The 559,768-nt window shown below is 46.3% G+C and overlaps 13 protein-coding genes and 4 long non-coding RNA genes across 51 annotated transcripts; 9 read left to right on the top strand and 8 right to left on the bottom strand.

The window, feature by feature from the left end:
- Positions 1–5,814: 5,814 nt before the first annotated feature.
- On the bottom strand, positions 5,815–58,116 carry MYL10 (myosin light chain 10). Of its 7 annotated transcripts, XM_083806186.1 has the most exons (9): positions 57,083–58,116; positions 55,808–55,987; positions 38,063–38,294; positions 19,990–20,076; positions 17,190–17,265; positions 15,618–15,722; positions 11,942–12,020; positions 6,820–6,868; positions 5,815–6,054 (listed from the first exon to the last, which is right to left on the bottom strand). In XM_083806186.1, exons 4-9 carry the CDS (start codon positions 20,023–20,025, stop codon positions 5,956–5,958), a joined length of 444 nt encoding a protein of 147 aa, XP_083662312.1. In that variant the 5' UTR covers positions 20,026–20,076; positions 38,063–38,294; positions 55,808–55,987; positions 57,083–58,116; the 3' UTR covers positions 5,815–5,955. The 7 variants fall into 7 exon arrangements, with proteins under 7 accessions (XP_083662312.1, XP_083662311.1, XP_083662309.1 ...); XM_083806185.1 differs by lacking the exon at positions 38,063–38,294; XM_083806183.1 differs by lacking the exons at positions 38,063–38,294; positions 55,808–55,987; positions 57,083–58,116 and adding an exon at positions 43,758–43,850.
- Positions 43,857–60,253, top strand: LOC310884417. The gene is made up of 2 exons (XR_014574203.1): positions 43,857–46,538; positions 58,104–60,253. It is a non-coding gene; the product is annotated as an uncharacterized lncRNA (long non-coding RNA).
- Positions 60,254–80,502: 20,249 nt separating this feature from the next.
- LOC310884418 lies at positions 80,503–86,599 on the bottom strand. The gene is made up of 3 exons (XR_014574204.1): positions 86,533–86,599; positions 84,917–84,982; positions 80,503–81,186 (listed from the first exon to the last, which is right to left on the bottom strand). It is a non-coding gene; the product is annotated as an uncharacterized lncRNA (long non-coding RNA).
- A 38,193-nt stretch (positions 86,600–124,792) lies between these two features.
- Positions 124,793–136,088, top strand: LOC310884414. Its single transcript, XR_014574201.1, has 4 exons — positions 124,793–125,363; positions 127,105–128,049; positions 128,744–132,566; positions 134,122–136,088. It is a non-coding gene; the product is annotated as an uncharacterized lncRNA (long non-coding RNA).
- Positions 136,089–139,204: 3,116 nt separating this feature from the next.
- On the top strand, positions 139,205–407,804 carry CUX1 (cut like homeobox 1). Of its 13 annotated transcripts, none has more exons than XM_083806173.1 (25): positions 139,222–139,372; positions 187,593–187,703; positions 245,470–245,517; positions 259,256–259,334; positions 272,582–272,719; positions 276,072–276,195; positions 278,167–278,243; positions 279,065–279,131; positions 310,936–310,984; positions 321,943–322,047; positions 325,149–325,337; positions 330,519–330,577; positions 335,320–335,368; positions 336,401–336,497; positions 337,891–338,256; positions 339,224–339,289; positions 340,669–340,770; positions 342,795–343,621; positions 345,051–345,216; positions 345,854–345,910; positions 362,695–362,997; positions 364,486–364,548; positions 367,419–367,607; positions 372,432–372,696; positions 377,594–389,304. In XM_083806173.1, the coding sequence occupies exons 1-25, from the start codon at positions 139,310–139,312 to the stop codon at positions 378,309–378,311; spliced, it is 4,377 nt and encodes a 1,458-aa protein (XP_083662299.1). In that variant the 5' UTR covers positions 139,222–139,309; the 3' UTR covers positions 378,312–389,304. The 13 variants fall into 13 exon arrangements, with proteins under 13 accessions (XP_083662293.1, XP_083662299.1, XP_083662290.1 ...); XM_083806164.1 differs by having other exon boundaries at positions 337,585–338,256; XM_083806175.1 differs by lacking the exon at positions 364,486–364,548.
- LOC310884415 lies at positions 388,713–397,434 on the bottom strand. The gene is made up of 2 exons (XR_014574202.1): positions 394,311–397,434; positions 388,713–394,139 (listed from the first exon to the last, which is right to left on the bottom strand). It is a non-coding gene; the product is annotated as an uncharacterized lncRNA (long non-coding RNA).
- A 9,054-nt stretch (positions 407,805–416,858) lies between the features above and the next one.
- On the top strand, positions 416,859–439,585 carry SH2B2 (SH2B adaptor protein 2). 2 transcript variants are annotated; one of them, XM_083806133.1, is made up of 10 exons: positions 416,859–416,967; positions 417,616–417,741; positions 425,775–426,662; positions 429,695–429,796; positions 433,392–433,483; positions 435,665–435,759; positions 435,942–436,115; positions 436,235–436,428; positions 436,548–436,719; positions 437,130–439,585. In XM_083806133.1, the coding sequence occupies exons 3-10, from the start codon at positions 425,802–425,804 to the stop codon at positions 437,441–437,443; spliced, it is 2,004 nt and encodes a 667-aa protein (XP_083662259.1). In that variant the 5' UTR covers positions 416,859–416,967; positions 417,616–417,741; positions 425,775–425,801; the 3' UTR covers positions 437,444–439,585. The 2 variants fall into 2 exon arrangements, with proteins under 2 accessions (XP_083662259.1, XP_083662260.1); XM_083806134.1 differs by having other exon boundaries at positions 416,899–416,984.
- A 3,202-nt stretch (positions 439,586–442,787) lies between these two features.
- On the top strand, positions 442,788–451,188 carry PRKRIP1 (PRKR interacting protein 1). The gene is made up of 6 exons (XM_083806162.1): positions 442,788–443,174; positions 443,788–443,866; positions 445,306–445,406; positions 446,180–446,265; positions 448,083–448,150; positions 450,457–451,188. Exons 1-6 carry the CDS (start codon positions 443,055–443,057, stop codon positions 450,570–450,572), a joined length of 570 nt encoding a protein of 189 aa, XP_083662288.1. The 5' UTR covers positions 442,788–443,054; the 3' UTR covers positions 450,573–451,188.
- Positions 451,189–451,338: 150 nt separating this feature from the next.
- On the top strand, positions 451,339–464,953 carry ORAI2 (ORAI calcium release-activated calcium modulator 2). Of its 7 annotated transcripts, none has more exons than XM_083806145.1 (5): positions 451,339–453,108; positions 454,455–454,627; positions 455,912–455,949; positions 456,818–457,058; positions 462,507–464,953. In XM_083806145.1, the coding sequence occupies exons 4-5, from the start codon at positions 456,828–456,830 to the stop codon at positions 463,050–463,052; spliced, it is 777 nt and encodes a 258-aa protein (XP_083662271.1). In that variant the 5' UTR covers positions 451,339–453,108; positions 454,455–454,627; positions 455,912–455,949; positions 456,818–456,827; the 3' UTR covers positions 463,053–464,953. The 7 variants fall into 7 exon arrangements, with proteins under 7 accessions (XP_083662271.1, XP_083662267.1, XP_083662272.1 ...); XM_083806146.1 differs by lacking the exon at positions 451,339–453,108 and adding an exon at positions 453,686–453,749; XM_083806141.1 differs by lacking the exons at positions 451,339–453,108; positions 455,912–455,949 and adding an exon at positions 453,617–453,749.
- Positions 464,954–469,632: 4,679 nt separating this feature from the next.
- ALKBH4 (alkB homolog 4, lysine demethylase) lies at positions 469,633–471,801 on the bottom strand. Its single transcript, XM_083806156.1, has 3 exons — positions 471,669–471,801; positions 470,807–471,004; positions 469,633–470,347 (listed from the first exon to the last, which is right to left on the bottom strand). Exons 1-3 carry the CDS (start codon positions 471,798–471,800, stop codon positions 469,706–469,708), a joined length of 972 nt encoding a protein of 323 aa, XP_083662282.1. The 5' UTR covers position 471,801; the 3' UTR covers positions 469,633–469,705.
- On the top strand, positions 471,772–488,457 carry LRWD1 (leucine rich repeats and WD repeat domain containing 1). 2 transcript variants are annotated; one of them, XM_083806124.1, is made up of 16 exons: positions 471,772–471,905; positions 473,925–474,066; positions 476,242–476,476; positions 477,492–477,611; positions 479,058–479,210; positions 480,429–480,569; positions 481,201–481,542; positions 482,186–482,312; positions 482,556–482,665; positions 483,128–483,335; positions 484,935–485,007; positions 485,095–485,235; positions 485,638–485,735; positions 486,286–486,447; positions 487,059–487,183; positions 488,078–488,457. In XM_083806124.1, the coding sequence occupies exons 2-16, from the start codon at positions 473,987–473,989 to the stop codon at positions 488,216–488,218; spliced, it is 2,256 nt and encodes a 751-aa protein (XP_083662250.1). In that variant the 5' UTR covers positions 471,772–471,905; positions 473,925–473,986; the 3' UTR covers positions 488,219–488,457. The 2 variants fall into 2 exon arrangements, with proteins under 2 accessions (XP_083662250.1, XP_083662251.1); XM_083806125.1 differs by having other exon boundaries at positions 471,776–471,905; positions 473,929–474,066.
- Positions 488,458–488,584: 127 nt separating this feature from the next.
- POLR2J (RNA polymerase II subunit J) lies at positions 488,585–490,959 on the bottom strand. The gene is made up of 4 exons (XM_083806163.1): positions 490,797–490,959; positions 490,607–490,696; positions 490,104–490,278; positions 488,585–488,860 (listed from the first exon to the last, which is right to left on the bottom strand). The coding sequence occupies exons 1-4, from the start codon at positions 490,847–490,849 to the stop codon at positions 488,825–488,827; spliced, it is 354 nt and encodes a 117-aa protein (XP_083662289.1). The 5' UTR covers positions 490,850–490,959; the 3' UTR covers positions 488,585–488,824.
- Positions 490,960–492,874: 1,915 nt separating this feature from the next.
- Positions 492,875–502,358, bottom strand: LOC310884393 (ras GTPase-activating protein 4-like). 2 transcript variants are annotated; one of them, XM_083806121.1, is made up of 20 exons: positions 502,228–502,358; positions 498,128–498,184; positions 497,761–497,874; positions 497,335–497,396; positions 497,113–497,242; positions 496,820–496,901; positions 496,557–496,688; positions 496,375–496,466; positions 496,172–496,295; positions 495,925–496,078; positions 495,522–495,586; positions 495,226–495,338; positions 494,961–495,147; positions 494,388–494,525; positions 493,996–494,307; positions 493,780–493,917; positions 493,568–493,703; positions 493,358–493,478; positions 493,199–493,263; positions 492,875–493,058 (listed from the first exon to the last, which is right to left on the bottom strand). In XM_083806121.1, the coding sequence occupies exons 1-20, from the start codon at positions 502,290–502,292 to the stop codon at positions 492,937–492,939; spliced, it is 2,409 nt and encodes an 802-aa protein (XP_083662247.1). In that variant the 5' UTR covers positions 502,293–502,358; the 3' UTR covers positions 492,875–492,936. The 2 variants fall into 2 exon arrangements, with proteins under 2 accessions (XP_083662247.1, XP_083662248.1); XM_083806122.1 differs by having other exon boundaries at positions 494,388–494,453.
- Positions 502,359–503,682: 1,324 nt separating this feature from the next.
- On the bottom strand, positions 503,683–505,435 carry LOC310884405 (uroplakin-3b-like protein 1). Its single transcript, XM_083806155.1, has 6 exons — positions 505,277–505,435; positions 504,639–504,791; positions 504,333–504,564; positions 504,171–504,247; positions 503,959–504,088; positions 503,683–503,882 (listed from the first exon to the last, which is right to left on the bottom strand). Exons 1-6 carry the CDS (start codon positions 505,320–505,322, stop codon positions 503,780–503,782), a joined length of 741 nt encoding a protein of 246 aa, XP_083662281.1. The 5' UTR covers positions 505,323–505,435; the 3' UTR covers positions 503,683–503,779.
- A 4,192-nt stretch (positions 505,436–509,627) lies between these two features.
- On the bottom strand, positions 509,628–543,710 carry DTX2 (deltex E3 ubiquitin ligase 2). Of its 4 annotated transcripts, XM_083806135.1 has the most exons (11): positions 543,574–543,710; positions 538,459–538,831; positions 533,951–534,536; positions 526,775–526,833; positions 519,415–519,546; positions 513,442–513,528; positions 512,359–512,429; positions 511,534–511,692; positions 511,281–511,442; positions 510,876–510,965; positions 509,628–510,344 (listed from the first exon to the last, which is right to left on the bottom strand). In XM_083806135.1, exons 2-11 carry the CDS (start codon positions 538,760–538,762, stop codon positions 510,120–510,122), a joined length of 1,875 nt encoding a protein of 624 aa, XP_083662261.1. In that variant the 5' UTR covers positions 538,763–538,831; positions 543,574–543,710; the 3' UTR covers positions 509,628–510,119. The 4 variants fall into 4 exon arrangements, with proteins under 4 accessions (XP_083662261.1, XP_083662262.1, XP_083662263.1 ...); XM_083806136.1 differs by lacking the exon at positions 513,442–513,528; XM_083806137.1 differs by lacking the exon at positions 519,415–519,546.
- On the top strand, positions 526,776–530,074 carry LOC310884403 (uncharacterized protein). 5 transcript variants are annotated; one of them, XM_083806150.1, is made up of 4 exons: positions 526,776–527,123; positions 527,492–527,732; positions 528,192–528,718; positions 529,029–530,074. In XM_083806150.1, exons 2-4 carry the CDS (start codon positions 527,572–527,574, stop codon positions 529,379–529,381), a joined length of 1,041 nt encoding a protein of 346 aa, XP_083662276.1. In that variant the 5' UTR covers positions 526,776–527,123; positions 527,492–527,571; the 3' UTR covers positions 529,382–530,074. The 5 variants fall into 5 exon arrangements, 4 of the variants coding, with proteins under 4 accessions (XP_083662276.1, XP_083662277.1, XP_083662278.1 ...); XM_083806151.1 differs by having other exon boundaries at positions 526,776–527,395; XM_083806152.1 differs by having other exon boundaries at positions 526,776–527,732; positions 528,195–528,718.
- Positions 538,945–559,476, top strand: SSC4D (scavenger receptor cysteine rich family member with 4 domains; the record flags this gene model as incomplete). The annotated part of the gene is made up of 12 exons (XM_083806091.1): positions 538,945–539,175; positions 550,147–550,246; positions 552,498–552,530; positions 553,028–553,555; positions 553,762–553,833; positions 554,178–554,529; positions 555,091–555,128; positions 555,370–555,450; positions 555,722–555,799; positions 556,949–557,302; positions 557,827–557,904; positions 558,053–559,476. 12 exons carry the CDS (start codon positions 538,945–538,947, stop codon positions 558,367–558,369), a joined length of 2,262 nt encoding a protein of 753 aa, XP_083662217.1. The 3' UTR covers positions 558,370–559,476.
- Between the last annotated feature and the right edge of the window lie 292 nt (positions 559,477–559,768).

The following is a 559,768-nucleotide window of genomic DNA, read 5'->3' as shown; positions in this document are numbered from 1 at the left end:
GAATTATCACAGGTAACTTAAGAGAGGTATGGCTGGCTGTTGTTTTTATATAACACCTTGCTGGTGACCACCTGAATTTAGACTGATTGGGAAATGAAGCAAGGCCCACAGGTGAGAAACTTTTCCTGTACAGTTGCCCACAGGCAGGTTGAAGACCAGTGACCTACAGTACAGCTAAAAAACATGTCCTACATGAATTACCACTGCTGAAATCAGAAGACATTTCAAGGTTGTTGACAGAGAAGGAAGAGGAGGAGGAGACTGTCCTGGGGTCAGATTCCATTCAATATTAACAATTCGAAGGGCAAAATGGAGAGCATGTATACAAAATTTGTCAGTGATGGACAGAGCTAAGGCAACTTATGAGGAGTTTGGAGGACAGGGATGGAATTCAGAACAGCTTAAATTGAAGGGGAGAAGGAAAAACAACAAGAAGGAATTAAAGGCTAGTGCAGATCATTACATGTTAGAAGAAAGGCACCAGTAAAATACGGATAGTAATTGGCTCAACTGTAGTTCCTCAGGGAAGGATCTGATGTTAAAAGTGGGGCACAGACCAAACATATGTCAGCAAATGGAAGCAGCTGAGTAAAAGGCAAGTGCCACTGGGGCTGTATTAACAAGGCTGCCCTATATAAGATCATAGCATCACAGATTTATTGAGGTTGGAAGGCACCTCTGTAGATGTTCCAGACCAACCCTTCTGCTTAAAGCAGTGTCAGCTAGAGCAGGTTTCCCAGGACCATGTCCAGTTGGGTTTGGGATATATCCAACATTGGAGACTCCACAATCTGTCTGGGCAACCTGTTCCAGTGTTTAACCACCATCACAGTGAAAGAGTTGAAATGAAATTTCCAGCACTTCAATTTATGTCCCTTGCTTCTCATTCTGCCACTGGACATCACTGCGAAGAGGCTGGATTTGTCATCTTCACTGCCACATATTGGGCATTTGTACACACTGAAGTTCCCCTGTCCTCTTCCCAAGGCTGAGTAATAGCAGCTCTTTCAACCTCTCTGTGTATGTCAGATGTTCCAATCCCTTAATCATCTTCATGGTCCTTTGTGGATTTGCTCTTGTACGTCCACATCTTTCTTGTACTGGGGAGCCCAGAACTGGACCCAGCTCTCCAAATGTGTCTCACTGGTGATGAGTGGTAGACTCACCTTCCTTGACCTGCTGGCAATGCTCTTCCTCATACAGCTCAGGATGCTGTTGGCCTTCTTTGCTGTAAGGACACACTACAGGTTTATATTCAACTTGTTAGCCACTAGGTCTTTTTCTGTACTCTGGTCTCTGTACTAGGTCTTATTCCTCCTCTGGGGAGGAGTTATTCCTCCCCAGGTGATGGGCTCCACATTTTGCTTTGACAAACTTTGAGATTCCTCTCTGCTCATTTCTCTACTTCACTTAAGTCCCTCTGAACAGCAGCACAACTACCTGGTCTGCTCCATCCAATTTTGTACAGTCTTCAAATTCACTGAGGTTGCACTCAGTCCCATCATCCAGCTCATTAATGAAAATGTTAAAACTGTATTGGTATTGTATTTTTACACAGAAAACTTATACTTCAGACAATCTGAACCTTTTTAACATTAGTGAAAATTCAAGACGTGTCCTCAGATAACCCATGCTGGCACATTACCAAGGTAACAGAGACAGAGGGGAAGCAAAGCTAAGGGAATTTCTGGGATAGGAAGAACAGGCTACAGGGGATCAGAAGCAAGCAGCTACTAAGAAAGAGAGGAATGGAATAAACATTTCCCCACATTGCCTAGAAAAATACATAACCTTCACTGCTGCTGCATCACAGGGCTCTTTTGTTTTGTTTTGTTGTTTTTGTTTTCCTTGTTTTTTTACAGATAACTCCTACAATAAATATTCCATTCTGGCTGGTGCTGGAATATTTGTCCAACTTGACATATCACGTTTTAAGAAAAAAATATACACAAAGTTAAGGTAGTCATAAAGAGAAAAAGAATTAGAAGTGTAGAAGAGATCATTGAGAGGAAAAGTTGGAAAATAACATTGAAAAATAGAAAACTAAGCAGTCTTCCAGTGTGCTAATGTTCATTACAAAGAGGGTAGAAAGGATGAAAATGATTTAATTTGCAGTCAGATTTAGGTTAGATGGTTTGGGGAAAAATGCTCATATAGATAGATGTGTTGTTTTTTGTTTTGTTTTTTTTTTTAGTATGCATATATATTTAATATGCATATATATATATTTATATATATAAGGCCAGCACTTGAATAAGGCTTGCTTTGGATGTGAGGCTACCTACTTGGAAAGTTTAGAAAGATTAAACAAATATTTCTAACAACAACCATGTCTCCAAGCAGAACAACAAGCCAGAGGGAATGCATAAGAACCTTTCTTCCTCTGCCTTTTATGACAGTATATTTCAAATGTTGCTGCACCCTTGCACAAGGTTTCAGAAAGGCTTACAGTGTTAAACTTTTAAGTGTTAATAAAGCAGATTATCAGTTCTTCACTGTTTCTTTTTCTTACCATCCAAATAGTAATTGTTTGTGAAAGGGCTGACACTAAAGAGCAACTGCTGGAGTTCACACAAGTTAATTCCCATCTGATCACTTTAATGATGCTTTGGTGAGAATCTTGGTTTTTGTGGAAATAACCTCAGCTCTTTGTTTCCTTTACTTAGTTGAATCTGCATCCAAAAACCTGTAAGCACAGCTCCATTTCCCCAAATGTGGATTAAAATGAAATCAGGATTGATAAAGATTCTTAGAACAAGTCCATAATGATTTCATCACGTTAATCTGAACATTTGTCCTTTTCCCTTATAGAAGGGGAGGGTTACAGCTTCAAATTCTGTTGTGTGATGGCCCAAGAGCCCAAGGTGCAGAAGTCCAAATGAACAACAAGCTTAATGGTACAATCCAACCCAAAGGTCTCTTCAAGCAATCTGCTAACAGGCACGTGTCTGCTGTACTAAGTGCAGTTATCCTGGGGCAAGAGACAGAAAAAAGAAGAAAAAAAAAGTGGAATGGATTTTGAACAAAGAAAAGTGTAATGAAGAGGAAGGAGAACCAGGGTCCTAAGGAACCTGGGCCTCTATGAAGCCCAAGAACTGCTTCAGAGTGTCACAAGAGCTCTGGGTGGTTGAGGGTACTGTGGTGGTGCATTAATGTTTGGTATCTGCTGGAGGACCTCACAGCGTACAGCCCACACCTTGGTTTGGTCCCCTTTAGGAGCTGGAGGACATTTGGACTGAATTTCAGAAAAATTTCTGCTTCAGGGAAGTCATCAATGGAAGGGAAGGAGAAGGAATCATCATGGAAGTCTACAACGAGAGGTCCAAGGTCAAGCTGAGAAGTCAAGCTGCAGGTCAGGATCAGGTCCAGTGACAATTCTAGGGCCAGACACAGTTCAGTGGCTGGTGGGAAGGCCCACAGTGATAAGGAAGGTCCAAGGAGAAGCACAGGCCCAACAGTGTAGTTCAAGTGCTGACCTGAAGGAGAGGAGGGGTGCAACCTGGAAAGGGGCAGAGTGCAGCAGACTTTCATCAGTTTAAGACGCTCCAGAGCTGCACTTGAAGAAGTCATGTAACTAGGTAATAACAGATGAAAAATGATCCATCAAAAAGTGTGTATGCTTTGATGGAAAAATGTGACCTCACCTTTCAAGAGCACTGTCCTCAAAGTTTTTGTCTACCAACTCACACAAGGAAAAATAAATACTCTCTGGATAGAAGGCAAAAGGTAAGCCCTAATGCCATTTTATCTACTCTTCAATCTCATTCTGAAATCTTTAAACAGAACAAAAAATGTAAGCACCATACGACATCTGATGCCTGAGTGACTTCAGCTCCTGTTAGTGGAACAGTCAGTATTCACTCGATGGGGTATATCATTTTGTGGAGCTCGTACAATGCAGCACTAGATTTGTACGTTTATGCCATAGAAGAGCATTTTCCAGACTCACTGCTCAAGCAACTTCCAAATTAAATCTGCAAAGGAAACATCAATTTCTCTCTCCTATAAGCAGCCGCTTTCTCTGCTGAGAAGTGTGGTCACTTGTTTGGGTCCACAAAAGAGTACAAAGCAGAAGCTTACAAATACCTTTCTTTCTACTCTGCCACTGAAAATACCTCCATGACCTCCCATTGCCTAGCTACAATCTCATCCCATAGTGGTGCTCCCACACTTATAAAATAAAAACACATTTTGGGGAGAAAAGTGCCATCACGTGAAACAGAGGTAAGAGCTGTGCCTGTACAGGAAAGCCTAGCTTCTGGCAGATAAGTCAGAAGATGGAAAAAGAGATTATGCATTGCATTACATGGAGTTTCACTAGTCCCAAAAACCCAGTCAAGCTGCACACCCCATAGGGAGGACCTGGAGGAGCACGCTGTTGTTTTAAATGTTACAAGAATATATGCCAAGAAGTGTCAAAGCCCTTTCCACATCTTCAGCAAGACTCATGCATAAAAGGGTCAAATTTTGGTTCTAGTTGGCTCCACCAGTATTTTGCAGCAATCTAATTCTTCGTAGACACAATTAACTCACCTACTTTCACTAGAAAAACACTTACTACAGGAACATGTGTGGTGCTTCTGAACATAGGCGCAAGGGGGTAGATTTATTATGCCAGCTCTGGGCATGTCCTTGCCAGGAGCCTTCTTGTTCTAGTTTTCCCACATTACCGATGTGCACTGAGTGCAGGGCTTTGCTAGAACAACAACAACAAAAAAAAAAAAAACACACAGGTGGGGCTGATTGTCACTTCCTTAAGTCATGCAGATGCTAAAGCTTTTTCATTTAACTTTTCTGCCTTTCCTGATCAGGGCAGAGTTTGACCTCTTGTCCTCAAGTTCTCTTTCTAGAAAGAGTATAAGAAATAGAAAAGAAGCAGCTTGTTACTCCATGTCTGTGGGACTGTTGTGCCAACAACACTGATGCAAAAGGAAACCATTTGCATTAGTTTTTAAAACAGCAGAAGCTTGTTTTACTTTGGCTGCAATGTCCTTCTGACTCCCACGCAGGAAGTTTTCGTGCAGTATTCCACATAGGCAGAATATGTCCAATTCCTAGAAGTCCAAATACAAGAAACTGTAGCCCATTTTAGAAGCTATGCTACCTTGAATTATAAAAGTGATAGTTTCCTTTTACGTGTAACCCTGGGCTACAGTTCCTGAGTTTTCTTCTTGTATTTTCCCTAGACTGTGTGGCAAAACACATCCTTCCAACGTGTCCCTCACCTTTAAAACAAGGATCATGACCAACTGGTGAATGAACAAGCCCTTATTATTCCATGGACAACTTCCTACAGATATAAAGATACCTCTGAAGGGGGAAATTCTTTATTGCTGGTTTCTAAGAATGCCTAGGTAAAATTCGCTATGAGAAATATAGACACTGTTCCACTATTTCTGTTCTTTTGCACCAAAGCAAATGAGAGAAGTGGCTTATGAAACTGGACACATCACTGAGACGGTGAAGGCGTATGGTGTATTCACAAGAGCTTAATATTGTTTTATTTACACTTTCAATGCATGGGGCTGTGAAATGGAACAGAATTCTACTTACCAAATGCTTTTCCCAGTGCAGTAAGTTAGAGGATTTCTCAATTAGCACATGGAGCTTATGTATAAAAGACAAGAGGTTAAGCAACATTGCAGTGCCCAGTGGACCATCTGGTGAACATTAGGATTGTCAATAAATCACGAAAGCATCAGTTCATCAAGAAAATTCCATTTCAAACCACTGACACACACAAAAAAAAAGGGATGGGAAAAAACTCACAAAATTGGTATTTTCATCTTTTATAAAAACAGGAGCATTAAATAACTTTAATCTAATTTCAATTGTTTTATTGGTTCTCTTCTGATGACCACATGACTTCACATACTGAATGTTTAGCCCTTTGTCTTGCACAGAAAAGCATAATGAAATAACTTGGTGCATCATCGCAGGAGCTCAGCTTTCATTTTAGTCTTTCTCCTCACCATGGGTGATAACGTAACAGAGGTTCTTATAGTCAAGATTACCAGAGACATCTGGAGGGAAAGCAGCAAACATCTGGTTGATCTGCCAAGTGAACACGAGATAAGTGTTACAAACGTGGGACTGTGAGACAGCAACATGTACTGCTTTTCATTTTCAACCCAGTTCAGCTCCCTTCTGGCCTGATTCATTAACCATTATGAAAATTTTTCCCTAGTTTCATTAAAATTGAAATAGGAACCAGGATAAAACTGGTTAACACAGTCCTATTAGAATCCCCAAAAGTTCCCTATCAGAAAGAGCTTTCCCTAAAGTCCAGGTAAGCTCTGACTAAAAATTGTATTCCAGTCTGCACTCCAGTCTGTTCCTGCCATGAACAAACTCCACTCAATCTCTTCTTTTGAAAAGAAAGTCCCTCTAAATTCCTCCCAGCCAGCAGAATCCATGTTCAATCTCACACAAACCACAAAGTCAGTACCTCATTTCAGAACTCATTTCGGATTTCAAACAAAATAACTCTCACAGAAATGGAAAACAGATCACAGTCCCCACCCAAACGCATTTGAACTCTAGTAAATTCATTGCCCAGCTCACCATAGGAAAGAACAGCAAGAGATAGGCCACGCTTACACTTGGATGGAAGTCCAAAGAATCTGTTTGACTTTGATTTAGCCATGGAGCTATTCAGAAGAGATGCTTTGAATTGTTCCTAATTGCTAGAGCTGGCCTCAACCTTCTCTCAGACTGGATTTGAGCTGATTTCATGCATTTAAAGAGGGGCAAATGCATATGGCTGAGGAGTAGCTGGAGATGCATTCCTATTTTGAGTAAGGAAGAAAAGGTCCTTACCTCTTCTTGACTGAACCGGTCTGCCTGTGTCATAAGCATTTCTTTGATGCTGTTCAAATAAAATGAAATAACCTGATTAAAGGGTGATAATGGCACATGACAATTCAGAAAGCAAGATCCCTCCTGAAGTCGCATGAAAGAAAATCTGTGTGACTGCATAAATTAGAGCTGTTAATCCTTACATGATATTGTAAGAGATTTTCTGTGGGCACCCATCAGTGTCAATGCCTCGCTCTGCCAACTTATTTTGCTTTTGTGACATTTTATAGAGGTTTTAAATTGTTTAAGGTTATTACCCTAATTGTAATACAGCAATTTTGTATGCTTATCTTAACCTAAAATGGTAGGTTTTCTCACTTGCTGTTTAAAGTTTGGATCACTTAACAAAACCAAAAGAAAGAATATTTTCTGTAAAATCGGAGGATGAAAGGAACGGAGCATGAAATGAGAAAGAGGACTTGAAAGAGAACTCCAACAGCTATTCCAAATCATCATCTGAGAATCCCTTTATTTGCATGCAGTCATTCCCAGAGGAGACTGTGAAACTGTGTGAGACCTGTTGTATTTCATGGTACAACATCTTGATCTGGAGTTACAGAAGTGTAACAAGGAGCTTATCCCACACACAATCTGCATCTTATGCAATTACATCAAAGAGAATATTTTTGGGACGGATCCTCAGCTGATTTACACTCTGCTTTCAAACCCATTGTGGGAAGTCAGTATAGCATGTAATTTTTTTTACCTAAGTGTATAGGCGAATAGAAAAGCCAAGAAGAACAATTACTGCTTCCAGTCCATCCCCTTTTCATAAAATGTCTTTACATTTCACCCCGTTACTCACATACTGATGGCAGTGTATGTACAATCTCTGAAAACATCCACCAGTATCAACTCACTGATATCACACAATCATCCCTTCCACTTGCACTGATAATTTCTCCTTTCTGTAGGAGAATTCCTATATTAATTCAAAAGATTTTGCATTCACATTGCAAAGGCACAGTTGTTTTTTATTGTTGTTGTTATTATCAAAGGTATTTACCAGGGCTTTTTCCAGATCAGTAAAACAGATTATAGATCCGTGATGACAAATGAACAGCCTGATGTACAAAAACAAAAGCTGAAACAAGTACAGAAATCTGTTTTAGTTTGTAGATTGGAAAAAAGGACGTTTTTTTGAAGAATTGGTATGGGGAGAGTACAATAGCTCTTCTGAAGACAGCCCTTTCTGTTTTTTAAAGTGAATATTTAAAAATAACTACTTATAATAGAAATCATGCCTGCACAGGAACACTTTCATACAAGTAAAATTCACCTACTGTGGATGCAGATGTTCAGGCAAAATAGTAACGCTTCCCTTCCTGCTCCCATCCAGCATTCATCTTGAGTGAAACAAGTCACACAGATAAAAGTGTAATTTTGATGGCAAAGCTACAACTTTACTTCCTCATATCTCTAACACATATTTTTTTCCAGTAAAAAGCTACAACAAAGACATTTGCGTAAGAGGCATATACACTTCTGAATCTCTTTCTTAATGATGTGAAGTACTCACTTGGAAGGACACAAAGGGAAAACTGAAAAAGGAAGTTTATGGGTAATGAATAAGGACCTTACCCACAAGGACAAGCATGGAAATATTCAGGCAAGTTTGGGGAAATACTCTGAACTCACAGACAGGGCTTAAGCTCTCGTATATGTTTTCCTTGCACTACTTTCCCATGCTCTATACTTAGCAGTCTTTCTTCACCTCTTTCTCTCATATTGCCATTTCTGTCTTGTTAGTCTGGTCATTTGTTATGTGACTGCATTTTTTGAAGGGGAATTCTCAGATGCTCTCTGGTTCGGGGAGTAGAGAGATCATTCTCATCAGCATAAATTGATTATTGGATGTATGTGCACTGGGACAAACATCATTAGCAAATGTAAATAGGAAGTGTGATACAGGAAGGAGCTTGGTGAATAGAAGGAAGCACTTACAGCAATTTTGTCAGAAGTCACAAATAAGCTTCATCAGAAACAGGACTGAATTAAAAAGAGATCTGGGCGCGATGTGTCCTCTACTCACATGCTTAAAGTATTTAGGGGAAAAGAAAAGATCAAATATCTAATTATAATCTTCTGATGCATATCCCAGTAGGCTCTGGCACACTCACAAGGAAGAAGGACTGAGTTAAGGATCTATGCACATTTTCCATTATTTATTTTATAGGGAAATGAACACTCGCTATTTCCAAAGCTAGAGATTATGTGTTTTTTTCTTTCTTTCTTCATGTATCTTGTTTTCTTTTTTAAAGACTATTTGTTTCTCAAACAACAACAACAACAACAACAAAGTCTTCTGGGCAAAAAAGAATCATTTGCCTTGATGTGGGTGTCTAAATGTTATCTCTTGTCCTGCCTGACATCAGTTCCTTCTACAGAAACAAATATTTTGTTGCCTCCTTGTATTTTCAAAACATTTTTAAAATTATCTGTAAAATCTCTGGGACACTTTGTTATTCCCCTGGGATTTCCCTTCATACATTGTTTTCTCAGAAAAGAAAAAAAAACACCACAGGTGAGTTACAATAAGCAGTTCTCTACAGCTATGATGAGAAATATCACGAGCTCAGTCAAACTAATCTGTAAAAGTCCAGAATGCATTTAAGCTCTCTGGGTCCATTTTCCTCTGGTACAAATCTGTAAAGTTTTGTTGGCATCAGCATTAGACACAGTTGATGTTGGCCTGACTCACTTTGTCCAATGAATGGCATTTAGGACTGAATCATCTAACCTTTCCAAAAGCTATGCCAGTTTACACCAGCTGAGAATCTGACCTAAAGCATTTTCTCTTTTTGACATCATGCTATAGGAAGAAGTTTATGTGTGGTATAATGATGCAGACAAACAAAGTCTGTCATTGAACTTGGAATTAAGTTATAAACTCCTGGAGCTTCTGGAAAGGTTAGAAGACTCCATCACAGCTACCATCAGATGGACTAAGTGAGTCATTTCCAGACTAGAGGTGAAAACACGCAGAGGGAAGAGACATAAAAATCCCCAGAAGGATGTTAACTCCATGAACATAAAAAGAAGTTCTGATTAAAAGGTCAACATGGCTGGTTTTGGAGAGGAACATTCCAGGATTTTTTAATACGGAGAAATATTATTTATTAACATTAACTGTCATATTGAAAGGGCTGCATGAGCCAACAAAAAAATTATTTCAAAACCTTCAAATGCCTAAATTTTGGAAACATATGAATAGAAGTTAAACCTCAAAGACATTCACGGAATTGATTTAATGGTTTGTTCTGTAATGATCAACATTACCCTCGGGTCTAATAAGTAAACATTATGCTCTGTTGTGGTGATGAACTAAAACAATTGTCTAATGTTAGCAGTGCAGTGGGGGTGGGAACAAGGTTGACCTTTTCCATCAAGGAAAAAAAAATGTATTTCTCTCTCATCTTTATTTTGGAGTGTGATACTGCATTCCTAATTTGCCCCAAACTCCAACTGGCTTCCAGCATCCAAGGAATGTAGAACTGGACACAGGGTGGCAAGCTGGCAGATTTTGTATGTGGTGCATTGTTACAGACAGTGGTGGGAAATATAACATTTCATGGGTTTTGTATCATCAGAAGGTTGTATTTCATGGTTGTGATTTCACTACCGTGTGATCTGGCCTATTAAGCAACAAGCTAAACTTTATTCTGATAATGTTTGAGTCACTTTTGATGTATTATCCTGAGTATTCTTCCCAAGCTGTTTGGACAGTGTTAACCCCAAAGCAAGCAGAAAAACTGTTAACTCTCTATTCCTCCCACTTGTTTGCTACATCCACTTGTTGCATCTTGATTTAATTAATTTGGAAGTTCTTTACTGAACTTGGCTTTTTTGGGGGGGGGGGGGGGGGGCGGGGGGGAGCATATTGCTTACCATAACAGGACTCTCATACCCACTGGGAATTAAGTGCCACTGCCATAGAAAAGCAAATTGGTAATGGAAAAATATATTGTATGTGACTTTCCTATTTTTAACTAACTTCATGAGACATTAGTAATTGCAGATACTGTCCTGGAAAACTCCACCTCAGAGGTTCTGGTAACAGGCTTAGTATTCCTTTACCTTATCACAACATCAGCAGAATTTCTTGATGCAAATACAGCTTTGTAACTCATGGTTCCCTAATAAGCTTGCTATACGTACTATGCTTTAGAAAACTTACCTGAGTTGGCTGCTACATTAATAGTACAGACCCCAAATTCACTGAGGAATTTCATCATATGCATAAATGTAGGCACATAAAGCATTTCACTGGAGCCATAGGTCAGACCTCCTCATCCACTGCCTTGATTTGGTATCATTTATCTCATTTACCTGAAGGCCTGCTTACACCATTTGGACAGTATAATGAGGATTTACATTTGTGCAATTAGCTCTTAAAGTCTTTTTACCCTGCTCTGTTGGTGTAACAAGTTACGAATACAAATTAGGTCCTGCCTCCTTATTTAAAGAATAGCTATATTGATAATAATTGCCATATTATTAATAGCATTATTTGCTTTTGCTCCCACCATATCTAGTGGAAATTTACAGCAAATTGTTGTCTAGAAGCAGAAGGCTCAAACAGTAAACATGTAACAAGGAAAATGTTCTTACTAAAACCATGTCCCCGAGTTAATTAAATTGATCACTTTTTTTTTTTTTTTTTTTAAGGGGAATAGCTTTCCCATTTTAGTCAAGCTCTCTGAGAGCTAGGCACCAGACATTCATTTTAATTTTACATATGGAGTTAATCTACAAAGAGTCATGTGTTGATTTATATCCAGATCTTCAAAAAAGGCTATCTAATGGCCTACATGTGATTATATTTCCGTTGCCTCTTGCAATGTCTGAAGACAATAACATCTCTTTTTGGTATACAAATACAATCATACAATGGTCTAGTCTTTTAACTGTGGCTTACAAAGCCTGCCAGTTCCTCTGTCTCTTAAAATCCTATGAAAAATATAGCTTTTAAGGAGTTCATTAAACTTGTACAATTACAACTACTACTACTATTACTACTACTACTACTACTATTATTATTATATGATTATTATTATTATAAAAGAATTTTAGGTAAACTTACTAGTCTGCCTTTATGTGGCCTTTTCCTTCTGGGTCGAAAATCTTAAAAGCATTCAGAATGGTTTCTTCTGGGTCCGTGCCTAAAATTAATGAAATATAATTTAGAAGCCAGGGTGTATTTCTGTAGCTGGTGAATACTTGCTATGTAATTGTGTTCACTGGAAAACAGAGCAAAATGGAGAATTCTGCAGTTGGAGGTTTGAAGACAAAGGTTCCTTAAGTCAGCAACATTTGTCATGTCAGATAAACAATAGAGGTGAATAGTTCAATGCTCAGAAGCTTAAAAATAATAACTCATATCTATTCTGTGTCTGCAGGAGAGAAAACTTCCAGGAACTGGTCTCCAATATCAGTACCCAGAGGATTAGTGGCTTTCAGAAATGAAAATATAACAAACTGTTTCCCTCACTGGCTTCCTCTAATCTTGTACTGTACGTTCCTTGTAAAAACACTTTTTGATGTTACTTGTTCTTCACTATATAGAGAAGAGGTTATTTCCCTCACTAAAGGAAATGGAGCTCATCATAAAAATCCGAATGTCAATGAAACACAGTGGAAACAGGATGATCAATATAAAATGGTGATTTGCGCTTATATTCTGTAGCACACTCCCACTTAAGTATATCTTCATTAAGTAAGTGTTACTTACAGAAACAGAATGGTTTAAAGCACTAGATTGTTGCTCCAAGAGTTTGCTTCTGCTCTTAGCTGGGCCACAAACTTTTGGTATGACTTTAATTTCTCTGCTCCTCTGCTCCCAGCAATAAAATTATAGTAACAGTCTTCTTTTTATTCCATCCTTTATCTGTCCCATCTATTTAGACTGGGAAAAAAATTGGGTCAGGGAATAGCTTTCACAGTGCCTTTGGCTGGGATTTTTGACTATTCTGTAATACTGCAGATTCTGCGTATTCTTAATCACAATCAGTTTCTACCCACACCGAAAGATACCCTATTTACTCTCTTTTTGACTACTCAGTATTTCAAAACGTTATGGTACCACAATGCAAACTGTTATTATATAACTTTAGGAAAACAAATTTACAAGCAAGTATATTGACCCATGAGATTACTTGGGATGCTGAACTGTTGAAAGTGTGACTAAAAAAGGGTAACTATTGGAAGAATCCCATTACTATTTAAGTTTATATTCCAACGTTTGACACAGAGAGAACCAGAACAGAACCCAGGCAAGGTTCTCTGCTCTAACAAGTATATACATTCTTGACACCTCCTTAGTTTTCTTTGTAATCATAAGGATTAGTACTAGTATCCTAGGGGATGTAATGGTCAATAAACCAAAGACTATATGGCCTCCTTCTTGTTATACACTGGCCGTGTATATTTTTCTGCCAACCTGTAAGCAATGTATTCAATCTACAATGAATGTATGATCAACACAATGAGGATTGGTATTTAATGACTGTTTTGATAGTCCTTTGAACAGAAACTTCTCCCAGCTCTGAGGAAAGGTCTGCATTTTAAATAGTCACCACTGTGTGGGGGATTTTTTTTTCTCCTTACTGTGTTTTACATTTTCTACTCTGTCATATCCTTGGACTTTGGCTTTGAAGAGAAGCAATGCAGCAGGCATTCTTTATTGATTAGCTGGTAAATAAAGTGGTTTCTTTGATGTGCGGCATCTCTGTTTTCTGTACAAATTGTATTATTCTGACTCCCTGTAGAAACAGCTCCATGTGGTTGGCATTAACATAAACTGAGTTTTGTTAGCTGTTCATCTGGCATCATAATCTCCATATACAAAGCTAAAGCTCGTCCCAAAAATCCCAGCTTCCCCTTTATGACAGAAATCAATTATAGCACAACAAATTTTACTTAGAAAGCACCTTTCACCAAATTCTCTGAGTGGTACTTAGCTAATAAAGAGTGTTGCAAAATTGCCATATCCACTTCCTCTAGCCTTTTCTCCTTTTCTAATTGCACTACAAAGGCTCTTCATCCCAATTAGTTTTGATTGGGAATGTGCAGTCTTTTGGCTCTGCTTCCTTTGCATGACAAACCCAACCAGAAGGGCATGACAAGCACAGCTGTGATTTTCCCTTCACCAAATGGAAATTAAAAAAAAAACTCCTCCTCTGCTAGTAGCCAACTGGAAATCTGCAGACAACAGGGGTATGCTTTACCATTCACCTTCTTGTGCTGGCACTGGTTTTAGGCCACACAATCGGCAGGGCTGGACTCCTTGCCAGCTTCAGCAATCATAAGAGATAAGAGGAAAGATGGGGATGGAGGAACAGCTCATTTCCATGCTCTGTGCAACCATAAGCAACACAAATAGACAGCAATATGCAGCAGGGCACCCCTTTAGAAACCCACAGGAACACCCCATCAGAAACAGAAGAGCATGGAGAAGGGCATTACCTACTTTGCCAGATGATATTCAGAATGTAAAGGTGCAGGTACCACTATGATCAAGACAGATCAATGTCTGGGTAATAAAATCTGCACCTCAATGTCAGTCTAGAACCTTCCCCGTCACCTCCCAGACATGCTGTATTCCTTATCAATAGTGAGTTTCTTTGAGGACTAGTTACATCAGTTCTTCCTTTCAGACCTATTTTCTATTCCAAGGGTAAAAAGCCCTTCTTTGAAATTGTGCTTAGGAGTATAAAGCCAGAGGCCAGCAGCAATACAATAAATGCTTTTTTTAAGACGAGGTGATCAGATTTTTCCTTTTTTCCATTCATTTTTATTTGTGTTATCTTCATAATTTTTACCCCAAGGAAGAGTAAAGAGGGAAAAGAGAATCACATAATATTAGTTGTTTTAACAGTCTTCTGGAATGTGCTTGGCTAAGGCCAACTACCTTGCTCTGAAGGTCAAGGCTTTCACCTATCTCTAATTCATACAGGAAGATGACTAGAGGGTTCTTTTGGCTTCACACTCCCTGTTTTGCAGTTTCCAGCCATATAAACGATATAACTAAATTACTAGCTTCCACACAGAATTTAGTACCTACAATTTCTGAACTCCCTACAGTCATTTATATATATTCTGTGGCAATGGGCCAAATTCCTCTCTGTTATCATTCTAAATCCACTGAGATTAAATTAGTCCAATTTATCCATTCATTAGGAGTTATTCGGCAAAATCTTCATTCAACTTAAGCCAATAGCTTAATTACCATTGACCTCAAATGAAACCAACCCTGGGCTACTGGGTTACTACTATAACAGAAAATGAGGGAAGACCATGCTGCTTCTTCATGGCCTTTAACTGTAAGGATAGTGCAGAGGTCATGTTCGCATGAGTCACAGGAGTTCAGAAAGGTTTTCACAGAATACTGAAGATAGTTTTAAACCAGTTAACACTGGGAATAATACCAGCACAGCATGAGCGACAGACTTCAGCCTAGGACCCGCAGATGGTGAATAACTCTTCTGCACTGAGCTCCAGCCTGCCATGATTTCATTACCTTCTAGACCTCAATTTGCCACTTTCATGTTGGCTTATGCAAGCTGAAATCACACCTTTGAATTGTCCTCTGGACTGTCTCTCAGCCATTTCATACTTCATCTCTGTCTGCAAAAATGGAGATCACTCCTTGCCTTTAAGCATTGTTCTGTGGATACATTACTATAATTTGCAAGGTGCTGAGATATTTCTGTGCTTAGGATCTTTGACAGATACCTCTCCAATCCCCCAAAGGTACTTACCTTTCAGCTTTTCCCCAAACATAGTAAGAAAGACAGTGAAGTTAATAGGACCTGGCGCCTCCTTTACCATGTCTTCTAGCTCTTCATTCTTGACATTCAGACGACCTGCGGCAGAGATCATTTTTCATAATAAATCACAAATTGTGTTTCAAAAAATTATTCCCATTCATCTCCTCCCACTGGGGAGCTCAGGGCTCTGTGCAACTTTGCTAATAACATGGTAGAACACAACTCCAGAGTATTCCAATGTATTCTGAGTTGGAATACAGAGTTGGCTCTAAGATCAAAGGGTGACTGAAGGAGTAAGAGGGATAAATGATATAGACCTGGCCAGCAGCAGACCAAAGAAGGGGCCACTTCCAAATAAATTGTTTTGCTGTTTGTTTTTGTTTTTGTTTTTATTACCTCAGGTGAAATACCGACCCCATTGTTATTAATATAGCAGAGTTCCAAGTGACTGAAGTGGATCCAAGGTCTCAGACTTTGCCCTCCTGTATATTGAGATGCCTTTGTGCGTAGAGGGCAGATGGATGAGCTGAGCAGTCCTATCCCCTCCCCATGCTTGTGCTGGACTACTGATGAGAATTTAGAACCTGGCATCTCTACTCAAATTGAGTGGTAATTTGCTGTGACTGTACTTTATAGGCATTGAAGGGCTTCACTGAACATGAAGGATAGCAGAACTTGGCCTTAAGAAATAAATATTTCAGGGTAACAGTAGCTACAGGCCAAAGTTGGCAAACTCCTTTGTCACAATAAAGAGTTCAGGAGCTTCTGCTCTTTGCACTGACTCTGCTGCAGTCTGATTCCACCCCAGGGAGCACTAGAGATTCTTATCAAACTCTTTTTAATAAGATCCAGATGGCAAAAGCCCAAATGCCTACATCACTGTTCAAGCCTCAAATGTTGCAACGTGGATAGAGCTTCAGGTTTGGGCTCCTGAGCATTTTGATTTTTCTTTTTCTTGGGACGATTTTTTTCAATCTGCTTGATGTTATCACGATTATAAGGCACATGAAATGGACAATACCTAATCTCATGACATGCGCATTCCACCCCACATCAATGCACAACAGCACAGAACCTCACATGAAGTCTTCCTACTTTTGTGTGGGCAGAGGGGCAGCTAGTCCATGACAAAAACATTAATTGGTAGATATTGCATGGCTCCTAGATAATAAAGGTGCAGCTTGTGAAGCGTGGATTCAGAGGCTAATCAGAAATGCCTGGCATGGACCCCTACTTGGGTGGGCTTTTTATGAAATACTTGCAGGGGAGGGATCAGTGCCTTTGGACAGCTGCCAGCTGCATAGCTCTGTAGCACCCGCCAGTGAGTCCCAGAGAGACCTTCATTCAGCATCTGAACAAGGCTTCTCAGGAGACTTCCCAGCTGGACCTACGTAGTCAAGACAGCAACTACCATAAAGGAGGAGGATCAAACTGAACAGGTTTCCTTTTGCCTTCTATGTATCTCATTACTTCCCTCACTGTAATTCTAACACAAATTTTTGTTATGTGCTTGAAATGTAAACTGCATTTCTTTTAGGTATTTCATTATCACTACCAGCTTACCTAGGGCAGCAAATGTGTCTCTCAAGTCTGCTTTGTCAATAAAGCCGTCCCTGTTCTGATCCATGATGGTAAAAGCCTGTTGGAAGAAAATGGGCAATGTATTGCCATTGTCATGTTGCACTGGAGAGTGCTACAATCACACATACCAATACAGAGGGGTGTTATATTCATGCTGTAAAGAATATTTAACTTCCTTTGATTCTTCCATAACATGCCACATCATTGCACTTTCCTCACTTTCAACACATTACTGTATTTTGGCAAGGGGCTTAATTAAACCCACCCAAACTTCTTCTTACTAAATTAATGCTCAGTGCAGCATGTATCTGGGCTGAAGCCAGTGCTGGCAGCTCCAGCCATTCAGGCCTTAACCCATAAAAGCTTGAATTAGGGAGGTTTTAGTCCTTTCTCATATCTCATTCCTTTGTGCAGCTATCATATTTTGTAAAACATTTAATTACTGTAGGTATCTCTCTGCTATTGAGCAAAATTCAATTTCTTCTGGGCCTCAGAATGATCCTTCATACAGAGATAGCTCAATTTTCAGAAGCACAGAGAAATGTATGTTTCCTAGTATTATTTATTCAAAGTTTGTTTCCCTTTCCAATAAATGGTATCCTTCAGATTGACCTTGATGTGTTGACCTTAAGTACTTCTTGTCAGGCAAAATTTAACTTCTTATAGAAAAAACAAACAAACAAACATTTGTTATCCAGCCAGCTAACTGCCTATCTGCCTGTCTATTTACCTATTTTCATGCCTGTCTATTTGCTGCTATCACACTTTTAATGTTTCATTGATTTTGAAAGATTTTAATGACCTAAAATTCCCCTGTATATCCTATGGGAAGTATTAGTAGAACCAGGCATGTCTCTGAAACTGGTTATCTGTTGGACATGTACATCAATAGGAGACTGTATCTTTACAATGATGAGGAATTGTTTTTATTTCAGGATTATTATGAAAAACAACATTCTCCTTAGAATACAGCTAGTCCACTGCAGCTATAGCAACTTTCAGAGCTTTAAAATCCACTGCTCTATAGGCTGCACTTCTTTCCATGATCACATTATATCAACATATCTTCATTCAGTTTTACCTCCAGTTTCTTACAAAGCCCCACTGCTCACATTCCAGTTTGCCCATGTGATTACTTGCAGCATGCATGTTCATAACCCTTCATTTACCTGCCAAGCCATCACCTAATAAAAAATTAAGCCCAACTCTTTATAGTTGCTTTCCTTCCTTTTTGGGGGGAGGCTTGCTTTAAACAATGATTAAGCATCCCCACAATTTGGAAGCAAAACAGAATGAAATATGAAGAGCAAAGCAGAGCCCAACAAGCTCACAGAAGAGAGGAAGAGTTTTAGCTCTGTATCTTAATGAGGGAACTTAAAGTAACGTAATAATGGCAATGCTGATACATTTTCTAGTGAGCTGATTGAAATCTCTAAGTAAAACTGTTCTGATAAAAAACAACTTTTTAGCCAAAATTTGTTCCAAGTAGGCAGTCTTTAGACACAACATGGTCTTGGATTTCATTGGACCACTCCACTGCCTTGTGACTTTGCCATCATTCTGCCTCCATTCTCCCAGAAATGTTCTAAGTATTAGCTTATTTAGAGTAGTTCAAAAACAGCATTCTGACCAATTCTTTTTAATGGTAGGTCTTCGAACAGTAGTCCTTGAAGAGAATAAAACTGGATGTTCACAGGATGCTGATAAGAGGTGGGAGAAGAGTGTTAACAAACATGTTCCCATTAACTTGGGAAAAGGTTAGTGGTTTCAATTAATTTACCTGGGCCATATCTACAATACCTTGTATGGGTTTTTAGTCTCGTTCACCACTGAGCTTTACTGGTGGGAATCCTCATGAAAAGTAAATTTGAAATTCACATGCACAAAATGAAACAGTGTGTATCACATTGGAAATTGCTTTGGAGATGTGAATTAGCAAAAAATGAGGAAAAAGAGTGTAATTAAAAGGACAAATCAGTGGAAAATGTGATGGCCTCACAGACGTTCTAAAATGCCCACTCAAGAACAGAGCCTAAACTCATCAAGCAAATTATCTCTCTTCAATTATGCATCAGCTTTTATGCCCATTAGATTGGCCTCATCACAGGTAACTGATCAAAGAATCCATAATGCATCGTAATATCAAATTTTGGGGGAGGCAGAAGATGCTTAATTAGTTAACCTCAACATGTTGTTTTGGTTTATGAGCATTTATGGAGAAAGTTGGCTGAGGGCTTCTTGGTATTTTTGTTTCTAGTTTGTGGGCAGTATTAGATGGGCACAGAAGAATATTTCTATTGCTATTGTGGAACAGTCCACTAATTAATGCCCTGGTTCAGTACAACATCTTCATTCAGGATTATACTTAAGCACGCAAGACAATTCTTATTTAAAATAGCACTTAAACTTGACTTTAAAAATGTGCTCAAGTGTTTTCCTGAATTAGGGCTAAAGTGGATTAGATAATAATTTTCTTTTCTTCCTCTTTTTCTTTTTTCTTTTTTTTAGTGCCCAGGAGTTTCTCAAATAAACCTAGAACTTGAAAAAAGAGAGGGAGGGAGGGAAGGACAGAATGAAGGAAAGAAAGACTGAAAGAAAGAATGAAGGAAAGAACAAACACACAAGGAAAATGATATACTAGCCAAAACCACAGAGATGATTCAGAAAACAACTGTGTGTTCTATTAAAGCAGATGGAGAACTGAATAAGGATTACAAACAGAACCTATGTTATTCATTAGCAATGACAGGAGACTATAGAGAACAGCAGAACAGTGACCAACCTCTTTGAACTCCTGGATCTGGGTTTGTTCAAACATAGAGAATACATTGGAACCACCTTCTATCTTCTTCTTTGCCTTTTTTGGAGCCTGTGATACAAATAAGATCAAATATACATTACCTTGTCTGTTAAGCACCCATGAAAACAAATTCCATTTTTAACAGAAGGTAAAATATATACAGGCAAGTAATACAAGATGATTGTGTTTTGTGTTTTTTTTTTTCCTTTTTAAATTCAATTCACAACATATATATATACATACAAAAATGGGATAAAATATGCTGCTTTAGTTACAGCTGAATCTCTCACTGAGGGTTTTTGCCATTTCCGTGCTCTTGCCTGGAACCTGACAGCTTGTATAAGCAAGGACAGCTTGTCACTGTGCTGCCGTGAAAGAGGTGAGGGACCCAAAGCGTGACTCTGAATAACACAGCTGGGCCAGTGCTTGTTCCTTGGGTAGTGCCACCTGCGCCAGCCCATTTGACATAGGACACTACTTCCTCTTCTGTACTGGTTTTGCAGAGCTCCACACTATGGGAGGATTGATGTAAGCTTATAGCCTCCCATGGAGATATAAGGTAAATTCCCAACCTGCTGTTCTCAAGAAATATAAACAGTTCAGGTAAGTCCCCATATGAACTCCTTCTTCCCAATTCCCATGTGGGGACGAGCAGCCAGACTCAAAATTAGGCCCTGCATGAAGACTCACCTCAGGGACTATAAAGGGAAATGATATCAATTCCAACTGACAGAAAAGTTTAGAAGTCTGCTCTGTCTGGACAAATTCTTCCTATGTAGGAACGCCTTCTGCACTTGGAGAAGAGTCTATATAGTTGCACCAACCTACGATACTGCACTACATTGGCTTACTAGCCCATACAATTATACTGTTTAAGATAGTTATCATCAATAAAAGGCAGGGCTTGCTTTTATCGCTGTTCTATAGTCAGAAAACACAGACACGGAGAGACTGGGGAGCCCTACAACGTGATCAAAGAATCTAATGCTCACTAAAAATCAGTCAGAACTAGACATCATTATGTATCTTTGAAAAAGGGCCCAACCAGCTTGCCTAAGACAATACAGTTTTTGTTTTGCAGCGAAGAATAAAACCTGTGATTCCTATGGATTACAGAAATGTTTTAACCACAGCATTATCCTTACTTGGGGCAAGATAATGAACTACACTGCCTTTTGAATTCCCTTCCAGATGGATTATTCTTTTCTTTATCATTCCTACTTTTAAACTTCATCATCATAGTCCCACCTGGTTCTCTTGTCATGGAAAATTAGTCTTACTTAGTTTGGGCTATTCTGCATGAAACAGAAGGGAACTTCTACTGTCTCCTTTCATCAAAATAAAAAAGCCTGTGAAAGTTCAAATTCAATACTGATTTCAAATATCCTGAGGAGCACAGCAGCTCAAGGAAGTATTCCCACCTGACTCTGTTTGAAGTATACATTGTCTGATCAATTTAATTTGCCAGGCAGATTTCCGCACTCAGCCATCCTGCTTTAGATCCCAGGTTGAAAATTAGGGCTGTGGTAGACATTCACCCACAAGTCCACACTCCAGACCTGTCAATCTCTAATCAGCTAATGCAAAGCAGTAAAATCTGGAAATAGGAATGGAAATTAAAAAACAAACAAAAAAAAGTCTTTGTAGTGAGGATAAAAATAACGATAGTATGCCACCACAGACGTGGAAAAAAAAAAAAAAAGTGGATAAGTGGAATATTTAATGAATGTAGAAATATTGATTTTGGAATAAACAGATTCCCTCCTCCTCCCACACATGAAATAAGTGTTATTCTGAGCAGTAATCATCCACATAACGTGAGGTGCCTACTGGAGGTTTTCAGCACTTCCAGATTGACTGGAAATATTAAGGACAATCCTAAGTATTTACAATGTATTTGTTCCCGGAGGTAAAAAGGAAGCAGATGTTACCCAGTGAAATGTATTGCAAGCTGTCTGGGGGAACTGACCACATGGCACAAGTCTGGCCCCAGCCTTTACAGATGGGGTAGTAAAACCGCTTCTCCTGTGGTCATGTAGCTGGTCTTTATGAAGACAAAACATGCACCATTCTCATGCTCTGCTCTGCTGTGACCAAATACAGCATCCACATCCAGCACGACAAACTCCCTGTGACAGCAAGCAACCTGCATCTTTTTAAACTAGCGCTGCGATGAAGGACTGCAGCTCCGGGTTTTGTTAACTTGAAATGCCAAATGCTGGTAATACCTTCATTATTCCTCAGCTTAATGGGTTCTCTCTGCTGTAAGGCTTTAAGCAAGTATTGTAGCTGTAAGAAAGGATCAGACAAACCCAAAAGCTGTGGCTCATTATCTATTAGAAACAGACTGCCAAAAACAAAAAAACACCCCAAAACTTTTCTGAATTAGTTAAGTCCTATTCAAGGCAAAAGAGACTGAAGATTATTTATCCAGAGGACAATCACCATACCCAGCGAAATTCATCCCAGCACGATATTTGTTCGTTGCTTCTCTCTGGTTAGTCATCTCCAGGGATGATAAAGGAGACCAGTGCCCATGTGGCTTGATCTATCTTTAGTTTTTCTGTTGAAGCTCTGGGCGTGGATCCTATTTATGATCTACTCACTTGTGGAATGGGGCTGAGACCACCAATACATTTCACAGGAGCCAACAAACAGCTGTCAAAAGGGAATGGCTTTCCATCACTGGTTTCAAGCTAAGTATTTTGGTATCTTGGATTATCAGTCTTCTATCTTTTTGTATATGCAGTGTCGGGAATGTAATTTATCTGCTCTAAAACCTTGGGAGTTCGTAATCAAAGAAAGAAACTGCAACTTGGTTTTGAATGACTGGTGAAGGTGGCATGAAGAGGAAGGCTGAGAGAGAAGGAGGTGGTGCAGGCACAGAGAAGAGTACATTGCCACTGCTGCTCTGGTGGATCAAACTACAGACAGCTCTAGGAGAATGGAAATAGGTCTGTGCTGCTGCCTGACAACTCCAGACACTCCAGAAATTTTTAATGAATAGAACCAGGATTCCGAGCCTAGAGTATCCCTCTTAAAAGAATTATATGGCAAAAAGGACAACACAGAACTGAGCAAACAAGATTTCTAAACTGTCAAGGATTTAGTAGGTGACCTACAGAGGAGCAAGTGGGTGACTGATGCATGATTGCTGTCTGCCTTGATTTCCCCATTTGTAAAATGCAAAGTGTACTGAGCGGCACTTTGTGATGATAGCTGCTCTATCTTTGCAACATGTGCTTTGAGACTGACATACAAAATGTGCCAGATGAGAAACTGAAGAGCTGAGGGTCCCCTGGGCTCAGATTCCAAAGCCTCAATAGCACAGCAGTGGGAAGAATGTTGCAACAACTGAACAAGCCTATTAATATTCCTGCCTGAGTGTATTAATCATTCCATTGTGAAGAAAACAACACTTCACTTCAGAAGAGAAACCACAGGCTTGTCGCATATCACTCATTTGTCTTACTAATGTTAGCACTCTCTCAATTAGCCTGGATTTTAAAGGGTCTTTTTTTTTTTTTTTTTTTTTAATGATTAGGGGTTTTTTTAGAATACTTAAATGACAAATGGAGCTGTACCAAAATTTGGTCCCAAGAAAACTCTGTTTAACCAGGCACTGGCTCTGAGTGGAGTTTCCTTCACTGAGGTTCTTTACATTTCTCCTGTCTGGCAGTGCCAGGGAGCTGGGCAGAAACAGTTCCCCACTCAGCAACTTACTGTGTTATTGTCTTCTTTTTTTTTTTTTTCCCCCTTTTTTTTACCAAAGAAGACACCAACCCTTTCCACTGGTGGATAAGCAGGTCTCTTGGGAGGGAGTTCTTCAGAGAAAACCAGCGGCTCTCTATTAAGAGCCTGATTCTGTTGTCTTGTACCTTTATGGGCTCATTCAGCCCAGGGCAAACTAGACTTAAAATATTAACAGCTTTAAATTGCATTGTTTCTCATTTTATACTTCCTTCCTTGGCAACTACATCCGTGACTACAGAAAAGACAGACTCATCCATCATCTCGCTCAGATTGCGTCCCCCACTGTGATCCACAGTATGATGTTAACTCCGAGTTACTATTACTTTTTCATCCATCATGATCTCGCCTTACTTTTCATCTGCTCTGGAATCTCAGTACTGACATTTCCTGTCTTTGAATTTTGGTTATCACTGAATAAGATTCTGAATCAAAAGTTACATTTTAAACCCATCTGAGGGATCTTTGCAGCGCTGGACAGGATTGTTGTCATTATTGTCACACCAGTTTGCTCTGCTGCAATAATTTACATTGCATCTGCACCAAATCCCCAGCCATGGCAAAGCCACTTTTTTTTTTTTTTTGTATGGTTTAGGTCCTTTTCATGGCAGGTGAGCAGCATATGGGCAGCCCAAGTGCATGCCTTTCAGGGAACGGTCTAGAGGAGTAAGCAACATAAACTGCTCTAAGGGCACAATTTGCATTTCAAACAGGCAACAGCCTCAGATCATTCAAATAAAAACCCACGTTATCAGAACTGAGAAACACAAGATCTTTTTATTGCCTACTCTGCACTGGCAGACAGAGCCCCCCCTTCTCATCCTCACTCCATTGTGTACGTAGTCCCGGCCTCCCACACACCCACACAGACACACACACCTTTGATCCCTCCTAGATACAAAAATCTGTTGGACTGCATCCTCCCGGCTTCACGCTCCTGCACACTGAAGCATTCTCCTTTGCCCCACATAAAATCCCTTTCCAATCAGTCTCCTTTTTCCCCTTGCATATATACACAGGGAGGACGTGGCGTGTCCCAAACCTTCTCTGTGAGCAGCAGATAACCTCTTCAGCCACAGACTCCTCAACCTCTGCCACCCAGAGTTCACCGACCGCTTTCCCCACCCTACGAATTTTTCTTTGGCATACACGTATCCCCCTCCTGCGCGTAAACAGATAGCAGTCCCTCCCCACCACGGTCCCCTGGTACACACAGACGTGCACGTACGGGAGCGTGCATGTGCAGATGCATACGCACACACTTCAGCAGCTAAACAACAGGCCACGTTTCCAGTTAGTGAAATCAGCATTGCTTCGCTGAGGTCAGTGCTTGTTTCAGTACAGGTGGTACGTTCCAGACAGCAGAGCAAGCTGCAAAACACATTTGATCAGAACGCAATCTATTTTTGGGTACTAAGTTCCCTTCGGCATACTGAATTTGCTGCAAGGTGTCACTTGAACTGAATAAACACCAGAATGTTTCAGGAATATGAAAAACCCTTCCTTCTCCCTCCTTCCGCCTCTCTTCTTCCCTCCTTTCCCTCCATCAGCGCAGTGCATGTGGAGACATTACAGGCTCGACTTCACTGAAATTCCCTGGAATTAGCGGAGAGCAATAGACAGTTCTCAGAACTCCATTCCATAACACTTGTGTGGTCTGCTCTTGTTAGAAATTATCTCCCTGAACCCTGCCTCTCTCATTCTCATCAGCCCTGTATGTCAGAGCCTAGTAGCACTGGCTGACTTGTAATTATTTTTTACTATGCTGCTTTGTCTGCACTAATCCTTTGAAAGTAGCTTTACTGCACATCTGAAATATTATGATGCTATAAAACCTCTGTAATATTTATAAATCCCTTAAGACATCATAAAGAGAGAAAAAAACCTCCCCACAGAGTTCATCTAGCATAATTACATATACATTTCCCTCTGATTAATAAAAAATGATCACTTCCTTATGTAAAGATATTCTTCAGCTTTCTTTCATTAAGGATATTTTTTTCTTTCCATGTTAAATCTGTTTCATGTGTCCTTGTATAGTAAGGTACCTCAGAAGATATTTTCCCTAAACAAAAGGCACAATGAAAGGAACCATCACAGAGAATCATCAGTTGAACTGGGAGTGAGGAAACAGCACAGTCTTTCACTGCATTTTGACATCTCCCAACTTGAGCAATTTCACCACAGAATGTCCTGAAATATCCTAAAACATCAAGCAGCGTGGTGTGTTGTTTCACTGAACAGGAGGGAAGAGAACTGGTAAATAGTAAAAGAGAAAAAGAAAGAAAAAGGAGGGAAAAAAAGACCCAGCACTTGCCCACCCCCACCACAAAGCAGCTGGCATAGACTTTACCAAAGTTGATTAAAAGGAAACCTGTAAATCCACAACTGAAGAAGAAGACACTGTCCACTTCTAAAACAGTGGTAAAAAACATGATTAGTGACTGGCATAGTCAGCGTGAAACCATTTACACCGGGATTGCACAAATTGAACTTGGATCCTAGTTTTGTGCGTGTATTTCAGAAATGACTTTGAACGTGGTTTTATCCTGCTCAGAGCAGCACTTGGATCACATTTGTCACCTGTTTAAATAGGATCAGGTTTGAACTAAGCTTTGAGAAAGCTTTTCATATACAGCTCCCTCTCCAGTGTTCTCCAGAATCAAATACTCTATGGCCTGAGGGAGCCACTGGGCAGCACTACTCTAAGACAACCTAAAAAGGACCTGCAAAGGAAGAAAAATAAGAGAAAATCACTTTTTTTTTTTTTTTTAATATTGTAGTCATTCGTCTGAATTTGCAAAAGACAAAGATTGAGCCCAGTCTACCTGCTGTCCCTTAGGCAGGAATCTTTTGCTCCTCGGAATCACATCAAATGCACCTTTGGTTCAGAGGTGACTGCTAGAGTCCGAGCTAAAAGCCAACAGTGAGCAAAGTAAAGATAAAACAAAGAAATTTCTGCAGTACTTCCTATTTCTCCCCTGTCTCAAGAGCAATACAATTAAAATTATAGAGATATCCCTCTCCCTTACTCCCTATCACGCCGTAGCAGACCTTAGCACTAATTAACACCAGCCATGCCAATCACTGCTTGCCCTAGTGAATTAGTCTTGGAAAGAGATGCACAAACTCCTCCCTTTACCAAGTGCATCTATGTTCCCTACCTTACTCATTCGTTAAACATGTGCAGAAAAGTCTTTGGAAGTTCACAGATCACTCTATTGGATGTACCTTCATTGTGGATGCGATACTAAGTGTGAGATTTCACGGAGCCCAGTGTGATCATTACTGCTCTGGTAGAATTGCTACAGTCAGAAAGAAATACAAACCGCTAAAATGACAGACACGGAAAGAATAAAACCTACCATGTTGCTGCTGCTCCTTCCGTTCCTTCTCTGCCAACTAGTCAGCCAGCAAACACAATGCCAATTGTCTCTTTATATAGTGTTACCAAGGAACAAAAATATGCCTGCTCCAAGTTTAGACAATAGATGTAAGATTGGAAAAGTGCAGTAATTGGATCCCAATACCATTCCAAGCATCTGTTCCATGCACGGCTTTAGCTTTCACAGAAATAATGCAGCAGATAAGTAGAGTAGGCAGTTGGGATACACTTGTACAGCGCTTACAATAAGCTACAGCTGAAGGGACTTTCCCGTGTACTTCTAAGTAAGAGCACAGGGCATGCACTGAAAAGATCTTAAGTGGACACGGCATTCTGAAAAAGTAGAAAGAAAAATGCACACCTTGAGAAAATGCAGAAGAAACTAGCAGTAAATCCCGGGCACTACGATACCCAGGTGCTCCAGAGCACAGTGCACGCACTGAGAGCTCAAGAAAAATGACTGAGGTTCTTTCTGTATAGGTGCAGCTGGAACTGGGAGGTATGCCGGAAAGCACGGCTCTGCAGGTGCCAATAAAGAGAGGCAGATCAAGCCTTTTTTCCCTCAATCTATCATGCAGTCCAAAAGTTCAGGGTCTAGATCTTAAGCTACTGCTGCAAACTGATGGACAGTCGTGGACTTCAAAGCATGAAAAGAAGTTATGTAGCAATGCATATGGAGTTGTGAGCAGGAGAAAACAGACAGCAGCAGAGGAAACACAAGAGCTGTGTCTCCCAGGGAATGCTCATGGCCATTAATGCATACACATTCCATCTGATTCATTAATCCTGCTTGATTTATATATGATTTCTACATAACAATGAGCCAGAACACTAACCGGTACAAACTGGCATAATCCCACAGAAGTGAAATCGTATTTCCTAAAGGTTTAATATGTGTCTGTGAGAGTACCTAAACAGGACAACTGGCCCATTAAAAACAGTAGCGACACCAGGTATTTCAGGAACATGCACTGGCGTCTGAAATACATGTCTGCATCAGTCACACTGACCTTGATTCAGGAAAGTTGTTAACCAATTAACTGAACTTTGAGACAGACATCCGTTTAAGTATCTAGCTGAACAAAGACCTTGTTCTTTCCCCAGGTCCAGCCCCTTGCAGTGCTGTCATCTCTAATCTTAGATTTGACTGCATGCTCTTCAGGGCAAGGACTGTTTTAGCTGTTGTGAAGTACCTCGAACACCTACAGGGATAACTAAGTAATAAATAAGCACAACACAATTCCTCCGGCTTTAGCAAAATTGTCTTGGATGCAAGTTGGAAGTTAGCCTCGTGTTCGTTGTTCTGACTTCAGTGGCAGTATACCATTGCCTCGTGTAATGCAGCATAAAAATAAACCCCGCGGTCCACTTGCCTGCAACTGCCCAGCAGTTGTGTTTGTATATTAGATTGAGTTTGGTAATCTGAAAAACTGAAAGGAAATTTTGGGGAAAATCTTAGAGAATTTGATGGGTTTTGTGTGGGCAGGAAAAGACCAACCATGTTCACTTGTTTAGGCGTTGATCCAGGCCTGTGCTTAACTTTAAGGAAGAAATAGACCCGCTGAAATCAATCTAATAGCTCATGTACTTACATTTTATAATATGGTTTCATCTTTTGCAGGATCTGTGCTGTAATCCTAACAAGACAGGCAAACGAGCAGCAGCTTTGTCATTGAGTTCACTGGTCCCAGGACTCCATCCTGCGAATTTTGTGCCCTTTTTTGGAAGAACACTTGTCTTTTCATCCATCCATTTCATGAGTTTGTCCTAACAGCTCTGTTAACAGATGCTTTGTACTGTTTCCTTGGGAGTTTTGCTTTCTCTTATCTAGTGTATCATCAATCATCATTATTGTCATCAATTTTCTCCTTAGTTTCTAGCTTGATCTGCAGGCATTTTCCAATAGTGCATGTATTTTCTACATTGATCTTTGTCTTTTCACAGAATTTCTACATTAAACGAATTCTTCCAAGCTGTTTTTAAATGACATGACATGTTAGGATAAAACCCACACAATACTGTGTATTTGTAATGCACGTGTGCTGAGAGACCAGAACCCTCTCTGCTTAGTCTATAAAACAAATCCACAGAGGAATTAAGGGAGACATACATCTTGGCTTTAAAGGTCTGCTTGCTTCTGCAACTGCCTCCAAATTATAGAAAGGCTCCAGACTGGAAAGGGGAGGGAGAGAAGGGGGGAATAACATAAGGACTGAAAAAGAAAGTCTTGAATTTAATTGCCCTAAAAATTTCAATCATTCAATCTGGTAATTAGAGAGCTGGCTGATTCAGAAGGCAATTTCATCTGAAAAAAAAAAAAAGAAGAAAAAAAAAAAAAAAAGAATCCAACAAGATAATTGATGCTAAGTGAATATTTTACCTGAAATATTAAATACCAAACTTAAGTCTGCCTCCAGGGCCCTTTCTGCTACCCCTTTTTGATCTGTCTTTCTACTTCTTTGTATTTTCCTCTCACATGACTCAACAGAACAGGACACTCCTTTAGAAAATCAGATTGTCACAGGGACAGGTTTATTTGAACTCCGTGTGCTGTGAAGGAGACAACATAATGATTTATTAGTAAAGAAAATAATAATAGGAAGTCTCCTGAGATCCAGCCTGGCTGCAAATCTCAGTGAGATTTTACAGTGTTGAGTCTCTGTGTCTCTCTGGCCGTAAGCAAGGTTCAATGTCCTACCAAGGGTAACAGCTTTCTTTGTGATCTTAATGATACTTGCCAGAATGTTTCATGTTTAATTCTGAAGTCTCTGATGTTGCAGAATGATACTTAAAGGTAGATCCCTGCGCTCATGCAGAGCACTGTGGATGTCAGTGTCACAGGGGTCTGATTGCACAGATCTCTTTGCAGGATGGAGAGCAGAGCTGGTTTATTGCACACTGCTCAGAAGAAATAATTGCTAATCCTCTAATATTTAATAGCCTAATGAACAAGGACAGCATCCCATACACATCCTAAAGAACTGCTACAGGCCTGGAAATTAAGTAGATATTAATTTATACTACATTTATAGAGGGAGAAATGATAGCGAAAATGCACGTGACTCACATTGGATTCTGAAATCATGTGCTGTTCTAACTGCTCTGTGAGCCTTCTTCACAAAAAAAAAAAAACAAACCTCTACACTCTCCCCCTGTCAGCAATATTAATTTTTAACCTTAAAAAAAATTTTTAAAATCAGATTCCACATTTATTACTGCTCAGGAAGACCACATCAAATATATTCAGGTGCCTCTGCCACTTATATCTTTAAAATTGCTCATGAAAATGTTTCTGCTCCTTATATCATTCACTTCTTAAAAAGACGCAGAGGGCAGGACGTAGTGACAACTCTTGCAGTGAGATGGGAAGCCAAGTGGAATACAGCCTCTTCTCCCACATCAGTGAGGTGAGAAAAAAGCCACTAATTCTGGATGTTATAGAGGAAATGTGTAAGTACCTTTGTAAGTATTCCAGCTATTGTAGACTGACTTTTGAGATCATCTCCACTCCACAGCATTTCACTTCTCATGCTGCACACAGATAGTTTTATTTCCTGTCTTTGAATGGCATGCCTTCCAAAGAAGACACGTGACAGCTAATCATATTTGGGAACCCAGCTAGTCATATTTGGGAACTGAAACCTCGCATATGCTGCCAGTAGATAGAGACGATTCCCAACCATTTAGAAGACATGTATCTCAGCCTTCATACCAAAGGACTCCACTTCCTATGCACTGACCATCTCTACGTCTGATACCTCGTTTGGTGCTGAGGCTAAAGGTGAGGCCAAGACTTGCGTAAAGATAGGACTCATTTGAGCCCCATCCTGACACTGTGCTCTGGCAAAATGTGCCTTGAGGGACTGCCAGCTACTACTGCTCTCTGCCCATGTCATCTGTTTGCTCTCTGCTATGTATTCCTAACATCCTCTAAGTCACAGATGTTCATTTATTCTGCAGGTGGAGAACAGATATGCTCAGTGATTTATCCAAATGTAAATAGGAATTAACAGCAAACCAGCAAGCTGAGCATTGCCTCACCAGTTGTGGTAAGTGTGCCAACCCTGGATCAGGAGTACAGACCAAATGCCACTCAAGTAGGCACTGGTGCAAGCACACCAGCTTCTTCCAGCTAATCCACCAGCAAGAACTACCCAGCTGAGGTAGCTTGGTTCTTTTCCTTTACTACCTTAAATTAATGAGGAGCTCCCCTTCCTTTTAAAGCCAGGATGATTCCCTTTTCTTTTGTCCCTACAGAAGTTCTCGTAGCAGCCGATTAAATTCTTGATACAGAGGACAGGTTACGTAATGCTGCCCAGAAAGTCCATTGGCTGAGCTTTGTCTGATTTCTGTATTTTGGAGCCTGGCAACACGGTGAGTCTCAGGAAAGCTAGTCTTATGTCCAAGGTATATGCAGCTCCTATAGTTCAGGTACAGAACAGGAAGAGCTATTACAGATACCTCTGCAGAATTTTAAGTAAACCAAACAGTGGAAGTCCCACTGAGAACCGTCTCTCTCTGTTGAGCAGAGACACACAGACCTATCTGGAAACAGCCAGGGCTGCTGTATCTGTTAATTAAGTTCTGTGCATTTGTTCAGGACACTGAATCCAACCCTTCTTCTCTCCTTCTCTGACTCCCCCCTCCCTTCCTAAGAATTCATAATCACTATCTAATCTGACAAAAACTGTGTTCTCTTTTATACTTGGAGGTCACTTTATGTTACTTACAGTGTGTTGCATTATGTCAAAAGGCATAACACAACATAATGAAAAGCAGACTAATATAACTCAACATGACATCAATGACATAATATGATGTGGCTACTGAAAAATGCACTGTTGTCATTGTTTGGTGTTTTCATCTGACACTTGCTATTCCAGCATGGAGCATTTGTTGCAGAATTTGGGGAAGGAGGTTATGGACTGAGCATGCCTGATTCTGCTGTGGCTCCCATTGTTTTTGCAGTGGGATCACTTCGTTGCCTTTGCTGGGGTGCCTCCTGATTTACACTTGTAAGGATCAGGCTCTAAAAATCATCACATGAATGCAATTACATTAGGAAAGCTATCAAGTAGGAAAGTGCAGCTCCTGGGAGTAAGGAAATGACAACACTGTTATAGTCCCTGTAACCTTAGCTCTGCCCTCTTGGGTAGTAAATGAGCCTGTACTATTTTTCCTTCAGGATGTCATTTCATTTTGTAAAAGTGTGTAGCAAAGCAGCTGTTCAATATTTCTTTTAACTTCATTATATAGTCTGTGGTCCCATATCTCATTTGCTGCACATCAACCAAATCCTTTTGTGGGTTAGGTACTTTTCTTCTTCCTGTTTTTATTTGCTTTTGTATTGTTCTAATTACCACAGTATATGTGTATTTCAAAACCAAGGCTGAATCTGTCTTCCCAACATACCCGCAAGGTTGGAAAACACTGTTATTCCTTGCTTCGTACACAGAGAGCAGAAGCACAAAAAGGACTCTTACTTTGGGCCCAACAAGGAGTCTGCCACAGGCAAGGCTAGAACACAAGGCAGCAGAATCCTAGCCTCCTTTTGCATTAAGTCCTAATTTTTCATTCCCTGGCTGCTTTATCCTGCCCAGTTCCCCAGTGGATAAAAGCAGACATAAGCCATATTTGTGTAAAGCTCAGGTAATAATAATAATGAAGCTGGAACGTTCTGGTCCTGCACTGAATCCCTGTGCGACAGCACTGCCCTGTTCTCCATCCAAGAGAACCAAAAGAGAAGAGACCAAGACCAACAGTAACCAAAATAACCAATCTGATGGACTGTAGTGAAATCTGCCTTAACTTCCACTAGAGTTTTATACATTAAACAATCAAAGAACCATCGCTAGCCTCTTCTGCCTAACAGCAGAATATCTACTTCAGCCCACAGCATTTTATATGCCAGTTGCTGTATCAAGCACATGCTTTTTGGTTGAGCTAAAACATACTTTTTGATGTTACTGTTATTATTATCTTATGCTGGTAGTAATTGGCTAAGCCAACTCAAGCCATGGCATCTTCAGTGACAGAACTCAGCCCTGTCGTCTCCAACCCAGTCTGGTTAATGGACTTGTCCTCACTGTTCTGCACTTAGAATCATAGAATTGTAGAATCATTAAGGTTGGAAAAGCCCTCCAAGATCATCTGGTCCAACCATCCCCCTACCACCCATGTCACCCACTAAACCATGTCCTTAAGGAGCAGGTCTGACCCTTCCTTAAACATCCTCAGGGATGGTGACTATCCTCCACACCCCTTTAGACCACTGGTCACACAAGAAGTGTCACCTGTACTGGAATTATCTGGGAGGGACTGGAAACAGTGGGAAAGATCACACCATTTTTGCTGCACGATAGTATTTGATGAGAAAGTAATTAGTTTCCACTGACAACGCCTGCTCTGTCTGGCAGGAAGATACTTCTGAGAAGTTGGGTTTAACAAAGCACGAAGTGAGGTAGGCTGGAGAAAAGCTGAAGAGCTCTGGGAAGGCAGGTGAGGTTTTGACACCCACTAACATTTTGGTCATGTGCATTCAGAGAGAGAAAGGCTATATTCATTTAAAATCTTGAAAGGATGGAGGAGCCAGCCCAGCACTTGACAAATGGCTCTCCCTGTCAGAAATTTTGTTTGAATCTTTTATTTAGCTTTTGCTGGCATCTACCGTGCCTTTTTCTGTTAGCCTAAAATCGACTTTTCTAAATTAATTTGATGTATTTATAACTTCTGCTTGTACATACAAATGTGTAATTTCTGAAAAGTTTTGTAATATGTATGACATGAAGCTTCCTAAAACTTCAGGAGAAACAATACGATCTCTTCACCTAAAACCCAACTATATCAGGATGTGCTAAAATATAACGTTCTGCCTCCTTTGTCAAAAATCCAGCATAGCAAAAGCCAAGGTCATAAGAGATTTTTGTTTACAGAAAATAATAGCTGAATATTGACCCAGTGGCTAAATTCATGCCAGGTATTTGTAGTTTAATTGCAGATGAATCCCAGAGTATGTTGGATCACCTCATACTGAGGTTTGGAGCCACTTATGTTCCATTGTGGGTTACAACACAAACACACACATCTGAACGGAAGATAGGCAGAAACACCACCTCCAAGTACAGCATGGATTTTACGCTATGCCACCCATAAGAGCACTAGAAAAAACACTGCCAAATGAGAGACGATTCAGGAATTTAAGTCAGTGACAAACAAGCTGAACTAGTCACTTTCACTGGAAATTATGACTAGAACAGCTTGGCATTGCCTTGCAGACACTGAGTGTAGGACGTGGTAATAGGGCCATATTCCACCAGCAAAGTAGCTATAAAAGCTATGGCCCACAAAGGCATTTAACAACTCCTTGTAAATATCACGAGTCCCTAATTCAATCCTTTGGCACTTTTCTAAAGCAGCATTAGAGAAGAATCATCGTATGACATAGGAGCAACCCCTCCTGTTTGCACTAAAGAAACAACCCACACATCACCCAGGCTTAAAATTAAGAAAAGCAATAGGAGCGCAGCGCAGCAGAAAGCTGCCATATTCTGACCCCCAAACAATAGCAAAAATCCATTTTTATCTCTCTAGAATGAGTGTGGTTATCTGGGATTTACTATCTTATGGCTGAGGACGGAATCCAGGCCAACATATTTTTCTTTGTAGCGTTCCAATTGCAGTGGGTGACAGCACGTCCTGGCAGCATAGGGAGTCAGGGTCAGACCCAGCCTGGCCAGGCGGTGAACACTTGTGAGACAAGCTGAGAACCTCATGTACCAATTTTATTAAAACAAGCAATGAAATGATGGCTAAGCAACTTGAAAACGCAGACTGGGTCACTTGGGACTTAGGTCCTAAATATTTTGGTGACAGCAGATAAAGCCTTGAAGAACTGTGACCCTAAGTCATGGCTGAAGGTCTCCACTCCTGACTTTGCCAGTAATCTTTACCCTGAGCTGAGACTAATCGTGCTCTTTTAACTCGGGACCCCTCAAGCTATGCTCATTCTGGCGGCTGACTAATACTGTTGCGACATGTCTCGACCTGCTGCTCGGCTCGGTTAGCTCGCTAACCCGTTTTACATTCCCGGCACTTCAAAACAGGCATTAGTTATGTATGCATGTGAGCCAACGTACTCAGAAATACAACACAAAACCCCATGGTGGCTTGAAAATACACAGTACAGGCACTCAAACAGGAGGAAATGCAAATGACACATTCAGACATATCATCATATTCCAACCTATTCCACTCAAGTACCCCGAAATCATGAGTCAACACCACAGAAGTCATGTTTTAGGGGACAGAAGTTTTGAAGAATAATGCTTAATTGTAGGAATTGCATCTCAGGTGGGCTGAAACACTCCTTGAGGTGCTAGTCTGTGAAGGAAATACCTCTAATGAGCATTTTTGAGGTTTAAAAACACATGAAAGAAATGTGGGCCGTGAACCCAGCATCTTGGCCATAAAGAAAGACTCCCTGCAGCATGAGGTCTGATATCGAGCCATGAGAACAGACAAAACTGAAATGCTCTGAATGCTCAGAGGGGTGAACTCGTCTAAGAAACAAATTCAACCTACATTTTACCTTTCAGCAGAACTCAAGCCTCAGGTTTCTAGCAGAAAAAAATCTTGCTTGAAAGAAAGAGCAGCAAACTGCTCATGGTACCTCCTTTGCTTGGTAGTTGCAGGTCAGCGTATGCATGTGGAGACAGTGCTCTACAGGCTCTGTTGTACCCTTTGCAGACATGAAAGCTGCTCTCTATGAAGGTAAATAAGTACAGGAGAGACTGCTGTTGGCTCATTTCATCCATGCTGAAACCCAGGCAACTGCACTGTCAGCTCAAGCCGGGTTCCTACAGAGGGCTGACACCAAGCATACAATCTATCCCCAGCATGAACTTAGGTCTGACACTGCTGTGATACTGCTCAGCATAATTGCGGACATGATGCACCATCTCGCTGAAAAAGTACAGAGTGATGCAGTGAGGAAAAAGTGCACTGGGAAGGAAAAAATGTCTGGAATCTAAACTGGAGGACCCTTATCACTAATACCAATGGCTCCCAGCCAGCCCTCAGCCTAACTCCCAGGAACAAATGGCATATAGGTAATAGCAGCAACTGCAGGGGCAGGACCACGACCTTCTACAGCAAGTCAAAAACTAAACAAGCTTCTCAAAATGCAGAAGCAAGGAAAAGACATTTTTGTTTTACTTTTAATTCTCTTATGAATACTGAGTAATGCTCCCTCACCAATGACAGACATTGAATTAATGCTCTATTAGAGACAAAAATGCATTATAACCCAGGAAATTCTCTGCATTGGCTTTCAGACATAAGGATACCATTCAGAACTTACAGATCACATGTATGGCTCAGTCACGGAGAGCACAGAAAAAAACAAAGTTCCTCAGGAAAGACACTGTTGTGAACTCCTGGCCTAAGTTTTTTTCTCTATTATGCCAGGCAAGAGGAATCCCGTTTTCATAAGCTCATTAAGGCAGACACTATCTTTTGCCTACCAAGTGCGCACTTCAGTGAGGTGTGCAAGTGCACAGCCATTCTAGACCCTATTTTAATCTATTGTTTGTTTATATATGATGATGTTCTGTTCACTCATTTAACCACGGTGGTTTTGCACTGTGCAGAAACTCACATAGAGAAGCATGGGTTAGTAAAGGGACGTCATCATTGAGATGGGTATTTGTCAGTGGGACATGAAAACAGTTAATACGCAAGGAGGCGTCAGCTGTATGTCATCCTGTTATTTCCCTTCTGTCTTTATTATTTTTTCATATAAGGAAATACACACTCTAATATTCAAGGTTAACAGAGGTGCAGAGAGAAGTAACTTCAGTAAATTCAGTCAACACTTTACACATAAGGCTCACTTCTGGACAGCTTGCCTGATTCTTACCAGTAAGCTGACAGACCTTGGAAGATAAGGACCCCTTGAAGACAAGGACATTATGGGTAGATTATTCATGTTACCCTATTCCCACCTTTAGGTCAAGGAATGTCTTCTCAGACTTCAGTAGGAGCTCATGGCTATGAAGAATTTTTTAATTAACTCACTTATCTACTTGACAGAATGTACAATTTAAGTTTCTCGTGTATAAGATAGGATGTCTAGGTGTCCTGCAACGTTAAGAGGCTAAAAAAAAAGCACCTCGGAGCACTTCAAGTAGTTCTTTCTCAGTGTAAACCATGCTTGACTTCCTGATTTGTTTGAGGAAAAAGCCACTGAGTGTGTAGACGTCTTTTATCCCTCTTAGCCACAATTCCTTTGAGAAATCCAACAGTGAAGGTGGATACAATTATTGTAAATAATGTTGGATAGAACCCAGGGCAAATGAAGGTAGGAGGATACAGCTCAACAAGAACAGAAGTGGTTTCTAATGAGAAAGGGAATATTTCACTCTCAGCATGGCTATTATTATGTCCTACACATTAATTCAGCCGAGAAGTCTTGAAGTAGCAGAATGAGTTTCTGTTCTCAAAAGTGGCATGCACTGGAATAGATGCCTTCATTTTAAGTCTTATAGTTGTTACTTTCCTGATTCTTCAGTGAATACTATTTGATGAGTTAAACCCTTTGAGGCATTGGACACCTAACAAACTCCCAGAATTTGCACTGAAGGCAAATATTCCTGCCTAGTTCATTCAAAGCCTTACTTATTTCCAGTTTTATTTTGATTATTGTTTTCTCTACCTATAACAGAAATATGGGACAGGATTTATCTTCTTGAGAAATAAATTCTAATAATTCTAACAGATTTGTGAACTCAGCAGCCCGGGGATACCCACTGCTGGGTAGTTTCTTAATCCTTCCTTTCAGTTCTCCTGGAACTGTCCACTTTGCCCTGAACCACATGGTTTTGCTGGTGAGTGACCAGCACATGAGCTGGTGTAGTTGTTTACCTTAAAAACTTGAGGTCTTTTCACCGTTCTTTAAATCTCTCCCTCTTCATTGTTCATCAGTGTTCTAGACCTTCCTGACTTGTGCACGTGGAGATCACCAGTCCTTCCAGCCAAAGCGTGAATAACTTTCTGTTTTCCTTTCCCTACTCAGAGTGAAGGGCTGAGTTCCTGTGCTCTTTATGAGCAACTCTTCTCATGCTGCTTCCCAGACATACAGCTGACAGAAAAGTGCCTAATGAGACAAAATGAAGTTAAGTATGAGGAGGAGGCCAGGAAGGGTGAGGGGGATTATTTCCATGCTGACAGAAGTATCCAAGAGTAACTTATTTGGCAGTGGGACTCTAAGGCCTCCGTCTCCATATAGGAACTTTGGATACCCAGATCAGCCAAAATCCTTAAGGCGAATCCTTTATGTTATGGCATTATTCAGGAGTTACTCTTTAAGCCCAATACAGCCTGAATATTTGATTTCCTAAAGGAGTTAATTCTAAATCATAAATCCTTGTGACATCTCCCATGTCACAGGAGAAGCAAAAATGTCCCACACTGCTTTTTTGGTACAGTTTTCTTGTCACCTGTCTCACGCATCCTTCCAGCTCGCTGCGGCAGGAACTATTTGTTGTGCAGTTGTACAGCACCTAATAGGATGAAATCTGAGCCCACGATGGTGCTTTCTAGGTGCTACTGCAAGGCTGATAAATAAGTACCTGCAATTGGCAGAACAGGCTGCTGTTAGGCAGCATACCACTGAAGATGAGAGCAAAATTCAGGCAAGGGCTTAGTGCCTGCAGTTCTCCACGACTCCAGCCGAGGCTGTGGTAGCTCAGCAGCTCTCAGCATCTCTGAGGATTTATTCTGCAGCGTGTTTGCTTTTGCCTCCAGTGTGCAACGTGAGGAAGCCAGCAGTGTGACTCTGAAAACCACAGCTCCCAGCCACTTCTGCCCTCAGTGCTGAGTGAGAGAGTGAAAGCTTGCAGACCAGCCGTTACCTTTCTCATGCGGGTGTCGCAGCGGGAATAAAAACAAAACATGGAGCTGAATTTATTTCTAGCCAACGGAAATTTCATATTGAGGGTTACAGGCGTCCTGTGCCTCTTAAAAGAAAGTAATAAAATGCTGCTCTCAATTACAAATTGTATTTACATTTTAAACCCCCATATGGTTTGGTGAGGTAGGGGGAGGTTTCAAACGCATTAGCAGCAGCACTGTGCCATGATCAGTTACAGTTTTTCACTCTTTGTAATGAGCAATTAATGCCTCCCCTTTTTTCTTCTCTGTCTTGCAAACTAACCCTGTGGCCATGCCAGGTCAATAGCCAGTAGACGAAACACAAATTCTGCCTGATGCTATGAACCAGAGCAAGCAAATGCATTGAACTGACCACCTCTAAAAAGCCTCCTGTAACGGGATTCAAGTGGTAAGAATAAATTCAGTAACAATTGATTTTTTATGTAACTTCTTGGGCTAAACTTTTTAAACTGTAGGGACATTTAACAGGGAAGTGCAAAAATGCACACAAACATGCACAGCTTCATTGTCCTACATTAGAAAAGTCAAATTCCCTTACCTCTGTCCCCAGGCAGTGATAGAGGCAAAGTACTCGCCATCCTAAAGGATGCACAGCTCTTGCGGCTGCCCCTCTGCTTTTCAGAGTTCATGTGTGTCCCGCAGTGTCAGCTGCTCAGGTGAAAACATTTTATCAGGTGCAATTTCTGAATAGAGAGGTTCAGCACTGCCTAGAAGGCCTGAAATATTTACACAGACTCTACCCAACATCTAAAAAAATCAGCTCTAGATCACTGCCGTCACAGTGTTTTTCCTCTTTAACCAGGCCAAGCAATAGAGATTATCTCTAAAGATCCTGGAGACTACCAACCAGCTGATGTCACAAGCTGCCTTCTCGGCAGCCTGGATTAGTAACAGTGACAAAAGGTGTTTTCACATCAGCAGCACTTCTGTAGGAATAATCAGCAGGTCCTGGGCAGCTTCATTCGAATTTGACGTGGATCTGCTAGAGCCACCCTGCTCGGGGTTTGGAGGAACTCCTGATGTGAACAGGGATGTTTCCCCTCAGTTCACAGATGTATGTCCAAGTCACAGGTCCAGGCCAGTGTTACCTTTTGCACCTAATGATATCCATACAGTGTCAGGCTATTTCAGTGGATATAAATGGCAGCAGTGTCCTTCTTAGCTCTGAAGGCAATCTGCAGCTCTGCTGGGAACAGGTAAGGTCCCTGAAGGGAGCAAGGCGTAGAGAAAAACTGGTAATAATGCTATAACATAGAGAACAGATGCTCAGCTTTTATTCCAGGGGGGTTATTGATGACAGATAAGTAATGGTCTCCCAGGTGAGACACAGGAGATTTTAAGGTAGGTGCGAGGAACAACTTCTGCCTGGAAGGATAGAATAACAAAAGAGATCCTCCTGAGAGGGTGTGGAATTCAGAGGGTTTTGCTAAATATTAGCTAGTGGTTTAGCAGACTGATTATGCTTTGGTTGTAATGATGCTCACGCCCAGGTATTGCTGAACAAGCCTGGGGCCTCAGAGGTGAGAGGATGTTCCAGGCTGGAAGTCGATGAGAACCTGTGCAATACTGTACAGGGATGTCTTTTCCATGAACTTATCTCCAGAGCAGGAGCGACAGCCATGCTGGAAAAGCCTGGGCCAGATTCACTGTTGGTGTAAATCACCGTTACAGCCAGCGGAGCTGTGTCAGTTTACCGTGGCTAACCTGCTTTGCTTTTATTTATAAATAATGCATTTATGATGCCGTGGTTATAAATAGTATTTCATTAATTTTATTACTTATTTAGATATTTCCCTACAGGGGTAAAACAGAGGTACAGTTGTGTTACTATTTCTGCTTCTGTTCTTCCCAAAGTTTAGGTTGCAGCTCAGCCGGACGGTCTGCTTGGAGCTGAGGCTAAGCTCAGCAGCTCACCTTTGGATGAAGAGCACATTTGGTGTAATTAGATTTGTGGGTTTAGGTGTTTTGGGTTTGTTTTTTTTTTAGTGTACAACAGAGTAATAAAAAGAAATGGCTGTAATTTATAGCCCAGCATTTGGCAAGTGGCTTGTCTGGTCTAGGAGTTTTTTAATGGCAGAAATTTAAAATTTAGGTTAGAATTTCAAAAGAGATTAGCACCCACAACTAAGGCAGATGTTCAGTGTTGCCAAGGTCAGGCATTTAAAAATCATGAATCAGGCATGAAAATACTAATATTAACTTTAGAATAATGAGAAGACAGACACAAACTCACACCCATGTGCACACATGGATATAGAGCTACCTCTGAATAAGGCTAATATTTAATTTTGTATCACATTCACTCTTGATGTAAATTTAGTCTATTATGTTTTTCATACAGAATATAACGTTTGTGACACTGAAAATGAATCTTATAAACAAAAACATCTTGATGTTAGATTAAATATCCTTAAGGCAATAAAACTAAAAATATTTTATTTAGCTTAATAAGCAGCAATTCTCAGTGAGAACCTGGAACTAAATTATTCTGTACGCCACAGTATTGCACTAATTTAGCTTATGAATTTGCGTTCCTTTTTTAGCTTTCTGAGATTTGCTTTCTGTGTGCAGTTATTTCCAAGCAGTTCTCTGCAATAACAACAGCTCCAAATTTCCTATTTTGAGTACCAAACAAACTGAGATTCTCTAGGCATCATCTAGCTCCGGGGACTCTAGACTTAGGAACACTAAACATGATAAGAATCACAAAAAATCAGAACTGTGAATAAGGTGTGTTGCTTTTCTTTATCAAGAAGGCTCAGACTTTGCTTTCTTTGCAAGAGTTCAATCCTCGGCATAATGAATACCTACTCATATAGAGAACTTCTAAGTCAAGAGCTTTCTGAAAAATATAATTGCACTTTTAGGTGCTGAGTGCCTCAGTAGAGCAAATATGCATTAGATGGTACAAATGGCAGCATAACAAATGGAAACATTTAGTCAAAACGTATTACCTGAGTTACCGTGTACACTGTGCTCTGGTGCTGTAAATGCTTACATTCCGACACTGTGAAAGAGGGGCCCCTTCAAATGTAAGTATTGACCCAGCGTGATCCAAAGTCATCCAGAAGCAGTGAAACAGTGTGCCACTGAACCTTGGATCAAGTCCATGGAGTGCAAAGGCAAGCACATGAAGAAGGCTTTGCAGGACTCAGAAGCCTTTTGAGATCATGTCTTGCATTCAGGCACAGTGTGAAAAGTGCTGATTGTATCCCACTGTCCCAGTGCACAACACTACTGCACAGACTGATCTGCTCCGCTTTCTTAAAGCAGAAGTCCACTTGCCTGTGTTATTGTAATCCAAAGAAGTGATGCCTTGGCGCTGAAATACAGAGCAGCAATGGCACATTAACACCGTGTTACTGGAATACATCAGAGCAATTGTGCTTAGTGCTGTGTTACTTACTACAGGGCATCTCAGTAACAACACTCACAGAAACGCTGAGTACTCCTGCTGAGGTGAAAGAAACATCTTAATGGGAGACCCTGACATTTCTGCAGACCCATCTACATTCCTTCAAATCAACACAGTGTTTGCCCTAGCATGAGGTCACAAAGAGCCGCGTAAAAACTTTCAATCACAAAAAAGTCCAAACCCCAAGTCAAAACATAACTCACAGGAGTATGTGAAATCATACTGGGCTTTGAGCTCACTGCGTGAGCTGTGGAAACAATCATGGGTAGTGAAAGAAGGGAATTTCAGAGCACTTCAAGAAAAGCCTTAACAATATTCTATTCTCATGATTTAAACACTCAGAAGTCTATAGTGGTCACAGAGCAATTCATTTGGAAGAATTCATGAAAAATGTCATTTTTCTGGCTCCTGGACCTGAAGCCATGGAGGTGCCTCTCTGTTTATTCAGTTTTTAAAGCAACAGTGATCCTCTAACCAGCCCTGGGAAAATTTTAGCAGACCCTCCAACAGAAAGAGATACCTATACAAGAGAAATGCAAGCATTAAACCAAAACATTTTTAAAAAGGCATGTCTGTCATGGAGATTTTCTTTCCAGTTCCAGTGACAACCTGCTGTTCATACCAATTTTGTATAAGTATCATCTCAGCTAAAGATTTCACCTGGAACCCCCAGGTTTATAACACTACAAGTCTTTCTTTTGTCTCAGTTGAAGCTCAATCGGTATAAGAAGTCTGCAATGGAAAGTTTGTGCAAAGTAAACTAGAACATAAATACACAGCGGTCATAATGTACAAATTCAAAACGAAAACTCAACCTGCAATAGCCTGTTCTACTTTCAAAGTTTGCATTTCAGGAAACAATATGTGCATGTCAGTCCAGCTGCAATTCACATTCAAACAGAAATCTTCACCACAGAAGATTTCCAGTGACCTGGCCTTTAGATAAACTGCAAAACCATTTATATGGACAAGGTCCACCTTTCCCCTGCAACAAAAGAAAACACAGATTTCATTCAGAACTTTACATGGAGGATTTGGATTCATTTTGGTTTTACATTCATTCCAACCTACAGTCTCAGGGCTTGATTCTTGCAGCTTGTGAAGACATTTACACCTGGGCAGAGCGGGAGTAAGAAGCTTCCTACTGAGTGTGTAACAATCCACACTCACCTTTGCATGTGCACAATAATTATACAGGGTGTACACTGCAGTGCCTGCAGGTTACTGACCGGTGGCTGAACACAAACCCACCTTCAGCGGTAACTGCTGCACTGCGAACTTGAATGCTGCCACGGCTCCTGTGCCGCCACACCCGCTGCGAGGCATGTAACTTCTTGCAGACAGCTGGGACAGACGATGCAGAACGGTAATGTCTCAAACCGCTTCAGCTGGAGCAATCGGAGTTCATCTGACGAATGAACGTGACCTGCCCAAGGTCTCAGCAAGCCAGTGACAGTGACTCTGTCTTCTAAGTCCCAGAGACCAAGCTCTTGCTGCTTGCTGACATTTTATGCTACTTCTTTTCATTAGTATTTTTAAGTGCTCTGCCCAGCACTCAGTCACAATTTGACCCTCATTGATCATCAGGTGAGCAACTGTGAGTAGACACCTACCTCTAGCAAACTCGAGGCAGTCTCACCCAAGCAAACCCATGACATTCACAACAATCTTTTTGTATTTAACTGGGATTTCAAGGAAAAGTTGTGATTTCACTAAAAAATTGTAGAATATTGTACTTGCAGTGTTTGTTGTGCATTTGGTTTGCTGATGGCATTTTGCTGGAAAAGTGAGATTTTTTTCAAGTAAAATCTGATTAATCAGAACGTTCCTGCTTCTGAAGGAAGATTTTGAATGTTTTCAGATTTCCATGCTAATTCAGAAAGAGATTGAATTTTGTGTCAAAGCATGTAAAAATATGACTGTTCATATTTCAATGTCAAAAATAAATATTGTGTCAGATTGTGAAGAGCAAAACACAAGGCAAGCAGCAAAATGTGAAAATCTTATCACGAAACACATAAATATTACTTTTTACTCAACTTGATCTCTGATAAGAAATCAGGGAAGAGCTACACAGCACAGTCAGTAGTTGCTGTAACAACAACTGTTCAACAAATGTGGGAGAATCCTATTAGCAAGATGTTTAATCCTTAAATTAATATTAATTCAACTTAAGTAGCCTACCTGGACTTGTGCAAAGCATTTGACACTGTCCCACACAACATCCTTGTCTCTAAATTGGAGACACACGGATTTGATGGGTGGACCCCTTGGTGGGTAAGGATTTGACTGGATGGTTGCACTCAAAGAGCTCCGGTCAACAGCTCAATGTTCAGTGACGAATTGTGTTCCTCAGGGATCAGTACTGGGATCGGTGCTATTTAACATCTTTGCTGGTGGCATGGACTGTGGGATTGAGTGCACCCTCAGCAAGTCTGGGGATGACACCAAGCTGAGTGGTGTGGTCAACACTCTGGAGGGAAGGGATGCCATCCAGGGGGACCTGGGCAGGCCTGAGAGGTGGGCCCACGCGAACGTCATGAGATTCAACAAGGCCAAGTGCAAGGTCCTGCACCTGGATTGGGGCAATGCCAAGCACAAATACAGGCTGGGAAGAGAATGGATTGAGAGAAGCTTTGAGGAGAAGGACCTGGGAGTGTTGGTTGATGAGAACATGAGCTGGCAATGTGCACCTGCAGCCCAGAAGGCCAACTGTACCCTGGGCTGCATCAACAGAGAGGTGGCCAGCAGGGCGAGGGAGGGGATTGTCCCCCTCTGCTCTGCTCTCGTGAGACCCCACCTGGAGCCCTGCGCTCAGCTCTGGGCCCCCAGCACAAGAAGAACAGGGACCTGTTAGAACCAGTCCAGAGGAGGCCAAGATTATCAAAGTGCTGGAGCTCCTCTCCTGTGGAGCCAGGCTGAGAGAATTGGGGTTGTTCAGCCTGGAGAAGAGAAGGCTCTTGGGAGACCTTACAGCGGCCCTCCAGTGCCTAAAGGGGGTCTTCAAGAAAGCAGGAGAGAGACTTTTTACAAGGGTATGTAGAGGTAGGACAAGGGGTAATAGCTTTAAACTAAAAGATGGTAGATTTAGATTAGTTATTAGGAAGAAATTCTTCCCTCAGAGGGCGGTGAGGCCCTGGCCCAGGGTGCCCAGAGGAGCTGTGGCTGCCCCAGCCCTGGCAGTGCCCAAGGCCAGGCTGGATGGGGCTGGGGGCAGCCTGGGCTGCTGGGAGGTGTCCTGCCCATGGCAGGGGCTGGAGCTGGGTGACCAACACAAACCATTCTATGATTCTATGATTAGAAATACTTAAAATGCCAGAGTGAAAGCATAAAGGGCAAACAGATTTAGCAAATCGTGCTGATTCCTCCTTCTCCTGAAAAGGTTGTAACATCACCTGCAAAGTATCCAAAACAGGAGGTTTTTTTTTTTTTTTTAAGTGAATGCACAAATCTTGAACTGTATTTTGCTCTTTCGTGAGTGTGTGTGTTGGAAACTGTTCTGTTCTATATCTAAAGGGCGATTCCCATCCAGTGCCCAACGCACAGCAATGAGGTTAAATTGGTTTGGATGATATCAGCTACATGTAATTAAACCAGCAGCCCATGTCTGATCCTTTCTGTGACCATGTTAGGTGTTAAATTAAGGTCTGATTAAGAGTGTGCTGCTGCAGTTAAGGTCAAGGACTAAAGATCACAAGCTTTGTTTCATCTAATAACAATAAAGACTGTCTGGCTGCCAAATACCACAACAGCCCTTGTTCTCCTATCAGACTGCTGTCCAGCTAGAGGGATCTGATTTCACTGGTATCCCTTTTTAAACCCTACTTCTAAGAGGGTTTGTAGCTATTTCATCTGTGTTAAGCAGCAGTGTGTTACCCGAGGCTATATGGTACGTTCTATATGATCAAAGCAGAAATGCAGCAGCTTCTGACGAAGAGTTATCGTGGCTGAGGGGAAAAAATATCAAGGAAGGAGAAAAAAGATACAGCGCTACAAAATACCAGGTCATGCCACCAAAGTAAACACCCACAGGTAAGTTCATACCATGAGACCACACAATGGTGGAAACTGCACATGTGTTTGCTTGGAACAAATCACAGGCTGGCCCCACCAGCAGCCAGCAGGAGAGATGTGTCAAATAGGATAGATGAGAGATAAAAGCAGGGCGGTGAAGAGAAAAGACAGCAACTTATTTGTAGGATGTAGACAAGAATCACTGCACAAGAGCTTCTCCCTGCATAAGTGTTTTCCACAAAGGCAGGTCAGGAAACATTACCAGAGCAGTTGTCTGCTGTGAGAGAACAGAATTCCTAATAGCCCAACAAAGTGTTCTCACAAAGCATGCCCGTATTAATCTCTAACAAATGCAGGGTACTGGGACGTGTTCGCCTCAAAAAGGGGTGAGGAGCAGAGTAAGAAACCACATGGCCCCAAAATAATCTCGCACAGCCACATCATATTTTATGTTTCCATCCTTGGGGTCCAATTTCATAGTAGATACGGATTCATTTTTCAAGAGTCATCTGAAGTGTCTGTCGTTCACTGCTTTTACAGGCAACTGATAGAGTATTAATAGAGCCCTGTTCATACCTGGGAGGACAATTCTGTTATTCTATGAGGCTGCACGCAGGAAAGTCATCATAGGAACATATTAAACACAATAAAACCTCTACATGTTCAGACAATTATTTGTAAATTGCATTGTACGAGTCATCCAAAATTGTAGTTGAGGTGTCTTGGTGCTTTGGATTTCAGGATTTGAGACGTAACCTGCATGTTTCCTTGTGAAGGCTGGGTGAATCCCAAAGGATTCAGTGGTACAGTTCAACATGGATTAGCCACCAACAGCTTACTGTAGCTGCTGAGCAAGAGCTATTTGCAGAGGAGGCTGTGCTGTGGGAGTTCCCATACTTCCTGGAATCTGAGTTGCATCAGAAATAACAGTGAGCACTACAGAATAGGCAGGTGTGAAAAACGACCTCTCCTTGACAAGAGAAGTGTGCCCACTATTAGGAGTCAGTGCCTCAACCAGAAAGCAACCTGTTATTGAATTTAAAGGTCCTCTACACCTTGATTCCCACCTATCTGTGAAAATACTGTGACATTTCCAGTAAAATGGTGTGGTGGTCCTGGTAGAGTCTATCTGGCAAATGAGAAACTTTTCACGTGAACACTTAAATTTCAAAACTCCAAACTTAAAAAAATCCAGTCAAAGTAAAAGGGTGGGTTTGGTGTGATTTGATTCACTTCCTGATCATTCTTCTTACTAAATTTTACAAATAAATATTGTACACAGAGAAACACAGTTTTATTTAAGTGCTAGAAAGACTGAGCACATATATCCGTATTATCTAGATGGCAATGCTGAACCATCCTGACTGACTTCTGCTAGTTAAAGGAAGTTGCTTTTGAAAATGATCAATAGTTTTGAAACTTGAGTCACTGTTAATAAGCTACTTCGCTATCATTTTAGATACCTAAATTTAGGCACTGCAGTCTGGATCCAAATACAGTCAAAGGCAAAGTTCAGTGTAGGTGGCAAGTCAGAGCAGTGCGGTTCAGCCACTTGCTCTAGTACGAGAGCAATGCGATCGTGTCGTGTCCTGACGTCTTGGCTACCCAGGCTGGATGACAAGGGAGCCAGCCACACGAACATGGACTGACAGTGGCTCTTACCATAAATCTGGAGCGAGCTCAGAGTCCTGCTTTTGACTCTGAAGCTGCTGATAGAAGGATTGCTTTTGAAAACTTTCCAGCCTTGTCTTGGATAGCTGCATTACGTTATCTCAGTATCTGCAGTATTCCCCAAACTACACTTAAGCTAGTATAAGAGGGATTGTTGCACATATTGTGGTAATGTCATTTATTTATTTTACAGAACTGGAAAATTTAAGGGCAACCACTTCACTTCTGTGCTGTGTAGATTAGAGCATTCACAGTAACACCTGCTTACTGGACAGATAGGAAAAAGCCCTTATATTCCTTCTGTATTGCAATTTATTATTATAGCTTGAATGGTTCCTAGTGACTTCCTAAGATTAATGTTAATATTCTGATCAGAGTCTTCCCTCTGGGGTTTTATTATGGGTTTTGAACATTCATTTCATTTAACGTACACATGGGAGCAAGTCTGGTGGTTCCAAAAATATTTGTAGTTGGAAATCATAGTGATTTTTTGTTAGGCTCGGTGCCAAAGAAATCACAAATCAGAAGTCTGTTATAGAGTAGTTCCAATTTCTTGGCATCAGAATTTCTCTTTATGTATATGCATAGTGAGATATTTTCCCTAGCCGTATGGCACTGAAGATTTACTCGGATACGCATTGTTTATCTGCTTTTTAAGGTTTCTGGTGGAACTAGAGAGTTTGTCTAGCTGACTGGGGATTCATTGGGATTTTATGGACTTCCTGTGTGAGCCAGAGACTGCCCATTGGGTATGCATCTTTCTCTATCACAGCTGGTGTTTTTGAACCAAAGTGTGGAGTAGAAATTTCATCCCTGATTTTTTTTGGCTGGATCGATTGTTTAGTCTAGGAACTCTAAAGTAGACTTTCTAGGTGCTGGAATTCCTCTTTTTCTTCAGTCAGCAGCTGATGTAGTATGGTGTACATCAGAGTCTAGATTCACATCTCAGTGAGCAAAGATTTATGTTCCTCCTAACGCTTCTTGACATTAATGAGTATTACAGACATGTATCCCCATGGATTAAGTTGAGAACATACCCCAGAGTGTGTGTGGAGTTTGTCATTAGGGCATCACACGATTAAAACCAACAGAGAAATTCCAAGGGTAAAAAAGCAATTGGATCTCTTCCCTTCTCTCTGCTGGAGCACATGTAAGAGATACACTTTAAATCTTCTCGTATTTCCAGCCCTCTCGCACCAGTTCCTGCATTCATTTTTGGTTGTTAATGACTTCAAAGAAGAACTGACTGCCACTTTTAAGACATTTCCCATAACAACATTATGGGAAATATTTTGCTGGCAGAGAATGTTTCTGTAGTTCTCTAGTGCTCTCTAATTAAGGAACTTTTATACAGCTGGGGGAGAGAAGAGAGTACTTTTTCTCTCATCTAGCCATTTCAGGGATTGGATCAATACAATGGGATGACCCTGTACACAGAACTCTCCATTACCTAGGGATCGTGACTCCTTGGTGAGACGTTATGGATCCTACTGGACATGCCAGAGACCGTGGCATAGACAGGCCAGATGCAGTGTAGTGCATCAGCTACCATCCAAAAGGGCACGGTAACTCTGGATGCATCAGAGCAGGCCAGATTCTGCAGACGTACATGGATGCGTTTGCTCTCCATTGCCCATTGCTCTGGGTTTGGGGCTTATTTCAAGTGCAGTGCTGCATGGACACGTAGTAAGCTGCATTATCTGTACATCTTGGGGACAATTTAACTGCAAGACAGATAAACTACACACAAATAATAAAGTCCTGGATGTAATTTCAGTCTCCCTTAAGGCCCCATGTAAAGCGGACCTGTGGGATGGATTCAGGGCAGAATTTAACCCCCCATGACTACAACAAACAACTCTGGAGTCAGGATTCTTAGATTTTCTTCATAATATCCTAGCCATAAAGTAGAGATCATTACTGTGTATCTGGTCCATAGGAGTTTCGTAGGCTGGCTATTGTCACACAAGAGGGTTATTAGCTGATATAGGCAGGATTACACAAGACTAACTGCAACATGGAAATAAAAGCTGTGTTTTCCCACACTTGAGATCTTTTTGAGAAAATTTCCACAGGAAAATTCTGATTTATCTCACTTGAAAGCAATGATTCCTGGCTCAGTCACTTCCCTTGAAACACACCTATTTCTCCCTCAGTAAAGGAGGGATAACAATACTTACAGAGATTTTTAAAATACTTTGAGATCTGTGAATATAAAGAGCTGTCTGTAAAGTGTTTAGAAAACTTCAAAAAAGGTGCTACATAAATGCATATTTACTGCAGCTCTCACACTCATGTGGCAGCTCTGAATGCAGAATCAAAAGCAGAGGGGGCAGCATATAAGTCAGAAAAAGAAACTGTCAGCCTTTAGCCTGTATCTTAAAGTACTTTGAAATGTTGCAGACATTCATAGAGTCTGGTTTGCCAATATCGTATGTGCTACAGTAATTACACCAATCTGGAATATAAGTTTTCCTCCCCTCTCCTCAGAGAAGGCAAAGCTCTCGGGAGTATACACAAATGGAGCCCTAATCCTACAAACTTTAATGCATGTACCTAATGTTAGGCAGCATAGCTGACCCACTGATTTCAACAGCACTGCTCAGATGCATGTGTGGAAATGTTTGCATGATTATAAGTTAATACTAAAAAATGCACAGTTCATACAAGATCCCTATATAAACAATCTATTTCTGCATCCAAGTGATGATTTTATTGCTGTTCTGTAATTCTGTGGAGTGGTTTTGTGAAGAAATCTTATATTCTCTAAAGCAGTAAAATGCTTCTGATAGTGTTTTTCATTGCTAGCTCTTTGGGGGCTAATTAAAAGAAATATCTGTTAAATTTATTCAGTGTTTGGTTCCTTGATAGCAAGAGGCACCTGGTGTAAACATTAAAAAGAAAAGCAGGCAGCAGCTAGACCTTATCAAATATTAGATGCATTAGGACATCTTATTTATAAATATGAAATTGGTTTTAATGACTTCAAAAGGAGGAAATGCCAGGAAGAGCATAATATGTGCAAGCTCAGTAAAGCTGTCATGAAGATGCCAAAACCCACAAAAATCTAGAAATTGTACTTGCTCTACCCTTTTCCCCTCAAAAATTAAGTGACAATTCCAGCTGCAATTGGCAAAAATGTACATAAAGAACTCCAGGACTAACCAAAACAAGCTCCAGATGAGATGGAGTATCTAAGAGCAGGTCTGAATGGAAAGCTCCATCAGTGGTTGATCAGCAAAGAGCTAATTTATACTGAGTTGACTGCTTCACTGAAATGAATCTTGAATTTTGACCCACATGATTTAATGCAAAATGCTTAAGGAGGAGAAATCCATCCTTCTTTTGGGACAACAGTTAAGCAGGCACTTAATGTTAAGCATATGCTTTACATTCTCTTGACTTTACTTTCAAAAATGCTTAGCACTGTTTCACTCTGTTGCGACTACGGACATCAATAAATCAGTGATGAAAAGTGCCTCAACACTTAATAACTAAGTATGCTTTCAGCACTGTCCCAAATAAAGATGCAATAAATTCATGGTCAATAGACTAACAATGCAATTGAGAAATAACAACAATAATTCTTCTGAAAAAGTTCTTTCTTCATGAGTCAAAATCTATCCTAAAGATAGATTTCGTCTTAAGGCACTTTATTATAAGAAAGCATTGAAAAAGGTGTTATTTCACATGAGTAAATTTGATGTCTGTAAGATCATTGTCCAGCTTTAGAGTAGGATGAACCGCAGCATCATTTCTTATATTGAGAACTGCATTTTTGAGCCAGATACATGGCTGGGTCCAAAGAGGTAGCAACATGTATGTTAGACGAAGAATTCTCATTCGGTGCAATTCAGAAACTTAGGAAAAGTTCTAAGCTCAGGAATTTTGACCCAAATTAACTAAAGTGCAAACATTCTAACTTAATGAGAACTCCATTCTAAGATAACCTACTGTGTGAAAGTCTGACAACAAGCCCCACACTGTACCAAGCCTATAAAAGACTCTCCTACTTAATTTGACCTCTTGCAAGAGACACGTGGACACAATTGTCCAAATACACGGAATAGTTGTCTTAATTCCGGTTGGGTTGAAAAGCCTTCCAGTGACTGTTCTCCTCCTTGCACATAGCAGAGAACAGTATCTAGAAAAACTGAGTGAGGAAGGTAGTTAGAATTGCCCCACCTATTTTGAAGCTTCTTGCGTTTTCACAGTTTTAGCACTGTATAGAGTGATCGTGTGGACAGGGGATGCGACTACCTGGTCATAGAGGAGGAGAGAAATTAGGAGACCTCATGCAAGTTTTCTCCAGAGAAGCAACTTTTCTTTGCTCTGCCCTAAAGAGGCTTTCACATTGTTCCAACAGAAAGTGTAAGCCCATTCATGGGAGTCTTGGGCAACCTATAGCCCATAATATTATAAGGATTGTTGTAGCTCATGCTGTTACTGTTGAAGGGGCACGAATGGAGATGCTGTTACAGCCAGCATTCTTTAACTTTCTGGATGTGTTTCACCTGTAAAACTGCTCTGTGCATATCCTATACGGACCCATCCTGGTAATGGGGCTGGTATCTTGAGCGTGTAAAGGAGAAACATTTCCCACACAGAGAGCAGGACTGACCCTCTATTGGCAGCAGGGCTGTAAAAGAATTGGGCTCTTGTACATCAAGGAATAGTGTTTCAGGGCCTCCTGGAATACCATCGATGTCATCTTTCCAGAGGGTCAGTTCCCAGTTTTAAAGAAGCAAAATTCTGTTGATCTTTTAAATCACATCAGACGTGCCCAATTGCAGGGCAGGAATTTTCTTTCATGTTCTTGCAAACAAAACAAAGAGACACCAGTTTTCCATCCTGCCCTGACCTTTGGAAGAAGTCATCTCTGCCAGTGCTGCACTCTCTGGCACCAGAGACACTTAGCATTTCGGTCTTAACTCTGAGGGAACCGAGCAACCTCTGAATCACCATCACACTTCCCGCAGGCCAGCACCTGTGTTTTCCTTGGAGGTGACCCCATCCAAGAACTAACCAGGTCTGACCCTGTTTAACTTATGATATCCGAGCAGCAGAATTGTTCAGACCTCCAAAATTAAATGTGAAACACCCTATAAAGCCTCAGAGGACTCTGAGAATAAGCAAATGTAGCCAGGGAACACAGTCCCTGCTCAGAACTGCTGTTTGCAAGATACAAGCCCAGTATGCCATAGCATGTATTCTCCATTCCAAGTTTTAACTGACTCCAGTGACAAGACCTTGCTAGGTTTAGGATGAGAACAGGTCCAGACGAGGGGGAGCAGCAGAGACTGTAACTTATAAAGTGACTCATTCCTACCAGCCCTATATGTGAGCCTTCTGCTTCCACCAAGCCAGGTGACATTTAACCACAGAAATACTTAACCTACTTTTTATAAGAATGTACATCATTGACCATGATAAAATACAGGGATGTGGGAGAGTCAGGATGCAGCCTTTTCACTGCAACTCCATATAAAGAAAAAAAAGGCAATAAAAAGGAGGTCTTGACATAAGGAAAGCATCCCAATGAAATTCTGCCTTTTAATCTTGGCCACAATCTCTCTTCTCATCATCTTCCCTGCTTTTTAATCCTTTGCTGCACTTAACATTTTTATACTCATTCACTTTATCAACTTCACCTGTCTCAAAAGTCAGTAAAAGCAGAGGCCATAGTTTTAAAATACAGGCAAATGAACTGAGGCATCAAACTTCTCAACTTCTCCAGAGGTGCCAACTATTCAAGCTGTCAGAACTTCAAAGCAATCTACGGGTGATCAGTGCCTTTAAAAACCACTTAAGTGCTCAAAGAGGAACATAATGCAAAAACACAAAGGATAATAATTTCAAACACGTCTGATTGAAGAGTCAGTATTTTCAGAATTGATTTCAGCACTTGGGAATTCAAGAACTACTTAAAAAAAATCAAATGTCTTCTGAAATGCATAGCTATTTTTTAAAATGATATACAAATACCATTTTTGATAACATATTTACCTAGGCCCTCCTCAGGGAGGGTTGCAACATGGTACATTTGGCGTACCTAAAAGTTACTCCAAGTTTGATCACATTCTCATCTACACAAGCTCCACCAACACTGTGGTGGAAGAATAACTTCCCATATTCATTGGCATGAATCTGACATCTGTTCATCACTAAGCCAGCAATAGATTCAGAGTCCTGCCATATAGTGTGTGTGAGCTGCCAAAAAAACTTTGAGAAGAAGGAAGAGTTTGCTAAGTGTACAGAGAGATGGGCAAAGCCAAGCATGTCATGGTTTAAGCCAGCCTGTTGATATAGGAGGTTTACAGCTGTCATTAAGGAAATGGAGAAGGGGGCCAGTGTTGTAAACTCACACCAGTGACAGCTATAGATCAGGAAAAACAATTTCAACACATGACAGCATTTTACTGTTGAACTGTTGGACTGAACTTCTGTTAATATTTATCTGATTTGCTGATCTTTAACATTTGGTCTACTGCTGGTAGCAAATAAAGTCAAACCAGCCTGAGGCCTTCACAAGATAAGTGTGTTAACTGGTCAGAGTCATCGATTAAAGCCTAGCAAGTCTTCCTACCAAAGGCATCTAGACCTAAAGGGGTCAGTCATCGTTTGAGCCCTTTGGACTCTTTTGTAGATACTAAAGGCAGTGGGGAGGCCTGGATGCAATGGATGTGGTTTGCATGTACGATATACCTACACTATGAATTTGATCAGTGCCATTGACAGATGGAACAGCTTAATTGCACAGACTTCTTGGTCACTGCTTCTCAAGCTCCCAAGAAGCACCCAGCCACCATCTCTACCCCATTTCTATGCATTACATGCAGCTGAAATTCAAAGAAGCAACAGTTAACCGTGAGCACAGTGGAGTTAACATTTTTGAGACATACTGGTTTCAAGCCTTGCTTCTACTTGGCAAGACATTTCGAACAGAAAGATACATACTGGTTTCTCTGTCAGTGTTGCTGAGGAGGATGAAGGTTCTCCCCTCACTTGAGACAGTTTCACAATAGCCTAGCTCCTTTGAACCTAATGAAGCTTTCCTCATACCTTCTCTAGAAGGAGAAAAGATTTAGAGCCACTAGGAACTTAGGATCCTAAGGCTGCTCTGTATTACATTTGTAGCCTTAGTCTGCTGAGTGATGGTCAGAAGATTGAACTCTTGAACTGTTTGTTGTTTTTTAACTTTTTGTGAGTCATTGAGTGGGCTGAATCTGGAAATGGTAGCAACATGCAACGACGGCATACCAGACAGTGCCTAGCATACCAGACTATAATATTGGTTGGAATATTAGATACCATGATGTACCTAGAGAGGAACAATTTCAGCAATTGTAATTGATTTTGCAAGGTAAAATTCTCATCGCTGTAACCATGTTAAACTACAGACTATTTTTTTTAGAATCAATTTTCTTTGATTGAGTTCAAGCTCTTTCTTTGGGATAGCATTTCAGTTTGCCTTTCTTAAGGTAGATAAGATTCCCATTATATATTTCACTGCATTCATTTTTCTTTGGTTTTCTCTTGCACAGAGAAAGGAAAACCTGTTGGTTTTCTCTTCTCTGATACCACATGCCACTTCTAATATGATTCAAGCAACCTACCTAGCTACATCCAAAAAAGGTTTTTCTCAGTTTGTCTCCTGGCCTGAAGTGCTGCTCAGATCTCTCTCGCTGCAAGAAACCTTCCCCTCTTCTGCTATTCATCATAGCAATTTCACATGCTCTCTTCAGCTGTTCTCTCCATGGGTTGGTGAAGCTGGTACGGTTATTATCCTCTTTATCCTGTACAAAGTAAAAAAAAGATTATTTATGGATAACACTGGAGACCACCCATATAGCAAGAAAAATTGAGAAAAACCAGTTGTTTTCATGCTCAGGGCAGTTATAAGCATACATAGCTTGGATTAGACAATCTTTCCCATTCAACTTCTGTTCCTCAGTAAATATTTGTAACTTTGCTGATAAAGCAATGCTGGGTTTCTCAGCTGGATTTCCATGTGGACAATAAGCTGTGGGACTTGAGTACGGGATCTCATTCTGTAACACAATTTCTTGAATAGTCAGTTGTTCCATTCTCTATCTTGGTCATGAAAAATCTTTTCAGGAATCAAATGGCAGAACAAAGTCACTAAATACAGCTGCTTTAACTGCGTTATTGATTACTTGTGAGGCCCATAGCAATAGATGGTAAGGGCTCAAAGGCAGTAAAATTTCTTATTGTGACCTAAATGCAGGCAATTCACGTACAGGAAATTGCAACACTGCAAATTAAAAAATATATATATTGTGTGGTTTCTATTTGATGCACAGTATCTTGCTTTAGTCCTGTTGTACTCATGAGCAAGGCACATTACTTCTTTTTGCCTGCCCTATCTACGCAGACTAGAAGCTTCTGAGGACAGTCACCATGTGGAAGTATGAGCTACCCCTTGTGTGGCCAGCTTGGGGCTTTGAACTACATGAAGTTCAGAGGTAGTTTAAGGCTCCCCAGTGAAGCAGTCACTGCACCAAGCCTGTCTGAATTTAAGAAGAGATTGGACTGTGCACTTAGTCACATGGTCTAAACTTTTGGGCAGACCTATGCGGTGCCAGGAGTTGGACTTGATGATTCTTATGGGTCCCTTCCAACGCGGGATATTCTATGATTCTATGATTCTATGACAGCCTTCATGCCAGGATAAACAGTGACCAGCACCAGGACAGTTCTAGTGCAGGACTGCTGACGGATCTGAATTCCAGCTGGCCAAGGATGCTAACTCTGAGGTCAGCACCAGCAGCTTGCCTCTGACCCAGCTTTCCATTCAGCCCAACACATTTTGCAACAGGACACCTAGAGAATTGTCACCATCTGCCACCTGTAAATTGCTTTCCAAATACCTGCAGCTCTTCAGCGCGCACAATCTGCATCCAACAACTAAGCCACAGGAAGGTTTGATGCTTCAGGAAGGTTTGATACTTGGCTCAGGGGTCAAGACTGTTGGCCACTTCTAAATTCACCAGTTTGCAATCACTAAGTTCTTTCCAACAGAAAAAAAAAAAAAAATCCCTCTTTAAAAGAAAAAAGTGTAGGAAGATAAGGGTGATTTCAAACTTCAATTTTACAGTTTTTTTCCTTACTGAATTAATAACAACCCTAAGACAACCCTTTCGCCCACAGATCTGCTTTACAAAGGCAACAAAAACGTCACTGACACCACTTTACAGCTAGAGAAATGAGAGCGCAAAGGGGAAAGTTATTTGGCTGAAGAGTCCTCAAGAGACCAACAGCAGAGGTAGGAACATGAACAGTAATCTGCCGAGTATGAAAGTTGCCCCACATACATGCTGCCTGTAATCATCACATTTCTAATGCCAATCAAATCTTTGTTTAGCATTCTTTGTCCTCCTGCTATGGACAGACTCATGCAAGAGCTGTTTAGCCATCTCTGACCCCCTTATCTCTCCTTCTCCTCCCTCCCCAACATACACATTCTGGGTTAGTCTTCATCTGACAGCGAAAGTCCTGTTAGGATGGACTTATGGGTTATACTACTGAAGTTTCTTTTTCCAAGGCCTCTTTCTTGCAGTATTGGCTCTGGTATTTAAGAAATTTTATGTTTTGTGCAAAGTGAGATTAAGCATGTGGGAGGTTCAACGTGTTCAATAGGTAGTTGAGACAACATCTTCTATATAAAGATTATTTCAAAATTGCACTCAGTGCAAGTTACAGTTGAATGCACTATTTAAATGCAGCCTTGGCTTTTTTGCAATTTCCTGCCCAGAAGAGCAGTTCTCTAACTCTTTTGAAATAAAAAGACATAAACATTGGAAGGATGTAAGCAGTCAATTGACCTCAACAGTGCTCAGCCCTGGTGCTAGTCAGGAATTTTCCAACAACTTTTTTTTTTTTTTTTGACAGAAAATGCTGATCTCTCAGAACTGGAAATCTTTGTGGGAAACACAACAGTTTCAGCAAAATGCTTGCTGGGAAGAACCTTCCACTCCAACTTGAGACGGACGGTCAAAACCTGATTGGGAAAGGATCCTCGCGTAGCCAGCAGCCCAGCGGTTAGCACATTCCCCGATGATGTGGATTTATACCATCCGATACAGGAAAGATTGACACGGCTCCAAATAAAGCAGAGCAAGGATTTAACATAGTCTTCCCACAGTCCTTGCAAATGCCCTAACATCTGGGTTACGGAACATTGTCTCTCCTCTGCCCCAAGGAATGGGATTTTATGAGTCAAAGCCAATCCACCAAGAGCAATTTTGCATAACAGATTGATCCTAGCCAAGGAGATGTTGTAGATCACTGACTTGAATCCTGGTTTCCCACATCTTACAGGAATGGCCTCAGAACTCAGAGCTGAACCTCTTTCTGTTCACTTGCTCTCTCTGTACCAAGAGGTCCTATTTTTACTTTGATGAGAAAAAAAAATCTAAAACCTCCACATTTTTCCTGAAACAGATGTTTCACTTTCTCGCCAGCTTTACTCAGCATTTTGTGGAAGAGTCCTTGGTCTGATACCAGATGTTTAACATCTGCCTGACTTAGGGTTTTCCACTGCAGCCATTTCTTTAAGAAGTGGCCAACACACAGAGAGTGAGAAGTACTTTCTATTGACCACAATAGACTGTAAATCAGATGACAAAGTTTCTGACAACTCCCCCAAACTGTTTGTATGTGTTTTCAACAACAACAAAAAGATACATGTTTTACAATAAAGCATCATTTAAAGAGTCATAGCAGGAGCTCACATTGGAAGTGAAGGGGTCTGATGATTTGCCTTCTGTGCAGTGCTGGTCTTTAACGCCTGCTTTGTCCGTTCCTGGTCTCGGAGATAACTGGCAGGATTTGTGCAAGACTCTTGCATATCTCGAGTCAGCTGATCTTTTCGCTACAGCTCTGCAGCTACCAGAGAGCTGGTTTCTACTACCTTCAGCTAGCGACTGCTCCTCACTGTGGTCTTAAATATTGCAAGGTAATGTGGAGAAAAAGGAGGAAAGGATAATCTGCTAAAGAACACTGTGACCTCCTGCTATTGAGGGAGGCAACGAGCGGTTTTCTCAGAGGGCCAGAGAGGTTCCTAGGTGTAGTGAAGGACTTGAGATACAGCCTCGTCTGTTCCTCTCTTTGGCCAAGGCCAGTTACTGGAACCCTCTTTCTGAAAGCACTTGGGCACACAGGAGGAGTGACGCTGACAATTGTTTCTTTAACCAGTCCAACAGTTTCCATCTGGAAAAGAAGCTCTTTTCTAACCCAACAGTATAAACTAATGCTTTGCTCGGAGCTAATCCTTCTTCTAAATTAGGAACTGAACTCATCAGTATTTACATAGAAGTAACTGGTAGCTGGATGACAACCTCAAGGAGCATTAGCTGAAAGGTGCTGAAGAATAATAGCATTATTCTATCATTACTACAAGAAGAAAAGGAAACTGTACATCACAGGGAAGGCTGACCAGCTGCTAGCATTACATAATAGATGGGTTCATTGTTGATTCAATAAATGCTAAGAATACAGAAATTTATCTAGAAAGCCAGATACTCTTGTGTCCACATTAAGGATTTACCAAAATGTATGGTTCAAACATACTATATATTTCTCGGTTAATTCTCTTTGCATGCTGGCTTACTTCATATCTTTTTTCCCCCCAATAGTATTTTTTCAGAGAAATATAAATTGGAGAGGAGAAAAAAAAGTATGTTTAGGCAAACAAGCACCTCATCTTACCAAAATAATTGGGAAAAAAAAATCATTTCCAGACTTTACAAGAGCCCAGCTCTGCACAGCACCTACTGTATCTGAGGGAGATTTAAAACTTGAATACAGACAGGAGGCACATCACAGCCCACCTTCAGAAAGAGAACAGCTGCAGCTGAAGGGGAAACTGGAGGACTAATGATCGTTTAAGTACTCTATTGCTGCTGTCAGGATGTTTACAACATACTACAGGGAAGATGCACAAAAGGACTCCTTAGACAAATGCTGAGTATATTGACAAAGGATGAAAACATATCTTATAAAAAAAGTCAACATTTGTTAAATAAAATAAAACACAGTGCCGAGACTACAGCTCAATTCAAAGTGCAGCCAGGCAATCTTACGGGTAACTGGAAAAAGTAGTGGGAGAGAGAAAACTTGTGCTTCTGACAGACACATGGTGATTACAAATTAGAACTGGATATTTACTGAGATAATATTACCTACTATTTGTAATTTCTTGCATCTTTGTTTGCAGAATGTAGTTCTGGTTGCTGGGGATGTAAAATACTGAATGCTTGTATCCTCACTTGGAAAACAGAGATGGGGAAAAAGAGTCACATCTGTTGTGCAGGTAGGCATGAACATACGTAAGAACACGGACATAAACATGTTTGGCAAATACGGCGTGTGGATGGAAGCTTTGGGATGCTGATAACAGGAGCAGAGCCCTGGCAGCCCTTTCGCCAGTAAAGCCTCTACACTGCAGCTGTACAAGAGACGTAAGGACAAATAAGATAACATGCGGTAATCTCACTGCGCTATCTAAACTCTGGTTCCAGCTCCTCTGCAGGAGACGCAGACTTTCCAAGAGTTTAGCTGCCATTTAAATAACAAACCAGGTATCTTGGTTTTTCAGAGAGCGTAAAAAATCCTGACTATCACTGCTCTATATCCTGGAATCTATCAGCATAGCAAACTGTATTTCATTTGTAGCTGCAGAGCTACATCAATTTACACTAGGCAGGGAGCTTCTGTTTCCAAACAGACCATGAGAGAGTTATGACCCACAAATCAGTCCAGAATATCCTTGGCTCGGTTTCAGGATGCAAATACTGCTTTTTCTCTTCAAAATATTAAAATTGAATGATCTAGTGAGGAGGCCTTTTCTACCTATTTTGGTTATGGGTCTTTTGAGAGGTTGTTTTGACTATCAAGTAGCTTTTAGTGGTTATCAGTGACCACAAGATCAATCTACACTCTTAGAAAATAAATACAATTCTTGTTTACAATAAAAAGCAAACGTGCAAGTAGAGAAGAAAAGAAGAGAGACCAGGATTAATAAATTACAATTGTTAGCAAGCACTAACATGTATCAAAAATGGCAAATCCTCTGGAGTACGGCTGAGCTTCTTTTATTCAGGTCAATGACTCCTTTTGCGATTCCCTTCTCTAAAAATGAGCATTTTTCAATGATTTATGTATAATAATCTCCACATCAGCATCTTATTTTTCACTATTTGTTTGTTAAACATGCAGCAAGAATCTCATACTGAAGTCCTTAGCCTTGAAAATACAATTGGGACAAAGGCATAAAAATATACATATAAAATAGAAATATTTATTAGTAAAGCTCATGTTTATGTTTTGACATGTAGGTAAGGGAACAAAAAACACACCATTTTAGATTGCTGAGTAGTTCAGACTTTAATGGTGTGAGTTTCAGACAGATACGTGAGGGCTGGTTATTAAGCAAAGAAAAGAAAATCATCCATCATAGGCCACCTGAGCAGGAAACTGCAGTAAGCTTTATAGGGGCACCTTTTCCTTGGCCATCGAAGCACGTCTCTCTGCAGCCTGTAGGACTTGGAACGGGACACAGAAAAGATTGTTATTTGCATTAAGATGACTCAAGTCAGTTTAAACAGATCCACAAATTCTCCAGCTCAGGGTGGGTTTCTCATGACCAAGAACTTCATCACAGAAGATTTTCAGCCACCTCTGCTCCTGCCTGGTTACCTATACAAAACCCACATTCTCCCAAGTGCTCACCCACCCCAAGTGCCTGTTTCAAGGTCAGGAACTGGCATGCTGATTTCTTGAAAACAATTCAGACCTCTAAGAAGCGGACACCCCTTTCATTACAAAGACTTTCGCCATCCAATCAAACCAAGGAAGAGCCCTGTGACAAAAAGGATGTGATTTTCCAACAGTTAATCTAAAGACTGAAATATCTACGGTGAGAACCAAGACCACCTCTTACCAGGCTAGAAAAGTCAGAGCAGGTCTCAGGTGACCCCCACTATGCATGCCCCATTGGATTATTGTACTGGTAATCCCATAACTGGATTAATTCTCATTTCCACCCTGAAGACTAGAAAAATGCAGAATTCACATATGGGAATACCACACTGGGCAAAATTGCACTGCATATGAGGCGTGACAGCACTTTGGAGGTTGTAATGTCTTATAGGAGCTACTCAGATAATTTTGATTGAATACAAGTGACAATCCTAACAGATTCCTCTTGCAGTACAAATTACCTTTGTTTCCAGCTCTGTCCGTGCCCTGCTCAGGAGCAAGCCAGATCTGAACAGAGCATAAAGAGGGGCCTTCCCCTTCGCACCTTTTCCAAGGGACTGTTAGTAGGCACGGGCAGGACGGAGCACAAAGAAAGTGTCCTTGCTCCTGCTTGTACAGTACCTGTCCCCCAGCAATGAGGAAGATTTCATTCTCTGCGCTGCTGGTACAGAAAATTTCACCAACATGAAATCCATTTTTAAAGTCCCGGGGGAGGGAGGGGGGCGGAACTGATAGATGAAATGGAACATTTCCAGCACCTTCCAGCTAACAGGCCTGTCCCACCCGGCCAATCTCTGGCCAAGGCTTTAAAGACAACTGAGCCTTCTTACTAGAGCTGTACTCTCAAAATTGACTGGGTACTAAGTAGGCACTGATGTCCATAAATATTTCACAAGGAAAAGAATGCATTTCCCAAGCATTGACTAGCTACATATATTATTTATATAAAACCATAACTTAAGTTGAAAAACAATAAACGCTTCAACAACATACCTACTCACAACCTACTCCATTACTAAGTAAAATGGACTCTGGCTCTTCCTCAAGACCTCACAACTATGCAGAAACACAACGAGACCTGCACATAAACATGACCTACAGAGGTGGAGCACGCGATTGTGGTCACTTTACCAATACCAGTTAGCTATACAATTACATGGGCAAGGGATCATAAAAGCCTGACATTCATTTACATGTTCTATTTGTATTATACTTTACACTCCCGTTTGAGATCAGGTCTCCCACTCTAAATAAAGGGCTGACGATGCACAAGGAAGTAGTGTTATCTCCTAGTTCATAAACATAGGGTTAGAGCTCAGGGAGATAAAGGACTACATTTTCCACTGCCATTCACCCAGCAGAGCTCACTGATAGCCTTTTCGAGAGGAATAAGTTGCTACAAAAAAGATGAAGGTCAGGAAAACCAGAGATTGCACATTCCAGGGTCACGCCAAGAGACTGCTAAAGAGTTGGGAGCTGAATTTAGCCTTCCCACTTCCCAAATGACTTAGCTACAAGACTCCCCTTTCTTGGTAAATGATCGTCAAACAGTTTTTAATGACTGCTTTGTCATTCAACCTATTCAGCTCTGTAAAGGAGGCATCCCAGAGGAGGTGCAACAGAATAAAGCTCTTTTGCCTGAAGCACTCGTAACATTAATGGAAGGAAGTTAATTCTGCTGCTGAAAAAGGGTTAAGTGAGTTTTGCTAGCTCACAACCACAGCTAGGGAGAAGGGAAAAGCTTTTGGAGGGGAGAAAGTAGATCTAAGATGTAGGCAGAGCCACCACCATTTATGTGTTTACCACTCAGCTGGCAGCTAATGGCCCATGTATAAACTCAGGATGAAAGTGGGTAAAATAAATTGCATTCTTTAAAAGAGCCATCTCTTCTTTCACTGGCACTGAAAAGCATCTGAAACAAACCCCAGAAAGCTATTTTGAGTTTGTTTTTTTGGCAAGACACAGAAAGTGCCAAGATAAAGTCAGTCAATTCTGTATTGTGAAGGAAAAAAAAAAAAGGCAATAAAAACAGTGGAAGCTCTGGAGACGAGACTCACCTCAGTGCAGACAGCAAGAAGGATATTTATGCACTATTTGTACCACACCAAGTGCAAAGTTTGCCTTGCATCGATTATAATGCACATTTCAAAGATCCTTCCAAACTTTGGCATAACACTACTAATGTAGCAACACCAGCAGGCCAAAGAAACAGGGCAGCCCCTCTGGACAAAGTCAAATGGCACATTCCTCTCCGCTCGACACTCCGAGACACCACGCAAATCCTGATAAGCAAGCACAGGGAAGGAGCAGGGCAGGCCGAAAGCTGCAACATGACAGAGCTGTGTTAGTAAGGGACCGTTCCCCGAGCATCGCCTAGTTGCTTCCGAGCTCTTCCTCCGCCCCCGTCGCTGCCTGGAAGTGAGAGGACTTGGGTGCTGCTTGGTGTTACAGTGCTGTGCTGGGGCCAGGCGTCAGCCACTGTTAGCAGACAGAGGGGCGATTGGGATGTTGGGGATCTCTTGGAGATCTTCAAAAGCCGGCTGGATGTGGTCCTGGGCAACCCGCTCTGGGTGTCCCTGCTGAGGACCAGATGACCTCCAGAGGTCCCCCACAGCCTTAACCTCCTGTGATTCTGTGATTTTGTGAGGCAAACCTGACCACTGCGCTGCCTCCCCCACCATCACTGCCCAGTGGGGAGGGAAAAGCAGCAGGTTTGTGAAGAGACAGGGAAGAAAGTTGTCACTGAGAGCATCCCGGAGCTCTGCACAGCACAGCAGGGGGGAGGCCGGAGCCTGCCCTGCTTTCTCCATCACCAAGGAGCAGAGAAGGGCACGGATCTGCATCCCACCTGAAACACAGCTCTCAGGAGCAAAGCCCACTCACTTACTGCAGTATTACTGGTTTATATGGCAGGTGTGAAGTAATTCAGCTCGTTTGGATCCAAGAGCTCTCAACAACAGACAGAAAGATAAATAACCTTGGGAAATGGGGTGTTGACAAGCAGAGACTTGTGGAAAGTGACAGGAAGGATCAGGAACCTGCACACCCAGCTCTCCCCGCTCCCTCAGCAGCCTCAAAGCACCCGCTCCATCAGAGCCCTGGCTGCTCTCCGCGTTTCCCTTTCCATTGACAAGGCATTTCAGGGAAGCTCTGCTACGGTTGACGTAGGCAATCAGCCCTTGCAACCAGCCCTTCCAAGGCTTCTCCTCACAAGGATTTCTGATGGCAGCTACCATGAAGACGTGCCCAGCCCTCTGTTGCCACCTCACCAGTAGGGCCAGGCTCCATTGATGTTGCTTCTTTGCCCCAGGACCGCTTTGCCACAGCAAGCTGGTCCCACCAGCTGAAAGTGCAACCAACCAGCAGGAGGTAGCGAGCAACCCAATGCCTTCGAAGTATTTTTCAACCACGTGATTGAAGATCTGAATGCATCCCCAGCTTGGCTTCAAGCCCTGGCATCCAACACACCTCTAGCTAGCTATTTGCTCTGATTTCTGCAGCAATAACATATCAGTGACCATCTTATAGAACTGAGTTAGACCCCTGAGAGGTTCACACGAACATCCCACGTACACAATGTCTGTATCCCCTTACAGCCACCAGCAGCCCACAGGTGATGCAGATGCCTCATGCACATCCCCAGCACAGGAAAGCCAACTTCACGCCAAGTATAAAAGAAGACAGAAGGATCGTGTCCATTCCAAGTCCCCTCAACACCGGTCTCAAGCAGATGTGAATTCGTACAGGCTGCTTGTGAAGGCCTGGAAAAGGAAATCCTGACACAGCGGTGTGAAATCACATGCAGCTCTGTCACTCTAAGGGCTCACACTATAAAACCTTCATTGCTCCAATCCGTGAAGCAAAATGACAAATGACTCCAGTCAAAAGCTTGCAGTCAGGACCTAAATCTTCTACCACCCCCTTTCTGCGTGAATTAATTTTAGGTGTTCTGTGAGATAAATTGAATTTTGCACTCTTCCAACTGCAGAAATAGATTGTTCTAGTTATTAAAATAAATATATGAAAAAAAAAAGAAAAAGTAAAAGAAAAAGGAAACGCTAAAGTAGTCAAAAGTCAAACAGTCATTCCAAAGAATCACAGTGGTACTCAAACACTGGTGTTACACTTATGCAGAAGCACCAAGCAGAAATAAAAATAAAATAAAACCATGCACACACCTCTTTTCAGAGAGTCTTTTTTGAGGCAGTTTAAGGTTAAAATAAATGGCTGCCATTCAGCAGATGTCATTGTTTATCCTGATAACCTGCACTGCACTAACGGATTGACTTCAGTGAGAGCAAGAATGGGCCAAGAGGTTTTGCTCTTCTGCTTATACCTCCAGCAGTTTCAGTGCATTCTCTGATCGGTACGGGTTTTTCATGCCTAAATTACAGATCTTACCCATCATAGTTATCTTCTTCAGCCTTCCTCTGCCCTCTTCCTCTAGGCACCATTTTTCTCCAACTGCCTGAGTTCAATGCTACACAGAAGACACTATAAAATCTTAATTGTCCAGGCAGCTGCAGTTGGACTTCCAGGCCACAGGATGCAAAGTCCTCCTGAAAGCTGTCTTGGTCCCTCAGGTACCATTTACCTCCTTCCTCGTTGCATTACTACACATCTGGTTAACATACCTACCTTCTACCAATATTTCAGCAAGGAAAAGCCCTCAGGCAGTAAAAAGGAAAATAAATGCCTACAGGGAAGCTGGGGAGGGACTCTTTGTCAGGGAGTATAGTGATAGGACACGGAATAATGGCTTTAAACTAAAAGAGGTAGGTTTAGATTAGATCTTAGGAAGAAATTCTTTACTCAGAGGGTGGGGAGGCACTGGAACAGGCTGCCCAGGGAAGCTGTGGATGCCCCAGCCCTGGAGGTGTTCAAGGCCAGACTGGATGGGGCCTTGGGCAACCTGATGTACTGGGATGTGTCCTGCCAATGGCAGGGGGCTGGAATTGGATGGTCTGTAAGGTCCCTTCCAACCCAAACCAGTCTATGATTAGAAATAAATAAATAGATAGTTAGGTATCAGATACTAAAGCCTCATAGATTAAAATTAAGATACTGACATCTACACATTTGTGTATTTGAGACCCTGAGGCTATTAAACAGGGATTATCACTTAAAGGGCGTGAGTCTTCCAACATCCCAGCCACCCATCGGACCAGGAGCACTCAGTGGGCCAATATGACCCAATATTTTCAGGCATCTGTTTTCTGACAACTGCTGATCAAGGTCAACTGGGACTATTTTCTAGACTTGCAGAAAAAAACACTTTTGAGTGAGAGATGAGGACATTTTATTTTAAAGTATCTTTTTTAACTGAACAAACTTTGAACACAAAGGTTTCATTTCATCTCAAAATATTTCATTTGACTTGAAACAAAACTTTTCTTAATTTTTCAATTCAGCCAGCAAAACAAAAAAAGATCAATTATTTCCACAGTGCTGCTTAGATTTGGGCTCTGAATAGATTTCAGTACAGAAGAAAAACAATCAAGCGCTGTATTGCTAACTCTGACCAATTAATTCTTAGTTCTGCAATAGTGGATTTTTTCTTAAAGCCCCAGCTTCTCAAATCATGTGATTACATGAAAATCTCAGCTTTCATTACCACTGAAAGTAAATGTCTGATAATCTGGGTTGCAAAAAAAAGCTTGTAGAGTGTAGCTCTAAAGGCTTAAAACCCCAAACAAGCAAAACGTTTAATTTTCCATCCTTCTAACTTAAAAAAAAAAAAAAAAATTGAACTTCATGATTTGGGATGGATCTTATTTGTGATTGTTTAACTCTTCAGGCAGACAATACTTCCAATGACTTTCTAGGAGCTGTCGAGAAAGATACCTCTACCCTTTGGGCTTTTTCCCCCTCTCCGCTGTCAGTCCCTCCCGCAGCGGTTGCCCTTTGTTTTGGGGAAGGAAACCATCAGCCCGCTAGCTCCAAACCCAGCAAACAGTAAGAGTTAATTTGGTGCAATGTATCTCAGTGTAGTAACTGATTACATTTTTCCCCAAAGGAAACTTCAGTTAATTTGGTTAGTGACTCATATGCCAGGCTGCCAATTACAACACAGATGATTACACACATAAATTCACGTCGGAGTGGCTCAACGATCACAGGGAAAAAAAAAAAAAAAGAAAAAAAAAAGAAAAAAAAGAAAAAAGAAAAAGAAGAAGGAAAAAAAAAAAGAAGCAGCAGCAGGAAAAAAAAAAAAAAGAAAAAAAAAAAACAGGCTCCCCTCTACCCTCCCAGGAACGGGGCGGGGAAGCTCCCCACCCTCCAGGCGCTGGGTGCCCACCAAGGCTGTCTGCGAGTGGGTGCCAAAACCTACGAGAGCAGGGCACACCGCCTCCGAAATGGCAGTGTCTTCTAGCTTTCCGTTTGGGATTTTCATTGCATAAATGTGTTGCACGCTCTCTAAAAGATTGTTTGCCAGTATCATTAGAGGAATCCATATACAAAGAGAGCAGGAAGGAGGTTAAATGAGCAGTGCTTGGCAGTACATCAGTAAATCATTTAAAGATAACCTGTGCATACCAATACAAAAAGAAAAATCCAATTAAAGTAACTTATTACAAACCTAGTCTTCTTTCTGAAGAGCTTTAAATTTTCTAAGGAGGAGTGGGAGAGGGGGAGGGAAGAAAGAGGACAAGGAGTCGGAGTCTGATACTACAACAGAAGGAAAGCCCAAGTTAGGCAGTAGGAAAGAAATCCCTCCATGCCTCATCAATTGGCCATGCAATCAATAGCCAGGGAGCTGGCCAGGCTCCTGAATACATACATACAGAGAAAACTAGACTTTGTACTTTAAGAGCAATAGGAAGCTCTGATATTTGGTGGAGTGCGTAGGAGGAAGGTGTTCTTTTATCTTCAATGAAAGATACTTCACCGGCTTAAAATGTATTTCTATCTAGGCATTCCTCTAGATAAACAGCTGCAGACGTTCCCCTCACTCGGGGTCAGCAGGCTAGCTATAGTATAACTCACGCAGTTCCTTGCTTGAGAGGTCAAAATCCTTTACAAACAGTAATTAAGCTTCGTGGCACCAGGGTATTATTATACCAGTTTTACAAGGGAATAAATAAAAGGATGTAGCGGCTAAGTGATTTGCCCAAGGTCATTAAGCAAGGCAGTGGCAGAATCAAGGCTTGCACACCAATGCCTGGTCTCCCATCCTTACCTCTCACCGGTAGGCAACTCCCCTACGTTGGCCTTTATTAAATAACCATTACAAAATATATTAATTGTAATTTGGAACCATGTAAATCGACTCTTTCCCAAAAGACAGCAATTGGCTGTTAAATAAATACCGAGTGATTATTACAATCATATTTGCTGAAGGGTGGATCATCAGCGTAATGTGCTGGGTTCAATAAAAAGGTTATTGCCTGTCAAATAAACATGATGAGCAGAGCCTGGGCTGATGTGGAACGTATTCTACAGTCACCAGCTCTGGTGGGAACCGCAGCTGCTCAGCACCTTTCAGAGTCTGAGATCAAGTATTTTTTGCAATATGTAGGGAGAAATCCGGCACTGCCAAAGCAGAGATATCTCCATTAGCAAAATAACCCCAGGTCAAATTGTGGCACCATAAGCTTTACCGTAAGAATAGTTAAGTCTTACTGATTTCTGTAAAAACAATCCGTAGTGTGAGGTGCTGTTCTCAACAAGGATAAAGGCAGTAGAAATCATTCCTGCAGTATAAAAGAGTAGGATGGTTTTAGTGTTAATGCTAAATTAAGTGCAGATACAGGAAGCTAAGGATCTTGCTTCTGTTTTTATTATAACTCACCAGAAGGGGAGAGCTGTAAATACAGTTGAATGGTCAGATTATGTCTTTCAGAGAGATGGTCTGAACACAAAGGAAGCTATTTTAAATTGCCAGTTTCTTTTATGTTTTTCCAAAGTGTGAGCTTATAAGAATAGTGTTTGTTCTCTGCCAGACGATCGTGGAAGCATCAAGAAAATCTTTGTACCCTGCAGAACTGACCGTCATTTGCAGTTTCACACTAAGGCAGCACCCTGCTATAAATTATAGCCATCCATTTTCAGGCTGCTCCACTGCCAAAGCAGGGTAAAGGGACAGCACTGCAATAACTCCCCTGTTCCCACGTACTTTGTCTGCACAAGCAGCACCTTCCCCTGGAACAAGTACTGCTGCTCGTCTCAGAGCAAACAGTGCTCTTTGCAAAAGCTAAAAGCCAAGCAGTCCATGCATGTAGCAACTGCCACTCCTGTTAAATAAAAAATTTTTAAATCAGCTTTTCCAGCACCAAGTCCGGGCAAAAGGAAGAGAAGAGCAGTACCGAAGTACAGCACTAGGTGGCAAGCCTCTAACAAAGAAGTAACTTCGGGGAGCAGAGCCTCAACCGAGGCTTTCAGCAGTCACCTGACAGAATTTGGCGTTGTGGAAAAATGTTCTTGATTTAAACACCTAATGTTTCCCATTAAGAGCTAATGTCCTCCCTATATGCTGGCACGGAGCAGCAGCTAAAGCATACAGGACATGTTGTACTGCAGACAATACTCGGCGAGAACAATTCTTACCATTCTTATCTGTAGACCTTACCAAGATGTTCTTTTCCTGTTAATGTTTCTTTATTATAGTTACTTTCTTCCCCCCTCCCTTCACATTTAGTCTGCTTGGGGTTTTGCTACTGGAAGCGGCAGAAGGCTAGGAGATAGGGATTGCAGCCGCCATGAGGCTCTGCTGGGTTCAGGGGGAGCCAGTTGGGCCGGGAAGCATGGGATGCAGCTCCTGCCCCAACGGCGAGCCAAGCAGCGCAGCCACGCACGCACATCCGCACTCGCACAGGCCAATTAGAATGTTAATAATAATTAAGTGTCTTACTCCTAAGACGCTCCTACACAGGGGAACGCTAAAGTGCCAGTCAGCTCATTTCATTACACGCAGCCAGACACCTCTCAGACCTCGTGTGTTTGCTAAGGGAGCAGAGCAGAGCGATTCCAGCCCCAGCCAATCTGATTGCAGATGATCTGCTAGCAAACAAAGTAGAGCAGGCTACAGAAAGAAACGTGGACCAGAAAAAAAAGGCCAGCTGTGGCAGCTGAGCTGTACCTTTCACCCCGAACTGAGCCACAGCAAATAAATACAGGGTGAGACCTATAAATTTCCAGTTTGCAGGGGTTTGTGGGAGTCTTTATCTAGCTTTGGTTCACACGCTCCAAAGCAGCTCCATTTCAGATTGGAGCTAATCTCCTAATTAAACACAAACTCGGCCGTAAACTGCATGTCATCTGATTTCTGCCCAAAAAGCTCAGAACTGGACCCAGACGTACTACGAGTCGTTCAGCTCTGAGATTACGTTTCACTGGACAGCAAGGGCTGGCCCAGAGGTCGCTTTCCATCTGCTTGAGCCACGTGAGTCACCCACCTTCCTCATCCTTCACGAATGCGGTAGTCTGGCTCACAGCTGACCACAATGTGCTGCTTATTCGCGAATGAAGCCATTTCAGATGTTAGTCTGCAGGCAGCTATGTCCTCCAGTGGGCAGCAGGACCGAAAGCCAGCACGAGGGAAGAGTGGGCTTGCTGCTGGAAGAGCTCTGGGCTTCGAGGGCTGCCCAGCTGGTGGCACGCAGGAGGGGCTGGAAGAGAAGCTTGGATATAAATCTCATGAGCAGAACCTCCTGAGTGACCCTGAGAAGTTTCGGAGTTTCATCATCCCTGGCTTATGAGGAATGAATTTAGTGCGTTTCTAGTATCAGAAATGTTATGACTACTTTTCATCCAAGCCTCTACTTTCAGCAAAAAAAAACAAGTGAGGCAAGAAGCAAACTCTACAGGAGTACAAAGCCAAAAAGCTCTGTTTAGAGCTCACTTTCAATAAAGCAGATACAAAATATGTTGAAGCTAAACTGAACTGTTCACATTTTCAATAAATTAAAGGAAAAAAATCCCATCATTTTCACTCTATTTCACATCAGAGCACAATCACAAGAGAATACTCACTTAATGTGATGATGACTTTACCCCTGCTCCCAAGGGGTTTCTCTGCCTCTCTCACACTGCTCTTAAAATTATCACATTTGCCCCCATTTTTCACCTCTCCCCACATCCAGTTTGCCCCACTTTGAACACTTGGGGCTGACACAATTGCCTGCTTGCAGTTTCTTTTTACTATCCTTTGATTTTTACCAGCTGCAAGAGAAAAATCAAGAGCAAACAAAACCACGAATCTTCTTAGATGTGCATAACACATAACTGTGAAGCTGGGTACAATTCTGGTGTCGTTTTCCTGAAAGATCAGGAGTCTGAGCCAAATAAAGCCAGTCCAGCATCCCAAATCCAGTAGACAAAAGCACAGATGAATGTCCCCTGGATCCTCTTTCTTGCCTCTCCACCTCTAACCAGAGCAGATGCTGCTGGATCCACTCACTGCTGCGGTAAAAGCCTTGCACCCCCAACCTCAATTTTATCTTCAGCCTTTGGAAATACAAAGCCAAATGAGAACTCATCTTTCTGTTGAGCTAAAGCTCTTTTAAGCCAGTGTGGAGACAGTGTTTCCTTAAGCCACATAAGGGCACTAATGACTTTTATTGTAGAAGAGTGAAAAGAATCACGGAACTTGGGTTGGAAGGGACCTCTGGAAGGGACCTCCATAGTTCAAACCCCTGCTCACAGCAAGACTAAAGTCGCAGGGCTATATACAGCACAGGAGTTTAAAAATGAAGGAAGATGTTGGGAAGTTTCTAGGTAAAGGTCCTTCCAGAGCTTAGAAGAAAATTTCATCAAGCTCAGCAGTATATAAATAAACAGAGTTGTTCTAGAGCAGAGCAGCTGCTCTATTACTCAGTAAAGTGGTTTCTGAGCTTCTAAAAACATTTTAAGAGGTGGAATCAAAAGTATATGATGAAAAGCAAAAGGGAAATGGTTGCATTTGAGTTTAGCACAAAGAAATGAATCGTAATTTCATAGGAGAACTGAGGCAGAATAGAGTAAACTCCTACACTGAGCTTCCTGCTTGGAGATCCTGCCAGAGTGAGGCAGGGAACCAAGAACAACCTGGAGACTTCGCGTGGATATTCACTCCCCCAGGGACGCTGCTGACTTCACTGGAACTGTATTTGAGGCAGACTGCTTTATATCTTCTGCCCACTTTGTGTGAGATCAAATTCCATCCACTCGCTCATAAACAAGAACTTCTGTTTTCTCAAAAATGTAACTGAAATTTTAAACAGAAAACAGCAACTAAAAGGGAAAAAAAAAAGTTTGAATAACTCTAGGTGGTTTGCCCTATATGTGCTCTGCACATATAAGCTTTCAAACCACAGAAATAACGAAGTGTTCTTGATAGTCATTTGTCTCTTAGCCGTGCAGTAATGAAGAAAATCTGCTTTCTTGTTATTGCAAGGCATCAGTGAAACTGTATGAGAATATCTGAAATAGTAAGAAGTATTAAAACAGTCAAATGGTCTGAACTTTGTTATTCACATGCAGCTAATAAGACTAATGTTAGCTTTTGGAGGCATCGCTGTCTATAAATTACTGGAAAATGAGCTGGGCAATTAGCTGGAAGCAAAATAAGCATCCTCATCTTCTGTAAAACACAGCAAAGTATTTCATAAATAAGTGTTTGATCAAATAATCATTTGATCTTGAGGGCTGTGTAACCAAAGTTTTCAATCACTTCTCCTTAGCTGCCAAGAGTTTCAGAATTACGGAAGCTATATCATTTTGTCAACCTTCAATGCACGGAAATGTTGAGGCATGTCCCCACGAGATGATTATCCATCTGACTTGCAGTTGAAAGCTATTAGATGTTACTTTTTACATTAGCTGAGAATTGCCCAGTTGCAGTTTTTAAGTTTGTTAAGGATGACAAAGATGGGCATGACAGAGAGGCTTTCAGTGATTAAATGCTTCTTGAATTTATTTCACAATGTGCTAAATGTTTCTTATGATACAATCTTAAAATTAGAACAAACTGATCTTGTACCTACTGAAGGTTATGACACGATGAATTCTTTAGAAAGTAAATTACAATGAAACATTGATAGCAAATTACTTGGTTATAAATGTAGCTCATCCAAAAACACATCATTACAAGAACAATGCAAAGGATTTTATTCGGCAGTATATGTCTGCTCCCATATCTGATTTCACATTCTGATTACAGCAAATAAGGTTATTTTCACCTTATACAATCACTTTCTCTGGGGAAAAAAGCAGCCTTTACAACCATCGTTGAAGAGCTAAAATTTTACAAGGAGCTGAATAGGGATTGTTTTATGAGAAATATTGCATATATCATGCACTAAAAGATTATGTGGAGTGTGTGTGGATGTACTTCACAAGCCTTGGATATGGCCATGGTATAGTTCTAGTTCTTTCAGTTTCTTAAAGTTTGTGAATTTGGAATTAACTGTGTCCATTTCTACCTCAAACGCAGAAGTGGAACAAATAATTTCCTTGGATAAACAGACCTGAACAGATTGCAGAAGACCACAAAATATTGATTATGTTAAGTTTGAACTTTAAATTAAGGCACAAATGAAGGTTAATTTCAGCTATTCATGTAAAGAGTCTTATGAATTGCTTTAAAATGTATTAAAATATCAAAACTGGTCATAAATACTGCTTTCAATAACACATTTATAGGATTGAATTGTATATTCAGATGTGAACACAAGGAGAAAAAAAAATAATACAGCATTTGCTAACAGAAATGGCATTTCTTTAAATTGACCCTCCAAAAAGGGTATTCTGCCCTTAATCATACAGCTCTTTCCCACATGGGTGGTCATCCATCCTTGGATGTAGAAGAGGTCTGTGGTCAGCCCAGCTCTGTATTTTAGCCAGTCTCAGCTCCAAAGCATGCTTTGGTTGTTAGTAGTGAGCAAAGAGTGAAAATGTGGGTAGGACAACCAGGCTAAACCTGGAGACAGGCAAGGATGGTTTAATTCCACCTCCCTAACTCTGCTGTGAGCTGCCCAGGACACAGCTGCTTCCACCAGCTGCTGGCCCCATCTCGGAGATGTGTGCTCCCTGCTGCAAACAGCCCGAGCCACGTGCTTGCTGTAGGCACCTGGAAGTGGCTGGTACCAAAGGGTCAGGAGAGCTGCCTTGTGGTCTGCTTTATCGCTGCACTGTTTCTGTCTTCCACCCAGGTGCCCTTTGGGGGTTTGGTGGTGTATTTTATTTTATTTTGCTAAGTGGTCACTGTTGCTTCCTTTTGCAAGTGCTAAGAACATCATTGCTGCAATTGCTATTGCGTGTGTGCTTGGTCTGGAGTCCTTGCATACACACATCACTTTGGGAAGCCGCACCGAATTCCGAGTTCACAGGGCCACAGAAACTGCCCCTGTGGTGTTCACGCTTCCTCTGGACACACTGTAAGTTTAAGCTGGGGAAACTGAGTTTCTCTCTGTAGTAAAACCAGAGAAAACACCAACCTGAAGACAGTTTGAATGAGCTGAGATCTGGGGCTTAGCTGTCTTGACTACTATTGGAATTCAGGCACCTAACAGGCTCCAGCACCTTGAAGCAGCTCCCTGGTGTGGAATTAAAACCTCGCAGTGTCACAAGGAGCTCTCCAGCTGTGACAGAGTGTCATTAAGATGGAGTGACCCACAGAACTTTCCTGCTTACAGCTGTGTGCCCTACTGCTTTGAAATGAGCCCATGAGAAGTTTCTGTCTTTAGCAGCAAAGCGGACCACAGCTTCTCCACATACCTCTTCAGCCCAGTGCTTTGGAGTCAAACACTTCTGGTATTTTAATATAAGGCTTTAGGGAGCTTTGTATGGTTATGTCTTCTATTTAGTATTAGCACATATCCACACCCAGCGCTTCATTTTCTTAAAATACAAATAGGTACATGTATAATAAAAATGCTGACGACAAAGAGATTAAGGAGATTTAGACCTGGAAAACCACGCTCCCCAAAAAAGGATAAGATGTACCCCTTGCACTCATTCCTAACTTCTGTGGCCTGCCCATCACTGTGATGATGCAGAAGAACATTGCAAGGGGCTTGTGCTACAGAAAGTCAGCTGGCATCAGCAAAGGTGCTGTGGATACTGCAGAGCTCTACTGCAAGGCTCCTGTTTTCATGGCCTCACACGAGACACAGAAATAACTAGCTCCTCTCCTGTGATCACAGCATGGGAGTTTTGCTTTGCTGCCTGACCCTTCTCATTAAAAGCATAAAACACAATGCGGGATAGGAACTAGACACAGAGGCAGGCAAATGCAACACAGCCACAGGGAAGAGCTGAGGGAGCAAAGAACTGGCACGTGTGCCAATGAAGCCGGTCCTGGTACCAGCTCCAGGCTGCACCCTCACAGGTCACAGCTGAATCTCACTCACGGAGCAGGGGAACAGCAGGCACAGACCACACAGCCCCATTTCCTTCTCCCGAGCCTCTGCGCAGGTGTTAAGAGAAACCGCTCCACCAGCAAACTGTCACAAAACTGTTGCTTGTTCTTCTCTAAACTCCTCTGAAAAACAAACATGCACACGCTCTTTTCCTGTGAAAGAAGCTTAGTTTTTTTTCCTATTTAAATTACAAACACATCAGAAATCTTCCTCACCACACTGCATCCTGTCTTTTCTCCGTCTGACATTTAGAGTACAAACTCTTTAGCACGGGGTCTGTCTTTATTTTTTAATGTCTCACACAGTGCCAAGTCGTAGTCTTGGTGTTAAAAAACAAGTAGAAAAGGCCCACAGTCCCGTACAAGTCTATACGATATATGATAGCTTATGTATGATATACACAGTATTGTCAGTAAAACAGGCCTGTACAACACACCTGTCTACTTATACACACAACAAAACAGATCCTGACTTACGTGCTGGGGTATACGTGCATGGTGCGGTACATAAGGGAGGCCCTTGCAAATGTGCACACGTGCATCTGATTTAGAAAAACCTCCAGGATCCATTCAGGTTGGGAGAAATAGAGAAAAAAAAGGACTGCAGCAGGAGGGCTTGTTGTCTGCAGATCACCTCTGCCTGATGCTCACCCATGTGCGGTTTGGGAATGGATGGCATGTCTCAGGGAAGGGGGAGAACCACTGCTCAGTGTGACCCCTTTCCTGGGTGAAAGCAAAGCGAATGCATCTCTTTCGCCAGTACCCAAGTACTGGCTTCAGTCAGGTGCCATGATGACATCAACCTCGCTTTCGCAATTATTTAACCTCTGTCTTTCAGATCAGCAGTGAACCAGCAAGGGTGACTAATACACACATCAGCTCTGGAAACTTATCAACATACTGAACAGGGTGCCGGCCCTCAGGAATGAACTGTTCTTTCATGAGTCAATTTGTTTTGTATTTGGGGAAAGAACATATGAAACCAAGTGTTATACGTCCAAAAGAAGCTACAGGCAAGGCTCCGTGCCCCGCAGAGAAGTCAGATGCAGATATGGCAGAGATAGCTGCTTTTTCTCATTTCTGTGGGTTATTTCGTACCACTCCCCTCCAGCTCTGTCTCCCGCTCTCGCTCTGCACACAAGCACAGAAAAAGTAGCTGCTCTTAACAGACATCTGCAATAAACATGCTGATACTTGAGATGTAAACTGAGAGGCTGGCATTATAACAGAGCCTCTAAATCAACCTCAGGACCTCGTTAGCATAATTAGAGATAGGACAGGTATCTTACAAGATCCAGGACAGAAAGTAGAAAAATAGTAATAACAAAAAAATATATAGTTCTACACCCCAGCAACTGCAGGGATGATTGCTGATGGTTCAAAAGCAAGTCAGATCTTGCGTGAGACAAATATGTTTTATATGATGTTTAATCTCACAGGAATTCTGCCGGAAATACTCAGAAGCTTGTTAGAGGAAAATATGAGAATTTACTCACGTGAACAGTAAAAAGATACTTGTGTGGAGGAGCTCTTGTGAGTCCCAACCCCACAATAGGTGCACAGCTCGCACTTACAAGTATACTGAAAAATAACGCTGTGTTCGCTGCTCCCTTCTACTGATTTGAAGCTTCAGAGAAGAAGATAGTACTGGTGTTTCTTCCAGTTGAAACTCAGGTAAGATGGGAAAACACAGGGAGGATTTGTTCAAGACCACCAAGAAATCAGAGGCAGAGACAGGAACAGCACAAGCTGTAAGGTTCCTGAGAGCACTAACCAGACTTAATGCTCTAACCAGTCTCACCTGGAACCTCCGTCCTCTGCCCATGGTCCAGGAGCCCCATGTTAGCTCAGCCCTGGCTCTTCAGTCCCTGCATGAGCTCTGCTGTTAGCAGTACCTGCCTTCAGCCCACCTATGCCATGCCTGTGCCTGGCCATGAATCTTGTTAATCTCGACCCACAGACTGATTTCCTTGCTTGACTTCAGGTCTACCTCCTCACTACAGACCTGCCTGGTTGTTGGATGGTGCCTGACCCTGGCTGCCCTTACCGTTCCTGATCCTGACCTGTGGATTGACTTTCTCTCTTGGGCTTGGAACTGTCTTGTCACCACAAACGTCCCTGATGATCTGGGCTCCTTGTTAAAGCCTGCTGCTGCTCCCAGGCCTGCCCTGCTTGCCTCACCTGGGGCTGTGGGAGAGGGCCCCTGGCTGGCGAGGCCCCTGCCCAGCCAGCCCCATTATCCCCTCCAGCCCCCAGTCTCTTTGGGAACAGCTGGTGCTTGCTGCACCCTGACTTTCTGAAGGGAACTCTTCTTTGCTCACTGTCTTAAGCATCTCCTTCCTCCCACCTCATATTGTAGAGGGCAGCATCACCTGCCCCAGTGCAAGGCAGCAGCAAAAAGACGTCAAGGGGCTGTATGAAGGGGTTCACGTTCTGCATTAATGTCCCTTGAGAATAATAAATCTTGGCTGACCAGAGTAAAAGCAATGGGAACCAAGCTTTGGCAGGAAGAAGCGATCACAGCAAAGGCTTGAGACCATGGGAAGGGCAGGCAGAGCCCTGGGAAGGGGAAGCACTGTTCAGTCATCCATGTCTGGAGGACACAGATGCTGCTAGTGGGAGCAGATTTGTTTGGGGCTACAACACAGTGCGGGGGCAGCCCTGGCACTTGGAGCTGAGAATGGCAAATGGGGTAAGCACCCGTTGGAGAGGATGTGAGACACAGAGAGCTCACAGAGGAGAGGACCGGGTTGTCCTGTGCCTGATGTTAGATGCATTCCTGCTGTTAACTGCAGCTGATCTGGCATGAGCAGCCTTTGTTTCAGAATGCAGCACCCCAGCGAGGTTTATCTTGCTCTGGCAGACCCGGATATCCAGAGCCCTGGTTCCACTTGGGGAGGGCAGAGCAGCTTATCCAACAGCTTAGTCTCCAACTACCATCTCACTTAAGCTCATCTTTTCACGTACAAGAGGAGGAATTCCACATGTGGCTCACGCTGAGGGTATAAGGCAGCAATTGTCTAAATCTTCGTACACAGGCAATTATTGGCCTTTTAATTTGGAAGCAGAAGGGGGTGACTCAACATAAAAGGATTCAGGCTGAGTCAGCAAGGTCTTTTCCTTGGGAGTTAGATATACAGCAAGACAGCAAAATAACTCAGAGGGAGACAGAAAAAACTTTGCATCGTGGAGGTTCAGGGTATGGAATGCAACTTTTCCCACAGACAGTTTCTGCGCTTTTCCCTCTTCCATTCCTGAGACGTCCACGTGCAGCCTGTGGAGTGACTGCAATTAAGAGAGGAAGAAAGAAGTTAACCCTTTGTACCTCGGTACCAGATAACGCCTAAGCATCTACAAACCTCCTCAGCCACCGCTTATCTAGCTCAATAGTACGGCTCCTTTACTAGAACCGGACTTTGCTGGAAGTTTATTTTAATTTGGAGATTAGAAATCTCTGTCAGTCCTACCACTCACAGTGTCGGAGGAAAGACCAGGATCCAGGCTTTTACGGGAATGGATGGAGGGAAGAAAAACAGTGCATTACACCTCTCTGGGGTCCTGCAAGTGGCTCATTATCCTAAAGAAGCACAGAAACCCTCTTAGTCTCTCCCCACTGGAGGCAAGCCAAGGGAGTCTGCCTTATTTTACATGAAGTAGTATCTGAAGAAAGATCAAAGGAAAAGACCAAGATTTCATGGGTAGTGAATCAGGCAAGTCTGCTGAGGGTTTTGATATGATCTTTACAATAAAGGGAAATATTTTCTGCTTAGTGACACGTCAGTTATGGGACGTGCATTTTCTGCATTTTACTGATATATGCGGTAAGTTCCTTGGGTCAGTCGCTGGCTCTGTAATTTTGGATTCTTCACATGGGAAATACTAGTGCACATGTTTTCAAATGTTGTGGGTGCTCAGGAGTATTTTTGAAATGTAATGTCTGAGACTCTTTTACTTTCAAAGGGATTTGGGAGACTTACTTGGATGCTTTGGAAAATATTACCTTAAGCAATTGTTTCCTGAAGGAGTTACCACTAAGGCCAGTGAGCAAGCCTCAGTCTCTAAATAAATGGTCTTAGGAACGAGCTAGCAGAGCTGAATGTGATCTATTACTGTCCCTTTGCCCTTTCACCAGAGCACCTCAAAGCACTCTGTAATCATAAATATAGGAAGAATTTGCTTCCCTTCCGTCCATCCCCACCCTGCTATGGGAAAGAAAAGAAGAATTATGACAATTGAGCAATTGTAGAACAGAGTAATTAAGTGACTTGCCAAAGGCCAGGTAGCCAAAGTGGGGAACTGATCCTAAGCGTCCCAGTTCCTGCTCCTCCTCTGGAGCTGATACACGCAGACCCTGCCGCTGAAAGGTCAGAATACTTCTTCCCTGGGGAAGATTTCATTTCCTCCTTTGAACACTGAGGGAGGGGCACCTCTAAATCACAGGTTAGGCAGGCACTCAACTGAGTTAACACAATGTACTTCCCTACACTATGTCTTGAAGGTGTAGTTAGATGTTATTACATGTATTGCTCTTGCTCCTAGAGGTCTCTGCCAAGAGCAAGCCCCATTGTGTTGGACACTGTTCACACACAGTATGAGACAGTCCCTGCTCCCAAAGAACTTTAATATTCTTTGATAGTTCTGGGAAAGGTTTCATGAGAGAATTTCAGCATAGAGTACAGGGCCTGTTTCTTCCTTTTAACCTGGATTACACCAGCATAATTCCACACACTTCCAATCCATACCTGTCAGAGATGAGACTTTGGATTCTGTATGTTGCAGTCTCTTGTTTTAAAGCCACCGGAGCATGTATAACAAATAATCAGGAAATGAGTGGGCAGTTGGCATTAATTTCCTCCATGTCACCATCTTTGGTTTCTGTTGTGGAAACACAGCAAGGCACAGCAATTGCTATTTCAGTGCACAGAGCCATCCCCGAGCCCCAGATGGTGACCATATGATCTGTCCCTCTTATGGACCACGGACATGTTTTTTTTCTTTACTATTTGACTTCTGCATTCAAGGAGTGCTCACCTAAATCTGTCTAACCACCACAGCACCTGGGTGCAACACAGGTCCCTTTAGGAATCCAGTAAAGACCCAGACAGATGGTAAACAATTTGTGGAAAAAGCACAACCTGACTCAATTAGAATTTCCTCCATGAATAGCTCCCTATGTCAGAACTTAAGGCCCCAATTCACAGGGAAATCTGGGACCCATTTCCTCAGGAATTGCTAGCTATTTACGCAGAGAAAGTACTGCATTCTGATTTTGTTTTCTGGACAGGCTGGGGTGGGCTTTACTGCTCTCTTGAATAGGCTGGGTTTATGCTGAGCTGCTAGCAATGAGATGACAAGAGATCTGTACTTCTAAATGCTACAGCTTGTGTCCTTCACCCCATCACTTGTGTCCTCACCCCATCTCTCCTCCTGGCAGAAGGTGTCCGGGTATCAGGAAGAGCTCATCAGCTGCAACAGATGAACACCCTGACACCTGTGCTGGCTTTGTCCAAAGCCCAAGAACTGCACTCAGCTTGTACAAAATGCAGCAATTCGCTGTCCTCTCCTGGGTAAGGAGCCCACGACCTCCCAAGACCCAACGCGCAGCTCTAGCCACAATCTGGGGGATGTTGGCATTTAGGGGAATAGTGGTCCCTATGTAAGAACTGTCCATGGGCCAGAGCCCCATACAACCCATAAAGCACACTCCTAGAGCTGCCCTAGGAAAAGTGACAGCTATCTCTAACTGTGTCCTTTACTCCAGGCAAATCAGACTTGTCTGTGGAGTAAGACATTATAAGGGGAGAGCGAGCCTGGCATGGTCTGACCCTCAAGCACTAGTTACGATCATCTTCCAAAACCTTCAGAGTGTATAATATGCCCTTTCAAAGGCCCAGCCTTAGCCACACACTCTTGTGTAAACAAAATTGGATCTAATTCCAACTCCTATGGCCTTTACTAGAGTTAAACAAAGCCTTGTAGAGCTGAATGATAACAAACCACAGGGGGAGGGAGAAATTACATGGGAAGGAAAAAAAAAAAAAAAGGCAAAATATCTGTCCCTGACATTTCGAAAATTCTCATTTGCCTAACTCCCCTGATTTCAGCAGAGCTGCATGACTTTACACCAGCTTCGAAGTTAGTCTCCTCTTTTTTTTTTTGTAATCTTTCTTCTGATGAGCTCTGAAATCAGCAGAGGTGTTCAGGCAGACGTGTGTAGGCTGTCTCAGACAGCAGGGGCTTCAGGCAAGAAGAATCTCAGGCCAACAGTGGCAAGAAAAAAAAGGTTGGTGGTGGAAGAACAGAAGATGAAGAGGGAAGCAGTGAGAGGCAATTCTTGTGGTTTGGAAGTTCCTGTGGGTCTATGTACAGTCAGCATTTCTGTCTGCAAACAGAAACATTTGTTTGCTTTGCAAGCCAGATTTCTCAACCTTTGGCCTTCTGACCTTCACTGTATCTGGCACTACAATCAGGTGTGAGATAGTAACTCACTGCTTGGAGCGGCAGAGCTTTTTCACTTGATCTAGCAGCCAGATAGATGGGGCCTACCCTGTCCGTCATGAGACAGAATACAGGGTGTAAGACTGCACGGGCAGAAAGCCCCCAAAATGCTCTATTCAGAAGAAAGCACAGAGCTTACCTGAGCTTAAATAATGCCACATTATCCAATTCCAACAAAGACAGACTTCACACTTAAGGAAAATCTATGTAAGAGCTGCCCATTGCTTTTGCGTGGTGCTAAGGGTCAGATGAGGTTTCCACCTGCTTGAAAATGTACGGTGCTATCTCTGTGGGACTCTGGCAGGAGAAGAGCAAAGGGGTGTCCTTATCTTTGACCAGAAAGGTCATTCAATTTGTCCTTATGAAATTAAAATAAAATAAAGTTTTTTTAAAGGCAGTACAGTTTCTTTATACCACATGCCCATGTTTATTGCCATATAAAATTCCCTGTTTGCCTACACCCCACCCAAGCTCTTGTACACACCTGCATAAGTCTATAATTTTATCCCATGAATCATTCTGTACCATCAGATCACACCCAAGTTACCAGAACTCTAAGGAAGTGGCAAGTTCATTACGCTGGTTTTCATCTTTCAATTTTAAAATAAAAGGGTTTTTTATTGCCGCCCTGAATCCACAAGTATTTAAAAAAAAAAAAAGGCAAAAAGAACATGTAAAATTAATTAATTAAATGCACCGAACAAAAGGGAGTACAAAGGAAGGGAGAGCTAATAAATGATTTTTTAAGGGACTGTTTGGACCTGTCCTACAGTGGTTATATCTACCTCACGTGGTACTGCAAATCTTAAGCATTCAAAATTCATGAGTCAGGCTCACCAAGAATCATGAGGCTGAGGAAAAATCATAATTTTCAGTTTAAATTAAAGGTTTTTGGCTTATTTGCCTCTGGGTTTTACAATATACTATGGTTTTAAGCACTTAAGCAACCTTTGAAGGACTTTTTTCCCAGGGAAGTGGAGATTTTCAACTAATTGCTTTGTGTCCAACAGCTAGGTGTTTAAGGACACTACCAAACAACACAAGAGGTTGTAATCCAAAAGAAATCAAAGTGCCGTGGTGTACAAGAGCAATACTGAAGTGACACAGGCTACTTTTAGAATGCTCTTTGTTAGAAGCATGAAACAAAACACAAACACAAAACAAAAACATGGAGAGAGGTATGCGGGCAAATATTGGCAAGTTGTATTTTTTCCACTTTTGTTAAAATGTAAAGGAATATACTTCCATCTTAGCAGACATTTCTCAGTTTTAACTTGTTAGAATTATCTTAGGGTTATCAAATATGCATTTGAATCAATTGGCTTTGTAGTTTCTAGGGTTAGGCTCAGTATGCTTCTTGACTTCCAGCCATTTGGTGGCCCCTTCATTGTTACACTACTGTAACACGCAACAATGACACAAACTTCTTGCCATTCAATTCAAAAATGCCAAGCAGCCAATGAAGAAAATTGGACTGCCTCCCGGGCAACTTAAGTTCGTGTCATATTGTCATGGGGTTGTTTCCTAGCCAGCATACTTAATTGCTGAGAAATGTGTTTACTATGTTGTATGTACATCTATCCATTTGGGACCAAGATAGGTGTGACGGAATCGTAACAGCCCAGGATTGGGCAAGAGGCTGCAACAGGCTGCCACCAGCGGGCAACTCTACCACAGTGCAAAGAGTAAACATCCGCAGTAACAGTTGTCTCTCATCCAGCCAGGAAAGAAAAGAAAAGCATAGAGTGGTTGAAGTCTCTTATCCGCACTGGAAGGGTCTAGCTTTGCAAAGATGATTGAGCACTTTAGATCTAAGATCTATTTTCCTTCATACACATTCATTGTGCTTTATTGCTTGCTAATGGTACGACAAAGAAATGGGCTAAATCTAATCATGCTGCAGTTGACTATAGCTGAAAAAAAGAAGTAGGAACATGAAGTATCAGATACCTCACTGATTCTCCCGTATCTATGCTCCTTCTGCTTAATGGCTTTCTGTTTTATGACCACACAGCCCCCCTGACATTTAAAACTGTTGTCTCCTCACCGCTTCGTTCGGCACTCTCACCACAACGTCCACCACTCCCAGTGTTGCACACTAACCCACCTCTCTGTGTACTTTCCGATGCTTTGTGATTGGCAGGGAGGCTCAGGCTAGCAGACAAGGCGAATCCTGTAAACATGGCAAGAGATAAGGCAATACCGTGGGGAACAATAACCACAAGACTAGCTTGCAGAGTTCAAGGGATGGAGGTGTATGTACTGTTTATTTTCTGTGCTCTTGGATCAGCTGCAATTCCACATGTAAGCTAACTTCTTCAGCCCAAGCTTTCAGACCTGGAAAGTCCCTTAGCACCAAGCATTATTTAACAAAGAATATATGCTTTCTTTATCTTTTATCTATATAGGAAACAAAACAAAAACAAAACAACGGAGACATTTGAACAATGCCTACAGCTCTGACTTAGGCCGTGTCTCTGCCCTTGTTTGCACTGATGTAAATCAGAGATCTCTGTAGGAGATTTAACATAGGCCTTTACATTTCTTATCACATCACTCCTCTGCTCCACCAGCGATCTGTTCTCTGTGTTTCTAACAACAGTGCCCGAGCCTTTGCCAAGCCACAGTTACACATGGAATGCTTTCTCTCTCCAGGCCCACATAGCGCCTGTCCCTTCTTTATACTTCCATATAAAACACGCATCTTTCATCCTGCTCACAACAAGTACACTACCAATTATACCAATCTCAAGGTTTTTTAACTCATTTCCCCAGCATTAGCTCAGCTGGCTTGCCCATCCCGTTTGTTTATGATGAATGTTTTACGACAATTACATATTCCCAGGTGCATTTAACCAGAAAAGCAGGAACAGAAAGAAGTAACAGACTTGAGACTGCCTGGGCTTGCATGGTGGCAGCAACAAATAAGTTTGCATGCTTCAAAGGCACTGATATAGCTGCTTCTGCACTTGGGGGACTCATGACTAAAACTGGGTGGTAATGGGTTTTCCATTTCTACTCCACAGCAAATTTCTTCTTTTGGTTTGGTGCAGCTTTAGGCCAAAATGCCAGCATTTTTACCTGAGAAGTCCAAGGCTATGGCTCACACAGCCCAGTTGTGAAGCTGGTGCAATTCTATCCGGTGGAGGGCATTCACACCCACCCCACACTGCTGTAGGCACTGTAGGTGCCAGGCCACAGGACCAGGGCATGAGGGGCAAGACCAACTTTTTTGGTTTTCTGACTCCCTGTGATTCCCTTTGACCACCTAATGCTCTCAGCATCCTCCCTGCTACTTCAGTAGCTCATCTGCTTCCTAACCTCTGGAGTACTTGAGGCAGAGATCGCTGGATTAAATTCCATATTTTGGATCATGCCATTGACTTCTTCATTTCTTCAAGAAGGGAAGTGACTTATTCTGACTTTAAAACCCCCGTAACTCACACTGTATTATCTAGCATTGCCAAGCACCAGCTTTGTTAAGGTCTTGAGAGAAAGGGTAAATAAAGGCATGGACTGCTCTTCTTGTGAGTCTGGTAACTACTTGTACTTCTGAGCTGCCAGGTAATATCATTTAAGTCATATTAGCCCTTTCTACCCTTGTTTGCCATAATTACTGAAGAGAAGCTGATACAGCTGATGGTGACACAAGGCTGAATCTGCATCAGTCTGAAAACCTGGCAGCAGCGGCACTGGGTACCATGACCAACTACCCAACCCTACCTGCACTGTGCATTGCTCCATAAAATCCAGGCAGTGTGGCCTGTATGGTTTTCAGCTTGGATTGTTCAGCAGAGAAGACTCTTGATAAAAAAAATAAATATAAAAAAAAAGATTAAGAGACAGGGTCTGAAACTCTGTATCAAACAGAAATAATCTGCAGAGTACATGAAGATCTGACAGACTCCATTCAACTAGCAAAGTGGGAAACAGCTGTCTGTCACTGTCTCTTCCTTGAACACAAACACATTCAAAGTCAATCCAAATCTTTCTGTTTCATCAGCAGGTTTATCCAGTTACCTGCAGGATGCAGAACAAGTTTAAGTACCAACGAGTACAAGTCAATAAAGGGCGCAGCGTTATTCTCTCCCTCTCCTTACTGTGTCTGACAAGCTAGTTGTCAGGAAAGAGAAACCCCCTCACAGACACCATAGCTCTGGGACTCAGGTCTCCTCCTCCTAGATTTGCCATTTGTCTGCCCCCTTTTCTAAGCACAGCTCAGGGAGCTCTCAGTGAAGAATAAGGCTCTTTCTCCTAGACCCTTTGAGAGATTTCCTATTAGTCACTAGGATAATTAAAGGTTCCAGTTGCATTGCATTAGCACCTTTCATGTCATTAGAGTCCAGCTGCAGTGCGAGAATCACATATTTGCTGAGACTCCTGTGCCAGCCAGCATGCCGGGAGCAGAGTTTTACATTTCATCACTTTGTAAAAGAAATACAATTAAGCAGTGTTCCCTGATCATATTGCAGGGCAGGTTGCAAGAGGGGCTCTAAGCACCAATCACCGGAATGTCTGGCCAGGAGTTGTACTCAAATGGTGCCTTGACAAGGTTTTATGAACACGTTTTAATAAATCCATGGCCACCTAAGACTCCTTATTTGCCAGTATACTGCACACCAAAGCTGCTCAGGGTTTCACAGTGAAAATGCCAGTTGCACTTGGGCACTTGCTTCACACTGCACATGGTATCTCCACTTGGCTTATAGGAGAATCTTCACCCTTTATTAGTAGTGCAGGTGTTGTGCCACAGGGTTTGGGAGTTCTGAATTCACCCTCCAAAGGCTACTGGTACAGAGATTTACTTCATTATAACATTGTTAATTGACAGACTTGTGTGCCTGTCTAGTCAATAACAGCCTGTTAAAAATATGCATTAACCAGAGAGAATGAATCAGCTGCTAATAGCAGTCTCCTGATTGTCAGCTTCTATCTATCTTCGGTATTTGTCGGAACCTTGTCACTATTGTATTCCTGCGGCTCCAAGTCTCTAACATATTTATCCTCCAAACACCCCTCTGGGGCAGGGCGGTTGTTGCTCTCACCAGTTTACAGATGGGAAACTGTGATACTAAGAGGGAGAGTGATTTGCCCAAGGTCACACAAGAAATCTGTAGCAAAACAAGGAATAACACATCAGTCTAGCAAACCCAGGGGGATTAACCTACCCCCAGCCAGGACATCCTTCTTGTCTCCTTCCTCTTTCAAGTCAGCAGAGCTATTGCAATTTATACCAGCAGAAATTCTTTGAGATTCTTTGAGAATGCAGAGTCTTCTATTTATGGGTGGATTAAGTATTAACTAAATATCCCCCTGCCACATTCCCAAAATGCTGACACCCCAAAGTCAAACTTTAAAATATGAACTATGCAAAACTTCAAAACTTGTTTAAAATCAGTGTCTCCTTTAAACCAAGTCCCAGCCCTCCTTCTTGTCTGTCTGCATTTCTGCTAACAACCAACATCTCTAGCTCCAGGTGTAGGCAAAGAATGGCCACCCTATGCTTCTGTTGGAGGTCTAGAAAGAGCAGCAGTGTTAGAAAGAGAAATGTGAACCTGTGATCTGGCTTAGAGCCTTGGCAATTACATGAGTCCTTTAGTTCATGTACCAAATATGTTTGCTTGTAATTCAATAAGCTGACATAGGATCTTAAGGGACATTAACTCATGTGTTACTGTGATTGATTATAATACTGCTGTTACATTAGTGTTTCTTATGTGCTATGCAGTGAGCAAATGTAAGACAGACGTGATCCTTCATGTGAAAAGTTTGCCTTCCAAATAACGTATGATAAAGGAGAAAGAGAAGACAAGGAAAGAGTGGGGCAGTTGATCTCAAGAACATAGACATAAGGTAATTAATAATGGGCTGGAAACTTGCCCAGTTTGTGTGAGCCATGAATTCAGGCAAGGAAGCTAAGCAGTGCCAGTCACACTAGAGGGGAAAGATGGTGTAATCAGGTGAGAGAAAGCAGTGCCAAATGCACATTACTGCAGCATGGCTCCGCGTGTCTCGCTGCACCAGCTACAAAAATCAGCCATGCATGTGAAGCCTCTTGAACAGCCCTCTCCTATTGCTTGATGAAGCGGTGAGTGTAGCTCTGTTCCTGAGTGCGCAGGAAACACAGATGAGAATGTTTAGTATGTGGAAAATCTAGAATTAAGATGGTAAAAACAGCAATTTCTAGTCAAAGAAAAAGTTCTTTCATTTTCATATCTTCATTTTTTTCATACACATTTCCAACGAGAAGCACACACACACTGTACTATGTCAGGGGTACCTCCTATTTCTTCCTGCAGACAGCTTCAAAACCCGTCTCTGTTACTATTCCAGGACCTCAGTTGGACACAAGGAGGCACTGTCAGAAGAAAAGCAGCATGGTTTCTCTTGGGCTGCGGGGAGACCCAAACCACCAGTTCCAGTTCCTCTGCCTGCCTTTCCTCCCTGTGATTTCTCTTGCTCTCCACAGTACCGGCAAGGCTGCTTCAGGAAGTCAACCCCCCCCACTCCACTCTTCTGTGTCTTGCAGGCAGTTGTGGCTTCAGCTGCTGCAGAACGTGATGACTCTGCAGGTTTCTCCTTCCTGTCCTCAGAGTCTATCAACCTCTCCATCAAGAGGGGCCACTCAAGTCAGTGCAGCTGCAGTAGCTACCAGCCAGCCGTAGCTACTGGGTGGCATCATTCAGAGGAAAGGAGAAGTACACAGGAAGGCCTGCCCAGCTGTGCAATAGCCACAACAAGCCCTTCCTGGAAAAAAAACGAAGGATTTCAGCCTTTTGAGAAGCCCCAAGGATTTTCCTCCACCTTCCTACAGGTGGAGCGGTTGGGCAGACACTTGCCTGAACCCTCCTGGAGCCTTCCCAGCCCACTAACAGCAGGCTTTCTGTCCAAAAGACTCATGTGCAATTAGGCAAAGCAAACTTCAAAGCCGTCTAGCCCACTGACCCAAGATGGGACAACCTAATTAAAAGAATTAGCTACAGTGTCAGCTTTTACTGGGACAGACCTTGCTGGAGGTAGAAAAAAGTCTGAACTGGGTTCTCAAAGCTGCAGGTTAGTCTCCTACCAAGGAGGAACTAAGATCAGGGCTATGAGAACAATATTAGTTGAATATCTGACATGTCCATTTCCAACTCACTAAGGTCTGGCATTGATCATTTCTAGTTCTCATAAGATGGTAAAATATCAAAGGAAAGCTCCTTGTGAAATGGATGAATGCCGTCATCGCAGGGAGGGTTCCCCAGGCAGCTGATCCTCAGCGAGTGTGAGCTACGCAAGTGACTCTGCCTATCTGCACCACTCCAAAATGGACACAGCAGCTAGGTCTGGAGGTGACACAACCCTGTATCTGCCTGGACCTGAAACCAAAGCATGATATGCAAATGAAAGGTGGCTCAGAAACTGCAGACAGCATGGTAATGGTAAACAACAGTGAGTAAACTCCCTTTGTAAGAAGCTGGTAAACTGTATTTTCCAAATGAGAATTGGGTTAACCCCATTTATTTGCTTTCCCACTTGTATGCCCTGCTGGCAATATTAATTATTAAAGAGGTGTAAGTCCATTCAGAAATAAAAGCCCTAACAATCCATAACAGTCCCATTAATTAACACCCTGAACTTCCTTTGCACTATGCAAGTACACATTTAGTGCCAGGCACAAAGCCACTAAAGCCAGGGAAAGTCTCCAGAATGTGGGCTACTCGAACGCTCACAGATATTGGTGAATTCACAACTTTTCGGTGAGATGGGTCAGCATTGTTAACCCCATTTTATAGACAAGGATATTGAGGAAGAGAGAAGGGAAGTGACTCACCGAAAAAAAAAACCACCCTGTATTAGAGACAGGAATAGGACTCAGATCTCGTGACTTCCATTCCTGAGCCTTAATCACGATTAGATCGAAGCTGTAGAGCTTCGCTTCGCAAGTTCTGCAGACTGGGAGAGAAGAGGGGAGAAACAAGAGGTGGGAAGGGTGCGGAGCTCCTTTGAGTCAAAACGAAATGCAAGTTTCCTGGAATGGAGCCACCACTAATTTCAATAAATTTACTTAGATCTTGAGCTTTGGGATGGCATGAGCAGCTGTGAGTCATCTTGGCCAGTCAAAGGAATAATTAATTGTTGTGGGCAAATCTCAAAAGGTTTAGGGGGTCAGGTAAGGTAAGCAGTTAAGCTTATCCTTGCCTGCTCTTTTCTGCTCTGCAGACTATGCTGGAGACACTCACCAGAACACTCACCCCATGGTTTCCTTATGCCAGATCTATCCATCTGCTGCACACACTTTCTGCCTCGTCTTATATTTTGATTATAAACTATTCATTGCTGGGATTGTCTCTTTTTAAGAGGTTTTTATAGCACCTGCCATGGCACAGCTCTGATCCATATAAGGATAAAGCAGTCTCAGACGTTCAGCCATCACCCAAATAGTAATAAAGGCTGAAAAGTTTGGCTCCTGAGATTTTTCATGCTTCCTGATTAGAGCAGGAGTGGTTTCCTTGTGGAGCTTTGATAGTTTTGCTCCCAGCACAGCTCACAACCAGGAAGTACAAGAATGCAGAGCAATGATAGCCAGAATTTGCAGAACAGCTCAGCATGCACGATCAGAAGCAGATTTGCAAAAGAGCTCAGCTCCCATTTAGGCACCAAAATCAGTATCTAGATTTTCAAAAGTGCCAAGCTGGCGGACTACAGAACTCTTTAGCAAATACAGCCCTCGTGGCAGCTTCTGAGCATTTGAGGATCTGGCTCAACTTTTCATGCTGAAATGGCACCAGAGCAATGTGAAAAGTCTCGCCTTGTCTTGATGTTGGGTATTCTAATTTTTTTTTCACAATTTTTAGCGCCTCTCGGTGCTGTAGGATGAACCATTTAAGAAAAGTGTTGTCTTCTTTGACAGCTCTTCATTCCAAACAAAAATGCAAAGCTAGGAGTAGAAAGGTGCCTTTTCTGCCTGTTGTGCTGCCCTGAAATCTCAGCTTCTCTCTGGCTCCAGTCCTTAGGCAGTGCCTGGGGTTGGTGACTGTACTTCGGTACTCCAAGGGTCATACCCAGGCAAAAGAAAATCCCATAGAAAAAAAGAGAGCTAGCTCTGTAGTTTCCTCCCTGGTGTCCCTACTTCACATCTCATCTCTGAGTCAGGGAGGCAAGCAGCATCCTACACAACGGATTGTCACTTAGGGCTCCAGTTTGCTCCTTGAATGGGGCAGGACAGGAAGCTGTAACTGGGTTGCTGACAGCCTGTTCCAGCTCTGTCCCGGCTTCACCTCACAGCAGAGCACCAAGGAACATCTGGGCGTGAGGGTGGCTAGGGGGTCCTGTCTCATGCCAAAAGCCATCAAGGCTCCTTGCAAGTATGACAGGCTGTCAGCAGCTGCTTGGTGATCGCTGGCATGTTTGCAAGGCACAACTGTTGGCATTTAATTACAAGGCTGATACCTAATAGCACATCTCCTCTGAGCTGGGCTGGCACTGCAGCGCTAAAGGGAAAGGGGATGGAGGAGAGGAAGGAAGAGAAATCCACACTGCTCTCTGAAATCACCAGAGAGAGTCTGCTGCATTGGGGGAACAACTCAGCTACTGGAGATGTTCCTTACAGCTGGATAAGAATTCACTACTGAAAATTACTTGTGCCCAAAGAATGACAGCATCCTTGAAATTCAAGAAACTTAGTGGCTTGTTAGACTCAGGAGGGGTCCTGGCCAATCCTGGCCACATTTCTGGACAGCTTGCCCAATAAAGTCCTATGGAGCACAGGTTTCTGGGATGTGCGGTCTGGGGACAGCCTCTCCACAATATCACACTGGTCAGGGAGCCATGAAGCTGGCAATATTATGGCTAGTGGGAACGTTCCCATTGCGGATTTGGCCCAGCAAGTGTTTTTTGCATGTCCCTTGCTTCCCATCTGCGCCTGCTGCCTCACTGTGTGACTGCTCCTTTTCTGTTCCAGAGCAAAGACAAACAGTTATGCCAAGCTATTGGTGGTTTGAAATGAGTTTGATTTTTCACTGGAGTACAGCAGACGCACTCCACAGCCCGAGCCGTGCTCGGGGAGGTGACGACTAACATACCTGTGGAAGCCCTGAGAACCTCACTGAGAGCCGATAGGCATGCAGGAATTTAAAAGCCCTGAAGCCACGTCTGAACCAGGAACTTCAGAGCACAGACTTTCAGGTTCAGTTTCATTTTGAAACGTCTGTAAAGAAACATTTTGATATTTAAAAACCATTGTAATTTATTTTCCCTTCCATGGGAAATTTCAAATATGTCATTTTTTTTTTGCTCTGAAACAGAACCTGTCAACTCCCACCTTCAAATTTTCCAGGAATTTCCCCAATTTTTCAAGTTCTAGGATTGCCCATAAAGACACGCTGACTTTCAACCCTCTCTAGTGCCATTACTCCACAGCCTTTTTTCCAATTATGATTACATTTTAAAGAAAGAGTTTATAATCCCCTGCCAAAAAAAAAAAAAAAAGAGCTTCTTTTAGGTTCCAAGTCTGGAGAAAGGTTCCCTTTTGTTCCTACTAAAGAGATATGTTGCCTGGTGCTGACTGGGAGCGGAGACACTCCTGCATTCCCAGCCCTGACACTAACTGCCCCTGTGGCCCCAGGCTAATCGCTTAAATGCTCTGGCTCAGTCTCCCCATTGGTAAAACAGAGATAATGATACTTACCATCTTCTTCGCTGGGGTGTTGCAGAGAAATAATTAGTTTGTCTCTGTAAAGCACTTTGAAGATAAAAAGCACAATACAATTGATAATAATTATTGCTATGCAGACTGGTTCTCCCCTCCCTAACAACTTACTGATGCAGAAAGGTAAGGAAAGCCCTCAACTGAACCAAGCGTCTCTCCTGGTATAGCCCCAGTTTCAGCAAAAGTGCATCTCAGCCCAAAACCATAAGCCAGACACCCCAAAATTTTGTAAAAGTCAAATCTGGTTTAGTGACCCTAGCTTTAACTTACCAGAGTTAGATTCATCACTGCTCGGAAAAGAGATTTGTTTTTCACTGTCTTTTTCTCTAGTCCCTCGCAGTTTTTAATAGCATTCCGTGCCTTCAAAAGCTTCCACCAGTCCCTGATACCTCTGCCTTTCCCGGCATGGGGCAGCAGCTTATTATACACCAGTTTGTTACAGCCTCTGCTTCAAAGCCCCACAGTTCAAAGGGTCCTACAAGTGTTGAACAGGTCAGCACTTTAATGCTGATCCACACATCTTTAGAGGGCAGTAACATAGCCCCAGTTTTGTTCCTGGGGGAAACAGAGAACAACTGGTTTGTAGAGTTCCCTTTGGCCTTAAAACTGGCCAAAGAATTGGATGCTTCTGGTGGTAAAGATCAAGCGTCAAGGAACCCTGTAGGGGCTGAGCATGTAGGGCTGTGATGTAGTGAATGAGGGAAAATGTATCTTTATGAGTCACTGACTTGTTCCTAATGGGATCTGCAGAGGAACAGAGGAAGAAAAAAGGGAGAGGGGAGTAAAGGAGAAAAAAAGTACCAGAAAGGATAAATCAATCTAAACTAGTTCTTTTCATGCACTTATTTTTCAAGGCATGTGACAGAGTGATGGCACACCTAGAGATCAGCCAAACCGGACCAGAGAAAATGCTACCCCAGATAAACCCCGAGCACAATCTGAGCCACATCCTCTTCTCAGATTTGGGGAACAAAATATAGATATGGAATACTTGCTAAAATATTTTTCACTTGCACATAGACTGGAACTTCCTGCACACTGGGTCAAAGTCTTCTGCAAAAGGCCCCTCTTGGTGCGTTTATGGCCCAAGAGGAAGCAAGAAAAAGCAGAAATCATCCTGTTCTGCAGAGATCCTAAAGACTGTTTTCCAGCCAGACAGTTTGAAGAAGTAGTATTTGAGTCACTGGGCATCTCTTTAGGCTGAATCCAAATATTGAAACTAAATGTCAAAACTTCCTTTCTGATATCAGCCAAAGTGGAAGAAGCCATTTTTGCGGTGGGTATTATTTGTTGTCTTCTAAACTGATGTGAATCAGATATGGTATCAAGCCCTGGAAGAGCTTTGCTCTTACCAGCTTTATATGCATATATATATACCAATTTTAATCAAATGCAACATGCATGAGGGCAGAATTTGCCCTGCAGTATCTAGTTGGGAGATTAATATTAGCAGATTCCTTTGAGTAACAGAAACAGAGACGCTTCAAAGAACAAAACAACACAGAAAGGGGGGGCGGGAGGGGGGGTCTGTCTGCGAGGATTTTACCTGGGGAAGAGCTGTGTGCTGTAGCACATGAATTAAATGCATGACTGAAATATACCACAAACCAACTGTAGGAGAAAACTGCAGCATCTCCTGGGTGCAATTTTTTGCAAAGCATCATTTAGCTACAGATGCTCATAGACTGTAGACATCTAGACTGTAGACATCTCTAGACAATACCAAAAAGCCTATTTTGATGGCTTAAGTAGCGGGGTCTTGCCCTTGGAAGGGCTGAGTTTCCCACCAGGGGAATGATTCAGGTGATCGAGAAGTAAATGAAGTTTGGGCTCTAACAGAACAGGCTCCATCCCAGCTGCTTCGACTTCAGTTGGTCGTCAAAAAATCCAGTGCACAATCAGGACACAGCTCATTTCTTACTTCCCTTGTTTCATCTCCTTGTTTCTAGTCCTTGGGGGAAGGGTGTTTTCATTCACTACAGAGCTGGTACAGCACAAGCCTGAACACCAGTGCCTAGCAGAGAGGTCTGCAAAGGGAAACACATTTCTGAAAGGCTTTTCTCCATTGCCCATCCAGACCCATGTCTGTACCCAGACACCTAAAATTCTGTTCGCCCAACTGTAGAAACTGCTGTAAAAACCTTCATTTTTATAAGCACGTAGGGCTACAGGAAGCATAAAAACTGCACAGGTGCCTGCTGTAAACAAACATTTCATATGGGAAGGGGGGGATGTTGCATTTGACCTGAACTATGGAAGTTAGTTCTCCTTAGTCTCAGGTGAAACAGTCTGTAAAGCTCTCTTGTCTATAAAGCCTCATCCTTCTGCTGAGTTTGCCTTAGGCTCAGCCATCCTTGCACCTTCAGAAAAATACTCAGAAATATGTTTCCTTGCTTCTTTTTCCAGGGCCTGGGTGGCACGATGTCTTAATGCATCTGCCTGTTTACGTTAGCAAAATGGAAAGCAGCTTTGTTTATGGAAAAGATCTATTTTTGTTTTACTTTTTTTCTCTCAACTAAACTGACTTTTATCCAGGATTGTGTTTTGCTTTGGGAAAAGAAATGTGCTGCAATTCTTAGCCCTAGCTTGAAAGTCAGGTCAAGAGGAAAGGGGGAAATCCTGATCATATTATTTAATTTTGTAGGATTACACTGCAGCCTGGAAATCTAAAAGAGCGGAAGAGTTAATATCCCCCTTGTCTTTGCAACATCTTGTGTCCCTGTGCAATGATATTTGCTATTCTCCCCTACACATTTAGACAAGCCAGACCAGAAACAAAATCAGAATTTCCATTTTATGGGCAGGGGGACAGCGTGTGGAATCCAGGAGAGAAAGAAATTTCCAAAGTCATCGTGCTCCCTTAAGGATAAATCATGCCACTATGTCTTTCAACTTCTTCAGACTTTGATCTTGTAAGAGATCAAACAGGGTCAGGACATGGATGGTAGGTTTTGAATGAAAACCCAGACAGGGCATTGACGGGGTGAGGTGAGGAGCGCAGCACGCAATATTCTCCCTCTGCAGACACTGCTGAGTACCTGGAGGTATACATGTGTACCGATCGGCTGCTGAACGGGGAAGGGTCCCATCTTGACTTAGAAGTCAAACTAAGGTCTGGCCAGTCTTCATCTTGAAAGTTTGCTGGACGGTTTTGACAAAACTTGAGACTTAAGCCTTGGGTTCTAATCTTAGCTGCAGTTCTGACTCACAAGCTGCATTTAGATAATTCTCTGCATCCTCCTCAACAAAATGGAGCTCGTACTCTCCTGTTTTGCAGAATTGTACCGAACTTTTGGAATGTGTGGTATAGAGTTGGAGTTTGTATAGATTATGGCCACCACTTTATGACACATAACAATTCAAGGTGAAACCTTTATATAAGGATATAATACAAGTATATAATATATCATTAACACTCTGTGACATAGGAAATGGGTTTATCCCTATTTCAATTACGAACATTTAAATGTGTGTGTGTGTTATGGAAAACTGTGGTAGCATTGCCTACTATGAAGGTTGTCTGACTTTCCATAGCAATATATTTGTATACATGTGTGTGTTTGTATAATGCATATATACATAACTGCATTAAAAAACAAAAACAACAACAACAACACTGTTGAAATGCAATGTTATTTTTGATTGCAAAGCAAAGTGCTCAGAAATGAAGGATATTACAAACTTGAGGTGGGCCGTGCAACTTTAGCTGAGCCCCACTGTGCGTATATCTTTATGACACAGTCATTTAGCATTTACTCACACAGTTTTCATTCAACGTTCTTCCTCTTTCCTCTTTCCATTTTCAAAACCTTGTGCAAATCACAGTACTGGATGTGCCCTTCAGAATAATAGCCACAGGAATTTTTAAATACAAACTGTTTAAGTGACCTAAATGTAAGAGTTTGCTACTACTCTCCAGTAATAACATGATACAATAGCCAGGGTATGCACTATTAAAAAGGATAATGAACAATGATAATAATCCTTAATAAGTCATAAGAAATAATAAAGTAGGTAATGAGGTGCCAGTTTTCACAGTTAGCTGTGAAATGTTTCTCAAGTTGACGCGAGAAAATCCATAGAAGGGGATGAAAATGACCATATCTGTTGATTTACTCTCACTTTTGACGTTTCTTCCTAACATCAAATTTGTGAACTGGAACAACGGAGCTTAACCATGTACTGATACATGTCTGGTGCAGAGAAATCTTTCCAAAAATGCAAAATCAATTGAAGAACAAGGAACAATCAGATATCAGCTAGTTTCTGGCTGGTTTCCCATCTGACACTGTAAAAGCATCCAAGAGTATTTGTTTAATTTGAAATAGAATAGTGAACCATGCCATTCTGGAACCCCTCCTAGCACATATGCATATACACAGACCCAGCAACAAGCTCCCTACCCACAGCCATCTGTCGTGTGTGCCAACTGGAGTAACACGCTAATATTACTCAACAAGGAACTCAGTATAACTTCCTTTTCATATACTGGGCTTCTGTAAAAGATCACAGTCTTTGGGAATGTGCAGCAGGATTCTGGACTGGGGTGCAGTCTGTGCCTTTCAGTAACAACTATCATTATCATCACTCAGGGTAACATCCGTACTTCCTACAGCACAGGCCAGCTGTGGAATCAACCTGAAAATGACTGGCAGCCAGTCCCCTCTGACCTTCTCTGGACTGTTTCAGGAGTTTATTTTGTTTTGTCTATCTGTAAGTCTTTTTCAAATCACACATTTATTTTAAATTTTTCTCAATTTTCCATCACCATAATGGAAATATTCACTGGATTTTCAAGAGATACCACAGCTCAATTCCACCATCACATACTTCATTCCCTGTGATTTCATTGTTGGTCAGTCCCTATTTAACACTTCAATGGAGTTTCCTGCCCTTGAAATTCCATAAACTCTTTGGGACAGAGATGATTTTATTACATCAAAATATTCAGCATCCAGCACAGCAAGCCCTGAGCACAACTATTGCACTATAATAAAGAAAAGGGCAAAATTACAGTGAAAAACTCTGGCACACAAACAAATCCCTTCTCTTAACTTCTACCTGAAGCAGATGCTGGTGGTATATTTAACGTGTGGGGCTTCCCTGATTTACACCCTTGTAAAAATCAGTATTCAAAGCTCCTTTTCATGTGCAACTTTCATCTAAGTAAAGGGGATACCACATATCAAAGGCAGCTGCACCAGCCACTTTAGATTTATTAGTAAATCCATTGAAAAAACATTTCCAGTGAAATAAATCTCAGCCTGCTGACTTCCTCCTATTCTTTACTTATCCTCTTATTGATTTTTGTCTCGGAGATTTAAACCTCTCAATTTGTTTTATGAGACACTTGTCGAACAGATGACAAGAAAAAAGACAGTGCTGGATATTTTCCTTAGCAGTTTTAAGTAGAAATAAAGAGCATTTCTTTGAAATTAGTCTTGCTCTTGTGACACAGTAGGAAGAATATATCTGACAAGCCCTTTAGAAGGCTTTAGCTCAGTGCACAGAGAAAGCTCACCGGCTGCCACTGACACAGCTTTGTGGCAGCAGTGCCCCAGAAGCTCATTGACAAGTTTGACATGTAAACAAGCTGTTGCTAAAAATATTTAACCTCGGGGACCCCAGCTAGTTCAAGGGGCTAGTAATGGAATACAGATCCTTTCACCTCTAGGCATCTGTTCAAAGCTACAGCATTGACTGAAAGTCATTATCGTCTGATGGCTGTTCAGAGGAATGAGTAGGTGGGCTCCACTCTGGGTCCTGGGAGAAAATTGTTGCTTTACTAAACCGCTCTCTGAATCTCACCAGAAAGTTGGGGCCAGGTACCTGCTGGTAGCTGGGGCAGCTACTCCCCAGGTGAGGGTGTCCTCAGCTTCCTCCCCCCGAGCTCCGTGCTGAGGACGTGACACCTGGCAGGCAGTTGTGTCCTTGCAACAACCCCCCTCCTGAGTTGCTACTGCTGCTGTTCTGGAGGTGAGAGGAGATGGAGGAGCACATCGTTCCCATCAGCTCCTGCCACCTGCCCCACAGCCTAAACCTACCCCAGTCAACGAATGCCAGCAAGGTGCTGCTCTGAAACTGAGCTGCCATCTGCAGCCATTTCTAAAGCCTCTCTCCAATCCTGGCTTTACAGGAAAAGAGGTGACACAGGCTGAAACACTGTCTCCATCTTGGAGACCATTCTTTTGGGGCAGGCACCAGTGACAGAGCAGCATCAGGGACTCAAGCCATGGTGAGATCAGGTCAGCGAAGCACTGCCCACCGAGTGTCTCTTCCTCCCCTCAGCTCCACAGGAGCCTGCCCACAACACGGGAGGAAGCCAGGGAAGGAGAATTTCTATTCCCACACATTTTAAATTGCTGTTATTTCACTTACTTGCCTTTGCGCTGGGCTGTGTGCTCCGAGATGACTCTGTCAGCTTTCCGCCAGTCTGCTACCACAGGAAACAGCTTTCCCCCGACTGTTACTCAGCTTGAGGCCTGGCAGCAGCTTTACGCCTAAAATCAGGTCCTGAAGAGACCCAGAGGCAGGCAATGAGGCACTGCCACTACCACCAGAGACAGTGGGCTTCCCCATTTTGGTAACACCCACTAATCCCGTTTTGTTTTCCCTCACGCTGTCCTGTGCCGTGGGGCAGCCTGGCTCCTCGCCTCAGCACCCAACATGGCGGTGACAGCAGGCCCAGTCAGAGCGCACCCCGCCCCCTCCCCTCACAGCCTCCCCAGAGCAGTATCCATCAGGGACAGGGGCTGCATTTCACCTCATGTCACATACTCTATATTAAAATATGTACCTATATATAATATGTGTGTGACATAGGTGGGAGAGATTGCTGCCAGGCTCTGGGATTTGCATGCGATGAGGGCTGTGGGGTTTGGAAGCTCTGTCTTCCTGACAGGCAGAGAAGGCGGTGATAAACAAGGCTTGGAGGGAAGAGGTTGGAGACACTGGGTCAGTTTCTGTTTTCTGGAGAAAAGTCAGTTTCCCAGACTGACTGTTTCTGCCCCAATTGCTTCAGGTTGGCAGAGGATAATGGGTGCCCTGATGAGAGGATTGAACACTGCGCAGCGGGCCGCGAGCCACTCCTGAGGTAAATTTAAGGTTGGTGTCCTACTGCACACAGTATCATTACAGGTCCTTCAGCCCCCAAAAGCAGGAGGATTTAAATCCATTATTTTTTAAAAAAATAAATTAATCTGGCACCTCTCCTACTTACTTTTTTCGTTGTAAGACTTTTCAGTTCCCATTTAAGAAGAGACATCTCATCCCAGGGGCTCCAGGGCAAACTCCATCTCCACACACAGAGGAACATGATGTTGCTAGGCAAGGTTGGTGTTAATTTAACTTTGGGAATAGCAGGAACAATAGGACTGGAAGGGGCCTTCTGGTTCATCAAACTAGTCGTCTGTTGTTAGAGGCAACTATGTTATATAATCCCTTATGCAAATGAAGCTAGTGCTATCCTAAAGCCAGATATGTTATTTTTGTCCCCCTGCATCCACGGGAAGGCCCTTGGAGAACCTCACTGCTGAAAGGACGTCTCCAGCTGAGGAGCACCTTGCTCACTGTGGAGTATTGCTGTCATTAATCCCAAACTGCACAGCCTGAGATCTCATCCTAATACATTTCATCTTGTCTCTAACGCTCTAATGCCCAGAATCATAGAGTTCTTCCCCTGGGGTACTCTGGCCCTCCACATTTACAGTACTGCCCTTAATTTGTATCACCAGCACAGTCCTACAGCAAGAACATTGATCCTATTCGATGCTTTAGTAATCTTAAGGTTTTTCCTTCAGAAATTTCAAGTTACATGCCAGTAGGATCCTCTCTGATGCAGCTATCACCTCCTTTTTTGGATGGTATGCGTTGGGCAGGGCTATCTGACCTGGGTATATCTATCCATTCCCATACAGTTTTGTTCAAATTCAAGAATGTATCTGCTACTTATGTTCTTCTATCATGTAACTGTAAGGATGATACATCCCGTGTTGGCTGAGAGATTTGTGAACTCCTGCCTTCTGGAGAAAACTTGTATGCCACATCTTCCCGTGGCTCTTACTGGGATCTCAGCATAGATTTCCCACATTTATAACCTTCATTTTCCTTTGATTTATCTCTGTGAAGAGTTTTGGACAAAATTAGTGTTTACCCTTTCTACAGGATTTATATTCATCCAACCTCTTGGCAGGGCAGGACAGAACAGGAAAAGTGCAAGACCTTAGCCACTTATTGAAGGAAAATCCAGACAGTCTACTGTTTTCTTGTACCCTAACTATCATGTTGAGTGTGTAGGCATTTTAGAGAAGGAGGAGGGGTCCTGTTACAAAGAGACCTGCTTCCCACCCTCTTTTTTTTCACTTCTTAGAAGGCCTCTTTGGAGGGGACTAATGGCCCTTTGGGACAAGCCCCCTTCTGCCAATAACTGTAGGTCAAAAGTTAAAATGAACAGGGAAGAATGAAAAACGGATAAAATACACTATAAATCTTGACATTCTAATTGAGAACTGTCCAATGCAAACTGCAGTAGTGTGTCTGTTTTACCTCAATGCTCTACAGGAGGCCAGATCCTGCTTTCCTTAATGGCTTGAAGTATCCTACTGATTTTTACTAGGACCTCTCATTTGATCAAGAGAAGCAAGATTTGGGCTTATATGCAGTCTCCTTGAAAAGACTTGATGTTTGATTGTTAAAACAATTTCTCTTCTGCAGTTATAGTAGCAGAATGATGTTTTTGATTTCACAATAAAGGTGTGTTCATCTGATCTTTCAGGCAGAACTGACATGACTGTGTATGTATGTGTCTGGGGGCAGAGATTTGCAGGACAAAAAGATCTGTGGACAAATATAGCTTGTACAGAGAATTTCTTACTGAAGAAAAATTTGCCGGAATATTACATGTCATCTCAGATGCTTTATAGATATTTTTGCTGGCTGAGGTAAATGGGGGAGGATTACACCTATTTTACAGACTGGTGAAATCAGCACATAAAGAATTTAAATGACTCACCCAAGATTACACAATAACTCAGTAGCAGACCCTAGCAGACATTTCAGGAGTCTGGAGTCCCTGTGCTTGGAACACTAGCCTAAATTGTCTCCTTGGTCTCATCATCTCTGTCAGACACATCGCTTTCAGACATTTAGAATACATACAGAGTCAAAAATAGAAGAACAGAGCTTGTTTATTCTGATTCTTATATATTAAACATTAGTTTGCTTTCAGTGAATAGTATTGTTGTTTACATTTTCATAGGAATTCTAATTCTTGAAGCAATTCATTCCAGACTTTTGCTATTCCTTTTCACAAAGGGACATATAGATACTGAAACAAAACTACCACTACTACAAGCAGACCACTGTGGTTCCCATCCTGGCAGCTCAAGAGAACAATCCTGAAACATTAGAATAAAGGAGCTTTTTATTAATGCTACACCTTGAAGCTCTTCTCTGAATAGGAAACTTTCCCCAAAAATGTATTTGAAATTACATCCCTACACCCTGAGCTAATTTTTTTCAACCTGGTTAACATCATGAAATGTATCATGAATATGTCCTTTGAAAACGATGCCAGTCCTGTGTAGCTTATACAGTCTGTATGTGTTGGTGCAAAGAAAATTGCTTCTACTGTATAGAATGTGTGTGCCAGAGAAGAGAGAGAGGGTTAAGGAAGGGAAAACATATACTGGAATGTAGTGGCATAACAAATCTATCCCTAATCTTGAAAGCTCCATACTGCATGAGTAATGAAACTAAAGATGAATTATTACATCTTGCACTCATAATTTACAGGTATGTGTGTATTATCTTACAGCATAAATATTCCATTTATGCTTTGTGATGATGTCTTTCTCCATATAGGAAAATAAAAGTAGTATTAGTCACATGTCCATAGCTTTGTTAGTGGTTGCAAAATGTTTTTTTTTTCCAAAAGGAAAGCAGACTGAATAATGGAACGCTTATATTTAGGCTGTTGTTTTTTTTTGTTGTTTTATATACATTGACACTTTCAAAATCTAGAAATGGTTCTTTTAATTTTAAGGGCTACAATGTCTGCTCCCTTTATTCCTGCCCTTTATCATCTTACACACCATGTTCTTATAGACAAGGGGGGAAAAAAAACATTCCAGTGTCTAATAAATCTGAAATCCATCAGGGGCCGCAAAGCGTTCATTCTCCTTTCTTGGTTCAGATCGTGTTACATTCAGCAGCACAACAAATGCACTTTGTGCACAAATGCCAATGGATTAAGCACTTTCGTTCATTTTTCCAGGGTGGGAACTGATTCCATTTTTTTTAGAGTTTTGAAAATTTATAACAAAGAAAAGAGCTCCACAATTGATTTTCAAGCTAGGAGAAGGAAAATTTGTATTACAATAGTTGTTTCCAAGCAGGACTTTAATATTGTTAAAGGACTTTAAAAAATATTTTATGATACTAGCCTTCCATGGCACGCAGTGCTCTACCTTTGGTTTTCTGAGCTAATTTATGAGAATCTCCGTGTGTGCAGATCTCAGTATTCCTTTTTTTGTTCTTAGACCTTTTGCTGCCTGTTACAGAAAAGTTGCACATGCTGTGCTTTCTCAAATAGGAATTTTACTCTTGTTCTTTCCTGTTGCATTTCCCTAAAATAAAATATTTGGGGGGCAAAAATAAGTATTATATTACTATTTGTGTAGGGGTATGTATTTTGGGACCAACTTTTTGACACACCAGGACCAGTTTTCTAATACGTGATCTCACAGGTATGAGAGATTTTATTTCAAAAGAGCTCAGTTCACAGTTACATACCTAAAAGAGGAGTAGATTAATAGGTGTCGGGCATTTTAATAGTTTCTTTCTGACCCTTGTAGACAGATTTTTTAGAAGAGCTGAGCTCTCAGCAAGCTGAGTTCTTCTACATGGTGAACCTTTCTAAAAATAATAGCTCTTCTTTCAGATACCCACATCTCAGTTCTGCTTTTGTAAAATGAAAGCATTAATAACAAGCTAAATCATTATTAATGAGCTGATCTGCGAATGATAGCTATGAAATGCTTTTAGATTCATGGGTGCTAAATAACATTAAAACAAATAAATAATTTGCTGGAGAAGTCTCCCATGAAGTTTAAAAATGTGCATGAAGATAATCTTTCAAAATTTGTTCCACACAAAAAGTAAGTCGCATTCATCAAATCCATGGCAATTTACAAAGTGGATAGTAACCAATATATATGTTTTTAAGGAAGAAGCAGTAGTTAGCTAATGTAACTAGAGCTTTTTCACATAACACAAGTGTTGAAGTCTTCCAGCACAAAAAAAAATGAAGAGCAGTAGCAAAGAAAAAGCCAAAGGACAGACCCTCAAAGACAGACTTTCAGATGGGCATGTGCTAATCCGAATGATCTGCTGAACTTGTGTGTACAGACTTGGGGGGAGAGGGGAGGGTGTTATATTCATGTGTGAGCATTTTCATATATACCAAAATTAAGCACTTACATATACACAAATTGGCAGATTTGAAAACATCTGCATTGAGAGGCACGCAGATAAGTGGGACATCTGTAATAAGGACTGGATCTCAGCAAGGATTCTCTGTTGTATTAACTTTTAGTCTTGTCCTCAGCTTAAAGAGAAGAGAAGGCAGAACAAACACTCCAGCCTGCCACATCATTGGCTTCTGTGCGGGATTAAACAAAGCCAGAATTCAGACCTCTCATAGCAGGTAAGAAATATAAAGGACGTCTTCCATGTTACTGCTGTCAATCCACTGCTTTCTTCTTTTCATTGGTCAATAAATGGTATTGTTAGATCTGGAAGGATGCAAAAAGTTTTTTTTTTTTCCTATTATCATTAGGTCTGATATTTTGAGCTTGCAGTGGACACCTGTGCATTGTAGAAGTGTTCTTTAGTTCCAATCAGTTTTCATCAGGAGTGGCTTATCAAACATGAAAAGCTGTAAATGGTTGCTAGTGTTTCAAAGCAGAAATTGTGCTTTGAAAAAAAAACACGTTCCCAATGCTGGCATGAAATACTTCCCTGGACAAAAAAATAAATAAAATAAATGTTATGGTCCTTAAGAAATCATAGACAGTAACAGTAAGGCAGCAGAGGGAGAAAAGCACTGTGCAGAGATATCTTAAGGAAAAAGGTCTGGTGGTCACCCGGTTCTATGGGTAACCTTCAGCGTTCTGCCAGCAATACCACTGCTTTATTTGTAAGAAGCCATCCATTTCAGCCAAAGAAGGTCTTATTTTAAAGCAGAAGCATCTGTTTAAAGCTGCAGTCCCCAGTAAGTATTTCTTAAGAAACGGTTGAAACTGTCAGCATTTTAGGAAAGCTAGAGGTATTGCAGCCATTTCCTATCAGATGATGTCTCTCTAAGTATGCAGGGTATAGGACTTTTTTGAGCAGATTAGGTTAAATACTAAACCTGGCTTCATTAATGCTGGTGGAAACACAGAGCTCAGTATTCTGTGCAAAATTATGTTTTGAAGGAAAACCTCATGTTAAGTAAGTCAGAATGTACCAGTTTAGACTGTTAAATTTGATACTGTTTTAACATAACACATTTCAAAACTGAGTCTCCTTTTGAAATAAGAAATAGAAATGTTCCAGTCCTGTAGGAGAAAATTTATAAATGTTGACATTATTGGTGTTCTTTGTTTCTACGTTTTAAATCAATTTGCATCAGAAAACTTTGTGTGGGAAATAAATTGGGAGAACTACTCTCAAGGAACTTGAGGCAAGTAATTTTTATTTTTATTTATTCTGATTAAATAGTGAATAAAGTAATCACCATATATCTATCACTTATTTTGCTTTGCAGTACAAAACTGTAACAGAAAGCTTAGAAAGTAACTGTGTTGCTTTAGCAGTACTGGCGTCCCTGATGATTCTTGTACACTAACAGGGTAATAATAAACAGAAATGCCTTTTGAATTACAAGTTCCATCGGAATCATAGGGGGAAGGTCAGTGTTTGCCAAATTGAGGAAGACAAAACTGGCATGAAAGGAATTATATGTTCAAGCTTCTCAGAGGGGATTAGAAGTGCTTTCCTAGTAGTGACTGAAAGGAAGGACTGGAATGGTGTCACTGAACATACAGACATTGCCCTGCTTATGTACGTATACACACAGTTACCATATACAGCAGCTCAAGATGCAAATGTATAAAGTTGCCGCAACGTTTGGGGGGGGGGTAAAATACATTTTTTTCATCCTTCATCTCCACATACTAAATATATAATAAGATACCTTGTTTTCTTGCCCTGTAGACCCACATGACCAAAATGAGGGACATTAGTAAGTGTTAGAAAAAGTATTCAAGTGTGAAATGAATTTCTCAAACATTAATAAGTATTTCTAGAACCTCAGTTTCATAATTTGACAGTTCCACAGTTAATAAATCACAGGAAAAGGAAAGTGTGATAACAGCAGAGCAAAAGGAAGCCTGGATCTATGAAGTGCAACTGAGGGATAAGTGAAAGAAGCATGCCGATGACCCTGAGTTTACTTTTGGGGTTTCTGAGCTTTCACTCAATTAAATTCATTCCTCTCCTCTAAAGACCTATTATATGCCTTTACCTAGGTTCCTAACTGATTTTTCTTGTAATTCAGCTTCTTTGCCAAGTTATTTCCATGATTTAAAGAGCACTGATTAAAAAAAAATAAAAAAAATGTAATGCTGAGATGAAAGGAGCATCTACAGTATATTTGAAAGGGTTTTCTAAAGAGGTGGGTTGATTTTAATTAACTTCCTGAATGAAACAATTCAGGTCTGGAGCTGGCAATCTCCAATAATCACTCTTTGGCCTCTGGATGAAAAAGGGAGTCAATTACACAAAACAATGCAACAAAAAGGCAGTCAATGGAAGGAAGTAGTTATGTGTATTATGGCAGTATACACATTAAGAGAGGCCCAGCATCTAGAGGCCTAAAATGAGATTAGTCCCCACTGTGGTAGACACTAAATACACATTGGAAGAGATAGCCCCCTACTCCACAGCTTATCTTCTCTGCAAGACTAGTTCCTGTTTATATATTTTGAGCATTTCCCCTAATTCAAACTCTATCTGCACACAAAAAGCTTTAAATTTAACGTGAGTTGCTGTCCCAAGAATACCTCAAACTGCAGCCCCATTTACCCAATGACTATGTGCCAATGTGACCATTCTGTAATACCGGCATTGCTTAACCTCACTCACCTGCTCCCACATCTCTAGTTCTTTCCCTCTATCCCCCCTTTTGTGTGTCCTGAAAAGAGGTGATTTAGACCACATTTTCCCTAGGAGGAATTAATACAGAAACTCGAGGAAGTACCCAAAGTCTTCCAGTTGCCGTTGAACAAGAAAGATCAAGGAGAGAAAAAGAGTGGCTGGGAGAGAGAATGGCTTGCCAAAGTTCATGGCGACAGGGTAGCACGCAGATTTTTGTCCAGCCCTTGTCTCAACAGAGCCCCGGTCTCTACTGGGACCACTATCTGCTGCCATAACTTATGTAAGCCATGGTAATAGGAAGGCTGGCAAGCTTGTGTGAAAAGGGAGCATCAAAGCAACATGAACATGGGAAAAAAGCATTCAGTTGAAAAAATGAAAAATATTCCCAGGCCCTGCCCATCTCTGACAAACATGGTTTCCCATAAAAGGCCCCAGGTTTGATGTGTCACTGTAGCAGGCTTTCCGATTCCTGCAACTTTCCGTAAATTCTGGAAAGTCCTAGGTCCTAGTACTAGACACTCTGAATGTTATATATATGTAACATATATAAGAGCTATACCTATTGTTTGGTTTTGTTAGATATTGAGGTCACCTGCTAGGCATCTGTAGGCTAAGTATGGTATGAGGTTGAAAAACTCTGGCTCCTCTGTCCTGTGTTGGCAGAAGGGAGCAGCACTATTTTCACCTGGGTAAGAGGGAAGGTGGAACAGCTACTAAAGGCCACCAAAACCAAGGAGAGACAACGTGAAAACCAGTTGACTTGAAACAGTGTTCTTACTCCCTGTTGAACGATGGTAGGGGGTGTCTCTTTTTTAGGGACAGAGGTAAACATTTTGTGGCTGTTGTTCTCCTTTGACTGGTGTTCAGAGGGTCTTCCTGTATCCATCTATGCTGCAGGGACGGTTCATCTTGTGTCCACTCAACTTCTTTTGTGTTACTTGTAGAGACAGAATCACAAGGAACCTGTATTAACCACACAGTGATGGGCTTACCATACTTGTCTGGTTTCTGCAGGAAACTAGCATAACCCCAAGAGTTGAAGCCCTCCTTCCAAAAATTTCTTCCACTCTCCCATTAGAAACACCAGTTTACCTCCCCCAGACATCACTGCACTTTATAACCTGAATATTTACTGTGAAAAAAAAAAGAAAAAGGAAATGATGGCAGCAAATCCAGAGACATAAGCCTAGTTGTCTCCTCTCAGCACTTTACCTTTCCCCCCCTTCTCATACTCTAAAAGCCACAGCCCAGAGATAGTTGAGTGACCAAAAAGATCTTGTCAGGGTCAAGTATTTTTTGTCTCTCTTTGGTCTTAATTTTGTATAATTCCTAGACAGAATTTAATACCATGCTTTGGTCAGCAGTGCTTTAAGGCAGATTTAGTTCAGAACAGCATGACACATCCTCACTTCAGACATATATCTGTTCCACTGCACCTTCAACCTACCCAGCGAAGCTTCTGGGCTTCTCTTGAGCAAAGAATGTAAATCAAGAAACTGCTTGGTGGTTTTCTGCTGCTGGGAGAAAGAGAAAACTCTTGTGATGGAGTTCAGAGTCTGAACTCTGTCACCTGCCAGTTCCACTGACATTAATGTGGCAATTCTGGGTTAGGATTTGGTTTGGGAATACATCCTTAACCAGGTGAGCACATTGGTTTAAAATGTACTTATAAAGGGTTGCCCCAAAGCAGTAGCTTTAATTGATATAACTCAGATCTGAGCCTGACCCACAGACTCTTAAGTCCAGAAGACAGTTACTGCATAGCTTAAGCAAGGCAGCCTTTATGATAAGAAAATAAAATTGGCTTTTAAAAGTGAGATTTACCTTTCTACTCCTAGTGTATTTTTCCCCCTGCCAGCAGAATTAGTGAATAAAGACTAAGCAGAAGGGGGTGACAGGGGGAATAGTGAGGCTGCAGGGTTGTGCTTTTACCAGGATGCTACATGCAGCACCGCTTCGTTCTGAATCGCCCAATCTATGGATTTAGCAAAAGAAATTTGAGACACTTGAAAAATGAATGAAAGTGATCCTGAATGGGAGGAAGAGAGAGAGAAAAGCTTAAAGTAAATAGCTTAAGTCAATCTGTCCAAATGTCACATGTAAGGATGGCTCTGCTCTGCCTAATGACAGGAGAGCAAGAAAGGTGAGGGGGAGGAAGGGACCCTTTTGAAGGGCTGTTGTTCTAATGTACCTGTGTTTATTTTAAAAGCTTTTCAAGGAGGCAGGGAGGGAAGCTACTGTCTCTCAGCGATAAAAGTTGAGTGATTGAAGACACCATTTGGGGGCAATCTGTTCTCTGTCTCTGTAGTGGCCCACAAAGTTCCTGATACGCAGGTAAAACAAGCTCAGAAGAACGTGGCTGATGGGAGAAGACTACAAGATAGGACTCTGGGCTTTATTTCTAGTTCCGACCCTGACTCCATGTGTAGGCAAGTAATGTGAAACTTCAGTGAAACCACCGATCTGGCAAGCAGTGGCAGTAGTCTTTACTCCTCTCATAAGACAGGGATGACATGAGGTTTGAAAAGTGTCTGCCACACAGATTGGTTTCATGGGTGAAAAGTGGCACAGACATATGAAATATCTGGTAGCTAAAACAGACCAGTGAGTAGGACTAGACCCTTACTGAAGAAATTCTAATTTCTCTAATGTATCTGTTCTAATTAGGTGTCCTATGTGAACATCTGCACCTACCATCTCCCTGGTATGTGGCAAATAATATCATGGTTTTTGGCTCCTCTGTCGTGAATGGTTTCTTGCTCAGTGTCTGATATTAAATGGGTTCAGGCTGGAGTCTACTGTGCTGTATGTGAACTAGTCTGTTTTAAAAGACAAAAGCTTTTGCTTCAGTTGCTGTCATATACAGACACTGTAACCTGGCTCTTGTGGAGAAAGCTGGCTGTGGAACATCTCCCGGCAGGTTGCTGAAGATAAAGGTATTCTTGGTTTTAGTTCCAGGAGATTGTTCTGCCAGAAGTTCAGAGTCAGTTCCAGCTCTCGCTGACCCCCGCTGTCCTCACACACCTCCAAACGGCCCTTATTTAGCAGATAAGAAAAATCTCTTTTTCTCTCTGCCTCTCTCCTGTGCTCTTTCTCATATAATGTTGTCCTTTACTAACAATGACATATTCTCACTGCTTCCTGTATGCCCTTCCATTAGGTGAAAAGCTAGGTCCAGATTTGTTTTTGCTGTCATTCCAAATGAAGCCATTCCCATTATTCTGGGAATCATCTGCACTCTGCACTTTACCTAAACAAACTGGGGAGGACGGGTTTTGAAGGCAACTGATCCTGCAAGGTATATAGCGTCTTTAGTCAGTGAGAGAGAAGGACACAGCCACAGTGCCAAGACTCGGCTGTTTTGTAGCGCATGGAAACTGATTTGGAGATTGGTTTCTCCCTATAGTAGTAAATGAACACAACGTTTCCTAGAAATAAGCCTGAGTGCTGTCTCAAAACCAAGACAAACAGCATCACCCCAACAAATCTTCAGGTACATTTGGATAGTTGTAGCACCAGTCTCAGTGCAGAACTCCTGTCCAGACTCAGCATGGCAGAGCAATGGGGAAGTTTTACTTCGGGTTAGGTTTTATGTCCTAGCTTCATCTTTTTCTAGCTCACCTTTGGAATTAGCTGCAAAGGGCAAAAAGTCACAGCTTCTGACCCCTAAAATATCTGTCCATGTGAGTTCAGCCCTTTGTCCTTGAGGATCTCTGGCTCTGGCTTAATGGAGCTGTAGCCCAAGAAGGGAGACAGATGGTACTGATGGGCTGAAATTATACTCAGCTAAGTGCAGAGCTATAACTGCTATTTGTCATTCTAACATCACTGATTTGTCTAGAGAGAAAAGCAAATAACTTGTTGGGGGAGTAAGCAACCGACTGGCTGTGGCCAGGCCAGATTGGGAGTGGGTGTAAGGCTCGGCACACAGAGACCCAGGTGCCATCAGCACTCAAGGGAGGCTATTAGGATGTCATTTCAGTTTCTTTCTCTGACTGTCTCTCTCTCTCTGCTTGCTGTGGAGGTGGAAGGTGCGTGTGTTGTGAGGTGAACTGGGGAGTGAGATAAAAATCTGTGGTAAGGAAATGCTACAGCTTTATCTCTCTTCTTTGATGTGGCAGGACAAATTAATTGATAACAGAACCAGCCAAAGCAGATGTGGTCATGGCCTCCTGAACTGCCCTATTGCAAGGAAAAGGCCCAGCAACATCAAAGACAAAGGTCAGCCAGCATTCCTCAAGCACAAAAAGACAAATCATGACAGGCAAATATCTCAGGCTGCCATTGGAAAGGGGTTATTACCACAAAAGATGATGTCTGGCACATGGCCACTTTCCCAATCGGCTGGACTCGGTAACTTCCCTCCTAAGCCATTTCTTTCTGTACCCAAAGGCAGAGTTTGGACATAATATTTTTCCTGTAAAAGTGACTGTTTTTTTGCATGTAGTGGAGCAGGAGAATAATAGAACAAAGCAGAATCCAAGGAGCAAGGCGAAGCCCACACAATAGAGTTAGAAAATCATCTTCAGTTACTTTGAATGCTCTCGTAGCCATGTCTTTGAAACTACAGTAATCCTATCTTCTCCCTTTCTATTAAGAATGAAAAAATTTGGATTCTAGTCCCAATTCTACCATTTGCTGTCTGCATGTCGTGAGCGAATCAGTTCCTCTCTTGTGTCAGAACTTCCCTGTAAAATGGAGGTGCCAAAGAAGGCCACTCAGAGACCTCCAGCTCTAACAGAACTCCAGATGATATTAGTATTTTATATCTAGTATTGCTTGTTTCTACCATTCCCTTTAGTATTGTCTCATTAATATCAATATGTTGATGCTTTTCTAACATGCTCCCCATCTATAACAAATGTTGATCAGTGATCAGAAATCACTGAACACGTAACACCCTTACCAAAAAGCTGACTACACAGCAGTTCTCATGTTTATTTTCTTTGTTCCCTCTTTCTCTATCTGGGAACAGAAAAATAAGTACTTCAAATTTTATGATCTTCAAAACTGAAACCCTCACTCCCCTAGCAAGTAGTTTTTAACTAACATGGGGTGTGTATTTTCTTCTTGTCCATACTACTAAATTCCTTATATTCATCCTTGCATCACCAAACAGCACCAGCATGGTATAACAACATCGACATGCCATTAATACCTTTTTCTTCAGATGCTGCCCAGGTGTTTGTCCAAGCTATGTCTCAGCTGCACGTCAGAAAGAGATCCTGGCATGCATCTCATGCCTCTGACCACTGGATTTTTGCTGGTGAGAAAGCCACCGGGCCAGAAAATGCCTGCCAGCAGATGCTGGCCAGAGGGAGCCATGAAACTTTCCAGCATAGCTCCTGGATGTCCCAGGGCCCAGGGTCATGCCACAGAGGGCCACTGCCCCACAGCTAATATGTACTCAGAGTGCCAAAAAGACTGATCCACCCTCACCTGGAAAACCTGCAGCATATTGAGCTCTCTGATCACTTGAGCCAAAGCTCTAGGTACTTTCTGTCATTCACACGGGCAGAGTTGCTGCCCGGGATGTGTGCTATGCCCTAGTCCATGAAAACATTTCTTCTCACTGCGGTAAGAGTCCAGCAGCGGACCTTGGAGTTCTCAGACAGCCCTGGAGAGCTGCGCAGCCCTGGCTATCAAGAGATGCTCAGTTGTTCCACTTTTAGGTGTCCTTGTGCCCATTATAACACTGTAACAAAAATAACCAGAAGCGGGTATGTGTTCCCAGCAGGCATCAGTGATTCATAGCAAACTGTAAAAACCAACGCGTGACATAGATAAAGGCATATGAAGCCCCAAGACACGGTTCTGATGTGTGCGTGCACCCTGCACTACGTCACCAGAAAGCAGAGGATTGCAAAAGCTTCTCTCCTGTGTGTGCGATGGTAACTCAGTGGGACAGGTCACATTGACAAACAGCCAGCTACCGTCCTTCTCCTGTGGAGAAACTTATAGGAGAGATCACAGAAGGAGAAAAGCTCTGCGAGGCAGCCCGGACAATGTTCTCCAAAGCTTTTGTACAAGGAATATGGGAAAGGTTAAATAGTGGTACCCAGGGCATTGCAAAAACAGAAGGATGTTAGCTTCCCCCTGCAGACCTGTGTCTCCCTTGGGGAAAGCAATGTTTGGTTTTCTGTGGGCTTTGTTTGTTTGTTTGTTTTCATGTTATTGTCTTTTTTTTTTTTTGGGGGGGGGTGCTTGTTTGTTTGTTTGCTTTTTTTGTTTGTGTTCACTGGAGACAAGGATTGACTAGATTTTGTCCCTCTTCTCCAGGGTAACCTGGACATAGAAAGTTACACTACAGGGACAAGCTGGTTGAAAGAGGTTAGTAAACGTGCCTCACAGGAGGAATAAAGGAGCCAAAGGGATGTTTTTAGACATGACAGCAGCTGTACAATTTCAGGCCTAAAACTGATACTGACTGGTTTCAGGGGGAACGCTCCTGTTTACAAAACTGAGAATCTAAGCCACCAAAGTTATTTCTGATTTAAACCCAGTGTAACTGCAGGAGGATTAGGTTCAACTAGCATAGTTCTGGCAAGTCTGAGAAATAGGGGAACTAGAGAAAAACATAGCTGCTGCTTGAAAGGGGGAGGCAGTACTAGTCCGGGACATGAGTATGCACACCAGGAAAACTGGTTGTGAGTCTCCAGGTGACCCTCGTTCACCTGCAAGTTCTTTTTGCTGTGGTTTCCCTGTCTGTCAGGGTAGGAAAGTGACATTGACCCTCTTTTGGAAAGTGATGTGACAAGCACTAAGTCTTAGATTGTTAGACAGCTGTGGGAAGCATTGTGAGATCTCTTGGAATTACAGATACAGAAACAAGGAAAGATTCTGTCAGCTGGATACAAGGACTGAAAAAAAGACATCCTGACATGCTATTGCTGCTGAAGTAACCTCCCCAGAGAGGTCTGGCGAGGGCATTTCTCAGTGCCCACTCCTTATCTGAACTCCTCCACATGCCTCAATCCTAATCCAGCACAGCAGAGACTCATCCTATTGTGTTAAAATCAAATGTACTTACAGGTAAATGTCACTCTGCCATAAAAAGGAAGGAAACCACTTAACTTTCTGTTTCTTTGTCTACCTCCCTCCATAACAGTTCTTGTCAATTTACATTATTCATGACTAGCAGAGCTAACTTAAAATGTATCTTTCAATACAATATAATGCAAACAGTTTTCTGTGTGGGCAGGGTAAAACAAAATAATAATTACAATACAAGATGATAGCACTTGTAATGAACTATTATTTCCATAAAAAGATTTTTTGTGGCAGGAATACACACTCCAGCAACAACAAAAAATACTGAGAAAGAAAAACATCTCTGCTGGTGTATTTGGTTCTATCAATGACACTGATGGTTGCATTGTCTAAATAAACATTGTGTGTAGATAAGGTATGACCTGAAAAGTAAATCCTGAGATTGACAGGATAAAGCAAATCAACTTTCTTCTGTCTTTATGCCTCCCACCAGATACATAGGCAGGCTTCTCCCCATGTGGGCACTCCAACTGCAAGCATCTGTCAGGATCAGCTATTCTCGTAGCTGGGGTTTGGTAGTTTATGATAATCTGACAAAATTGCATCAGTCCATTTCAGAAGCTTTTTCCTCTTTTTTTTCAGCAATACGAGTACTTAATATTTTGTCTTTAAAAGAACATTAGACCTGGGCAGGTTGATTTTGTGATTTAGGATAATGAACTGCAGTGTCTGTGTGTGTGTGTTTGTGTACAAATCACATGTATGGAATTTAGTTAGAATCATAGAATCAGAGAACAGCTTGGGTTAGAAGGGACCTTAAAGGTCACCCAGTCCCACCCTCTGCCGTGGGCAGGGATGCCACCCACCAGATCAGGTTGCCCAGGGCCTCATCCAACCTGGCCTTGGGCACCTCCCAAGTGCACGGGGCACCCACGGTTTCTCTGAGCAGCCTTGTCCACTGCCTCACCATGTAATGTAAAAAGATAGCAACGTAGCCACCCTATTGTAAATCAATGAATGGAAAACCGAAAGTGGAGATTTTTCTGCTTTCTAGCTGAGCTTCTGCTAGCTTCTGCTAGCTTTTCTGGTAGATTTTTTTCTATTTTAAAAGTGAAGTAAATACTGTTGGATTAAGGTATATCAGACCCCAGAAGCTGTGTGAAACACTAAGAGGATACACAAGAGCATCTAACAAGTTAATTCACTGTCCAGAGCCGGAGCAATATTAAGATGATAGAACTGGCATAAAATAGCTAAAGCAAAATCCTACCATAACTCACAGCTCTAAGTGAATCCAAAAGACGGCTGACTGAAGCCAGAAAATAAGATGACAGGGATATATTCTCTCACAGCCTTAAGCAGCTTGCCCCACAGATCACAGTCCACACAATGACAAACTGCAAAGAAAAGCTGTTAGTTAAAAAAAAAATAATTCACCTGTGGAAGTGATGGGATTGTGTTGCACTTTGTGAAAAATAATAACTTGTGACATCACCTACATACCTCCAGCCACTCTGAAAGCACTGCTGTGAAGACTTTTTGTTAATATCCTTGTGCTGGAATATTATTATAGAGTCCTGGTGAACCCCTGTTTATACATCTTCCCCAGGACTATGGTGACCTTTTCTGCAGGGTGGAAATGCTTTCAGAAACTATTAATCTCTCCTCTGGGGTGGGTAGAGAGGACCCATGGAGAGAAAGACTTCCAAGGTCTTCCTCATCCTTGTCAACAAAGATCAGAGATAGGAACAAGGTTTCGTGTTTGGCATTGTACAGCAATAAGCACAAAGCTATTACAGAGCAGGGCTTTGTAAAGATGAAGGGCTGAGGAACATGAAATGGAAAAGCAATGCTGCTCAGTAAATATTGATAGATGTTCCCTGTACTCCCTCTACCTCTGTTGCACAGTGATCCCCTTCACCACTGCCTTTCATGCTGTCACTCTGTAGACTAGAACATTACTTCCCTTCACCTTCTGGCTGTTTAATTTGAAGCAGGTCTCTGCGTTTGCTCTGAAAAGTGACGAGGTGAGGGAGATGGTAGGAAACTTTCCACTCAAGACTTTCTGCTCAAGGACAGCAGCACAAATGTAACCCCAGTTTATTGCATGAAATGAGGTGAAAGGTTTTGTCGGTGTTGATCAGTGTTCGTTTCACTAGTACTGATTGCCCATTTTGGTAGAAAGATCAAGGGCTGAATGCTGAATGGCAGGAAGACTAAGCTAACCTTTCTTCCCAGGAGATGATCATTGCGGGTCAGGCTTGAAGCATATTAGCCAGGTATTATAAGGGGAAGCAATGCTGAAAATCCTGCTGTGCCTGTTTGGCAGATAAATAAAGAATTTCAAGCTCTGGGGCAGACAGATCAGCAATAAATTCATATTAAGAAATGTCTGTGAGATTTGCTAACAAGACTTCAAGTACCTCGGGGCAGGGACCATGGCCTTTCATGTGTTTATAAAGCATGCAACTCAATGGAGCCCTGGTCCTGAACAGGGCAGCGACATGTTACTGCAGTACAGGTACGAGCTGTACAACAGTTCTGTGGGCATACAGGTGCAAAAGGGGAACAGTAGTTCAACAGTACAGCCTCTAAGCAGGTTTCAGTGCTAAATGTTCAATACATTTTCCTCTCCCTTCTTCTTCCAAGCAAGGTAGCTTCTCCCTAGAGATAGCCAGAGAAAATGTCCTGGAAGATAGACATGGGTTGAGTTTAGGTCTGGCCATTATGAATTCCAGAGTGATCAGCTCCAAAGGAAAGGTACTTGGGATGGGATTCTCTGAAAATATCTAGATAACTTAAGAGCAAGAGAAGCGACTGGATCCTGGTGCACTCCTAAGTCTCTTGCTCTTGAAGCTGTGTTTTCTGTCTCTGAACAACATCCATAAAACTGAAATGAAAATTCGGCATAGAAAGGTGCTGTGAGGTTGAATTTGGTAGCTTTTGCAAAGCTCTGATGTGAATGCTGAGTGTCATTCTGTGGTAGCAAGATAGGGGGAGAGTTTTGTGAGGTGGAGGAGCGAGGTTCTCTCACTGGATTGCTTTCAGTCAGCCACCTATGCTTTTGCCATGCAAAGTTGAGGTACAACTCCGTATTCTGCAACACCTCCCTATTATAATGCCATCCTAGATTCTGCCATCTTCTCTTTCAAATTAAGCAGGTTCAAATATGAAAAATTCCCTTGGATGGAAGATTCATGGATTTAGGTTGGGCAAGAGTTGAGTCTAGGATGCTGCCACGTACAAGAAATGAAGCGGAGGAACACATTACTGCTTGGAGTTTATACGGACAGCAAATTTATCCTGGCTTCAGGAGGTCTTGCTTTCTCTGCCCCCTCTCCATCATAATTAGACACATCAAAGAGCTGATCTGTCATCTGAAATGGCAAGATGCCTAATATTCATATTAGAAGGAGTCAAGCCCCAAGCGAACAAAGATCAAGAACATGATGGTGAATGTGAGGGGGGAGATTGAAAGTCTGTCTGTGGACCCCAAGGAAGCTAAAATGATGGAAAGTGTACAAGAGAAGAAGAAAAGGCAATCAACCTTCCGATTAAAATCCCCAAGGATGAGAGTTTTGTCTGGGTTCGTAATAATCAAGGGTTAGAAATCAGACAACTCAATGAGACAGAAGAAATTGTACTGAGAAGCAGAGGACAGGGAGGAGCTGGGGGTCACTGGGGGTTGGGCACACACAGGAAGAAAGAAAACAATGACTAAAAATTTAACTACAAGGTGCTTAAAGGAAATAAAAATCTCCCCAGGTGCCGGGAGTGTTCTAAAGGCAAGACTGGCTTTACTCACCCCTCGACCTAAACAGCAGGCTTTCTTCAAAGTGGAAACCTACTCAAATATGCTTATGCAAAGAGGTTTTAAAGCTTTTATTGACAGCACTTAGCAACTATGGCTTTCCTGTACCTCAGCTTGCCTAAGGTGAACATTGTGTAGGTTTAAATTTTTCCTCCGGCCAGGGGTACTGTCCCTCAGTTCAGGGACATGCTGGGCACGAGCTGGGTGCAGCGGAGGGAAGGATTCTTTCTTGTTTCCATAACTTTGAATCAGGAATTCTGCAGCAGTCCCTGCCTCTTGCACCCACAAGGAGCAGATCTCAGTCAAGCCCGTACTGATTAGCCTAAGGCAATAGATGGTGTCAGTGTCAGAGCCAGGATTAAAACTCCAGTGGTTTTTGGCTGCCAGTCTGATGCTCGAATCACTAGACCACACCTCTCATTATAAAATAATTGTCTGATTTTCCCTTTGAAATCAAAGCTGTTTACAATTATATGGGAGAGAGCTAGAAAATGCAATCTGGGACGGTTCTGTTTAAAAGCATTTATTTGCACCTTTTTATGTAAAATTTCAGCTTAAACCAGCCCTGTGCATGCAGTTGTTAGGGGATTCTATTTAGTCCCTTATTTTGTCTTCAATTTGACAATCGGAGTCTTGTCCTATTTGGAGTTTTGCAGGAACGCTCCAAACTGAGATGAATTAATGCATTTTTATCTTATTGAGAACTGCTGATTGTGATGAATGTGAAGTGTTATACTTTAAACACAACATAAGTATCTACCACTAAATGAGTAGCTGAAGACTTTGGTTATGGATATCTTACAAATTTATGAGTGTTGCATAGGGCCAAGCTTTTCCTGAAATGATTCAAGACAAGCTTTTAACACCATAAAAAATAAGTATTGAATATGTGTTTCTCAATGAATTAGGTAATCTTCTATGGTAAACTAATATTACTGCTAATGAAACAGTAATATTTCTAGCAATTAAACACTCATAAGTAGTAGACTACCGAGTAGACTAACCTAATGAGTGTCGTCAACTTCCATAAAAATCCACAGAACTACTCCGGCATTTCAAGTTGTGCAAGTATCTGACTGAATTAGGCCTTATTTAGTAACAGAATGGGACGCCACCTTCAGAGGGTTTTGACAGAGTTGCACTGAAACTTACTAATACCAAATATATCCCTGTTTTCTTGTATGGAGTTTCAGGAGGTTTTGTTTGTTTGTTTGTTTGTTTGTTTGTTTGATACTTTGGACCTAAGCTAGATACAACTAACATCAGTGGGAGTCTCTCCTTTAGGTTTAAGGGGCTTTGGACTGGATCCTGGATACTTAAAGAGCTGTAGACAAGTCTGTATTGTAGTCAGCCTTCTTCTGTAGATGGTAATGTACATTGCTCATGGTTATTATGAAAATGATTCCAATTAGAGATACCAGATGCCGTGATATGAGGTAAGCTAAAGAAGCTGTCTTTAGCTAAGGAAACACATCCAGACCTATCATTAGCAAAAAAAATGGCTGAAGCTGTTGGTACTTAAGACTGCACATAAATATTAGTCACTAAAAACTGTGCAATATGTTTTCCCTAACATTTTATGACTAAAACCAGCAAGAATCAGAAGATGTAAAAATGGTATTTTCAATATTGTTCTTCCTTCAGCCGAACTGCACATGTTTCATGGCATTTACTTTTTATAGACACATATTAGTTTATTAAGCTACCCATTTAACTAGAAAATCAACAGTAAAAAGGTATGTACTCAGTGCAATGCCACTGAGTTAGCACTGTTCTTGGAACTTTGAAGGTCACTTCCCTGTGGAAATGGACTATAGACATATGCAGGTAGATTACATTTTTATTATCTTTCAGTGACTCCACAGTCATTGTACTCACTGACAAGTGGAAGTCTGGCTAAGGAAGCATTGCGAAGAGGAAGGGTGAAAAGGAAGGGTAAATTTAACCCCAAATAATCAAGGTCCTGTGTATTTCTTTTTCTTCTTATGCCATATCTGCAGGAACAAATGTTTTTTCAGGTTCAAATAGGGCTTGGGTGACATGTATATAGCCTCATCTTCCTGGGTGGCATATCACAAATGTGTTGACACCAATCCTGATAACCACATTTTGTTTTAGTGTTAAGCGTAATGATAATGATGTAACCTTAGATAGCGCTGTATTGTAATTACACAGTTGTGCCAGTTATTACATAGTTGTAACACAGATCAGCTTCTTGATCAGATATGCCCAGGAGCTTCTTTTGCTTTACTCTTAATGTAGGAACAGAAAACTAGATCCCTAATTAACTTTGATTGAACCTTGATTAGATAAGGGAGTGGGGCCAGTAGGCACCAAGCGGGCGGGGAAGTCAGCCCATATGTAGATATGTTAAATGTGTAGGCACCATCCTGACTAGTCATAGGAAAGAGAAAGGAAACTCCCTTTTCAGGAATTGATACCTCCCGACAAGCACAAAGGAATTGGCCCAGACTAGCCCTCAGAAATTCAAGAAACTTCTTACCTTCCCCATCCAGCATTGCCCCCACCCTATTAAGATGAGATTCTCAAGCAATTCACCTTGGGAACAGATAGATTTCTATCAGTCTCTCCTGCCATCACAGAAGGGAATTTCAGAGAGAATTTAGTACAAAACACAATTATTCTTCCTAAGTACTCATTTCTTACTCCTTTTTTTCTGCTAAAAGTGCTGAATTGTTAGTGCTCTACAAACAAAGTCCCTTTGGCCTCTCTGAACAATCTCATTGAATACATGATTTAATAATCGAGTGAATGAAGCCAGACTTGGTTAACTGTCTGGTGGACAGCTGAAACCTAAAAAGCAACAGATGTATCTGAGGAGAACACAGTAATAATTTTGTGTATGAGACAGGAGATGTGCAGATGCCATTTCACTTTTCCAGAGCTGCACTGGCTCGGCAGTAGCCATTTTTTGGATCCAAATGTTGGTATATTTGGTAATGATACTGCCATAAAATGAAACTTCAGTGTAGCAGGATATAGATTATCCCCTTTTCAAGAGTAGAACTGCATGTTAAAACTCCGTATTTTTGCTGACTCTATTCATTTTTCTAGGGATCACTAATATGTAAACTCAACAGGAGCTCTAGGATGCTTAGTGTCCCGTAAAATCTAACTACTACTAATCTAATCTACTTTGAACAAATAAATCAGTACAACTTGAGACACCCTTGATAACCTTTCTTAATCAATCGAGGGTGATTTTTTCCCATGCGTTAAGCTGCCATATTGATTCCTAACCTGTTTTACAGAGTTCTTCTTGCTTAAACTCATTACAGAGTGTGAAGGCTTTTAGGATCCGTGGCCAGAGTATATTAGAAATGTGCAAGGATTAGCTAAGAGTGCTCTCAGATGACATAGCATTTTGTACCACCCTCAACATGGAAGGGAACATAAAACAGTATTTTGCAGAAGCATTAATATCTGAGCCCTACTTAAGCACAGTATATAATTACTGTTAAGTGAATATCATACTGACTTCTGGGGCAATACTAAGCACTGTACTCTTTTGAAAGATTTTAAGTTATCTTTGGCCCAAATTAGCCTTATTGAACTTAGAGAGGAAAAAAAAAAACATCTCAGAGAAAAGGTACTTTAGTAACTGTCCTATAAATTGACAGTACACCATCCTCTGTAGATGTCACTCAGACTTTTCCAAGGCACTGAAATATTTTGTTCCATTTAGTATCCAACTTTCAGGCATTCAGACTTTAATACTATCCAGACAAGACTTTTTTCCTATAGGGGCTGTGGACATACCCCTCAATGACAAGTATTTATGTACAAAGTATCAGATTTCAAATTTCTTTGATATATGAATTGTGTGTTTGGTGGAGAAAAGCATGACATGGGTGGCTGGGCACTGGAACAGGCACTTCAGGGAGCTGGTCATGGCAGCAAGTCTGTCGGAGTTCAAGAAGTGTTCGGACAATGTTCTCAGACATAGGGTTTGATTTTCAGGTGGTCCTGTGTAGAGCCACAAGTTGGACTCAAAAGTCTTTGTGGGTCTCTTCCAACTCAGGATATTCCATGACTCAATGATTTTATGATTCTGTATTCTATGGCAATGGTTTTCTTCCAAAGTGGGGAAAATGTGCTGATTTCACTTTTGCAGAAATTAGAAATGGCAAGAGTATTCTATTTTACATACATAAGTGTATAAGTAGGAACACACAGATATGGATAGAAAGTGAATATGGACGGCTTGCCTGCAAGAGAGAGCTTTGCAGAAGTGAATATGTGAGCTATACGGAACCTGGCTGCAGGCAGAGCTGTGGACAGTCCTATCAATTTGTTATCATCTAGGTGAGGGAGTCTCAACATTTCCTAAACTCTGGCACCTTTGTTACTTCCTAGCATGCCTTTTCCCTTCCAACACCTTCTTGATGTACAAGACAGATCATCCAAACCTGAAACTTTATCTCAAGCTTCATTCAAACTTTGAAAGGAACTGAATCAGCAGCTTCGCTGACTGAGCAAAGTACCAAGCACATGCTTAGCTGTGAGCTGGTGAGCAGCCTTCCTGAAGCTGGTAGAAGACCTGTATGTTTAAATTCAGTATATGCTTCCATGTTTTGCTGGATCAGAGGCAGTATCATTAGAATTGGGCCATCTTTGTGATTTTCCTGGTTTCAGAGCAAGGGAGATAATAGTGACGTAGCAGGAAAGGCATCCTGTAGACCACTTAGGACTTTGTAACAGCCACAGAGACTCCAGTGCAAATAAACTATCTGATGATACTGATTTGGTTTCTGCTGAGTAGGACCTTAAGAGTGTGAGGCTGAGATAACCAGCTCAGACCCAACGGAGAGCTTGGCTCTACATTTGTCCCTCTCCAGTCATACTCATTTTGCACAGAAAAAAAACAGCTTAGCAGTTTTGCCTGCTTTACAGCCAGCAACATAGTGACAGAAAGCTGTAATAAATGGGGGAGAGAACGTGGCTGATCTGTGCTTCCAGCATTTGAACCTCTGAAAAAAAATTATGTTTCATTTAGAGCTCTAAGGAAGGGCTGTGGGTGTAAGTACAATGCTGGCTTTTTCTCTTTGCTGTGGCCCGGAACTCTTTTGCCAGGGTTGGCTTCTCTTTCTCCCTTAACAAATCATCACAATTTCGGCAAGCACTTCATTGACTGCCAATGCTGCGCTACCAATAATCTACCAGAATTGAGAAATTGTTCTTTCATTCTGCACAGCTAAATTATCTCCTGCGTGCCTGGATTTGTTCAGTTCTGAATTACGTACCAGAGGCTCAATCCTACCCTGATACTGGGCACTGTCTCTAGGCTTTTAAGAGCATGAGCACTCCCAAGGATTTCAAAGTGAAGATAGTGGTTGGATATTTTGGTTCAACTGGGGACACTCTGCTGTGCATCTTGGAAAGGAATTAGGGACTTGCATGAACGCTGTAAATTAGAAAGCATAAGCACTTTTTCACAGTTTATCATATTTTTAAGGCTTGCGTGCAGTTTTATGATTCCTGATATGTCGGTACCAAAGAGCACCTTCTGCAGGATGCTGCACCAACACAGATTATAAACGGTCCCTTTTTAAGCAGTTGGCAAAGTTAACATAAAACAAGATGTGACAGATGCAGAAAGATGGGTGCAAGAGCACAGAATAAAAATGAGATGGCAGCTGGCCTATGCAGGACTGCAGTGGTGCCTTCTTCTAGGAATCCTTTTGGGGGTGAATTGTATGTACAGTGAGGAGATGTTGCATAAAGCTGAAGTGAAATTTCTCGTATTAGCCTTAGATCTTAAACTCAAAGTTGTATTAACCTGGGAAATAATATGAATGCCATTAAAAAGCCTATTCTTGTAACATTTCTGACCCATTTCAGACTCCTTCTGGTAATCTGGGAAGGGACCTTTGTTCCCATGGCAGCCCATAATTTCCTGACTGAAACAGCTCAGCTGAGCTCTGAATGACACAGTCAGACATTTGGATGCTTATCTTGCTTCCAAGTGTTCTGAGGTTCCTCATTTCTCACTTATTGCACAATGCCCCGATCTCACTGGGAAGGTGAGAACTGGATCAGAAAGAAATATAATTGCTTTTTTTTTATTAGCTTATGATACAGTCCCGCCCTTCTGTGTTGCCAGCTTACCCAGTTATTCACAAATGATGATATACATACAGTGAATTATATAATTATCAGCCTATAATTACAGGTATATAGATATATACATCCCCCTGGAGGAGAGCTGGGCTTGGCACATACCTGCGTGCACCTCTGGGTCTTTAGGGAATTCATGCCCATTTTAAGTAGAAGATTATTTATTTATCAAATGCTTGAGACATTTTATGAAAAATGAACCCAAAAGAATCCTTTGATTCTTTTTAATAATGTTCATAAAGTATGTAACTGAACAAATCCAGGCATGTAGGAGCAAACTCACTTGTGCAGAGTGAAAGCAGAGAAGTTTCTCAATAGTAGTAAATTATTGGTAGCACAGCATTGGCAGTCAATGAAGAGCTTGCAGGAGCCATGCTTATTTGTTGAGGGAAGAGAAGATGCCAGTCTTGGCACAGTGATCAGAAGCCAACATTGAGAAAGAGGAGTCAGTGCAGTATTTCTATAGACACCTTTTTGAAAGCATTAGACAAGAATTAGTTTATCTTATGATGATGCTTTAATTCTGTAACCATAGATAAACCCTATTGCCTTCCCACTACGTTTCAATGCCTCATTTTGTCATTGGGGCAGATAGTGATTCTCAGCTGATATAAATCAGCAAAGCTCCACTGATTTTTAACAAAGCTGTGCCAGCTTCTGCTAGCTGAGGGTCTGCCTAGATATTTCTCTGCTTGTAAAGCAAAGAATCCAGCAGGCAAAGCTGATGTAAGTTGGATATTTTTCTTGGCTTGTTTTCCTTTGTTCTGTCTTTCAAATGCTGCTCTCATTCATAACTGCTTGGGTGCTTTCAAGCCTGTGTATGAGAGTTATGGAGCTTAATCTGGCTCCTACAATGGTGCAAATCTAGGGTAGCTCTATTTAAATCAAAAGCATTACTCAGAGGTATTGCACTGCTGTAAAAGCAGCATACTCGTGCATAGCAACTGATCTGTAAATCTCATAATGTGCCCAGTATCTTTCCAAGAGTTTATTTGCAAACAAACAAACAAAAAGAATCATTGTGGCTGAACAGACCTGATTCCAGCCCATGAAAAATGGACTGAGCCTCTGCCAGAAATAAACCGTAGACACTTGCTAATTACAATTTGTGGCCAGCTTACAAAGTTCAGTAAAGGAGAAAACTACCCCATTCAGATCCTCTTTCCCAGTTTGATGACATCATTCACATCATTATGTTGTGATATGCCAGATGGGAAAATTTGAGGTGGGGATGAAGTGAAAATCCCGGTTACACCTTTTCTCCAGGCTATCTGCCTCTCCATCATTTTACAACATCACAAGGAGACTCAGACAGTTTGACTCTGCCATTCCCAGCTGGTTTGGACCAAAGAGATAAATGCTGAACCATTAAGAATCAATACGTGCTTCCACTGATGTGACAGGTTATGCTGCACATAGCTAACCTTAATTTAATTGGTTTATTTAAGCTCACTCGTATAGTTAAATAGAAAGTGAAGGTAATGGTATAAACTCTGTAATTTCTATTCCTTGGGAGGAAAAAAAAAAAACAACCACCAACAGCCCTGCATCAAATGCTTATTGAAACTGAAACATATGTATTAACATATGGCAGAATTTCACTTACTGTATGTTTTAGTGCAGAGCTGATGAGGAAAGCATCTGTGCCGAGAGCATCTGAATGGAGGCTCCGATAATGAGCAGAGCTCAAAAAATACACTCTGAAAGGTTGGGATGTGTCAAAGTGCCCTGCAGTTGATTTGTGTCAGAGCCAAAAGAATGTACTTAAGCTTCCATGCAGGTACATTGCTGTACTTTGCTTTTGCACTGAGACCGGTTTGAACCTTCGTGTGCTACTTTGGGCACCTGCTTTGGAAGTCCTGGCCAAATTTTAAACCCCTGAGAAAATGGTTTCCCACCAGAAATGCTGACACAAAATCTACTTGGCGCTTAGGCAAGTGCAGTTACAGTATTGCCATTTAACAAAGGAATGATTATTAGAGAAGATCTTAAAATCAAGCCCAAATCTGGATCTAGATTTGAGGTTCCCTTAAGGACAGCAGCTGTGTAGAGCTGAGGTTTTGGGTTTGCACTTTCTGCAGATGTGCAGCCTAGTATAGTTGTACACATAATCTCTGTCCTCAAACAAGAGACACCAAGAAACACCAAGAGCAAGCTTTCTCTGTGAAGATTCTCATCCCAGCCATGCAAACTTGTAAGGCTTATACAAAGGAAGGTATTCGGGCTCTGAGAGGAACCCCTGATTACCGTGAATATTAACCATTTCTCCTGCCCGCAGTGATGCGGCGTTTCAGTAAGCTCTGTAAAGACTCTCAGAGGCTCGTGCTGCCAAGTACTAATATTACTAATGGGCACTACAAAGCCACATTGTTCTGCACCTATTTACTGGAAGCAAGATATGAGGATACCAGGTGTAATTACTTTACTGCCTTAAGGATAGAAGTCTTTCTTTCTGATTTGACCACAGTTGAACATCTGCATCGCTCAACCACAGTTTACCTCGCTCCTGGGAGATGCTTTCAAAGCACCCAGCTCCTGCCTAGTGACCCAGAAGAAAATTCACCACCTACTCACAAAGCCTCATTTTGAAGTACTGTGCCTCTTGTAAAAGCAAGGAATCTTAACCTTCTTTGGAGCATGGGCCACGTGTTGAATGTGTGAACTGCTTGTGCACCATTGTACAAATCGTGGCTTTTCATATGAAACCGTACTCCCGAGGTATTTCCTACTCCATAAAGAAGTGATTATTGAGACTAAGGAAAAGTATTTAACACATATACATTGCTTCTTATGGAAGTTTGCATGGAAATAAAATAGGTTGGGACTGCTCAAACTGTTTGTTTCCCAGAAGCACCAAAGAGAGTAAAATTGTGTTTATTGAGAAGGTCCAAATCTTTGTGTTTCCCTTATTCCCCTAGGTTCCCCTTGTGTTTCCCTTGTTCCCTTATTCCCCTATGTTTCGCTTATTAGCTGTATTGAGGAGACTTTTGGAGGTCTTGGCATAGTCCTTGTGCCACAGGCTGCACCCACAGAATGGAGTGTGTCCTGCCACGAAAAGATTTCAGTGTGTGGTCTTAGAACACGAATATTTTCCGTATATTTATTGAACTCCACCCAGGTACAAGCTTCTCCTTCACAGGAAGGACAGGTTGTATAATTAGGGGCAAAACAAACTAAATACAAAGGGATGTCTCAGTTCTGCAGGGTAAATGCTGAGGTGCAAATGCCCTGGCTGGAAGTACAAGCATGCCGAGCTCCCCTTCGGTTGTCGAAGATGCCATTACTCCTACTCCTCCGCTCAGTCTCTGCGCTGGAGGTTACCTCCCACAGCAGCATTATAGGCAGGAGATGCCTGCCTGCACCTCCACTGCTTTGAGACAAAATCAAGGCAGGTAATTTCAGCTCTTTGAAGGTAGGTTTGTGCTAAGGACCTGGATTTTAAGTTGAAGTGGCTGACGCTAATATTATTTGGGGGATAAGGGGTAGCCTTTGGCAGCAGACAGCTGACAGTTCTATCATCTTCAGCCAGCGTAGGAAGATTTTCCAGAGCTTGTCTGTTAGCACCTTGAATAAGTCCCCAACTTAAATCCACCTTGATTGAGAAAAGGGCAAAAGAGATTATGTATGCACACAGGCATATAAAAACATATTTAATTGTCTGTTCAGGTATCCAAATAACACTGTGAACAGAGGCTCGGTGTTTTGCTCTAAGTGAGGCAGGAGCACTTGGCACAGGCCTGGATGCTGAACTTGGATCTCCTGGGTCCCAGCCCACCGTTTCAATCACAAGACTATTAGTCTTTCCGAGTATGGATTTGTCTATCCCCTATGTCTTTTCCATCATCTCTAAACTTGAGTGACTCCTATGACTAATGTGATTGTAAGTCATAAAACATTAAGTTATGACACAATCAAATCAAAGCCAAGAAATTCATAGTTAGGGTGTAGGCTACATTCTTAACTCAAAACCAGAAAAGCAGCATTACAGGGTAAACAAAAGGATGAAGTGTCAGCCCTCATTTTTCATTTTTGGGCTCTTATCAGTTTGTATCAATTTAAGCCTTTTTTAAAAATGTAATTTCTTTGACTTATTTTTTTCCCTCTAGGAACTGAAAATTATTCTGCTTTGAGGTCTGGAACCTGCCATACAATAAACACTACTTAATTGGGACATGCTTAATAGGGATGGCCACTTTAATGGGACATCTCCTAGGGAACCTATTTATGCTAATGAGACTGAATGACAATGACTGTTTCTTAAGTGGGGCAACAAAAGGAAAAAAACCTCCACTTAACAGGGATGCGCTCAGCTGTTACTAGTTTAAGTGTTTAATCAGGTGTTAAATAGGTCTAAAATTCGGAGCTTCCATCTTTTAATTCAAAAATGGGAAATTACAATTTACCTCATGATGAAATGTGGTGTTGGTATTTATACAGTGGCATTTAGTACAAGGGAAGGGCTGTTTTCAAGGAAGCCAGACACAGAGGTTCTCTTCTCCAAGCATGGAACTACCTGTAGATTAGATTTGTTCAGAATCATTGCAAGAGCTAGAAATAAAACCCATCCACCCTAATTCTCAATCCTATATTTTATCCTCTCCCCTCAACTCTTCCCACTTCGCCATTAGGACAGTAACAAAGAAGCAATAAAATACAAATAGGAAAGCTTTTTAAATCCAAGCGATCCTTTCTCAGAGTCTCTAAAACCCCTAAGAAAAGATGCCTGAAGACTTCCAGGAGCTGCCAGAAGCTGTTAAGCCATTTAGAAGGTTATTCTCCTCCAGAAGATCTTTTGTGTTCTGTGGTTTCCTCTGAAAATATGTATGCTTGTCTGAGGGATGAACAGGAGACCACGTTAAGAAGTTGTGTTAAACACAAAAATCCCGTCTTAGATGACAGCTATATAAATGTGGGGACTCTCCCAGGCAAACCAAGACATCTGATTATGCCATTGTATACTGTTTGGCAAAGGAGAGAGTGAAGGAAAGTGATAGACATGAGGGGCAGATGGAGTTTGCCTAATGTGTCTGTTCTTTTCTTCGCTGCCTTTTCAATTTAAGAATGTAGCAAAATAGCAGCTGCTCATAATTTCATGAATCAAGAAGTATGTAAATTTCAGCTACAAAATTTGTTGCATAGTTAAGACACACACAAAGAAGGAAAAAAAGAAAAAAAGATCTTGCTTGCATCTACAACTTTCTTAATCTTGCATGCAAATTTAGCTTTTCAGGCCTGGTTCTCCTCTTGTTTCGGTGCAAATCAAGAGCAGTTCAGTCAATTTTGTCATTGTGGTGTAGGGCAAATGCTGTGGGGTTATCCTGCGTTAAGGGTTCAGCTCATCTCTACTCATTGCCTCAATGCTTCAATGGAAGGTGAGCCTGGCATGAAAGGGTCCTTTCATACCCCTGAGCCACAGAGGGGCTTTATGCCCTACCTCTACTCCTAGGCTGCAGCTGGAGGTGAGGAGGAAAGGCTCCGTGATGGGAACTTCTTCATGAACAGGAAAGCCGTAGTGGTGAACAGCTACCTGAGGATGGTGACAACTGCTTCACATTGAAATGGAAATCGCACTCCTCGCATTTCAATCCCTAGCCATCTCTGAATTAAAAGATGGAAAAGTGACTTGAAATGTATCATCCAAATGCATGAAACACTGCTCAGAAAGAGCTGGGGATCTGGGCCTCCATATACTATACAGCTGGTTCTAGTTTTCAGACAAGATTTACTAAACACATGTAAACCGTGCATATCTGTTTGAATACTTTTTGTGCAAATAACTTCCTCTGTGGTCAAGCTGTTCCTTTCAGATCCAGGCTACAGATTTGTGCTTTATGCTCACCACTTTTTTACCCTTGGATTTCCACCAGTATCAGTTCACACTCAGAGTATGAAACTGTGAAGAAGGGAGCTGAGTTTGGCAGCAAGAGTCGGGAGAATTTACAATGCAAAACACTGAGCAAACTCATGATAAAGGGCAGAAATCATCCCTGGCGTAGCTCCATCCAAGTCAGTGGGCCAGATCCTGAGCAGCTATAAACAGACACAATACTACATATTTCACAGGAGCTGCCACCGCTTGTATCATTTGGCCCAACAGCCTCCTACACAAAGGCAACGTTTTACTGATTCTGGTGGGATTTCTCCTGATTTATACCCCAGAGTGAGCAAGCAGAGCATTGGTCTGTCTTCACCAATTAAAACTGCCCCACAATTATATCTGCTGAGTGTCATGAGTTCAAACTTTAAACACAAAGCAACAGCTGAAGCTGAATATAAAGGAGCAGGAGGGCAGAGTTTTATGATCAATGTTTTATTCGAATCATATAAAAGAGAAAAGCATTTCACATATTTCACGGAGGCATTTTATGTGCATATTTAATATGAATCCTTTTCTTGTTAAACTCTTACATGATCTATGTACTTCAGTATATAAAACACGGTATAGGACAACTATGAACAAGTTTATTAAAACAGCTTAGGTTCCTGTTGACATCACCAACCACACAAGTGCTTGCTCAGGGTTGGTGTGATCTTATCAGTCTCTCCTTATATTTCAGGTTACCTACTTGTTCGTTTTCCCAATATATCTTTCATTGTTACAAGAATTCAACTCATGGGCAGATCTCTAAGATAAATCTGCTTGTCTGTTTTGGGAATATGGCTCTAGTTCTAATTTTGCAGACTTCGTTCAGGCAATACTCCCTTTGACTTCAGGGATTTTTGCCTGAGTAATCCTTTCAGAATTGGACTCTCCATGATTTTCATTTACTTAACAACTTGGCATTACATCTGTAAAATATTAGCCCAGTAATGTGAAATATCAAATTAGATTTATGCATTAATCTAATCTATATATGAAGCCTGATAGTCAGTTCTCTTACACTGCATTATTGCAATTCCAGGCATTCTGTGTCACTTCAGATTTATACTGATGATGTAAGAGAAATAAAAAGTGGGATTTATAGATCAAATTCGGTAACCCACGTATCATGGAATCACAGAATATCCTGAGTTGGAAGGGATCCACAAAGATCATCGAGTCCCACTCCTGGCTCCCCACAGGACTACCTAAAAATTAAACCATATGTCTGAGAAAGTCCAAAATTTAAAATAAATTCCCATTTTCAGGGAATCCAGGTAAACGTTTCTCTATCAATCACAAGTGAAGGAGTGCACACAAAAAATTAGAAGAAATCAACAAAGCAGTAAGTTATTTAAAAGGAATAAAAGGTCAAAATAAATATCTGAACTGCAATGCACTCCCTAAAAATCCTTGGAAAAGACAAATAAGCAATTATTTCTTTTCTGTGTGACAGTAGCAGTCTGAAAAGTAAAAAAATTACTTTTTCATACATGTTCATAAACTGCATTTATAAACACTTCACATAATGAAATTATATTTGTTTCCTTCAGGTTGGCTGCCCTTGAACATTCTTCTCCTTGCAGTTTTTAATTTTTTTAATATAATTCTTCCGTGAAGACAGGTCTTATGCATATGGCCCTGGATCAGCAGCCAACCCCACACAGCAGGGCATTTAAGAACATGTTAAACTCCAGTTTTGTATGTGCTTTGGTACTATTAAAAACTGGGTACTTGGAGACGACCCACCAATATGGTATTCTTACATCTTAAACCCATTTACCTCTTCTCTTTGTGAATGCTTTCAATTTGTTTTACTCTTTTTGGGCCAAATCCAGATTGTTATTTACAGAAGGAACGCAACAGGATTAATAGGCTATGGTCTGCACTAGTCTACACCCATGGAAATTCATTGTGATCCCATCAATTCCCATATAATTTCTTTGGATTTGTATCAGGTTAAAGCCCCAATCCAGGATAATGCCAAGCAGATGGAAACAAGGGCCAGGGTAGAAATGTGGAGAATCACGACCTGAGTAAGACTGGATCTGTTTATTCCAATGGAGAAGGTAATCTTTAAATATATAAAAAAAAAAAAGTGAGAGAATTTTAAGGATTTTTTTCCTATTTGGTAATTTATCACCACCCAAACACCAAATAGGAAGTGAAGCAATGCCAAGGAAAAAAAAAAACCAATTTATTTCCTACACATTACTAAAGAAACCCTAGACTGAAATGCAATCCTGAGCACTTTGGTTCACTTTCAAGTGTGCTGTTTACCCTTATGGATATTCACCTAAACGTGGCCTTCGTACAGTGTACCTGCACAGAGACTCGTGCTGAGCTGGGAATCGTGTTGTGCTTTCCATTCGTTTGGCTCTTTGAGACCTGGCTGAGTGCCGCACAAAAATAGGGCAGCCCACAGGTTATCCACGCTAAAATGCTTCCTGTGGAACGCTGCGTCAATTTGTGCCAGTGTGTGGCAGCTGCAGTGAACTTGTGGCTTCCTGGAAGGGTGTCTATTTTCTCCCTTTCTGCGTTAATCCAGAATTACTGTTTCTCCTACCCTAGCATTCAGATCCAACAACCCCAAACACAGTTGTGTTTGCAGAAAATCACAGTTGTGCCAAGCAAGTCACAGTTGTGTTTCTAAGAAAAGACGTGCTTCCCAAAATGAAATCTCACACGCGTTTTTTGAAGAAAAACCACCTCGAACATCCTCAACATCCCGCGTTACGATAAAGGCAGCTCCCCAGCAGGCGCCGCAGCCCTTGCAGTGTGCAAGGATGTGTTTTACACTGGCGCAGGAGGCGGACAAGTCTGTCTGTGTCGGTATCTCCCCATCTCCGCACACACCTGTCTCTCCGTCCCCGTACACCCGTCTGCCTCTCGTCTCCCGTCCCTGCGTGTTGCAACAGGGCCCAGGCGCGGATGCCTCTCCCCTTGGCACCCGCGCACTGGAGCCAGCCGCGCCGACATGGGGCTGAGCTGGCACCTGCAGGGGACCCGGCACGAGGGGTGTGACCACCTGGGACACCCCCGGTGGCGTGGGGACAGCCCAGGGCGCGGGGATCACGGAGCCCGGCTGGTGGAGGGGAGCAGAGCGATCTTCCCTTCTTCCCTCCCCAGCGAGAGGGAGCTGCCACACCAAGCCTGGGTGACTGGAAAGTGAAAGAAGAAGCTTTTCTCTCTTTTCCTTTCCAAGATAGCATCAGCTTTACACTCACCTGCTTTACGGGCCTTATCTGGAAGGGAATGAAAGGGAAGCCGGTAGGTGAGGGAGCACCCTCCGAGCTGGCTGACGTGCACGCTTCCCTCCATCTCCTTCCTGCAATCCTGGACCTGCGAGGTGCAAGCACCTCACAGTCACCACAAGATTTTTATCTCCTGGTGACCACAAGCATTTTACAGAAACTGAGTGACGATTCGGTGAATTGTTTCATGTCACGAAGAGACCTGTGACAGCAGCTGAACACAGCTCCCAGCCCCAGTACAGCCACTAAGGCTGCTCTCCTGCCACAGGGGAGCGGCACAAAGCAGGCGGAATACAATCAGCCCAGCTGAGGTTCAGAAAACAGAAAGGAATTTAAACTGATCATGCTGTTTTTGGCTTTTTATTCTTAGGTAATATGTGAAATATTATGACCTGAAGGTTCTGCAGAAACTGGAAGAAACGTCTGGTGGGGGCAGAGGATTCCTGACCGAGCAGGAGGGACCTGGAAGGGCAAGAGCCCAAAGTGAGGAAGGGGCTGTACAGAGTGGGTGAGGAAATTCATGATAGGGATAGCAAGACTTAAATACTGCTGAAAAAAGATGTTCAAAAACTAACAGAAACCAGTAAGAGGTAAAGAATAAGTGAAAGGTTCCAAGTGAGAAAAAAAGGTGGGAATTTTCCCTAGGACCATAACCTACGAAGTTATCTCCCAACCCTTGAAGGACAGAGGCGATAAATGCCCAGGTGAACAGAGCAGCCTAAGGCAGAGGATGGTGCCAGAGGGAGCACGAGCCCTGCCCAGCCACAACGGGCACCTGTGGGCTCACCGTGCCTCCCGTCCAGCGCAACGCTGCCTCTGGTATCAGCCTGCGCACAGGATGAGGCAGTCAGGCGAGGGCAATGCTGACAAATTGATGCTGGTATGAGCCATTCACTTACGTAGGTTCAGTATGAAACTGTTATTCCCTGCCAGCTTCAGGGAGGGGATAACCTGATGGGTCCTCTTCTTCTCTAATTCTCTTGATTGCCTACGGGTGATGTTATTGGTTACGTTGGCCAAAACATGAATATGCATCTGGATAGAATATACCATGAGAAAAGCAGTTATTTAACAGAACTGGTGCAAACATAGCCAGCCTGGAAAGACTGACTCAACTCACTAGGCAGACTGATGTATTTGTTCTTTTGGGGTCTTCAATAACTCCTTCTGTGCGTGGCAGAGAATACCACTACAATGCCACCACACGCTTTTGTTGGTGTGGGTTAATCCACAAATCCTCAAAGAAGATCTGTTGTGGGTTATGCTGGATACTTATGAATGTCTTCAGAGCTAAAGAGCAAGTAACCACGCTGCCCAAATTTACTTTGCTTTCAGTTGTGGCTGTTTTCCCTGCCCTCTGTAAGAATTGCTTTCTTCTCTTCCATCTACCAGTGGGCATCTGTGACTAGGTACTACTCATAGGATGTCATGCTTAGATCATGTTTGCCACAGCGTACGTGATTTGTGCCAACATTTCCAGGAAGTACCAAAGAAGGTGGGAACCACCATGCCACTTCAGAACATGGGTCTGACCAGCTCAGTCTCCTGTCTCTGCCGCTGACTGCAGGTGGACACTGAGGTAAGGGCAGGCAGGTGGCTGTGGGGCTTCTCCCCAGCTCCCAGCCGCTTGGCAGCCCAGGGAGTTCCCCAAGCCGATAAACATCACTGTGTCCACACTGTTGTGTTCACATTGCTTGTCAATTTTTCTGCAATTTATGTGCTGCAAACCCCCTGGCTACTACGACAGATATAAATCAGTGTGGAACCAGAGTTACTAACAATGATTGGGGAAAAAAATCTGTGGTGTTAAAGACCTATGAGTTTTGATCTTAATGTGGGCTAAATCTCCCAGCATCATAAATTGCCTGTCTGCTTGTCTGTCTCTATTCCTTGTCATCCCTTGGACTGAAGGATTTTGGTATGAGGTCCTCCTTTTCACAGGGAACAGACACGTAGAGTCAGGCAGCTGGGGACAAGAAGCAGCTGAAGAAAATGCAAAGATGAGAGCCAGGAAACTGAAGAGGGAATGGGTTGGAGAAGGAGCAGGAAGGGGTACAGAAAAGGCTCTAGAGGAACTCTGTGATGGGAACTGACATTTGGGAGTTAGTTAAAGTGAAAAAGATGCAAAGAACACAACAGAATCAATGGAGAAGAGACTCACAGTTACAGCCCTGCTGAGCAGTTCGCAGTTCTCAGAGTCCTGGGCAAGGAAATAAGCTAGATTCACTAAGGCAAACAGAAGCCCAAGTCCAGTGATCAGGACTGGACTCATGGTCCAAAATGTCTTAATGAATGCAGACTGCTGCCCAGAGGAGCGGCTGTGACAATGAATTGTTTCTGACAAGTTTGGGGTCCTTGGAATAAAGGTCCCTTTTCCTCAATATTCTGGACAACGACACGTGAAGCATAACGAGACCGATTGCCATTGATGGCCCAATGAAAGTGGTAGAGCAACTGTGTTAATTAAACATCTGTATTAGTGACATTTTCTGACATGGTGACATTAATGGGAAACGAATTTTAATTAAGTATTTGTCTGATTCCTAAAATGGTGCCTGTGTGTCTATACCTGGAAGAAAATAAAAAAGAAATCTGTACAACATTCTTTCAAACACTTTGGACGTAGCAAGCATGACTGAAGCACTGTTAGTAATTGCCATCATTTTAGATTTAAACTTCAAATACACTGTACTTACTTTTTCAGTACTCTATTAGTGCATGTTGAAAGAAGTTAGCATTTACACAGATCAAATCTAACCTTAAGAAAGCCTTCCTCAGATGAACACACGGGACTGATTTCTGAAAAATGTAATAATCCAAGAAAACTTTATTCTAACCGGCCTCTTGCCAGGGTGCACCAAATTTTCCAGGATCCTTCTTCCGTCTGACACAGGTACGATTCGGCAGAAACACGAAGCAAATTACCTCTTGCTCCGAGGAGCTCTGTACCCTGCAGGATCTTTGCAGAATCCAGCCCGAAGAAATACAGCACTTTCAGAACACGGAGCTGTCAAGCAAGATTTCCTCGGGCTTGTTGCCACACAAAATGGCAAATAAGGGACCTGATCCTGCACTGAAGGCAACGGGAAGTATAGGTGCTCAGCATTTGTCTGCTGGCAGAGCTAAGGTTTCTTAGTACTTCCTAAAATCAGCCGTGCTGTTTATTCCTATTGAAAATTATACAGCTAAAAAGCTTTGGTATCTAGCCACAGAGCTTTTATTTCAAATTGGCAATAATGTGACAAGATGTAACTCCTGCAAAAAGACTACAATAATGTTAAAAATATCATAAAATATTATTTATATCAGGATACATTTGCTACCCCATATGACAATCATTCATATTTCTTGACAGATATAAACCTCTGCTTAACACATTAGTATCATAAATATTACCAGATATAACACTGTAATTTAATACCTACCAAATGTATTTTAAAATATTACTCAATTTAAAACTTTGGATTTTAACCAGATGTGTTTCCAGAAAATGATTCAGGTCAGATGCTTTTTTCTTTTTCTGTGCGTGTGCGTTCAAAGTGGAACATTACTATGTGATTTATTGTACTATGACTGTATGCCCCAAACCTAAAACAGCACCACGATACTTCATCCTTGAGGCTTACACACCTGCAGTCCAAACTAACAAGAGAAAACATCTACATGGCACGGCAGGAGTCTTTGAAATGTCTCTTTGCAGTTGCCTGGACACAGAACAGACTGGTAGAGCAGGGAGGCAGCGGAGAAAGGGTGAAGACAGGAACTCCAGCCTCTTTCATCTAGAAAGGGGGGACCATGGAGAGATTAGAGGAGAGGATTTTGATTAGATCACTGGAATGTGAAATGATGCTTCCCAGGATTAAAATCCTATTTTAGAGCTACCAAACCGGTTACGTTGTTAGTCAGAATCTGGAGGCTCGCAGGGCTCCATCCCTGCAGACGCCCGCCGCGCCCGACACCCTCTGCCTGCAGCAGGGGGGCCCCGGCCGAGCCCCCCGGCCTCCCCCCGGCCTCCCATTCGGCAGCCCCCACTGCCAGCCCTGGACACGCTTTCTGGAGGGCGAGGGGCTTCATTCCCCTACCAGCCCCGTGACGGCCGCACGTGCTGCGAGCCCGCAGCGTGCCCGGCCCAGCTGGGCAGGCAGAGGCCCGGCGTTCTCGTACCCTAGTGCCATTAGTTTTATTCCCGGTACGGCCAACCAAAAATGCGAAGGTCTGCAGTTGTCGGGTTGATCCTTAGGTGGGACTCGTTAACATAAAACCCGCCGTCGCAATTAGGAGCTTTGTGAGCAGCAGCCTCAGCAAAAAGTGGAAATGGAGGCTGAAGCGATGGTGCTCCTCCAAAGGAGGACGGCGGCAGATTGGGAAATAGTCTGCAGCAGCCGCTCCGCCGCTGTCGGTGCCGTAACTTCTCCAAAGACAGACAGAGCCATTTTCAAGTAGCCAGCCCGCCGACTTGAGCGAGCACTAAATTCACTTGATGATCAAATACTGTTTGACGAAAAATCCACCGTCGCTTACTTTCCCGGAGGAAGATCTATTTATTTGCCTTTCGCCGAGGCAGTGCGAGGCAGCGGCGGCGGCAGCGCTTGGGGAGCGCGATGCAGCGGGCTCAGTCTCGCGGGGCCACCCGCGAGGCACCGGGCACGCTGCGGGGCCACGGCGGGCGCGCGGGCTGCCCACCCAGAGCTTGTGGGGCCGAGCTGCGCCCCAAACCCACCCTGCTCATCGGGGTGGGCGCAAGGGGGGGGGGGGAATAAACCGCGTTTATGGACACGTTATTGTTTAGAACAAAATAAGTTATTTCATCCTTGTGATCTCCGTTTCTATGGCTATGCCGCACGAAGCTATGAGCTGCTTTTCCAACCCCGGTGTTAGCCGCCCCCTCCGAGCCGGCGGCCAGCGGCAGTGGTCCCATGGGCGCCTGCCCGCGCCTCCATGAACCCCGCTAACAACGGTGCGGCCGGTGGGGACGTGGGGGTCCCCCTGCTCCCCCCGCCGCCACCAACGCACCGGGGGTGGGGGCCAAGCTTGGAGGGGGAGGGCTGTGGGCAATGCCCCCCTCCCCAAATCCCCCCCAAATCCTAAATCCCAAATCCTAAATCCTAATTCTCCCCCAAATCCCAAATCACCCCCAAATCCCAACTCCCCCCCCAAAACCAAATACCTCCCCCCAAACCCAAATACCCCCCCCAAATCCCAAATGCCCCCCCAGCCGTGCCCCCCCCCCAAGCACGGGGATGGGGGGGGTGACACACACACACACACACACAGACACACACGTTGGGGGGGACTCTCTATGATCGCACCGCCCCCCCCTCCTCTTCCCCCCCCCCCCCAGCGCACGGGGCTGACTCCGCGTTCCGGCCGCCGGCGGGCTCCAGGCCGGGATTTGGGCGCTCCCCGCCCGCCTCCCGCCCCCTGCCCCCCCCGCCCCTCCTCCTCCTCCCCCCTCCCTCCCTCTCTCCCTCCCTCCCTCCCCCTCCCTCCCGGCTCCCGAACTCCAGCCCCTCTCTCTCCCTCGATCAGCCGCTCACTCTGTCTCAATATGTCTCAAGATGGCGGCCAATGTGGGATCGATGTTTCAATATTGGAAGCGCTTTGATTTACAGCAGCTGCAGGTCAGGCTCCCCCGCTCGCCGCACCGGCCGGGCCGCGCCGCCGGACCCCCCCCGCCCCCCTTCCCTTCCCCTTCTCCGCCTTCCCTCGGGCCCGGCCTCCCCCCCTCCTTCCTCCTCCTCCTCCTCCTCCTCCTCTTCCTCCTCCTCCCGCAGCCGCCCGCAGGATCCCCCCGCTCCGCCCGGCCGCGCCGCTCCGCTCGCCCCCCCCCCCCCGCCCCCGATCGGCGGCCCCATCGGAAATCGATCCCCTTTGTTCAATTCATCGATCAGCCCAAGATGGCGCCGGAGCCGGCGCTACCGGGGCCGCCGCCGCCGCTCCAGCCCGCTTCGTCCCGGGCTGCCCTCTGCCCGCTTCCCGTGCGCGTCCCCCCCCCGCCGGTACCCCGGGGCCGCCGCTCTGCGGGGCTCCGCTCGGCCCTTCCCCGCCCCGGCTCCCCGCCGCCTCCCTCAGCCCCGGGGGGCGGCCGGGGGAAAGTTTCCCGAGTGCCGGGACTTTGTGTGGGGTGTGCGGGCGGGGGGGGCGCGGGGAGCCGGCCGGGCTCGGCGGTGCAGGCGCGGAGCGGCGGGGGCTGGGGGCGCTGTGGTGCCGGCCCAGGGGTGCCGGTGCCCCCCCCGGTGCTAAACCCTCCAGTGCTTCCCCCCTCGGTCCTCACCCCCGCTGTGTAACCCTTCGCCCGGTACTCCCCCCCCCCCACCGGTGTCACTCCTTGAGTGCTTCATCCCTCCCCGGTGCTCCCCCCTCAGTGCTTGTCACCCCCCCGGTTTCACCCCCCTCGCGGTGCTCCCTCCCTGTAGTCACCACCGCCCGGTCCGCACCCCCGCGGTGTAACCCCCCCGGTGCTCTCCCCCCTCAGCCGCCGCCGGGCAGGGGGCTCCGGCCGGCCCCGGGGGGGCAGTGGGGAGCTGAGGGAAGGGAAAGAAGAGAGGGACGGGGGGATCCGGGCTGTTTTTTGGGGGTCACAGGGCTGGGGCAGCGCGCCCCGAGGGGCTGGGGGCGGCCCGGTGAGGCGGGGGGGGGGGGTGGGCAGCGTGACGGGAGGCGGGGGCCGCGCTCTGACAGGAGAGCGGGGGGCGCCCGGCCGGGGGGGGCTCAGGCGGCCGCTTCCGTGCCCCTGTGAGGGGACGAGGCCGGGCGGTGCGGTTTGGGAGCCCGCCCCCGGGCCCGGCCCGAGTGGCATCACGGTGCCTCGGGGCCGGGGGGCAGCGGGGCCGGGCCCCCCCGAGCCTCCCCGGGCAGCGCGGAGCCGCCTGGGGTCGGTGCCGGCCCCGGTCCCTGCCGGCTCTCAGGTGCATCGGGAGGTGGGGTGAGGCGCTGCCTTTCCCTCTCCGTCTGCCTTTTTTTTTTTTTTTAGCTGCTTTCGTGTTTTATTGTTTCTTTTAAAGGCTTTGGATTAAGGTAGACTTGGCTGAACTTTCCTCACTTGAAAGGATTCTTAATAGCGACCCAGAATACCTACAGGAATACAGAAAATGAGGTCCAGATGTAGAATTGTATAAAATAAAATGGATTAAATTAAGATGTATTTAAACAAGGTCTGACATCTTTAATTGTGGACTTTTGCCTCTGTGTATGCGTGGTTGTACTTGCTTAGCATAGAAAAATAAACACTCGGAACGTCACTGCTGCGGCGTTACATTTAACGGCGGGGAACTCTGAATATTTCCTATAAAATAAAGCCCTCAGAAATGCTTATTGATTAAAATATATTACGCTAAAGTATCTATCATGTAAATTAAATTCTAAAATGTAATGAACGCGGCCAAATGGCATTTTGATAGATTGTTCCATTCTGTTTTTAGTTTGAAAAAAAAAACCCCTCACTTTTATTATAATTTAATTTCTGTGCATACTGTAAAACCTGTTGTGGAGTATCGCTCCACAAACCTTAATCTTATTTTTACAGGCTCGATGTGACAGGCTGACTCGAGCAGCTTGTAGGCTCTCCTTTGAAGCACGCCTGTAGTGCCAGCTCTGAGCTGTCTGAGCAGTGTTCGTTACCTGGTCCCGAGGACTCGTGATTATTTGTACGGGTTGCGGATTGGCGCTGCTCACCTCGTGGCAGATTCACCAGGCCGTCCGTACCCAACAAACTTTGTGCTCAGCCTGCCCGCGGAGAGTCCTGGAGTGACCAGAGAGGGAGAGAGGACCTTTCATCCCTAGGCAGAGTAGTTAATTTGTTTCAAATTCGCTTTTTATTTTTTTTTACCCACCCATCTGCATGAAGAGGTAGTGTAATATTTACTCCCACTTGCAGATGAAGCAATATGCTATTAAATCTATCGTTACCGAGTGTGAAGCTCAGTCTTACAGAGCTGTTTGTTCCCCCCATTCATTTATAGTCATGTCTTTTGAGTGTGGAATTACAGACAGTAAAAATTTCCCTTTTCCGTACTTTCTTTACTCTATTCCAGGGCAAAAACGCAAAGGACTTGTGCTTAGCGTAGTTCCTGCCAAGTCCAGCTCTCCCAGCTGTGGGCTCGGTGGCTTCAAAGCCGTCGTTTTGCTGCGCAAGAAAGTTGTGAGGAGCTGAGGATGAGGCTGTGCCCGTGTTCCTGGCAGCGGCGCGACGTGCATGCTGCCTGCTCACAACTTCCTCTTCTGCCTTCTGTTAGAGGGCATTTAACTGTTGATGAGCTTCGACCTGCCTTGTAATATTAAGCAGCAGGTTTCTCGGGATTGTGTCAATATTAATTAAAAACGGAGCCAAGACCACTGTAGGGTCTGACTCTTTTAATTATTTATTTCCGTTCACTAAATAACCTCTTGTTTGTAGGAGGAGAGATTTCAAGAGTTGGAGGCAGGGTTAAATAATTCAGAACTCGGATTAAAGAACAAAAAGGTCTGTTCACAAACGGAATATGACGCGCAGAAATGGCGGTTTCCTAAAAGTACCAAACACGGCTCTTCACTTGAGACTGTACCTCAAACGCATGCATGCAGACTTTTATTTTACAGCGAAGGTTAGTTGCATTTCCTAAAGAAGTGATGAAATTGGCATGGCATCATTTCTGCGTGAGTCTGCTGCCGAAGGTGGATCCGTGTTTGATAACTCATGGCGAAGGAGTTGTAGAGAAGACAGACCCTCGCAGACGGGGAATGCTGTGGCCGTAAATGCGAGTTAAAGCACCGGGGCCGTGCTGGTGCCCTCGAGATAGAAGCAGGTCTCCTCTTGGGAGATGTCGTGCTATCCCAGTCGGCTGGACCTGCGGCAGAGTGAGGCTTGTTACCTGCTGCTGGCCAGGTCCTCGCTCACGGCTCTCGTTTTTGGTGTCTCTTGCCATCACCTCCCCCGTAAAAACACCCCTCTGCTGGCGAGCAGGAAAACGAGCCTGTGGGTGCTGCATGCCGTCCTGTTCCAGATTCTGGTCGGTGTTTCTGAGCGTGCGTGTGTGCCTCTGTGTGCCCGTATCGGCAGACGCAGGCGGCCCAGCCGTACCTCTCCGACCAGCGGTACTGCTCGAGTAAGCCTAGCTTGCCTCTCAGATCTAAGCTGCGTCTGCAGGATGAATGGAAAAAGTTAGTACTGCTCGAAAACCGAACGCGCTGCGTGTTGAAGCGTTCTGCAAATAAGTACGAGTCTCAAAATCTCAAAGCTTTTTAGGGCACGCATGCATGCTAGTGAAAAGTACAGCTTCTTCAGTTTCTTGCTGCTTTTGAGCAGAACGGCAGAACTTGTTACCATCAGGCTGCAGAACTAAAATCTAACCCCAAGTCTTGCTTGTGTTTTTTTTTCCTTTGGTAAATCTCATCCCAGTATTGCATCATATATGATTAATATGAGGATAGAGTATTAGTTTTATGTCTGCTGTGACTAATTGTTTAAGGTAACCCATTGATCTTACTATACAATTACAAAATTTGTAACAAAATCTGGAAAAACTAAGTAGTAATGAGTAGCGTTTAAATACTGAAGCTATTGAATTATTTAATTAGAAACAGGTGGAGTTCTTGGCATCTTTTCCTTGGGTCTGATTGTACTGGAGCACGAGCCGATTTGCTGTAAGTGAAGAATTGCCATGCTTCATCAGAAGTGGAATTAGCATCTTAGCATTAATTTTGTTTACCCATACAGAGCTCTGCAGAATTTGTATCTGTCCTAAAAGTAGTCAATTCTCGGTTATTTGTGACGGTAGCTAAACATGCAGTAAGAGGAGTCTTTAGCTGCTGAAAGTGCATTCCTGTTCCCCCACCCGATCAGATACGGGTGCTGAAAGCAACTTGGCAGTTCTGCGAGAAGGTGCAAGAGAGAGAACCCAGAGGGCTGCGGATACCTGAAAGACAGGACGCCGCTGCCAGTCAACTCTGCCAGCCCTTGTTTGCCTGAAATAGGCAAATTTGGCTTTTTGTGGCGGTCAGAGCAGCATCCCTGGGCACCCAGCATGCATGACGTACTAAGGGCCCACGCTGTACTTCTGGCTTGACAGTTTGGCCTCCCTAGGATTCTTGAATCTGTTCCTCAGAAGGAAATTTCTGAAAGCTTTGCTAGCCCTCTTTCTTGTTCCTCAGATGAAATAATGCCCATCTGAAGCATGGCAGAATCAGGGCACGTTTCAGTCAGACTGCTGGTATGCCAATTTTGTAGTTAATTGGAAAATGTATCGAGAAATGCAGTAGTGGGGATTTGGAATATGGCAATGGTTGGGATGTTTTGGAAAGAGAGATTGTTCTGCTTGGCTCTGTGTGACAATACCAAACAAGTAATGGGCGAAACGTTTGTTAAAGAAAAAAAATACGTGCAGTCTAAAATTCCAGTGAACAATTATTCTTTATTTGCGAGCTGATTTGTAATGCATGGATGTAGAGAAATGCACAACCCCAAGTTTCAGTTTGATCACACTGAGGCTGCGAATGAAGGCGGTTTATCTATGGGAAGAGGAGATCCATACGTGCGTGTCTGCTGTTATTTCAGACACCCAGCAGGCAGGGCTCGTTGGCTTGGGGTGTGAGCGGGGTGGTGTGTTCCTGTCTTGGATATCCAGGTTTCTCTTGCCTGTGTTCTTTGCATTTTGCAGTTTGCTTATCTTTTTGCTTGGCTGTTTCCTGTGTACTTCATGGGCAAGGTGGTGAAAATGTGATGTTTTCTGGAGCCAGAATGTGGTGATGATATTCCTACACTGCATGCCTGAAGGAGTGGGGACGAAGATGTGAAGCTGAGCAGGAGAAAGCTGAAATGGGGTCGTTAGCAGAAGCCAAGAAGTCTGGGGGCAGACATTTGTACAAGAGTCCTCATGCACAGGCTTTCGGTGTAGGGTTGAATTTACCAGGAAAGATGAGAAAAATTAGGCCTCGTGGTCAGGATAGCTGATGTCCTTAAAGTGCTAAAGATGAGTCTTACTCAGGTTGTGGGATGTATGTTTGCAACTTGTTTTTGTTTCCTCTGCTCTGACAAAGCAAATACATCTGTCACTTCTGCTTTTCTTGTTAATTATACTGAAAAAATACAGCATGTTGCAGTGCTCGGGTTATGAAATAGGTGGAAATCCAAACAGAAAACTGAACGTTAACAGAGTTAAGTTCTTAAAAAAATGAAATGCGGAGCCTACAGATGTTGGGTGTAGGTTGCTGGATGTAACAGTGGTCTCCCCTGTTGTCAAATAACACTTGGGTTTCTTGGAAAGCAGTAGGCAGCAAAGAATTTGTGCTAGACCCACAGCTCTTGCCTGGTGGCGCTTACGTTGCAGCTCTCGCAAGAGCTCTGCAGCAGTTCAGGCTGCGTTTCTGTGGCTTAGCAGCGTTGGCTGTTTGAGCATGAGTAACTGCGCTGCTGGGTGGGAAGCGTCGAGGCCGGGGGGTGACCCGGTGGCTCCGTGCGGGAGAGCCGCAGCAGACGGAGTCTGAGGCCGGAGTCTTTCAGACGGATGCTGTCTGATGGCTGCTCGCCTTGCTGGCGGCTCGCTCGCTTCCCTGCCTTGCAGTAATTTAGTGCCTTTGTCTGCAGTTGGGGTAATAAGGAAGTCTCTTGCCAGGGCCTGAGGTGTGCTTCTGTGGTCGGGTGGAGGGCGCAGAGCTGGGGTGATCAGCTCTGTGGATCGTGGGGGGGCTGCTCTGGGGAGGTGGAGGTAGAGGCAGCCCTGCCTGGGGAAGCTGGAAGCAGATGCACAGAGATCTAGGAGCTGCCTTCCTTCGAGGCTTTACGTTCCCACGTGTCTGTGCCCTGGCCGTGAGTTTTTTAAGGCCTGTGCGGATGTAGGCCGGGACTGTCTCCGATGCATGAGCTTGTGCCTCAGTGCTGAGCGGGCCCTGTTGTACCTTCGGTTTGTGAAATGCGCCTTAAGGAATCTGCAAGCACCTGGAAGTGCTGCTGCGAGGTTTCTGTGAAGAACATGAAAGTTTAGGCAAAAGCATTGATAAGCGAGATCTTATGTTTGGAGATCTTGTGTCTGGCTACTGGTCAGCTGAGCCTGGAGCCACATGAGCATGCGGGTGAGACCAGACCGTGGTCTGATTCCTGTTAAATTGTAAAGCAGTGCTTGAACTATGGAGATGGGGGGGTCCTGCGCTGTGGATCATGGCAGAATTCCTTCTGTTTTTTTTTTTTATGTGTACAGGGAATCCGGATCCCCTCTGCTGCTTTTTGGTTAGTGGTGGCTTCGGTCTGTGGCTCTCCTGTGACGAGCTGAGGTCTGTGACACTGCAGGGACACAGAAACAGAAACGAGTGGGGTGGGGGAAAGGACGCTGCTCACAGAGGGAAGTGGTGAAGGGAGGAAGGAGTTAAGGAGCAAGCCTAAGCCTAGGGCTTGGAAAAGAAACTTTCCTTACAGCACAGCTGGGAGGAGAGGGAGCGTGTTTCAGAACGTGCACAGGTCTGGGGCGGTGCGGCTGGGGAGCACGGAGGGTCTCCCAGCAAGTGCCTGGCTGCCGTGTTGCAGCCAAACCCGGCTCACCTGCGCTCGCCCGTGTTACAAAAGGATAGCCTGGGGTTTACCACCGTGCCGTGCTTGTGGGAACACCCTGGGAAGATCTGCGCCGGAGATACCAGGGCGGTGGTACAGCGCCGGAGCACGCCGACAGATTTTAGTGCTGTCCTGTTAACAAATAGGGCTTATGTTCCTGGTAGAGCTAAGCAGTTCCTTAACCACTGAATGGTATTTTTCAGGTATTGTGAGTAACAAAAGTGTTGTCATTGTTCTTACTTCACAAAATTTGAAAGGTGATTTAATAGCTGTTGACTTGCGAGTCTTCGTTTCTAGAAAACAAACAAACAAACCTCCAGATGTATCTCAGGCACAAGAAGATGATTTGTTTTGCGTGAGAATGTCCTGGCTTATTTCTCTAGAAACTGTACTGCAGAGCTAAAGCGTAGCGCTGCGGGTGGTGACGTGCAGTGGAAGTTTGGTTACGTCGTGCTCCTGGGTGCTGGAGGCTGCGGGGTGCTGTCGGTCTCTTATTTTAGGGAAAACAAAGGGCTTCCCTTACCAGAGTGGTAACCTTAAGCTGGTGTGTGTCAGTTCATCAGAAGTCTATACACTGTGAGTATGTCGGGGAGCAATGCCCGGGGGCTGATACTGGCTCGTAGTAGGTGAGTGGCCGATAGCAGGTGGCTGTGGTCTGCTGTAAGCTGGGGGTCCCAGCCCTGCTGGTGGCTCGTGGTGCCTGTGCTGTGCTCTGCGATGCGGTTCTCCACCTGGAGAACATGAAGCGTGCAGAGATGGAGGGCTGTCAGCCAGCGCGTGTGGTTCTTCATGGCTTCTGCCAAATTCTGTGCTCAGCATAAAGAAGAGTCACTGGTGCATCTTTCTGCACCTCTGTTTGATTTCTGCTCAAAGAGATTAAACAGAGGACGTACTGCTGTTGGTTTGTGGAGGTTTTTCAGGCTTGTTGCTGGAAGCAATGTCTATAGGAACGAGTGTGGAAGAGGAACTGAGTTGTCAGACGTCCTAAAAGGTCGTTGTTGGTGATTGGTACCAAACCTCTGGGAAAAAACCTTTCCTGCAAAGGGTTATGGAAGTGCAACTTGGAGTTACTCGTACGTACATGCATTCTACCTCACAACACACCAGCAGGTGCTTTGGGTTAGTGTTTGAAGGCAAGACACGCAACTTAGCAACTTTCCCTTCAGATTCTCTGCTCGTTAAAGGCTGCTTAAAATTTACATTATAGGCACCCAGTGGTAGAGATGTCAAATTTAATGCTCAGCAGCCCGTGGTTGCATCACTTAGAAGTGAGGTCCTGAGCTTCAGCTGGAGGCAGCACCGCTCTCGGGTGACCCCAGACCCCTGCCAGCGGGGTGGGGGGGGCGATGCAGTGGTGGGGGCTATTGAAGCCCTTCTGCTAAGGGCTAGGGGTTGTGATTTAATGTCTACGTGTGCCATCAGAAGTACTGATCACCAACTCAGCCCGCATGCCTTCACTTCCCGAGGAGCTGCTGGGCTGGAGGGACGCGGTGCTGGGTTGCCGAGCCCCTGAGCACCGCTCTGGGTCGCACTCGATGAACTTTGCAAAGGTGAATAAGCTTTACCCCTATTTAGCACACCACCAAGGCCCTGACCCAGTAAGCATTATCGCATGTGCTTAATTTTTAACACATGCGTAGTCGGAGTCTTCTGAGGTCGTCTGGGAAGGAGTGGCCTTTGCTGCCACGGCCGGTGGCTGAGTTGTGAGCGGAGGAACCTCTCCAGCCTCTCCTCACGGTCTGCTGCAGTGTCCGGGGTCTTCTCTGTCTCTTCCTTTATCTCAGGTTTCTAATCGGCTTGAATCTGTTTCTTGTTTGGTTCGTTGATGTCAAATATAAATGTCGTCGGAATAGCTCAATAAAATTTATACTTGTGCTTTGTCTGTAATTATTTTTCATTTTATTTTTATTGGGCATTTACAGGTTTTATTGCATATGCATGTCAAAGTAAATTTATGTCATGTTATCACTTAAAGATGTTTGCTTCATTTTCAGACGTAAATAAAATGTACCCTTTGTCTGTGATCTGAAATATGATAATGTTAATTTTGTCAGCAAAATACATATCTATTTTTATGTTGCAACTTTTGTGTGCGCGTGTTAATATTGATAGTACTCAAATAACTTGGGTTTGGTATGTCTGGTATGAGCATAGTTGCTTTTCTAATACTAATTGTGGAGATGGGATAATATTAAACATTTAGTAACAAGGAGCCAGTAGTCTTGCAATTGATTTTCTAGGGGGAGACCTCTGTACAGAGCTGCTTGCACAATTGTAACCTTAGTTTCTTTTATGTGAGCACGAGAAGTGTTTGGTGTATTAAAAAAGAAGAAAGGGGTGGGGGGACCTGAGCACAGTAATTTGTCCCTCCCTTCCCTTCTGCCAGCTCTGTCCTCTTCCAGGAGCTCTCATTTTCTTTTGCTTATAGGTTTCTGCACGTTTCCTTTGGCATGGAGTCTGGCTATCGAAATTCTTAGGATGCTGGAAAAGGGCAGCTTGCTAATATTGTGTCTTCAGCTCATCTGTCCATTGCTGGGCACAACACCCTGCTCGTTTTCTCGAGCAAACGTTCTTCAGGCTCGCAATTACTGTGTGAACTCACAATTTCCATCATTTTGTTGTTATCAGAAGTGAGTCGATGCTTGCTGCTTTGCTGGGGTGACCCTGGGAGGCTTCCACACAATGAGAGGGGCAGGAGGGCTTGGTAAGGCCCTTGGTAAGGATCGGAGAGCAGGATCACCCCGAGGATTTGGGCACTTGGTAGTGAAGGAAGCTTTCCCCTGCGAGCCTGGATCCTGTGGGACTGCGGGTACTGCGCTTCTTAGAGCCTGCAGGTCTGGGCATCGTTCCCCTGGCTACTTCAGACCAGGGTTGAATCAAATGAAATTGTTTTACAACGCCACGCTCCCAATTCTGTGCATAAAACACATTTCCCTATTTTCTGTGCTTATGAGGAGGAGCTGTTTCAGGCTTTTCGTGTATGTTTGGGCAGAGCTTTGGTCAATCTCCTGCTTGGGAAGTTGTGTTGTAAAGCTGTGTTCTTCATGTAACTTCTGATACTCGTTTCTATCAGCCCTTGTAAGTCCTTTGTTGTGCTCTGTGCCATCAACTCTTGCAACTAGAACTGTTTTTTTGTTTTTTTCTTGGGTTGTTATGGTAAGCATAGCACAAACGATTAAAACTGCATAGACACTGTGCTGTGACCAGCTCATTTTAGATAATAAATTAAAATCCATTAGTATCTGAGATGTCCTGGCATATCCCGAGTACAGTTAGTTCTTTAATGTGCCACGTCTTACACCAAGCTAAGTAAAACTTGATTAATGTCACTATCTGGGATTTTCTGTCCTGTAAATAGGACTTGAAGTCTAAAATTGGAACTGTGAAAACCTACTTTAAATAGGATTAGAAGAAGAACTTAGTAGCTCAGGTTGTTTTCACAATCTTAGAAAGTGGTCGCCAAGGCCCCCGAGCTGCTGCACGTGCTGTCTCTGACATTCCCCTGAGTGCAGGGACTGAAAGGCTCCTCCGGTCCCTGCCTGGTGCTGGTGCTGTGCTCAGCGCAGCCTTCCCCTGGGGTGGGTTCACAGCTTCTGGTGCCTGCAGCACCCTGCCCAAAGCTAGGTGCTGGTGGGCGGCGTCGCCTTCTGCAGGCACCTGAGCAAATGTGGAAGCTCCTGGCACCAGGGAGTGACGGCTGCACGCCTTGCTGCTCATTTTCCAGGTGAACTTGGGTTTGGTACAGGCAGATTACGTGGAAGCTGGCAAGTTAGCAGGTGTGCCTGGTTTAAAAAAAAAAAAAACAAAAAAACTTTTTTAAGGCATTCACTGCTCTTTATCTTATTTGCTTCTAGATGTGTCACGGCAAAATGAAGTCATATATTGTAGTGCTTTTACGCCCTCTTCATTTGCTATAATAATTTTACCAACAAATTGTGAAGTTAATTTCAGCAGTAAGAAGTTTTCATTCTCTAGCGAGTTTTTAGATGGCTGACGGCTGGCAGCAGCCCCTTTGTACGGTTTCTTGATTGTCAGCTCTTCATTAGAAATTTACTTTCTAAATGCTGACTTAAGGCCTGACACTTTGTTTGTTTAACTGTCAGTTACACTACTTTGGAGACCTAATAAAAGCCTCTCAGATCTTTCTGTTGAATTAGGCCATCCTTTACCACCCTGGCGACTGAAGTAAAACAAGCGTAACGTTATCTTTCTGTATCTACCCAGTTTTTGCTGGATCCCATCTTCGGGTGCCCTCTGATACTTTATCCTCAACGCGACAGTAGTTCAGTTCTCCAGTAAAAGGTCACTGTGATGTTTTAATTGGATTTTTCAGCTGCGAGCAATATAAAAACACAGGTTTATTAATAGAGCGGCTTTGATCTCGAAAGATTCCCAAACATTTGCCGTGTTGCGCACGCAGGAATGGTTCGTGCTTTAGTTTCACTGCTCGGTCGGGGTGATCGGTTCTGCCGGGGAAGCTGGACGTCGCATCCCAGCTGGAGGGGCGAGGAGCACGTCCCTGTGAAACCGGGGAAAATCTTCGAAGGCAGAACTTCGTTTCCTGAACTGGAATTTCCCCAGGATACAGCATTGAACCGCTCTTCCATTGGAGGTGCCAAAAGATCTTTCCCAAATTGTTTTGGTTTTGTTTTCCATCTGAAATCTTTGAAAAAGGTCACGGGCAGTAGACAATTAGAGAAACGCTTAAGTGACCTTGTTAGCGTATTTTTGTGGAATTATTGTGCTTTACAGTTATTGCTGCCTTACACAGATGGTTATTGCTGGTTTCCATCTGTTCGTTAAGCAAAAGTAAAGACAGAAAACGGCATCTTTAACTGGGTTTTTAACCAGAACCTTTAGGTTTTACTTCTTCGACCTGTTGGGTACACAGCGCCGTGGTTTCAAGGAAAAGAGATCAAAGCGGGAGCACGTCTGCGCAACGTGGGTCACGATAGCAGCTTCCTGTGTTTTGGCACCCTTGTCTCGTGCGGCCCGCAGGTACGCAGCATGGCGTCGCCATGGCACGGGGCCAGGCCCTGGCCAGGCCTTACACTGGGCAGGGGGCTTCACGGCCACAGGACCCTTCTGTCACGTTGCTGCTTGCTTGTGGATAGCCTTGGTGTTCTGCCTGTAACTGACCCCAGTGGAGTTTTCCCTGGTTTTGCTCAAATCTGCTCCCTCCAACTACTGCGATGGTTAAATCCTGTTGAAGTCTTGCTGGTGTTGGAGCTCCCTGCTGGCTCTGGTGCAGTAGGGCTGGCATCGGTTTTAGCATTTGTGGAGGTCTTCTGTCCCTGAGTTTCTGCAGAACTGTGGGAGAAGGAGCCCCAGAAGTACAGAGAGGGATTTGGGTTTTCACCTGGTGAAGAAGATCAAAACAAAACGAAAAACTTAAAAGTCCCATTGTCCTGCTGCTGGCACTCGGGGTTTTCCTTCACCTGCCTGCTCCCTTTGGACTTGTGGATGATTTGGTCTCGCGAGGCTGTTCTCAGTCAGCAGAAATTTCAGGTGGGACAGAAAAGTCGGTCTGTCCCTGGTGGGAGAGCTGCTTCCAGCGGTGCTGAGCAGGGTACAGAACACTTACTGTACGTCTCATGCTCCTTTGCCAGTTGCTAGAGCAAATGTCCTCAGCAGTTTGTGCTATAAGATGTTAAGTAATTAGATCATTCAGATTCTAGTTAAACATAATTAGAGCCCTGTGTAAACTGAGTGAAGCTGACAGGTTTTATAGGTTGGTCATAGCAAAAATATCAGATGATATAGTTCAGCATTAATACAAAAAGATTTAAGCCTCCCTGCCCTCAAATAAAGAGGTGTTTAGTCTCCAGATTTAGTCCTTAATTAGAACTACAGTTTATGGAACTTACTAAAAATGTTTTCAGGATCTTGGAAGTCTCACTCAGAAGTACTCCTGAGCAGTGTTTGCCAGTTACAGTTTCCGTCCATGCTCCCGAATTTGAAACTGAAAACCTATGAAGCACTTGGTGGTGGGTGAAGTGAACAGGAAGGTAACAGAATTTCACCCCAGCTTTTCTTCTTCCTGTCACCTAACCCAGAGGGACAGTCGGCCGCGGTGGTGCGTGTGGATTTGTGAGGAGGCGTTGAGCAAGGAGTCCATCTGTCCCCTGCCTCGCTCATGCCCGGCTTGCCTTCTTGGGTCGTGAGCGCTGCGACACGGTGCACGCACCCAGTATGGGGCCTCAGTGGACTTCACTCTCCACCAGCTGTCCCACTGCCACCTGGAGCTGTGGCCATCGTGTCCCTTTGGTGGCCGTTCAGCAGCAGAACTGGGGAGAATCCCTGTGTAATGTGACCACGAGTGCAGGTACCGGGCTGTAAGGGCAGCAAATGCAAGGCTGCGAGCACGGGGCGTGCGCGTTAGCTCTGCGCTCGTGGGTGATCTCAGGCATTTGATTATTGTTATTTTTTTACAGCACTTTGAGGCTAATTCCTGGTTATTTCTCTCCCTCATTTTACAGATATGACACATTATTTTGTTGTTTGTTTGCTGGCAGGCGAAACATATTTTCTGAAGGAAAGTGTTAACAGATAGGCTGATAAAATGTCTGTCTTTTAAAAACTGTCTGAAGACAAATTGAGTTTTTGTCTGCATGTGGTGTTCACACTGTTGTTGTGCTAGCTACCGAACAAATTAACAAGATGATTCTTGTCTTTTATGGGATGTAAACTTTCTTTTTAGACGTTGCAGGACTCCCGTATTGTGAACTAGACCCAGGGTGATTGTTCTGCTGAATGCACTGGAAGCCGATTGCTGGTCATTTTGCCACAGCAAATAAAGAAAAATTAGGTACAGAATGTTTACAGAAAAGTGAAAATATGGTGGAAAAGATCAGATTCAAATAATTAAGGCAATTTTGCAGTTAGGCTTAGTTAAAAAAAGGAAAATCAGAAGGAGAAAACAGCAGTTATTTCTTGGTCACCCTAAATGATGAAGTTGTCGTGCTTGGTACAGAAAACAGCTCCTTTGCATGCCCTGCAGAGTTGTTTCATGCAGTAACTTCCCGTGTCCCCTCCAGCCTCTCCCCACCATGCTCAGTTATGTCACTTCTGTGATGCTCCGAGCCTTGCTGTCCTGGCTGGAATCTCGAGACTGTTTCCAAGCTTGTATTTCTCACTTGGCAGCACATGATGCGGCTGGTGGGCAATCTGCCGTATCCCTTTTTTGTCAAACATCAGAGTTGGTGTCTGACACTGAATCCGGGAATAAGAACAGGGAGAGTGAAATGTAGAGTGGAACCGACGATATCTGCTGGGTGTTTTTGTGGGTTTTCTGCTGCTATTGCTTGTGATTGATATTCAATTCTGGTGGTGATAGAATGACAAAGATTTTGTTTTTTTCCCTTTGTAATTTAAGTGATTAGCATGACCTGGTAAGTGGAAGTTTTTCACCTACCTTTCATGTCAGGTACCATGTACTTAGGAGTGAAAAAGCTCAGTTTGAGGAAAATCCCCTGAAGTTATATGGAAGCAAAACAATTTTAAAAAGCTGTCTGTGTGTGTGTATGTGTATGCATGCATGTATGTGTGTTTGTGTAAACACGCAAGCTCACACAGGCACAATCTCTTTCCTGGATCAGCTCCCACCATGCAAAATACAACCTGAAAGTGCTATAATTGATTATGTGCAATAGGAGACAAACAACCGAGATTTTGGGAGAGGGCAGGGTGTGGTCCAGATCTGGCAAAACATTTAAGAACAGAACATTATTTTTTCAAAGGTAGGGAAACTTTAAAACATCGGTCCAAGAGTTAAGACTGGTTGGGAGAAGGAAAAGAGTACAGTAAACTGAGACGTGTTCTTTGTAGGGGGAGGTGTTGGGGGAGGAATTGGGAAGAAAGAACACGCAAGTTTAGGTTAGTACATGTTCATGTTCTTCTGGTTTTTTAACTTCATTTGTTTCCCTGGCAGATGTCCCATGGCTTTGAGGCCTTTGTCTGTGTGAGAGAGAACATGAAGGAGGGCTTGGCAGAATGCTTTTGGGTTGTGTGGAATAGCTGGTAGTCATATTTATAGTGAGTGTTGTCTCTTGGCATGTGCAATTTTGATAACTGGCAATTGTTCTATAAAGTTACGTGTTACATTGGCAAGTAAGCTTTCCCTGAATTTCCTCCACTAGTTCTGTGTTGGAGATGGATTTCACGTACAAGTTCATCTAAGTCCTGCGTGGGACTTGTCAAAGCACAGTGCAAAGTACTCTACTCGAGGGCTGTGAGCCTGCCCCTTCCAATGTTTCCTCTGTAAGCCATCTTCATATAATCTATTACACTTGACCCTGCTTAAATTGAAAATAATCAGTATTTGTAGTAGTTTAAAACAGATCTAGCAGTCCTTAGGTGATAAGATTTTCCTGAGCTTTGTAGCATGTATGTGTGTGCTGCGTCCTCCTTTGAAAGCTCTTTGTGCACTTGTAATGCTGCTTGTACCTTACTGCTTAACGCGGCGTTCTTCGGACTCGCTAAAATTCGTAGTGGAGTTGGTCCTGTAGGTGCTGCTGTCTGCAGGGGAAGGATACAGGAACAGTATTGGGCTGCCTTGAGGGTTTCAGTCTTCTGGTAGCCTTTTACTTTTTCCATATCCATGATTCTAAATGGATTTATAACAATATAGCTTTATGCCTTTAAAACACCTGCTATAATTGCTTAGAAATATACTCCATGTCAGCCTTTATTGCTTACTGTGATTATGTTTCTGGTAACCATCCTTTTTGGCAGACTCATAAAATAACTTTCTCATAATAGGATTCCTTACAGACTTAAACAATATGCATAGCTTAAAGTGCAAATATGTTTTATAGGGGAAGGGAGATTATTCTGCTGTTCTTCGATACCTTTAATTTGAGACAACAGGAGGTGCTCTGTTAAGTATATGCATAAGTTTAAAAATACCTTAACTTCTACCCATTTCATCGAGGGGAAGTACGTGGGGGCCTTTTCTTTGCATGGTAGGTTTAGAGTTGAGGAGAACGTGCAGACAAGTTCTTGAACTTCTAGACGTGATTTTTTATCAATTAGCATGGTTTATATATAAGCTGTACAAAAGGGTGAAAAAATGTTGCTTAACATTGCTGATTTAACACCTCGGTGCTGTGTGAATACTGAAAAAAAATCCGGCACCAGAGGTTTGTACCTTCAGTTTAGGAATGACCTCATGCACTCTACTAAAGTAGAGGGTCCTGTGAAGCTTTATGTAGGGTGTGATGGACGAGCTCTTCGTATGTTTGGTCATAGTTATACGTTGTATTTGAGTATTTTACATCCCAGAAACATATCAAGGAGTATCAGATCATGTATTCTCACAGCGAAGGTGCGGAAGATTGCAGACAGCTGAGACTGTTGGACGCCAAGTTGTGCTACCTAGATGCTAGGTGCGTAGTACATCTTGGCAGCGACATCAGCCGGCCACGGGAGGTTGGGAAGTTCCGGCTCAACCCTGCAAATCAAATTAGGATGTTGGTTCCTGTAAACTGTTTCTAGAGATTGCAGGATTGAGGAGGTGTTATTTATCGTCACTTTTAGCTAAAGAGTTCCACCCATGCAAAATTCTTTGCGCTAAGAGAATGAGACTTTTTGGTAGGCGGGTTGTTCTCAAAATCTTGAGTAGAGGAAAAGGTGGTGAATAGTTATTTTGGGGCCCTTTTAAAATATGAAAATAAAATTACTGGGGTTAGTCAATGTTCTTTACATCAGCACCTTTATCCTCAAGGATATTTTGGTATTTTTGCCTTTGAAATTTAGGCTAGACTTCAAAGGGCAGGTGGAATTTCCCGGGAGAAGCAGGGCGCTGTAGGGTGGCAGAGGCAGGGGCTGGAGAAGACGAAGCAAACGCGCGTGGGCCGCTCCTGCTGCGGGCCTGTGAAGGGTCTCCGCAGAGGAAGCCAAGAGGCCTCAGACCAGTCATTGTGCCTCAGTGGCACAAAGTGCTGCAGAGGGTTCGTTTTGTGCCGCAGCTCCCTGTGTCACCCATCTGCTGAGGGGTTTGATGTGCTGGAACGCGGCTGTGTGCTTCTGAACCGGCTGACGTGATGCACCATGGTTGGTGGTGCCATGTGCAGGTGCTTCTGCTGCTCAAAACCTGCTCGAGTGGTTTTAGCCATTTCCTTGTGGGACAGGGATAGTGAGAAGTTTAATCATTTTTTTTATTATTTTTTTAAGCATCGAGGATATCAAGCAAGCATAAAATTAAATCCTGTGGGATGGCAAATACTGTTTTTAAAACTAGTTGGCTTGTTGTAGCTGTGATAATCTGTGTTGATCAACCCTTTTGGTGTTTGCTACAAAATTTATTCTAAAAGGCATGGTGGCTCATTCTCGCTGGTGGCAGTCCAAATCGTCTCGGCTGCCAAACTTGGCACTCGTGCCAGTGGTTTGCTATTGCTGATCTAAGAATATAATACAGATGGTTTGATACGCAGTGCAGATATATACAGATGGTTTGAAACTTTTGCATTTCTTTTTCATTCCATTGTTTCTTCTCGGTATATCAAGTATCTCTGGATATATAATTGCTATTCTTAAAACATTCTGAGCCCTATTGGGTTTAACTTCTGCCTGTTGTTGCCATAAGAATTTGTCAGCAAAAGGCATCTGTTCCATACTAGTTCAAATGTTCTGCGTGTTGGTACAGGTATGCTTATTTAAAAAGCACAAGAACATTTCTGTCAAGCTGTTTGACCACCACACCTGTATATATCCTTCAGTTACACAGGATGAAGAAAGCAGATTCCATAAAATAAGCTTGTAGATCTAAAAATCCAAAGGCTGTGGTCCCTGGCTTTGCTTCAGATTATTGCAGAAGCTGGTAATGACATCTTTGCAGTCGAAACAGTGAAGCTTTAGCCTGGTGTAATAGTTCGAGCAGACATCAGTGAGGTCTGGCTAAGGGCTGGATCATTTGTTTTCAGTGCTCATTACAGCCTGTTGATCTCTTGCCAGCAGAAATTTCTAGGTTGTGAATTTGTTTCTGTTGTATACAGGCATATGACATCAGTTGCCTGCTAGCAGGACAGGGCGTAAATAGTATCATGACAGCGTAACTTCAGTACTCTCTGCATTTCTCCATGCGTACAATATATTGATGTTACAGTAGCTGATGTTGACATAGTTCATTGCCTGGGCAAATGGTAAAAGTAGCCTCTGCTTTGATTTGCTTCTGGTCTGATTGTATATGAGAGGTCCTCATTCTGCTCTTCAGGGATATCGACAGCTCTGTCCAGTGCATGGAGTTTCAGAGGTGCTTATACAGACGTGCTTTCGAGCAGTGATTTACTTAGCTTCCTTCGTAAGGTTGTTAAAGTGCTTAACAATGCAATTAATGTAATTTAAGAACAGTTAAAGGCACTAGTGGTTCTTTTCAACTTAATTTTAAATGCTGAGACAGATTAAGCAGTTTGAACAATGACAAGATTATGTTCCATAGCCATCGAGCGTATAAATAAAATATGCCCTAGCACTTGGTATTTTGAATCCAAAACTTATGGACCACTGCAATGACTGATTATGGATATATTGCGTTGTTCGGGGATCATCAGACATCTGACAAGTTAAGCATGATTAGTGCAAATCAGTATTTGGATGTCAAACCTGTAATGATTATTTCATTGCTGTGGGAAGTACTGCTGGTTACTTCAATACGGTATGTGTCTTGAATTCATTTCAGTTCCGCTGTAGATACTGGCATAATGATAATTCCTGAGATGAGACATAAAATAGATCTATGTGTCTCTGAATGCTTTCTGTTCTATTTGCATGGAGGCATTAGCATTTTATCCAAATATTCTCTTGGTTTTTGTGCGTGTAAATGATTTATGGCCTTTTTTCTCCCCATAAGTTTCATTAATGCTTTAAGTTAACACTTCATCCTTTTAATACAATTCGTATTTGTAATACAAAGCAGCTCAGACTGTATTCAAAAGGAAGGAAAGTTCCATAGCATACCCTTACGGCAGTACTGCCAGACAGATCCATCACAACCAGCCCTCCCTGGCCAATTTGATGGTTGGTTTAGGGTAGGGTATCTCCACCTTTTAATGGGAACAGAGATGTTGACTGTTTGTAAGCGTACCAAGAGTTGTGGTAGTTCCTTGGTGGTGAAATAAAAGCCATAAGGGTAGGTGGGAGGTTGTGGAAAAGTGCTTTACAGTGAAAGCAGTCAGACATTTGTGCCTTGGGAATAAACTCAGTGGAGGTATGCACAGCATGAAGGGAAAAATGAATCTAAGATTGAGCGTGGACTTCATTAAAGCCTCATTTGTACCTTGAAAACAAAGTCACCTAAATCATACCTGGATGTAGGTACTGACTTCTAGTCCAGTCCACTTCAAAATTGGTGTTGCTCCAGAGGTGGTGTGACACTGAGAGCAGGCACATCTTTGGACAGATTGGTTGGGAGCAACATGCGTTGTGAAACCAGCCTCACTGTCTGGGCATTGAAGTGCTTAAGTTGGGTTTGAAAAGATGGCTCGTCTTTGGAAAAAAACGGGTGCTCGTGCTGTTTATTTGAACAGTCCTTTTCTATCAGCTTCAAGAACTTCAGTTCTAATTCAGCCTTATTTAAGAAAAAGTAGTTCTTCAAATTTAGCTTCTATCCTTCCTTAGCAAGGATAGAGCTTAACTGGGGTGTTTCCCAGAGAGCTGGTTTAGGAGTGACTGACGGGTAATGATGAGTGACAGAATTAGCATAAATTCAGATTAATGGAGATACGGTCGGCTAGTGCCAGCTGCCTACATGGGTATAAAGCTCTGCTCTCGGTAGCGATGACAGAGGCTGATTTTATCCCTCTGCCCCACCGCCTTCCCACCCAGACTGCTGAGCATCCGGCTGGATGTTAAATACTTGAAAATCAACCTCCTGTGCAGGCTGGAGCGGGCTCTGGGGACGGGGATTTAACAGGGAGGGCTTGTTTGGGCTGATTTCTGCCCATGGATATCTGGGGGCACGCCGCTGCCTGGCATGTTGGAGATATCCGGGACCCCCGGTGGAGCTGCAGAGCCGTGTCACCGTGGGGGGCAGCGGGGGCCGCTCTCCTTGGCACCCTGAGCGATTCTCCAACAAGCGCTGCTGCCGGTGGCGCCCGGCCAGCTTGTCATGTCGGTGTTGAAAACTCTCCTACGCTCCTCCAAACGTTTTGAACCTGTCTGGATCTGCCTGGTAAACCTCGGTGTCTCCGCAAGCTTCACGTGCAGAGCAGGACCTCTCTGACCAGCGGTGACACTTGGTGGCTTGCCGATGGCCGGGCCAGGCCGTCCCCACGCAGCGTGTTGGCGGCGCGCACGGCCTGGAGTGTGGCGGAGGAGCGAGGAGCTCTACGCGTGGCTGCGCTGCGTGGCCCAGGTGACAGCTGCTGTCTTCGGGGACAGGCTTTAAATTAAAAGAGGGGAGGTTTAGATTAGAGGTTAGGAGGAAATTCTTCACTCAGGGCGGTGAGGCACTGGCAAAGGCTGCCCTGAGAAGCTGTGGGTGCCCCAGCCCTGGAGGTGCTCAAGGCCAGGCTGAGGCCTTAGCCAACCTGACCTGGTGGGTGGCGTCCCTGCCTTGTGGCAGGGGGTTGGAGCTGGGTGATCTTTAAGGTCCCTTCCAACCCGAGCCGTTCTGTGATTCATTGCTATGGCAGGGTGCCAGCATCAGGCCAAGCTGGGCTCAGGGCTTTATCCCAGAGCTGGGCAGGGCAGCGGGTCTCTCCGTGCCTGTCCTGGCCCTGGAGCACTCCCTGGTGCTGCAGCCCTGGCCTGGGAGAAGCGGTGGCACGGCCAGGGAGCGGGTATGGCGGTGGCATGGGGCTCAAGGAAGGGGCTCCCCAGGGGCTGGGCCTTGGCACAGCTGCAGCGAGAGGTGACCTGAGGGAGCACCGGCACCTTCTGACTTCTTGGCCCCTTCACGGCACAGTCTGCCAAGTCTTGTTTGTTGTCCGTGGTTTTAAAAATAAAGTAACAAAGAGACGAAATGCAGCACTTGGGCTGTGTGATGCATCGCCAGCAGGGCAGAGATGTCTTCACAGAAATCATCGCTCCGTGTTTTGCTGCCTTGCTGCTTTCGGCATCCACAGTGTTGGACCCTACCTGCTGATGCTCCGTGTGTGGCGAAATAGGGTGAAAGCTGGCCAGCCCTCTGCTCGTGCCCGTTGTGGGTCGGCTGGGTCTGGGCAGCGTTTGGTAGCAGGCTCCAAATGCACGCCTGCTAAATGCACGCCCTGGCAGGCAGCGCTGCCTCTTTTCCCCACACGTGCTTAATCAACTGGATAAATAGAGTGGCTGCTCAAAGGGGGCTACTAAAAAGCACCTGCAAAATCAGTAGTCACTGCTGAAATCCTAGTCCCTGTATGCTGATTAGGCTCTTGTTTTTAAAAAACTCCTAGTGAATATGCTTAAATTCTGAAATGAAGATATTTTCCCCAATTATTTTCTTTTAAAACACACATTTTAAATCGTTTGTTCTTACACTGAAGAATATGTAATGCTGCTTCCCTCTAGTTACTGGTGTAAATGCAACCCTGGAACATTGTCAGCATTTTCTGATATTATTCAGACAACATTTCCTTTTCCTTTTTTTTTTTGGCTTTGCTGATGAATTCTGTGACTGCTTGTAAGAATGAAAGACTTGGTAGTATTCCTATTACAAAGTATTTTTTTAATTGCTCAGAAATATTACCCTGCTTGCTTAGTGCAACTGTACTGGGTTCTGAAGGTGGATTTTTCATGAAATTTCAGGGGTATCGCTTTGTTTGACTTGCCTATTGCCCCCTCCCCTCGTTACACGTTGGTTTGGGGAGTTTTCTTGCAGTCTGTTACTGCTTTGCTTGTTCGAGTGAGATAAAACTTGTTGAACTACTAAAGTGGACAGAGTTTAAAATTACAGACACATTACTTTCCTTTGCAGCCATAATATGTTTGTTTTGGCAGTCTGTCTCTTCACTGTAACATGGAACAGTTCCTTTTTTGCGATTATTCACCGTTTTCAGTCGCCGTTTTCAGTCGCACCGCACGAAGTATTATTCATGGTCCTGGAAAAAGTTACTTTTCCACAGAACAAAAGCATAGGAAGTATTCTGAGCTACCTCGTTTTCATAACTGATGGGTATTAACAATAGGCGGGCACATTTTGCAGTAACAATATGCTTCAAACGAAGTCATGGCACAGGGCGTTTGAGGCTCTTGAGCCCCAAGAGCCTTCCCCAGGTTGTGAGGAGGTTTGGGTGGTTGCGCAGGACCTGCAGGAGTGATGCTTTGGGGATCCACCACTGTGTTCACCTGGGCTAGTGCTAAGCTTCTCCCACATGGTGGAGCTTTTACCCTCGACTTGACCACAAAAAGACATTTATAAAGTGCAGAGAGCCAGCTTAGGGAAGGAGGACTCTGCTTACCTCCTCTTTGATCCATGAAATTTTTGTATCTCGTCTAATGATGTGTTTGAACTGCACAGGCGTGGACACAATTGCTGTATTAATGTCTGCAAATCGATTAGCGTTAAGTAGAAGATAGGCTTCCTTGATACCTTTACAATCATGTGGCGGTTCCTAAATGGTATATAGCTGTAATGTGCATTGCTACTTCTGCTGAAAAATGAGTGTCTGTTTTTTGGCTAGAACAGGCTAATGGGATTTGCATCACGTTCAACAGGTATCTGGCCTCTTCTCCCACCCAATTTTCCCATTTCCAGCTGCCTTATTTTGAAGCATCTTGCTGTCCTGTTTCTCCGTAATACAGGAATAGTGCTAATTATTAAGATTAATGATCCTTAATAATCTGGAAGTTGGTGTGATTTGAACCATAGGTACAGAAGAAAGTGTGCTAGTGAGAAAAACTGCCTATTTTGCAGAAATGAGCCATTTCTTTCTCCTTGTTTGTAGCATTGTGATGCCATGTGTGGCCTTTTGAAGGTTGAAGTGAAGTGTGATTCACTTTACTCCAGCACATATCTGTTTTCTAATAATACTTAGAACAAGAGCCGACCTTTCTTTCTTTTTTTTTTTTCCCCAGGGAAAAGGAAAAGAGTAACTTCAGTGTATTTTTTTTTTCTTTTGAGTAAGGAAAATACCACTTCCTCCAGTGGAAATGAGTAATGGTGATGGGGGTCAATTTAGATTTTTACATTAGCCACTTGTTTACATAAAAATAAACTGTTCTTCCAAAAATGGGTACTCTTCCTGGGAACCGTGCGTTAATTTAAAGCTCACCCTGCTCAGACCGCAGTAGCGTGTTCACCTATCATTTGCACGGGTGGAAATAGGAACCATTTTTCCTGCTGTCCCTCTATCTGCTAGGAAATTGTTTTTACTGCTGAGATCCCTTAATGCCCGTGTGCTGCCCTCTTTGCACGTTGTGCTGCCTGCCCAGCTCCATACGTCTTTGGTCTTGATCTCTGCTGTCTCTGAAGCAAATCCCTGAAACACTTTTTTCCAGTCTTCCTCTGCCTTTCTCTTTTTAATTTATACAACTAAATTGTAGAGCTGATCTGCTGCCTATCGGCCCAGCTGTTGGTGAAATCTCCTGTTCTGCTGGGAGACAACTGCTAACCCTTGTGCCTGTTCTCACTGCTCCTCTGGCTGCATGCTTAGGTTTTCCTTGCATATAAAAGATTTAGGTAGTTTTATCAAGTGACGAGTGAGTTAAGTTTTGTGTTTTGCAATGCAGGAATAGATGTCTTCAAATGAAAACATCTCGCAGCGAACAAAACGATGCTTCCGATCGATGGATTGGGAGCTGTCAATGTGCTGTGGCAGTGGGAGGCTTGGTTTTGTTAGTTGCTGTTTTCTAGGTGAGAGTAAGTAATGGCTTCTTCCCATAATCTCAGTAATCTTTTAATTTTGGTGATTCAGTCTTTAATATAAGTACAGTAACATGACAGGCTTCATGCTCTTAATTTTTAGGGGTTTTAGTCATCTTTTGAATTAATCCAGGTTTCAGTGGAAGCATCTGTTATTAAAGAAAATACAGAGTCAGGTATTTAATTACTTTATTTTCCTTTTCTGACAGATTTTAAGAACAGCTGCGGATTCTAATGAAGTCAGTGAGACTGAGTCCCTAAAACTGCCTAAATTTTTACAGGCATGTGGGAGGAGGGGAAGGACTGGGGTGGAGGGCAGGGTACTGTGAAGACGCCTGGCATGTATTTTGAGAAGACTTACTGTATTTTTAGCTAACGGGTATGCTTAGAGTGTCATTCATTTCAGAGAGTAAGATGTGTTCGAGGTTGTTTGAATTCCTGGTCCTTCTGTAAACTGCACCAGAGTTTTCTTGTGGGGATGATTTAGAGCTGGATGATTCTCAGCTGTGAAAGGAATACTTAACATTGATTATCTCTGCCTCACTGTGTTCTTTTAGGTTTTAAGAGGCTGTGCTTCACATCTCAAAATTAGAGGACTCCTTTCAAACTGCTAAATTATACCTACCAGAGGGCTGCAAAGCTAGGTGTGCGTGCCTGTCTGAACTGTAGCTGCTCCCAGCTGCACTGCAAATAAATTATATATGTTAGCAAATTATTTTGAAAGCAGTAGTTTCCAAATTGGGATGGTGCTTCTGTGCCTGTTGATATGTTTTTTACTGTAGCTGGTTAACAGGTGAATTTTCAGATAAGTATAACACAAATAATTCTCCTCTCTGTCCTCTACAAAGAGGAAGGAAGGAAAAAAAAAAGCAACAAATCGATTTCAGTATTTTCTCAGAAGCTTGCTCTTACAAATTTCTCTTTTTCGATGAAACTGTACTTTAAAATCAGCCGAATTTATTGAGGACTACAAGGATATCTAATTCCGCTTTGTAATCAAACATAATGACTAATTATTCACACTAACGAATCTGTCCAGACTTTTCAAAACAGTGGCTTTTTATAAAGTATGTAACAGATGGCTGCTCATAATTTTGAGTCACTTACATATATATTTTTTTATCAACATGGAATTATCAGATGGTTTTGTGTGTTTATGCAGGGGAGTGTACATGCTGGTGGCTTTTAAGGCTCCATCAGTGAGGTTTTTACTTTACGTTCAGCTCTGTACCAACCTAAGAGACAAACAGAAAACCTTTGTTTCACATAACAAACGCAGACATTACCGGGTTTAAGAGCTTTGCCTTCTAGTCAGTTTTTTTTGTTCTTTGTGGTCTTGTAATTACGTTTTCTTAAATGCAGTTCTCTTCACTGTTGTGGTGTAGAAGACTTTTAAGGAAGGGAACTGTGCATGTGCAATAGTTCATGTATGGTCGGAGTGTGTAAGCTAAGAAGAGAAAAATGTCTCTTATCTTTTTCCGTTATCTCTGCTTACCTCACTTTTTTTTTTTTTGGTTGGTTTCCACCTTAACACATTGCTGCAAAATGAATCTAATGAAAAACGTAGCAATAACGCTTGGGGCTTCGTGGTGATCTGTTTCACTTGCAAGTGAAAATATTTAGCCGTACTCTGAGGTCCTGTTTGGCTCCGAATAAATCAGCACGTAATACCAAGTTAACTTCATTGTTCTTAGAGAGCTTTTTATTATAGGTACTCTGACTTGGGTGTGGTTTTCCAGACTTTGCAGAATTTTGTTAAAATCAGGGAATGTCTTTTGTATACTTAAAATAATCAAAAGCAAGTGTTGACCTCTATTGATACTTGATGAGTGTGGAAGCTGCTGGCTCTGTGCTCAGATACCCTGAGTGCATGTCTAACAAACCGGTACGACACCTGATAATGGGGCTTGCGCTTTCCTCTCCCAGCTGAGCAGCGAGGTGGCTGCCCTCGAGTCATCGCCTGAACGTTGTCCTCTAATCTAAGTGGCGTGTTGAAGTTTTTTGCAGCAGCGTTGAAGGCAGCAGTGCAAACTGATTTGACTGATGGTATTTGTGCTTTATATCGTCATCAGTGGATTATCTGCCGGAGGAGGAGGAGTGTTAGAAACAAGGATGAATAATACACTAAACAATGAAGTGGCTAATGAAAAGGAAAGTAGAATTACAGACAGTAGGATTTAGTTTTATATTGGACACTCTTTTGGTAAGTTATATAAGAAAGACTGGAGAAATCTCATGGCAGGGTGGCAACAAATATTAGGTAATTTATTGAACAATAGGTATTGTCCTGAGCAGGGAGTTGAAATATTTGGTACGGCTGATTAAGTGAGCAGGAGGTGGGTTGTTTGTGACTGAGGGGGAACGTTAACCACAGCTGTTTGTGTCTTGAAGGGGATGGGAAACGTCTGAGCAACGTCACTTTTATCAGCAGCGTCTTTGCTTCAGTGGTTTGCTGGTAGCCAGGGGGAGTAATTAGTGAAGAGCAAAAAAAGTGGGGGCAATTTTGTACCTGTAGTCAAAATCCATCACTGTATTAAAAAACAACCAGCTTAAAAAGTGGTATTACTGAACATCATTTCTGTAAGCTCGAGGCTTTGATTCAAAATAGATATGGCAGCACCAAGTAAAAGCTTCATCTGTATTTTAAAGTATGTTTGGCTGCCAAACATGGCATTTAATTGATGGGAGTGTGAGTCGTTGTCCTTTAGCCCTGTTGTAGGAAGCAGAAGAATCTGAACCAAAAATTAGAAGTCATTCTGATCCAGAAATTATCAGTGGTAGCTACGTTGTTAGCTTGCTCTTCATATCTACTAGCATCCTTGGTGTCTAGAAACAAGAATCTGAATGACTCAGGTATTCTGAATGCATATTTTAGAATGCTTTAGCAGAAGACACGATTCCAAAAGTTGTTTCTTTCTAAACAAAATCAAAAATAATTTTTAAACTTTCATGTGTGCAGTATTTCTAGCTATATTTATCATAGGCCTAAATTATTTAAACTGTAAAGCAGTATCTTGCAAGAAATTCCTATTCCTATGATCTGTTTAAAAAAAAAATAATCTGTATAAATATTTCAAGTCCATACAAAAGGCAAACCTTGTATAAAAATACTGTATCACCCATGAGTAAGAAAAGCTAATAAAGGTAGGCACAGACTGAGTGGTGAAGTGGGAACGTCAGATTCCTCAGAATAGTCTGTTACTAAGGGATGCTGAATCCAGGATAAAAGAGCTCATTTCTTCTATTTTCCAAGAGTTTTCTCCGACCTATTTAATTATGCCTTGAATATATCCAATCTGATGTTGATGAGGGTAGCTGCTTTGGATAATGATCAGCTGTTGCAGCAAGAGGATTCACTCAGATTTGTCATTTAGGAAGGAGAAAGCTGTTTTTTGATAAAACCTGGTCAGTGAACAACAAAGTATTTCCTAAGGTGACAGAGGAGTCTTGGATGTCACTTTAGTTTTCTGTCTAGTTTCTCAGGAAACAGCTGAGTGCAGTGCCTAGAGATGTACCTTTTTTTTTTTTGTCAAAATTACCTTTTTCAGCCCTTACAGTCCCATAGTAATTCACAAACCTGCAAATAGTGTTCTGCTCAGAGCTCAGCCAAAAATGAGCGATTTCCTTTTTTCTTCAGAGTACTCTGGTGCTAGTCTGTAAGATTCTCCCCCAGTGGAAGAATGGGACACACAATGTACTGGAACTGGAGTCCATAAGAGAATCAAATTTAAATTAAACTGATCTAATAAAAGATTGCTTTACTGTTTATGTGCATACACAGAGTAATCTGTGAGCACTTCATGTGCCCAGCTGCCATTTTAACAAGCTTTTAGGTGTGTATTAGCAAGCGTGCCATTACCTTGCATCTGTTCCTCTGTAGGAAACGGGCTGTTATCTTCTGTTTGCTTCCTAAAATCCTTGTGGTTCTCTGTTTGAGGCTGTACCCCATTAAATATGGTATTAAATATGGTGCTGATGGTAGGCAAAGTCAGCTTGTGACTGTTCTGTTTTCCTGCTGTTGCTGCAAACAAACATCAAGAACCCTTCCAAAAAGAAAAATCCTCAAGGATCCTTCATTAGGTATACTCATGGGAATTGGTAATAGATACTTGAATATCATTCATTTTAGGAGCAAGGTTTTGATGCCTATTAAAATCAATGTGCATGCTAAATATTTACTCTGTTTGTTTTGAAATGTGTATTCCTTTGAAAACAGCTTCTTTAGCATCTGCACTGGAAATGCAGAGCTCACCGATCGCTGGGGAATGGTTCCGGGGCTCCCAAGGATATATAGGTGTTTTGGCAAACGAGACCTCAGGACCTCAATTCCCCAGTTTCTGGTAGATGCTGTGCAGGCGTTTGGCTGGCCTTGCACAGAGCAGATGGCACAGCAAGGAGAGTTCGCAAGTTCTGCGGGCCGAGGTTTATAGCAAGCTGGAAAAAAAAAAAAAGGAAATGCTAATATAGAAACTTGAAAAATCCCCTGATAAAGAGAAGGGAGAAATGCCAAAGGGAAGAAACAATGGTATTACTCTGAAAGTGGTATTCTCATCCCAAGCATAAAAACTAAAAAGCTATCCTGATCTCACCCGTGCAAGGTCTATAAAATCCAATTACTCTGATATCTGGAATTTAAATAACTAGAAACTTTTTGTCTAGTCTTGTCTTGCTTTTAGCTTTCTTTTCAGTGGGAAAAATTGTCCAAGTCAGTGATAAGGAACCATTTTATTTGGGGAGGAGTTTTAAACAACACCCAAGGATGATGTCATTCCTGACACTGTGCATATCCTGATTCTAAATCTGTGATGGTGAAAGAAAGAAGTATGTATTGGGAATGCTGTGGCGTTATAAACTTGTGAGGCATTGTTTCAGATGTTTTAAAACAAGTCTTGGCATATAGAACAACTTATTGGGTTTATGGAAGACTGATCTACTTTTTAACTGAAAAAAATCATTATTCAGACAACATCTGATAAAGTGCTGGTGCATGGATTTTAGGCTACAGCAGTGTTTTTTTGGTTTTGTTTTTAGCAAATGTGTTAAAAATGGAAAATGCGCTAAGGTTTTTTGCAGGTAAAATATTAAACATGACTTTAAAACATTAAAGGAGAAAAGACTTGGAAGCATCTGAAAAGGAAGTGGATTGTTAAAGTTGCTTGAGAATTTCTTTTGCTGTCTGTTTAGGTAATCATAATTAAAAAATGCCTGAATGATCTTAATAACACATGATTCAACTGACAAGCACTAATTGCTCTCTATCAGGCCAAGAGAAGATGAATGTTGTCAAGAAAACCACAAGTCAGACAAGCTGATTCTCTTCTAGTCTGACACCATGTTCCCATGTACAAACCAGTTTTTACTGGAGTCTTTCCAACATCAAAAGAAAATCCGTGCCTTCCCATTAATTTTCGTTGCTGGCAGGCTTGAGCTGTTTGTGACGAGTTACTTTCGATACTACTGCTGGCCTGCTAATGCACAAGATTGTGCAAAGACAAAAATGTAAACAGGTTTCCCAACTTCTCTTTATCTTCTGTAGCTTAAACTTAATACATTTTTACTTTGGAACATGAAGCATTAGGGGGAAAAAAAATACTCTTTTATAATAGTCACAGCAATCCCAACCCCCACCCCCGGATCGTGCAGCACGCCGGGCCAGGTAGAATAACATGATTTTTTTTCAAAGATTCTCTTTCTTTAAGACAACCTATGCAAATTATGTCATTGCTGTGAAAAATCCCTGTTTTATATAGCAGATGTTATCTGGCAGGATTTCCTGCAAGGTGATGTGTATCTATTGTTTTTTTTGTCTCTTTTTTTTTTTTTTTAAAGATACCTTTTCTGCCTGTGTTGCTTCTATTCGAGTTGAAAACCCGTCCTTAGCTGCTTGACTTTACTTTATTCCTCGATTCAAATCCAAGTAGTAAAAGATGCTTTGTGTTCTTTCAGACTTTCCATTTAAGTTTGGGAATCTACTAAGTAGTGTGGGGGGGTATGGGCCACCTGGGCAACAGTATTCCACTATAAATCTGATGACATCTTTCAGTAAACGTATTTTTTTTTAAAGGTGGTGGAGGGACATGTTAAGTTTTAATTTACTCCAACGTTAATGGGATCGTACTGTGTTTCAGTGTAGGTTGTGACTCTTGTATAAAAACAAAAGAAAAAAAAAAAGGATCTTTCTGTAAACAAAATATCTCCTTTAACCAGGCATTTTAAATTGGATCTGTTAAACCTCTTCCCAGAGCTCTGTAGAGCCAGTTCGTCTTTTAATTAGTTTTTCTGAGGAACAGGAGTATTCAGTGGGTTGTGAATACAGCCGTGCACTCTGCAAGAACTTTAACTCCATCCGATTAATGTTATTATAGAGAAGGCAGAGATCAGCTTTGTAGAACTTTACCATCATTCTCAAACTTTAATTCTTAAACATCATGTCAGTCATCCACCTCACACTATTTCCCTGCCAATTTTAATTACTGTTTTAACTATTCGATGCCCACCTTCCATGGCTGGAGATGGGATGTCTTTGTGTTACTACTTTGTGCAAAATGAAACTTGGAATTCTCTCTCAAGTTGGGCAACTAAAACATCTTGAAGTACAAAATCTCGTGGTTTAGCATGGAGTAGTAATGAACACATTTTCCTTACCAGCTTCTTTTGCTGGGAAAGACGGGTAGAGAACATGGGAAGAGAGGGTTTTCAACATCCTTTCCAAAAAGATGCTGGTCCCTCCGGTGTGCTGGGTCATCACTGCAGGTATCGTTCCCCAGTTTTTGGCTCACAGACAGTAGAAGTAAGTGAATAAATCGGAGTAGATAGGCAAGACCATGAGCTGACAGTGGGTTGATTTGTCATTTCAAATCTCCTGAAAGCCAAAAAGTACCTATGTTTTAATGTCAAAACTATTACCAAATCTATCTGAAATTATAATAATCTGTGACAGTTTAACAACATGCCAGGATATAAAAAGCATAGTGATGAGGTCCTGTTCTCAGTTTTTGCATGTGATGGAGAACAACAAATTCCAGCTCTTCTCGACTGGTGCCCTGGGATGCTGTTTTGTTGTGCTGCTGCTCTGCACCTGAAACGTGAGGGGGCTTGTTAAAATCAGAGGGCAGAGCACCGCCTTGTCAGCTGGAGCCGAGCTCCTTTCGGGGCAGCAGCAGGAGAGGTCTCGTTTGTTCCTACTTCAGAGTTTTCTGTAGAAAATAATGAGAACCCTAGAGTCTGTCCTGAAATTGTGAAATCCTTTGCTTCTGTAGAAAAGTGAACAGATATTAAAAAAAAAAAAAAAAAAAAGGCTGGGGGATGGGGTTTGGTGTTTAGACCATGGTAACTGAAAAGCACCAGACGGTCATGGGGTATTCTGAAAATAGCCATTATCAAATCTTGTTTTAGTAATTTGTCAGTGATGTTGATGTGTAATTCTAGCTTGTATTTGAGTAAAAACGTTCAAAAATCTAATCTAGCACCTTCTGCTGTACAGAGCTGTGCTCTAGTATCAGAACTCACTGTTTTTTTTTATTTTAATTGTTTTTTCGTGGTGGTATCTTTTGCAATGCATTACTTAAGGAAATAGATTGGGACTTTATTCACTGGGTTTATAGGGTGAGGCATTTCCATCAAATCCAGATATTTGCAGTTACCAGGTTGATTTTCAGGGGCAGCCCCATGCTGCAGGTCGGGTGGGCTGAAACTCACTTGTCCCCGCTCCTACCCTTGCTTATTCAGACAAGCGAGGGCAGCAGGGTGGTGTGTGAGGACATGGTGCTGTCCCGGGGATGGATCCTGCCACGCTGCCTCGCTTCCCAGGAACCTTGCGGAGGGACAGAGCAGCCTTGGAGGTTCGCTGCCCTCATACGGGGTGGCTGAGGTTTTAATGTATACCTCTGAATGCGTAATTTATGATGGGATGAACGCGTTCCTTGGCGCGGCTCCCCATACGCAGCGTGCCAGTGAGCGATGAGCAGTGCCATCTAGGGTTGAGCCTGGCCTGGGCTTCTCACTGTGTCTCGGCAGCCAGCTGCAGCCCTGCGGTGGAAGGTTTCCGAGGGCAGAGTGTATCCTTAATCTTACAGACATAGGGTTTTCCTCAGATGAGAGCCCATTTTTAAAGTACTGAACTGAATCTTACGAAGAACCTTGAATCCTGCTGTTATATCAAAAATACATACCTGTGCCAGGAAGACTTGTGGGAGGCTTTTGCTGGGCCTGTGATTTTATGGGAAGCACGGGAAGTTCTTGGCTTGTAGGTGATAAAGCGTTGGGATTATTATTGAGAACCGGAGGACATTGCCTTCTGGCTGATTCATGCGGGAGAACTTCAGCTTGAGGAAACATTGCTGCATGTGTTTGAAGGGGAATAATGTAGTTTGATCATATGGTTGAAAAACCTAAGCAAGCCAGACGAGTTGCTCAGAAGTAACTGGGTATCCCATTTGGATTTTGATGTCACTGCAAACCTTTTTAGGGGGATGGGTTGAAGAAATAAAATAAATAAAGCACCTTTTCCGTGGGGCAATATGTTTGAAGCCTTGAGTAGCAGTCCCCCCTGACAGCACATTTATATATATGGCATATATCTCCATTTATTTAGCTTTGTAGCTGAGGCATCCCTTAGGGGCAACGTCTGAAAAAGTCAATTAACTCTATAACTGACCCATACCCAGAAGCAAAAGATTTTGTTTTACAGATTTATCTGAGGCTTGTGTGTAGCTTTGGGGGAACTCATTAAGCTTGACAGCAAATGCTATGGTCTTGTTAGTACCATCCAGAAAGGCCTTGTGGTTTAGGCTTAGGATTACAGTTTTCCACAAAGAACCACATCATTTTAGGGTAAGTAATTGCAGAAGGCGCTAATGTTGAAGTTCTGTCCTGTCCTGCAGCCTGTGGCCCACGTTCTGGTGGCGGGACACCTACACAGAGCCGTGACTGAAACTGCGCGGGGCGAAGCTGCCCAGGGCCTGGGCCTGTCACCCCAGCCTCGTCCCGGCGCGCTTGGCCTTGGGGCGAGCTCGGGAGCCAGCTCCCAGCTGCTGCCTGTGGGCAGGCGTGGGTTTGCATTATTCTTCAGTAATATTTAAGTTCAAATGACTATAACTTATAATAGCAAAACCATAATTTAGTAAATGCAACAATTTATTTCCCAAAGTGCTGAGCACTCTATGCCTTCTTCCGTCGCCAAATTATAACAGGATGTACAGTGGTCTGTGGATTATTTTTCCCCGAATTAGATGATTTTCCTAGGCTGGTTTACTACCTCTGAGGAAGGTAACATGGGCTTCTGTGAGCAGAGGGACTGATGGAAGGGAGGCAGGCTTGTCAAGTGCAACTTCTGCTCGGCGCTTCTTTCCAGCTCTGTGGGCTTGAAGGGCAAAGCTGATAGGTCCCTCGACCCATTTCCTAAACCTTTCTTCACCTTTCATTTCTTGTACAAAAGAATTCATTTTCTAAGGAATTTACTTACCTTTTGATTGTATGTGTTAGGCAGGAGATTTGTCTGTAAGCTCAAACTACTTTAAAGGTAGTTATTTTGAAGGTGCCCTACACCCCACCCCGAAGCAGCAAGCATGGTTTGCTTTGACGTTTCAGGTCCTTGCTTCTTCCTGTTTGAATTTCTGTATTTGCTGGTTTCATGGTTGCTGTTTCCTTATTATTATTATTATTTTTAACCCTTGCTTTTTTTCCTGAAAGTACCAGTGGAAACTTCAACAAATTCTTTCTTGGCTCTCCTGATTGAATGACTAAAGGCTGGGGTGGGAAGAATGTCTGGCCTTCAAGTTTGTGATCTGCTGATTCATAGATAAGTATTCTATAAAATGCATAGTTGGGCTGCTCTGACTTTAGGGCTGAGTATTCTTTGATGATCTGTTTGGGAAAACAGCTGCAACTTGACTCAAACTTTCCAGTTCAGTATGTCCTGGTTCCAGTATTATGAAGTTCATCAGCCTGGCTTAAAGGGAAATCCTGGTTCTTGCTCCTGTGCATTGTACTCCTCTGTGTGCAGAACACTGTCGTGAGCGAGGTGAGGCCGTGCTGATGTCCTCCTAGCAAAGCTGTGTTGCTGATAGCTGTGGGGAAAGAGGGAAAACAGCAGACTGAAGATGAGGAGTGCTGGCACGCAGTGTTATGTAGTCCCTACTTGGTTTTCTGTGGAAAAAATACTCATGTAGCAAAATAAATTATGTACAGGCTGAGAAGCACTTGTTTTCTTTCTTGATCTTGTTAAAGCATTTCTTAACACAACGGCTTTTTTTCTCAAGTTTTAGCATTAATTACTGAAAATGTTAATAGGTTTTGTGGATTGAACAAGTGGGAAGACTAGCAACAACCTGGTATTTCAAAAGAAAATAATATTCTGTCCTCTAGATTCAAAGATAATTCAGGAAAGTAATAAAAGCTTGTGAAATCATATGGAAGAAAGCTTTATGTCACTTCGCTCCTTCATCAGATAGAAAGCAAATACTTCATTTCATTGGCCAAAAATCTGTGTCTTGGAAATGACCCTGTAATCTTTTTCTTTTGCAAGTCACTAAGTTTCATACATCTCAACGTGCTTTTTCCTCCCCCTCTCAAATTGTAAGCTTAAACCCTCCAAAGTCTTGGGGCATTCTGGCAGTCAAGCCTGCTGCATATGCTTCCTGGAGTCAGCGTGCACAAATGATCACTCTTTAAATCACATAGTGCAAGATTTCATTAAAAATTTGGAGAACCATCTTATGACTAGGTTGATGATCTCATTTTATCCATACATAGTACTTATTAAGTAAATACCTTTGAAGCATAGGAAGCCGTCTGGGAACCGACTTGTGTTTCTTCCTCTCTTGTGTTATCTTAATTTGATTGGTGGTACAGAAGTCCTGAAAATATTTTGTGAGGGAAATATACGTTGGAAATAATGCAGTGCTATTCTTAGCTCTTCTTGCAAACTTCCTACTTTTTTTTTTTTCCTTGGGACATTGCCGTACTTCACGTACTTTAACTTTGCATTTACTCTGAGTTCCCTCAAGGGAAGGATTTGGTGAAGTACTGAGCACCTTTCAGAATTCAGAAGATAAGACTAAGGCAACAGGACCTTCTCCAAGAACTAATTCTGGCCTTTTCTGTGAGAATCCTTGTCAGCGCATTTTTGCTGTAAAGGAATGGTGAATAAACTGTAGCATTTTTGGTAGCAGTGGTACACCACACGTCTGCAATGCCTGTCCACCGAGAATGCGTGTGCTCTGGAGACTTAGGAATTGCACATCTTGAGCATGTTTCTGCTTTAGTTATGAGGAAGTATTTATGCCGACAGGCCAGGACAGAAGCTTTCATGAGTGATCTCCTATTGTCTCACCGTGGATAATAATCGGCCTCTCACCTTCTGTGGTTATTAACTGTTTAGTTGGAAGCATGAGCCTTTTAAAAATTTGGCCAAGGGTGTCACGTCATAATAAGCTGTCTCGTTTGGAGGCATCCGATACTGGATGCTGGAACTGTTGGTGTCCTTTATAGCTCTGGAGAAGATGGAGAATATGGTCCTGTCCTTGGCTCCCAGCAACTGAGTTGTCAGTTCTGTGTGGTGAAATGGGAGGTACTGTGCGCACAGTTGGTTCTTGTTAGAAAGAAAAATCCTAGCATTGTAGAAACACTGGATGGGAGGGACCTCCGGACTGCCTCCAGTCTGACGTCCTGCCTGATGTGGGACTGTCACCCAAGTCACAGCTCTGCCGTGGGTTTGTCTCAGCAGAGCATTGGCAGTCTCCAGGGATGCAGACTGCCCTGCACTGAGAAAAAAGTGAAAATGGACACTCTGAACCTCCCAAGGAACAATTTTGGCTGTTTGTCAGTTCAAAATCTCCCACTTAAGACTGGTTTCCTTTTTTTGCTTTAGACGGCTCTTGCTTGCGGCATGAAGTGAGCTCCTCTGTTGTTGGGGCTAGGAGCAGGGCTTCTGCGTTAGAAAAGCCAACAAATTCTTTTGAAAGAGGATGTAGCTATTCATCTAAAGCCTTAATTTTCATATGTTAGTGTTGTTATCTGCTACCGTGAACTTCTGTATTTGATAGAGAGCAGTAGTCAGAAAAATCTTGATGAAGAAGAGGAACCACCCAGCATATAGCTGGCATTTCTCTGCATTGTTCTGGACTTTCCAAATTGGATTGAACGTTGTGATTGAAAAGATTGTCAGCACTATGTAAATGAGAAAGAGAAGTGAAAGTGCATCTCATGCAGATAATTTCTATGTAGATAATTTGCCATAAAAATTTATATTGCAGTCCTTAAAACCTTCAGAGATTTATTCTGTCTAGGGAAAGGTGATTTATATGGTATTAAAACACTTTTTATGTTCCAGTCCTTTAGATTTAATGTTTATTGCCTATAAAAATGAAATCTTCCTGTGGATATTTAAAAGTTTTGGTACTGTGTGAAATATATATTCAGCTTGGAATCTGAAATGCTTTAGAGATGCAGTAAATAAGTGACGGAGGGTTACCTCAGGTTCACCGGCCTCGACAGTCCAGACTCACTCCAGGGCTGAATCCATTATGTAGGTACCATTCTGCTTACCGTAGGCAAATCGTAGAGGAGGGTATACAGTGATACAAGTAACGTGTAATTTTGTCCTTCTTGTTTTGGCTAAATATTTATACATATTTATACTTTATACAAAGGTTTTCGAAACTGAACTTGGCCTGCTGTGTATAGTTGGTATTAAAATACACAGGTAGGCTTACTCCTTACCCATAAAGGGCTGGATTAAAGCACAAGGTTAAGGTACTCTGCAGGAGTATCAAAGAAGAAAAGGAATTCTGCATCGCTTCTCCGTGTGGTGGTCGAGTGAACAGGGCAAGGCAGTGCCGGGCTGCTGCGGTCTGCATGGATAGATGGGCAAGGAGGAGTCGGTTCTGGGTGGGTTTCTGGTTCAGCTGGGGGCTGGTTTTTCTACCCCTGCTATTGTTTGGACAGAAACACAGAAGAAACTGTATTTCTTTTAAAGCATAATTCGTAACCCTATGGTGTAGGTCTCTTTCCCAGCCAGTTTCTAGAGCCTAGTCAGCCTGCCTAGAAATGCTTGAAATAGAACACGTGAGAGAGAAGGAAATAAATCAAATGATTTTTTACACAAAAATAAGAAAATGCGTGTAGATGATTGTTTTGCCTTGTAACTTAATGGTGGTGTCCTGAAAAAGTAAATGACATAGCATGTTTTGCTTTTTCCCAAACATTTCTCATAGTTCTAGAGTTCATCCCACAGCAAACACGTAAGTTAAGCTCTAAAGCATGCACCCCCTGAAGATGGAGATCGAGAAAAGCTTAGCAAGTCCTTGTGAGATTTTCTTGTGGAACTGCAAAATCCTCTGTGTTACTGCAGATGAAGCACAAAAACTGAAGGCTGATTCGTAGTCACATAGCCAGCACAACCAGAGACGTTGTGGGAAATAATTCTGGGGGCTTACAGATAATGCTTAATTTGCAGTGGTACATCAAATAGCACCCAGCAATTCCTTTCCAAATCATTTTCTTTTAATAGGAATTTAATGTTACTGAGAGTTCCTGGACTGATTGTACTGGAGCCTGAAGTCCTGCCTGTGGCAACAGCGAGTCGGCAGCAGTGCAGGCTTTCTCACACTGCTCCGCAGCTCTGCCTCCGTCCTGGTGTGGGAAAGGATGCAGTTCGGATGTTGCAACAGCAGACAGCCAAGTGAATGGCACTGGTTCAAGGAGGAATTTTGGTGAGGCTTCCCAGGGTTGTAAGTCTGCACCCTGGCACATGAAAGCCGAGGAAGCAGCCGAGTGTTGTAGCCGTAAGAGGCGAGTCTGCGTTGGTAAATGCAGCCTTTGGTGCAGCGTGTTTGGCAAAGGTGGCTTGTGTGCTGTTTGAACAAGGAAGACATCCAGTCATTGAGACAGGGTGGGTAAGGTGGCTTGCAAAATGTGAGGGGAAAAAAATAAATAAAATCCAAAGCAATATCAGGGTAAAAATAATAATAATAAAAAAGGAACAACAACAACAAAAAATGCCAACAACAAAACCTTCCATTTTTATTCTGGTCTTTATAAGGGATTTTGGAAAGCCAGGATCATATTCTACATGGCTTTTTCCTGGGTAATGTGAATGAAGTGGAGAGGCAGGAAAGAAGAATAAATGTGCAGTGGGTTTAAGAAGACTTTTGCTTATAGAATTGTAGAAATGTAATTTAGCTAAAGTTAACCAAAAAACAATAGCTGAAAAAATCAGGCTTCAGCTGAAGGGATTTTGTTCTTGGTTCCTTCACTGTTCAGGACAACGTCTCTGGTGTGAGGTGACTGCCATTCTCCAGCCTTTTTCCTCCCCCAGTGCTGTTTGTGTGGCTCCAGAGAATTTTCTGCGAGGTGTTTTCAGTGACCTGTTTTGAATGGCTGTCTTCATAGTGCAAAAATTAAACTCCTGTATTTTTTGTATGTTGAACTCTGAAAAGCATTGAGAGGTTTTAGGCAGTCTGTGATGTTGCTGTTGAAGCTGGTATCTGTAGATGTCTTCGTGTGGAAGAAATATGGTTTTATTTAGTTTATCTTTTCTACTGCTTAGCCAGATACACTGTCATAAAAACAGCTCTTGTGGTCTGATCATTCCATGATTTTGTGGGGCTTTGTATTTGTGCGCTTGCTTCTACCGTAAAAAGCTTACTAGTTAAATGTTCATTTCATATCAGATATGTGCTTTAAATACGTGGATGATCCTTGACCAGAACTTTTTCTCCTAGTCATGTAAAATCTCCCTTTCTTTCTCCCATGATTTAAGGGAGAAAGAAAACCAGTCTCAAAGTGAAATTTGTATCATTTGACACACCACGTAGCACACTTGTCATCTCAGTAGTGGTGTTTTGGATCAAGCTTCCCTATTGTCAGGCCCTGGGCTTTATGGTATTTCATCAGCTTTTTCAACCTAAGTGTTTTCTGACATTTGGAGGAGAGCGTCCAACACTCTCATCTGCATATATGAAAGTTAAAATTTGGTTCTTCTTCAAGAGCGAGATACTGGAGGCAGTGAATCTCCGTGAGCAGATGAGAGGTAAACCAGCTAGTTCTGGTTTGTCTGAAAAGGGATGGGGAAGGGTGATAAAAACCTTTAGCTTGCTGCTATGTATCACATACTTGAATGTTTTTTTTTGGTTCAAAAATATGATACTGATTAAATACATGATACAACACACAACAAACAGCAAATTATTCATGAGGACCTGAGTTCGTTTCTAAAGGACTTGGGGTAACTTTGGATGTGCTTTCAGCCACTGCAAAAAAGAGGGAACGTAGTCCCACCGTGTCTGAAAGTGTGGCTGTTTAATTCCGTTGTCTTCCAGGATATATATCTATATGAACTGAAATCACTGTATGACAGAATGCCTTGACAAGATACAAACCGAAATGGTTTCTTGGTAGAGAGATCACGTCTGTGACTTTGCTGGGAAGCAAAAATTAGTGTATTGTAGATAACTGTATTTGTAGAGTTTCTTTCTGTGTGTGGGAAGGGAATGAAGTAATCTGTTCCATCAGCTTGTAAAACTGAACTAATTAACAGACAATCAGCATTGATTGAGACAGCTGCATTCTTTACTGAGGGGTTGTAAACACACAGTCTTCACAGAATTGTTTTTACTGCTCTAAAGTGCAAGAAATTGAAATTGTATTTGATAGCCAAAATTAAGGACTTTTAAGTGACAGTGTATCATAGCAAGGTTGACAGTGCCACTGCAGCTAAATCTGTTGTTTTCATAGCAAACCTCATTTTAGTGAGATTTGTCACAGTGAATAGTGGCGGAATTATAGAAATTATTATTGAAGATTTTTCTTTAAAGTCGAAAAGGTATTTTAGCTGTATTGAATACCTTAGTTGCATGCATGGAGCAAGTAGATGCAAGCTGTCCTTGGTTCAGTGGTCATCCTGGTTGGCCCAGCTTCCACCGAATGCCAGAGGATGCCGGATTTCCAGTATTTAAGTGTGAGTGTTAATGCATGACTTCTAGAAGACCATTATAACAATTCCTTGCATACAGTTTAGGGAGTGCTACCAGAAACACTGATCTTAACAAGGGGGGGTGGCAGTACATGTTAAAAGTACTGCATGAAGAAGAGTACTTCTGGTACTAAATTAGCATGCAACATTATTAACATCAAGCATGTTATTCTTTATGTGCTGCTACGTGCGCTGTCACCTCCAATCCAGCCTCCTTGTGACTGTACATCAGCTAATTTTACCTCGTGAGTCAATTCTGCTATTTTCCTTTTCATGTCACAGAAAATGAGCTCAACTAAGTACCCCAATATGTTGTTGGAAAACACCTAGCCAGGAAAGGCATTCTGCATTCCTTAGCATCTCCATCCGGATTTGAGTTCGGTGAGATCCTTCACTGTCGTCATGGTCCAGAAAAAAATATTACAAGCTATAAAGAAAAAAATTCTGAAAGGCTTCACAGACCAACATTGTTTAATTGCCCAAAATATGTAATGCTTGCTATCAGTGTTAAATGCCAGACGTTCATTTTAAAATTGTGTTGTTGTCATAGCAAGCTGAGTCTTATTTGGGTTTTAGATATGAAAGAATACTGAGAGGTCTAAATGGGACTTCAGTAATGAAAATCTAAATAAAGAAAACGTTACTTTCTTGTTTCCTATTTATATCTATAATTTTTTAGAAAACATCCACCAATTGCATTCACAGACAACTTCACAAAAATGCTGTATTTTTCCCATCATGGGAAAATGCATAAACCTTGCAGCGTGCCCAGAAAGTCAACAAACTCAGACCAAGGGAGGAAGCGTGTTAGTCAGGAGTCAAGGACCGTTCTCCGAAAACCCTCTGCCAAATACTCTTCCTGCTTAAATTGTTTATCAAACAACAATTTCATTTGCCAGTAATTTTCTTCTGATGTTGTTTTTGTTACTACCGATTTCTTAATACAAGTTCCCCATCCAGCTTCCTCTGTAAAATGCTGCAGTCACCGTCCTGTGCCTGATGTCAGTCTGTCCGTCTGTCAGTGCAGCCGTGTTGTGAACCCAGGTATAGAGCTCCTCTGCGGAGGAAAAGACAGTCTGTGAAGGACCATAGCAGCGTTTAAACGTGTCCTTTGATCAGAAGGGACAGGTGAACTAAAGCCTATTAGAAGGGGGTCACCGGACAATATTTTCAAGATGTATTTTGTAGTTTTTCTCCTATTTCGTAGCACATACCTGCTGCTGAGGTCTTTAGTAACAAGAAATTCCAAGTCTAACCTCATCTTTCTGAACCATATTTGTTTGGAAACCCTCCTACCATACAGATATACTACTAGGATAGTTTATTCTCATGCTGTACCGCTTCTGCAGTGCCCCAGCATCAGACGGGAGCGAAGGCTGAGGTGGTAGGTTAGCTCAAGGCCCGCTCCTCAAGGAATTACTCTGTTGAACGTGGTTTAAAAAGTATTTGTAGGCTGTTTCTTCAGTGTGTATTTATTCTTTTGTTGGTAAATATTTTATGTCCAGTATTTATTGTCCATATTTTACGTTAGGAAACAGCTTAAGTAGCTTTCAGATTGGTGATTGCATTTGGAGACTAAAAGATTATTGAGTGGTTGCTGTGATGGACTTCAGGGCAGACAGTTGGTCTGTCTTCAATGGTTAACCATGTTAAAAATCTTCCAAGAATAAAATGTCATCAAAGGAAAAACAATTGCGATGTTTTGTTCTAAATGACAGTGTAGTGAGGATTTGAGTGAAGTTGAAATCCAAGCAATGAGTTAGTTTGCATTTAGAATAGAAAACAAACTCAAGCTTTTCTTGTTTTATTTCTTTTAAATAATAAGTGTCCAGAACTCACGTTGAAACAAGGCTGTGTGTGTATGTATTATTGATTTATTAGTGGCGGCCTTTATAGCAAGTTATAAATCCTGATCTGTGTTACAGTATGTGTCTAGCTTAAAGCATGGTCATGCTTCATTTGCCAGCAAAGCTGAGGCTGAAAAGAGGAGTAACTAAATACTTTAAATGATGTAGCAGAGCTTAGGTAAAGGGCTGAACTTTTTGTTATTTGAACCACTCTTTTAAGGCCACGTTTTGCTTTGATCTGAGGTCAAGAGAATTAGTTAGTGTAACGCACGAATCTGATCTTGCTTGGAAGTAGGACATGAGCTGAAGTTTATGAAGGTGTTTTATTACAAGATGGCAGCATAATCCCTCTTCACCTGAACACGGTGGCTGCTGCAGGAGTTGGCTGAAACAAGAAGAGTGCATTAAGTAGTTTGTAATTAGTCATTAGTTAATTGTTTTTTTCTTGTTGTTTAAGGGCCACAGCCCTTTAAAAAGTCCCAAAGAACTACAGGGACGGCCCTGGGGACCACCTCGTACCCCAGCCTGCTGTGTTCCTGCATCCCGTAGGGCAGTGGGGTGGCTGTGCGCGATGCGCTTCTGGTGGTGCAGTTACCACGTCTCTGCCGGCCCTTGGGGTCTGTGCAGGGCGAACTCGTGCTGCATCTCGGTCAGTCTGTGCTCATCCAGCAAGGCAGGAGGTCAGGCAGATGTGTTATCACTGCGTCTTGCCTGGGGAAAGTCTTTGCAAGCGACACTGGGTTTTCTTTGGTTCCTCGTAATTTATTTTATTTGGCAGAAGGTGATGTCATTTGATTCCCCACCACCGCGTAGTTGCTGTGAAACAGCAAGTATTAAACCGAGGCATTTTGTGCTTCTTGTGGAGTAATTAACCAACGTGGACGTGGTAGGCTAACGAATTCCCTCTCGCAGTGCAGGCTGGGGGTGATGCTCCACGGGCCAGCCGGAGCTGTGCTCGCTGCTTCGTGCGTGCTGGCTGCCTGGAGGAGCCTGTCCTGGGAGGCCCGACCACAGCCCCGCGCAAATTCATGTTACTTTTTATTTTTGGCCTCTTCTGCTGTAGCTTTTGATGCAACGGGTTTGTACTTCTGCTTTTGAGTGCAGGAGTGTGAAAATTAATGTGTGGCAGGTCGGTGAAGCCCTAAGCAGCACTCCAGCAGCATGGGAGCTGGAGCCTGGCAAAGGCAAAAGGGAACCCTCTCCCCAGCAAAAGCTCATGGTTTCGTTTTAGGAAATTTATGTCATTTGAAACTATAATGAACAGAAATGCAGGACCTAGCAGAATGTTAAGTAACTTCTGGAGGTTTGCTGAAAGTTTTTTTTTTTTTTTTTTTTTATTTGGCCAGGATTTGTAACCAAAGGACAAGGTGAAGTAATGGAAGGTGGTGGTTTCACAGCGTTACAGGGACGTCTGTGTGAGGGCCTTCCCACAGCGCCCCAGTGGGGAGCTGGGGGTCGGCCTCTTCTTGCAGGTAGTGATAGGACACGAGGGAATGGCCTCAAGTTGCGCCAGGGGAGGTTCAGGTTGGGAATGAGGAGACATTTCTGCTCAGAAAGAGCGGTCAGGCGTTGGGACGGGTTGCCCAGGGAGGTACCATCCGTGGGGGCGTTCAAGGAAAGGTTGGACGTGGTGCTTGGGGACCTGGTTTAGTGGGTGACAGTGGTGGTAGGGGGACGGTTGGACCAGATGATCTTGGAGGTTTGCTCGCATGGAGAGCGCGGGGCCTCCGTCCCAGCAGCCGTGGTGCAGCCTGGCCTGGTGGCACCTCACCCGGCAGTCGCCTGTGTGAAGGGACTGGGCCCTGCGTGCACGGCGTGCTGAGGAGGGCATAGACAGTGCCACGGGATGAAATCTGCCTTTTGGAACAAAGAGCCGGTGTTTGTTATCCCTGAGTGGGAGGAAAAGCTCGTTAAATAAAACCTACAGACCTTTGGCATTAAGGACTCTATAGCTCTGGACCGTCTTTTGTTCTTTGCATTTAAAAACAAAAAACAAAACAAAACAAAAAAACCTTTTGAATTCAAGGTGTAGATGAAAAGACAGGCATAGTCCCGTGCTGGCCGTGGCACTGGCAGTCTGTTCCAGTAATAGTGGTTTTGTTGCTGGCGCAGATATTTATGCAGCTGGGTTATGCTGATAGTAGCTCCTTTTGAAAAGCCAGGACTAGCTTTCCCCTCTTGCAAGACTTTTTGATAGGCTTTCCCTGCATTTGTGGTAGTGCCTGGTGTTAGGGTGAACAAAGCCACTACAAACTTTTTTTTGTGTGACCTTTCTTTCTTTTTTGTAAGAGCTTTTTAGTTAAGCTATCTTACTGATAGATACATTAGCACCTCCGCTTTTGTTCTCTGTTTGCTTAATGCGGTGGCCACCGCACACGTTGACTCACTGTCCAAAAGTACTGCAGAGTACAAAACTGGTTCCAGTTAAAGCTTGTTTAAAAGCTTACTTGGAGTCAAATTACTTGAGTATGCGGAAATAAAATGTGTTTATTGAAACTTCCTAATTCTGTGTGTGAAAGGTAGTTGCATCAGTTTGCCAAGTGACAAAAATATTCTTAAGAAACATGTTTATTTTAATGCTTACGGTTCTTGATTCTTTTTTAATTTTTATTTATTTCTAAGGTAGGAGACAAGCGATTCTTGAGATGTTGCACTCTTTGGACTCTGATCTTTCCTTTTTCTTGTGTGAAAAAGGGGCTTCACAGCACAGCAGGCATGAACTCATCTTACAGAGAAGCTTCATCCGTTATTGCATTCTTATAACATGTTCTACCTTTCTGAGCACTGCTAGACTGGAATTGGTGCTTGCTTTTTACAAGCAAGGACTGTGAAAATAAGCGTTTACAAAAAGTACGACTTTCCAAACGTCAGCTCTGTGGTTACTTCCCACGTAACAATCTGCAGCTCTGTCTGTGAGCATGCGTGTTTGTTTTTCCAGAGAAACACATCGAGCTCACAAAACAGCTTATCATTTCTGAAATACTTCTGTAATCAGTACGTAGGCTTCTGAACAGGTGAAGACTTCGTGGTTTTTCAGATTGAGAGATTACATAATATATCAGTTAGGGAAACGTAAAATGTCCCTGAGACAAGTAGGCTGTGGGTACGCAGGGCTGTGCCTGACACTTCTGCCTTGGTGTCTTCGATGCTCTGAGAAATTTTCCTTTAATAGGAAATTAAAAATCACAGAAAGCTGCATTGGGAACTTCGATGGATTTGACAAATGCAATACAGAGAAAGGATGCAAACAGAAATGAGACTACTGAAAACTCCTTTCCGTAGCAGGTTATCATCTAGACCGGGCAACTGATAGAAACGATGATAAAGGGAAGTACCTGAACTACACAGAAACAGGATTTCGGTGGAAATGGTTACCAGTACATTTACTGGTAGAAAATTCCTAATCTGCATGCAGTTGTGATTTGTGTCTATCTTTATTATAAGTAAAATAAGGTTTATGGTGCAAACATGCTGCTAAGATCTGCAGCCGTGCCTGAGGCTTATGAAGGCGCACCTGTGCTTGGGAGGCATCGCTGCCCTGACTGAGAGGTGTCTGCCAGCAAAAATCCGTCTGCCTTGGCGTTTTGTTCTCTTTCTTGCTCCAGAATAACAGCTTTGCGAGAAACGCAGCAGGGATTAGACACTTCAAAATGGGGGAAGAACAAAATTTTGGGGTATGATTATATCACAGTGCTTGTGGATGATTACCAAACGTTTTTATAACTCATTCTATGATAGAGCTGACGAGTGCAATCCTGAGAAAGGATCGCCGTTGTGCGTGTCCCCTCCTTCCTGCCGGGGTGTCCATGCGGCACAGGATGCTCCTCGTGCCTCTGCCTTTGCTCGTCACCTGAAGTCTCTTGTTGGTCCTGCTTGACCAACTGTCAGGGCATGCATCTGTGGGCTGTTGTTGCAGTGGGTAGCAGACTGACCTCCTCATTTTCAATTCTTTTTTTTATATAGCATGAAATAAACCTTTTAATGTTTGTTTTCTGAGGGTTGCTTTTGATGGCTCCTGCACTTAAGCACCTAAGACTTTCCTGTGTCCTCTCTTCCCACTGCCTCCCTCCCACCCCCAGTAAATTTCTTGAAATGGGTCAAAGTAGTAACCCTGGGGAGGGGGTTCCTCACTCATCTGTGGCTCAAGCAATGAGAGCTGGCTGCCCGAAATTGACGGTACTTTGGGGCAAAAGTTAAGAAGCAAGAAAGATAAGTCTTTTTATTTTGTTTGAATAAATGATGCTTGTCGTGTATGTGGTTGAGATCAAGTAAGGAAGAAAAAAATAGCAATTTTTCAAATAGTTTTGATTTGGGGCTTGTTAACTCTGACATAGACTATGAAGACTTAATATCTTTGCAAGATCCTTGAGCCCTGGTTTCAAACAGCTCGGTGTGGCTGCATGCTGGCATATTTCCTTGGTGACATCTCTACCTGAGATGTCCCAGAAGGAAACGTCTTGTAGTGAGAAATTACGGTCCCTGTCCCAGAGGGTTTCTGAAAGAAAAGGGAAGGTTCCTGCAGTAAAGGCACCGTGGTACTGGTGTTGATCAGGCAGTGAGGGCGATAAGGGTATTCTTCATTTGCCACCTGACTCTTCATAATAGCACAAAGTAGGATTTATTTATTTTTTGAACCAGTTCGTTTTCTTTCTTGTCTCTTAGCTTGGAAGTATAGGTCTTAAAAAGCTGCTTTTCCATTTGTAAAGTGCCTTGCTAGCCCTCTGTATTGTAAAACAAGCATTTGATTCGTTGGTCTACTGAAATTCCCTCATGCTTCATGATTAGTGTTTTCTTTGCTTTGCTTTAAATGTGTGCTTCCTTTTTAAATATAGTTTTCCAAGTTGCCGGCCGTACCAGATTGTTTATATTTTTTAAAAGCCTTCTGCTTAGCCGTTATATTGCTCTTTATAGTACTGCTTAACCACATTGGTTTCTGTTGCTCTTTTTTCTTGCATAAACTTAGCTGGGATGAATTTCAAATGTGGTTTATCCAACTGTTAAGTATTTCCCACTTTTCTGCAATAGATTTCACATATGTTACAGAATTCCAAACCAAGATCTGGTGGACATATTGCCCTATTTTTTTCTCTCAAAGTCAGAAATGCAGTGTTTTTAAAGCCTTACGGTGACAATATTTAGGTCACTGGCTCCAGTGTGCTGCCTAGCTTCAAATCCATTTGTCATATTTAGCTTATTTCCAAGGATTAAGATAACTGTGGTCCATATACATAGTAGAAATAAAAGACTTAAAGGGGAAACAAGTACTGATTCTCTGGAGTTGGAAACTGCAGAAGGGATTTTTTTCCTTCCAGAGGTCAAACTGTGGAGCCACGTAAAACACATGTCCATCCAGTTGGTGAAAGTTACAGGATTCACCCTCAATAAAAATAACAATTTGGGACCTTTTTTTTTCACAGAGTATCTAGAAAAACTGCAGCTGAATTGCCTTTTAAAAAAAAAAAACAAAAAACTTGTAGTACAAGGGATTTTAGCAGGTGTCCTGTGGATCCTGCTTTCTGTGCCTGCTTCCAACACCTCTGCAGAGTAGTAGAAGCAAATCTTTGGTTTCCCATTTTGTTTCCCTCCTCCGGCTGCCCGGTTCCACTGGCAGGACCCAGTGCACGGTCAGCCTTTCAAACATCTCAAACAAACAGCATCTGCTCTATTTTTACCACGTTTTTTCGGTGTGCGTGGAGATGACCGGGCTGGTGGCTGTCAGGCAGCGGGAAGGGAAGGCAGGCAGAGGTTTTCGGGCAGCTGTGTGCTGCTGGCTGGGCTGGCGGCAAGGGGCTGCGGGGGTCCGGTGGTGGAGGTGGCTGCCAAGAGGACCTTCTTGGTGTCTTGCTCTGGCAGGTTTCTCTCACTTCTCATCTCCTTCTTTCTCACAGCCAAGTTGTTTCTTCATTTCAAATAAATAAGGGGGGGAAGCAGTGCCCAAATTCCTCTTACAGCTCTGAGTGATTTGGGAATGATGTCCATAGCTGAGTCGAGTTGTTATTTTTTTCCTGCCACGTGGAAATACCTCAGAAAGGGAACAGCCTGACAGGGAAGGCTGTGTTGTTGCTTTCTGTGCTGGTAAGTGACCCATTCAATCCATTGTGGTGGCATCTGGAAGCGTGGGCCTGAGCAAAGGAACTCCGGTGGGGATTACACTCCGGGCTGGGCCTGCTCAGCCTGGTAAAAAGCCTCGTTTCTGCTCAGCCGAGAGGAAAGCTGTTGGAAGATACCCCGGCATTCACCAGATGAGGGACTGAAGCATAACCAGTGTAGGCAGAAGCACAGGATTAACCAGTAGCCGAGTCAGTCATAACTTTTTTCACAGAAAAGCTCACAAAGGCAAAATCCAGTATCTGCAGGCATGTGAAAATAAACCTGGCTTGAACGTGTTCAAGCTTTGTCATCTTCACTGGATTTGGGGGAGTATTAGGAGATGTGTATTGCACTCCTCTGTTAGCGTGCGTAATGTTGTGATAAAGGCATGAATGCTTTTCAGGAAAAAAGGTGTTTTGGTTACAAGGTGGAATTAAAAAGGTTGCAGACCTTCGTTCGATGTTAACACAGGAGTCTCTTTTCTGGAAGCTTGGTGCTTTGTTCTGTGGTGCTCTACAGCCCAGCCGCCTCGGTATTCCAGATGATGTGATGGACATACAAGCTTTTATTTTTATTTTGGTGATAATGAGAACTCTAACTGTAGTCCCCTTTTTTTTGTTGTTTTTCTTGACAGAGAGAACTCGATGCCACAGCAACAATATTGGCTAACCGACAAGATGAAAGTGAGCAGTCTAGGAAAAAACTTATCGAGCAAAGTCGCGAGTTCAAGAAAAACACTCCAGAGGTAAGGAGAAAAGCTATTCCAGTCTTTGGAGCTTCTTGCAGTAGTAGGCATATTTAAGAGTTCTTTTCTTAATGTGTTGTTTCCATAATTTTCTTAGCTAAGACTTCTTAAATTTGATGGCTTTCTCTTCAGGAAGCTTCTGTATTCTTTAAGCACTGAAATATGAGTTGACTTTTTAGAGGAAGTATGAACATTAGACTTCAAACAGGCTTGCTCTAAATTTTGTAATAATCTAAAACCTGGAGAACTGCAAAAAAAATTCTTCTTCAGTTAAACCTAACTCTCTTAGCACTTGGATGTAGCAAGTGACATTTTGCTGCCTAAATAAATCTATATCAAGGGCATAACTTCAAAGATGCTCATTTTTCCACCAAAACTCAAATGAAGTTCAGCTGTTAATTTCACTGGAAATGCAACAAGGTCAGTGCTGAGCTCTTTACAAAGCTCCACTCAGAGGATGTACATCGCATGCACCAGGTGGTGTGTAAAAGGTGTCAGAACCAATGCTAGGCAGGCCTTGGAAAGGTGAACGTTGCATGGAGGGAGCTGATAGTTTTCAAACTCTTTCACGATTATGATAGCTTGTGCAATGTTTGTCTGTGCCTATGTATGCATAATTATATAGAAAATGCATATAAACTCATTATCTGTAATGAATGCATAGCAATGTGTAGGGCTTTTTTGTTCTGTGTGTTTCCTTTCTCCCAATGACTGCCAGCAATTTGTTCATCCAGGAGCGTTCTAGGGTTTCAAAGCCCCTTCCAGATAACTGATACACAAGTATGGGTTCCTTCCAAGAACCGTCTGGGAGAGAAGCAGCAGGCGGCTCTTTTAACCTTTACTGCTGCTTCTCAAGTAGCAAGCAGATGCTGCTTTGCTTCCTCTTGGTACAGAGGGAGAGATGCTGGGGGAGCCTGACCCAGCATGGGGAGAGGGAAAAGGGGGGATTGCTTAACTGGTGCCCTGAGGAGGCTTCGTGGGGCAGAAAGCAGTTCTGCTTCTTTGAAAAAAGAGAAGATTTGGGGACTGCAGCTTTAAAAGAAGAGGAGCAACTTTAAGTAGGTGCAAAAGAATATGAAGAGTAAGTGAAATCTCTGAAAGGGTAAGGAGTTGATTGATTCCCCTTATAGATGGGAAATGATTCCCCCATTCTCTCTAGGGATGGAGAGAAGTAAAAGAATAAAGAAATTGTACAAAATTGAGAAAATAAGTAGATTTCTGGGGCCACATTTTCAAATTATTTGCTAGAAGCTTAAGTTCATTCTTCAAAACTTATTTGAGTTTCCTGTTTCCTTCCTTTTCTTCCTGTAAGGAAAACGACAGATTCTTTAGGCTGGGGCTGCAGCTGCCAGCTCCGAACTGATAGCATGCTTACAGATTAGTCTCAGGATGGTTTCTTTAGGCCAATTTTATTTTTATGGAGCAGAAGGTTACTGGCAGGGGAAAAAAAAAATCCAACTCTGCACTTCTAAGAGCATTGAGAGAGGGCCTCGTAGCTCAGTGGGAGTTGATGTGCAGAGGAAAATTATGCACTCTGTATAGTCACTTTAAGAGATATCATGGGGAAAACGGTATGCAATTAGTTCTTTTTGGTTAGCAAGATGGAGTGAATGTCCTCCACCGCTAAATCATTTGATGGTAAAATTATAAAAAAAATACTTTTATAAAATATAGTTACGTAGCCTTTCATGTAATATTTTGGAAGGGAGTTGAGTTGTTTTATTCATTCACAGACTAGGTTCAAAACAATGGCTCTGAACATCCCTAACGTTTGGGGAAATTTGGATCTGTGCTAGATTCTACATCTTGATCCTGCATCATGGGATTCCTAGGAAATCAGATTCCTTTATAAGCTTGCATGGATTTTTGGTATTTTCTTCTCTCCTCTCTGCTGTGATGTTTTTTTCTGCAGCCTTGTTTCTGAACAGCAAACACAATCCAACTCCTCTTCTACTTTCTCTGACAGAATTCACGAACAAAAATGGGATCAAAAGAGAGTATCTGAACTGTAGTAACAGCCAGCCCTAACAGACTGGATATGCTGGCATTGCTCATAGCTCAGCTGAGCTGGGTCTGACAGGGCCTCCCTGTCCCATCCAAGGTGATTGGTGTGGTAGGTACAGGTGCGTAGGAGGCAAGAACTGCAGTACCAGTGGGATAAGTGAGATGGTGTCTAACCGGCCTCACTGGAAAGCTTCACTTCTACACAGACGTTTAACCTTGCGCACTGCAGCATTCATCTTCAGCTGTTTTCTGTCCACCCAAAAAAGAAAGTCTACGGATTGAACTCAAAGCATAGACCATTTTGGAGGACAAGAGAACATTAGGAGGCAAGGTTATAACTCTTTGAGCTGATTTTTTCCAAAATTGCAACTTTGTCTGAAAACTTGATGTGGTGAAAACATCCCTAAGGTTGGTAGGAAACACACAGTCAGCCACTGGCATTTTCAAACTGATCTGTTTATGTTACTAAAACATCAAGCATGCTTTTTTTTTTTTTAAACTAATGAAAGAATTTTGTGATAGAAAACCAGCCTGTTTGCAGAAGTGTTCTTTAGATAAGTAAGTAGCCTAGTATATAGCTTTATTTAAATTTCCAAGATGAAGAAACACATTTCTTGGTATAAAAAATGTGGCTGGAAATGTTAAATGTAATAACCTGTTTCAGAGTCCTACTTTCCATTTTCTTTTTCATTCTGGATGCATCCCTGTTGGTGCAGTACTGGTTTAGTCTGTTCCAGCATCTCTTTCCCTCAGCCGTAGCCAGTCTCACCATAAATCAGGAAACAAGTGTCAATTGCCTCAAGTTTCCTATCCATTGCTGTCTGAGATGTCCTCTAGACTTTCCATAATGTCTGCTGTAAGCAATCTCCTGAGTAGCAGAAAAGTGAAGTTGAGGATATTTATGCTGCTGTTTCAGAAGACTTCCAGAAAGATGTGACAGATCTGTTTGGATCATTTCTGTCATCTTTGCAAATGATCAAATTGCTGCAAATGAAATATAATAATATTTTATGTTTATAGGAATGACTCTAGGGCTTGGTATTTAAATATATTAAAGCACTATTTCTGACTTGGCATACTGGGACATAAATCTAGGAAGAAGTATTTCATGGTTTGGGGACCTTATGAACAGAAAGTTAGGTGGTGGCTGTTATATGCAGAAACTTTAAGAAAGAGTTTGTAATTCCTGTTATTCCAAAAATACTTTGTACCCGTCACATCTTTTAAGCGGTCGTATCAGACCTGCTTACCACAGATGTTTTGGGGTATTTTCAGGCTCATTTTGTTCCATCTTGAGCAGCTACTGTGGAAGGCTCAGACTCGCCAAGAGATTACTTGAAACATCAATTTTACGTGACTGTTATTTGGAAGGCAGCTCCAAATACGTCATGTGAATTGCCACCCTGCATCAGATTATTTTCTTACAGTGATAATTCCTGAACTGTTGGGAGTAACTGCATTACATTTTGTGTATTTTAACCTCAGTGAAATTCTTGGTCTAATTCATCATGTCCTTGTATGCCGATTCTGGTGTGAATACAGAAGCGTTTGAGTGACAGTCTTTGGCTTTGTTTTAATGTCCCTCTTTCTCTGAAATAATTCTGGTTGCGCAGGTTAGTAGTTTTTGGCACAAAGTGAAGATACTTCCTAACATTGATGATTTTACTTTGGTTTCTACCCCGATTCCTAGTTGAGTAACTACTTTTTGCTTACCTCTTGCTGTTTTAATCATTCAAAAGCTTATGTAATACTTCAGGCAGGGCATACTTTTAACCTTGTCAACAGCAATAGTGAAAAATGCCAGAATAAGTAAATAAGTAATTTGTTAAACGCTTGTGGGGAGGGAAGACAATAATATTTAAACTTGATTAATCTATAACTCTCCATGCCTTTTCTTGTGTCCCTCTGTTTCCAAATAGGAACAGGAAAAGAAAATAAATTTTACATCATGGCCAAAAGACTAAACATTTTCAAGTTTTACTAGTGTATTAACTGTTGATTGCCAGTCCAAAGTCATTATGTAGCTGCACATTTGATTTTGATTTCCAAGGCAAGATGTGTTTCAGTGTGGAGAATGGCGCATGGCACTGCCCATTCTTCATTCTTGGAACAGAAAGTTATTTCCACATGCTTAGGTGTGTCCTACAGCTCGCAGCTTCTCAGTAACCAGGTCTGGGTGTTGGTATGGCCATGTAATACGTGGAAACATTTTAAAGTGGAGCAGGTGATTCCTGTCCAAATTTAGAGCGGGGGAGTGGAAGACTCAGGAGCCCTTGGAGGCTGGGTAAGGATGAACACAGCTCTGCACACAGCCTTACAGGATGAGGTTATGGGGTTTGCTGGCACCATGACTACCTGAGTGCACTTCATTCAAAGAACTTGAAATCAGAAAATTAGTTTTCCCTTTGTTCCGAGTGTCTTGTGAACACCTGAACAAACACTTCTCAGCCTGTTCTTAATATTGATTCCAACCGAAAACATCGTTTATGGTTTAGCCATGTAAACTAGGTAACTGCTGAACTATGTTGATTATTACCAGGCTCACCTGCAAACACTGGTGGTTAAGTCGAGTCCAGGAAAAAAGAGCAGCCAGAGAGGTCTGAGCCAGCTGCTCTTGGGAAATGCAAGACAAGGCGAGCTTTCTAATGGGAGAGCGTGAGCTCTGCAGAGCTGGGCAACTTGCCGTGCCCGCAGCCAGCGTCCCCCTCGGCTGGAGGAGCTCACCCTGCAGGCTTCTTGCTTTGGTCACTCTGGTTTTTCCTGATGAGAACTTGCACTGTTGGTTCCTCGCTGTTGTTGCTCTTCAGTATTTCTAGGTTGTGAATGTACTCTATCAGTGAGGTTTAGAAAGCCAAGATTGCCTTTAAATGCTAAAATTGACACTTGTATTTTGCAAAGCAGATTAAAGATTGGATGAGCAGAGTTATGGAAGGACACGGGGAAACCTATAAGCATAGGCAGCATAAGTGTGTTCTCAAAGCAACTAGCTTTAAAATGCCCTGCAAGATGGAAAATCGGAAGGTGCCAGGAAAAGAAAGAAATGAGCATATGAAAAGCATGTCTTAGCACTGCGTGAAGCGACACAGCTGACCCGCAGCACTGTTACAAGGACAAGCTTTGCGGTGTGACAGTGATGGTGCTGCTCAGGACCATCCGTGCTGACTGCTGTGTTTTAATCCTGTAAGCGTGGACAAGTGTTAGTAGGTGTAAAATGTATTTACAGCACACATATCATTTTATGTGGTCAGTTCTGTGCTGTCTCGGTCGGTCTGTAAGGAGTGACTTGACCAGTCCATGTAAAACCTGGGCTTTCCTTGCTGCCCTTGTTCCCTGAGCTACCACCACCGACCCCATCCTGCTCTGTGACCTCCCCACGCTGTCTCTGCCACAAAAGGGAGCGAAAGAGGAGCCTGCGTAGTTTAGTCTTCTTGAAATATATTCTTTGAAGTGTTTGTTACCAAAATAGTTGTAGTATAGCAGTTGTAGTAGTTTTATTCATGAGGTTACAAATGAGGGTGATGCATGTTTTTAAGATCTCTTTATTATACAAAAATAATATTGTAATTGCAACTCTAACGAAGGGAAATGATCTCAGTTATTAAGCGACGGCCCAATTTTTTAGAATTTAAAATTCTAAAATTCTTAGTCTCCAGTGTTTCTGGATTGTTCTATTGAGTTAGCTAGTCTCTGCAAAAAAAGATAATCAAATTAAACTTAAAAAAAAAAAAAAAGGAATATTAATTCTGCCGGTTGAATAAGTTACTGAAACGAGAGGAGTCTTGTTCTAATTGTTGGTAGTGAAGTGTGGTTGATTCCTAACAACTTTGCACAGTCAGCTTTGGTCTAGAGTGTAACGAAGTGAAAATAATGACATGCCTAGAAAAACTGCTGAAAATACACAGCCTGTCTCAAAATACTTGATGCTCTCAGTTTCTGTGTACATAGGGGTGAATATTGATTTGCTGCCATCTAGAGCTGGGTTGTTCTACTCTTTTTTATTCTTTTCTTTTTTTAACTTTGATTTTCTTTTCCAGCATGCCTGAGAGTGCGTAGTGTGGGGAAGTTCCCTCCTCCCCTTCCCTAGGGACATATGGGAATCCTGCTAATTTTGGGTCCTGAGTAGGAAAGAACATACATAATGTTTGTGTAAAATTTAGCTACCATAATGCAACTAAATGTACTTAACACAATTTGAAAATAGTAGATGTCTCAGTATATGGCAGGGAATAAAAAATACCACCTTTAAACGTCTTTCTGTACTTAAAGGTTATTGTCGGAGAAGATGAGTAGAAATGCTTCTTAAGTTCTCCCTTTCTTCTCTCTTCTCATGATTTTGAAAAGGAGAGTTTAAGCGATTTTTGCGAAAAAGAAAAGAATTTGCAGTTAAGCAGTTTGTTCAAAAAGAATCTTTTCTATTAATTTGTATGACTCAAATGGAGCTATCAATGTTTTTTCAATTTTGTTATACACTTGTTTTATATTTTTAAGATCCTTCACATATTCAAAATCTTAGAGAAGGTTAAATTTAAGATACTCTCTGTATTAATTTAAAGCATTACCATTTTCTTCTGTAAAAAAACATGATTATAAGAACAGAGACCTATGACTTGCAGGTGGAACTTAGATGAATACCTTACATACAGGCTAATGATATTTAGGTGCAGTGTCCTCCCTTTCAATATTTTTATTGATTATTACCATTTTCTGAAGAATCTGTTTGCAAGGCAAATGACATTCATGGTAATTTTTACTACGTGGCTTGCTATTTCAAAAGCTAAATGAAAAAGTATATTATTATTATGAATCTTCTTGCAGAAAACTAGTGTAATATAGCCCTATGCCTTAAAGTCTAAAATCTAGTCTGGAGGAGTCAGTAAGGTTAAATCAGATCTAACCTTATCCTGGAGATCTTTATTCTTGAGTTCTCAATAATTTTGTTGTCATTATTTAATACATATTTGACTTCAGAATATTCTAATTGTTAATGGGAAAAACAGCAGTGTTTCTGACTTGTTTTTCTATGTGATTATCTCTCACTGCCTTTTCACTTTATTGGAAGTGAGGGAACAATAAAAGAATTGTAACTCACAGTTGTATTTTTCTAGGATTCTCATAAAACTGACCTCCATTTTTCTGCACGTTGACCATTCTCACCACTAGAATCACAGGACGTTATTAAAATACAAAAAGAAGTCTTTATCACCCCCAGAAAGCTCAGCCAGCATCTCTGCAGACGGTGTTTGCTGCGTATGCATTGCTTATTGCGCACAGTGGTTCTTGACACGTCTCGGTGTGTTGGGCAGCAGCACAGCCCGGCTAGCACCGAGCCTTCGTAACGCCTGCAAGCCTTTAGTCGCTCTATGTGGTATGCCTGCTGAATTCTCCTGTGTTCAGTGCAACTCCAGGACTGGTTTCTTTTCCAAAAGCAAGTGGTTTTGCTTTTCGCAGCAGGGAGAAGATGGCAGCAAGGCTGCAGGTGGGCAGGCTGCCGAACCTTTAGTTTATTTTGAGGTAACAGGCCTGGAGAAGATGCTTTTGCAGAATGAGTATGTATTTTGGAGGTTGCTGGTGTGTGGGATTTCAGGGATAACTGTGTAACTGTACAACAGCATTTGTGAAAGTCTGAAAGCTGGGAAAGTAATTCCCTTCACCTGCAGAAGTAATGGTCGTGCATTTTATGTTACTAGGCAGAAAAATTAATTTGAAACATTCGTCTGAAAGCATGTTATGTAGGATACTGAGATACCACCTCTGTCTCCATTTCCTTAATAAATAAATAAATTCTAAAATCAATTTTCTACAACACATTTACCTCAACAGTCTTTCCATAAAGCTGAAAATAAATGGGTGATTACTTTATTCAAGAGCTCCAAAAATACTCAAGAAGGACACACATCTGATTCAACTGGATGTGTTAGCGTGGTTCAAGAAATTAATTATTCTGAAGTCAGTTGCTCTTGGTAATTTAGATTTACACTATTTAAGCATTTTTCTAGTTAAAAGTGCTTGACAGTTGAAGAATGCATTTTTCTTGTAGCAACATCAGCTGCAGGTATCAGATTTCAGTAATGTCAAGAGTGCTGTATTTTCCAGTGCAGAGGAGGGGAGAAGGAGATATTTTTGATATTTCTGTAGTTTTTAAGAAAACATACTTGTAAGTAAATAGCTACCGATTAATCTCTCTGGCTAAACATGCCCTGCTACTGTTTTCCGCTGTCGCTAAGAATGAAAATGATACAAAGCAAATAATTTGTTTTTCTTGTGTGCTTGCTTTTGCTAGAAGGAGGAAGGGGAAGGTTGAGTGGAGGTTTAAGAGAAGGTTTTCAAGGCCAGAACTTGAAGGTGAAGGAAAAAACTTGATCTTATGGGCCATTTCCTATAGGGCATCATCCTTCCTTCTAAAGAATGGTTGTAGTTTAAAGAAAGGTGCATTAAGAGGAATGACATGATTTACTGAATGCATCACTGGCTGTTCTCAAAGGGCAAATATTTGAATTTATTTAGCTGAAAAAGCCAAGATTTTTCTCATTGTGTTACCGCCAATTAACAGCCATTCTTATGGTCTGTGTTAGGCTGTTTCTAAAGGTAAGTGTGAAACTTAGGTAACCTATATGTGTGTGTATATATATGAATGAAACAAAAATAAGGCTGAATACTTACAGCGGTTCTGAAATTCAGTTCCTAAATTCTCTTTGAGCCATTTGAGCAATAGGTGGACTTATTTTCAAGATGCAGCTTATAAAAATAACAGGCAAGCAAGATGCCTGCTCTTCCTTCCTATGCATATTTACCAGAAGAAGAAATAATTAAACATCTTCAATTAGTACTTTTCCTTTTTACTTTGTGAACAAATATGCTGTAAATCTACTTGAGTTCATCCACTGGACCACCTCAAAGTCATTCAGGTGTAATTAAAGGAACATGTTGTTCTCATTAAAATTATTATGTTGTCATGAATAACTCTTTTAATAATAGTTGCCAGTTACGAGAGATTCTTTTCATTGTTCTGACAGCGGATAAGTGAAAAGTTGGATCTGCTTGAAACAAGAGCAGAAACGATTAATATGTTGAGTGAAAATGCTCACAAACAAAATGACTAGGTTACAGATGACAGTTGTAAGCTCTTCTATTAACAAAACAACAACAAACAACAGACTTTCTGCAGAGAATTGCTCTCGTATGGTCAGTTTTGGATGAAATCTTGAGGCAAATGTTTAGGAGGAGAAATACTTGTAAAATGCTTTTAAAACCTGTTTGCATTCCCATATTTTTAGTATGTTTTGCTTGCTTAAAAAAAAAAAAAAGCTTCCTGGTAACCATTTTTAAGTAAATTAAATGACATACGAGAATTAGAGCAGTTGAGAGTCATTTTTATTTTAGAATTCTTTTTGCATTAACACATCTGCAGTGTTGATGAATATATGGAAAAATGAAATTGTGCTTCTATCCTGCCGTGTCTCCAATGTGACAATAAATCAACTTTTTTTCCTTTTAAAATGTCTGGCCTTGTAATTTATGTTTGCATAACCCATTACTAAATTCATAGTAGGTGTTTTAGTTGGCAGGCACAATTCCAGGGATTCAGTGGACCTGTTTTAATACTGAGCTTTTGTTACTGTTCATAATTATGTGTAGAAATATATGTATTTTCTTAATTATAAAAACTAGCTTGCTTTTAGTTTTGGATTTTTTACTTCCTCAACACAAATTGTGCTTTAAGCCTTTGAAAGAATTAGTATCTTCCGGACTTGAAAAGACAAATAATAGGTTTACCAGGTTGGTTTTTGTTTATTTTGGGGGAAAAATAAAGTCAAACAGTATAAAAAGTAAAGTTATGATGCATCCCTGTTGCTATTTATAATTGTTGAGGATTTTTTAATTTTATAGTCAAGTAGTAAATATTTAGGCCAGCATCAAGACAGTATGCAAATAAAAGCAGTTTTATTAATAACCATTATCTGGACCCTGGTAATAAATATGTATGAGTCACATAGGAGTAAACCCACCCAATAAATATAAAAGCCATACAAAACCATTAAAAAATTTTAATGGACTTGCAGATGGAATAATTTAATGCAACCGTAGTTACTCAGGTTCCAACTCCTGTTACTATTTCTCATCTGCTTGAAAGCTTTCATCTGAAATACATTGCTACCATTCACCATTCCACCTTGTCTCTGTTTAAAACCATAAAATTGCGGTTTCACCATTTGTGAAGCGCTAACGCTAATTTATGGCAACTTTGGTGCTTTTCTTTTTTTTTTTTTTTTAAGAATAGGGATGGCTATTTCTCTCTTGAGCACGCACTGACTTTCCAAAATAAAGTTCTGGGAAGCCGCAGCACAGGACCTGTGTTTGCGGCAGACGCCAGGGCAGCACAGGAGCCCTGCGTGCCCCCCGGGTGCTGATAAGTGAGATGCTGCTTGAGAAGGGGGCTTGGAAACGTTCTGCAGTTCTGGAAGCTCATTTTAAGCCACAAAGCTTTTATTTTAGTGCATGACTGTTCCAGGAGTACTTGTTGAAAGTGTCCGAATGAGTTAGGACTCCTTGGTCCTGCATCAGCGGTGGTTTGTGCACCGAGAGCTGGGCTCTTCTGTGTGTGCTTAGGGCATGTCCGTGCCTCCCTGTGACCACTGCTCCCACTGTGGATTTTGGACAGGGTTCCCACGTTTCCCAGCTGCTTCAGGCCCCTGCTGCATCACCGGAGCTTGGAAGGCTGGGTCTGGCAAACAGACCTGTTGCTGATGGTCCCATGTGCCTCTTGACTCCTGGTGGTGAGCAGCTGGAGAAGTGGGGCGAGCAAATGAGACGCGCTGAATCTGTGGGGAATCAAGCTTGGGGCTGCGGTCACTTCTCTGCAGGGACTCAGATGGAGCTGGGGTATCCAAAATGCATGCGTTTTCCTCCGGGACCGTAAATCACTGGGCTGTTTTGAGATGTTCTCCATGGCCAGGTGGGGCTCAGCTTGGAAACTCGTATCGGGTCTGCACCATCCCCATTCTTTGGAGCCCTTGGCTTGCGGGCTGATGGACAGAGGTCTGGGTGATGGGTGGCGTGCGCCGGAAGGCAAACCCTTGGCTCGCTCTTCTCAGTGGTACAGGTAGGCAGACAAAAATTTCTTCCAGCTTACAAGGGAGAAGTGGCAACAGTAAAAGTGAGGCCTGAAGATTTCCTTCCTCACCGTTTTGCTCCTGTCATCACAGCATGCCCTTCTGTGGAGCTGGTCCCCGTTCCAGCAGGGCTGAGCTGACAGGGGGGATGCTGGTGTGATACCCCAGTCACCGAGTGCCAAGGTTTGGGCTGTAAGTCAAGGCTTGAATGTGGACACTGGCATGCTGCAGCCGGGCGCAGTCCTGGGGAGTGATGTGCCTTTAAAGCAAGCCGCTTACCGCCAGCGGCACGTCGTGCTGCCTGCAGTGTGCTTGGTTCGTCCGTGCAGTTAAGAGTACGGGCAGCAATAAAAGAACCGAAGTGATGCTTTGTTAGGAAAGGAAGACATTTTTAGTCCAAAAAAAATGAGGTAACTGGTTGAAGTAGTTCTTCAATTAATGGTTGATAAAGCAATAGGCCTGTTTAAAATGCACTTTCAGTTACAGAAAAAGGAATATATTAAGCTCACCTGTTGAGAGCATTATCTCAGCTAAACGCACACATTTTCCGTGAGACCAAAATAGATCCTTAAAAAATTAATACTGAAATAGGTTTACAGCTGATAGAGAGATTTCTTTCCGACCTGTTTTGTGGTATGCTCATCTGCTTTTTCAGGAATTTTAAGCATTGAAGGAATGAAGTCAAAGCTGCTGCTTGTCTTTGAAATGGATGCCTCTTTGATAAGCCTCTGATCTCTGTACCCGGAGTTGTAGCAGCAGATTCAAACACTGATTGTAAAATTGGGAGACTAAAATGTAGCCACGACAGCTTCAAACGCTCTGTCTCTCTGTCAGATTCAATGCACAGGACATTGCCAGGAGTTAAAACGATGCAAAATTAAAGTAGCCTACTAAATTTACCTGCCATGGAGAATCCACAAAAGAGCTGCCACTTCTAATCCTCAGATTCGTTTCAAATTATTATTTTTTCAAATTGGACTCCCTGATCTCTTCAGCTCAAGCTGTTGTACAGATTTGAAAAGCTGTCTCTTCTTGTCAGATCACTGGTTTAATAATAATAATATCTTACGTTTATATAGTCCTTTTCATCCCACAGCTTCCTAAAGTGCTTTACAAGCTTTATATATACAAAATCGTGCAACCATCTCTTGGGTGGCTGGTGCTAGTCAGCCGCAGGAGTGGCTGGCAGCTCGTTACACTCGCCTTCCTCCTTCACATGAAAGCCTTGGGGAAGACTAAGAGACACGACGACGGTCCTGCTTTGTCCCACCGGGATCACGCCATTATCTCCTGCGACGGGGAGCTAGCACCAGTGTCCAGCCCAAAGCTGTGGAATTGGTGAGGAGGGTCCATCAGTGCAGCCTTACAGCCCGGGTCCTAGTTTTGTTCTGTGATTATTCCCCTCCCTACCCTACTGTCAGTCTGAAAAAATACCTTAAGTCTCAATTTGGAAGTTTGGGGAGCAAGAGGAGTAATTTTGCATGACTCCTTTCAAAACTATACGTGTGAAAAGTGCAGGTAACTTGAATATAAAACAGTTTTATTCATTTCAAAAAAATCCAAGCCTCTATCCAAATACTCTTACTCATCTGTTTCTGGTGGAGACTGCTTGGACGGCCAGTCCTGACCTGTCAATAAATGCATTGTAATGGTTTCTTTGAACCTCCAGAACCTGGGGACGATCGCACAGGATAGATTTTTGTCAAATGAGTGCCAGCTCCTGAGGTCATCATGTCTGGGAGAAAAGAGGTACCGAAGTGGGATGTGCACTGCTCGTTAGTGGAAGAGGCACAAATGACTTAGCCGCTCAGTGTTGGTTTCTGAAGGCAGAAAGGGCACGAACACATTTACGGAGGTTCAGACACCATTTATAGCATGAGACTGGTTTTCTGTGATGATTGATCTGGCTTATTTTTTTCCTGTGTTAGTACTTAATGTTACATTTTTGTTTGGTTTCAAGCTTGCCCTTTTCAAGATTACTGATGCTGAAAGACAACTATTTAAACAATAAAAAAAATCAGGGTCTTTTGTTCTCAAACCGAGCCACTGATGTGTCTGAAGAGCGAGCATACAGCTCCGATGCCTTCCTACAGTTTGGATTGTCTCTCACCTCATAACTCCTTAAAATTATCCTGAGTTTAGTGTACTGGATACCATTAGAGATTGTTTGCTGTGTCCAGATTCACATCAAATAACCTTGCCTTCTTCTTTACCACCATCTGGGGGCACAGGGGTTGCAGAAGGGGAAGGCTCCTCTTCAGCGTGAAGGGAAGGGGTCTGGAGAGCCAGGAAGAGGGAAAGACAGAGAGCCAGACTTGGTCTCAGAGGCCTTAAAAATGTGGAACAAAAGAAAGCGTGCATCCATAGACACTAATGCTAATGGACACTTAGCCTGTCTCTGGCTGTAAATTATTGAGCTCCTGCTTCTCTCTGGTAATGCAGCTTAATAAGAATCAGTTTTTCTGCTTTGACCCCATAGGGAACCATCTGATTCCATGTCTCTGCGTTTTGTCTAGTCACCGTACTGGGAATCTTCATACTGGGCCTCGTGGTGCCACGTGCAGGCGAGGTGCTGCTCGCCTAAGGACGGCGTTTTGGGAGGCAGCAGCTCAGCACCGTGGCTCCTCCTGCAGCCCTTCGGCCGGCATCCAGCACCGCACAGGGCTGTGCCATCCTGCTGCTGGGGAGGACCCGTCCAGTGCCCTTCCACGCCTCCCCCTCCTTGCTGCCTTTTCACAGCATTGAAAGATGACTGAAAAGTGATTTTTTTATATTGTGCATCTCTGTACATAAGAGGCCTGTGGCATCGCACGGTGCCTCCTCGCAGCCTCAGCCTGTGCTTTTTCCCAGTCTCCCCACGGGCTGGGGCAGCTTCGTAGGGAAGAAAACAGTCTGAAAGGCAATCAGCTCTGCCAGCGGCTTTTTCATTTGTGCCCATAAGTTGAAGGTCAGTTGTTGGGACTGTCCAAAGGCAGGAGCGTGGTGCAGCTCTTCGCTCCTGAGGGAGGCTTTCTGTGGCACGAGACACAGCCATGGGTGGGAGGTACACACTCGAGCCATTGCCTGCCATGAAGACAGGTGGTTAATTTTACACCAGGCCAGCCCGAAGAGGAGAACTCCCTTGCTGTAGTGCAGACCATACCGGGGGTCAAGTCTGAAGGGCTTGCACTGCCCTATCCAGCTGCCCGCTGACCTGAAAGACAAAGCCTGGGTATGGTTCCCTAAATTCGGTGTCAGCAGGAACCAGTGTGCAGCAGCACGTTGGTGGGATACCTGAGAAGACGGGCACTGGATGGGGGATCCTTTACTCTTGCTGACTGCAGGCCGAGCAGGGTTCATGCATTTTTCAGCTCGGTTCCCACTCTCCCTTTATTCTCCTAGCCTAGTCTGCAGGTTTCTTAAAGGGATTACACTCCCAAGCCTGGGACTTAAAGATAGTTTTAATGAGTTTGATGAGGCTGTGTAGCAGACTTCCATAGATGCCCGTCTGTCTAAATAGCATTTTTAATAGCAATTCCCTCTGCTCAGAGATTAGTAAGCTTAATGCTTTGAGGGCTTCTTCCCCACTGGATGGTGGCACAAAAAGGCAAGCTCGCCTGGACAGTAATATCCTTCACCCAAAAAAGAGCGTCTTTAGACCTGAAGTTGTGGTTCGCTAGTGCTAGAGCCTTGCTCTTTGTCAGCAGCAAAGAAGCGTAGAGAGGTGTGTGTGTAAGCTCAGTGTTGTTGGATTCTTCCCTGAAGATCCTCACCACTGCCTTTTGTGGAGAATACTTTTTGCTGATCTCCCATAAGAGGTAATTGGCTCAACCTCCCCCCCAACCCTCACGGTTACTTCCTAAAGGAAGTGATCTGTGAATTCACGTTACTTGCCTAAACTTAGTTGGAATTCTTTTGGTGGAATTTCTCTAACTGAGTTAGAGCAAAGGCTCTCAGATGCTGTGTGTGCATTTGTGTATATCTATTTTATATGTTTACACATATAAAAGTAGTTACAGGTGAAACCAGTAATGTCTTAGGGCAGGAGTGCTACAATACCCCTCCACTGGACATGGTTTTCCAGTAAATTCTGTGTCTTGAGTAGTATCAGCACATCCATAGACAAGTGAATAAATAAAGTCTCAGAAAATAGCTTCTAATATGGAATTTTTTATGTGAGGTATAACTTGGTAAAATAGATATGTCTAGACTGTATGTTTTAGAGGGTATTTGACTCAAAACCTGTTGCTGGTCCAAAATTAAATATTGCTGTGCTGTTTTCCAGGTCAATGTAGTTTTGGAGCAAGGAAAAAGATTTCTGCATTCCTTTTTTTTTTTTTTTTTTGATAAAAGAGAAAAGAGACACAACATGTTTTTGCCTGTGAACTTTTGAAATGTTAGAAGTATTTTGGGGAGATGGCTTAGCTGGCAAAGTTCACGTCGTTGAACTGCTGTTCAGAACCAAAAGTAGCTTTCGGTGGGTATGAGCGTTCTGGTATCTGTTGTTTATCTGATCATATGTTCATTTCTGTGACCTTAAAAAGGGATTGTCTTGTAACAGACCTGTAATGAAAAACTTTGATAACTCCCGAAAGGCGTCATGATGTTGATGATTACAAATTAAGTTCTTAGACATTCAGGTTTCTAAGTGTAGTATATGGTGAAGTAGTTCCATATGATATCTTCATGCTTCAGAATACAGTTATGAGAGGATGTCTGTATTTTGAGGGGTTCAGGGTCATTGTTGTCTGTTTTCTGCACTTCCATTTCCAAATCAGATGTTTTTATTTATTTATTTAGAATTTAGCTTTTGCTTTTTTAAATGCACCACTATGTTAAGCCTACAAGTATGATCCCATACAATGGGGGGAGAGGGGGGACACTTGGAAAAATATACACTAAAACGAAGTCAAAAGAATGAATGAACTCACAAGTTCGATCATTCTCTGTGGTAGTTCTTCTCGTTTGTTTTATTTTGTTTTCGTTTCTATAAAAGAGGATGAAGAAGTGTCTTTTCCTTGTCAGTACAAGTGAATGCTAAGTGCTTAGATATAGCATCATCTGCAGCATTTAAGGATAAGCAGACACTTAAGTGCTAATAGCATCTCTAGGTTTCTTTCCTCCTTTAGTAAGCATGGTGATTTGAAGGAAAAGAAGACGGCTTGCAAGTCCTGACTTGCTACTGCCAAATAGGAAGGTCTGTAATTGAAACTTTGGCATTAGTTGCATGCCCCTTTCATGAGTATTTGCGTTTTACCTTGCAGGATTAAAAAATTGGAAGTGAAACACAATCAGGTGTAAATGATGTTATATGAGGTCTTGCTGCCATATCTGTGCTGTTGAGAAATAAAGTATTTTTATTGAAACCAACAATTTAATTTTACCAATGTACTGACTTTTCCTTGCTCTCAGAGGAGGAAAATTGGCAATTAGTATTCCAATGACCCAGTCTTACGGGAAGATTTATCTGTTGTCAGCTAGATTATATTTATAGAACCTAGTGTGTTCCGTGCTCTGATATCCTTCAGTCTGATCTCTTTAAATTTGTGCCAGGAATCAGAATTTAATGTTGGAATTAATTAAAATCCAGAACATAGAACAGCTACATTTGTTGACTGTATAAAATAATAAAGGGATAACTAGTAAACAAATACATTGTGCTTGAAATGTTCTAGGGTTTAATTCGATTATCTAAGACCTTGGACACACTAATATTGAAGGTTTTATTAGTAAAACTTGCACGTTTTCCCTTGTGTTGACAATTACTAAAAGCTAAAAGATTGGTTTCTAAGTGTCAATGAAACATGATGGTTACCAAATGGTAAATAAATGTACTTTTGGCCACTAACCTTGCTGCTTCTCTCCCCCTTCTTCCCGTCTTTGTATTTAGGAGCAAATCCTCTGTTTGTTTCATGGTTTTTATACAATGATACACAATCAGAAGTGGTGCTGACAGCAGAATGATATTAGTGGGATAAAAAATTGAGTGAGAAGATTCTTGATGTTTGGTCTTCAATGCATTCAGCTTATAAGCTTAACATTCTGGAGTCAAAATAGGAGAAAGGTATGTAAATCTATGAGGAAAAGCTATTTCTGGGAATTGTAGCGACTCTTACTAGATAAAAAGGAAATATTAACCATAATATCAGTGGGTGGATAGAAAAATGATGCTTAGCAGCTAAAAATCACAGTGTTTATCTTTTTAAAAACAGGGTCTTGCAGGTTGGGATCTTTGGCTGGAGGCTTTCCAAAGCAGAATGACTAAGTAAGAAAAGACAACTCCCAAAGCTGCTGGGTGGAGTTCCTAGGCTGGTACCAGCAAATTCCCAGAAAGGAAAACAATCGCTCCTTAATGGGAATTCTTTAAACGAAAGATTATTCACTTATCAATACTCTAAAAATACCTTAAATAGTTTTCCAGAAATTTCAAGTACAGTAGTGTTTTTAATCAGGATATGCTCATTCTGCTTGTACAGTCACGGTAGACATGCTGTAGGATGCTTTTAAATATTTCTTTAGTGTATAAGAGCAGAAGGGAATATGAGAGTTGAAAGAAAGAAAATTAAACAAGGGGATTCTTGGCCTGTAAGGAAAGACTGCAAAAGGTCAAAATTCTATATCTTTTCCTCAAAAATAAATTTTTAGGGGGAAAGTATACATTTCTAATATTTGCCCTTTTGTATTGCTGGACTGTATAAAGTTTCATTTTTGTGAAGCAGTCAGATAATAGCAACAAAAAACATTTCAGTCTAAGGAACATGATTTTTCTGGATAGCTCTGTGGAGTGCTACATATTCAGCTGAAGCTGTGGTAGGTGTCAGATTTTTGTATACAGTGTGACACAGCAAGTCTGCGTGAAGGTGTAACAGCAGTATAGATTGCTTTAGTATTGATAAAGTGCTTTGTAGATGAACACTTGTCAGAACAGACTGGCAGAAATCTGCATTCTTGTCAGTAAGTCTTCATGCTTTAAAAATTTCAGCTGCACTTTTCTGTCGTATTCCTCACACATGAGCTAATTGGGAGGTAGTTTGTGGTAAGTTAATGAGAGCACCAAAAGTCAAAGATTGTTCTCTACACAAAATCAAAGGAACTTTCCAGAGATTGATCATTTGTAGTATTCTGAAGGTGGTGTTTGCTTGCCTTTTTTTTTTTAAACTAGTCTTTAAGCTACCTTTTTGTTGACTGCTTGAAGTATAGTGTAGTACTTTCATACAGGTTCTGGGTGTATTGGTTTCTTTTTCCATATTTAAATCCATAAATCATGTGTACTCAATTTGTCAGCAACTGGAATAGGCTAAAGAAACTTACTTTCCCAACACCTACAAAAATAATAGGTGTAGAAATACTTTTAATTATGAAAAATGTCTTAAGAGTTACTTTGAGCAGACTTCCTAGTTGCATGAATTTGTTACCTTGTTGAACAAAATCAGCTGTTCTGTTGCTTGTTTTGTATTTACTGTTAAGTTTATACCTTAAAACTGGCTGCTAGCTTCTTAGCCATTTACGTTGATTTGTTTCAGATCCATCCTGAGCTGTGGTAGTGAAATGCTTTCTGTTCTACTCACTGGCACCTTCTTTTGGAGGAAGGAATCATTGAATCTGCATCATGAAAGTCGAGGTTGGACTTTCTGGACAGATTCTTCTGCAGGGGCTACTTGATGCCTTGCGAACACTCCATGTTTATTCTGTCTCTTTGGCTGGACCTGCTGATAGAGGAAAGCAAGGCAGGGGCTTCAGGAATTCCCAGAAAAAAACTCCCTGGCTGCGAGAGAGCAATGGTTAGCAGGGCGCTGGAGCTCCATGGTGGAGCTGTTGGAGGGGGGGGAAGTAAGGGAGCTGGCTGGGCATGAGGGTTCACAGCCAGAGCTCAAGAAGTGGTGGCAAGCAGTGTTGTGTGACCTTCTGTGCTTGCTGTTGTATGACCACTGAAACACCTTTTCTTAACATGGAAAAATTGGAGTGCAGTGCGTTACTGATTGCGTGCTGGTGTTGGACAATATATAAAGCAGTGAGATCTTAAAAGGCAGAGATTTCACGTACGAGGAAGTGTAATTTTCTGTAGTTCATGGGACAAGACAGTACTTTCTCTGCTAGGTATCCCACGTGGGTTGAGGGTCTCAGTACCACTGCTGCTCAGAGGCAGAAGTCTCATATGGGTTTCTGTGTTCATTCTCACCAGAGGTTTCACTGCTTTGACTTTTTTTCTTCTTCTTTGGCAAGATGGATAGGGGTATTTTCTTTCCACAGAGAAGGTTAAAGTTTTAGTGTCATTTTTGTCAGGTTGGCAGCGTGAGTAATTTTGGTGGCTTATTTGTACAAGAAGTTAGTTTCTATACTCTGGTGCTAAGGCTTGTAGTTATTCTTGTTAGTTCTCTTAAATCCATATGAAATAGCAAAGTAGAAATGCAGAGTACAGAAGTAACTGGAAAAAACAAACCTCTGGGGAGGAACCTCTGCTGGTTTAAGCAGGTCCAGCTGCAGAGCTGCTGAAGGAGGTGGTCTCATCCTGCACAGCCCACGTTTTCTTATGCCCTTGCTCATGGATAGTTTTTCCATCAGTGTGATTTTATTTGTCTTTATGCTTAAAAATAAGTCATTTATTTAAAGATGGGCAAACTGCTCAGTAATCCTAACGTGTGGTTATTTGCACACACTCCTGCAACATGTATCTCAAGCCTCAGATCTTGCAGGATAAAATTCCCTATTAAAATTTAACAAAATAAGTAGTGTTCTTGTGCTAGGATAATTTTTCCTCTTACAGCAAGGACATAGTCACTGTCCTCTCCTTCATCTGAGGAGACTGTTACCTCGTGGTTGTGTTGAAAAAATCAAATGACCTCACAGCTTCTCCTTTCCCCTAATTTGACCCCATCTAAAGAAAGTTGCCTGAAGTTCTTGCTTTTCTCATTGACTGAAGCGAGCAGGTCCAAACAGGACTCTTAAATTTCACCAACTGCCTTAATCTGGGTTCGCTCCATCTTATCATGTGTAAGCCTGTTACTGGCCTCAAACTTGGAAGTGCAATATTCCCCCGGTAGAGGTATTTGGGAATGTTTCTCATAAAAGAATTGAATTGCAGTGCCAGTTGATCAAACCAGACTTCTCATGGGAAGATGTTTTGATAAAGTTTTAATGGGAATGGCTGCTCCCAGACAACTCCACCAAGCGGGGAAGGAAGTCATCTGAGAAGAGGTGTGGGTTGGGAATCAGTGTGCCTGAAACAAGGGGGATGCATCCAGGGCCCCTTTGCCTGCCTGACATGGTGGATCTAAGCAGGGGTCGTCCATGCCCTGCACTGGTGATTCAGCACTGACCTACAGAGGCAGTTGCTGTTGTGAAGGCTTTCTCACATACCATGCAAATCGAGGTTGTGGCTTTATGGTGAATGGCTTGTTTCCTGAATATTTGTGTCGTGAGGACTTTTTTGGAAGGAAAGTAGTCCCGAAAACACAAGGATTTGTGATTAAGGCAGTCACTTTTGGTTTGTGACAGTGACAAAGCAGGCACTTGAACACTGGCTTCCTCCTCTTTCCTTGTGCTTTGCTCAGTTCTAGGCCACCAGGGAGAGGGCTGGTTTTTTGCCTTTGTTAATTTTTTCCTCTTTAATACCCAAAAGGTCTGCGGGAAGGGAGAACTACCACACATCTCTGCCTCAGAGCATGCAGCAGTGCTCTGGAGCAAAGAGGGGATATCGTGAAGTGGTCCATAATGGCCTCCCGGCCCGCGGGGCCTGGTCGCGGCCTCAAGGCGACGTGCTCGAGGGAGTCCTTGCCCCACGCTTCAGGCGGGACGCTTGGAGCAGGCACCCTGCATGCAGAGTCTTTGAATCAAAGAACAGGAACAAAGATGAAGAAATTCCAGAGCAATTAACTTGTTGTGCAATATTTAAATTATTTTTAATCATAGTTTTACCTCAAATTATAATTTAAGATATATCATGTAATCACTGGTAATACAAAATGAAAATGGAAAGGGCATGTTCTTTCTTCTGAACGTTCTCCATATAATAATCAGCTAATAACGCTGTCTGCTTTAATTCAAAAGTTCCACTTGCTCAGTTTTTAAGTTGGCAGGCTGCTTTTTAATTCTTCTGTTCTAATTTGTTGTAACATGTATGAAATACATGTGTTAATTTGTGTAAATACAGTAAAGTTAATCAAAGGAAATGATTACAGAAGGAACGCAAGAGGGTAGCTAGTTATCGCTTAGAAAAGAGTTATGTAGTTCTGCCAAATTAATTAAACTCTACTAGTTAAAGGCAAAGGTTATGATAAGAATCTTGTTGAATTTTGGATGCAGGTGACTTGTTATAATAGATAAAACGATGACCCTTTGGTAGAACAGATTCTTTCTTCTTTCCATGTAAAAGCCTAACAGGTTATTTATTCTCAACGTCCTCTTGCACTGTATCTGCACTTCCACAAGGATTTCGCTTAATGGGATCAGCGGCAGAGTTCTGCCTCCCTCACCCAGTGCTCCGAGGTTGCTTCACTGGAGGCCTGCGTGCTCCTCGGCTCCCTGCGTCACTGCCGAGTGTCCCCACTCTGCTAGGAGAGCTATAATTAACTCGCGAGGCACTAGGCAGAGGATTCGGCAAAGTGCCAGGAAATCAACCCCAATTACTATATTCACGTTGTCAGTAATGCCCACTTCATGGTTTCTACTAATTTGAAATGGCAGGTCCCAACTTCCCATAGCAAAATTACCATTTTTGCACTGTTCTTCTATTTTCTGCTTCTTATTCTGTTATTTTGACTCCATTAAATTACTGTTGTAAAGAGAATTACAAATAATCTCAGAAAATTCTCATCAGGTAATTGCAGTGATACGATATAAATATAGCAGATCCAGAATTACAGACCTTGTGTTTAATACATTTTAACACAGATCCAAAAAAGAAAAAAAGTGTATTACTTGCCCTTAACAAAAGACGGTGTTTAGGCTTGATCAAAACTGTGTCTGCACTTTGAAAAAACATTCTTGTAGGGGAAGTTGAAACAGTAATGCAATTTAAAATACATTCAGAAACTTGACTTTTTCTTCTTTTACATCACTTTGCATAAAGTTGTGTATACCACCTTTCAGACTGTTGCCTTCAATCTATTGTTGATACCAAGTTTCATATTCAAATGGTTCTTCTCTTTTTTTTGGTTTTTCTTCAGTAGGTTTTCTCAAACGTTCCACAAATCAGAATCAAATGCTACAGGCAGATGGGGCAACAAATTCTTAATTTACTCTACTACAAGACAAAATAATGTGTTTAAAACTATTTTTCTGATTTCAGTGTCTGTAATGCAGATGATGCAGGACTAGCCATCTGTAACCCCTGGTATTCTGGTCAGTCTGGAAAAAGGAGCCTGTCATTGTTATAGCTGTACCCCGAAACACCTCGAGTGGATGATGGCTCTACCGAGGAGTTATTTCTGTGATCTGTTCTTCTAAGATCCTGCCTGGCTGATCTGATCCAGCTTTTGTCCTTCGATACTCAACAAATGTAATTATCTCATTGTAGGCTTCGTTCACTTCCCTAATGAGCTCCTGATAGTGTCACCTAGTAATAATCTGATATGGAGAACTGAATTAATATGTTTCCTTGTATTTCTCTAAACATTAGCTTAAGGGCTAGATCATTGGGTAAGAGATATTTTAATTCAGTGGCTTCGTGTTCCTTGGTAGATAGTGGTTTTGACAAGAAGATTGGTTTTGTTGGTAGTTCATTGAAATACATTCACTGATAATTTATTTATTTTCTTACAGTTGTAGCTTTACCTTGAATTCGTATGTAACATCCTTAGGAGTACTGCTTTGGTTTAACTTTAAGAGCAAAAATCAATTTCGCATTTTGATTATAACTTCCATTAACTACTGTTAATGGAACTGTCATAACTGCTGTAACTACCATGCTACCATGTTTTTCACTCGAGTTGATGAATAGAGTGGGCATGAAATGCAAAATTCTCACCCTGGAAAACTTTCCAAAATTAAATCTTTTTGCCTTTTTTTTTTTTTTTTGATTGGCACCTTAGCAATACCTTATAAGGAAATAATAAAATACATATATTTAAAAAGAAACCACAACCTCTTCCCACCTCCTCATTTTTGCATTTGGCCCATACCGTGGCAGCCAGGACATTTTTCTGGCATGTAGCAGACTACAGTTCAAGCTTTTGCCTTGCTTGACTTGGAGTAACTCCCTGTAAAGCACCGCTTCCTTTCAAGCAAATTTTAGAACGGTGGTGTTAAAGATCTGTTTTTAAAAAGATTACAGTACAGGGGTTGAAGATCTTAGCTTCAGTAAAACTAACTTGTTAGCCCAACTTGGCCATGACCACTGGTACGTTAATTGGCATTTTCCTTGTTAGCAAAGCACTTTTTTTGAATTAAAAACATTGCAGGGATTATCAGGAGAGTTTGCTTGCAGCTTTGTTCTTAGGTTTTGGCACTTGATTTTGCCTGTATGGAAAATTCTAGATGGAAGTAATGACTATTTCCACACTCTTCTGTCCTTTTTAATGCAGCAAGTATGTGTATTTTGTCCAACAGTTGTTCTCTTTTGCTATTACGATCATTTACCAGTATCTTCATAATTTTGTTTTGTTTTTGTTGATTAGATTAATCTTTTTTGCTGATAAGTAACATTTAAGAGGGGCAATATGGAATTTCCAGGAGATAAATACACATACACGCACATCTGTGTTTTAGCCTCCCGAGTTTCACAAGTCTAGGAGGTCCTGAGATGGCCTGTTGAGAAGATGACTTTTTCCAAGCACGGCTTTGCCTGACCAGCTGCTGTTAGGGAAGCCATTTGCTTATTTGGTTTGAAAGCTTCCAACGCCGGTGATTGAGCTCCTGCAGCGGAGCATCGCTGCTCCCCCGCCGTGCGATGTCCTGAGAACAGCAAAGAATGTCGCACGCTCTGTAAAACAGGGTAGCAGTATTTCATACGGAGTGGCTGGTGAAAGGGTCGTGATTGAAAACGTGAAATAAGTTTTAAAGCACGCGTTCTTTCTGCTGTTTTCTTTCTGACCTGTTTTTAACGATGCTTCAGAACGGATGGCTCTTAATGGAAGGGAGAACTCGCAGTAGAAATACTGCATATTGTAGAAACAATGGGAATTTTACATAAAAGATTTTTTTTTTTGTAATAGAAAAGGGTCGTATCTAAGATAGTAATGAGTGATGCAGATGACTAGCATGCCTTTGAATGGGGGCAGGAATGCTTTTTCTTCAATTTCAGCATCTCTTGAGCAGTTTCTGCACACTGACGATTGTGTTCAGTACTTCACACTGTCCTGTCCAAATCCTTTTGAACTCCATCATGGTTGCATCCAGCTGGAAGAACTTACTTATATGCTAGTGGTCAGCCTGAGGTCCTGGTCATAGTTTGGTGACGATTCAGATCAATGCCAGGGCCGCTTTCCCTTCTGTTTTTAACTTGATGTATTTAACAATTGAAGACTCACTCAGACACGAGGTATTTTACATGGTGTTGGATGACTGCAAGGTGTGATGCAGGTCCTCCTTGAACTCTTAAAGCAACGTTGATAGGTTCCAGGGTGTGCTTTGTTTCTCTGTCCCGTGCCTGGTTTAAGCAAGCCAGTGCTCTGGCCGAGGCTTGGAGCTACTGCTTGAGTTCAGATGAAGAACCATGGCTGAAGAACTCCTCAGAGCTCCCAGGCAGCACGAGGCAGGGCCTGGGGGTGCATATGGGGGGCTGGCGAGCTGTGAGCAGGCAGAATTCAGAAATACAGGGTTGTTATCGACTCCAGCACATAGACCCACTGCTGCATGGGTGTTCAGGGGGTGTGTATGTCGGGACAGATTGGTTTAAAGCTGTTGGGGAAGCGGGGAGTAGGCTGCAGTGGCGTTTGCAATGCGGCACTTGGCTACCACTCGTGTTCTTGAAGGGCTTTGGTGGTGGGAGCCTCAAGTTGTTTTCTCTTCCCTGATTGCAGTTTGTTCAGAGAGTGAGTTTGGGTAGCTGGGATTTATTGTGACTGTCATTAAAATCAGTCTTATTTTTCAGGATCATAAAAAACGTTTACATTGCAGAAGATATTTTGGGTAGCAAGTAACGTAGCTGTCCCCATCTAGGAGCAGGAAGCATTTTACTGTCCACAGCAAATCTTGCTTCAATTTTTTTAAAAAGGAGAGATTTATCTGCAGAGCAGAAGTGCATTTTCCAGAGGCAAAGCTAAGCGGGCAGAACATCACCACCAAGTCTCGCTTAGTACCGGGGCCAGTCCGAGATCAGGTATCAGTCTGGCACATTTATCCAGCTCCTTTAATCCAGGCCTCGAATGATTGCCGGTGTTGCTGACTGAAGACTTAATTTAGCAAGCAGGAGATGAGCAGATACTTGTTGACCGTGGTACATCAAGTGAACCCTGAATGAGGAAACCAGGCTTTTCTCGACAGGGCTGTGGCTGTTGCTGCTCTGACAGGCCTCGGGAGGTGCCACATGCTCCATCCAGAAAGCCGTCACATCCAGCTAAAAAAAATCGAATGAGAGATGTCCTTGTTTATGGCAAAATTGCCATAGCGTGCAGCATGATGGGAGTGAAAGGTTGCTCTTTCCTCTGAAACCAATTGTGATGAGGGTGGAGTTCCTTGCAGTTAATTTTATTGGTTTTTTTAAAACAAGTCATACTTTTTTTTCCCCTCCCCTGTTCGTTCTTGGTTTTTGGGAGGATTCAGTTTTTGCTACTTAATTAATAGGGAAAATATTCTCCTTTTTAGTCTTGCATCATATGTAAGATCCATGTTCTGACATGGTGGAGCTTGTGGACCCTTTTAAGTATAGCTTCATTATTTACAAGGCACTAATCAGATTAATTTCGTAATAGTTTCCTGCTAATCCTGCCATTGTTCCTTAACTCAGAACTAACGAAAGCACAATTTTAATACTCTTTTAGTTGCTACAACATCCTTTCATTATCAGTTATATTTTTATTAGAGAGTACTGTCAAACAGTTGTTTAAAATCTGCAAATAATCATGCAGCACCTTAAAATTGTAGCCCTAACTAATTTTACTACTGATAAGAGGACAATTTATCACGCAAATCCCCTTTTATTAAACTCATGTTTCTTTGTCAATTAAACTTTGTAGGAGTGTTCCAGCTTTCTGTGTAATCCCAGTCCTTGTGCCAGCTGAATTTGTTCTAGCAGTGGTAGTGAGGCTTACTTAAAAACACGTTTCTTTTGTGGCAAACTGTCCTTTTGGAGATCCTGATATCAGTTACAACTGAAGTACTTCAAATACTGACGTGCAGGTATAAATGCATAAATCTTAATTACTTGTATATTATTTTGTTATCGAAGAAACCTGTGCTCGAACGTCACTTCCTTAACTTCAGTTTGCGAGGGGCCTCATTCGTGAGATCTTTTAATGAGATTAAGTGTTTTTCTTGTATTTTTTCCAGTTCTGTTTTTTTCTCTGTTATCTAATGTTGAAATATGCCATTCAGGATTTTTTTGTGATATTACGTAGCTTAGAACAGAAACCCTGTCTAGTGGTAGTCTGAAAAACAAAGCAACCCCCCTGAAAGCTAACCAGCCCCCTGCCGAAGTAAGTCTGGTTACCTGCATGCACAACCGCATGGGTATCAGTCTGTCTTAACCGCTGTTCATCTCATCTCCAGTAGCATTTTAAATACTCCAATATAAATGTATATATAATTACAAAAAGGCTATTATAATCAAAATCAAAAGGTCATCAGGCAGATTTCTGAATTGATGTACCTAAGAAGCACATCATTTTTAATTATGATGAAAATGTATTTTTTCTGTGCCAAAATGGATGATGGGGAAATGCTTGCACACAGTCTAAGAACAGATTTTTGCTCAATAGCTTATCATGATAGGGTCATTGAGGTGTCAATTACATATTTTATATTTATAGAGCACTTCTGTTCATGAAAGATTCCAAAGTGTCTCCCAGGCACTAACACATGCATATGAGGAGATTAATATATTATTTTTCATCTTGAAATTGGAGTGGTTCAGAAATAGTAGGTATGCTCTGCTATTAAATGATTACTATTTTCACAAATAGACTGATCAAGATACAAGGGGTTTGTATGAGTTGCCTGGAGTAGTTGTGTGAGGGTTTTTTCTGGATGGTGTATACTGGAATAATTTTCTTTTTGAACATGGGCTTCTCTGAGACAGTAACCATGGTTCTTGATTTGACTTATTCCTGTAACTGATTAATGAGAGAATGAAAGTTTAAAAAGCAGTCACAACTCATTTCATTAATAGCTTATCTCTTTTTAGAAATTGTGTCTATGTACTACTTTTGTAGCACCAAATTAAACTCATTTTACAATCCCATCATTTGTCATTCCTAAATTAGAGTGGGTTTAATTGCTTTGAGGGAGCTCCACAGAAATGCATGCAATTCAAATGAAATATTTTTTTCTGATTTTGGGGATAGACTCATTGTATCAGCAGTAGTTACTGATCTATTAGTTTGTTTTATGTGAAAGACCTACAATAGAAGTGCTGATCTCTTGTAGTCACACAAGTTTCCAATGCTTGCTGTGAACAGCAGTTGAATTGATGATGCTAGGGTTGGTTAAGATCTAGATCAAGCCCATCTGTTAGAAAGTGTGTGGTTTTTTGTTTGTGGGTGTTGAGTCTTTGTTCTTTAAAGTCTGACTGTTACAAGTGAACGAGTCTTCAGTGTCCATCCTTTGGAACAAATTCATTATCAAAGAGTTTTTGCATGTTGCATTTTACATGGTCAACCAGCTCAAGTTGCTATGTGCGGATGAACATGATCCCATTAAAGTGTGGTTGTGTTACACTGGCAAGTAAATAATTTCTGTACACATGAAGGAGATGCATATGTATTAATATGTTGTAAAACTTTTTTGTTCTTGAGGATCAAAGCTACCATGTTAGTGAAAACTTGAAATCCATGTCTTTTAACCTGCTGTTCAGTTCGTACGTATGCATTCTTTCTTGCTTAATAGTGGTGAATTATGTGTATCTCTCATTTTAAGATCACATAAGCATCTCGAATCGGTTTCTTAGAAAGAAAAAAACAGGTAAATTAGTCTTCTCCACAGCGGTGCTGTCAGCACCACTGGAGGTGCTGTACCAGGCTCCTGGGAATAGAGAAAACCCAGTTAGCAAGAGGTCTTGGGAGAAAGGAAGAAAGCAGGTAGTTATGGGAGACTATAATTAGGGCAGATTTTATAAATATTTTTGTGTTCCTAAAAATGCCATCATGTATTATCTCAGTTAGTCATGACAATAACCAGCAGCATGGGAGAGAGGAAGGGGAAGTGGAGGGAATTAATACACAGCCCTGTAATGTGGCCATTCCTCTTTTTAAGAGGAGATGCTGTACGATGGGCAGCTTAACTAGAGCAGCAATAAATATCCCAACCTCTTGTTTCTTTTTCCTGTAAGTGAGAAGGAAGTAGGAAAAGGCACCTTCAGATAGGCAGCCTCCAAAAAGCAGCGTCCTCACATTTTCATGTTAAATCATGCTCAGAATTTTATAGTTCGGAGCAAGTTCTGTGCCAGAAACCTAACTGCTTCGTTGTGAAAGCAGCTTTTCAAAGTAAGAGAGAAACGCGGTCCCAGATTCATTATAAGACTGTTGCAAGGAACTGCATTGTTTTTATGGCTTCATATACTTTGGCTCAAAAATGTAGAAATCAAACCAGAGATTCTGCTTCTTATTATACAGGTGCATGAGTCAGCTTCTTGTCTAGTTTTTTAAAGCTTTTTCAATTGTGTAATAAAATCATGTTGAAATGCATTTTAGTACTAAATGTGTTGTTTCTCTGAAAGCTTCACTGAAGTTGTCTCTAGAATTATTCAATCTTCCATCCACATGACGACAATTATCTGCAGTAGGAGCTTATAGCTTGGCACCCAGATTTACCATAGCTCGGCACAAGGCAAACTCTGCCTATGCAGCTTAAGGTCAGATTGTGCTAATGAAAACAGAAGTGACCAAAGGAGACCTTAGTGCAAATATTGCTGTTCCTACTGCTGGTCCCCAGAGATATGAACGCTTACTGGAGAGGTCTAGGTTAGAAGCAAGGGAAAATTAGGTTCTTGCTGTTGGGCTGTCCACAAACTCTATGAGGAAATGCACTACTCACCCTAGAGTTGAAAACTGTATTTTAGTTAGCGTAGGAGATTGGATTTTTCTTTCTTTTTTTTTTTTTTTAAAGTATACCTTGTATTTTTTAAAATAAAAACAACCACTTTTATTTTTACCCTGAACAGAATATTCTAGAAAGTATGCCTGTCTCTAAATTATGCTGTTAGTCTTGATTTTCTTTTTGTATAACTGAAGCAATTGTTGTTTCACCTTTAATTCAGGTTTATTAAATGTAGAAGATACAGAGCATGAAAGAAAGGTGAAGCTTCCCGTTCCTTAATGATCTTGCTTCCTGCCAAAAGTGCATATTCCTCCGCGGCGTCTTCCCTGTGTGTGACTGCAGGTTCAAGTTCAAATTATCTGGTGCTTAGCTGAGAGCAGATAGGTTCAGAGAGTTTTTCTTGCCAGATTCAAGACCATTAATGCTTTCAAAGCAAATACATTCATTTTTCTTCCAATTAAAGAAGTTGTTCCTATTTGAGGGAGGCATGAGAAATTGCAACCCTAGCATCGTGGCGATGAATTTTAGGACGCAGAGCCTTCCACCAAGCAGTGTGATACTCTTTAAAAAGGAGCATTTGGGAGAGAACAAGTGAGCTTCATATTGTACTGGAGGAATTAACTTTCATTTTAGAGGTGGAAATTGGAAACACCAATATAGGGAGTCAGTAGTAATTAACTAGAGAAAACACGACATGGCTTCATACCTCTAGATATTTAAGCATTGCAGTTTCTGTGGAAAGAGGGAAGTTAGATGTGTACTTCTGTTGCACTTTTCTGCAAAGCCTGTTAGCAAAGTGCATTAAAAGAAAAAGGTCTCTACAATCTGGGGGCCACTTGGTTTTACTGTTAGTACAGAATGATCTGCGATGGGATTTTAAGTGTATACGGAATACATGGCTTTGGTGTGGAGCAAATTAAAAATCAGCCATACCTGACAGCTGTTTGCTGAACCTCCTCTTAATTCCTGTGTTGGCGGCGGGTCACAGATGGTTGTTTCCAGTGCCTTTTGGTCTTTTCCTTTACAAAACAGCCTGACTGGTGCTGTCCAGTTCTCCATATTCTGCCCACAACGTGGGGAAGGGATTATTACCATTTGCCTCTCTGCAGCAGTATTTTACATTTTGAGAACACCGTCTTTCCAAAACCAGGGGTAGGTTCATTTATGAACCAGGCAGGCCTCAGAGCGCTCCCGCTGCTCTCTGCTTTCTCAGATTGAGCTCTGTCAGGTTTGAAATGCAACATGCAAAGGCAGCAAGGCCTCAGCTGGAGTACTTTGTCCAACAACACTCTCTGGGGCAGAAGGATTATTTCACATCTTGTTGGTTCCACGTATGGGTTTGTGCTTCACAGGTGTGATGCCTTCCTCCTTGGGAACAGCAGGGCACTGGCTGAGTCCTCGCCAGCTTGTGATCCAGCATTATCCCTCCGTTTTCCTTGCTGATTACTCAGTAGTTCTGCTACTAAAGTGTAGTCTTTTTACATATTTCGGTTGAATCTTGGGGTTTGGGCTCCCCCACCCCCACCCCCCCTCAGTTTGTAAGGTTCACGTTGAATTCTGATCCTGCCCTCTGTCACGGTTTGTGTTCCCCCCAGCTCCCTGTCCTTGCAGACCAAATAAACTTGCCCCCATCCAACAAAAGGTTGTTAGTGACAGCTGAGCAGGACCAAGTCCAGGTCGGACACTGGAGGAACCTCTCTGAGCACCTCGGGTTTAATAGCAGCTGCTGCTGCCTCCCCTCTGGATGCCACTCGGTGGATGGAGCCCCCAGCCCACCTGATGCCTAACCTAGGTAGGTGGGTCCACAGCAGGTTTCCTTAGCTAGCTGGAGTGTGCTAATGAGCATTTGTTGAAAGCCCTCCTCAGTTCAAACTGTGGCATTTCCTGCTGTTTTACTTCCTCAGTCCTTTAAGCTCCTTAGCATCTCCAAGAAGGAAATCAGGTTGCTTTAACAGGGCTGGTTAGTGACAATTTGAGCTAGTTGTTGTTCATCTGTTGGTTTTCTTCTAGGTGCTTCCAAGCAGGTGGTTATCTGTTTTTGTGATTGCTGCTAAGGTGTTCATCCTCCCTGTCGTCTCCTCCTTTTTTCTGCCCCTTTAAAAATGGGCTGTATGTTTTGCCTTTCTAGGTGCTTTTTAAGGTAACAGCTAATTTCTCAGATTATCTGTCAGCACACATAGCAAAAACATTTATGAAGCTAGGCCAGTTTGAAAATACCTAAAGCCTATAATTGACATCTTTGTAATCTGTTCCGAATACAGGTTTTAAACCTCCCTAATGTTAGCCATCTACTGGCAGGTATGAAAGTTGATGAAAAAAAAAAAAAAAAAAAAAAGGCAGTACCTGTTTTTGGCCTCCCTTGTGCTCTTGTTGATGTCCTTTTTCCACTGTGCGGTAAGCCAGCAGCCTCTTTGGTTGTCATTCCACTGTTCCTTTATTTATAAAATGTATTTCTTGCTGCTTATTGGGTCTTTTGCTAGTTTTCTCCTATTCTGTGTTGGAACATTTCTGATTTTATTTCTAAATGTTTATGCTGTACTTTTATACTTGTCTTTGGCAATCTCACCTAAATCCTTTCATCCCTCAGGCTTTTTTCTTTCATTTGAGGTCAGCGAAGAGCTTGCGATAGAGCCGCTGGGGACTTCAGACACTCTTCTTCAGGAGGGCGTTTGGACCTCTGTCTTCAACTGCAGTTATTTGAGATTCTGCCAAGTTCTTTTTAACTCCTTTTTTCCTTAGGTTTGTGTCCATTCTGACTCCTACCAATTACATGAATTTGTAGATCTGTCGCCTTTAATTGTGCTGTGTCTCACAAAACCCTCCCCTGTAGCTAATCTTTAGAGTTGGGAATAGATTCCTACTATAAAATCTACTGTATAGTCTTCTGCTTCGGTCACCAGAAGACTTTTGGCCAGTTTGTCTCTTACAGGTGTCTGAGTCTCGGATCAGATGCATTGAAACCCTGGTATTGGAGACAATCCTTCCTTTTTTTTTGTTTTTTTGGCACCTTTACTCCTTCCCTCCCTCCATCTCATTGTGCATTGTGCACCATGCATCCTGTCTGAGCAGAATCCCAGGGGCTCTCTGTTCAGCATTATGCTTGAGTACATGCTCCGAAACCTGAAGGCAGCAGCAGTAACAAGGTGTGACAGAAGTTGATTGCCCTGATTTTTACTCCTTAAAAATGTGCAAAGTCAAGTCTGTGGTGGTACTACTGACACTGTGATTGAATTTACTGAACCACTGATGTAAACACATAGTGACTGTACGTATTGGAGACCTAGTTGGGGGATGTATGTATGTTCAGAAGCTCGTTGATAGTAATGGATGAAGACAAGGGGTGGGAGGGCAGAATTGATAACTTTCTGGGGGATGCAAGTAATAGATATTGTAAGGAAATTAAGTGTCTTATTAAACTTGGTTAACTAGATGTCCTGACAAGTGCTGAAATATCGTTTGTTACTGGAAGCTTACAGAAAAGGTGCAGTTAGTTAGGAGGCACCTTCACGAGAAATTTGATCAAGGATATCAGATGTCTCAGAACCAGGAGTAGTTATCTGGGAGAAAATCCCAGCTCCCAAGCAGTGCGTAGCTGTCACTTCTCCCTGTGATAGTACCACAGTTATTTCTTGGATTATCATGCTGTGTTTTAACCCTATGGCTGATGCACGTGATTAACAGTAATTAGTGAATCCAAGCATAATTGTTACTTTTCCCCAACAGCCCAATCTCTGAACGTTCAGGAATGCAGTAGGGAAAGCAGCTAAAGAGGTTATCACCTTCTGCCACTGATGCAACACATTTTTTTGGAAGGCAAGTGATGCTGAGGTTGATAGAAAAAGCAAGCTCTGGGGTGAGGCTCATTAGCAGCCACAAACCAGGGCATTAGTGAAAATCCATCCTCATCGGAGCTCAGTCCTGCTACTGGCAGTTTGGGAGCAGTGGAAAACAAGAGGCAGGTATGTGGAAGGCAGCTCTGCACATGGAAGGAAGGCTTAGCTCCTACTTACGGGTTCCCAGGCATCATAAATGGGGACAGACCTTCAGAGTTAGAAACAGGAGAGGGTAGTTAAAACTGGAAGCAGAAAGAGGAGGCAGTAGCCATTTGCAAGACGACAGAAAAATGATGAGATTAGATGGTAACTTCGTAAAGTTTTGGGGGGAGGTGAATGGAGACAATGGAATGTATGTGGAAGTTAGCATCTGCACTAGGGGTTATCTATATCAGCAACCATGAAACCTGTGCTCTTGGAGGTTGCTTTTTACCAGTGAATGTGGAAGCTGCTGGTGAACGTGGATGCTCCTTGTTGTTTTGCTCCAATTTTGACTTTACAGTCCTGGTTCCATCTTCACAAAGGAACTTCAGAAGGAGGAGAAAGATGCTTTCATGTTAACCTCAGTGGCAACTGTATTTTAATTATGCTGTTTTTTTCTTAATCTTGGCATGATGTTTTTTATTGTATGTGGAACTGTAAGAAATCATACAGCAATGTTGCATTAAAAAGATGAGCAACCCTATAGAGTCCATGGATTCACTGCTAAACACTCGCATAATTGTCCATTACTACTCTTTAAGAACAGCTCTTCTGCTCTTAGAACTGCCAGCATGGGGTCCTTAAGAACACCATTTTGGGTGGAGGGAAGCACAATTGTAATCAAAACAATGATTACCATCACAGTCATTTAAATGCAGAAGGAGAAACTAATGTGTGCTCCAAAGGGATGTAAAAAATTCACAAGTAATTCCTGGTTTTGAGGTGAGGTGTCTGATGTCCATGGGGAAAAAGTTAATTTCTTACCTTTCACTTTCAAGTGAATATTTTTGTATTCATTTCTCACTCTGCATTTAAATGAATGTGATAGTAATCATTGTTTTGATTACAGTTGTGCTTCCTTTCCCCTATAATGGTGTTCTTGAGTACCCCATGCTGGTAGTACTAAGAGCAGGGGAGCTATTCTTAAGGAGGAATAATGGACAATTATGTGAACATTAACAGTGAATCTATGGACTTCTTAGGACTCCTCGGCTCTTACAGAACACTTCTTTTGCTCTTCCTCTAAGATGTGGGGAACTCCTGAATAGACTTACCTAATCATAGAAAGTTGAATTTCACAGTTCTCTATCAAGCTCTTGCTAACAGCAAATGGAGATCTGCCTTGATTTGTCAAACAAAAGAATTATGAACAGGTCTTTGCATTCTCTGTCCCGCTCAGTTGGACTTCAGTATTTTTGTGTGTAGTGCTTAAAAATCAAACTGCAGAAATACTCTGTAACTGTCAACATAAATACAGACTTTTTTGCTATTAGTAATGGGTGATGACATGCTGTAAGAAGAACGCATTTCCCGTCGCTGCCATTCTTCCTTTCTCCTGCTCTCCATCCACCCACCCTCTCTTTTAATATTATTACTACTATTATTATTATTTTTGTAGCAGACAGCATATCTGGGAGCAGGAGATTAAAAGAATAATTCCATTTGGCAGCAGGCAAGCAGCATCAGTACTGGAATCCTTTTTGTCCTTTAGCAATATTAATATTGGTAGAATATTATCGGGAGGTAGTTGGGTGACTGAAAACTTGCAACACTGCAAAAATATTCTATACATGTTTTTAAATGCTTTTAATCCTGTTTTTTACTTTTAAACCAAAAGATACTGGAAATATAGTGCATTTTATTTAGAATTATGGTGCTAGTTGGGGTGGCTGTCAGTACAAAGGCTAATGCTATTTATTAAGGTCCTGGTTTTATTTAATAGCCAGATGAATGGAACAGTTAATAAAAGAAATATTGCTTTATTCCCTGACATTTATGTCCTTGGTTTCCAATAAAGAATTGAAATTATGAATAGTTGATGGTTTAAATTGATGTTTTATGTTGAACGCTAGCTATAATTTCCCCTCTGAGGATTGTAATACCGAGAAACAGATGGTTTTTCACAGTAACAAATTGCCGTGTGTACGCCGTACATAGAGCTGGCTTTCAGATGCCTTCACCTCCAGCGCCGTGCAGCCCCTGCGTCGGAGCGCGGCAGCAAGCACGCAAGAGCATGCCGTCACAAACCGCCTTCCTGGCTCCGTGCGAGACAAAGTCGATGCCGTAGGAAACACGAGCTATTTTTTCAGGTGTGAGAGCGATATGAAAGCTGCTGCTGACATGGCTCTATTGAAGCTCAGCCTGAACAACGCGGTGGTATAAACACACAGGTTGCTGGCTGTTCGTCCATCGGGCACATGCCTCGAGCTGCCAACTTTTTGGTGCGCTCTGGCAGGCTGGTCCCGCGGTTACGGTGCTGTTGGAGGTGGACTTCTGGGAAAAAAAGCTGTATAGGTAGGGAATGAACAAAGAAGGTTGACGTTAAACAGGCAGCTTGAGTCCCGGCCAGTGGCGGCTCTGTGGTGGCTCTTGTGTCTGAGGACAGTGTGCTCCGCTTCCAGTTTGCCTCTCCTGAGGTTTATTGACATGCGGTCTGAAGTAAATGAGCCCTAAATGCTCTTGTTTATGCATTTTTAAACTGCTCCTCAATGATTGTTACTGTGGGGAAGTAGTGCGAGATGATTAGTGGAAAGTTTGGCAATCCATGGTAAAAATGCACTTTTTATAAGCTAATTACCTAGGGAAATGGCTAGTAATTATCATTTTTCAAATGTTCTGTGCTAAAATGTAAAGCGACCCAATCCAAATATTGCATGTAAGACTTCACTTTAAAGCAGAAAGGGAAAGGAAGCAGTGTGGCGGCGAGCAGGCCGGTGCCCCGTGAGGCCTGTGTGTGCCGCCATGCTGGGCTCCAGCACGGCCCCGCAGCCGGGGGCATCCGGCTCCACAGACACATCCCTGATAAGTCACGGTGTCGGCAGGCATTTGAAACATACAAGTTTCAACTTGAAAACAGCAGCTTTTGAGTAAGGCGTTAATTGTTCAAAGGTGAATTGCACAGATCATATGATAATTTTAGAATAGAATTGAATGGTTCACATGGAAGGGACCTACAGAGATCATCGAGTCCAGCTGGCTGGCCACTTCAGTACCAGTTTTCAAAGATCTCTTGTTCTAAGAATTGATGAAACTACTTTCCAGATCCTTTCCTGCTCCTCAGCCTGAGATCACTACTTTGTGAATCTCAGCATCCTCAGACTTGTATATTTCCTACAAGATTTGGACCTGAGCATGGCTATTTGTTATACGTTGATTGTAAACCAACCACAAACTACGATTTTTATAAAGCAATTGCAGTTGCTGGAATGAAATGCCATGTTAATAATCAGACTTGGTTAACTAAATGTTACTTACTGTAATTTTTCTGGTTATTCTGCTGATGGCTTGTATTCAAAGTAGTGAAGAAATGCATCAGGAATCCTGGCCTTTACTGTTTTCCCCTTTTGGCTTAATGTCAGGAAATGGCACATTACTGCAATTTGTCTGGCTCTGCGCTGTTGCTAACAGATAAAGCACTAAGAACCCCAGGACTCGAAGGCTGGAACTGAATGTGGCCATTGACAAGGACAGCAAAAGTCGGAAAAGGTTAAGATGGTTGGGAAAGCCGATTTACATCTATCAACTGTGTTGTTTAATAAGTGACCTGGAACCAGTTTCTAGCAGTTTGCATCACAGAGCTTAACCAGGAAAACTCAACAGAAATCCTATCTAAAGTATCCAGAGTGTTGGTTATAATTTAAGAGAGCGCAATATGAAACTTGCTGGGACCAGCTTTTTCAAGCTTCTGTAATGACAAAGTCACAATCAAAATACTTAAAAAGTGATCTTTTGTCCATAGCTTCTAGTTATTGCCAGGTTAAAAAAACACAGGACACGATTGTCATTGATCTTCTAATATGAAAGATTGGCTAGGTGAAGTTTTTTATTTTTACAGCTGCAGAAGGAGGATCAGCCCACAGGTGAGCAAGAGCCTGTAGTGTTTTGAATTCTGTGCTGAGGGATGTCAATACACTTTGCTAATGCTGCTAAGTTTAAGTTCTGGGTGAGGGGAGAATGGGACAGCAACTTGAGGGAGGATCAGGAGATCTGTACCTGCAGAAAGAACAGAAGTAACCAGCACTCGTGTGCGTGTGGTCTTTAATTTAATTTAATTTAAATGGTCTGGGTTGTTTCGTTGAAATTCATGTAAATTGCATGAAAAAGTTAAAATGATATTTTTAGTAGCATGAAGGGCTAAAATAAGCCTGAATTTCGCCAACAGGGTTGTCGTTCCCCCCCCCCCCCCCCCCCCCTTGTTAATTCTCCTTTTTTTTTTTTTCCTTCTCCTTCTGGCCTGGAAATGATGTCCGAGCAGAATGGGAGAGCCCTGGCTCTCTGCCCAGGATCTCTGACTGTCTGGTGCCCCGGTCTGAACAGGAAATCCCGGGCAAGGCCGAAGCGCGCAGGCGCTGGTCACCCTGATAGTGCACGCACCCCGTGCCCGACATGCCCCTCGGTGCCGGAAGCGCTGCGCGCTCTGCGGCATGGTTTGGGCGCGAGCCACGTGCTCCCGGTGGCAGCTGCCCCGAGCATTGTGCATGAATGGCAAGTTTTGAGCAAAAATACAACGTTCCTAGCGATGTTTGCTTTTTTTGATTCGTATCGTTGGGCTGTAGCTCTCTGGATGGGCAGGATCGTTTTGAGCTAGTGCTTGCTTATGACTTGAGCAGTGATGGGCATATCGGAGCTTAAGAATTGTCCGAACGGGGAGTATTGACGAGAGATTTCTTAATCCTCTGTCTTCTGCTTCAAAACCGTTCAATATCTCTTAAAGATAAAATTTTGTCACTTTGATAAGTCAGTTGTGGCATGTCTTGGACGTGAGTAACTGGTTATTTTTATTTAGAAGCATAAGTGTTTATGCCAAATAAATCAGCATTCCCTTTGTTCCAAATAGTTACATCTGGTGATGATTTATTTACTTAGGAAAAAGCCCAACAAGTAACAAGTGAACGTGTCTTGGATTTGCAGGTTATCCTTCCCCCAGAGGTCAGAGGTGCAGGGGTCTCCGGCTCTTGCTGAGGAAGCCGCTGTTTGCAGGGCTCCTGTGTGGGGATGCTGAACAAAACGTGCCCAGCCCCACAGTTGCACCTAATAAACTGGAGCTGACAGGCAGCCATACATTGTAAGAAAAAAGTGCACTGAATTTCCATCTCCTAATCCACTTGTCTTTTTTAGTACATGTGTGCACAAAATATTATTATAGCCCTTTTTAATAAATGGAATAATAGTAGACTTAGTGTTACATACAGCAGATTATCATCTTCCGTGATTGTGTGTGCACAGCTTGTGTTATCAGAAGATTAAATGAATCTTAAGGAGACTGCTTCACAGCGAGATTTGATTTTCCGCTGCAAGAAGGCTTGTTAAATTATTGAGCCATTGCACTCGCACTGCAAACAGTCTTTGGCAGCCCAGAAGCCAGAAGGAAGAAAGTTTTGAACCAGCTTACCTGCCCTGTCAAATCGCTCACCTTGACTGAGTAGGAAGGGCCCTATCGCTTTTAACATATGGGATGAATTAGGGGCAGATTAAACGCTTCCTCATCGACTTAGCGCAGCGCAGGGGGCGCGCGGCAGGCTGGGTGCCGGTGCCGGCCCCGCGCCTCGCTGCCTGCTCGCGGCAGCCGCAGCCTCTCGCGGTGCTGCTCGCAGCTCCTCGCTGCTTGTTCGTCTCTCCCAGCAACCTTGGCACAAGGGACCATGAAAACTATCACCTTACGTAAATCCTCATAAGCTATTCATGTTACTAGACAACTTCGCTCATGCTATTTGATTCACAATCCTCTGCTCCTTTAGTTCTTTCACATATTAACGAGTTTGATCACTGCTCCATATAAATGAGGCATAATCTGAAGCTGTCAGACCTAAACTGTGTCTTGAACGTACACTAAGTGAATTTATTCAAATTTCTCTTTAAAGCTAGGAATATTTATAATAAAACTTGTCAGAGCTTCAGTTAACAGTTTACAGTGGAAGTATTTTTGGTTGTGAAATACAAAAACAAGTCCAAAAATGACTTTGTGAGCTGATATTATTATATTTGCCTTGCATATGGAAAACTCATGTTGTGATTTCAACAACAAATGAGAAAATTGTCAAAGTTCTATGAAAATTAATTAAGCTCAAACTTCTGTGAAAATTAATTAAGCTTAAACTCCTATGAAAATTAATTAAGCTAAATGAAAATATGTTAAAACACTCCACAAATTTATACTAATGTGACTTGCAACAATTGCAATAAAAGAGCAACAGACTCTGTTAGGAATGCTTTTAATTCTGGTTGTGCTGCTTCTGTCATAGACTGAAACTGGATATATATTGAAGTGAAAACAGCAGACTCTTTTTTTTTATCCTGTGATGTTCCCAGGGAAGTATGCTGCGTAAAAATGTCTCCTGGCTCTCTGAGCCGCAGACTCTCCCTATTTTGTTTGACTGCTATTCGGGTTAGTACCTCTTCCTCAGACTGCATTTGTCTGTTCTCCCGTATCCTGTCTGACACAGGGCTGTGTCCTCACTGGGGCAGAGGCCAGCACAGAGGGAGCTTGAGTCTTGTCTGGGTTTTTCTTTGTGTTCCCCTAATACAAATACGTAAAATTTAGGAATGTGCTTTATATGTTTGAGTGGAGGAAGCACAGAAATAAACAATATATAAAGATGACTTCTGAATTCCGAACTGCCAAGGCTGGCTGCAATAAGGAACTGTCAAAAGGAACAATAGTAGGAGCAAATATGTCTTTTTTTAGCTACTAGGATAATATTTTGGAACGGAATGAAGGCTATAGCTTACGAATCTCATTTCCCTCCTTAGCCATATCAAATGCAGAAGGGGAGTGTATATCCAAACGTGTGTTGCTGTGTGAATGAAGTTTAAACCGAAACGCAGAGTTAGGGAACTCGTACGAGGAGTTTCTGTTCGAAGCCCTCGGGCTGGGCTTGGCCAGACGGCCTGGAGCATCCATGAGCTCCTGCCTGCAGCCTAATGGCAAAGCTGATAGAGTTTAGCCCCCAAATTCAAAACATTATCTTACCCAGTCAAAGCATTATCTTTGTCTAGTTCTGTGTCCAAGGCTAAACAGACCCTGGAAATGTAAGTTGAATCGAATGTGTGGAAGATTTCCTCAGCAGCCTTGATGTGAACAGGAAATTGATCCTCCAGCACAAATGTCCAGAGTGCCAAAAGCTCATTCTTCAGAAAGATAATCAGGCACAAAATGTTGCAAGTTAATCAGTTCTGTTTCAGTTTAGTATTTTCGGTCAGTTCAGTTTTAAATAAGCATTTAATTAGGTCTTAAAGTATATTTGAAAGCCTTCGTGCTGGACCTCATAGATAATGATGCCTGAGATTTTTGGTTTTTTATTGAAAAGTGAAACCAGATGCAGATTCGCCATCCAAGTTTAGATTCTGGCTGGCTGAAAGCTATGGAAGATAGGCTTTTTTTTTTTAAATCATTTTGGAAGTATTTCATGTACTGCACTAGGACTGGCTGTTGTGTTGTGGAAGGATGTTGATTCCACGCAATGTTTTAAGATATTGGAACAAAATTCAAACATGTAAAGCAGCAGAATCAGATTGTTCTGTTCAAAAATGGAGGAAAAAAGAGGATTTTTTAGTTAATTTAATATTCACGAAGTTGTCAGTACCATATAACTCTATCAATTTCCACATGCATTGCGCAGTTGTGCTATTTAAGCCTCCTTTCTTTCCTTTGGGACCGAATTCTTGTCCCAAGTGCGAAACCACGGTCCGTTTTTCCAGTGAGAACCATCGTGGGAGTTGAGAAGCACGCCTTGCCCTGCCGCTGCCGACTCGCCGCAGCGCCCGGTGTTCCCATGCTCGGGGCTCCCCGCGGTGCCCCTGGGCTTCGCCCAGCCTGCCGCTGCCCCATCCCGCAGCGCTGCTGCTCGCCCTTCCTCTTCCTCCGAAGCAGCTCAGGAGAGGAGCTGCCTTTTCCAGCTTCTGCACCCTGCCCTGCAGAAGCCGCACTCGTGCTGTAGTTTTTTGAACATAACATTTTTTTTTCACTTGCTCAAGGTTCGTGCGGTGTTGACAAACGACTACTTGTGAGGGCCATGTAAGAAATGCCCGTTTTAGATTTACTTGTTAAAGTAACCCTATCTGCTGTCTTACTGCTTTCGTTTCATGGGACAATCTGTTAAGGATCCTTCCTGAGGGGATGCAGAGGGAAAATCCTACTGTGTTTGTGATGCACTTAATCCACAGCCTGTCGATGGGCTGAAATAAATACAGCGTTCACCTTTCTGTTTGTGGATTCCTTTCAAATACAATTACAGTGTCACCTGTGGCATCCCGATTCATCAAGATCTGCACTAAGCACTTCTGAATCTTATTGACCACTTGTTTTAGAAGATGATAAATCCTTGTTCTCCCAGAGCAAATAGATTTAATAGACCAGATTTTTTTTCTTTGATTTATGTTTGCCATGACCAGAAAGCAGGATTTCAGCATCCAGTCGTCAGTGCTTCACAATTACAGAGTCTGAGGCGGGCAGTGTCTGTTTTGCTGCTGTATGACAAATGGGGTAAGATGGCCCGGTGACAGTACATGATATGTTCATACAGAGCTAGAGCAGTCGTTGCAGTGGTTATTTCAAGATTGAACTTTCTTGAAACCTTGCCTTGAATTTAGAGGATGCCTCTATAGATGTAAGCTCTTCAGTTTACTGGTTAGAAAATGAAGAGAGGAAAAAAAAAAAAAAAAGCCCCATGTGTTAGATTTGAAAACAAAGATGAGATGTTTTTAACCTATGTAGAATCTTTGAAAAAGTGAAGGTAGTGTGTACTGTGCAGGGCTTGGAAGATTACTGTGGACATTTGAAAATTATTTTCACCCCTCATTCTGTAACATAGATAAGGGCATAAAAAGCAATCCTAACTGCATTTCAAAAAAGCCACAGTGCTAGCACACCACAGCCGAAGAAATTAAAGAATGACATGTTAAATTGTGACTATATGATAAAATTAGATAAACAGAACAGAATAACCCAAATGAGATTTTGGCTGATGGAATGCGAATGTGGTTACAAGTCTGTGTTTGTGTGTTGTCACAATAAACAGTCATCTGAGTTGCAAGCATTAGTGATGCCGAGTGGCACTGTGCTTCATGGATCATAAGCTGGAGTGGCTTGTGCAAGATGCTGTCCCCAGCTGCTGCCTACCCTTTTCCTCATCTGCTGTCAATCCATATGATTTGGAAGGGGTGCTATACCCCATGGTATTTATGGGGTACCTGGGCCTATGCCTTATCTAACAATTTCATCATTAGTAGTTGCATCCATGGGATTAAAAGAGCACCAGAAATAGTTGTGTTTACTTAATGTTGTCAGTACATTAGAATGGGACTTGTCTAAGTAATGAAATCCTATAATAGCAACGCATCACTTGAAAACCATATGTCAATAGGGCTTTAACATTGCTTGAATATGAAGAGGATGTTACACAAAATAGAAAGATTCTGCCAACCTACGGATAGGAATTGGCATTTTTCAGAACAGATGTCATTGATAATTTATAGATGCCTTTAAAAATTAAACTTTATATAGAAGCCGGCTTCAAAATGGAGCGTTGTCAATGTTCTAAGTGCATTAGGTACATTAAGCGAAAGCGTACACTTCACTCAAAGGTATTTAAATACTTCAGAAGTCAGTTGCAACCATGTCAACCAGGTCTGGTTGTGTTCAATATTAAAGGCTCATAGCAGTCTGCTGGATTACAGATAACGTGGTTGTGCTCCCAGGAAGTGTTTGGAAAATAGTAATTATTAGTTTTATTTCTTAGGTTTCTGATTGAAACTTGAAAATGAAATGCATGCTTCCTGGCAAAAAAGACACTTTTACATCTAATAATATTAACTCAGCTTTCTCTTTCAGTAAGCTGTAGAAACATCATATTGATGGCCTCCTCACTTTAAAAATGGCTTCATGGTGCACTCACAAAACAGAAGGCATCTGCTCTCTGCTCGCAGGACAACATCGCAGAGCTAGGAAAATTACTGGAAATCTTTCTTGTGCTTTTGTGGAATTAGGCTTTCCTTTTTTTCTTTTATAAATTCACTTCTTGTTAAATGATCCGCCTAAAACTAAACAGGGGTTAATACACTCTTTGCTAAGTAAGAAAAATAACAAAAAGAAAAGTAAAACTGAGGTTCAGCCCAGGAAGATGGGAATTGTGAGATAATGTTCAATGTGCCCAAAGGGACAATGCTGTCTCTTGTTGTTGCTGTCTATATTTAGATACCATGCTCATATGCAACTTAAAATACCTAGAATAGCAAGAAGAATTTTTTTTCCTTTCATTTGAAGTGGCACAGGGTAGGGTTGTTAATTTTGGCTTATCACAGCTGACACTTGAGTAGGGGGAAAAAAAACAGTGGTTTGAAGCTTTAACTCTCTCCACATGTGCCCCTTGTGAAAAGCCCTCTTGGCTCCTGTGAAACTTTCTTGGCTGACTTAAATTATATGCCCCTCATTTAGGAGAAGTTCACAGGTCGTTTAGTTGATTTAAAATCCATTGTTGTTTGTGCAGCTGATAAGGAGTAAAATAGCTATTAGTTAACAGTCTGATAGTTCAGAAAAAGATTTTAATAAGTTTAGCTTCCTACTTCCATCAGCTGAAATTCTTCTGATTAGTTAATGGGAGCAGTATGATTTATACTTGAATACTCCAGTTTGTATGAAAATGAGCAATTTTTTATTTCTGTTGCAGCATAATTCTTTGTGTTTCAAGATGATTAAGTATTTCTGTATGATGATCTGGTAAATATTTATGTTTTATGAACATATTACATACTTCAGTGTGCTGGTTTTTAATGGGTAACACTCAGGAGTGTCAGTTAGAGCTGTCAAAAGTATTGAGCAGAAAAATGGAAGAGAAATCGCTGCTGTCCTTCCCTAAGTTCTGTACTATTAAAAAGCACGTGGAATATAGCTGAAATTAAATCTTTTCCAATAGGAGCTAACAGTTGTTTATGCTTTCATTATCTGATAATAGCAATGAAATATTTCATGGCTTTTATAATTATAACTTCAAGAGCAGTATCAAAAACAGCATGTTGCACGCTGTTGTTTGCTTTGATGAATCCCTTGTACAAGTGAATTATCTCAATCCTCAGATCTGGAGGACTCTGCAAGAGCTGCTCTGTTCCCTCCGTCACTGCCACTGAGGGGGGTCATTTCACCCCAAAAAGCTGCTGGAGGTGGGCTGTGCTCAGGGGGCTCCTGGGGAGGGCTGAACAGGCCTGGCTGGGTGGAAGAGGCAGTCTGTCTTTCAAAAGCACAAAAGCCTGAGGCTGGTTTACATTCTGAAGTTGTATGGAAAGAAATGTCGGTTAGTGGTGGGAGGGGATGTGGGTTTGGGGTTGTTTACCAGCTCACTATACACAAGAATATGAATGCAGTTACAACAGCGTAAAGATGTTTATTTCTTTTCCTATATGGGAATCACTATTTCAACTTGCAATTACATCCAGAGTGATGAAATTTCCTCATTTTAATGGCATTGGAATAAAATAGTACAGCTTTCTAATTAGAAAGTTAGTTGACTGTTTCTAGCCATCTAACTTATATGTGATGTGGTGAAGATATTTTATATACGTATGTTATAAAGGATGTGAGAGAACAGGGCATACTATAAGCTTTTTATTTACCAAGCTCCTTAAGTGAGGTGAGGTAATTACCAAGGATGACACGGGGACTTTGTGGGCAGTTAAGCGTTACAGCTGCGTGCTCACTAAAAAAACACAAAACGGTCATTTTGATTTATGTGAATGTTTTAAGAGCCCAGTTCTTGTACCAGTCACTGCCCAGCAAAAGGGCTGTAGAGTCAGGATTGCCTCTTTAGTCCCTGTATTACAGCCCAAGTCACTGAGGTTTTCACCGTGCAGGTGAGCGTTAGACAAAGGAGAGCTTGGTACTGGGCCTGCCTCCGAGTCTGTGGGACTCTGGCTGCTTTTAAGACTTTTTCACATCAGCTTCTTGAATAGTAGTGTTGAGCTTCAGAGCAGCAGTTCCCACTGCCTTCTTAAAAGCAAACTTCCATGTGCTGGAACTTGTTGTGGAGTCCATTTAACTTTTCCTTCTTCTCAGGTATGAATGGCTTACATAAGGCATGATCTCCGTAGCCCCTTGTGTGGGTTATCCGGTGTCAGTCTGTTTTCTAGCACTTAGACCTGCAAATATGCAGCTGTATTAGGTTACTGGAAGTCTTTTTTATTGAATGAAGGAAAACAGATTTAAACATGCATTTTTCTGAAGACTTAATAAGGTGAAAATTCAAAATCAATTTTAAAAATTAACTGTTATATCTTCTTATAAGCATGGACAATCAGGATCCACTAAGTAGAAGTTGTAAAGTCAAATAAGTTGCTGAATGACTATTGATTAAGGTAAAACAAACAAAGGGGAGAGAAAGACAGTCCTCGATGTCTCTTGCCCCATTTGGCTTTTTGTTGTCTGTGGACAGCCTGCAGTGTTAGTTCCGCCTCAGCTGAAGAAAAAGATCACATTTAAAATACCAGCTTTGAACTTCATGGTATTAATAAGCAGCTGGGCAAGATACAATCTCCTCTTTTCCTCTAACTCCCCTTGTCTCTGTGTTTGAAAGGCTGTGACATGGCTGCATGGGCTTTTGGGCCTGCAGCTTGTGGTGACCAGGCCGTCCGCAGCTCCTGGTGACGGGGCTGTGCCCCTGCCGTTCTGCCCTGAGGTTTCAGAACAGCTCATGGTCGTTAGGACAATTAACCGGTGTGTGCTTTTGCACAGGAAGAGGCTGGTTGTGAGTCTTGGCTTTAAATGACATTTAAAAGTAAGCCCCTGTGGCATTTCGAAGCGGCAGGGCTATGTATCAGGACGGTTTCTTACTGATGTTCTTTCAGGCAGCTGTATGCCAGACAGAGGAGAGGCAGAAGTTCAGAACTTGCAGCAAAATGAGTAAGATACTGAAAATATGCAACATGAATATCATGGTGTTGAACAGCTCAGTAGAAATGTTTGAACTTCCCTGTGGAAGCCCAGTGAGCAGCCTTCAATCAAGTGGTGTCACTGGGCCTACAGACACCACCAAAACCCCGAAGCGTTTAAAGTTACCTTTCTTTGTGTTCCTGTGACTCTGAAGGTGAGTGTCAGGGACTCAGCAGATTATTAGGCATTGTAAAATAAAACAATAATACCGTTCTGAATCTCTGAGAGAGAAGGATGTAGTTTTCTAACTGAGGCCCAGATCTTTCCCTGGGAAACATGTTTTGGATTTAGATGCTCTGCAATCTTATCAATAAAAGATGGTTTATATATGTGTGTATGTATATGTATGGAGGTATGTGGGTGTGTATGTGTGTATATATATATTCCTTTCTATATATATAAAGAAATTGAAGCAAGGCTACAGTAAATACAGTTGTGCCTATAAGCTAAACTGTCATTTATGATATTATTTTGTTATGCTTTTCCTGGGAGAGCCCAGGGCTGTGATTACCAGTTCTGTGTTGGTATGAACAGGTCCCCAAAACAGGCAGAGATTGTTGTTCTGTTTCTCATTCAGTTCTCTGATGTTGCACTTTGACAGTGTTATCTATTGGTTTGCTTTTTGGAAGGTTGTCATTCACTTTTTTTCACTGTGTATTTTTTGTGCATGTGTATATTTTTCTGTATAACACTTCAAAGGAAATTGTTTAATAAAGCAGTTTCTAAGTACATGTTTCTCCACATGGCTTCTCACTTGAGCTTGTCTAGATGATACCGTCTCCTCTGTCTGTCATACTCTCATAATATTCCATCCTGCATACAAAACTTAATATTTACTTCCAGTCTTTCAGCCAATATACCCGGGTTTTGCTCCTTGGTTTAAGGAACTGTAGTCTTAGCCATTTTGAGCTCGCAGTGGCACTTAACGTCCCTTTTGAGGCGTGTTAGGAACATTTACCTTAAAGCCATTTGAACTTGTTGTATCTTTTGTTTACAATGCACAGAGCAACTTTTGGATCCAGCTAAAAGAAGGTTTCAGTACTTTATCACATACTGTTCTTTTTACTTATTAGTTTAACCTTTGTGTAAAATTAACATATGTATAAAAGATGGTCATTGCAAGAAGTTAAAATACAATATTTTTCTGGATTTAAGGATTGTTGCAAGCATTGTTGGAATTCCTTTGTAAGTCCCTGTGTACATCAGTCAGTCAGTTTTGACCTCCCCTACGTTTTTTTGAGTGCAAATTTCACTTCATTTACCAGTTTGTGCTAGACTTCTCGTGACACTTGGTGGTAATTGATATTTCAGGTAAGCTGTAATGGAAGACATCTGCTGTCTGGTGAGGTGCATGTCTCCAGTAGTAGTAGTGTAAATGAAAATGTGAACTTCACAGCATCTCATTCTGGTTCACTCATGTATATAGATGTATTTCTGAGAAGCACAAGTTGTTAACAAAGTTAAGTTTTACTGAAGTGTATCTTAATTCCAGTATTTTTGTACTTATTTTTTACAGTCTTGTAAAGAGTGGGAAAATGCTTTTGAGAAAAGTATTTGACAGTTTGTCTAATTTAGCAGTATTACAGATCAAGGAAGTTTGCCACTAGGATAGGAATAAGGTAAAAAGTTTGAAGCTTAGGTTAAAATGATTGTAGATAACTCAATCTGCAGTTGCCATATATAGTCATACAAGAAAAAGTCTGCACAAATCCTCCAGACGTTTATGGACTTCTCTGATTCATCTGTCAGAGCCAAACAGCTCCAGCCAAGAGATAGGGAATTTGTTAAACTGCATTAAGTTCCTAAATTGCTGTAGCCCAAAGGAGCAATTCTGCCTTTTTAAGGGGGAAGAGTAGGAGGGAGTAGGCTGGGAGGATAGTGCATTATGAAGTCTACTTTTGGTAAGAGGTTCAAGAAGATGAGTAACATTCTAGAGCTCTTGAGGAAAGAAAAAAAAAAAAGCTACACAAAAAAACTTGAATTAATTTCCGTTGCTATCATCAAAAGCTGTCTTTCTAAATTTAGCAGTCTCCTATAGACACTCAGCTTATGCTAGCAACAGTGAAACTATTTTTCCTTAAGTGCAATTTGTCACCTCCCCCTTCTAAGTTAGTAGAAGATAAGCTTGTATTAATTCTGTTGATTTATTATTACACAAGTATGTCTCATTTTAATCTGCTATTGAGTTCATTGTGATTCAGCACTAGGCTTGCATGCGTTCAGTAATGGAAAAAAAGTGCACAGGAATGGCAGACTGAGCTTGCTCTGTCTCTGTCTTTCTGACTCTTTTTTTTTTTTTTTTAAATTTTCTTTCTGGTCTTTTTATCCCCCCAGTATGCTGGAATGGTTCACAGTTCAGCATATGAATTTGGGAATTGGTCCCAGCTGAGACTATATATTATGGTTGTGAGGAGATGCTGTTGTTCCAAAGTGCTTTATGTGTTTTTTTTTATTTCTTAAGTTCAACTAACAGGCAGTAAACATACTGAATAAGCCTGTAGTGAGATTTTACTTTCTCCCATCTTGATGATTCATTTATATCTACTGTGCACTACCGAAGCATAGGCATTATAGGCAGTGTGTTTCAGCAGGAATTTTGCTGAGAAGCATACTGGTAGCAAAAGTTTGTTTTCTCTGAATTGCTTCGTTTATGGGAGCAACATGAAAAGATCTGTGGTTTTTTTTTTTTTTTTTTTTTTTTTTTGATTTAGGTCAGGAGGATGACAGTTATATTAATTTTGAGGTGTTTGTTCCAGATGTGGTAAATTAGACGTAATAAATACTTTGGGCCCATAGACAGTGCTTTTGAGGTTGTCATTTTTTTTCTTTGAATTTCTCATTTTTGTGGGGCTCTGAAGTTATGACTTCAGCTGTATTTGAAAGTGCTGCCTGCTAAAGGCATGGTAGCCTGTGAGCAGCAGCAGCAGCAGGCAACTGGCCAGCGGCTCCCTGAGTAGAAGAGGTCACAAAGAACACAAAGACAATGAGGATGATGCTTGCGGGAGTTTTAGCAAATGTAGGACGTGGATTTGCAGGACAGCTGGCTTTTCACTCTGACCCTCATGAAACAACTTGTTTTCTATAGGAGCAACTGGCTGTTGAATAAAATGGTCAGAATCAAGATTAAGCAAGCAAATCTTATAAACAGATTATTAGGGGATTGCTTAGTATTGGATTTTCTTGCATTGGAATCATAGAAGAAGGCTGACTGTAATGATATAAATCAGTAAATATACCTGTGTTCTTACACGCAGGTATGTCAGAGCACGATTAATAACGCGGTCTGTGCGCAGCTAGGTTTTTAACATGTATTTGAAAGATAAGCAGAGAAAAAGGCTTGCAGTATCTGATGTCCCACAGCCTGCCCCCTAGTTCACATGTAGTCAGTAAGGATCTGTGAGGATAAAATCTGATTCCTTATTTTAATATTTAGCACAGAATTACTCTTCTTTCAAACTTAACCTGGCTCTAAAGCAAGATACTTGTATTTTGGAAATCTTTCCAATCTACCTGATAGCAGGTTTGGAACATTTTTTTAGTAACCTCACTTTCCCTAAATAGGAAGCACATGTTGAAATGCCTGGTTTCTCAATGGCCCTACCTCTCTTCTCCGTGAGACCGAGGAGAAACCCCAGGCTGGTGAGCGCAGCGCTGCCACACAGCACCCAGGTCTCTGGTTTCTTGCTGCCAGAAGGCGCGACTGAGCGCTCAGGTAGGGTGCGCACTGATTCAGACACAGCTCTGCTTGTGGTAGAGGGAATAGGGAAAATTGCAGGTGCAATTATGGTTTCACATTAAATATTCGTCTTTTTACATCCACCATGTGAAGCATTAGTCTGTGTTTGAACTGGTGTTGTTAATTGGACCACAGTACTTAGATGCCTTTTCTGCAGACTCATGGCCCATGTCATTAGCTTCTCATTAGACACGTTAATTTTTTAAGACTCATAATAATTACCTTTTTTCAGAAGTTCCCCATTTTACACTGAAGAGAAACCTCTGTTCTGCAGGCTGTAATTCTGAATAATCAGGGCAGCATTGTGAACTCTTCGGCTATAGACTTTCAAAGTGGAAATGAGACTGCTGGAGTGGATGGAGAAGGATTTAATACAGGATGTGCTCTGGGAGGAGCGTTAAGGATGTTTTTTACAGGAAGCCTCAGCTGCAAAGGAAGAGAGCTTGTGGAATGATGTGTAGGTTTGGAGGGACAGAGTGGTTGTGATTAAGATTGGGCAAACGCAGGTGAGGCTTCTTATAGGGATGCACACAAAGTAGTCAGTTGGCTTGCGGTTTTATTAGATAGGCGTACACAGCTAAAAAAAAATAATCTGCAGGCACTTAGCAAAGCTCGGTACCAAGCAATTATCTTCTGCATATGCAGAGATACTGGCCTGAGCCCTAAGAACGGAGGCTCCTGGGTTTCGCTGACACGTGGTTATCCTGCTGGCAGGAGCAGCGCGCTTCAAAGATTCTGAAATATTTATTTGGCTAATCAAATTGTGTTTCATTACGCACAATAAGTAGTTCTGCTGACCTGGGTTGGTAGGGACATGTGGTTATTCCCATGACAAGGGTCTGGCAGGGTATGTTTGGTATTGCCTGCAACCTTCAGCAGGGACTATGGGGCTTAACAAGAAAGCAGGACAAACTGTTAGCAGGAGGAAAATCCTCCTGGGGCTATTAGCCAATATGCAGCTTTCTAACTTCGTAAGTTTGTTAAAAATGGTGGTGGATTTTCTGCACTTATTGGTGACCTATGAAATAAGCCATCCATTTTTTTCTCTACTGTAATTTTAGCGATCAGGCTTTCATTTGCTTAGAATTAGCTCTTTCCAGAGCTCTTCTACCTCAATCATTTTTGTTTGAATGATTTTTTTTGTTTCCTAGCAACTCCAGTTTTTAAGTTCTGAATTGTTTCTGTTCAATGTCTTTTCTAGCCAATGTTAACTTACTGGTTTATAAATGACGGCAAGGTTTCAACATGATTCTGAAATGCATAGTTCTCTACATTCGTTTGTAAAGTTAGTCTAAAAAATCTTTTTTACATTATATATAGCATATGTGTGTGTATATATACATAGACACATATATATGGGTGCAACAGCTCTTCTTTTGCACAGTTGATTCTTTAAACAGTTGTGAAGGTAACCAGTCTGTTTATACGTTGCTGCATAGGCACAGAGTAAACTTGTTAGCTTTATGTTTATTTTAGCTTGGAAGAAGCCATAAGAAGATTCCATTAAGATTTGCTCAAGTGAGTAGTGCCATTGAAAGCACCGTGCCAGTCCCAGACCAGAGGAAGCGCGGCGAGTAGACACCTTCACAGATGCTTCATTTTTCTCGTGCCTGGGAAGAGCAGGCTTTGACTCCTCGCCAGCGAAAGGGACCACAGGAGCAGCCCCAAAATGCTTGCTCGCCTTGGGTTATTAGGGCCCATGTGGCCTGCAGAGTTTGGTGGGAATGAGGGTATTTCCACAAATAGTCTGAGACTTCTCTGTATGTCAGCTGTCGAGGCTCGCTTCTTTCGGGGATTGTCATGTGGCAGAGGTCTGAGGTGGTTAAATAGCAAAGATTCTCTCTCTTTTCAGGGAGTCTCTTTTAGTTTTAATTCTGCAGACTGGTTATGCCCTGCTTCGTAACCTTTCTGAAGTGCGAGCTTCTCCCCCTGAATTACAATGCGTGTGTTTTTGCTTAATTTTCTACTTTCAGCTACAAGCCTGCTCTCACTAAATCAGCCTTTCGCAAATGGAATATTTTTTCACTTCTTGCTGGGTGGGTCCATACACTGAAAAATAGGTCAAGAACAGTAATCTAAATCTACTGCTAATAAATAATTAAAGCTAATGGAATTTGCACAAGATCTGTGAGCTAAAATATTTCAGAATACTGTGGTGTACATTTGGCTACTGTAAATCAGGATTTTTTATTTATCTCTGTGCTCGGTTGAAACACATCTATAAATGTAACTTCAAATAATTTTTTTTTGTACAGGGAAAATACTGGCATGTTAGTATATTAAAATAACTGAAAAGTCATAGAAAATTGATAACATCGTGATTCATTCTTTAATGATCAGATTTCAAGTAAATACTTTAGCAGCCTTAAGCAATAAGAGGTTTTATATCTCATTAAATCACAGTGTAAATTGAGCAATAAATTGTTTGCTCATATGATTTAATTTGCCTTACATTTTAGGAATTAAGTCATCTAAGCTACTGCATCATACCTGTTTGGACAACTGTCTGGGTCTTCGGTTTCATACCTTTCCGAGCAAAGCTAAGTGGAGCCTGCTGAAACTAATTACAGATAACGACTTCTGTGTTTCCCTTAGTACACCTCCAAACGTGTGCCCAGGATCTCTGAAGAAGAAATCATAAATTCGGTATTGCTTCATAATTGTGGGTGCAAAGAAATAAATATTTAACCGTGGGTAGGTGAGCATCTGCCTGAACGATCGCAGCTTGTGCACCAGTTTGCCCATAGCAGGGCGAAGCTTATGCACACGTTGGCTCTCTCTAATTAACCAGCAAAACTGATTGCTAGTAATTATAGTTAACTTGCTGATTCCTGTGTTTCACAGTGACAAGTTGTCCTGTAACTATGTTACGACCAAACAGCTCAGAAGTGGATGCCAAGGTTCTTCCCAAATCCTTCCTGCTTGGCGGCTTTTTACCTCTCCCCCTTTCAGCTCCATTTACACAAGAGCGATGCTCAGCGACGTTTCTGAGATGATTGCTGCGTGGACAAAGTGTAGGGAACCCTGCCTGCAAGGGTACCCTGATAAACACCCCCCAGGCTCCAGAAATGAGTTGAGCCAGCACGCTGCTCGGTGGAAGAGGGGCTCCAGCCGGCTGGCAGGTTGGGACTTGAGAGCTCCTTGCGGGGCCGTGCCCGTCCTTCTTTACGTGCGGACTGAGCTGACAAATAAATACCTTCCCACACAGCAAATCCGTCCCGGTTCTGTTCTGGGTGCTGGAGATTGTTTCTTTCTCCGCAGGCTCTCACACGAACGCGGAGCCTCGCCAGTCTGAGCGCGGGGCCGCTCGTCAGTTCCTCTGTACGTGTGGGCTAACGAGGGAGGAAACGTGGAAGGGCAGGGTGGCAGGAAAGCCGGAGCATCTCGCCGGTGATAAGGCGGCTCAGAAATAGATAGTGACAGCTGAACTAATGATGTCACCGATGCTGATACAAGTGGGCTGCTTCTCATTATGATTCCTCTGCCAGACACAGTGACATTCGCCAGCCATTGCGTGTCTCAAGTAGACAATATATAGAACAAATCATAGGAAGGGTGGCACAGGAGGGATAGGAAAGAACATTTGCCCATTTTTTTTGGTTTGTTTTATTTTACACGAGTGCAATACTTCTGCAGGTGATAAAGGTGTACAGGTCAAGCTTAACTCGCTGGACCACTTTATCAACCCAGGGTTGTAGGTCTCTCGTTGTGACATTTAGAGATAAGCATTTGGGAAGTAAATGAGATCGAGCAGTCAGAGAGGAGATCGGGAGGTGCTGTACAGCTTTAGACCTCAACTGAATTACCAGTACAGCATTGGTAGCCTGACCAGTGATATGTCCTTTGTACTGCACGCAGTGTATTAAGATAGAGATAGATAAATAATGTAATTTACTTGTCAGAAAGATGCATTTGTCGCCCAGCTTTTTACCATGGATTTATTCTTGGCTTATTTTCCATAGAGTTATTTTTAATGTGAATGGAAAGGGAGTTAAAAATTATTTGGATTCAGATTTCATTGTGTAGCCATTTGATCAAAATATAAACTAGTTGTTTATACTCCTGTAAAGAGGAAAATGCTATATTAGCTTTCAGCTATCAGATTTGATTCAGATAATGATACAGCATCCTAATTCATAGTCTCTACTTCAGCTATTGAGTTTGTCTGTGATAGAGCCTTTTTCAGAAAACTGCTCCATTCCGATAAATCATCCACAGAAAGACGGAGCACGTTTAGATGGCATGGAAAAATAGGCTAATAATGTGATTTTATAGGAGTGCTCGAATATTTCAATGCATTTGTGCTGATAAATTGTCATTTGTTTTAATGTTCAATTGCATGTACTCTTTTTAGCTGTTCTGCTTGATCGCAGTGATTTGCTAGCTGTATGTGAGTGCAGGAGTTGGTTGCTTTTCCTGTTTTGATCAAAACCCAGGCAGTAAAGGCCACCACACTTTAAACAGATAATAAATCATATGGTGTCCTTGCTAACCAACGCTACAGATTCCCCCGGGTCCAAACCGAATGTCCTTCTTTCTGTTCAGTTCAGTGCAGAGAAGGTAAAATTCTATTTGATGTTAATACAGGCTTTTGAGACAAAGTCTGATGAGGAATTTTTCCGAACTGCCAAAAATAAATCTCACCGGCAGAGTTTTAGCTGGTGACTTGAGGCTCATGTAATCCTGACTTGTGTGTGTTTATTTTCACTTCCTTTTTGTTGTGAACTGTCGAAAGTTTTGATGCTGGTTAGCCAAGGAAGGAATTAAAGAAGTAGCCTAAAAGCACTTTCGGGGGGGAGGAAGGGGGAGGAGAGGGAGACAGCCAAAACCGGTGTGAGGAAGGGGTGTATTCCTTTTGTTGCGCTGCCTGCCATTTACCCACTTACCTGCATGGCATGTTTGGTTGCATTTAAAACACTGGAGCAAATTCCTTCTGGTTACTTCCCTTTGCCTGTCTGCTCTGGGCAGATAATGGAAAGGGGATGCTCTCTCTGCATTGTTCAGCTGCAGCAGATCTCAAAGTTATGGCTAAGATTTCAAGTTGTCAAAGCATTTTGCGCTGTTAAAGTGTGCTGTACCGATCAGTGTGTCCCACCACTGCCCCGGATTGATTACTGCTGTACAAACGATTGCTTGCCTGTGAGACTGAAATACTTCGAGCTGCCTTCTCCTCTGTTTTGAAATATTTTTAAAACAGTTTTACCAACAACAGAAGCTGCTGCCTACATTTTCCATAGCATAAGCCGTTTTCCCATTATGCCTACATTTCCAAGCATAATGTTTTGCCATTATGGCATGAATTTTGCTCAGTAATGTTTTGATTGCTGGGATGAGCCTTTAGCATCCTGAATTTGCTAAATGAAGGATGTTTGGGAATCAGATTTTGTACTCAATGGCTTTTCCCCCCTTTTATCAGCTTGACCAGCTGTTTCTTTGGCTTTGGGATGCTCCTCATATTTCCCCTCCTTTTCCTGCTCCTCTCTCTCTTCTGTCCTCCATAGCCAACGAACAGCAACATCACTCGTTATCAGAAGTGAATAGGAAGGCAAAGTCCGGACATGGTTTATGATCATGAAATAAAAAGTTCTGCACGTTCAGAAGTTAGTGCACGTCAGATACAAGATACACGGTTCGATAGCAGGCTCTGCTAGGGCTCACCATGCACGCAGAGGAGCAATGCTTACATCTTCTGCCTCCACAACCAGCCGTGGTTTGTTTTCCTGAATGTCACTGCGGCGCTGTGTCGTCTGCAAAAGTATCTTGGGTGATTTCTGGTGCTTAGGCAGTGGGGATAATGTTTGATGCTTACGAGCTGTGCAAGCACGAGGCTTGGGGCTGGTGTTGAATTAGATCTCCTATATTTCTGCTTTCAGCTTTGACATCAGTTTGCTGGCTGGCGCCAAACCAGTCAGTAAATTCAGAGGCGATACCAGGAACCAGGAGCCTTAAACCCGATGATTTCCTATGAACTGAGATTTTTATTTCATGAAATGTTGCTTTGCTTGAATGGTGTAATTTTCCCTGATTTTATGAAGTTTAAAAGGATGCCAGTGTCCTGATTGTAAGTCTTAGGTCTCAGTTTACAATTTCACTGTGCATTAAAACCTGGCACGCCAGATTTTGGCCCTGAATGTAGGCATTTATTTTGCCATTGATGGTTATTGTTTTTTTCTTCAATGTCATCATCGTCGCGTTACGAGGAAAATACGCTATAAAACGTGCAAAGCCTTCTGGGCTCCCAGCGTAGTCAGGAAGTGGGAAAAGCTGCTCAACCTGCCAGCTTGCTTTGGTAGAGGCGTAATTTATTGACAGTCATGGTACACAAGGACAGTATCTACCCTTTTTCTGTCCAAAAATAGACGACAGAAAAGATCAGGAAACGTTTAGTTGACTTGGTCTAAGAAGAGCAGCGTTGTTTGGTTTGGTACGGAAGAATGAGCTTATAAAGCTGTGACATTACCCTCATCGTGGTGGGGATTAGCTGTATGGTATGCAGTAACCATGGAAGAAGTGTAATTTGGCTGATCATTTGTCTTTGATAGCTCCATTGGCATTTGGCCCCCCGAGCCATTTCTCAGGGAGAACTCCCGATTCTCCAACTCCCTCTGTGACCTGTCATTTAAATGACAAAACCCACTTCTCTCAAAAGCCTTCTTTTCCTTCAGCAAAACAGATTAAACCCAGGGCTGAGGGTATTTTGGTGTGTGGTTTAATGCCCAATCTCTTGCGAGACGCGGGACGTAAAAGTACGCGTTACTGCATTGGAAGAGAGAATTTCCCAACTTTCTGTGCTGACCCTCTTTTCTGAAATGCCCAAAGCTTCAATGGGCACTTTTAATACAGAGAGAAAATACTTCAAAGATGTCTTTATGACCCTATTCCATGAGCTTCAGTCTAGCTATGGGACTGTGGGAAGCAAGGAAGGTTTCACGGCCATGTCAGCAGCTCGTGACTGCCCCGGTTGTGTTGCTGGGGCGTCACGGGGCTGGGCTGGAGGCCCCTGCTCTCACCTGGCCCTCAGCAGCTCCTCAGCTCCGGGCAGCTGGGCCTACGAAACCCTCCAAGGCTGGGAAATCCAGCCCCATCTGGGTTTTGTAAGTCCCAGCTGGGAATTAGTAAGTAAATTAGGCCTACGTTGGTTTAAAAGCAGAGCCACTGAGAATTTTATAAAAGATAGATGTATACCATTGTCCTAATTTATCTCGGTTGGTAAGTCAAACTATGCTATGAACTATGAGGGTGGTTCAGTGGACAGTATTTTAATGAATTTTGTAGTGTGAAGAGTGCTGTAATTCTGGAAAAAGAAATTTTGAGTTATACAGAAACCAACAAACAATGCTCCCATCTTCAGTATGGCTATCTCCAGTTCCTCAGTGACTGAAGTCATAGCACTCTTCAGAAAATAAATAATTTTGTCTTTTTACAAAATGACAAAACTCTTAGCTGGACTGATGGTCCAGAGTCATCTTCCTTCAAGCCTGGCTTCCATTTGTGGAAATTTCTTCAGCATAAGTTCAGAGGTGTAGCTGCTGTTTGGGAAGATAGAGGCATTTACTTCTAATCGTATTAGCGTTTCAGCTGAATTATGAGCTGAAGGTGTTTAGTGCTTACCTAACATCACTACAGTTTTCGGTTTTGTTAATTAATGCTGTTTGCAACAGGTACAGGTGTACATCAAACTGGAAATTCAGACTTGTTCAAAATGAATTCTGGATTTACATTTACTTTAATCAGAGCCCCCATAAGGTACAACGAAGTCTTACGCAGTACTTAAGATCTGAAAACAGGCTTGGGAAGAACTTGTCGACAACACAGCCTTTCACACTTTCTGATGAAATATTTTGCTTCTGTCTTCTAGGACCTTCGCAAACAGGTAGCTCCATTACTGAAGAGTTTCCAAGGAGAGGTAAGAGCTTCTGCTTCTCTTGATGCTTTTGATCTTGCTTCATGTGAGTAGCGTGCCCGCAGTCTCTCAGCGTGGCCGGGTGGGGATGGAACCTGTGAGCAGGGAGCATTGATGGGGTTCAGCTTTTCTGCATTTGGCTGTGTGCTGGATGTATTTGTGATACGCGGCGTTTGTGCTGGACAAGCTCAGCTAGTCAAATCACTCTGCATTTGGCATACTTGAGCGTAAACTTTTGCTCTTGTTGTGACTCAGGTGGCACACAATAACTTGGTATGCCTCAGCGACTCGACAGTTCGAATGCTTAATGAATGCAATGTAATGTGTGTATACAAAAATATGAAGGATATTAAAATAGTTCTAGTGTAAACCTTTTCAGCTGTAAAAGACTGTATTCTAGAGGACTTCTTGGAAAACCTTAAGTTAGCAGGTGTTTTTTGGAAAACCAACAGAAAGTGTTCAGAGCTCTGGTGCTGGCTCTTTATTTGGTTTGTCTTCACACTGCTCCACTGAGAAACATGTGATTAGAGTCATCGCAAGTTTAAAGGCCAACTGTTGTTATTTTTGAAGAAAAAATAACTTCTATAGGAAATGGCAGCTAGGCCAATTGCAGTATTGTGGACAGCACTGAGGGACTCACATCACATGAGCGAGGGCCGGCTGGGAGCTGTTGTACTGCCTCTAGGAAAAAGCCATGGATGAAATTTGCAAATTATTTTTCTCTTTATAAAGATTAGTTCCTGGGGGTAGGGTGGCGGGGTAGGTTTAGGTTTTAGCTTGCACTTTTACATTGCAGAGCCCTACTTTTAAGGTCAGCTGTGTTCCAGCAGCAAAACTTCTTAATTTCTCAGTCTGTAGTAAGTTGTGAGCTGATCCTGTACTGTTACAGTTCCCATCAGAGCACAGGGAAATTCAGGAGCATGTTTTCAGAAGTCTGCCCAGGGAGTTAAGTGCACAACTCCTATTATCTGTAATGAGGGTTGCATTTCTGATTACTTGTACTTCCTGCTAAATACGTATCCCAAATAGACAATAATTCTTCATCTTCAAAGCAGTATGGTATTTTTTAGTTTACTATCCAATTTCCCACGTACTGCTAGAAATAAATAAATAAATAGGAGAACTTTGTCCTTGATATATCTAATAGCAATTTGTGAGAACAAAGAATGACTTGTGTGAGTCCATTTGCCAATAGAAATTTACACTTTAAAATTGTTCCAAGTGAATTGCAGTGCTCTTAAAACCTTTCCACTTTAGTTTCAAGCTTGCAAAGCACTGACTGAAGTGTATGTATGCTTTCAGCACTGTTCTATAATGAAGGGAATGTCTGAAGATCAAGTAAGAAACATAAATCAAAATTTTGCTTAGTGAAGGAATATTATCCCATTAGATCTTGCCCATTGGAGACAGTTCACTATTACCTTGGTGTGGTTCATGCACACTCCTCTTGTACAGATCTGCTTCACTAATGTAAAAGTGAAGTTCATGTTGGTATAAATTCAATCTCATAAATTACAAGGGTAACATTTGTTGGTAGAAATCCCCTCTTAAGTGAAGCACGAATATGTCACAAGATTGTGCTGCTGAATCTCCTTAGGCAGTGATTCCAGTTTCTGTAGTCTAGACAGGGTTTTAGAAACCTAAAAGAACTGAATTAATTGTGATTGAGCACATAAATGCGGAACAGCTAACTGTCAGTTGTGGTATTTCATTATAGATTTAATTACTGTACCTTGTTTTGGAGACAAATAGGATAGAACAGAGTAGTTCAGTTGGAAGGGACCTTCAAAGTTCACTGAGTCAAACTGCCTGACCTCCTCAGTGCTAATCAAAAGTTAAAGCATATTATTGAGGGCATTGTCCAAATGTCTTTTGAACTCACAGGCATGGGGCATCAGCCACCTCCCTAGGAAGCCCACTCCAGTGTCTGTCCACCCTCACAGCAAAGAAATGTTTCCTAATGTCTATTCTGAACCTCCCCTGCCTTTCCCATATCAGAATCAAAATACTAAGGGCATCAGTAATAATACTAAGAATGCTAAGAAATCAGAATACTGAGAATATTAGCCTGTTCTGTTGAGTTATAATTTATTGTTCAGTGTATAGATTTGGCCTCTGTTTATTGTTAAGACTGGCTTTCTGAAAGATCATGAGATGAATGCTCCAGGTAGGTCAACAACAAATTGCCTTCGGTGTATACAGGATTTTCTCCATTCCAAACCCGCTGGAGTTGCCTTGTCTTACTCTCCCAAGATGGCTCTGCAAGCCATGTAGCTGGGGCAGGTCTTGGTGTCACAGCACAAGTGCTCTAGGACATCTGCAGGGAGGAAGAAATTGAAACGGGGAGTGATCTGCTGGTAAGAGGTTCCCTGCTTCTGCTACAGACACTTCACAAATTGCAGCCCCAGTGAAGCATACAAAAAAACAATGACAACAACAAAACCATAAGTAATTCAGATAAAGAGAGGTGAAAGGAAAAGTAGTGAGAATTGATACCTTCTGCTGGAGAGGAAGTGTCCTGGAGCAGCAGGTAAAGAATATTCTTGGAGTGCTCTGGTTCACGCCCCTGTAGGCGTTGTGGATGTTCCTATTGAACTTCAGGGCACCACCTTCTCATCATCTTTGTCTTGTACAGAAGCTAGGAAAATACGTTCTTGTACGACACAGCTTCTCCATCAACCATGTGGTCTCCACTGCATTTTTGCCCCTCGTTTCTATCTCCACCCTGTACTGCTGTTGTTCCACGCTTTTCTTGCTCCCTACTGACAGAACTAAGTAGGTGTTTTGGCATGTCAGAGCAATATTAAGTTAGCATTCTGCCCCAGAAGGGAAGCAGGCCTGTGCAGATGCCACATGGGATGACTCCTTCCGTGGGCTCAGGGCACTAGGGAAGGCCAGACAAATCACAAGGTGCAGTTCCCTAACGAACAGAGGTATTTAGGTAGCTTTACATGGCTATCGCTGTCTTCCTGCCTACCTCTGGACTGCCTCCCCACCTCCTGCCTTCCTTCCACACTTCTGCTTATATGATCCCGCGGAGAGCACAAAGTTTTCTTTTTTCCCCTTTTTTTTGCTGGCTTAGTTTTCTGCCAGGTTGGTCACTGACCCAGCTCGCTGAGGCTCCTGCTGGCCAGGGGAGAGGCCAGAAGAGCAAAGCCAAGGGCAGGAGGAGTGCAGCCGTGCCAGTGTAGGTTGACTTAAACTGTCCTTGAACTGTACCCTCAGCAAGCCCGACGTGACTTGGAGAGCGGTTAACTTAAGCTCGCATATTTAAATATCCTCCCAAGCATGCTTTATGGGACATCTGCTTGTAAACCTGTGGCTAGTTCACTTTTTAAAATAAATACACTGATCACTTTAGCCAGATTTTCTTCTCAGCTTGAACATGGATATTGATACCTCATGCCCCACTCTGTATAGTCCCTTTGTATAATATGCTCACGAGTAAAAAACAAAACAAACAAAAACCATAACATTCCATATTCCGTGGATATTTATCTCAATCAAAAGAAATTGCAAATGAAACTGTTCCACTTATCAAATCTGCAGTTTCCATTAGTTGTTAGAAATAACTTTTTTTTTGGTACAGATTGTTGGTGCTTTAAGTGTGGATTTTTTAGGATGACAGTTAAAGTAAAGCATTATGAAATGAATTTTAACACAAATGCATTCCTAGTGCAATGTGAAACCCTACTAATTTGTCATTGATAATTTCATTATAGTACTTTTTCCTTGTTTAGGATTTTAATGGAAATTGGATGCATTTTTTTTTTCTTCCTTCTTTTTTAATCAATAGACTGTTGTGTCTGATAGAAAGCCGGTAACATTGTCCTTTTGATTTCTGTGGGTAGCTTTTCTAACTTTCCTGGAAGGTTTAAGGCATAGAGGGTATAAATAGCTTATTGGGAGCAAGACGGTTAGAACTCACTAACTTGAGGTGTAAAATTCCTAACATTTCTGTCTTGAATCTCATTTTTTGTTTGCTTATCATTAACCCGAGGATGCATCTTATTAATGGTTTGCTCACAGTATGCTGGGCTAAATGCAGGACAGAATCAGAAAGGCTTAAGAGCTTTATCATTCAATCATAAAATCATTATTTATCATTTCCAAGTTGGCAAGCAACCACCTCAGTAAGCTGTGCTCAGACCCACTGGGTCATTGTGCATTACCACGTTTACGTGAGCCGTTGGATATTTGTATGGGAAATCTTAAAAATAAAACTTTATGTTCTTGGGCTATGTTAATTCACAGAGCTGAAGCTGTGGTATGGAAATCTAATGTCTGAATCCGTATTTGTGAAGTCATCAAATAGATATTTTAAGGCTGGGAAAGGATTTCCTGAGGTCATTAGCATTCTTTTCATGTGGCATAGCAGTACTGTCCAACAGTAATGCAGTAATCCCTCATTTGGAGAACCCTTTAAGGCACATACTCCGAAACAACACGCTATGCTTCGTTTCTGTGAAATCCATTTCTCATTTTCTTCTCACAAAGCAAGTACTTTTAAGAGTGCTCCCGTTCTGATGAGACCACTCTGGCTCCCCACTTAGCTGAATTGCTCTTTAAACTATTAATTTGGTCAGCAGAGTAATTTAATAATTTTCCATATGCAGGCAACAGAAGCTGAAAATCTGTTTGGTGTGCTGGAACTACTAATCATGCCTTTGAAGGAGGGCTTTAATAATGCGTGTGTGTGCCTGAAGAACTTTGGACACGCTTTCCTTCTGCATTTTGGAAGGAGTTATTCCTCAGCTGATACCCTGATACCCCCTCTCCCCCCTTTAATTTCCTTATGTTAAATTTACAAACCTAATTAATACAATTTCTTTCCTGTAGGTTCACTCCATGATGGCTCAATTAGAGTAGCAGTAGAACTGTGGTTCAATATTCAGGCCAGCTTCATAATTGAAAACACATTTTCTTCTCAAAAGCTGCAGCTGGTTTGGTTCTGCTCATGCAGAAAAGGATATAACCTTGCATAACATAGGAAATGAACGGTTGAGAGAGAAGCCAAATTCAATTTCAGTCAGATATTTTGAGGATAAGTCCATGATCTATGGAAGCAAGGGAATGAAAAGTGTGTGTATGTGGAAAGCAGCGTATTCAGCACTCTATTAATCACGGCTAGCCTGGGTGCTGTTGTGTGCTGTTGCGTTAGCGCTGATTCGAGTACAGAGGCTGGAGAGCAGCCAAGCACTCCAGAAGTTAACCTCTTAAAGACCCTGAGCTGCTTTCTGTTGAATAAATGTAATTTTGTGGTCAGAAATAAATGCTTGTGATGTAGCAGGAGCTTTGAAAACAACAGCGTGGCAAAGCTATTACAAATTGCTCTGTGTTGTGGAAGTCAACAGCATACATCAAAATTCAGAGCTCGCATCGAGCCGAGCCCGGCCCGGAGCCTCGCCACTCTTCAATGAAAGTCCCATTAAACCACTCCATGTAACAAAATGGAGTAAATCTGGTCTTTTTGGTGGGTAATTGTTATCTTTCAGCATCCACTCTGCAGGGCGGGGGTGGTAGGTAATTTCCTTTGTATAAGGGGAGCACGGGGGCTGTGCCTTCGTGTCAGTGCTGTTGGGGAGGGCAGAGGCGTGCCCTCCTTGCTTTTTGGGGTATCAGCAGCTCAGCAGCATTTCAACTCTGTTTACACACGTGTGCAAATACTTATTTATTTATATTCGTCTGGCTTGATTGCAGTTTAAACAACAGGAAGGTGATTTAAATATACTTACTTGAGCATCTCAAAGGCAGATGCGCTCTTCCTGGTGAGCATGGAGGGTGCCTGCTGCCACAAGGGTCAGAAATCTCCCCAAGAGAAGAGACGTTTTAACTCCAGAGCAAGGGGCAGAACTGCAGAAACTCTCAAACTGCAGAAATTCAGCTACTGGGATAACAGATGAAGTCCCAAAGCTAAGGAATGCCAGCCAAACACATACCAGCACCAGGCACCTTTCCGAAGCTCTTGCAGGTTCATCTCCATCCCGTCTGGTGTGCAGGCAAGTCGTACAGAAACAGCCATCACTACTGGGGTAACTTGGGGGGGGGATCAACCCAAATCCTCTTATTTTTATGTAAGTGACAACGTGCTGAAATTCCTGTTGGCAGCTGGTGGGCTGTCTATATTAAGGCCCGCTATGCCGCTGCCACGCATTTGGGTGAAATGCTAACAGTGGTGGGAAACTATTTATGCAAAATTCAGATAGGCAGCACTGTTTCAGTTCGCAGTGTCAGAAGTATCTTCTCATCCTTAAAAAAAAAAAAAGAAAAAAAGAGTTTGAAGCGTGCTGGAAGGAATGGGGATGGGAGCGCTGTGCAGGGCGCGGTATTCTGCTGAGTGTCATCATAATCCAGTCCCTGCTTCTCCAAATACAGAATTATTCCTGTATTTATTGCAGAATTACTACAAGGCTTAATACAGGCCAGTGTCTGTTTCTGCCTTGCTGTAATAAAGCAGCAGTGATTTGTAAGAGGGCAGCTCAGTATAAAATATGAGCAAAAGATTGCATTTTGGTATTTATGCGCAGGTAGATTTGCACAAAGGCAGTTAATGAGCTCGTGGCTGCAAGGATTCCTCTGCCCTATTTTTAAAAATACATGAAGAAAAGTTTGGATCATTTCGAGGGAGAAAAGCGATTGTGGGGTCCAGGCCACTGCTTATTGTAGAGGCAGGAAGAGAGGCTGATGGGCAGATGAAAGCAGCCAGTCGCTTTCCTGCTGGGAGGCTGGAGGTGAGGGGGGATGGCACAGGCTGTCACCGCTTTCTCTCCTTCCTGCCCTGTCCCCCTTTGCTGTGTCGTGTGCCGAACTTGTCCGTGTGCTCCTCAGCGGCAGCTGTCCTCCATCCCACCCCGTGCTTGTGCACAACATTGAGAACCAAACACAGCAAGTTCTTCTCGGGTTAGCAGCGTGCAGCGAATAATTTGCTGATCCCTTTGCTAGAAAGGTGTTGTTTTTTTAAGGTGTGCAGGCTGTAAGGAAGCCGAAGTCCCCCGGTTGGAGGTTGTGTGGTGCTGGCGCCCCTTCCCCTCCCATTGCTCCCCAGCTGAGACCCAGACAAGAGCACAGCTCTGGTGCCCTCAGCAGCAGCTCAGTGTCCCCAGGGTGCCCTGGACACAGTTACTGTCCTCGGGGGACACGTCCCCTGGCGCTGCTGACTGCCAGCGCTGAAGGTGCTCGGTGTCCCCGGGGAGTGCAGCACACAGCTGGTAATTACGGCTGCTTTATTGCCTCGCCTTGGAAGAATTGAGCTTCTGTCACATTCACCTGCAAAGTGGCTTTTTTTCCCTCCTTGCTTCCTGACATGTTTGGCTTTTTTTCCAGCACTTTGACCCTCCTTTTGCCACCCACGTTTTGACAGTGTGGTTCCGTGCTGTACCAGCCCATGGCAGCACGGGGCTGCCGTAGGCAAGTGTCCTCGCCCCAGCCCGGGGTGCCCACCTCCTCCTTGTGCTGAGTCTAGCAAACGTACAGGATGAGTCAGTTCAGCTCGCCGACACGGTGGAAAATAAATTCTTTCTCTCCTTCGTTGCTTAGTTTTTCATCGAGTCAGTGAGCTGAATCATGCTACAACACTGTGATCGCTGGATCTGATGCAAGAGGAGCGGGAGCTGGTGGCCCGAGGCAGGAGGAGGGAGCCGGGCTGCTCCATTTGGTGCTTGCCCGAGAGATGGATGAGGAGCAGAGTGAGAGCATAAACTGAGAAACGCTGCTCAGAAACGCCCGGAGAAGTGTGGAGGAAGACATGCAGGTTACAGAAGGATCCAGGAGAGGTTCAGCAGTCGTAGCAGACCCACCACTGCAATGATCTGAAGGCAGGGTGGCAAATAGTAAAAGCTATTTAAACAAAGCTGTCATTCTGCTGTCAATGTCTTGAGGCACATGTTGGGCTGGGCTGTTTTACTGGGAAGGAAGATCAAAGACTGGAATAGCAGCAAGAAGCTGTCTTGTGAGAATGAGGGAGCTGAGCTTTCCTCAGGGGATGGCAGCGTTGTTTGTCTGGGAAAATCAGGATTTATCTGGGCACGAAAGGAAGAAAAGGTTTCAAGGGTTCAAGGTTGCAGCTGTTTCACAGTAGAGGGAAGTAGAATTGAAAAGTTGAAGGATTTCAGTCCCTCTTGAAGCTCTCTTGTTAACTTGAGGTTAAACCAACCAGCTGGCGAGGTGGCGTGCTCTTCCCTTGCTCTTCCCAGGTAGCGTAGCTGCGCGCGGCACCCGCAGCTTCGTTAAACAGATTGGAATTGTAGCCGCTGTAGGGCCTACTTTTGTTAAAGAATTTATAGCACAGCTAAAATACATACCATATGCTTTAAGCAGCTGCACAGGAATCATTTCTTTTTAATTTTGCTTCAAAAATTTTTTAATTGTAGCAGAGAAGAAAAATAAAATCATATTTTTAATTTTTCTTCTGTCAGCTGCAAAAACTCTAACCGGGCTCTATTTTTACTAATTTTCTGTGTAGATACCTGTTGGTATAAAGAAAGGGAAATGAAGCCAACTGCAGATATACACTGCATGCTCCCTAATACGCACGCAGTGTGTTGTAGAGCTGTTACAGTGCACCACCTTAGCAGCTGATGTACTGTTTTATGTGAGAGAGCAGCTAAGCTCTATTGTAATGGCTTAAAAGAAAGAATTATGTCATTGTGTAGCGCTAATAATGCTTGCTATATCCACCACTTGATTCCAAGGCAGCTATTCAAGAATATGGCTTAAAATAATGTTACGTTAATGAGTTGTTATCATGCTTTTCCCTTTGTTTAATATGGTTCTTACAATTCTTAATGGCACTTAGGTAACTCAAAGAAATTGAAGACAAATGAAAAAACTTGGCAATGCAAAACAATACAAGGAAAGATGTGTAGGGGAGCTCTGTGTGCAAAGGGGGCTGCGTGTCTCTCGTTAAGGCATCTATTTAGTTTAAAAATGGAACGGCAATATAAATTCCTGTTTAAATTGTTTATTTCTTCTTGGTAAGTTGGTTCCAGATTGGGTGCAGGACAGTACAAGTTAGTATCTTTCATGTTGAGGTTGTTAATGAGAGTGAGAATTGCAACTGAAGAGCAATGATGATAAGTAGAAGAGTCAGGACTACAAAATCCATGTTTAGCACAGCTGCGTGAACGCTTGTGTTTGAGACTCGTGCTGTGAGTACAAGTTAATAGTGCTTCAAGGAAATCGCTAATTCTTAGGTAATACCATACCGACACCTAAAGCAACGTGATCCCTTCAGGGAGCAGTTGGCATGCTGAGCAGTCTAAAACCAGAAGAAAACCCCAGCAATGCAGAACGATGCAAATAGAAGGAACTCATCGCGGCCATGTGCTGGTCACCTTGTCTGCAAGCATGTTAAAATGCTGATACCCATCAGTTTGGAGAATCGAAGTGTCTATGCAGAACGCGTTGGCACCTGGCAGCTCCACCTTCCTTGCAGAGTTTGACCTGCCTGCTTCGCCTTCGCTCCGAACGCAACCGCTCAGCCTGCCTGGCTGCGGTGGCGGAGCAGGAACCGTGCAGCTTCTGCAGATCTGCCTGCTGAGTCCAGGTGATCTGTGGTGCAGTAGGCATCAGATTTTAATTAATGTTGAAATTTCTTGGCGCACAAAGCGTGACAGATTCCAAAATAAAGCCACGGGTTTTGCTTTCATCTTTTTGAATTTGTCTGTACGGAGCTAAAACGGAAGGAGTTAACGTTAATCCGAAACCGCATTCGGCATCTTCCCTGACATACGTGGCCAGATTTACGATGCGTACCTGAATGTGGAGACAAAACTGCTGATTGCATTGACGATGATTAGATTTTAGCCAGGTGTAGTAGACAGGAGACTGACCAAGCCCCCTGAAATGGGCTGACCGTGCTACCAGAGCAGCATGGCAGCAGTGCTGGGCAGCCTGCTGCTGTTCTGCCAGTGGAAAATGGGAGCAGAGCAAGGAGCTCTTGGCACACCAGCTGGAGAGAGATGGTTTTGGAGGGGAAGGTGTCTTTCAGCCTCAGGGAGCAACCCGGTACTTAGGGCAACAACTCATGAAAGCACTTGACCTGGAAAAATAAGGTGGATGAAGGGAGGGCGGCTCTCAAACGAGCGTCTTGCTGCTCTGGTGAGATTGTGAAGATGAAGGGTGTGCGAAGGAGGGAGGATTCCTCGTGTCTCATTTCTGTTATCTCAGTGTAGCTCCAATGGTATTATCAAGACAAATAGTATGCCAAAACTTAAAAGTGAACATATGTTTATGGGGGTGGTGGGGAATACAGAGGTCACTGTTGTTTCTTTCTGGTAAGAGAAGACATAATGGGGCCTGGTTTAGATAAATTAAGATGTGGAGCTAAGCTCATGTCAAGACTACCCTAGTGTGATTATAAGTTGACTTCTTTCTGGGTCCCTCAAGTTTTTAGAGTCAAATAAAAATGTTCAGCAAGAGTTTTATAATATATTCACTGACTGTTTTAGTGTGATCTGATTGCAGCTGATCCTTGTTGGCTCCCGAACCAATTTTACTTTGAATTGAAAAATTTTCAGTGAACTCCCAAATGCTTATTTCCATGTCATTTCAGCGCTCTGTTTCCTTTGTCTCTGGACTTTATTTATATCTTGCTATTTTGATGACCTTCTCATCCCATATTTCCTTACACAGCTGGAAACTGGCATACTTAATTCTTTTTTATTCTAGTTAAAGTCATCATAGTGCTTTGGTTAAAACTATGTATTTTAAGATACAGAATAGCTGCAGAGCTCATTTTTAATAGAACTTTAAGCCAGGCAGCTTGATTGATTTTTTTTTTTCTTTTTTAACTACTTAAAAAAATCTTTCTGCCTGGTGGGATTGTTTGGGGTTCTGGTTCTGAATTCTGGGAGAAAAAAAAAAGAAAGGTGTGAAAGTTCAGCGATTTACAAACTGCTGCCATCAGAGCATCTCTGATGTCCTTGGAATATGGTGTTTTCAATTCTGTTTTATACTTCAATCCCAATATAACTGGCGAGTAGTGAATAAACCATACCTTTTGTAATATTTAGGGAGAACATAAGTACAAATGCCCTTTATTAAAATGTAAGAAGCTGTAATAGGAAAACAAATCCATTCAGTTATTTCACAGAAATAGAAATGCGTTTATTTTAAAAGCCTTGTTTTTCCTAGAAGGGGCAAATGAATTTTTCAAAATACAGTACAGAATGAGTTCTGTGATGCTAATCGTCTTTAATAATAGTAATTTAAATTTGGCTGTACTGTGCTGAGCAGCAGCGAGAGAAAATTGTACGTGGGAACGCTGAAGTCCAGAAGTCTAACATATGGTGTGCTTTGGCCTTCAAAGTCTGTCTTCATGTACCCATGAAATATCTCAACTGCAGAAGCCTTTCTGATGGCTGCCCCCTCCTTTCTCGCCCGCTCGCGAGCGGTGGCTGATACTCTCGAGCATGGTTTGCACTACCCGGTGTTTCTCCGGCTCTGGCAGTTTGTTCCACATTCTAATTTCAAATACTCTTTGTGTGAAAATGTTCCGAGTTACTTATGTTCTCGTTCCCTAATGAGCATCGGTCCATCTGTGATTGCCTGAATTCCGATTAATAAATGGGTTATTCACAACCATCAATCCCTCACTGTCCAGCACGTCGCATCACACGCCCGCCGAGATCCCGGCGCCTTCCCACAGCCTTTCTTGGTGCACTCTGACGGAGAGCACGGCCGGTGTGTTCTGGGACCTCGGGGCTGCTCTCCAGGTCCACATCGTTTTGGCCTATGCTGCTTGCTTGTCACCTCCCCAGTACTTTATTTTTAAATTTATAAGAATAGGTCATGGTTCAGTCATGGTACGCCTCAGTTAAGTTGCCTAAATGAATCCAGATATCGGGAGCTGTAAGTGAAGAAGGAATTTGGTTTGCTTCTCCTGCTACAGCCTCGTGTCATGCTGAAGTAACTCGTCCCTTCACAACCTCTCCCCATCTCTCTCCAGATTTTGGTGGGGCTGCCAAACGCTGTGCAGATGCCTTTGCCGTCCTTATTCTCCTCCTTGACCCCTCTCCTCAAGCCTTTCCTCGGTTTATACGTCGTGTGTTGTGCTTGTGTGTAATTTTACAACTGGCCTCGTACTTTAGCTTTCTGGCCTTGATCCCCTCCATGCCGCTCTCCACAGGCCACTTACAGCCACAAGACGGATCTGAAGCCACATGGAGGTGCTGCACGCTGCTCCTGTGCACTTCTCCGCACCCATCTCCTCGATGATTTTCATCCTCTGTGTTGCAGGCTTCTCCCCCCGGATCCTTCCCTTCCCAAGGCACTCCGGCAGCAGGCAAACAGCCGCGGCACCGGGCTGACCCAGCAGCGCCCTGCGCTTATCTCTCCTCCTCCCCGCGCCGTTTCCTTTCCCTGGCACCCTGTGCTTCCTGCGCCAGAGCTCCCCGCGAGCCGGCGCGGCAGGTCGGGCTGCAGCCTGCCTTCCAGCCCTGCTGCCCTCCCTCCTGTATAATAAAATATCAGATACTTTCCTGAAATGCAGATACAGTAAACTCTGTCCATTGTTCCTGCCTTATCTACCGAATCAATAAAGTGGTTAAAGAATTCAAGGACGTTTTTCAGACAGGACCTTCCTTTTTTAGTACATGTTGACGTACGCACCTTTAAATGGTTTCATAATATTAACTGCTTTTCAAATACACAGAAGAATTGATATCAGGCCTTTGTATCTGTAGTTCTTCAGATCCTTCCTTGCTTTTTATTAAAACATGGGAACGATAATCTGCATGCTTTTAGTTTCCTGATTTCGGTAAACTGCTGGAGAGCTCTGCCAGGCTTTCCTGCTTCCCTTTCTGTCTCTTTCTGCTTTGGCGTAGTAATTCAATGGGCCAAGTCCTGGGTGGGTTTGTGTGGTTTTTGTCAATATTTAGTAATCGTAAATCCTCTGTTTTCCAGTACGTTAGGAAAATACTCTTGCCAAAAAAAAAAAAAAAAAAGTTGCAGTGGAATAAGTATTTTATTCTCAGAGCTATAAAGCTGCCTTTCCTTTTAAAATGAATTTTTTAGAGGAAAATACAGATTTAGAGAAAATAATAGCTTGTGGGAGGCAGTATTTTCCCTCACCTGGGCAGGCAGCTTCTCAGATTAGTACTGTATGTATTAATACAAAATAAGAACAGAAACTAGTCAGAGCAGCCTGTCTCCAGCTCAGCAGCGCAAGGCAGCACAGCCTTCATGGTCTGTGCTTTAAGCTTTAGCAGAAAATGCATTTGCATGTAGAAGATTCAGAGATTTAGTATTAAGTATCAGAGGGTACCCAAAAGTACAGCTTTTCATCTTCTCACAGGCTTAGTGGAAATAAGAGGAAAATATGTTTCCTACAATAAAGGCAGAGCGTGATGTCCAAAGTACATGCGGTTCCCATTTGTTGTGTTAGATCTTAGTCAGGGGTAAAAGAAAAGTTTTTGAGAAGAATGCCTGTCTGCCAAGTGCCTGTTTGTTTTTTTTTTTTTTTTTAAGATTTAAAGTAACGAATGATAATAGGCAATAGTGTTCATAAAACTATCGATGCTTCCTATTGCGCTGAAAAAGGACTTTAAATTACATTAAGTACAGACATACCAGAAATACTCTTATAAGGCTGCTTCTATAGGAGCTGTACACAGGAGGCTCAAGTTCCCTTTTTATGTATTAACTAGTTTTATATGAAATATTTTCATTTATTTTTATAGCTCTGACTACAGGAGTTGTACTGGAACAAATCTAAAGCCTTCTTTTCTCGTCACCCCTTTAGATTGACGCATTGGGTAAAAGAAGCAAAGAAGCAGAGGCAGCCTTCTTGAATGTTTATAAGAGATTAATTGATGTTCCAGGTAAGCAAATCATTTATGTATTCCAAGAATCTCGTGGTTTATGTTTGTGTGAATGCTGCTTGGCATTTTTCTACCTTTGCTAAGTTAAATATGAGTAATGTTTTTATTCTGAAACCAATATTCTCTAATATTGTTTCTAATGGAAGAAACTATAACTAAGGCACGCTTCATGACTTCTTAAAACTGTTCATTGACTTTACATTTTAATGTTTGTATGAATCGATTAATATTAATACAGTATTGTGTGATTCTGAGTAATTCATTTATTAGAGAGTCTACTCTTTTTAACAAAATAGATACATCTTGAAACTTCATCAGGGTGAGGCGATGCTTGTACCTTGAAGGACAGAGAAAATTCCTCATACCTTTGAAGCAAAAAAAAAAAAAAAAAAAGCCTTAACAGTTGCTTGCAAAGGCCAGTTGCTCTGCTCCTATTCATTTGTGAAGAGAAGAAACACTTTGGATACTGAAAAGTAAATCACTACCAAATTTCAATTCTGTTCAGCCTAAGCGTGATCATAAATTTTATGCAAAGGCTTTACGTGTGTGTATTTTCACCTTTGCTTTATGTTTGTCAGCACAAGTTTCCATATCATTTCTTTTTGCATTCTTTGGGAGTTGATTTTTTTGTTTGTTTGTTTTCCCCAATGTTAGAGACATTGCTGTCTGTCAAAGATGAGAGAGAGTTATGAGTCCAGGTCCTCAGGTCTAAATCCTGCCTGGGCTGAGCTGTTGGCATATGGCAGAGTCTGTGTATGATTCTGTACTTTCATAAAATGTGGACATTATATATCTTTCTTATATGTGTTATATTCAATATACTTACCTCAAAGAGGTTTTGAGGTACAATTAATACATCTAAGGGCTTTTAAGTTCTCATTGCAAAGCACACACTGGTCTTTACCTTTTAAGGAACATACTTCATGCACACTTCAAACCAGAATGATTTTTTTAATGTTTTGTTTACAGCTTAACTGGTTAAAAGGTCAGTGTTTTTCAGAAGCTAGTCAGCACTAATGTATATATTTTCCATACTTTTGCCCAGTGGCCAGTACCTGCTGTGCTACGTGTGGTGTACATGAAGCCATGCAGAGGCTTATGATGCTTGTCCTAGACCACAGTTGCCCCAGCAATGTTGATTTTTAGGTTATTTGGCTATGGCCTGGAGTTTTCATTGACTTGTTTCCTGCTCATGGTAACCATTCTTAGGTGAAAAGCTCCACTTGCACATCTGCCTGTGCCACAGGAGGTGGCTGACAGCTCAGAGCAGCTCCGGGCATCGGACGGCTCATGCCGAGGTGTGCAGCAGGGCACAGGGTGGGCTCCTACAGCTGTGCTTTATGCAGGAAACTCCTCCATGAAAGCACCCCTAGCAGGCCTGCAGCCTGCAAACCCACCATGCAGTGCTGCAGAGAAGAGCTGTAGCTCCTCCATCTCCATCTAAACCCACCCAGGATGCTTGTGTGTTTCCTGCCATAGCCTGGGAGGCGGGCCAGTTTGATGTCTAGTGCTCTGAGAGAGGTAACGTCAAACCAGAACTGCGTGGGACTCTGTGGATGCTCTCATGCAGAGGCTTTTTTTCTGAAGCCTTGCGTCATGACAGGTGCTGGGATTTGAATAGCAGAGTCAAGAGTAAAGCCTGGTGGGGAAAGCAGGACATACATCCCATGTTGTAGGATCTGAGTTGTGAGAGGCGTCTTTGTAAGAGAATTTTCTCCTTTCCTTCAATTGCAAGAGCAAAATTTGCACCCCTTTGTCCACAGTCACAATCTCTCCCTTGTCCAGCCTTCCCCTGTGTGTGCCTTATGTTAAGTGTCAGAGAAATATTTCTTTGATATTCTGACTCCATGTAAAAATTTCAGCCTTGCTATGTTGTGAGTGCAATGGAGTCTGTGGGATTAGAAATATCTACAGGTCTTAGTCCCACGTCAGGGCTGCAGGCCTCAGAGGCACACGAAGAGCATGCCAGTGCTGTTAAAAGCAAATTCCAGATTCTCCAGAAGTCCGGCCAGTCTCCCGTAGCTGTATGCAGGGTAGCCAGTACTCGCAGTTTACAACAAGGAACGTAACAGAAAGGAAAATCGCCATTAGGAATGGATCGCGCTGGTGCTCGTCACAGCGTGGCGGGGCTTGGCCACATGCACTCACGGTGCATGTGGTGGTGGCTTTTTCCTTTCATCATATATAGTCTTCTACCTTCGGTGTATCTTCATGGTGGGCTTTCCTTTATAAGAGACACCAGTATTAATTTATCACACGTGCTGTTCTGCCTCTCTGTGGCTTACATATCTTTTGACCTGTCCATTTGGTATTTCAAATATTTAGGTACGCTTTTAGCTCTGAAATCCTGCGATGTTTTCTTTTCAGTGCAAGAAGGGAGCTATGATGTTTTGAGAAAGCTATGACTGGAATGCTGCAGAGTGGTTATTTAGCATTAAGCATCACTGTTACATGACAAGGGTGCAATTTTATCAGACGTTCAATATCCTTTATAGGACCATATAATAATTGCAGCTGAAGTCTAATTCCCAGCAGCCAATTTTATGGTTCTTGAGGAAAGCATGTATTCCTCTCCTCGGTAATAATGTGCACACTTTATATAATTAAAAAGGACTTCTATTTTAATTTTAGTATAAAATGATCTGTATTGAAACTCTGGCTATGGTGCTTTGTGGATTCAGCTAAGCTTAATGATTTTCTTTCCTGACTTGACCAGAGTTTTCACTCAGGCTCTCCAGTGAAGAATTTGTGGGAAGGCTGGTATTTTGTGAATTTTCCTGTGTACATCAAGTGGTTTTCTCTTTAAAAGATAAAATAGACCTTTTCATATCTCTCCCCCGTTTATGTCACTGTTAAAGTAGCGTTATCATCGGCGTGTTCTGCAAAATACATCCTTCTGAAAGGAAAGTACATATCACAAAAAACACTTTGGTTTATGTGCATTTATACAGTTGTAATTCTCACTCAGATCATTCTGTCTTGCTGGAGACTGAACATTTTTAATTAATGGAATTAATTTTCTCATTTAATTGCCTTATTTTCAGTATGCAGTAGAGAGCTAGAGAAAAGTGAATGCTGCCACATGAATTGCACTAATCAACAAGGTTGTCACAACTTACCTTTAAAAATAATGCGAATGTATTTATTTTGAGGTAAAGGGAGGTTCAGTTTGTATTTTGAGGAGGCTTTCTTCCATCTGTACAAGATTTCTTTCTCTCTAATTTTATAAAATAAGTGCATTATGCTATCACCCTTGGCTTTCAGGGTCCTAGTCTTGCAAACACTTCAAGTGAAATCGGAGCCCTGTTTTGTAAGTGTTTGGAGGAGCAGTTGCAGTATATACATAATTCTCTTTTTCTAAAGCTTTAACAGAAAAATATTAAGCATGAACAATATTAAAAATTAAATATTTTTCTCTTAAAAAGGAACAATGATCAATGCTTGAGAAGTTTAATCTTTTTTTGTTAAACAAAACTTCACTGTGATTTTCAAGTAAAGGTTAAAAGAGAGACCGGAGCGAATGCCAGATGACGGTATCTGCATAAACTGCTTGAACAGAATTTCGCTTTACGCTGTCTCGTTATTACTGTGCGATTACTGCACAATGCCACACTTTCATTTTCTCGGTTTTCAGCATTACTCCTGTTACGAATGGCTGCTGCGTAGGCAAAAAGAAACAACTTCTGTCTTGAAACAGAAAATTTTCAATCTTGCTGTGGCACCGATTAAACCAAATTTGGGTGCCAGCGCTCATTTCCTCTAACAAGGGATGGTACGTATTTTGCAGTACCGCTAAAAACTTGCTAGCAGAGAGGAGTACCTGTCAGTTCGCCTCCTCCTGCGACTCCCTGGACTCGGGGAAAACTCGTGCCGTCGCTCCTGGGCTCGGGTCCCAGCCTGCAGCCTGTGCTCCTCCACCGAGGCTCAGCCCTAAGCTGGGCTCCTTCCTCCCTGCCGCCTTCCTGCCTCCGGCACGGCTGTGCCCTGCACCAACAGAGTAAGAAACTGTGCAGAGGCTTGTCAGCATACACGTTTTGAGAATCAGGGTAGGTTAACAAAAAGTACTTGCTCTCAGTTCGGTGGGGACTGTGCAACTCTTGTGGGTTGAGTCACAAACGGTTGAGTCTGCTTAACCTGGATCTCAACGAGAAGGAACTGAATGACTCCTACAGTGTGAAAGGGGATGTGCTTGTGTTTTTACTGGAGACTCTTCACAGCTCTGTTGTGGTCAGACATGCCATCGCTTCGGTGCTATTTAATGTGCATGATGTATTTTTTAGTTCAGAGAAGCCCCTGTCTAAGGGAAGCATAAAATAACAGGGAGGGTAAAAAGAAGAAATGCACAATTCTTTTAGTGTGCCATGTCAAAACAATTAAAAGCAGTAACAATGAAAGATGGCTGAAGTGGAAATTTTGTCTTTCCCTTGTTCCTTACCGTCATAAATTGCGTGCCCGGCCCCAGGGGCTGGACCTTACAGAGGGAGGGGAAGGAGGGACGGGCGCCTTGCGAGAGTTTTCCGCGCACACATCGGACGCGTAGCAGTGGTGCTCGCAGTCACGGTTCTGCCCTGCCCGTTCACACACCCTGCCTTGCACAGGGCTATCTTTTCCAAGGGAAGATTTAGCTGGGGAAACACAAACTTCATTTAAAAGAAGTAATCAATTAAAATAAGTGTTAGGGAATTACTTCTACGGGCAGAAATCTGTTTCTCACCCATAAAGAAAGCTTCATTCCTTTCCCAAGGAGCACAGGCTATCGGCACTGTGAGATGTAGTGCTTACATCGCTCCATTTCCCTGTGATTATTTACAGTTTAGCAACACTCTCCAGACTTGTATTGCTGCCTGGGCTACGAAAAGACTTCCATTTAAAAAGCGGTTAACGCTTGATCAGTGCTCTGTGGTCGAAAGTGACATAAGAGAAAAACGGGTTAGATTTTTTTTCAGAAAAGTTATCTTTTGCTTCTGCTGGAGGTGATAAATGTGTATGAAGTTGTTGTATCCGTGTACATTACGCGACTCGTTTGGGTTGTTCTGCAGAACATAATGTTAAGCAGAAGGCATAAAGGTTAATGCCAGCCGATAGAAGAAAGGCAGTACAGACTGTTATGTACCCAGGTGAGCAGAAAGCTGCATGACGTGCTTAAATCGCGGCACAAGCGCGCACACACGGCACTGGTGCCTGCAGAGGAGAGATGGCTGAGTGCAAAGAGGTGAGAAGGAAAAGAGGCTGCTCTGAGGGATCATGTTCAGCACATCCTGAACCAGAGCACTAAAAACACGGTATAAAAAGTTAATTATCAGAGTACTTTTCGTCGGGCTAATTGGTAATTGTTTTGCAAAACTCTGTCTAGAGAGCATGATCGGGTTGTAATACACTCTGAGTTTGTGGTGTGTTGAGACTGATCAGCACAGGTAAGTTTCTGAGGAATGTTTCCTATTGTTAGGTACAGTGCGAAAAATTTCAAGCAGTTCTATATTTGATAAACGATAATAGGTGTCAAAATAGTCCCCCCTTCTTGAATAAAATATACATAAATCAAATTGGAGATAGAAGCGTAAAATGAAAGGGCTTATATTTCTGCTGTCCCTAACTTTGCAATGGAAATGAATATTCATAACAAGTGCCTTTTCTCAACATTAGAGGGAAAACAAATCAGTATGACAGTGAGTAGTCCTAGGAGGAAAGGAAGCAAAATGAACTTACTCACGGACAACAGAAGCAGTGCATACACCCCCTCAAAGAGAGCAGTAGGGTATCTTTTTAAACACACTTGAAAATCGAATAAAATTAAGCAGAAAATTGAACGTAGTTAATACTTGAAAGAGCGAAAAGCAGTAAACCCATGGGGCTGCAGGTAGTGATTTAGCTTGTGACTGGATCCCATCTGAAGGTACAGTCTTTGAAGCTTCACCAGCACATTCAGGCCAGTTTAAAAAAAAAAAAAGGGACTTGTGTAAACATATTTAAAATGCCCCAATTCTGGCTGGAAGAGAAGTCTATATAATAACAAATTAGGGAACGTAGGCACCGGTGATTTTTCTGCAAACCGTTCTGCACAAAGAAATGCCTGAGGTGGGGTGAAAGGGATGGTTTACATAGCCCAGGCTGCAGAGTGGAGGTCTGGAGCGGCGTTTCGGTGGGGTCAGCCGCTGCTACTGTGAATTTTTCAGAAGGGTCTGGCTCGCCTGGGATGCTGCTCCAGCCTCCGGGCAGCCCAGCACGGAGGAATGTGGAAGTAGCTCGTAATCACTTCAGCCTCCTTCCCTCCGGGGTCTGAATTCTGTGCCGTGCCTCTCGGAAATACAGCATGAAATACAATTTTGGATCTGTGCTGGCTGAGTGCACGCTGGTAGGGCATACTGCTAGCGTTACATAGTTATTTTCAGATGAGGCGCAAAGTCCTGGCCGATGCTAGTCTTTTAGTTCTCATTTACTTTATCCTTACGTTTTGAAATGGATGTCACAATAACTAAAAATAGCTTTGTTACCTGAATATGTGACTTCAAATTGGGCTTGTCTGATCACATTTTTTCTTCCGTTTTTCACGTTGAATTAATAATTGGATAAATTCCTTTGTAAAAGCTGGAATAAATATTCGCAGGAAGAAATATCCCTAAAGCACACACTTTAAAAAATTTATTGTGTGGTTGTCAAGCCCTATTTTAGTTGGTAGGCTGGAGGCACGGAAGGAAGAGGGGAGGTGCAGATAAGGGGAAGGATGCAGTGAGTAGATGCAGGAAGAATGTGCCGTATAGGCAAGCAGACAGCCCTGCTGCCTCGGGCACGTTCACCTGGAGGTGCCAACTGCACCACCCTTTTGAAGCTCTCGCTTTAGGGACTGGGGTTAGAGCAACCCGAACCCCAGCGACTGGAGCAGCGTTGCATATTCAGGGAAGAAGAGGCAGTATTTGATTCATGTGGGATGGGATATATTGCACTTCCCTTCGTCAGTTGCAGGAATGTGAACTGGAATTAGAATAAACCCCAGCCTGCTGAGGGTTTAGGGCTAACTACATTCAGCAGTGTTCAGGAGAAAGAAGGGTTGATAGTGGCAGAAATGCTTTCAAATACAGTGGAAGGTTCTCTTTTCTTTTTATAATCTCAAAATAGGAGAAATGAAACTTTTAGCATATGAATGATTTTCTGTAACTGTCCTTTGCTTTGCATTGAGCTCAGTGTGCAAGCAGTAAATTCCACTGTCTTCAGCCATTACTAGAATATTAATGTTCAAATTGGAGCATTTTCAGTTGCTGGGGGTTTCTCCTATAACTCACTAGGTCCTTTTTTAGCTGGCATATTACAGTGCCATAAAATACTGTATCACCTATTATGCATGCCCACTTTAATATTAAAAACTTCTCTGAGGATTAATTTTGGTTACTTCTTTGAAGGTAAAGGGAGCTGCAACACAATTCATGAAGGAATCAATCATCAACATTGCCTTGCTTGATTTTTTTGGGGATACTAGGGTAGAGATGCATCTCATAATGTGGTGCAGAGCCAAGGCAACTTTTCAGCAAGTAGCCAATCTAGAATTGGTAGATAAATAAAGGATGTTTTCACGTAACAACCTACAAGGTGTAAGAGCCACATTCCGGCACAGGGATCCTTGTGATTGTGGTCGAAGTGGCCATATCCCATCTCACATCATTTCACTTAACCCTGTGAGTGTTGCAGGGTGCTGCCACTGACAGCTTATGGTGATTAATGGGGAGCAAAGCCGCCGTTACGCTGCGGCTTCCCGTCCCTGCTCGGAGGGGTCGCTTCAGAATTGCTTTGCTGCTTTAGTGCTTTTGGAGGGCGGCAGAATGTGGCATTCTGCTTTCTTTCTGGTATGGAAGATGGGGGTCCCTCACCCTCTTGTGGGTGCTTTGAATTCCCTGGCACGGCCCTTCCAAAACGTTCCGATGCCAGGAGGGCGAGGAGAACACTTTGAAAAATGGAAAAAATAAAAGGAAGAGAGAGATCCCAGTCCTGTGGGGTGGGGGAGTAAGAAAATGTGTTTAATTCTTGATGGAAGGGAGAACCTTTTCATGTTTTTTATGAAGTGAGGAGTTGGAGAGATGATGAGCTTTGTTTCAAACGGAATTACGGCTATAACTCTTCTGTCCCTGGGCTACCAGAGTCATGGGGGAACGGGAGGAAAGTTATCATTTATTCCATGAAATCTTTGTCTCAGTCTCTCTAGGCTATTTCAATTTACCCCTGAAATTTCTGGGGAATAATTAATGAATTAATTAAGTATGCTGTGAGGTGTTTGAATATTCAAAAGCTACAATGTAATTATTATTTTTTCTAAAACACATTTTCAGGTTATTTTCAGATATGCAGCCTCCCAAGGAGGCACTTAGTGCATCACAAGCTGATGGAGCTGCCTGCGAAGCAGGCGCCGCGTGCCCAGAGAACCGCTCGCTGCACGGCGCAGCCTGGGCCAAAAGCTTCACTTTGCCATGACATGGCAGAGCTGAACTTTTTTCCAAAAAGTTAACAGCTTATGGTAGCGAAGTTGTGCTAAGGAGGGTGGATTTTTTTTTGTTATTATTATTTTTATTTTTTCCCCCTCCCTTATCATTTTGCGTGGGTGTTTCTTGTGAGCGATCGCTAAGCTCGGTTTGCTTACAGCATGGTTTAGGCAACACAAACAGTCTTTTCGAAACAATTGCTGTGCCTTCAGTGCATTATTTTTAGACCCCAACCTTAGGAAACACATTCCCTGTGATATAAAATATTAATTGCCCCTGTAGTCCTGGCACTGTTTCATAACTTGCTTTCCGTGCGTTTCCAGCGCTACGGGCCTGTCATGAAGAGGGAGGAGGGGATTTAGGAGAAGCCCTTTGTTTTGGAAAAGCCTTCTCAGGAGCTCCATTTTAAGACACCGGCCGAAGTATTAGGTGCCCTTTCCCCTTTTGTGAATAAACCGAGCCGAGCCCGCCGGCAGCGCCTCGCACCGCAGCTCGGGAAGCACATTTCCCTCAGAAGCGTGAAAAAAAAAAAAAGGCGCCTTTTTTTATTTTATTTTTTTTGGTTAGTTTCCTCGGCCCGGCCCGGAGCCTTAACGAGGGCAGCGCTGCGCTTCCCGGCTCCGAGCTCCAGGCCGGGCATTGCCGCTCGCTCCCCGCGGGGCCGGGCCGGGCCGTGAGGTGCCGTGAGGGGCCCGTCCGGGAGGGGCCGCGAGGTGCCCGGTGGCGAGGCCACGCCAGGCCGGGGCTGCGCAGGCCTCTGCCGGCCGAGGGGACCCGGCCCGGCCCCGCGGCTCTCGGGGGAGCTTGAACCGGGTTCTGCCCCCCCCATCCCCGATAAACGAGGGTGGTCCCAGCATACTCCGTATCTAGACAGCTTTTCATCAGTCGCTCATCAGCATGCTAATTGCTGTATGACTAATTATGCCCTGAATTCCAGTTGATTTTCTTAATGAGACAGCTGGGTTAATTATGTAATCGTATGATTACATTAGCCTAGAGTGCCCTGGCGAAAAGCGAGGCAGGCGGGAGCGTGATGTCATTGCGGGAGCAGTGCGCACAAGGGGGTGCATTCATCTCCGCTAATGACAGGGGAGGGCAGCGTACCCACAGTGCTCTTTGTGTAAACACTTAGATTGAATTATTAAGATCTGTGTCTTTTTCCAGCTCACAGAATGAGCAAGGGATTTTTTCCCCCACCCCCTTTTTTTTTTGTGAAACCCCGTTTGGAAATTCAGCCGGGCATCAGTAGTGGGGTTTTGTCACGGGGTTTGGGTTGTGCCGGGGCTGCAGGTGGCGAGGTGTTGCCTCCAGATCTATCTGGTCCAGATCTATCTCTAGTTTTCTTTTCAAGCTGTTCTGAAAATGCATGGTTTACATGCACAGGCGGCAGCAAAAAATTGGTTCTCCTGCGCGGCTGTTCAAAAATAATTTGTCCTTGGGGCATGTATATGGTGCGAGAGTAGCCTGAGAGGTTTACTGCTGCTGCCTTGCACCGGCTTGTTTGATGTGAAGTGTTGCCTACTATATAAATAACGTTACACTTGTAACGCTAGCTAATTCTGTTCACCTCTTCATTTGCTGGGACGTGTCCCTCCAGCCCCTTCATGAGCAGAGGAGCTGTCAGCAAGGGGACTAGTGCGGTGCGTGACAGCTGTGAGCACCGAGCTAGGCACAGGGAGCCCCATGTGCACTGTCCCCAAAGAGTGATCCCTGGGGAAGTGGCAGCAGGACCGGGCTTTGGGATGCAGGTGTGGAGATGCAGCAGGTTGTTACTTCTGCTGCCGGGTCAGGGCCAGGCCTGGACATGCATGGCACGCACAGATGAGTGATGCCAAGGGCTTCCTCGGGGACATGGGGGGCTACAAGTGGATAAGGGAAGTAGGACAGAGTGGGGAGAGATGGAAACAAATCTACAGAACTTCATATAAAAATGGACATCTCGGTTTACTCGTGGGCAGTAATGATCTTGCTAAACACTTTTTAAGTTTTGGATGAGCAGATTCCCTTTGTCTCTGTTCTCATTTCTTATTTATCTTGTGCCTAGCAGGGATGCTGAACTTCAAGCTAGAGAAGATTCAAACCAAGGGAATAATTTGCAATGAGTTTTTTACATTGAAGTGTTAATTGAGATTATTTTTCTCTCTTACCGATTACAGAAAAGGCATTTCCTTTTTTGCTGCTGTCTATAAGCTAGTGGCGTTTGATTTTTTTTCAGAATGCGTATGCCTGTTGTTTGTGTAATGAATCGAAAGTTTTGGTCCATTGCTTGTGTAAAAATTCAGTGACCTCCTGTTAAATGACATGAAACATACTTTGTAAGTCTGGTTAATATAAATAGGTATGCTTTTTCATGCATGCATATGTTGGGAAAAGGAGAGTATTCTTATTTATTTTTAAATCCAATCCGTTCAGGTAAGAAAAGAGTTGTGCTGGCTGTATGGTTTGTACGGGTTTCTGGTTAATTGATGTTTATAAATGCTCCAGAAATCATGGTCCTCCTTTATTTTTTTTGAGATAAAAGAGCATGTTGGAACTTGCCATGAGAAATTAATTATTTCTGTCTCTGGTCAGAATGTCTCGGTCATCTTATTGTCATGCAGTGATTAGTTTTCTTTAATGCAGTTTATAAAAATTAAGTCTAAGAGGTGCTTCAGCCATGTTTTTTTTTTAACATGTCCTTAAGCAGTATTTAGTGGCTGCAGGCCATTAGTCCTTCAAATAGGCTCTAGTAAAGTTTGAAGTTTAATGCACAGAGACTGTTTTTACATTTTGTTTGTTCTGCAACTGTTTTGCTACTTGAACATTAACCTTTAATAGAGCTAAATTAAATATACATGTCCTGATGAATAATTATGAGATTGCAAGTATTTTCATTTTGAGCATAAAGCTTCTCAGGGATCGCAAATTTGACTAAAGGCTTAGTCATTATTCACTTTATAATGCCCATGTTATTTTTGTCTCCTAATTCCTTACCAATTTAAATTTAAAAAGCCATGTGTATTTGGAGCAAAATATGTTTTGTGGGTGTCCTGGCTTTTTACAATGGACGTTCTAAAAAGAGGGGGGAAAAGTGCACTCACAGTTTTTTAAAGTTCAGTTTCTTTCATTGTGGCATTTTAACACTCTCTTATAGAAATACCATAGCTGAAGCAAAAGATCGTTGTTTGATATATTTTGAGGTGCCTTTAACAACTTAAGACACGGGTGGATTGAGACAATCCAACCTCTTTTTACGTTCGGCAGATGAATGTCCTGGACTAGCTCTGTCAGAGAAATGCTGAGCTGCAGCAGTGTGACAAAGCGGGCAGTCCCGCTAAAGGTCGGCGGACCTACATGGGAGAAGGGTGATGTTGTGACAGCCTGTACCTTAATTGGACCATACATAAATATTGTAGGGACTTTAACTCGTGCTACTGCTGTGACTTAAACTTTGTATTTAATTCTTTACCTGTACCCTGTGTCTCTGCCACAATAACATTTTAAGTTTGATTTATTATAAATATTTTAATATAGATAATAATAACGAAAAGTATTTGGCCTAAAAAGCATAAATGAAAAAGCTATGTAGTCATAAACTATGTATGTACAGAGAACAGATGACAAGCAACCTAGATTTTGTATTATGAACAGGGTAATGCCATAAGCTGTTGAAGAACTGAAGTAACAAAATGCAGCAGACTGCTACTTATAATGTCTCTGAGCTCAACATAACCCAGTACTATTCTTTTATAAACTATGAAACAACGCTGGCATATTGAAAAAACACACAGGCTCATGCTTAATGTGTTAACAGAGGTACAATAGACTTATTATGTGTTTCCAGAGACTGAGGGTGGTCTGAAAAATTAATGACTGTGGTGGCTGAAAATTAAGTGAACTCCCTAATATATACTGTTGTTGATCCACTGAGTTTGGTGTTTAGCATTCCTCAACAGGAGACTAAATCTTTGCAGCCATTTCACAAGAGATGCTGGCGCCCATAACAGAAATGTATTCAATAATCTTTTATAAGTCCATTGGACTCCAGCATTTTCCTATTCTGACTGGGAAGAAATCCCAGAATAAATCAAGCATGTGTACATGTCAGGTGTGCGCTAGGGACTCTCTTCAGTGGAAGGGAACCAACATCGAAGAATTAATTTTTTGAGAACTTACGAACTAATTTCTTATTTTTATTCGATTAGTAGTATGCGAAAAATAGGGAATAAAGGTCACAAAATCCAAGATTCATAGAATTAATTAAATTTACACAATACTTCAGATTGTTATTGATCTGTCGCTCTGAAAAAATACAGCTCAGATCTCTATAATCAAATAAACTGTTAGTGCTCAGCTGTGCAGGAGGACATAATTTTCATCAGAAATTCACTCCTGCAAAAGTGGAGGTATTTAAGGGACACCAGCTGTCAGTGGGTGGTACTTTTTGGATTACTTTTTTCCCCCAAAGTTCTCATTTTAAAAACAAAAATTTGAAACTTCAAGCTGTCACATACCTTCGCATCATGACTGTCTGCACCCTGGGCGAACTGCCCTGCGGATAAAAGCCACAGTGAGGAAGGCACACTTCAATTTAAAGGGTAGCATAGGTAAAGTTAACCATCCATATTTTTTTTAATTATATAGGATGTGCAGTGATGAACATAGGGAAAAAGTAATTTAAACTAGGGCCTTGTCACGTAAACTAGGTATTAATAGAGAAAAAAGGACACTTGAGCTCTGAGCTGTTTAAGTCACAGAAGCGTTACTGTTATCTTACATTTTATTTTACTGTTTCTTTTTTAGATCCAGTTCCAGCCTTGGATTTAGGACAGCAACTTCAGCTCAAGGTTCAACGTATGCACGATATTGAAACAGAGAACCAGAAACTTAGGGAAACTCTAGAGGAATACAACAAAGAATTCGCTGAGGTGAAAAATCAGGGTAGGTTGCAAATGTGTGTTTACCAGCTTTTAATGCATACTGAAATTTGAACACTGGGATTAAATTCAATTTTATTTCATACAGGCAGAGTTGACAGTAGCATTGAAAGTCAGTAAAGAAAGTAAAGGAGTCTATTATTGCCATTTGTGCATATACATATGACTTTGGGTTAGACTCTCTGAATTTCTTTAAAAGTCTTCTGTAGCACCACATCAGAATGTGAAGCTGTTATTTGGTTGTAGCCTCCAGCGCTGCCTGGAAACGACACCATTGACTGAAGTTATATGTAGACACTATATCACTATATGATAGACCATACTGCTACTGACAGCAAGCTGAATGTGCATGTGGGTGCATGTAGTACACAGACACACACACAAAAAAAACCCAGCAGTATTTCATACATGGATACAAACCTGTACAAATGGGACTTTCCCTGTACTCTGATTTTCCCTTACATAAATCTGAAATGTGTTGCTGGAGTACATTCAGCATACATATTTTACATTTACTCCAGGGACTATCCAAAGAACAGTGTAAACACAAGCTAATATTGTTGAATTAAGTAAGTTTTAATGAGACCGAATATTTAAAGCCTGTTGTTCTTAAGACTGTTCAAGTTTTCTTGTACTTCAAAAGAACATGTTTCCTTCACCAGGAAACAAAATTTGCTTAGTTGTACACCTACTTCCCTGTACATGGGACTCAACATTTCCATATTCAATACTAAGTTCTGGCTGGTAGAAAGGTCAATTTTCAAGGAAAATGTGGAAAGATTGAGGTTTTCTTATGCTATGGAACCATTGCACTGAAATGGGTAACATTTGAAAGCAGCATTAGCGATTAGGTTGGATCTATTATGTTTCATTTTCAGCAGAAGAAGCACCTGTGTGCCCACAGATTTGCTGTTAACTTAGAGGGTGTGGGCCATGGGGAGGATAGGTTTCAGCATGCAAAAAGATACAGGCTGCACTGCACAAGATGAGCTGTAATGCTCTACCCAACAGTCTTTTGCTGGAAATGCACAATAATTGCAGATTACTGTGCAGTTTTCCTGAGACTCTGCATCCCATACACTCAGACATGACATAGGGATTCATCCCAGAAAGCAGAAGGATCTCAATTTCCATAGTTCCATGCTGCAACTACGTGTAAACTGGTTTTTGTTTTAGTTTTTTTATTACCCCAGTGTGCATTAACTTCCTTTCTGTTTTGCCACTCTAGTGCTTGCGTTGTTTTTGATGCCAGTGCAATAGTTTTACGCTCTATTTCAAACAAGGTTTAATAAGATATCCAGGGAAAAGTGTGTTGTTAGCTAAGGGTGTTTTTATCAGTTAATCTCTTTGTTTGGAGGAGGGCTGTATACAAGCTGTACAATGCCTTTAAGAAACTTCTTCCAAACCTGGTATAAATGGCAGTGGTAACATGCTGCAGCTGACCTGAACAGTAAAGAAGGCACGCAGTTCTTCCAGCAGTGTAGGGGATTAGATTGTGCCTAAAGGTAAAAACAGATTTGTCACAAAAGTCATATTTTTTCCCCATATTTGTGCACTTTTTGCATTAATTTTAGTACTTTTGTTTCCTTTCTAAAATGAAGTGTTCAGAATTGGTAAGGTGCAACTCTGTGCGTTTCCTTGAGATTGTTAGAATGGAAGCTACTTATTTCGCTCCATGCTTCTTCGTGTGCCTGAATACTTTTGTACAGCTCACATGTGAAAGTACTAGCAGGAAAGGTACCTCTTGCACAAATAGTGCATCCTTCATCTGTATGAATGAACATCCTTTTGCATGTGTGAAGAGCATTCTTTGCTTATTCAGGAGATGATCAAAATTCCTGTTTCCCAGATCTCGGAGAAGAATTTCCCCTTGCTCTTTTTTTTTTTTTAAAGTTATGTCCCTTTCATGGTTTATTAATCTGTAATGAGACTCATCTGATTTTTGCATGGCTAGCAAAATCCCAGTCCTTCATTCAGAAGTAGCTGGTTTGCTGGCAGTCATGTTTTACCACTCTTCCCCCGTTCTTGTGGTCTCTGTGGTCCCGGCTGCCTTTGGTGTAATTCCCAGCCAGCGGACCTTATCACCAGGTATCTGCTGCCTGGTGTGACAGTTCTCTAGTCAAGTCGAAAAGTACAGGCTTTTAAAGGATTATGCTCGGTTTTGTGTGTATTACTGAGATATTTTTTTTAAGTCGTTAGGCTTTACTTTTCATAGCAAAGTTTGTCTTTCTCCCATATTTCTGCCGAATGAGAAACAATTTGTATCCAAAGATATTTTTCCTAAAGCATCGTTAATGGCAGCTGCTAATAAGCTGATGCCTTTAAACCACCCCATCTCTGTGTAAGTACATTGAAGTGTATTGCTAGCTGTGAGTCTTCTGGCAGTCTGACGCTTTTTCCAAATTCCATTATTGTTACAAAGCATACTCTGGTGAATGTCCTGCTTTTCCTCGTATGAGCCCTATAAGGATCTGGTCCTTTCCTGTGGGTGGGATCAGAGGGCTTTCATGTAGGAGCGGATGAGGGCATGCAGCAAGACACTGTCCATCAGAGGCTCCGTGGTGACTCTTCAGGTTTCTGCCTCTTCTCTCATCCGTTACCAGGCACATTTAATGCAAGAAAGCTTCTTTATCTGAGAGCAGGGTTTCTTCAGATTTCCTGGAAGACTGCAAGCACACTCACCGAGCTGTAGCAGTTGATGCTTGTGCATAAAACCCGTTGTGGATGACAAGGCAGTCAGAGCAACGGGAACACGAGGGGCTCCAGAGTGTCTGTTGCATCTGATCTACTGTTAATACAGCAGTTAAATCTTAACTGCCGTATTTGTCGTCAGTTGTGAAGCAGAACATAGCTATATCCCAGATATGTGTTCAATTAGTGTTAGATTGCATCTGTGCATGAACCATAGTAAAACTGCCTCTTTTTACATGATCACAGTTATGTGAATTAACTGTCCTGTGTGTAAATGCATACTTAAACCCGCACTGGGACTTTATTAATCTCCACTCAGCAGCGAGCTAATTTGAGACTAGTCAATAAGGTGATATTATATTTTACAATTGATTTTTTTTCTTTTCTTTTCTTTTCTTTTCTTTTTTTTTTTTAAGTCGTGTTAGAGGAACCTTCGCTCTGCTTTCCAGCAAACTCCATTGATTCTTCTCAACCTAAACGCTTAAAGTTCAATTTAACATTTAGGGAGTAAAAGGTCTCCAAAGGGACTCATATCCATTGATTTTGTGTCAGAGTTGAAGAGCTAAAGTTTAAAACACACTGAGCCTACAGGGTAAAGAAAGCTGTGTGTTGTGGAGCCACGTGGAGCCATGTAAACTCATTCTTTCCCTATTGTTTTTCTGTAGAGGTTACAATAAAAGCACTTAAAGAGAAAATCCGAGAATATGAACAGACCCTGAAGAACCAAGCTGAGAATATAGCTCTTGAAAAAGAACAAAAATTACAAAATGATTTCGCGGAGAAGGAGAGGTGAGTGTGCATGTGTGCTCTGTAGGTATTGTAGAGAAGGAGAGATGTATTTTTCTGTTTAATCCTCCCAGCCAGGATCCTTTCTTTGGTGTGCTGAGGCAGCTCATATATTGAGTGATTCTGGTGATTTATGTGTTTGACACAGAATCATTTGATACTCAACTTTGCACAGAAAAACAATCGTGAAAGTGTAGGAGTAAAACAAGGACAGATTGTTGCTTGGCGGTAGTGTTGTGTGGGGGGTGTCATGTTCAGAAGGGTGCAAACCTGCTTTTATTCTTCACTAGCTGCATTGTCCTTTGTGACACTAATCTTTCTCCATTAGCCGACAGTGTAATTCAGTCCACTGTGTCCACTTTGTGTCAGAGTATCACTGTACAATCTGTACAACCCTGAGCTATTTCAGATGAAACACTGTACCCAAGAGGTGCATCACCCCTGCCGGTATGGTCATGTTTAAGAAGGGGACTGCGTTCCTGAACTAGAACTTTATCCTCAAAATAGCTTGCACAGTCCTGTGTTAACGAGTATTTTAATTTTTACATTACTGATTTATTTTTTTTCTTGAAACATCTTGGATGCATTTCTAATCTTTTGCAAATGAGTAAGGAATGTTTGAATCTTGTAAGCTAGTGGGCAAACAAATCTGGCAGAACAAGACCAAGGGTCTTAAAAGGGAGTGCTTTTCAAGTCGAGTTTCCTACCTTGAGAATTTATTTCTCCTGTGGAGCAGTAACACTGAAGCTAACACGTTCAACTTAGTGTGAAAGCCCGTGAGTTTACATGAGCTTTTTAGTTGGTGCATTGGTAGTTTAAATTCATATCTGAGTGGGAAAAAGCTACCTGTGAAAGCCAAGCTTTTTTTATTCATCGATACCTGTGGTTACTCTCTGATAAGTAACATGCAAACAGTGACTTTAAAAAGCACAGTATAGAAATGTGTAAATATGAAACAAAATGACAGCTCACGGAATGCAAATAACAAAAACAAGCATGTATAAGAGAGATTTTGAGTTCTCAAAGCATATAATTTGGTATGAAGGGAACTGACGCATGTTTCTTGGTATAAATAGTTATCAACCTGGTCAGCAGTGTTGGAGAATAAATTTATGTACCCTATAGACTGCATGTAGGATGCTGATAGTTTTATAAGCCATTTCACAATTCAAAAATCTGTAGAATATCTTAAAAGCGGTGTCATAAAAAGCAATGTCTTCTGGAAGATGTCAGACAAGCTCCCTTCCAGAGATGAGTTTTATAATTCCTTTTGTCCACCCTTTAGCAAAGGGTGTAGTGCCTGTATGGCAGGATGATGTTAAAATGTATACTGCTGACACAAACAAGAAAATATTGCCTGTGGACGTAAGAAATGTGAGCATACTAGAGGTCTGATCGTGTTATATAGAAAATATCAATGTGAAATTTGTTTTGAAATATGCAGATTTTTTTTAAAAGTAGCTAATAATGTTACTGCATTTGGCATCCATTACAGCTACGATGAAACAGCTGCCACATCTATTCAGTATATCACTTAATGGCAAGAAATTTCTTCATTATGACAGTAAAATGGAAATGTATCATTCTTCTTGTACTAACTTTGTACAACAGAGGGTGCTTGGTGACAATTTTCTTAATGTGTGTGACATTTCCAAAACAAATTATGCTCAAGAAAACCTTCCACCGAAGTTGTCATTTATATAGCAGTCAACTCTTGTATAATGTTCACAGCTTATGTTATGAGGTGGCTACACTGCTAAAATTTTAATAAGTGGGACTGCGAAGTATGAACAGTACTGCAATGTGACATGATTTATGGGTCCCATTGAAGCACCTTGTAGTCTGTGTGGTGTTGTCAGTTGTCTGATTACAGTTGAGACAGTTAATCACTCTATCTTCCAAATTTTCAAAATACAGATAAGTTGTTTAACATGATTACGAGCTCTGTTCTCACCTCTTCTTTTCCCTGTATAGAAAATTGCAGGAGACACAGATGTCGACAGCCTCGAAGCTGGAAGAAGCCGAACACAAAGTTCAAGCTTTGCAAACAGGTTTGGCATCGCTATTCTGACCTATACCAATGCTCAGGCTGGAGGTGAGAGGACAGAGATCGTTAGCTGAGTCAGGACTGTGTGTGATCCAGCTCTTGCAAGTACAGAGAGATCCAACAGAGCTCGAACGTGCTTCGTAAATCAGAGCTTCTTTGGGGCTTCACACCTTAAGTGAACACTTGGGTTGCAGCCAGTCTGTTGGTAAATACAGTGGACAAGGCCAAGCACAAAGCACATACAGCATTAGAACAACACAGCAATTAAAACAAGCTATGGAACTTTGCATCCATGTTGTGTTTTGCTCTGGTTTCACACATTTCTGAACTATGATAAATATTTATAGTGGTCTGAGTTCAGTATGAGCCCAATTTCCACTAGTGTTCCTTGCCTGTTCCTGTGACTTGCTTGCCATTAATATTTCTGTTCATCTCTGCAGCCTTATATATTCCAGGTTGGGATACGTTTGTTTTTGTTTCCCTTGAGAACACAAGAAATGTTATTCCCTGAATTACTGCAATAAATATTTCAAATGAATAAGCAATTTAGCCAGTTTAATAAGAAATGAATAATGTCTAGCTTTGTTTAAGTAGAATAGAAATTGGAAATTTTTGCAATGTAAAAGTAATACCGTAAGAAATTGTGAAAAATCAAGGTACGTTTTTGCTAAGTCATAATGGTTTGCCTAGGTAGAAAGATAAAGCAAAGCATTTTTCATCAGGAGGTATACAGCTTTATTTATGGCTCAATAAAAAAAATGGAGTAGTCTTTTTGCTTTTCACTACTGTTACAGTGCTGTAATGCTTCATGTTTATGCCTTTTAGCCTTGGAAAAAACCAGAACAGAACTATTTGATCTGAAAACAAAATATGATGAAGAAACTACTGCAAAGTAAGATTTCACTGTTTTCTTCCTATTTCTTTCTTCAAGGTATCACTGCTTTTTTTTTTTTTTTTTTTTAATCCATCTGTTGAAAACAAAAGGGGTGGAAGAGGTTCAGGAGTCCAAATTTTTTTGGAAGGCATTGTCATACTTTGGCCTCCTATAGAAAGGTTAGGAGTCATCTTAGTTTGTTCCACCCAATTCCCTGGTTGTTTCTGGTTGTGGCATGACAGTCATCACTCTCCCAGATACAAACCAAACTACACGGAGTGACATTTTTGGCAGGCTTTTGCCTTTTTTTTTTTTTGGTGTGTGTTAGAACATGCAGCTAGTCTCAAAAATGCATATCCTCATCTTCTTTATGGCTACTGTTTTCACTTACCTTCAGTTTAATTAACAGGGCGGGAAACAAAAGAAGTGAGACAGACTTCTGCTGTTTTTCTTTGAACCTTTCGTATTTAAGGAAATTTAGTAATGAGAAGGAATTCTCATGACCAGTAATAATCTCAGTACTAAGCCGAAATAGTCAGTAACTTTTGGAAATGGGATGGGAAAGGAAGAGCCCATTTCAGATGGGTGCCCTGGCTTCTGTAAGGGCAAGGGGTGGAAGATGCACCACACATCCCTGTGCCGACTGCCCCCATCACGCTGGGAGGAGTGCTGTGGTCTTGTTTTGCTGGTAGGTAAGTGCTTTCTGGTATGGCTCATGGCAGAGTCAGGTTTGTCAAGACCACTCAAATTGGCAGTAAGTTTTAATTTCTTAGTGTATGATTCTGCAAGCACAGAGGATTCAGTTCTTCACTGAGCATCGGGAGAGCTCGGCGATTACAAAATTCAGTCCACAGTGGTTAAGAATCAGTGTCCAGGGTTGAAACACCTTTTACATCATTAAAGGTAAACTTCTGGGTAAATTTTGGGGTCGCTCTATAACTCCAGTTTCATTTGAGTTCCATGTAAGGTAATTAAAAGTGTTTTTTTTTTTCCCCTCGATTTCATCATTCTCTAAGAGACACATACTAATGATGTTTCTGATGGAGCCTTAAATTACTGCAGATTGCCTTTATTTCCTTTTCTGCGCATAGCTGATGCTGGCAGATCTGTCGCTGTTATTTTGTCTTGCTGTCAATTCTGCAGGAACAGTCATAGATCAGGGCTCAGTGGTTGTAGGCACCGAGCCTTGTAACCCCTGACCCTTTTCACTGTTTTTATTTGCAGAGTGTTTGCGTCGTTCGTTTTTTCAATACTGTTTCCCTAAGTACCATAATTTATACTGGGCAAAAGACGTACTCTTAAACTGTTTGTTTGCACTTGTAATGTATTTCATTTTTTCAGAGGGATTCACATTGAGATGTTTTCATATCATCTTGAATATGATTCTTAGCTAATATATAGAGAATTACATCAAATTAGTAGCATCTGCAGCAACAAGAAGTTTACTGTGTTCTGTAGCAGAATGATTATGGAGGCTGGTCTGGGATATAGAGATCATAGAGCTGAATCCTGAAGCAGACATTAAGGATGCACTTTATCTCCCAAACTAATGTACTGTGAAAACAAACTTGTAGAACCTAATAACAGCAGAAATATTTTATCATTGTTTTGGATATTTATGGCAGGAATAGTTCTTGCATAACAGCAGTCGTCTGTGGTGGTTGTAGCCCAAATTTTGCAATATGGAAATCTAGAAAAACATGAAAAGGGAACTGAATATAGACAGTGAAATTGAGTCATTTATTTTAATTGTAAAAGCTGGGAGAAATGTTGAAAAAACACCAATAAAAATGGTGAAAGACAGTTTGATTCTTTTCTAAAAAGAAACCCTCTTTTGATCTAAGTCTAAAAAGCTACTTGTATTGCCAATTTTAACTTTGTGTTTTAAAAACATGTGATTTTTATCTTAGGCCAGAATTGTTAGTTTTACAGACACTTATTTGATGCAGATGAATTGGAATGCCTTTAGGAAAAAAAAGATAATTGTCAATTTTTTTAAGCTAACAGTACTTTTAAGATTTTAAATTTTGGAGTAAATCAGTCTCTTAACTGTTTGTAACTTTGAAAAGCTTTCAAAAAAAAAAAAAAAGGAGGAAGAAATACACAGTAAGAAGTCTTCAGTATCCGCATTGAGGAGTCTGGATTTTGTCCTAGTGGCCAGTGGTTGTGATCTTGAAGCTGGAAATCACTTTGTCAACTTGTTTATCTTTTGGTGTTTTTTTCAAAATGTCCCAGTTCGAAGCACTGTGTGCAGAACAAGGTATGGAGGTAACTGTCTGAGCCTGATGCTAGCAAGGCATCTTCAGATGAGATCAGTTTCTGGACTTGAAATCTTGGGTCATATTAGCTCCTGTCATCCCATTTTATAAAAATCCCCCTTCCCTTTGCCAGTGGCCAGGTACCCCGTGTGCAGCAGGAGCGGGGATGCTGCGAACGCCCCCTCCTCGTGGCCCCCCATCGCGCAGATACCGTGCTCGCGGGGCGCCGAAGGTGTTAATGACAAAAAGAAGTTTGTTATGTGCAGTCATCGCAGCCTGTCAGCTGGAATATCAGAAGCTGAATTTGACAAGATGGCAGCAGAAAAGTTTTCCATGTGTAGGCTTGAAGTAAAATGTAATTAGCCTTTATGTGCAGAACAAGGATCCATTGATGAATACAGCTGGTCTTTGTTTTCTTCTGTCATTGAGTGTGGGAGGTAAAAGTGTTCTTCTTCATGTTTATTAATACAAGATTCCTTAGACAAATGGCAAGCACAGTTTAATATTTGTTGGAACACAGAGGGGCTTGCCAAAACAGTTGTTGTGTAAGAGGATTTCAAGGTTTTCAGATTATAATCATCTCTGGGTTAAATAAATGAATGATTACTCTGCCTTTTTCAATTAAAGAGGCACATCCTCTCCCGAGGCCTGATACTGATTTTGTTTGCTGTCCCACACGTTTCTATCAGCAAACCTGGATTTAACCAGCGCTAATGAGTTTGATCTGGAGATTCTATCAGAGCTGAAACTGAAAAGCAAACTCAGGCTTGTGTTTCATGAAAATTAAAGATTTTTTTTTTCCACTAGTGCAACAAAATTATTTTTCTTCTTCACCCTCTGTAGAAAAGAACAGGACAAAATTCACTTGTGGATTTCCTTAGTTTTCTGGGGACAAACTGTTCTCCTTGCTAACATGCTTTTTCACTGCTGTTTCACTGCAGAGTCCTAGCAAGTGTTTGAGGTTCCCAGCTGAGCTGTTAATGCTCTGAGCCAGAATGGTTGAATTCCAGTTCTAAATAAATTCCAGAGCCACCTCTTTGCTCCTGCCCCTTCTCTCCCCAACGTAAATGATTTCTAATTGGAAAAGGATCTTCGGTTGTAGCACATGCAGTAGGCTTGTTACATTACTGTTAACATGTGGGTTGAGGCTCCCTGCCTTTGATGAAAGAAAATATCGAATTTCACTGAAATGCTGCATTTTGTTAATGTTAAATAGCCTTTTGAGGGTTTTAGGTACTGCACCCGATTCTGCAATAAAAAACCTTCGTAAATAAGACAGAGCAAAAAAATGTTTAGGTTTTGGTTGTCAGTCAAAGCAGCTCTGCCCCCATTTTTTGTTCCTGTATGGTTTCCTGGAAGATGCTGACTTCTTGATCTTCTAAAAGTAGTGTACGTGTGGAAAATTAAGTGGAGGAAAAAGGTTTTAATATTTACTAAAGGAGTCATCCTAAAACAATTCTTTTTAACAACTTAATGAAAAACTGCTTTCCAGTATATGAAGCAGGGAACCGTTGTCCATTTATAGATCAGACTGATTATTGTTTTTTGGCAATATAGTGAAGGATGGCACAGGATGGCATACTGGTGTAGCGTCACTAAGACTGTACACTAGTGCAATATTGCAAATTACCTCCGCCACATAGATCCAGCTGACTTGTTTTAATCCTGGACTACATTTTAATGAAAACTAAATCAGGAAATGGCAAGACTGCAGTTGATGAAAATGTGGTCTGTGAGCTGGCAGTCCCTGCTTTGCGATAAGGGAGAGATTTTCTGATGTTTCAGGGCCTGAATCTGTAAACTAGACTCACAAGATTTCAATATCAATATTTAATCTTACTTCTCCTGTGGTGGTCACAGACATCAGCCTGTGAGGCTGGGGACACTGGGGTGGGCACCACATTATATCTCTTACAAAGACTGTCTCTGCCCTAAAGAGCTTACAGTATGATATCATGACACTGCACAAGAAGTTAATGAAACAACTAGGTAGACGCTCAGGAGCGGGAGGACAAAGTAATGCCTGTTTTCATCCGCATATCCTGCTTGAAAATAAATCCTCAAGTAATCTGCACAAAGTCAGAGGTGGGTGACAGATGGGGACTGCTGGGAAGGAGGCAGGCAATGCTGTAACACAGGCAGGAGGGCTGCCGGAGAGGTAAACATCCCCTCCTGTTACCTGCACGCGAGTGCAAGGTGCTTGAGTCACCACTCCTGGGGACAGGAAGCATTTTGGGGGGATTAGATGCCAAAATACAGGAACAGAAGGAGACACTTGTGTTTCCTCACTGTTTGGGGTGAAGGGTGCTCCTTCTACTGGTTATTGAGTGGACCTGTTCTTAAGGCATCGATGTAAAATAAAGTTTTAAATATGTGGCTTTCTGCACAAAAGGAGTGCAGGGTTGGGCTCGAAGGCAGAGGAGCAGTAATTTTAGTCATGAGAATTATTTCTGCTTAAAGTTACGTGATGGAATTGGAGTTCAAGTATTCATATGAAATCTTCTGTTACATTGGGGCAAGTCTCAGTTAACTTTGGCTTCAGGGGAATAATTCCCGATATATACCGAGAATTGAATTTGGCCTATGAATTATTTACTTAAATTTTTTTAACAAATCTTTCTTGTTTAAGTACTAGCTCCTACCGATATATCACTTTTCAGATGTTTGTAGTCTTCCATTTTGACAGTGCTCAGGGTCAAACTGAATAAAAAATAAAGTCGTGCTCCCTCCAGCATTACATAATTACTGTGATAGATGTCCTCAAATGCTGCTTCCCCCCATTGAGCATGAAATACTGTAGTTAGGATGGTTGTGTTGAACATGACATGAAATAGCTTCTCTTTGCTGTGCCTTTAAGGTCTTAAAGTTTCCTATTTCCTGTTCTTTTGATGAGTCATTAACTTCTAATGCTCGTCTCTGGAATTATTGCTGTATTTAAAGTGATTTCCCTAAAAACAGGAGATGGAGAACTTCATTGGCCATGCGTCTCACAGCCTTTTCTCAAATTTCCTAGTCATACTGCCATCGGTGAAACCCCAGGAGTAGTGATAGTGGGGGGATGAGAAAACAGTGAGGATGTTAAAAAGAACTAATTCTTAAAAAGCAAGAACAAGTGAATGTCTTGAATCTTACAGAAAGCTCTGGGTGCATTTTGTAATCTGAGACATTCGTTAAAGGTTTCAGCTGTGCCTTATGCAAAACTTAACAGTCACAGTGTAACGTTAATGTATTTCTTAAAGCTAGAAATAGAGATTAATGAAAATGCTTAATGAGATCTTCATTTCAATTTAAAGCTCTTGTGTGAAGCAGGGCTGGAAGGCTCTAGTGCAAACCAGCTTTCTTTTTTTTTTCTTCCAAATTTTGGGTTCAGCCTCCAGTCAAAACAGAAGAATTGCAAGATAGTTATGACAATAAAACACTCATCTGTGTAAAGTGCTGAGTGCTTGCTTTCCAGCGTTGTCATTAGCCTTTACTTTTGGGTAGGGAAACTGAGGCACGAGGCGCAAGTGTAATGCTCAGAGCCAGCAAGTCTGGTCTTGGCTGGAATCTAGAAATATGCAGACATGAAGAACATAAACCACAACTGGCAGGAAGAATTTTCTTGTAATCTTTAAGTGTGCATTTATGAGAACTCCATGGAAATGGAGTATTTAGAGTTTGTAGGAATTAGTACGGGGCTGTGTTGTCTCTTCTGCTAGGCTTGTAATGCTTGCAAGTAGTTAATGTAACTTTTCGACAGCACAGAAGTGCCCTAGGTCTTTCCAGGGTTTTTATTTGTTTGCTTTTTAACCTCGAGTGAGACTGTTCAGATCCTTTTTCTAGTGTAGCCTAAAAGCTGGTGTTATTTAACAGCCCAAAGTAGAAAAAAATAGCCTGAGGGTATTCCAGCATATTCTAGTCATCACCCTGTTACGTTATCTGTAACCTTGGGTTGACATGAGATCCTAAGCTGCAAATCTTTAAATAAATACAGAATATTGCACCAAACGGTCTTACCCTACTGTGCTTGCCGTGCTGGTGGTCATCCTGACCACAGCAGCTACCGCAGCTCCGTCCTGGGTGTGAAATCGCAGGGAAGAGGCTGGAGTGTCCTTGGTTCATGTGTGTCCAAGGAGGGAGAAGGGGCAGAATGGGCCCTGTCCTGGCCGTCCTCACGTGCCCTTGCTGGAACCAGACCTCTTCAGGCTCCTGCAGGCTGCGTCCTTCTGCCGAGCAGCAGAGACCACCAGCGTCTTCCTGCAGCCCCAGCCTGCCACCAGGGACCTGCGTTCCCTGCGAGCCTGACAGGAGGGCAGCCCAGTTATTTGGAGCGGTCTTGTCAGGGCAGCTTATTTTTATCAGGAACAGCTGGACTCTGTGAGGTCCATGTGGGGGCTTTGTGATGAAGAGGAGCAAGTTACAGGGAAGCAGCCCCCTTTTTGAGGTGAAGGCCCATCTGCACCCAAGCATGGACAGGACTTGGGCCTCCACGTCCAGGTCTGCTGGGCTTGGTTGTCATGCAGCTCTCTCATGGAGGTCTACAAATGATAACACCTATTTTTTTTTAATGCAGAGTACCAAAGCAAGAGAGTAATTTTGGTGTAGTACCACTCGTGAGGTTTTGTCCTTGAGAACAAGGAGGCTGTGTGGTACTGCCCTGGCTCCTCGGTACAGCTGCTGCTAGGCTGAGGCTGCGGGGAAAGCCATCAGGAGAAATCCTTCAGTCATCAGAAGTGAACGGTTCATCTGTTTTTGATAGGGACCTGTCCTGTATGACATGCGGGATGACCTATTTCCAGTCACAAAGCAAAGTTCTCCATCAGGCTCTCAGTTAAGCCGGCAGTTCTTGTGGTAGTCTCCACCTAGCCGTGCATTTAATACGTAGGCTTTCTGTACTGGCATTTACTTGAGCCTCTTCTCGTTGCACTCAGAAAATGGACTACAGCTGTGTTTCCCACTCCCACGCAACAATAGTGCAGGCGAAAAAATGAGTCACATCGTGTGTGTTGTGCTACCTCATTTAGTGGAAAAAGATGGCCACCCTGAACGACAATGGGTGTTGAGGAAACTTTGCGAAGGCCTGAGCACCAAAAAACACTGGGTCCTAGAAAACGGACTCTTCCTCTTCCCTTTATCTTCTTTCCCTTTGGAAAGCCGTGCATTTGCCGTGGGAGCTGGGGGACCCACTCTCCCATGTCCTGCATTGTTCCACACAGGCAGCTCTTGCACTCATCCATTGTTTTCATTTCACTTTTTTGTTTGGCTTTCTAGAATGGGAATATGTTGATAGTCACTGTCAGTGGCTGTATCTGGCCCAACCTTCATTAAAGTATCCATATGCTGTTTCCTCATTAGACAGGTTTTTCAGCATCTCATTAAATGTGTACCTAAATGTGTTTCATCCCTCCCCTGCCTCAAAATGTTACTGCAATGCCACAGCTGTAAGCCACCTTGCTACAGAAACAACAGTATTATACTCTCCACAGTTGCTTTAAAAATGTATTTCTGTTTTGTTTTTGCCACCTTATCTGTTAGTTCTGTTGATATTGGGAACTTTTAGGTGTTCACATTGCTTGGGGTAAAGTCTGCAGAACAAAATCCTACAGCTGCATAGCTATGCACGTCATCTCTGCCACCAGTGCTGGCTTTCAAACTTCTGACAAGTTTTTCCCCTGCCCACCTCATGTAAATCTTTGACTTCCATTTTAACCCTTACCCTTAATGCGTGTGGCTGAAGCACAGCTCAGGGAGAAGTATCTGCATTGGACGTCAGGGAAGCATGTCCGATCTGGTTCAGCCTCTTCTAATCATCCTGGAGACATCACTTAATGGGAACTAAGAAATATTGTCTCATTTACATATCCTCTGATCTCAATTAAAAGACAATAACACCATGTGAGATTGCAGTTTTGTATGCCACAGAAAATATCTGATATGATGAAAATGAATCTCATTATCTTGAAATTTTTAAAGAATGTTTTAATGAGTGTGATTTTTAAAATAGTATCTTTGAATAAGAAGCTGAGAATCCCAAACATAAGGAGCTAGGAACCAGGACCGAGCACTAATTCAGGGATTTGGAAGAGAAATGTTGGCCAGCTCGTGGAGCAGAAGGGATAAGGCAGTATGGTGCAGACAGTAAAACCAAGAAAAACAATAGACAGCGTGCAGGCCTGTTAATAACTTCATTAGCATTCATGTAAAGCATTAAACAAACAAATGCATTTACAATCCTGTGAGCCTGATATTATTAACCCTTAATATTTATCTAGTGTGTTTCTGGAGGGGCGGGTCACAGCAAAGGCTAATTAACAGCCTTTCTTCCCTTTTTTTGTAACATGTTGGGAAACTGAGTCACGAGGAGTTTGGTCAGGGACGCAGAGGGCAATCAATATTGCAGCAAGGATCAAAAGTAGGAAATCAAATCACTGGCTGGAAGGACGGGCTGCTTCTTCCCATTTTCACTTAGATACGTCTTGATGCTGATTGAACACTTGCTGATCGGATTTGATGGGTTTTAAATGCTTGTTAGCGAGAAATTTTGAACAAAAAATGAATTTGACTGAAGTACTACCTTAGTGTTACCGGTCTTTTGTAGTCGTCTTTCAGTGGCTCCTAACAGATGGTCTTTGGTTACTTGTGATCACCGACTACACGACCTGCCTTCATTCCTTCCCTCAAAATAATGAACTTACAACTGAATACAGGATCCGTCCCCAGTTAGGTGCTTTGTCCTGCCAGATGACAAACCTGCCCTCCTGCACCTCCTCCTGAATGAACTCCTGGCTGGACCACTCAAACCCAGCATTGCTGGGCTGAAGTCAGCCAGGTTCCCAACTGAGTATACACCTGATTTAGTTGGACACCTGTAACTGTTCCCCTTCAGGTGCATGTGACTGCATTGGCAGTGATACACAAGCCATAGCCTTCAGGACAAAGCAGTATTTATTTGTATTACAAAATAAGAAGCATTCTAACAAAGGATTAAACTTAAGAAAGGCTTGAAAATTTTGTTTCCTAGAGCTTCGCTAGTTCATTGATCCCACCTGTAGTGGTCTTCCTGGGCTCGGTTACTCAAAATCAGTTGATGTTCACATACACACACTTAGCTACGTAGCACCAGGGCAGCTTTTGTCCTTCCTTTTCCTTCATTTGATTCAAACTTCAACACTGGGAAGAGTCTGCAGAGTTGGTGCAGGGGAAGACGGTGAAACAGGTAGCTTTCTTTCCATGGTTTCCTCGAGAAATTGTATTTACTGATGTTTCATTTCCTGTGTATTTCTCCACTTACGATGTCTGGATTATTAACCTGCCTGAATACAGTGGTTACATCAGATAACCTGAGGGGCACATCTGCCTTTCATAAAAATATAACACCCATTTCCATCATAGCGAACCATGTCATCTACCAGCTGGGTTGCCATAAATTGCCGTGAAATGCACGCAGCCTTAACCAGCAGTGAGGAGCACATAACTTAACCATGGAGTAACTAACCGTCTTAGTAAATCTAAATTCACTCTTTGCTGGAGACACTTCAGGGAAAGTGGCAACGATTTCTACAGCCTGTTATCCCACGTGGTCACAGTAATGGAATGGGTAAGTAGAGTTGTTCTGCGGAGGGGTAGCTGGACCCTGCTCCGTGCTTCCCCCTCAATGGCTGGGAACCTTTGTGTTGTGTAAAACAAACAAAAAGCACTGCCAAACAGCCGGTTTTGCAGCCAGAGCGCCCAGCATCCTTGTTCAGGGCCGTCATTAAAAGATTTCATGAAACAGCCTTAAAAATGAAAAGTTTCCTTTCTGAGAGAGAGAGAGATAATTGAACTCATTGATTTGTTTCACGGTTTGTTTGCCCTTTCATTCCCTTCCTGAGGTGCTGTTTGTTGAGGAATGTCTCCAATTGCCAGAAAGACAGTGGGGTGTCTAATATTTCCCCGCCAGCTCTCCTTTCAGCCAGAGCAGAGTACTGTGGCAAGCCTCTGATATGAATTTTTAATGCAGAACTTTATAACATAGCCCTTGCAGCACGGCTGCACTACTCTCTTGAGCTTTCAGATTTAATGCTCTGATGAACAGAGCACGGACTTGGGGCATTCGACAGCAGTCAGAATTAACCCCTACATTTCCGACTGTTGTACCAGTTAATTTCCCTGTAGATTAATACCGATGTGGGTGGAAAAATTCCAGACACGCCTACAGTGGAGAAATATCAGAATAACTTGGAATTTGACTCCAAAAACAATCTATGAAATGTGTTTTTAGCTTTTTCCCTCTTCCTCTAAGAATAGGAATTTTTAAGGCTATTTACTTTTCCTGGGCTCAACAGTAATGCAGTCCTTCTGTATCGGGTGTGCCAACACTGTCCTGCCCCCTGTGATAAAGACCTGTGCTGGTATGCTAGATGTCCAAAAAGGGGAAAAAAATTGAAATAGCTCTGTAATTCATAGTTGTAGATTAATTTATGGTAGGAATGTTCTTCCAGATTGTATTGTTTAGTTGTTTATGCCATGAATCACGATGTTTTATCTGAGGGGATTTTGCTTGTTTTGGAATATGATCTTAACTCGGTGCGGATGTTCCTATTAGCCCATCATCTTATTCAGGTCTTTACTGACTACGAAGTGGAGAAGCCCAGCAGTGTATGTAAGTAGTCTGAATTATTACTCTTCAGGGCATTAGCGCTTGTTTGTCAGTGTTGAAGCTCATCTGTCATAAAGCTGCCCGTTCACCTGGCTTGTTTTAGTCTGGAATTTTTACTCTTCCACAGCCCTTGCAAACCTGAATAATTTTGCTGTACTGCGGTTTGTGCCGCTGTGCCGTTCATCAGCTTTTCTAAATCATCCCTTTACTTATTAAACAATAGCAGGCCTGATGTATTATCTGGAGCAATATTGCTCTCCAAATCCTTTAAAGTCTGTTTGCATAGTCTTTGGGTTTTGTAGCCAGTTCTTTTGGCAGCAGAGCATGTCACAGCCAGGACTGGCCTTTCAGGGACTTTGGCAGGATTTTGTCAAGAGAAAAATGCCACATTTGTAGGTTTGACTTTGATAATGGAAAAGGAGTATGATGTGTTTAAATCGTGATAGAACTGGTGTAAGCCAGAGAGAATTAGATGGGATGCAGAACATGCAGAGGTGTTAATGGCATTCGGGAGAAAGACTTAGCGAGGAGTTTGTACTCGGGTGATGTTAAACTCTTTGCCTTAAGCCCTTGCGAATGAGACATGCATGTTGTTCTTAACTGATACCAGAGAAGTACATTTACACTTTTTAATCATAAATCAGCATCTCTGCTTTGGTGAGACATTTGCACATTTACTTCAGATGAAGTCTTTTAAGCAGCTTGTCTTATTGATTATAGACCCAAGATTGTCTTTACTTCCTCCACTGTTATTACTGACTCACGAGATTAAGGTTTTCAAGGCTTGTTGCTAAATGCAGAGAAATCCCATCATTTCATTCAGTAGTTCTAGGCATCTATTAACTTTACTTCTATAAAAAAGCCATGTATTTTGATAGAAAGCTTAAGATTTGTGGAAAGGACACTCCTGTTTTCATGTACTGTACTGGTAATTAGCTCCTACCTCTTATTTTTGTTGTGTCAAGTATGCAACCTAAAACAAGGCTGATGACTCAGTTTTGCCATATGTAAAAAGGGCACACGGGGTAAGGCAAGGCTTTATTAATGTGGATAGTCTTTCAGTCCTTGGATAGAAAAGTGGAAGTGCTCTTCTGACGCTTGCATTGTAGCCTGTAAAAATAAATGTACATAAATAGAAGCACATAAAATGCATTTGCTGACCATTCATTTGAGCACTGCCATCCATTAGATCATGCTGTGATGAATGGAAATATTCTTCTTTCCTGGAGACCACACCAAAGGAGAAGGTGCATATGGCATCTGTCGTAATAATAATGCAGCAATACCACTGACTACCCCGTAGCATGGACATTATAACTCACTGGAACGGGCGACTTCAAGCATTACAGCATTTTTCATTGTTTTACCTATGTGGTGCTTTAATGTGGGAGTCGTCTGCTCTTACTGAGTCAAAGTGGAAATATTTATTTAATGAGTTGTAGCCGATTTTTATACGCATAGCGGCAAAGTTGAGGAACATGACTCATAGGAAGTAAAAAGATCAACAAATTCAGTGCCTTCAACTGTTTTAAGTTCCTTGCCACTGTCCTTCCCATTTGGGGGAAGGGAACAAAGACGGCAGGGGGGCAAGGAGCTGTCTCGCAGCCTGAATTCCAGAGGCGTCTCTGCCTGATGCTCACTCTTGACCTAAATTCTAGCAATAGGCAAACAGGGGTCTTCCAGAGCATCTCAACCTAGGCGCTCTCAGTGCTGCTCAGTTTCTGTGGCTTTGAAGTTTGCCTGGGTGGCCAGAATGATCTTTTCCTGTTCCTGACCCAAGATAAAACTTTGATTTATTTCTTTTAATTGCATGTGATCAGAGAAAAGTAGCCGCTGCAGTAATTCATGCTTTTTAATTAAAGATTTTGAAGTTGAGATATGCAGGATCTGAATCAGAAGATACAGAATCTGTATCTGGACTTCTTACACTGGGGAAGTTAAGGATGTTGGCTTGAACTTGGGGCTCAAAGCCAGAATTTATATAAGTTCTACTTTTAAAAATGCAAGTAAATGACCAGAATGGCTTACATTTTTAGGACAGAGGTTGAAATAATTAAATTGTAGCTGAGTGCATAATATTAGTGTCTTTGAAGATCATAGTAAGGAAGTATTCCTCAGTAATATACAGCAGCACTTTTAATAACTTCACAGTCCTGGGTTGGTTTAGATTTGTGGAGCCAGTAGGGAAATGTGCATTAGCATTGCAACTTGCCATCTGAGTGTGACAACAAACAACTCCTGCTATTTGAATGCTAACAACTGACAAGTCATTTGGTATAGCCATTTGCCAGTTGAATGGCTTAAGCAGCTTAGTTTTAATTAAACAGAAGCTTCTGTGTATGATATCAGAGAAAATAATGTTCTACTTAAAGCTCAGTTGTTTACTGTTGTCCCCAACTTGCTGAAGATACTGAGTTTCTCTGTTGTGGCATTCATCTTGTGCAGTGTCTGCCATTTCATTGCAGAATTAGTAACAAAGGCCCTTTTGGGCTATGGCAGAGCCTTAATCTGGTAGTTAAGTGCTAACTCAGCATTGCCTCGTGGCAGCAGTTGTTGCTTGTGCAGGAAGAGCTCCGTGCACAGACCGCAGAAGTGGTTTTCATCCCAGAAACACGCAGCCTGGGGCATCCTGCAGCCCTTCAGGGCAGTAGCCAGAGCGCTGTAACTGATGGGAATAGAAGACTGGGAGCTTATCAATAAATGGGTAGAGGTCGTGCCTCCTCTCAGGAGGTGCACCTAGCAGGAAGGTGAAGTGAGTGATAATCTGTGGTAGGAGGAGTATTTTTTTGGTGGTATATCTGAAATTAATTTCATAGGGAGCAAATGCCTTTGTCAGGAGAGGGAAGTCATGTCCTTTGCATTTCACTCCCTAGTACCTGGAAACTAGAAACCAATTCTGTTGGAGAGCCGTGCCGGAGGTGATAACCCTGCCATTCTGCCGCTGCCAGAACGAGACAGTTCGGTGGCGAACGGCAGAGAAAGGTCACGTTGCCAGACACAGTTCCTTTTCTTAATCACACTGCTTTTCAACTGATATCTTTTTAAAATGTCTTTTTTTTATTTTACAAAGAGTATGTGGCGTGGGATCACTGTATTCTTTGGCTGATATTCCTTTTCTTCTCAAAGAGAATGGTGTAACATGAACTTCTGCACGACAGATGAAGACTTAACACTTAGGCTACTTGAGATTAGACCTGTAACATCATGCATAGACAACTGATTATAAACAGCCTGGATTTCAGAGTTGTTCTTTTTGATTTCTGTTATCTGAAAGTGTCAGCCACGGCACTGGTTTCCCGGTTACCTGATCCTTCTGTGTGCTAAAAGCCATGAGCTCCAAATAAGTCAAATTACTTTGCAGGAATTTTTCCATCCTCTTTCTTTTTTCTTTCAATTTCCTTTCCCTTCCCCTTCAGTCCTTAGATGTTTTGAAAATCTTTGAGTACATGTGGCAGTATATGCAAAATGTGCAACCTGATGTAACACCCATGGTAATAAGGAGATAGCCAGGGTACTTTGGCGCTTAAGAAAGTAATAAAAACCCAGAACGCACGAGGTTTAGTTCAACTTGTGCTTATTGGGGCAAGTATTTCACATCTTGAACTAGAACCTCTTGAGACTGATACAGCCTAGCATTGTCTGATTTATTTAATCACATTTACATGAAATCAGATATATTCATCAACAGAGAACATTGTGAGCAAATTGAATGAAAGCATTACTCAACAGAATTTCCTTCTCTGATAATAGAAAATATCCTTTAAGTTTCAGCTAGTAGAGCTGCTGTTTGTAGCTCAATAGCAGATCATCTACTAAGGAAATGAGGGCCAGAAAGCTACAGCTATCTGTGATTTCTCTGTTAATTCCCTTCTTGATAAATAGGTGTCCAGAGCTCCTGCCGTTGCGCCTTAAGGACGTTGTTCATCAACCCGTACGTAGCACTGGGAAATTCCTAACCGGAGGCAGGAAGGAGTGACCTGCGTTGCTGTTTGTTTAGAGAGATAAGTGATGGTCTCCATTTGGGCATGTTTGGAGAAGGAAACGTTTCGGTGTTCTCATTTGCTCCAGATTGGGGCTGGACGCCGAGCTGTCTTGCAGGCTGGGTCCACCCTTCTGCACTCTGGTCTGCACTGCAACATGCGCAGCTTGAGGCAGAAATGTCCCTTTATAACAAGCGACTTGAACCTGTAACTAGTGGCAACTGAGTTATGTGTACACAAGCTTCTTTTAGTTGAATAAAATCATCATTAAATTAGTATTTATTTACAAGATGTACTTTGGGGTAATGGATTGATTTTCAGGCTCGTATTCCATTAATTCTTTGGGGGAAATGCTGGTTGTTTATTAAATGTAGAAGCAAGGGGGTTTGGATTTAAGTTGTATTTGTGTCTGTCACTGGCAAAAAATGCGCACACAGAATGGCATAAAGTAAATAATCGGCAGAGTTTTGTAAGTTATTCTTGTTTGTGGTCAATTAAATTTATTAGTAATTTTTTCTTGACTTTAAGTATGGCTGTCTTAAATATGCTGAAAGTTAGTGACTTTTTGTGTGGATAGGAAAAAATGTCTCGTTCTTCTAAGAACTGTAAGGATGCAGTGGTTTTGCTCTGATCATGCAGGTATCTGGAGTTCCCAAATTGCACATTATTGGTCTTCTCATCGTCCTGGCAAATCAAGGAGATCTTGCTGCCAGTCACAAAAGAAAGATAATACAAGAGACTTTCTCAATGTCATGTGCTTCAGAGTTTATGTTATAAAACAGTTTATCCTTTTTTTCCAGAGCGATCTACATTTAAGGGCTTTGTTTTGTACGCTGTTGCGAATACATTTGCTGCATGCATTAGTCATTTACAGTACTTAGATCCTGTAACTATTAAATTGTTAACATTTGGAGCCAGCTATAATTATCTTTTATTATTATTATTTTTAATGGGCATAGTGCTTTCTTTCCTCTCTAGCTTTCCTAAACATTGGAGGGATCTTTAAGGTATCTGTTACACTGCAGTAGTGGTGTTTGACTTCTGTTTATCATGCTTGTTTTCTTATCTTTCTAAAATACTGGGACTGCTAAGAATTTTTAGTCTGCATGAAGCGCTTTGTTCTTCTGAATGTCTAAAATGAATATCACAGAGCAAAATATACCGTAAAGACATGGCTATGCAGAATCAGCAGAACTTCCATGAAGTCTTTGCATTTGGTGTCTCTGATGGCTGCTGTGACATGGTGTCCACACTTGGTGAAGCCGCTCTGTAAACCTGACCCAAATACCAGTTGACGTAGGTACTTGTTGCTTTTGATATCAAAAACAGTACAAGAAGTGGATGGTGCCAATGCTGATCACTGGCTATTTTGCTAAACATTGTTTTTTCCATGCTCCACTTATTTCCAGTTAGGAATACACATTTTTCTTTCACTTCTATTTCAAAGCCTGAGTGGCCTATAAATGAGCCCATAGTTTTAATAGTTGGTTTTTCTAATTCCTTTTTTGATTTTTCTTTATCTGAAACCATTAAATCTGGAAATGCTTGACTTCAGAACTAATTGCACTCTAGTGTTTATTGTTTGACAGGGAAGGACAGACGATAGCACTGATGATGCTGTTCTCATCTTGGGGGTACTGTCCACAGACAGGCAATTCTTTGAGCTTTTAGTTAAGATCCTGGGGGTCTTGGAAGTGATGGAAGACCCTTAGCTATGTCCAGTCAGGCAGCAGTACTGTTAATTGAGCTCTGTGTTGATGGTCTAGATCAGCGATTTTCAGTGTGTTCTGCGAATTCCTGAAATTCCAATGCTTATTGCTAGGAGATCACAAAAATAGCTGTGAAAGTCAACCAGTCACTATGTGCAAATGTGCTGTACTGATGCTTCATCCTTTAGTGGAAAATGCCAGGTAATCCAAAGATTGGAAAGGCTGGAAATAATCTTGTAGATCCACTGGTGTATAAATTTAGCTGGGACTCTTTCACAATCTCTTGTGATCCTCTGCCCCTGCTGGATAACTGTCCATACAACAGCAGTGACTTTCTTGTCTTTTCTGTATTCATCATACTGTCATAGTTGTTGTTGAAGTTTTATATATACAATATCTCGATGCTGAGTATGTTGGACCAGCTTAACTCAGCAGAAAACCATTTCTGTACAGGGCTTGTAGCCGATAATGGGTGTACTTTCGCCCTCTTCACTGAAAGGCAGCGGCCACTAAATATAGCCGAGTGAGCTATTTTTGATTATGTAACATCTCTATCTGTCTGTACTCTGATTAAATAATCTATTTTCTTGGCAAAGGAGTAGGACTTAATTTTCTATTATTGATCAGAAACATATTTGAGCTGTGATACAGATGACTTATTTGTCTTGCTGCCTGTTGGATTGATTTTTGTCACCACCTTGTCGTCGGTGATGCTGTGGGCGCAGTGCTAGCGCAGAGCTGAGCCAGGCAGAAAGCTGGCAGTGGTGAGACGTGCCAGGTCCCTGCCAGCTCTCACCCAGGTCAGTATTAACAGTCTTTCTGTCTGGTGACTGTGAATGTATGGCAGATAAGCCTTGCTCTTTCTCTTATGCTTTTTGTTACCATTTTTTGGGGGCGAATATATTGTCCGATATCTAGACTAACTAAGTTTTTTCATTTAACCTCTTTTTTTCCCCATATTTTTTTTTCTAGTTCGTTCCTGTTCACTCATATCTTCTACCTAAACAATATAGGTGTCACAGTAAGGTTTGCTGTACTGAATACTTTACAACCCTGAAAAAAGCTACATGGCCTGGGCTGTGCGCAGTGCAAGGGGCCGGCAAGTCTGGCCCCATCCTCTCTGTTTGTATAACAAACACTTCAGAAGCAAAGTAAGGTTCCCTGAATTACTGATTTACTACTTAACGCCATAAAAGGAGCTAAGCCTAGGGAAAACAGAGGAAGACTAGATGCACTTTATTTGGAAAGTTTAAAACTCTTTTACACGTACTGTGCAGGAGCTTGCACAAAATGTCCACTTAGGGTAAAAGAAGGGGAAATTCCCCTACTCTGTAGCTGCCCTTGCGTGAGCTCGTGGGACAGAGAAGTACCCAACTGATCCCAGCAAACTGAGGACAGAGAAGCTGCGTCTTTGCAGCTGGTGTGTCTTCCCATGGTGTCCCATCGAGCACGGACCCTGGTGTGTAGGTGCACCCCTAGCTCGCACACAGCCCGTGAGGCCGGCTCAGCAGCTTATGGATCAGGCCAGCTCACCAGGTGAGACCACAGAGCCGGGGAGAGGATGTCACGCCTGCAGAAACGTGGGTGCTGCGGCAGGCGGGGAGGCAGTGGGGCAGAGGTCTGACACCTGGTGGGGCTGTAGGCTTATCTTCACACCTCCTAGGGCAGGTAGCAACCAGGAAGGGTGCTTGGCCAGTGAAGGTCTAAATGGAGTGAACTTACTCATTAACCAAACGCTGGTCGTGTGACTCTGAGACCCAGTGGATAATAGTTAGAACTGCGTTAAAAGATAGGCAAATCCAAAAGGAAGATCTGCGTTATCTTACCTCCTTTCTCTGCTACAGCTGTTTGTTACATTTAGGAAGGATGGTTTTCATCCACTGAAGAGGTTTCTGACATCAGTGTATCTCTGGATGTAGCAGAAATGTTGAGGAACTATCATTAGCAACAGAAGACTTTCCAGTTCAGACTTCCCTTTTCTGTAGAAATACTAAACCTGTTACATTAGCTGTTGAAACAGAATAATCAAATAGTTCCATACCACAGACTACAGTATTAGTCAGGCCTGGAGCTATTTTACTTTAGCTGTATTTTAAAGGCTAACAACTGTTGAAAGGGAAATAGAGAATTGGAAAAGTGCTTCTGCAAATAAAATTGTAAAAGGTTAAATTAGAAAATACTGCACTGTTGTCCTCCGAGGGCTTGCAGTAGTACCTAGTGTTGTTTTTTGCCAAGGATTATTTAAAGTAATTTCTCTAATATGTATCTAGTTCAGATTCTGTGTAGACAGGCAATCTGTCAATCATATCAGTGAGCATCTCGCATAATATGATACAGCTGGAGACTTAGTTAGAAAAGGACTGAGCAGCTTTTATATATTCAGCAAAGATGTAAAAATAATATATGCCAGCTACTCTGCTGGTACCAGCGACTGGAGTGAAGCTGTGCTGATCCATACCCACACAGCCGCTAATTGGGGCCAGCCTACCAGGCAGCAACTCGACCCTGGGAGGCTCCTGAGGGCAACTGGAGGCTGAGTCTGCCTTTCCAGGTGCCCCACTGGGGTATGAGCAGGTCCAGAGGAGGGAAACGAAAGAGAAGGAAGGCAGTTCTGCCATCTGAAGACCGGGACATTGTTCTGTGTCCCAGGTGATGGGTTTCTGTTAAGTAATAATGAACCGGTGCTTGTTGTGCTGATTCAGAGAGTCCCTGCCTTTTCTTCTTCCTCCTGTTCGTTTTCTCAATTCAGTGGGCTCCCTCTGCCTCCTTTGTTTCTTTCTGCCTGTTTTTTGCAGCTTTGTCACTCAGGTCAGCCAGATTCGTGCTACTGATAGCAAAAAAACGAAACTGCAGAATGGTGACATAATTGCAGTTTGACAGAAGCAGTGTTTCCATTCAGAACAAAGCTGGAACAGATTGGGAAGAGAGAAGACCATATTTGTAATTGGATACATTATTATAAAGATAGCAATCATCCTGATTTTTAATCTTCAGCATAGCTCATGGGAAGGGTAAAACCTACTCAAAATGTTCAGTAAAACATGTCCCCCATCATGGCTTATGCTATTTTCAGTCCCTTTATTGAATAGAAGGACATCAGTTGCTTTTGTCAGAGACCATGTAATGCTGTTTTCTTCAATAGCCAGAGGGAAATACTTGTTTCAGTAGCTAGCAGAGAATAGGCTCAATCACCTATATTCATTCCTACAGCCAAAAGCACTAAAGCAATCCCCAAATACATCTTCCACTTGAATGCTGTGTTACTGCAGAGTCAACATCTAGCCTTTCCTTTGCACAGTGTGCATGTCTTTTACATAGATAAAGGAAAAAGATAATAAAAACAAGGTGTTTTTATCTAGATTCTATCACTAAATAATGCTTTTTTGGTTTTGTGCTTAATGGTAAAGCAGTGTCTAGATGCTACAGGTGCAGTTGTCAATGCAGGGAAGCAGGATATTATCATATTTGGGTGGCTACTAGTAAATGTGCTTGCAGGGATACACAAGGAACTTGATAAGAAATACAAAGTTGGAGATTATTTTGCCTACTGGTCATGTTTATCTTGTTTCATGCCAGCAGACCCTTCAAAAAGCCATATAGGATGTTGTCACATACTCCATAGTGCCAGTTACCAAAGTCAGACAGAATAGACAGTACAGAGGAGGCAGATAATCAAGAGAACTTGAGTTTTTCAGGCAAGATTGAGACAGGTGTGGCTTTCTCTTCTTTAGTCCGTTACATTTACACTAATACATGTTCAGGCCACTGGAAAATTACCATTTTCCACAAGGCAGGAGCTGATGTTCTGTCGTTGCCGCAGTGGTAAACAGTAATTTTCCCTTGATATATCCCCGTGGAGTGACATGTGTACATAAAATTGCCTCACTGTACTGTTTTATTTTCAAACTGACTTAAATCTGTTTTACCGAATGTAGAATAAAGTAAGTTAAAGAAAAGCTTTTTATAGGTTCTTACAGTGACGGACAAAGATACAGAATAGATAAGGGGAGAAATTAATAGATATCTAGATTTTCCAAATTACTGAGCTGCCCAGCTCAGCTCTTTTTGCAGTTAAGGAAAAGAAGAAATGCTGAGCCTCTCTGGAAAGAAGCTCCTAAAGATGATTCTGGTATGTTGCTATAGTAAAAATTGTGAAAAGTGTCCAATTTTTGAAGTTATTTTTGTTTGAAAGAAAACAAACAGACAGACATATGTGATAGTAGCATTCATGTAAAATGAGAGAAGATTGTTCATTTTGTGATTGCAACTACTCAGAACCTAAAGTCATTTTTCAGGTGTGACATGGTGATTCTTAAAATAAAATAAAAACAAACAATCAAGCAACCATGACCTTGCCAAGATACATATACTCATTTTACATACTGTATTTCCAGTGACATTGTTGAGTAAGTTAAAATATTTGTGTGTATTTTTAGAGAATCTTTAATCAAAGCACAGACAATTCTTCCTGCTGATTCTTCAAGGTTTAAAATACACCATTCTGTTAAAAAAGAATGACAACTAAGATGCCTCCAATTAAGGTATCTAATTGTGGGTAATTGATGTGCTTTAACTCCATCAGTAAAAATAAGAAAATGTTGCAGGTGCTGTATTTCCAAAATCCCAAAATGTCCATTATTATTACTGTTATGTGTTTGGAGAAATAATTATAATAAAACAGCTTGTGCAAGGTGTAGAGCAGCAGAGGTAATCAGTTAAGGCTTGGTCTTTAACAGAGTTCTCATTCTATATTTGTTGTGCGTTTTTTTCAAGCCGAAGTGAAAATGACAAGTTCTGCCGCTGTGCAGCCTGTGCGTGTCCGTGGAAGGCATGTGTAGCCAGCAGTCGCGCTGAGTGAGCACAGCTTTCAGCCCAGCTTCTGAAGGAAATGAAGCTGCCATCGGCTTGGGGTCTGTTTTACTGCCAGCCTGCTCGGTGCTCAGTTTGCAGTTTATCAGCTCTCCTAAATTAACTCGTAAGCTGATGATTGACTTCAACAGAAATTAACAGCATTAGAGATCCCCAGGACAGCGAGCTCTGGTGACTCTTGCAGGAATGGGGAGTGGATAGAAAAGACAACCGAGTAATCCATTTGAGTGGAGGGCTGCAATTTGAGAGCAGCGGTTACCTGTCCACTTGCTGGTTCATCAGCCGTGTACATGTTTCTGGAAGGCATCCATAATCCCTATTTCCATTTGTGGGCTGGGAAGGGAAGAGATGACATTTAGGAGATAAGGGAGTGACCTAGAAATATTGCAGGAGGAAGTAGCAATGGGGGGCAGTTAGAAAGCACAGATGGGACAGCTGATACTATTACAATAGGTACTGTCCAAACAACATTATAGGAACAATCGATAGGAAACAGTGCTTTATTTGTATTCAGGCTTACGGGAGAACGTGTTATTTTAGCCACTGACTCAGCTCTGTGTAGAGCATCGCAGGAAACAGCATGCAAGATTTCAGGGTGTCAAATAAAACTCTGGTCCCACCAAATCAGGTTTTGTAATAGTGCTGACTTGTTACTTTATATTGAGGATTTTGCTCATTGTAAACTCCAAATCATGAAAAAATACCTAAGAATACACATGACACTCCTTCAGAGGCTGTTGCTTTTCTTCCATCAGCCCAGTGCAGAGCACCTTTTTGGATCAAGCTAGCATTGACCAAGTCTTGTAAAATTTTGCACAAATGATTGCTGCTCTGTTTAATTCTTTAACAAATTAACTGACATTGAGAGCTTTGTGAATAGACTGCAGAAGTGGCTAACTGCTGGCAGCCAAAATAGACAGCCAGAGAGTGGGGAGTGGACCTGGAGCTTTAAAGCTCCCACCAACCCAGCAGGACATGTTCTGGAAGTCAGTGAAGTTCGTGGCAGATGGGAAGGTGTTCAGGTTTCTGAGTTAAGGAGCAAATTGAATCGAGTTACCGTTAAGAAAACAATCACTTCTCAAAATGGTTTGCAAAGGATGGTTTAGATCAGGGTTTCTCCACATGCAGGCAACATACCTATTAGTGGAATAAGTGGGCAAGAAAGGGGGTCCTCTGCATTGTCTGGCATGAGAAGCACTCTTCTGCTTCTGTTGGGATCAGACAGAAATGAGAGGGTGGACAAGCTAGGAGACAGGGAGAAACTTGCTTTGTTTATGAGGACAGCAGCTTTTTAATAGAAGGACGTCTAAAGTTCATGTTTAAATCCTTGGGAAACAATGATTTCATCATCAAATCTAACTACAGAGTGTACCCAAAGGAGCCCAAATGAGTACAATGCAAGGACCATAAGGTTTAATAATTATGCAATCTTCATGTGATTAATAAGACTGCTGATTTCCCTCATCTTATCATCTGACTGTAACACTGTTTTGTATATTTGTTATCTCCATTATGTGTTGTAGTATGGGTAGATAAATAGAAATACCATGGAGGCAACAGGAAACAAAACAAAAATAATCAAACATGTTTATCACTAGAGCATTAAAATGGCTGCTGTGGCAGACACCAGATGAATTATGCAATACATAACTTAATTCTCTGGGCCACAGATGTTTCATTTTTCCTGCAAGAAGATGATTGAACCTTGAATGACAGTTTCAGGCAGTCTTTGATTGCTCTGTGGGTCACATGCTTGATATGACCTGCATTTGAGTTGCTTTCTACATGCTGTTGCTTTATAAAACATGTAAAATTGACATCATGTTGGCTGCTCAAGGCCAAGTCAGGAGTAATTCCATGCTTTTGATATGCTTTGTGTGCGAGCGAGGGAGAGGGAAGGGTGCCTGTGTTTAAATTCTGATACGTTATTGAATCAACTGGAGTCAGGAGAGGGGAATTGCAGCAAGCTCTTTCAATTTGTAGTAGGAGGCACCAGGAAATACAGAGTTTGTTGCATCTTTGTCATCTTGTATTGTTAGAAAATCCTCAGAGCTGTAAGTAGCAGATCAGGCAGTGCCTCCTGCTACCCAGGGCACAGCACAGTGCAGATTGGCAATGGCCAGGAGGGCGAGTGGAAATGTTTGTTTGTCTAAATCAGCTCTTCTGAGCATGAATATTCTGCATATTCTGAGCCTGGAGATCGTGTTCCTCACCCTGAGGAATTCATCCTGCAAATTTAGTGGGTTTTTACTGATATTGGTGCAGTGTGTCAATCACAGTGTGTGTGTCTCTGGGTATTAATGCAGGTGGGATTCAGGCATAAATACATCAAAAATTAAATATCCAGAAGTTCTTGTTTTTTACATAGCCTCTAAAGGCGGGTCCAAATGATTGCACCAGAACTGAATTGCTGAGATGCCTCGCCTTGCCTGCCAGTATTAGAGCACGCAGGAGGATGAGCCCACACCTCCCACGTGAAGTCCGAGACTTCTTGTCGGCTTCCCCAGAAGCTGGTGGGCACCGAGCATAGGTCAGTCCAAGGAGGTCGTTTGTTTCTGCAGGTTTCAGGTGCAGAAATGATCTCGTGCTTCAGCAACCTTCTTTGAATTCCTCTGTGACCCAAAGCATTGTCACCAGCAGCCTGCAATGGGAGGGGACCCAGAATGATCCAAATCTGGACATTCCTAATAGCTGATTTTAACATTGCTCATAAAGCTTTGTGGGGTAAAGCAAAAATACATTGTGAAATAAGACAAGTTTGATCATGAGACTTGCAGAAAAGAGAGAGATTGCGTTTCTTTTCCTGTCTGATACTCCTTTCTGTAACAGGCAACGTGATGGCTGGACACAGGTCACAAAAAGACCTGTTCCTGTGGAGGGAAAACCAAAATGATAGTTGAATAGGGGGGTGTTTAAATGGAGCAATGAGCAGTTTGGGGAGTTCAGGATTCATGTTGGCTGTGGTACAAAATATATCAATATGCAGTACGTAAGAAAATAGTATTGTCATTGAATAAAAAAAATGTGCCATCTATTTATAGATCGGGCTAGTTTTTAATGCAGCCAGGACGCCTTCGCTCTTCTTTATTCCAGCTGCTTACGTTAAGCATTCTTCTCTGGTTTGGGAAGTGTGCCAGGGGCATGTGTGTGTAAAACTATGGGACTTCAGCTCTGGGATTCCATGAGCTGATATTTTCTCTTATATATAATTCTTTTTTTTTTTTTTTTTTGGTGTGATATTGGGCTAATAACTGGTGTCATTCATAGCAATTTTTCTCTGTAAAAATGATTAATAAAACACTGCTGATCTTTAGAAACTCCGCTCCCTAGTGTATCGCTGAAATAAAGCTGATTTCTATTGTATATAAAACTTTATAATTGTAAACATGATTTTCTTATCCTTGAAAATCCTGACTTAAGCCATGGAAGAGAAAACAAAGTGATGTAGGGGTTTTCTTAGAAAGCAGCTCTTCTACAGCCTAACAGAGGTTTTATTCTATACAGGCGCTTTTTTCCTTCTAACAATCAAGATGATTTTTGTATTGTCCAAGATTTGCTCCGTATCTTGAGCTTTATAAGCAGTTTCTTTAACCTCAATCAATATTTGATGATCACTTGACATCTTTCAAGCACCTAGGACATCATTTCTTTGAAGATCATACCTACAGCTGGTGCAACTGCTTGATGCTGCTACTTATGATACTAACCCGGTGTGCTTAATGAGAAATGCTTGCATGAGATTTAGTTTATTTTTCAGTTTGAAAATCTGTATGCAGCGCACTACATCGATACAAGGCTCACAATGAGAGGAAACACAAATTAATTCCACAAAATTTAAAAAAAAAAAAGTTAGCATTGAGTCTCTCTCCTTTTTGCTAGGGGAAGAATTTGATTTAGTATAGGATAACTGCATAGGGGTGTCTGGACAGTGTACGCTGGACATTTAACCATTCCCCAGATTAATCCAGATGACGTATTGTGTAATCGCTGGAGCACCTGAAACCAGCGTTCCTTTGATCTCTCAATTTAAAGCCTTCAGTGTTTCACTGCTTAGCAGAGAGAGGATTTTTTCTTCAATTGAGTTCCTAGGAAAGGAAACACCCAATTCATTACTAAAGTTGGTGGATTTATGAATCCCTGAACAGAGAAATTCTTTTACGAGAGGCCTGGATTTATATGACATTGGAAAAAGGATTATCTGATCTGAAGATCCTTAGAGGGTTGCTGTGAAAGAAAATATTAACCTATAGCTCTTGCAATTTGAAAAGTAGATTTGAGAACTTACTGCTAAAAAGTGTGTGAGTTCTTGCCTTTTGATGTGCTATACAGGTTATGCTGAAATAATTTTTTCTTTCTTTCTTTGTACAACCTTTGTGTCTATGACTTTTAGAGGCCCTGTTAGCGAAAAATGTGGATTTATCTAATATGGTTGTTTGTTGGATTAGAAACATTATGAATTCTAAAAAGGCCTAAACTATGTGTACAGCAGTGTTCCTAAGATGCAAGATGAATGGAATTGGTTGTGATTTTCTATTACATCCTGTCAAAATCTTCTTAAGATCTTACGTGTGTTAAGTTCCTCATAAGGTGCTCCTAGAAATGAAGCGAGCCAGCACTACGTGCACCTTTGCATGGTCACTGACGTGCAGCAATTAAATAAGGGAACCTACCAGCAGAGTCTTGAACTTGGGTAGGAAATTCGTTACCATTTTTTGCTTAGAGAAAAAATAAAATTTAATATTCAAATGCTGGAAATGCTCATGTGCCCGGAGTGAATGCTCTTATCATTGGACTTCAGGCAATTCTGATGTTGTTTAGTGATCCGAAATTACCTCCTAGACCCAGAAACTTTTCCTGATAAAAATTTTACTGAAACTCTAAAAAATAATAATTTTAAAAGTCCAATACACTGCAGTTTTTTGAGTGTTCTGGCCCTTCCTTCTCTTCTTCCCTCCCATATGTCCCAAATAACTTCCCAGTTTGCCTTGTGCTAGCAGTGCTAGATTACACTGCCTCTAATTTTAAGAGGGTAAGATGTTTACTTAATTCTGCCAAATTCTGCTTTGTGCTGACTACCAATGCACGTTAGTAGTAGGATTTTTCTTCCCCCCATCCCTCCTTTTTTTTTTTTGTTAAACATAAATGCACATTAGTTGATAACGTATGCTTTTAGTTTGAAATTGACTGCATAAATGTTTTAGTAATTAGAACATTTTAACAAGCCCCACTGGCTCCATATACCGTTTGCTCTGACCAATAAGCTTATACATGTTTTTAAAGAAAACAAATGTGTGGGAAAAAATGCTGTTTGTTTTTTGCCAAACCAAAACATTAATCTGCCCTGCTAGTGAAGTTTCTTGGCCGTGCCGTTGACTGCAATTTCAAAAGTGTCATCTGTGTTTTTCAGTTCTTCCATGTATTAAGAATCCAACAGCAGTTCCCTTCAAGGTTCAGTAAGTTCAAATGTTTAGGGGGCTGTAGCCACAAGATTTGGCAAACCACTCACTTGTCATGTTGATAAAAAAGGAATTGTTTCTGCCTCTTTAAGCTAGTATCTAAATGAAGGAGTCAGATCAACTGGATTTTAATTATAAAGTCCACATTCTTCTTGCTTGCAAGTGAATAGCTTCATGGTGTTTAGGGTTTTCATCCGATTTATTTAGAAGATGAGATTGAGCTGCTTCCATTTTACCAATACTTGAATTTGCTTGCTTGTTGTGCTGTTCAAACCTAATCGGTTAACTTGATCTTAAAAAGAAAATTGAACCTTTCTGTGTTTTTGACTTCCCATAAGCAATTGAATTGAATAAGTGTTTGTTGTTGTGTGTTTTGTTGTTGGTTTTTTTTTTTTTTTTGAACTACTTAAGTTGTGGAGTGTTTTTTGTTTGTTTGTTTGTTTTGTAGATGGCAGGTTAGTTTTGAGGGCTCCTTCATAAATGGCAAAAACTTACACCTTGTAAAATGTATACCTTTTAACAAGGTTGTTTTTTTTTACTTCAGATACAGTTACAAAAGAAATAGAATATTTTGTGGTCATGCTGTTTTAACAGTTCAAATTCCTTTTATTTGTTCCCACTTATTTTATAGCTTCAAATGCTTGAACTTAAAATTTGATTTGCTACGTTGATTTGTTAAGTTCCTTAGCTTGAAAGTGTTGAAACTTAGAACAAACTATCTTTAATACCGACTGAAACCGTCTTGTTTACATGATTACTTTTGCTGTAACAAAGTGAGTATAAGGACCTAGATCAGACTAACGATAATACCATCTGTGGAGTGGGAAAACACAGGATAGGTAATATCCATTCCTGAAAACAGCTTTTACCCATTCTCTTTCTCATTATCTATTTTAATGTTAAGAAAGAACCACCCTTGACAAACGCTGAATACTGTTCGTGTTAATCTTGGCCATTGTGATGTGGAAATCTGTTCTAAAACACCGTAAATACTAGTGTAAAAGATTCTCTCACTTCTAACTACCCTCATTTTCTGTATTCGTGCAGAGAAGGAACTTTGTGGTTTGTTTTTTTTTCCCTTGCCTTCAGCTCTTGGGTTGATGGGGGGTATCTAGGCACTCAACAAGAGGCCAAGTCATCTTTGCTTCAGGAATTGAGAAGGTTAAAAGTAAAATCATCAGATCTGTGACTCTTGTAGGTGAGTGTAATTCACCTGCAATGACTTTGGTCAGAAATTTAAGATTGATATAACCACATTTGCTAAACTTGGCCGTTGTTTTCTGTAAGGTTCCCATCAGATTTTTAATGAAAACCTGTAGGACATGATGCCATTAGCCTTGAGCTGGACGGTGCTTTACCTGTCAAATAGTTCCATTGAAATAAAGAGAAATACTGAAATCAGAAGGTCTGAAAATGAGGAAATGTTATGGATGGTGGATACATCAAAAATGGCCTGTGTGGGCCTAATCCACTGATCCGGAGTGGGATTTCCTCATGCCTTGCAGGTTTGAGTTCGACACAGTGCTTTGTAAACAATAAATCAATGCAAGTTGTTTCTGCGAGTGCATAAAAGGTGTAAGAACTATAATTTATTTTATAATAAATACTTCTGCTCAGCAAACAGCGAATGTAGCTATTAGAGACTTTCTCAAATAAGTGATTTTAGACTGCTGAGTGCCAGCTACCGATGTGGGAGTTGAGCTTTTAAAATGAAAAGACTGAATTCCTTTTGAAGATTCTTCTGAATGCTGTTGACACTTGTGCTCGGAAAGAATACAGAGTAATTTAATTCATTGCTTCACTTAAAGATAACGTTTATAGTTGCAGCATTAACCTTGGTTGGTGTGCAGACTGCTAGGCTGGAGGTGTTCCGCTTGAATTTTTTTGGAGATGTCATATCCTGTCGTTAGGTGTGTGGAGAAAGATTGCGTGGGGAAAAGCTGGATAGAAAAAACGCCTGGGTGAAAGGGAGCTCAGGACCAGGCAGCTGGTTTGTCTGGGTGCAAGGACAAAGGGACAATTTTGCCCTTGGCTACAGTTTGACACTCTACCGGATTCAGTCAGAATTATCTGCGGACGCTGAAGGGCAGAAATGTCATTTTTATGGCGTGCTATATCCTCAGTCGCTTTTTTTTGTAATTGACTGCGTATACCAGTGCTGTAATAGAGCTCTTAAATCCTGACCCCAGCCGAAATGGCATACAAATACCAGTATTAATACTTGTGTCTGTTGTAAATAGAGGACTGTCCCGGGGCCTCACCCTGCTCCTCAGGCTCCGGCCTGTGTGCCAGCCTCCTCCCTGCGGCCTCGCACCCCTCGGCTGGCCCTGCTGCTCTGCTGCCCGTCGTTCCCTCTCCCTTGTTCCTCTGACCACAGACATCCCTCTGCTTCTCCTCCTGCCTGCCCAAATCCTCCCCTGGCACGCTTCTCCCACAGGCTGCCAGCAGCGATGGCAGTTCATGCGGGCAGGGCCTTCCCAGGCCAGCTCTGGTTCTCCAGGAGCTGGCACTCAGTTTTCCTCGTTCCCTTGGAGTCTAAGGGCTTATAATTTCCATTTGCAGCTGTATGCCCTAGACATACATTTCTTAAGGTTTAAATGTTGCTGTAATGCGTGCAGAATCTTGTGTTTCCCTGCCCTCAGCTTCCTTCACTTGCCTCTGTGACCTTTACAGGTGGCTAAGGGTCCTCTGGTGAGTCCAGACCCCCTCATACACCTCTTTTCTGCGTCAGAGCCTTTTTCTTTTCTCTGCAGCCAAAACTCTCCCTTGGCTGGACTAAAAAATGGCCCATTTGCTACAAAAGCAGAGCACTTTTCTTTTCCTCGCCCAGGAATTTGTGAGTCCTTTGCTCTTCTTGGGCTCTGTAGTTTTTCAGACCTTTGGCTGCTACCTGACACCAGCGTTCCCCTGTTTTGGGGGGAAAGGCAGGGATTTTATTGCTCTTCAGACCCTACAAAGAAGCAAGCGGAAACTGGGTTCACTCGAGCTGCAGCCGGCGTACTGGAGTGGGACGCTCCCAGCTCTGGTCCGGGAGGCGTGTGACACAATCCAGACATCGTTTACTGGCTCCATATAACCTGAGGCATTCACACATAAATTCAGCCCGAATACATAAGCTTATATAAAGAGGATCCTTAAACTATCCCAGCTAAAAATATTTGTAAAATGCTGGGAAACGTGGTGGGTTTTTTTTTGTGCATTTGGATGCTCTCTTCCCTCTGATCTCTGTTACAGATGCATACTGGGGTCATCTGCATGTTCTTGTGGACATTTTGTTCATGAGATGTAATTTCCTTATGGGGTTTACAGGATGGACAAGCATTTTGGGTCTGGATTCTAAACAAAAGGCTAAAGAGATCAAAAATACTCATGTAGGCTTATCTGAACCTGTCTGGGTTGGTCTTCTTGTTAGTCCCTGCACACTTTAAGTCCTTACTTGTCCAGAGAGTGATTGTTCAATTCAGTAACTAATGTCTATTATTTATTATTAATTCAAAACATCTTGTGCATGATCTCTTTCCAGTGTAACAACATACTAGCTTCTCCTGCATGAGGAAATACACGTTAATCTGTTTTTCATTATTGTCCAAAAGATTTTTCAAAGGGCAATTCATGTTGCCTCAAAATTAAAGGCTATAATTAATAAATCATTTTCCATTTATTTATATACATACACATTTAGTTATTGTGATCTTTTACTGCATTTCCTTAAGTGTGCATGCAGAAACCTAAAAAGCTGTTGAAGAGTAAGTCAATGTTCAGCGTAATGATCCAGTGTCAAGTGTGCCAGTACTCCTGTGTACTTCAATTAACCATCTTTCCCAGCAAACACCTGCATAGAAAAATGGATTTTCTTTGGGATCAGCCAAAAAAACAAAACCTGACTTTTCTGCATTGGCAGGGGAAGGGAATTCCAGTATTTCACAGCTTTTACTGACAATGATCTGCTGCAGATTAAAAACAAAAAAACAGACATGATGGTGTTGGCAGATTGCAAAAGGACTTACTGGTTAAAGCTGCTGTTCATAGGAGATGAGGATCGTGTTTATTGCATCCATATGGTCCAGAGATACAAGACCGGCAAGTGTCTGGGGAGAAGTAATATGTCTTAATATATTGATACAGAACATACTTAAAGCTATGTAGGCCCTTTGGCCAGTACCTTTCGCAGGTGGGAGTATCACTGAAATATTTGCCCATGATTCAGTGTGATGATACAAATGATTGCTTAACCATCAGATCCATTTGTGTGAGCAAAGTCTTAGAAATGCTGAAATTTGTAAAGGGTTGGAACTGGTAGTTGGCATCTAGCACACATATATGATTGATCTATTTTGTTCTTAACTGTATAGTTTTCAACCCTTTGATTTCCTGTTCAACTTTGTAAAGTGCATTAAAAGCCTGAGTCTAAATTTAGTTTCATTAATTTCTGTCAAAAATCTCTCTTCTCTATAATTTAAAATCCTAGGTCTCTGTGACTTCATGATTTTTTCTTCTAAGCAGAATTTAGAGCCAAACTTCTAGGCACACTGAAACAGAAGAATACATGTTGTGCACATACACAGGTAGTTGACTGAAGAGCTATAGCCTCGGACTTCTCCGTAATAATCCTTTTGAAGCACTTTTATGTCTAGGAAAGGTGACACAGCCCTTCTGCAGAAGGTTTGGGAGTAAGATCTAATAAATATGCTCAAATATCGACATGCCACTTCACTGGTAAAAGCGAACAGGCAAAAAATTTGGAGACTTGCGAACCAGTCCAGAGCTGAAACCCAAGAGGATTTCACCAGTCAAAAGCTTAGCTGCTCAGTCTTCACTGTGTCCTTTAAAAAAAATAAATGTATTGTTTGTATGAATGTTGCAATTGTACAGACATGAACTCATGTAACATTCTTCATGTGATAACAGCACTTCTGCTCTCTTGTTCTCCCAGGGCTGATGAAATCGAGATGATCATGACAGACCTTGAAAGAGCAAATCAGGTAGGATTTAAAAATCAGTTTCTCATAAAATTCTGAATATGACTTTGTTTTTTCCTCTCTTCTTTAGGATTTCATGACAGTTCTTTTATATGCACTTAGCAGTTGTAACTGTAGAATAAGAAAATACTCAAATTTAGAGAAAAATACAGATCTTTGGGGATACTCTTTAAGTATTACATGCACAGAGGATTAGTGTTTGCCATATATTTACCTTCTAATAATTTAAATTTGTTTGCCACTATAGTTTTTCTTGGTTTTAAGTTTCTAATACCATTTCACTTGTCCCTACCGAGATGTAGCAGCTAACTGGTTTACCTAAACCACATCTCAATGATTTGTACACAATTTTTACATATTTTGAAGAGTGTGAAGTGGCTTCCACAAGAACTGTGAATTTTCAAATATGTCATTTTATCCAGGTCAGCTTATGTTCAGCTGCTGGTCACCAGCAGATCATCACATTGGAAGCTTTACAGAAGGGATTAAAAGTAACTTTCAGGCCTAAAAGTGTTTGTTGTATGTATTACATTCAAGATGCATTTTACAAGGATTTGTTTCAGAAATACTGAAAAAACATCCTTCGAAAACCAAGATCCCCTAATGGTATTAGTGGGATTTTTTTTTTTTTTTTTGAGCCAGACTCTTGCTACTGTAATCTTTTCTCCTTGCCTGAGCTCCTTCCGTGCACCTCCCATCTCTGATGTGTCCTTTCTATCAAGAACCAGGATAATAGGTGTGATGAGGCTGTGATTATTGATGCAAGGAAACTGAAATTGCACTGGTGTGAGGGAAGGTTGATCACTGGCTGAGCAGAGAGGGTAGCAACACTTGGGTTATTAGAGGCAACCATTATTTTTGGTTCGTCCTGCTGCTTATCTTCTCCTCACCTTCCCTTTGCTAGAGGAGCATCAGCAGTGTCAGGGCAGCCCTGAGCTAGGGAGGCCTGACTCCTGCCACTGCTACAGCTTCTGGAGGCTTCTCTGGACTTCGCATTTTCCTTTCTTTTCTGACATGTTTTATTGGCATGTTAATTTTTAGCAAGGGTCAGATCAGACTGTGCCATGCAGAATAAAGAAACTCCAATTTGTTCCTGCAGTGCTAATTTGTTGGACTGTGAAATGTCTGCTGCATTCCCTAGCAGTGCACACACTCCTGAGAAAGTGGCACAATTGTATAGAACTATTTTAAAATAAAAATTGGAAAAAAAATAAATTACCAACACACGAGCAAAGTGCCCTTTTGGTCCATTCTATACACTGAGTAACTGTACAAGGTGATGAGGAGAATGCGCATGGACGTGCAGATTCCCAGGTGGTACATGAAACAGGTGATGGTTTCATAGAGAGAAACCTCAACCAGGCGTTTCTTAGTCAGAGAGCTTCATTAATCCATCTGTCAGGTAAGGTCAGAGATTGCAGATCATAAGTCGCTCAGGTTATGGTTTTATAATCCAATTTAAGCTTACCCAAGAGCAGCTTGCTTCCAGTTGCACAGAGGGAGGGATGTACAGTCATGGGTTGGGGTTAAGTGGAGGATTGTCTCTTTAGATAAGTTAACCAGTCATGAATCTTAGCCTCAGTCCTTTTATTCCAAACCCTGGCCTGCATAATATCTTGTTATGTGTGATTGGATAATCACAGCAAGTATATTATCCTTTACATTAGTTCTGTATAAATTGGAAAAATATGAATGAGGCAGAAGGCAGATTTGTAAGTTGTTGGGTTGATTATACAGTCAGTAAAGGAAAATTGAGTTTTGTACAGTGGGTTTTTAGTTCTGTCAAAGATCTTTTGTAGACAGCATTAAATATTTATGAAAGTGCTAGTAATTATTTGAAAATCCGTAGACTTCTTAGAAATGATGTAGGTGTTAAAAGATGTTTTGGTAGAATTATTTTGTAATTTCTGCAAAGGCAGCACATTTTTCAAAGTTGTAGCAATGATTTACCTAGTAGTTTTTTTCTTTTCTCTGAACAGAAAGATTGTTGTAATTAAAGAACAGGTATTTCTTATTTCCTTGTTGCCATACTAAAATGGAAGATAACCATTTACATAGAAATGCTGAAGATATTTTGCTATCTTACTGGAACAAACCTGTAATGATTGTTTTTTTGTGTGTTTTTTTTTTTTAACTTTATTGGGATTTTTTTTTAGCGAGTCAAAATTTGTAACTAACTGCTTATGTGCATAATCCTTATTTCTGTTGTAATTTGGTAAATCCTGGATTTGTACATAAACATCAGTGTGCAATTCATCCAAACTGCTGTAATGCCAGTAGAGGTGATTCTTTCTCCTCTTTCCCCATTTTCCTCTCCTGTCCTTCCCAGTCGGAGCTGCCATTTACCCGTCCCCTCCCTAGCATCACCTTTTGCAACTGGGGACCTTTCACTGAGTCCATTGAGCTCACTGACTGCAAAAGAGCACGAATTTGGGGTGAGAGGGGCAGGTTCTTTTTCTGTGGGATTGGGAAGTTGATGCAACTCACCAAAACCTGGGACAAGCAGCAGCAGCAAGGGGAGGAACACGAGGAGTGTGTAGGAGCAGGGAAGGAAGGGCGAATTCGCTGGTGGGGAGCAGCCGCTGGAGTAGCACAGCTGGTTGCCAGACCATCCTGATAGTCCTTATTTGTGCAATGCTTTACCTTTATACAACACTTCTGTAAATTATAGCTAAGTAATCTTTGCAGCAGCCTCACTTTACAGTTGGAAAAAAAAAATGAAAGAAATTAAATCAAGTGCACAGGCCAAAAAGTGAGTTTGCGTCAGACTGAAGTGTTACAATTGCAGAAACAAGTACTTAACATAATTATGCATTTAATAGTTAAATTAACATTTCCTTTTACCATTTCAGTAAGTACTTATTCCCCATTATTAAGGCTACCTTTAAAGAGTAATGCTCAGCATGACTCCTACTCTGAGGCTAAATAGACTGCCTTGCTGATTTTGATGTGATACTTTGCTGTTCTGGAATTAAGACTGACCCAAACTGGACTGGGATTCACAGTAGGAGTTTACAGAACTGCAATATGTTTCTGCTGAAAACATGGAATATGTTTTCTCTAACTTCTTAAATATCAGATACTTCGTGAAAATCCCCTTTTCCTTTATTGCCCCTTTTAAATCCAGGGTTGATGTTCATGAACTTCCTTTGCTTTACACGAGGCCACCCTCCTGACTTAAAGAGGGGTGGGAAATGCTGCTTCCCTCTCCAGTTGTACAGAGATGAGTGGGTGGATGTACTCATACTCATCCAGGTTTCCATATTCAGGCTGATGGAAGCTGTGGGGACTGAGTTAATGTGATTCTTACCCTCACGTCCTGTTGGGTAAAGCACAGCAGCTGCATGGACCGTCCTTGGAGTCTTCGGACTCCATCACCTCTCTTCTCCCACTGTTTTTTCTTCATTTAGATCCTCAAATTGTTTCATGCAGGAGCTTTCTGGGCTTGTTTGGGTGCTATCACAACACCGTCACCCCCAGAAGAAATTACTAGCTCCTAGAAATAATTACCTTTGAATACCAGGAAGCTTTGCAATTTGCTGCTTAGAAACAAAAACGGGTAGTGACCAAAAAATTATATTCCTCTTCATTGAAATTTGGAGTATAAGTTGAATTTTGCCCCAGACTGTACCCCTAACCAAAGAGAAATAAATCCCTGGCTTGAGCAGAGCGAGCTGCCTGCTGGGCAGAGGAGTCTGGAGGCGGGTGCCCTGGTGCTGGAGGTAGCGATGCAGTGGCAGCACGGCTGTTCAGATGACAGACCTTCATCAGCTGCTAATCCAGACACTCGGTACGGGTAATCTAAGAGCTCGAGTGGTGTTCTGCAGCAGGGATAGTCTTGCTCAGGCTGGCAGAGCTCAAAGAGAGGAACTCAAGTACAGCAATTTGCACCAACTGTTAGGGTGAGGCAGGTCCTGGCAAGGATGCGCGTGTCAGCGGTGGTCTGCTTTGAAGTCTGGAGAGGTATAAATCAATACAAAAAGGACAAGACTGGTGCATAAAAGTGGCTTCTTCTCATGTGTCTCCGTCAAGAGGAGCAATTAAGTAGCTCCATAATGAGTAGCTTTAGCAGGGCTGTAAGGTCTGAAGGTGTGCACCCAGCAGCCCCCTCTTGCTCGAGCAGTGAGATGCTACTGCATCGTCTGCACAAGGGCAGGAGGGCTGAGGGCAGCAGCAGCTGGCTCTGCAGGATCTCTCTGTTTCTCTGTCAGTCCCCGAGGTTGTATGACTTGGGTCTGTGAAGAACCGAAGTCAAAATATAACTACATGCAATAGGCGTTGCTCATTTTCACTTTACTAACCAGCCAGCTCAATAGCGAAAATAACCCTGAGAGCTCACCCTCACGTTTCCATGAAGATTTAATAATCCTCTAGTTTGGGGAAGGGACTCATTTTATTAAGATTTCATTTTGCACAATAAATCACTGCATATTTTCTGATATGCTACGAAGTATAATAATAAATAATTAAAACTAAACTACCCTTACTTGTCAAAATAAATGATTTATCATAGTTTGGGATATAACATCGCTGAATTTTTTATTGTTTGATTCCCAGAATATTACCATTTTCAATCAGTGAAGTTAATGAAGCTCCAGTGTACTTTCCTGCATGTACAACAGTTACAGTTGTGTGAATGTATATTTTGTATAAATATTTATGATTAGCTCTTTTCTGTACCTTTTCAAGTTTATACCTTGCTCATAAGTGTTTATGGCAGTAAGTTTTAATATTTGGGATGACAAATTTATTCAAATGAATTATCCTGTTTCTGTATTTTATCTAGCAACTTGGAGTCACCCAGTTGCACATGAGAAACACTGAAATTTCTGCTACAAACAGTCACTGAGGTTTCTGTTAAAAACAATCATTTCCGTGGTGTGAAAACAGAAATACTTGGGAGTGTTTCATTTAAGAAAAAGATGAGTCTCATTTTAATGTTTTAGTATTGAGCCTAAGTTTGTAGTTTCATGTCATTGATGTATCCACATCTGCTGACTTTGTACACTCAGTTCACATTATTTAGAAAAAAAGAGACTTTGGACTATGTATTTTTTAATCCTTAGGAGAAAATCGACTTGCAAAAATGTCTCAGATACAGGTATTCTTAGATTTTGAGAGTAATAACAGAAAAAGAACATGAGTTATTTTTTCTGTACACTGCATTGTGGAAGTTATAGAAAAATAATTAATGGTGTTCTTTTTTTTTCTTCTGTGTTTGTGCCATGTTATCCCTTTGGAAAAGCAAAATGTTTCCATTGATTTTTCTTTCCATATTCACAGTGCTGATCGTGTTCCCAGATTTCTTCTGCTTATTTTTTGGAGGGAAAAAAAGCAAAATACAGGAACTTCTGTTATCAATAAAACAAGACCAACTGCTCTTTCTAAAATACATAACCATTTTTTAGAGAATCTGGACTGAATCAGTAGCATGTATTCCAAAGAAATAGATTTTCAGTTCTATAGAAGAAAAACTAATGATTTTTAACATTTTTTTAATCAAACTATCATTACAATAAGTAATGAAACTATCATTACAATAAGTTAAACAGCTGTAGAAGAAGAAGCAAAATTGTTGTAAAAGTAGAAACAGTCTTACTAGGTCAGCTTTGCAAGAATCCTGTTCTCAAGGTGGTTTTTTTTTTCTCTTTTTCATTGGTTACGGTGCCTTCCTATCTCTAACAAACCACATTGGAAAATGGTTTGTAAAGATATTCCCACTAAGTGAGATTGCTATAAAATATGTATGTTTTCAAGCAGCAGATGGAATAAATTCTCCTCTTTCACTTAGCAACACAAATGCAGCAGAATATAGGTGGTGGAAGTACTGCACAGGGGAGTGATGCTCTGAACCACCAGTGGTAGCAAAACCGGTGACAAGGCAGTCCTTTTTGTGTTCCCATGAAGATGGATATTCATCTTGACACGATTCCTTCATCTGCACCAAGGCGAACACAGATAGTGCCAGAGTATTTGCTTTTTATTTGTGACTGCCTTTGCAATGAGCTAGAGCTTCTGCTGACGTGGTATGCCACAGCTCTCCTGAATTTGGTGAAGCTATGCCATTTTATAGCAGATGAGGTCATTCACTTAATTCTGTGATTTAATTTCACTGTCTGTAAAATGGGAATAATAACATTTACTTTATAAAGTGCGTGGAGATCCTTGCATGGAAAAGGACTGTATAAAGGCAAAATATGGTTAATATTATTTTCATACAAACACGGGAGTTTCCTGTAAATGCTTGGCTTTCAGTTGGGAATACATTTATCTGGCAGCCTTTCAGTGTGGAAAGAAAAGCAGAATAGCCTGGAGACAAGAATGAAGACAACCCAACCTCTTCTGTTTGTTGGTTGTTGTTTTGTCTTTTTTTTTTTCTTATTTAATTCTCCATTGCTGAAAAAAAATAGGTGCCAGAGCCCTGGAGAGTCTTTCATGTCACAGATTTTCTGATAACCTTCCTGTTGTTTTGTGAAAGCTGGGGAGGTTTAAAGGTTTTGAAATAAATTTGTGTATCTCAAAAGTGAGAAAAAGTTTAAAGCACATTGAAACAGTGTGCCTTAAATGATCTTGTACTCCAAGAAACATGGCTTTTGTGGTGGCTTGCAAGTAAGACGGCATGAACTTCAAGCACTTAAAACTGAGCATGATGATTACTGCCATAACTGGGCTCATTGATTTCAACAGATTTACTTGTGATAATATACACCCCTAGCCCATAGGAAGATTGTGCCACGTACAGCCCTGGATTTAGCATGTAATAAGAAAGCATAGTTTGCCTCATGGAATTTTTAAGGGAAAGATTATACTTTTTGCTTGTAAGTATCTCATTTTCCTATTCACACCACTGGTCTTTGATCAAATTAACATTTTACTGTGAGTAGAAGAGCACTCAGTTCACGCTATTCATTATCTTGTCAAGAAACAATGAGAATAATTTAAACAGAATATATTGTGTAAGGCTTTTTATTTTTTTTTAATTGGAAAGCACACGGCAACGTTATGATCATGACCTACTGGCTTCACTGGGAAGAGTGTAATATTTACATACTATATTAAGGAGAATGAATGTATTTTGAAATATTTTGTTACCAGGGAGGGAACTCTAGGCTTGAAAATGAGCAGTATAGAAATCAGGAGGAATTGCTTGACTGAGGTATCCAGAAAAATGGCATTTTCTAGATAGTGTTGAATTTGAGTGGTCTTTATCAAGGCCAGGACTGTGGCAGTCGTAGACTTCAAGGTTCGTCTAGGCTTATCATAGATTCTGAAGTAAGAAAGAGAGTGTTTTTGCACTGGATGATGAAACACAACTGTACTATGGAATACATATTTCTCAGCTAAAATAGGATGTTTCACACAAAGAGAAGGTTGTGTGAACTTTCCAGTGGCTCTGAGTTGTGCAAGATTGCTAGGTTTTAGCCATTTTCCATACTGGGCGTCTGTCTCTGGCTGCATACTCTTTTTTTTTATTCAGGAAAAATTGTTCAACCATTTCTAAGGACAAGATTAGGAAAAAAAAATCTAGTTTTTCCCACATGTTAGGAGTCGTTCTTGCTGTTTTGGTGAGGAGCCTGCTGTGCCCAAATTTAAGAGAAGGGGCTTGGCACTTGATGAGGGAGGGTTTGCCTTTTTCTCAGGGTTGTATCTTCTGTTGCTTCAAGTAGCAAGGAAAAGAAAAAAAAGCCCCAATTTTGGCCAGTCTTTAAATGTCTGAAAAAAACAGAGTTCACACAAACTCAACGGAATCTGGTTTGAATTTGTGGGCTTTGATGTCCGTGTCTGTCCCGAGCACACTGCTGCCTATAAGTGCGCCAGCCGGGTGAACATTAACCAGCCAGGTTTCATTTCTTTTCGGTGTAATGAGCCGATGCCATTTTGACGTGGGGCACTGGCCGGGAAGGGGGACAGGAGCAATGTTGGGGTGAGAGCGGGAGGACCACAAGGACCAGGAGGTAGAGAAGAAAGAGGCTGTGCTGGGGAGGTTGGAGTGAGAAGGCGCAGGGAGGAAGGAGAAGGACCAGGACAGGGCTGCTTCGAGGAAAGTTGGAGAAGAACCAGCGAGGGAAAGAGGAAGGAGGAGAGCATCAGGGTAAGACAAATTTTGGAAGTTTGTGTCTGTTTGTTGGGTCGCTCAAGGCACAAGCTTGCTTTGGCCAGCTTGCAGCTAAAGGCACCATTAAGTTCTCAGGAGACCAAAATACCACTTGATTTTAGAAGGGGAAAATGCCAGAAAGACTTTAGAAGGGGACAAAATGACAAGCAGAGAGGGGTGGGAGTCAAAGAAGCAGGATGAGGATTGCAGAACACAGGGTGCGTGTCCTCCTGCCTGGTGGGCAGCAGCAATACTCAGGGGGTGAGAAATGGGGCAAAACTCAGGAGCCGTGCAGCAAGGTCTGGAGGAGCCAACGTCGGCACCGCCACGCCGAGCACCTGGCTGGAAGTACACTGGGGTCTGGGGAACCCATGTAGCTCAAAATGGGGCTTTGTGACAGCACATTCATTAATGTTTCTGAAGCGCTTAGGTCCTGTAGTGGGGAAAAGCAGGGTAAAGCCCAGGAGGAAGCGATTAATTCTGTCTGCAGAGGAGGGTAGGATTAGTTTTCAGTAAATAAGCCACAGAGGTCACACGCTGAATGAGAACAAAACAAAATATTCATTCGCTGAGCAATATACATCCCGAGAGTTGTATGAGGTAGGAGGTCTCGTTGGAAAATAGAAATAGCATCGTAGTGGGGAGTTACCGATGCCTCGCAAAGCTGTGAGCACAGGGGAGGCTGAATATGCAGGCAGTCTCGAGCTGGGCTTTTCAAAACTTCTAAGTGCTCTATTTTGAAACCATACCATTCTTTTAATAGGTTTTTGTGTGTAATTTATAATTTATATTGCAATAGCACCCAAAAGTGCTTTCCAGATGCTGAACACATCTATAATTCTGACTCTAAAGAGCTTAAGTTCTGGGGGTGAAAAAAACACAGAAAAATGGACCAGTATTTCCCAAACAGAATTGCCCAAAGTTTCCGTTGATGCATTTTTAACAATATGTAGTATGAAATCTTGTCTAATATTATTCGCAGGATTACAACAGGTGTTCTGAATTGGCTGGGGAGGCTTTGCAGAAAGGGCAGCTGACAGCTTACTGTATATGCAGATGTAACATCTATTAGAAATATCCTCTGTGGTTTGCTTGCATGCAAGCTGAATAGATTCTCAAAACAATGCTGCTGTGAATAGAAGCCATCAGCAGAATTGCTTAAGGCTGCAAAACCCATTACTTATACAACAGTAGATGCAAGAGCCAGTACCACGGTGCAGTAACTTGTCCTGCTTTGCTGTAGTTGCTTAGCCGTTATTCGATCAATATATTCGTGTCCATATCTAACGAAATGCAAGAAAATAAATTATTTCAATCCATATTGTTAGCTCAGTTTTTATCCTAATCTTATGCAGTTGCATAAACAGCATAAACTTTCTCTTTTTCTGTCTTTCTTGTTAATGCTGCTACCATTTTATTCATGCCCACAATAGGTTGCATCCCGTGCTCTGATTATTAGAGCCATGTTACTGTTACTTTTTACAATCACATTTTAATTACAGCTGTAGAACCTATGCAAAATCATTTAATATAATGTTGTGAGCAAATAGCGCAGATGATGTACTTAGTCTTTGATTGCTGTTAGTTTACTGATTGATTAAACATGCAGGCAGAGGCTCTGCTTTGACTAGTAAGTCAAAGACCATGCACGTACAGAAGGGTATGCAGGTTTTTATACTCACTATGTTTAAATGACTTTGGTTTTCAAAAGGATTAGCTGAAAAAGAGAGGAGTCCAGCACACAGAAATACGACAGTTTTGGTGGTTTAAAAATAGAAGTGTGATTTTTTTTTTTTTTCAATTAAGGAAGGGACAGGACCCATCAGTGTAAAGGGCAAAAGCTAGCAAAGAGAAGTTCTGGCCTTGATTGGGGGCGATTAGTGGGTTTGGAAGGTTGATGATATGTCTTGGAAGTGGAGATAACTGTGGGATTTTAGCTGTTTTCTGGTGAATGTGTGGTGTGATTTGCATGCAGCCCAGGTGGAAAGCAATGATTACTCAAGGAGGTAAGCAGAGTGTTTTGAAAAAAGAGTGAAGAGACTGGCCAGAAGGAATATATACTGTAAAAACAACCAGGTGTTGTTCCACTTGTCTTAACAGAAGCTAATATGCAGTTATGGAAAAGACTTTGCTATTTATTGCCTGAAGTTACTGATCCATCTGTCTCTACCCAAACTCTTGTACAGATAATCTTTCCTCATAATTCTGCATTTCTCCTTTCAGTTATTACTCAATATTTGTATGGCAATTTCATCTGGTAGCCAAGTCACAGGCTTATTAGATACCGTGTAAATCCGCAGCAATTCGTAACTGATCTGTGCAAAATTGTCAGTTTAGGGTTAAATATTGTTGAATAAATAGACCTGCTGAAAGAACAGAATCTAACAATTCATGTTTTGGGAAATAATTACTGAAGAAAGACAGCCCACAACATTGTATGTGTGTTAGAGAGAATGGTCAGAATATCTTTTAATTCAGCATTTACCCATGAGAATTATTCCCATGAGGAACCTTGCAATAAAATCTGCTTGGTCTATGAGAATAGAAAGAAATTGAATAAAAAGACTCCATTTCCACTTGTATTTATTCAGTCTGGGAAATTCAGTGGGCCGCAGCATTAGTATCAGCAGGGGATTCCTTGCTCCTAGCGTTAAATTACTGTCATAATCGCTCAATTATTTCTTCCTTGTACTGTTTAAAATAAAAATCCATCACATTCTATGTTTTTTTCTAACATTTATTAGGTTGAGTGTTTAGGAAAATCAATTATATTCAGTCAGGCATGAATTGATGAATGTTCTTGTAATAATTGTCAGTTGTTAAACTGAATGTACTTTCTCTTTTCACCCCTTTTCATTTCCTTCAGAGGGCAGAGGTGGCTCAGAGAGAGGCAGAGACCTTAAGGGAGCAGCTCTCGTCAGCTAACAAATCTCTCCAACTCGCTACGCAGATCCAGAAGGCACCTGATGTGGTGAGAGAAAATATTTACTGACTCTTACAGGTTTCTGACATTCCTGCAGTACAGCTCTTTCAATTTATGCTCTCAGCTATAAAAATATCTGTTTGGAATAATATTTTAACTGAAATGGAATTGTGTTCCTTTGGGATTGCAGTTTTGTTAGACTTCTAAGGGGGTTGGTAGCTGCAAAAGACCATGAAAAGGACAGAAATCGTTCTGCTCCATGGTGACCAGTACGATGATCTGCTGCTGCCAGACCAGACAGATAGCACAACTCGTAGAAATTATTTCATGTTTATAGGAGCTTCAGCAGAGGAAGAATGAAGCAGCAATGCTGTACAACAAAGAGTGTCCTGATGGGCCATTAACACATGCGTGCCTTGAGCACAGAGCTTTAGGCCAAGGGGCTTTAACCAGTTTTTTCGAAACGGCATTAGTGGGTCTGGTTGCCCATGTCTGTGTTTTCTTATTCTTAGCATTATAGGCTGCCAGAGAAACTGGAAATGAAAGTCAGTATCACTCGGTTTTTTACTGAATATACCTAAACTGAAAAACACACACAGAAATCCAATAAAACAAGCTAGGAAATTGAGAATATATCCTTTACTTCTGAAGGCTGGGCTGACCTGGTGGGCACGGAGTGCTGTTACAGGACCAGCAGGGGAGGGACGGGATGGTCCCCCTCTGCTCTGCCCTCCTGAGGGCCCACAGGGAGTGCTGCGTCCAGGTGTGGGGCCCCCAGCACAAGAAGGATGTGAGGCTGCTAGAGCGGGCCCAAAGGAGGCCATGAGGATGGTCAAAGGGCTGGAGCACCTCTCCTGTGAAGGGAGGTTGAGAGAAATGTGGATGTTCAGCCTGGAGAAGAGGAGGCTGCAGGGAGACCTCACTGCGGCCTTTCAGTACTTAAAATTTAAAACTAAAACGGTTTTAAACAGTTTTAAACTAAAAGAGGGGAGATCCAGGCGGGGCGTGAGGAGGCGATCCATCACCTGTGGGTGAGGAGGCCGGAGCGGGCTGCCCTGAGGGGCTGCAGGTGCCCTGGGCCTGGAGGTGCCCGAGGCCGGGCCAGGTGGGGCCCTGGACAGCCTGGGCTGGCAGCAGGGGTCGTGCCCATGGCAGGGGGTGGCACTGGGTGGGCTTTAAGGGCACCCCCAACCCAAGCTGTTCCGCAGTTCTGTGACTCCAACTGATCCTGGGTGAACAGGTATCACAGGTGAACAGGTATTCTGATTTTTGTTTGCCAAAGGAGAAATTGGATTTAGATGTAAGGATGTGATTAAATTAAGTTTGGTCTACTTCTAAGCAACAAATTTAACAAACAAATCATGCTCCTTATGTTGGCTTTTTCTTGTGAGCCATATATATGCTTGACACTGGTATCAGAAAAACATGTGGTTGCCTTTAAAATATGTTTGGAGAGAATGAGTAACAAACTGTAAGTCCTCCAGGTATGTTTGGTCACCTATTAATATGACCCAGTATTTCCTTAAGGAAGTCAAAAGATAGAAAAGCAGGCTGCAGAGCAAAAAATAAGAAGCCTGAATATCATTTGTAACTCTGAATTACCTGCCTCTTCCTATCTTGTGTCCTAGTCTTATCATTATTTTAACATTAGGTCTTTCTTGTATTTAATAGTACTTCTGCACTTCATTTATATTTAATATGACAACTACTGCAGGATGAAAATGATCATTATCTATCTTATTGCAGACTCTACGTTCTAGTCTCAATAGGCACAAGCAGCAGATGATTATACAACTTGTGATGTTTCATGCAAGCAAATTAGAGGTTTTTTCAAGTTAAAAGTATAATTCAGTGTAATAGGAGAGCGTTGTTAACTGCTGTTCGTACATGCAGCTTTCTGTGAGGCACAATGGTATGTAGTCACTGAGAATCAAGCTAAGTGTTTAGCAGATATGGAAAAGGTATTTTGTTGTGCCTGTGTTTTGCAGAAAGGAGGGTATGGAGTATATTTCAATCTGCTGCAATGTCATCGTGAATTGTAAGGAAAGTGCCTGGGTGACAGCATTGGTGGGTTGAAGTTTCAGCTCTTTCCCCGTAGGATCTTTGGCATAATGCTTACAATCATTGTTTCTCTCTTGGTAAATGGATTCGTTCCTACCTCACTGGTGTTTTGTGAGGAACAGCCATTAACCTTTCTAAGCTGCATTTTAGGCTTTTTAATGGAACATGCGTTCAGCATTGGGCTGCCTCGTGCTCCCTGGATCTGTACAGGGGTTTCCTTGTGTTCCTCGTGGAAGAGAGGTTCAGAGCTCTCCAATTATAGCTATTGATCTCTTAACACAAAAGGTGACAAAAGAGCTGGAGCAATCAGTCTGTGTTAACTTTTCTGAATAGATCTATCTTCTTTCCTTTTCTGCCCTTTCTTACTTCTTGTCCTACTGGAAGGTCAGTCTAGCGAGGATGTTTCAGGCTTGAGGACAGATTTTGCAGCCATGGGAAACTGGAAGAAGAAAGATTCTGGTTTAGGGAAGAGAATTGTTAGAAATGGAGACCATAGGCAGGATTGCCTTGTCTTACAGGCATCACATGTATCTTCATTCCTGTGGAGAACAGGCTTCAGTTGCTAGCAATAACATAATAGTGAATAATTTTCATGCAAAGAGCAAGTTCATTGGAAATAGCAGTTTGGGGCAATTTTTTGACAATTTCTCTTGAAATGTGTGGCATACATATGAAGAGCCAAAGGCACATGCCTCTGCTGTTCTTGATTAAGAAATTCTGCTCCATTACTTCAGAATATTTTATCTGATTAGTATTTTGTTAGCACAGATTTTCATAGTTGTCAAAGCTCTTGGACTATTAATAATAAATAGATATAAATAGAGTCGTTTGACTTTCACTACTGCATCTTTCCAGTACACTTACGAAATAGGGAGATTTATTTTCTGTATTTTACCAAAGAGCTGTCCCGGGGAGTAGAAGGGTCCATCCTCTGGATTCATGCAGTCACAGGAGTACCAGGTTTAGGAGTTGTTTCTGTCACTCATGCTGTCCCATGCCATGCTTGGTCTTTACCTAACTGGCCTGAATTCAAGCTTGTTGCCTTTATTTATTTATGTGATCTAATTCTATTTTTTTTTTCACATCAGGAGCAGGCCATCGAGGTGCTAACACGGTCCAGCTTGGAAGTAGAATTGGCCGCAAAGGAGCGGGAAATTGCCCAGCTCGTAGAAGATGTCCAGAGACTACAGGGCAGCCTCACCAAGCTGCGGGAGAACTCCAGCAGCCAAATCTCACAGCTGGAGCAGCAGTTAACCGCCAAGAACAGCACGCTTAAGGTAAGGCTCAGTTCTGTGCTCAGCAGCTTTCGAAGGATATGGCTGACATACCGATATTGGGTTTTACTAATGTAAGCTTTCTGTGGTTCTCAGAGGCACCATAAAAGCTATTTACTTCTCAGGATACTGTTGAATTCATGTTTCTGTGATGTTTTATTTTAAGTGATCACAGTTTTGTAGAAATTTAATTTGCCTTTTTCTAGTTCTCATTGTTTTGAAATTTGTTTTTGCAGAACATGGAATTACCAATGGAATTAAAACCACCGCCACAAAAAAAAGTTTACCATGGATAGGTAGTGAAATAGCTGAACTGAAAAATTAAAAAGGCACAGAAAATCCTTCTTATGTTTTAAAACTTAACTCCAGTTCCAATGGTTGGTACTGCAGATTTGCCATGGCTGTTTATTGTGCTCTAGCTGAATTTACCTGCTACTCTCTTTGGCTCTCCTCCCATTGGAAAGGGGAAGTGTGTCATTTAGAGCATGAAAACAAGTGAAATTAGGACACAAAGAGAAGGCTTTTTAGGCTTAATAAGCATTTAAAATTTTTTTCAACTGTTGTTTGCTGCACAGTAATTCCCGTTTATAATTAGCAATCCAGTCCTATGCTCGTTTGCATACCAGTAGCACTGCACTAAAACTAGAAGAGCAGAAACATTTAACAGTTTTGTGAGTGACCTCTTTACCTTTTGCTTCAGCAGCTTTACTTTCTTTGTTGCTCTATCCCACACAATTTTGATCTATCAGTAAGCATGAGAAATGTTTCCTGACATCTGTTATGAATCAGTTTCTTCTAACTCCTGTCTCTTTCATTGTTCTACCATCTCTGAGCTTCAAATTGTAAACAAGATAAATTTATCTATTCCATTAAAGACTTCATAGTTTTGTAGGTTTTATAGTCTGAGAGTTTTTTGAAAGCAGGAGGCTGATAGTACCCACTTAGCTCTAACTGTGGCGTGGGTAGCTTTCCTCTATCAGAATGATTTAATGCTCAATTGAAACTCTTACAAATTGTTCTAATTCTGACGTTATTTAGAGGTTACTAGTTTTGCTCTGGTGTAGTATAATTTATGTGGAGGGAAATATCTGCTAGGGGTGAAAGTTGAAGTGTTGCATTTAGTACACTTTCTACATCTATTAAGACAGCTTTGCAGAATTTCTGTGAAAATTCAGTAGAGCAAAGGAAGTCTGGGTTCCTGTATCGATGGTATCAGTCTCTGCCCATCTGTCACCATGTGGGCACACTCTTAATGGGGGAGGAAGGAGCTGGTCTGGTACTGAGGGACAGATTTTTCTGGTTACACCCATGTTACGGGACTTTTTTATTTTCTCATAAAGCCTGATAGAAAATATCTTGAGACCTTGCACTTGACAGATTTTCTTGGAATAAAGCATGTTCCTGTTGAGGTCAGTATCAATTTAGCCATTAACTTCAAAGGGAATAGGAACATAGAAATGACAGAGCAAGTCTTTGATTTCCATTTCGGTAATCTCCTTCCATTTTCTCATAGGTTTGCCCAGCTAATGCTCTGTATTTAGGTTCCTGTTGATCGTGTCTGATGCAATGACTCTATTGATAAAGGTTTAGTCATTTCAACCCTCTTTAACCTTATTTGTTGCACTATAAAAATATTTAAAGCGTACATTTTTTTTCCCCAAAGCACTAGGAAAGCCTGTGTCTGAGATGTGTTGTACAAAGAACCAAATCTCAGTGGTGATGTGTTGATCTTATGTTTGATTATAGAGGAATTGCTTCTAAAATAGCGAAGATTGTAATGGTTGCCTCCACAACAAATGAATCACAGTTTCACAAATTGAAGCAATGTTCTCGGACCATATCTTGGGGGAATTCTCTAATACCCTATGACTTAATGAAACAATACAGAAATTCTTCCAAAATTATTGCTTCTTCATCTTCATCTGATCTAATAATCAAAATATGTCCTCTAGTAACAAGACTTTTCTAACTGTAATTATGTTAACCCTTTGTTGCTGGGAGTTAGAGCTTCCCTGCTATCCAGTTAAAATAGAGCAGTGCTAGTTAGCAGAGATGCGCCAAATAACTGTGGCTAATTGAATATGGCTGTTTTTGCTTATCACTCCAGACAAAACTAAGACATTAGTCTAATGTTTTTTTAAATGTTTTAAGTCCATTTAGTAGAGTCCATGCTGTTTTACCTAAGATACTTTAGTTGATAATACAGTAATGATTATTTATTTTTTTAAAGTACAGTAAGGGGGGGCCAGTACATGCATGTTCGAACATGGGTTCATTCATACAACAAATGCAAGACAATTCCTTAACAATTCCTAATACTTGCACATTTAGTGTGCAGAAATGCCACCGGTATATTCTTTTTGTCCTCTGGCTCACTGCATTTTGGTGTGTTGGAGGATGTTAGGATATATTTTGTCTGAATTAACCAGGTTGATATTTAGTGCAAGATATTAGTTCCTCCAGATTGTCTCACAGCTTGAACCTTTGTTATCCTATGTTCTATGCATTTTAGAGGGTTCTTCAAGACAATTACCATACTAAAACATTTTAGAGCAGGCATTGACTGGGAAAATGCCAAGTGTCTAAATGGACTCCTTACATACAGGCATTGCATTCTTGGGTGTTGGTTTGTATTGTTTAGTGAAAGTATACATTTAGATGCAGATTTTCCATGGTAACAATCTCTGTATTAGGTACTTGGGGAGTGATGGATGTATATGTGGTTTTTATACAATTCAAAGTAAAATATTGCTGGTTGCCATACTGCTGTAACAGCATAAAAGTGGTCTTGCACCCTGAGAGTCCAAAACAGCTTCATTCTATAAATATCTTTTTTTTTTTTTTAAGAGGTATTTTATGCCTAAAATTTCTTGGAAAAATTACTGGATATGACATAGACCTATACAGAAGTACGTTTAATCGAGGTTGCTTTAAAATGGAAATCATCAGTTTTTCTGTATTTCATGTCTGTTTATACAAAAGGCTTTTTTCTTAACATATCCTTGTATAAGTAATTTACTTAATAACTCAGGATATTGTTTGTTTTATATTCACTTGAGTATTTTTTATACTGAGGCTAGCATAAATAGCCAGTTATCCCTGCTGTAGACCCAAATATGATGTCTTAAGAGTCCAAGATTTAAGAGAGAGACGAATTGTAGAGCATCTTTGCTTTAAACTGTAGAGCAGCAAAAAGCAGTTAGAAGTGGCCAGCGGAGCGACACGGCCAAGGATAGCTGAAAGCTGTTGTGTGGCATTCAGGAGAGTCCTCCCATTGCCTGCATCGAGTCGCAAAGCTGTGAATCGTGGTGCTGAATCACCTCACCTGTACTAAGGGCTCTCTTGCTCACTGGCTCCATTTAAAGGCTCCCTCTCCACTCTCAGTGAGCCTGACCTGGTCCATAAAAATGTCTGTCTGGGTTCCTAGTTATAATAACTGGGTTTTGTGCATTGAGCTGTAGCTTGAGAAGCAGCTTGAACTTGCAGCGTGTTGTAGCTGGCCCTGCAGAAGGCTTGGAACTAACTAAAGTGACATCTTGGGACCTGAAGAAATGACTAAAACTTGCTCTCTGTTTTGCCAGGTGAAGAAATTTGCTTTAGCTCCAGTACAGGTGTTTTTTAAACACGATCAGATTGACTATGCAAGTTACCAATGGCTAAGGATTCTAGGACACAAGACTTCTTAAGGGGCTCTTCATTTCATATGTGTCAGGGTGCAAATTCCACACTTAACAGTTATTTCTCCTGTCCTGCAATGAGCAGTGGTGGTGATTTGTTAGAGCTGCTTTTTGAGCAGCTGCCAGAGCAGCAGCTTCTTGTGTCCGTTATATAGCTTTGAGATGGGCAGTATTTACACCCTGGGTCACCTGGGAATACAGCGTGGTTAGGGGGATCCCACTTCTCATTGTGCTGTCCCAGCCCTGCTGTTCATGTGCCCACGTCCGTGCTGCTGCAGGACTTTGTGGGGCTGCATTTTAAAGGAGCTTGCTAAAAATGCTCCACGTTCACGTTAGCCCCTCCCTGCCGTCCTCCTGCACTCAGACGAGCAGCCCAGGAGCAGCATAGGATCTTCTTGAATTCCCATCTCCAGCCAGCCTCTCCCACTCATAAAGCCCTATTCTTTTTCATGTCATTCATTCCTTTCCTTTTCAAAGCAGATGCTTTTTCACTGAGGGTGGTACATCCTTGTGTTATTTACGAGACTTTTGGGATTCTGTGCCAATTTTACCACCAGAAATTCTGTGAAGCAGAACTTAGCCTGAACTTTTCCATGGAAGTTGCAAGGCAGTGAATTCTGTTCTTTCTTTGCTTAGATCAGGCATGCCTGTACTAAGCTAAGAAATCATTAGTGGGAAATTAACGTGGCTTCTGCAAGCAACATAACCGGCATCAATTATGTATCACTATGTTTTAGGCCTCCTGAAGCATTTATCCAGTAGTGATGAGCACTGTTGTTGGGAGCAGGGGCTTTGGGGTAAGGTCCAAATGTGTGGCGTTGCGTTCTGGATTGTGTTAGGAGGTTTGTTTCAATGTTTGTGGCATCTTCACACTGATGAGAAGCCATTGAGACCGCCCCAGCTGAGGCAGACCTGAGCAAAAAGACCTGCTGAGTTGGTCTCAATGCTTCATCTCCGGTGTGTAATCATATTAGTTACTGCAATAAGTAATGCTTGTAAAATGACTTGGTACAGCTGTTTTGTTTGGGCATGAGGCATTGTAGAAGTCTTACAAGCCTAAGGCATTCCAGTCAACAGCAGCTTCTTCAGTCTTCTTTTCATGTGGATAAGGTTATCGGGAACTGTCACGTTAAGAATACAGTACGTGCCAAAGCATCCTGCTTGTTTACTCGATTTATCGGTTTTGTAAAAATTTCAACTGCCCCATTTTTAATACCTTCTTCACCGATCCCTTTATTGAATGTATCACGGTGACATTACAAACAGCCAAATTGGGACCTACTGAATTACCTACTGTAATGCTTGGCACTCTGTAAACAAAGGAAGAGTGAGGTATAATTGTGTTTACGTTGAATTGGTTATAGTTTGTTTCCTAATATATGTAAATTAGGTATGAGTCATTAACCCTCACTTGTGCACTGCTGCATATATGGAATAATTTAAAGATGATTTTTGAAAACCTGCAGGAAAAATCTAAATAACTAAATCCGTGTTCTTTCTTTTAAAGCAACTGGAAGAAAAACTGAAAGGACAGGCTGATTATGAAGAGGTTAAGAAAGAATTAAAGTAAGTGTTAAATGCTCATATAATTATTTCACAAACTAGTTTAACGATGCTTGTTAAATAAAGCCACAAATCTGTGTTCTTGGAACAATAAAGAATTCAGTCAAAACCACAAAGACAGGGAAATAGGCAATATTGGCTGAAATTGCATCCAGGACCAGTGCAACCGCTGTATCTGAGAGTATTCCTTTTTTGTTGTAGCAGAGTATCACAACACCAAATAATACAAGTGTTCATGAAGAAAAGACTCTGAGATTGTTAGCCATCAAGGGTAAAAAGTTGGAAAATCTGTGGTATTTTAGGTGGACCACTCTTCAAAAATCCCCAACCAACAGTTTAATGTAGTCTGGACCAAGAATTTAATGCAAGGCCTTTGGCCATAATACCTTTTCTCTGCTTCTGCCAGCCAGCGTTCAGCACTTACCATTTTAATGCTGTGCTTATTTCACTGTATATTTTTGCTAATGTACTGTGGTTTTAAACTAAAGCCACAAACAGCCTCTTCCTATTTCAAGGGTATTTTTTAAGAGACTTAAAAGAGCCTCATTTTAAACTATAACAAGATAAGCTGTCAGGTTCAGAAGAGAAGGTTCTTGACTAGAAATATGTTTAGTGTCAAGGTTTAAATAACTGCAAGGAACTCCACCTCTTCTTTCATCACTCCGGCATTTCTGTGTGTATTTTAAGAAGATTGAAAAAATGTTACCTTGTTTAATGATGTATTTCAAATGAGGCTGGAGTCATGTGCTTTTGTTTACACATCCCTGGAGAGTATGGAAAGCAGGTTTGGTTTTGCAAGCCCAGTGACTGTCCAGACCCTGGTGCTATTGTATTCAAACCCTGCTGGCTGCACTTCTGGTTCATTGCCAGCTGCAGTACGCGCTGATGTGGGTGTATAGTTTAAGTAAAGTAAAATGAGTTGTCCATTTCTTTGGTCACTGTGACTGGTCTCAAAAAAGCTTCATTTTAGTGATACGCCTAAATAAGTCCATGTTCTCTCCTGAGTTAAACAAATGCAGCTTCAGGTTTCAGCCAGTTAATGCACTCTCATATAAATTAGTGAATGTGAGTTAAGCCACAACCTTCAAATTTGGTACATGTTCCTAAATGTGAATGTAGAGAACAGCGAGTATGTCAGACATCTCACCACTTCAGCACTTTTTGGTGCTGTCAAATGCAGCCTTGCATCCAGGAAGAAGAGCAGAATTCATCCCCTGTTCTCTTGGACTTCTGTTTATTACTGGAACTAAAAAAAAATCCTGGATCTATGAAAATTCAGATGCTTTTATTCTGCCTCTTATATCCCTTGATTTGTGGGTAACATCTCTTATCTGGGCAGCATGCCTTTGGAGGGACAGCTGGCTGGTTTGTAGGTGGCCTGGGGTTCACACACCATCTTGCTGGATGGGGCTGGAGGTTAAGGCCCTCCACAAGAACCCTGAGGAGGTTTACAGTGCTGCGTTGTCACAGCAACTCATTCATGCCACCTTCCCTGGTCCCATCTGGTCCAAAAGATGTTACAAAACCTAAAAGTAAGTCACCTGACGGTCTGATCTGAAATGAAACTACAAAAAGCCTTTAGCTTTACATCTGTTATCCCATACACTGAATCCTACTGTGCCCTGAAACAGTGGCAAAAATAATCTGTTCATAACACACATGTGCACCCAAAAAAAATAATCTTGTCACTAAGGAAGAAAGAGAATATATTTCTCAGTCCTTTGGGCACTGATTTCTGTTTTCCTTAATCCCCCCAGAGAAGTTAGAGGTATTCTAGAGTGAGGGATCGCAAGCATCAGACAAATTCTAACCTTGGAAGAACTTAACTGGGTCCACATCAAGATCTGGGGTGGAAGAACTCTTTGTGCTCTGCATTGGCTTTTGTGCCAAGTGGCTTTTAAATCTATTTTTGATATCTGAGAGCTCTGTGTGTCCTTTCGGTTCCCTCTTGAGTAACACAAGTGCTAACCCTCCTGCCTTTGCAGTTGAAATCATAAAAACAGAAAGTTGAACTGTCCCAATGCACTTTTTGCTTTAGAGTAAGATCTTTCAAGTTGTCTTAGATGTGCAGACTCAAGTGACAAGATCATTCTTTTAAAAAGCAGATAACTGATCTTGACGAGCAGCAGACTGAGTTGAGATCTCATGGGCAAAGATATTCCCAGAATCCAAAGGGGAAACATTTTGCTTCCTCATATTCCTGAGAAAATATCTTTCATGACACATTTGGAGAATCATTTTTGACATGTTTAAGTTTTACATGATTTGAAAAAATGAACCCGTGGTACTGAATACCCCTCCAAGGGCAATTCAAGATACCATCAACCTGGTTTTTAATATATTTTGGCTTCTGAGAGAAGGAAATTACCTGTGAAATTGCTAGTAAGCTATTTCAGGTAGCAAAGAAGCCACTTCAAACAGGCAGAGGTCACTAAGTTTCCAGCCGAGGTTTGAATACGCATGCCTGGTCCGAGCTCAATGAAGAATGCAGCTGCTGCAAGGTTCAGGATCCTCTCTGGTCCCAGCTGGCAGTGAGCACTGGGAACTGAAATCAACTGGTAGAGCAGCCCGTGCAAGTGGTCGGCCACAACAGGAACAGGGCGTTAAAGCCCACCTGTTGGTGCTGAGAGCCCACTGCACGCACTAAATACGTCCAGGCTTACTTTGCACTCCAGACTGGTTCCAGTCTAGTGCAGAGGTCGGAGTGCATCATGCACACTCTTCTGGGAGCGTGCAGCTTCTGGTTTGCTTTCGCCCAGAAGGGAACACAGTTGGTGTGCTCCAGGACTGCTCGGCATGGCCAGCCAAAGCGCGGTAAGTGGGGAGCACTGGGAGACGTGTGGAGCGAGCGTGCTGCTGATGTGGACTGAAATTATAGAAACAACAGCGATTTCCCATGGAAAGTTTGCCACACGACGAATTGCTTCTAGGAATTGATGTATTTTTTAAATTCAGATGGGTCTCCTTATTTGACCCTTGTGAGGACATAACGTTGCTACTTGCTGAGCTCTCAGAGACCACACTCTGCAGAGTCTGTGGGAGGAGGAAAATACTTGCTTACCCGTGCCTGGGGCTTTCCTGGATGGGTCTCCGTATATTTTCTTCCCCAGCTCTGTAGCATCCTGGGTGACAGAACTGTGCCTCTGCAGAAGTGTCCCAAGAAATGCTTGCTTTCAGCAGGGATTAGCAATCTGAGTAAACATGTCTGTAATGTCAATATAATGTCAGGAGCTTTAACAGCTTGAGCCATTAGTGCAATATCTCTCTCCTTGACTGGCATGACTCTCTCAATGGCAGGAAAGAGGCACTTTTGCACACAGGTGAGCTGTTGTGCCCATGTAAAAGCAGAGTCTCAACAGCATTGCTTTCTGTGCATGTGTGTTACATGACGGACGTAACTCTACGGTGATTTTTGCTGGCAAGGGGCATCACCCGATGATGCTGTATCATGAAGCTGATGGCCAGAATTTTGTCATTTTAATAATTATTATATTTGCAAGAGTGCCTGTCAGAATTACTGCTGTATTCAGCGAGTAATGCACAGATGCAAAATACGCAAGGTTTCTGTCTCAGACTTTTTCTTTCTCGGATTTGCTGTGAGTTTGCCTGAGTACATCACTGAGACCCCTGATTGCCTGAGTGTCGCTTGGTGGGACGTCTCATTCTGGATTAATACACAGACAGATTTATAGCGGTGCTGGACGCCACATGGTCAGAGGCTATTAATTAATGAGCGCTGGTGCCTGGCTGACTCCTAGGGGCATCCAGAGCTAGTACACGCTAATACTGGCCTTCTGCTTTGCTTTGACTCAGTTTCCACATTTGTTACATGATTAAACATATTCTCCCTGCCTCACAAAGTTCCCGGTGCTTTATATGTGAAAAATGCTGCATAAACACTATCTGTATCTGTTTATGTATTTTTCTTCGACAAATGAATGTCGTTGTTGTACATTGAGAAGCTGAAGTCATTTATTGCTTCAGTCTGAGGAACTTCACACCCTGCCTGCACCAGGCCTATTTAAAAAAATTTATAAGACAAAGCACAGGAATAAGTTTGTATTCTTGTAAGATTCTCATTTACAAGGCAACGCTAACAGAAGGACTTTGAAGGGAGATGTCCTTTGACAGCTCAGTATTTATGTAAAATATTGACAATAAGACTATCAGATTCTTCTCTTAATGTACTTATAAATATTTGGATCTTTCATATGTCTTAAGAAATATTGTGCCATTGTGCCTTGCCTTTGCTATAGAGCTAGGAGGTTATTAAAATGAAAAACTGCCTTTTAGCCTGTAGTGTCTTGGTTGGGAAGATTATTTGCGCATATTTTCCTTGATATGTGAGCTGGTGTATATTATATAAAGTGCTGTAACTGTGGCGGTGATTCCCTTGTTTTGTTGCTTTGCTGCAACTTTTTCATTCCCTTCAAGCTTCACAGATAAATTAATATTGTTTCTGACAGCTTAAAATGTTATATCCTTATTAACCTTTAAATTTACGCTTTAAACTGGCCTTGTGGGATTGCATGTGGAATGATTTAGATGACGCTTGAGAAAATTTTCTTATCCAATAACTAGTTTGAATAGTTATTCTGTATTCATTATCAGCTTGTGTTCCTGCAAGGAAAGTTGCTACTAGTTGTACTGTTGCTGGAGATTAGGAAATGATAATGTTAATGCTCATTAGTGGAGATGTTATGAAAAGAAGAAATAGAAAATAATTTCTTTTCTGCCTTCCACAGTATATTGAAATCCATGGAGTTTGCACCATCTGAAAGCTCTGGTGCGCAGGTACTGAATCTACTTTTGTTTTCTTAATTATTTCAGCAGTTCAGTTTGTTAACAAAAATTTCTCTTAAAATTCTCTTACAATTTGTTCATGTTAGCGTGGACAGTTTCTTGTTGATGTTGAGACATATGAGTTGATCGTTGCTTTCCAGATCTTTTCTTATGTCAAAAGCTCAAGTGAACATTTTTTGCCTGCTAATTTCCTTTAAGTGGTCAAGAACAAAGAATGATGTTTCAGTTGATGCTGCAGTGGATAGCCATAATGTTGTGAAGTTGAGCCTTTTAAAGATATGAGCTGATATACAGCTAACCTGAAATGTGCACGCGTCTTGTAGTGACCAAGGATTTTAGCATTTTTAAATCTTTGTTAGCATTGAAAGGAATGTTCACAAAAGAAAACAAGCCTTTGAGTATTGAGAAAGCAGGAAAAACCTCTGCTCATCCAGCAAGTTAATCTTACTTAAGTTTGAAGGTTTTGAATTAAATTCCCGCTTCTGAAATCTGAATTGAATATCAATATACCGGGATTAATTCTCAATATGCTTTTTAATGATCAAGGGTTGGATGTTTAGTGGAAAACAGCTGACAGGTTTCTGTGACTGATTTTATTTCTGAACAAACTGTTGATGCTGAAACATGGCATTTCGAGGAAATGCTTAAGTTGGGTCAGTTGACCTAGAAGAAATAATATCACTTTAACTCCTATTATAATCAGATTAGAAGTCTACAGCTCTTAAATTGTGAAAGCATGCCAGTACCATTTTAAAGTTAAGTAGGATTAAGAAATTGTTCCATTACACATTTCAAAATAATGCAGAATTGATGAGTGATTTACACTGAAAATGAAACAGTGCATCTTTACTATAGCTCATGTAGGAGCACTGAGTGAGTCCTGCAAATATATGCATGGTGAATTCCCTAGCCGTGTACGTAGCAGAGATGAGCACTTGTTTTTCTCTTCTGAAATCCTTTTTAGTGCCTGAGTGAGACTCTTAATTCTTTTAGAAACAAACCTCCCGCTTTGATTTTCTTCAGGATGCATCTAAACCGCTGGAGGTGCTGCTGCTGGAGAAGAACCGCTCCTTGCAGTCTGAGAATGCCACGCTGCGTATCACTAATAGTGACCTGAGTGGTAGGTTGACACGATTTTCGGCTCTTCTGGTTTGTTTGCTGTCTTGTAAAGGGAGGGAGGGGTGAATGAGAGATGAGAGTGTGAGCTAATGCATGGCAGGAAGATTAACAGGAAACAAGAATGCTGAAGAGTGTTTGATTTCTGCAGTTTTATAGGCTGGATAGTAAAACAAAACTTGGAGACCTTGGAGACTCTTTAAAGGTTAGGAAAGAGAGGCATTACAAGATGTACCAAGTGGTAGCGTTTGAGGCTGTCTTCTGTTTTGGGAACAAATTCATCCGTGGCACCAGAAGTCTCTTCCCCCACGCACAATGTTATGCAAAATGTTTGCATGCAGAACACAATAATCTTCCTGTCTGATACACTTAGATATATTACCAGCAGGTCAGCTTGGAAAAACAAAATACTTTCTTTTTAGCGAAGTGTGTTTGCCGTTTAGCTTTCCTAATGTGGGCTTTTTACATTTTGTGTGCACATTTTTTAAATGGCAAGTCATGGAATTTCCAGATACTTGAATGCTTATGGTTTTTGCAGCTGGAAGAAAGTTAAAAGTTGCCACTGGCACTGGGATTACTGAATTCTGAAGCGTTTTATGACTTAAACTGAGTGATCTTGGTGCATCCACCTAATAGTGATTCCTTTATACAAATTGGTTTGTTCCAAAATGTAAATGTTTGCTGCATTTGGGTTCAGTCAGGTCCAATGAGTAATGTCTTGAATGAGAGACATCAGAGGGACTTGCTGTCTGTAACTGCCTTTATTTTAAATGTATAACTGCACTTCATGTAACTGTTCTAGTTTTAATGTTTGTAAGGGGGATTCTCCAGGCTGCAACATACAAGAAAGGTGCAAACATGAAATGCATGTTGTTTGTTTTGGGGGCCTTGTTTGGCTTATTGAAATTTGAATTATGAAAAAAAAAAAAGAAAACGAACCAAAACAAAAACAAAAACAAAAATCCCACCACCACTTCATTGGCCCTTGTAAATCTGCACTTTTTCCCTTTGCGGGGCAAACTTTGCATTTTTTATCTTGGTTTTTCCCTCTTTAATCCCCCATAATGCATTATGTTTGACCTTCCTTGTAGGGTCAGCCAGGAGAAAAGGGAAAGACCAGCCTGAGAGTCAGCGTCCTGCAACCTTGCCGGCCTCCCCTCCTTCTCAGTTGCTCCGCAACGCGGGGGAGCAGGCTTCCAATACTAATGGTACACACCAGTTCTCACCAACGGGTTTAAGTCAAGACTTTTTCAGCTCATCCCTGGCAAGCCCCAGCTTACCCCTGGCCTCCACAGGAAAATTTGCACTAAACTCTCTCCTCCAGCGACAGCTAATGCAGTCCTTCTACTCCAAGGCAATGCAGGAAGCAGGAAGCACAAGCATGATTTTTTCAACAGGTCCTTACAGCACAAACTCCATCTCTTCCCAAAGTCCATTACAACAAAGTCCGGATGTAAATGGCATGGCCCCGTCTCCCAGCCAGTCAGAAAGTGCTGGGAGCATCTCCGAAGGCGAGGAGATAGACACAGCCGAAATTGCACGTCAGGTGAAAGAGCAGTTGATCAAGCACAATATTGGACAGCGGATATTTGGACATTATGTGTTGGGACTGTCGCAAGGGTCTGTGAGTGAGATACTAGCCCGGCCAAAGCCATGGAATAAACTGACTGTGAGAGGCAAGGAGCCATTTCATAAGATGAAGCAGTTCCTCTCGGACGAGCAGAACATCTTGGCTCTTCGCAGCATCCAGGGTAGACAAAGAGGTAAGCGCTCGCCAGCCGAGGGTCTTGCCACATTTTCCTATTAGTTACAAGCATAAAAAATTGAAAGTTTCCATGTTTGAGGCCGTTTGTGTGTTGATGCTGTTTTCACCTCAATCAGACAAAAAGTGTGGAAAGTACAGCTTTCTAACACTGCTTTTCAGCACTCGTGCAGGTTAGTATCTTTGCTGATGCTGTAGCTAGCCACTGCCTTGTACTTGTCAGCCAAGGAACAGGGACATTTACATCCCTTACTTCAAAACACGGAGTAAAAAGGGTCAGTAGCTGCTATGGGTATCAGCCATCAGAAATACTTGGCGATTTTTATTTGGGGTTGTTTATTGAGACCACATTTTTGTTGTGTCTTGTGTGATTTTTCCCCAAAGTGTTTTGACGAAGTATCGTAGGTGATACGTGAGATGACTAATTAAAAACCAGTCCTAATTTAAAGCAGCTTTGCATATTTAGGGTAGTGATTTTTAAAAATAACATATGCATTTCGTTGTGATTCATCTTAAATGAAGACTGAGATTTACATTTAGAGAAACTGAAAAGTAAGTTGTTTACAGTCTAGAAATATTGGAAAGGACAGGCAGGATTTGTCTAGATTTTGTTTAATTGAAAGTGAACACTGTTAGATTTATAATCTGTTCTTCCTTTTGATGATTGTACTTGAGGGGATTATCTGCCCATCTTTAACCTCTTCATTTTTGGTATCTCTAGACATTTATTTATATCTGTCTAATCTCCTTTCCGAACGTAGCTGTAATCTTTATTAACAAATCAGCCAGCCTTGCTTCTTCCAAAGTAGCCAGCTCCTCCAGCGCTCAGACAAAGACTCGAGGGTTTGAGGAACGCTTGAACCCTCGTCTCTAGAGACAGGCTGCTATCTTCTCATGTCACACAGCCCATGATGTCAGAGCAACCATCCCCTGATTGTTTTGTTCTTACCAAACTTGTTTTTCAACAGAGAATCCAGGCCAGAACCTGAACAGACTATTTCAGGAAGTACCGAAACGAAGAAATGGGTCTGAAGGTACGTCACAGGCAGGTGTTTTTCTTTGCAGTCAATACATAGGAAGTGGAGTGTGCTTTAGCTGTGTGTTTCCTTAAAACTGTGCAGTTTGATTCTGGCCTGGAATCTGATAGAAAAACAGACAGTAAGTATAAAACAAACCATGGGTTAGACCAACACTTTGCTTTTTCTAATTCTGCTGCTGCTGTACTAACTTAACCCTGTTTGGATACTTCTTCCACTCCTATCCTCAGTAGATATGCAGATAAAGAGAACTAAGTGATAGAAGTGGCTTTATAAAATCATTGCATCTACGGAAATGCTCTCTTTGCTGTTTCTATGATTTTAGAGCAAGAAAGCTGCACAATTATGTGTAATCCAATATCAGTTGCGTACTGCTTCTGCTCTAGATTTTACTTCTTTCTCCTCATGGGGCTTATGTTGACAAATACGCTTTAATAAGCTGTTAAATTAGTGTGATGCTTTCTGCAGTATGGTGTATGGAAAAGACTGAACAAAAAAATAAGGGAACATCAGATCAATAAGTTACCATTAGAGAGGAACTATGAACATCTTAGTTGCAGGATTTTTCTTTTAGCAAAACAAAAACAAAACCAAAAAAAAACCCCAGCTACCCCAAAACTCTGTAGTTACTTTGATTCCAGTCAGAAATTACACAGCTCACTTACAAATGATAATCTCTTAATGAGCAATGCGATAGCTTTCACAGTCACAGGAATTTTCCCTCCTTTCTCTTCCCTTAGTGGTTAAAACAAAAACCAACCAAAAAACAAAAACAAACAAGTAATAGTTCTTAGCTGGAGAGTACTTCAAATCGTATCAGTCCTTAAATGATTGTTTCTCTTAATGTATAAAACTTTAGAAAGGCAAAAATTATTTTTGACTTCCTGCATCTAGTCATTTTTTAATCTGTTTGGGGCTGAATGTATACTCGTCCTAGTTTGCCTAGTAGCTGATGCAATTTTTAAGGATAATTTCTGGTCTTACATTTTTATCTTTGTTCCTTTCCCCTCCCGTTCTTTTCCCTCTGTTTCCTCTCCCCCTCAAAACAAAAGAAAAAAAGAAAAAAGAAAAAAATGTCCTGTGTGTGTTATACTAGAAAAGGAATGTATAAGCATGTAGTTCTTCCTCTGGTGATGTCAGTGCTGTCATCATGCAGCGCAGCTAGTGGACAGGCTTTCATGCAACGAGGATATTTTTCCTTTATTGTGTCATTAAGGATGTTCTTCATGTTGTAGATGTTGGTAAAGGTTCTATGTAAACTATCATCAGGTTATGCTATCAGCGTACCAGTATATATACTCTGTATGTCTTTCTATTTGCTTGTTTGTTTTTAATACAAGCTTTCCAAGTGTCATTAGTTTTGTTTTCCTCTTCAGGTAATATAACCACACGAATCCGAACCACAGAGACTGGCTCTGATGAAGCCATCAAATCCATTCTTGAACAAGCCAAAAGGGAGCTGCAAGTACAGAAAACAGGTACAGCCTCATTTCGTCTCTTGCTACTTTTACTTCAGAATTTAATTAAAACAATTACCATGAGCTTTCTGGTCAGTTAATTATATTCTTAAAACCTTGAATGTAGGTTTGAAGAGCTTTTTTTTTTTATTATTTATTCAGTAGAGTGGTTTCTGTCTGTAATGCAGCCCAGGATAAGTTAATACACATCACTGCTTGACGGGGTCTTTGTTCAGTGCTCTCCAATTCAGGCCCCAGGGACACAACTGCGTGGGAGAGGGAACTGAGTGTATTTGCCTGAGTGAAGGTCACAATCCAGCCAGCAATTACTAGTACCACAGTACCATCTTACTGTGGACATCGTGTACTAAAATTAGAACATAGGCAAACTCAGACATGACTTTGGTTACAGAATGTAAGGGTATAGGTTTTTTTTTCAGGGAGTGAGCTGGCTAATCCAAAAAGCATTTCCTTTTCCGACAATTTCATTAATGTATAACATCTTAGCCTAAGATAAGTTTAATTTCTCATTGTATGCTGTCATGTAGTTAACATTTCTGTCTACTCCACAGCCCTCCCAACTTTAAAACAGTTTCCAGTACATCTAGAGGGCTGATATTGAAGTAGAGAGTACTTTTCAATACTTCTGTTTCATTTTTTAAAATAAAAACCGATTTACAGTTTTGGATAGTCATCTTTGAAATGAACACTACGCTAATCTCATGGCAAAATATTAAAGACTAGTTAATATATGATGTAAATAAATAAGTTTATACCAGCGATGATTACATAGAGAAAAATGTGGGCTGTGTGCAGGAAACTGCAAGCACATTGTTCAGTAGCATGTTTTATCTAAGAGTGTCGGACTTCCTTTCAAATACTAACTCAGCCTCAAAACTCCCTATGAAACCAGTAGATAAAACAGAAGAGATGGTCTCACCATCTTTTCCCATTTCTTAGTTTTTCACGTATCTTGTAGTGTGTGACAGGAAGGAGTATAGGGAGACAAATCTGGAAATGTATTCAGGTGAGGTGTATCAGTAGAATAATACACAGAGTGTTTCAAGTCTTACTTCACTTTGAGGTCACTTCTTGCAGTGTATAGGTTCCCTGCCACTCCCTAGTGCTTCACTTTTCCCAGTCTTTGTAGAGCAGCTTTCAGAGGAACTGGTTTTCAAGTGCTGGGGTCCTCAGTGGAAACTAACTTAAATGGAAACACATGCCATTGCAAAAAAACCTTCTTATTCTGCAGAGATAAGTGTACACCCATGTTACTGTCTTTGCTCATCTCTTGAATGCTGCAGAACAGCCACATGGGTCCTGGGTTCACCACTGAGATACCTCATTTAGGTGCTGTCTCTCCTGAAATGGGCCAGAGTGTGATGGCCAGGAGTCATCCTGGTTTCTGTAGAGCTGTTTATTTCAGTGATTGGAACCACGGAACAAGAAAACAGGAAGCAGGAGCACATTTGGCTTGTCAAATTAAATAATGAAGCCTTTTACTAAACTTCTTGCTTTGTTGTAATTTGTGCGCTTTATTTTTGGAGTTAAAAGGACTCACCTTATTTATATTGTAAGTGGGTATTAATAGTCTGTCCAGGTGGATACAGCTGTGTTCAGTGTGTGCGTTACGATTCATTTGTGGAGATAAAAGTGAAAGGTTAAATAACTTTGTAAATAGAACTATAAAATGTTATTGACCACTTGGGGGTAACGGAGGAAGAGTTGAAGGCTTGATTTTCAAAGGCATTTATTTGAAAATTTTTACAATGGTGGAAAACTTGCAAGTAGTAACAGACTTGTGCAGTTGAGTCAGTGTATGCAAATGTCCAGCACTTTGGCAACGATAAAAATTTTCCAGTGAAGAACTTTGGAAATCTTACCTTATTTTGAAAAGTGAGAATCTTTGCTTAGTTGAAAACTCCTCCCTCCCATCCAGAAATGTATTGCAGCCCGTTTTCTTGCAGGGAAATATTTACAGTAGCGCATGTTGAATATAAAGCATATTCCTCTGTTGCATTTAGTCTTTTGGTTGTTTTTCATAGCTGAGCCGGCTCAGCCGCCTTCTGCATCTAGCAGTGGCAATTCTGATGATGCTATTCGATCCATTCTGCAACAAGCCCGACGCGAAATGGAGGCACAGCAGGCTGCCCTTGAACCTGCCTTAAAAACAACACCTTTATCTCAAGCTGACATTTCTATCCTGTCCCCCAAACTAGTATCTACACCTGCAATGTCTTCGGTTTCCAGCTATTCTCCTTTGGCCATATCCCTGAAGAAACATTCATCTGTCACTGATTCCAGTATCTCTGCATTGCAGAACCTCTCTGGGCTCAAAAAGGAGCCTCAGGAGGCGCCTGTTTTAGAGCTTCATGGAATAAGTGATTCTGCCCAGGGTATGTTGAGGCATGTTAAAAATGAGTTGGGACGTGGTGGTGTTTGGAAGGACCATTGGTGGAATACTGTGCAGCATGAGAGAAGAAATGCAGCGCTTCCCGAAGATATAAAAGTTGAGGAAGCCAGTGGTGGAAAAGAAAAGGTCAGCAATCAGACTAGGCCAGATCGTAGCCAGCTCCAAGGACCATCTTCTTCAGAGTATTGGAAAGAGTGGCCAAACGCTGAATCTCCGTACTCGCAGAGTTCTGAATTGAGCATGACTGGGGCGAGTCGCAGTGAGACGCCACAAAATAGCCCCCTCCCTTCATCCCCTATCGTGTCCTTGTCAAAGCCATCCAAACCTTCAGTTCCTCCACTGACACCTGAGCAGTATGAGATTTATATGTACCAGGAAGTGGATACAATAGAACTAACGCGTCAGGTCAAAGAAAAGCTAGCAAAGAATGGCATCTGCCAAAGGATCTTTGGGGAAAAGGTAAAGAATTGGTTCTCTCTTGTTACCCCAGTGTTTTGTATGTGCATTATGCTCCTCGCATCGGTACAGAGCTCAGTTTAACACAGCCATGCATACAGAAGGGGTGTGCCACATGTGTCTTATGAAAAAATGTATTTGCTTAGTATGTTAAGAACTTTAAAAATAAGCTCACAAAGGAAAGTATTAGTTTCCTTGTATTTCATGAATTGCATAGATTTTTACATAAAGATTGGCTTCAGTTGCTTACAATTAGAAATGGGGCCCCTGAATTTAGAAACACTGAAAGCTGAAGCAAACATTATTGAGACTCAGTATTTCATGCTTAATGTAATGAATTCATGGAATATTTGAGTAATACCATTGTTGTGACTGGAGAGCCTTAAATTTGTTTTGAGTGAAGATTATGGACATGAGAGCATTTTTCCTTTTTTTTTAATATTTGGAAAAGTGCACAAGGGTATTTAAACAAACACAAAGAAAATCCCCTACCTCTCCTTAGTCTTAAGTCAAGAATTCACAATCCTTTCTTATACCTGGTGCTCGGTATCTCAGTGTGCTTTCAGACCTTTTTAAGCAGTGTTTGATTACAGACACACGATGCGTGATAAGGTCTCGCATTCTGGGCTCTAAACACGTGGGAGCTGGGGGGTCCCCGACCACCAGAAAGCACCTTCCAGGCTGAGAGGAGTGCTGGACATCTGGTTTTTCTTCTTCCCATAAAGAATTGAATCAATCTAATAGCATAATAGGAGCTGGCATCACGCTATTACCTTTTCAGTAAGACGTAAAATGAAAAGCCTGACCTCTCGGGGTCATTAAGGATCCCGTGGCACCTTTCATTAAGTATGAATTTTAACCCCTGCACCTGTGCTGAATTCCAGCAAGTCACTGAGTTCGGCCCATCTGAAATCCCCCTTTGCTGCAGTAAGCTGTGCTCCGAAATATTTACTTACATGGAGCAGCTGCTGCTACAGGTGAAAACACACCTCGTTACAGTTCATACCAAAAACAAATCAACCAAATGAAGGCCTAGTCTCAGAAGTCCCAATTATTTTTGTTTGAGAACAAAATACGTGACAATCATGTCCTGTTTTATCTCCTTCTGTGAGCTGGTATGCTGTGTTTTTCCTGTTAGGATCGATGAAACTATTTGACACTAAATATGGAAAGCATGCAAATCTCGAGCCATCCTTTTGCTGTTTGTGCTGCCACTCTGTTCCTGCAGGGAAAAAAAAAAAAAAAAAAAAACACTCTCCAGAACGAAACTATGGCAGGAGAAAAGCATTTCAATCCCCGTACATGTATCTGTCATTTTGAAGTTTTGCTAATTGACTCGAGCAATGTAGCAGTAAAGGAAGCCGAAGTGACTTAAATTACCCCCTTCCAAACCAAATGTGTTAACGTGCCATTCTTGGTTGCTTCACTTCAGGTATTGGGGCTGTCCCAAGGAAGTGTCAGTGACATGCTCTCCAGGCCAAAGCCATGGAGTAAATTGACACAAAAAGGCCGAGAACCATTTATTCGTATGCAGCTCTGGTTGAATGGTGAGCTGGGACAGTGTGTCCTGCCTGCACAAGGGCAGCAACAAGGACAAGGTAATTAAAATTCCACTATGTTGTTTGAGTTGAGGAGGAGGAGGAGATCTTTTTAAAGTTGCAGTAAGCAGGACTTCCACCCTGCGGCAGCCCAGGCGCTGGTGGAAGGGGAAGCGTCCCGCCTTGCATCCCAGCCGGTTCCTAGGGGGACTGGCTGGGAATGTTTACACAAGAAGCGCTCGTTTATGTGCAATTGATAAGCAGCCGTTATCGAGTTCCTAATGAGGGAGATATTATTTAGGCATGAATATGATAAGTAATTCCAAAAAATTTGGCCGAAAAGCTGGAAAATGTTGTGTGCTGTTTTCTAGGGTTGCATAGGGGATTTTTATATTGTTCCTAGGAGAATATCGATTGCTTTCTCAGGAGGCGAGCTAGAACTCAGCTGTAAAGGGGGAATGCTGTGTTGCAATTATGCTTTTTATTGTGGCTCTCTCTTATCCTAATATCCATTGATACAGAAAGGCCAGACTAGAGTTTGACCTCGGTTGTACCCTTATAATGCCACTGACTTAAATGAGCAGTGTGCCCTTGCTGAGATCAGCGGTTTGCTATTTGTTGAGCCTGCTTACTGTTTAGTTTGTGGTTTGGCATCTCCTTTTATTGTTCCCTGATTTTCCTCTCCTCTCTTATCTAGTCCTTCACTCTGTGACATCATTACAGGATTCCCTACAGCAGGGATGTGCAAGCTCAGGTAATCAGCTGGTTTCAATGATTTGCTCTGAAATAATTCTCTGTGCTTTTGTTACGTTTCTTTTGCTTTGATGCCGAGAGGTTTCTCTTGTTTTGTTGTATCATGCAGGAGACCCTTCAGTTTTTTTTATTAACACAGTTAATTCCTCCTTCTCTCCTTGTTGCTATGGCAGATGTAGGGAGTACACATATTTAGCTGCATATATTAGGTAAAGAGACTCTGTCTGATCTTAGAGATCCTTGGCTCTGTAGGGTTGTTGTTGTTTTTTTTTTACCATAGTTCAGCTTATCAACTTGACATGTGACAATGGCTGTAAAACAAGCCTTTCGTTTGTAATGTGATCTACATACTCCAGCTGCCTTATTCACTGGCATATTTTTCCACTTTCATTTGCACAAAATCTGCTTTGTTAATTTGAAGGTGGGGAAAAGACCATGTTATGCGTTTCTGTTTCAAGCTTCGTTAAATATTCCAAGCCGACCTTTTTCCTCCCTCCCCTTTCCATTTGCAAAAAAAGCAGATGCAGCAAAGATGAGTGTCAATGAGAAGTGAATTGCTCAAGGTTTGCTGAAGATGGCCACAGTATAGGAAGGAGCAGAACAGCTGTGTTCCTGCTGTTAGATACCAAACTCTACCCACACAGACTTTTTACCAATGATATGCCTAACTGATGTAAAACACTCAGGCTCTTTTCTACTCTAGAAAAATACTTGTGCCCTGCTCTGTACATGCAGCTAGTATTTGAGAGTGATTGCCTTTCAGGATACAGAGAAGGATGAGATATGTTCTACCTTCCTGCCATTCTGGAACACTCTTCTCAAGTTTGTTAGCTTTATTCTGACTGTGTCAACTGAACTGTTTTTCCGCACTGCTGGGAAACTATTTTGCATTCTAAAAGATTTTACTAGAAGAAAATCCGTGATGATATTCAATCCACGTTTTTCTTAAGAAGAACAGTGGGAAATAAATAGATAAAAGCAAAAAATGCCCCTGGTGAAACAAGCCATAAAAACAAAACCAAAATGGGAAAAATTATTTGCAATCATAGAGCTATTGTTACTTATAGGCGAGCATTTAGCAAACATGGAAATTTCCTGTGACATTTTATACGCTGCTGTTCGTTAAGAGTGTGCCATTGACTACTTTTTGTACCATCAATACGATGCAAGTGTAACCGTTGTAGTTATAAATGCCTAAGACAGCATGGAAAATATGAGTAATTAATTATAGCCACTTTAAGAGGAATTTGAAATCAGAGGAGCTGGGAAAAGGCTGCATTGTTATTGCTAATCATCATATTTATGACTAACTGTAATTATAAAAGATTGAAAGACAAGCCCATAGCATTAAAATTCGACCACCTTAGGGATTCCCGTGAGGATCACTGGTAGCTGAAAGTGATTTCCTTCAGGAAGTTGGGTTTTGCTGCCGTGATATTTTGCTCCACTCCCACACTCCCAACCTCGTTTGTCAGCTCCTGCCCTTGAGCTAATATTGTGTGACGCGACATGTTCCTATCAGCTAATAAAATCATATTATTGATGATCGCTGTCCTTCTTTCCTTAAAGCAAACTTACAAATGAGAAAATGGGTTCGTGCCCTTTTCTTCCTCTTTCCTGATGATTAGAAACAAAATTGTTTTACAAGGCGTTCTTTTCTCGGCACCTCTCTCTGGATGGAGGAATAAGGAGGGTTGTGACACCACGCAGAACAAAAGAGCAAAACCAAGATATTTGAATGAGGAAGGGCAGTTAGGTAATTTTCTTTTATTAGCAGCTGTTCTGTAATTAAAAGCACAGCAAACAGTTTGGAAAAGGGTAAAAATAATTATGCATTTGTGAAAGATCCTCTACTCGAGGGCAGAAAAAAAAAAAAAGAAAAAGCTCCCATTTTCTGGTCTTCTGAGACATTTCCCAGGAAAATCAAGGCAGAAAAGGTTGCATACTTGTAGTTTTAAAATAGAAATTAATCAGACCAATTTTAAAATAAGAAAAGGTCTGAAGCCTTTTCCACGTAATATAATTGGCTCAGAACTTGTTGAATGCATGAAGGGAAAGAAGTGAAATTAAACTAATACATTCAGTGGCTCCTGAGTGCTTTGCCAAGAAGGTCTTCAGTGTACGGAGTGTCAACATGCATAGTAACGTCTCAAACTTTTATTAGCCGTGAGTATTTTCATTACTGTTTGGCACTATTATACCAAACTAGCAAGATTTTCTGGATTTCTGACCCAGTTAGTTACGCTTCCAGATCATAAGGTTTTGATTAACACCTCATTCATGAAAATCTGTTCTTTTGTCCAGTAGTTTTCCACTGTCACACGTGGACAGATGGACCCAGCAGCCTTTTATACATAAGGATGAATGGATAAGATGGATAAGCATCATATATATATATATATATATGTATATGTATATACAATTTATATATATAAATTGGAGATTGCAAAGAGAAGCCAGGCTCATTTTTCTTCTTTGCAAGCAGTATTTATGACTTTTTGAAAAACACAGCCTGTACCAAAATTACAACCAGGTACATATATCTGTATTTTGTGCCTGTGACCTTGGCCAAGGCTCTGGCGATTAGAAGAATTTTGTGCAAGTTCCAGCAAACGTGTTTTACACAAAAATGGTGTCTGTACCCTAGGTGGTCAAAAATAGTATCGCTATGCCTTTTCTAACATTTTTTCTGTGTATTTCTTTCCACCTAAATGCTCTAATGCCCTTGGGTAAATCTGCCTTTTTAATGATTTATGTGTCAAAAGCATGGACCAAATCACATGGAAAAAAAAGTTGAATTAGTGTCACCCAAGTGCATCAGCATTTTTTCATGATGAATTTGGCCCTTATTTAGTTGCATTACTGATGATCAGAGCTGGGTTGGGCTTGGAAAGTAGCCATGTGTCAGGCGAAGGTTTATGTGCTTGGATATTTTTCTAAATACTTGTACTGTATATAGCTCGTATTAGTTTGTTTTATTTTGGGGTCTTATATCTTTAGTGAGCATCTATATGACATTAAGACCAAGTTTCTTTTTCGGTGCTGCTGATTTCATAACTACTCCCAGGAAAGCTGAATTTTTATTCACTTTAGTATTCATCCTCTGTGAAGGACATATACTCTCTATATACTACATTAAAGACTTGCAAATACTCAGTGGGAGAAAGACGTGCCTTTTTGGTGTGTGTTTCTGTAAGGGTCGTCTTATGACCTAATGTGGAAATCTTCATTTGCCGATACAGCTGCGGGTGATCTCAGGGGATTTTGAATTTCCCTTTTGTTTGTCTTCCTTTCTGGGTATCATCCATCATTCCTAACCTCATGCTGCTTAGCAATAGTAACGCTCATGGGAGTTGAAGAAAGGATTATAGCAGCATAAAATGGGGAGCTAATTAGAGCTTGTTTCAAAATCAGAATCTAGCTCGAGATAATTGCATATTATCTGGTGATTTAAAAACCCAAGATCTACTGTATTTAGATCAACTAAAATATGCATAAAAGCTTTATTTTCAAAATAAAACATTTGTAACAACAGGGAGATTACTTCTTATCATCTCTTGGGAAAGAAATCTGAAAAAAAATCAGAATGCAATCTACGCTTGCTGTAGTTAGGATATTAGCAGGCATACTGCGGAATGGTGACAGACCCAGGTATCCCTTATATTTTTATTTATATAATACTCATTCCTGTAATAGCTTTCAGTCCAGGAGCTGCCAAGTGGGCAGGTAGTTGACGGTGTACAGGGTAGATGTCCGTTTATCTGATAACAGAAGGCTGCTGTCACATCTACCGCTCCGTGAGAAGTAATGGGGGGAGAGCGTGCCTTTCGGGCTTGCGACTCGTGTTCAGGATTACCACCCTGACAGGCTTACAGAGAGCTCACTGGCCACGGGGTGGCAATGGAGAAGCTCTGACCTCCCCTCCCCATGGTCCGTGATGGTTTCCTTCGTTGTACTGTTTTGTGTTGGGTGAGAAGAGCTGTCTGATGGTGCTCCAGGTGTGCTGGGATCAGCACGTGGAGAACTGTATCCGCAGTACCTGGAGGGCACAGGAAGGCTTGGTCTAGTGATGCTGAAGGATCTTCCCAGATTTTAGTTGTTTTTTACTGGTGAATCAAAAAGAAGAGGGAGATTGTTTTGCAGTCCTTTGGTGGCATTCTGAGTTAACAAAACTGTGCCTGGCATGGAATGGTTCTGGTTAATGTGGCCTGTAGTAGGAAAGAGAAGGGAGAACACGTGGCTTTTTAATGGCTCAGAACTCCTTGTATGCATAGGTTATGTTCAAAGACCAGTTTTTGAGTCTGTGTGTGGTTGAGAAGGTTGTCTCCTTTTGTGCTAGGTACAAATGCGTTTTTAAAGTTCGGAGCTGAACAACAAAGTCAGCCGAGCAGTTATCTCCGTAAAACCCTAAAACCCACTGGTGCATACTGGGGAGGTTTCCACATTCTTTCTGTGTGGCTGGAGATTGCAGCGCTGCAGCAGTTGGCCCTGGCTGTCTTGATTTCAAACCATAGGATATCAGTTGGCTTCTCATAAGGGCAGCTGTTGTAGTCTGTCTGTAACGTGTGTGATCATATTCTGTGCCATTTCCCTGACATTTGGACCATGAAAACCTTCCTGGCAGCCTTTATGGTATCAATAAAGCTGGGAGAATCGCTGTCAAGGCACCTTACTGGGACCTGGGAATGCAGCGTGAAGTCAGTGCTTCAACTTCGTTCTTAATATAACATTGGATATCATTGCTAGGCATCATCTGGTCATTTCTGCCTGTTGCCTCGGCCTGTCCTCCATAGGCTGTGCCGGAGGGCTGTAGTCCTTTGTCCATCAGCAACGCATTGTAAGGAGTCGGTATTTGTAGAGAAATTCCTGTCCTAGTTAAATTCTTTTCCTTCCATTGAACCATCCAGTGATTAAACTTGCAGAAGATGACTCCGTCCTCATTGTGGTCATAGCTTTACTATTATAAAAGTGCTAAAATAAAATACATAATCACAGAGTGAACACTATTTTCTAGGCAGATATTCCTTGCGGCTGAATTATAATGACAAAGCACCAACACACTTTTCATATTAATATGGCAAGAGGAGACTCACGCTGTATTCTGAAGACAAATTTAATTCACTCTGAAGTGTGGCTATGAGTTCATAGCGTTTGTTTCGGAGAAGTTCCCCGGTCAGGTGGCAGCACTGCTTTATTTCTGTGGTTAATTTGGGAGTGGGGGTCCTTCACCTTCACCTGCCCTTGGTGTGCGTGGCAGGGACTCCAAGCAAGGAGCTCGTGTGCCAAGTGTGCTGCTGCCTGTGTCGCAAAGTCTTCATTTTAAAAAGCAGAGCTCATTAATGAATGTTTGTTTTAAGCTCTATAAAAAAAAAAGAAACTCCCCTGACCATTGTTGCTGCTACGCTTCTCAGGTAATTCGGAAGAGTATCGGTTTGCATAATAGTTGCTAAAAAGTGGATGTAGGTTGTGAATTACTTCCACCGTGACTGTGGAGTCAATCTGAGCACGAGCCTCCTGTGCACTCTTCAGGCATTTTTTAAAAGAAATCATGGTCGTTGAATATGAGAGCTGTGTAAGTTCCACTTTTCATCATCTCCTTGCTTATTACTTCATTTCATTAATTACCAGCGTTCGCTGTCCCTCCGTTGCTCGTTCGGAAAGGAGCGGGCCCCTTTGGGGAGCGGGCCCACGTTGCCTCCTCTGCCTCTTCCCAGGCACGGGGGGATTCTCCTGCCAGCTGCCAACCGCAGCGGAGCTGCCTGGCAAACGATGAGCCGGTACGTTCGAAAGCCAAATACAAAAATAACTGGAGCAGCACTGAAACGCGAGCGAGGCCATCGCAGCCGTGCTGCAGCTTCGGGGGGGGTCAGGAGCTGGGGTGATGGCTGCGCTCTGTCCCCCGTGGGCTGGCAGCTGCAGAAGGGGTCGGGAGGGCTCTTCTCTGAAGGGCTCAAGCAGTTTTCTGTCGGTAATGGGAGGCTCCGGCAGCTGGCAGGAGCTCACGGTGGTGGCTCGTGGGAAGAGGAGGCGCGGGGCCGCGGAGGTGGCTGCGGGGTCCGGCCGCCCGTGGCTGCCACCAGCGGGATGGAGATGGCCATCGCACTGGGTGCCAGCCCCACCGCTGCTCGACGAATTACAAAATGCTCCTCCGGAGGATGAAAATTACCTTGCTTTCAATTCAAAGAACACATAATGGGCTATTTTCCTCCCAAAATACTGAAAAGAAGGTGTGCTAGCACCAAACGTGCAGGTTGTTATTTCCTTTTTATAATAGGGATGGAGCTACGAGGCAGCTGCCTTCTGCTCAAAGTAGCTCTGACACAGGGAAATAAACAGCCTGCTAGACTCTGAATCCTCTTCTGATTATAAAGAGTTATGTATTACTTGAGAGCAAATCATCCCCAAGAAAAAAAATACCAGAAAATTAATATCTTTAAAGGTACCTTCTAGCCTGTCCTTTGCATTAGAGTGCAGCAGAAAAGAGGAAAAAATTATGATTTTGTCTCCCCTAATTTGATGGGTATTGGAGGTTTTTTAATTTGCCAACAGCTGTTCAAAGAAACAGCAAATGAAAAAATCCAGTGATTATTTGAAATCTGTTAAGAACCACAACTTGCACTGAAAACAAAACAAATTTGAAATCAAATTTAAATAAAAGCGAAAAAAGGAAAATGTCCAATTAATTAGCCTCATGAAAGGAAAAAGTCTAGTGGCAAGAAGAAACAAAAGGTGAGTCTGACCTGTAAATGTCCCACTTTCGTACTTCTCAAAGATTCTGCTAGAAACAACTTACAGATCCTTGTTCCTGGGCTCTACGTATTATGCCCCACAGCGTGCTTGAAAAGGGTGATTGTTCCCCAGAAGAATCTTTTTGATACTACCCATTGGCACAGCCTGAGCTTGCCAAAATATCCTCATTTTGATGTCAGTGCTCCAGATACCTCCAGTGAGCCTGGCCGAGGACAGTGAGGTGCTTTGGAGGAGTCGTTTTGTCCTTGTGAGTTACTCTCAGCAGTCCGGCCTTGCTGCAGAGCCCCAGGCCCTGCTGATTTTTGGGGTGCTCCCCGTTGGGTGCTCCCCTCCTGGGCCTTCTCCTGAGGCCCCCAGCCCCACATTTCTGCCTCCGAAGGGAAGTCAGGATGGGTGCCTGTGGGAGCTGCCCCCCGGGTGTTCCCCAAAGAGGCGAGGTGTTAGGTGAGCTGCCTTGTGCCTGCCCTGGTGGTTTGCATTTGTTTCTCTCTTTTACCCCTCTGGAACTTGGCTCCTAAAAATAGTGCAGGTTTGAACTGGCAGATGTTTCATTTGTCCTTTACGAGAGGACCAAAATTAGCCTCTCATTCGGCACCTAAATAAAGCAACTTTAACTGCCTTTATACGAACTTTGCAATTACTGTCTATTGAAGTTGCAACATTTTGTGGGGTTTGGTGGGGAAGGGTATTATGTAAGCAATACCCGTACCTAAAAAGCCACTAGAGCCTGAAAGAGAGGACGAACAGGAGCAAGCCCAACTGTTGTTTGGGGGTGTTTTTTTTTTTGTTTGTTTGTTCATTTTTTCTTTTTTTTTAAAGGAAAAAATTACTATTTTCTGATCTGTGGCAGATTTATTTTTTTTTTCTAATGAAGGTTTCATTAAAAAAAAGGCAAAAGTAACTTGAAAATGCTCAGAGAGCTGCCTGTTGTAAAGGTAAAAAAAAAAAATAATAAAAGGACAGCAATGGTTTCTGTAATTTTCAGAGAAAAATCTGCACAGAATGCCTGAAGCTGGGTTAGCAGTGGGACTCCCCAGGGGCAACAGAAAGATGTTATAATCAATTACCACATCATAACACTGATGTATGATAATTACTGAGTGTTCCTCCTGAGATAGTGCAGCATTTGGCTGGGATGCGGCTCTTTCATGGTCCACTGCCTGATTAATATGCAAATAATAGGCTGATTGCATGATGAATGCAGAAAATGAGTTCGCTGATAACGTGAGCACCGAAGCGGGAAGATGATAAATTACTTTTACTGACTGTCCTACATTAAGTACCCTTTCTCAACAATTTTATCACAAATTAAGTAAAGCAGTATGGAGAGATTATGAGGACGTGTAAAATAATGTACCTTAATAGCTTTTATAATATTGTTGCATACAATGAAAATGTCATTTTGTTTCAGTACTTTTGCCAGCACTCCTCCGGAAGAGGAGAGCATTAGGTATAGCAATGTTCAGGGTCACTCTCCTTCAGCTGCTTTCTCTTAAGATGAAGAACAAGCCCCTGCTGTGGTTGTTAGATGGGACTTTTCTAGCAGGGAAGGAATCCAGTTGTTAGCCTCGGATCCATCCCATAAGTATCTCGCCCATAGCAAATGAATGTCCACATTGTTTAGAGGGGGAAATACATATAAATGCAAAATGGGACGCAATGCACATGCACATTCTGCTTCTTACTCTTGTCTGGAGCAGACAGATGAAAATCTCGAAGGGCGGTGTAGATACACCTTCACGCTTAGGCTTACAACAGAGAAGGACAACAGACAGTCAAAAATACTGTAAGGCTTCAAAGTTAGTGTCTAATCACAAGGTCATCGAGTCAACAGCAACACCATAAATTGCCACAGAGCCTCTCTAAAAGCTCTGTTTTCCAAAAGGTATTGTGCACGGGTTTGTTTTGATTATACTAAAAATGTAACTGTGTGGGGTTGTGGCATCTTGATTGATTGCTTTCGTGACATATTTGTTTTAATATTCAGAAAAATCCTTAATAAAGCTTGTGCACACAAGCTGTTTTAATAATAAGGTTATTGAAAATATTTTCCAGCACTTATTTCTAAATATTGACTTCTGACTAAGTTACGGAAACCCAGAAAAATCTGAATATTAAATAAAGATTAACAAAGCAGAGCAATGTCTTTTAAAGCAGCCATGGTTTTGCCATTAATCATCTAAATTAAAATCTGATTTCATAATATAAATGTTTTTTTAATTGTTTAAGGGTGATACTGGAGAAAAATTAAAAATTAAAAAAAAAAAACCATTCAGCACTTTTCAGTGCAAATATCCTACTTAGGAACCTATGTGCAAGCCAGTAGGTATTTGAGGAAATTCTCCCTGCGTGCTTGTTGCATTGTTTACCTCTTCCATAGACATCTGATTTTGGCTAGGGAGACTTGGAAAGGATTTTGGGGCTGCTGGTCTGACCCAAACGGTGTTCTGATGTTTCTGATTCTGTCTCTTCATCCAACTAAAAATAATTCCCAAGTTCTTTCTATTTTCCTTCATTTGATGTAAAACAGCACATAAAATCATGAGATCTGCTTCCCTATGGGCCATTGCAAGTGTCCCTTAATGGTGCGTATCTGAAAGCTGTCTCGGATGGTGCACTTGTGCCAGGGATTGGTGTGTCCAGCCCAGCACCGGGTAGATCTCCGTGGGGTTTTTCTCTTTAATTAACTCAAGCTGCATCCTTCTGCACATCTGCGTATCCAAACTGCCCCTCGTAGTGATCTGTAGCCCCTGCTCGAGCCCATCCACACCCCAGCGGACAAATCCCAGAACCCTCCTAATCTGGTTTGAGTTGGTGCCACCCTACGGTTGTTGAGCTCTCCGAGACGTGGCTTGGCCATTCCTCCTGTGCTTGTAGCTGAACTTGCCTCCCTGCATCCAGGCCTACGACGGTGCTTATGTTGTACAGGCCAGAACTTTTCAGCTTATGAGGCATTTTGCATCAGCAGGGCACAAAGTACCTCTCTAATGGAGTTTAGGTGCTTGCTGGTGCGGGGTGCATTCAAAGGGCTGCCAGCACTCACCACCCAGGGCAGGGCGCTCAGCAACGAAGGCCAGAGAAAGAGGAGCGAGCCCCACGAGAGAAGCTGCACTGTTAGCATGGTTTGGGGCACAGTAGTGCGATTTCCAAGACTGTCTGTGAGGCATTTGTGATTGCGCCTTCATTGCAAGAATTGGTCACCTAACTTATCTAAGAACTTGTAATGTTCAGCTGTAAATTTTTCTTCATGAGTCTAATGCCAGTTCTTTTCTGAACTTCATCTTATTTCTCTAGCTCCTTCTGCTTTCTAGAATGGCTAAAAACATATGTTTTTTAGTATAAGCACAGAGCAAACCATGTAATTATTGAAAATGCAACATAAAGTTGCAGCTACACCCTGTAATTCTCCAACAATACTCAGAAGCCGATAATTTCAGGTACTTTTAACATTTACTCTGATCCTTCAGCTAGATGTATGTGCTTCTGTCTTTGACGTATGTTATTCCTATGCAGAATGGGGACTTTTATTGTTTATTTTCCCCTAGTAATCTCTGAGTTAGCCAGAGCTGGTTTCCTCCCCTTTCAGTGCAGACACACATACATCTGCATGCTGTCCTGAAGGGCATTTTCTTTTGATCCCTTCCCCCCTTCACATAAAATTTCCCTGAGCTGAGACCCAAAATAACATTTTCCCCAAAGTTAAAACATTTGCAAAACAAACAAACAAAATCCCCCGGGTCATGGTGGAAATCTATAATCATAACTATAGCAAGCACTTGCAATCGTGAACGCACGGACCTACCTACTTCATATCATTATATGTGCACACTGGAGGGAGGTTTTTATACTCCCTACAAATAACTGGGGGAGTTTATAACTATAGGGAGGATCATATTTTCATAAGCCACATTAATTTGCACATTGTAAATAGGCAAGATTCATTCACTTAAAGTAAATCCACCAAAAATGCTACCTGCGAGGAAGAGTTCAGCTTTCACGGGTGTTTTCGTTTAATTAGTCAGAAGAGGGATGTATTGCGGTGCTGTTCAACAAATGCTTACCTGATTTATTACAGAGATCAAACTTGCACTGTACGGCTGTTAACGTGGAGAGCTGTTGGGGTGCGTAAGGAGATCCCGCAAAGGCAGCGCTTCTGGAGTTAAAATGAGGCAGAAGGTTGGGAACGAGAACTCTGCCTGGAAATGTCAGGCCCTGGAAAACAGTAACTGGGTTGTCCTGAGTATGCTGTCATTGATGAGCTGGGTGAGGAGGGCCTGGCTCTCAGGACAACACACCCTGGGTTTTGGTCTACAAACTGGACAGAGTGGGCAGCCCAGTGACCGGGGAACACAGAAACCCATCCAGTCCCAGTGTGCGACACGTGGATCTCAGGCAGCCTGCCAGGTCTGTTGTTGTCCATTAACTGATCTGTATGAGGAGGTAAATGCAGGCCCTGAAGTACCAAATGCTCTTTTAAGAGGTTGCAGAGAAATCTCCTGTCCGCATTTGTCTGCTTTTATCTTTCGTACTAATTTGCCGTAAAAGCAATGAGCGGAGCACAGGATGCTTGGCTGCCTCCCGCGCTGCCGTGCGCGGAGCATCCTCTTCTTGCTGTCCCGTGGTAAGGAGCTGTGGGTTCCACTGGTCTGCCGTGGACCTGAAGCCCAGGCTTGGGACATCACGAGAAGTGGTACATCAACCCAACCGCCAGATAAATCATGTTTGGGTTCCTGTCGGAATGTCACGGAGCACCCTGTCATTTTGTTTTAGCAACTTGTCCTTCCAAATGCGCAGTTCGCCTTATGGCATGCCAGCAGTAAAAATGTCACTTACAATAATTACTTTTTGGTGAAAATGCTTGCTGACTTCCTACCTTCAAGCTGTTTTTTACACAGTGGGGAGATAATAAGAAATGACTTTATCCTGACTGCTCAAATGAACACTAAATGGAATTTAGGTTATTATTACTGCAGATAGAGGACTCTGTATTGAAATTTAAATAGTGGATCAGATAAACTACAGAGATTTGTCTCTGAAAATTATAGTGGATCTGCTTTTTTCAATCCACTTCTCTGTGAAACTTAAGGCAGCTGTTGTCGGCCTGCTGTCTTTAGAATATAATATTTTTCATAATCCATTTAGAGGCCCCTGAATACCTTCTGTGTTTTGCATGGTCTTCCCCCAACTTCTTCATGTACCTTGATTCCCCCAAGTCTTTTTGCAGCTTAGTGGCTTGTGCTAGCACCCGCGGTTGGGCAGTTTGTTCCTCCTGCAGTTCCTGGGCTGCTGAAGTGCAGGATGCTCCTCGGGGAAGCGGAGGGTGCTGGCAGGGGAGGCTCAGCACGCTGAGCTCGTGTCGGATGCTTGTGAGTTCAGGTGCTCTTGTTGCACGCCCTTTAGTTCACAAGAGGACATAAAGGAGCTGAGGCAGGGTCTGAGCAAAAGTGGCAAACCTGCAGCTCTCAAAATGTATGCAGGAAGTACCTGGGGAACCTGCCCGTGCTGGCCGGCAGCAGCGTGATGCTTCTGGACTGGTGAAACCGTACCCAGGGCTCCGCAGCGCGCTGTTATCTGGATACTGCTGTTGATGGAGTACATTTGAGGCTGGCGTCAGGTCATGTAGATGTCTGTGATTTTCAGGGAGGGGTAGCAGACGTGACCTGGAAGTCTTTGCATCTGAGGTGAGCTTCAGTAGGAGGCTCCAGCTGCTGTGTGCTGTGGGTCTGAGCTGGACCGCTGCTTTTTTGCCAAGGGATGTGGTGAAGGTGCTTCCTGCAGGTGGAAGAGTTCCTGTACATCAAAACAGTCCCTCGTACGGTGTCCTGCAGTTTTGCAGGCTGTAATGAATTGTCTCACGCTCCTCAGGAGCACAGCGTTGTGCCGGAGGGGAGCCCAGTGCAGCTGGTGGTTGGTTACACCCCACAGGGACTTTGTCACGTCACGGTGGGAGAACATGATGAGTCCTTGTAGAGGGACGTGTCAGGCTGATGCTGTGCTGGGGGAGGTCTTTTCAGGTAATTTGTGGGGCACCGGAGGGATAACCGTAGTCCAAAACCTTCTGCAGCCAGTGTTTAAGGAGTTATGGACCCAGGATCCAGTGCTGGGGGCCTGACCTTAGCATGGGGACAGGATATCTTGCAGTTGGAGAAGAACAAGAGAATTGAATATTAAGTTCAGGAAAACTGCCATACCCAATGAACTAAGGCCAGAACTCTGCTTCAGACTGTCTCACGTTTTCTGGAACATGATTATGATAGAAACTGAGGAAGGTGTAGAGAGGATGGATGGAACCAAAGCATCATTTGGCTTCATCCATTGCAACAAGGAAAGCAAGACCACGAAAGATTTTGTACATTCATATAATTAAGGCCAGGTCAATTTGTTATAGTTCTCAGCCAGTTTTATGATACACTCAGCCAAACCCTGGTTGTACACACTAAATGGTCTGCAAAGTATGTTCACTTTCTTAACTGTTAGGTACTAAACAGATGGGTGGAATGTGGGTAAGCTGTAATGATCATGTTGGGTTGTGTTGCAGTAGATGGTCATTCAAGCAGTGATTTTACATAGGAAAAATACTATTTAAAAAGAAAATAAAATGAGAAGATATTTGTATAATGTTGAGTTTGTTTCCATTCATTGTTGTACCTTTAAATTAGATTATATGTCCCTCTCTAGGGTTGTGTCTCTATGATGACACTTGTCAATGTCAACCAGTACTTATGTAGAATTTACCCCAGTTTCTTGATCATCGAAAGTCATCATGTTGACCCATATCTTCATCACATACTCGGGTCCTGACACACACCATCTTCCCACCAAGTTAGTTTGGAGGGGTTTTGTTGCAGGTCTTTCTCCCAGCCTCTACAAAGTGCAAGGCATGGCTCACTTCTGTGGCTACCTGAGGCTTCAAAAAATGAATAAAAAATAAGAAATTCGTAGGTGATGCAGAGAGTGTGACACCAGTGATACTCTTGATCTCTCTAGCTCTTTACTTCACCTTATTTTTGAAGCTTTTGGGCTTTTGCTTCAGGTTTTAAACTGTATACAGGCTGCTGGGATGCAAAATGCAGAGTACCCTTGGTATTGCAAAGTTTATCTGAAATTTATTAAAGAGACTTTGTCAATAGTGTGGGATTTGCCACTTGTGCACGATGGGATGCCCAGAGCCTAATATAACACAGTTTTACACCCATCTGGACAAATGACCTCCTCTTCTCTAAATACATGTGTAAATGTTCAGCGAGCATTGCTTACATGCTCACAAGAAATTAGATTGCTCTTAAGTTAGCACTATTTTTCATTTAAGTCTGGGGTTAGAAAAACAGAACGTGTTTTTAAAAAATATGCTTTCACTATTACTTTCATTGGAAATGTTCAATTGCTACTTTTGAAATCTTAATATCTATTTTTCAGATGTCCTGAATTTGTTTCTTTGTCCTGTGAGGAACTTGAGAGAAATGAATGCAGACAAATTATTTCATAAAACATATGAAATGACTGTAGATTGACAGTTTAATTTGTAATAGTGAATACATTCAATTTTCCCCTTTGTTCTGTCAGCAATCACTTGTACTCTAAATGTCTATTTAATTTTTTAAGTAGATTAACGGGAAATGTTTGCGTTATTTGATTATTGAATTGACTTTTCCAAATAATGGATCTTTTCCTCCAATATTTATATCATCTCAGAAATGTTTTTTCCATAAGGGAAAAGTGCTAAGAATGAGTGGGGAGCATATTTGGAGTTATTTGTAGTTGATGCGCATAATGCCTCATCTGAAATCGCTGTACACTTGCTTTCATTGGGAGAAAAAAAGCAGTTTGTCATCTGTACTGCCTTCCAAAATTAGATTCAGATAATCCTACCTTTTTTTGAGTCAATAAGCAGCAGATTGGTCTTAAAAACAAAATTCAAGTAAGCTCTCGATGTGTGATATAAAAAATAAATAAGCTAATATGTGAGCACCGTGGAGCATTTCGGTGATAGATTATAATATAGATTACCTCCGTTGTTTACATAATTAGGCTGGGCAGGGAAGGGAGAGGGAGGAGGAAGCATCACTACATGCTTTTGTTGAGTCCTGCATGGGGGGGGGAGGTTGTTTTGGTTTGGTTTGGGATTTTTTGTGGTCTCCGTGTGTGCATGTGGTTTACGGGGCTCGGATGAGGAATTGTATAGGAAATTTGCAGCTGCTCTAGTTACTCGGTAAGATTTCTATAAGCTGGCACAAGGGACAAAATTAGAGGGAACTTGAACGAGTGCCGTGCAGTTTATTAGCCAGGCAGCCATAATTTTGACCTTGCTGTGGGTTAAAGGACACAGACCTGAGAAGAAATCTGTTTATCATGTAGGGAATTCATGCCATCCCTGACAGTGTACAGTGAACAAGATGGATGATCTGCCAAATTGGTCCCTCGCATGGGTGAATCAGGGCAAATTTACAGTACAGTTCCTCCGCTGCTCCTGATACAAAAATAACATTTGCTGGGTTTTATATTCAGTTGTATGGTGACCTGGGGTGAACAGAGGAAAGAAATAGGATTTATAATATCCTTCTCGCCTTAAAGATTTATATGCACCTTGCTTTCCTTGTATGTCTGCCTATTTTGCATCTTTCATAAAGCACTGAGAAATAAGTCCAATTGCTTGCTTTGAGAGCAGCTCGGTGTCAGGGAACCTCTCTTAAACTGCAGGATCGAGAGAGCTTCTGTTGCCTTGAACACCACAATTACACCGTGAACCCTGCTCCATTTGAACCCTACTTCTAGTTACGCGGTGTTTTCCTGTAGTGCCAAGGATTTGCCATCCGTGCTGCATGAGCTGTGTGCTCTGTGAGGACTTGCCTGCATTCTGAATAGGGAAAAAGGGGGAAATTTGGGGTTAGCCGTTACCTTGGTAGGGATGGCTGCAGAGCGAGCCGCTGCCCCAGCAGTGTTGCAGATCTCAGGAAAACACAGTTCTGTGCAGAGACTGGGATTTTCATGCAGACTGGCCTCATCCTTGCACGATGGTGAACATTGTAAGCTTCCTCCAGAGATCTCGAGGTGAATCTGCTGATGTATGAATCTGAGATACCTATAATTAACCATGTCAGCTAATGAGATGTAAGACAGCAAGGAGAAAGAAGCAGTCCCACGAAAATGGAACTGTAAATGGAGAAATTGAATGTACTCTTTATCTTTTTAAGGGAATTGTTCTTCTAAAGCACATCGTTTACATGTTGGTGCCCTAAAAAAATGTTTAGACTGTACCCTTAGATGTCTGGATTTTCTGCCTAAGCTCGTTGGTACATTCCATTAGAGATAAATGTGAACTTAGGAGGGGAAAACAACATCTTGTATAGAACCTATTGTTGGCAAATTAACAGATTCAGAAAGCTTTCTTTCAAAGTGTCAAAATAAGAGATTTTGGTGTCTCCTGATCCACTAGCCATCTTTTTGTTGTATTCTCAAACACATTAATTAATACAACATAATTAGAAACTGTATTTTAATCTTGTTAATTCTGGGCAAAGAAAAGTGCAAAAACATGATGCATGTGATAAACAATATGAAATCAATAACAGTCTCAAGATACAAAGTTGTATCAATTGTAGAAAATCCCTCATTGACAGTAGCCCATAGTGGCTAAGTGAGTTTCTTATAGGTCATAGAAAGAGGCTTAAACCAGTCTATAACAGTAGATTTAAGAGCATCCTTACACAAAAATGTTGTAGAAAGCAGAACTATAAGATTTCCTGACCAAGGAAATTCCATGCAACCTTACAAGTGGTTGCACTTCATTTATTCCTGATTTTTATTTGTATATTCTTGTCTTTTTATGAAAGAAAAGATTACTCAAGATAAAATTAGAAAATAATTCTGTTTTTAAAAGGAGGCTTTTCAGTAACCAAGTCATAAGATGTAGCATTTTGCATACTTAGGCACTTCTTTAAGTAGGTAGAATATAAATGAGAGGAAAGTTAAATATCCTGCAATCAAAACATTACAATTATGCTAAAGTGGGGACTTTTTTTCTTTTTTTAATTGCAGAAAGCACTCCAAAGACTTCTGCCAGTTGCAGTCCTGCTCCTGAATCTCCTATGAGTTCCAGTGAATCAGTGAAAAGCCTGACTGAATTGGTACAGCAGCCCTGTCCCACTATAGAGACAAGTAAGGATGGCAAATCCCAAGAATCTAGTGAGCCGCCTGCTTCTGAATCCCAGTCCACAACACCTTTGCCGCTGTCAGGCCACTCGGCACTCAGCATTCAAGAACTGGTTGCTATGTCCCCTGAGCTGGATACGTATGGCATTACAAAAAGGGTCAAAGAAGTGCTAACGGACAACAATCTTGGTAAATCGCTTTATTCTCATTGCTTGGCTGAAATAAAATGAAAGTTTTCATGCTTTTATTTCTAAGCTATATTTCAGTAACTGATGATTACAAGAGTACTTGGTTTTGACTCTGGCCTTAGCTTTCACCTTTTAAAAAGATATTTTTAAAGAGTAAAAAAAAATGCTTTCATATTGTCATACTCTACCAATATATGATGATACCCTTGCTCTCCTTAAGCTCTGATTCTGGCTCACCAGCCAGATACTGCTCCCACCTCCCTAAATGCAGTCCAGCAGGCTGTCAGGATGACCAAAATCCCAAAGCCAGTAAGGTCTCCACTTGAGAAATGCTGATTTCCCCGTGCTTGTAGGTTCAAGGCATCAGCAGTTCAGGCAGAGGTGAAGTAGAGGAGTGCAGCATGATTGGAAAGGGAGATGCATCACAAGGGAAAATGTAGTGTGCCTGCAGAGCTAGGATGGTAAATTCAGACTCAGCTGAGGTTTATATGAACCTGTAGGTAGGCGTATGGGGCCATTCGGTTATATTGCTTAGAGACACGCAAAGCAAAGGCTGCTTTTGCCTGCAGATGAGTTTTTAGGTATCAAATTAAGTGTAATGTTGATATGGCTGACAATATTTGGAATAGTCAAAGGGAATAACCCGATCTGAGTGTGCGAAATCCATGCTTAATGCTGCCACTGTGCCTCTAAATCACTAGTTCTTATCTGTTTAACACTTGCTTTCCTCACAAGGCATTGGGAAACTTTTAGGAATCCTTTGAAATTTCTCGGTAGAAGGCAGGAAGGTTGCACCAGCGTTACCTATACGTACATCTGGTGCTGAGCATGGGATTCATCTCACCTGCATTTAGATGTTCAAAGTAGATGTCTGAGCTGGTGGAGACAAACCACTCTCCAGAGGTGCCAGTTTCTCACTGTTCGCTAGAGATGGGTCCAAAAAGATAAGTTTAGGTTTAGACTGCTGATATGTATGTGGGAAGAGTTTCATCCATATCATCTGAATGTTATGACTGTATAAATAAAAACTCCTTTATTTCAGTACATAAGGAAGGCCTTTTTTCAGCTAGACACAGGATAACAGGTGTTACTGTCAGAGATTTTTTTTAAAAGGGGGAAGAATACTGGGGTGGGGGAGGTGGCAAGTTCTCATTTAATGTAATTTGGGGAAAAAAAAGGAAAATGGCCCTGATCCTGGGCATACTCTGCATGAGAGTGTTCCACTGAACCCAGCAGAATTACTTGCTCGTGCACATTGACATAGGCAAACTGTGGTTGCTAGTTCAGTGGACCTAATGTACAGATAAAGCCACAAGTCACGGGAAGGGTTTACAAGTTCAAGCCCCTAGTTTTTAAGCAAAATACTGTTGAGTGCTGTACCTGCTCTGGTGTTCCAGAGAGGTTTGAAAAAAGTATTTTTGTTTACATTTGCTTTGATGCCATTTTTACTTAGTCTTTTTTATTTCCCATGATTTTTGTTTTCCTACAGTGTGGCTGACAAGCCTAAAAAGCAGCAGAAGAGCCAGGAAATGTGCCCCAAACTCTGCATTAGGTGTGGAACCAGTTTCAATGTCTCCTTTTGCGCCCTCAGTGTGCTAGTGCACCAGGCTGACTTGGTGCACAGGTTTCTCTGTCTTAGGCCACAGGGCCTTGTGAACCTGTCTTAGGCAACTGCTGGTGGCTCCCTTCAAATACCATCGGCCAGTAAAGACCACGATTGTGTGAAACTATTCCAGATGGCTCGGCAAACCAGGCTTGGGTTTGACGGGTCTCTCCTCCCGTGCTTTTAAGCATTCGTTCAGCAGTCACCATTTTAGCAAACGATGCTGGCAGCGTTAACGCTGAGTTGTTGCTAGTGTTCCTACCCCCAAATGTCATATTATCAGTGATTCCCCGTTGAGCAACATATAACCCGGACACAGAGGGAAGCGAATGCAGTGAGCTGTTGAAAGATTGCAGTATTGGGGATTTTGCAGGAAGGGCTGGGACTAACCATGAAAGCAGCATGATTTGCAGGAAGTTTCCTCCATGAGCAGCTACATCAGTGGGAACAGGTGTGAAGAACGTTAGGCAAAAAGATGGGGAGAATTAACAGGAGTTTTAGGAAGCCTGTGCTTAAAAATATTTAAGTTATTAATAACACTGATGAAGACAGAATGCGATACATCTGCTACCCCAAGAATGATTTCTAACACATTCTCCATTGGCTTGGGAGTCTTTCAGGTGTTTTATCCTGCCCTGCTGTATCCTAGGATAAGATAAATGACACAAACATCTTTAGCTTCTTCCTTAATACCTAAAGAACGTGATGTTATCTCCTTCCTTGGATGTTTAATTCCTGGGCTGTAATTTGAAGGTCATTTCCTTCAGCAGCCTTGCTAGGACCTGCTCCGGGCTGCTTATTTCCGCCCCCTTTGCACATTAGTGCCAGTATTCCTGTCTGTATGGCTGCACAGTAAGCCAGACCAGCTGGTCTGAGTCGAAACTGCCCATTTTACTGGTGGCGGGTTGGTTTGACCCGGGTCAGGTCCCCGCTCCCATTTACATGGCCGGTTGCAGTGCCTGGCGCTGCACCGTGGCTGTCAGAGCTCTGCTCACCCCGCTGCAGCAGAAAGTGGGGGCAACTCTAAAGGAAAGTTATTTACTAAGGCAAATTAAAATAGTTTTGTAGAAGCAGTCCTAGCTCAAAAGTAGCTGGCAGTTTTAAAGGTAAATGGATAAGGTCTTACCCATCTTTTTAAACATAAAGAGAAACAGGGAGGCAGTAGGTTAACAATACAGAGGCTCTGAAGGTGGCCCTCAATGACTTCTTTCTTCTGATTTTCCTGATAGTGAGGGAAGTTGAAAATCACTTATTACTTAGGAACCTAAGTAAATTCTGATTAGGTTTTTGTTCAGTCTGCAAGAACTATTTTCAGGGTTAGTTCCAGTGCTTATTAGCGGACTCGCTTGCTAACCCCGTCCTTGCTTCCCCTCTCCACCTTTCATAATCTCAACTGCTTCCTCCAAAAGCTTTGCAGAGCCACCTGCCCCACTCATCCGCATGAGATGTTCTGCATGGGTGTCTGCTGTTAACTGAGCCCACCATCCCTCATCTCCCTGTGCAGGCAAAAAAATCATGAGGCCAGAAGTTTTGTGGGGTATTTAAAGAGGAAGAGGAGATTTATGGAGTCTGGCACATGGGAGGGGGCTACAGAGCAGGTATTTCCCACGTCCCGTTTGTGTCAGGAGCAGATGAGGCTGTGTAGGGAAGAGCTGATGGTGCTTTTACAAGTGACAAGGACAAGCATGTCCTGCACGGCTGCAGGAGGACAAGCCTGCATCTGCACGGACCCCTTGGGATCTGTTTGCTGCCACTGGCTAACGCTGCTGGCACTGCTAGGACATGAAGGAAAAGTGTTCTGCTTTGTGTTGGGGTGAGGGCATTCAGAAGCCAAGGATCAGACACAAGACCCTGAGGCCTAAACATGGTCGGGATGGGAAGATCTTTGGGTTACCTTGAAAATACATGAGAGCTGCACTGCCGTCAGAAATCACCAGTGGTGACTCAGATGACTTCAGGCTTTGTCGTGTAACAAAAGCTGTTGCATATCAAGGCAGTTTAGCTTAGGAACAAAACTGAAGTAAAGGTTTGTAGGAAAGCAGCTGTATGGTTGGGTTTGAGCTGCAGAGGCGTTTTCCACAGTCCTCAATAACTGAGATCTTAACCATATAAAACTAGTGTTATTAATGCACTTACAAATGCTGTACATTGAAAAGCATTTTTAGTTTTTACCCTGCCAGACAATAGCATTGTGAAAGAAGTAAAATTAATTATTAACTAGAAGTACTGTAGAGGCTATAAAAACTGGAAAAGCTGTTATATTGTAAAATGTGATTATCTGCACTTGCTAAAACCCTGTTAGAACACCACATATAGTACAACACAGAAAATATTTACACATGTCTTTGAGGACACTTAAATGACTGTTGCTGAATGGGGGTTGCATTGGTTTTGGTTCGTTGATTGCTTGAAATGTTTGGATTGCCCTGCTGGAACGAAGCTGTTGCAATACCCTCCTGCACAAGAGCTAAGTAGCCTCACTGCTCTTAACTAGTTGCCTGCTTAGCTGCAAGTTTGGTTTATTTTTAATCTCATTAATTTTAACTTTATGCACACTGTTTCCACTGTAAGGTCCTGATCCTTAAAGGTGTTGAGCTCCCCTCTTTGCCACAGTCAGATCCTAAGGATTAAACTAAAGCTCAATATTTACACCTTTAGTGGGTGGGGAGAGCTTTTATTCTTCTAAATGTTTCTTTTGGGTTTTCAAGCAATTTTGAAGTAAGAATAATTGATGAATGATCTCGTAGATGTGTTCTGTCTTTTTAGTTTGCCTTGTCTCTTAGCTGAATGAATTCATGCCATTTTCAATTTCATATTAGGTCAGCGTTTGTTCGGGGAGACAATCCTAGGGCTAACACAAGGCTCTGTCTCAGACCTTCTGGCTCGCCCAAAGCCCTGGCACAAGCTGAGTTTGAAGGGACGAGAACCCTTTGTCCGCATGCAGCTGTGGCTGAACGATCCCAACAACGTGGAGAAGCTGATGGATATGAAACGAATGGAGAAAAAAGGTAACTTGGAGCTGACTGCTGACTCATGTTTTCCATTATTTCAAAGATGACTGTGTCTTTTATAATTCTCCATAAAGAGTATAGAGGCAGCATTGATCCAGTATTATGAAGGTTATTCAAACAGACTTCATAACAGCTTTTTCTTAGTTTTATTTGATGCTAGCTCAAGCAGATACATCTCAAAAAAAAAAATTACACACAAAACCCCTGAATATTCACCAGCTGTCATGAAATCATTGCTATATTCTCCTGTAGATTAATTACTGAGGCCCTGGTGTATCACTGATAACTTGCCTTACCAAATGAGAAATGTGAGTTTGGGAGCTGGCTTTGGGTTATTAGTTAATGGTGCTGCAGCTGGTCACAGATGTTGGGCTGAAGGAGCTGTGTGTTGATTCCTGAGAGATCTTCTTCCAGTCCTGCATGGATGGTTACTAAGAGGCAAGAAAAATGCAGCATTTATGAAAGGGTGTTTGAGAATAATTCAGTCTATAGCCTTTATAGGGTTGGGGAAGGTGATTTTATTCAGACACACTTGTGTAAAATGGCCGTGTCATGAGCATGCACCTGTGAGAGATTTCAGTTATTTCAGGTATCTTAGGAGGGAGCGTATCCTGATAATCTTAGCCTATTCTCTGTATTTTAAACTGATTACTAAAAAACAGTGGTTATTCAGAGCCCTGGTTTTAGTGTGTATGTGTGATTTTACGAGAGGCTCATAGACTGCCATTATCAGCAGTTAACTAATTAATGATATATACATCTCTCAAGCTATCGCTTAATGATATTAGTACAGACAGCATTAATCGTGTGCACTGAAAGCACTGCTGTTGACTGATGTCCTGAAAGCATTAACACATTTGATCAAGAACTTTGTGATTATATTAAAAATTACAGCGAGGGAGCTTCTGGGAAAATTGTGGTCTTGCATGCTTTTAAGAATATAATCAAATCCTTGTTATAGTAACCCATGTAATACCATGCAGTGCGGGATCTTATCTCAGATTGTGTGTGATCTGCCACTGGGAGCACAAGCCACTGGGGTTTCCTACTTACAGTTGTGAACCAAAGGGAGCCATGATGGTGTTTTGCTGTATTAGAAATACAGCAGAAATAAAATTGTCAACTAGCTGGATTTTTATAGCCTCAAAGAGAATATCACCCATAATGCAGGAAAATAAAATAAAAATAATTTAAAAGTAGTACTGACAATATCCTTTCAAAACTGTTTTCTAAACCGGATTCTTATCAAATACTGTGCAATACATATGCTGTGTAGATGGCACCTGAATAGAGATAAGGCTATAAATCATCTGAGTCTCTGTACTGAGCGCCTCAACTGTGTAAGAGCTGTCCTCATGGCAGAGCACTCCAAACTGAATTCAGCCCTGTATTTTCAGCAAAATCCTTTCATGCAGGTAAGGATCCTGTGATGTAACCTTTTAAATTGCACTAGAGCCACATAAAGAATTCAACTTTCCCTTAAGCTAATGGCAATTAGAGGACAATGCAACTGTATCTGCTACCAGTAAAACATTATTATCAATTATTTCTCTGCCTCTGTTTATTAAGAGAATAGATTGATAATTATGATACAGGTGAGCTGCATATATCTTTTTTTTTTCCCTTTCTGCCAGTCTGAAGTTTATGCTATAAGTGCCCTGTTAAGAGATTCTGAAAATTTGTAATGTTCATTAATGAACCTCTTCGGAGGAAGCCAGGGGTTCCGCTCAGTAGGCTGAGACACTCTGCACCACTTTTTCTGCCGAGGAGGAGTTCATCCCTCTTCCTTAGAGCCTCCCGGTGTGTGTGCTGCTGGTAACGTCACACTCCTCACTGAACAGTACTGAAGCCTGCTGTCAGGAGAAAATTTAATTCCCTTTATTTCCCCATTATTTCACTTTTTAATAATCTTGTTCAATACTGCATAAGATAAAAATTGTATTAGAAGGGGCTCTGCTTTACCTCAGTGGGCAGCCACTAGTTCTGCAATGGTGTCTGCATCATCTGTAGCTGAGCACATGCTGGGGAGTCTTCCCAGAGGGACACGCTGATGCTGGGCTGGCAACAGCAGGGGGAAAAGAAGAGGTAGCAAGACTGCAGAGAGAGCTGGCCTTGACAAGTTGGTCTCAGACACACATCCAGACCTTTGCCCGCATGACATCAGTGGTGTTTTTTTTAGGTCTCCTGAGAAGTGGAGACCCAGCACACACAAAAATCAAACGTCTCCAAAAATCAAGTGTGTTTGCAACTTGGATTCCAGTTTGAGCCTCGCTGTCACTGAAAATGTGCTGAATGATCTCCTTATGTTGTCTACATGCAGCACATATGTTTAAAATAAGAATTAGAAAGGAAAAGCTTTTATAAAGTTTCCAGAGAGAGATATTAAAGCCTGGTGCTTAGGTACTAGTTCAGCACATGGCCACATGCCAGGATTGTGCCTTTGGCCCAGCAGAAATTTGTTCTAATAATACATTATCCTCCAGGAAAACAATTGGTCATGACATAACAGCAGGACTTTATTTTTATGTTAAGGAAATATGTACATTTGTATGGTTTGTTCCATTCACACGAGAGACCCAAATAAGTCCTTGCACCTTTTGTGAGGTTACAAAAGCAGAGGTAGGCATAGGGCTCGAAATTCTTCCCAAGCTATCGCAGCTACGTGCTGTCTTTAGGAGTCTAAAGCAGGGAGCTCTGAGCTGCCAGAAATGCCATCCTTTGGAGGGCAGAGAAAGGAGAGATTCAGAGCATCCCGATGCATGGGTGTCTGGTGTTAACTCAGTCGCCTGACCAAATTCCAGAAACTCCAGTTAGAGATAGCCTAAACACGTTTTACATCTTCCACCCAAGGCTCTGTTTTGTTTCAGGGACTCCTTTAAGTTGCTGCACATTGCTGAAGGGATAGATGTTGTCTTTCAGCCCTCTTGGTTGTTTTGCCAAAATAGACGAGGGAACCTTGCCTATGCCAGCGTATCGATGCAGATTTGAAATAACAGCTAAGAGTCTTTGAATTTAAAGGCCTTTTATAAATGTGAGCTTATATCACTGGAACCATTAATTCTGTGGTTGAATTTTGTAACAATTCCTTGAGCGCTGCAAAAATGAAGCCAATAGGTCACCTTGAAATAATTCGTTTACCTGTAATCATGTCACAGTTCTACATCTGCTTTGAACAGCTTAAATAGGTGATTTTTAAATGAAGTTTATCTTCTTAAAAATTTAAGGAAGCTAAAACTTTGCTTTTTATAGTTATTTCAAACGCATGCAGGACTGTATCGTGGCAGAGTGATGGATCACGAGCAACTTGCGCTCTGTTCCATATCAGTGATCTTACACAGTAGGCAATCCACAGGTAATCTGTCATATTCAGGAGAAACAAAATGTGGGCCATGCAGATACCCCCTAAAGGTTACAGAGCATGTTCAAAATTCAGTTCAACAATAGTAAGATACTGCGTAAAAAGGTCCCACTGGACATAACACGACATAGAGGACAGGATGCTGAAACCCACAGGAGACAGAAGACCTGGCCAGACCTGTAGGGAGCTCTGCCAGAAGAAGTTGGCTTGCATGAGCAAGGCTTTCAGTATTGCAGTTTGTTTGATTGCATTGAATTTTTCTTCTTTGTGCACCCGCAGCCTAAAGGCAGAGCTGTGGAGAGAGAGAAATTTATTTTTTTGAAGAATTCAGTTGCTGGCTGGTGTGACCTGCCCCACATTGCTCCCTGGCTCCAATCAGAGCTCCTGGCTGCTGGAGATTTAGTGCCTGCTTGATTGATGTCAGGCTGGTGTAATCTGGAACATAATAGGCAAGGTTATCAAATTGCAGCTCTTGAATACCTAAACTCTTAAAAATCTAGAAGGTATTTAACAGGCTATTAAATATTTTATTGACAGGATTCATCTATATTTGCTGTTTTCAGCCCCCTCATTAGCAATGCTTGTGCGTGATACTGCCAGGTGCAGTAAATCCCACCTCCCTTCGCACAGTGTAAATCAATCACGTCAGTGACAGCATTTGCTGGGACTCTTTCCTCGCAGAATTTTGCCAGGATAATTCAGTCCCTGCTGGGGAGGAGGGTCAGCGGTGGTATCGCAGGCTGCTGCCGTCAGCCTCCCTGAGCTGCGGTAGTGCAGCGAGAGATGTCTTCAAAGTACAGGCATTTTGGAAGGAGCCTTGTATAGGGGAGGAGGATGTTGTGGGCTGTTTTTCTTTCATAACCTGTCACCTGCTATAGTGAAGATCTGTAAGAAAAAGCAACAAACGCCTGATGGGTTTGTTCAGCCCGGTGCTGGGACGGCCGGGCTCTGGGCGCCATCGTGTGTTAGAGATGGAGCCGTGGCTGCCTTCAACTTCCAGAGGCGTATTTTTAATTCCAAGACCTTAAGTGTCAGGGAGACCTTAGTGTACGCCTAAAGTGTTTAACAAGCAAGACCATTTAAGTCTAAATGAAGGGTAACTGTCCTAATCAGGTGCTTTTGTGGCAGTTCACCACCCTTGAAAGAGTGAATTTAAAATCAGTCCTGCTAACTGAACCCTGTTACTCATGTCCCGTATTCATTGAAAAAGCAGAAAACTCTGACAGGTTTCCAGTTGATTTACCTTCTTTTCCTTCCCTTCTTTCTTCTTTTTTTTGTCTCTTGCATCCTCCCCATGTTTGCTTTGCTCTGATCTCTGATGATGCCCCTTCCCTTCTGTTTTCTCTGAATAGCCCATCCATGCATTTACAGCCTGTCATCTTCACATTTATTCCACAGCTCATATATTCATTGATTTTGCATTTGTATTCAGCTGGGGCTGATCTGATGCACTTCTCTTTCAGCTTACATGAAACGGCGACACAGCTCCGTTAGTGACAGTCAGTCTTGTGAGTCCTCATCCGCTGGCATAGACTACAGCCAGGGGGCCAGCCCGCAGCCACAGCATCAGCTGAAGAAGCCCCGGGTGGTGCTGGCACCAGAAGAGAAGGAAGCTCTGAAACGAGCCTACCAGCAAAAGCCATACCCATCACCAAAAACCATTGAGGAACTGGCTACGCAGCTCAACTTGAAAACCAGCACCGTGATCAACTGGTTCCACAATTACAGGTACGAGATCTCCCAGGGGCCCTACTCATAAAGTATTTATTTTATTTGCTTTGGCAGGGTGCTACTTTCCTTCAGCAGACTGTGTCTGCTTCTGCTAGCACTGAGCAGTTGTACAAAATGAACAGTTTTGACAGCAGGGAGGTTCTAACAGCAATGCTAATGCTCCAGACTAATTTTAAGTCATCCCTGAGGAATAGCAATATTCACATACTGATGTAAGAAGTGCTTTTAAACACAAGTCTTGCTTTTGGGGTGGGCATTGATCTAGAGATGTCCACTGCTGTGTTGAATATTTATAAATCCCATTGCTATAAGCAAGACTGGTCTTTTTTACTTTCATATACAGACACACACAGACACACACTCGTGTATATATATATACATAGAGGTGTGTGTTGTGCATCTTATGTCTGGGTCACTTGGCAGAGATTGCTTGAAACTGTCCTCTGCTGGATGGTATCAGAATTGCACTGGTTTTATTGTACATTTTTCCAGCATAAGAGCAAAAAGAGGATTTTTCTTCTAGGTCTTGGGTCACTGAGCTCTGAAAATAGGCATGATGTGTGTGGTATTTCTGGGAAGCTTGCACAGCCATGAAGGACAGAGAACCGATAACCCTGAAGTCAGATGTTGCCACAGATTTATTTTGTTATTATGATTAAATCATTGAGTCCCACTGAAACGAAATAAGATGTTGGTCTGTTTAGTTCCTTTTTCATATTAGAGGGAACCTTCTCAACATTTGAACAGCTGAAGTAGGTTTTGGCCTAGAGACACCAATAAAAAGAAACAATGCTGGAATGGCATGTGAGACTTAGAAGGATTTGAATAAACATATTTTCAGCTGTGCTTGGGATTGGGAATCTTAATTAGTTCAGCAGACTTTTCTCCAAGAAATTTGTTCTAATGAATATTAAACAGGTACAGTTAAGATACCAGGTTTAATGCCATTCTGCTCCTTCACTCAGAGCCAGTAATGTTCCTAATTATTCTAACAGCAGCTTGCTAAACTTGTTTGTTTTCAGAAAACTGCTAACATTTAACGGGTATTTTCTGCTTTAGCCCTTCTCAGCTTTTCACAGGGAAGTTGCTGAAGCAGAAGAAGAATAGTTTAATGAGATATCTCAGAAATATTATGTACAATAGTAAAATAATGTTTATAGTAAACAATATAAAATTTAAAAATTATAACCAACGAGTAATCATATTTACAGTGAATTTCATTGACTTGAATTCGCTACAGATGCAGCCTCTTTCACTGCTCAGAGTTCTCCAAACACAGGCCTCTATTCCAATTCCCACTTCTAGGCAATTATACACAAGTTGGAGGAATGCCTATGAAAATATGTTCGCTTGGGCCTGACAGCAAAATGTGCTGTTCTCACTTACGCAGACGAGTGCGGGAGCACTGGTGGCATGTGTCATCTTCCTCATTATCATGAGATCTCCTGCTCAGGCGTGCTGTGAGAAAGCGTGACAAGTCATGATTGATCAGCGTGTTTAGCCACACGAAGCTATACGTTAATGTAGACTAGGTGCTGACAGTTGTATACAAAATAAAAAACGTATAAACAAGGTGCTATAAGTTTTTGGGTAGCACCAGCTTCACAGCACTGAGTGATCTGGACCTGCTCCCAGATGTGCTTCTGCTGATTCTCTAGGCCTTTAAAGGGATGGCATAAACCTGTTTGGAGCAGCACTGAAAACCAAACCATATGCCTGTTCTGTTCCTTAGTACAGTAACTGTCTTAACTTTTGTGCATGAAGTACTCTTAAATCATTTGCAGGACATGGCAAAAGAGGTACAAGTTACAAGCTCTGCTAGGGGAACAGGGTCAGACTGCTCTGCAGCTCGGGTGTTGTACGTAATGGGTAGTCTTTCTCCTCTTCATCTTCTTCAGGCCACACGATTTTATTTCTCTCTTTTAAACTCTTCCCTCAACCATTGCTCTTCCAAACTGAAGACTCTTTATACAGAAGCAGTTCCATCCCTCAGACCATGTAGCTGTTCTGTAATGCTAGTTTTTCTTTAAAGAAGCTTTACATGAGGGAGGGACAGATTTGGACATGTTAGTCTCCATTCTCTTGGGAATCCCGTTACAGTGATGCTTTTCTTCTGGGATTCAGCCCAAACCTCACTTTCCAAGGGACGTTGCTACAACACAATCTAGTTTTATATCTACCAGATGGAAAGTCAGCAATAGCATTTATCAGCCACAGTAGAAGAAACTTGAAAAAAGTCCTCAGCAGGCAAAGAAGTAATCCACTTCAGAATATAAATAGGTATAAAGGATTTTGCTGCATTTCCAAACTTGTCCCAGTCTTTTGCTTTGCATCCGTAGCAATTGTAGAGCTTTGGAAACAAAAAACATAAGAATATATCTTGAATTAATACTTGCATTAATGAAGCACTTACAGGACACATCAGTCTAATGCTCTGTTATCTAAGGAGCTCACTTAGAAGAGCGAGTAGGAAATGGGAATTTCAATCCAACTTCATGTGGTGAAACTGGCACAGAGACTCAGTAAGGTCATGGGGATGATACTACAGAAGCATCAGGAACTGAAATCAACTTTCCTGAATTGTAATCTAGTGCTCTTGGATCCTAAATTTTGTTGCTCTTACTATGGGTATATTTTTCAGTGAACTGTAGCATTGTGCTTGGTTGGATGAGTTCCAGGAGTTGTGTAAAGGCTTGTACAGGGAACTTCAAATCTCTGATATTTTGAGTTACACTGACAAATGCCAACAGGATGTGTTGGTGTCGAGGCCAACACCTTCCACGGATAGGAACACTCTCAAATTTCCTAGCTGCTGTAACCAGTTCTTCTTTACAATAGGGACTTAATATGAAATTAGTCAGGAGCCAGGTTAGATTTCAGAAGCAGTGGGTTGGATGTGAATTAGAAGGATTTCCACAGACACTGAACCTGTATTCTCTAGGGCAGTGGTCAGTTATTCAATGAGCGTGTCATCATTCTGTATCTTGCTGGAGTTGAGGTATTTTAAATGCTATGCGGGCATGAAGCTCTTACCCGTTTCCTCTCCTGACTTGGTGAATGTTACAGAAGCAGCATGTTCTGTATTGGCATCCATGCAGGGAGATTGTAGGCATGAACACAGCCTGATAATCCAGGATGCATGCAACTAATGGTAATAGAAAATTAATGCTAGCACCTGTGGTCTGCTGTTAGGTGTATAATATTCTCCTAGGGAAAATTGCAGACCCCCTAAATCCTTCAAAAGTGTAGAGTCAGCAAGTACTGCTGAAATAGTCTGTTGCATTTCAAGCAAGTCAATAATATCATTAGCTTCAAAAGCAGTATTCAGATGGTGTTTTGCATTCATCACATTTTTTTCCATTGTGTGCTGTTTTCTGTAGCAAGATCAGGGATAAATGAAAAATTCTTACAAGCCATCTGTGTTGGGACGGTGTTTTACTTGTCATCTGCAAGACCCTTAGCAATTCTCCCTGGTTAAAACCAAAATTGTTGCTTCCAGTCTGACAGATAAAGTTCTGCTAAACTCTCCCTTTGTAGTTTCGTCCTTGATCACAGGTCTTTGAGGCTGCAGACTGGGACCTGAACAGTGTTCGTAAGCTTTTACTGCTGATGGGGTGCTACAGAGAAAGAGTTGACTAGACCCTAAGATGTTTTTTCATAAACTGTTCAGTTGTGCTTGGGAGGATCATGGAAAATCCTAAGCAGAGAAGGAAGAAGGAAGGACCTAAGTTAAATGGCATAGGCAGTGTGTTTATGGGATTATTACATGCTTCCAGAAACAGGAGGCACAAGGTGAAACACCAAGTAGTTTTAGCCACACATGGAGTGTATTAATTCCCTTGAAATGCACTGCTTGCCTTGTCACTATTCATGTTCTGAAATCGATTTTTTAAATAAAAAATAAGACAGAAGTCAGAGTAGCTTCTAGACTGACAACCTGTCAGAAGGCTGTGCTTCCCCGGAGGGGTTTCACAACGATGAACTTTCTTTCATCTTGGTTTCTCCTTGGTGGCTGTTTTTTCTCGATTTTTCTTTTCCTTGTTTCTTTTTTGTTTAAACAGATTGTGGTTCATTTTTTAGTAAAGTCTGGATTCTTTTTCATTTATAAGCTATTTTCCACTGGATCTACTAGAAATATATTCATATTTTTTAAAATCATCCCTTCTGGGGTCCAGTGTATTGTAAAGTTTCATGTTCCTGATGTCAGACATCCTGTGGGAATAGGAGACTGCAGAGCCTTTCATCTCTGTCCATGAAACCAAGTCCAGAGCTGTAAAAATTCAGCATAAAATTATGAATGTTACTTCATTTGAAATCATAAAGGAAAAACACTCTCTCGTTGGGTTTTCGCAAATCATATTATTACGAATTGATTATCCACATAACGTTTATGTTTTTGCTTTGTTCCATAATGTCTGCTCTGGTTATTAAAACGGGTAGTCATTACCATAAGTATGCTGGTTAAGGTCAGATGGGTCACTCTCAAAAACTAAGCACTGAACACGTTACCAGAAACGGTATTCTGCTGAAAGCCCTGGGTTTGACCAACCTTCCGCCCACCGTGTTTCGGAGGAGTCCAAGTTTTGCAGCCTGGGTCCTTCCATGCACAGCAGGCTTAGAAGTGGGTGTGTGGCCAGGGAGAACAAAATTAAGAGCATCTTGACAATATTTCACATTCTTCCGAACGCCTTTTGCGCCAGTCCTTTGAATTGGAGCATGTGAGCTCTCACCACCCCAGCTTGTTGCAGCTGTCCTGTAGCCAAGGCAAACTGGCTTCTTAGGGAAGGGCGTTGCAAGTTTTTGGTGTCGGTACCCTGGGAAGGTGCGTGTTACGTGGCAGCGAGGCTTTGCGTGGCCACCAGCAGCCTCACCATCCCTTTCCTCTGTCTCCTAGGTCTCGCATCCGCCGGGAGCTGTTCATCGAGGAGATCCAAGCGGGAAGCCAGAGCCAGGCCGGGTCGAGCGATTCTCCTTCGGCGAGAAGCAGCAGAGCCGCTCACAGCTCGGAGGGAGACAGCTGCGATGGCGTGGACGCGGAAGGCCCACCTGAAGGAAAGCCGAGCGGTCCGGAGGCGGACGAGTACAGCAATGCAACCACAAAGTCTCAGGGAGGGCAAGCGGAGTCGGCTCTGGAAGCGGGGGAAGAGGCACTGCCTGGCGCCAGGCCTTCGGAGAGAGCGGAGCCGTTCCTCTTGGGAGCGGAGAGCCTGGAGGACACCGATGACGAGGGCAGGCTCAAAGCGCCGCGCCAGAGCTCTCCAGCGGGGTCTCAGCGTTCAGGAGAAGCTCTGGAGACACTGCCCAACTCCGCCACGGAAGGGGATGCCTCTACCTCAGCTGCCTCCACCTCAGTCCTTACAGGGGAGAGCTCCTACAAGTCAAAAGAAAGTTCAGAGAAAATCTCCAGCGTGCCAAGTACGAGTTCGACGCCGGCCGCAGGCTCGCAGAAAGCCAACTCTCTCCAGAGCTTGTTCAGCTTCTCCGAGGCCGCGAGCTCCAGGAACACGCGAGACAGCTCCTTGAGGAAAAAGAAAGCAGCAAACTTGAACAACATAATCCACCGCTTGGAGAAGGCCGCGAGTCGAGAAGAGGCTGTCGAGTGGGAGTTTTGAGATTAAAACTCACCCAACTCTGGAGAGCTGGGAAGTGAAACTGGACCTCTACTGGTTTTATTGTGTTGCGCACTTAACCGCCCTGCGGGCCACAGGGCAAAAACGCCATAGGCCAAGGTGCATATAGAAAACAAAAGGAGCGTTAAGCCCAATTTATGTTTGTGTTTTCGAGGAAGAAAACTGAAATGTGTAGTCGAGCTTTTTTGTACCCTGAAGTGTTTTTATTATTGCCCTAAGTGATTTCCACAATTTCTGGAATAACTCATACAGCTTTGCCTTGTGCCCTCCTCTTTGGTGTGGGCTTTAAAAAAAAAGAAAAACGTTTAAAAAAAAAATCAAACCCACATATTAAAAGGGGGCTTTTTATCTGCCATCTAATGGCTACAGAGCGATAATACACTATTATCTTCTTAAACCAGGAAAAAAGGGGAGATTTTTCAAAAAAAAAGAAAAAAAAAAAGAAAGTTTTTTGTAGCTGTTCAGTTGCCACTAAGAGATTGCACAGTCAACCGACTCTAAACACACTAGTTTGGATTCCTACATATTTTCAAGAAAAGAAAAGAATCTTGTTGTTTGAAACTTTGAATTAAAAAAAAAGAAAAAACACATTTACTCCACATATTTTTTAACAAAACAAAAAAAAAGTCACATCAGGAAAATATCTTAATTTGTGGTAGCTGACTTAGTGTTTTCTTGTAAGTGAAATAGAATATTGACACGTAGTGCACATTGTTTCATAGCTTTAACTGATTCTGGTCTTTTGCAGACCAGAATTTGTTTAATACACTCCATTTTAGGCCAAATCAGGACAAAAAAAAATCTGAATCTAGGTATTTTATAATCTGCTTTTTAACCTCTAACCACAGAGCACGCTGATCAGACCTCATATCTAGGAGGTTTAGGAGACAACTTAGAAACAGCATGTACTTGATCATTTCACTTGGTTCGTAGTGTACAGGATTTCCTTTCAGTAAAGTCAGATAGCTCAAAAAAACGTTGGCCAGTAACATTTCAGCCTGCTACTTCGGGGACGTATTCTGTAACCCGAAATGTTCAGCTTACCTGGAACCGATGAAAGCGTAGTTCATGTGTACGACTGCTGTCACACACCACTAAGAGGGGACTGGAGCTGCCTCAGATAGAGAAGTTTTCCTGCTGTAGGTGGCCATTTACTGACTCTCTTCCCACCACAAGCACTGATTTTAAATATGTTTTAGTTGTGGGAAGCTTATTTTTTATGTGGAAAAATAGTACATGGCAATGACCAGACGGGCTCTTACCAGGATGGAAGCAGCCCAAACTCCAAACCAAAACGTTCATGCTCTCGAGTCCCAGTCTAGCCCATTCTGCCCTGCAGAAATACAGCCTTTTGCCATTTTTTTATGCACAGGTTAGGGCTGATCAAAGTACAAATCAAATTCTAACTTGTCTCTAACTCCTCCTGTTGTCTATATGTATATGCGTGAGCATAGAGGTGCGTGGAAGGATGTGTGTGTGTGAGTGTGTGCGTGCAATTTTATACGTCTGTGTATTTTCTTACGTACTTGTGCACACATAGAGTGCATTACTGCCACCTTTTTTCAATAAGCTGTTTTATCAGTTATGGCTTCTACAAGTTTGCTAATTTAGACTCCTTTATTGCCATATCTTTAAAACTAACAATAGATGATTTCGGAATATATATATATATATAAATATATATATATATAATTTTTTTTTGCTTATTTATAGGTGCTGTATTTTATTATCTGATTGTTAGGAAGGGATGAAAGGGGGCAAATATTCTTTAGAGGGATAGACTGCCGGCAGTATTGGGTATAATTTACAAGATGTAGTTGTCATACTGTATATTATTGATTGAAGACTTTTTGACCGTATTGTGTATCATTGAACTTTTGTCTTAGGTCAGCATCTTTTTGATGACACTTTAATGGTGCATTCATTACTTCTTAAGTTTAATTAATATTACTTTTCTGATTTTGGGGGAGGGAGGGATGGGGAGAGGAGTTCCGACTTTAAAGGTATGTTCCCAATATTACACCTCAGTGTGCTTGTATTAATTCATTAGTAGGATTTTTGACTGTAAGATGTGAAACCACATTTCTTGCATGATGTTTTAGAACTTATGTATTTCATTTACAGTCTCTTAACATGCAACAGCAGCACTTAGCGCAAGTTTCACAAATTAAGAATCAGTACACTAAAATCAATCCTTTTCATGATTAAGAAAAGAAGGCTCTAGGAGGCTGAAAGGCAGGGATTTGTTTCCTCTTTTTACTGCTAGCTGTTTCAGGGTACCTCCTTGGGTATTGGGGACTTGTGATGCAAAACTAAAATCGAGGAACAGAGAGAGCAACGGCCCCTTTCTGTGATGAGCTGAGGAGATGGTCTGTAATAGCAAACACCGGTGTGTGACAGCCCGTACTGGAAGCGATTTTGGCTTCTTATCTGGAGTGCAGTTAGTCCACGGGAATGGCCAGCGAGGGAAATAACGTGGTGAAGCAAAGTGTTACCTCTCTGTATCTGTACAATGGTCTGGTTTGACGTAAAAAGCACAGCTCCATCTATAAATGCGCGTCCTGGTAAAAGTACGCCTACCTTAATACAAGTCATAACAAGATGCGTCTTCAGCCATGAAGCAAAACTTCTGACGAGAAGACAGAGATATTTTATGTTCTGAATTTTTGTCTTTATTGTTCGGTTCAGGTTGTGTTGTGGTTGTTTGTTTCTTTAGGTAATTCTAGGCAGTACATTTGCCGGTCTGTTTCTACTGTCCTTGTCTGCTGATTTGAGATCCAGGTGCTTGATGCAGTCAAGTGGTTACTCTCAGCTTTCTCGATAGGGAGGTTTTGTGGGTTTTTTTCTGTTTGATCATTTTTTTAAATTAATATTCCCCAAACTGTTCTTGTGCCTGTGTCGATATAATTGCATTCCATAATGCTTACTGAGAGCTCTTGCTGCATTATCCGACAGCAGAACTGTATTCACAGGTTGAACACAAATGCAGCATTTAAGGTCGATCTCTCTTCTTAATAAGCAATACGTAAGTGCCTTGAAACTTGTATCTTTTTTTTTTTTCCTGTTTGTTTTTAGATTGCTTTTCAGGTTTCCACTAGTTCTTTAGGGTTCTTTAGCATCTGCCCAGTTTTTAATGCTATAATGGTTTTTAAAATGCATATCTGTAGCTTGCCCTAGAGGAAATTTTTCTGTTATAACACTAACTGTTAATTCTAAGCTCCATTATTACATTTGAATCATGTAATTTTGCTGGATAAAGACAGCATTCACAAGTCAGAAGTCACTCCATCCTGCCAAGGGTTGTCATTGGCATCTATTATAAAATTAATCAAATCAAATGCTGTCAGTATTTCCTATATTTTTGGCACTTTATTAATGGCTTAGCTCCTTTTGTTGTTTCATATTTAATGATCTGCGTTGAATGTGGATTAGCCTGCTGAGATGCTGTGGGGGCAGCCCGGCCGCCCCGCTGGGCGTCACTCGGGGTCCCTTGGTGAGCGCCTCGTTCAGGGCACGGGCAGACGGACACCCTCAGACCGAGCTCGTAGAGTTGAAGTGATGCTCCCAGCTGTTTGTTCCCGATTTTTAGCCAAGGTCACAGCTGCTTTTCTGTTCCATTGGAAAGCAAAACGGATTAGCTTGAACTACTGCTGAGATTCTCTTGTTGGAGATGAGCTACCTACTGGCTTTCCGAACGGGCAGAGACCTCCCTGGTTCAGAGACTTAACTTCAGCAACACTGAAAGATTTTAGCTGTATTTCTGTTCTTGCGCGGCATTTGAAAGTAACGCTTTTAGGAAAAAATATGTATTGGAGTAACTTTTTTTTTTACGTGATTAACAGAAAAGGGCAAAAAAGTTGCAGGAGAAGAAATGCCAGAGAGTAGCACTGGGGCTTTTTATGTTCTTCGGTCACTGCGCGGGAAGGCGAGCGGTGTTACAGAGGCACAGGGGACCTGGGGCTCGTCCCATGGCATGGTCATTTTGCAGAGCACGGAGCCTGGGAGCAGAGCACTCACTGATGACATTTCTTCTCCCAATGGATGAAAGCACAGATAGTTTTCAGAAAAGCTGTAATGCCAGAGTCTATTTTGTTCTGATTTGTTTCTCGAGGTTCTTTAAAAATAGTTTTATTTTCTCTTTCTATATCGAGTTCTATCCTCTTCTAAAGCTGTGGATGAAGGGCCCAGGCTATTTTAACAAAAATACCTTTATATTGCAGCAAAAAATTGTCGTTTTTCTTTCTGGATGGTTAGGAAAGGCAAAAGGTGTAATACTTGTTTAGGTAAAAGTAAGGGAAGAGTATCCCTTGGCAGAGGGGTCATCCAGTGTGATTTTCAATGCACTTCTGTATTTGAGGATACAAATTTCAGATGACAGGATTGCACATTACGATTGGCAGAAATGGTTCTAGTTAAAGTTGTTGTTGATGCCGTAAAATTCGACCATTTTATTTATTCATCTCTAAAATGTCTCTAAATAGAGCCACGTTTTAAAGGAACCTTTATCAGTGCACTCTGTCTTTATCATGAATTAGTGAATATTCAGTAAAAAACTCTTTGCTGTAATAAGAAAGATCAGTCATATAGTTAAAGAGAAAAATATATATTTACATGTGCCTTTCTCATTAGGTGAAAGATCCTCACATTAGTTTTATCAAACTTGTTCATATGGGAATGGTGTAGAGAAGGGGGTTAATGAATACGACAAGTCTATGCAATATTCTCTATCCAATTACTTAAAAGTTGCTGGTTTTCAGTCCTTTAATGGGAGTAATAGTTAGCTATAGAGGTGCATCATTCTGATGGTAACTCAAATTAGAAAGGTGATACATTTACCTAAATTAGGGTGAGGGAGATCTGACAAAGTAATATACTGAAATAATGGAAAATGGTAACAGTGATTACAGTCCCCACTAGCACAGTTGCAGTCAGAAGTCTGTCGTTTTCCATCTTAAAATTACTAATTCCAAGTATTCTTAAAACTTATAGGAAACAAAAATGCTTCTGGCAAAAACAGGGCTGGTTAGAAACAGGAAAAAATAATATTTTGACCATGTATAAATTATGAGAGTACATGAAAAAAAAACCGTTGGTTTTGGATACTTCCTTGCACTTAAATCCAAATCAGTTTATTTAAACTTAAATGTTGCAGTAATCTGGACTAGTGCCTTTAGCAAGGTTGCAAAGAGATCAGAAATCTTACTTAGCAATTTGTTGCAAGCTGAAAGAAAAGCAGTTTGTTGCATGCAGATGGAGGGCACTATTTTTGCTTCATTTGTGTCTTTTTAACATGTGAGTTTCTTAAACTCTCTCTTCTTACTTCTTGACTCTGTACATATCCTAGAGTGTTTTCTGTCCTAGAGCCACCCTGTGTGGCTGAGTCCTGTGCTGTGAGTGTTTCTTGAAGACTATCAGAGACACAGGAGAAGAGAAGTTGGTTCTTACGTGGGGGGGGAGGGTGATTTCACATTCACTAAAACCAAATCATGTCTTTCCCGGGAGTGAATTGGGTTTTGACCCTGCTGAGACAATTTGCTCATATCTTCTTACTCCTAAATGTGACTCACGCAGACAAAACAGCTGTAAAGCAGTACTCAGTTCACACATACATTGGCCTGCTGCATTCCCCTTGCACTTTCTGTTGCCCCACTACTTGAACATCAACATTTTCTTCCTTTGTGTTGCATATACAATCAACTTATTAAAAAGAAAAAAGAGAGAATTTAAAAATTCTGTACAAAAAAAATATATATATTATTTTTTTTCCAGCGGTTTAAAATCTTGCTGGATGGTTTTGAATTGCAAGGAGAATCTCTGGCTTGGAAAGCACAAGATCTAAGTTTCTTTTCTGGCTTAACCTTCTCAGTTTGAGAAGTGACCTAGTGGTCCCTGTCTCCTTCACGTATGCGTTTGAGCTCTGAAATGTAGAAATATTATTTCACAAATAAGTTCTTTCCTCCCCGTCCCTTTTGTGGGATGTATTGACTATGCCATATGTAAAATATAGTTAATAATGAACTTTAAAGCAAGACAAGCCCTTTATGCTATGCCTAGGGACTAATCCTACATGACCAGGTCATGTACCCTACCCCGTTAATATGCAAGGTTATAAAGTTTCTATGCTCTGAAGGTGAAATTTATCCTTTTGGAGAAGGTTAGCATTAGGCCTGTGCACTTAAGTTTTTAAAAAAGCCTTAAAATAGGTGTGTGAGTGGTGCCATCTCTCTCCTCAGGGATGATTTTCCCCCCAGTCCAGTGGTACTGTGGCATACGGGATGCAAGTTGTTAGTTGTAAGGTCATTTCCCAGCTGAACAAAGTCTTTCATTGAAGTTTTATTAGTGAGAACCTCTGGTACAGCCAACGACCAAGGGCACCCACTTTGCCCACAACCTCTGTGTCAAACCCCAAACCCTTGGCTGTCCAGGGAAGCGTGCATTGCTACAACTAGTTTATGAATGAGAAAAAAATGGTCTGATGCACAGGGTTGGTTTTTCATTACTAGTCACAAACATGTTGAGACACAAAAGTGCTTTAAAAGGGAATGTCCCCTTTTAAAAAATTAATGAGATTATTGTATTTTTCCTTGTCCAGCTATTCTACAAAGGGCAATTTCTGCCATTGTTCAGGCTTGCTTTACTCGTGTGATGCTAGTAGAAGGGTTTTGCCACAGTTCTGTTATTTCTTATGACCAAAACCGTTGGTTTCGTAGTATCGTTTCTGGTTGTCTGTTGAAACAGACACATGCCAAGAATGACTGAATTCCTGACCATAGCAAAATAACATAGGAAACAGTACAGCTAAAGTAGATGGCTAAAGTCCCCACAATATCACGTCTTTGACTTTCTGTTTGATTCTTAGAGACACTTGTACGACGTAGTACAATCTTCATCCAAAGATCCATGGAAGTGGAGAGTCAGGCCAGGAGTTCCCTGCTGCTTCGGTGACACACTTGCTTGTGGCATAGTTACTGTGTAATTCTGTGGTAATGTTCATAACAGCACCATCTCTCTGTTGGTAACAGGAATCATGGCATTAAGTCGTGTTACATCTTCTGTCGATGCGGGTAATGAATATGCATTTTTAGGAGTTGTTAAGTGTGTGTATGTACATGATTCCAGTATGGGAAGCCCCCTCTATGTATAGTATTTACATGCTTGGTCTCGGTGGGGCAGTAGAATTGCTACAGCCAGAACCATGAAATCATTTGGGGCATAGGTGAGTGGAGGCTTAAAACTACGCTGTATCTTAATGCATAGCATGCTATTTTCCCATTTGTCAGATCTAAGTTCCGTGTTGTAAATGCAGGATTATCCATCTGAGAGGTCGGATTTCTTGAGATATGCAGGTTCAGCTAACCTGGGGAGGGAGAAGATCATGTTCAGAATACATAAAAATAATTCCGAGGGTCTGAGATGTGCAAAAGCCAGGTAATTTGAAATTAAGGGTCAAACTTTGTCTGTAACATCCCGTAACAGTTGGTGTGAGGGTTTTGCTATGATGTGGCCTAGGAGAAGTTAATATGCTAGATAGCTGCACAAGTAAATTATACTCTGCTGTATTTATGTACAGTGGGAAGATGGAGAGTAAAGAATTTTGCCATGTATTTAAACAATTGCAAAAACCACTGATCGGTAAATTTAGCCAAGTAACAAATACAAGCAAGTGGTTTGTTCTTGCTTTCCCTGAGCTGAATATTCAAGTATTCTTGGGAATGAGATTGAAATTCTCTACTTCACAGTTCCTCTTGGAAGCCAAGTGCTGTGTTTTCAAGAGAAGAACTAAAGCTTGGCACTTGACTCGCTCTGAAGTACAATCCTATCTCCAAGTAACTAAAAAAAAAATGTTTTCTACAATCAGTCCTTCAGTCAGACTTCTCTGGCTTTTGTTAGTTTACATTAGACCCTTAGTACTATTTTGATGTATTATTTATGTGAGTAAATTATTACTAGCTTTAAAAGTGTTTCCAAAGTACCTAGTTACCTCTGGATGCTGGTACAGGCTCTGCTGCGAGTGCTTGAGCATCTGGCTCCTAAAGGAGACGTGTGGGGAATAAGCAAGGTCACCTCTGTGTCGTCCTTTTCTTTTTCCTTGAGCAGGGCTTCCATTTCCTTTCACCTCCTTAGGAGGTGGGGATCATGGAAAGGTCTTTTATGGGGGAAAGAGGTTAGTTTAGTTCGAAATGGTTTTATTTTAATTCAACAGGCATGTCATCAAAATCCTGTACGTTACTGCATTTCCCATTAAGTTTTTAGTTCTCGCTACTTTCCTAAAATGTAGTCTTTAACAAACTTTCTATACTTGGAAAGCTATGTGCCTTATTTTCTAATCTCTTCGTGGAGAATAATCTAAAGCACAGTGATCTAGATCGCAGCATTCACAGCTTTTCACTTGGGTGGGGGGAAAGCAAGCGCCAACCAAGGAGCACTTGCGTGGCCCAGCGTTAGTTGCCCCCTTGCTACTGAGCACTTCAAACACTGTGCGTTAAGTCTTTGTGCAATAGAAATTCTCACTCTGCGTCTGGAGGCCCCGTCCACTGAACCCAGGCGAGCGCAAGCACTGGTTTAGAGAAATCGGGTTCCTGACGAACAGCCCTGCCTGGCTTGGCTCCAGCAGCACGGAGGGTACAGGCTTCGAAAGCCCAGCATTGCCCGGTGGCGTTAACGCTCCCAAGGCCCGTGCTGTGCCCGCAGGTCTGTCCGCGTTCAGGAACCGCTCATGGGCTCCAGCCCTCGCTAACTGCTACGTGTCCTTCGTGCCGTTGGGAATCCATGCTGTCTGTCTTGTCTTCAGGGCTGGCTGTGGGGGCCGAGGCACTGTAGGGTCAGTCCCGTCGCGTTGGGTCTGGCGAAGCTCGGGCTTCCTCCCACCTGCATCCTCAGCCCTCAGCAGCACTTCTGTGTCACGCTCCAAGCTTGCTCTCTCTACAGCATCATAAGGTGAAATATATAAAGGCGGTTTGTAATTAGGAAAACAATCTAACATTTCCTATTTATGAGATTAATTTTAACAGTTTCTTTTTTTTTTGAGGTTTGTTTTTATTTGATACAAACACAACAGGAGTATACATATCCCGTGAGCAGACACTGGAGAAAGTTGGATGGAGTGGGGTGCTGTCAGCTCGTATCCATATCATTGTGCCCCTGTTGTGTTTCCTAGAGCAATCATTTTTTTTAAAAAAAAAAAAGTATTTTATCTAAATGCCTAATAAATAATATTATTTAAATAGTTTTAAAATAATTTAGGACTGAGAATAAGAAGCCTCAGTTGTGAGAGAAGAGACTTAAAATATACAGAGAGAGAAAATACCCTTAGCCTCCTAGAGCCTCTACTGAGAATTTCATGAAGATGCAGTGCCCCTTTGTCAAAGTCCATTGTGATTTACTCGCGTGTTAATTTAAAATGAGAGACTGGTTTCCTGTGATGTTCATCTTTGTTGGCATATGTTTGAATTTCTGAATTCAAAGCTGATTTTCTTCTCATTCGAAGTTGGTCAAGATTTAAAACAAAAAAAAAAATAATAAAAAAAAAAATCCAAAAAAAAGGAAAAAAAAGAAAAAAAAAACACCTGGTGCAGCAGCAACTTTTCCTGGTGTGAACTCTGGAAATGCACGTTGTAAATTGATCTTTGTCACGGAGGAGTTGTTTAAGTTTTCTTGCGGTGTGGAAACACGTTCAGACAGGCTGTCCCTGGCTAGGTAACACGTCACGAGTGAGCGGGAGAAAAGCTGCAGAAGCAAAAATGAAAACCGTTGCGCTAGAAATTCCCCCTGCTTGCGGCGGGGGAGCGCGTGTCTGCACGAGGGACGAGGGACGGGGCAGAGGGCCACCGGTGAGCACCGAGCTGGCCGGCCCCACGGTAAGACCTTACGGTGGGCAAAGGGGGAAGGTGCTGAGCTAGTTGCAGGGCACATCACCACTTCTGTGGATTTGGAAGCAAATTTGCACTTTGCCTTTCGAGGGTGTCCCACTAAAAACCATCAGATGCATTTCCCACGCGAGGTTTTTTTTTTCCTTTGACGTAGTCTGAAAGAAAAGAAAAAAAGGCCCTATGGTAACAATTGGATAACCTCAGCAAAGAAAAAGCTTGTTCCTGTCAGAATACTCTATGCATTTCTGTGTTGCAAAGCGTTTTCTGCCGTTCCTTTCACAAAAGCGGGCACTGTGCGCCCCACTCGCTGGAAATGCTCCGCGAATGTCAAATGTACGAATTTGGACGTTAATTCCAAAGCAGATGGAGGCTGGCTGGGGTGGGGGGGATTTCTTTTTTTTTTTTTTTTTAATTGTTTCCCTCATGTCCCTTTTCATTTTTTATTAAAAAAATTAACTCTTTGCATTTGTGCAATAACTACTTGCCATGATAATGGGCAGACCTTTGAAATGCCCCGACTACTAACACAGCACAAGATGAACTCAAACAGAAAGTGGTGTACTTTTTCCTGAGAACTTTTTTTTTTTTAAATAATAAGCTCAGTTTTTACCCCAGTGTATTGTGGTGTCTTACATTTTTAGCAGTATTTTATATTTTTTCTGTAACGCACTAAGTCTTAGATGTTTTTAGAGCTTGTTTGTTATATTCACAATCACAGATTAAAAAAAAAAAGATCCTCACAAAGACCCAATTGACCAAAAAAGTGTCATTTTTTGTACAAGTAGCTTTGAGAAGCCCACATTGTGTTGCTGTGACTCATCTTTTGTAACATTTTATTTCTTGGTATTTGTTTAAACATAAAAAGTAAGAGTTTATATGGCTGGCAGTAGCAGGGAAGCGCTCCCTCCGTCAGCAGAATGGCATTGTTTCTTCTGTCTTTGTTTGGTTAGCCATATAATGTTTGTTCTCAGCACTGTACAACGGTCCCTATATGATATGGAGAAGCAATATCACTGTATGAAACTCACACGATGTATTATTATTATTATTATTCACTAGCACCCTAGGTGTGATAATTGAAGTAAATATCTTTTATACAAACACAATTACGTGTGGGCTGTCTTTATTAAGGTGAGACCTGAGTCCAAGCAGCAAACATTTACATTGGTGTTCTGACTCTGTCAGTAATGTCCAGGGGAATGAAGGGGCTGGATTCGGTGGGGATTTGTGTTTACCATGGGGACAAAAATGTACATCCCGTGTATCAGTTTCTGAGGGGAGAAGGGAGTTGTTTTCAATACTTTCTTTAAGTGTTGGACTTCCAAAACGTATCCTTTTTCAGTGAAATTCAAGTGTTGTCAGTGAGAGGTGCACACCCAGCTTCACGGGCAGAAAAGATGTGTTTTGAGTCTGAGACTGCAAGGGGGATTGTGCTGAGCACCAGAACAATATTATTAGCTAATTAAAAAACAGACAAAAAACAGATTAAAGAAATTGAGGTCAGAAGCGCTTGACATTCAAAAATGAAAATGGATACTTGGCTCACTCTTTATTTTTACAGATACTTTATCTAAAGATGAATTCATCTTTTAGTGCCTTGTAAGATGTTGTTCCTTTAAATATACTGAGTCGTTACAGAGAATTTAAAGTTTGGTCTTGGTAAAGAACTGATATTTTAACCCATCAGTTGAATTACATTTTAAAAAAACAGTAGAATAAACCTCTAGCTTGAATACTCTGGTTTTCAGGTAGCGTGTGTGTGTGTGCGTGCCTGTGTACTGCTCTTTTACCTGGCCTGCTGTGTCTGCTTTTTGAATTGTGTTTTTTGAATTGGAATTTATTTTGAAGGAACTAAGTTTACTTTGTCTCTTCCTTAACTGCATTAGGTATGCACATTTCCTATGTATTTTTTGCACCAGGCTGTAAGCACATTTGCTATGTCCTAGGCTGTTTCCTACAGAGTAGGACATGCTCAGTGTTGCGGGAGGAGTTTTGGAAGCCCAAGTCGGAAATCTGCTATAGTTTTATCCCAAATGTCAAGCTAGCTATCCTGGAGATCGGGTAGCTGGGACGGGCTTTCCCCACATGCTCCCTTCCCTCCAGGTACTGCAGGGACCCAGCCAGCTGGTTTCACTCTCAGCCCCGTGGCGCAGCGTCGGGTGCTTGCTTTTGCTCTCCCTCTTTGCCATCTTGAGCTTTGAAAAATCCTGCAGGAGTGGGTCACTTTAAAATGGATCGAACGTACTGTATAATGCCTTCATTCCTTTGTAAACATGTGCTTTCTGTTTTTGAAATGTCTGACAGGTTGTTCCACAGGTTGTAAAGGTCCTGGGCTTAACACTTGTTTTTCCTAGTGCTTAATGACCAGTCACACTGTTGATTGCTATAAGTGGCATTGTCTTGTATAATTTTATCCTAATCGCTTTAAGCTTGATGCTGAACACCTACACTTTTATAGTGTTATGACTCAAGTTGGTTAATCTGCATATTTATAAGTCACACTTTTCTTTAGGTATGGCGGTATTGGCACTGACGTACTAAAACCATGTTATCATTAAAAGATGCCTTATACTTGTGAAAGCACAGACCTGGTAGTGAAGAAGGTGGAGGGGGTTTGGTGTAGCTCAGAATCATGCACCCAGTATAAAACCAGACTGACCTCTTCAGCTTGCATCTTCAGAAGTTTATTTCTGGAAACTCAGAGGGTAACCAAAACCACAGGGACGCATCTCAGAAGTCAGGAGCAGATACCTGGGGTATTCCATGGAGGTAGCTGAATCTTAAGCCACAGCTTCATTTGGTAGCCCCTCAGAAGGATGTTGAAAAGCCCTTTTCAGAAGGAGAAGCATGCGGTGCATGATCCCACAGGCACTTCATGTCAGCACTGTGGCATGCCTGGGTGTCAATAATGTTTCAGCTGGTCGATAGCTGCTTCTGGAATTAGGTGCTGTAGCAAGGGTGAGATTTTATACTACAAGCATTTGCTGAGTTAATGGGAGAAAGCCTGGTTTGTAGTGTCCTTACGTACGGGACTAAGTTAGCACCAGGGGAGCAGATCGGGGCCACAGGTACTGCCCATGGGCCTGCTCCTGCCCTGCAGCCAGCCAGAGGCGGTCTGGCTTTCCATGACAAGGGGACATCCCAGCAGGTGAGGGCCATGCAAACAGCTGGCGTGGTGCTCTTGGGCCCCACTAATTTCCATTTCAAGCTGCTATCATTTTCTCCTAAGTGTTTCTGTTTTAATGGAAGTGCTGAAGAAATTGTGTACTTGCCAACAGAGGGCTTCAGAAAACATGATTTGATTATAGTAAAGCATTTTATTTTCTTTTTGCTCCAAGCTATGGGAAACTGATAAGAAAATTCAAACTGTTTTCTTGAACTCTTCCTAGTTACCCATGTAATTATCTTAGTACCCTTGGAAAGAAGCCGCTCCTCTATGAAATCTCTCTCCTTACAGGGTGAATTTATTAAGTGGCACTGTGTTTCTTTTCTGGGGGCTGTTTATTTTGGAGTGGCTGGGCCAGGAGGAAGAGAAGGAGAAATCCCTCAACCCTTCCCTTCCCGTCAGGCCCTCAAAATTCCAGAGACATGGTAAAAGGAAAGGGGGAAAAGGAGGGGAGGGAGCAGAAATCATGCCTGCAACTCCTCCCCCAGCAGCTGGCAGAGAAAGGCCAGGAGCTGGCGAACAGCTCCTTAATGACAGCCCAGGGGCATCAAAATGATCCATCCCTCAAAGTGTGGGGCCCCGCAATTTTTCAGGAGCCATTTTTCCCCCAGGCCTTTAGGTTTGTGCCCCTCTGTGTGCAGGGAGAGGTGGGCGTTGTGGCTGGCCAACTCGGGCCAGGCCACGGAGCAGTGTAGAGGAGGCCGCCTTGTTTTGCTTCGTTACCCAGAAATCAGGCCTTGGGCCATGAGGTGCTGTGAGGCGGGCCCTCATCTCACTCCTCTTGCTCTTCCCCAAAGTTACCTTCACAGTTGTGTCTAAGGGCACTGATGAAGTCTGCAAGGGAGTCTCCTCCCGTGTAGTGAGCATAGCAGGTCGGGTGAAGGGCCTTTTCCCTGTGCTCCCAACCCTTTGTCACCTGGGCAGAAGAGTTCTCAGACTTCGTCCTCAGGCTGTTAGGTGTGATCTGCTTCCTACTGTCCCTATTTTTATTGTCTTTTTGACAGTACATGGAAGTAAAAATAAGGTTTGTTCTTCTTGCCTTGGCTAGTTCCAGTCCTGGCCCTTGCCAGCCAGGTCTGCGCACCTTCTGCATGCAGCCCCAGAGGACATCGCTGAAGGTTCTTGATGTCTTCTCCTGCAGCCTCTGCCTCTGAAGAGCAATCATTGCACTTCATCCTTGGAGCTTTCCCAGGGCTGGTAACAGTGGCTAAAGATAAGGTAGATGGTGCCTAGGAGTTTCATGTGGCTTTTAGAGATGTCATCATCCCTTTCTTTTTGTCATCTTTTTTCTTTTTTGTTCCTTTTGAGAAAATGTGCAAATCTTGTGGCAGGTACAGAGGTGATAAACGAGGACAGCCTGATTGCTTCTGGTAAGCAAAACTGCAGGCCAAGATGATTCCCAGACTAACACGATCTGGGCACGCTGGCTACTACAGGTGCTCTCAGAGTTGACTGAACTTTCTTCCCTCTGGAGATCTCTAGAGAGGTTACTTCAAAATGTCCCAAAAGACCAATCCTTGTGTGACTTCTGTAGTGATGGGCTTTCTGGAGCACTTGACTTGCATCTCCGCTATCTTTATTCACTCTTAGGAGATTCTTGGAAAAATATACACCCTTCGGGTGATGGTGGTGTTCCTTCTTTGCTTTAGGAGGTGAGGTGGACCTCAGGAAACAGCTTGGCTGGGCTCCTCTGCTCCAAGCTGCTCATTAGCATTTACTTCTGAGCAATTTGCACCACAGAGGACCCACTAGATTTGAGAGGCAGGGCTCTGACGCCTTGCAGTAAAGAAATGTTAAATCATCCCTGCCTTCTTATCCTGTTTCTCGGCCTGCTGACAGCTCACAACAACAGCAGCTCCAAGGAAGAGACTTTGCATAAAGTTAAGACCAAATAAATGGTCCCCATGCAACTGTGGACCATGCAGAAATGTTGTCCCACACTACAGAAAGGCCAAGATGGAACTGGAACTGTTGAGGTGTAAGACATGAAAAGGCCTTCAACAAGACACTATTGTGAGAAGGATTTTGGCTGTGATCTTTTGTTCCTTGGCATCTTCATAGACCAGAAGAGGACACAGAAAATCATCCAGGACAGAATCTGCAACATATGGACACCGCCCTCTCATCCCTTCAGCTACAAAACGCAGGGTCAAGTCATCTCCCTGTGACTCGCCTGGAAGGGGAGCAGGACTTTGGGCAATAATAGTACTGTCTTTTTCAGACTTCCTTAAAAGCCAAATGCCAAGTATTTTAAAAGCCTGAAATTGTGCCTTAATTTATGTATAAACCTGGGAGCTCTGGCATCAGGTAGAAGAGGAGCTGAGACTTTGTTGGCTTAGAAATTTTCATGGGAGACAAATGCCAAAAAGCCTTAGCATCTGTTTCTGCATGGGTAGTAATGACTATTTCAACTTCTGAGTAACTGTCCTCAGCAACCCGGTCATTAACCAGAGCGGCCCAACGCAGGGAAAGGCTGAGCGAGCTGGAAAAATCAAAGGACCCAGCTCCTGCTGCTTTTTTTGGATCTCGCGCCTCGTCCTGGCGCACTCAGACACCAGTGTTTGTGTTGAGCGAGTCTCCGGCTTTGAGCCTGGGTTTCTCAGCCTTAAAGTCAAGGCAGTCCAAGACTTGGTTATCTTACCATCATCTTCCTTCCAGTCAATAAAATAGGCTTAAAACCTTTGAAGTACTGGATTTCAATGCACTACAGTTGACTTCTGAGGGTAGATTTCAAAGAAAGCTTCAAGCATGCCACATCATTTCTCTTCTTGTTTTCTTATATTTTTACAGTTATGTAAATCCAAGGAGGCCAGACAGTAACAGAGGCAGATTAAAAAGTTACCACGAGGCAAATGAGGGTGTGAACGTGCAGAGCATCAGCTAATTTGCAATAACTGCCCATGTGTGTGCTCCTACCCTGCAGATCCCTTCAGCAATATCACTTACCTCTCATTTCCTTCGGGCTAAGAGGATTCACATGAGCAGTTACTGCAGTCTCTTGGATGTGTAGCAAGTTACAGCCTATCTCACCCCAAGGTGATTTATTCATCTGTCTGTATCCTCAGTAATCAAGCCACCATCTTATGGAAAGATTGCCTCTCATTTATTTATGTCTGGCCTTATAACTTCAAACTAAGTTGCTAGTATGTCTTAATTCTCTCCATCTGTGAAAACAGATGCTGTTTATTTTGGATGATTTGCCAAGGGAGTCCGATTGCTGGGGCTTGTTACAGGAGTCAAAGTTGCTGTTGCTCTGTGGCAGCGCTGGGCTCGCTGGCTTCGGGCGCTCCTGAAGAGCCCCTGCATCTGCCGGGCCTGGAGCTGCCCGCAGCGAGCTGCAGAGCCTGGCGCCTCAGGACTTTTCCTCGATATTTGCTACAAGGATTTTCACTTGCAGCTCCTGGAGGCACGCGAGATTGGCCGTGTTATCCAAAATGGAAGTGTGAGAGGCATCTAAATCTTTTATTCTCAACTTAGGACCGTTTGTTTTCTCTCTGCTTGAGACGCCGCACGGCCTGTCTGCATGGACACTTTGCGTCTTTCCAGAAGCACGCATCTCTTGGCAGTGTCACCTGTGGCTAAGCTCCTCAGGAGGCTGGACCTACAGGAGATTGCACCAGACAGATATTGTATTTAGAGCATATGGACTCAGACAAGGCTCTTTTTAATCCCTCATTCGGTTTTGGTCAGGATATGATGCATTTCAAGAGCCTTATCAATATTATTCTTCCTTCCACAAAACCATTCTTTTGCAAAGGGCAAGTTCATTGCAGAGGGCCTCATCACCTTCCCCACTGGGGTTAGGTATTTCATCAGGTCAGATGCTGAGTGATGCAGAAAAGAAATCAGAAGTCTCCCTTCACCTATCCTGGGGGAGCTGTGGCATGGCAGAAAGATCTGAAGATCCAGCAGCTGAGAGATGAAGAGGGGAAGGCAATCAGGGTAATCAGGCAGAAAGGGGACCTGGGCTTTCCCATCCTTGCATCATATGTCTTCATGATTTTATTCTAGTGTCTGCTTACTGTAAGCTCTGTTCAGTACCTCTGTTCTGTGCTACTTCATAAGTTTCTTGACAGCAACAGGGACCCTCGCAGCTTCTCCAGGTCAGTTGTGCAGGCTGTGTGGGAGGAGGCCTGTGGCTGACGGTTTGCTGAGAGGTGCTTCTCTTCGAGTCCAGGATTCCCAGGATGGTCCTGCAGGGCTGCGGTGCTCAGGTGGTAGCCTAAGTTCAGCGGCAGGGAACCAGAGGTTCATGGATTTGCTCAGACCCCAAGTTTGTGTCAGCAGAATTTCTGGGAGCATGGTTACAGAGACACCATGAAACTCTTTAATGACCAATGTGTTACTGGCCAGCCAGGCCAGATGAAAGCTCAGGACTTCTGGATCAGCGTCACGGAGGTTTTGGATTAGGAAAACCATGTCCCAGAAGGTTCCAGTTCACCCAGCCAACTGCTGATACCATCGCTAGTGCCCCATGCAAAACCCAGTCCAGCTCCCATGTGCTCGGCCACCTTGCCACGGACCCCAGGAAGGTATAAGAAGGGTTTCAGCACTACTGCCGCCTCGGGTACTTGCTTTCTGGGTATCGGGTGGAGCTGGCAAGGAACAACCAGACCTCCCAGTGCGGCACCAGGCAGGGCTGGTGACTTCTGCCCGCACCGGGCCGTCCAGTTGCTGCATGTCAATGCTTTTATTCGTAAAGCCATGTCAGGGCGAGGCCTGGCACGTTGGAGATGACTTCTCTCTTGCCTGAAAAGTCAAGGACGAAGAATTTTGAGGATAAAGATACAGGGTTTTAAAATGCCGGTTTCCTCAGGTCTGTCACCTGCTTTGTCTCATTATCTTCTGCAGCACCAGTCCGTCCTCCACAGCGTTTGAGGTATTTGCACATGTGAAGGGTCAGAGCCAGGAGGAGACAAAGGCAGATGCTCTTTGCTCAGCCTTGAAGCCTGGCGTGACCTGGGGAATGCCTGCTGCTGCTGGAGGGGAGTGCTGGTGGCCTCTGCCCTTCCGAGCAGAGAAAGTTGTGATTTAAAAAGCTGCAAAGAAAGATACTAGGGCAGGGGGGTCAGAGGAGGCTCCATGCACTTCTGTATTAGACGTGGTTCCTGTCTTTTCTGTTTTCATGGCCCATTTGTGGAAGAGTGGCCAAAGCCTTGGAAGTGAACCCTGGGGGAGGAAGGACACAACTTTTCTTTTTGAGTGGGAGACGAGTTTCTGTGCTGACCTTTTGCTCTCCTAAGCAAACTGTGAAACTCACCCCATGCACCCCAGAAGCAAAATGACCATTTCAGAGAGAAACCAGGGAGCTGGGCACCAGGGCTGGGTCTTGCAGAGGGGTCTGGGGCAGGGTCCTTGCCCCGCTCGGGCACGGTGCACCCGCAGCACCATCGGCCCCGTGCGTGCCAACTGGGGCTGCCTTCCGCAGCGCTGGGCCCCACTGGGCTCCCAGCTTTGGCTAGGGAGAGCTTCCCAATTACATTTTAATGCAATTTTAAGAGACAGTCAATTAAATAATTAACCGTAGGGGAGAGGTTTTCTTCTTTCCAAATCTTGTTAATGCAAGCATTTCGCATCAGGCCACCCATGCTTTGGGAGCGCGGGGTGTTCCCCATTGCTTGCGGAACACTGACCTCCGGTGGGGCTGCTCGGCTAGTGCAGCTGCCGGGGGGCTGCGCAGGGCTTTTTGCCCGGGCCTCCAAAAAGCAAACATGCAAGGGGAAAAGACGAAAAAAATAAAATAAAATAGTGCGTTGTATCTGAGGCATGTGACCTCTCCCTTTCCCTGAAGACAAGCTCGGTCCCTTATGGATAACGCAAGAATCGCTTTCTGGAGAAAAAGGGGAAAAAATTGCACTGGCACAGCTTGTGTTTTGCAGGAAAGCAGCGGTTGCTTGGGCATGATTTCATCCGAGCCCCATCGCTGGTACCCTGAGCCCAAATCCACCAGCATCTGCAGGGCATCGACCCAGCCCCTTGCAAGGACCCCGACCTACAGCTGGTTTTGGGGCTGGCAGGATCGGTGGTGGTGCCAGCACGGAGCTGCACGCCTCACACCTTCCCTCTCAAGTCTTGGGTATGGGCAGGCGACCCCCGGGCACGGCCCTGCCCTTGCCCCCCAGCACGGCACTGCCTTCGCTGCCTGGCTGCTGATAAAGGAGGGGTTTTGCCTCCCAGCTGCCTGGAATCCAGGCTGATAATTACAGCAGGAATTATCAGGGAGGGACTGGCACGGCTGGGACCTGAGCTTTCACCCACCTGGAAATCCAGGCACCGAGGGACGTATCCTGTATCCCTGCAGCAGGGAGGCTGCTTAGGGTATGGGTTTTACTTGGGGGAGCAACTGGAAGGATGCTCCTCCATGGAAAATCAGATGGGCGGGGACCTGGGGGCCGTGCAGCCTTCACCTGTGCCATGGGGCAGGGTTGGTCCCCTCTGAGCCCAGCTCCGGAGACACCCCCTGTCCTCATCACACCGAGACAGGCTGGGCGATTGCACTTTGGAGCACACCAGGGATCACTGCCGTGCTCCTGCCACCCCAAGAAACAGGGACAGAGCCCTGAAGGAATCGGGGTCACTGCCTGCAGGCTGGCTTTGGTTCCCCAGGCAGGGATCTCTGCCCCCTTCTGGAGTCCCCTGGGTGCAGCGAGTGGCGTTGGGGCACCCCCGGGTGACGGCCCCGGCTCTGTTTTGCAGTGCGCTGCGCGGAGCTGCAGATCCAGCTGACGGAGGCCGCGGCCACGCTGGCTGGCCAGAAGGAGCTCGTCGCCAAGCTGGAGCACGACCTCAGCACCATCCAGGCCCTCTCCGCTGTGCACCGCCCGGACGCGGAGGTAACCTCGGCTCCATCAGCCCCCAAGGACGGCTCAAGGTGGCCCCGGGGGTTGACCACTGCTGGTGGCGGGCCCACAGCAGGCATGGGGGTTGTTCCATCTCCTCCTCTTTTTTTTCTTCTTCTCTTTTTTCCCCTTTTCTTTCTTTTTATCTTCCTGCCCCTCACCCAGCTGCATGGTGCAACATGCCCAGGCGCAGGACAGTGCTGGCATGGGAGGGGGTGGCATTGGGGGACCACCCCGTCCTTCTCCTCCCTGGGGACAGGACAGGTTTGAAGGTTGAGCATCACCTCTCCGCACTGTCTCGGGCTTGGCCCTTGCTGACAGCCCATCTGGCAGTGACACTCCCCATGGGGCTGCTGGTTCCAGGTGGGAAATGCTGAATCCTTTCTGCTTGCACCACCCAGGGCGCAGCCGTCCCCAGCCTGGAGAAGATACCGGAGCCCATCAAGGAGGCCACCGCGCTGTTTTACGGTGAGAGGCAGGCACAAACCCACACAGGATGCCAGGGAACCATCCCAGAGGGGTGGGCAGGGTGGCAGTCACCTCCAGGGGATGGCAACACGAGGATGCTCAAGGCATCAAGGTGCAGACATGGCCTTCAGCAGGGATGGTGATGGGTTTTCCACGTTCAGCACGGTTTGATGGTCCTCCTGAGACAGGGCAGCAGGCGCATGCCAAGATGTTGAACCTGGGCTAAAGCACGCACCCCGTGCTTTGGATTTTGCTCTTTCCCCACCAAATCCCTTCTGGAGCCAGTGAGCTAAATGTTTCCTTTACATCAGCTCCTGCACTGAGGTCTGCAGGATAAAATGAATCAAACAAATAACGACGGTTGGCTCTTCTGGAAGAAAACCCCACTTCCTTTCCTCCTTTTTTTTTTTTTAATTTGTTTTGAAACGTTTTGCAAACCCACGATAAACAGCATCACGGCAGCAGTCCCACCAAGCCAAACGACCTGCAGCCACCCATCCTGCGCTGGGAATAGCTGCTCTGCGCAGCCGTGGAGTCACAGCCCTGGGGGACGCAGCTCTCCGCGGCCGCTGGGGCCTCCTGCTGCTGGGAAGGCAGGCGGGGAGGGAGGGGGCGATGGGCACGGCGCCCCCCATGGGGCACCCACAAACTGGGGCACGGCAAGCCGGTGGTGGCTGTGGGCGAGCAAGCCCTGCTGCTGCAGGGCGGGTGGCGGGTGTCCGCCGGGTTGTGTCTGAAGCTGAGCGCTGTCCGCAGGTCTCCCGCCGGTGCCCGGAGCCACATTCCCCGAGGGACAGGTGGACTCGCTCCTCTCCATCATCTCCAGCCAGCGGGAGCGCTTCCGAGCCAGGAACCAGGAGCTGGAGGGGGTACGTGGCGAGGGGATGGTGGCACCTGCGTGCTGGCGCTGGCTGCTTCAGTGGCCTGCAGGGGGTTTATTATCAGCACAATGCCAGCAGCACCGCTGCAGGAACTTTACCCAGCTGAAGCACAGCTCAAAATAACCAGCTGGCAGGCTGGCTCTGCATTGCCCGTTGCCCACCTTGGCTGCCCCAGCAGCTGGGGCCATTTTAATTAAGGAGCAATTTTAATTGAAAGCTGAGGGATTTGAATTACTGGGAGGGGGGAGCGTGGTGATGAATGTGGTGCTGCATCAGGGGTGCTGCATCGGGGGTGGCAAAGCCGAGCGTTTACTCCTGGTCCTGCCACATTTTGCTGCATGGTGGCAACAAGTTGTGTCCCAACGCATTTTGTCACCTGCCCTCGTCTCCCCTCCGTGCTGCCAACCTCACGGCTGCCCCTGTACCTCGGGGTGCCCCCCACCTCCCCTCGCCTCCCCACCGCTCTTGTTGCACGGCTTTGTTGAACCAGCAGTGGAGCCGTGCAGCTCTGCTGCTGTGACACTGAGGATGCCCAGCATCTTTAGATCCAGGGACCTCAGTTCGGTAAGGATTGGCCCGTGCCAACCTCAGCTGTCCTGGGATTTGGAGATTCAGTGAGCTGCCCGCGTTTGCATGGTGAGGTGACACTGGTCTGGCATGACCGTGAGCATCTGGTCCTTCCTGGGGCTGCACTGAAGCCCCAGCTCAGCTTTGTGGCTCTGCATCCCACATCGGGATGGGGAACTGGTGGGGCTGTGGGCGTTGGGCTGGATCCTGGTGGGTGCACCAGACAGCCCCCATCTTCCTTCTCCTCGACCTCACTGCTAACAGCCCCCTGCTCCCCTCTGCAGGAGAACCGCATGATGCAGCACACGGTGCAGGCGCTGCAGAGCGAGCTGGACAACCTGCGAGCCGACAACATCAAGCTCTACGAGAAGATCAAGTTCCTCCAGAGCTACCCCGGCCGGGTGAGTGGCTGTCCGTCCGTCCGTCCATCCGTCCTGCGGGTGGGTTTGCACAGACAGGCAGACCCCAAGCGCAGACCGTTCCCCACAGTGCACGAGAGCAGGGGGAAGGTGCACATTACCCGTGTGCATCTCGTGTTGGAAAGTTGGGGATAACTGGGGCGAAGAAGGATGCAGAGATGTACCTAGAGGAGTGGCCGCCCAGACCACCTGCTGGGCCAGCAGTGCTGAACTGTGCCGAAGGGTGTCAGATTCTCACGTTTCCTCCCCAAAATAACCCCTACAATGTCTTTGCTGCTCGCTGCCTGCAGCATGATGCTCTGGCAGGCACGCTGTGGATGCTCCTGCCCAGCCAGGCAGCAAGCGGTTAAATCGGGCTCTCCTGCAAGAAATCCCCATAGTTGGAGGCTGAGAAATCATTCCTCCCGCAGTGCGGTGAGTCATTGCCCACCGCTGGTGTGCGGGAGGTTGGCTCAGGCCATTCATCTGCCTCTGCAAGCTTTCGGTCGCACAGCTGAGCTCAGAGACCTCGGGGCTGAGCACGGCGCTTCGCTCTCGCCGTGTGCCAGGCGGGGGAATAGCTGCGAGCATCAGCTGCGTGCCTGAGCCAGGGGCTGCTCCGGCGGGGTTTTAGCCCAAATTTCTTGCAGCCAGCAGAGAGCTGCTCTGCTTCTGCCCTTCTGGGCAGCCAGTGCTGTCCCTGAAAGAGCAGGAACCAGCCCCTAACCATCCCACTTATCCCAGTAACGCCAGGAGGAGATGGGAGTGGGGCCAGGCTTTGCTGCTCACGCCGCACCCCCTGCGGAAATGCTGCCACCCCAACAGCTGCTGCCTCTCCGCGCTGCCTGCGCCGAGCCCGTTTTATTGATGGACATTTTAACAGCGTTTGAGGATGGGAGACTCCCACAGCCGTGCAGGGCCTTATTTGGATCTCGTACTTATGCCTGAGTGAGGCTGGCCCCTCTGACATTTTTGCCAGTGTCTCCCGCGGAAGATCATCCCCGTGTTTATCTGGTGCCACAAGGCAACCCCTGGATGCCATTCGTGTGAGCTAAAGAGCACAAGCCTCCCGCGCGTCGCGTTGCATAATTCACGACCTAATCAGGCATGTGACAAGTTAAAAATAATCATCAAAGATCATTCAATAAGGCCAGGATCTAGTGACTTCATAGCCCCTAAATCGGGATCTCAGCTCATCGGGGTATCGCGTTGCGGCACGTAAGGGCACATTTGCTAAAGGTCTGCTGGCAGCGGGGTTTGCCCGCCTTGAACCCGAGCCACCGGTGGCTGTGCAGGATGAGGGGCAGGACGGGGGCACCCACGGGAAGCCCTCCTGGCATGGCAGCGTTATGGGGGTGCTGCAGCAGGGGAGCCCCCATCCTGCGGGGTTAAAACTGAGCGTCTGAACCCAGCCTCGTCTTTCGCTTCTGTTAAGGGGGTTCCTTAATTTTCCTCGCCCTTTGCCCTGCTAATAGTAGGTGTGGGGTTAACAGGGATTTCCTCCTCATAAACCACTGTCCCCCTTCTGCCTGATCTGGCAGGGATTTGGGGTGTGATGTGCAATAACACGTTGGTCCTGCTGGCCCTGTGGCCAGTTTGGGGCTGCGCTGCTCCATTCGTCGGGGTCGTTTCCTCCAAACGAGGCCAGGGAGGGCAGTACAAGTGCCTGGGGGGGGGACATGGGGGCTCCGGCCCTTGCTGCCCATCCATACATCGGTTACACGGGGATAAGGATGTGCAGCTGTGCCAGCCGAGGTTCTCACCCTGCCTTCACTCCTGCAGGGCAGCAGCAGGGACGACACTGAGCTGCGCTACTCCTCGCAGTACGAAGAGCGCCTGGACCCCTTCTCCTCCTTCAGCAGGAAGGTAGGGGCAGCCCTCGGCACCCTCCCTCCACACCAGCCCCTCCAGCACCAAACCCTCCCTGATTCTCATCCCTCAAATCAGCCCTTCGAGCCCCAAACCCAGCTTCTTGTACTTTGTGCTTGCAGGAGCGCCAGCGCAAGTACCTGAGCCTCAGCCCCTGGGATAAAGCCACGCTGAGCATGGTGAGTGCGCTGCGGGGCGGGGGCAAACCCTTCCCTGCCCCGGGCAGGGGTGCAGAGCGTGCCAGGGCCATGCTGCAGTCCCCAGAATTTTACATCTCTGCTAGGGAGTGCCGGCCAGCAGCAGCTTCTCTGTTTTCCCTCTGCTGAAAGGTTAATTTTTCTGGACGTTTTTCTCAAAACGCTGCCTCCTCCTGGAGCCTGGGCGCAGCTCACAGCAGTTATGGGGTGCTGACCCCATGCTACCTCCTTGCTGGCAGAGGAAGGTGGGCTCTGCATCCTCCCTCATGGCAGTAGCAGGAGGCTGTTACAGCAGAGAGGAGGGGCGAGACTTCGCTTTCCTCACTCGCCCTTTCCTTTCCCCCGCTCCTCCCCAGGGACCTGCTGGGATCGGGTGACCCAGCCCCGATGCCGCAGCCCACTGCGGTGTCATGGCTGGGAGCTCGGGGACAGCTCTGGCGTCCCGCAGGGTCATTGTGAGTCGCTGTCAGCCACCCATGTGCACGCCCATGGCTCTGGAGCCTTTTGCTGCCTTCCCAAACCTCCCCCTGAAATTACTGAGGAGGAGCCCGCAGCTGGCCCCAGCTAACGTTGTACCCCGTCCTTTACATCACGTCTAAGTACCTGCAGCCCCATGGTCACCCCCAGAAACATCCAGAGATGGGTGCAATAACCTCTTCCCGTGCCCTGAGCCTTCCTGCTCTCTTTTCTTCCAAAAAAACATCGGGGAAAATACTGGGGCACTGTCGGTGTGCACAGCAGCAAAGGCTCCTCATGGCGGGGCTTGGCTGCCATCTCCTAGGAAGGAGTGCTGCTTTCAGAGTTAAAACGGGACGTGGGCATCGAGACAATCTGATTTATACTTGGATTTGTGACATTCAGGGTCGGGTGTGGGATGTTAACCCCAGATATCTGGCACAACAGAGGTTAACATGGGAGCGCTGGTCTGCAACAGCCACAGAATACAGAAATATCTCGTAATAAAGGCAAAGTTGTCATTTGCATAAAAACTAAGCAAATGCCAGCATGAATATGGATTGGGTGGCGTGCCAGCACCACGGAGAATTAATGAAAGGCATTTACAAAAAACTGACTTACGGGAGTTACTCCTTGGGAATATTTAAGAACATAATCTTGTTTGTTACAGCAGCCTCCGCCGTGGCTGTGAATAGACAAGACGATTTCAGCATGGGGTTGGTTTGGTGGGAGATCTGTGGGTTTTAATGCCAGCCTCGGAAATCCCGCATGGTGTTTTGGGGAATTTGCTTATGTCCATAATGAATCCCTAGCTTTTACAGCAAGAGTAAAAAGTGGCGATGTAGGAAGGCAGGATGTGTTCTTCACAAGCTGCTTTTCTAGGCTGTGGGTGCTCCTGAGTTTGGCTCTTTTGACGGGATGGGCACACAGATTTTCCCCTTGGGATGTGGTGTCACGGCAATGCCACCAGCTCCAGCCATGAGCCTCCATCCATCCTCAGGCACGCAGCTTCCCTAAAATCGATAGTCTGGTGGTGCCCAGCGTCCTCGGGAGCTTTACGTGTTCTGGGGTGCTCGGACATCGTGCACCCAGGCGCAAAGGGTTTTAATGCAGCCCTCGGAAATACCCGTGGAGCATGTGCCCAGGTGGCTGGCGAAGGGATGCTGCAGCTCACGACTTCCAGCAGCTCATGAATTAAAGATGTGCGAGACTTAATTACTGCCGGGGCTCCTCTGCGGCGCGTGCTGAGCTGCAGGCAGGGCTGCGCGGGGCAGAGCCAGGCAGAAAGCTCAGAACGAGCCCTCGGGAGAGTTTTCGGCAGGGGCGGCCCGGCAGGAAGCCCCGCGGTTCACGGCCTTGAATTCCCCTTGATTTCGGGCGAATCACCCTGGGCGCTGAGTCCTCTGACCCGTGCTGAAATGGGATTTCTGCTCTCGCTGCAGGGGCGGCTCATCCTGTCCAACAAGACAGCTCGCACCATCGCCTTCTTCTACACGCTGCTCCTGCACTGCCTCGTCTTCCTGGTAAGCGTAAGAGGTTTTAGGAGTAAAACACAGCCACGTGGAGCAGGCCACGTGCTTCCAGGCCCCGTGCAACGCCACCTCCCTGCTTGCTGGGTACAACCCTGGGTGCCAGGTCACCTCTGTGGGCACTGAGTTCTGCATTTCCCCCTTGCCCTGGGGCTCTGCTTCTCTCCAGTTTTTGAATTTCCCCCGCTGTACATCAGGGTCAGAAGCAGAGGTTTGGGTTAGGAATAGGGGTGGCCGTGGAGAAGGCTCCCTCCTTGCTGCAGGGGCCAGATCCTGCAGGCTGTATCCACAGCTGCCTTCCCCGAGCCCTTCTGCTTGTTCACTGCCGGTGCTGGGAGTGATGCTGGGGCTGCAGCCCGTGCTGCCAGGGCCGTCGTGTTCCTCACGATGCAAGCTCCCGTAGCCTTGCTCAGTTGCTGGGGGTTAGTTAGCTTTTCAAGCAAAAAAAAATCTAAACATCAATAATTAAACAATGAAACAAGATGAAAGACAAGTCAGAACAATATTTCTATCCTGATCGTCTCAGAATTAATCCAACCTCGTGTTATTTTGGTGAGGAAAGGAGCAAAGAAAATAAAAAGTTAGGCATCATTAAAGTTTAAAGCTCTAACCTAAAAAAAAAATAAATCATAAATATTGCATGGTTGGGATGATCCAGCTTCATCCAGACACAGAAGGGCCTGGAGCCCAAGCCCAGGACTGGGCAATCCTGCAGCCCTGCTGCTACAGAAACGTCTCTGCGGTAAGCCCAGGGAAGGCAAGTGGCTGTCGCCCCTTCCCTGCGCTGCCTTCTGTGGTCTCAATCACGAAGGAAAAAGAAGCCAAACCGAGCCGTGACCTCCCCCAAGCCAGTGCCCAAACCACGGCTCCAAAGGCTTCACCGTCCACCGGCAACCTCAGACATCTCCTTGCTCCAAACCGCTGCAGCACGCTTCCCCGGCAAAAATAACGTGCTGCAAAACATCGGCCCGGCCTCCGGGAGGGCAACGCCACAGCCACACGCTGGGTTTCTGCTCCGGTAATGTGAGGGTGCAGAAATGCTTGTACCCATCCTTTGCTGTGGGGCTCTGATCAACGCGGAGGGGACGGGATGTCGCGGGATGTCGCGGTGGGGGTGGGATGTTGTGATGGGGACAGGATGTCGCGGGGTGTCACGGCAGCAACACGCCAGGCAGAGGCTGGCACGTGAGCCCGCACCTGACTGCATTCCTTATTTTGCAGGTTCTCTACAAAACCGCCTGGAGCGAGAGCGTGGGCAGGGACTGTGCCGCGTTCTGCGCCAAGAAGTGGGTGTGAGCGGGGCCCGATCCTGCGCGGGGTCGGCAGCGGCGGCTGCCCGGGCGGGGGGGTTGCAGCGGGGTGTTTGAGCACCTGTGCTGGAAGTGAGGGTGGGAAACGGGGGTGGGAAAGCAGCTAAAAACTGGTGTGAAGGCGGAGATCAGGATCAGGCCCCTGCCTTGACTTCCCCCGTGTCTGGAAGTGCTAATCATCGAGGCTAGCACCCCGAGGCGAAGCGCCCCACGTTAACCAGCTGTGCCCTTTCCCCAGGTACGCCGACCACGTGCACAAGTTCCACGAGAACGGGGACGCGGGCGACATGTGGCAGTGACGCCGGGCTCAGCCCCGCCGCTCCTCCCGCGGCAGGATCTGGCCCCTCGCGCCCGCCGCCCGCTTCGCTGCAGCTTCGCTTTCTGCCTTGTCGGCTGGAGGCAACGCTTCACCCCCCGGCCCCAGCTCGGAAATCAGCAGCCTCGCTGTGGGAGAGCCGTCTGCAGGACACGGCCCCGATGTCCCCCAGCGCTCAGTCGTCACCGAGCGACGTGGGAAAGGCGAGATAAAAGCTCCTCTCCTCAGCTGCAATAGCTCATTCAATCCTGTTTCAAGTGCAGCGCGACACGGAGCGGACTAAATTTAGCCAGAAAACTGGGGGGGGGGTACGACTCTTAAGCTTGCGTTTCAATGTATTCTGCTATTTGAGAATTCCCATTTTGCTCCCGTTTATTGAATTATCCGAAAGCAATCGGTCCTGCTGGGCTTTGGCAGAGCGAGCAGATAGCGGCGCTCAGCCGGAAAGCCGAGCCGCTCGGCGCGCTGCCTTGTCCCCGTAGCTCGGCCGTGCGCTGGGTCCGCAGCATTTCTCGGGGCCCTTTCAGACGCGTGCCAGCACCACACCGCTCAGCTCCGGCACACGGTCGCGTTGGAGCAGGGACCTCGGCCTGAAGGCAGCATGGCTGGTGCCAAGTCACCTGGCGTGAAGGGAGGTGCTGCTTTTGGGGCTGAGCCCCACGGGTGCTCGGGGCTCTCCGCCCTGCCCTGCCTTGTGTATTTTGGGCAGTCCCCGCAGCTCTGGGCTCGGGGTCATTCGGTCTGTTCAACCTCTGACCCCTTAGGAGGCTGAACGAGCCAAACGGGCCTATTGCTGGTGGTGGGCATGATGAATGGGGAGCTGCTGGTGGGAAATTTAGGTTGATTTGGGGAAAAATTGACGGGAGGAGAGGCTGTGATTTGGGGAGCAGGTTCCGGCACCCCTCGTGCCCGCCCAGCTGCCCGGTGCTGGAAGAGACCAACGTTAGCATGGCCTGCAATTAAAATTCTCCTCCTAAGACAGGAGAATCTTGTGGCTTCCAATTAATGTTTCATTGCTGATTCAGATCTGTTCTGCTGGGAAGCTGGGACCTCAAACTGCACGTGCAGGCAGCAGTCGGCTTCACATCTGCTACGGGCAGCAGAGGTTTATTTATAGTAGCCATGGCCCGCGGAAAAAATGCAAAATACTCATAAATGGAAGCGGAGAACAAACACAGAGGGACCAACCCACGCCTGTCCCACTGGGCACGGGGTAAATCAACCGACAGCATCTTGGGGATTTTAGGATGGCTGTGCGAAGGATGGAGCTGGGGCTGTGGGATGCTCAGCACCGACAGCATGCGCCCAAGGGCCAGGGAGATTTAGGGCTGCTTCTCCTACCTCTCCATAAACTAATCGACTTTAGATGTGTGGTAGATGATGTTTTGCTCTCTGACATGGGTAGCTCAGAAACGTGATCCGGGGAAGGGTGCGATGCTTGCTGAGGCTTTGCTGGGAAGGCTAAATTTGCTTTTTTTAGAAGCTATATATGGTGTCTTGGAATTGCAAAACTTCTGCAGCTATTCACACTCGTAGTCTTCATAAATGATTTCAATAGATGTTGAGTTCTGCGGGATGAGTGATGGAATAAACTTAGATACGCATTGACTGGATCACTTTTGTGCTTTTTTTTTCTTTGACTTTTGGTGTTCAACAACTGTGAGGAGACGTCCTGCCCCAGTGCCAGGGCAGAGCATGCAGCCGATGCTGGAACCCCGTCCCCATGAGTGCTGCTGTGGTGGTGAGGGGGCTGACCATGGTTTCCCCCATCCTCCTCCTCATTTTTTCTTGCTTTTTCTTCCCAAATGTGCTCCAGCAACCTCAGCCTGGCATTCTGGTGATTCCCCTAGCCCCATTTCCATCCCTGGTGCAGCGAGGGGTTGCAGCCCCATGCGCTCGCATCGTCCCCTGCAATTTCGCAGCAGCTGCCGGACGTCTGGGCGGCTCGCAGCGAGGACAACTGCCGCTCCCCGGCGTTCGGCTTTGGCTGCCAAAAACCGTCTGACCGTGGGCAGGGAAAGCCCAAATTCGGGAGGGTTCTTGGGTCTCAGCCTGCCTGCGTCTGGCCGCAGCCTTGGCCAAGTTTTTGGGGCTTCCTCGGCAGCCGCTGCTTTCTAGAGACGCTGGGGAGGCGGAGGGCACGGCGGGGGGGCTGCGGCGAGGCACGGGTGCATCTCCCCAGCACAGCCCCCTGCCCTGTCCCATCCCTCCATCCACGCAGGTGACCCTGGCTCTACCTGCAGGGAGGCTGGGAAGGTGGCTGGGCTTGTTCTTCTTTTTTTCTTTTTTTTTTTTCCTTTATTTTCGGTCATGTGCATCAGTCACTGAGAGCTCACGCATCTGTGCCAACCTGCAAGGTCACCAGGACCCCCCCCCCCCCTTCAGACGACGTCGTCCTTCGGTAATGTGCGCGTGGGAGGGAGATGGGAGTGGGGTTTTTGCTAATTTGATTTGAAAGCTTCTTTTATCCCTCTGTGGCTTGAACGAAAAGGATTTTGGTGACCCCTCGCTCTCCCTCACTGTTTTAAATTTGATTAGGGGAAGCAATCTTAATTAGTATCGACAGATATTCAAGAAAATAATTAAAGGAAAACCCGTGGTCTTTATATCCGTTTAACCTGCGAAGCGTTCACCCAGCCTCGGAGACCCAGGCTGAATTTCGGGGGGGCTGGAGGTCTGTGTGGCAATGGAAGGGGGAGCCCGGCTGGCGATGAGACAGCAGCCTGCTCGCATCTGGGTCACAAGTTCAGGTTTCGCCCCAGGCAGAGGAGACGGGGAGAGAGAGAGAGAGAGAGAGACACCGCTGCCAGGACGGAGCAGATCTGTCTGGATCACGGCCGCAGCGCCCCGGCTGCCCCCGGCAGGGAGAGCTTCGGGGGCCTGATCCTGCACCGACCCCACAGACCCCACGCTGCAGGCTCAGGAGGTGCGGGGCGATGCGGCGGCGTTTGCAGGGCGATGCGGTGCAGCAGCCGGTGCTGTGCTATTAAAAATGGGGGAAAAAAAAAAAAAAACACAAAGCATGGGTTTTGTAAAGGTCCGCGGCCGGGCGCCTCGCCCCACCGTGCCGCTTCACGAGCGCAATGGGTCTCCATAGCCACGAGCGCGCAGGCTGCAGACGTGTTTGCCCGTGCTCTGCAAATGGAAAAGCAAGATCAATAGCGTTTCAGCAGCGCTGAATGAAGGCCAGGCGCTGCCGGGCGCACAGGATGCGAGCGAGACTCCCACGCAGACAGGAAAGGCACTTCACAAACACAAACACACGCAGAGCCAGCGCCGGGAGCGGCGTGCCTGTTATTCCAGGTTATTTTAAGTTCAGGCTGTACCCGGTGAATGCGGCAGGCTCCCGACGACACTGCGGGGTCGGGGTTTGCGGAGCCCATCGGCGGCGGGGCTGCGCATGGATGCTGCTGGAAAAAGGGGAATCAAGGCACAAAGGGGTTAAACATCCATGTGCAGCCTGGCCACAGGGATCGATTTGTGTTTATTTTTGGAAGAGTGGCTCTAACAATCCGCTGTAACCCGGCGGGGGAGCGGGGTGGACCTCCACCACTTGGTGCTCCCCATTCGCGTGCTTTTCTGCAAGGGGTCAGCAGGAGTCCTGGCCAAGGGCGCGCAGCCTTGTGGGGTGAGCACGGTGGCTTCGCGATCCACCAGCCATCGTCCCTCTCGTTTCTTCCCAAGTTGCTGGAGCAGCTGGGGCCACAGATGAGCCAGGTACAGCTCGTTTGTCTGAAAAACAACAGCAGAGCTTGAGTGCTCGAAAATCCCTTGTGGCCATCCCTCATTGCGCTCAGCCAGCACCCCAAATGCCCCCCAAACCGTCCCGGCATTTTGCACGCACAGCCCTGATCTAGAAGGGCTCGAACACCATGAGAGCCCCAAAACCCTGCCTGCAAGGGAGCTAACGCCTGGGGTTTGGGGCAAGCGGGGGCGAGCAGAGGCTGGGAGGTGGCAGTCCCGGGTTTATCGCTTCCTGCGGCGTTAGCCATCCGACAGCAAGCCGGGGCCGAAAGCTGGCGCAGCATATGGAGCGGCCCCGGCCCCCCCGCTGCCTTATTGACAGAGTCTCCCTGGAGATGGGCCTGGGCCACGCGGGCTTTTCCAGCACGGAGAGGAAGTGGAAAAATATTTACTTCGCCCCCCCCCCGAGCCTGCTCGCGTGAAGGCAGGAGGAGGCAAAGCGAGCGAGGCGCAGCAGGCGGGCAGGCGCTGGTGCCGGTGTGGGGACACTGGGGTGGCACGGGGACGTTCAGGGCCCCCACTGTCCCCCCAGGGCTCATGGTGCAAGCGGAGCAGGGGGGTGATTTGCAGGGCAGGGGGCTCGCTTAGGCACTGAATTGGGTGTTGGTGGGGGCAATGGGATAGCAGAGGGAAAGGACCGGGGGCAGCAGGGGGCACCTCCGTGCTTGCCCATATTCTGTGTTCAGCGAGGGGGCAGAGCAAAAGCTATCGGTGGCTGCAAACAAAAATAAGGTGAAACAATGAGGAGGTGGGCAGCGTGGTGCTTTGCAAGGCGGAAAAGCTCAGCCATTATCTGTGTGCAGGACTGCATTTGGAGAGATGCCTGATCCTGCCCCATTTGCTTTCCCCCAGACCTGGTGGGATCTCCCCTACACTGGGAGAGACCCACGTCCCCAGTGGGTCCCGCAGGTGTCACCGCTCTGCTGGACGTGCTGCGGGGTTCAGAGCAACCTCCTGCTCCTGAAAAACAGCACGGGGCTGGCACCGCAGAAACGCCTGCAGTTTGGGGGCAGATCGAGGTCTTCTCCCGTGCCACCAGCGCAACTCAGCGCCCAGCTGCGGTGACACGGGGATGGGCCACAGCTGTACCCGGGCTGCCTGCCCTGAGGTTTTTCCCCAGGAATAAACCCCCCTGAAAGGCGCTTGCACAGGGTTACCCCGGCTCGCTGTAAGCCACTCGGCAAGGCAGAGCATGTGCCAGCTCCTGGCATGGCACGGTGACCACAGGGCGAGGGATTGTGCCGGGGCTAGGACACGGGGCAGGAGGGACACGGGGGATACTTGCTGCTGACGCTCCCACCCTGCCACCTCATCCCTCGGTTTGGCCAAAATGCGCCTGGTTTTGGGGCTGGGCTGAGCCAGGGGTGCCCAAGAAGGGTCCCAAGAGGGGCACCCGCTACTGCTGGGGTGTCGGGGGGGGCTCGGGCACGGCACCTGCAAGGGGATGGGCAGTGCCACATTGCACTGAGCCACTCTTGGCACCTTGTCCCCATTCAATGGAGCTTTGTCCCCATTGCATTAGTGTTTTTTCCTCACCTTGTGGTGCATTGGTGCTTTGCCCCCACTGCACGAAGATTTGTCTCCATTGCGAGGAGTTTTCTCCCTGTTGCATCGGTGCCTTGTCACTATTGCATAAGTGCTTTGTTCCCGTTGCGTGGAGCTTTGTTCTCATCGCACAGGGCTTTGTCCCCACGGCGTGGAGCTTTGTCCCCATTGCACAGATGCCACCGCCGCGAGCTCAGCACCGTAACACGGAGCAGGTGAGAAAACCAAAGCTAACTGCAGCTGCGAGCACAGCTCTGCTCCCCCAAAGGCATCGCTGAGGCATCGCCGCTTCCTCCTGCCCCCGGTAACCCCACTGGTGCCCACAAATAGCTGGGGAACAGCCAAAAATAGCTGGGGAGGGTACGGGGGTGGAGGGGAACCCCCCCAGAGGCCGCAGCAGGGGGTGGCTGCAGCAGCTGGGGGCGTCCCAGCCACGACGGGCACCCGAGGCCAGAGGGGGGGGACGCAGCCGGCACCAGCACCGTGTGCCCCCTCGGCACGTCGTCCCCTCCCCAAATCCTTGCAGGAACAGCCGGGATCTGGGGCTTTCGGGTGTCTGTCGCTATGGAAACCCCTCCTGATAGTGCTGGGCCATGGCTGAGCCTGCTCAGCGCTTCTGCTGCACACCGGGAGGGCGATGCTGCGGGGTGACGCTGCGGGACGGGAGCCTGAGGGTCCCCAGACGTGGGGGGATCGGGGAGGTGCACCCATGGGGGCGTTTTTGGGAAAGAAAGGGAGCAGTGGTGTGGGTTTTAGTACCCTCCTGGTGGTTATATAAGTTTGGGAAAGATGCTGAGCGCAGGAAAGGCTCCAGGATGGACCCGCATGAACCACCGTGGTGCTGATTTCCCCAAAAGGTTTTGCTCATGCCTGAAATTTGGAGGTGTTTGGTGTAAGGCAGGAGGGAAAGCTGTGATAAGTGAGAGCCTGGAGAGCTGGCAGTGCAGCTCTGCAGCACCCAGGGGAGCAGGACAGCAGGATTCAGCCCCAGACAGAGCCTGGCGGGGCTGTGGGCCTCAGGGTGAACATCTCCAACACCCAGGCCTGGAGAATTTGGGTCCTGAGCATCCCTGAGCAGCAATCACCAAACAGATGTAAATGCAGGAGGTGGCTGGGGGCTGATGGAGAGGGGAGGGAGCCCTCTGGGCACGTGGAGGGTGTGGGGGAAGCTTTTTGAGGCCTTTTCCTCCGGTGTGCCGGTGGAGGTGCCAGCTTCCTACACCATGACCTGCGCTAGCAAAACGTAGCCTCCGGAAACATCTTTCAAGCGTGGCCAGAACAGAACAACACAAAGAAAATGGCTATTTAGGAGAAACGTGAGGGCAGCTAAGTGCCTCTAACATCACTCCAGCAATGCCCCCGGCCTGGAAGAGGCGTGGAGAGCTCCTGGGAGGGACCCAGGCACCCAGCACAGGCACGGCTCGGCGGGCCGGGAGAGGAGCAGGGCCTTCCAGAGACAGCAGAGCTGGGTGAGAGGAGACAGGAGCGATCACAGTGGGGTCTGAGGGTTTTTTTGCTGTAGTTTCATCTCTGCAGCCCCAGGTGTGGACACACTCTGTCCCCCCGACACGAGCACCGGCACTGCCGGCTGCCCGCGAGCGCCTGCACGCTTGGCGAGCTCCCCACCTGCTGCTGTCTGTGGCGGGGAAGTTTCAGAGCAGAAAAAGCCTTGCTTTTCATTTGCATCGGCAGGAGGAAGGGCAGAACTGGTGCTGTGCTCCTCTGCAAGCCCCCGCAGCCCCCAGCTCTCTCACGAACCTGCTTAGGGCACAACGAAGGTGCATCCCTCTCCAGAACCTGCTCGCTAGGGCCCCTGGGCTGCTGCGCACAAACAGCGCCCTGCTCCTGTGGGGGTTTCTCCCTCCTGCAGCCACCAGGATGGGGCAGAATTCAATGATTTAGGATGGGAAGTCCTCAACCCCTGGATCATCACCGCTGCCACTGAGGGGGACAGCCCAGCTGTGCCCCCAGCCCCGCTGCCAGCAGTAGGACACAGCACTGGGGCCAGGACCCTTCCCCCTGTGTGCTCGGGGGCCGCTCTCCTCCCTGCTGGCCCACCCGGGCTGTGACTGCCAGCCCCGAGAGGCCACAGGGTGCAATCCTGCACGGGTGCTGGGAGCATAGAAGAGTGGATGTGATGGGAACTGGGGGAAGGAGAAGCTCGGGGATGGGCTTTGTGCTGAAACCAAGGGGCTTTCCTCCCTCCTGAGGAGGAGACGCGAGCCTGCACGTCAAGGACTTCACGTCAAAGCGACCCTGAGAAGAGGCTCCTCCAGCCCCAGGGCCAGGCTGTCACCGGCTGTTCGCCTTCCCTAACACGCCAGAGGACATTTTAAAGTGATTTCTCCTGCACCAACAGCTAGGAAAACAAACAGCTATTTCTCCCGGTTCCTTTCCCCTTCCCCTCCCGTCCCGGTGACACCGTCCTGCAGCGAGCCCCTCGCTGACGTCTCGGCGGGGACCTTTGCTGGCCGACCTGCAGCTGTGACAGCCCGTCACCTTCCTGCAGAGAGGCACGGGGCCGGCAGCTCCCAACCACCGGGGCTTGGGGCCATGCCCAAGCCATGAAACAGCTTCCAGAGCAGGCTGGTGGCAGCTTTTTGGCGATAAAACCCGCTGAGCATCGCGGTGCCCTGCAGAAGCGCATGCTATGGAGGAGCAGCCGGGCTGGGATGCTCCGTGCGGCAGCCACAGCTCCTCGGGGATTGCTGAGAAAAGTCGCGGGCGAGGTTAAACTTTCACCCCGGCAATTCTTTTAAATCTCTTCGGGCAAGGCGCAGACCTAAAATTAGCCCTCCGGTCCTTTGGAGGGTTTGGGTTTTTCACTCGGTTTTTCAAGTGATTGACCAGCAACTCTGCAAAACGTGCATGTCCCCGCTCTGAGGCCTGATTTTCTTTCTGATTGCAGCCCCGCTGGCTCCACAGTGCTGTACCGGAAGCAAGGACAGGTTTCTAGCCTTGTACACGTACTTGTAAATACGGGATCGCACCTGAAATGAAGCTGGACTGGTGGAGGACATGTACCTGAGCCGGGGGCCGCGCGCCCAGCCGATCGCTGAGCCCGTGGGCTGGCAGAAAGCGCGGTGCTTTCCGCATCCCACAGCTGTGTGGGGCACAATGGCTTTCCCCCCTCGAGGGCAGGTGGTTTAGGTGTTAAAATAGCGCGTCTGCTCTTGAGCCACGTCTGATAAAAGCGGGGAGGTCGGGCTCTCTGCCTTTCTGGTTGAAGTCCAAGGGGGGCTAAGAGCAGGGTCCCAGCGGCATGCCCCAGCCTGGGAGCGCACACGGGGGGACACAAGGTGCCCAAACTGGGTGCCAGGAGGAGGCACATGAAGGATGAGGCTCAGGAGAACATCAGCTTTCGAGAAACCGTGATTCTCCATCCCTGGAGATGGAGATGCCCCGGATGGTCCACAGGGCATCGACAGGCTGCATCCGTCGGGGCCGCCGGTCCCACGGCGCGCCGCTCGCCGCGCTGCTGGCGATCGATGCCGAGTGCAATGAAACCCTTAATGAAATTTCAGCCTAAGAGACTATTGATTGCGTATTTTCTTTAAAAATGTATATGAATGGGAGAGAGGCTTTTTGGAGAGGCCGGGGAAGGGGGGGGGTGTGAAGGAAACCACGCCGGGCTGCCGGAGATGCAGAGATGGTCATCCCCCCAAGCAGCCTGGGCTGGGGAAGGGCTGCAGGCTCCCATGGGACCCTCACACCACCCGGGGAGGAAAACGCGACTCCCTGAAGCAGAAGGGTGGGCATTCACCCAAAACCATCGCAGAGCCAGCAATGATGAAACCAAGGGGAGAAGTCGCGAGCCCGTGCCCCGGTTGCGCTTTTGCAAATCCCCTTTGCCCCACGTTTCCCGTCACTGCCTGAAACCCAGAGCAGGAGACGCAGCCCCGGCCCTACAGCCGACCTCCCTCTGTGGTTGGCATCCCCCGGGTTCCCAAATCTCACCGGGTTCCCCCTTGCAGGGTAAGGGGACGGCAAGGCGGCGTGATAAAGGCAAACAATAACAATAACAGTAACAAAGCACCCCCTCCCTGCCCCTTACATAACCGGCATTGTCTTAATCCTACAGGTGCTTCGCAGAAGTAAAAGGGATTTGTTCCTCCTGCAAATCCTTTTTATATTTTTTTGGTGAGTCATCCTTATCCGCCCCGCCGGGGAGGCCCGGAGGCCCCCGCCGTAATGTGACCCCTGACTAAATCACTTAAACCTCCCCGGGCTTCGGTCCCCCCGCGGTGAGAGGCGGATTATGACTGTGTCCTGACCCCCTTGGCAGGGCCGGTGCTCGGCGATGGGCCCTATAAATATGTCAGCAGGGCAGCGAAAGCGAACGCCAGGACTTGGCCCGCAAACCTTGACCTGGAGCTGAATCCGGCCGGCACGGCGCCGCCTGGCAAAGCCCAGGGCTGGGCCCGCTGCTGGGGGGCCGGTGTCACCCCAAATCCCTCTCATAAGCAGGGGGAAAAAGAGCTTGGGGTGGCACAGGGGACACGGATGCTGCCCCTTGTTGGCCCATGGAGGTGTCCTCCCAGCGCCTGGGGGGGCTTTGGGGGAGGTTTGGGGGTGCCACAGGGGGTGTGCAGCAGGATGTGGGGTTGGGGTTGTTCTGTGGGATGTGGGGTGCCCTGTGGGATGTGGAGAGTGATGTGGGGTGCCCTGTGGGACATGGGGTGCCCTGAAGGACGTGGGGTGTCATGCAGAATGTAGGGTGCCCTGTGGGATGTGTGGTGCCCTCTGGGATTGGAGGGTGGGATGTAGGGTGCCCTGTGGGACATGGGGTGTCCTCTGGGACATGGGGTACCCTGCAGGATGTGGGGTGCGGTGCGGGATCATCGAATGGCTTGGGTTGGAAGGGACCTCAAAAATCATCTAGTTCCAACCCCCCCCTAAGGCGTAGGGTGTCATGCAGGGTGTGGGGTGCCCTGCGGGACGTGGGGTGCCCTGTGGGACATGGGGTACGCCGTGGGATGTAGGGTGCCATGTGGAATGTGGGGTACCCTGTGGGATGTGGGGTGCCATGTAGAACGTGGTGTGTCCTGCGGGATGTGGGGTGCCCTGCGGGATGTGGGGTTCCCTACGGGACGTGGGGAGGGATGTGGGGTGCCCTGTGGGATGTAGGGTGCTGTGTGGGACGTGGGGTGCCCTGCGGAACATGGGGCGCCCTGCGGGACATGGGGTGCCCCCTGTAACATGGGGCACCCTGTCTGATACGGGGTGACCTCTGCGATGTGGGGTGCTGCCCCCCAGACCCCGGACCCCCCCCCCCCCCCACGGCAGGCCCCCGCTGTTTGGGGGGGGTTCCCCGTGCGGAGCGGGGCCGGGCGGGGCCCTTTAAAGCGGTGGGAGGAGCGGGGGGGGGGCGGCGGCGGGGCCGGGCGGGGCGGGGGGGGCCGGGCAGCGCTGGCCCCGCCGGAGCCGAGCCGGGAGCCGGGGCTGCAGCGGGGCTGCGCGGGGAGCCGGGCCGGGCCGGGCCGGGTGAGCGCATCCCTCCGGTACCGGATCCGCGGCTGCGTGGGGCGGCGGGGGCGGCGCCGCTTTCCTGGTCCCCCCCCCCTCCCTTCTCCATCACCATTTCGGGGCGCACCCCCCGGAGGGACCCCCCCCCCTGCACCCCCACCCCCCACCCCCTTCCCCGGGTCCCTTCGGGGTGCGGGGTCCTGCGGCGGGGGGCGCCGGGCTGGGGGCTCCCCGGGAAGGCGAAAGTTGCCGGCTTGGGGGGGCTGCCGGGGGGGGACGCAGGGTCCTGGGCACGACCCAACGCGCACGACCCCTTAAGGACGGTCTATTTTTATTATTATTATTATTTTTTTAAATGCTTATTATTCCGCCCGAGGTGCGCGTGCTGCCCGGATGGATGCTCTGCGGGCACCTGCGGCCCCCCCCCCGGGGCAGCCCCTGCCCAAGGGCACGGCCCCACCGAGCTGCCCCCCCCGCAGCCCCCCAGGAGCTGCCCAGCACCGTGCTGAGGCCTCGGCTTGGCGAGGGGCTTCCCCTGCAGCCCCCTGCTCCTGCCAAAGCAGCCGCTCGGGCTCGTGTGCAACAGCCCCATGGTTTCGGGGTGACACCCAGGGAGGTGCCGAGCACCCTCTCCGGGGCTTGACTTCTTCCAACTTTGCCTTCCAGGTCCCTCCGGGCTGCTCCGGTCCCTCGCTGCGCCGTGGGAGCTGGGCGCTTTGAGCGATGAGCCTGCACTGGGAGAGCCCTGCTGCTGGCACCTCGGGGAACCCCTGAACTGCACCGGGAGAGGAGGTAAAACCGCTCGGCTCCCCCCAGACCCTGCCCTAAACCCACGGGAAGCCAGCAGCTGCCTGCTGCCCACACCGAGCGGATTGCTCAGACCTCCCCGCCGCGGCGGTTGTTATTATTATTGGGATGATTATTTGCTTCGCCCTGGTGGGAGGGGGGCGGAGGAGGAGCGCCGTTGCAGTGCCGGGCGTTTGGGGCCGTGCTCCTAAATCACCCGGGCTGGCCCCAGAGGGTCAAGGCCCTCGGCCACCGCGTTGGCACGGGTGGGTGGCTGCATGGCTGGGAGATGTGCTCGGGTGGGACTGGGAGCGCTCCCAGCTCTGCCCCTTTGCATCCCTTGGTGGTGCCTGGTGGTCCCGTAACGCTGCGGCGCACCCCAGGGTGGCCATTGGAGAGCTTATTTCTGGAAAAAACAAAAAAAAACAAAAAAAAAAGTTGCAGAAACCTCACGGAGGTGCTCCAGGCCATTGATGTGTGTTTGAAATCAGGGTGGTTTTGCCCACGGGTGTCTCACCGAGCGCGGGGCAGCTGTGCCATCGGGGTGAATGTGTGCTGGGGGCTGTAGGATGGAACCTGCCCTGCTCCAGGAAAGTCTTTTGGGATTTGGGTGCTGTCTGCCTCAAGCACAGGGTCCTTGGTAGGTGCAGGGGGGCTGCTCGCCTCCTGTTACCCCTTCTGGCTGCTTGTCTTCACCATCGGGGCTGTTCCTTCCTCTCCCGGGCTGGTGGGAATGCGTCTCGTGTGCGCTCGTGGTAGGGTGGCCTTGCCCAATTCTTGTCTCAGCTGTCCCTCTTCCGAGGTAAATCGCCATCTGTGCACCCTGAGGATGTTTCTGGTTAGAGCCCTTCCTCCTCCTCTTCTTCCTCTTCCCCAGAGCGGGCTGAGAAACCCGATGATGGTTACGCATCTGCTGCTCTTGCTGAATCAGGCTTTTTGGGGCGCCCTGGGGCAACGCTGCCTCCCCTGCTCTTCTCCAGCCTGAAGCCCCCTGAGCCCCACACAAGGCTGTGGGGCAGGAGTGAGGCTGCAAACGTGCAAACGGGGCCAGGAGCACCAGGAAGAAGGGGAGGCAGAAACATCAGGCACAGGCTAGGTGGGAAACGGCCCCTCTGCAGAGGGAGCCCCTCCTGCACGCCTGTGCCCACTGCGCTGGGTACGGAGTGCTGTGTGCCTGGGAACATCCCTGCATAGCAAAGCGGGGGGTAAAAAAGGGATTTTTGGGGGCTGAAACCCCAGCCGGAGATCCCAGCTGCAACGTGGTGTCTGGGCACCATGTGGTTGAGGGGCACTTGGAGCCCGCTGGAGCTTGCACGAGGTGTTTTGCCCAACGCACACCCCAGGAGCTCAGCAGTGAGCGCAGCGGCCCCGGTAGCGGGGCAGAGCTGAATTTCCCCAGCTCAGACACCATCAGGCAGCGTCGAACGCTGCTGGCAGGCGGGTACGAGCCAGGGATGCGTGTGGGGAATTATATCCGCAAAGTAAAAAAGATAATGGGAAAATTTAATACGGGCCTATGTAACTTTATCCCGTGTTTGTTATGAGCCGTAATTGAAAAACAATCTTGGGGTTTTTTCCTTCCTGTCCCCGAAGGAAGGGGGGGTCCTGATGTGAGCAGGGCTGCGCCACCTCGGGTGCGCTCTGCTGGGTGCTCTGCACCACGGACCCGTGCAGCTTGTGCACCAAAACCACCCCAGGAGCCCCTTAATGGCACAGTGATCTGTAGGGCAAGAGGGTTTTTTTTTTTATTTGGTTGTTTTTTCTCCAAGCAGTTTGCGCTTGTTTGGGGAACTATAGCTGGTTTTGTACAGCAGGGCCTTTCCTTTAAACCCCTTGCATTTTAGGTATGTCAGGGATGTTGAGCGAACCGTGGTGGCCGACCTACCCATCATTTCGTATGTGTGTCCAGCACGGCTCTGCCCTTCGTGCCCCTGGCCCTGCGAGAGCCGCTGCATGGTGGTTAATGTGTAACGCCTGCGTCGCACCCCGCTGCGAGCGCCAGCCCCGGAGGTGGTCGCACGAATTCGCTTTGACCAGGGTGGGAAGGCGAGAAGGGGAAGGTTTTGTTGTGGGCCGAGGGGAGGAAGGAAATCTAGGCTTAGCGAGCGAAATCTGAGCTTGCTTGGTTGGGGACAGGGCTTCTGACGCTCCTCGCAGGAGGCTCTGCTATTGTGGTGGCTAAAAATAGACTTTGGACTAGTTAATTTTCTGCAGAAAGCTCCCAGGTCGGAGCCCTGGCCAGGTGAGGTGGCTCCCATCGAGAGGGAAAGGACGGCGGCTCCTTACCTTCTTCACCAAAAGCTCTATTATTCTAACGAGAAATAGCCCGCCCTTGGTTTGGGGCAACAAAGGGGTGGTTTGGTTGGCTTTCCAAGCCTCTGCCAGGGCAGAGCATCCCATCGCTGTGCCCTGGGGACCCCCAGGTCTCCCACCACGGTGCGCTGAGCGTCACGGGCGATGCTGTGGCCACGCACCTCAGGGACCTGCCTGGAAGCACAGGGAGGAGATCAGCTAAGATCCACTGGATCTTCTCTATTTAACTCATCTTTATTTTCCAGCAGCTGTCAGCACGGGGGTTGCAGTGCACGGCGGGGCAGGGTTTAGGAAGCAGAGAAACGACCCTGCAAAGTGAAGTTGGTCAGAGTAGTGGGAAGTGGAGAACGCTGTGGGTTTGGAGACGGCCGTGACCTGCGCTCTTCCCGAGCGGGCTGTACGCAGGGCGTCAGTGTCACATCCTCCTCAACGCGTGCTGGGGAGTTTTGAGGGAAGAAGGGGTCATTTCTGGCCCAAAGTTTGCTTTCTCTTCCGAAGATGTCTCTTTCTGAAGAAGTCCTTCCTCAGGGCTGTGGTGGCTCCCATCCTGCACAGCAGTGGAGCACTTTCCCGTAATCCATTGGGATTTTGTTCCTCTGGACGCTGAGATGAGAAGCCACCTTCCTTTCTACCCTGAGAAATGGTCATCAGCATCTGGTTTGTGCACGGGAAGGGGACAACGTGCCCATTCCTTTTGGGGACAGACCAGGCCCACGAGGCTGCCTGGGGTGAGCCACGAGTTTGGCAGCCCCCTAAAGCCCTGGAGCCCGCAAGGTGCGGTGCTTCGTTTGCAGAGGAAAGCTTCGTTAGGGGATGCACAACTGCTTCCCGTGATGGTGTCTCAGGTGGAGCAGCCCCTGCTTGGTGCAGCAGAAGACCCAGGAAGGCTTTGCACACCGGACGAGCGTCTCCAGCTGGCAGGAGGGCCCTCCGGTGCGTCTGGGCAGCGAGTCAAAGCGTGCATTTAATGGGGGAGTGAATCGAGGAGGGTGGCTTGACCATTAGACTTGAGGCCAGAATGCTGCTCAATTAATATTTCAGTGGGATGGACAGTAAATGAGAGGAACAAAGATTGTTTCCATTTCTCTCCAATTCCAACAGCCAGTCTGATTAAAGGGCTGTGGAGTATAAATAGTACATGGAGCCATAAAGAGCGCGGAGAGAGGACCTACTCCCATCCTACCGCTATTTTATGTATTTATTTACTTTCCTATGGCTTTCTGTCCCTTAAATCAGCCTCTGCACGTAGTTAGAGCACTGACGTCTCAGCCTTGAGGGCTGGGACCCTTGTGGTGGCAGAGGAAGCCACCAGGAGGAGGGGGCTTGGTCTCTCCAGCCTTCAGGTGCCAGCTGCAGGTGTGGGTCCCCAACTCTGTGCCTGCTGCATCCCCTGTTCTGCTGGGTTTGAATGGTAAATGCAAAGGTGTTGCATTTGTTTTTCCTCCTATCCACGTCCTAAATGTGCTCGAAGCACCCTGCCACCCCCCAGAGCAGCCCCTGCCATGTTTTTTTTTGTTGGTTTTTAGCTGCTTTCTGCAGCACGCCGGGGCCATGCAGGCGGGCTCCAGGCTCCCTGCGGGCTGCCAGGCATGTCCTGCCCGCCGTGCCAGGAGCGTCACCTTCTCCGGGGGGGCCCTGCGGGGTGTCACGTTGCTCCAGCACCCGCTCGTGACCCGGGGATCTCCCCTGCCCGAACACGTGGGGACGGCTGAGGTCAGCCTCTCTTCTGGGGCGAGCAGGTGCCCGGGTTTCCTCGCGTCCCGGGGTCTGATTGGCATCGATCTCGCTGGAAGCCGAGCAGCGGGACCCTGCCAGCCCCATCCTTCCCCAGGAGCGTGGACCCAGGACCACCACCACATGCGTGCCTCTCCCTGCAGGATGCTCCATCCTCCCCGTGCTTCCATCAGCCCAGATCTGCGTGCCTGTGCCCCTGGGAGCGCTCCTGTGCAGGCGGAGATGCAGGCATGCGGGCTTTCGTTATTACTATTTTTATTTTTTATTTCCATGCTGGAAACCCCCAGGGAAGTGGAGGACTGCTGGTCGTCCCCTTCGTACTGAAAGGTGTTCATCCTTTTAAAAAAAATAAAAGGAGGGGGGTACAAACCTGCCTCCTGCAAGCTCAGCTGGGCGCAGGTTTTCCTCCCGTGGCCCCAGCCTGGCTGTGCTCCGCGGGGCGGAAGGGAAACATCTCTTTATTAGGGCTGTTTCCTTAAATAAAGCCCTTGGAGCAAGTGCTGGGCTGGCTGCTCCGGCTATCCCATGACCAGTGTTGTGCGTTCGGGTTATTAACACCTCATTAGATGTTAGTTCCTCCCCGCTCCTCTGGTTCAGCAAATCCTGGTGGCTTTGTTGTCACTCCCTGACTCCCACTGCACCGGAGACTTTTTTTTTTTTTCCATGGTCTCTTGCACTTCTGCTGACGGCTGAAATTTCATTTCGTCTCGAGGTCAGGAGCTCACTTCGACTTTCAGATCTTTCGGCTGGTGTGTGCCGACACGCGTCCATGCCGCGCAGGGGCCACCGGCGCAGTTTATCGGGAGGGATTGGCATAGCATCGCTGCCAGCAGCTGGCTCGCGCCTGCGATTGCAACCTGGGCTTCCACTTGGCCAGGCCCCAGAAATCCGTATTTATTTATTTATTTATTTCCCCTCCTTCTAAAACCTTGCATTGTTTTCCCAAGTGGCAGCAGCAGCAGCAGCAGGGCACGGTTCTGCCTGGGGAGGCGTTTGGGGACCAGCCAGTGTTAGGTGTTAGGAGGAGCCCAAGGGTGCTGATGTCTCGGCTGCCTCTCTGTGGCCACGCAGCTTCTCTTTAGGGACAAACCTCCTCATTTCCATATTTCTGTGCCTGTCCTGCTGTGTAACCCAGGCTGTGACCCCTGAGCAGGCAGACACCCCCCACAAAAGGGCTCTGCCTCCTTCTGAGGTGCCCGGCCACACGCTGCAACCCTTGGTGAGCCTGGCTGGGAGCGAATTGCCCCTGCTGGCCAAAAAGCGGTCATGGATTTGCTGCTTATTTTCATCTTGAGCTTATTTTCATCTCGACTTCCACCGCCCTGCCCGGGGATGCTGTCTGTGGCACGAGGAGTTATTTCGAGAAGTGGGGCAGTGCTGTTGGCATAGAGGGGAGCGGAGGCACCGAGATTAAAGGTAAAGCTGCAGAGATAATTGGGAGCCTGCTTCCCGCAGGAATCAGGTGAAGGCGTACGTGCTGGGGAGGGGGGGGATGTTGCTGCGGTCCCAGGGGGCCTCCCTGAGCCCCCCCGCTGCTCCCAGCCTCACCAGTGGGTTCCCCATGGGGGGCTCACAGACCCGCCGCAGGTGGGGGGCGATGGAGACGCCGCGCAGGGCCGCCAACCTCCCCCCCCTCCTCCTTCAGACCTGCCAGACATCTCTCCTCTAGGCTTCATTTTTATAAATTGGCCTTTTAGAGTCTGTCATCCCCGTGCAGATGAAAGGAAGACGCTGTGATGCCTCTGCGTGCGTGTCTCCCAGCTTGAGGCTTGCTGCAGCGGCTGGGTGGCCAGGCTTTTTGTTTGGGGTTTATCTTTTTTAAAGTGTCTCCTTTTCTTTCCGCCGCCCCCCCTCTTTAATCTCTCTGTTGCATCTTGGCTTCCCATCGCTCATTTGTGGGCAGGCTGGTCCTGCTCCATCGTGCCTGTCCCTCCTGCTCCATCCTTCCTGGAGGGGGCAATGGGGGGAAGCATTTTCCCTCCTGTGCATGATGGGGGAACACCAGCAAAGCCCTGGGGCTTGGCCCACGGGGTAAAACTTAACTGCTCCCTTCTGGCAGGTGTGACAAAATCAGGGCCATCACCCATCGGCGTGGGGATTTCTCTTCCCTCCTGAGCCCCTTGCTGCCCTTTGCACCTTTTTTGCCCTTCCGTTGTTCTTGGTGGTGCCGGCTATTCCCGCTTGGGTCAGTAGCAGGAGACCCCCTTCCACCTCCCCGAGCCCAAATATTCCCCCTCCCTTGCTTTGCGCTCGGGGAGCTGCGGCTGTGGATGGTAAAGCTGAAGGGCAGTAGCTGCCGCCGGGAGCCGAGCCTTTAAATTCCCTGCCGGGTGATGGATGGGTAAGTGAGAATTGCATTTGCTGGCCTGGTAACAAACAGCTTTACATTTTCTGCTGCTTTCCCGCTGTCTCTTGGGGAAATTCAGCCTTGTTGTAAACTGCGGGGACGGGGCTTTCCCTGCTCCGGGCTGGGTTGCGGCGAGCAGGGCCGGCTCAGTGCGGGGCAGAGAGGCACCCAGGGAAAGCTGCAAGGCCCTTATGAGACGGCTGGGAAGCCAAGCTCCCCCGGATCTGGCTCTTGCCAGCAGCTTGGGGTTTCCCTTCTCACTGAGGGCTTTTATTGCCCGTGTTTAACGAGGGAATTGGGCCTGTCTGGTTGTGTCGTTCCGGTTGCTCCGCTGCCTGGGCCTCCCTTGGCTGTGTTGGTTTCCTGCGAAAGCCTTTTGGGGAGCTCCAGGTCCAGCCAAGCACTGGGATCCCCTGCTTCAGGACTGGTGAGCCAAAAAGGGATTAAAAATACATATATACACATATATTTTTAACTTTTTATCTTCTGGGGCAGTTTACCTGACCGGTAATGAAGTACTGGCTGTGAAACCTGATGGTTAGTTACTGCGCCTGATTTATTAGCAGCAGAAATCGCTCACCAGCAAAAGAGATTTTGTGAGCGGACAGCAGCCGAATGAGGGGGGCTGTCCCGTTTTTCCAGAAGCCCTGGCGTGTCCCCAGGCTGGTGAGTGCTGGGCAGGATGGGCTGCAGAGGGCAGGGGTCCAGAGCAGAGTGTTCCCTTCGTGCTTTTGAGGTGAAACTGCCCTCGAGGGGAAAAGGATGCTTCTCTGGACACATGGGTGGCATGTGGCTGAGCAGTGCCTGAGTAACTCATGGGGCAAGGCTCGCTGTCACCGACAGGCACAAGCAGTCGGTGCTGGAAAATGACAATTTAGATGCGAGCACTGCAGGAATCTCCCCTGTGAGGTCCAAGCCTCGCAAAATTAGGCAGAGGTTTGGGAAATGCATTGCAAGCAAAAAGACAAGAGACGTGTGAGTCCTGCAGAGGCTGGGTGAGGTCAGGTACCTCTTCTGTGGGTGTGAGGTCTGGTCTTCACCTCCCTGCAGCTCCTGGTGGCTCCCGGGTCTGCTGCCTTGGTTTTTTTCCCTTTTACCATATCAGCTCCCTGGTCTCTGGGGTTATCCATTACAGCCATGGGGTCTGATGGGCGGTGGGGAGGGTGCTGGGCTCCTGCTCATCTGCGTCTGACAAGGATGTAACCGAACTGAGGTGCTCAGCAAAACCGATGTGCCAAATTTCTCCTGTGGGTAGAAATGTGGACAGAGCTGGAGCAGCTGCTGGGGACGGTGGCAGCGGATGTGCTGCTGCGGGCCCGCGGTGCCCAGGCCACGCATGTGGCAGCGTCAGTCCTGGAGGTGAATCCCCCCGGGCTGCTCCGGTCGGGGACTCCTTAGTGGTTTTATGAGAAATCGATAACACTTTTGCATGGTCATAATCGTAAAATAAGTACAATTTATGGCTGCTGCCGGGGCCAAGTTTTTTTCCAGCACGGCAGAGGGAGGGGAAACGGCACAAAAATGCTTTCCCGCTGTGTTTCCCTTCGCGTCCCACTTCATGCCACGGCTGTGGACCCGCTCTGGCAGCGTTGGCGGACGGGATCACTGCCACCGAGCTCACCCTGTCTGTCCCCTTGCCCCGCAGCCCGCCGGCAGGTGGAATGGGGCAGCCATGAACGGCGATGCCCTGTGCCAGGAGCCCTCCTCCCCGCTCCCCGACTGGCGCGAGTTCTGCGAGCTGCACGCCCAGGCGGCCGCCGTCGACTTCGCCCAGAAGTTCTGCCAGTTCCTGAGGGAGAACCCCCACTACGACACCCCCGGCGCCGAGGCCTCCTTCTCCCACCACTTCGCCGCCAACTTCTTGGACATCTTCAGCCTGGAGGTCAGCCGGGTCTTCGTCTCCGACTCGCCCACCAAGTACAACATCGTGCCCTTCGTGGGGCTGCAGAACTGCCACGTGCCCTACGGGCGCGAGGTGGCCCAGCGGAAGGAGGAGACCTCCACCGAGTCCCTGGACAGCATGGAGGCCCCGCTGGGCGCCGGCCGCTACCTCAGCCCGGCGCAGCAGGCCCAGGCGCGCAAGGTGTCCTCCTACGGCCAGTCCCGCAGCTCGGAGGACGTCTCCGTCCACGCCGCCGCCAAGCCCAAGTTCAAGAAGGGCTTCTCCTTGAGGAACATGAGCTTGTGCGTGGTGGACGGCATGAAGGAGATGTGGCACCGCAGGTCTTCTCCGGAGCCGGGTGCCGAGGCCGTGCCGGGCAGCAGGAGGGCTGAGAGGGAGCCGTGGGCGGCCGGGGGCAAGGAGCCCGGCGACCCGCGGGAGAAGTGGACCCACAAACTGCGGCTCTCCAAGGCTCAGTCCTCCAAGGTGGAGCTGGTGGACATCCAGCGGGAGGGGACGCTGCGCTACATGGTCGCCGACGACACGAACTGTGTGGGGAGCTCGCAGTGGCAGAAGTGCCGCCTCCTGCTCCGCAAGGCGGTGAAGGTGGAGGGGGAGAGGTTCCTGCTCGAGTTCTACGTCCCTCCGAAGGTAAGTCCTGGCTCGTCTCCGCTGCCGTCTTGGTGAGTGTTGGGGTGAAATTCGAGCAGCTGGGCTTTGCGTTGTTACTTTTAATTTCCACTGCGGAGCTGGGATGAAATCCAGCCCTGGTCCAGCGGGAGGTTTGGTGCCGGGAGGCTGAGATGTGGGTGTGTGGGGGCAAGGCGGTCGAGTCGCATCCACAAACTGCTCATCAGCGCTCAGCCCACGGCCCTCGGGTGAGATGCTGAAGGCCCTGCCTGTGCCTCAGCCCCAGATATCGGTGATCGTAGTGCCGAAGCTCATTGCCACACTGAGATGAAGTATGTCCAGGACACCAGGAGATTTTTCTCTTCCGAGCACATTAGAGTGCTCCGTGTGTCACCAAGCGACCCCACGCTTGGTTGCAGCACTCGTTATTTTCAAATTAATAATTCACGTGGAATAATGTTGCACCCAGCACAGCTTTCTGGTGGTGGGGGCAGAAGCCCTGGGGCTGGAGCACCACCGCTGCCCATGGGTTTTGCAGCGCTCCTCACCGACAGCCCCAGCTAGTTGCCCTGCTGTGCAGGGGAATGCTGCTTGTTATCAGTACCGATACCCACGCTATCACTTTCCCTTGCCTGTGTCTTCTCTGCATCTGTAACACCCAGGAAAGCTTCAGAAAGAGGAGCTGCTTTTTGTTGTGGCACACCTTTTCTTGCATGCCTCCCCTCTGCACATGGCACAGGGAAATATTGCCCCACTTCTCCTGGGGCAGAGAGGGGGGCAGTTTGCTCAAGAAATGCGGAGGGCATGCACAGGGTCCACCTTCAGTCCCTCCTTGCTGCAGGACCCCTGTTCCTCCTGGGAGGAGCAGAAGGTGCGTTGTGCTGACAAACCCGCACTGACTGAGCCTCATCTGCGCTGTGTGCGCTCAGCTTTGACAAGCATGGGGCAAATAATAGGCCATTCCTGGGGGTTTTACTAGTTGCACGGGTTAGAACAGAAATCTCAGGTTACTTAAATGCTTGGGGAAGAAAAACCTCATTTACTTGATTTTCTCCAGGATTTTTCCACTTGTGTTTGAGTCCCTTGCAGCGAAGCTGGGCCAGCACAAGCCTTGCACAGGGCTGTAGCTCCCCTGGGAGCTGCTGGGAACCCACTGGTCTTGATCTTTGCACCCCTGTTAACTCTGGTATGATCCATACAGGAGTCACAGGGATGGCAGGAGAGTTCATATTTTTAAAAAGCACCTTCTCTTTTTCTGAGGAGAAAATGAACCATGGCACTGTTGGTGTTGGTCTGTGCCTTCTTTTTTTTTTCTTGCTTTACTAAGCTTCACACCTCTCCTGATAAAACATAAAATCTGAGTTTGAACTCAAGCGTATCCCTACAGCAAGGCTCTGAGCTGCTGCGCATAGTGCATGTCCTCGGGCTTGGGGACTTCCTCAGCCAAGGGAATTCCCAGAATTTGGGAAGCCCCTGGGAGCGAGGGCTGCAGCACTGCGCCGAGGTGGCCCCAAACTCAGGTTAAAATGGAACAATTGCTGCTCTTAAAATGTTTAGGAGAGTGCTCGGAGGAATTTTTTTAGTGCATCTTCATTTGGCTCTAAAAAAAAATCAATTTCCAAATGATTTCACGACAACTTTCGTGGAAATAGTCTGCTCTTCTGTTGTAATTACACCCCTCTGTCTTTGGTTTGCGTTTCATCTCCCCTCATCCCATCTTGTTTTCCATCTGGCGTGCTCCAGCTGCAAACGTGGCATCAAGCTGGCACAACTGGAAGAAAACTGCTTTTTGCTTTGGGAGCCCCCAGCTTCAGTTTTGCGTAGGCCCTACAAAAACTATGGTCATGTTTTCAAATCTCCTTAGCGAGCCCTTTCTTCTTAACCGCCGCTTCGACAGGAAGCGATAAGCCGAGTTAGATGTTTGTGCCGGCACGCAGCAGTCGTTTTAGGCATCCTGGGGTTTCGAGGGCAAAATAGATGTAGGGAGATGTCCCCAGAACGTCCCCACGGCCATTAATAACGTTCCCCGTGGGCAGCCCGGGCTGCCGCAGGAAGACCCTCCTGGAGCAGACCCTCCTCTGGTTCACTGCTGAATTAACGCTGTTGTTTGGTTTTTTTTCCTTAGGCAGCTGCATCCCCTTTTCTTACCTTCTCCAGTAGAAAAAAAGGTGGAAAACTTCAGCAGGGCTGAGCCCGGTGCAGCCCGGGATGCATGCAGAGGCAGCACAGGGGGCTGGGCTGGTGGAAATGAAACATCCCAGAGGGGAAAGGACAGTTTCTGTTCTCATGCTTGGATTATTATCTTTTTTTTTTCCCCTTAACTTAAAAAAAAAAAAGTCACTGAACCCATCTATCGGTAACCTGCAGCCTGGTGCACATCACCAGCCTCGTCTGAGTGCTCCAAACCCTGGAGCCACGATTCTAAGCATCCCGGAGGGGACCAGCCCTGGGAGCATCTCCGTGTATTCCTTTGGGCTGGTTTGCTGTAATTTAAGCAAATATCTGGGGAATTTGGTGCTCAGTAGAGACTCTGAGTGGGAGGCAGTGGGTCCTGCCCCCACACAGAGGCTCCGGCGGGTGCCGGGGGAAATTCTTTTTTTTTTTTTCCCTTTATTTTAATGTAATTAAAATTCCCCACACAGCTCTGGCTGCCACACCGTAACGCCTGGGCTGGGTAAACGGGGCGCCCGTCTGCGCTGCTGCGCGGCTCTCAGGAAGGAGAAGGTGTAAAAGGAGAGAAATAAGCGGGCTTGGCAGAGCTGGAACAAGGAAGGTTTGGCAGATAAATGCACTAACCTCCCCATCTTCCACCGGGCCTTCTCTTGGTTTAATTAAAAGAGCTTAGAGTTAGCAGGCACATGAGGGAAATCAATGCTTTTTTTTTTTTTTTTTTTTTTTCCACCCCCCATAATAACCGTGCGGCTGAGCCGCGATCTTGCCTTGCTGAGAGCCACGCCGCGCTGTCCCCCGGGGCAGTTTGATTAGATTGAGCGACTTTTTTTCTTTTTTTTTTAATTTATTTATCGATTTCTCTTAATTTTCTCTTTTCCTAGGCTTCCAAGCCCAAGGTGAGCATCCCGCTGTCAGCCATCATCGAGGTGCGGACCACCATGCCTCTGGAGATGCCCGACAAGGACAACACCTTCGTCCTGAAGGTGAGGGCAGGGTGGCGGCGGTGCGATCCAGCCCTGCTGCAGGGATGCTCTGACCCTGGGGACGTTGCCTTGGATTTGGAGCTGAAGCACCAGCAGTGCTGATGCTCCCCACGGGGTCCCTGCCTCCCCTTCTCGGTCTGTGCTTCCCTTTGGGGCTCCCAAAATGATGCAACGTCCACCTGATGCCCAGGTATTTGGGGATCGGGCTGGTTGCCTGGCTTTCACCATGGGGTTTTGCTTCTCCTTGTCACCAGGACAAGGTTAAATTAGCGTCTAGAGACAATTTGCAAGGGTTGCAAGCAGAGAGACAAAGTCTATCTCCAGCTAGAGACCTCGGAGAAGCGTTTTCCATACAATCTAATTAATTAAGGTCATGCTCCCAGCAGCCTTTTGTGGCAAATCCTGGGCTCGAGCAGGAGCACTGGGAAGTTCCTCTGGGGCTGGGTGGCAGCAGGGACCTTCCCGCTGCGTGCTGCAGGCTCTGGCTCGGGGCACGCTGTGCCGATGCCCTGACAACGGTGGTGGTGGTGGTGATGTTCCTCTCTGTCTGATGAGGCTGTGCCTCCCTGCACACGTTAACGGGCTCGCACGCTCCATCAGAGCTGTTGGACGTGCCCGGCTGGGAGGTGATGTGTAACAGCAACGTGTGGAGGGGCTCCGTGTCCCACCCCTGCTAAAGTTCACCTCTCTCCCCGCTGCTTCTCCCTAAAAGCACGTGGCAAAGGCAGAGAGCGCAGAGGCCAGGCTTCACGGCTGGGTGAGCCTGCTCACCAGCTGAGGGAACTGTGAATGCAGAGGGGGGAAACTGCCGTGATTACAGCTGCTCTTTGTCTTCAGCCTGGCGCTGTGAGAGCCCCCGTGCCTCGCAGCCCGCCCAACCCCAGTGCTCATTCCCGTGGGCTTCTTGCTGTTAACCTCAACCTTGGCTGCGGTCTGTGTCCACCATGGACACAGAGGCTAACTTGGCCTTGTCTTCTGTACTTGAAAACCAACCTCACACGTCTTTTGCTCTCCGGACTGAGCAGCCCATGCTCCTTCCCACGTTCCTTTTGGGCTCCGGAGCGAGCGTGTCCCAAAGTGAAGGCAGTGCCGTGGCCAGGAGCGGGTGGGAAGGATTGCTTCTCCTTTCTTCTTCCTCTTTATCCAGCCCAAGTACATCCAGTCGCTGTCTTCATACCCTAGCGATGATGCTGACTCACAGGCAGCTTGTGAGCTGCCGTAACCCCGCTGTGCTTTTTGCAGAACCTCTCCAGAGCTGCAGTTCCTCAGGCGAGGTGCCCGTGGTGTCATCACGGGCCTGGAGCTCGCCGTGCCCTTGAGGTGGAGCCTGGCCTGGGCGTTTTCTTTCGAAGACTAATTCTCAGCATCGAGAAGTTCATTTGAATTCCTGCCTCATCTTCCAAAATGTTTACAACGTGGTGTCAGCCATGAATTGATCAGGCATCCTCTCCTTGCTTTTGTCCTCACTGCTGAATGGCAGCACGTGCAGGACAGCATCCCTGATGCGAGGGAGCTCAGCATCTCCTCCACATAGACCATTAACCAGCAGCAGCCGCTCTTGCAGTGCAGCTCACCAGCTACTTCTGATCATGGTTTTCTGGTCCCTTTACAAGTCTCATCTCAGCCCCGTTCCCCTGCCCTGCGTGCTGCAGCACTGCATACGGTAGCACCAGGCGTGCTGCTGAAGCCGAGCACGTGGCACTGATCACTGCTCCCATCCCTCGCTCTGGGGCTGCGGCAGAGCACAACCAGGTCACCGTGGCCCCACTGGGGCTCTGCAGGTCCCCACTGGCAGGGTTTTGGCTGTGGGGGGCTCTAGGTGCTTTGAGGAGGGCTCTGAGGCCAGGTGTGCTGCTCTTCCACCCCACCGCCACGGCTCTGCCCTTGCTTCAGCCTTTTCTGTAGTTACCCCCAGCCTGAAACCGCCGCGTTTACCAGGTACCCTCTAACCTGCTCCTGCCCCGTTCTGGCCTGAGCGCTTACCCTGCCGCGGGGTTAATTGATTGCAATCGATCCCTTTAATGAGGCATGGCACCAAGCGCCGCATTACCCCCGGGGGCTCGCTCAGTGTCATCTGCTGCCCCGCTGCTGCCGCCCTCCCTCTCGCGGCTGTGGACATGGGGAGCTTTTCCCCTATTCCTGACATCCTCTATTGCTCGTGGCTCACTTTCTGCCCTGGCCCTTCTCACTGGGCCGTGTTCCTGCTGCTCTGTTGTGTTCCTCCCTTGCAGGCTGGATTCACGGAGGGTTGGAGCACCCCTTGCTGGCAGGGTACGGATTAGGTGGGTGGGACGGGGATCTTCTTGCTGGACTGGTGTGGAGCCACATCTCGCCCCTCCCGGGCAATGTGCCGTGCTTTGGGAGGTCACTGTGGGTGGAAAAGCCCCTGCTTTTTGCACAGAGGCCACACTGGAATCAGTTCTGCCAAATCACCCAAAAACTGACAGTCGGCGTGTCCTCGCCACGCGTCAGACACCCGGCACACGCATTTTTTCCATTGCACAAGCGGGTGCTTGCAAAATACCCGAGCCCTGCACGTGCTTTGCTCGCTTTCATGCTCTGCGTGAAGGAGCACCCTGGTCTCCCAAGCCAGCTCCATGCCTTCCCCTCGGAAAGCCTGGCTAAATAAAACGGGGGGGGCTCTGCTGCTCCCCTGTACCCGCTGCGTGGCAAGAGAGCCGATCACTGCTCGCCGCGGCACCGGGCACTGCTCCTGTGCTCCCTGTTTATTTTCAGGACAGTGATTCAGTTGTGTGCAATTAATTTGATTTGCTCAAAGGCTGTCTCGGCTGGCAACGCGATACCCTCCCGGAGTCAGGGCTGCCTCAGGGACACGTTGTAGAAGGGGTCCGGGAGGGATGGCACGGGGAAACGGCCGGAGGCAGGCAGCACCGTGCCGGGTGCTCTGAGTGCTCTTTCCTGCCTGGCCCCAGAGCAGCCCAGCTCCTTTGGGCTTGCAGGTTTTGCATCAAGACTTTTTTTTTTTTCTTCCTGTTAAAGGGCTGTTGGGGGTCTTTTTCTCTCTCTGTGATGCAGTCAGGAATTGGAAGCCTCATGGACCAGCAGGCAAAGAAAATGAGGAGAGGTTTAAACTCCTGGTTTTAGGAGTCTGGGAGGATTTCAGGGCAATAAGAGTGCAGCACAGCCTCTGACATGCCACCTGTGCAGAGGTAGTTTTTGGGGGATGCTGTAGGCGAGGGGATGCTGTCTGCCCTTGGTTGTGCTGGAGCACAGTGACGCTCAGCCTTGGTGCTGCTGGCCAGGCACTTATACCCAGGTGTGACCACAGGCTGTAAAAACTTTGTGATACATTTGCTGAAAAAGGGGTGATTTTTTTCCTCTGGGCCTCAGCTTTGGTCAGGGATCACCCCTGGGCACATCAAAGCATCCCTGGGGGGTCACTTCTCAACCCCCCTGTGCTGGGATGGGAACAGGCAGGTATCCTTCAGCTAGGGCACTGTGTAACAGTGGCAAGTGAATGCGGGGGTCCGGCCGGTGTCCTGACAGATTATGGGTTTTGCTTTGCCTGGCGGGGGGCAGCAGACGGGTGGCAGGACCCTGGACGTGGCCTGACGCTGTCCTGTCTTGCCTCCAGGTGGAGAACGGTGCTGAGTACATCCTGGAGACCATCGACTCCCTGCAGAAGCACTCCTGGGTGGCAGATATCCAGGACTGCATCGACCCCGGGTAAGGCTCATGGGGCATGGTCAGGTTTCCCCTCCAAACCACAGCCTCCATCCTCTCCAGTAGGTCAGGGCGCGACCTGGGCAAGGTTCCTGCACTGCTGCCCATCACATCTGTGTCCGTCAGGTCCAGGGGTCCCAGTGCATCCAGGAGGTCTCTGCTATAATGTGCTTGTTTAAAGGAAAGTAAAGGAAACTCATCTTGTTCCAGCAAGTGAAAAGCTCCTCTGAGTACACCGGAGAGGGCAGAGGGCATGCCTTTGGGACTGGTGGTCAGCCCTTGCAGACCACTAGGATGGAAGAGACCCCAGCTGATGCAATTTTCGCTGCTCAGCTTATTGCAGGAAGTCTCTGACTTGTTTTGGCAGAAATCTGGAGGCAAAGTTAGCAGCCGTTGTGTGTCAGAGGTGCAGCCTTGCAGCGTGCCAGCCACTTGCTAACCCCTTCCTGCTCCGCATCGCCTCGACTAGCCAAGGCAGGTGACCCAGGGATGCTCCCAACACCAACTCTCCAAAGCTTTCATATCATCTCAGAGCTACTTCCCATGCTTTTTTTCCAGTCCAGCACCCGCGCTATATTCAATGGTCTGCTGGCACGCTCTCCCGCAGCCCATGGGCACGCCCCACTGCTACCCTTCTTGGCATTATTTCGGCAAAGGGGGGGATGCCCAAGCTCGCAGAGGTGAAAGCCTTGAGCAAAACTGGGACAGGGGCTCCTGGAGGCTCCCTGCTGCCCCCCGTGCCACCTTCCCCCAGGATGACGCTGTCCTCCAGGGCTGCGTCTCGCAGTGAGGACGCACCGTGCGCTCCTTCTGCTGCTTTTTTAATACATAATTGATGAAGCAACACCGAGGCTGGGCTGCTGAAGGAGGTGAGGCAGGGAAGCGTGGCCTGGCAGTTGAGGAAGGGCTGTTTTTACTCAAAATGGGTGTTTCGGTGCCGGTTCTCCAGCTGAGGCCAGGTGCCTGCACCGGCTCCTCGCTCTGCCTCCGGCAGCCTCGTGGCGTTCGGTGTTTGCCTAGCACCCAGCACAGCCCCGTGCTGGCCTCTGGACACGACCGTAGAGCAAATAATAATGAACTCTACAGCAAATAATAATGAGCTGCTTAATACACTGACACGCGTGCTCCGTGCCAAGAATGAATTTTCATTCAGCTCCTGCACGCGGTGCTCGGTCCTCCTGCCAAGGATCCGCGCTGAAACCTCTGCGTAAGCGCCCTGGCGACGGGTTTTCTGCAGAGCTCTGTTGGTTTTGGTTTCCTTCCCCCCTTCTTTTTTTTTTCCTTTCTATTTTTTTTTTAAGTGGCTGCAGTTGAATGACTCCCAGTGGCTGATTCACTTACTGGCCACTAAATAATTCAGCAGCTCCCTCGTGAGCCGTTACCGCTAACGCAGCCGCTTCCTGGCTGTCTGCACGCACGTGGCCGCTGTTAAGCAAGAGCACCCGAGTGCCACGAGCGGCTCCGGGCTCTCGCTGGCGGCCGGGCTAAAAATAGGCGGTGAGCAAGCAGGGAGCTTGTGCAAGAAGGATGCTGAAGTGCACGGGCAGGGGGGCAGCTGGGGATGTGGGATGCGGGGGCTGCACTGCAGTGGATGCGCCTCTGGTCTGCAGGACCTCCTGGTTTTTGGGGTGCAGCTCCTGGGGGTCGGTTCGAACAGCCCCTTTCTGAGGGGGGGGTGAAAGCGAAACCGGCTCTGGGTGGAAGTTGGTGATGGGAGTGTGTGCGTACGTCTCGCGTGCAAAGCGTGCGAGCAAGAGCTCTGGAAGTCACAGTAAGAGACGTGTCCAAGCCGAGGCGATCGCAGCGCAGCTCTGCAGCTGGTCCCAGCCAGCACGACCCAGGCAGCGAGGGTTTTTCAAGGGCTCGTACCCGCACGCTAGTTTCTCAGCCCAAAAAGCCACCTTGTTTTGATGGCAATGTTTGAGGCAGCCTGTGGTGCGTTGGCTGCTCTCCATGCCTCCTCCCGGCACACTGCGGCTCTGCCGGCTGCTCGGCCTCTGAGTGCTGCGGGCACCTCGCTGCTCCGGGAGGAAGCGGCGAGCATCGGGATGTTCTCTGTGGACTTGGGCCAGAGCTGGGATTTCACTGGGGTGGTGGTGGTTGGATAATAAAGCCCCTGCTGCCCGCGAGGGGGGGTGCTGTGCGTGTCTGTGTGTGGTCACCTGCTCTGTGCTCGCCCCCCAGGGACAGCGGGGATGACATCGAGCTGGCCTCCTGCGCGCCTGGAGCCTGCCTGCCGGGCAGGGCGTCCTCCTGCAGCTGCGAATTTCTGGCTGACGGTGAGAAATCCTGCTGCAGAGGGTGGGGGGGGGGGGTCTCCTGGTGCTGGCTCTGCTTTTGGGGGTCCAGATCCTGCTGGGGACAAAGGCAGGGAGCCTGAAGTGAGCGCTCAGGTCCTCGCACTTGTCCCCGTTGCGGGGAGATGCCCGCCCTCATTGAAGACACCGACGTTGCCTTCCAGATGTGCACAGGCCACCAGACAGATGTGCCCTGCCTGGTGCTCACAACGCCGCCACTGCCACCACCGTGTCCGTGCCCCATGGCCGGGGCAGGGACTCCCTGGGGGAGCTGCTGGCCCACGTCCCATTGGAGAGCTTTCTGCAGACGCTGGAATCGCCCCCCACCACCGGCACAGGTAGGCAGGCAGGGCAGGGTCGCAGGATGCAGCCCCATCGCCTCACTCTTGGGGTGCACGGGGTTGGGAGAGGGCAAATGTTTGGGTGCTCCCTAAAATCTGGCGGTGCTTGCGGCCAGGGGAGGACAGCGAGGCAGAGGCGGAGGTCAACCTCTCCGACTTCCCCTGGTTCCACGGGACTCTCTCGCGGATCAAGGCGGCTCAGCTGGTGCTGCTCGGCGGTGCCAGGAGCCACGGCTTGTTCGTCATCCGGCAGAGTGAGACGCGGCCCGGGGAGTACGTGCTGACTTTCAACTTCCAGGGGAAAGCGAAGGTGGGTGCCGCCTGCTTCGCGAGCAATCCTCGGCTGGTGGAGGGGCCTCCTCGCGGGGGTGAAGGAGGCTGGGGCTGTCCGATTGCCTCCCGGCTCACCCCCTGCCCCTGCCCTCGCAGCACCTCCGCCTGTCGCTGAACGAGAGCGGGCAGTGCCACGTGCAGCACCTCTGGTTCCAGACCATCTTCGACATGCTGCGCCACTTCCACACGCACCCCATCCCGCTCGAGTCGGGCGGCGCGGCCGACATCACGCTCCGCAGCTACGTGGTGGCCCAGAGCCCGCTGCCCGGTAGGTCCCGGGGCCGTGCCAGGGTTCGGGGCTGCTGGGATGGATTTGGGCTGGGACCTTGCACCAACCCAAAAGGGAGCCGGTCCCTGGGATTTCCCCACTGACAACTTAATGGCGTGCCCGTGTTGGAGGGTTGGTCCCATGCTGGTTTTCTGAGGAAGGGTGCGTGTGGCTCTGGAGATGCACCAGGATGGGCGTTATCCCATTTTGGATGGGGGGAGAGCCACGGCAAGCCATGTTGGGGCGGCCTGTGTGTCCCTTGGTGTGGGGCAGGAGAGGATCGGAGGCTGCGTGGCTCATTGGGGCATGCCGAAGGTGGGCGAGGAGGGTCGGTGGGCACAGGGTGAAGGATAGGGTGGGCATAGGAAGCAGCCAGCCTCCGAGGAGTCAAACTCCCCTCTCCCTTACAGACGCCGGCCCCCCGCCAGCCATCGTGCCGCAGCCACCGGGCTGCCGAGCCGACCTGCCGCCCCCGCACTACTTCTGCAGCACAGCACCCGCTGCCCCACCGGCCCCACCACCCGCCGAGGGGGCGGCCACAGCCCCCGTTGTCCCCGTCCCCGCACCCTACCACCGCCTGGAGGGTGCCCTGGGCCCCCGGAGCCGCAGCGACAGCGCCGAGCGCCGGCCGGAGCCCCCAGCCGCCAGCGCCGAGGACTACCACGATGCCGACGGCGCCCGCAGCCGGACCCGGGCGGTGGAGAACCAATATTCCTTCTACTGAGCCCCCCTGGGGGCAGGATGGCAGGGGGGCACGGGTCACCCACACCTCGCCACCACACCAGCCTCGCTGCCGCCGCCGCCACCTCCTGCCACCACCAGCACCGCGGCCAGGACCTCCTTCTTGCTCGCTGCCGCTTTCGGGAGCCGTGTGAGCAGCGAGCGATGTCACGGCCAGTCCCAGCCCCGAGGCTGGGGTGGCGCTGGGGGCTTGGGAGGCTGAAAGCATCAGTGCCATTTCGGAGCTTGCAGCATTTTCCCTTTCCCTCCGGACCAAGAGCTCTCCCGGGACCGAGTCAGCATGGGGCTCGGGCGTTTTGGGATGATTGCGGGGACGGCAGGTGCCCCCCAGGGGCTGCTCTCCCACATGCCCATCCGTGTGCATCCCAGGGGCATGCCTTTCGTTCGCTCTGCCAGGAGAAGGCATTTTTCAAAGCCAAACATCTCATTGGAGGAAGGTTTTTCCTGCTGCCCTGCCACTTCTGTTCCTTTGTCCTTTCTCTCCTTGTAGCTGGAGACTCCCTGAATAACCCCTTTCTTCCTCCCTCTCTTCCTTGGCTTTTGAAACCTTGGCTGCCTGCAAGGGCATCAGCTCAGCCTGCTGCCTCCTTTCTACTGCAGTTAGGCGATCATTTCCAGTGCTCAAGGCAAACCTTGAAAAACACAACAACATCCCCGCTTGGATCGGCTGTCAGTCAGTGGGGATGTGTCGGGGGATTCAGACAGAGGCCAGGGGCTTGTATGCAGAGGTGGAGGCAGTCTCACCTCCACGAGTGCTCACCTGGACTCCCTGGGAGTGAAAACACTACAGACCTTCAGTAGATGCTATTGAAGATTTTTATTTTTATTTTTCTTATAGAAATTGAAATGCCCGGAAAGAATGAAAGGAACGGGGCTGCTGCCAGGTGGGGAAACAAGTGAATCAGAGGGGCCGGGTTAGGCTGACAGCACGGGCAGCCAGCATTTCCCTTGCTGGTGGCTGAAATGCCACCCTGACCCTGCCCGTGTGTGCGGCAGCACAACTGCTGGCAAGTACCGGGCGCTGTCTCTGCCTGTTAGCAGCATTGTGGCTTTTGAGCAGCCCCCAGCGCAGGCACGTGCGTCTCTGGCTGAAACAGCAGCTCCCTCCTACACCACTGAGACCTGGGAGAAAGCGCAGAGCAGAAAACCACCGGGGCCAGGCTGCTTGGTAGGATTGTGTGCTTTGCGTAGGGTAGGAGCCAAGCCACAACCTAGTTCAGAAACCATTGAATTTGCCTGGAGAGTTGCTTTGGCATCTGGTTTTGGTTTGGGTCAGTTTTGTGGTTTGTGTTTTTGTTTCTTTTCTTTTCTTTTTTTTTTTTTTAAAGGTGCCTTCTTTCCTGAGCTAGCAAAGCGTGTCCCCAGCTCCGGAGTCACTTTCTCCCCCTTCACCAGGGCAGGGGGGTGTCTCCGAGGCTCCTTGCCTCCTCTAGCCATGCGGGAGCTGCCTTTCTGGCCGATAGGTGTGTGGGCTGAGAGCTGAGAGATCTTCCTGCAGCCAGCTCCCCCTTCTCCCCAAACTCGTGGCCCTTCAGCCCTGCCACACCAGCAGCCACCTCCAGCAGCTTGGGCAGTGGGAGCTGTTCGGTGTGCTGGGGTATTTCTCCTTCCTCAGCACAGCTAAACACAGCCCAGGCAGGGAGAGGCCAGATGCTCTCGGGTTTAACGTGGACCTGCTTCTTTCACGCACACGGTGAATGAGGGGGAACCTCCAGATGCAGCACAGACATCGTTGCTCTTGTTCTTCCCCGAGGTCCGAGGTGGCTGCGGATGGGAGTACTGCCTTAGAGCCCTTCACACGTTGGCTGATTTTTCATCTTCTGTGCCACGGGATCGGAACAGGGTGGGGGGGGGGGGGGTGATGATCTGCAAGCAAAAATGTTAATTTGTAAATAGGGAAGAGTCTGGAAGAGTTTACTGTTCTGTAGAATAAATTAATTTTATTTAAAAAAAAAAAGAGAAAAAAGACACGGGGACTTGTTAAACAAATGGAGAAGCTGCGTTCTGGTTTTAAAATAAAACCGCTTGCAAAAAGGACAGCACATGGACATGAGCTCGGGGCTTTGCTGGGTGCGCTATATAAAGAGAGAGGATGCTGTCATGTCGCATGTGTGTAGACCTTGTTGCTGTCTTGAGGCGGCTGTGGCTGGGCTCAGACTGCCCGAACGGAGCTGGTCTAGCACAGCGAGGAGGGAGGAGGGGGGGAATTTTTTATCACGGCTGAGCAGAGGGAGGTGGAGGATGTGTCCAGGCTGCGCAGGGGTGGGTTTCCTCTCCTCCCAGTCTGTCGTTTTCTTTGTCTGGTTTGTCACTGGTGTAAGTCGAACCGCCTCCAGCCCTGGAGCAGAGCAGATAAAAGTGAAGCGAGAGCCCAGGGGAGCAAAGATGTGCCTTCCTCTCCGAAGCCAGCGCTAGCATCTCCTAGCAGCCGAGGTCCCCATTGCATGTTTTTTCCCCCCTCCTTTGCCACCGTCTCTCCCGGGAGGCCGTGCCTCATGCTCTGCCATTGTACATCTTTCTAGTGTGCTCTCTTCTGGTGAGGATCCCCTGGGAAAACCGGTACGTTGTCCCAGACTGCGCTGTCACAGCTAAGCAGCGTGACAGACACGGCTTCCAGACGCAGCGAACACATGGCTTTTGGGGGTGGAGGGAGCTGCTCAGCGCCGTAATCAGGTCACAGTTGCATCGTGACCCATTCACAAAAACATTCCCTCCCCAAATTCTCCGGAGCCTGTTAACCAGCCCTGGGTGGCTCATCCATCAGGACCCGGCCAGCTGGGGAGATGACAGCCCTTCTCCTGCATTGCCTGCAAGGCAGGCAGCGAGGGCTGTGCCTGCGGGACAGCTGCTCCTCCTGCCTCACCATAAGCTGTTCACACCTCAGCATATTAGCAAATTGACTAATTATGGCATTAGTTTTGCTGGAAAACGTGCTTTTCTTTCCTTTCCTTGGGTTGCCCTCTACGTTGAACGGGGAGATCTAGCAGTGAAACAGGAAAGTGGCCGCAGCGTGTGGGCTGGACTGGCTGGTGGCATGCTGCATGCTGGCCGATACTGTGAAGAAGGCAAAAGATGCGAGGGACTTGCAGCAGTGTACCTTCACGTGTTTCTTCGGTGTTTAAACTGTCCGTGGGGGTTCCTGCCTGCTTGATGTGCAGGGCTTTTTTTTTTTTTGTGCAAAGGCTTAGGGTGCTTCCAGAAGGATCCCTTTAGTTAAGAAAACGCCTCAGAACGCCTTTGCTGTGGAACACAAAGGAGCTTGCCTGATACAGATCAGGGAGTTCAGGTGGTTGGTTTGCACTGAACTGCTCACATGCAAGTCCCCTGCTCTGCCCAGATCCCAGCCCAGCACTGATTTCATGGGCTATTTTTTAATGACGTGATGAAACGCTTCCCATTTTGCTTTTGACCTGAGTAAAGTAACAGGTGCATAAGACGTCAAGGGTCTGCACTAATTCCCTAGGCATGTTGTTTGACAGCGAGATGCTCCCAGGTCTCTCTCCCCACACTGTTTGCGTGGGCTCTGTCGGATGACAGGCAGCTGCTTGTCATTCCCCAGGGCTGTGAGTTGCTGCCAGCAGAAGACACCTTGGGCAAGAGAACTGAGCTGCCCAGCTGCTCCCCGCAGCCCTCGGGCTGTAGCAGTGTCCATGGTCATCACCACTGCTCTGCCGCTCTCCAGCGGGGACTGGCACGACAGCACTGTGGCCTGACAGCTCATTGCTCACACCCCCGCGCTCAGAAGCTGTGGTTTGGGAGAGGTGGCCATGGCAGCAAGGAGGAAGAAACAGGGTGACACCTTATGGGCTACTGAGTGAAACTGGCCCATGTTGTGTTCAGGGCTCAGCAGAGGAAACTTAATGGATTGGCAGCAGATCTGCTTCTAAAACACATTCTGCAGTGACTGAGAAGGGACAGAGGCATGTATCTGCCCCAGCCTCTGCGGATAGAACTGCCGTGTCCTGATGGAGGCTGAGCATGGGCTGGTGATACTTGGTTCCTATCCTGGCACGCCAAGAAGGACCTGTGCTGGGAGAGCTTTGGGAATAGGAGATCACAAGCTGGGAGACAGCATGGGGGAAGCTGTTTGCATTGCTCCAGCCAGGGCAGTGACTGCAGGGATGTCTTACAGGGCCAGCGCGCCAGCCGGGAACTTAGCCAACCCTAAATTCACACCATTCTTTTACAAATCAGGTTGGTAAGACAAACACGAGACATAAACTAGAGCGATTTCCATAGCAACCTCAGTAGAGGTTGAAAAGTCTTTTGTAAACAGAGAGAGGACTGAACCTGAGGAGCAGCTCCAATTTTCTCCATGGAAGAGGGAAAAGCATGGGGGCTTAATAAATTCAGGTCAATACAAATGACCCATAAATCTCAGACAGGGCCATTCCCAACTTTGTGTTCCTTTTTCTGTCCCCCTCTCCACATGCACAGCACGAAGCTGTCTGAAACGCAGAGCCCAGCCTCGCCGCTCCAGCTTATCTCCATAAACTACACAAAGCCTTATGCTCCTGTTCCACTGCAGCTGACCTTTACTAGCTAATTCTCTGACGCACGCACAGCCTGAGCACATGCCATGCCATTTCTGTATGGCCATAGCAGCTCGACAAGCAATTTGGCTTGCAGAGGAAGCTTGTATCACAGCCAGCTCTGGCTCCTCTTCCTCCAGCCCCGTCGGGCAAGCACGGCTCTGGGTGTATGAGTCCTCAGCTGGATGAGGCACTGATCCTGCAAAGCCCAGATGTTGATATAAACGCAGACAGCGCAGCATCCCTCCCCGATACCTGCCCTCCCCACCGCCCCGTGAGTCCGTGCCATGGGGAATCACGCTGCTGCTAGTGGCTGCCAGCGGGCAAGGCCTGTTAATTACCAAAGTGACATGAGCAGATGGTGCCGGCAGCCCTCCAGGGAGGCACCAGGAAGTCCTGTATCGCTTACACTGTCACGGGGCAGGGATTTGGCTGGGGCCAGGGTGCCTGTGTGAAATACTCTGAATTCCCTGCTCCGGGCTCTGCTGTTGGGGGCTGAGCCCAGAGCTTGGCATGACAGATTCTGGGGATGCTAACACGTCCCATGGGGTCAGCTTTATAGGGTCAGCCTTAACTCGGCACAGCTGCAGCCTGGAAAGTGCTGGGGGCAGCACAGGCGATACAAGCCCTGTCAAACATCGCTTTGGGGGAAGCTGGCTTAGAGGTGGGCAGTAGGAAACACAGCAGTGGCTCGGGGAAGCCCCCAACAAGGCTCCACCTGGGCCGGGAGCCGCCGCCTGCGTCCTCCTCACAGCCCTCGCCGTGCCCGGGAGCCCCTGAGGTGTGTGGGGGGGTCCCTCATGTAGCACGGTTTTCCTCCCCAGCAGCCAAGAGCCGGCTGCCGGGAGGCTGAGGAACGGCTGGGGCAAGCCGTAGCCCTTCCCTCGCCTTTTCCAAGGCCTCAAGGAGACGGGCTAAGCACCACAGACATAGCTGAGGGAGCCAGCAGCGCTCAGCCCCGCCGCAATTTTCCCGGCCGCGCCCGCCATGGCGGCGCCGCAGCCCCGGCGCGGTCGCGCTCGGTGACGGCTGGAGGCGGGCGGGGCGCGGAGGGACGGCAAAATGGCGGCGCCCTCGGCCCCGCGGCCGCCCAGGCCCCGCAAGGAGCCGCAGCCGCTCGTCATCCCGCGCAGCGCCGCCGAGGAGCAGCGCCTCCGCCTCGAGAGGCTCATGAGGAACCCGGTGAGGGGACCCCTGGTCTCCGGGAGGGGGAAGGGGGCTCGGTCACCGCCAGTTTTTGTGGGCGCTGAGGGGGAAACGCGACCCCGGTGCCCGTAGCCGGGGGTCCCTGTCCTGAGGTGAGGCGTTTGGGGAAGGGGTCTCGCCCTCCCTGCCTGGGTGCTGGATGAGGAGACAGCTCCCTGCTCGGAGCTCTTCCACTGACCTTGCGCCCTGGCTTCTCCCTCCCTTGTCCTCTGTAGATCTGTTAGGGAAGCTGCACAAACGCCTGTCAGCTTTTCCCAGGTTCTTAGTAGTGTATTCAGTTCCCACAAGCGTGGAGGTGCTGCCTTTCTTCCTCTACTTTCCACGCTAAAAAGAAGCACAGACGCTCCTAAATCCTCCCAGGGTTTGTTGACCCGCAGGCCTGAATTTGAGGGAAAGAGAGGATACCTTTCGATTCTCATTTTCTGTGTGCTCCCTGTGCACGAAGAGATTTCTACATAAGTGCTCCTTCTGGGGTCTGTCAGCTGGTGGAAGAGGCTGTTGTCGTGCATATAGCACACTTGAACAACGTGTTAAAATTGCAGACTTTGCTCCTAGAAGCTACTGACGACTGGTTGGTTTGTTCTTACAGGAGAAGACCGTACCGATTCCTGAGAAACTGAACGAATGGGCACCACGACCTCCCCCGGAGTTTGTTAGAGATGTGATGGGTAAAGATCCTATTCTTCAGATAACTGTAGGGTCATCCACATTAAGCTTAGAAACTGTTTAACAGAAAAGACTAGAGGTGATTGTTTGTTGTTGCTCGTTTTGCTAGAGAAAAGAAGTATAAAATGTGCTTTTTGAGCTGGTTTTTCAAGTTTTGTTTGGTTCTGGGGTTTTGCTTTACTGCTGGTTGTCAGAACACGAAGTGAACAACACCTGTGGCACTCCAGCACGTGGGCTGTGTGTAAAGAAATAATCCGTTGCTGTACTGATGACAAAGCATAAGTAAATCTGGCTTTCCCACAGATATGAGAGTGCCCTGAAAAATTCTAATTATGAAGTCCGTCCTTTGATTGTCTTGAGTCTGAATCTCAGGCAGTGAGAAACAGACATGTGCAGTGGATGTGATTGTGTGTGGTCAGGAAGGGAGCTAACAGCTGTGCAAGGAACCCAGCACAAGTTTTCTGCTTATGCTTCACTTTTATCTGGAGGGATTAGGTTTGGTATTTGTGGTGTAAATTCTATCTGCATATGGAAGTTATCCCTTTCTTTGGAACTTTTGTCCTTATTAATGATCCTTTCCAGAGTCTGACTTATTCTTATTTCAGAATAATTGATCGAAGACTAAAGGTTTTATACACTTTTGAATAAACTGTTGTACTTACTGTAATTCTCTCGTGGCTTTTCAAAATAGCTTTGCTGTATGCTGTTGGACTGTTTTGTTTTTCTGGGAGCACTTGACATGCTGGGATTCTGTTGGTATCAGGAGCACCCCTATTGGAGCCCCAGCTGCCATGTTTTAGTTACTAGGTGTCTTCTTTTGAGCATGTTTTTGTGTGCTTTGCATTGAGAAATAGCTTGGGAGACAGACAGATAGAATGGAGTGCAATGTTGAAAGCTCCTGTGGGGCTTTTAACGTGCAGATTGGTGCCAAGAAGAGAGAGTTATAAGGATTTTGTTCGTGAAGGAACAGATAAAAACTGTCGGTGGTATCTGTCTTGCAAGGAAAACTGTAATGTGATGGGGTTTATCACCTTTCTGTTGACCTTTATTTTTTTTGGTATGAGATGCTGAAAAACAATGAGAAGCAGCGTTGGTAGGATGTTTCAGTTCACCTCTGTCTAGAAGACCACGGCATGTGTGTTTGATCTCTAGTTCTTTTACTGCCTTGGTGTCTAGCTAAGACTGGATTCTCTGTGGGGAAGATAGGATGCTATTTGCCTTGATCAGCAGAAACTGCAGTGAACCATAAGTATAGGGTTTTGCAGCTCAGTTTGGTTTCTGGTTGTGATTTGATCTTATATAAAATAGAGACACGCTCTGCGTGTAGATTTTCATCTTACGGTGCCCTTTTGTATGTTCTGCCCCTCAGCATCTAGCTGTAGTCATATGTGAACATCTGGTATATTTTATCTTCTAGCAGACTGACCCCTTTTTATCGTAGGTTCCAGTGCTGGAGCTGGCAGCGGGGAGTTTCATGTGTACCGGCATCTTCGTCGCCGAGAGTACCAGAGGCAAGATTTCATGGATGCCATGGCTGAGAAGGTCAGCAAGACACTCTTTGTAATATTCTTCCCATGACTATTTGGTGTTCATTGCATTTTTTTTTTCTTGTAAAATCGTGTGCAAACAGTTAAATTCTAAACCACCATCAGAGCAAAACAGTGCAGGAATATGTGATATGTGGTGTTTTTGTTAGCATTGAAACATTTGGTGTTTCGTGTCAGACTTGTTTCATCTTTCTCTGTTCAGTGGGGGTCCTAGCACACAGTAAAACAGCATATGAATGTTTGTGTTCTCGTGTTGGATTGAAAATGTTTTAAAAACTGTTAGAAATGTCTCTAAGAATGAAAGGAAATCCCTAATTTCATTGTCTTTGACAGACAGCATCAAAGCAAGTGCATGCACACAGACTCTTTTTAAATCTTGGTCAGGTAGAGGATTGCTTCCTCCAGAGAGATTATACTCTCTATTGGCCAAGATGAGTCCTTTGATTCATATGTTAATGTTTGTGTCTCAAATTATTCTCTTGTTTTTATTGACACATTCTTTAGGGCAGAAGCCCAGTGCTGCTCATCTGTTTTGGTGAGGATTCCTCCCTCTAAAGCCTTCAATAGTTGGCTCAGGCTGCAGGTTAAGAATGCTGTCTGTACAGAAGTCTGCTTTAGGATTACGGCTTTTGTATAAAGAGCCAGATAAAAGCTGGCAAAGCTCCCTTCTGTATTTTGCGAAAAGACTTCTCCCTAAAAGGACGTGATTTTGAAGAGAAGTATTTTAATTTAGGTTGTGACCGAAGTATAACATGTGATCAATTACAGCAAAGACTAGATGAGGAATTCCAGAAGAAACTGGAGAGGAATAAGATGATTGCAGAAGAACAAACAGCAAAACGCAGAAGGAAGCGGTAAGGGCAGATTGTTCCCAGGAGGCTTGACATGGAAAACCTCATGCCCTGTGCCTCATCTGTAGCTACGTACTTTGGATAAATACTCTCACTCTGTTTCTACATCTGTCAGCCAAGAAGTCTAGCTGTGGAAATTAATTTTGTAGATGTCATTGCTTGGTTTCTAAAGGCAGTTGTAAACTTGACAGGCTTTGCTGGCATGGTTTATTTTCAGTGCCACAGCTAGCAGGATAACTTTGACTGGTTGAGCAGCTTTTGCTGACACTTGTGTTGACTGCAACACGCCGTACTGCGTATTTGTTTTAACAATGTCAGAAAAGGTCTGTATGTACGTCTGGCTTAAATAAATGTCTGTAACAGCTGACATCAAGCAGCTTAAGCGCAAAAATGGGTGCTGCTTAATGGGTGTGTATGTGGGTTTGGAGTAGCAGAGCGTGATGGGGCATGATGCTGTCCTCTGTACACCGTAAGTGTGACTAGCCCAGTTCAGTCAGTGCATATGGAAACAGCTGTTTATGAGTGCAGCGTTGTTAAAATCAGTAGCTGCTTCTACCTACCTCGGAGATAAGTCTGGCAGGTTAAGTCTACTAAGTTAGGTGGACAAAATAAGAAATATGAAATCCTTCCTTCTCTTAAGTTTTAGACAAAGTAAAACAGTTACAAGATTGGTGCTCTCAATTAATGGCCTGAGAGTTGTTAATGCGGTGATATAAGAATTTAAATTCCACAGTCTGTGCCATCACACCTTTCAGAAATAGCAGGATATCACGGCTTGCCTCTTTCAGAGGGTCTGACCCTGCGCAGCTTCTCTTTTGTCTCTTTGAGCATTTTGCATTGTGTAGCTGAGAGTTGCTGCGAAAAGGCCTGTGCAAAGTGACTCACTGGCATATTAGCACAAATGTTGGCAACACCAGCATTGGTGCCATCTTACTTTAGATGTAGTGTTGTCCAACAGATGGCCAGCAAGTCAGATCTGGCCTGCTGCCTTTTCCCTGGCTGAGAAGGAGAACAACTGTTCAAACAGCAAATGCTGCCTAAACACTTAAACACCTCCTTTCTCCCTTCTTCCGCAGAGTAGTCTAATGGTGTAGGTATCAAGCAACTGTGCCCTGTAGGAGCCCCCTAAGTTACCTCACCACCCTTTCTCTTCTGTCCCAAGTTCGCAGATACGGTACCTGGCTCTTTCTAAAGAATCTGCTTACGGCATGAGAGGAGCGTGAATCCAAGATTGCTCTGCCCACTGTCTGCCATTAGACTGCCTGGTTACCTTGGCTAGGCAAACAGAACTGATACTCCCTCTTAACCCCTGTGTTAATTCTGGGCCCAATGTAATGGTTAAGCATAGCCGAAGATGAGGATCAAAGAATATGTTTTTTTGTTTGTTTGTTTTTTCAGTTAAAGCATATATTACTGTTGTTTTTATTGTTGAATTCTAGCAGTCTGGGGTTTTGACACCACTTTCTGTGTTTTTATTAGGTTAGGTAGCTGAAATGTAGGGGCATCTTCATTATTTTCTTCTTTCTTGTGTTCTTGGATGTTCTTGTGTGTCAGATAGTTTTGGCTGTAGTGGCATCAGGGAATAGACTTCAAAAGAAAATTTCCATAGAACTAAAACCAACATAGAAATGTTTCTGTTGATCTTATGTGTAATTTTGCTCTGACTGAATTTTTAGTTGAGGCCAAAGTTAAATTGAACTTTTCTTCTGAAGTCTTTTTCCAAGATGTCTGTAACAAGTCCTTAATCAGTATATGATTACAATGTGAAGTAGCTTTACAATACTAAATTTTCATGAGTCTTTTTTTTCATTGCTTTTCAGCCAGAAGTTGAAAGAGAAGAAACTGCAAGCTAAGAAAAATAAACTTGAACAAAAGAAACAGGAAAAAGGTCAGTAAGAGTTAGTTTTCTTTTCTCAAGACTCGGTTCTGTTCCCTAATCGAAGCCTTAGAAGGGTTTTTTCCACCCCCTGTCCCAAGCATTCTTGATAGATGGGTAGGAAGACTGATCTCAAGCTTGATATTTTTGTTAATATCTCAAAAGTACTCTTTGAAAACCCTCTAGGTTGAGATTTAATATTACAAATAACGTCTCTATTTATGAATATTTTCCCCTTATTAGGGGAAATTTTGGACAGCAAATGCTGGAGTCTGATTTCATTGATTGTGGATGTTTTACCCCAGCTATTCTGACAAACTGCAAATTTAGAACATGCACTAAAAAAGGTGATATTGTTACGGGCTGTTCTTTTGAAATATTTTTAAATACATATGGGAAAATGGGGAAAAATGCACAATTTCAACATCAAGAAACTAAGTTATGATTTTGTGTGCAAGAAATTGAGACACTGTGGTGTTATCTGTTCTACACAACTATTTCATTTCACATAGAAATAAACATGAAAAATCAGACTGCTGCTGTTCTGCCGTAGTCTTGGAAATGAACATTCAGCAATGCCAGTATAAATGTTTGTTCAAATTTCTGAATACTCATTGCTTCCTTTCAGTGAGTATATTATATCTTACTTTTTCAAATAGTTGTGCTTTATGGATTAGCACACTGCCTCTGCAGTAAGTCTTGGAGTTAACACAGCTCCCGATAAATTCTGCTAGAATATTAACTTGTCTGACAGATCTACCTTATTTCTGCTTTGCTTTTCAAAGTTGGATGTATTTCAGCTGAACCATTGCCAGCCTTCCATGTAAACATGGGAGGGTAGATTAATCAGCAGGTAAATTATACTTGTGACAGCAAGTGAGTGTAGCAGAGTGCTTTAGTTTTGTTTTTAAAAGCTACTTGGTCATGAACTGTGACTGGGAGGAGAATTGAAGTGTGAGGCTTAGCAGAACAGAATTATCCATCCGTTCAGAGCGTGGCTGGGAGAGAGGAGAGCTGGGCAGGGACTGGCACTGTGGTTTGGGACTGCCATGTGCAAGTTGTTGGGCTGGAATGTTCTTGTTCGGCACAAACAAGTCATCTGGAAGCCAGGATTGAAACTCCTGTCTTTAGAACAGTTCTTAGCTTTTTGCAGTTTTTGCTTCTTTATTTAAAAAATAATAAATAAATAAATAAATAAAATCGGTGGAGCTAGAAAGCACTTACAGCTATCTTTAGGCAAATGAGAACAGACTTGTCTTTTGCTAGTTTTGTTTGCCTTGGGTTGAGATCTGAGAGTTCTTTCTAAAGTAACGGAAATGTGTTTGTTGGGCCTGGTAGGTAAGCGTTTATCTTTTTTTTTTTTTTTTTTAATGAATGAATAGGTAAAACTTCAGAGTTGCCATCTTTCATCTTTACTGAGTGAAAATCTTCAGAATAAAGGTTGGCACTAAATTGGATAGTCACCTAATCTAAAATGACAATATCTAACTTCACCACGTGGTGGCATCAGACAACTAATCCTAAATGCTAAGTGTAAATGGTCAGAACCTGAGCTGAGTGTGACTTGGTCTGAGAACCAGTACAAGAGCCACTGGGAGCAGAAGGAAGATTGTTAGATCTAGGTCCCACTTCACACCATTTCCATACCCATTATTTAATTTCTAGTAGCTGTTTTCTCTTCTGGTCTTTTAGCAGGCATCGTGAGTTTTCTGTGATCCTACTTAATCTGGCACCTACCTTAAAGGGTTCCTGTATTTGTTAATAATCTGAACAGTCTGTAAAAGGTCTTGGCACCCTATGGAGTTTCTGTAAAATTGGACAGGCATTGAAATATGCACAGCCTGGCAGGTGGCTTCCTGGTGTTTGCATTCTGTGACAATACTCTGTGATACTTGAAAGTTCATGCCGACGTGCAGAGGTGAGATTGGGAAGGAGATAACCTATCACTTCAGCACTTGGCTACCTCTGATTGAAATAACGTTCAATAGGAGGTGGAGTTGTTTAATGATGTCTTGGCACAGTGGTAATGCAGCTTGAGTGGTGCAGGCGAGGGAATATTTCTCCGAGGGAGAACTTGATATTCAGGGCTCTACATCACTCAGCAGAATTACTAATGCCTAGCACGTTTCCTTAGTATCTGGGACTACTTTGTTGTGAGACATTTAATGTGGAAGGCACACGGGTCATGTTACCCATTCAGACTAATTAGTGTGATCTAATACCTGTTCGCTGAGCACCTGAGACTATTTTATTGTGAGATATTTAACAAGGAAGACACACGGGAATATGTTACCAATTCATACGGTTTCTGTTTTCAGAATCTGATCAATCTCAAGAGCGAGTCAGCAGCGAGGATGATGAAGAGGATAGCAAGGAGGAGGAAGAGAAGGAAGATGATGCCGAAGAGCCAAGTTTTGTGATGGGAAGAGGATGAGGCCTCTCAGGGAGAGCTGGAAACACTGTTCATTGCTTTATATCCAGGAGCATGAAGCCTTTCATCTCGGCCAAGCGGAACCCATTGGCGTACGTTCTATCTGCTTAACGGTGAATGACCTTCACGTCGCAGGCCCAAGAGATACTGATAGAGAAATGCCAAATAAGAGATTTTTTCCTTAATTGCTTGTATAACTGCTGTGCAGTCTGCTCTGTTTGCTCTAAAGAGTCAGCTGTAAGTCTCTGTGACCCTGGAGTTAATTCTGACATGGCCCAGAGTGTTTTCTGAAAGCTAAAACATATCCATTACTATTTAAGGAAAATATTACTGTGAGGACTACGTAATCTACTTTTGTCAAAGCTGGTAGCAATCGGATACCTGAATCTAAGGGCAGAGTTTAACCTGAAATAGAAAAGTGGTCTGTAGCCAGACTGTCTTGCACTGTGAGTGTTCTGAATCTGGGGGTTTGTATGGGGTCATCTCTAACCCAAAGAAATCAGTTTATGTTGCTAGACAAGTTGTATAGATTTTTAAGCAGGATCCCTTTTTTATTGCTAAAACTTTCCCTATTACTTTTCTTCCGTGTTTTTTAAATTAATAAAAGGGATGTGTCGGATTGTTCTGTCTTCTTTTATTTGAAGAGGATTTCAGTAAAATGAAGAGGTGCTTGCCGTGTTGCAGGAAGGGACGAAAAGACCTAGTTACGTGGCACATGTGAAAATACAGCAAGAGGTGTTAGCTGCGTTTCATACCCTTTTTGCTTTTTGATTGGAACACATCAAAGTTTTCCAAAAGATTGCATGTAAAGCTTCCAAATCCTGTGGCAGAAAGGCTTGGAATGGAATAGTTGTGCTTGTGCTAAACATCATGTAGTGACGCCTGGCTTTCCCTCTGCCTGAGCTCTCTGCTTTGAACTTCAGGTTCCCTGGTAAGAATCACAATATTCACGTATATATTTACTTGGCGATGCCTAAATGAAAAGCGTATGCAGTGGTGGTTTTATTTGTAATTTAGGTTGTTGTCTTTTCGGTGTATCTTGAGCTAGAAGTGTCTGCCATCTTTCAGATGTGCTCATCCCAGGACCTCAGCATCCAGAATGCGGTGCTACTTCTCGAGCTCTAGTTAATGCCAAATAATTTAAAGCAAAAACAATGAAAAGGGAGAATCTCTTGCTGGATTTAGTCTTTGAACAGTGCTGCCAGAAGTCAGACGTTTTGTCTGAGCTGGCTTTATGAATTGGCTTCTCGGTGGTGTTACTGGCAGTGGGGAAGCAGATGTGATCGAGTGCAAGTGACGTTTGTGTTTAGGTCCCTTTTACCTCCCCGGGGACTTCAGAGCTGGGTGATCTCTGAGCTGCAAGGTGTATTTCCCCACCAGCACCCTGGGTTGGAGATCTGCATGGAAATGTTGTGTGTTAAATCTCTTTAGAGACACATGCTTCAGAGTAAGCTGTGAATATTTCGTTCTCTGGTGCCTAAGGTACAGAATGGATGTTCTGCAGTTGTCATTTGCTCTGTGGAGAGAGATGAGTTAGGAGAACTGTTTCACTTGAATCCCCCTTCAGGTAGGTAAGCCCTGTTGATACATCTGTGTTGTAGGACGAGCCATAAAAACATTGTGATGTTTCTTGGCTTTTGTGGACGGAGAGGAAGTGAGAGTCTCGCAAATAAACAAAGACTGTTCTGCCTCTGAGCTTGTCAGGCTTTTGAGCTGAACAAATAAGGGCTGTTTTGCATTAAGAAGAGCAGATGTGCTGCGTGAGGACACACTTCTCTCAGCTGGGAAGAAGATGGACTTGAGCTGGTCTTGGTAAATGAAATGAATTCGGGTTGTATGGCCTTATCCCGGCTCCTCAGGATGTCACAGTACCCGTGCTGAATTATTCATCCACTACGTTTACGAGGAGTGCTTAGTTTGTGTGTGAAATCCATAAAAAGCAAAGAATGTGTTGCTGAAGGTGGTAGCTGCCTTACGGTCTTCTCTGCTGGCATGGCTGTATTTAGCAGTAGGATCTGTATGTGGCGCGTGTTGCTGTGAATTCTGAAAACTGCTGTGCCGTGTTGTGGCTGTTTGTTGGTGTCGTGTCTTCCAGAATACAAAAACGCATCCGACTGAGCGGCTCGAAGGATGTTTCTTCGTTAAGACAACGTGGGAATGCTGTGTGACCTCAGAACGGGGAAAGCATTGTCTGTGGAGCAGAAACAAGGAAGTGTAGTAAAAGGAGGAACAGTTTTACAATTGCTTCTTATCCCAAATATAGCACTGAAAAAGCAGTAATAACGTGAGGGTTTTAAAACAGCCCAGGAGCGTGACCTGCTTCAGTTAAACTCTCGCTCTGGATTCTTTTCTAGAGGAGTCACTCCCCATCAGAGCAGGGAGAGGCATCTCCTGGGGCTGGATTTGCCGCTGTTCCATCTCTGCACGCCTTCGTACAAGCACCAGACCTGCGAGCAGCGTTAGCGCTGTAACCGAGCAGAGATGCTCGTGATGGGAAAGGTGAAGAGTACGCTCAGGAGAACAAATACTTGTCTCTCGAGTAAGTTTTTTAGGAATTGTTTCCCTTTGTCATTTCCCCCCGCCTCTGCAGGCAGGGCTGAGCTCAGGAAGAGGGATCGCTGTGTGATAAAGCTGCCTCCGTGCCGCCTTGGGGCGCGTTATCTCGCTCCCAGGGCAGGAACTCCTTCCTCCTGTCCCACCCGCGCCCTGCGGTGGCTTCGCGCAGGATTTCCTGCTGAGGGCATGGAGGAAGGCAGGCGGACGCCGGCAGCCGGCGGAGCCCAGGGGAGGACGTCCCGTGTAGGGACGCGAGGACGGCTGCGAACACGGCGCAGCGACCGGCGGGGGCCGCGCCCGGCCCTCGGGGCTCGGGGCTCCCTCCCCGGCGGGGCCGCTGCGGGCGGCGCGGGGCCGGATCGGGACCGGGGGGCGGGGCTTCCACGGGAGGGGGCGTGGCTACTTCAAAGTGGGCGTGGCTGTCGCGGATGTGGGCGTGGCTTCCCGCCGGCCCCGCCCCCCACCCCACCTCCCCGCCCAATCAGGCGCGGGTCACGTGCGGCGGGGCGGGGCGCCCTCCCGCCCCCTCCCATTTCCTGCGGGTCACGTGGCGGGGCCCCGGCGTTGCCTTGGCAGCGCGGCGGCGGCGGCGGCTCCGCTCCGCTCCGCTCCCGGGGCTCCGCGGTGAGCTGGGGCGGGCTGCGGGGGGGGGCCGGGGCTGGGCGGGGAGCCGGGGGGTGCAGGGGGGCCCCGTTCTGACTGAGGGGACACCGGGTGGTTACCGGGGCTCGGTCCGGGCTGCTCGGCTGAGACCTCCCGGGGGGGGGCCCGGGCACCGGGGGGGGGGCTCAGCAGTCCCGGGTGCTGATGGTATGGGGGGGGGTGGGTGCCGGTAAAGTGGCCCCAGCCGCCACGGCCGCGAGGTATTTCCGCGATGGCTCTGCCCCCGGTGAGGCAGGGGCACGGTATTTCCCCGGTAACTCACCCCCCGTGCAGGTAACTGGGGCAGGAGCGTGGTATTTCCTGGTAACTGTCCCCCCCGTGCAGGTAACTGGGGCAGGAGTCTGATAACTCGCCCCCCATGCAGCTAAGCGAGGCAGGAGCGCGATATTTCCCCAATAACTCTCCTCCCGTGCAGCTAACTGGGGCGGGAGCGCGATATTTCCCTGATAACCCCCCTCCCCATCTAGTTAACTGAGGTAGGAGCACGATACATCCACGATAATTCTCCCCCCGTCTAGCTAACTGAGGCAGGAGCGTGAAATGTCCCCGATAGCTCTCCCCCCACCCAAACAACTGAGGCAGGAGCACGATATTTCCCCGATAGCTCTCCCCCCATCCAGCCAACCGAGGCTGGAGCGTGTTTCCTGATAACTCCCCCCCCTGCAGCTAACCGGCTGGGCAGTGCCGCCAGAACAAAAGCCCACGGAGGTGGAGGTGCTGCGAGGAGGTGGAGGTGCTGTGCAGGAGGTGGAGGTGCTGCGAGGAGGTGGAGGTGCCGTGCGTGGAGCTGCTCTCCTTGGGTCTCGCCGCCCGGCCCCTCCATGCCCGCGGCCACCGAGGTGAGTCTGCAGCCCCGGTGCTGCCGCCGTGGGCTCCGCTCGCGCTGAGGGGTTTTGTTCCCGAGTTGTTTACTTACTTGGGAACAGCTCTTGAGCTGCTCCAGAGTCAAAAATCATCCTCTTGGTATTTCCAGTTTGTTTTTCTAAGGGAGGACGCGGATGTGATTGGGTGCTCGCGCTCTCCCTCTGTAGCCTCTGGATTTTATTTAATTTTTTCTTTTTCATGGAATTTGTCCCGGGTTGAAGTTTCCAACATACTAAATTCCTGTGCATTTCGTGGAAAATCAGCGTCAGGGTAGAGGCTGTCAGCGTCCCAGCTAGAGGCAAAGCCAACAAACTCGCCCCGCGTTATACGTTGCAGAATTCACACAGGATGTCATCACAGGAAACAGCTTCATACATCTGCTGCTCGCAGGATGTTTCTGCTCGTCCCAGGGGGCTGGGGGAGAGGGGGTTTTCTGCCATAAGTAGGTGATTCTTGTCTTTTCTGGAAGGGGGCCAGGCAGGGAGGTTTCTCTCTGTTAGTATGTTCTGCGAGTTCCTTTGCTTTTTTTCTGTTCTATAATTTGAAAGCTCTTCGCTCCTGAGCTTTTGAAGAGCCATCCAGGACTACTCTGGGGCTGTAATTCTGGCCTCGTCAAAAAGAGCAGTCTTGTGGTTTTGCTGCCACCCTTACGATGTCTGAGGAGCTGAAATCTGAAGGTTCACAGAAATGCAGCTCTCTAGGGGGACGGACAATCGTACGTCTTGCAGTGCTTTGTGTTCTGCTGCAGCCTAATCTTGGTTACTGTGCCTGGGACAGCTTTGTTCCTTTCCAGTCATGCCATTCAGAGCTGTGGGCAATTGGTGCCCTCTTATCTTTGCTGCTTCCTCAAATCTCGCAGCAAACATTGATTTATTAGCTGTCTCCATATGGCCCTCGTTTGCCAAGAGCTGGGTGGAGCAGGGGGGATGCGGGCAGGGCTGGGGCTCCTCTCAGGCACGCAGCAAGGTGCTTGTGACCTAGGGGTGTGGTGCTGAGGCTAATTAGTGCCACGCCGTGTGTGATTCTGGGCGCCCATCTCCTCCTTCCAGGAGCTGGTAAGTATTTACAGCCAGCAGGGTCTCACGTGCTGCGACTTGGTGTTGCTGTCTGCCACCGTGGTCACGGCAGACCCCAGGGTGTGAGGATTAATCCGAGGATCGGGGTTTCTGTTCTTCAGACGACTGAGTTAGCTGCTTTCAGATGTTTGTCGGAGCTGAGAAGTCCTTGCCCAAAACATAAAGTCTGTTTCGTATCTGCAGATGATGCGGAGATAGTGAGCCAGTCGGCAGCAGCGTGGGTAAGTTGTGGTGCGAGGAGGGGATTGCTGGGACCTGGCGCTTGTTTCTGCCAGCAGCTGTGGCGTTAGCCACCTGAACAGCATTGCTGGCCCTTTACCTATCTCCGTGTAATCTCTGGAATCTGAAGACGCTCATACCACTGGGAAGGCAGCCCCCTTTTCTTCCTGGAGTTGTCTTTTCCTCTCCGTACGCTAAGAGCTAACAGTGGAAGTAAGGGAATAGGATTCTCGGCCAGATGTGGATGATAAGCGGGGTGTGAATAGTTTAGGAAATTGAACTTTCCACTGCAGGAGCTTGGGAGAATCAGTTGTTAACCACGCGCAGCGTTCAGGCCTATGCCTGTTTCCTGTCTTGTGCCCGTGTGAACTGAGCAGTGGTTTAACGGGAAAACCTGATTTCCAAAGAAAAAGCAAAAAGTGAGTCCCTGAACAGCTGGAGTTACCTTGGTACTCCAACAAGATTCACTTGGAGATGATGCAGTGGGAAACTAAATTGTCAGATTACAACGAAATGATAAGATGGGGAACCTATTTCCAAAGGGTTACGTAAAACAAATTACCAAGGAGGAATTAAAGGGGAAAGTTGAGATGCCAGCTTATAAAAATAAAAAGTTGGGCGCTGTGCAACCTTGCTGACCCCCTGCTGGAGCAGTTCCCAAGCTTACTTGTGCAGTCTTGCCTGGTTCTCATGGTCACTTTTAGCATACAGATGGTCATTTTCCTGTGTGGCGCATTGTAAGTGTGATACAGTTTGCTCCATCATATGTCTACTGACCGAGGGTAGCCGTGTTTAAACAGCTTTTGCAGTGGCTGACGCTTGTCCTTTCTCTGCTGCCTCCTTTTGAACGTGACTTTTGTTTCCCCTCAGCACTTCTCTCATGATGAGTTCTGAATTAAACGTTCCGGTGGACCCTTCCACTCCCGCTTGCTGCTCTGAACCTGGCACCAAAGGCATGGATTATCGGGACTGGGTGCGCCGCAGCTACCTGGAGCTGGTGACATCAAACCACCACTCCGTCCAGGCCCTGTCGTGGAGGAAGCTGTACCTGAGCCGAGCCAAGCTGAAAGCTTCCAGCAGAACCTCTGCGCTGCTCTCTGGATTCGCGATGGTACGTTTGTTTTGTGGGCACGCTTTCCAGATCATGGAAGTTCTGGTTCTGTAAAATCCCCCGTTAATCGGCGGTGGTTTCTCCCTGCCAAGAAGCAGGATGTGCTGCTGTTCTCTGCGGAGCAGGAGGCATCTGCCTGTGGGCTCCTGTTTGGCTGTTGAAAAGTTTGAGGCTGGCTCTCTCGAGGCAGCGTGCATACATGGGCTGCCTAATGATGCACCCGCGCACTCCCAAACCAGACCTTTAAAAAAAACTGGTCCCCTTCCTGCAGACAATCCTGAGCGTTGCCCCGGTGCCACTGAGCAGCACGGGAGCTGGGCTCTCCGTTGGCCCCGAGGCCAGGCACCGTTGGCTGCCTTCACGTGAGGTTGCGCCTGGTCTGGTCCTGGAGCTCCTCGGCCCCTGTGGTCCTCAGCGTTATCTTATTTTCTGTATGTGCTTTTTTCAGGTCACGGTGCCTAAAATAAGGTGGAGGTTGGGTCACAGCCTGCCAGGGGGGAATTTGCATAGCGTGAACAGAGAGATCGTGTTGTGAGAGGCCCCGCAGCCTCCGGCGCGGCGTCAGAGGGCTGTGCAGCCTGCAGGGAGCCAAACCCGGTGTATTTTTGTCAGCGCCGTCTATCGGGAATAATCCCCAGTCCTTTCTTTGCTCTGTGCGGCGCTTGGGTGTTATCTGGAAGCTATTTGCATAGGTCAAAACCGTGTCAGGGAGCACACAAATAACACAGAGACAGTCTGGTGTTCGGGACTGAGCCGTGGGATTAGCAGAGCGCTGTCACGCTGTGATGCCAGCAGCCTCTTTACCTCCCCTCGGGTTCTTCCTCAGCAGCAGTGCGGGCTGAAGCCTGCTTTGGGGAGGCTTTCTGCTCAGGAAACGGGCTCGCTGCTGAGGTCTGCGCGCCGAGCGCGCCCACGCGGAGGGCAGCGCGTGGGAGAGCGGGATGTGGAGATGCTACAGCCTGCGGCGTGCGAGCTGCAGGGGGGCAGGCAGGTTTTGGGAACGTTCCAGGTAGCTGGGTTTGTTTGTTTGTTTGCTTTAAGCTGCTCCCACGCCTGCTTTTCCACCCCCGGAGCATTGCAATGGCGAGTTCCCTTTTGGATGACGCAGTCGGTCGCCCAAAGCGAAGCTGGAGGAGCATGAGCAGGGAGATAAGTGGGCCAGCCTGCAGGGCAGGGGTGCTCGGTTGCTTTGTGGTCCCTCTCTCCTCGCCGTGTGTATGTGATGCTCGTAAAAGCTTCCCGTGCTGCCTGTGCTGGTTTGTAACCAGGCGTGTGTGCTGAAATGGCAGGAGGTGCCTCCCCGTCCTGAGACAGCCGGGTTCTCCTGTAGGTCTCTTTTCACTGAAGCTTTCTTACTCTCAAAAGCAGTTTGTGTGCTGGCCCCCCCGTGCCTCGAGGTTCCTGGAGTAGTGCAGTAGCCGTTCGTGACCGTGCCCTTTAACGCGAGCACTAAATTGGTGTTTTGTGGCGTCGTGAACCCTGATGCATCGCGGCGGCCCGGCTGCACGAGCAGATGGCTCTGCCTGGATGCCGGTGTCGCCGGGACCCCGCAGGGGCTTGGAGCGCCGCTCCGCAGGGCTGGGCTGTGTCTGAAAACAGAGAGCTGCTGGAAGGGCTCAGCAAACACACACAGTTAACCGTTTGACTTCTATTTATGAGGCACTTAGCTACCTGCTAAGGTTATCTCGTTTACTTCGTGTTCCCAGATCGGTTTTTAGAGGAGTCTCGTGCCGTGGTGGGCATGCCAGAGCTGGTGCCCGGGAGTGCTGTCTGCCGGGCACTTAGCAGCTTAAAAGCTAATTATCAAGTAGGTATAAGGATTGCGAATTCGAGACAGCCACTTTTAACAAAAGTAGATCCAAAACTGGTGCTTTTCAGAAAACAAAACATTTTCTGGAAGGAATTCTCTTCTATTAGCAAGCTTTTCCCTAGCCGACTGCATCGGGCCGTCCAGTGAAAGGTGACGTGTCTATTGCTGCCTCGTTATTTCTCTGCCTGTAATTTGCTAGGCATGTGCTATGTGGATGTTTAGACTCTAATAAGAGCATCTCTTTGGCTATGATGAAAGCAGCGTAGTTATTTAGAGTGGAATAGTTTCCTTGAAGCCCTATGTGCACTTAACTATGTAAACAAATGTCACGGAGGCCTTGGCTATTGCTTTATTTACTTCCCTGTCAGCGTGTGTGATTCCAGCCAGTTCCATATTGGCTGGAAATTATTCCAAGCTGATGGGTATTTAATCAACAGGCGGTGGCTTTGATCCAGCTCCTTCTGGACAGGCTGCAGAATAATGCGAGCCTTCCTCGTTAGGCGATGCTATCTGCGGTATTTCTGGCAGGGAAGCGGGCAGGCCAGGAGGACGCGGGAGCCTCCCAGCGCCAGGTCTGGCTGGAGGGGGGCCGTATGGCTGCCGGCATCGTCCCGGGGAGCCTGCAGGTGAAGGAGATTCGGAGGGAGCTTAGGAAATCTCTTTAATCGTTTTCCTGATGGAAATAAGAGCTGTTGCTGCTAGCCGGTCTTCTCAATGCTTGTCCAGTTGCTCCAGGATATGAATTTGATTTAGAAAAGGGGGAAAAAACCCAACAGATTGACCGGAGCGATTGTTTTTACAGGCTGCCAAACCATCTGTGTGAATGTAACGTGTGTTATGTGAAGCCATTTGTCATCCTCTCGCCTGATATTATCTGTGCTGGACCAAATTTCTCAAGATGAGCATCTTCTTTATGGGCAATCTGGACTACGGTGATCTTGAAGGAAAAAACCCACACAATTGCATGTAATTTAACCACCGTCTAACTTAAAAACGTTCCCAGCACATGCTTCTTCAGTGAACCTGCGAGCCTGGAGTTCAGCAGGGCAATCCTCAGGCTCAAAATTAAGCCTGCGCTGAAACAGGCGGCTGCTCGGCGCCTTGCAAAGTCAAGCCCTCGATACCTTGCCCGCTGGGAAGAGGTTAGCATAAAAGGGGCTCTTGTCACAGAAGAGCGTAATTGTATCAAACATGACATATTAATAGTTTTACAGGCGAAGCAGCATACTTAATGATTTTTAAATGGGTTATGTCAGCTTGTCCTCCTTCTCTTATCCCGGTCAGACAATGACATGACAGTCTGTGTGGGGTAAGGTGATAAAGCTCACTCACCTTTCCCGTGCTCGTTCGGGTTAAATGATCTGTTTTTCTGCCTTGCTGCCCTCTCTGGATTGTTGATGTTTTCCTGTGAAATACCTCTTACTGAGCCATCAGTCAGTGTTAAAAATTCATCACGTTGCACAGCTGAAGCTAGCCCTAGGGAATAGGTTAGTCTGGGAGGAAACATCCAATTAGCTGAAAAGTGCTGCTCATGCGAAGGATAACAACTAGAAATTGATATGTTGACATCAGCCAGGCTTTCAGCTTTATATTAAAGCTATAAATTGAACATGCAGGTACGGTTCCTATTCAGCTCGCTGAATGCAGTGTCTCCGGGTATTACAGCACCCAATAATGAACAAAATACCTGCAGCTTTTCCTGGCTGACGCGGGGTGACTGACGAGCGCAGCGCTGTGCAAGTGAATTGTACAGAGCCGTGCAGCAGACGGTAAGTCTGATCCCAAATCAGTGCACAGGGAACTGCAAAGGGGACGTATGCAAGGCAACGTGTACGTTGTATTCAGACGGACCTTGCTTGCAGTAGATGGTGTAGCCAGTTCTGCGTTATTTTCCCCGCTATTTGACAAGATCTGCAGACAGGAGTCTTAAAATAAAATACCATGCCCACATTCATCACCAGAACAAACGGCTGGGAATATCCAAGAACTGTCACTATGTTTTTGGTGTCTCTAATACCACATACAGTTGGCGCAGGTATAAAATCCAGACGTGTAGAGGCTGACTGTTTTCTGCCCCAGACACGCGTGTTATTTCTTAGTGCTAACAGAGGTGCTCAGGCTTGACCGTGATCCCCCTCCTTCAGGCTGCTGATGGTTTCAAAGTAAACACAGGTGGGACAGCAGTTGTGCCAATGTAGTGCTGCTTCCACTCTCTTTGATTCTTCTCAGGGCTACCAAAAGTAGGAGTGTGAGTGTACCCTGATCTTAGGGCATAAATAACATTAATAACATCAAATTAACATTAATTAAGAAGTAATGCCACAGTGAATGGTGCAGATCATCATACAGAGCCCGAAATGGCTGCTCATACAAAGTGTGGATAAAGTGGTGATGTCTGTTCTGCAAAATCCACCTACCCCCTGGAATCCAGCCGCTTGTGCCAACTTTCCTTCCCCATAGCGGCTCTGAGAGGCAGGCATCCTAAATCAGCTTCTCCTTCCCCTAACGCACACGGTGAGCTGCGGTGTGCTGGAGCAGCAGGCTGCCTGGGATCACCAGAGGTTTTGCAGGCTGCACGAGCATCTGTGCAAGTCACTAAGCAATGCTGGAGAGTTGTCAGAGGGCAATGCTGGGTATTCTCAGCCACTGGCCTGTAGCTTCCCTTGGCAAGAGGTTTCTGCAGCCCTGTCGGGGCTGACACCACGCAGCAATACACATGCTGGCTTGCTTCACAGACAGGTGAAGTATTTTAACGAATTCCTGTGCTAAACCAGCTACAGACCCGTAGCAGGACTGCAGTTCTGGTGCCAGAAGGGCGCTGCTCTCCTGCGTTTACTGTTTGTTAAACATCACTCGACTGAAGACGCGGTTGAGGTTCTTTTGAAACGACCAGCTTCAGAGACTTGCTGCGTGTTGTGAGCCTGCTTTCCTGAAACGAGAGCCGAGCTGTTAACATGCCCGTACGCCTGTAGCTGTCCACCTCTGTTGAACGTATCAGTAAGTTATTAGACCCCAAGGGAGAAATTTGGGGATGTGACTCGTATCCAGGCATGTTTGTAATAAAAACGACCGCCGTGTTCTGAGAATAGAAGCAGCTATTTTTACTGTGGAGTAACTTAAACTATAAAGTAGCTTGCATGCTTCCCTTGGGAGGTGGTGTAACCTTGCTGGCTGCTGGCCAGGCGGGCTGCTTGCTTTTTGCTTTTTACACCCGTGAAGCTGAAACTTCCTGCCCCGCAACCGCTAGCGGTGAGCGGAAGAAGAAAGTGTGGCGGGCGGGCGGGCTAGCAGGCTGTCAGCTGCCTCCGAGCTACGCTTCTGGTCTAATGGGTTCCTTCTGTTGTGTGTTCGGTTTGAGGCAGCTCGTATGGCTCACGGTTGCAAGGAGAGAGCTGTTATTTTGGAAAAGTACAGCACGGAAATGTGTGCGTGAGCCTTGCGACAGGCCAAGCTGCAGACGGTGCGTGCATCATCACAGGGAGCTGGGCTGAGCCATTCAGGCTGCTCTGAAAAGCTCTTGAGTGTGCACTTGACCTTACGTGGTCTTCCTGAATAAAGATGCTTTCCTGGATGAAGGCCTGGAAAAGAGGAAAACCAGCAGCTGTTGACGAGCAGTTTTTTCTTCCTTTTCCCCCCAGGTTGCCATGGTGGAGGTGCAGCTGGAGATGCAGTACAAGTACCCCCAGATGCTGCTGATCGCCTTCAGTGCCTGCACGACGGTGCTCGTGGCAGTCCATCTCTTCGCTCTTCTCATCAGCACCTGCATTCTGCCGAACGTGGAAGCAGTGAGCAACATCCACAACCTGAACTCCATCAGCGAATCCCCCCACGAGCGCATGCATCCCTACATCGAGCTGGCGTGGGGCTTCTCCACGGTTCTGGGAATCCTCCTTTTCCTCGCGGAAGTGGTGCTTCTGTGCTGGATAAAATTTCTGCCTGTGGACTCCATCCTGAAAAATGAAACCACCACCATCCAGAAGCCCAGCGGCCACGCGGGTTGGCAGGCAGCGCTGGTCTCCACCATCATCATGGTCCCCGTGGGGCTGATCTTTGTCGTCTTCACCATTCACTTCTACCGCTCCTTGGTGCGGCACAAAACGGAGCGCCACAACCGGGAGATCGAGGAGCTCCACAAACTGAAAGTGCAGTTAGACGGGCATGACAGAGGCATGCAGGTAGTGTGACAGAGGCTGAGAGCAAAATTCCCGTTCTGCTAGTTGGTGAGACACACCAGCGATGGATTGTTCTGAGGCTTAAATATGTAAATGCTAATTGCCTGCCATATTTAGCTGTGGGTTCTAGTGCTGTTTCAGATGCTGGGGTCTCTGGTCCTACACACTTCTGTACTTAAGTAGACACTGCCGTGGAGTTCGAGGTCAAGTCTTGATCTACATTGGTACAAGTAGCCAAAAATCTGCTCTTCTTTTTCTTTTCTTTTTCTTTTTTTTCTTTTTTTTTTTTTTAAATGCAACATTCAGTTGTCAAAAGTAAAACTGCATCAGCTGTCCAAAAAGGCTGTGTGTGTGTGGAACCTGTCTTACGTGTCAGAACTCCCTGGCTGTCAGTGCAGCAGCAATTAATTGGCAGTTTATTTCTAGAGCTGTGCTGGTTAACGAGGGTATCTGCTTCCAACCTGAGCACCTCCAGGAAAGCACAATAGAAACCGAGTGTTCGTCACCTCGGTTCTAAAGCAAGCGTTCCATAAGTACATAACCAGGAAGAAACCAGCCTTAGCTTTTATGTTCTGTTCTTGCTATTCCTTACTATATTTTTTTATGTCTGGGGAGGTCGAATCCCTAATTGCAGGGGACTGAGGAGTTCTGTTGTAATTTCTTCAGCAGCATCTGTCACTCTAGATTGAATGAATGCCAAGATCATGTGAGGGTTTTTTTCCAATAAGAAGCAAGAGTGCCCAGGGAAGGCTTACAGGTGTTTTAGTTTTAACAAGGACATTCTTAAAACAGAACAGTGACGGGGAATTTAATGAGACAAAATTTTGAAGGACTAGAAAAGCAAGTTTCAAGGAGGTAAAGAGTGACAGCAGGCTGTAGAAACCTGTCCCTGTGTTGTCTTCAGTTATGTACTGTTGCAATGTCTTTCTCCTGGCTTGCTGTAGAGAACAAGCCCCAGTCCTGCGTTTTTCATCAGTGTTTGTCAGCAGTACGTTCACCTGTCCAAAAGGAATGCTTCCTTCTCCCTCCACCAAAGCAGGCAGCTCCTCTGGGGGAACCTGGAGCTGCACAGGCGAGTCTGGAGCTGGATGCGGCAGGAGATCTGTGCGCCATTGAAGAGCTATCACGTTTCACTTGAGCTGACTCCTTTTCAGCAGCACAAAAAAAGACACTTGCACGTCTGCTTTGCTTAGCAGGGGAAGCTTGTGAATACTATAGCATCCTTTTGGGGGAAAACTTCTGTAAAACTTGTTTTATGATTTGTGGTAACCTCGTGGAGAGAAGTGCTTTGCAATCATCAGCTCTTTGAAGGGCAAGTAAGGCTTTCTGGTACAGGGCTGCAAGAAGCATAAGCGCATTTTCTTAGCCCTGATCCTATGCCGATTTCCTGCTCTGCACTCAAACGTTGCAGTTAGGTTCCCAGGCTGTATAGGTTTCTGAAGTTGTTACGGATGTTTGTAATGTTCTATTTATCTATGGTCCCTTATTCCACTGGGATTTGAGAAATCTGATGGCAGCGTATTACATGTCAGCTGCCCAGAGTGGAGAGTACACGCAAATCCCAGTGAGACTATCCCTGTATTTCTCTCTGACGAGGGCCTTGGGAACCCAACTCCAATTTCTCTTGTTTACATGCAAGTTTGAGCATTGCTGAACGAGTTGCTTAGCACTGTGTCTGTGCCTTTCATCTGTTGTTCTTGCCGCAGTTGGCGTGTACCATATTGGCTGATGTGCAGCAAAGAAAATAGTTTGTGTGTGTGAAATGACTAGCCTGTACTTATGCACATATGCAAAAAATGAGGAGTGTCCTCCAGGAAGTGGGTGGTCATGAAATTCATACCATCTCCCCAGGAGCCTGCCCTCTCTTCTCCTCTTCTTACCAAAATAAAAAATTAAAGGTTTACGTAACAAAATCAGAGTTGAGTTTTCTGCCAAGTATTACACGCGTAGGCTCCTCTACCAACAGAATTTCTATTGTGAGGCCAGAGCCAGGCCAGATAGGATGAATTTCTTATCTGAGCTTTGTGCTTTCCTTTAACGTCAGTAAGAATAGGGCTCTGTGTGCACTGTGGAGCCCACGGGGCTTGAAATTAATTGTGGAGGAAGGTGTCTTGCCATTTTTCTGTAGTAAAAAGTCATCAAATTTCACAGCATGTACGTGACGCTGTGACAGCAATGTGGCTCATGTGGAAACAGCCAAGTCGTCCATTTCTTTGCAAATAAACTTCAGCAAATGGAGAAATGCAGCAGAGACTGTGCTTAGACTTCATAGAACAATTAGAGGCTTTGGTGGGACTAGGTTCAAAGTAGTCTCAAGGCAGTGAGCAGTGACTGGAGAGGGATCGCCTTACTCCAGCAGGGAGTCTGAGAGGGTTTCCCGTGGGTGAATACGCTTAAATCAGCGTAATCGTGTGCTTGGCCAGCTCTGCTCCCAGCTTTGCTTTTTGTATCTCTCATGGGAGTATTTTTGCTCCTTGGTGTCTGGGATCTCTCCAGGTAACCCATCACTTCGTGCTGCAGCTCCTCTCATTCTTCCTTTCCAACAAGAGTGCTTGTCTCTCTTGCTTCTTCCTCTAACATTTGTACACGTTCACTGCTGTTGGGTCCAGACTTGTGTTGCAGTAAGTTCACCCGTGGTATCAGCAAGCAACAGAAACTTAATCCACGAAGGAGTAGGGACACCGTACTTGTCCAGACAGGAGTTTCCATGCTTTGGTGCCAGAAATTCCTCCTTGCTTCTGCTGATATCCCTGTGGTTGGCAGCAGGATTCCCAGCAGTTAAGCAGGGGGATGCCTTTCTTTTGGCAGCACCATGTCCTGTCTCGTGTCTGCTGCCAGTGCCTGGCCTCGGGCACCTCGACCCTTGTGTCCCTGTGGTTCCTGGGGCATCTGTTGCTTTTGGGGTCTTCCAGCCTTGGAGCAGCTCCGTGCCCTGGGAGGGTGATTTTGTTCGGGCAAGGCAGGTGTGGGCTCCTCTCTCCTCTCCTCAGCAGCGGTCAGGACTGGGCACGAGTGCAGGAGGGAGCCGGGGATGCCCGGGGCAGAGCCGGGTTCGCCCTTTGGCTGGGGTTGGTGGCAGCTCCTGCCCCCTGAGCTCCCTGTGTTTCACGCTGCTCCCAGCCTGTCCCTTGTTGTGGTGGGCAGCAGGAGGCCTCGTCACCACAGGGGATGAGGCTGACGTTAGATCTTACCGCCTGGGCACGATCTGCATGACGATGGAGGCGATACCGCACGAGAAGCCTGGGGTGGAGCACGCCGCGGTAAGCACACAAGTACCTGGAAGTGTTTGTAGAGGGCTGGTGGTGCGGGTGCAGCAGGGGACTGTCCCCGGTGTTCCTGGTGCCAGGATAGCGAGGGCAGCTTGCCGTGGGGCCAGTGGTGGCTGGGGTGTGGACTCTGCCTGGGGATCGGGGTGCCTGGCCAGCTGCAGGACTGGCTGCTCACACTACGTGCTTTCCTCTTGCCTTTCCATGGCTTTACGTGGGATTTCGCCCTGCCCCTCCTCTTCTTTCCCTTCCATAAACAAACAGAAAGCCCTCAGGATTCCCTCCTTTCATAGCTTCGTTATCTTCCAACTCGTGCAGCTTCCTCAATAACCTCCCCCAGAGCTGCAACCTCAAATCCGCATCCCAGCACAAATGGGTCAGCATGCTTATTTTCTGATTATCTTCTCACAGGGTGTTTGAAAGTGGTGCAGAAGAGACCAGAAAATGGCTCCAGTGATTACTTAACTGGCTGAATTTAGAAAAGTTCCCGTGAGCGCCCGTGCGTGTGATTCGGAGCTTTCCTCAACCACGATGAGCGCGATGTTGACTCAGTTAAGTGCTTGGAGAGAGCAAACCTCTGTCTTTGTGTTGGCCTGTTCTTGTTTTATCTCTGCATGAGCGCTATTTAATATAGAACAACGCACATATCTCAGTTATCGGTTGTGAGTGAAACTGGATAACCATGCTAAGTTTTACACTACTTGCTGATTTGACTGATTTTTTTATTCAAAAGACAGCTGAAGTCCTCCAGCAACCTCTTTGGGTTAATCTGTGCTTTACTTTTTTTTTTTTTTAAAGCTTGCACAGATATTACCTATCTTCTTTTAAAATACATAAGTAGATATCAAATTGATGCACTTGTTTTTAATGAGGGCATGGTTCCTGGTACGTGTTTTACAAGTGCTAGTCTTGGTTAAGAAGATAAACAGCTGCGATAGCAGTTCCTATAACATGAAGAGTGTTAAAGTTTGTCTTATGTTAATGACACTAGCACAGTGGACAAAATTATTTTTAACGGATGATTAAGATTAAAACCTCTTCATACTCTTCTCAGACTTCTGTGATACTTGATAATCTAAATCAATCATTAATGTTCTACAACACTGTAGTTCTGGCTTTTTTAGGAGAGAATGTGCATAAGGTTTTAGAAAGTAATACAGAGCCAATGAGATTGTGATTGCTTTATGATCTCTCTGAGATGATGCCCAAGAGACAATTTAACAGGTGAAAAATGTTGAAAGATAGACATAGCAATGACTGAGGAGAGACTACATTAAGTGTTGGGCTTCAGAAACCATCTAGACAAAGCCCTCGGTTTTTGGCTCAGAAGATAATTATGTGCAGGTTTTAAACTTAAGATATCAAGTAGGCAGAGCTGGAACTTTCTAGCAAGAACGGCAGCTTTCTGTGTAGTTTGAACAAGGCAGAAAAACTCAGCTAACAAATGCCGAGCACAAAATGAACTAATGTTGTTTATCTTTTCATTGTGGCACACTGATTCATCAGAAGCTATCATCTGCTTTCATTGCTGGCAGAATGAAACAGCAGGTACGTGTAGACAAAGTATTTTAACAGGCTGGGAGCACAATAGAAATGTGAAAGCGAGCGTTGGAAATAAGAGCCAAACGTTAATGGAAATAGTTGATTGCCGCGTTTTGCCACGAGAAAAGCAGATTGATGTGGAGGCTCGGCGCTGAAAGGCGGTAGGGTGGTGGCAGGATGCGGTCTCAAAGCTTGTTCTTCCTACAAAAGGCTGCCCTGGGTTTCCTTGTGGCTTTGTGCCGAGGTCCAGCAGGCTGCCAGCTGTGTCCTCCTGCTTGGCTGAATGTTCTCTGACCCGATGGCAGTGATGCCCTGAGGCTGGGACACTGCGGCTCTGGCCGGGGGACAGCACGCTGTGAAGCCCATCGGCACAAGCAGCAAAGGACTGATCGCCCCAGCCTGCCACAAAAAGGTTAGGAACCGTGATTTTGAGATTTATTTCTTCTGGTGGAGCTTGGCTGCCTGTTGCACAACTGTCTCCTTGCAGTGACAGCCTTCTGTCAGAGAGGGCATGCTGGAACTGCTGCTGGAGAGCCTAGGTGACGCCGTCAGCAGGTCTGGACGGAGGTTTGTGGCTTAGGGCAGCCCATGGGAGTGGCGCTCGCTGATCCCTCCTGCAATTATTCTGTAGCCCTGTCCACAACTGTTTAAATACTGGGCTAAACTGAAACTCTCTCATTGCAGCGGTGAAGCAGCATAGATGTAACTGTTAAAACATCCTGATTCACCAAACTGAATTCTAGTAAAATAGTTTTGTTGGGCTGAAGAGCTGCCTTCTCCGCAACGCCTGCAGCAGAGGGCAGAGTCCACAGTGAGAATACGTTGCTGGTACATTAAGAACCTGTGCGTTGTGCCAAGGAAGTACTTCTAAGACAGGATATGTCTGTACAGGAATGCTGAAATCCCATGTAATAAACCTGTCCCTCTTTTTCTTACCGGACAAAACCAGACAGCATTGCAAAGTGTCATTTTATTGCTGTAAGTGTGACTGTGCTGAATGGTGTCGATGACACAACAGAGTTTGTTAAAGGATCACGCTTCTTCCACAGCACAGCTTCATTTTCAAGAGCACAGAAGTTTGTTCTGAACAGACAGATGGCCTCAAATCAGCTTCTGCTACAAATGACTACTTGAATCTTAGGTACAAGGTATGATTCAAATCTGACTGCTGGAGGTGCCAAGAAAAAAAATTATAGCTGCTGGTGTTGCAGTCTGTTGCCCAGCTTATTCTCAAAATCTGACTCCTGCTACTGAGAGCTGACAGCAGGGTTCAGAGATGACAAATGATCAGAAAATAACACAGTCTGTGCAAGCCTCTGGTCTGAACTCTGTCCAGGCTGTCTCTGCGGAAGAGTCAGCACTGGCCCTCTGCAAATGCAGTCTCTGGTCCCAGAAGATACAGGTCACACACAGTATTTATGATTTATCCTCACTGTTAGAGCATGAATCTTCAGCAAAGGATAATTACTTTAATTAGTTATCAGTGTGTTGTACTGTCTGTGGAGAGACGCTTGCTTACCTGCCCCCCCGGAGAGGTGATCTCTAAAGGAACTATCTGGAGTGGGTGAGAAGATGCCTGTGCCATAGGGATACAGCTAACTCTAAACGCCGAGAGATGTGATGCATGCATTTTGTCTAAGAGCTACCATTGCTCAGGACAGTCTTCACAGAAATAAATGGCCCACCCCTTCCCTGCACCACCTTGTTTGTGTTAAACTGCTATTTGATTGAGCTTATCTCGGTACATACCTGGTTCCTTATGCACACTTCAGAAATAAATCAAATTGTAAAAATACTGTACTTTATTTTTCAAACCAAATTTCCTAACAAGACGCAATTCTAGCCTCCCCTTGCTGATCACACTGGTGTTCCTTGAAATGAAAGAGCTATTTCTAGCAGTTCTTTACCCAGTTCCTCATGCCTTCCTCCAGCGCTGAACTCCGCAGACAGCTCCCTGAACGTGACACAGATTCGCCGGTGCTCTATATGCTTGCGGTAAATCGCGTGTTTCCACTTGTAACGTGCGTCACCGTACAGTACCACCAGAGACCTTCTGGGTAAGTGAATGGCAACGGTCACCTCTTTACTTGGAACAAGCCTTGGGGATAAAATGTAGTCGGTTCCCTGTTTGCTTGAACTTTTGCAGGCTGACGTCTCTGTAAGAGATCCAGGGGGACTTAATTCCCCATCTTCTTTACTGAAAGTGGGAAATAATTGGATGCTGTCCTCTGAATCACAAGACATGGAGAGCACGGTTTTTGAGAGCAAGTTTAAGCTAACCAGACGCTCTCCCCAAAGCCACCAGTCATCAAAATGTGGGTCGATGGCAGAACCTCTTTCTGGCCTGTAGTCCAGATTACATTGTTCAACAGGTAAGAAACCACCTAGTACAGAGCAAGCCTTCATTTGTGTCACAATCTTTTTACTAAAACTTGGCAAACCGGTAAAGCTACCAGCTTTCAACCGCTGTTTCTTGAAGTTCACTTTGGGTCCATAGTCCTGTTGGAAAAGAAGAGGGGGAAAAAACAATGTTAAGGAAAGATCTGAGACAAGTCTTTTTGGAGAGGCTGTGATCTTTGCAGGGCTCATGGTCAAAACTTTTCTGTTCTCATCTAATCTGGTGACCTGGTCACCAGTTTGCAAAATGACTCAATGAAGCTGTATTAATCTATGGAATTAGATTTCTCACCTGTAAAGCAGAAAAAAAAACACAAACTACTTCTCTCACTTAAAGATTGCATGAACTTTGCCTGAACACGCAACATGAAGTACCAATTGTAACTATCCTATACTTCTGCAAGAAGCTGATTTTAATCACAAATAATTCTTGCAATTGATTTCAGAAAAAGCTTCTGAAGAAGAGCTTTTAATGAAATGTGTAAGTGGTTTGGGTTTTGAATGAAATCAACTTTGTTCTTAGATCCCTCTGGAAAAGGAAACATACTTCTAAAGTCAAACCTGTTTCTTTCGGCCAGACTGTGATGGCTTCCATTCATCTCGGTCCATCAGTTCAACCATCTCCAATTCTTCTTCTTCACTAATGAACTCCTCTGTCAAAAACACCCCTGGAAATGGAAATGCCCAGCCAGCAAATTCTGAGTGCTCATTTCCTTTAGCTAAACCTGTTGCTGGACAGTAAGTGAAATTATCTTCTCCCTGTGGAAATAACAATAGAGATGAAAAAATGAGCGGAGGGGGAAACTTATCAAGATAAGGTATTTACCCTGGAACCGATGCTGCTGCACGTGGAACCTGTCTGCACAAGGCTCTTGTAACCACGAGGGACTGCACGGCTGCTTTTTGGGAACAACTCCTCCCTGGGCTGGATGCGCTCACAGCTCCAGCAGTACTACCCTGCTCGAAGCTGCTTTTCTTTCCTGGTAATGTCTTTATCCCGCAAAGACGGGGAAGCACAGATGATCCTCGGTGCCAGGCGTATAAGGAGATTACAAACCCTTTTTTTTCTCAGCCCTGCACTGAGGGATAGGGCTCCTCACACCTCTAACCCTCGTCGGAGGAAAGCTGCCCGTAACTGCGAGGCCAGGAGGCCGAGTAACCCACCCCCACCCTGCCTTTTGTTCTCGGGCACGGCTTCACCGGGGCCTGTCCCGGGGGGGGCTCGTCCCGCTCCCGGGGGCTGCTCGGGCCCGGGGGGGGGCCGCGGCCGGGCCCTGCCTGGGGGCAGCCCCGCGGGGCTCGGGCCTAGCGCGGGGCGACCCGGGGGGAGCAGGGCAGGCCCCCCCCGGCCCTATTGCCCCCCTCCCGGTCCCTCCCGCTCCGCCCCGCCGCCGGCCCCGCCCCGCCGCCCCCTCCCCGGTACCTGCGGGGGCGGAGCGGCCTGCGCGGGCCCCTCGCAGAGCAGGCAGGAGCGGATCCCCTTGCAGCCGCAGCCCGGCCCCGCGCTGCCGCCGCCGGCGGCCGCTTCCTCCCCCTCCATCACCATCATCATCATCACCGTCCCCGCCCGCGGGCTGCGCGTCAGGATACGGCCCCTCGCCGCCCTCCTGCTCTCCTCCTCCGCCCGCTTCTCCCCGCCCGCGGCCCGGCCCGTTTGCAGGTGAGGGGGGCGGCGGGGAGCAGGGGGTCGGAGCCGGAGCCGGGGCCGAGCCGGCGGCGGGGCACGAGGGCTCGGTGCAGGCCGCGCTGCCGGCCCGGTGGGCTGCTGGAAGCTGGAGAACGGGGGGGGGAGCGGACTCGGTTTCCCAGCAGGCCCCGCGGCACCGTGCAGCGCTCCAAGGCTTGGAGGCGCCGCGGGGGCTGCTGGGAGTTGTAGTGCCGTCGCCCATCGCACGCCCCGCGGGGGCGCCTCAGGCCGAGGCCGGCGCCGTTGCCGGCCCTCACGGCGGCCGGGCTCGGGGCGAGCGGGGCGGCGAGGGGACACCGCGAGGCCCGGCCCGCGGCGGGGCCGGCCCCGGCCTCACCTGGGCCCCCAGCCGCCGGCCCGGCCCCGGGCGGTGCCCATCGGGGTCACCTCAGGCCGCCTCTGGATGGAGCCGCGCGGGCAGAGGCACCCTGCGGGCACCCCCCGTGTCCCCCGTGCCCGTCCCCGGCGGTGGCCGGCGGCGGTGGCCCCCCGGCAGCGGGCCTCGTGCCACGCCGTGGCCCAGGAGCGCGACATGGCGGTGGCGAGGCCGCAGCATGGCAGTGGTGGCGATGCCAGGGTCACCGCTCGTGGCCGGGGCGCAGAGCGAGGGTCCCTCGTCCCCCCGGCACCCGCACGGCTGCAGAGCCAAAGCTAAACTTGTGCTGTTCGCCACATCGTTTGTCCGGCCCGAATTGGCGCTGCCACAGGACCGTGGCCTCGGCGAGGTGCGGCCGTGGGGACGAAGGGCCTGGCACCATGTCACCCTGTGCCCTGCGGCTCCCCCGTGGTGATACGGGAAGCAGATCTGTGCACGATGCCAGCGTAGCCAAGCACAGGGTGACCAGGACACCCGCAGCCATTGATGCTGAGGTTTTCTTACAGATATTTGAGCTTAGTGGGGTTTGTTGGGTCAGCAGGGAAGGGTTTGGTTTTCATTGACAGCTCTGTTGCTTGAAGGATCAAGCCCTTGAGCAGCTGCTGTTCAAACACTTCTTTCAGGCTCGATTTTCTTTTTTTTCCCCATATAAAACCATGTAATATTCCATATATAAAGGATTGTCCTTACTTACAGGTTTTAACAAAACATCACCCGTGATGGTCCAGGCATTGTAGGCACGTTACAGTACTAAAGTCAAACCTAAGGACTGCTTACGTGTCCCTCATGATTTACCAGACTGGTGTTTAGGCAGAATTGAGACTAACACAAAAAGACAGTAGAGAGCCTGCCTTGGAGCTCTTTTCTCTTTTATTTCCCTCTCTTGAAATCTGTGTCAGAAATAGTGGTGAACCATGAACCAGTAATTTTATGAAGTTGCTTTGGCCTTGTCAGTGTTACTGTTCTCAATATCTGTATCTGTGTGTGTGCACACATAGGACAGAATATATCTGCAACAATGCATGAAAACGTCTGGTAATCACCAATAAGGTACAGAATGCTGCTGTTTCTATTTCCTCAGTGAAGAAACAACGTTACTGAGTGGTGGGTGTTTACATTTCTGGTAATGAATCCAGTGTACCAAAGTTGCAGGGAATCCAGAGGTTGTCAGCCAAGAGTCGGTATCCACCTGGTCAGGCCAGCGAGTGCTCTGTGTCATTTCCTTCAGAGGAAGAAACCCACGACAGGTGTATTTATTCTGACTGTTGCTGTTTATTTGAAAGCATGTGGGAGTTCTTGGACCAGAGCCTGGTTGCACAGGAAAGGTACACGCTGGGTGAGTGTCCCTGATCCTGAGTGCTGTCACGCTGCAGACAGTTTTCATTTACAGCAAGCCTTTCACTTTATTAGCCAAGGGAGGTAGCACCAATGTTTTGGAGATGGGTTGGGTCAGCGTGTTGGGAGTACGTGCCCAGATTTATAACTATTCCTGGTATTTTCCTTTCAACTGTGAAAAAATGCTACTTCAGAAGCAGTGGCTAACCTCATAACTTTTTTTTTCTCCCTTTTGGAGTCAGTTGCAAAGGACTTGGCCTCATCCCTGTTTGTTTTACCAGGAAGGCTACAAGAAGAGATCCTACAGCTGTGTAGCGATTGCAGCAGCGGGGTGAAGATAAAAATGTCAAAAATTACTACAGAACTTCTTTTGGAAAGAGCGGTTCCAAGATCTACAAGACTACGAAAGATCGAGACACTAAAGTAAGTGCAGACAGGAAAATTCCAGATGAATTCAGCATGGGCAATCCTTTTTCAAGCATTTTTGCTGAAATAGGAGAGGCCAATTCAAAGTACAGAATTAGAGATGGCATTCTCACTGCAGGGTCAGTGAGCACTGGTGGGACTGCAGCAATTACCACCTCTCTTCACCATATAGGTTTTATCTATGCCACATTCTTTCTGTAAAACTGCTCAGGGCTGGATTCTGATTTCCTAATCCGAAGAAGTGCTCCCTCCCTGCCCCCAAAACAGTTCTGTCCTTGGTAGCAGTTGCTCAGTGTAAATAAGATAATCGCTTCAGGTCTGGACCTAGAGGATTTTCTTAACGTTTCGGCGTTATTTTCCTTTTCTTTCCTTTCCCCTCCATCACTTTTTATCTGTTCTACATCCGATTGTATTAGTACCTCAAACATGGCAGAAAGGGAGAATAAACTCTGATACACTTAGAAACCTCTGAAACAGTTTTGTTGGTCAGATCATTAATAGAGGTCATTGAATATAATAAATGTATTTCCAAATGTTTAATACGGTGGAATTTCGCTATTTGCGAACTGGTCACTCCGAGTGACTCAGCTAGCCAATATCTGGCTGGCACCTGCGTTGTTTTTGTTGCTGATGTAGGATTTTTGGGGTTCATATGTAGTCTTTAAAGTTATTTCTTTTGTTTTGTCTTGTCATGAAATATTTGTTTTCAGAGAGAAACTCAACAGTATATCCAAAGACTATAGGTCCCAGTAATCTGGGTAACAAAGCAAAGATGGTCAGGTGTTTGAAGTTGTGAACTTCTACAGGTAGTTTTTTCCATACGGCTTTGTACCATGATTTTGAAGGGTTATATTTCAGAAAGTCCGTTTGGGGAACACTGTGCTTAGTTTCTCCCAGACTTTGTCTGTATCCCAATCCCAACTAATGTTCCTGCTTGAAATCACAGTGACACAACAGTCACACTCAGCTTTTCAGCCAGCTGAATTCTGTTCAGCCTTTCTCATATACTTTGACTGGCTAGTTAGGCTTCTGAGATGGCAAGTGAATGAGATGTGATCTTGCTTTCTAAATTTATTTACCTGTTTTATTAACATTTTGTATATATGTAGAGGGCCTTTTTTTTTTTTTAATTAATCATTGTAGTTGGATATTCTGTTTGTTAAAGGAACTCAGGCTTACATTCTCAAGAGACCCTGGCCGTCAGTGCTGAAAGTTCCCTTTGGAGTTCAGCTCAATGGTCTAATCAGATCTAAATGATCTTCCTTATGCAGTTTTCTGTTTCTCACAGAGAAGGGATATTTTTTTCTCCCTTCACAAATACTGTATCACTTCCATATCCAAGCACAAAATGCTTTAATTTTGGTTGCAGCATTGTGATTTCTTAGGTAGATTTGCATACTTGCCAGTGGAATTATTTGGAGCAAAACTTGCTGCGAAAGAAATGGAAAAATCACTTTTTTTGGATGAATTTCGTTCTTAATAACCACCTAAATGATTTGGGAACCTACTCTATGCATGCTCTGAGCTTATTTGTAATGCAGAAAAGTTTTAAGCCAGATGGGCAAACCGATCCAATTTGCCATATGGATGTGAGAGTGCAAGTGTCAACATGAAGGGAGGGGAGCACAGGACCAGCCTTTTTGGGAGCCCTGCAGTCTTGTAGTGCTTACGCTGGTTGTGACACTGTGATTTCTGTAAGGGAGGGAAATAATGAATCTAGAGCATTTTATGGAGAATATAGACCGATGGCCTAGTGAAAAAGTATCTTGTATTGTCACAGCTTGTTTTGTTGAATTTACATTGCAAAGGAATAAAATACCAAAACTGTTAGAGACTTAGTAATTTTTCTATGTACAAGAACATTTTTGGTAATTCACTGCTGATAATCAGCTCTGTTACCCATAGGAAATTGATCTGAATTGCAGGTTAATTGTACCACAAATACTTCAGCAGACTCTGATCATGCCTGTTAGCTCAGACATAGCATCTTTTCCATATCGGCATGTCTGCAGTCCAGAATGCTGCAGGCAAGAAAAAGCAGATTTGGTCAGATTTACCCAGTGAGCTGTGCTAGGCTGAGAGGTGCCGCAAGGTATGGCCTTGTGCCTTGTGAAAGTCAGCACTCGTTTTTCCAGTGAAATGCAGGTAGTTCATGTTCTCTTTTTCTTTCAGCCTGTCCAAGCTGCAGTTGAAGACTGGAGACTTAGACCCGCGTCTGTTTTCCCGTCTGAGGCATCTGCAGAAACTAGATCTCTCCGATAATTTATTGGACAAATTTCCCAACAGTCTAACCCTGCCTGATCTGCGTGTCCTAAACTGCAACAACAACCAGCTGGAAGATGTAACTGCTCTGAAACAGTTCCCTCTGCTTGAGGAGCTCACTTATGAGAACAATGTGTACTTGACAGTGAGTTACTTCCCATTCGTACAAGCTGTTAAATAGAGGGGGCAATAAATAGCAATTACGCCTAGTTCTTATATATTATTCTTAGGCAGCAAGTGAGGATATCTTAGAAAGTAATTAGTTCTTCTGCTCATCTTAACCAATTTGTGCCACAATTTCCCAATCTGCAGAAGTGACTTGTCCAATACTACTCAGAGGTGAAAAATCTTGAATCTCCTGATTCTCCAGGCCAGAGTCCCACCTTGATTTGCTTTTCAGACAGGATGTCTTTTGTTCATGCTCGTGTAGAGCTTCAGTGGTGTAAAATTTAGTAACAACTGTGTAGAAATGTACTCCTCCTTATACATTAGTTTTAGTGCACCTGGTGGTGCTGCTTGTCCAGCAGATTTGGTCCTGTGATGAAGAGTTAAACTTGTTCCTGATTTGTCCCAAGAGGCTTTACTGACTGTACGGAGAGCTGAGGCTCTCAGTTCAGGCATCTGAAACTGCAATTTTCCATGTGCTTTAAACTGGCATCAGCCACCTCTGGTGTCCCCAGGTGTTTGTTTGCTGTTGCATGCTGGCAGAAGTGTACGTGCAGCTGTATGGTGAACAGAACTGGGGGACTGCTCGGGCCTAAAACTCCCCTGACCCGAAGAAATCCTGCTGGTATTTACTTACTTCAGAGGCCTTCCTCTGTATTAGATGTTCAGAGTTAAAGGCTGTGAACAGAACTCCGTGCCTTGCACGCAGGACAGAGCCTAGTTTCACCACCACCACCTTGTGTTGGATGTCCGGTACTGCAGAAGGCGAGGCAGTTTTTTTGTCTGTGTTGCTGAAGATCCCAATTTACAGTAGAACTTACAAGTAAAAGTTGGTATTTGTGTCGGAAATGCTGAGAAGATTTTATGAAATGTCCTTTCCTGAGTAAATACATTCTGCTACTTCTTGGCTGTATTTTAATAAAGAACAGTGGACATACAACTGAAGCAAGTAGCATGTGTACGGTTATTGTGACTCTAATGTCTTCTCCTTCTAGCTCAACGATGATTATAAAGTGATGTTTCTTTTGCAAAATCTTCGGCTACTGAATGGCAAGGATATAACCAAACTGGCTAATCATGTGAGGCGGGTCAATAGTCGTAAGCTCACCAGCAAGGTAAGATGTGTGGTGTTTTCTGCATCTGTGAACACCTGAGAAGTACTTAAATACTTTGCCACAGTATGGGCTGTGTTGTAAATACCTCATTACTGCTTTCTCTGATCACTGCTTGCATTTGCTCTGCTTGTTCTGTGTTGGCAACTTCTGCCTTCAGCTTCAATCAGTGTGAGGCCTTATTCTGGGTTTCTGTAGCACTGCCATGCTGACTCTGTTGGTGTACCAGGGCTGCAAAACCAGCAGGAACTGACAACCAGAGAATTCTTGTTTAGCAAAGAGGATTTGTCAGGAGTGTTACACAGGAGCAGGACTGACACGGTCTGTATATGAGCCATCGGTTTTCTAGGTCACTCAGTTGCTGTTCAGAAAAAAGGGAGAAACCTGATGCTGATATAACAGCTGCATATACCTCTCTGTCTAACTGATGTTACTGTCCTGGCTCCAGGACTGGGGAGCTGAGAGACAGGCTCAGGATAATTCTGAGTTTTCCAGCATGCACCAGGAACAAGGATTTGTCCTTTATTTTTCCACTCTCTGTGTTTGGAGCTGTACTTTCACTTACATGCACCGTAGTTCAGCTCTTGACAGATTCTCCCTGCAAAGCGTGCTGTGATCTGGAGCACACATATTGTTTTATTGAAAAAGGTGTTGTTTTGTTTTGTTTTGTTTTGTGCAGTCCAGCTCTTACTATCTGTATTCTAGTTAGCTGATCTTGTTAATTCCTATTTGTGTAGCAGTGGTGGAGAGATCAAATACTGAAGTCTGTGAAGGCTTACTGTGCTAAGTTGTCTGTGTAATGCCTTGCACTCCAAAAGGTCTTGGTGAGGGCTGCTCAGCCTCTCATCCTCCAGGCAACTGGGCATGCTTGGCTGTTGGAATGGTTAGTAATGAGACACCAAATGCTCCCCCGTGCTGTTCATTTTGTGCTGGTAGCTGTGCCCCAGATAGCTTTTCCTGATGTTACTGAATTGTACCTGGCTGCCCAGATACTGCTGCTGTGTATAAACATAGGCTGCATTTTGTTAAAATCTAAATATCTTTATCTATAAGTGGCGATGGCGTGTATACCGGTCATGCTCATGAACTACAGCAAAACTCCCCATTGTCCTCTGCCTTTTATAAATAGTTACCTGCCAGGTACTCCCTGTCAGTAGAGCACAGTGTGAGACTTCTTCAGACCACTTGCTGTGGAGCTAGAGGCATGAAATCAGGTGTTGGTTCACATTGACAGTATCTTCTTAGCCACACAAGCTTGGGTCAGAGGGACTGTGTTTCCTGCTAGCTGAAGTTGTGATTTGAACACCGATCAAATTGAAGCAATACCATCATGTAGCTAGCGGAGCCTCAGGGTTGGTAACTTCTTAGGTGTTTTCACAAGTACTGTTTTGCTTTTCTGCTCTGGTTTCCTGTAGTGTTTTGTTGAACAAACCCAGTCTTTCTGCCTAGGTTACCGCTCACTGGAAAAAATTCTTCCGTGACCAGCTTCCTGAGAAGTATACAGCTGAGCAAGTGAAGTCCATCAAGAAGAAGTTCCTGAAGTCAGTACAAACTAATGTAGTATACGGACCCAGCTCACTCAGTGAATTCACCCGCTGGCGGGTAAGTTCCATTTCACTCAGTCTTGTTTTTCAGGCAAGGACTCTACATTCTGAGCAGATTAGGTTAAAATGCTGTGTGGGTTTGAGTTCAGGGGACTTTTTCCAGAGGCGTGATACCACTTTTTCTGCTTTTCTTTTCTGCTTTGTTAGGCACTTACAGGAGCACTGACACCAAATGTGCACCAAGATGCGATGACTGTCATTAGACATTGTTTTTTTAATTCATAAGCAATGATGATACTTTTACTAATTGACAAGACTGCAGCATCCTTAGTACTTAATTATTTGCAAACAGCAAATCACTCTAATGGCAGCCTTTAGTCTCGATGGAAGGTGCATGAAAGGAGAAAAATTAATGACAGAAGTGTACATACTCCCAGTGTAGAAAGATACTATTCAGTTTATAAAATTAGATTTAATTGAGTGTATATTGGCTTCCATTCCTCCTTTGTCTTGTGTTATTGCTGGGCTGTTGTTTTCTCAAACACATACCCTAGAAATGCAAGACAAAGTGAAGTTCTTGGATCACATAGCGTAGATCTAGCCAGCAATGCAAGCCACCACTGATGTCATATGTGGCGGTGAAAAGTCCAGTCCAGCAGGCTGTTTTTTTTTTTTTTTTTTTTTTTACCCGACTTGATGCACTACAGGGTGGTGGTTGTCTCCAGGAGTCACTGTAATCACTCATTTCCAGTGCAGATCTGCCCCAGGCCATTTGCAGCGTCCAGGTGTTCTGCACAGTTGATCAGAGAGGCATGGTGCTGGTGCACCAGTCTTCCATGTTTCAGTGTGATCATGATTTCATTGAGTTCCTTTGTGACTGCATGTGCTTTCCTGAAGGGACAGCCTCACCCTTCGCGTTTGTCCCTCTCTCTACGTGGTGGTAACTCTATCTGGCTGCTGTCGATCAGAGCTGAAGTGCTGTGGACTGAGTATGTCTGCACTCCAGCCTCTGAACGACCACCCTTTGAGGTCAGACCGAAGCACACTGTAGAGAGGCAGTGTGAGGAACCTCTTTGCTCTCCCAGATCTGTCTGTAGAGGACTCGGCCTGCCTGGCTGTCAGCTGTCAGTCACCCCATCGCTTGTGAAATTCACGTGGAATAGTGGAAGCAGATACTAAAAATCCAGCAAACCAGCTCTTGTCATTACACATCACAGTTTGACTGCTGATGCATTTTGTCTTTTTTTTTGTACATATCAACTTATTTGCTTCTAAGGTGAAAATGATTGCAGAAGAGTTTCTGTCTTACTCACTGGGTCTGGAGTTAAACACAGATACTGAAACAGAGGAAAAGATGGATGAAAATGAGGAAGAAAGTGCAGAAGGCCCCAAGGAAGATGCAGAAGATGTGGGTAAGGTAGGTGATCTTCCATTTACATTAACAATTCCTTTTTTTTCCTTTTTTTTCTTTTTTTTTTTTTTTTTTAACAAATTAAGTAGCACTTGTCAGTTTACATGTATGGTGCTGTGGTAACTGGAGGGGCAGTCTCAGGCTCCAGCCTGTACTCAACAGCTGAGGCTTATTCTTTATGGCCAGACTGAAGCTTTCCCAGCAATGAGAAGGTTGGGTTGCTATCCGAGAGGAGAGAGCTTCTCCATTCATAGGAGACCCAAAACATTTCATGAGTATAGACCTACCTACTCCACCCATCCTTTTGGGAAGGGATATTTTTAATGAGAGAACTGGGCTGATACGTGGCTGGATTGTGATGGTGCTTGCCCTGTTTGAAATGACTTCAGACTAGTCCATGGGCCAGATTTGTTTTTCCATGTTGTATGAAAATCACAGGTAAATGGGGCAAGGGAAGCAAGTTGAAAATCAGACTGTCATTAGCCTCTAGGAACTCTGCAACTCTGGGCTTTCTTAGAACCTAGTCTGTGACTGCGGGAGGGTACTGGCATTTGAATAAAGAATCTCTCTTACTTGTAATCTGCATGTCTTGGGGAAGGTAGAAATCTTCTGCAGAAACTGACAACATGCCTTACAGGTCGTGGTAACGCCCAGGAAGAGGAAAAGAAATCATTCCAAATCAGGCTCTGGAAACAAGAGATCCAGGTCCCAGGCAAACACTGAGAAGGAGGCTGTACTTAATCCCAAAAAGTCCAGTCAAGTGCAGGATGACCCAGCTCCTGATAAAGCAAGAGCATCGAACCAGCCAGCCAAAGAGGCAATCCCTGATCAGGAAGCTGAAGGGACACAAAAGAATGGAGAGCAGTTTCCCAGGGGGCAAAGCAACAGAAGATCCAGCCAGCTGACAGGGGAACAGAAAAGCCAGGAACAGGACAACGGGGTTGTTAACTTGACCCCAATAAAGAACTCCAAGGGCAAGGTATGTTCACCAGCCTTCTCGGGCCAGGCTTTCAGCCTCTTGGTTTAGTGGGAAGAGCCATATTCAGATTTCAGCAGAGCTCGACAGATCTTGGAGCTCATGATTGGCCAGATATGTTGTGAGTTATAGTTTTGTTCTGTGGTTTTTTTTTTGTTTGTTTGTTTTAAATCTCTCAGAGGTGTCAGGGAAGCACCCCCCCCCCCCCCCCGAAGACAGTGAATTCCCTGCAAGGGATGGATGGACCAGCGCTCCGAGGTGGTGCACTGAAAGCCTGTTCTTAGAAATGGGACTGTCATGACTTGCTCTCAGGTCAAACTGATGGCTGCATGGGGGAAGGTGTTTCCCTCTCAGCTCCAACCAGTGGGGATCTAAAGGGTTTTTCACATTTCTCTGCAGCAGAATATGAAGGTCAATGCTGGGGTCTGATGGGCACATCTTTTCTCCTTGCTGTTTTGGGAGTCTTGAGCACTGGTGGCACCTTAGCCTCTCCTGTTCTCTGTAGCACAGAAGGGCTGAAAATACTTTGGTTTAACTGGAATTACTGTGTTCAGTAGAGGGTTCTGCCAAGGCAATCACAGGCATGCCGTTCAGACAAACCACTGTCAGGGGAATGAATTGTCTAAATGTGGATGGTTTATTGTAGGAGGATGTCAGTGCAGAGCCATTGCATTTTCTCCAGTGTCACAGTAAAGGCAACAGCCGTGAGGATTTTAAAACGCAGCTCTGGTCCTGTGTCTTCGAGCCATTGCTAGACTGTGGAGCCAGGAAAGGTGAGCTCTTAAAGAGGTTTGCAGGATTTCCAGAACCACCTGGCTCTGGAATCCCAGCGGACTCCATGCGTTAGACCCCAGCTTCTTCAAGCTGTAGTCTCCGATGTCAGGATGAGACTTGCGTACACACTTCTTTGACTTTGAAAACAGGAGTCTGGGAGAGCACCACGCAGTGATAAACTGCAGTCTTCATGTGTTATCCGTGAACCTGGGAACTCCTCACCTGTTCTTTTCATCTTTCAGATCCCATTGTGGGTTCCTCCAGAACTGTCGCGACGTGTGGAGGGGAATCTGTCTGTCTGATTGACTGTGAAACAGGGATGGTGCTGAAAAAATATAAGGTGGCTACAGAGGTATGTTGCAAATAGGAACAGTAGAATTAGATGGGAATACCATAATCCATTGTAATTCCATAGGTATATACATGTTATAAACAATTCTGAAAGAGAGTTACAAGCATTAGTGTGGACAGGTCTCAAAAGGCTCAAGATAGATAGTGAACATTTCTTGCTTGTCGTTTTAGCCTTTTTTTCTTTTATTTTTATTAGTTTAAAATATTATTCCGCGTCTTTTCTTCACAAAGGTGTGTGTGTGTGTGTATCCAGGCTGCTAAGAAAGCTTGACAACATGGAGTAACAAACATCCTGTTTCAAAAAATTGTGTTCTTCGGAAGGTTTTTTGAGATACAATGTTCGGGATTGGATAACCATGTAGTTTCACCTGGATTGCTCTGTGACAGTTACCTTTCCTCTGAGCTAAGAGCCATCCTGCCAGCTGTTCTCTTTCATGCTCTTCCTGGTTTCTTTCTGTCCTAGGAGTTTTTCAGTGTTGCGTGGACAACTCTCCCAATGGTAATCAGCGACAGTCGGAAGAAATCTCACAATATCTTGGCAGCTGCAGGGAGGAGAGGGATTGTCAAACTGATTCATGTGGCGGCTGACTTCTGCTACGGAGAAATAAAGGCTCATAAAAAGCCCATTGCTACTGTCTGCTTCAGCCCAACTCGAGAAACTCACCTCTTCAGTAAGTCTCTAGTTCAGAATCTCTTTAGCTTTAGTACCCAATCTAGAAACGGCTGGGCTTCCTGAACAAGGGGAGTTGTCACCAGTGGAGGCAGGTGCGGGTAGCTGAATACAGGGACCACACACACATACACGAAGCATGGCCAGATGTTACACACAGAGTACTGTTAGTCTCGTGTGGCACTAGTCTAGAGAAGTTACGAGTTGTTTCAGCCACAGTCTGACTCTTTAGCTGAGGTGCAGCAGCTCCTGTTTCTCACTCGGTAGCTCCCTGGTACGCCAGCTCTCCGGCTGGCTGTCACGCAGTAACCACAAACCATCCCAGTAGCGGATCCGTTCCGCAGGGACGAGTAAGAAGAATGATAGCCAGAGTGGCGTGCTGGGGGCCAGGCAGCAAATGGTCAGCTAGCAGGGCTCTCTCTCATCAAGCATGGCAACAGGGGCAATGCAGCATGTAAAGGCCTGTTAGGTTTCATTTTTTCCAGTGATCAAAGCTGCACAGTTAATTGCTTTTGAATAAATGAAAGTCTTTTGAGTTCTGTGCCTTATCAGAAATTTCTGTCCAGGTCCTGAGGTGGAAGTGAGCTTTGCCACAGTAGTTCCCGCAGAGGCTTAAGGAGTGGTGGGAAGTGAACCATCATATTACAGGTTGCAGCTGCATTGTTGGGGGTTGTAAAGTAAGCTGCTAGAGAGTCATTCAGACCACACCTGCACCCCATAGTACATTGTTTTTCTTGCCTACAATTGCTCACATCCTGGACCGGTTAGACTGCTCCATGAGCCATTAAAAGTGAAATTCCTTTAAAGCATGGGCAGCTGTAATGGATGCTTTTCGAGAGTAAGCTCAAGAGTGCAAAAAGCAGAAACCTAAAGGGATTGGGAGGTTGCTACCACATCCACATAATGCTTAGTTGTGAAGGGCTGACTGCCTTGGCAGTGCTGCTCAGGTGTAGACAGCGAGGCTTATTTTATTGCATAGAAAAATGTATTGTAATAACCTGAGAATTTTGCATCCCTCTTTGGGGACTGGACGCTAACCTGCTTGAGTGATGCCACCTGCTCAGGATCCCAATTACTCTGAGTACTCTGCTAGCCTTGGTACTATTGCAAGTACATCAGCTTGGTGACAAAGGCAGTAAAAGCCTTTTTATTTTACAGTCCCTACCTTACCTAATGGGAGCTGCTGTGGATGCAAATACACATAAATATGTGGAATACAGTGGAATCTGCCTGAGCGTAGGGACTGGAGCTCACCTTTTCAGTTCAACCAGAACCCATGATGAGAAACGCGACCTTAAATGTGCACTAATTAATGACCTTGTGAAGCCACAACTTAGTAACGGACACCAGGAACCAAACTTCCCTTTAATCTGCTCCTCTTAGAGCACAGGATAAGAATTACTGAATGTGCATGTTTAACAATGTCTGTGAAGTGGTGTTCAGCCAGGAGCTTCTATGACTGCCGCTGTGCTTTAATGAGCTCTCTGATGCCCCAGGCTTAGAGTGTTACAGTCTGTGACACAGGTAGAATTGCCAGCTAGCACAAGAAGAGCCAGATGAGCAGCGGTGTCACTACCTGCTTCTCTTCTGTGTCCCACAGCTGCATCCTATGACAAGCGAATTGCACTCTGGGATATTGGGATTCCAGACTGTGACTACAATTTCAAAGCAAGGTAAAGGTTCAAAAACCAGATGTGGCCAGTCCAGGAGCCTATACCTATCACTTTGCAGCATCACTTAACCGTTCATTCTCTTTTTAGCCAGCTGCTGGTGCTGGAATCTTTCTCTGTACCATTACGGATTGCCCTGGTCCCCACCTGCCCAGAGCAGTACCTGCTGGCTGGCTGCGAAGAAGGCTGCTTTACCTGGAATATAAAACTGGAAAAGGAACAGAAAAGCAGGTGAGAACCAACAGTTTAGGGGCATATGTTTGCTTTCCATAACAAGGAGAGGTAGTCCTAGCTTTATTTCCAGCTGAGAAGGTCTGAGCAAGGAAAGCAGCATGGCCTACCAAATGTAAAGGAAGCAAAATACTCGAACTTCAGGAGTTGGACTTGATGATCCTTATGGGTCCCTTCCAACTCGGGATATTCTATGATTCTATGAAAATAGCAGTCCCTTAAGCAAACAGGCTCCTGCTACATTAAGAAGCCCAGGTAGCCAAAAAACATAAGTTCAAGTGGGAATTCATCTGCTCTATCAGGCGAGAGACTAACAGATTTCTATCTCTTGGGGTCTGTATCTAAGCAGCCTCCCAGTGCTGCCCTTTCATGACCTGAATCACTTCACCTTTCCTCCCGCAGGCCTTTCGAAGTCATATTCCAGTTTCCCGATGAGGAGGGAGAAATGACGACATCTCACAGGGTTGACGGTTTGGCTTTTCTAAATGATGATGTTGTAGGTGAGTGTAAGCACAATCGCCAGATCCACAAAAACAATCAAGTGCCTCAGTGGGGAATGATGAAGCGGGGGAGCGAAGGGAGTGTAGCTGTAGATTCTTGAGGGCTACGCTGAATGGCGTTGCCTCTTTCCATAAAATATGGTTGGTCATGTTTGAGCAGAGATGGAAAAAAGACAGACTCATCACAGAGAGAAAACTTTGCTTAGCAGCGCTGAAGTGGAAGGGAAGAGAGCCCCTTTGTGTTTAAGGGCTGGTGGAAGCAGCAGTTCTTTGCAGAGGATTTGGGGTTCCTACATCTCAGAGGCTCCTAAAAGCATGGAGTGGGTCTTTCTGAATAGCCTGTGCTTGTTCCACAGTTTGGGAACCACGTGGAACAGACTCCCTCTGAAGCCTCAAATTATCTAGAAATAAGGTAAAGGAACTGGAAATAGTTGCTGCTGCTATCAGGTCGTGTGTCTTAAAAGCCACCTTCTGGGTGTACCACCTTCCCCAGCTGTTCTGAAGCACTGCACTCCTCAGCAACTGACAGTCTTCCATCTTCCTTCCCTAGCTTCCAAGAGCTCCAAACCAGGGTGCATATACTTATGGAGCTGGAGTCGGTCTTTTGACACAAAGGGGAAAGGATGCCAGCGGACGGTATCTGCAGTTATTCTGGCTGAGCTGGAGTGGTCCACAACAGACTTGTCCTATCTCACGCTCAGCACCTGCCCAGGTAGGCAGCACCCTTCCTCAGCACAAGCGGCGAGGCCGTGCCAGTCGCTTCAGCAGGGGCAGCCACACTGGACAAGATTTACTTTGCACAGTTGTAAATGCCTCCCCTCCCACCCTGTAGTTGCAGGCAGAGGGCTGGATTTCACTCCCAGGCCAAGAGAGCTCACCTGGCTTGCTGCCTTTGCACGACAAGAGCTCATAGCATGCAGTGCTGCAGCTAGCAGACAGGCACCAGTTGCATATAAACACAAGACTGTTCCCTGGTTGTTAGAGGCAGAGGTGCTCTGCCCTGACGCGATACAACATGTCGTAATGCAGCTTAGGACCAACAAGGAGTAAAGAAACTCTGAGCCCCAATTTTCATACCTAAAAATACTAACTAAAGTCAGAAGAAATCACTTATTACTGGATTTTCTCTACTACAGTAAGATAATTTTCTCTTAATAAATTGAGGTTTTCTCCAGAGCTAGGGATCTGAGTTATTGTGTGCCAGGAAGAATTTTGCTGAAGTGACGGGGATGCTACGCACCAGCCTGTGTAAAGCCCCACCTTAGAGAAGAGGGGCCTCTCAGCTCCACTCTAGTTTTCCAGCTTCTTCTTTTGGTCTTACAGCAAAAGAGCACGTGTTCTGTGGTGATGAGAAAGGAAGCGTGTGGATATACAACCTCTCAAACTACACCACAGCTTGGAGCTCTGCAAAGGGAAAGCGTTCAGACAAAAGAATCCCTCCCACACAGGTAGGTCTCATTTATCCGCTGCGACTGAGCTGTGCCTCCCTTCCTCCCAGGGGCACCCCTCGAGTTTCTTGAGCACCTTTACACCAGACCAGGCCTAGTATTTTCCCTGCTTTTAATTAGTTGTGAATGTTAGATAACCTCCAGAGCGTGACCAAGGCCACCTCAAATCTCACACAAACAATTGTGGCAGGAATTACGAGCTGTAAAGCAAGTCTGGTCACGCCCGTGTTCTCCAGCTTGACAGCTTCTCATAGCAAAAGGCCTCTCTGGAAAAAAACAGTTGGTGGTTAACCCGTACAGCCCAACGCCACGGGCTGTTCCTGCACCCCGTTAACTGGCAGGCAGCTGCTATTTCCCTGCCTGGCTGAGGGGAGGGTAAGTGCAGCAGCTGCTCCCCAGCAAAACTGCACGCAGGAAAGGGCAAGCTCCTTGCATGTGGTCTTGCCCCCCTTTTGCTCCCTGGCCTTTGAAAACAGCTGTGTTTTGGTTGAATGCTGTTCCCTCACAGATAAAACTGAATGGACTATAGCACAAACAGCCAGAGGCTGTGAGTCAAGCATGGTCTTGAGCTGTAACAGTATGTAAGTACGATGTGACGTAGTGCTCTATAAACTTTGCAAACGTACTGCTCAAATCAAAAGTCAGTTCCTCCAGGAGTGAGAGGTAGCCGCTTTCAACTCTTCCATTCTGATTTTAAGTCCTTCTGCATTAAACCCTGGTCCTTTGGGAGGACTAGCATAAAGGTGCACCCTGTGAAAGTGGAAGAACCCTTTTATTCAGCTCCCCCATGTTGGCAGGGACACGAGAGCACTCTGTTCTGGACCATCATCAGTATCATCCAGGTTGCAGAGACAACACCCTTCCTTTTCTACACAAACTCTGTTCTCCTCATAGATTCTCAAGTGGCCAGAGCTTCAATCAAACGGGGACCATCTGAGTGAAATCCTCATAAACAATGTGATAACAGACCCTACTTTCACTTACCTTGTTGCTCTAACTAGTGTGAACATAACAGCAATTTGGAAGAAGTCATAGTTACTTGTACCTGAATTTCATTCCCGTGCTTTGAAATAGTGCAGTATTAGTGACTGTTACCCATGTAATCATAAAGTTTTCTAGACCAGCTATTACATGCAAAAGAAAAAAAGGTAAGAGTTTGTTAAACCCATCAAGTCATTGTAAACATCCAGTTTCTTTTACCGTAAGTTCTCACAATTTGTGCATTTGTTTTATAGAAATGACACTTAATAAAACAAAATGCAGATCTGTTGGCAGTGCGTAGACTTCTTGAAAAGGACAAGCAAAGATCTACTGCAATCATTCAGCAACTCATCATTCTGCAAGTACAGTCAAAATAAACTTACCAACAGCCTAGTACAAATATTTGCATTAAGGCTGCAATTAGAAAAACAAACAGAAATCATTTTAATGAATTATTTATCAAATCAAACACATTGATCCTCTTGGCAAACTGCCTGTCAGGTACAAAACCCCCTCAAAATATCACTGCAGCTGAGAGAAATTAAAAATAAGTGGGGCAAGCAGGGGAACACTTGCCACGAATGAGGTTCAAATAAAGCACTCAACTAACAGACACATCATTCTTCATCGGAAGTACAGTCCACTCTAAACGTGATGATTTCACTCAATTCCTTCCTGTTTGTCTTTGATGGCAACCTGTAAAGTACACAAACAGAAACACACACTAAGACAAGAACTGTCACTGAGCTAAGGAAGCTAGTTTAAACATTGACACTATCAGTCTTCTATCAAACACAAGAACAACTGCAAAACAACAGGCTAAAACATCTGTGGAAATCTCGATGCCATCCAGGCAAATAAAACTTAAATTAAAATCAAAACATATTTGTAAAACGGCTTCTGGTGCTTTTACCATTTACCAACACATCCAAGAACATTACACCTATGCGAGCTAGTACCCTATTCACAGTTGTCCCCGTTGCCTTTGTCTGAATACCTCTCAGGCAGATAAAGACCCAAAAATCACAGATTGTACAGCTGATCATGATTACAAGTGGTGAAGAAAATGAAAGTGATTAAAAAAAAAAACAAACAGAAGATTAGCAAATTTTTTTCTACCCTACTAAGACTGTGAGCCAGCTATGGAACTATTACAGTACACCCATTTAACTCTTGCAGGGCACGTAAATAACCCTCAGGAGCAGCCAGGTCTCACCATGCTCTGAAAGGAGCTGTCTGAGTAGCCAGACCCAGCATGGCTTAGACAAGTTTACTGCCTGTTGTGGTTTAACCCGGCTGGCAGCTAAACAGCACACAGCCGTTCGCTCACCCTCCCCGCTCCCTCTCTGGGATGGGGGAAGAGAAACAGGAAAGTGAAGCCTGTGAGCTGAGACAGTTTATTAAGACAGGAATATAATAATAAAAATAATAATAATAGTGATAATGATAATAGTATTAATAATAATGTGTAAGAAACAAGTGATGCACAATGCAATTGCTCACCACCTGCTGACCGATGCCCAGCCTATCCCCGAGCAGCCGGCCCCCCACCCCGGCCAGCCACCCCTATATATTGTTTAGCATGAGGTCAGATGGTATGGAATACCCCTTTGGCCAGTTTGGGTCAGCTGTCCTGGGTCTGTCCCCTCCCAACTCCTGCTGCACCCCCAGCCTGCTCGCTGGCAGGACAGAGCGAGAAGCCGAAAAGTCCTTGGCCTGGTGTAAACACTGCTCTGCAACAATTAAAACATCAGCATGTTATCAGTTCTTCTCATCCTAATCCAAAACATAGCACCCTACCAGCTACTAGGAGGAGAATTAACTCTGTCCTAACTGGAACCAGGACACTGCCATAAAACAATAGCAACTCTAGCAAACACCAACACTCCCTTTGGTTAAAGTGTATGAGCAGGTTACAGTTAAAAAGAAACAAACGTACCCTGAATCTCTCCTCCAGGAGGGACAGCTCACTGATCAGATCCGTGATGGCATTGGTGAAAGCCTCCTGGGGGCTGTAATCAGGAGTGGTTTGGACGCGGATGATGATTTTGTGTTCCAGCGGGTGTGGGACCTTGTACCCTGCAAATAACACCTGAGGGTCTTTCAGTAACTGCCTGAAAGGGAAAAGCAGCAGTGAACAAGCACGTAGCACACATACAAACATTTTCTATTTAAGAACGAAAAGAAAAAAACACTTTTCTGTAGGCTTTGATGGCACACTTTCAAACAGGGCAGTATGAACAGCTGAGGCTGCCTGCTCATTTGTATGGGCTTTGATAGTACATTTTTAAACAGGGCTTGGTGAATATTACAAAAATATTAACAGCAGAGCTGCGTTGCCTTCACCTAACATACCACAACGTGCCTTTTCTGAGGTAAATTTAAAAAAAAAAAAAAACACTAAACCCGCCCCAAAATGACCCCAACCCCTCCTCAGCTCACGATTTGATGATGTTCCCCAGCGTGTGGTCCTCCTTGTTGATGGTGAAGAGGCAGGCGTTGGGCACCTTCGTGTCCTTGTTGATGGTGATCCTGCACGTCAGACGGGGCCGTTACCTCAGGGTACCGTACGGGGAGCCCGTCCTCCTCCCCCCCCCCCCTTCCCGCGGCCACCAAACCCGGCCCTGCTCACTTCTTCTCGCCCTCGAAGAGGAGGAAGGACTCGAAGGCCGGAGGCGCGTTCATGCTGCCTCCGCCGCCGCCGCCGCCGCCGCCGCCTCCTCTTCCTCCTCCCCCGCCGCCACCATGGCGCCCAGCCCCTCACTTCCGCCCACAGCGGCCCCTGGAGGCCGGGAGGTCCGAGCGCCCCCCGTGAGGGTCCCACAAAATGGCGGCCGGGGAGCGCCGTGGGCAGCCACTTGTGCTGTGCAATCCGCTTCCCCTTCCGCACACACACACCCCCGTGATGTCCCCAGTGCCACCAGAAGGGGCATTAGTGGTGGCACCAGTTACACAGTGTGCCACCGACAGCACTCATACAGGTAGCATGGTTGGAAAAGACCACCACGATCCTCTGGTCCAACTGTCCCCCCACCACCAATGTCACCCCCTAAACCAGGTCCTTACTGTGAGAAACACTCTGTAGCCGGTAACATAGGCTCAGGCGAGGAGCTCAGTGAAGCAGCATTTTTATTCGCGATTGCAATGGCGGGCGTCGCACAAGCAGGAGCGCACCTACTAGTTCCATAACACAGTTTATATACTTTTTTCCTCGACAACTGGGACCCTTCCCCTGTTCCCCCAATTGACTGGGTAATCCAGGTTCACAATCTGTCTGGTGCTTCACAGACAATACATGGCTTTCAGTTGCCAGCCTGTTATAAGTCAAATTTATTTTGCCTTTTATACTCTTTGAGGTGGTGATGTTTCTTACACAGTGATTTCCACCTAATTGCTCTAAGGATTCTGGTTGTCTGCATTTTACAAGGGCGTCTGTTAAGCTTTCTTATCACTGCAAGCATATCTCAATACCACATTCCCTCTCCCAGCAGTGGTGGCTGCAGAGGCCAATGCCACCTGGGATGGATGAAGCAATGGCCAGAGCCATGTGCAGGAGGAGAGTCAGGCAGAGCTTCGTCCTGCTCTCTCCCAAGGAACAATACCAATATTAGAGGTGGCTGTCACGGTGAGCAGAGCTCCGGGCGTGACCACCAGGACTAACTAGCAGCTGTGGCCCAGCCCCGTGATGCCGCAAGGCCTTTGGTCATGACAAGGCTGGGGAGGACGCGGAGGGACTGCCTGCCCAGCAGGGCGGTGGGCCTGAGCCCCCCGTGTTTTGGGCCCTGCCCTGAATTTCTCAGTGAGAAGGAGCCGTAGCCAGTGCAACATACAAGCTGGGCAGCCATGGCACGGTTCTCCTCAAAAGTCTCTTGGGGGCAGAGTGGAAGAGGAAAACCCCCAGTTGGCCGTTGGTTGGCCAAAATCATAGAATCATAGAGTTATTAAGGTTGGAAAGGAGCTCCAAGATCATCTGGTCCAACCATTCCCCTACCACCAATGTCACCCACTAAACCGTGTCCCCAAGCACCACGTCCAACCTTCCCTTAAACACCCCCAGGGACGGTGACTCCACCACCTCCCTGGGCAGCCCATCCCAACACCTGACTGCTCTTTCTGAGAAGAAATGTCTCCTCATTTCCAACCTGAAATTCCCCTGGCGCAGCTTGAGGCCATTCCCTCCAGTCCTGTAACTGGTTACCTGTGAGAAGAGGCTGACCCCCAGCTCCCCACGCCTTTCTTTCAGGTAGTTGCAGAGAGCAATAAGGTCTTCCCCAAGCCTCCTCTTCTCCAGACTAAACAACCCCAGTGCCCTCAGCCGCTCCTCACAGGACTTGCGTCCCAGAACCTTCACCAGGTTCGTAGCCCTTCTCTGGACACACTCCAGGACCTCGATGTCCTTCTTATCCTCGATGTCCCCACGGCCTCCCTTGTGGCCGCTGCCCCATGCCCCTTGGTACTGAAAGGACACGTTCCTGGACAGATGTTCTTTCTTCATCTGGGAGAAGTGGTCTGCTGCCAGCAGAAATTTTCAAGAGTCCCATGCAGCGGTGGCTGCAAAGGCCAAGGCCACCTGGGAGGAAGGAAGCCATGGCCAGAAGGAACACAGTACTTGAGCGGCACCGCCATGAAACAGCTCCAGCCAGTGCTGCCACAGCACTACCAGTGCCTGTCCCTCTGACCAGCAGTGTCCCCAAAGAAGAAGGACAGGGGTGCAGGGAACAAAGTGCCTTTATTGCCACCACCCAAGACAGAGGTCTCCCTGCCCAAACCCCTCACGTCTGCAGCTCCAGCAGGGCAGGGGATGCGGGGGGACTGGGGGACAGCAGGCGGTGGCAGCCCTCCAGGTCTTGCAGCACCTCAAAGAGCTGGCTCAGCCCCGGGGGCACTGGTGCACCTGTGGGGGGGACCAAAGGGCAGTGATACTAGATCTCCCCAAAAACACGCAGGAGCATGCCCCAAACAGAGCATCCCTGATGGGGATGGGGAGCTGGGGGTTCCTCCTTCTGTTTCCCCAAGTGTCCCCCTCATCACTACCTTCACCGCAGACCTGGGGGCTGTTCTGGGGGTCCTCCATCTTCACCAACTCCCAGTACTTTTCCCTGGGGAGAAGGGTACAGGGGAGACAGAGCCTTTGTGGGGCAGGGGACACACAGGGGGTTGTCCTCCCTGTTGTCCCCACCATGAGGGGCTCACCTGAGGGGCTGCTGGAGGCCGTGGAGGTGCTGGAAGAGGCGCTGTGCCTCTGCGTCAGGATCCAGGGGGTCACTCCAGTCCTGCAGGGTGACACCGTGCCGGGTCCGGTCGCACCCCAGCCCTGTGGGACAGAGGGCTGGTGATGGGTTTTGGGGGGAGGCAGGCACCCCCACCAACACCCCCACACCGCATCCTGGCCGCCCCCCATACCCGTCCTGTCCTTCTGGTGGCAGCAGGTCCACTTGTCCCCCCTGAAGACGCCAGGGTGGTAGGCGCAGAGCATCTGGGGGTTGTTGCCGCACACCTTGCGCAGGGCGGACAGCCACTGGTTCAGCTCGTTGACGCACTGCCGCAGGGGACGGGGTGGAGATGGGGTGTCCCGGGTGGCTGACACCCCCATCCCCATCCCAGTCCCATCCCACCTTGCACTGCAAGTACGCCGTCTCCTGCTGCCCATTCTCATCCACGTAGACAACCTGCATGACGTGGCAGCTCCCGAAGCTCTTCTCCTCCACCTTCTCGGCCGCACGGATGTTGGCCAGGGCGATGGAGCCGATCCTCTGCCAGAGGGGGGGGACACAGTGCTCAGAGCCACCCCAGTCATGGTGGGGTTCCACCTCCTCCTGTGCCCCCCTTACCTCTGCCCCAGGGCTCTTGGCAAAGCTGAGGGCCTCCCCGGTGAGGCAGAAGTGGAGCTTCTTGGCAGCACAGGACAGCAGCGGCCCCTTGCCCCGCGTCTTGTGGACGAAGAGCAGCCCCTCCTTCACCACGGCAGCAGGGGGGCTCCGCAGCCTCCCCTTGCCACCGTCCTCCTCCTCTGTCCCCACCAGCCGGGTGATGAAGGCCTTCATCTGGGTGGCACCGTGCTGCAGGGCGGGCTGCAGTGGGGCCAGCCAGGCCTCCTTGGCCCTTCCCGCTGCCGGATCCATGTTGCCCACCATCTGGATGGCCTGCAGACCATGGGGACGGTGGCATCACCACCACGACATCGCCCCCGGTGCCATCCATCCCCTGCCGTCCCCTGTCCCACCTTGGCCAGGAGCAGCAGTGTGCGGCTGGTGCGCGCGTCGGCATGCGTTTCCCGGAGGTGGAAGAGCTTGGGGGTCATGATGGCCGGCGAGAAGAAGCGGAGGCAGAGGAAGCTGGTGACGGCCACGAACTTGGCGTGCTGTGGCCACCAAGATGCGTGAGGGCCCATCCCAATGTGGGACATCCCCAGGCACCACATCCATTGATGCTGTGGGGATGTGTGGGCTGGCTACCAGCACAAGGGACAACCCCATATTTATGTGGGACAGGAGTGACCTTGCCAAGATGAGAGCTGGAGGAACCTCACCTTTTCAAGGCTCTGCTCCTCGCCCCAGGGCTGGGGTGCTGCCTGGGGTGCTCTGCTCCCTGGGGACCTCCCCAAGGGCCCTGCTCCACGCACAGGAGCAGACCCCAGCAAGCAGACTGGGACAGCCCCAGCGCACCCTGCCTTTTGGCAATGTCCCTTCTTGACCCCCAAAGAGACTTCCACCTTCATGGCATGGTGCGACACCAACCTCCATGGCCCTCCATCCCCACCACAGGCTTTGACCAGGGTCCCCGCGCCAAGCCTGACCTGGTGCTCTGGAAAGCGCTCCCCGACGCGCTGGAAGAGCTGCCGGAAAGCGGCGCGGATGATGGGGGGGCAGGTGGGCGCTGACTTGCTGATGGTGTCCAGCAGCTCCCTGAGGTAGGACTGGAGATGCTGGCGGCCCTGCTCCATCACCTCGCTCTCTGTCTGCACCCGGTGCAGCCCCGAGCACCTGCGGGCACCATCGGAGCCCATCAGCCCCACACCGGGGGCAGCCCCACCCCACCACCACCCCCCCTGTGCCCCTTACCCAACGTCTTTGATCTCCACCTTGCTGGGGTCCAGCTCCACGTACTTCTTCTCCTCGAATACACGGGTGATGATGGGCCCCAGAACCGCGTGCAGGTACTGCATCCCTGTCACCTGCCGGGGGACCACAGCTGTGTATTTGGCACCCGACACCCCCATCCTCAGGGCCACCCAGGGGATTTTCTTTAACTCCTGGCCCCAGGGGAAGAAACAGTCCCACCAGAGCTCCCCCTTGGTGACCTGGCATGAGCAGGGTTTGGGCTGAAGCTCCCTGTGGGTTTGGGGACAGTGTGGCACCTTGAGGAAGGACTCCATCGATTTTGAGGCCAAGGAGTTGCTCCGAAACAAAGTGTTGGGCTCGCCTGTGAAAGGGGAGAGGGTCTGTGGGGACAGCCCTGGGACACCCCCCAGGAAGCTGCAGCCATGGGGGTGTTCCCAGGGGCTCTGCCCTCCACCCCCTGCCCGTTCTCACTGCAGTCACAGGGGTTTCCCAACCTCAAACCATCTGTTCCTCCACCAACTACAGCCAACATTGGCCAGCAAGTTCCTCGGGATGGACCCAACAGGTTCCCACCCACAGCACAGCACGACGGCTGAACCTCAGCTGTCCCCCCGAGAATCACCACACAAGGTTCCAGAGATTTTGCAGCCCCAAGAGAAGGCTGGGAGCGCCCAGCACTGCTCCCCACCCCAGCCTTACAGGGCTTGGCCAGCTCCAGCTCAAAGAGCAGGTCCAGGAACTCCTTCACCAGCCCTTGGCCCAGGAAAAGCTTCACCAAGTTGACGGCGACCTCCTGCCGGCACTCGGCCGTGGTGGTTTCATCGAGGAGGGTGACCAGGTGTACCCGGCCGTCCTGGAGGGGAGAGGATGTGGTGGCCCGAGGGAGACGCACACCCAGCCTTGGTGAGGGTCGTGGGCACCCACATCCCCATCCCGGACCCCTCACCTGGCGCCCCGACTTCACCTCCTGGCAGAGGAGCTGGACCAGGGGCTGGTAGCAGTGCGAGGGCAGCACCGTCTCGTCCCGCAGCCTCACCTGCAGCTGCAGTGAGCCCAGGCTGCCTCGGCGCCTGCAGGAACACGGCGTGCACGTCCCCACCACGTCCCCCCTTGCTTGTCCCTCTGGTGCGCCCCGCTGCCGAGACTCACCCGTCCTCCCTCGGCTTGGACCTGTCGGGCTGCAGCCTGAACCAGCCCTCCTCCTGCCCGGCCGCCCGCAGCCCCTGCACGCTGAACACCACCTGGGTGGGAAGCGAAGGTTCGGGAAATGCCCGTGCCTTCCCCCCAGCTGGGGGGGACAGGGCCGGGTGGCGGTGCTTTTTGGGGCTCACCTTGCCCAAGAAGTCGTTCTTGCTGACGAGGTCCCAGTCCCACACCTCCACGCACAGCTTCTCCCCGGCGGGCTCGGGCAGCTCGAACTCAAAGGATTCATTCCAGCGCGGGTAGCAGGATTTCTTCACCACCTGCAAAGGCAACGGCTTCGCCCCTTTGCCACGTGGATTTGATCCCTCTGGGGACACTGAGGGCTCCCGGATGAGGATTTTCCCTGCATCGCCACAGGCTGCGGGATGGGATAAGCTGGAGTTGGACTCACGGTGCTCTCCTGCATCTTGCCGTTGTAGCGCACACGGACGAAGGGGTCAGAGGCACCGTTCCGGTCCTTCTTGGCCAAATCCCTGCGGAGAAGAGAGGGGACGTTAACCCCCAAAACACCAATGTGCACTCCTGCTCCCCCTGTCTCAGGCACAATGGGGAAACTGAGTCACGGAGCAGCCAGGACTCACCAGACACCAGAGAGCAGCAGGCAAGGAGCTGCCCATCCCAGCCTCCTGCCACCCTGGACGCGGGACGTCCCCGTCCCTGTCCCCATCCCCGTCCCCTCCTCACCTGGCCTCCAGCACAGTGCAGCGCAGCCGCCGGCCACCCTCGCCCTCCAGGAGCTCCACGCGGAGGTGGATTTCCCCCTGCACCTCTTCGTTGGGGTCCACCTCGCTGAGGCTCACCCAGCCGCTGTATCCTGCGGGGACAGCGGGCACTGTCACAGGGGGACCTGGGGACGCGTCTGGGACCGGCTGGCTGCAGGGCTGGGGACAGCCCCCCATCCCCTACCCTTGGGGTGCTCTGCCAGCATGGCGCGGGTGATGCAGACCTTCCCGATAACGTCGTCGCGGCTGCAAAACACAAGCAGGGAGGTGTCAGCGGGGGTGGCACGGAGGGACAGGGGATGAGGCGCCCGGGGGTCCCGGGCTGGGGTCCCCGCGGTGCCTCTGTCCCCACGGCGCACCTCAGCCACTGCTCGCTGCCAGCTGGAAAATAACCTCGGGCTCAGGACACCACATCCAGCACCATCCCCGCCCAGCCTGGACGCTTTGCCTGTTTGTGTCCCAAAACCCACACCTGCGTGGCCAGGTGTGGATTCTCTGGTGTCTACTACAGGGTTGAGCGGACTGCCTGTCCCCTGCAGGCAGCCATAAGCACTGAGCTCCAGTTTCCCAGCCCAAACCCTGCGTTGTCCCAGGAGCGACCTGCCCATACCTGAGCGCATCCTCATCCATGACATAGATGGAGACGCTGTGAAAGGTGGGCTGCAGGTGCACCTCGTACTCCTCCCCCCAGAACGGAGACAGTGTCTTCCACACCGTGGCAGTCCTGCGGGGCAGATGGCACCGGTGATGGCGGGGACAGAGCCCCATGAGCATTTGGTGACACCTGGCTGGGGTGCAGCACCCACAGCGGGGCGGCTTACGGGGTAAGGGGTTGGCCATGGACTACTGGGCATCGTGGTCCATGTCTTGAGGAGGGGCTCAGCCCAAAGCGGAGAGCGATAAGGAAAAAATCAGCTCGGCTGTTCTGGGGACCCAGGTGGGCACGGGGAGAGGGCAGAGGGGCCGGATCCACTCACCTGACGATGGCCTCATTGTCGATCTTCACAATGCAGTACGGGTCGCTGCTCCCCGTGCTGGAAGGCAACGGCACGATCCCGTCAGCGCCGCCGGTCCCGCGGCTGCAGGCACACGGTGAGCCCGGCTTCACAGCCCTGACCCCGGTGTCCTGCTGGCAGCCGAAGGCAGCTTCTCTTCCAGATAGGAAGGCAAATAATAAACAAATCCCACCCTTTCCCCAAAGCGAGTGTTTACAGCCCTCTTTGGCACACACCAGGAGCCACAACAGCCTCCTCCAGCCCCGAGATGGACCCAGAGCCCAGACATCCCTGGGGACACCCTGCGGTGATGCAGGGCGTGGGCAGCGCGTGTCACGGCCACCGCAGGGTGTTTGTGGCCACCACGATGCTCTGAGCCCGCATCCTCCCCAAGGAGTCACCGAGTCACCGATCCTGCATGCCGCTGCCAAAAAATCACCACTTTACAGCCGGGCCGAGTTCCTCAGAAAGGGGGTGACTCATCTGCAGGCACGGATGGGGCCGGAGGCGGAGGAGCCATCAGGACCCGTGTGCTAGCCAAGAAGGTGGAAAGGTTTCTGCTCAGCGTGCGTCTGGGGGCTTCCATGGGTCCTGGCTGCCCCGAGCGCTTCAAAATGACTGCAGGGGGACCGCGTGGGTCCAGGTGTGAGTCATATCATCAAACACGGCTGCTAGGGGATTAAAAGGGTTTGGGATGCTCCCTGCCCTGCAAAACGCAGCTGCTGAGGGACCGAAGGGGTCCAGGAGGACCCACACGGCCACGTGGCGCTGCCGCCAGCATCAGTGGCCTCACAGCTCGGACACGTGGCCGTCCCCGCGGAACACGGGTTTGCTCTGGAGACCGACAGGCAGCCGGAAAACAAAATAAACAAGCGAGAGCAAACAGCTTAAATCTTCCCTCGCCATCTCCCTTTCAACACCCAGGGGACCTTGCCCCCGCGCTCTGTTTCTGAGGGCTGCACGCCCTGGGCACCGCGCCGGTGTCCCCGTCCCGCGGCGTCCCCTCCCGGGGCACCCCCGATGTCACGCAGGTTGCTAAGAGCCGCGCTCTGCCCGCTCCCAGCTGCAGCCACCCCCGGACAGGTTTTAAATGAAACCAGGGGATTAAGCACCATTAACCCGAAACTATTGCCGACATTCCCTGCCTTATGCAAACCATTAAGCGGGCAGCGAGTACACAGACGGAGAGCCACCATCTGCCCAGCTGAGCTCTGCCGAACAACACGGAGCGCGTTTTAGGTGCTGGTGGCTGTAGGGACACCATGCAGAGTTTTCCCACAAGCCCTGAATTTTGGGGAGCTCCCAGCACGGTCAGCATCAGCGCTGCAACACCCAACCCGCGGCCCCAGAGCAGTGCTGGGGGATTTGAACGTGAGCAAAGCACCAGCCCCGACACGGGGATGCTCTGAGCACCTGTGCTTGCGCATCGCTTGCTCCTGGTTGGTCCCAGCCACCAGCAAAGGGGATTAAAACCCAGGTCTGCCGAAATCTGCTGCTTCAGAGCCCGCGCTTTGCAAGGGCTGGGGATAAATCCCCTGGGCAAAGCCCCCCTGGAGGCCCCGCAGCCCAGGCAGGGTCACGCAGCCGAACACCCCGGCCAGCCCCGGATTATGTCGTCTTTGCAGCATCGCCACCAGCACTCGTGAAATGTCAGGGAAGGTGATTTTGCAGGCTCTCAGCGGGTGCTGGGCATCCTGCTGCCGCCCACGCAGCTGGCTCTGTCTGCCCGGCCCCGCTCACACGGCGAGCACAGAGCCCGAGCGTTGTGATGGAGGGGAAGGAGGCGGGAAGGGGCAAGGCCGGGCTTTAGAAGGAGAAAACGAAGAACGAGGGGTAACGGATTGATAGCACCACACAGCGCTACCTGGCCTCACACGCGGCGCTGGGGAGGGGGCTGAGGCAGCGAGCTCTGCAATTAAAAATTCACTGGCTTTGCCCAGCCCTTGGGGAGGCGGGGGAAAAATCCCATAAAGCAGGCAATTTTCCTTGCTTTCCTGCACTGAAGGTGCAGGGGGGGGATTTTGCAGGGCTCAGCTGGGGGGGCTCAGGAGCCCACCGGAGGTGCCGAGCTGTGTCCCACGCGGTGCAGCTGGCGACGTGCCGGAGGGCAGGAGCCGCAGCAGGCTTCCTGCCTCTTTATGGGCAGCTCCACGGTTTCGTGGCTGCCCGGGGCCCCGCTGCCAAACCACGCTCTGGGCGGGCGCTTGCATGAGGAACAGAAACAAACAGCAGCGTTTCTGCTCTGGGAAGAGGGGGGGAAACCCACAGGAACGGCGACGGGGGAAACTTTGCATCGCAGCGGCACCGGGCTGGGGTAAAGCCCACCGAAACCCCGCTGCCGCTGTGAGAACGGGGCTACGGGCTCCTGGGAGCAACAGGGCACCGGGGGGGGGCACCAAGCACAGCAGCATCAGCCAAATCCTGCTGCTGACCACCGTGTCTGCAGTAAGGAAGGACTCCTCCGTCGGATTTAGACAGAGAACCCCGCCGGTGCAGACCTGCCCGCCCTGCCAGACGCAGGTTTTCCCCCGGGAGAGCGCAAGGTGCTTGCAGCACGAGCTCAGAGGCAGTTAATTGCATTGCGCGGGGTTACGGCTGCCAGCGGCACGGCAGAGACCTCGAGGCTTTTGTTTTCACAGCCTCCGGAGTGGTCACGGGCAGAAATGTCAGGGTGCCCGGGGACTCGCTGCGCTGCACCCACGGAGAGGGAAGCCCGGGGGCGTTTGTGAGCGGGCTCTGACCCGCAAACACGCCCCGGGGCTGCCGGTGACATCCCGGATTTCCTTAGGGAAATCCCAAAGGCCGCGTGCGACAGGGCAGAGGAACGGGATGCCATAAATCACCGGCAGGAGCAGGGGAGGGGACGGCAGCGGTGAGACGTGGCCAAGGTCAGGCAGCGGCAGGTGAATGTGCCGGGTCTGCGCTCGGGTTTCCCTCCCAGGGCAGCCGCTCCCCCTGCCCCGAGCCTCGTGCCCACGGGTCTGGAAACCTCTGCTCCCGTCTGGAAACCTCTGCTCACGGCGGCGTCATCCCTCCCGCAAAACGTCCTCGTAAAAAGCAGAGCCTCCCCTCGCTGGTTCGAGTTCCCAGCAGGGATTGATGCCAAGGGATTTTAAAAAAAATAAAAATCAGGCCTTGACACATGGGGTTTAAAAAAAAAAAAAGGCAAGAAGAAAAAAAAAAGTCATATTTCTTTCCTTGTTTATCCTCTTTTTCCATGACGGCTGTAGGGCTTTTTTGCTGGTTTTCCAGCAGCCCCCACCCTGCCAGGCTGCAGCGTGCTCCTTGATGGCATCCCGTGGGCTCCATGGCTGGGGTCCCCCCCCCGTGCTGTCCCCACGTCCTGCCCCATGGCGATGCTGGGATGCGTGGACAGCCCTTGGGGGGCTGCCAAGGAGGGAAAACCCGACCCGATGGGGACACCGGCGGAGCCCCCGGACCGGGTGCTGGGAGATGAGCGGGGACAGAGGGACGGGGGCACCTCCTGTTGGGTGACGGTCGTACCGGGGTCCCTGCGAAGGACCCAGCTGCAGGTGGGGGTGTATGGCTGGGGCAGCCCTGCCCCGTGGCAGCACAGGGGGAGTCATCCCCCCCCCAGGTATAGGGGCTGCTTGGGGCACCATAAAGCTCCATGCTGGGGACGCCCCCAGCACTGGGTGCTCCTGGGAGGGAACCTCAAAGACATCCCAGGGGTGTCCCAAAAGCAGGGGGGGCACCAAAGCACTAAGAATTGCTGGGGGCACCCCAGAGCCCCCCCAGAGGGGGTCCCTAAAGCACAGGCACTGCGGGGGGCGTCGCACCAAAGCCACCCTGGGGGAAACCCTAAAGGAAGGAGCACCCCAAAGCCATCCAGGGGGGAACCCCCAAAGCACAGGCACTGCCAGGGCGGTCCCAAAGCCATTCCGGGCGAGCACCCAGACCACGGGGGCCGCCCCCCAGCCACCCGGGACGGATCCCCCAAATCACCGGGGCTCGCTGCGGGCTGCACCCCAAATCCATTACGGGGGCAGAGCAGCACGGCAGCGCCCCGGTGGCACCCCGAAGCCCTCCCGGAGCTCACCCCCCGGCCCGGGGGCACTCACATGTCCTTGGCGGGCAGGTCCCTGCCCTCCACGATGCGCACGGACAGCGCGCTGCGCAGCGCCATGCCGAGCGGCGGCACCGCCCGGACCCGGACCCGAACCCGCGGCCCCGGCGCCCCGAGCCCATGTGCGGGCCGGCGCCGCGGGGAGCCAATCAGCGCGCGGGGCGGGGCTAGGGGCGGGGCCTGGAGGGGTGTGGGCGGGGCCACGGGGTGTGGGCGGGGCCGCGGGGCGGGGCGGGGCCATGTGGCGGGGCGGGGCCCGAAGCGCGGGGTTCGCCTGGTTTGGGCGGTTTTCCTTTTTTTTTTTTTTTTAACCTTTTCCTTTTTTTTTCTTCCATTTTTTTCCTTCTTTCCCTTTCTTTCCTTTTTCCTTTTACCCTGTTCCCCTTTTCCCCCTTTTTCCTGTTCCCCTTTTCCCCGTTTTTCTTTGCCCCTTTTTTTCCCTTTTCCCCTTTTTTTCCCTTTTCCCCTTTTTTTCCCTTTTCCCCTTTTTCTTTGCCCCCTTTTTCCCCCTTTTCCCCCTTTTCCTCCTTTTTCCCCCTTTTCCTCCCTTTTCCCCCTTTTTTCCCCTTTTCCCCCTTTTTTCCCCTTTTCCTCCTTTTCCCCCTTTTTTCCCCTTTTCCTCCTTTTCCCCCTTTTTTCCCCTTTTCCTCCCTTTCCCCCTTTTTCCCCCCATTTCTTTTCCCTTTTTCCCCCTTCCCTTCCTTCATTTTTTCCCCTTTTTTCCTTTTATTTCCCTTTTTTCCCTCGTTTCCTTTTTTTTTTTATTTATTTTCTTTCCCTTTTTCCCCTTTTTCCCCTTTGTTTTTCCTTTTTTTTTTTCTTTTTTTTTTTTTTTTCTTTTTTGGCAGGGTTCGGGCTGTGCTAGTGGTGTCGCAAGGGGGTGGGCTCGGTGCAATGAATACACCTTTAGCAATGTGTAGGGTGCAGCGAAAACCCTCCTGGGGGACCTCTCCTCCGCTAAAGGCCACCGACGGTCCTTGGCATTTGTGCCCAGCTGCTGCTGCGGGGACACCGTGGGGACATTGCAGGGACACCGTGGGGACATTGCAGGGACACCACAGGGACATTGCAGGGACACCGTGGGGACATTGCAGGGACACCACGGGATCGCGCTGCCCTGTCCTGCAGCTGCACGGGGCGTGAGGGCGGTTTGCAGACCGGGGGCGAGGCGACTACCGCTGCCCTTCCAGAAACCCCAGGACCCGGAGCTCTCCCGACCCCACAGAAGCCCCGGGGGCTCCCAGCACCCTCGGGCTGTTCCTTCCCCAGGCTCCCTGGGGTGAGCCCAGGCGCTGACTCGCACCCGGGGGAGATTTTCCCACCCACGGCCGATGCAGACCAGGCACAGGAACGCTTCCCCCTCCCAAAACCCCCGCCGCATTACGGGGCCAGGACAGGCAGCGAGGCTTCGGTGGGAGCCAGGAGGCCACAGAGGGAGGCAGAGGCCAGGCAGGAGGCAGGCAGAAATCCCATTTATTTTGCTCACTGCTCCCCCTCAACCCAGGGTCACCCCCGGTGTCCCCTGCGGTCCCGGTCGGTGGCGGGGCTCAGAGGCGTGCGGCCGGCTGGTCGTAGACGTGGTGGGTGGTGTAGCGCCGCACCGACGCCACCTCCGGCTTGAAGATGCCGCCGCGGCCGCAGGGGTCGGAGCTGGGGGACACGGGCATGGGGTTAGGGACACGGGGTGCAGGCATCACCCTCCCCCTCGTGTGCCCCCCCGACTCACCCGCAGAAGGCCAGCGTGGCCACCAGGCCGGCCAGCAGGACGGCGAGGAGGATGGAGAGGATGGAGGTGATGGCGATCATGTCGGCGCTGTGCTTGCCGCCTGCACCAGGGCCGCTCGGGGGCTGCCGGGCTGGGGGAGAGAGCGGGGTGTGGGGGGCGGCGCCTCGCTGCGTGCCCACGGCAGTGCCCTGCCTCAGTTTCCCCCCCGGTACCTGTCTTCAGTTCGATGGGCTTCGACCACTTCGTCTCAGCCACGGGCTCAAAGCCGTTCAGGGCGAGGAACTTCACCCTGGCGGAGGAGGGCAGGTTGCAGGATGCAGCTGGCACGCACCAGGACCATGTCCCCCCCACACCCTCCCCAGTACCAGGCTCACTTGTAGGTCCCGGGGCTGGGCAGGGGGCCGTTACAGGTGGGTCTGGACGTGTCTTTGGCACAGCTGGTCTCACTGCCCACGCGCAGCACCGTGATCTCCTTGGGGTCTTTGGGGCAGGGGTAGTTGAGGAGGGTGGCGTTGAGCGTCAGGTAGGCGGAGGTGTTGGCGGGGAAGCTCTGGAAAGCCCACTCGGGCATCCCCGGCTGCACGCTGTTGGTGAAGCTCACGGAGGCTGCGGGGACGAGGGATGGCGGTGAGGGGGGGGGGACGCTGGGACCCCCCCCACGTCCCCACCACCACACCTACCCGCGGCGTCGGCCACCACCAGCCAGATGCTGGTGGTTGTTTGTATCGTGCTGTTATTGAAGGCGCAGCGGGGCTGCTCCAGCACGAAGGTGCTGCCGGTGATCCGGCCGCCCAGGTCCCCCTGGGTGAGGGTCGGCTCGTACGTGACCTCCTCTGCGATGAGACCGCGATGAGACCGCAGCCCCCGGCCCCGGCCGGAGCAGGGGTTGGTGGCTCAGGGCAGCGCCGGGGGGTTTGGCACAGAGGGAGCTGCCCGGGGGGGATCCCGGCTGTGTGGCCCCCTTGCCTCTCAGCTCCGCCCCACCACTCATTTTGGGTTCAAATGCAGCAAGTTTCATGAAAAGATGCAGCAAAGACCCTCAGCGCCACCACCCGTGGAGAGACAGCCCGGGGAGACCCCAGAGGCCCCCGTGCCGTGCTGCAGGACCCAGCTGGGTGACACCGGCGAGGGTCCCAAAGTGGGGATGTCACCCAGAACGGGGGGTGCCCTGCACCTCCCGCAGCACCCGTGCTCTGGGCTGGGTCCCCGTGTCCTCGCAGAGGGGACACCCACGAGCACGGACATCAACCCCCCCCCCCCGGGCAGCCCATTTCAGGGGGTGGGCGCGCGGTGAAGCCCCCGCAGGGCACAGACTCACGCAGGCCGTGGGCCGCGGCCAGCAGCAGGAGGAGCAGCGGGAGCATGGTGCCAGCGCCTGGGTGCCGAGGGCCGAGTGCGGGCGGTGGGTGGGGGACGCGCGGGTTGCCCCCGCGGGACCCGCCTGCGGCCTCCAGCCTCCCACATTCCTGCGCCAGCCACGGCCCCGCGGCAAACAGGTCGGGCCCGTTTCCCCGGGGAGCATTTGCTACGCCTGGGCGCCCGCCGGGAGGCACGCAGAGAACGGTCACGCTCGTGGCAGGGGTGTGCCGCAGCCCGCACCCCGGGGTGGGACCCGCTTCAACCCCCAGCCGCAGCATCCCCACCAGGGACCCCCGCTTTCGGGGTCCGGTACCCCCCCTTCTCCTTCGCGTTGTGGCCGCCTGGTGAACAAAGCGCCAAGCTGGTGCGCGAGCAGCGTGCGCCCCGCGGAAGGCCGGGCGGCGTCCCGGCGAGGAAGGACGAGGCGGGGAGGCCGTGCCATGAGTTTACTCGGCAGCGCACGGACCGCGAGGCCGCGGGGCAGAGCAGCTCTTTGCCGACCTGCAGCACCCGCAGCAGGGGGGCTGGGGCAGGGCGGGAGAGATGTGGTGGGTCCTGTAGGACCGCTGGGTGAAGGCAGTCCCGAAATCCCGGCGGCACAGGAGTCTCCACACCTCGGCGCTGCAGGGAGACAAGCGGAGGCATCAAGCAGGGTCCCCGCAGCTCTGCTGGCCCCCTCCCCGGGCTGACCACCCCTAAGGGACCAAACCCCACAGAAACCATCCCGTTCTCCTTCCCACAATACACTTAAAACCCCAAATTTAATTAAAAAAGAAAAAAAAAGGTCTTTAAATCTTAAAAATCCTCTCTGCTCCCTCTCTTTGCCTTTGGGGCCGAGGAGGGGATGCTCTCCCAGGACCCCATGGACGCATCCCCCCCGAGCACGGCCCCGCTCAGCCCTCGTACCCCATGGCACCGAGCGCTGCCACGGCCAGCCCGGCGCCGAGGCTGGCCAGGATGGAGGCGATGACGACCACGTCGCTGCTGCGGCGCACAGGCGTGGGGTCAACGGTGCTCGGGCTGCGGGCTGGATGGGCACGGGGTGAGGGACACAAGGGGAGGATGGGGGGCACCCAGGAATAGGGTGAGCAGGAGAGCTTGGGAACCTCTTCTCCCCTCTGGGGTTTGGGGTGGTGGCACAGAGGCGATGCCGCACCCCAGGGGATGCAGGGGGAAGGCGACGCTGTGCCAGCCCCGCCCCCACCGGTACCTCTCCGCAGGAGGATGGGGTCGGACCACCTCGTCTCCGCTTTGGGGCCATGGCAGTCCATCACCAGGAACTTCACCCTGTAGGACGGGCACCACCAGCACGGGGACAACACAAGCCCTGGGATACCTGCCGGTCCTTGGGGATGGGGAATTCCCCGGGGGTCCCAACCCACCAGCCTCACCTGTACGGCCCCGGAGAGGGCAGGGGCCCGTTGCAGGCTGCCTGGCCGTGCTGGCCCCCACACGCCGTGTCCCCACCGACCCGCAGGACAGTCGGGCCGGGTGCCGAGCAGGCGTAGGTGGCTGCCGCTGTCTCCAGCGTCATGTAGGCGTGGGCAGTGGGCAGCCCCTCGTAGAGGGGCACATCGGCGCGGGATGGGGGGTTTCTGAAGGCGGCCGAGGCTGCGCAACACAGACGGAGGGGTGAGCGGCCACAGCAAGGGTCCCCGACGTCCCCCGCTGCATCGAGTGCTCACCGTTGGCGAAAGCCACCACCAGCCAGACGGCGCCAGAGGTGTTGGCGAGCCGGTCGAAGACGCAGCAGGGTCTCTCCAGGGCGAAGGTGGTGGCCGTCACCTTCCCCAACAGGGCCCCGGGGGGCACGCGGGGCACGTAGGGCAGCAGGGCTGGGGGCACGGCCATGAGCGGCTGCCGGTGGCACGGGGACCCCAGCTCGTGGCTGCACCGGGGTCACCGAGTGATGGTGCCAGCACAGCAGGGCCCACGGGGGTCACCCCAGTGGGATGACAGCAACATAGAGCCCCCCCCAAAACCACAAACAGCCCCATAACCCCCTCCCCAGCACAAAAACCCATGGGGAAACCACCCCGCGGCCCCCGTGTCCCCCCCGAGGATTCACCCAGGCCAGTGGCTGCACCCATCCCAGCCAGCGCCAGCAGCACCCGCGGCAGCTCCATGGCGGCGTCTGTGCTGTGCCGGCCGCGCTGCCTCGCTCTGTCCCACTGCCGAGGGGCCGAGCAGCCCCAGGTGCCCCCCCCGAGCCCGGCCCTCCCAGCCCCGCATTCCTGCGATGGCTCCACCAGCACGGCCAGACCCCGGGGGGCAAGAGATGGACAGGGCCCCTCCCAGGTCACCACGGGTCCAAAAAACACCCAGGAGCCATCAAACCCCAGAAAGGAGGTGCTAAGGATGCGGGCGCCAGCCTGGGCTGTGAAAAGGGGAAACTGAGGCACAGAGGCAGCACTGGAGGAGTGGTTGAAGGGCAAGCCAACAGGACTGGGAGGCTTTGGTGGGGCTGCTGGGGAACAAGGGTGAGCGGTCCTGCTCCCCCGCTCACCCCAGCAGTGCCTGGACCCCACTGGTGCCCTGTGCCCACCTTGGCACCCAGAGCCACGCTGGTTTGGCACAGAGCTGGCCTTGCCCCACAGCTACGGAAGCACCTGGAGCCATCACACCCAAAACTTACCCAAAACCCAGAGCATTCCAGTCCCACCCAGCAGGGAGGGCGGGGAGGCAGCTGAGCTGCCATGTCCCCATCCTCACCCTTCACTGGTGTCAGGGCCGGGCCATCAGCCCCCTTCTCCCCTGGGAACGGGCCCCCCCAGGCTCCCCAGCCCTTGGGACAAGGCCAGGGAGCTGTGCCAAGGCTTCGGGCCCCCACGGGCTGCTCTCCAGGCAGCGGGGCTGAGCGCGCTTTGTGCGCTGTTTGCCAAGGGCTGTGGCTGCCGTTCCTGCGTGGGAAAGGATTTCCCCCTCCCTCCCGAAGGGGCTGTGGCTTCTCCTTCAGATTAAGTGGAAATGGGGCATCCGGAGATTACAGGGGCAGGCTGGGGAGGGGGGAACCTGGCACAGCCGCGGGCACCCTCCCGGCTCCGCAGCCCCCAACACGTTCCCCGTGCCAGAGCTGGGGAAACTGAGGCACGGCAAAGGCAAGAGCCCCCTCCCCAGGGTGAAACCCCAAGCCCGGGGGGGGGAGGCCAAGCTCGCACCCTCAGCACGCATCTGGGTGACGCGGCACGGGGACACTGAGTCACAGTTTCAGCTGCCCGTCCCTGCCCCACGGCCATGGGGTCAGCATAGTTGTGGGGTCAAGGCTGAGCTAAGAATAACCAGCGTGGCGCAAAGGAGCCAGGGGCACGGGGAGGGGAGGAACCCACACCACGGGGCTCCAGGGGCCCCTCATCCACCTGGGCCCCAGCCCTGGAGCAGCCCAGGGGCAGGGAGGCTGCAGCTGATTCAGGCACAGGAGCATCTGCTGCAGGGAGGGCTCTAGTGTGCCTCCAGCCACACTCAGCAGGAAATTCTCGCTTTGCACAGGGCCAGAGCAATTTTCATTTCAATTCTCTGTTTTGTTTGCTGGGACAACATGATCGGGGGATAGAAAGCTGAGGTCTGAGCTAGGAACCTCTTGTTTCACAAGCAGGGTTGGAGAAGAACAAACACAACCCAGTTCTGTGCAGCTCAGAACAGACACCTACCTGCTGCTTCCGAGGAGCTCCTGTTTTCACAGCATCCCCAACATGGCTGCATTTGAGAGCTTTCTCCCCAAAGCCTTTAGCAGATGGTGGTGGCTGGTGAGGAGAGGGTTAACCAAGAGGATACATCCACCACCAGACAGCAGGGAGAGCTCTCCACAGCTCCAAGAGCCCTTTGATTTTTACATTGATGTGATGGAAAGAGGCCCCAGCAGGAGGAACATCACTGCTTGCAGCAGCCAAAGGACCACAGTGCTCACAGCCCCACACGCTGGGGAGCAGGGTGGCACAGGGACCTGTCACCACCTCATGGCACCAGCACCCCCTGCAGCAGCCACCTCCCACAGGGGCTCCCCTGGGCACAAAAACCCCAGCAGGGGGCTGCAGAGCCAAGGAGCAGCCCCCAGACTGCTGCTGCTGCTTCCTCTGGAGGTCATGGGGAGCCAGGGGGTGACAAGCTGCAAGCCAAACCCGCTGGGATCAGCACCTGGTGTCCTGCCCCTGCAGAGAGCCGCATTCCTCCAGCAGGGCTGAGCTTTCCCTCCTTTCTCCTGGCTGGACTGAGCATCCCCAGCTGCAGGGAGCAGGCTGGTCCCTCGGGGAGGGATGCAGATGGGAGGCAGCCCAAGCCATGAGGCAGGGTGAAGGCAAAGCAGCGACTCTCCCTGGAAGTGAGGCATTTATTACAACCAAGCAGAGATACAGGCATCACCTACAGGGGCAGGAGGGAGGGGGCTTTGCTCCAAGAGGTGCCTCAGACAAGGAGGTGCAGCGTACAGGAGGCTCTCCTTTCCTTCCCAGGTGGTCTCTTGGAGAGCAAGGTGCTCCCCTGTCCCCCCAGGCATCACCAGGGCTGGGGTCCCTGGGGTCCTACCTTCCCAAGGGGGTCCTGTCACCTCACCACCGCTCCTGCAGCCGGTCCTGGCTTCAGCCACCAACCCTACCTGGAGAGGCAATCGCGTTTTCTACAACAATAGCCTTCCCTCCAGAAAAAGGAGACTGTACAGAGCACACAGGAGTCCTGCGTTACAGTGTTATTGCTTAGTGTGACAGGCAGTCAGACGTAGGAACTTAAGGCAACAGGAATAAGTGCACTGGGTGGGCTCCCAGGCTGGGGGCCCGGAGATGTGCACGGCACAACCGCCCCCCAACCCCAGCTCATTTCCTCAGGCAGTCCTCAGTGACCCCCTGGGCGGCCAGCTCTGCCAGCACATTGTCCAGGTAGTTGGGGTCAGGGTAGCCGTGGCCGCTCAGGTTTGTGTCCATCTCTGTCTTGTGGTGGATCTCATTCCACACCACTGTATTGCTCTCACCAGTGGTGCTGGAGGTGCCCACTGTGAAAATCAGGCGTCGCTTCCAGGCCACCTTCAGGAGCTCCAGGACCTGGATGGGGAAGGAAAAAAAAAAGGAAAAAACAAATCAAGACTGTCCTTCAGCAGCTAAAGCCACAAAAGCTGCTTGCCAGAAGCTTAACAGCCTAAATCCCTGTCCCTGATGGGAAGAACGATTCCCTGCACTTTGAAAAACACTGGCACAAGCTGAGGCGAACAGGTCCACCCACAGGAAGCAGGGATGGGAGGAGGCGGCAGGCAGGCCTTCCACCTTCCCAGCTCAGCAGCTGCAAGTGCAAACCCTTGTAAGAGCAGAGCCCAAGACAGGCCAGGAGGGTTTTCCCAAGTCACAGGGGCTTTTGTTTCATAAAGGGTTGCATTTGGGGAATGTCTTTGCTTCTTCACAACTTTGGCTGCAAAGATCTTTATAGAAAGAGGGGCTACAAACGCACGGGCAGACTCCGAGAACAGGGGGGTTAGCATCACATAAACAGCTCCTAAAGCAAATATCATGCAAATCCACCAACACATGGCCCAAAAGACAACCTGAGAAGAGCCACGTTGTCACGGCACGATACCTTACCTTTCTGCCTTTCTCGTTGTCTGGTAGGTAACAATAGCGAGGAAAGCCTCTTGCTGTGTAAGGCATCCCAGGGTTGGGGTGCTCGGGGCCCTGCAACAGATAAGACATATTTGGCACACTTTCATCTTCGTAAGCGATCCCTCAGCAGCAGGGTTTAGGATAAGCAGGAGGATTTGACATAGGCTCATCTCAGTCCAGCTCTTCCATGTAAAAGAAGAAGGTGCTGCTGATTGTAATTGCCTTGTTCCTACGGGATGTGCCAATATCTGGTGGGCACAACCCCAAACCACACGGTATGATGATGCCCTCGGAAGAACACTTGCACCTTCGGCAGGCTGCTCAGTGCTGGGCTGCCCGCAGGTGCTGCAGTGGCAGGAGCCACTCCGACGAGCACGCTGTGCTCACCTGAATGCCTCTGCTGATGTGGTACACGATCTGGATTGTCCCACAGTCCTTGTGGCCAGGGAGGGACTGGGGGAAAGTGGAGACCTCCATCTTCCCTTTGGGCTGAGTACCGGTTTTCTCTCCGTAGATGGTCTTACAGGAGGGGCACTGCAGGCTGCCGTCCTGCAGGGAGAGAAGCAGGCATCAGAGCTCCACAGCTGCATCGCCTGGACACGGGGCACACAGACCTGGTGGTGCTGGGCCAGCTCAGTACCTTGTTCCCGTTAGAGTACATGGCCAGCACGCAGAGCATGTGGAAGGAGTGCTGGCAGTTCGTCAGGCGTCCGACCGTCTCCGGCTTGATTGTGCTGCTTTCGCACGCGTCGCCGTAGCCTGAGGGGGAGGCCAGCTTCTCCATGCAGATGATGCAGTCCTGGAGCCCAAGACAGCGAGGAGAGAGCCACCGTGTAGTGCGAGCACAGGCCGTCACAGTGACTGACCCACCAAGGAAGCACCCAGGGATGCTTCAGGAAGATGTGCCCTCACCTTCAACCCTTCTCTTTAACATTTAAAGGCACCAACAGGTCTCATCTGGGCAGTACCACCCCACCGCTGCCTCCCAGCCAGCACAGGATGAGAGCCTGCCGGGGGCAAGCAGGAACTGGGTATGGTTTTGTCCTGCTCCTCTACAAAGCAGCTCCAGCACAGGGCTCAGTCTGCAGTTTTGATCTCTAGGAGCACAGAGAGGAGACCGAAGTCCCTGCTCCACCCCACATCCCGCAGCCAGCTCCAAGAGGAGCAGGGAGGCGCTGTCAGGGTTACCTGGTCAACCCACACGGTGCTTCCTTTGTCACAGTCCCCTGATGAGGGCCAGCCACCAGTTACCACGTGTGGGCTTCAGGGAACCCCAAGGCCTCTCCACCAAGTGTCGGTGGCGCCAGTGCAAGCAGCAGCACCCAACACAGGGGGTGGCCAGGGCGATCCTCAGGCACCACCTTGGTTTTCACAGCGCCCCAGGAAAGAGGCCTCTTGGCAAGCCTGACTTTTTATTTTTTATTTTTATTTTTTTTACCACCTTCTCTTCTTCCTCCCCTCTCACCTCATCAGCAGGAGTGCCCTTCAGCTCCTCCAGGTACTTCCTCACCACCGCTTCTGGCTCAGTCAGCGTCGCTGCACAGAGGGGGGAGAGAAGACAGCAGAAGTCAGACACCCCACGAGGCACGGGCAGGGTGAGCTAAAAGAAGGGGGAAAAGCAAGTAACTGGCCAGGACGCCAAGGAGAAAGGTACGGGTTAGAGGGGGGAAAAAAGGCTGCTGCAACTGATCCACACGAGCCCCACAAAGGCCTCCTCCCTGCCAGCAGTGCCAGGGCTGCGAGCTGCAGATGGGAGAACCCAGCAGGCTGAGCCCCCGCTCGCTCCCAGGATCCCTGCGGGAGGGCAGGAAACACCCCGCAGACCGGGGGTGTTTGTGCCCTGAGCTGCACACCGGGGGGGCAGCTGTAGCTGCTGTGCTCTGGGTGTCCCCAGGTACCCCGGTCAATGCCAGCCAGGTCCCAGCAGGGCTTTGTGCAGCTGTGATCAAGCTCAGAGACATTTCTCAGTGGGAAAGAGCACCACGTCGTGTGGTTAGTGGAGAAGAGATTCCCACCTCACCCAGCTGACACGGGACCTTCTTACACCATGGGTGAGACACAGCCAAACCCTGCAGCTGGCACATAAGGAAAATCCCGGCAGATCAGGAAAAACCCAGCCATACTCCAAGCATTGGACCTTATTTTGGGTACAGCAGAATGAGCCTTGCATCCTTCACACAAGACAGGGGCTTTTCTCCTGAGCTTTCACATACTGAAATCCAGCAAGACACAGCACAAGTCACACCACACACATCAGCTTTATAACAGGTGCCCTACTTGCAGTAAAGGACAAGCACATTTTCACGTTTCCCTAAATACAGCCCCGATCCTGCCCACCCGAGCACAGCCCCATCTCCCAGGGCAGCGTTCTGCTTCTCAGAGCAGGCCCGGCAGATGCCCCATCCCCTCGTTACAGGATTAAGCAAACCCCACGAGCTCCTGAGCTGGGTAGGGCCGAGAGCTCGGCCCTCACCTCAGCTCCCCGCCAGGCTTCGCTGCAGCCCGAGCACCTCGCACGCCTGCACAGCGCCCAGCTGCAGCTCCTTACCCGGCCCCGGGCCCATCACGGCAGCAGCCAGGCTCTTCCACCAGCCTGCAAAGGGAAGCATGTGCACGAGCGAGGCCACGGCTCCACCTGGCAGGAGGCAAGAAGACCTGTCACTCGCCATGGGGGCTGCTCACCCTGCCTGCTCCACTCCGGACCCGCTGCTGGGGGAGAGTGGGGAGAAGCAGCACGGCGGTGGAGGCGTTGGTGAAGGTCGTTCTCTGTCCCGGGCAGCTCGGGGAGCAAGGTGGATGCTGACAAAGGCTGGCAAGCCCCAAGCAGCAGTGCCCAGTTCCCTGGGGTGATGAGGGAGCTGTACTCCAGCACTTCCCCGGTGATCTCTGCTCTTGAACGCAGCTCCCACTGCCTGTGCTTGAGCACGGAGACGTACTCCCAGCTGCCACGCTCACAGGCAGGCAGCATCAGCCCATCTGGCACAGTATTCGCCTGGCACAGTATTACCACGTGCAACAGCTGGGCACCAGCCCTGTGCGTGTACCTGCACACCCACAGCCCGCCCCATCAGCCTATTTTTCCCCAAGGAAGACAGAGGGATCACAAACATCGCCTCTGCAGGTGGAAGCGCTGTGCGTGAACAGACAGCCCGACTGGAGCCAGCACCATCTTCCTGAGCTGTTCTGCCACCCCAAAAAATAAAGCAAATCTCCATCACCACCAGGAAAGGGTGGGTGCTATTCTCCACATAACCACTTTTCACAGTGCCAGCGTGGTGAAGGAAAGGACTGCTCACGTGCCACCGCTGCCGTTAAGCGGGCAGAGACCCGGATGGCCCAGACCCTGCATCAGGCAGGAGCCCTGCGCTCCCCTGACGGCCAGCTCTGTGCTGCTAGCCGCAGAGATGGGTGAGATGCAAGCAAGGAACACACATTCTCACTGCAGACCAGCTAGCTGCAGGGCCGCAGAGGAGTGAGGCAGAAAGCTAACGTGGGTGGGAAGTCATTTAGCTAAGGAAGCCTGATAAACAGGGCACTGGACTCCCTTCAATGAGCACAGTCATTAAGACGTGCTATTTTCAGAAGGGGATTCCTGGCCATCCTGAAACACTCGGTTTCCGGCAGCGCGAGCAGGACATAGGCATGACCAAGCACACAGAACAAGAAAACAAGCCCACGATGTGAAAGGATGCTCCCCGAGAGCTGGCGCCGGGCAGGAGGTGCGTGATGTCTCAGGGGCTGTGAGATCACTGTCCTGGAGACCCTCAGCCAGGAGGGTGGTAACAGGATACGACAGCCATTAAGCCAATCACGGGAACTTGGAAACAAGGGTTTTCCACCTCAGGGACGTGCCAAGATCCCCTAAAAAAGGATTTCCAAGAACTGCCACAAGAAAAGCAGGAGACAAACAGGAGCCTGGGTAAGCCCCTGTGTTTCCAGCACTCGGGCCAGGAACGCAGCAGCACCAGGAGCTGCTCCAAGGCCTCCTCAGCAGACCTCCTGGAGAACCCCCTTTGCTCGCCTCGCCACTTCTGGAGGTGACAAGTCCCCAAATCCTCTCTGCCAGGACCTTGCTCAGGCACAGTGGATTAAGAGGTGGCAGCAGGAACAAGCCACACGGGGATGCCGTGGGTCTGAGCTCAGCTCACTGCCTGCCGTGCCCGCAGCCTCCCAGGCGAGCTCTCCGAGACGTCCCTGCTCCGGGTAACAAACACCCGGCGGTGCTTCTCATGCGTGGCACTTGGAGCCAGGCCCTGGTTCCTAAGCGAAAGAAACCTTCACCATCACAGGGTAGACAGAGGCTTCAGCTTCTGCTCTGCTGGGTGTGGAGGAGACCGTGTGAACAGGGCTTGCTGCTACCCGCAACTCCTTCCACTTCCCCAAGCACCGCTCACAGGCACCGTGCCCTCATTCGCAAGGATTTCCTGCTGCCCACCAGACCCTCCTCCAGCCGGCCGGTTCCTCGGGCGGCTCTTTTTGAGGCGACCTCCCTTCTCCTCTCCTCCGGCCGCGGGCTGGAGGGCAATGCCAAGAAGATGCGCAGACGAGGCAGTGAAGACAGCAAGGGCAGCGAGCAGGGGGCGTTAAACCAGCAGCAGTGCCCAGCACCTGGCAGAACGCCCCGGCTCACCTGCACGACAGATCTGATCAGCTTTGGGGCGATTCACCTTGGTCAGGAGGGCAGAGGATGCTCCCTCTCTGTAGCCCCAGCCATGCCATGCTCTCCCTGTTGAACTCCCTTCCTCCAGAGCAGCTCAGAGAAACAAACAGGCTACGTTCATCCAAAACAAATCAAAAAAAGGTGACAAAAATCATGGCACAGAGCTGGGCAGAGTTCTTGCAGTTTGCGGGGTGCAGCAGGGGTTTGGGGCAAAGCAAGTGGCATCAACCCCTCACCAACAGGGATGAGCACAGAACTGGGGCAACCCAACAATCCTCATCATCACCAGATCTATGCCTGATGGGTTTGTGGTGTCACATCCCTGATGAGGGCACAGGAAGCACCCCGCTCCCATCCCTTGGTTGGGATAACGTTCTGGTGCGCTTCGATCCGCCGCGCATCTTAGCGAGGCAGACCTGGGGACACCGGGCGCTCCAGAAAAACCCATCCCCAGCTGCGACTGCTCGAGTGCCCGGCCCTACAGAAGCAGCTCGATGCTGACAACTGTTTTCATCAGGGGAGCTCAGCCCACGCAGCCGTGCCCCAAGGAGCAGCGTGTCCGGCCGGCAGCCGCGGCACAAGCAGCACACGTCTGCGCCAGCATCGCTTCCGTGCCAGGCCCTTTGTGCTGCAGGAACGTCCGCCTCCAGCCCTTTGTTCTCGCCATCCCCTGGGACCAAAGTCCCACAGTTTGCAGGATTCAATAGGGGATTGAAGAGGCGATGCAGAATTGACCGGCGCTGTTTATGGCCAGCTGGCCTCACGCTGCGCCGTGGATCTGTCGGGGATGCGGGGGAATGCCTGCCCTTCCTTCGGTTACAGGGAGAAGAACAACGATTTTCCTTAACGCTTCCCCTTCCTCCCTGTAGATAATAAGCTGCTCGCTGAAGCAAGGGCTTTCCGCGGGCAGCATTTAACAGATGTGTTTTGAATCCTTGCTCAGCAACCAAACGCCTGCAGCAGGAACGTCTCCTGCTGTACCCCCAGGAGCCATGCGGGTGCAGCACAGGGTTTGATTCCCTCTGCAAGCCAGGAACAACCTGCCTGGCCAACACCAGGCACCAGCACCCAACCCTGAGCACATCTGCCCTCTGTCCCCTGGACCAGCAAGGGCTCCACCTACTGGCCTCAACCTCAAAGGCAAGGGGAGATTTGGTGTTAAAAAAGAAAGATTTCTCCCCTTTTAGCAGTTCAGGAGAGCCAAACGGCCAGGCCGCTCTGGCCACGACACGGAGCAGCCCCGTTATTGCAGCCTGCCTCCCTCCAGGAGGCCCAGCACTGGATGTGCCATCAAGGCAGCAGGACAAGGTCACGCGGGGACCAACGCGCCAGCACTGATAGCGTGGGGACAGCGGGTTTCCCACACCCACAGCACACACAGCACCGCGCTCACCCACACCACAGACATCACTGCCGGAGCAGCAACACCGTTATCGAGTACTCACTAATTAGCGCCTTTGTTGAGCATAACCCAGGTATTCAGAAAGCTGCCTGCAATTCTATCAACACCGCCTCAGCCCACACGCGGCCAGAGCGGCGTGCAGGCACAGGCTCACTGCGGGGGGTGTTTGGGGTGTTCAGAGCGCCCAGGCCTGCAGGCACCACTGCGGGGCCAAGCCGCAGACCCCCTGCACCAGCCCTGCAGGACTCTGCCACAGCAGGACTGACTTTGAGGTTTGGTATGGTGCCACAGCAAAGGCTGGGCAGGGGGTGTCGGTGGGGTGAAGACACCCGTGCTCCTGCTACAGCCAAGAGGAAGGGCTGGGGGCAGCCAGAAGGGGCTGGGCAGGGGCACACTGCACCCACCGCCAGGTATCTTGGTGCCAGCCGCTTGTAGTCGGCACATCGATGTGCCTGCACCTGGGTGCGCAGCTCTCGCTTGAGAAGTCTGGAAGTCTGGAAGAGAGGAGATGCAGAAATTCCGGCCACACGATGGGCCCCATCTCTGCCTGTTACAGCTCCAGGGTCTGTAAAGAGACCGAACAGCCCGACCACAAGTCAGGCTCATCACTGGCGCTGTGGCACAGCGCTCCTTAGCCAGGAGGGCACAAACAGAGCTCGCTCCCAGGTGGCACCAAGACCCTGCTCGTGCAGGCATCTCGCACTCAGCACCCTGCAGGACCACCCTTCCTGCCCCCAAGGGCAGCCCTGCTTTCTAGAAGAAGACCTACAAACTAAAACAGGAAAGCTCCCTCTCCTCAGTCCTGGAAGTGGCAGAGCTGGCAACGCACCTCCTCTGCGGCACATCCTGAGCAGGACGGGCGCCAAATCCTGCCGGCTGGAGGGAAGGAGCCACACGGTGCTCCCAGCACCCACACTGCCCCTTCTGCACATGTTCTCCACTCCCTGGGTTTCTGCTCCTCAGCCCAGAGGTTTCCCAGCCCCAGCAGGTGGCATTGGTGAGCCGCAGCAGGGCGCTGGCACCAGCCCCACGCTGACACAGAGCACAGCTCCTGCTCGGTGAGCCCCATGGCCAAGGCTGGTGCTGGGCTGCACGAACACAGAGCTCAGCAGCCTCTGCCTGAGCCAGTCTGACCTCTGGCCAAGGTGCAGGCACCGTGCAAATGCCCCTGGTGCTGTGCCGAGCACCGAAGAGCCCACATCTCCTGCAGGAAGATGTGCTGCTGGGCTGGCAGGCCAGCTCCGTGACATCCCCTCTGCTGGCAGGGGGCTTCGGGAGACCAGGACCATGTGTTTGTGGCCTCACCTGGCCATAAATGCAGCCATCTTTGTGTCACTGACCTCCAGCAGCTCCCTTCCCGTGTGGCTGTCCCTGCTGCACAGCCCTCACCGTGTCACACCACCACGGAAGGTTTTTTTGGTACCCCAGCAGCCTGCCCCCAAGGCACAGTCCCCATGCAGCCCCTCCGCCACCACCTCCGCTCAGTTCTTCAGCTCCCTTCTCCTCGCTCCTCCTCATCGCTGCTTCTCCCACTGCCCTCTTTCTCCTCCCCCCTCACACATCCTACTCCACACTTGCTCTCCCTCCTTCCTGCCGCTTGCATCTCCTCCCCCCAGCTCTGTCCATGATGAATTTCTATGAGATGCCTCCCTCCACATTTAATTTCTGGTTCTCCGCACCCCCTTCCTACCTCCTGTGGAGGACTTTGCGCCTTGCGTCAAGCCTCCTCCCTGCACTGACTCCAAGGAACACCAAGGAACCGAGACAGCCAGGTGCCTCCTCTCCACCACAAGGCTCCTCCTGTCCAGGAGCAGGGACAAAGGTCCTGCCCTGCAGGTGGCTGCGCCTGGCAGGGAGCTGGGGTGACCTGGTCCCTCCTGCTCCCTTCTGCCCAAGGCAGGCGGGGAAGACAAACCCAGCCCCAAGGCAGCCTCAAGTCCCCTGCACGACTCAGGGGCTGCTCGCCTGGGAGATCTTCTGCTCACCTCGTGACTCAGCGGTGACGAGCCAGACCTTCTGGCTCACAACAGCCCTTCTCTTGAGACAGCGCATGGATAAATGCTGTCCTCGAGGGTTCCTCGGCTCCCAGACTCGTCCCAGCAGTGAGTCAGGGAAAGTCCTGGTACGTGGACAGCCAGGGCTCCCCGGGAGAGCTCAGAGGGATGCCGGGGAGATCACAGAGATCTGACATGCACAGAGAACAGCCAGGCAGCTCTAGTGACTGATGGAAACAAGCAGAGCTTCCAGGGTCTACTTCATCTTATTTTACAGCCTGGCAGAGACCAAACCGGCCAGAGAAACGCCCTGCTTCTTCCCTCTGTGGGATGAACATCCCCAGTCAGTCGGAAGAGCCGAGAGGGTTGAGGGGAGAGACAAGAGGAAAGGAGGGTGGCAGAACAAGTGCAGAGAGATAAAGAGAAGGAGATGGAAGCAAATATCAGAGTTTGAGCAGGAACTACCTTTCTTGGACACTTTCCTCCCCTCCTTAACTGAGCTGTGTTTTTTAGTGGCTTTATGGGTGCTGGCAGCTTGCGGCACACAGGTGAGGTGCACGGGGAGTCCAGCGGCTGACATCAGAATAGCCGTCATGCCTACAGCGGGTACGAGATCAACATGCAGGAAGGAAACAACGGGGAAACACATTAAAAAAATTCAATCTTTCAAATTAAAAAGACAAAAACAAAACCCAAGCCCTTGATTCAGAGAACATAAAACACCCGAGAGGCAAGGGGGTTGGAGTCACCGCAAGGACAGGATCCGGAGGACTTCAGCAAGGGGAGCTCGGGCAGCAAATTAAGACAGGGAAATGCAGGCACCCTCTAAGCTGGGGTTTGGACGGGACCTTCCTCTCTGCCTTGGCTTTAGGGCTCCTCAGGCGTTTCATGTCTGTCGTGGTGCAGAGTCCTCCAGCTCACCGAGCCCTGCGGGCAGCACTGCCCCGGGGATCTGCGGTTACCTGTAATCCCTACAGCTCCTGCTCAGCTACTCCCCCGTAAAGCTGAGCGTTTCAAGGGCATCGCACCAAACTAATCCCCAGAGAGCAGCTTGAGGGCCTGCGAAGCCTGCAGCTGTCCTGGGCCGGGCACAGGCTGGAGCTGCCCACCTCGGACCCTGCCAAAGGAGCCCCGTCCAACTGGGCTCCATTTTCTGCTGGACCCCATGCGCAGCTCAATTCCGAGACTTCTCTCCCTCCCAGCCGGCACCGAGAAGCGCTGCATTCACTGGATGCAGTTGGTTAAAGCTAATGAATCATTAAAAAGGACAGCCGTTCCCTGCAGGTAGAGCTGGCACGCGGAGAGCCACAGGGCTGGTGATGCCGATCTAGCGCGATGTCTGCCCGTGAAATACAGGCCAGTCACAAGGCATAACACTCGTAGGGTGGCACGCTGCTCTTAAACATATGTTCCAGGGAACACCTGCTTCAGTTTTTCCAGGAAGAGACCTCCCCCTGCCGCAGCTATCAGCACAGCCAAAAAATAATTCAGAGATGCAGACTGACAGCAGGCAACCTGAAAGCCCAGCTTACCTCTTAGAGCAGCCTGTGCAAAACCACCTCCTAATACTACGGACATCCTTGCCAGCATCCCCAGATGCCTATGCAGCAGCTCATGGCCAAAACCAAAGTGACCAAGGCTTTTCAAGCCTATGTTCTACTGGGTTGGGAAAAGATAGAAAAGTAAATGTATTTATTCAGGACAAAATGAGGAGCCTTGCCCACACATGACTAAAAACGGAGTTATGACAGGAAGCAGCCAGCTTTGTGCGAGTGTTAACTAGTTGCGTGTTTCAGGCAGAAAAGAGCGCTAAGAACCCACACCCTGTAACTAACAATCCTCTGTGCAAAGCCAATGCAAGTGCCCCAGGCAGAGCCACCCCCTGCAGCCCCAACTGCGTCCTGCACCGGCTTCGCGAGCGCTCCGAGCACAAGTCCCACCCCACAAACTGCCCAAGTCCTTTCTTGATCTGAGGGTTGGATGCTTTTAGTACAGCTCTCATATAAGGCCCAAAGACTTCCAGAGAGACGGAAAGGATTTCACAAGAAGGGGTACGGAGCAGAGATGAAGCAGTTCGCCCAGGGTTACCCAAGGACCGTTGGCAGAGCTGGTTTGGCCAGCAGACTGGGTTGCTCCGTGACACATCGCCCAAGCACGCGCCTCCTGGTCTGAGGGAAGCTGCAGGCAGCAAAAAGCCAGTCCTTCACAGCACCGAGAGCTCCTCTCCGGACCGACACCAGGGCAACAGGCATCAGACACATGTAATTGTGCCAGAAATTATGGGGGAAGGAAAGCAGGGCAGGAAAACAACAAGCAGGAGAGTTAAAGATGCACAAGCAGCAGGTGAAGCAGTTGTTTGAGCAATTCCAGCCCCTGTCTGCTGATTGCGAGGTCTGTGATTCAGCACCAAAGAGAAAACACCTCCCTCCAAGAGCTCCTGGCAAGTCTGGCGCCAGAAGATCAGGAACACAAGCTTGGAAGAGTCTCCTCACAGCACATCCACGTACTTCCCAAGGGAAGCAGGTAACACCACGCAGCACCTTTGAGGAGCTAGATTAACGTGCAGCCCCCTGCTCCCAGGGAGCACCTTTGGAAGATGCAAACACCGAGCGAGTAACCATCGCCCCAGCAGCACCACACTGCTCTCAGCAGCTCCAGCCGAGGAGAGCCCCCAAAATCAGGGCAAGACAGCATGAGCATCGGGTGAACAGCACGAACGCCAGCTGAACATCAGATCCACGAGATTCACAGTCAAAACAACCTCCTGCAAGTCTCAAACTCCAGACCAGAGGACTGCTGCCTGCTCTCGGCCCCACTAAGCCAGCAGTCCTCCATCGCTTCCAGGAAGCCTGGAGCAACAGCCCAGTGTTCCCATAACAAACGGGAGCGAACAAAGCCGAGTGCCTGAAGCCCAGTGCTCAGCACCACGCTGCCACCCCCTGCACACCAGGCAGGGACTTTGGTCTTTGGGAGTCTCACCCCAGCAGGGCCATAAAGCGCCGTGCCCCGGCCCGGGGCAGGAGGAAGGGGTGAGGTGAGGCTGCCTCCAGCACCCGCTCCCCAGCGCTGACCGCACAGACCGACATCTGCAGAGCAAGCCCAAAGACTGGCAGGGGTTATGGCCACCTACACGCAGCTGGCTGATACACGAATGCAAAGTGAGAGCTCTCTGCTGAGGAGATCAATACCAGCTTGCTGGTGTAACACGCAGAGCCCATAAAAAACAGACGCAGAGGTTGGAAGACTGACTTCAGACTCCACATCAGAGGACAAGACGTCTCCTTCAGAAGTTAGGCTGAGGGAAGACGACAAGGCACAGAACCTCGGAGTTCAGTTACCTGCTAACACAGCCCTTCCCATCCCCAAGGAGCTTATCTAAAGTTGCCTGTCAGCACCATGAGTCACTGCAAAGGAAATAAATGTTTATTTCAGGAGCTCTCTCTCACTCCATGAGTTGAAAGCATCTACAACACCATGCATGCATACAGGCAGGTCAAGCGTGGGACCAGGAGAGCTACCCCCAGCCAAGCATCCTCCTGAAACCAGCAAAAAAAAAAGTCATTTTCTGCTTTTACCTCCTGCTGCCTTCAGAGACACGCAGTGAATCATCTCCTTCTGCAGCTTCAAATCAAGAGAGCATTCAGAAAGGGGCTGTTCCCGTGCTACACCGCCCTTCTGGCTCATCTCACCACGCAGCAGTGATTCCTCCTTCAGAGTGCTAATACAATATTGGAAGTCTCAGCATCTAGCAAGCCTCCCACGAGTCTGGTGACAAGAGTCACCCGCAAGGGATCCCCCCCGCACCCAAGCCTTACAGGGCAGCGCACCGGAGGCACACCGCACCTGCCGGCTGATTCTCCACTTCTGACCCACGGACAGTTTTAATTCAGCAGCCACAGACAGTGGATTTGGGTCAGGAACAAGTTTGGCCCTGGCTAAATTCCCACTTGAAGACACAAGGGCCACACTGCAACAAAATAAGCTTGCCCAGACCAAGCCTTCAATGCCTTTGTGTTCCTGCAAGAGCTCCTGCTGCTCGCCGGCCGCCCCTGGAGCTCACAAAATATTCATTAATATGTTCAGACCTTCCACTGACCACTGGTCTCTTCCCTGCCAGCACTGCAGAGGCGGAGAGGAGAGGCAAAGAGCCTTGCAAAGCATGCTTTGGCACCTCATCTGTTCCTGCCCATTTGCAATAGGCACACACACACACCCCTGCCTCTTTTCTCTTCCTCAAAGCATTTCTTTGGCTGCAAGTGCAGTGTCAGCAAGGAGTCAGTAGGACTCCTTGGGGTGGAATTATTTCTGCTGCAGCTATGACAACATCCGCCGGCTTTTCTTAGCCTCCCATGAAGTCAGGCGCTTTTGTAATATCCTGTACCGAAGCTGAGCACGGGGAAAGCACCCTTACATAACGCCGTGAGCCTCAACCAGGCTCTTACTCACACATCCAGCCCTACGTGCCCCTGCAGTCACCATTCTGGCTGCTGAGCTGTGTTTACAGACCTCAGACTCATGTGTGCTTTGTTCCAGCTCGAGATTTAAGCAGGTGGAAGGAAGGGCAGAGCTTGCCTTCAAATAACCTGATGTCTCAGAGAGAAGCACTGAGAATTTGCACAATTATACCCATCAAAGCTTCTATGGTGAATATATCCCCAAACATCCCAGCTCTAGGAACCGTGTTAATAAGAAACACTCAGCTTAATTTAACACAAAGCTCACTTCCAGCCTTTTGTCTCCCAATCCTACAAGGGGCTCCATACAAGCACCCAGTCCCCCAGGCAGCCACGAGGCACACCCGAACTAGGTTGTTCCCCCCAGATTTAGCCCAGCTGAGCCTTAAACACCAACACCATGGTTTAGCAGTTTGCTGAGACCTCTCCTCTGGCATTTCTCTGTACTAGCACAATTTGGGGGGTGGGGGAAACAAGTTTCCACACGCACCTTGAAGCAAGAAGGTAACAAAGTCAGGACAAAGCCTGATTTTATATGGAAGTTTAAACCAGCTTCACGATTTCTGGGCTCTGGAGCCATGCTGCTGGAAGGTGTGGGGCTGCAGAGTTACGAATTCCTCACCCAAATCCCCAGGCACCCATCACACACAGCCCGCTTCCTTCAGACCACCAGGACTCCCCAGCTCCTGGTTATCCAGAGCCGCCTCCTGCACTCAGACACATCTGGAGCATTTCTGGAGAGCGTCAGCACAGTTTAGGGGGTTTGCTTCTCCTGCTTCAACCAAGAACCAATGCTGCTGAGAAGCACCTCAGGATGGAGACCGAAGGCTGTAAGACGTGCGGAATAAAACCCTTCTCGGGTCACGCCTGGGACCTCCCTCTCCCCATGTCACCGGAGCCTGCCCTGCATCACCACTGGTGCTGAAGAACACAGCCATGCAGCAGGACTGGGGGAAGAAGGGGGGCCCAGCCTGCACATCACAGAATAACCCCAACAATAAGCATTGCCAAGACCACCCCCCAGATTTGAAATATGAACGAAACAGCACCTCCCAGAAGAGGTCCTAGAAGCAGAGAGCAGAGCACAGAGGGGGAGGAGATGTGCCTGAAGACCCAGCCAACAAAAATCCCAGTAAAATTTGGCCTTGTTACCACAACCTCACTGCTTGCTTTTCACCATAATCATTCCCAGACATGTATTTTCCTTTCACTCGCTAATTAACTCATCCAGATCTTCCCTCTGCTTCTACTCCATTTTAAATGGAGACACAAATTCAGATTTTTCTCCTCCCTTGCAGCTCCGACATCTGTTACACCTGGCAGGGAGCAACCCAGGGCTGACCAGAGCCATGCCCAACAGGCTCAGACCCGAAGGAGATGCTGTCCCTGGGGGCAGGTGACGCACTGAGCCCTCAGCCCAGCCTGTTGCAGCCCCGCTGCAACTCAGCACACCTCATGGGGGGCTTCAGATCCGAGGAAGGACTGTTCTTATCCTTTGCATCCCCAGCCTCCAACAAGAGCAGAGCCGATTACCAGCTTCACCTTCTCATTCTGGTTTAAATGGTGCCAAGTGGGCGATTCCACCAAGCTCTTCAGCAGCCTTTTAGGTCTAAACGTGGCACTACAGAAGGACTGTGCGTGTTCACCTCTTCCAAGTTAACAGGAACACTTGCACATCCAGAACGAGGTCACGGTTAACAGTATTAACGCAGCCGGGATTCAGCAGGGGTCTCCGGTTCTTTGCTGTATTTACCTTTATGCGATTAAGGAACTAATTACACAGCCAGTGCTAATAGCCGGGGGATGAAAGCGAGCTTTCATAAGCAAGGTGAGCCCTGCTCAGGTCATCCATCTAGGCAAGGTCTGAGCTCAGCCCTGCACCTCATTGCCACAAAGACTGACCTGCCGACAGGGAGATGGCCTGCGTGCTGCCGTGGTGCCTGCTTGGTGTTAGGGACCTGCGAGGCGCGGTCTCCACCGTGGTTTTAGCACTGGATGACCAGAAATAGCAGTCCCAGGGGATCATTTTGAGGCAGGGCAGAGCCTGGCACCTAGAAGGGCACCAGCCGCCACCACCTTGGCTAGCAAGAGGTGGTGGCCGCTTTGTCCGAGGGAGAGCCCAACTGCCTCTGTGCGCTCAGGAGCAGAGCTCAGCACCCAGCGAGCTACTAACCTGAGCAGATCATGCATGGGCAGAGGAGAGAGAGAGTGTTAATAGATATTCAGGGGGTTAATAGATACTCCGTTGTGCCCGAAATGGGTACAGCAGCCCCCAGAAAATGCCACACACCAGGTCTCTCCCACTCACCTACCCCAGGTTACTGGGTTAGGACAGTTTCAAGTGCACAGGTGGTCTTTGTATGGGGGAGACACCAGCTCCCAGCAGAACACCCGGCCCCTCAGGCACCCGAGTCCCACTGCTCGCAGCCAGCACACAGCAAACACACCGAGAGGTTTTGGCCCCCCCAAAGGGAAGCACCACCACTAAAAGCTGCGAGCACCAGTTGCTGTTTTCAAGGCACCACCATTTCACCTTTAACAGGCAAATCCACTCTGAAGAGTGGCACGTTGAGAACTGGCACTCCTATCCCTCCCAGACACGCTTCTCAGGGATGTTTAGGATCACGTTCACAGGTTTGGATGGTTACAAGCAAGCCTGCGTTGTGCTGCCACAGCAGACAATGCCTGGTTCAATGTCTGTCTCTTCCTTTCCCCAAGGCAATGCATCACAATCATTTTTCAGGCTAACGACCACCTGAGCCTCTGCAATAAAATCACACAAAACAACCCCACACACCATCCTGCACTGCAATTTTCCTCCTCAAAGGGGAAAAAAAAAACAGGAAACACCAGCTAGCACACAGCCTGGACCACGTGCTCCCCTACACTATGAAAACAAGTACCCAAGCCCCAAATACAGCCCCAAAAGCCAGCTTGTGATGGTCTATTTATAAACTACAGGGGCAGAAAGTGCTTCAGAGACTCACCCACAAAGCTCCATCTGCCCCTCTCTCCTGCAGAGACCAACAGCACACCAGATACATCCTGCTCTTGCATTAGGAAGGTGCTGAGCTACGGCCTCAGGTGCTGAGCAGCAGCAAGACCTCACCTCAGCTGGGATGGGAGCACAAAGCCTCAGGACTAGCACCAGTAAGAAAGCCAGTTACTGTGGCCTGACCTTCCCATTCTCTCTCAAGTTTGTCTTTTCTACTTTTTGGTCTTTAGGCCTAAAACTTTTCCACTGCCAAAGGCATCTCAGAGATGCTGGAAACTAAAAAATAAAAAAAAGAAAAACACACACTATGGGAAAGTAGAGCACTTGCTCACATAACCCTAAGGAGAAAGCAGATAAAGCAGAAGAGAACTGTTACCTGCCAAAGCCTGGTTCACTTTGCTGGGTTTGGACATCTTGACCGGCAGGCTCGGGGCGCTGGAGAGAGAGCAGAAAGACAGAGACATCAACCAGCACAGCTCAACCACTGCACACACCAGCACCAATTCAACACCCCCCAGGCCCTGGGTATATCAACAGGCTCTAATCGCCCAGATGAGCCTCATCTGGGACCCCCCACCCGCACGTCCTTCACCCACTGGTCCGGCTGCTGTATTTAAGGAGCCCCCCCAGCCAGAGCTATGGAGGTTTATTTCTCTGCAGCCTTGTCCTGAGCATGATGAGTCTGTGCTATGTGCAGGTCCCTGGTGTGAGCATGCAGCCAGGAGGTATCAGAACAGAGCAAATAACCTTAAACCTTCCTGGTGACTTGCTCTGTCAGCCTGTTATGATGGCCAGAAGAAAAAACACTCCCCAAAGCTCAAGCCGAGATGCTGCAGCTGTGGGGACTGGAGGAAGTGAGCTGCACCACCCAACAGCTCTGCACGTGGGGAAACCGAGGCAGAGAAAGCTCGAGCCAAGCACTTGAGCACGTGCAGCTGGTCCTTGAGCAGAACCAAGTCCTGACTCTCACTGCCTGTCCATGGGGTTACTGCAAGATGTAGGAAGGAGGGAGGAAGGGCTGAAAGAGATTTGGAAGAGTTTGGTACCCTTCTTTCCTTGAAAATCAGTGCAGATGCTGTAATATCTCTTTCAGGTTCCTAACTTGCTCTGACGGTGTTTCCCAGAGCTGGCAGCTCAGGCCCACCAGCTGCAGTTACTTCCCAGTGCCTTCGGATGACCACCTCCAGACTCCCCACGCCAGCCCCAGTTACGCCAACCCCGGCCAGCTTCGTAGGACAGCAGGTCGCCAAGCTCCCAAACGCCACCCGCTGTCTCTGGGAACCTAGCCCTCTCCAGAAGCTGCCACCGTGCCCAAAACAGCCCCAAGGACAGAGGTAAGTCCCTCTCCTCGGCCTCCCGAGGTTCAGCAGCGACACATCCCCACCTCCCCTACCTGCCGCCGCTCGGAGCAGGTCCCTGCGCAGGCGCCGAGCTCCTGAAGAAGGCAGCACCCCGGGCTTGGCGCTGCTCTGACAGCCTGGCCGCACGGGACTGGGGCCTCCAGACCTTTAAGAGGTCCTCCGGGCTGCGGAGGTTTCCCTTCCCTCTCTCAAAGGCTGTGGTTTCCCCTCGCTTGCCCCTCATTTTGCAACATTTTCAAATGATGCAACGGGCTGCTCTCACCGCAGCCCGGCTCGAACCCCGCTGGCAAATCTTCCCCTCGCTTTTGGGGGGCTTTGAAGCAGGCGCCGTGTTCCCCCTTTGTGACCTTTTTCTTCATTCAGCTTGTTCATCGCTCTTTCTCACGGATTTTTTTCTCCCCTCCGTTTTCCCTCCTGCTGTGCTCCCCCCAGCAGAAGCACCGCGGGGTCTGGGCACCCCCAGCCCAGACACCGAAGGATTTGTGCTTTGCTGTCACCCCCCCAAGTTGCAGCAGCCACCGGGGGCGCCTTCGTTTCCCCTTCCCCACGGAAAAGCAAGCAAAGAAAACACAGCAGGGCACGGACAGGGCTGAATCCTCAGTGGGGGTTCACCCAGGGGTGCACAGAAGGGCCGGAGCGCAGGGATTTACGACGCAGGACCCAAATCCTTTTTATTTCACGTGGCTCAGCAGCAGCTCAGCGAGCGAGGCTGCAGGACGTGCCAGCCCATGCGGGAACGCGCCGGCCGGGCTGCCATGTGCTGCCGTTTCTCTTACACCCGCAGAAATCCCTGGTGAAACCGAGGGAAACTCACGCTGCTCCGCGGTGCCTCGGCCGCCTCGCTGCCCCAGCAGGTTCGAAGCCGCGGCGCGTGGGAGGAAGAAGCACCGCCACGCCGCAGAAGGGGCAGAAATGCTCCTCCGGGCCCGAAGAGGGTTTTTTTGGAGGAAGGGGAAGAGGTAACTAAGGGTATTGCCACGGCAGTCTCACACGTGCGGTGCCTTGCACCTGAGCAGCCTCGCCAGCGGCACGAGCTGCCTGCGAGTAGTCCATCAGCTTAGACCCGAGGCGCTCCGGCACCGCCACGGCTTTTTGGGAGCGGTGCCGCCGATTTGTAGGCTCGGCTACGGGGGCAGCGGCCCCGGCAGGCTGGGGAGGGCTCTGGTAGGGGAGGTTGGGAGAGCAGCACTGCCAGAACAAGCGCTGCCACGCAGAGAGGGGCTGGGTGTCCGCCACCGCATCAGCTCCCACCACCTCTGCTGCCCACAGATGGAATTCCACCTGGCGGTACCCGTGACACCGGGCCAAATGTTCCAGCTGTGCTTGTAGCACCTGGAAGTCAGCGCCTGAAATCTCGGATTTTTCTGCCGGTACCGACTCCTCCCCGGGCTGATTTCGTCCCGCCATGCCCTGCGGGCCCTGCTCGCCCCCTTGCTCAGTGCTGTAGGTACCAGGGGGTCGTAGGCTGTGGGGAAAGGGGCGCACAGCAAGACACCGTCCTCACAGATCTGGTGAGAAATTCCTGGCGAAGTCAGGTTGCCGTCAGTGGATCCCGTAAGCAAAGCGTGGCAACTTGTTGCTTTCCCAGACGCTCAGGTGCTGCAGCACCGGTGAGGCAATGAGCTGCGAGACCGGAGAGGTGGCACTCGGTGGCCAGATCCGAGCTGAACAGCCCCATACGTGATTTCTTCACGGGGCAGGAATGGAAAAGTCCCTATCAACTCTCTCCCTTCCCAACAGAGCCCGTTCTTCCTTCTCTCCCCTCCAAAAGCTGCATTTTCCTGTGCCCCGGTGCCTTTGTACCCTCTGAACAAGACGCTTCCCCCAGGTCCTGCCCTGCCTCAGATTCACACACGTGTGCCCAGGGGTCTAACCCCTTCCGTGGAAAACCTCCTGGGAGGCTAACAGTGGCCACACAAGAGCTTCTCCCTTCCCTTCGTTTTGAAGAAGACGACAGGGCCTAGACCAAGCCCCCCCCCCCGGGACCTTTTCTTGCGCTGCACGCAGCCGCGTCCGATTCATGGGGCTCGCTCCCGGCACCAGGATGAGGAGCGACAAAGGGCTGGGGACGAGTCACAATGGGCCTGCCGAGGGCCGGGGGTGGCAGAGACCCCCGCGGTCTGCTGGAGCCGAGCAGCCCGCTGTTCTGCTGGTGGGCAAGAGCTGAAGGGTGAGGAGGAGGAGGAGGAGGAAACACCCTGCCTGGGGTCTGGTCCCTGGGGTGCATCTCCTGATCCGACAGCATGCTGAGCACACCGGAGACGTGGGGCTGTGGCACTTCCAAAGAGCACCCTAACACTACAAAGCTTCCCTCCCCAGCCCCAAGACGCCCCTCCCAATGCTTTTCAATAAAATTTCCCCAGCCCGAGCCCCCTGCCTTATCTGCAGGCGGGAGCTGGACGGGCACCCACGGCCACGCGAGCCCAGAGCAGCCAAGAGAGCTACCGCAGGGACTCTCCTGGCTGGGACGTGAATTTATTCCCCCCAAACTGCCTCCTGCAGCTTTCCGTGCCCTCGTGCCAAGCAGGACACCCCTCAGCAGTGCCCTTCTCTGCAAGGAGCCCCCCTGGGGGGGGCGGGGAGCTGGGCAGCACCCGGAGGTGGCCGGAGCGCGGGGAGCCGCACACAGCGGGGCGCTGCTCGCTGCTGCAGGCACGGCCCCCCCCGCGGCACGCTCCGTCTGCGGCTCTCAGCGCGGCCCGTGGAGGCGGCCAGGTTCATTATCGGCCTTTAACACACGGGAGGAAACCAAGGCACCAAGAGGCAAAACAACCTGCCCACATTTACTTAACATTCTTGGCTCCGCTGCTAACCTATTAACGTCTGCTTGGGCCTCGGCTCGCTCCAGGCGACGCTCCTCGCTGGGTTTCGCAGACTTTGACCCCCCTGAGAGCAGGGGGAATTGAAGCCGCAGCTTGCAGTGCCCCAGCTCCACCCTCTCTCACCCCTGCACCCGTGCCCCAGCCCGCAGCAAGCGGGAAACGCTTCCTGGTGCTGCCACGGCTCAGACATGCCCGTGCCGCCTGCCCCGGGGGCTATGCCCGCCTGCACCTTGGGAATAACTGTCACAGCCACCCAGGGAGGCAGGCAGCTTTCCAGGAGGAACTACACCTCTTTCCGAGGCCTGCAGGAGAGAGGTTTTCTTCTGTGCTGCCATTTTCTGCTGTGCTTCCTCCAGAACTGGGTGTGTTTAACCAGGTGTGTATAACCGGGGGTGTATAACTGCCCTGTCTTTCCGTTTCCAGTAGCATTTGAGCCGCCAGGAACAGCTCAGCTGCAGCGAGGCAGGGGCTGGGGCAGCCCTGCGATGACGAGCGGTTCCGTAACAGCCAGCAGCCTGCCAGGGGTGCTGCGGGGCACGCACAGCACAACCTCTATTAGACACTGGAGAATCCCCATCCAACCCCGCTGCTCCCTTCCCCGCAGCCCAGGCCTTGCTCTGCCGACGAACGCTTGTGCGAGCTGCGGCGAGGGCCAAGGAGCAGCGGCAGCAGCTCAGTGCCACGAGGCTCCTGTGCAGGCATCCTTCCAGACCACAAGTCACCCGTCCGTCTCTTCTCAGAGCCCCGGGGCTGGAAGGGGGCTGGCTGCCATTTCGCTGCCATTTCGCTGCCATTCCCAGGCAGCTGGAGGTGCTGGCAGCCAGACAGCCGCTTCCAGGGCCAGCCCGCGCAGCCCCGAGGCCCCGGGACAAGGTTTTGGCCCCGCGCGGGGCTCACGCCGCTGGGACGTGGCCCCGCTGCCAGCTCTGCGCCCGAGCACCGGCCGCAGGGCCTGCGCGTCCCAGCCAGGAGGAACCCCAGCAAAGCTGCACGCTGGACACAGACGCAAACCCTCCCTGGGGTAATTAGCGCAGGATAATTAGCGCCTCGCCTCCATAGCCACAAAGCTCCCCATGCAGCGAGGAGCAATGGGAGAGGAACGAGGCAGCCCAAGGAGCGCAGCCGAGGGGGAAAGGCAGGGAACCCAGTGGATACAATAACTCCGGAATGTTCCGGGCTTCGGAATTAAATGAAACACATTGTTAGAGCGTGCTACTCAGGTTTCCCCTAATTCACAGAAATGAGGGTATTTTCTGCTGGAACACGGCTCCACGAGCCTGGGAAAGTAACCCCAGCCAAGAGCAATCACACCGGCCCCGCAGTATTTCCAGCTCACGGCATGGAAAGAAAGGGGAAGAGCCATCTCGAGCTGGCGCCGAGTCCCCTCCACGTACCGGAACGGCACTGGAAGACTGAGATCGTCCCCCCACATGCATTTGTCTGGCAGGGCAAAGGACAGAGCCCGTGGGAAGGTAACGCTGCAGGACCCCAGCTCCCCGCTCAGCACCCAGCAGGGCACCACAGCGTCTTATCGGCTCCAGCCAGCAACCACAGCAGCATTTTGCTCTCGTTTTGGCCAGCTCTTCCCACCCCAGGAGTCACTCTGCAAGCCACACGGGTGTTTATGCTCTGGGGACAGACGCTGGCCCCAGGCAGGGTGACAGCACCGCGCACCAACCCTGCAAGAAGCGGGGTTTGGCAGCTGCTGCGGGAGGCAGCAAGAGCCCTGCTCGGTGCTGAGCTCCGGTTCTGCGCCCCGTTCAAGGGTGAGGGGAGCAGAGAAACACCGCGGATGCACGAGATGCCATGCACAGTCACCAGGTGCAAAGGGAGCACCGTGAGAAAGAAGAACGAGGTGTGGGAAGTCGCTGTATTCAGATCACCCCCGAGAGGGAAAGGCCTGTCGTGCTGAGAAAACCACCTGAAGATCAGGCAGAGAGGTACAGGATGGCCGGGAGCTCTGCAGGCCATCTGGTCCAACGCCCTGGCCAAGCACGGCCACCAGGAGCTTCTTGCACAGGTCCTGTCCTCGGCTTTTGAAGATCTCCAAGGAGAGAGACTCATCAAGGGAGCTTCCTTGCTCAAGATACAAACGAGGTTCAAAATAAACTTGTGCCGCATGCAATTAGCGGAATGAGCTTCCACCGCCCTTCTGATCTCTTATCTGCGCATCTCCTTGGGCTGGCTTGGACAGGTAAATCAACCCTGACAAGTTTGCCTCGAGTTTCTCAGATGCTCAGCGTTGCAGCGCCTGACTTATTTCTAGCAAAGCGTGCGCACCGCTCTACACCCTGACGGTGGTTTACAACCAGAGAGCCCTCAGTGCGGCCTCAGGTTGACGTGACTGTAGCTGGGAGATGCCCAGCACATGCGTTATCACCAGCTCTTGGGAATAAGACAGACCCCAAAAGTCTTGAGCTAGAAAAAGCCTTGCGTGCAGAAAGAGTTAAGACTGAAAACCTCTTAGTGAATATCCTGCTTGGTTTGGGTTACAGAGGCTGCCCCTACGAGGTGGAGGGAAGGGCCACTCTGCAAGGGAGACGCTGACAGCCCCGGCTGGAGCTGCTGCCCCCGGGGTAACCCGCAGCAGCCCCCCCAAGCAGCCCACACAGAGGAGAGGAGCGGGGCCGCAGGGTGAGCCCAGGAGATGTCGCTTTTCTTTTAGCTCGCAGCACCCAAAGGCCCGGGGAGAACCAAAGCCCTGCCTCCCACAGCAGCACGGCGCAGACACAGCCCTCCTTCGGCTCCGGCCGCTTGCCAGCAGGAGCTAAAATCCTGTGCTGCGAGATGCGTGCGTGCTTCAGGGCCTCTAGCGTGGCAGTGAAGCCCCACAGCACCCTTGTCCCCTCTTTGTTCTCATTAGAGATGTCAAACGCGGACTTCCTAATTGTGTCAGAGAACGTGGGAGGTCTCGGCCACATGCAGCGAGTCCTGCAGGGCCTCCTTGAGGGGGAAGAGCTTTGAACGGGGCAGTTTTCCACTCCACATTTGCCGTGCGTTTTGAATTAAATAGGAATGTTCACAAATCCCCTTTTCATTTGCTCGGTCTCCCCTCAAAATTGCTTTCAGACGGACAGAAGCGCTACCAACCACCTGCATTTCCTCTAGCCTCTAGTATCTCCACCTGACTACTTCCCCCAGCGGCTCGGGGGACTTTCACGGCTGACAGGGAATAATTTTGAGTGGGAGAAGAGAGAAAGCAGAGGGGAAGCTTCCTCATCCATCGGACACAAAGGCACGAAGATCTCCCTCGCAGGGAGAAGACCCTTGTGCGGTCCCCTGGGACAGAGAGGCTCCTAAACGAAGACCTGAGCACAGTGGGGCTCTCGGGCACGCACGCAGCATTTAAAGGCGAACTGGGGGCTGTACCTGACTCCGTTCGGCGCAGAGAGTCCCGTGCTGGGGCCCCCAGCTTGAGGCAAAGCCCAGGTGCTCTGCGCGTTGAGTCTCGGCGTCGACCTCGCCGCCGACAAAGTCGGTTTGTTGTAGGGCACAAAGCCCACGCCGGCAGAAGTCGCGGACGTCGTCCTGCCGGAAACCTGGTGCGTGGCGGAGGAGTTGGGGAAGTTTGTCACGGAGTGCCGGGACCGCGTGGTGATGGGGCCAGTCCCCCCGTTGAGCCAGCACTGCTGGCATGAGCAACCCAGCCCCGCGTGGCCGGGGGCCGAGGCGGACGTCACCGGGTACGGGGAGTCCAAGCGCCGCTGCACGCTGCGGCGGAACCTCGTGGTCTTGTTGGTCTGGACCTGGGCCACCAGGTCGACGTCGTAGTTGTAGCCGAAGGGCGCGAGATCGACCCGCTGGTGGTTGGTGGCACGGGCCTGCTCCAGGACCTCGCAGACGCTCATCTCGTAGGGGGACCAGCCGCCTTCGTCGTTCTGCCACTCCCAGACGATGCCCTGCCCCGCCGCCGAGCTCCCGGGGAAGAGGTGCCTGCGGACCGCCCGCATCGTCCCTGGGGGGAGAGGGGAAAGTCAGCGTGAGCGGAGAAGTCGGGGGGGGGGGGTCTCCTTCCGTGACTCGTTCCTACACCGGGCTGCGGTGGCTAACTGGAGGCACGAATGGACTTTCTCATCCCGGCACGGGATGAGCTCAGAGAAAACGCAACGCCTCCGAGCCCTCTGTCCCTCGGCCAGATCTGATTGCAGGCTGGCAGAGGGTTCAAACGCTGCGGGGAGGAAGGGAGGGAAGGGGAGAGGATCCGGACCCCGACACACCCAAGCACAACGGCACAGCGATCACAGATGCTTCGCTGACGTTAAAAAAAAAAAAAATCAGGCTGAGGCTCAGATCTGGTAAAAAAACCTCCCACAGCCTTGACAACAGAGTAACTATAGAGACGTGACACCGTCAGAGCGCGCTCTGCAGAAACACTTGAGGGGCTGAACGCCTACCTGCCGCTGCTGTGCGAGGGTCTGGGGAGTGGGTGAAGTCCCACAAGGGCAGGACAAGGACGTCAGAGAGGGGAAGGACAGGGCCAGCTTCTCCAGGCTCCTGCCTGCCGGGCAGCAGAGCAGGAGCAGGGAGGAAAAGCCAGCAAAGTGATCTGGAAGCTGCAGAGAGCAGCTGTTCGCACAAAGGACGAGGAATGAAAGCAGACACGCTGCTGTTGCGAGGCTGCTCTACAGCAGCAGCACGAGCTCGAAATCCCCTGGAAGCCCGGCTCTCCGGGTGACTTCACGCTCGGCTGCTCTATAAAAGCAGGAAGAGGAGGTGAGCTGCCCAACAGGACAGAAGCCCTCACCGCTGCAAAACCAGGTTCCTGCAGCAGGGGCAAAACTGCTCCTGCTGGGAAAATCCTCGGCAGCCCTCTGCACGGAGAGGAGCGGGGACACCACGGGGCAAGGCTGGGGACGCAGGAACGCAGGGAGTCTTCAGGACAAAGGAGGAGCTCGGAGAAGAAGAGCGCCAAGAGGGGGAAAAACAAAAACAAAGCCCCTGAAGCTGTCATGAGGGCTATGACCCTGAACTCCAGGCATGGAGGTGACAGAGGGCACACCTACAAACGAGTACCTGCACCGTGACCCCGCAGAGAGCGGCCCCGGGACGCTGCCCGCGGCCCTGTGGGCACCTCACCTCACCTGCAGGCTGAAGGCTGAGAGCTCAGCCCCAGGGCCCAGAGACTCGCGTGGGACGAGACCTCGCTCCGGCAGAAGTCGGGGTGGAAGGTGCCAGCGGGGTGGAAGGCGCCAGCAGACCCGAGCCGACCTTCCCCAGGCAGCAACCAGCACTTTGCAGGGGAAAGCAGAGAGCACGGCCAAGGGCAAACTCGAGCAACAACTGCTCCGAGCCAGCAACCGAGCCCTGCCAAGTGCTGGAGACGCACAAACCACCGGGTGCCCGGGTCTGCGGCCTCACCAGGCACAGCACGCCCGGGGGAGACCTGAGCAGGGGGAAGTCTGGGGGTGACGGGGGCTGGAAGCGGGACAGTGAGAACAGCGCTGCGTTTAGAGGCGAGTGCTGGGAACGCGCTCCCAGCGGAGAGGAGAGCGCCACGAGCAAAGCAAGGTGCCAGAAGGCCCAGCAGGACTCACGGATCGGCCAGGCAGTCCCTGCCCCGCTGGCCGGTCAGAAGCTAAGAGCAGCACGGGGAGGACGCCAGGTGCTCGCGGGGCACCTGTAACTTTTAAGACCTCCAAACAGCAGCGGGGAGGAGCCGCGAGGAGTCCACAACGAGAGCGGAGGCATGTGCTTCTTGGGAAACGTCCCCCTTCCCCCGGGGCTGGCAGGGAAGCTGGCATTCCTCTCCTGGGCGGGCAAACAGCTGTGGCGAGGGGACAGCTCCTGCTGCCGCCTCACCTCGCTCCCAGCTCATCTGCCCAGAGCAGCAGCTGAAGGCTAATCCTGCCCCCGAGACCCCCCTGCACAGCTGTCGCTCCCCGTCGGTGGGACGCGGCCCCGTTAACACTGCCTTCCTGTTATTCTCCCTGGCTTCCTTTGAAGAGCCCGTTTGTCTGTCTAGCAGCTAATGAGCAGAATACAACAGCCTATTTTTTTTTTTTTTTGCTCTGTTTAAAGATTTTTCATGGGGATGTTTCCTGCAGGGATTCTTTTCTCCAGCACATGACAAAGGTCAGCTGGCTGCTCGCTCGGGAAGGCTCGTGTTTAAGGCAGGGCCCTGCAGAGAGAAAAGGCTTTGCTTAGAACTGGGCCATAAAACGGGGATATCAGAGCGTTTTCAACAGTCGCGCCGAAGAGCGCGTCGGAACAGTTATGCACGGAGGGGAGCTCACAGACCTGGCCGCTCTGCTCAGCACCCCTCCGAATCGGTGGGGAACCCCGCGGGGGAGCTGGGCAGCACAATCGGCCCGTTTGGTATTGAAGCCTGCCGCAGATCTCGTCCGAGGAAAGAGGAGGTCACGTCATCCAGCATCATTTCCAAATCCACGCCGTGCCGCTCCCCAGACTAAATCCAAACCATCCCCCAGCGGCCAGCGCTGCTAGGTGTTTTGAGATCTTTCTCAAGGGACTGAAAAGACGCGGGACATCTGTAGAGGGACAGCTGCAGCCATGAGGAAGGACGAGGATGTCCCTTTCACACCAGGATACCTCTTCCAGCCCCCCAAGGCTGAGATCTCAACCTCACCAAGCTGGGCTGTGGCCTGGAGGATCGCTGCCCAGGTGCTGGATGGAGCACCAGCCGCAAGGTTCCTTCACCAGGCTGGCATTAAGAACGCAAGGAACAGCCGCTGGTGTCAGTTCTCGTGACCCTGACTATATTCCTGGAAGCCCCAGCCCTAGCAGGGCTTCCAGGCCATGCCGAGCCAGAGCTGTGAGCACATTCACCTAAGAGAGCTCCTCACCCGGCACTGTCCTAGGAAAAACTAACCTCGAGGTCACCGGTAAGCACTGGAGCTCCAACAAAAACACGGATGCAGCTGCGATGAGCGCTCGCCACTCCAACCACTTCCTTTTCCTGCAGGAACTGTCTGATCCCGCAGTTGATTCAAGGCACTGCTCGCTTCTTGCCTCAGTTGGCGAGAAGCCCGCGCGCTGCCAACCTCTGAAGCTTGGCGGGAGGTTTGGGCAGCACGGTAAAAAGCTGGCTGCATCCTGGGTTGATGGGAGAGGAGCTGGCAAAAGGGGGAAAAACTGATGCACGGAGAATTTTCCGTTGGTCTGGGGTGCGTAACGCAGAATCTTCCTGGATTTTCAGGAGAGGAGAGCATGCACCCTGTCCCTGCTTCCTAAGCTACAGCTGCTCGGCACAGCTGGAGCAAGAGAGGACAGGAGTCACCTCGGCACATTCTCAGCCTCAGTGACCTCAGGAGAGTCAAGACGAAAGTGAAAATTAGGCCTTAGAGCTGCAATTAGGACCAACCCACCCCCGCCTCCCCGGGAGGAAGCGAGCAAGCCTGGGACCGCAGCGGGGGCGGGGGGGGAAATATTCTGCGGCAGCATCGCGGCGGCGTGCGGGGGCTGCAGGCTTTCGCGGAGCAGCTTGCGCAGGGCGGCGTGCCAAGGTAAAGCAGCTGGCACTCCCACCGCACAGGGAACAAGGGACGCAGGCGGGAGGGTCGGAGTCGCAGAAAGGCCTTTTTGTGCCGGTGGTCTTCGACGGGTGCGGGTGGCGGGGGGGCGGGAAGAAAGTTGCCAGCTCTGAGGGCTCTGCCTCCCGAGCTCTGAGCTCCAAAGGTCTTGGCAACGAGGCTCCTCGGGAAGTCACCTCCGCCTGCCCGGCACAGCCCCGCGGATTCCCAACGCCGATTCGCTCACGTGCTGGGTGGCAGGCAGCGCCGGGAAAGCAGCAGACGTGCCAGCCAGCAAATAACCACCTGCAGCAGCAGCAGAGCTTCGCAGGGCTCTCCTGCCCCACCTCTCCCTGAGCACACGAGCAGCCCTGCCGAAATCCCGGCGCGGGAGGGGAGCTCCCTTACCTGTGTCCTGTCGGAACTGCGTCAGGCTTGGGATGTCAATGACGTAGGGGGCCAAGACGGCATCCGCGTGTCCCAACGGGATGCTGCTGACGAGGCCCGACCCCGAACGCCGGCCCTTCTGCTGAGAGGCCTGGAAAACCTGCTCGATGTAGCTGCACACGTTGCCTCGGTACGGCCTCCACCGGCCGAATTCGTCCTGCCATTCCCACACCGCCACTGCCGGGGTGCTGCCGTGCCCCGGGACGGAGGCGGGGGCTCCGGACGGCCCGGCCACGCTGCTTCCTGCTCCCTGAGCCGCTGCCATGGTCCTTCCTTGGGTCTGGGCACACAGCAGCTGCGCTGGCTGGCTTCACACCATCTTCTTCTGGGGGATCTGCAGCAAGAAAGAGCACAGGGAGCTGAGAATGATGCCCCAAATCCACCCCGCCCTGAACCCAAGCTACACAAGCCGTTTACGAGGGAAGCGAGCTCAGCCTTTCACGGAAGATGCTTACTGTGCATTTAGGAGAGCACAGAGGAGTGGATCAGCCTCAAAACTCTCTGGCCGAGGGCAAACGAGGTACCACCACCTACACCATGCCAGTGCTAGCAACTTCCTTTGCTAATCTGGAGCGAGAGCTCTTTGGAAAGACTCTGCTTCCGAACCCAGACACCAGAGCTGCTGCAGACCTGCCTAAAGCCAGCCCAAGGCTGCTGCTGATCCGTATCGATGTAGCTGTAAGCCCTGACCCGAGTTTGGATGCTCAGTAGCCAGGAGCCAAGGCGAGAGGCTGCCCTGCACCGCTGCCTGCCCGTGCTCGGAGCCCGTCCTGGCAGCCGCACGCTCCGAGCCCCGCCAGGAGCCCAGCGCTCGTGCACGGCCGTGCCTCGGTTACGCAAGCAGCTCCAGAAACTCTCTGTGCTGATCTGAACTCTGGGAACACAACGCCAGCTCCATCCCCGCTTCTGATGGGTTTTCATCCAGGTTCAGTCCCTTGGTTCCTCCTGTGCAGCACCACAGGTGCGCACAAAGCCAGGAGCCGCTCCTTTATGCAGAGCCCGAGAGCCTGCAAGGCACAGAAAGACAAACGTTAAGCTCCATCTGGGACAGGAGCAGACATGGAAGCACCGGGAGGAACAAAAGGCACAAGGAACAGCCTGCGCCACCGAGGGCGGTGATTCAGCAGGTCACCGAGACTGCAGCACACCTACCCGCAGCTTCTGGGGGCGGAAAACCAGGGTCAGCCCGCTCAACCCATTAAGGGATGATTTGGGGAAGAACAGAGGGAGGGGTGGGAGCCTTGAGACGTCCAGATAGAGACGCAGAGGACAGAGACTAAACCCTAACTAACGACTAACTAAACCCTAACGGCTAACCCTAACTCAGAGCGGGCACGGGATGCAGACACCAAAGACCACCACTACTCTTCGCCCCCGGGGGATATAAAAAAGCAGCCCCAAAGCCATCGCACGGTGTCACCCACCGCCACGGGGACGCTGGGCAGAATGGGGACACGCCTGTCCCGGTGCCTGGACGCCAGGCAGACCACTTGGAGCCCCCTGCGGCGGTGCTCGCGAGCGGCTGGGCACGAGAGGAGGAGCGTGAATGAAGGAAACTCATTGCGCTGTAAAAACCAAGTCACCTTCTCCCCCCTAAGGTCTCGCGCTGTTGACTGCTCGCTTCGGTCCTGCCAGCCGACGGGGAGCTACGAGCTTCCTTCCCGTCGCGCGGAGAAGCTGAGGTCCCCCAAGAGGCGGCTGGGCAGTGGGCGGCTTCCACTGGAGGAAGCCATCCGCACGGGGAACGACGGCCCTGCCGGATGGGGGAAGATCCCACGCTCCGCAGGAGCGTCCCATCCATCACGCTCGCGGGGCTCGCTGGCTTAAAAAAAGAAATAGGATAAAGAGAGCAAAGAACAGAGACGCCCACACGTCTGCATTTGTCGGAGGAAAGCAACGCTTTCCCCAGGAATTCGCTGCCGATTCGTCGGAGCCGCTCTGAGGTTTTCGCACCACACCCCCGGCTCGGCCGGGGCTGGGGAAGAACGGCTCGGGGTCACCGCACGAGTCCCCGCGCGCTGTGACCCATCCTTTTTTTTTTTTTTCTCTCCTCCTGTCGGTGCACCCCCCCGGCGCACGCAGAGGGTTATCTCGCCGCTCAGAGCGACGAATTTAAACTCGAGGTGTCAAAGCCGACACCTGCCTCCGCCCGTGCGGTCGATGGCGGGTTTCACACCGGCACATCCACGCGCCACCTGGAGCGGCGTGCGTCAGAGCGGGGCTCGGGGCTGCCTGTCCCGCCCGCCGCCCCGCGCCCCCAGGAGCTCCCTATTTACGAGGGGAGAAGGTCGCCAACGCCACTTTCCCCCAATGTTGTTGCCAAATGCTCATCTGCGGAGCCTACAGCCGCGAGCGGAGCGAGGTTTTTTTTTTTTTTTTGGGAGTCGGCAGCTTGTTTTCCTTCCTTCCTGAGGCACGGCTGCAGGAAATGGAGAAGAGAGGACAGCCACCGCGCAGAAGGGCACCGAAAGCCACCTCCCTCACGCCCCACCTTGTGCAGAGGAGGGGGCAGGTGCCACAAGTCCCTTCTCCTCCCCTGGGCAACGCTCTGAATCCGGGGCCACACAGGCAAACCCAACCCAAGCGAAGGCACCCGCCCGGCCGCGCGTGAGCCCTGACAGCCGCTTCTGAGCGCGCCGGGCTCCGACGCCCACTTCCCCGTCAGAAGGGCCAAATATTTCCTGTGCCGGGGCTGCTGGCACGCGGGAGGAGCCAGGGGCACTTCCCCGGGTGCCGCACGAGCTGCAGCTGCCCACAGCCACCGGGAAGGGGGGGGGGGACACGGACACAAGTCCTTCAGCTGGGGCAAACACCAGCGAGAAGAGGCCTCGAGGTGCATTTCCTTCCCCGCAACGCCAACTCGGCAAGACACAAGAATACTAAAAGCAGAGTCGCTGTACTTTTTTCTGTGCCCCCCCCCCGCCCCCCGGGGGGGGCTGCACTAAGGCAGAGGGGGCTCGGGGCGCTGTGCCAACGCAGCCCGGAGGCGGCTGGCAGGGCTGGGGCCGCGGCACGCAGCTGGCTTGCCTGGTGCCACATTTGGGGCGCTCGCAGCGGCCACCGCGTCCCCCTCTGACCCCGCTTGCCTGCTGCCCCAGCTCCTTCCTGGCGCAGTCCCGGGGGCACCAGCAGCCCTGGGGGCACCGCGTGCACGCACCGAGCCCCTCGGAGCAACACCTCCCGCGGGAAGGCAGAAGCCGCGGCAACTGCTAAGGGCGACGCCTGCTCAGCGAGCGCTCCTGGCTCCAGTTATAAATCCCACGGGATTTCTATTTAAGCCCCCAAACGAAACCAAAATCCGATAGCCGAAGACTTGAATAGCCCCGCCGACCGCCCCCTGCTTAGGAGGCGATTTGTACCCGGGCTCTGTTCGTTTTGAGCTGTAGCTCCGGCACAAACGCTGCAGCGCTTGCCCCCGAGGCTTCAGCTGGGGACTTCTCACCCAAGAGCGGGGTGCCTTTCAGCGTTCCCCACGGCTGAATTCGCTCCCTGTTCCTCGAGCCCCAGCCAAACACACTGAGAAAGGCAGAGGGGGAGCAGGTGAGGGCGAGGGGGATTAAAGCATCCGGGAGACAACTGTAATTCTCAATCCTCTGTCCTCAAACGGAAATTTATTTTGCTTTAAATGCAGGAGCTTAAAACTCACGAGCCTCAAACGATTTCTGAAAACCCCGAGTCCACTTGTAAGCTTCTGAACCGGAATTGCCAACGCTGCTAGAAACCGAAGCGATATGTGAGCGCGTGCCACAGTTGGAAAAAAGCCCTCGAGCTGGGCTGCGGTTGCAAAACGCATTTTAAAAGTCACCAGATTGGTAAAACCGACTTCACACGGGGAGGCAGCGGGGCCGAACGAGCCCGGGACCCCACAGTCCTGTGCCACCGTAACCCCAACAGGAGCCGGGGCAGCACCCCTGTGCCCCCCCCCACACGCACGCCCCCAGCACCAACACGACAGCCGGCAGCAAGCCGGGAGGGAGAGGGGAGGTCGCTGCCAAGACCCCGGCCACGCAGACGGACCCGACGGATGACCCCACGGATAACCGTGGTGCCTGGGTTAACAGCCGAACGCAGGGGAGAAGTAAAACCCGACCGCCCAAACCTGGACTCCGTCCGTCCAAAACAAGCTCCAGGAAAACCCCCTGGGCGAGGAACCACACTCGGCTCACCCCTCGCTCGCTCCAGCGACCTCCTGGGGTGCAGGGCAGGGGATCACGGATCACAGCGAGACTTTACTTGGGGCGGGGACACGATCCTGAGCTTCAGCCAGCACCCAGCACGCTCACCCACCGGTCTCACGGCCCGAAAGCCTGCCCGGTGCCTCCGCAGGGGGACGCCCCGGCGGCACAGCGCCCGCAGCACCCCGAGGCCGCCAGCTTCTCTCCGGCCCCGGTCGTGTCCCGGCAGGACGAGCACCACGCACCCGCCGGCGGGGCCTGGGCTGGCCTGGAGGGCTCCGGCTGGACACGGCAGGGCACGAAGGCAGCGGCGACCACCGGGACGGCTCAGGGCGCTCCCCCGGGCACCCAGCACCCTCCTGGGGGGGCGCCCAGCACCCTCCCGGGGGGGCACCCAGCACCCTCCCGGGGCACCCAGCACCCCCCCGGGGCACCCAGCACCCCCCCGGGGCACCGAGAGCCAAGGCAGCTGCCCCTCGCTGGGGCTCCCTCTCAGCCCCCCCGCCCCCAAACCAACCGAGCAAGCGGCGGGGGAAGCAGAAATGCGAATTAATGGGTCATTTTTGGAAAAAAAAAAAAATATAATATATGTTTTTTAAAAGGGACACGGCGCCAGGGCGGCTGTGGGGGAGCTGCTCCCCGCAGCCAACGAGGCGCTGCCCGGCCCGGCCCACCAAGGCCCCAGGGACACACGAGCGGCCTGGGCCCGGTCCCCCCGGCCCCAAACCCGGTCCCGGGCCGCACCGGGGGCTCGGGCCCAGCAACGGCGGGGCCCAGGGGAGCCGCCTGCCGGCCGGGCAGGGCTGGAGCCCCCTGCCCGCCTCCTGCCGCCGGCCCCGAGCCCGCTGAGGCCAGGACCGGGGCCGGGCCCGCCGCCTCCCCCCCCCCCCGCGCCCCTCACCGTGGCTCCCGGCGGCTCCCGGCGCTGCCGCTTCCCGGCCGGCGGCCCTGGCACTGCGCGTGCGCGGCGCGGGGCCCGCTGGGAGATGTAGTGCGGGGGCGGGGCGGGAGGCGGGGAGGGGAGGGGCCGTGGGGTGGGAGGGGGGAGAAAGGGGGGGGTGATAAGGGGGGGTGATGGGGGGGGGGTGATAAGGGGGGGGCGAGGAAATGGATAAGGGATTGATGCGAGGTGTGTGTGACATGGTGTGAGCATGATGGGTGTGTAAAATAGCGTTGGTATGGGGCAAGTGTGTAAAACTGTGTGTGATACGGGGGGGTGTAAAATAGCGTGTGCTATGGGGGTGTGTAAATTGGTGTGTGATATGGGGTGGTGTAAAATAGTTTGTTCTATGGGGGGGTGTTAAACGGCGTGTGCTATGGGGGGATGTGAATAAAATACTGTGCGTGATATGGGGGGGTGTGGTACAGGGCGCGTGTGTGTGTAAAATAGCATGGGATATGGTGTGTGTGTGTAAAATAGCGTGTGGTGTGAGCGTGGTGCAGTGTGAGCGTGTGAAATAGTGTGTGGTGCAGGGTGTGCACGACAGCGTGTGACGGGGTGTGCATGTGGTACAGGGTGAGCGTGCAAAATAGGGGGCGATGTGGGGGGTGATACGGTGTGCGTGTGTAAAATAGGGTGTGATGTGGTGTGAGTGTGTAAAATAGCCTGTGATGGGGGGGCGTGCATGTGTAAAATTGTGATGTGTGAGTGTGGTACAGGGTGAGAGTGATGAGTGTGAGTTTTTAAACCTGTGTGATACAGTGTGCGTGTGTGCTATGGTGTGTGTGTAAAATAGTGTGTGGTGTGTGTGTGTGATACAGTGTGTGCACGGTACGGGGTGAGAGGGTAAAGTAGTGTGTGACAATGGTGTGTGTGTGTGAGGTGGTGTGCGTAAAACAGTGTGTGACGTGTGTGTATAAAATAGTGTGTGATATGTGGGGTGTGCGGTACAGAATGGGTGCGTAAAATGGTGTGTGATGCGGTGTTGGGGGGGCTGATTGCAGATTAACTTCCCCGCAGGACGAGCCCGAAGTGAGGGGAGTCGGGGAGAAATTCCAGCCGTGTCGGCCTGCTGCGGGCTGCCGAGGAGCCGGGCCCTTCCCAAACCCTGCAGGCGCTGTGAGCGCTTCTCACTGCCACCTAGTGCTGCATGGCCCCCCTCAGCACCCCCGTCCCCTCAGCACCCCCGTCCCCTCAGCACCCCCGTCCCCTCAGCACCCCCGTCCCCTCAGCACCAGTATCCCCCCAGCACCGGGATGCTGGTGCAGGCCTGAGGCAGGCGGCACGCAGGCCATCCTGTGCCATTTCTGTGCCCCATGGGTTCGTGCACCAGGGGAGGCAGCACCCACCACCGTCTGCCTTCCCCGCACCCTATTTTAGGGCTCCGCTCCTGAATCCCCAATGCTGAATGGTCTGAGCTGTGCAGCCTGCGGGTGGAGTGCCGCGAGCTGTGACTGCCCAGCGCTACACCAGGAGCAGGCCGCTGTGCTCCGTGGGCTGGTGGATGCAGGTGGGAAGTCACCCGGCCCCCACGGCCACAGAGATAAGAGGTTGATATAGAAACGTGGAAAAGATCCTTTAAGGTCATCAAGTCCAACCATTGATGCTGGACCCTGTCCCTCAGTGCCCCGTCCACATGTCTCTTCAGTACTCTCCTGGCATGGGGATGCCATTGCTTCCCCGCGCAGCGTGACCGCCTTCTCCAGGAAGAAATTCTTCCTAATATCCAATCTAAACCTCCCCTGGTGCAACTTGAGGCCGTCTGGGACTAGATTCACATAGGGTCCTGCTGCCAGGGGCCCGATATCCTACCCAGAGAGGTAACCTCATGAGAGGGGACGCAGAACAGCGAGGGACTCATGTCTACTCCCACAGGCTGTAGCATGGACACCGGGATCACCCATGGGTGCTCCAGGGCACCTTTGTGGGTCTTGCCCTGCACTATGCAGGGAAAAGAGAAGAAGCTCTCGCCCTCGGTGCTGTCACCAGCGGAAACACATCCAGCGGTGTTCGGGCACCCCGATGGCACAGCAAAATGCTCGGATAGACAGCGGCCCAGCAGCCGCCCGCATTGAGCACCTTGCTGTGACCGCCCAGAAGGGACCCAGCTCCCCGTCTGCCACCCCTGAGGCCATCGGAGCCTGTCAGCGGGGCGTCCTTGGGCTGCTCCTTGTCTCCGAAGCGGGTTCCCCGGGCGAACAAAGGCCGTTTTGTGCAGGGCTGGGTTCCTCTCCCTCAGCTCCACCTCGCTGCAGCCCTGCGCCAGTGCCGAGGCTCCCCGGGGGCTGCAGCCTCCCTTCCTTCTGCTCTCCACAAATGTGTTAAAATTAAACACAACCGTCAGCTGGTGCACGGGCTGGCCAGAGATGCTCTCGTACTGGTTTCGCCTTCCTCCACGAAGGTGGGTGGAAGGGCTGCTTTCCTCTGGGGACAGCGAAGGGCTGCGGGGAGAGGGAGCAGGAGCAGCGGTGGATGGATTCCTACACCTCACAGAGCTCCTGGGTCGCTGGGACCAACGGGGTTTGGCTTCCCCCTCCCTAGGGAGCCCCCATCCCCGGCGGTGCCAGCAGCCCCCTATCCTGTGCAGGGAGACGGAGGGAGGCAGCAGGAGGAGAGGCGGCAGCAGGGCAGGGTGGGCAGGAGGGGTGCCGCGTCCCCTCTTCTTGAGCACCAGCAGGTCTCGCAGCCATCAGCCAGCTCGTGCTGTCCCTTCCTTCCCCATCCTGCTGGCGGCAAAGCCTCCTCCCAGCTGAATTGTCCCCAAAATGCAGATGACAGCAGGAAGCAAGCTCCTGAAAGCCGGCTGGTGCAGCTCAGCAAGCAGCAGGGGAAGCCTGCAGCTCATCAGCACCCAGCCCGTGGCTCACACCTCCCCGAGGAACAGACCGGCCCCAACCTTTTCTCCCCTCAGCCAAAATACACCTGGGGTTTGGCCAGCTCACTGCCAAGGGAAGCCTTTTTTCTCCCTGTAGCCCTGCAGATTTGTGAAAATCCTGGACAGAGCATCTTCAGGCTGCCCGAACGGAGGCTTTGCTTCGCGGTGGCCCCAGGCTGGATGCGGATCGCTTGTGACAGCGACCATCCATAGCCCGGGGCTCTGGCAGGCAGCCGGGGTGGCTGAAAGTTTTTCAAAGTTTGGGCGAAACAGACCAAAAAGGCACCTTTGAAACGAGCATTTATGAGCAGACTAATTATAACTTTGCCGCTGCTGGGGAATAAAAAGTCAATGCCTACCTGCTAATTACTGCAACACCAGAAGGAATATCGGCAGGTGGGTAATGGTGCAGTCACTGGTGGCTGTCGCTGCTTTGTGCCGAGGTGAAGCACAAACGTTTTGGGGCACGGGCTTCCTGCAGACCCACAAAGAAGGGCAGCGAGGCACCCGCTGCCTGCACTGAAAGCCGGGGCAGAAATCCTGCTGGTTGTGGCTTCAGCTTGTCCAAAGCCAAAGGCAGACCAGGGTCCCCAAATCACTGGGGGGGGTTAAGAATCCGCAAGAAAACCCAGCACGTTTTTGCGGTCCTTTTCAGTCGCCTTCAAGAGCGTTGAGACTTTCGATGGGCTTTTTCTTGCGGCAGCGATGGTTGAACAAGCTTCCATTTAAAATAACGCGGGATGCCCCCGTGGCCATCAGCTCCATCGGTCTCCAAGAAGAGCTGGGACCCACGGGTGTGCAGCGCTGTGAGGCTGGCCCTGGCTGGAAGCTCAGGGAGATGACCCAGACATGAAGCACCTGAGGGGGGGGGGGAAAGGTTTCCCCTGGATGGGAGACAGGGTAACGCCACCAACCCAAATCTGGTGATTTTTGGAGAGCCTGGAAAAACCTTCCTTGACTTCGCCCTTGGGAATGAGGAGCACAGGTGCCACCGAGGTCTTGTGCGGCGAGCACAGGCTGGGGGCCAGCAGGGGACCTGCTGGGGATGCCCAGGGACACACGGGGAGCGCTGCGGGTTTGGGACCGGTGTCTTGCCCGCACAAACAGGCCTGATACAGGCATTGCGGGGTGCCAGCAGGATTGGGACTGTGTCCTTGCTGCCTTCCCCGTGGTGGCATGAAGGCCTTGCTGCCTTCTCCAAAATGGGGCAGGAAAGCGGGGAGGGGGAAGCGGCGAGCCCAGATGCCCTCCGCCCGCTCCTGGAGGCGCTCAGCTGGCTCCCAGCGCCAGCCTGAAACCCGAGCCAGTCCCACCCCATCCCGCCTCGCTCATCGTCCCCTCTTCCTCTCCTCTCTCTGCTTTTTCTCGTCCTCCTCTTCCTCTCCTCCCTCCTCATCCTCCCTCCCCGGGCCGTCTCCCCCAGGAGGGGATGGGCAGCCCCACAATGGGACGACGTGGGCACCTTCCGACCCCACAACCGTGAACCTTCCTCTGCCAGCAGCAGCATCCGACCCCAGGGTGGCACAGGATGACAGGCTGGAGCTGCTCTGTCGATGGACGAGATTCTTTTTCTCTTCCTTCTTTTTATTTTTCCGTCATTTTCTAAAAAAATTTGCACCTGCCCCCGCGCTGAAAGAAAAGCTTCCTGCCTTATCCCCGCTGCCTCCTGCCTGGGATAAGAGGCAACATTCATTTCATCAATTATTTTTTCTTTTTGTTAACTAACCAGCCAGCAATTTTCTTGACTTCAGAAGAGAATCTTTATTTCTGGGATTTAATATATCCCTTTTTACACTGCAAAGAAAATATCGAACAGGTATGTGGATTGATGACACTACTTTTGGAAGAGGGTTGGTCCAGCAGCAAATGTGTCTCATCTGGTCCGAAGGAAGGAGTTTTTGTGGTTTATTTGCTGGGATCTGCAGGGAAAGTGGGGATTTACCTTGATGGGGACAGCTGGGGCTGCGGCTCGCATTTCGGTGGTTAATGCCTGCCAGGGCACGGGGGTAGCTGGAGCAGGAGGAAGGCTGGATATGGGATGGATGCGGGGTGGATACGAAGTGGATGCAGGATGCATGCGGGATGGATGTGGGATGGGTTCAAGGTGGATGCAGGATGGATGAGGGATGGATGTGGGATGGGATGCAGGATGCATGCGGGATGGATGTGGGATGGGTTCAAGGTGGATGCAGGATGCATGCGGGATGGATGTGGGATGGGTATGGGGTGGATGCGGGGTGGATGTGGGGTGGGTATGGGGTGGATGTGGGATGGGTATGAGGTGGATGCTTGCCCACAGCAGGGCTGGTGCAGGCGGCATGCCGAGGGGCTGCTGGCCCACGGCAGCGTGCCGGCTGTCTTTCAGCCCCTCTCTGCCGCAGAGCAGGGAGGGCCGGCAGGACAAAAGGCGACATTCTTCAGAGCGGCATAAGCATGAATGGAGTATTGAGAAATGCGACGTTAGGGTCTAGATTGATTTCCGTGCCCCGTAACTGAGCCGTTGGCGTGCTGGCGGGTCTCCTCCGAGCGCTGGGTCGGCAGCAGCCCCACGGCAGGAGCAGGGGTGTGTATGGGGCTGCACCCTACGTGGAAGGTCCATCCTGCACCCGTGGGAAGGTGCTGAGTCCCCATTTTTGGCCATCAGCAGAAGTGGCAGTAGCAGCACCCATTGCTCCAAGAAGCCCCGTCCAAGCTGCAGAGTCTAATTTTAGGCCTTCAGCTATCCAAGATTTACAGCCTGGCTTTACAGCCACCGTGAAATAGTGTCCTCAGGATGGCACCCCTCCGCCAGGCCCCGGCAGTGCTGTCCCTGTCCCCGTCCCCATGGTGAGAGCCTGGTGCTGGGGACGTGCTGGGTGCGGGGTGTCCCTGCCAGTGCGCACCCAACAGAGCTAACGTTCACCTTTTCTACAGCAGCTTTTGAACCGAGCAGCAAACGGAGGGGGAATTGTGTCTCTTTAATAAGAGGAGAGCACCGAGGGAGGGAGAGGAGCTGCGCGATGGAGAGGGCTGAGCATGGATGTAGCCAGCCCGATAATTCGGGGAGGGTTTCTCACCAACTGCATGGTGGGAGCCTGGCGCAGCCTTGGAGGCTTTTTGCTGGGTTTCCTGCTCTTGTGAATTCTTCAGCCCCGGAGGAGCAATGCCAGGAGCCTCCCCAAAAGAGGGCTGTGACTTGCTGGGGTGGCATGAAGCACCTTCACTTCCCAGAAGGGGGCTGCGTGGCGTGCTGGAGTGCCACGTCGATGCGGTGGTTTAGGAATTACCCATGCGGATGGGGAGCCTGTTTCCACCTCTTCCAGCGCTTAATTTAATGTGTGCCTCATGCGGCACGCTGTATGCGGTGGGTGTGTGCTGCGGAGTCTGCCTGTAACCTCCTGCAGAGGACAGAGAAGGACGAACTCCACGGGGGTGCACAGAAGGTGCACCTGGGGCGGTGGCACCACGGCACAGCCCGGCGGGCAGGATTCTGCCCCGCTGCACGGTGCCAGGGCAGCAGCCCTCAGGGTCCTGAGCTTTGGTTTTGAGGATACAAGGTGCCCCTGAAGCCACACAGAACACCTTGTTCTCAGCAAAAGCCAGCCCGAGCCCTGATTTTGATGCGATTGCTGCCCCAGCCGCCCCCCGCCACCGCTAACGCTGGTGTCTGCATGTCCCAGGGGCAGCAGGAACCTCGAGTGGAGATGAGCCCTGGCCCGTGCCCGGTGTGCGGGGCGCTGCCTGCCTCCCTGCTCCTGCTCCTCCTCCTCGGCCCCACAGGTGAGCTCTGGCTGGGCACGGTGGGACTGGGGGGCTCGGGCACCGAGGTCTTCCTCCTGGCTTGCCGCGGCAGGCAGATCGTCTTCGTGCGGAGAGTGTCACCATGTCCCTGGTGGCACTGAAGGAGGGAGCGAGCTTGGCTCTTATCTCCCACCACGGACTATGTGTGATAGCAAGCCCAAGACCGTCCGGTGGCTGGAGCAGGACACTGCCAGCATCCCCGGGACATCCCCACGGAGGTGTTGGGGGCTGAGCACGCAGCCCAGGGCACAGGCTGGGCTCCTGGCGGGTGCTCACAGCAGGGGTATTGCTGCTTTCGCTCTCCTTCGTGCTGATGGGAAGCATTTCAGTCGAAACTGGTGAAAGCGATTCCTGCTCCTGGATGAGCAGGCCCACACCAGAGCTTCAGCAACACAATTATTCCAGTTTGACAAAAAGCCAAACCACGCCAGTGCCGTGCTGGTGCGGTGGCACCGTGCTCTGTGACACCAACCCCTCCACGCTGCCCTGCTCCTCTTCATGAGTGGGCGCAGCAAAGTCACTAACGAAGGGCGATGTGTCCTCCTGGTTGGTGGTTTTGTTTAGAAATGTGCCCTGAGAGGGGCTGTGTTTACACAGCTCCTTCTTCTTTCTTTTATTTTTTACTTTTTTTGGCTCTGTGAGGCTGCATCAGAGAGAGCTGGAAGCTGTGTCTGGTCCCCAGGAACACCGGTTTCCTCATTAGCGTGGACACACCGCGCGCGTTTTTTCAGGCCTCCCTTGACTTTGCTGGAGGATGCTCTTAAATGAATGCTTCAGAGCTTTGATCCCGATGGATGGGAGATGAACATGGAATATTTAACAAAGCCATTCTCACCCGCTGCTTGGAATAGGTGGCGAAAACCCACCCGAGCCAGGATCAATCACTCCTAAAAACCCCGGCACCTCCACCCACCCTTTGGCATCTCCCCCCCAGCCTTTCCTCCCAGGTGCCGAGACGCTGCCGCAGCGCCTTGCTGTCATCTGGGGGGCCTCCAGCTCCCCCCTTGGCACCCCTCCTGTGCAGCACCCACACAGGGGGGCACCCTTGGGACACGGCAAGCGCCCGGTGCTGGGTGCAGGCAGGCCAGCATCAAGCACCCCCAAAGCAGGCTCTTGGCCAGAAAACGGTGAGAGAAATGTGCTAAATGCTGCTGCAGCGACCCAAAAGAAAGCCCTAGGTACCGTGTGGTGCTGCCCACGTTCCAGAAAAGCATTTCTGTTTAATTGGGCAGACAAACGAAGGGTCCCCCCGCTCCATCCCCAGCCTGGCAGAGCTCCTTGCAGGCTGGGGGGGGGCGTTGGTGCGACAGCCCCTTGCTGGAGGCCTGGCAGCATCCCTCCGGGCTCCTGTCTCCTGAAGGGATCGGTTACCAGCAGGCGAGCCCCTGCTGTGTGCTCCTCCCTGCCCACCCCATCAAACGTGCCCCATCTCCTGCCCTGGCACCCGCCAAGGGTCCTAAGGGTCCCTGCGTTTTGGGGCCGCATCCTGAGTTTTCCCTGGTGGGGGTGCTGCAGCAGGTGGGGGTTTCCCAGGTGCCTGCACCACTGCGAGGTGGAAGACGCGGTTGCAAGAGGCAGATCCGCATGGACCTGCCGTGCCCTGCAGCAGCAGCACCCTGCAGCTCGCCCGGCTTCGGGGCCACCCTTGGCGTGGCTTCATCCCATCAGCTGTGTCGGTACACGCACAGAGACACACAGCTTGCAAAATGCTGACTGCATTGTGAAAAAAAAAATTAATAGATTACAATGCATAGAGAGGTGCCCAGCGCAGCGTTTTCCATCAGGAAATCACCAGCAGGCTCCCCGTGGCGGCAGGCAGGACCATTTCCCCGGGGGCTGCTGCCGTCGCTCGCCGTGCCCATAAAGCAAAGCTGCTGGCAGCGAGACAACGCGGGGAGCGGGGAGGAGAGGCAGCAGTGAAAGGCTCCTTCTGTCTGGAAGCTAGCAGCTCCCGGGCGCGCGCCAGGAGAGCAGCTTGGTTTCATTAGGCTGCTAACAGCCACCCTTGGCACCTCTCTGCCGAGCTCCATCCAAGGGTTTCGGGGAGCTGCGGGGACCCGGGGGAGCCGAGAGCGAGGGCGGTGGCGGGCGAGACGCAGGGGGCTGGAGCTGCCAGCTCCTCTGGAGCAGAGCTGAAATAATTCCCAGCACGTGCAGCTGGTCCCAGCCCTGCTCCCTCCATCCCCGTGCGTTTATCCGGGGAGTCCTGATCCTGCCTTCTCTGTTTCAGGCACCTCCGAGCCTGCCCCGCTGCCGTTCCCAGGTGAGGTCCTTCTCTGCGAGCCGCTTTTCTCCAGGTTTTGCAGCTGAAAAAAAAAATATATATGCGGTTTTGTTACAAATGGGGCTGCAGATAGGCGGCATGTTGGTTTGGAACAAAGAGCGGCAGCAGAAAGCTAAACTTCTTTCACGGAGAGGAAATAGGGATCCTTTATTAGCCCCGCGCTGCTTGTTATCGGGCGAGGAAATCCTGCCAGCCCCTGCCGGCTGCCCGTCCCCGTGTCACTCCCCGTGCCCCCGTCAATAAGTCCCTCGAGGGCAGCTCACACACGCGCTCCCCGCTGCCAGCAGCGCGGGGAAGCGTTTCCCTGCCGCCAGTTCCCACTGGGGACCGACTGCGGCCGCGTTCGCCGAGACGAGCAGCGACCTGCTAATTGCGCCTCGTCACCCGAGCCGTGCGGTGGCACACGGCTGGGTTGTTCCTGGGCTGCCAGCAGCCAGGAGGACGGGTGATATTGCACCTCGTGTGATCAAAAAAAGGTGCAGGGGTGCCTGTGTCCCCGCCACCGAGCTCGGTAGGTGTTAGTAATGGGGTTGGCACGCTAGCGGCTGGCCCACGCTGTAGCCAAGAGTCACCCATTCGATCCAAGGAGCAGCGATTCGGGGCAGAATGGGCCCAAAACCTCCGTAACGGAGACATTTCTGGGTGTCTGCTGCCTCCTGGCCAGCCCGCTGAGCACCTCGCTGTGCCCGTCCTCGCAGAGCTGCGCCTGGCCAACGGGCCCGGCCGCTGCCAGGGCCGCCTGGAGATCCTCCACAACGGCTCGTGGGGCACGGTGTGCGACGACGACTGGGACATCGTGGACGCCAACGTGGTGTGCCGCCAGCTGGGCTGCGGCCACGCCATCGCCCTGCCGGCGCCCATGACCTTCGGGCAGGGCAGCGGGCCCATCTTCTTGGACAACGTGGACTGCAAGGGCCGGGAGGCGGCGCTGAGCGAGTGCTGGAGCCACGGCTGGGGCATCCACAACTGCTACCACTACGAGGACGTGGGCGTCGTGTGTAATGGTAACGGGGCTCGGTTCCTCCGGGGCGAGGGGTGCGCGGGGGGCTTGTGGCTCCACGGACCTCCCGAAGGAGCCCTGGGGTCGTGTCTCAGAACTTGTTTCTCCGAGGTTGGGTCAACAGAGCCTCCGCATCCTTCCTGCGACCCTTTTCTTGGCCCCGGTCACCTCCCTGGCAGGAACTGAGGCCGTCTCTCATTCCCTCTCCAGAGCTCTTGCCCACGCCAGCAAGCGAAGGACCGACCAGCAGGACTGCCACGGCCTCGGGGCACAGTGGGGAAGGTGAGGGGCTGGGAGCCCGTCCCGGCTGGGGGCTCTCTGAGGGGCGAGCAGAGCAGCAGCACCACCACCCACCACCACCCACCACCACCCACCACCACCACAGCCCTTCCCCTCCACGCAGCCACCCCGCTGGGTTGCCCAAGAGGAGCAGACCCCCAGCAGCTCCACCTTTGGGGCCAAATCCTGTTCCAGCACTTCGCGCAGGATCCCATCAGTCGCGCTGCCCCAAAGCAGAGCCCCTGCCGCCCGCTCAGGTGGTTTCTTCCCCACCAGAGCCCAGCTCTGTGGGTCGGTGGCCTCGAGGGGACAGCGAGACGCTTGTCCCCCGTGCTGTCACCCTCCAGGCGACGGCAGCATCCGGCTGGTGAGCGGGGCGGACGCCTGCCAGGGCCGGGTGGAGATCTTCTACGGCGGGAGCTGGGGCACGGTGTGCGACGACGACTGGGGCCTGAGCGACGCCGGCGTGGTCTGCAAGCAGCTGGGCTGCGGCCGAGCCCTGGAGTCCAAGAGCAACGCCTATTTCGGCTACGGCACGGGGCGCATCCTGCTGGACAACGTCAACTGCGAGGGCAGCGAGCCCGTCCTCTCCGCCTGCTACAGCCTCGGCTGGGGCATCCACAACTGCGGCCACCACGAGGATGCCGGGGTCATCTGCGCGGGTAATCGGGGGAGAGTTGGGCATCTGTGGGGGGAATAGCCCCGATGCGCCCACGGGGCTGCTGGAGCATCCTTCTCCTCTCCTGGGGCTCGGGATGGGGCCCGAACCCAGCTCCGGGATGGGACAGCAGAAATCATCTCCCTGCCCTCGCTGCGGGGCCAGGAAGGGAGGGAAGGAGCGGTGCCAGCGCCGGGGGCGCTGCCAGGCTCGCCCCCCGCCCCTCTCCCGTCGCCCAGCCCCACCATTATCTGCTGATTGCCATTCATAACGTTAATAAGCCCCTTGAATTCCCTCGTTATCGTGGCTAATGACTGGAGCAGGAAGCGCCGCCGCTTTCCTGCTATTAGACAACAATTGGGCTGATGGGGGGAAAGGGGAAATTTTCTCAGGGTGTCCCTTTGCCCCTCAAACACGGGCCACGTGGGGGCCAGGTGGCAGCGCTCGGAGCCCGTCAGGTGGGGCAGGACCTCGAGGAACCCGGCTTTGGAGCTGGTGGTGGGGCTGGCTGCACGCTGCCTGCCCCCGCCGTGCTCCCCGCTGCTCCTTACTCTGCTCATATTTGAATATTTTGTGTGTCGAGGCTCAGAAATGTCCTGCAGCACTTCTACGGGGCTTGGAGAAGCTCCATCTCCAGCATGTGGGAAGTGGGGACGGAAGAAGTCTATCTCCAACTCCATTTCCATCTCCTTCTTCATCTGTCATCTCCATCATCTCCATCTCCATCATTTCCATCTCCATCACCTCCATCATCTCCACCTCCACCATCTCCTTCCATCCTTTCCATCCTCACACCCTTGCACCACTCTGCTCTGCATCCCAGGCCAGCTGCTCTGCAGCTTCTCCCCGCTTGTCCCCTCTGTCCCTCTGTGTCCCTGCAGGGCTGGACACGTCCACCATCACGTCCTTCACCACCTCGGTGGCCCTGGACTACCAGGAGACGCTCACTGCCACAGCCACAGGTATGGGGTCAGCAGCCACCAGTGCCATGGCGGGGTGGGGGGCTCCAGGGGCTGGTGGCTCCCTGGGCTGTCCCTGCCCAGGGGACAGGGGACCCAGGCGCATCTTGGTGAGGTTTTGGGGCTCCCCTGGGTGACCTTCCCCACGGCACATCCCCGGGAACCTCTTGCCGGCCCCTCAAGTGACTTTGCCATGGGGTCACTGTGGTGCTGGGGGGCAGCAGGAGCCGGGGCCGGACCCCCCGGTGTCCCCATGTCCCTGTCCTTGTCTCAGCGGTGACAGACGGCCATGAGCAGCCCATGCTGGTGACCGAGGTGGCCACGACCGCGCTCCTCACCTCCCAGATGGAAAGTAAGCGTGCGGCCGCCGCCGGTGCCGCACGGGGTCTGGTGCGGCCCCCACCCCGAGGTGCCCCTGCCCCAGCCCTGGGAACATGACCCCGTAACCCCAGGGCTCGACCCATACGCCAGGGGCACCCCAGGGCTCACTCCGTGCTGCCGGGGGCTGCCCCATGTCCCCAGGGGTTCACGCCCCTGCCCCCCCAGATTCATCCCATGTCCCCAGGGGTTTCCCGATGACCGCAGTGTGCACCGCTGCCACCAGGGCGTCACCCCATCTCCCCAGGGGGCTCCCCTGATGTCCTCAGGGCCCACCCCCATCCTTCCATGGTGATCACCCCATACCCACAGAGCTACCTCCTACACCCCTGGGGGCTCCCCCCACCTCCCCAAGTCTCCCCCCATCTCCCCATGCCCCCGACATCCTTCCATGGTGTTCACCCCATATCCACAGGGCTCTCCCCATGCCCCCCCCCCCATCCTCCCATGCTGTTCCCCCCATCTCCCTCTGCCCCCCCATTTCCCCATGCCCCCCCCAATCCTCCCATGCCGTTCTCCCCATCTCCCCAGGGGCTCCCCCCATCCTCCCATGCTGTCCCCCCCATCTCCCCACGCCCCCCCCCAATCTCCCCACGGCCCCCCCATCTCCCCACGGCCCCCCCATCTCCCCACACCCCCCCCATCCTCCCATACTGTCCCCCCCCATCTCCCCATGGCCCCCCCAATCTCCACGCCCCCCCATCTCCCCACGCCCCCCCCATCTCCCCACGCCCCCCCATCCTCCCATACTGTCCCCCCCCATCTCCCCACGCCCCTCCATCTCCCCACGGCCCCCCCATCTCCCCACGCCCCCCCATCCTCCCATACTGTCCCCCCCATCTCCCCACGCCCCCCCATCTCCCCACGCCCCCCCATCTCCCTACGCCCCCCCCCATCCTCCCATACTGTCCCCCTCCATCTCCCCACGGCCCCCCCACCTCCCCACGCCCCCCCATGCTCCCATACTGTCCCCCACATCTCCCCACGCCCCCCCATCTCCCCACCCCCCCACCTCCCCACGCCCCCCCCATCTCCCCATGCCCCCCCCATCCTCCCATACTGTCCCCCCCATCTCCCTACGCCCCCCCCCCACCCCCCCATCCCCCCACCCCCCACCCTTTAGGGTCCCCCCCCCCCCCGTGGCTGTGCCGGCGCCCACCCGCAGGTGGCGGCGTGCGGCTGGCGAACGGCAACGGGAGCTGCCGCGGGCGGGTGGAGGTGCGGCACGGCGGCACCTGGGGCACCGTCTGCGACGACGACTGGGACTTCCCCGACGCGCAGGTGGTGTGCCGGCAGCTGGGCTGCGGCCACGCCATCTCCGCCACCGTCCTCGGCTTCTTCGGCTTCGGCAGCGGGCCCGTGCTGCTGGACAACGTGGGGTGCGCCGGCGGCGAGGCGCGGCTGGCCGACTGCTTCCACCTGGGCTGGGGGCAGCACAACTGCGGGCACCACGAGGACGCCGGCGTCGTCTGTCGAGGCGGGTGGCGAGCGGGCGTCGGACGGGGCGGCGGTGGGAGAGGCCGCGGCGAGGGCAGGGATGCTCGTTCGGGCGGGGGGAGACGGGGTTCGGGGTACCCCGGTCGGGCACCGGCACGCCGAGGTCCCCAGGGAGGTGGTCGCGGCACCCAGGCTGCGGGTTTGGGGGTGTTTGGACGACGGTCTCAGACACGCGGTGCGGTTTTTGGGAGGCCCGGCGCTGAGCCGGGTGATGGACTTGACCCCGGTGGGTCCCTGCCGATTTGGGATGTCCTGCGGTCCCATGGTTCGGGGAGGACGGCAGCAGCGGGATGCTGGCAGGGGGCGGCCAAAGCGTGGGTGCCACCTCTGCTCCCGTGGGTGCTCCCTGCTCCTGCGGCTACAAGCACAGGGACCACATTTCCATGCTACGTCACCTGTCCCCAGCTCCTGTCCCCTGCCAGCCGCTGCCAGGGGACTCTGAGCTGGCCCCAAAAAGCCCGGGCATCCCCCGAACTGCCCTTCCCACCCCTTCCCCTGTTCCAGGTGCTGACGACTCAGGAGACCATTCCCAAGAAGCCACCGTTGCAGCCACCACGCCAGCCCCGACCCACCCGGAGGACGGTAGGTGCCCTGTGGTCCCCGGGGGGATGGATGCCATCCTCCGGAGGTCCTTGGGACGGAGGCTGGGAGAAGCGAGGCTTGTTTTGGGGACGAGCCCCATCTCCCCCACCCGACGGGGAGCCACCCCACCCCGACGTCCTCCCCGCAGGCTCCCTGCGCCTGGTGAACGGCAGCCACCGGTGCGAGGGGCGCGTGGAGATGTTCCACCTGTCCCAGTGGGGCACGGTGTGCGACGACGCCTGGGACCTGCGGGACGCCGAGGTGGTGTGCCGGCAGCTGGGCTGCGGGCGCGCCGTGGCGGCGCTGGGGGAAGCTCCCTACGGCCGGGGCGCCGGCTACATCTTCCTCGACAACCTCAAGTGCAAGGGCAGCGAGCCCTCGCTGCTGCGCTGCTCCCACATCCGCTGGGACGTCCACAACTGCGACCACTCGGAGGACGCCGGCGCCGTCTGCAGCCTCCTATGACCGGCCGCCCGCGGGGACCCTCGCGCGGGTACGGCGGGGAGGGGGCTCGGGGTTCAGGAGCTGGGGAGGGTTGGGGGGCTCCGTGGGGATTTTTAATGCAGCAGGGTGTAAATCAGGCGGGCGGGAGCTGATGCCAAGCACGCTCAAACGAGACACGAGGTGTGTTTCGAGCCCAGTTTCCCAGGGAAATGAGGTTGGGCAATCACGCTGGCTGCGCGTGGACATGTGCCTCGCCGGCTCGTGAACCCGCCGGCTGGCTTCACCCGAGCTGGGCAGAAGGGGAGAGGTCTCCAAGGTGATGCGTTCCCATTTAATTCTTTAAAATAGACAGCGGGGGGAGGGAGAGGCCTCTACAGGGGGGGAAACCTAACCAGCTCAACACCATATGAGCCACCAGAGAATCCACCAGCAAGCACTGCTGGACGCCAGCCTTTGAGAGCAGAATTTGTGTCCCGGCACCACCTGCTAGCATGCGTGGGGCCAGGCAGCGGTGGCTCCTGGTGGCCGGTGTCCCCAGCTTGGACACAGCCACCTCCCTGCCTCTACGTCCCCTCTCGTCCCTCGGGGCGCTGCCTGGGGCTCCCTCGGGCGTTTGGGGTCAGCGCTGGGTTTCCTCGGCTCCTAAAGTCTTGGCTGAAGCTTCTCCCCCCCCCGTAAAACTGCCCATTGGAAAGCAAAACGAAACACAAAAGCAAATAAAAAAAAATCGGTTTTGGTGTGAAATCTGGTTGGTTTCAGCCATTTTGTTTAAGAGATGAGGGGAGCAAAATGGATTTTCTGCTGTGAAATTGGCTCGGGATTGTACCTGGGAAACGTAACCCAGGGCTGAACTCCATCCAGAACATTCCAGCTGCTCTGCAGCGAGGTGCTGCCGTTCTTCCCTTTGCTTTGCAGCCCCCCGTTAACCCACGGACGAGGTTTCTCTCCCCGTGCCGCCAGGAGAAATACCAAGAAACCTCCCAAATTCTCACACAGGGCCACATCCCGCGGCTGCCCCCTAACTTCCCCCAGTGCCCACGTCGTCTCCTCTCCTCCTGCTCCTCTCCCGAGCGCAACCACAAAAAGCTGGGGAGCAGGGCGAGACGGGGCTCCCTGCAGCCTCCCTGTGTCCCCATGTCCCCATGTCCCCATGTCCCCATGCCCGCTGCCACCCAGACCCCCTGCACGGCGGTGGCGCCCAGCAGCACAGCCCCTTTGTCCCTGCAGAGCACGGGGACGCACCGGGCACCATTTCCACCAGAAAGCAGAGAAAATCTACTCGTCAGGTCTGTGTAGGGCATGCGAAGGTGTTTATGGTGTGCCACGACTGCTGCGTAACGCAGGGGGTGCCGGGGTCCCCCTCCTCCCCACTCGGTCCCGTGTTTGTACAATTCTTTTGTTAATAACAGATTGCGCACAT

Source organism: Anser anser (genome assembly GCF_964211835.1).
Source record: "Anser anser genome assembly, chromosome: 20".
Classification (NCBI taxonomy): Eukaryota; Metazoa; Chordata; class Aves; order Anseriformes; family Anatidae; genus Anser; species Anser anser.
Note: the sequence above shows the minus strand (reverse complement) of the source record. Positions and strands in the feature narration are given on the sequence as shown.

What these genes read in the sequence shown, in the direction of transcription:
- MYL10 (XM_083806183.1), bottom strand. Translation starts at nt 43,832, where the DNA reads ATGCCTCGCAGCGGGTGTGGCGGCACAGGAGCCGTGGCAGCATTCAAG. An exon ending in AGACACATTTGCTGCCCTAG is followed by an intron (nt 15,723 to 17,189) that starts GTAAGCTGGTAG and finishes TCTCTGCCGCAG; the next exon opens with GTCGTCTGAATGTCAAGAAT. An exon ending in GGCCACATAAAGGCAGACTA is followed by an intron (nt 6,869 to 11,941) that starts GTAAGTTTACCT and finishes TTATTTGAACAG; the next exon opens with CATCAAAGAAATGCTTATGA.
- CUX1 (XM_083806164.1), top strand. Translation starts at nt 139,310, where the DNA reads ATGGCGGCCAATGTGGGATCGATGTTTCAATATTGGAAGCGCTTTGAT. An exon ending in GAGATTAATTGATGTTCCAG is followed by an intron (nt 259,335 to 272,581) that starts GTAAGCAAATCA and finishes TTTCTTTTTTAG; the next exon opens with ATCCAGTTCCAGCCTTGGAT. An exon ending in GATTTCGCGGAGAAGGAGAG is followed by an intron (nt 276,196 to 278,166) that starts GTGAGTGTGCAT and finishes TTCCCTGTATAG; the next exon opens with AAAATTGCAGGAGACACAGA.
- SH2B2 (XM_083806133.1), top strand. Translation starts at nt 425,802, where the DNA reads ATGAACGGCGATGCCCTGTGCCAGGAGCCCTCCTCCCCGCTCCCCGAC. An exon ending in CTGCGAATTTCTGGCTGACG is followed by an intron (nt 435,760 to 435,941) that starts GTGAGAAATCCT and finishes GTTGCCTTCCAG; the next exon opens with ATGTGCACAGGCCACCAGAC. An exon ending in GCCCCCCACCACCGGCACAG is followed by an intron (nt 436,116 to 436,234) that starts GTAGGCAGGCAG and finishes GCTTGCGGCCAG; the next exon opens with GGGAGGACAGCGAGGCAGAG.
- PRKRIP1 (XM_083806162.1), top strand. Translation starts at nt 443,055, where the DNA reads ATGGCGGCGCCCTCGGCCCCGCGGCCGCCCAGGCCCCGCAAGGAGCCG. An exon ending in AGAGGCTCATGAGGAACCCG is followed by an intron (nt 443,175 to 443,787) that starts GTGAGGGGACCC and finishes TTGTTCTTACAG; the next exon opens with GAGAAGACCGTACCGATTCC. An exon ending in GCAAAACGCAGAAGGAAGCG is followed by an intron (nt 446,266 to 448,082) that starts GTAAGGGCAGAT and finishes ATTGCTTTTCAG; the next exon opens with CCAGAAGTTGAAAGAGAAGA.
- ORAI2 (XM_083806145.1), top strand. Translation starts at nt 456,828, where the DNA reads ATGATGAGTTCTGAATTAAACGTTCCGGTGGACCCTTCCACTCCCGCT. An exon ending in TGCTCTCTGGATTCGCGATG is followed by an intron (nt 457,059 to 462,506) that starts GTACGTTTGTTT and finishes TTTTCCCCCCAG; the next exon opens with GTTGCCATGGTGGAGGTGCA.
- ALKBH4 (XM_083806156.1), bottom strand. Translation starts at nt 471,800, where the DNA reads ATGATGATGATGGTGATGGAGGGGGAGGAAGCGGCCGCCGGCGGCGGC. An exon ending in AGGCCGCTCCGCCCCCGCAG is followed by an intron (nt 471,005 to 471,668) that starts GTACCGGGGAGG and finishes TTATTTCCACAG; the next exon opens with GGAGAAGATAATTTCACTTA. An exon ending in AGTCTGGCCGAAAGAAACAG is followed by an intron (nt 470,348 to 470,806) that starts GTTTGACTTTAG and finishes CTTTTCCAACAG; the next exon opens with GACTATGGACCCAAAGTGAA.
- LRWD1 (XM_083806124.1), top strand. Translation starts at nt 473,987, where the DNA reads ATGTCAAAAATTACTACAGAACTTCTTTTGGAAAGAGCGGTTCCAAGA. An exon ending in GTCGTAAGCTCACCAGCAAG is followed by an intron (nt 477,612 to 479,057) that starts GTAAGATGTGTG and finishes CTTTCTGCCTAG; the next exon opens with GTTACCGCTCACTGGAAAAA. An exon ending in GACTACAATTTCAAAGCAAG is followed by an intron (nt 485,008 to 485,094) that starts GTAAAGGTTCAA and finishes TTCTCTTTTTAG; the next exon opens with CCAGCTGCTGGTGCTGGAAT.
- POLR2J (XM_083806163.1), bottom strand. Translation starts at nt 490,849, where the DNA reads ATGAACGCGCCTCCGGCCTTCGAGTCCTTCCTCCTCTTCGAGGGCGAG. An exon ending in CTCTTCGAGGGCGAGAAGAA is followed by an intron (nt 490,697 to 490,796) that starts GTGAGCAGGGCC and finishes TCTGACGTGCAG; the next exon opens with GATCACCATCAACAAGGACA. An exon ending in TCCTGGAGGAGAGATTCAGG is followed by an intron (nt 488,861 to 490,103) that starts GTACGTTTGTTT and finishes TGTACTTTACAG; the next exon opens with GTTGCCATCAAAGACAAACA.
- LOC310884393 (XM_083806121.1), bottom strand. Translation starts at nt 502,292, where the DNA reads ATGGCGCTGCGCAGCGCGCTGTCCGTGCGCATCGTGGAGGGCAGGGAC. An exon ending in TGCACTGTGCTGGAGGCCAG is followed by an intron (nt 496,902 to 497,112) that starts GTGAGGAGGGGA and finishes TCTTCTCCGCAG; the next exon opens with GGATTTGGCCAAGAAGGACC. An exon ending in CACTGCTGCTCCTGGCCAAG is followed by an intron (nt 494,308 to 494,387) that starts GTGGGACAGGGG and finishes CATGGTCTGCAG; the next exon opens with GCCATCCAGATGGTGGGCAA.
- LOC310884405 (XM_083806155.1), bottom strand. Translation starts at nt 505,322, where the DNA reads ATGCTCCCGCTGCTCCTCCTGCTGCTGGCCGCGGCCCACGGCCTGC. An exon ending in CCCAGCCCCGGGACCTACAA is followed by an intron (nt 504,248 to 504,332) that starts GTGAGCCTGGTA and finishes CTCCTCCGCCAG; the next exon opens with GGTGAAGTTCCTCGCCCTGA. An exon ending in GCCACGCTGGCCTTCTGCGG is followed by an intron (nt 503,883 to 503,958) that starts GTGAGTCGGGGG and finishes CGTGTCCCCCAG; the next exon opens with CTCCGACCCCTGCGGCCGCG.
- LOC310884403 (XM_083806150.1), top strand. Translation starts at nt 527,572, where the DNA reads ATGACCACCTCCAGACTCCCCACGCCAGCCCCAGTTACGCCAACCCCG. An exon ending in AAACAGCCCCAAGGACAGAG is followed by an intron (nt 527,733 to 528,191) that starts GTAAGTCCCTCT and finishes TGCTCCCCCCAG; the next exon opens with CAGAAGCACCGCGGGGTCTG. An exon ending in TTTTGGAGGAAGGGGAAGAG is followed by an intron (nt 528,719 to 529,028) that starts GTAACTAAGGGT and finishes TGCTGCCCACAG; the next exon opens with ATGGAATTCCACCTGGCGGT.
- DTX2 (XM_083806135.1), bottom strand. Translation starts at nt 538,762, where the DNA reads ATGGCAGCGGCTCAGGGAGCAGGAAGCAGCGTGGCCGGGCCGTCCGGA. An exon ending in TCTGCGCCGAACGGAGTCAG is followed by an intron (nt 526,834 to 533,950) that starts GTACAGCCCCCA and finishes CTCTCTCTCCAG; the next exon opens with CGCCCCGAGCCTGCCGGTCA. An exon ending in TGTACTCTAACGGGAACAAG is followed by an intron (nt 511,443 to 511,533) that starts GTACTGAGCTGG and finishes CTCTCCCTGCAG; the next exon opens with GACGGCAGCCTGCAGTGCCC.